Source organism: Pelecanus crispus, chromosome 1 (genome assembly GCF_030463565.1).
Source record: "Pelecanus crispus isolate bPelCri1 chromosome 1, bPelCri1.pri, whole genome shotgun sequence".
Classification (NCBI taxonomy): Eukaryota; Metazoa; Chordata; class Aves; order Pelecaniformes; family Pelecanidae; genus Pelecanus; species Pelecanus crispus.
In genome coordinates this window covers 46779439-47356154 of record NC_134643.1, presented here as the reverse complement: position 1 = coordinate 47356154, position 576716 = coordinate 46779439, and the positions used below count along the sequence as shown (strand labels likewise).

The following is a 576716-nucleotide window of genomic DNA, read 5'->3' as shown; positions in this document are numbered from 1 at the left end:
ATGGCTGAGACACTGGTCCGTGCAGGTGGGGAGTAGGACAGATCCTCTCTGAGTTGTTGGAACTCTTGGCACATTTTTTCAGACAGTTTTTCCACAGCCGAGACACAGGCCCGTAGGGAGGAAGAGAGCTTTTCTTCGTAGTCCCGGAGTTGTCTAGCCACTTCATCCACCATTGGTGCCTCGTCGTCTTTCCAGGCTAGTATTGCCAACGAGTTGGAATATGATGCTGGTGCGCTCCGTACCACCTTCCGCCACATGGATTGTGTGCACCTGACTTCATCTGGGTCTTTGGTTAACTGCTCATCATTCAGGTCACTGTAAATCACCTCCAGCACGCCTAATTCCCTCAGGAACTGGATACCTTTCTCTACGGTGGTCCATTTGCTTGGGCGGTATAAAACATCCTCCTTGAAGGGATACCTTTCCTTCACGCTTGACAGAAGTCGCCTCCAGAGGCTGAGCGGTTTTGCCCCTTTTTCAATTGCTTTGTCAATGCCCCCTTCCCTGGAAAGGGATCCCAGCTGCTTGGCTTCCCTACCCTCTAAATCCAGGCTACTGGCCCCGTTATCCCAGCATCGGAGCAGCCAGGTGATGATGTGCTCGCCTGGATGACGACCGAAATATTTTCGCATATCTTGCAGCTCACTCAGGGATAGGGATCGGGGGTCACCATCTCATTTATGGGTTCTTCCTCCTCTGGTTCTCGTGATGGCCCTGGTTCATCTTCATCCCTTACTAAACGAACTGATTTCCTCGTGTATTTCTTCTTCTGTATAGGGGCAACTGATACCGGCGCAGGTTGGTTCTCTGGTTTAGCCGCAGTGCCTGCCACTGGGGTTGGAGTAGCCACAGTGCCTGTGGTGGGTGTTGGAGTAGCTGCAGTGCTTGTGGCTGTGGTTGGAGTAGCCACAGTGCTCATGGCTGTGGTTGGAGTAGCCACAGTGCCTGTTGTTTTGTCATCAGATCCAGAGACCCTCTCTTTCCCTTGAGGGTACTGAATAGTGTTGAACAGGGCTCTATAAGCATGGGCCAGTCCCCAGCATGTTGCAATGAGTTGTGTCTCTTTGGAGTTGCCAGGGTGAGAACATACTTCTTCCAAATACTTTACTAGTTCTTCAGGATTCTGCACTTGTTCAGGGGTGAAGTTCCAAAACACTGGAGGTCCCCACTGCCCTAGGTACTTGCGCATACGATCCCACACACCCTGCCACTCATAACTATCCAGCCTTGGGGTAGATCTCTGGATGGTATTTTTAAACTGCTTACTGACCTTTATCAAAACGGAAACAACATTCCCAAGAATTATCAATAGAAGTATCTTAACTGCCCAGGGGTGTTCAAGATACAGGAAAGTTGTTGTAATGAAGGAGGAAACATCATAGAAGAAAGCAGCAAAGGTGCCATTCTGTATTTCCTCCACAACAAGCCTCTCAGAGTAAGAAGTCTAATTGCTAACTCTCTCTATGAGGTAGTACCCGAAGTACAGTAGTGACTTCTGTATGAAACCCAAATACCAAAGAATGCTCAAGGTCAGGGTTTTGATAAGGAGCCTCCCAAGCAAAAGATCATGAATCACTGCAGAGCATAGCACACTACACAAACTGACAGCAAGCTTTAACGCGTGCTGCAAAAAAAAGAACATGGTGCAGATCAGAAGAACTAATATCGTGACCGGCAACTGTTAACAGACTCCTTAATACACTCTGATTAATCTGTTGTTATCTCAAGCCCCACGTTGGGCGCCAAAAAGGACTGTCGTGGTTTAGCCCCAGCCAGCAACTAAGCACCATGCAGCCGCTCGCTCACTCCCCCTACCCCGATGGGATGGGGGAGAGAATTGGAGGAGTAAGAGTGAGAAACACTCCTGGGCTGAGATAAGAACAGTTTAATAATTGAAATAAAGTAAAATAGTAATGCTGATAGTAACAGTATAATAATGATAATAATAATAATGATACACGAAGCAAGTGATGCACAATGCAATTGCTCACCACCCGCTGACCGATACCCAGACAGTTCCCGAGCAGCGATCGCTGCTCCCCAGCCAACCCCCCCCCCCAGTTTATATACTGTTATATACTGAGCATGACGTCATATGGTATGGAATAGCCCTTTGGTCAGTTTGGATCAACTATTCTGGCTGTGCCCCCTCCCAGTTTCTTGTGCGCCTGGCAGAGCATGGGAAGCTGAAAAAGTCCTTGACTAGCATAAGCAGTACTCAGCAACAACTAAAAACATCAGCATGTTATCAACATTCTTCTCCTGCTAAATCCAAAACACAGCACTATGCCTGCTGCTAGGAAGAAAATTAACTCTATCCCAGCCGAAACCAGGACACTACCAAATGTGGTGCAGTCAGTAGGATACCTCTACAGCTGCAAAGAGGTGTTCAAAAGCAAATTCATGCTTATATATCACGACCATATATTTCAAATTCAAACAAGCTCAATACTTAAGCTTTCTTTCACATGTTTGGACATGATATAGAGTGAATAAATAGCCAGTGATCAATGGAGAAAACTGTTTCTTCGAGCTATTAAATAAAAATATTGAAATCTATTTACCCTTGCATATTCCAGCTTCATTGTCTAGTTGCTCTTGTTTTATCCGTTCATAAAATATGCTATCCAGCTACCATCCTCTCCATGCTTCCAACAAAAGAAAATAAACCACCAAGAACCATTACAAACTACTAATTTACGTTTTTCAGAGCCTATCTTTTCTTAGATGTTGTAAAAAGTGGCCTCACTGTAAAGTTTTAAAATTGCTTTTGAATCGTTTAGTATGGTCCCCATTAGAAATGTTACACTTCCAGAGGAAACCAAAGGAAACATTTCTTCCTGACCCTAATTATTGAACAAGTTGTGTTCTGAAACTTGATTGATAGCCCTTAAAATTTTATCCTACAAGCACTAGGAGAATGCTTTTCTAATTTGAGATTCCAATTTGATATTGGAATATGCTTTTTAAATTTACTAGGCTGTATACCTAATTCCTATCTTGTGTTATTGAGGTCCACGTGGTAACTCCTTGTGTAAACATTAGCTTTCCTCTACATTTTAAAATTAACTCTTTTAACATTGAGAACCTTCTTACTTTTTTATCATGAATGGAAGTAAATAGATGTAATTGACTGGAGTTTCCCTGTTATTTTTCATTACTTTGTATATCACCCCAAAGTGATTTATAAACAAAATACTAAGGCAATATGCCTACAGCTCTTGAAGCTGAGAACTGAATTCAAAGGAAGCCTGAATGAATACTGAAAAGTGTTTAGTCAGTCTTGATCTCCTCCTTTGAAATCAATGACGGTTTCACCATGCATCCCTTGGGAGCGCACTGAGCATTATTAAAATTCAAAGACCATAGCTGTCCAATGGCACTGCAAGTTACAGGTGAACACTGCCATCAAGTCCTCTACCGTGGGATGTCAAAAATAAATAAAAGCATTTCATTTGCAGGTTAATTTATACATTATTTGCATTAATATTACAGATTATTATTACATGTCCATTATGAAGAAATTACGGCCTTTATTAATGATATTCTAAAGCATTTCAGAATAAATGTCCTGACTTTTTCTCTATGATACTTTTGCAAGAGAAATCAACATGTTCAGATCAGCACAATTGCATACTGCAGTTTTTTTGTCACCCTGCTCAGGAGTACAATAGCTGTAGTGTATCTCCCAGCTCACCTGCTGCTGTTCACCAAAAACATAATCAGAAATCTTTTGTCTTCTTTCATGTCCTATTTGCAGAGGGCCAAGTCCTGCTGCTGTAGTGATGACTGCAGACCCAGCTGCAGGAATAGTCAAAAGGTATTTGACTCAGTACCATGCAGGCTGTGACAGCAATGTGAACAATTCTTATATTGACTTACAAACTGAATAAATGGCATCTAAAAATGAGTGGCTAGTTCAATTTCCCTGCCTTTCATTCTCCAGAAACTCTAATTGGATTGCCAGCACTGTTTATACATAGAATTGATTCTAATGTTAATGTCTAGCCTACAGCTGGGTGCTCGACTGAGACAACCAGACTGTGCTATGGTTAATTATCAGAATGGCATTTTCTCAGCAGCTGTTACTTAGGATTTTCCTGTGACGTTAATTAGCTAATGTTTGTAAGATGCTTAAATTTCTTAGCAAGAAAGTCTTATAGGCATACATATTGCATATTGATACAGATATGTATGTAAAAATTATGTTTATGGATAAGTTTCCCTGACAGCTGTTGAAACCTCTTTTTAAAAGATATTTTGTTTGTTTACACATTTAAAACTATTCCAGATATGAGTCATTCAGGCTGAACTGCTTGCTGTTGCACAATGTTTCTTAAAAAGCTTAACAAATCCATGCTGCAGAGCGAGAGTATGGATTCAAATTTCAGCAAGTGTATCAAAACAAGCCAAGGGATATTCCTTTGCCATTCACTTGATAATCCATCCACTGCAGCCTGGACAGGGTACCAAGGTACAAACCTCTGACAAACTGTAGTCGTCACATACTCCACACCAACTGCATCTACTTTAGCATTTTGACTCAGTGCAGTAATGCAGTTTTGAGGCAAATCATCTATTCTTACTACAGGTTGCTCAAAGTCACGATGTAGCTTTCTTTGGTACTCATGAGCTGGATTCCTACCAGGGAAAAGTCAACCAGAAGCTCCAATACAGGTGCACACCAATTGTGCTCGAACCTCTGATGTGTACATAAGGGTCCAAGCCAAAAACTGGTTCTTTGAACAGCTGCAAACAGCACACATAGAGACACTCAGTGGGTGGAATATCTCCATTCCATTCGAGATCAAACCTTATCTCAGCCTGTGCTGGTTATCTCAGTGTAAGGACTCTCAGAGCACTGCTGCTTGCATCAGATGATCCTCCCACACCAAAATAGGCCCTAATGGTATACCTATATACACATATATGACCATAAAACATCCTAGACTTTGAGAACTAAGTTCTTAGAACTTCTGGCATCTGTCTCTCCTTTATGTCTCTTCTTGTCATAAGTTTTCTGGTTCAACTTATTTATAACTTACCTGCAGGTGGAATAAAGTACTTAGAATGTCAAAATATTTATCTTTGTTTGTTTGATTGGTCATTCAAATTTTTCTACTGAAAATTTTGGTTACTTCAGATGCTCTTTTTTCTAAAATACATCATCTCAGTTTTAATAATTTCCATGCGTGTTATGGGTTTTGAGGATACATGTTGGGCTTGTGAACAGTTACCAAAGAATCAAACCAGTAAAGAACAAAAAAGTTTGAGTAGAAATAGGTGAAAAAGTGAACCCTGAGTTTTTTAAAAGAAGAAGAGACACGATTATAAAATCGATCTAAATATGGTCTCCCTCATTAACACTGAACTGACCATACTTAATGAATTCACTGAGAGTTAAATAACATTTATGACTCACTACATTGTCCAGTGATCAGAAGTACTTGCAAAGCTTCTTTTTTAGACATCTTACTTCCAAAGTTGATATTTCAGTCATATCCAGAAAAAATTGCAAACAGAGTTTTGTGGAGTATGAGCAGGAAAAAAATAGGCCTCCAGGAACACTAAAGAATTTTAACAGCAAAAGCACAAGAGGAAAAATAGAAAAAAAACTGTTAGTTACATTTTTAGATCAATCAAGGCAACACAAACTGATTGATTGCTTATATGAAACAAGCCATAATAATAAAATAACACAAAGCAAATTCAGTAGGTGTGAGCCTCTTAGTAAGCTGCTGTCCGGATGCTAGTTAGATTCCATCTCTAATTTACAATGACAATTTGGGCTGGCAAGTATCTGCAGTATAATTGTTAGATTTTTAAAAGCATTAGTAGATAAGAGCCACCACAGTTTCTTACACTTATGTATTCCAGCAGTAACCTGCAAGAAACTCTTGGCAGAGAGCTGCATTATTTTATTACATTGGTATACATTTCTTAGTAACCTGCATTCATTAGTTTGATAAAGTTAGCAAGAGGTGTCAAATGACATGTTTCCTGACAGTTTGTTTCTTCAGCTTTGCTAAAAGTCAAGCCTAGTACCATTCACCTAGAATGAATATTTGTAGTACACTTATTAAATTTCCTGGTAATTCATATTTTTCCTTAACCTTTAGATTTGAGCACTCCAGATAGGTATGGAATCCTTGACATATAAATTATTATGTAGGGTGCATGCTTTGCAACTATTTTTTTTACACTGTTTATATAAAAACATGTTTTGAGTTGCATGGCAAATTAGATTTACAGAGACTCTTTCAATCACATCAACATAGGTAGATTGTCTATTTAATGCATTGTAATTTTTCAAAAAACACTTTAGGCAGAACCTTTTATGCAAATTTCTACAGAATAAAATTACTTTCAGTAACAAAAATATTTTATTAATTAAACTGTTTTACCATTATAAATTGCATTTCTGTTTACTGATGTGTGCAGCTGAAATATTTAACAATGTCTATTGCATTAGATTCACATGAGTCTCTGAAGATCACTGAATGCTATTGAGTGACACGGCATATTTTTCCAGCACACGTGTTCCTGTTCATACACACTTAATTCTTCAAGCTGTAGTGATGAGTGGAAGTGATGACTAAGTATTCATGTCAGGTTATTTTTGAGTATTCCAAACAGTCATGCAAACCAATCAGCCTGACAAACTTCTGAATAGTGTGGACCCTCTAAACCTAGGCCTGGTCCAAGTAGGTGAGTGTCATGTTTGTTGCTCTTCAGGCTGGATGAGTGCAGCCTGCCTCAGAGCATCAGCCAGCTTTGGGGAAGCTTCGCCAGCAACACCTCCATGTGCTCCAGGTCTGGGGAAAGAGAATTGAGTGCTGTAAATATAATTTCCCCAAACAAGTCATTTCTAGCAGTGATAATTTAATATGCCCTTCCCTTAAAGTGTGGGATTACAGATCAACCTTAGCTGCATGTCATATTTACATATCTGCTATCTCACTTAAGTCTGAGGCTATTTTTCTGTTTCCTATCAAGTTACTCTTCTATACTTATTCACATTACAACACTGTCTGCTTTAATATTTTCCCCTGATGTTAAACTATTGTTTCATTTGCTGGCTGTTGTGGATGCCTTGTTCTCTCTTCTCAGTCAGTGGGCCTGTGAGCCAAATTCAGAAGTGATATGTAAGGTGCTATAAGATAGATCACATAATACTCACTTGAATTCCCTCAGTATTTCATATTCTGCTCTTTGTAATGTGAAAGGCAATGTAACACAATATAACTCTCATACAAAGTAGTTGAAAGGAGTTGGGTAAGCTAAAGCATCTCCTTCCATAAATTATGCTTTCTCCCAGCTGTTTATTGTGTGAGTTAACTTTGATTTAAGTACAGGAGGTCTGAGGGAGAGAGTAAGGTAGTAAGATAATTCTGTTAGTTGTGGGTGCACTGGCAATTTCATAGACAAACCATGCAAAAGCATAGGCTCTGTGTGGGCTAGTTCACCTCAAAGGCAGTTTAGCTATGTTAATTACAGATCTGCCTGGGTCCATGTATTTATGAAGATATTATGCTCCTGAGTCAGCAGAATCAAGCCATCTAAGAACCATTTTTTGTGGGAAACACAAATGAAAGACCCACTGCCTCATGCTGACTCAAAGAAGGGAGATTATATTGAAAAACTGTTGAACTGTCTGGATTGTTTCCATTATTTTCAGTATCTCATCTTCTGAGTAAAGATAACGGAGTTGACTATAAAACATGCTGTCTGCGTTACTCTTCACTTTTACCTTCTGTACCGCTTCTGAATTCAGCTCTACTCCTTCAATTGAACTACATACATATGTTTGAGAAACAAAAGTATTGATGGCAGTCTTACCTATTAGGTAGAATAAAGCATCCTCTGTTTATCTGAAAAAAAAAAAGTTGTTCTTTTCTGAAAGACAAAAAGGGGTTTATTTTCTGCAGTGGTCTAAGTGAACAGTCCAAATTCTCAGGATGTAGAAGAGACTCTCATAAGACAGCAGCTGGTGACAGAGAGTGAGAACAAAATGTGAATCCAGGTGTCAGGAAGCTCTGGACAAAATGTAGAAATAAATAAAAGTAAATATATACGTGAGGGGCAAAAGTTAAAGCTCAGAGAAAGCTGCTAGGTACCTCCTGCTTTAAAAGTAATTGGAGGGAGTGACAGGAAAAAATAGCTGATTTAAAAGTAAAGAACAGGTCTGCAAGTGTGAGTTTCTGCAAGCTCTCACTGCTCTAGTGGCTCAATCCTGTCTGCCTGTGTCCCCCAGGTATTCATTGCCTTTCATGACGCTTCAGTCTGACAACCCACGTTACACTGCAGAGTAGCTTATGGGAGCTGAAGCCTACATTAATAGGCTTTCCATATTCATTTTTCACTGGAGGTGGATGTGTTTGAAGCAGATTCTTTTCACTCAATCCTCATTGTCACAAGAAGATTGCAAATCGTTGCTTTATAAATTCTAACCCTGTTGTGGAACGTTTAACAATAAAAATTTCAGTGTTGCTGATAGGACCATATTAATAAAGAACACATATCAAAGAAAGAAATGGCACTCTAGATCCCACACAAATTGTCTATATCTGAGAACTTTGTACCATACGTATATATAACCATAGAAATGAATATGCAATAGAATATGCAATGCCTTCTCATTTGTCTTGAATATAAAGATATTTGAATGCAAAAGTTACTTTGTGTCTAAATTAATCTCCATCTTCTGTGCTAGTCAGTTTTCATTTTAGCAGTGTCCAAAAGCCATGTCCATGATACAGAGAGCTCCTGCAATACCTGCCTTGTGCAAGCATCCTGTAGACATTGCCTAACTTGGAATTATTGTTGGAGGAGTACTGGTATATGAATTTAACATGCAGTCTCACTGTCAGAAAACATGATTTTTTCTTTTTTTAAACTTGGATCAAATATTAAAAGGAAGGATATTTGCATCCTACTCAACGTCAGTGCAAGCATCAACATTAAGAATAGTTTTAGTGAAGTTTCAGTTTTACCTACATGACAGAAAAATGGTGTATAGAAGTATTTTTTTAATTGTTTTTAAGGGGAAAAAAGGGATCGTCCAAGTACTTTGTGTTGTGGTTCTTTAATAAAAGGCTACACTATTTGCTACCTTTAATCATTCCCAAACAACCTCTTGTCTGAGAGTAGAGACACACAAAGTACTAATCTGGAAGCAACCTCAGACTAACAAGAACTGACATTTTGTGTATACAGCAAATTTAGAATTTTGCAGAGTCAAGATGGCTAGAAATTCAATCTCCTTCACTGAATTGATCATGTTGATGTGAAAAGTCTACTATCCACATAAATATATGCTTGGTTTTAATAGTCCTGTCAATTTCACTTTTTCCTTGCATGTATATAATCTTTATAGTTATTCCATAACAAAAAATTAAAGCCATCTAATATTTTATGGTATATCCATAGGTATTTGAGCTCTTTAATTCTAGAAGTCCCCTTTCTCCTCTGTGGCATTCCCTTAGTGTACCTCAGGTTGGGGAGTGGAAAAGCCCCATTATATGGTCTGGTTTCTATTCAGTCAATTAGTATACACTCAGGAGTTATTCTTCTGTGGCAGACCTACCCATAATTGAATTTATGTCAGATAAGTTGTTGTACTTATACATCCACTGGGACCAGAAATGAAGACATCAGCCATAAGGCACACAAAGATTTCTCTTCCCTATAATCTCAGTAAAACAGCTGCTATTTGTTTTTAGAATATTGTGCAGATGCTTAAACAACCTAGGGACTGATTTACCTGACTCTTCTAAGAATACTCAGTCATTGCTCCAGCTGAAAATATATGAGGTCAGGATACCCCACCGCATGAAGATGATAGCTGACAATGCTTTGCCAACCTATATCATTATCATTCATGTAAGAACAAGCTATGTACTGTTTCAGCAATTACAAATGTCAGGGCCATTTACAACAGGCTTGGGGTATTGTTAATGAACTTAAACACTTTCAAACTTGAAACCTTAATTGGTATATCCCTACCAGTTTTTCATCTCAGGAGAACTGATTTGTTTGCAAAATTACAAGTCATTTTCCAATTCTAAACTGAGGGATACACGGCAGGAAAACGACTTGTATTGTGTAATTTCTTTTTCTGGATGCAAGTTTCATTCTGAATTTATTCAAATAGAAAAAAATGTTATTAATAAATTATATCAGGGCAAGACAGCATCTAATTGCAACATGTTCCATTCATAGGCCCTCCATCTCTAGCTCACCCAGACAATGAAATCAACTGGACAAATTGACACCGATTCATCTACATGGATGCAGAACAACCTAAGATTTCCTTGTGCCAAGAGAATCACCGCTTGCTTTTTTATTTGTTTCTTTGCAGCCTCTTCATACAACTCTTGCAGTGCAAAAGGACAATGAACAAGGTTAGAAGCTGGTCCCTGGTTGTAAGGTTATGTACAACCAAAAGTGAAAAAAACTAAAATACAATCAACTCGGATAAACTGAATTAAATTGCAAGAGAGCTTCCATATCATTACAACAGGTCATTCAGTTACTACCCAAAGAGGTAAGTGATTAACAGAGGCATGTACTGGGTCAAGTTTCTTGCATACAAAACAAAACATTGGAAAATGACAATGTATCTTTAATACTTACCATATTGAACAGTTAAAAACTTTCATATTCTGAAGGAATTATTCAATTATGAGAAAAGACTCTTTAAAATAAATAGAACATTTTAGTTCACCCTATGAGAAACTCCTGTTAAGGACAAATGTTTGAGTCAGAAGATTTCTTGAGCTTTGAAAATAAACCGTATGGCTAAAGGAGATTCTTCAAAATGCGCACTGAAAGTGTTTGATTCCCCTTCTGTTTTCACAGATGTAAATCGCATTTCATTTAAACTGGTAAAGGGAAGTGGAGAATTCAGGCCACACTGTCTAACCACACAGTATTCCAGTTTGAAATTTATTATCCTTTCTTTTTTTTTTTTTTTTTCCTCAACAAAGGTAGCATTTACAATAAGGCACGGCAGTTAGAATCATAAGGAAATACCCTATAGTCAGTGACTGATTGTCCCTTGATTAGATTCTGCTCCAGACTGCATTTGTTCACATCACTCGTTTTTTTCTATTTTCAGGATCCACAATTGCAATCAAATTTCAGACATAAACAAATAATCATGGTCTACTTTAGCTGAAAAGAGATTTCTCTTTACACAGAGGGGAGTCCTACTGTCTTTTTCAAAGCATAGAGAAGGTTTTTTTGCCACACACATAAAGAAGAGAATCCGAACCCTTCATTTTTCTTTCTGTCTGAGTGCCACAAAGTCTGTAGGGGGATGTCAGACCAAGTGCAGAGTGTAATATCCTGCACTTTCAACTCCAGTCCTAGCCCTGTAGATTCTACTTCATACTTGTTTCTAAGGCTGCATTCCCAGGCTCAGGTGTCATCTGCCTTTAACTTTGCTCAAGGATGGTCTCTTGGTATCTGGCTGATCTGAGCCCACTCTTAGAAAGTATAAGCTGCTTTGCCTTATCTAACATTACTACCCAAACCAAACACTCTATAAGCTATCATGAAAATCATCTTCTTAAAGGAATTGCTTTTCAATTTTTAGGACGTTTCAAATTGCTCTACACTAATACTAGTCCAAAATAAAAATAAAGGTGTTGACTGATTGCAAATGCTGCCAATCCTCTTCCTCTGGCTATAGTATAATTTTAATGCCTTTGCTTATGGGTAAAATAAAGTGTGTTTTAGGATGTGAGCATTTTACTTAATTGACACACTTTATTTTCCACATGTTCTGCAATAACCGTCAAAAGCTGAGACTACTCTTTTGCTATGGGATTAATCATCATTAAACACTAAACCATAAGAACATAAAGTAACTTGTCAAACATTAACAAGCTCTATAGATTTAGCAGGCATTACCACAGAATCAGTGTGTAGGCCACCTTTAATGGCCACGTGTCATTATAAATGTAGTCAAATCTCTGTGCCCAATCTATGATTGATTCATTTTACAAATGTATTAAATCCACTAAAGTAGCTTACTCAGGAGATTGCCAGAAATTAGATAGCTGACAAATGAGTTAAGAATTAACTTGTTCGTTGAATGTGCTCAAATAAATATGAAGTTGTCATGCTCATAAAATCCATTAACTTTAGTACGTAGCATAGTTAATCATGGAGCAATTCCAGGATTACTCATTGTGTGGTCCCTGTCCACAGAAAGAAAGATGGAACATCTCTTCTTTCGTCTGCAGGTTTTCAGACCGTGCCCACATTCTGAGGGTGATCAGATATTTCAGTAGCATGTATAACAGTCTACCAGAAAACATGTTAAAAATGAGTTTTAAGGAAATTTTGTTACTTACCTACAGAGTACTGTTACATTTCCCAGGCTGCCAATCATCCTTTCTTGGTCAAACGCACACTATAAGACAGAATTTTAGCTGAGCTGAAAGCTCCATTTACAGCAGATGCTGAAATAAAATATGTCACATTCTTTCCAGGCCAAGAAAAAGGTATGTCAATAGCAACTTATTTGATGAAAATACCTTGGACAATGATTTCCTTAAAGAATAGGGGGTATGTGGTTGGAAAATATAGAATTGTAGATACAGAACAAAATATTTGTAACTTTGATGAATAAATGAATTGGAGGAAGAGTCCTAGAGCCATAGAGGCAGACCACGAACAGCTTGCTCCCAGAGGGAGCAGGGGCAGCCAAGAGAATTAGCCACCGTGTAAGGGTGAATGCTGATAGTGAACACAGAAAGAGGGCTCCACAGTACGCCGAAGCAAGACATGAACTGTAGCTGAAAGACTCTGGAGATTCAAAGGGCATGGATCTAACTGCAATGTAGAAAAATAAAAGTGTATTTTGCCAAGACCAGTTTGTCTCTGGATCTGTTTATCTATGTATAATACTAATAACAAGTAACTGGAATCCTATGACACACCAGCACGTGCTTTGTGTTTAGTATTTAATATTTGCTTCTGGAATGTTAACCCATACAAGCCATAATTTAGAGTGAAGGGGTTCATAAACTCCAGGGGGTATTGACAGTCCCAAGTGCCAGTAGCTGGGTCACGGGTGGTCAGCTCTCAGGCAAGTTGCCTCCAAGGTTACGCCTTCTGTCCCTGATGAAGGGCTGTTGATGCAGGAAAACAGTTTGAGAGCAGGTACAGCAGCCTCAAAAGTGTCCAACCAGGGAGTACTTGGCTATGATTCTCACAGGGTCCTAATATCCCCAGGTGCCTTAACACATTGCATTCAGGGAAGAAAACGAAAGATAAAGGCTTAGCCTTCTCTTACAGTAAGAACACGGGAGAGCCTCAGAGATTAATACAGTGGGTGCCCTTTTAGATGTCATTAAATCAATTCTCCACAAATCAATTCTCATTGAAATTACATTCATCTAGCCTTCTATTCATCCTGCTCTGAGCAATAGTCCTATTTGCTCTTATTTTCAGTGACCCCTGGGATAATAACACTTCCTTTGCTTGCTCCGCACATCTCCTGATAGTAATGAGTTGCCCTGCGCATGTGCACTTTTAAACCCAGGGTTAATAAGGCAATTACTTGTTTATTAGAGAGAATCTCATTTGCTCCTCTCACTTGATGTTGTAATGTGGCATATTTCAAGAGATAAATTTTATTTTCTGGGAGTAGATGGAATTTCAGTATGTTCAAAAGTTCTGAATCACATATATCACATATGTTTCCCAGTTTTGATTCATCAAGGCCACAGGGAAGGGGCCAAGTGTTTTGTTTTGGTTTTTTTTTTTTCCTCAGATCTAAAAGGCTTACTATCTGGTGAATTTCGTACTTTTCAGGTTAGCAAATAGAAAACTGCATTGAGAGACAGAGGGAAGACACAGGTCAGTATTTTATTGGACATGAAGGATAATTTCTGTGTGCTGCTGGTTTATGGGTGTGAGACATAAGCATATACATGATAGGTCATATGCATGTTGAAGACAACAACATTAACAATTGGTATGGACAATTTTTACATTGAAACAGGTCTCCTGCCCTATGAATCTTAAAACAGAAGGAATTTCTGTGCTATTTTATAATTGTGTCAATTGATTTTAAACATACCTTTTTTCTCTATCTGGGTTCCCTTGGATAATGATAATTCTTTCACAGTCTCCTAGCTTAAGTTGTCAACTTTATAAAACAGCCTCAGAAAACAAGTGATCATTAATGCAAACAGTTCTTTTCCTCAGAGGAACCTGAGAAGTCAGAAGAGAGAATCAAACCACTTTCATTGTATGCAAGGTAGTCCCTCTCCATGTAAGTTAGTTTCTAGTAAAACATACAACACACAGTAGTAATACTTACATGTAGTAAAAGGCTTTTGTCGATGTGCAAGCTCAATCCAACTGGACACTGAATCAGCCATACAGAAACAGTTCCCACAATCCCTAATCTTTGTCCTGAAAGGCAGAAAAACATGCAAGGTGTTCCTTACCCCATATACCTGGACCACAGATCAGAGCAATCCTTGCTGAGAAGAGATTTTATTTTTCTTTACTGTCTTGTGTGGAACAATCCAGAATTCAGTCCTTATTCATAACTATAAAGCACTATATGCATACTTATAAATAATGAAATATTATTCATATTTTTATTTACTTAAGCAGTTTACACAGTAGTGAGTATGTTTCTAACAGAGTAAAAATGCTATGTTATTTAAATTCTCTATATATATTTAAATTTACACAGAAAAAAGTCTAGACTCCTTAGCCTTGAATTCTGCAAGTCTGCTTAGTGCTTTAATGGAAACATTAAGCAATCAGCAAGAGAAAATAAAGTATTTGTTCTAAGAAACCATCATGTTCCTCTGATTCATTTAAAGAGCAAAATTAAATCTTTTTTTTTTAAATTACAGGGACATGTTCCTACACATCTATATAATATGTAGCAAAATATAACATTTTCCTGTATTTCAGTGATTAAAGGTGATTTTATTATAAAACTAAAAAATTTATCATTAGTAAATTCATAACCACCACTTCCTCCTACTCTTCCTCTGAAAGACACTGTAGAAGAACTGAAACAGTCTGTCTGCAATGGGAATATTGAAGCTATTACTCAAGAAAAATTCCATCTGAGATCATTTGGAGCTGTCCCTAAAATAAAAATTAAAAAATCACCTTAGCTGAAAAATCCTGAGAAGAAAATGAACAGACTCTTCAGAGTTTTTGGCATGTGCGTTATACCCATTCATACGATAGAAAACGCCATGGAAATTTAAGTCCAAGTCCAAGTCCAAATCTACAAAATAACCCCATTATTTTTGTCCTTGCAGAATGTCTCCTTTTCACTGACTCTTGTAAGGGGGTCAGTTAGGTTTAAAGGTCCATCTTTAAGGTACCATTTTTGTAAATTATCTTGCAGTGTCAAGGCTGACCTTCTGATAAAATGTTTTTCCTAGTGTGTAGCAAATGGCACTTGTATTTCATTGATAATCAAAATATCTATTAGTGACAAAATAAGAGATTATTTCTGTGCAAAAAGGAGGAGGCATATTTTTTACGCTGAAATTTTAGGTGCTTAGTAATTGCAACAGGTTTTTTCTTTATATAGCAGTATCACATTCATATAATTCACAAAATTCAGTAAATGCAATAGCACAGGTCTCTAAACTTATTTAACTAAAGGGTATCGTTTGCAAAATTTTCACAGAAAATACTTTATACTAATTCCAGAACAAAAAAATTCAACACAAAACACTTTATTCATGGTGAGAGCTCAGAGAATATTTTATTCCATGGTGATCGTAAGGGATCATATCCCAGTCTTCATTAGCACAGCCTAAGAGAAATTTGTATACTACCCAAAACATCCACCCAAAATCAATAGAACTCAAGCCTAAATAATCATACCTTTCTTTATTTTATAACATTTGGTCAGAATTAAATTTTCTCTCACAGCACAGCAGAACACAAGCTATATTGATAACTCATGATAAATGCAGTGAACCACTGATTCTTACATTGGTTTTATATAAATAAAATTCTATACTGTTACTATGTCTTTATTGCTGCTTGATGATAAAGACTTCAGCCTGGAAGAGACAGTTTTAATGCATGATTTTCTACAAATATCCATCAATCATTGGAAATCCAAGCATAAAGAACGCTGGAATAAATGAAACACCACCACAAGCCAAGCTCTGACCTTCTTCCTCAGTTTTCACCCAGCCTTCATTTAGGCAGTCTTCTCCTGAAGGCAGTGGAATTAAAAAATCAATAATTACCTACAGCTCAGTGTGTGGCTTAGTCTCCAGTATCTGCAGGACAGACTTGCATTACTTTCTTCCTCACCTTGGAAAATGGTTGGTAGGACTCGCAAGCTTATGCGCCCTGCGTTTTTTTCTGGTTTTCCATATTAAGTAACGTTACACTTCCTCAAGAATGTTACACATTTCAGTCTGAGAGCGATCACATTTTCAGCAAATGCATTGTCCCCATTCATTTGTACTGAAAATGGCAAAGCTGCATAAGTCACCTTCAACTCCATTACAGCCTCGATTCTGTGAAGCAGGAGGGTCAACCTCAGTACTTCCCACTGCTTAGATCACAGGTCTTGATCCTGCAGGTCTTCTGCCAGAATTGGAACAGATGTCTGCTAATAAGGGCAGGTCCAAGAGCTAATCAGATGTGTCACTCACGAAGGATGTGACATAGGATCATTTCTGGTATGCACAGTGGTTGTTTGTATAGACATTCAAGGCATCAACAGGTCAGACTTCTGGAAAAACACAGCCAAATGAAACAGGTGGCAGTTATTGAAAAAATGGTGAATTCTTTTCCAAATCAGCAAAGATGGGTATATGCCTCCAAGAATACTCCAGTTAGCCTATCCAAGTGAAATGCGGGATACTTACATGGAACTGTCTGCTGATTGCTGGCTGCTCACTACAGACTGATCTCTGCAAACATCCTTGACTTGGAGGTGATACCTGAATGCAGACCTTCTTCAGCTCATCTTGTTGGCTGTTCTTAGGTGGATTTCTCTACTGGAACTGTCCCAACCTGCAGAAATAAGTTCAGGTGTACTGCAAGAAGGATTTGAGTCTCAGATTCCAGTATTTTCTGGTCAGAGCTCTGAGCTACAGATTCATTCCCTTTGGCCTAAACGTTATTTAATTACTTCTGCAGCTCTAAAAACAGTGCCAACAGAAAAGGTTGAGAGACTTTCACAAAAATATCTAAGGCTTTGGTGATTTATCAATATAGGATTGTAGGAAATAGATGTAAATAGGGAATAACATGGGTTTGAACAAGAATTACCTACAGACAAAACAAGAAATCTATTTTATAGACTATTCTGATGTGGCTTACTTTTCTGCATATTGTTTGTGACTCTTGTGTTTGTCAAAACACCTAAGTTTCATGCTTTTTCTCCTTTACTCTCATTCTGTCTAGCTCATTTTCTTCATTGAATACATTATTCTTTTGAATTTCTGTCTTGCATACCTAATACCTCCTGTGTGATGTGTGGTGATGGAGAGGACCTCATGTAAGACAGGGGTTCCTACTAGACAACAAAAAAACTTGGAATAATAATAGCAGAACATTCAGGTTCTCCACAGTTAAGCGTCTCTCTGACAATGGTGCATAAGCCATTAATTGCTGCAAGATGTTTATATCCTTGGCTCCTTCTGGCTTCAGTGAGGGGTGCAGGAACTCAGCCATGTGCCCAATGAGGAACTGAATACCTCTTTCTTCAGAAACTGTACTCAATTTCTTCAGTAACTGTACTCAATTTCTTCAGTCACCTTTAAGGCATTTGGGAAGCAACCTACATTTTAAAGGTCAAAGATGGAACAAATCTAACCACTAGTACACAGTAGTTCTGGCACAATGATGGATGAAAATAAGTTTTTTTGTAGCTCCATTGTAGCTTTTTTTGTAAGAAAAGCTACCAGATAACAAAATGTTATGTGAATATTGCTTCCACCACATCTTTCTTATACTAGAAACATCCAATACAAAAATCAGCTAAAAGTCCAAGCTACACTGTACCATTTTTTTTCTTTATTTCCTTCTCTTATTGCTCTCGCTACTCAATAGGTCAGTTACAGATTTCACCTCACTGAACCAGCTGCAAGACTGTTGAAATCTATAAAGCACCACTTGGCTCCATTTCTGTCAAAACTGCTAAGTCACATTTGTCCAAGTTCTCAAAGAGATTATTCATAACAAATGTATTGATCTGTTCATATCATTTTAGCTGAAAGACCACTCCATAAAAGGAACCTCCAATGTCTGCAGATTTATAACCTCACAGTAATGAGATGTTTGAACTGCATGAGAGACAGCCAATGTCTTTTTATGAACCCATTATTTGCAGCTACTGTACTTGGTAGTGGTATCCAGAATGGAATGAAATGGTTTCATTTTATTTGTCTTACTTAAAATTTTCCACTTATCTGTGCAACTGGGAGATTGAAATCATGGATTTCCTTACACATCCCACAAAGCAAAGCCACTAGCATAGCCAGCATCTTCCCTCTTTAGCTGAAAAAGCATATATATCACGTCTGTATATTGCAAAGTCTATTTTCAGCTAAAGTATTTCAGCAAAATCTCATGCCAAGTTCAGTATCTTTATATATTTCTGTACATCTTGCATACCATTTCCTGGAATAGTCAATGTTATTTTTAAAATGTTATGACATGTATTTTGAAATCCATGCATAAGACAAGGTGGTCCAGTCGGAAAGCTTCCATTCACTCTATTACTTTTTCCGCAGAAGTGACCACCTGAACGTGGGCAGCCTCTGAAAAGAGTATCTCTTCATTTGCTGAGAGGGCACAGTTAAAGACCACATATCTCTGCCAAGCCTCTGTAGGAGGATGGGGTAAACAGGAATCCTGCTGTATTAGCAGTTTCATCTCCAACCCACAGCACTGTCAACACCATTTGGGGCAAGGTCTCAAAAGCAGATCAGGTCCCAGTGGTTTATGAGGTTAAGCTATGTGTAAATGCTTATACGATTAACTGATGCTAAATGGTAAGAATCTGTTCTGTGCCAGCAGAAATAGTGCCTGGAGATGGAGGGTGGAGGGGAGAATGTTCTTAGAGGAATGGATCTGGAAACACCCCTCACAACAGCAACCAAGCCCTGCATGCCCTCATCACCATAGGCCTTCTAGAGATGTGTGACCATTTGGGGCTCAGCAGTTGAAAACTTTACCCCTTATAACTGAAGTTTCAGTACATTGCAGCCCTGAATAGCTTCTCCTCTGTTTGATTTTGGGATGCCAGGCTCAATCTGTATTAAATCTAATACGTATTGAATTTGGCCCAGTATATTTTAGATCTAAGCACTTTTAGAAGAGAAATCACAGGCTGCCAATAGAAGACTTCGCATCCAGTTGCAATGAGAGAGCAAATGTTGTTGTTTTAATCCACCTAATCTGGCAACCTAACTGCTGAAACTCTGCTGCAAACTAGAACTATGATTTAAATAAAGAAAAGGCCATTAATCATTTCTCGTATGGGAAACATCCACAACTGTTTCACTGAGAAGGAATGAAGGATGAAGGAGAGAAGGGAAAAAAGAAGAGAGGGAGATGGCATTCAGTGGGGAATTGTTATGGTGCGGTCCTTCCTTCTACTTCTCCTTTCTACGTTTCCCAGCTTGATATCTCCAGAAATGGTTCCTGACAAGCAGGGTGGCAGACAATTTCTTAGATGTCACTAGACTCAGATTCTACTTTGTTTGCTATGAAGGATATTAATTTGAAGAGCTATGGTTTAGCACTGCACACTGCAAGCTAAGCAATATATATTTGGAGGGTTTCTATGGCTCTAGTGGTATTTGCTTGTTGAAACATTCCATTTACCTCAACATATTCCTCTCCTGTCAACATTTAGTGAACAAAACGAGGGAGGAACTACCCTCGAGTTAAAAGAAAGTCTTTAATAGCCCCAGGATAGGTGAAAATTGGTTTTCATGTATTTTGCTTCAATTATTCTACCCAGCATGCATTCTGTGTACATATAATGAAAAAATAGAAAGCCAAGGAAATAGAGAGAGAAGACTCAAGAAAAGAAAAAAAGCTACCAACAGGAACGATCCAAGACAGCAACCATTGAAAAGAGAAATATACTTTCTTACTAATTTCTCTCTCTTGTTTGCCCTTTCTTTTTCTTTTTCATTCTGCTTTAGTTTATTTACCCCTTACTGACTGATCTTCTTTGGCTAACAGGCAAGATGAGATCCATCCCCCTCTCTTGCACATTAGCTTCACTAAAACAATCATCCGCAAAACTGAAAAGCTATACCATATTCAAAAGGGCTATTAAAGGATAAATCACTGCTTCACATGCATAAAGCTATCAGGAATTAGGTTTTCACATCTTGGGCTTAATCTGCTCTTAGGCTTCAGTCTGTGAGATTCCTGAAAGAGCAAGAGCATGAAGATTTTTCCCTCTGACGCCAGGATTTCCATGTAGCACCTCACCATTCTGCAGTTCCTGAGACAGTTTCACCATCAAGACTGCCAGACAGGCTTGAAATTCTGAATGTAGCACATATCTTGCCTGCCAGAAGTCAAGATTATACTTTAATCACAGCTGCTAGGCTTCTTCACTTTCCCCATTCTTCCCTCTTCCATGATATATTTCTTCACTGAGTCACTTTAAACATCTGATTACCATTTGTGAAGATTCTGGTGCTGCAAATGGGTTATTCCACTGCAACCGGTCACCACTGGCATAGTCAGAAGGGAAACAAAGTTATTGCAGTTGTGTGTTGTTTTATGTTAGCTGAAATGACTGCACCTCTTCTCTGGTTTTATGACCTTGTAGGCACAATAGCTAGAAAAATTGACATGCTTACTCTGGAAAGGTGGCAACAGGATTCAAGAAGTGAATACAAAGAGTTGTTTTAATGCAAAATGCACGTGAGTTAGCATAGTTCCAAGGTGGAGTGTTACCAGCAACTCCAGTGATTAGTAGGCAAAATTCCTGACTTATCAACATGTGGGGAGCTCTAATGCTGCAGCGACAGCTTCACAGCTGCCTACATGATAGTCAGTCTGTGACTTATTGGAATGGTCCCATCTCCACAGCCCCATTATCAACCCAATGACTACAGCTTTTTTTCTTGTGAATTTGGACTGAAATGGAAAAGAAGAAAAGTAGACAAGGGTTATTGGCAAGTGTAGTCAGTAGAAATATCACAGGGTTGGGAGTTTTTGTGGGGTTTTTTTTTACTCTTTTGACTTGTAAGCAAGTCTGAGAAAAGTTCCAATATTGCCAACTTGGATGCATTTGCTGAAATGTTTATGAGATTTATGAATTGAGCTTCTGGCCTTTGACATTCATTTTTCAAAACAAAATCAAGTAGTTTTTCACAGAAAGTAAGTGCAAAAGTGAAAAGGACCATCTTGTAAGGACTTCTCCTGTAGAGTTTTTCATTCCTTTTCTTCCCCTTTTTAGCCCAAGCAGTAGCTGTGCTCTGAAATGGGATACCAAGAAGAATATGAAAATGACGGTCAGAAGTGGCTTAAAGAGAAGTGGTTGTTTTCTGCCTTTGTCATAAACGTTTATCAGACCCTATCACCACCTCCTCTGCAGAAGAGGGAACTCATTGTCTTCTCCAGGAAGAAGCAGCCAAGCTAACATGTCACAGCTCCTTCTCAGGCACTGGAGTCCTACCTTCTCATGGAGATGATCCTCACCATTTGTGCTGGATTATAGAGGAATCAGCTGGTCTGAAACCAGCACATAAATAATTTTTCCTTCTTCCCTCAGCCTTTCATGGATGGCTAGCAAATAGCCTGGATCTCCACAGCCTTCTAAAAGTACCCGAATGGTCAGAAAGAAATTATCTAGCTGTGTGGCACCAACAGCAGGTTTTTTTCTTGGGAAGTGTAGGCAGGAGATAAGAGTAAACCTGAGTAAAAGAGGTTTCCCTGTAGATACAGCTGCTTTCCTTAGATACTTGGATATTAATGCAAACTATTTGTTTAGATTTAAGGCTATACAGTCCTGTAACACAGTAAATACATTATTGTCATTGCTACCAACAACCCACAGGCTTTTTACTAGCTGTGCAAGTCCTCAGGGCTAGGGTTTGTCTTAGCTTTAGAATTTAAATGCAACAAATGGGTGGAGAATGCTGTTAACCTGCCTGTACTTTCTTACATGGCAATTGTGTGGGGACCACTTCTGGGAGTGTTTTTTGAGGGCACCAGCCTACAACCATCACAGAAAACCACAACATGTTCTTACTGCACTAGCAAGAATCTCACTTAAAGTACCTTACTTCTAAGCAACTTAGGCTGTTAAAATTTAATGTAACTAATTGGTGGAGAATCTAGGCAATATGGGCTCTAATTTGGGTACAACAAAAAAGACTGAGTGCCAGGTTTCTTAGCTTTTCCCAAAATTCTGTAACATTTTCTGTCTACTACAGTATTCACATAAATCCAGACCCAAACAGAGTCCCAATATACCCTCAGAATATAAAAAAAAACCCCTACTAATTATAAGCTGTCTGTGGGAAGGTCTGGTAGTTTTCAAGACGTGCCCTCTCAGCAGCAAGAGACAGCTGATCTGTAAGGGAAAGAAAGCTGGGAGACAGGAGTGACAGCAAGGCAAGGCACTGCCCTCCCTCTCATTCCCACCCTACCCAAACAAGCAGAGAAGAGCAGGTCTAGTGATGATGCCTGGGGTTGCCCACAGCACAGCTGGCCAGGCAGGTCTGTAGCGAGGATGCAGGTCCCAGGTCAAGCCAGGGAGCCAGTTCAGGAAGGATGGGTCAAGGCCAGGGAGATGCAGGGCACAAGCACAAGCGTAGCTGTGACTTAGCTCAGGCAGGGACGAAGGGTGTAAATCAAGGCTCCCCTCAGATCTTCTCTTTACCTCTATGTTTTCCCAGCAGTAGGATTCAAGGTTACACAGCTGCACCGTAACAAACCTGGTCTTGAGCATCAACAGCCAAACCCTTAGGAAGGGGATACACTTTAGACACTCAGAGGCACTTTGCTTTATCCTCAGTGAGAAAATCCACAAAGATCATCCTTCCAGAAACACGATAATGGCAAACATGACTTTCTTTGTTTTCCCAAGCATTTCTCACTTCTTTCATTCCTGAGACTCTCCATCTACATAGTTATAAAAAAGATCATAATTGAAAATGTGTCATTCACTAGCACAACTCACCTGCCTATACAAATGGATATGGAAGTATTGATTTCAACTGACACCTTTGATAGTAAAAGCTAAATAAAATGCCCTGGAAACTTTGGTCATGCTATCAGTATATTGACCAGTATCACAGAGACTTCATCAGTAACAACTGGTTAGCATCTTATTTGTAAGAAGTAATGTTTCTTACTATACAGCAGAATAACTAATAGCTATGAAGTATTCATTAAAAGGTTGGAAGGTCAGGCTTAGCTTGATTAAACCCCTAAAATACGAATGTTTGTCCCAAGCTCATACAAAGCTCCAGAGTCAGCAAAATTTGGGAGAAAAGTGCACAGTAAAATTCAAATTCTGACTGCTTCCCAGAACTGCAGAAATATGCAAAAACGATAAATTGGACATGCTAGGTAAGAAAGGGAAATTCTACATTTCAGAACCTGAAAATGTCTAGCTTTAGTATTGGTAGAAATGTTTATGTAGGGGAGTGTTTTCGTTTAAACCAGTTTCATCAGACATGATGTGTTTGAGTATGGATTTGCATATATGAAACAAGTAAGATACACTGTGTGAACACAAAAACTGAGGGAAAGCACTGGGGAAGTAATCTCAGTTGTGTATAAATTATTAATTAAATAAGAAAAAATAAAATCACATAATAAAATTGTCTTCAGCAGTAGTTCTCCTGCTAATCTCAAGTTTTTTGAGAATTTTATTGCTTCCTAAATTTCCCAAAGTCTTCCATGCTGAGGAAAGACAGGAACTTTTGAAAACATTCATTCAGCAACTTTGAAATCAAAATTGCATTTGAAGTCCTCAAGTAACATTGCAAAAATTTGATTGATCTTTCCCTTACATCTAAGCTCCTTTTAAATTTACTTAATAAACATTCACTTGATAACGTACTTTAAAATCATTCACTAAAGTCACAAAGTCACAAAATTGCACGTCTCTTCAGCAACATAGGCTGCTGATGTTATGAATGCTGTCTAGGAAACTCAAACTTGACACTTCTCACGTTGCCAAGGAAAGTTCAACATGCCTCTTATCTTCAGCAGTCAAGTATAACTAGCCTACACACCAGATGTACAATCCTAGGCAATGACTGCAATTCACAGTTTCATTCATCAGGCAAATCAGACCTTTCAAACAACAGAAGAAAGTCTCTCTGAACAGGAGGTTGCCCTTTACAGAGCACTGGTCCAAGTCTGTCACATAAGGAAATGAGGACTTCTTATATTTGAAACATCACAGACATCTGGAGTCGCTGAATTTTATTTTTTCTCCCCTCTTTAGGAAAATTTGGCCAAAATGACATTTAGCTCTGTCTCTCAGGAATCTTTCAGGCTGATAAAATTTAACAAAACTTACAGAGTAGTACATGTAAAAAGCAAGGGAAAAAAAAAAAAACCAAAAAGAGAACACAAAAGGAAAAAACAATTTAGAAAGCATTTAGAATACCTCTCAAAGTAGCCTAAAGGAAAATCAAAGAAGCAAGCACAAAATATCTGTCTTCCATATTATTTTTTAAATGATGTCAAGAAAAATTCATAACTCTCTAATTTCAACCCTGAGGAACAAGACACAACTTTAAAAATTATGAAATCGTTCAAGAGATTTAGGTCTTTTTCTATTTTCACCTACTCCAGACAGAGTGAAAAATAATCTGAAGTGAATCAGATTAAAGAGATGTCTCTGGACAGCAGCTGTCTTCTCTGTGTCTTGTTTATCTGATGGCCAGTACAACTGAAGTTCTTATATGCTTCAATAGTGATAATACACTGAAAATGCAGAGAAAATTAAAGTGTCCAATGTCATCTCCTCAGATAAAATTTGCCAATAAATTCAAGCTCATAATTTATAAAAGCAGCAATATTCAATATTTTTGTGCTGGTTTTATAGTACAAGTAATAAGTTTGGGGATTTTGGGACATTTTTATTGTCTCAAGGATTTCCTTCCCAATACTTTTGGATCTGTGTGTTTACTGGTGTTTTACTATTTTCCAGGAAAGCCCTGAATCTTACTTCATGTTATGTGACTCTGGATTTTCCTTTTTTGTCTCTCTGCCTTCTGAAGCCGCCATTATCCACAGTTTTCTTCAGTCTTCCTAGTCTTAATGTAAGGATAGAGCTTACCCTTACAGTTATGAATAACACTATGGTGATGCAAAAACATTGCCCCATCCCAATCATACTTACCAGAGTTCCTGGCAGGATCTCAAAACTCAGCCTCCACTGCAACAATACACAATCTAATCCATGCTGCATTCCCAAACTTGAGTTACCTTTTCTGCCTTTGTTTTAGCAGCTATAACACTGCAGCATCATGCCTCCCCTTTTTATGACTGAGGGGGAAAACGTTCCTCCTGCAAGCCTCAGATACTCAAATCATCAGGCTTTTTCATGCAGCTTTCTACCCTTGAACTTGGCCTCCTGTTTCCATCCAATTGTCCTGAATTTATGGGCTTTGGGCAGCTCAACCAAATCAGTCCCCAGGCTGCTCTGAAACCAGCCAAGCTCCAGGAATCCCATCTACATATTTAAGGTTTAGTACAACAAAGGGGGAAAGGAGGGCAGAGGGGAGCCGAGAGGTTAGCAGGGCTTCCCTTTATGATTCCTCAGGGGAAGAAAAATAACACTCTAATGATTTAAACAGCCTGAAGTGTGTTGTCAAGGCCCATGAGTCAGCACCAAAGAGTTATATGCAATATACCCCATAGCAGCTAAAAAATGCATTTGCCATGAAACAATATTGTGTTATTCACCTAATATGGTCCACAAATCAAGCCCAGGCCCTTCAGTAGGTGACCAATTTAAATAAGGTAAAGCTCTGGAGACTGGTTATTACTATACACTGTACCTTGCAGAACAACTCTACAATAATGATCTACCTGAGAAAAACTCCTTTGCATGTACTCCTTTTCTTTGGTCTTAGAAACCTAATTTCCACAATATCAAGGGGTTTTAGAATGTATTTAATTTTCACTGTAAGCAGAGTAAATGCTTCTAATTTAAGGAGTTTCCATAGTGTTAAACATGCAATGAATTTGAATAAAAAACTTATCTTAGAGATAATTGGCAATCAAAATAACATTAATATTGTATTTATTAGAATTTAAAAGCAGTACAGTATATGCATATTGTATTAAGCCTTCTTAATGTCATCAAGAAAAAGCATTAATCTATTAGTAGAGATAACATCAATGTATCTCCATCCATCTCTAGCACTTCTGTTCTCTCTGATGTAGAAGATGTGTTAAGGAGACAGGAAATTGATTATCACCCCTGTTTCAAGGAGACCTGGCATAAATACATTCCCAAACTTGGAGAGGCAGGGAACCTTGTTAGTGTTGCCCAACAAGGTGCATCCATGCCAGCCCACTGCATATTGGCAAGCTGTGTCTATCCCTCACCACCGCTGTCTGCAGGAGACGGCTGCTGTGTCAATGTGATATTTGCTCCCCGGCCAGCGTGCCTGCCACCACCCAGCACCTACTCTGGTGAAACCCTCCACAGATCAGATGTCTTTCCCTACCAAAGACCTAGGAAGCTCCTCAGTGTTCACTGTAAAGTCCCACTGAATTTGGCTCTGATTTGAACAGGACTATTCTTCATCTTCAAGCAAAGCACCGTGTCAGAAGAGGATGTGAGCCAAGGAAGGGTTTGGCTCTAAGCATTTCAGGCTTTCCGAAATCAAATCTGAGCTAGCAGGAGATGCAAATCGGTAATGCTTTTCATGTAACCAACTATTATTCCTGTCACTTAGCCAAGCAGAGAAGTTGAGGGTCACTACATTTTAATACAGGCTCTCTTAACTTTCAGTGTTATTAAGACCTTGTGAGTCAGTCAAGGTAATGATTCCAAATGGGGGGAGAAAGTAAGGCAGATAATGGAACCTGCAGGCATGGAAGATATTTTATTATTCCTAGGAGACACTATACAGAAATGTCAGACTGGACACCTACCGAAAAGCTCTGGAATGAGTGTCTTTCCATAAAAGTGAGTAAATGCTCAAAATAAATTCATAAAACTAATGTTTATTTTAATAAAAACCAGAGGGGTTGGGTGGGGGAGGATTGTTATCTGATATTTATTCTGGCCGTTATTTTTCTGTAGATTGAACTGAATGAAAAGTAATTATATATTGCTTTTACTTTTTGGATCCTAAAACACCATAAAAATACTATTCACCTAAACTTAGGTGTGATGAAGTGCAGCAACCCTTCTCGTGTAAAGAGGTAACTACCATACTCCAGAAGCTCCTGCTACCATGACCCAATTTTTCCAGCCTATTTCCCTTCCTTCCTTATGAAAGCTCTTCCCTACAACTTCAGTTTTGTTTTGGTTTGGTTTGTCTTTTAAATATTAGACAAAGAAGTTCTAAGAGAAGATATGTAATTTTATTTAGGTGGCCTTGCCTGGAAATAAACTCAGTTTCCAGAAGTAGAAAGCAAACACTATTCTGCCTGCTTTTGTAAGAAAAGAAGTAGTAGCTTAAATACCCATCAGATTCCTTAATTTCAAAGTCAAAAGACTTAATTAATAAGGTATTATTAATATTGTTTTCAGTAAGAAATCAAAGGTCAGAATCACTTTGTTGAGACATTAGTTTCAACTCATTTGAAAGTGTGGGTATATTTGCATATCTAGCAAAAAAAAAAATTAAGGACATAAAACCACACTTGACAGATCAAAAGGTAATTTATTAAAATTCAGAAGAGAAGTCTGTTAGGTGTCTGTTAGGTTTAACAATAGAAATGTGAGGTGATCTGTCATAGTCATGGGCAAAGGCCCCAGGAGAACTCTGGTAATCATTTGGTCTTTGGTCTTTCCTAGTCAGTCTTCCCTCTAACTCTGTTCTGCAGGTCAATATTTAGAAAATATTTTTTTTTTCATTTTCTTTTTTTTTTGTCAGAAGTCTCTTTAATATGCACAGAATAGATACGACAGGGATTTTTGTGGTTATAATCATCAAGTTATTTTCCTTTTTTATTTCAGAGACATCCAATTTCCTGTCTTCTACTGATCTATCCAGGGGCAAAATGAAGTTCCAAGAAATCGCCACTTCATCACATTTCATTACAGGTTGGGTTTGTGTTCCTAAATTTTATAGGAGACAATATTAGTCACACAGGTCCTTGTGACTGATTGCTTAATATATTCATACTTGAGAATTGTACTTGAGCCAGTCCTGAACAACTGCTGGCAGTTCACTGCATCATTATCTAAAGACATGAACTGCGTCTCCAAAGTCCTGTCTTTACATTTCATGTCCAGTTTACTTTTTATTCATATAAAAGCAGGTAATCTGGAAAGTAGGTTACCAGACCGCTTGTAAAGTTTTTTCTGCTTTTTTTCTGAATGCTCTGTGCAAGTTTCTGCTTATTTCTCTTTCAGTTTGATATACCATATTCATGTGCACTATCGTTATTTTAGTAGAAACTATATCTACTTTCCAAACACATGCAATTAGGATTGGTTTTGTTCAGCCTGGTTTAGAACATGGGGATTATTTTGCCTCTTACTGCCAATGCAAATTGTTAAAAATAAGCCACCTGCTTCAAAAAGCATTTCTTTTCTCTAATGATACTTTTTTTTTTTTTAGAAAAGGAGACTGACTTTTAAAATCATTATATATTAATACACATACCTTCACCAATTCATATATAGCCTCCTCCAATTAATATAGACCTGGGTATCAAAAGTAATGGGAAGACTGTAAGTTTTAGCACTGTTTTCTTCTCTCCTCTCTGAACTCTCTGGGTGCTAAATGATAAACTCAAGCTAATCTCTGTCTACTAATGTAAAAAGTTATCACTCACTGCTGTCCACTCCCCCTTCTGCAGGAGGTCACTGTCTCCACAGTAACATAGTTGAAAAAACCCATAATGTCCACATTTCCATGTTTCAGTGGGGGGAAGAAAACATCACTCTGTGGCACCTGTTGGTAGAGGGACAAAAAAGAAAGAAAGGAGGAGATACAACTTTTAATCATCATGGTGTGGCTCCCTGGACAGCTCTGTGGTGGTCCATCAGGAGCATCCAGAGCAGCACCAGGCCACTCACAGAGGTGATGGGCAGAAGGACCACCCCAGGTTTCTCCTCTGCTATTTTGTAGGACATTTGCAGTTCCTCATTTATCCAGACTTGCTGTTCATTCCTTTAACTTCACCACTCATATATGCCATTTCCAACACCCAAATAAACATTTGGTTATGTTATTTCTGCAGGTAGATTTCTAAACATCCTCCTCACACTCCTTCCTTTCTTCAGGCAGTTGAATAAGGTTTCTCTGTTTGTTATTATTATTTTATTTTTCACCTACAGATTCACTTCTGTGTCAAGTGATATTTCATCAAAGGGGACATATATTTCCAAAGCATGGTGAGCATTAAAGTTCAGATAGAAAGAACTTTTGGGGTTTATGTCCTATGAGCAGAAGAGATTAAAAGCAATCTCTGCCTCAGAGCGTGGAGCATTTCCTGAAGGACCCCTATCTTTGTAGTTAGGAACAACCTAGTATGTACCTGATATACACCAAAGCAAAAGGTATAAAATGGGGTTTAGCCTGATTAGTCTGGAAACAAAAACAGAATAAAAAGCTTATTGTAGGCACATGAAAGAGGTATTGACACATTATAAATCTTTGTAGCCCTCTGCGTCCCCACCATTTTGGGCAGGACAGAGCACCTCTTTTCAATTATGAGAAGAATGCAAGCCCCTAAGTCTGCCTGCCTGTCTTTCCATTTGGGACATGGACGTATAACACAACTGACGGAATTCAAAAAAGGAAACTTAAAGTATTAGTTAACATTTTTATGATTTGTTTACTTGGGAAAGCTGCATCCAACCACAAAGAAGTCTACATCAACTAGAAACACCAAAAAAATGTGTATGCGATGAATCTGTTGTTTGTATGAAAAATATGCTTTCTACCACAGGGATGAGATTGTGCCAGAAACTTGTTATGATTTCCCAATGTTTTGTAGCATTTGAGGTAAAAATAAGCACCTTTTAAGAAATTACAATAAATACATCTGTGGTCTGTGTTTGTTTTCTTAAATATGTGAAGTAAGATTAAAAACTATTTTCCTTCATATCAGTCAAAACCAATAAAGTATAAATAAATACAGAAGTTTCTCAGATAATAAGCACCATAAATCTACAGTTTACTTTTCTTTCCAATGTTCTATTTACAAGTAGAAACCTTACTGAAGGAATGGTAGGAACTGTGGTATCTTTTTCATAAAAACACAGACGTTGAAAAAAGCCATAGTGTCCAAGAGGACTTAAGGGTCAAAGTCAAGGGTCACTTACACCCATGAAGTTCCATTGAATTCAGACATTATATAATGTGGGCAAAATTTGCACTTTAAAATTGTTCAAAATGCGTGAGGTAGTCCCTTAAGGAAAAGTGTATCCAGTTGCCTGGCTAGAAGTACTGATACGGACAGCTTTTTCATAAGCAGATCCACTTCAACAATTATGGTGATTAAACCTGCAAAGGTCCCAGCAGGAGTGATGCTAACATCAGTCCAGCTGTTTCACAAAGAAAAAACATGATGTAAAGTCAGCATTCCCCCACCCCATGTTCTTTGTGAGACAGATCCCAAGTATCCCACAAAGAGAGAAGATAATTTGGTGTAATGTTACTGTTATTCTACAGGAAGAAAAAGAGACCATGAAATGCAGATTTATGACTGAAATTTAATCAGGATTTCTGGAGCTGATGCACATTTAAATAGAATTTAATCTGAGAAGCTGCAAAAAAGGAACTACAGTGCAAGGAAAAATCCTATGAAGACCACAGCATAAGGAAAGGAATCATCAGATATCACTCTCTTTCTGTCCCTAGGAGAGATTTTTATAGGGTTAGGGTCTTTGCTTTAAATAAAAAATAAAACAAGGTGCAAAAGCTGACTATGAACCATAACTTTCAGTCAGCTATAGTTTTCATATTCTGTTGCTACACTACCTTCAGAAATTCTGTAGACTGAAGCAAGCAGAAGTTAAACACATATGGGAAGTGTCAGTATCAATACTTTTTTTTAATGCCAGTGGCACCATGAAAAGGTTGGATAATTTTTTAATTATTTTTTTTTTTAATCTAGTTAAAGACTATCAATGACTAATGCAGTAGTTCCTCTTATTTGTTTTCTATAAAGTACATTGCAGCAATAAAAGTATATCTTTATGGCCTCCATCTAGTTATATATTTTTGTACTGACAAGGCCATATTACATCATAGACTTGCTACATGAAAACATCAGGCAGTAATCATGCCTACCTGCTTGTTCTTAAGGCAAAAACTAACATTCATAAGATTAGTAACTCCCATGAAGATTGTTCATGCTTATCAAAAATATTGGTTTATATTGTTGCAGATTCTGAGAAAGTATAATTCCTTAAAATTAGCTGGTGTTTTTTAAGGCTTGCATAACAAAGGGAAGTGCTAAACCATATTTTTACTTAATGAAAACTTAGAATTTTGGAACAATATATGACACAGGTGAATTCCTTTAGTCCACTGAGAGTAAAGGAAGGAATAAAACAGTACCAGTACTGGTAAAAAACCAAAAGGTCTTGTTTCACAGTGCACAATCATGTTACCTTTGGAACTGCAAAACTTTCTAATGAGTCACTTTTACAAAGATCAAAATCAATGCACTTTTGAGGAAACACACCATCTTTGTATAAAATTGGAGGGCATCACAACTTCCATGTAATACTCGACCAAGTTATGTGCAAGAAAATAAGCAAAGAACTCTGTTGGAAAGGTACAAATTAAGGTGCTATTTCAGCCAAAGGCTGGAGAGCTGTACACAGAGGCAACTTCTATTCACCTCTAGACTGAGCTGTAGTTATTTCAGATAAGGACCTGAACATAGGAAGGATCTAGACTTACCTGCTCTCAGATCAGAAAAACTGCAGGGTTTTAAGGCTGCCACTTTCATTTTTTGTCAGTATCAGGCACTCAAAAAGAGACAAATGTCTCAAGTTTTTCTAGGCATTACCTCTGTCTTCAAAGATGTCTCTGAATTTGCAGGTAACTCATATGGACAGTATATTGTTATTAAGCAAAGCATTTCCACTTACATTTTAGTCCGACTCAAAGGATATGAATAGGAGACATCACATACATTGAGAAATACTCTTTATCAATCAACAAACCACAGAAAAAATAAAGGACAGGACATCACAAATCTGCAGAGATATGATTTAAATTAAAGTGGGATTCACTTAATATATTTAATTTTGCATTTTTTATTAAGTTTCAAGGAGGAATATGGAAGAAGCTATTACTCTATAATCCATTTGGTTTAGGACAATACTAAAAGGAGGCACTATTGTACAGGAATAAAAACTGAAAATAAGTTTATTAAAAGAAATCTTATTTTGTGATGGAAAGTTCAACTAACAGCATGAATATATATTTTGTAAATAAACTTTACCATTAATTTTACAGTAAAACACAAATGAAACACTGAGAAATACCCAGAATTCTGTGGATAAAAAAAGGGATTTTCAAAAAGACTGAAATAATGTATTATTTGGAGAACAATTTTCTGTTTAACTACAAGCTCACCACTTTTTTAGAATTCCACTTTTAATAACACCATTGTAGCAAAACAGCCTCCAAATTTCAGGAAGATGAATGAATGGTTCATGTAGTTTTGCAGGGAAATTCTTGAACCTAACTGGGGAAGGCTTTTTGTGTGTGGATGTGTTGAGAATGTATGCAGGAAAAAATGAAGGTGAGATGATGAGGAAGACAGAGCAGTATCTTGTGCATAGTGTATGGGCATGCCTCAGTTATGTGCTGTATAATATTTTGCCTGAGTGCATAAACTAAAGTATGATAGAATATGTCAAGGAGAGCAAATAGGAAACCAACAGCTAAATGAGAATATCGAGTTCCTGTTCCTCAGTGCTCTGACCTACATGTTTCCAGAAAGACTGCAGACCAATTTTGCCAGTCAGAGTAAAAGATAGAATCAAATGAATCACTTGAGTGACCCACTATGAGGAAAAAAAATGGGGGAAGAAGAGTGGCTTATCAGAAAAAGAGACAAGCAGAATTCCTTGGGGTGCTTTTGAGACAGCTGTGCTCATTTTAACTCTGAGCAGGTGACAAGCAGCAGGCAATTGACCTAATAGTTTGAATCCTCTTTCTCTGACTGCTGTATGCAATTGCTGGGTGAATAGGAAATAGGCCTGTTTGTTCCAGACTTAATCACAGGTGCTTGAAAGGTAGGACCTGACAAGCCTTTATTGCAGTTTTGCATTCATGTTGATATGGAGGGAAGAGGTAGGGAGTCTTCTTTTAGTGTCTGGTCCAAGAAGCTAAAACAGATTTCCCTAGCAGATGGATATGTCCGAAGGGCATATATTCAACCAGTGGCAATTGGGGCTGTGGAGAAGGGCAATAAAGGCCTCTCCTGGGTCTCTAACAGGATGGTAGATGCTGGAGGTTTGTGATCTTTGTAGGACTACCTAGGGAATGGAAACGAGTAGGCCTTTGATATGGGGAAGGGTAAGCAACAGTCTATCACTGGGAAGAACATCTACAATGGAAACAGGAGGGAAAGAATCACATTATGCAATTATTGGAGTTTCACTCTGCTCTCAGGAAAACACAGATTTCTCGAGGGATATGTTCCCGAGACATGTTTTACCTTGAAGAATTTTTGTCAAAAGAGGCATCCATCAGAGGACTATTTACTCCATAAAAAAGTTTATTTATTGTGGTGTAACTTTGACAAATTTAAAAGATGTATGATCTTTGTGAACTTCTAGGACTCTTTTATGCATGTGGAGCAGCTATTTTATCTTGTACTACCTGAGTTCATTTTGGTTTTGATGTGAATCATAACTAACTGCACACTCCTAACAGCTCGATGGCACTGTAAGCAGATATTATTTGCTATCAGCCTTTAAAAAAGAAGATGCATTTGCATGATTGCAAAATAGAAAATTATAACAGGCGTAGAATTAAATCAGCAGGAAAGGAAAGTTGAGGTACATCTCTGCACAGGACTGCTAAGAAACACTGTGTTACTGCCCTTGCTGTGAACTAGCGACTGGTGTCATTAGGTGGTCTGTTTAGACGGACTTGGCAGTTAATAGTTTCCCATTGTGTTTGAGTCAAAAAGGGTGAAGATAAACTTCTGCTCTGAATGTTGTTCCATAAAAGTGAATGAAGCTTTTGGCGGTTTGCTGGTGAAAGAGATTTTGCTGTATTAATGTACTAGATTCATTCTTTACAATGCTGCTGATATTTCAGTCCCATTACCAAAAAACCAAAGCTATTAGTAGGAAAAATATACTGGTTTTTTGGTTGTGTGTTGTTTGTTGTTTTTTTTTTTCCCCTTGAGTGAAACCAAGAATTTGGGAGCGGGGGAAGACTGAAAAGGACATTTTACAAGGTATTGACAAAACAAATGCAAAAACCACTGGAAATTTACTTTTGGGGTGACCTTGTATTATTTTAGGGATCTTTAAGCCTGTTCTCTTGTTTTCTAATTTACACATGTAAATCTGAAATACATAAGATGTCATTAAAAATTAAAATACCAAGTATTTCAATTTTTGAATGTTGCTTGAACCCCTCTATACCTCCAAAATTAAATATTTTACTGTTAAAAAAATCTTTAGAAAAATGCCTCTTTTACTGTTTCTGCTGATTTAAAACAAACACAGATGCCGAATCTATGCCTGATTTCAGTCTCCAGTTACAGCATTTTCCACCAAGTGAGCTCAGTGCCATATAAAAATTGTTCCACTCTAAATGCAAGAGTTATTTTGATTGTCTTTCATGCTTCATTCCCCCTCTGAGGCATGCCATGTTCAAGGTTTCACTTCTAGCCTTGGCTTGCACTGTGTAATGATAAGAGGGCACTACAGCAGAAAACTGAATAGGACAGAAATGTATATTACAATGGCAGGTTTGCCACCTTCTGAAGAGGTGTGATGTGTAGTCTTTTCCTGCACGATAGTAAAGTAGTGTTAGGTTTTGTGGCATCTTCACAGCTTTTGTATGTAGAGGTGGCATTAATTCTTAGCAATCATCCTGAATTCATTGTGGCTGTCTCTGTGTACAGATCACACACACATGCAAGAAGATGTCTTAGCTGTTTCTTTTGCCCTGGAGAGGGAATCCAAGACAATCTAGCTACAATCTTTGCCCATACAATTTTTGGTAAATTTACAGTTATTCTGCTCATTTCTCATGAATCTTTTCAAAATGCTGACCATCATAACTGCTGTAACAAATGCCAGCACGAAAGACAAGTTTTTTTAATTGTACTGAGCCAGTTACAGACAGAGCAGGATGTCCAAATCCAGTGTGCTGTATGCGAATCCAAATGAGAGCCATCTGAGATGTACAGCAGGATATATGCTATCCTGTAAGCCCTAGACAACATATGAGGTTAATTGTTTTTCTGTTCAAAAATACCACTTTCCTAAATGCAGTATTATTTGTTTTGAAGAGAAACGAAAAGAAGGAAACAATAGGTTGTGCAGAACAAAACCATTTAGTTAGGAAATAGGCATCAGAAGAGTGGGATATGTGCCATACTGCAAAGCTTGTTTACCAACAGGGTATTCGAAAAATTACAATGAGCATGTCTTTAGTACATATGAGTCTTGAAAGGAACAATAGCATGTAAAACATCCTGGGACAGGGGGAGAGGAGAAATCCTTCCCCCTTCATCTAGGGGTGCATGACTAAGCCAAACCAAATACTCAAAGTGCCAGTTCCTGTACCATGATGCCCTGCCAAGCTTTGACTACGGACTGGCTTACCTCTGTGGCTGGCTGGCTGCCTCAGTGTTTGTAAAATGAGTTATGGCACTAAACACCGGACTGATTTTTCAACTTGTGGTAAAACAATGGGTTATTAACAACTTTATTACTTCCTGTGTATACTATCAGTCTGAATAGTGTTCTCTGTGCCCTCCCTTGCCTTTCTACAAGCAGTGAGAAGGAAGGACTCTGTAGATGAAGAAAACAGGTCTCAAATCTTTCCTTAGGAAAACGCTCATTAATTTTCTTCAGCTATATTTCATAGGCTGTTAGTTTCCATTTTGCACTTAGCTTACAAAAAAACTCTACACTGCTGTTTCTCCATCATTAGCAATATTCTGATTTTTTAAGTTTCTCTGTATTATCCAGATACGGCTGGACTCACAAGTAACAAGAACACAATTAACAGAGTCAAAATCTGAGGGCCATACTTTGGCAACCTACGTGAAATTTGGGAGTAAAGCAGAAGGACAGGCTGCAAGAGGAAAGGACATGCAGAAGCCAGTAGGAAGTCATGCAGATTTAATGCAAATAAAATAGCTCCCAGTTACCCACAGGCATCAAAGCTGGAAGAGATGGATTTTGGTCTGGTGATTAAGACAACTCCTAACCACTCTTCCTGCTGCTATCCACTCCTAAGAAGTTATTTACTGAAGAGCTAGGAAGACAGCCTAGCCTGAGGAGAACTGAAATGCTCTAATTTGAACTGAATTTTACAGGAAATTTAAAGATCGAGAGTTGAAAGAGGAGAGTTTGGAGGCATCTGCAAGAAGTAATTCTGGCTTACTTTTTCATTTGATGTTAGCAGGATATGCAGGACCTATAGAAATGTCTTTAAAAATGACATTATTCTTCATGTATGCATACACATGCATACACACATATTCCTGTTACGTTGTTACCTCACATCTGGTGTCAGAAACCAAATTTAAAGTACCTAAGTATCTTTGGGAGACCAAACATAGCAAAAGGATTATGGTTATATCAATTTGCTAAAAATAGTCAAAGCAATTTGCATAACATGATAAGAGGAAGTTAATTTTTTCATACAAAACACGGGAATGGTTCTATATATAGTTAAATAATATCCTTAATATTTGCAGGCCATGTATAGATTATTTATTTTTGTCATTACTATTATCTAGCTTTTTTAATTAGTTTACACCCACATGCAGACTCATATGAATATGGCTTTTGCTAGTATATTTCAAATTATTTTAAAGAGGCTGCATACGGATGAAGAAGCTTCAGAAAAATCAAATGTCTTATTTAAAGATACCCAGCTTACCAGTGGCAGAGCCAAAACCCCCCAAACCAAAAAACTGCTTCTAATATCATCATCCCAGACGTAGCTCTCCATGTCACTATGGTGTACTGCAACATGAGCTTGAGTTTGCAGGAGGGTAGGAGTGTTCCCTTATTTTGAGAGTTAGTCTCCTGCAGTTCACCTGTCATGGGAGCGAATACATAAGAGCTTTATTTAGCTGGTGACTTACAGGAAGGAAAAACTGTCTCTGTTCTGCACAGGTTCTGTATACCAATGCCAAACAAGAGAGGAAATTTCCCAGTATGTGTTTAGTGTGAAGAAGAGGAGCACAGAAGAGCTGCTTCACTCATATTTGGTACTTCAGATTGTCAGGATTTCAAGGCTTCTACTGACTGGTAACAGCAGAGCAGCATCAGCCCTTTCTACATTTTTACTTTAACTGTCCCCATTCTTCATCTTCCTTGATTAATCAGGCATAACAACAGCACTGTGCTCCCTACAATGTTTCATCCACATAATCTTCTGATACAAGTCCATTCTGATGTCTCTGCTGTTCTTGAAGAACTCTGGATTTTTCTAAACTTCAGTTCAGTATTTCAATTAATGACATGCATGTGCAATAGGTTCAGCACATCCTGGATGCATAAACCTGTTAAGACTCAGCTGTAACACAGACATGGATAATTCCAGGCTTTCTAGATATTACACAGTTTGGTGAAAGCAGTAAAGATTTCAAGAAATCATGGATGAACACAGGAAGTCTTACAACATCATCCACACATGACTTAGAGGTGAATAAAGAGGCCTTGTTGCAGGAATAATAGATGTATACAAGTCCTGTATATTCTACAAAGAGTGGAATCTTCTGCATAATTTGTAAAATTTCAAAAAAAGATTAGACCTTTGACCTTCTTTTCTATTTATTACCAACATATGATAAATATATACCTGGGTAAAGAAAATGGCCAGTTATTTTGGTGTCTCTATGGCTAAATGAGAATCTATTCTGTTCAGATAAACCTTAAAAAAAAAAACCAAACACATAATGAAATTGCTTCCTGTCTGAACACACTAACAGATGAGAACCATATTTGTTGGATCCCAACCGTGGCACTGAAATAGAAGAAAAATGCAACTATTGTGTAACGGCATCAACATCCTTAGATCTCCAGTTAGATATTTTACTGGGTGCTAATCCTGCCAAAGACACCCTTTAAGCATGTGCTCAAATACTTGAGCTTCTGCATGGCTACCAAGTCTACCTGGTTGTCACTACAGCATGTCTTGCCATCTAAAGGTAGGACAGTGATGTCAGGAAAATGACAGGCAGGAAGTCATATTCATCATGCTTCTAATTTCCTTCTCTGAACTGCAAGAAAAAATTTCAAGTAGCCACCATAGACTTTGGGAAACTTGTTCTATTGCTGAGACATTGATCTTCGCATTCAGTTTAGCTGCTGCTTGAAGCTTGGTTTGCTCTGGCAAACTAAAGCAGATTGAAGATAACCAAGTAATTGATATCTCCAGGTAGATTCCACCCTGTACTGTAATAACAAAACAGCATGGGAATAATGCCAAACCAACAGCCAATTGTCAAGGTGGGGTACATACTCTATATTATTATGGTTAAAAATGTTCTACTCAGTTTATCTGGTCAGAGCTGAACTATACTGGATGTCAAAAAAAGCAGACATGAAAACATAGTGCTTTCCCTCAAAAATTCCCAAAGTGTCAGAGCATAGTAATTCTTACATAATATAAACCCAACCATTGAACTACAGCTCCTCAGCTTCCAAGACAGTTTAAATGCCTATGTAGAAGCATTTCAGGAAGAAGTGAAAAAGCAAAGACTGAAAAAAATGCTCTCCAGAGAAGAAATGTCCAATAGGTATCAAATCAAGTCACAGATGGTTCATTATACAGAAATTTTTTTTCTCATCTTAAAAACATTTACACTGAATTTATGGTGATTTCTGCAACCTTACCAAGCTCCCTGAAAGCTTCTAATCAGAAGCTTTTTTTTTTCAGTTCATTACATGCTTAACTTGCATAACTTTTCTGACCCCATTACACATTTTCTTTCAACAACAATTATTCACAAGTTTATAGATTAAAGTGACTTTTCTTTTACCTTTTGCCTGCTTTGAATAATGTATTACTTCATTGTAAGGTTCAAGATATCTCTTCCTCCTTCATTTATCATATGCACTGGTTGAATTAATTTCAAGTTAGGCTGCAGGCTATTTTGGGCAAGGGTTGTTTCCAGCAGGCTATTTGCAGAGCACTCACTGCAAATGGGTCTGTTACAATTGGGTGTTAGCAGAGTAAAATAACAGATGTTATTAACAACAACAGCAGCTTTAGGTTCAAAGATCAGGTGAGGTGATGTCTAAAAACAAATGAGACAATTTCATTCTGCTGGCTGGCAAACAGTGATTGCTTCACAAAATGAATTCAGTGTTTGCAGCTTCTGCTGAGAATACCTGATTGATGGGAGTCCTGGCCAGTGCCACTTGTCAGAGCTGTCAGAACATAACCTTGATGTGTACTTTTCAGCACTGCCTGCTTCTCTCTGTCACTTTCACTGTATGCCGAGCTCTAATTTGTTGATTACAAATTGATGGTCCTTTTGGCATTACTGATTTTCTCCATTTAACATTCTTGATACTGCTTCTCCACCCTGCTCTTTATACAAGCACAAGAGAGGTACAAAGTAAAAGCTAAGAAACCACATAAAGAAACTTCAGATGAATCTGACATACTTGCAGAATGGTAACTTCAATTAAGCTAGGATACATTTCTTTTCTGCATGTTGACTTTAATTTTTTTTGACTAAGCAATTTTCTAAATTAAAATAAATTGCTATAAATTCAACACACAATACAATCAGTAGGGCTATTTAAATTTTTAAAGCCTAGAATGGCAGCATATTATCATTTTAAGCCTAATTTATAGTGAACATCAATGAAGAGCTATCCATGTGAAGATTTTAATAACATCGTGCAATGTGTATGAAATTGCTATCTGTAATAGCAAGAGCATGATGACTCATCGCAAATTAACATATTTATCAGTCAGCAAAACTGGCAATACAAAATTGCTGGAGAAATTCAAATAATATAATGGGCAAGGTGAGATTTAAAATAGATAGGATTATCCAAATGAAATACCACTGGAATTAATATATAAATTTTTTAACGTACTATGATATTGGAAAAGTGAAAATATGTCTTGAAGGTAGAATACTTGATGCAGAGTAGTTCTTAGAAACTGTAGAGATTTGTAAATATTCTGATAATAATATAAACATTTCATATTATTCAGAGAAAAAACTCCTAGGTGACTGTCACAGAAAAGCAGTTTCATAGAAGAAAAATCATAGAAGAGGATGTCATATCACATGTTCATTTTTACGAACTATGCATGTAGTCCAGTCTGTAAAGTAGTGAAACTTCACATCTTCTGGGAAGCTCAGAAAGATAATAACTTGGTAGACACCTGGAGAGTGTTTCAACTGCCTAACTGTAGGGATTTTGTGCCATTTTTGGCCCTAGAATAATTGCATGGGACTAGCTTATATGACATATACCCACAAGAGACACAGATACTTTGAAGAAACAGCTGAATATCAGGCTTGATACCCTAGCACATCTAATACGGCACTAGATAACTAAGTTTGAACATTTGAATCCTGTGTTGACCTCTGCTTAGCTGTTTTACTCGAGCAGCTGATAGACATTGTTGTCACTCATAGCCCTCCATTCTTTCTTCCTTTTCCAGCAACTTGGTCTTCAAACAGGTTGAAAACAATGGTCACTACTACCTTCAAAAAAGGGCAGGAAGAAGGACCTAGGGAACTACAGACCAGCCAGCCTCACCTCGATCCCTGGGAAGGTGATGGAACTTCCAGGATTAGTTAATCATGGAAACCATTTCTAAGCACATGAAGGATAAGAAGGTGATTGGGAGGTGACCCACAAAGCAGAAGTCATGCTTAACCAACCTGATAACCTCCTATGATGAAATGACTGGCTTGGTAGATGAGAGGAGAGCAGTGGACATTGTCTACCATCAGTAAGGGTTTCATGCTCTCTCCCACAAGATCCTCAGAGAGAAGCTGTTGATGTATAGGCTGGATGTGCAGACAACGAGGTGGACTGAAAACTGGCCAGATGACTGGGCCCAGAGGGTGATGATCAGTGGCACAAGGTCTAGCTGGATGCTAGTAGCTAGTGATGTAACCCAGGAGTCAATACTAGGTCCAGTCTTGTGTAACATTGTCATTAATGACCTGGATGATGGGACAGAGGATACCCTCAGCAAGTTTGCTGATGATACAAAACTGGGGGGAGTGACTGATCTCCCAGAGGGTTGTGTTGTCATCCAGAGGAACCTCAGCAGGCTGGAGAAATGGGCTAACAGGAACCTCATGAAGTTCAATAAGGAGAAGTGCAAAGTCCCGCACTTGGGGAGGAACAGCCCTATGCACAAATACATGCTGGGGACCACCCAGCTGGAAAGCATCTTTACAGAAAAGAACCTGGGGGTCATGGTGGCCCCCAAGTTGAGCATGAGCCAGCAATGTGCTCTTCTGGCAAAGGTGGTTAATGGTGTCCTCAGCTGCACTAGGAGGAGTGTCGCCAGCAGGTCAAGGGAGGTGATCCTTCCCCTCTACTCAGCACTGCTGAGACTACATCTGGAGTATACTGTGTCCACTTCTGGGTTCCTCACTGTAAGACAGACATTGGAGAGAGTGTAACAAAGGGGCACAAAGATGGTTAAGGAGCTGGAGCTTCTCTCCTATGAGGAAAGGCTGAGCAAACTTGGAATGTTCAGCCTGAAAAAGACGAGTCTCGGCAGGAAATCTCTTTAGTGTGAACAAATATATAAAAAGAATGTGTAAAGAAGACAGAGCCAGGCTGTTTTCAGTAGTACTCAGCAACAGGACAAGAGGTAATGGGTGCAAACTGAAACAGAGATGTTTCCCTCTGAACATCAGGAAACAGTTTTTTACTGTGAGGGTGGCTGAGCACTGGCACAGGTTGCCCAGAGCAGTTGTGGAGTCTCCCCCCTTGGGAGATATTCAAGAACTGTCTGGGCATGGTCCTGGACAACTGGCTTTAAGTGACTACTTAAGCAGGAGGTTGGACCAGATCGCATCCAGAGGTCCCTTCCAACCTCAACTATTCTGTAATTCTGTGAAGGGGAAATCAAAACACCTCTTGATACTGCAAAACATTCAACCCACATCCCTACACACGTAACAAAAAAATAACACCATTCAAGTCCAGGCTATGAACATCCTAGCATATGAATTCAGGAGTCTTTAACTCCAAAGTCCCTCTCAGCATAGAAGACTGTGTAATTCTCAAATTGCAGATGCACAACTATGAATAACTCCTAAAGTTGTTCTCACACACTTGAAGAAACTTATGCGTTGCTACAGCTATGCACCCACTTATGATTCAAACACACCTACATAGCAGTGCCTGTATCAAGCACACATTTGCATAATCATGCAAAACACTCAACTGCATGCAAAGAATTAGATTCTTAGGACACAGCAGATAGCACCTCTACTTTAACAGGCTTCAAATTGCTTCAGGTTTGTGGCTTCTTTCCAGATTAATAGAGTCCCATGGCTAGCTCCACAAATATTGCTTCAATTACTATGGGAAAAGTTCCAATCTAGTGTAGGGTAATCTCTATCATGCATTTTATGCCAGTGGTTTTGTGGACATTACATTATAGCATTTTATCTTCTGTTTTTCTTTTTGTGATGCAGTTCATTAAACACATTTCTTCTCAGATCCTCTTGTATTCATTCTGATTCACTAAAGCCCACTGAGACTGAGAAAAGCCTCCAGGACATATATGCTCAAAACAAATCTGAAACTCTGAAGAACTTTCATTTTTCTTTACATATCAACATACTCAGCTCAATTTGTTGCAGTAATATTAAAATTAAACAATGAAAAAGCAAGGAACTGTGTAGGAATTATTCCTCCTAGAGTGCTTGAAATACTTTCCTTTTTAAACAAGTAAATGATCTCTATTTTGTTGTTCATACTAAAAAATAAAACATAAACACTTACTGCAATACAATGAACATTGCCCAGCTATCTTACACATTTTCCTACACTTGTTTTAAAAGGCATGAGTAACGTTGCAAACCAGTAAATGGCTACAGAAAGAAACCATGTTTGACATATACCATAAGTCACTTTGTTAATTAAAAAAAAAAGAATAGAATTAGAAAACCTTGTTTTCAACAATGACAGCAGATATCTCATACCAGCCAAGCTCTAAAATGTTAGATATTTGGCAGGTCTCAATATTTGTTAAAGGGAAGCAAGTGAAACTGTAGGTGATACAGATATTGTAAGATTATAATTCAGACAGCCTTGTCATGGTTGAACTATTCCTTCATAAATTCTGATTATTTTCACTTTTTTTTCAAGAAAAGTGGAAAATTCCATAGTCTTGAGTATTTTCTGTCTACTTAGAAAAATCCAAACTTAGAATAAAATAGGTGTTATGAAGCAGCATTTGGGTTATGTTGCAGTCTTACAAGAATCCATGAGAGCAAACTGATTTAGAAAGTGGAGAAAGAGGTGGATAGAAGAAATGCTGTATCTTTGAAATGTCAAGAAAGATGACAATGTCCTGTACTACCATGTATAGTCCATATCTGAGGTCTGATTATAACCCAGTTTGTAGACTACCTTTCCTATTAACAATAGAAGCTTTCTGGAGAGCCAAGCATTTGCAGTTCCTTATTTCATATTTTCAGGCTTCAGATACCATTTAAGTATGGAAATGGGTAAACAGAAAACTGAACCATCACACTTCCTTCATCTCACCTGCACCTTATATTTCAAGGATGCAAAATGGAGCACAGACTTGTCCACAGTCCTACAAACTGTTTTTTTACTGAGTTTTTACTGATTATAGATCACCTACGTGCTATAAATTACATCTGTATCCATAACTGGTGTCTCACTTTCGTTGCAGAACAACTAAGTGGAAAACAGTGAGTCTAAAAAAGGACAACTTTTATATATATATATATATATATATATATAAAGCTGAAAGGAAATTTACAGTATCATGTTACTTTGAACTGAAAAGGTATTGAAGAAAATAGTATAAATTATTTTGACATTTTCTTCAAAAGATTTTGGTTATTGTTGAAACAATCAAGAAAATATGGTATGAAGGTGACCTGAGCCTGTAATTTTTGCAGAAAAATTATAAACATTTCACCCTTCTCCATCAAGAATTTCTAAGAAGCAAAGTCCATGTTGCATAACTGAAATTTGTTACTATGCCTCTTGGACTATCCATAAGGCACTATACTATCCATACGTCAAATAGTAACACACCAGGAAGTTTCTCATTCATTCACTAAGATGTGCTTAGTGATGTTTGAAAGTTCTGCCAAATTACTCAGTCTGCTCCTATAGAGCATTTTTTCCTCTTCTGTGAACCTCCAAGAGACTTGTTTTGAGATTAGAGGGGGTACAACAGTATGCAATTTTATTTTATTGACTTTTTTTTTGTGACCAAGACAGATTATTTTGCAAGTTATCAAGAAAGTATTTTATTACAACATATTATATTGTTAGGTTTCAAGGATAACTTTTGCAGCTTTCATATGCTGATTTCAGATTGGTTGCTTACAAATAGCTTTTTTGCATTTTCATACTGTCTTGTTTATACAAATGTGTTGTGATTTGTAGCTGTCTAGTTAAATATGTGTCAGAAAATATATGGCATGTAAGTAATAGATAAAGAGGACAGTATAACACAAACTGGCAAAATTAGTCAAGAAAAATAACTGACAATTGCTGTTATCTCCTGCCAGTGACACATAATTTTTTTCAACTGAGCTGCAAAGAAAGAATTTAGCAGTAACTTATCTGGGTGATGTTTACCCACAGCATCATGAACATCTGAAAACTGAAATGTAGTAGGCTTTTTACTACACTTTTCATTATTTGTTGTGTAAGTTATATGAAAAGTAGGATAAAAATAGATGCTAATCAACTATGTGTTTCATATAAGTAAAATCCTGAATCTTGCACAGATTTCAAGTAAGGACTTGATCCACAGTATGCTTTTGATTAATGACACCTATTTCTAGAGGCTTCAGTGGGCTTCGGATTAGGCCTGAAAAAGCAAAGTGGGATCTGAGGAACAGAATCAAGCTGTTAAAGTCATACAGCAATATATGATCCACCAAATATTTCCAGGTAAGCCCAGCACTACTGTTTCCTCAGCATCTATATACTTTCTTGTGCAGGATAATGTTTTCAAGGTGGATCCAAATAAACCGTTACATTGCCATACATATGTTGGTAATAATGTGGCCAGGCTCTTCTGTACCTAACTTCATCCCAGAAAAGATTATATATTCTTAGAGAAATGATGTGTCTCATTAGGCTGTGGTAAAATATTCCTGAAGGTATAATAGCATGGATGCTGTACTTGCTAAGCCAACTCTCAGAAGAAGCAGTAGCGATGACAACTTAATTCAAGCCTTCCAACTTCGATATTAGCACAGCTGTGGCGTGCTGCTAGGGACATCTGAAATGTTAAAATTGGTATTCAGTGAAGCGACCCACAAATACAGCCTTTGGAAATATTGGTGACATTACGGCTGCTTTCCTTAGGCAAGCAATGTTCATATGAAACTTCTTTCAGAACCATTAAGATATCTTCAGACCCACCTACCAGCTTTGCCACAGAACAAAAAGATTAGCACAGTGTACCTGCCACAGAGAACCTGACCCAACCTATTTCAAAAAAGTCTATAATTTCCATCTTCACATGACAACAGAGCTGTGCTTTCTGATATTTGTATTTATCAATAACAGGTGAAAAACCCTTAGCAAAAGGCAATGTATATGCTGCACTACCTGAGGAGAAAGCCTAAGGGCACTGGAGCTTTGGATTTGGGCTGTTACAGAAACGTACAGCTGCCAGTGGAGATGAATAATGCCTATTATTTTGAAATTAACCTTTTGCTTGAAACTGAAAAGTCTGAAGAAAATCTATACAAACCTTTACAAATCTTTCTTTTTTGTGTCCAAACGCTTGGACTCTCTCTTTGGGAAGTGGATTCAGTACAAGGGGTCATTACCCTTGCCATAGTTAATCAGCTCATTTGTGCTGCTTCATGATGCAGAGCTGCAGGTTGAATCAATTAGGGTTAAAAGTAATGTTGGGGGGCGGGGGGGGGCGGGCAGGGGGGCAGGGTTCCTCATGTCCACATGGCAGGTGGTTTTGTAGTACTTTTACACTAATTTCTGACCATGTTGTTATGCATCATTCTCTTGAGTCAGGAGTGTTGTCTCATCTATGAAACAGGAAAATGAACACCTGGCCTAATGACACCTTCAATTTTCTTACCACTTAATGAACCTACATTTGAAGGATGGCTTTCCCATCTCTTTCAGTTGGCATAAGTCAGCATTAAGGTCAAACAACTTATCTAATTTCCACTCCTGCCCTCTGTGTGCTAGCACAAACATCCTTTCTGGATGCTTTTTTTATTATTATTTTTCATTCATCAAGATAGTTTTAATTCAGGTTATTTCCCCAAATCTAGTCTGTTATGTAGATTTATAAATGCTTAGACCAGCAGAAGGGAGGGGATAGTGGGAGGAAAGTGGGAAACTCTGGTCAGAGCAGCAGAATAACAGTACTACTACTTCCTTCCTCAGCCTGAAGGCACTGTGACTACACTGAAGTATGCAGCCATTCCTTGGATGCTTTACAAAGGTGGTGAGGAAAGTAAGACTTGGCAGGATATGTAGTTTTGTCCAAAGTTGGATTCTGATACTGACTTTTGCTCACTCATGATATGAAAAGGGAGCACTTTGGCTCTTGACTAGGGTCATGGCTACTTATTACATGGCAGATTTTCGACCATGGAGTTTAATTTCTGCATGAGTTGGAGACTTTGTACATGAATGTAAGTCAAATTAAGGGACTTCAGAGAGTTCAAGGGAGAATTTAGGTGTCCGTGTAGACTTACTTAACACTGTTCCTCTTGGATGAGTGTTTAGATCAAGTCATAATCAATTTTGGTCAGAAAGTGATGGCATGTTCTTACAACCAGATGTGAATCAAAGCACCTAAGTTGAATAGCGTATCCAGTACTATGGAAACTCAGTAGAAATGTTCATAACAAAATAATAATATTTTAAGGAAAATCTTTTACTGGCAGCATGAGATTCAATAATGTTTTCTCACATATTCCCAGTGTTCTGCCTTAGGTTTACAAGGATTCAGAAGGTCTCCTCTACAAATTGTTTTAATATTTCTGTGAAGGTAACATGAGTGTCCAACTGCATATTGAAATAATTTTTAAATTTTTTAAAGTATCAAGTTTAAAATGGAAGTGTAAACAATAAATTTTGTAATTTTTTTCGAAGGCATTTACTGCACCCAGACAGAAGAACTTACCTGCTAGACCTCCTTCTTATCACATAAGCAGCAAGTTAAGAAAAGTCAAAAGCCAGTATGGTTCTGAGCCTATTTTAATAGCAATATCTCAGTGTTATTCATTTCATAGACTGCAAAGTAACTTTGAGGATCAGTCCAAAATTTGAAAATACTTTAATCCAGATACTTGAATTATAGTCTCTTCCTAAGCGTCTACCCACAAGACCCAGTTTTATCAGTATGGTGGGAATGGACATACACTGCAACACCTTTCACAAAAATGGACATGAAACAAAAAATCCTGATGTATTTTCCCATGCTACCATTATCACCATGCACATGAAGGGCAGAGACTTTGAAATCAGGGGAGTTTTGTGATAAAATGAGAGCAGTTACTGTTGTGTCCTTGCTTGAGTACCAGAAGTTTTCAAATCCCATTTCAAATGATGCCTCTAGATGTTTTTATGCTTGAGATATTACAAAACTAAAGGAGATCTTCATATTTAAAACACACTAAGTACCCATTTTGAACATGTGGTTGCACTTAGAAATAATAATGTTCATGATCTTTCATTAGCGGACTCAGACATTATTCAATGGATTCCAGCTCATACTAAAATTGTACAGCTCCTTTGACCTCCACGACACTTAGAAACTGCTAGTTGCTTTTTTAGAGGTTCCAAAAAAAAGGCAATTGTAACGTGTAACCAGTTTGTAAAATACAGTAATTAGGAAACTTTTTAAAATATTTCTTTTTGGTTTTAATAACTATTTTCAATAAGCTAGCACATTCATACTGAATCACCACTAACCTGGAAGCATATTATATGTTGTACACATCTGGCATTGCACAGGCAATCTAACTTGTCATGGTAAGAAAGATGTTTCTCTGTACATGCCACCTGTGTTTGACAGCTGACAGGGACATGATTCAGTTACATGAAAAAAACGTGCAAAATTACATTCAGTTGCTAATAGAGGAGTTAATTTACAAGAATTAACTGGGGGACTTGGAAACATATTCAACTAATTAACTATACAAATTACAAATATATGAGGGAATAGAAAATAGATAAGCTTTTTCAACATTGCAAAAAATGGTAGATTAGTGATTGAGGTATGCCATTCGCAGATTACTTCAGAGTGTAACAGATCCTTGGGTGAAAGATCCAATACATATGTAAGGTATTACATCTGTTTTTCTAGTGGTCACATTTGTGATCCATGTGTAAAAGAAGAGAAGGCTATATTTTATGACTTGAGATGGCAGACGACTTGGATAACCCTGAGGTGATCCACAAGAAATGGAAATCATTAAATGTATAGTAGCCATCATATTTCTGTCTAAAGTGTTTAGGACTGCTGTATAAACCTTTGAAGGTTAAAAGAAAGATCTAAAAGAAAGAAACTTCAGGATAACAGTCTCCAAGACTTATGGCAGGACTGTGTGAGGTTTCTCACTTGTCATCCTTATTTTCATTTCATGGGATATGTTTGGCAGACAGAAAGGAAACAGTTGTTTCAAAGAGAACTTTGAGAAACATAATGAAAAGGCTAAACAATAATCCTTATCTATCAAATCCAACTCAATTTTTAATAAACTCCTCTGTCATTTTCTTCTTTAGAACATCTACAGCTGACTCAAAAATTTCAGCAAATAATGCCAAATGGTTTTGATACATCTTCAGACTTGTGTCATGTTTAAATGTTGGTGTGATACAGGTTAACACTCAAGAATGAAGATACATCAATTATATTCTTGGTTCTACTAATAATTTTCAGACTTATTTATGGCAAACAATTCACCTATATTTGATTGTATGTAAAGAAGTCAAAAGGATACCTTGGTGTCCACAGATTCCCCACTCCAGAACTATTCATAGTGTCAAAAGATGAGGTCCAAGCCAAACCAACCTTTAGCATTATACCAAAAAGCACATCAAAAAACTTCATGCTCACTTCTTATCCTAAGTCACCATGGACCAAGTGAAAATGTGTATATAGGAAACGTAAGCATCCAAAAAATGTTTTAGGATTAATTTAGTAACAAAAGTCTAAGGAGGCATTTCCCAATACTATAGGATCTAAATTTTCAGAACTAAATGTATTTAAGAAACTGAAGTTTTGTGGCTGGGTCTATCAAGACCTGCTCCTGTCTTGGTTGAGTAATGCAACTCCATATCTGTCTCATGACAGTGCCTACCAGAGATTCTTTGATTAGGTGTTCTTGCATGTAAATGCCTTGAAGATTCTAAACTATTTGATGTATTTTGCATATCTCTAAAAAATTTGAACAGTACTGAGCAGAAAATCATTTATTCAAAAATGAGTCGATGGCTGTGACAATAGGCAATTATGAGAAGTTATGGGTCATCACCCCAGGGTTTATTCCTTCATCAGGGAAGTGCTAACTCACTGAAGGCTTTATCCCTTATCCTAGCATATGACAATTCCTCCCTTGAGAATAACTTCATTTCTTTTACAGGCAAAAACATTGCAAGTTACAGGCATCCAGAAGGTTAGTCTTCTTACATTTCTGAATTTATTATATCCAAGGAAATAAATGCATTACATATTTATGATGACCAGAGTCCACTTTAAGAAGCAATTATACTTAAAGATTTTTTTTTTTTTTTTAAGAAAAGGAAAGGTTTAATTCTGATAAAAAGAAAATGAGAAAGTGAGTAGTTGAAAAACAAATATACCACTAAAATGTGATTTCTAATACTACTAAGAATAAAGTTCATCCTTTGACATTGAGGGAGTGGGCTAATTCAGGAATCTGGCTTTGCCTTTGAGTTCTGTCCGTTTATATCTTCTCTGTCACTGTGTTCAAACACAATCATCCTGTCTCTTCTCTACGCTTTTTGAAAAGTTATTCCACTAAAAGCCCAGCTTTATACTGCCTTAAGCTATGATAACTCACAATTTATCCATCTCCTGCTTCCTGTAATACATCACATACCAGATAAGAGCGTGAGACTGCATCTGTACCACACATACCTCATTTAATTCACCACAGAAGCTCACTTTCTTCTCATCATGGAGACCGCATATAACATATTAATAATACAGTAGAAAATTGGACATTTTGCAAGTAATCCTCTTTAGTTTCAGAAGTTCTTGGCATCAAAAATGTCTATTAAGTATTTAGAATGCTTCATGAAATTTTGTTGGGTTTTGTGGTCTTTTTACCTACTACATCAGCCTTTGAAGAAAGTATGTAAACCAACAGACTACACACAAGGCTAGGCAGGGCATGACACTCTTCCCAGGTCTCTTGTATGAGCTAAGATACTGTGCAGCAAGGCATGGAAAATGTAGACTAAGTGCAGACAGAGGAAGAGCGCACATAAATTTCAAGCAGCTTGATTTAATAACCTACTGATGAATTAATTCAGGATCTAGTTATCAAGCACACAGAATAGAGATTCAAGAATATTACAAATCAGCCATCTTAATTTTAAAAAAAAAGTTTGATTATTTATAATTCATAAACACAATTATGGAAGGATAAGTAAAGGTACGAAAATATTACATTGTTGAAGCACAAGTGTACTGGATAAGATCACAGGTCCATACAGACCTGTATCTGTCCTTTCAGAGTAACTATTAAAGGATACCATGAGAAGGAGTTTAGGTCAGGATATATAGACAACAATTACACCCTCTACATACTTTTTCAGGACACCTTCTGTACTTTAGAGATTTCCTGAACTAGTGGTTTATCTACTAAACTTTTTTAATAGCCGTTGAGGAAACTCTTAGATAGATACCATCTGGACTTGTACATTTGCTATAATACATTTTATCGACTTGTTCTAAAATCACTTCCTTTAACAATTTATTCTGAGAAGTGCCAATGTGCCCTTGTACTCCTTCCCTTGTAAAGAAAAACTCTGGTGTCATAAATTCTCTTAATCTCCTCTGCATGAGACTAAGGTTCAGCCCAGAAAATAAGTTTCAAATATTGTTGCAACTTAAAATTTTATGTATGTTCCCCTTTGGTCTATTGTTGAGACCCGCAAGAGCAACTCCAACCGAAACCTAATGGCTGAAGCCACGTCAGCAGAGGTGCTAGAATAATGCTCTCTGTACAAGAATCTTTGTGGGAGCTTTCCAGTCCAAATGTGAAGTAGTATTCTCGCTGTTCTACCTCTGGATAGTTAATGGAATACTTTATTTATGATAGTTTCTGTGTTTGCTTATTGTGCTTTCATTTTTATTACTCAACTGTTTTGATCTATTGGGATATGCTGTCTTTTTTAATTAAACTGTGCTTTAGCTATTTTTGTTCAGAACTCTAGGTCAATTGACAGCGATACCCATCAATACAAATATTTCATTATTTTTCTTTCTAATACTCCCCATTATTGTGGCACATATTATACATTTACTGCCCAAACTGCTTTTCTTTAATATAAGCATGACCTACCAGAAATGGATAAAAAAAGGCTGTTCAGTAAATAAAAAAAAAAGAAAAAGAAAAAAGAAAATTAAAGAAATAATTCATAGACAGAAATTGTAGTATCTACTAGGAACATGAGAGACCAAGAACAAATTCCACTGGCGGCATGAAATCAGGAAGAGATATCCTATGAGTGAGGAAAGATTTGTATTTTCCTTGACCTCTATTCATTGACACAGACAAAGTATGAGGAACTGAAAAGCATTAAGCAAAATGTTCCCATAGATTAAATAAAGTGGCTTTAATGACTTTAATATTTTAATGTAGAAAGTTGTCATTCAGTGCTATTGTTCATAAAAGTAGGAAACATTAATTCTGATAAACAAGAGAACTTTATTTAGTAGTGCACCTTTCATAAAAATTGTATTTGAAGGTACTTCATACTGTTAAATAATACAGTAACATATCTGAATCTGAATATTAAATAATGCAGAAGAAAGAAGAGGAAGAGAGAAATTATGTAGTACCAGCAAATGGATTTTTTTTTTTTTTCTTTATGAGAGATATACAAGCTAAAAAAAACCCCCAAACCATAGGCACACATAGAATGTTCTGTGTGATAGGAGCTGTACTGGAAGCAATTTCATCTGTGGCCAAGCTGTGCTATGGATAACTGTAAGTGTTTAGTGAGTGTTGCATAAAGACAAGACATGATAATATGAAATAAAACACTGCAAATCTTCAGAGAATGACTGGGGAGAAGAAAACATAGTCTAGGGTTTGGGATTTTTGTTTGTTTTGTTGGTTTTATTTATTCTGATACCTGATGATCCATGTCTTCAGATTAGAACAATTTTACATATAACTTTGGCTATTAAGAGAGATTAAAAATTCACATAGGGATCAATAGTTAGGCACTCAAATCCCCAGTTTAGCCACCTACCATCATTTAAACATTCAGGACTGGACAACACTCAAGTTGATATGAAAAAAGGAATTGTATACTTTAGAATTAATTTACCATCACAGAAAAAAAAAACCTTTTACTTAGCTATTGATCAATCTGACTTTATTTCTTGAATCATACAAAAAAAAAAAATCATTTTTTAGTATTTATATTTTACACTCTGTGGGATGCAAACAACATCCATATGACTTTCAGAATTTATATCTGTGTAATTCCTCTGCAATCACTTCAGACATCAGAATCCCCTCTGACTATGATTGCGGCTTGTTCACCATGATAAAACTTAGGCTGGTAATACACATTATTAATCAGAAGCTATCAGGTCTTCTTAACACAAGAGTTTCCAAAAGAATACCAAAATAACTTCTTCTTAGCAGGGATTATGTTGTGAACTATCACTACTTCAACCCTGTTATAACAATTTTCATCACTAGTGTGCTCTATTTTGATAATAACTACAGTTGCTTATGCAAAAAATAATGTACTAAAATTATGCACATTTATGAACCTCTAGAGTATGTTTGGTCCTCCCTTTTACTGAACTGAAGAATATATCAACATTTTCTTTGGATAAATATATTAATTTTCACTTGGTACAAATGAAAGTAATTTTCATTGTAACAGAGAACAGAGAACAGATCTCATATTAGAAATGTAGTTCTGTCACAGGTTGCTTTTTCTTTAACACTATTTGTTTAACACTTTTCAGAAATAATTGAGGTTGTTTTGCTAAGATATTTTAAGAGGGTCTCAAATTTTATCAACTATAAACTTTTTCTTAAACAGCTACCTTAGTCTCCATTTAATCCCTAAGCTTTTTATTCTGTAATCTATAACTGTGCTTTCACTTATCCAGAGGAAGGGAGATGGGAATTTGTATTTACAGAACTATAACAACATTAAAAAGTAAATAAATGAATAAATAAAAACTGTAAAGTTGGGGTTTTTTTTCCTTGGTTTTTTTTTCTTTAGTTAAGTAGTATTAGGCTCTGTAATTTCTACAGAGACTCTGTCCTAACCAGCTGCTCTTTGAGGGGATTGTTTTAAGTAAATTAACCATACATATATGACTACCATATTTTCAATTCCAAGCTTCAAGTGACCCTTGTATCAAGAATATACAAAAATATTTCACTTTCTTGCCCTTTATTCTTTTAAGCAGCTCAACCTATCATAGCAGGGAAGCACATCCTGCCTTGTGATCCTCTCTATATTTACCTTAAGAGCAGCAAACAGAATGGAATGTGGTATCATGGACTTGCTCTGTCAAAAGAATATAGGATCACTTCAGCTACATGAAGAAGTTTTCCACTAGGAAAAGGCTAGGTGTGACAAAGCTTAGAAGTATAAATGTAGAGCTTGTTAAATGTATGAATGGGATTGCCCAGTATGGCTGTTAGTTGGGGCTGTGCCAAGGAGAACCCTCTCCAGTCCAACACTCCCATATTTCAGAAGGAAATCCTCCCTAAGCAAATCTCCTCTTTTCCACAACAGCAGCCCCGAAGGTCTCCTTTTAATTTCTATGGTACTGTTCTAGGTTTGGAGCAACTTGTCTCCTCCCCCAGATCCTTTTTGTGAGCTTAGCAAGAGTACAGACTTGTGTCTTTTGCTGCCCTTCCTAGCTGTCACTGATTTGACTTGTTCCCTCTCCAAACACACAAAATAAGAACATAAGAGTTCTTCTCTGCAGTCCCACAAAATACATATTCCCCCTGGCTTAGATGTCTTTCAACTTGCTAAGATGATCTCAACTTTTTAAAGTTATCTGTGATTGCTATAATTGCAAAACTGAAAATGATCTTTGCATCATAGAGGCAAAAAAGGTAAAGAACAATTGAAAATAATCATTCTGTTACTAGCTAGTCTAGGCAGCTGTGCCACTATTGGAGAATAATTTTTTCTTACCTTACCACAAAGCTGTGTTTGTCCCATATAGTGTCTGAGTTGTGTCTTTCCTCAGCTCATGCATCATCTGCATTTGATAACAAACATCATCTAGTCACATGGATGAAACAATCACAGAGAGGGAAGAAAAAAAAGCCTGAAAGATCAAGGAAAAAGACCCTAAAAGATTAAGGAATTGTTTAAATGTCAGAGAGATGTATATATGTTAACCGTATGTTGACCCATTCTTAAACCCGGTTCAGATAAAATTCCCCAAACATAGAGTATCTAACATAATATGGACCAGATGTAGAAGGACACAGCACTCCCCAGTTCACACATATTTGTTAATACAGCTTCAACGCATAATACCGGCATTGTATATTGAATGGATAATAATGCACAGTAGAACTTGATACAACAGCACCCTGAAGAACATTAAGGTTATTCTTTCTTTCTGTGGGTGTTACAGACCTAATCACACAGTCATACCCAGGACAAAATTGAAGAAATATGTAATGGTTTAATTTGGATACAAGAGGGACACCCCATACTGATAAGGAAAACAGAAAAAAAGGAATTCTTTAGGATTAAAATATTAGAAACTTGCTAATAGATTCTACTTTAAAAGCATTTTCTTCAAAATCCTCTTTCATTTTGGAGCCAAGAATTGCCTTCTGGAAGAACACTGCATTTCCGATTAGTAACAAAGGCAGACCAAATCCCTAACACAGGGACCTCTGTGAAGTTTAAAATTAAATGCAGTGAATAGGTAATTTTCAGTTAATGAATTTCTCATGCATTCTTGAGAGGAATTGTTTAGTGAGAAATTAAACTCTCCATAACTTGGGTTGCTAGTGTTCCTTATGAATATCTCCTATTTCTAAATTGGTAAATCCTCACAAGAGCAGAGGGAGAGAAAGCAGAATTTGATACCCCAGGACTTGCCTTGGTTTTGCAACATCTGCCCCCTGTGTAATATCACTCAGTGGCAGTAATCAAAAGCAATCAAGCTGAAATAATTTAATTTAAGGAAAAAAAGCACCTGCTAATAGAGAGTTCTCTGAACTTTGGATATCAGTTTGCTCAGTTTGAATTTGTGATGAAAGACCAATAAAGGACAGAAAAGCTCAGACCTGATATGATATTTTTGGCAATGATGGCTGGATTCTTCAAGGACAGTAAAGAGTATATTTTATTTATGATGTGATTTATATAATCAAGTTGGTTAACATTACTTCAGGCCAAAGGTTGTTCTTTCTTCCTATTTTGGATCATGGTTTTCTCAGATAACTGCTAAACAGCATTTTTTGATAATAGGAAATAATTTTTTTCATAAAGTAGAAAAATATAATTAAAAAAAAATGCTCTGACATCTGACAAAGTGCTTCCCTTAGATGGATTTTGTACAGATGAGTTCTAAAACGTGATGCGTGGTTTCACCAACCATTGCACATTCTGAGCTTCTGATGTGCAGTAGTTTTGATGCAAATACAGCCACTAATAACTTCTCTGAGAATGGTGAACCTTGTAGTGAAATTGAAATGCGAAGTTATTTTTCCTCAGCATTTTAGATCCACATAGCATGTCTCATGGAAAAATTTTGTCCCAAATGGAATTTCTAATTAAGTAGTAATTTTGAGAAAGAATAAGGACAGTACTATGTTTGAAACTCAGTTTTGTTAGTGTTCCTGTCATTTTAAGCTGAAGGACAGAGGTTTAAGAACTCTAAACACATTGTGCTGTCTAAAATATGCTCACATATCAAGCATGAAAAAAAAATATTAATAAAGAAAATCTTGTATACTGATGACTGGGCCCTGATCCTGCAACAAACTTTACCCACACAACGTACCGTCAACGTTAAAGTGCAGGTGTTCATTCTTGTGGACCTGATTATAGGGTAAGACATTCAATTGTCCAAGCCTCACTTGCAGCCCATAAACCAGAAAATTAAGGTGTTGCTGCATCACAAGATAAGTTATGAGAAACTTAGTTTTTTCTTTGAATTTTGCAAGGTAATTTCTTAAAGGAGGTACAATAAGCTTAAACTGTAACTTTAAACAGTCCCTATCCTTTACCAGCTATTCACCTTCATCTTCTTTTTATCTACCTATATTCCTACGTGTTTCTTCCTGAGAGCTTTCTCTAGCTTATCTCTGTGATTGGGTAGGAAGTTGAGATAAATGCAGTAGGAAACTCAAGACACTTAGATCTTGCATGTGTAAAGGAGAATGGAAAGAAAGAAAGAAAAAAAAAAAAACTGCAGAATTTATTTTTTTGGTATGACAGCTGATGATTTAATTGAAAACTTCCACAGGGATTTCCAGGCTACCTCTTATTTTGAATTCTAAACTGTTTTATAATGAGGTAATACAATGTTTCTAACCCAACTTTAATGGTTTCCACCTACACTATGTACTCTCTTTTACACATGCACATGTAGTTTAGAACTTTTATCTCAGTCTCTGCACAAGGAAATTAGCATAGGTCCCATATTCTCATAAGAAGTAGGTACTTAAACAGCTTGACAATCTAGGCTTACTAGTCTTGTAAAACAGCTGTCTGAAATGATGTATAAATCTCTGTAGTGGAGAGTTTTTTATTTCATTTCTCTGAAACTGCTAGATGATAGTTCACTCATGGACAGTTAAATTTCAGTTTGCTAGCATTGATCCATCATCTATGTATAATTTTTAAAGCATTTTAAATAAAATTTTAATAAAGTGATTAAAAGTGTTTGCAAATTCAAGATACTGGGTACAGCAAATGATCTATATAATTACTTGTGTGTGTATATGTCTGTGTATGTATATGTGTATATGTATATACCCTGTGTGCTCAGACTGACTATAGATAGATCGATAGGTACATAAGTCTGTACACACTTGGTATATACATGATATGTACAGATAGACAGACAGATAGAGAGACAGACACATAGGTAAATGAATGGATGAATGAATTAAATTCTTCCCTAGTAGTTTTTCCCATTACATATGTGCACTGGGAGAAGGTAAAGCATTTCTTTCAAAGAGAGTCATTTAAGAGTGTCTGCCATCCCTGCAGAGAGAAGTCCCTGAGGATTGCGTTCTAACCACATTGGGAACAACCTTTACAATTCTCCATTAATCTTAATTTTGCATATCATATTCACAGGGAAACATTGTGTCACAGTTACTAAGCAAAGAAAATGTCCCTCTGAAGTACCTTACTCTCCCTACAGGCTTTCAGAGAAGGAAGCAGTTTCCGTTTACCAATTTCACTCCTGTCCAAGGCCCCGGAAAGCATTTCCATTTTTTGTTTTGGTTTGGGTTTTGGTTGGTTTTTCCCCCCGCTTTGTTATTCTCAACACTATTCCATTGATTTTATTTCTTTCATTCTCCCTAGGGTTTTATGAAATTTTGCCAACCCCTAATATGGCAAGGAACTGCTTCCCCACCCTGGCTTCTGATTCATCCCAAGAGCCCAGGATATAAACTGGTTCTTTTCTTCTGGACTTTGGGTGCCTTTTCAAATAATTTTCTGATTGTAAACATTGAAAATGAAATTAAATTAACAGAACAGAATAAAGAATGTTTAGAATAACAGAATAAAACAGGTACTGGAAAGAGATGGCTATTTTTGGTATTTTCACTGTTTCCACTTTCCCATAGAACCCCTGTGGCAATACAAGGCTCTCTCTGTGACTCTTTGTTCTGTTCCATCAAGATCAACATTGGTCTTTGTCATATCAAATCCCTATTAATCTGAGTGTTAGCCAACAGCCCAGAAGTGACGGGCATCTGCCTGAATCTAAGAGGGAAAAGCCAAGGCAGGCCTGGAAACAGGCACAGCTGCAATGTCAGACCATGCTCTACCATGTCTCTACCAGACAATGCTAATGGAAGCAGAGTGATTTTCTTCTTCCAAGTACATGGAGAGCGTATCTGGAGGTTCCTACCTCCAAATAAACATAGGCAACCCCTTGTCTTTTCCAACTAAAAATACATGTAAAATGTAATTCAGAAAAGATCTGCTTTGGAATAATGTAACGGACAATTTTGTTCAAACACTGCAAATGTCTGCATGTTAATGTCTTGCCAGTAACAGATTTTTTCCATGGTCACTAATAGAGCCATCTGGTTTAACAGTCTTACTCCATGTCTGTTTAGACACAGTTTCTTTTCTAACCTTCTTGTGAACCTAAGGAAAAGACACAATTGGCTGCTCTTAATTTACATTCTAAACACACCACATGACAACTCAAGGAGGAGAAGCTATTTCAGTCTTGACTTATAACTAATATAAATATCTGCAAAATGTATGCATGTGTCTAATTTTCCAAGTGTTTGGCTTTGATTGATAAATACATACATGTAAAAATGTTGATGTATATGTTAAACATAGATTATATACAACTTTTTAAATTATTTAACAATTAAAATATTCTAATTACAATACAAAAACCTCATGTCAAGGCATACACATTTCTCCATGGGATATTTTTTCTATATTGTACCATGGCAATGAACCCTTAAGGAATTTTGTAAGTAAATGTGGCAAAAACATTGATTGTGAATTTATTTTTCTTATAATTTGTGTATGTTTTCTTTCTCTTTAGAACTTCTGCCCTTGTTAGATGAGGGATTTGAACAATTCTTTTCACAATTATGCCACAGATGCTGAGGTCAAAAGTTTCCGAAGTTTCTGGGTAGAAATAGACAACACAGAACAGCAAATGTATGCAAAAATATACAGAAAGTTTAGTGACCATGTTGAAGAAAAAGGTTGGGAGTGCATACCACTTAGCTGTGAGAGCTCTCGGAACTATGTCCTTCTGCTAAAACAAGTTCAAGAAATCCAATCTTGAAACTATAGTGCCAACTAAGCATGGGATTTTAAAGGAAACTAATGAGGTTTTCACCGCCCCTGTCATAATGTGCTAGGGCAGTGCGTTTTACTTTGTCATAGGATCAAATTGTGGCTTCTCCCTATAAAATTAAGATCAGCACTCTCCCTCCAACCAAATCTGTTTACACATGTAGACTACTGATAAAGACTGTGCCTTTTCTATAAACAGTTAGTAGGAGCAAATGCTTGCTTGTGAAAAAAGACTGGAGGGTACAAATAACTAAATTTGATCTTTAAGGCAGTCTAAATGATTCACATTAGAACATATGAAATATAGAGACATTTTTTCCTCTGGCAATGTCAGTGTCCTGCATCATTTGCCAAGTTATGTAGTCCAAGTTCATTGAGAGTCGTAATTTTGCATCAAGTCTCAGCTCCCAGATTAAAAGATCTGAAAATAAAAACAAGAACAGCAAGAAGAAAGAGAAACTATGCCCTCATCCATTTGCAAACAATGACCATGAAGATTCAAAAAAGAGCAAAAATGTTGTCTTCCTTTTTTTCACCTGAAGATACGTATCTCAGCTATAACAGTGGTCATTAATGGTGGTCAAATTTTTTATCATCCTTCTTTTTTCCTGGGTAATAACAAGAATACTTGGCAATCAGGTAATCTGAACCAGGAAGTCCAGGATCCATAACGATCACTGACTCATCCAAGTTTCATAACACACACAGAATGACCAAGTTCTTCACTCTTCAAAGGAGGCTTGCAATGTTGTTCAACAGAGTGCATAACTGTGCAGTCCAGAAAGCAAATAATTAAGAAATACAGCTATAAGCAGTGTTTTCTCTGAGTAATGTAGTAAGTTAGAAGGTCACTACCATGATCAGTATTCAATATCAGTTTTACATCTGTAAAAACTACTAAACTTGTGGAGTTGTTAAATACTTCCAGAAATACCTCCACCATGAATATTTCTTACATCAGTTTATAGCAACTGTCTTGCTTTTACAAGATTAAAATGCCCTGAAAAGTAAATACGATTTTAAGGTCGCCTCTTAAAGAACATGCAGCATCTGCATTCACTACATTCATCCCTTCAAGTATTAATAGGAGCAGTTAGCACTGACTGTTCCCAACTAAGTCCTTCAGCTCACTGTGAGAATAAAATCCTTCGGCTCTGGGGAAAATAAATTTAAATAATGTGATTTTGTTAAAATTACACATAATGTAATGTGGCCTAATTACACATAATGTTAAATGGCAATTACAGAAGATGCAAAACAAGCCTTAAGTGATATTTATCATTTGAAAAAGTCCTTCCTTTTTTCCCTAAACTCTCTTTCAGCAAATCATGTAAATTAATTATTTCTTTTCTGAATTTTGGAAATGTATTCAAGAAAAAAACAACCCTAAACAGATAAAAAACAGATACATCTGCCAACTGTGTAACCATGACAACTCTAGATCCAGATGTAAAATGGCTTTTTCCCCAGCACATTCTCATTAAAAAGAAAGCTATTAGCTGTTTTTAACTTATAGGTCCAGGGGAAGTGAGATAAAATAGAAAATTAGTACAAATTTATGTTGTTTCAGTAGATGTTCTTCCTGTGTTAGCAAGAGTCTCAGCTGGTATAAAGTGGAATGGCACTAAAACACACGTAATAGGTAGCAGATAATACAGACTTCTTTCAGAGCTGAAGATCCAGCCCAACAGTATTTGCATAGATCAGAAGGAAGTGGAATTATGGAAAAATTTATGTTACTACATAGGTTAGATACTGTGCTAAGGAAGAGCTTCTATGGAAATCTTTCTTAGGAAGAATTTGGGAAGAGACTGCAGCTACATCTAAGTACCGGGTCCTGCACTTGGGTCACAAGAATCCTATGCAACGCTATAAGCTTGGGGAAGAATGGCTGGAAAGCTGCCTGGCCAAAAAGGACCTAGTGGTGTAGGTCAACAGCTGGCTGAACATGAGCCAGCAGTGTGCCCAGGTGGCCAAGAAGGCCAATGCATCCTGGCTTGTATCAAGAATAGTGTGGCCAGCAGGAGCAGGGAGGTGATTGTCCCTTTGTACTCAGCACTGGTGAGGCCACACCTTGAATACTGTGTTCAGTTTTGCGCCTCTCACTACAAGAAAGACATTGAGGTGCTGGAGTGCATCCAAAGAAGGGCAATGAAGCTGGTGAAGGGCCCAGAGCACAAGTCTTATGAGGAGCAGCTGAGGGAACTGGGGTTGTTTAGTCTGGAGAAGAGGAGGCTGAGGGGAGACCTTATCACTCTCTACAACTGCCTGAAAGGAGGTTGTAGCCAGGTGGGTGTCAGTCTCTTCTCCCAAGTAACAAGCGACAGGACAAGAGGAAATGACCTCAAGTTGTGCCAGGGGAGGTTTAGATTAGATATTAGGAAAAATTTCTTCACTGAAAGGGTTATTGAGCATTGGAACAAGCTGCCCAGGGAAGTGGTTGAGTCACCATCCTTGGAGGTATTTAAAAGGTGTGTAGACGTGGTGCTTGGGGACATGGTTTAGTGGCGGATTTGGTAGTGTTAGGTTAATGGTTGGACTCAATAATCTTCAGGGTCTTTTCCAACCTAAATTATTCTGTGATTCTACATTATCCTCTGTCTATGACAAGAGAAATATTATGTCTACTACTTCTGATATCACAATCTTTTCTATTTTGCCCTCTGGACTCTTGAAACAAGCAGAAGTAAAGCAGAATAAGAAAACTGAATGTGGATGCCTAAACTAGACATTGTATAGCATCGTTGCCAAGGTGGATGGTCTCTTAGAAATTAGTTGTCTCCAACTGAGAACAAGAAGCTACTGAGCATGAATTTAGGATAGACAGTTTGGGCCTGTATGGATCTCTGTGTGCATTGAAGGCCCCAGCCTCCATTTAGCCCCAGCAAGTCAACTGAATGGATTCTCTTTGGACTGAATACAGGCTAAGTAAAAAGATCAAATATCTTTTCTTTTTGCAAAGCTGCTTTGGCCCTGAGCGGGAGATACCTTCACTGTGGGAATAAAATTGAAAGCTAAGAAAATAAGAACATAACATTTAACAGTTCTGAAAGAGACTCTCATTTTTATTTAACTGTTCCCTTTGTACAAAGTGTTATCCAAAACTTCAGTGGAAGCTTCTTTGCTTTGAGAATGTCAACAGCTAGTAGATATTTGTGAGTTTGTGTATTGCTTTAGTGTAAAGTTACAAAAAAGTGTTTAAATTCTGAATTGCCTGAGTGGAATTTACCCATAGCTATTTCTAGCAGATACCTATCCTGTGAAGGACAATCAAGGTCTTTCAAAATGTTACTCCAAAATACAATTCCCCTGACCCATCTACTCCATGGGCATTTATACACCTATAGATGCTGCTAAAAAATTCTTGTAGCTTTGAATAGGGGCATATGAGAAAGGCCTTCAGTTCACTGGGGGAATAACATTCTTCAGTTCTGGAGAAACTAAATTTAAAAAATGTCATTTTGGCTCTTTAAGTTCGTGGTAATCAAGTGTCTCATCCTTCCTGACATATCAATGTTAAGGTAGGCACTGATTTTATATTGCCATTTTAAGTAACTTGTCCATGCAGTGTCCCTTCTTAGAAGACTCATTTATTCTGAGCCTCATTTCATACATTGAAGATTCTTGACAAGATTCTGTTGTCAGGTTTCATTTGAAATGGAAAATATATTAAAATATGGAAAAACATTTTTTATATATATATGTATATATATGCATTATGTCATTAAGTGAATTCTGATTTGTTCGTTCTTTCTATTTAACAAACGTGTTCCTGATCAGCATTTGACTACTTTGGCAAACATTTTGCCCAGTGAGAACAGAGTATTGACAGAGCACAGCAAGGATGCTGATTGACTGCTTCAGTGCAGATCTAGGCTGATTTAATTACTGGAAAGGGTTTGTAGCCAGGAACTGTGGGCTTGCTTTTTTATATCATCAAACTCTAATTCTTATTCCCATTATGTTTAGGAAAATAAAAAAAAAAAAAAATTAATGCAACTAGCAATGAATATTTAAAAGGATAAATTTGATTACAGTTTGACTATTTTTAACAGATCTGCAGCAAGCATAAATAAGCATCGTTTCATGGATTTCAAGAGAGTTATGCTTCTTTACACAAAGCCAAGATGCCAGACTTCTATGTTCTTATATATTTTTTTGTGATATATTTGGGATTAAATCTTAACAACTTACTATTTCTTTGCAGAGACACATTCTGGATAGTTCTAGTGCTTTGGCTCAGTGGCATTAATCTGTAATGGATGAGAAAGAAAGAAAGCAGGGGGCAGGGAAAGATGGTTTAATATAAACACCCATCTGCTGACAAGAGCCATTAACAAATCATACCAAATGATGATAATGTTACTCTAATGAGGAATAGTTAAGGCACAGAAACAAACAAAAAACATCTGGCAGGTTTTATGTACTTTGCCAGACAATACCAAAGTCACTTGGATGAAATGGCCAAGGCATGACCTGATTCAAGTGAGCAAAGAGAGTGGGCATTAAATTCTGGATTTTTAGGCCAATGCTCAGGTGCACATATCTACTCCTTCAGAAATTCTTCCTCTGAAAATATTGTCCCTACTTATGTACAGAAGTTACTTTTATTTTAAGAAGACATTTTTTGTTACAAATAGCTGTGTATCATAGTTATGAAAAGGAAGAAGTCTACATAACTAAATCCAGATGAATCTCACAAGTATCAGCCATTGATTTACACTGTTCTACAGTCACAGTGCTCCCATATGAAGCAAGACATTTATGGAATTCCACCTGGGGGAAGGTGAAGAAGTCAGGCATGAATGAAAGAGATGATTCAGAGAATATAAAATTAAACCCACTTCTTTTGTGTATTTTTCTTAGATTTAGAAATATATATGCAAATAATCCTAGCCTAATTACTATTTCTTTTACTTCACAATACTTAAGAAGGCAGCAATCTCAAATTTCATTAAAGTATAAACTAACTCCTGTCTGGGATTTTGTTTTTGGTTTTTTTAATCTCAAAGTTTATTTAACAGTGATTTCTAGAACAGAAACTATGTCACAGAACTGTGTTTCTGTTTTCATTCTGTCATACTCCAAAATCTGACTTAAGGCCACATCTGCATAGTCACCATAGGGAAAAGAATGTCCCTGAATGGCACATCCATTAAAAGACAAATCAAAACACAACAGAGTGAAATATTTGCTACACACATGCTGGAATTAAACAGTGATTGTGAGTTACCTGAGAACCATCATTAAGATGGATATGCATGCCTTTGGTGGCTTTCCCTTGTAGTTTAGAGACTCAAGTGAAAATACTAAGATTAAAATTAGCAATATTGAGTGAATGATGATCAGGACTGAAAAAACAATGAGCACGCTGTGTTATTTACCTATGACAGATGGTATATGGAGAACATCATATAATTTAACTTACCTAAGGTAGGTGAATTTGGTTGACTACAGGACCTGTGGGGTTTCTTCTGTCTCAGCCCTGTAGATGTGGGGCTGTTGCAGTTACTTGTCCCCAGGTCCAGGAAGTAGGGAGGCTGAACACAGTTCCTGAGATACACACACACACAAGCAGAGAAGACAATTAAAAATAGGATTTAATAAGAATATAGAACACATGGTGGTGATGAAGCCCAGGACTCAGACAGACACATGTACTGAATAGCCAGCACCTGCTTACATGTGGCCACGCACTTCTATTACCTTTCCTTCTATTTTCCCACACTTGTCCCACCCCAGTCTTGCTCGATCCCTCCTTTTTCTCCGTCTCTTTCCTCCTTCAAACTGTCTCCTAAACATCCCATAGTAATCTCTTGTTTGTCATTGTCCCTCTGATCCCTGTTGAGTCTTTGTGTAATTTGCTTAGCCTTTATCCAGATAACATAATTTCTGAATCTAGTTTACAAAACTAGCATTTACAGCACTTATTTTTAGTAACTGTTTCAAGCTAACATGCTTGAGATGATACAATAGTACAAAAACGGCTAGTGAAAATTGGACTGCAAGCCTGGTAACCTCCATTTGGCACTTCAGAGCTCCCTACTATGAAAGCAAGTCATGGGATTTTTACTTCACTAAAAGATATACTACCTTTTAGGAAATCATACAAGCCCCTATGAAAAACCCATATTAGGTAAAGAATTATGTTTTGGACTTATATTTTGAAGCATGAGAAATTAGGAAGTATCTCAGTGTTTAGCTATGAAAAGGAAGCCTGGTGGTGTATTTTCATTTGCAGGACTATTTAAATAACTCTTTTTCAAAAAGAAATTATAGAACATATATGAGAAATCAAGGATGTAATTTAAACATAACTGAAAGTTAAGCCTTATGCAAGACCTCTCAGCCATTGCCCAAATTAAATTTTGCTGACAACAAAATTCTCTTTCCATCTATTCTTTCCTTTGACAGCATCTTTCCAGCACCACTCCATCCACAACTCTGGCCTTCTTTTTTTCCTCAACCTAACTCTAGCCTTAAAGGAAGCCTAAGCCTTACCCAAGGATCCCTACCCCCCTTTACTTAGTTTAAAACTTCTCACAGCAAAGTTCCCCTGAATCCCACGTTTTCTTTTGGCAACGTCATTTCAGTCCTACTCCAACTGCATCCTTAGCCTCCTTCTTTCTTTCTACCAACCCTAACCTCAACCTAGCATAGGAGAACAAGCTTTACCATGTAGCTGTAATGAAAATTTAATAATGTGATTTCATTTAGGAATCAGGGAGTCTTTATTGTTAAAAGGTAGCCCTCAAAATTTCTCCAGAACAGAATCACAGTATCAGAGATCTAGTCCAAGCCCTCAGCTAGAGTAGGTTGTTTAGGGCCGTGGTCAGCTGGGTTTTGAATAACTCCACAGATGGAGACTTCACAACCTCTCTGGGCAATCTGTTAGACTGCTCTCACAGGAAAAAAGTTTTTTGCTATGTTCAAATGGAACATCCTGTGTGCCAGTTTGTGCCCATTGCCTCTTGCCTTGTCAGTGGGCACTATTGAGAAGAGCCTGGCTCCGTCTTCTTCAGTCATTCCATCAGGTATTTATAGACATTCATGTGATCCCCCTGAGCCTTCTCTTCTCCACGCAGAACAGTCCCATCTCTCTCAGCATCACCTCATATGAAAGATGTTCCACTCCTGTTCCACAGTACCACTGACATATTTTAATGCATCAAACTATACCAATGCAAGATTAAGGGAAACTGAGGCAGTAACAGAAAAATACCAAACTTTTACAATATTCAGACAGTGAAGTATTTTCCCAACAGCATGAACTGGGCACAGACCTCACTTGGAGAAGTACAAGAGAACAAATGGGAGTGCCTGGGAAATGCTAATACCCAAAGATTCCCTAGTAGAGACCGGCTCTTTCCCTGGAAGCAGTAAAGAACCAGAGAATGGCTTGTGAGAAAAGCAAGGTCCACTTGAACTCTATGTTAAACTGTGTCCATGCAAAGCCAAAACCAGCTCTGACTTCAAATTCAAAGACATTAGAAACACCTTACTGATCTTGGAGAAGGCTTTTCATAATTTTATACATAAATACACAAATACTCAGTGAATCTAATGTTCTAGGGGGTAAAAATTACTTGAAAACCAATTTTCCATAGCTGTTTAGCACTTGGCATACATTGTATAGTTATGGCTGCAGAAAGTGAAAGGTAGCATAAGGATCAAGCCTCAATCTATAATCAAAAGATGCTATTTTACCATGTCTTTAATGTTTACCTTACCCTAGCTGCAAGCATTATTTCAGAAAAAAAATGGAGCTGGTTATGTTTATCTTCCAACAGGCTGATAATGTCTCAGAGCTTTTTCAGTTAGTGTTTCAGACTGAATTATAGCCTGAAGTTTTATGAGATTTTAATTACAGATTATTCATAAAGATTGCATTTAAAGAAGTAAAAATTTTAAAAAACCAACCTCTCTGAGATTATTTAACCCTTATTTACTATTTTTTAATGCCTAGTTTCATTAAGAACTACAGATGGGTTTGGTTTCAATCCCTAACACCAAGCTTTGTGTCTTTGTGTAGGAGACAGAAACCTAGTATTTTAGCTTTGATCTTTCAGTCATATCATCCAACTTTAAAATAAGATTAGTCATAAAACCATGTTGTGTGTTCTAATTTTTCAATTTATCAAAATATCCAGACATTTACTACAGCCATCATTTTCCTTCTTGTCAGAAATGCCCCTGTTAATATCTGCTTTCAGAAAAAGGACCTTGAAAGTGATTATCTCCACGTTGTCCTAAAGGTAAGAAAGCCTATCACAATTTTCAGAGGAATGAGAAAGTGCTGATTTAATCATTGGAGTTGTTCAACAGTGTGCGTTGGCAGCCAAGAGTGCAAACTGCACCCTGGGGTGCACCAAACACAGCATAACCAGCAGGTCAAAAGAGTTGATTATCCTGCTGTATTCAGCATTGGTGCGTCCTCACCTTGAGTACTGTGTGCAGTTCTGGGCCTCACAATTTAAGAAGGAGGTTAAGGTCCTTGCATGTGTCCAGAAGAGGACAACAAAGCTGGTGAAAGGGCTGGAAGGTGTGTCCTATGAGGAGTGGGTAAGGACTTTGGGCTTGTCTAGTTTGGAGACAAGGAGGCTGAGGGCCCACCTCATTGCTCTCTACAGCTTCCTGAGGAGCGGAAGAGGAGAGGGAGGTGCCAATCTCTTCTCCCGGGTATCCAGTGGCAGGACACGTGGGAATGGTTCAAAGCTGCACCAGAGAAGGTTTAGACTGGACATTAGGAAACATTTCTTTACTGAGAGGGCAGTCAAAGACTGGAACAGGTTTTCTAGAGAGGTGGTCGATGCCCCAAGCCTGTCAGTGTTTAAGAGGCATTTAGACAATGCCCTTAATAACATGCTTTAACTTTTGGGCCGCCCTGAATTGGTCAGGCACTAGATGATCATTGTTGGTCCCTTCCAACTAAAAATATTAAATGATATTCTATTCTGTTCTGTTTGATTCTCCAGCAGTGTTGTTCCAAAAACACTGACTTGCAGTTTTGCCTGAGACTCAAGGTCTAAGAAATCAACTGGATAGCTGACTATTCATTGCAATGGCAATGCGTCAGTCCCAGTCTCTTATGCTACTGATGCTGAGTTTTCTTTCTTTTTTTTTTTCCCACTTATCCTGCAATAAAGGTGTAAAATATCAGACCACATTCTTTTTCTTCCTTCAGAAATTCATCCTTACCAGACAAATGGAATAATAAATTTCCGAATGACTCGCTTCAGCAAAGTTAAAAGAAACTCAAAGTCAGATCTGAGAAGAGAAAATTTTGAACAACTCATGACCTAAAAGCTTCCCATCAGATTTACACAAAGTATAAAGCAGGGACAACCAGTAATTTGGTTCTAGAGCAACCCAGCCAGAACACGTGAGTCAACAAATAAATAGAGTCATCTATTTTGCTGTTGTTGTTTTAATATAGGCATATGCTTTCTAATTATAAGGATAAGAAATTAAAGTAACAGTTGTATCCAAGAAGTGGGATGAAGGTCAGGATTGTAACTTGGTTGTTCGGTTATAGTAGTGGAGAAGCACACAGAGATGAATCTGATAATGGGTCAAAGACATATATTAGAATAAGGGTTATGGCCCAAAAAATGAGGAGGAAAAAAATTATAGTTATTGAGAGTATAGTCAGACAACTTGCTTTTTTATTTCTATAAAACATTTCTGGCTAAGGTTTTTGGGGAAACAGAAAAAAAAAAAGGAAAAAGAAATAAAAGTTACTTATTAGCTAATCAGTTTCTTAAAGCAAAACACAGAAGAATCAGACCAGAAACATTTCAGAGCTGGTAAATTTCAGTCCTACTTTTCAGTTGTTGCCTAATTCATTTAATACCTAATTTACTCTTGAAAATGTACTTTTGAAATATCAAACAATGTACTGAATTTCATGTAAATCTGTATAGTTTCCAAAACATCTTACACCTTCTACATATGCATCTGGAATTCCATACGTGTTCCCAGAAAGCATGCAATAAAATATAAGCCAGTGGTAAATCCTCATTTCCTATAAGCTATCAAATTTTTATGGAACTCCCTTCTGGTGTGACAACCCTGAAGAAACATCTTTATTTAGTAAATTTCATAAATATTTCCATTGCAGACATCTTGTTCATAACATATTTGCCTTTACATTTTAGAGGTAACACTTCTGAAATCAGAGTCAATAATTACCTGCATTAATTTTTAGTTTTTCAAACCATAATACAGTTACTCAAAATTGCTCAAGTGTTTTTTCTACAATTGTGCATGAAAACGAACATAGGAATGACTAACAACTTATTTTATGTTTTTTTATAAACTCTCCTGTAGTCCAAAATTTAGGGTAAACCTACAACAAACCAGGAAAACTTATTCTTAAAAAATTGAATATAGTCCCAGAAATCCCACATTTTTTTCTTGTATTTGTCTAGAGAAATAGATTCTTTGGTCTTTTACAATAGATCGCTCTCATGAATATGTAGTACAGTCAGCCTGTCCACTTACTCTATTTCTTCACAAGACTGGAACACTTTTTCACTCATCACTTAATTTTTTTTTTTTTTCTAGTGAGTGGTTAAGTCCCACCAGACCTTCAGAATAAGGATCAGGACTGTAATGAACTTCAGCACTTCCCTTAGCTGTCTGAAGTCCACAGTGTGTAGCCTTCTCATACGTCCTTGGATTTTTTCAAAATTTCTGGTAGTTAGAGTTCTAAATCTTCACATGTTAAGAGTAGGAAACCCAATTCCTTATTAACCTATTGCCCCTTATTAAATGGGACGTGAAACAGTAATGGCAGAGACGTAAGGCATTTCCAGCAGTTAGCAGCCACGTGGAAGATATGAGTTTCTCACTCTGCCATACCTGCCAGGAAATGCCTGACTGATGTCGTTACTGCTGTTAAGAACTATGAAAATATGAAAAAATAAATAACACAACGGAATGTGTTAAACCATTCAAAGTTCCATTTCATGATGCCATAGATATAGTACTCTGCTTACAATCATAAAATCACAGAATCATAGAATGGTTTGATTTGGAAGGGACCTTAAAGATCATCTAGTTCCAAGTAGATGGTCAGGGACACCTTCCATTAGACCAGGTTGCTCAAAGCCCAATCCAACCTATTTTACAATAAAGCTTTGCCTTAGCCTTTTAATGCTGGACCAGAAATTCTTAACCCAGGTCTCTTACAGCCGTTACAAATAGTGATGGTAAGAGTTAAGATATGTTCTGAGAGAGATTACCAAACTGGTCTTTAACTTTTCAGCAAAAGGTAGTCCCTCATAATGTGCAATTCAAACTTTTCAACACATAATAAAATATTTTAATTTCCTTCACAAGGCTCTTACTTGGATCTTTAATTCTCCTTGTCACTCACAAGATGCCAGGAATTGTCCTTTCCAGAAGCACTTATAATTTAAAGAGTTCAGCCTTGCAGAGCTATTATTTATTTAATCTTGCCAGAGCCAGCAGCTGATATATCTTTTATGCAATGACAGTCTTGAGTGTATAACGTGAAGCTGGTGGATTCAACTTTTGAAAAACATCCTAATTTGTTTGGCTTAGAAGACTGATAACAGAATAATCCTTCACCTCTGTTAGTTCTAGTGTTTGGCTGAGAACAAATTCAGAGGGGAAAGAATCTGTGAGTACATATCAGTTTTCTTGGAATATCCAATTCGGAGACTCTTTACTAAGTTGTTTTTCAGTAGCTTGGTGTCCAGCATTTCTTGAAACTCCAACTACTCAAAGAACTCTCATGAAGGAGAACCAAAGTAAATAGTAACCTTTCAAAATCCTGAACATGATCTTTTCAGGTCAGAAAAAGATTAAATATTTTCCATGTGGGACACATTAGCAGCACTTTGCTTTGTGTATAGAAGACACTTAGTTTCTGTCAGTCTTAAATCTTTTATGAACATTCGGATGGATATATGGCAGTATCACAATAGTTGGAGAAATTAAAATAATTTTTATCTCTCAACACTAATATGAGAATTTACATCCATGTTTTTACCAATATTTAGGAAAAGGTAGAATCAATAATAACTCTTTTTATTTGAATTTTTACAGTTTAAATAATCTAACAGCATTTGGGGATTCATTTCATGTCTTTAATGTTTTGTAATTTATATAATTTAAACTTAAGTAACCAAAGAACATTTTATTTGTAATATAAGGAAGAAACACACTATCAATTTTAAAAGGTCTTGGAAGAAAATTCCTATGAAGGTATTTAAAATCTCTGTTAAATACACTTACCACAAAGTTCTGTTTGGCTTCTAGGAAGAAAAGAATAATATTTACTGTAATTCAGAGGATCAAATTCTCCCTTGATTTGGATATATTACTTGAAGAAAGTACAGGGCCAAGAAAAGAGAAGTGTTAGAACTAGCAGACATTATGTATCACGTTTTCAGACCTTGATGCATTCAAATATGTACTTTTTATAGATATCCACAGTTTTTAAATTTCTCTTCCAGCTTTTTCAGTTTATCAGGATTCAAATGCAATATGCAGTTCTCTTTCTGCACATTTTTTAATTAATGAAGAATAGGTGTGCTACTGGAAATCATAACTAAGCCTTTTTTAGTGTAGCCAACCGGTATTGGTGGTTTCCTATATCTGATGAACCTACCTATATTTTCTGCTGTAATTCTGTAATATTACTAGTAGTAGAAATAAACTTAAGCATTGTATTTTCATATCATAATTCAAAAACAGACCAACTATGCATAAGAATCTGGAATATATCTTATGTAAATATATGTCCTTATTAGCAAAGGCATGTAGCTCTTATCAAAAGTCTTTGCTTTTAAGAAAGAGAAGATATACAGATGTTTCTCTTTAGGCAATATTTCACTGCTGCATCAACGCATAGCTAGTTACCCTCAAGTTCACTGAGCCAGTTGTAGAACCATGACTCCAACACAGCATGACTGCACATGATTCCAGCTCATACCTTTTCACTCAGTGTCATGGAGAAGGGATGTGTATCACACCAACTCTGGGATCAGGCTGGTTGTAACTTCTGCAAAGAAGCTGGATCGCTACAGAGCGATCCCAGGATCAAAAGTTGTCCAAATGGCTCAACAGCCACCTTTGAATGCTACAAATTCAAATGGAATGCATAAGCAACAGTCCCACATATTTTAAAAACCAGACCCTAGAACTGAAGTCTATACTTCAAAGCACACTAAAAACTTGTTTGATTATTTCCCAGAGATTTGTGAGATTGGAAAAAATGAGCCCCAACTTAGACATTGAAAAATGGCAAATGTGGTCTTGTGTAGGAATACTGGAATCCCACTGATTTTATATGAATATCAGTTCCCAAAACTAGCATAATTAGCAAGGAGATAATAGTGTAGAAGGTCTAGTGAACTTTTGTCTTCAAGACTCAAGATGATCCTTTATTGCTAAAACCAGAGTTCACATCTGTCCATCCATCCATTCTATCATACTCTGAAGGATCAGCGTATTAGATTACACTAAAATTAACAAGAAGCAGCTCAATAGGAAGAGACCTGTGCATTGAAATATTCCATAATGAGGTTTGTAAACATTTCAGGGATTTTACTTTGTGGGATTGGGGCTGGTCCCATAACTGAAGAAAATTAGCTGCTGAAATAGTACATACTTGCAACATATATTCCAGTGTAATGTCATCAAAAGGAAACCCAGTTCATGTCCTCTAGTTTCCTTGGCAGGCGCGTGAGAACAAGATAGATTTCACACCTAAAGCACAGTCCTCATCTAGTGTATGTCATAAAAGTAGATAAATCCTTAGGTAGCACAGTAGGGTTTAACAATGATAGAGTGGCAAAACGGTAGGGTTTAACAATGATAGAGTGGCAAAAATGAGTCCACGGGAAGTCAATGAAAACTATGAGAATTTACATCCTGAAAAGAAAGCATCATTCTAAGATTTAGGAAGAGAATGACTACTTTTGGTTTGAGTTTGGTTTCCACTACAGGCTAACAGTCTAATCCATACAAAAAAAGCCCTTCATTCTAAAACACTGCTTTCATAACCTGGAATTTTGGGAAGGTCAGAAAAAAAAATTGGATTTAAACCTTATATTTCTAAATATAAGCAGCAATGGCATTTCCTCTGTGGGGAGAGTAACGTCTCCAGAAATTTGCCAGATAGAAATGACTGGAAGCAACAGGAAGACCCAAGTATCTTATTAGTTGAGTTCAGCAGAAGTGTAATGGATAAATCGATTGCTGCAGCCCTTTCTGGTCAGTGTCTTAAGCAAGAAATTAATATGTGTCAGCTATCCATTAATGAAAAACATGCAGTAATAGAGGGAACTCTGCTAGCTACATAACTGGGGCCACATCTAGTACTGATACGAAAAACAACCACCATGCTGAATTTGTTATACAATATGAAATTGTTGCATATGGTTACTTTGCAAATGCTGAAGTAACCTGAAGCGACTCCATGTAAATCAACACCTGCAGTATGACTTCACCCTGAAACCCGATGAAGTATTCCATGATGAGAATATACCTGGGAATTGCATTCCAAGGTGTGCAGGGGGAATAAAATAAAGGTATGAAGGCTCATTTGGACATGGGTTAGCTGAGAGACTTGTAAATCTTTGGAGCTCAATCTCATGGTTCAATAATGAAATCAAGATTATTTTTTTAAGCAAGGTTAGTTTTCATATTGAAATTAAACCACTATAGAAAACCTATGAAAACAGATCTGGCTCTCGCCTTTGTAAATTATGTGAATCTGTATTAATTCCATTCCTGGTACCAAATGTATGACATTCATACATTGAATAGGATTGTAGGATGTTCCTTTAACACTCTGCACACAGTGTAAGCAATTTCATGGGAAAAGAAGGAGGGATGACTGGGTAAAAATCCTGAAAAACCTGTATAAATCAAAGATTTGTGTATGCCGCAATAAGAGCTGCAAGTATCCTACAGTCTGTTAAGGGGAAATGAAATGATGTGGCAGGGTCTGTAAAGCTGCTCAATAGACAGTAGCTCATTGTGATATAATTGACATCACAATTTGGCCCCAGATTCACAAAATGTGCATGCTCAGATGGGAAAGCTATCCACCTCCTAACACTTCTTTTTACCTCTTTTTCCAAGAAAGACTTTTTTCTGTATCAGAAAGTGCACTTTCTTCTTATGATTTTTAAAAATAGCATTTTCTGTTGTGTTCATGTTCTTTCACATTCCATTCAGCACAACCTTTTAAAAACATTGAGGTTACCTGAAGAAAATTCACTGAATATGTATCTCTAGATGAGTTATAAAAACTGTCTATTAATTACTGATCTACACATTAGTGTCATGTCAGCTACTCAAAACTACACAGCTCACTTAAAACCTAGGGAGCTATGATATTTTCCACCAAGTGACAAAGAAGATTGCACATCCATCTCCACTGACAGCTGGCTACAAGCAGATTTTCTTATTAACCTTTGAGTTTTCAGAGTCAGGTGACAAGCAGCAGAGATTTAACTATACAACAACATCAGAATGTGATCTGTCCCTTGCTGCTGTTTTTAAGACACTGTTTGTTAACTAAAAAAAAAAAAAGTAAGAAATGGGAAATCAGACTTTTCAATATGCACTAGTCAAGTTAAAAATAAATCTCTTGTGGCATATTATGTGGCAGCATTGTTTGGCAAATTACAAATAATTTAATTTTCTTGCTATTAATTCAAAGAAAAAAATCTTTTGGTATAAATGTCCATATAATATGAAATTTCAAAGAAATGCAGATGCAAATATACGTTAAATATATTTTAGTTATAGGAAAGCTTAACAATTTTCTACTACTCCTATTTTTATACAAATTCCAAAATTGGTAATGTACTTTTTGTAGAACTCACTTCACAAAAACAAGAATAGCTTTTCTTTAGATCTATGCTATACTTAGCCATCACAGGGACACTGAGCATTGTATTCCAAATCGAGACTTTTATGCTTTCCTTTGCTGGATATTCATTCCAGTTCCTAAAAAATAGCGCTATGGCTTCCAGATTTACAAGCCTGAGAAAGAATGAAAGCTGCAAACCTTTAGAGCAGGAATAAGACTTAGATCAAGTTCAAACACACTAGTCAACTCAACGTAAAGCAGCCATATCAGCTTAACATAAAGTTGATATGGCCCTATCAGCCATATGAACTTTCAGCATAAATTTGATCACAGCTCGCAATGATTCAAAGGTTTAAATCAGATTATTTTCCTCTGGTTTATAATACCTCAGTTGTGCTATGGATGTCTTCTCCATTTCCAAAACCATGATCTGCTCCATCAGCATGGTGAGACTGCTGTCACTGCACATTATTTTGACTGTGATATATCTTACTGACAACATCACCTCCTTTTGATTTACATTGACAGGACTTAAAATACATAAGTGGAATATTCTCCAAGGCATATAATCAATAGCATCTGCTGCAATTCTGGTATTTCCTTTGCCCTGTTTATACCATTACTGTCTCTGCTGAAGCTATATTACTATAAATGTTTCCAGGAACATATGTTGGCATCAGCTCATAGCACTGTTTCTATAGCACTAACAGTTTAAAACCTCAGAGGAATTTCAGTATTACTACTTTATTGTTCTAATACACAAGTTTTTGTGATAAATAAGATGATGAAACATACACACTAAAATCCTCTGTAGTATATTCTTGTTTTGTGCAATACAAGATAATAATGGCAAAGCCTTTTCAAGAATAATTAAAAAGTCTTATTATCTTGGAAAAATAGTAATTAGACATTTTTTTTAATAAGAAAAAATAAATAGTGTTCAAATATTAAAATCAGCTAACTTTTGGAAAAATATTGGCATAGGAATCAATATTCTCAAGAACTAGGAAAATATGACTAACAACAAGTGAAAAAATGATGTTATTTTTAAGGAAATGTGTATATATGCATTAATTCAATCATGTATTATCTGATATAAGTATTCATATGTTATTAAAAGGCACAGTTGAAAATGAAAGGATTATGTTAAAGATTGTAGAGTAGAAAGCAAGCTAAAAAAAAGTTCTGATGAGCTACAGATCTGTAGCTGAACAGTGGAGAGGAAAATCTGTGCATAATTTAAATTATACAGCATGGCTTGATTCAGTTTTAATAGATGTATCAGACTGAGTACTCTAAAATACATTAATTTTGTTAATGTGCTAAGCTTAGGCATATCATGATTTATGAAAATATTTTGATATAAATATCATCTAACTGTTTAACTATGGGATAGACTCATAATTGCTCCAAATGGTTATAAGTTTTAAAAAATTAACATTTAATGTGTTCTGGAGTAACAAGAGAGTAGTCAGCGCAACTACTTTCCTTTACGCAGGTGAAGAAATGCTTTGCCGAATCAAGCTAAAAATTTCTTTTAAGGTCAAATTCTAAGAGAAAATGATTACATTTCAAAAAGAGATCAAATGAGGAGCTTGGTGAAGTTTATCATTGGAAGTGGTATCAGGAGCAGTAAGACATAATGAAGAAATGAGGAGAGTTATTGCAGATCGTTTATTATCTGTGTACAACTCCTTCATGATAATACCTAACATGCCATAATCTCAGCTGTATACTGAAGCGTATATGTATGGGGCCTGTGAAAGTTCAACACATTGAACTTGTTTGCCTGATTAATGTACATAATTTGTATTTCTTCCAAATCACCTATTCTACCAAAAGACTGAAGATTTCTTTAGACTATAAATAAGTCTGTATTAACCTTAATTCAAATTAAATTTCAGAAATTATTTAAGTCACTTAAATGACAATTTAAAATGATCTTTAAAAAAAAAGGAAAGAGAAAAAAAGTCATGTGCTATCGCTGTATAAAAAAGGCAAGGCTATCAGTATTTTCAAAGTGACAGAACATATTACTTGAGTAAGAAAGGAAAATGAGTAAATTTTGGCTTCCATGTCTAAATCTGGTCCCTTTTCTTGTACTCTTTATTGAGATTATGAGATTGTATTTCTTAGCTGTTTTTAAGCTCATTTCCATGTAGGGATGAAGGAATAGGGGGAACTGTCATACAGCAGTAATCATTCTGAAATCTGAAACTTCATATTTTCTAGGCCTGGTCCAACATCTAAATGTGATGGACACTTTTACTGCTGGAAAAAGCAGGCACTCCATGGACAGAGAAACATATCTCAGAATTGAAGATGCATGGTGAATCACCAGCAGGTTAAGTTAAGGACATACCTAATGCCCCACAGATGCCCCAACAGTGTCAGGGAGGGCCTTGCTGAAGCTGCACCACACTGCAGAAAAAAGAGACAAAGTAGATGAAGGATTTATCAGTGGATGTAGAGGAAAAATAAAAGAAAGTTTGACAGAGAGTTAAAGTGTTAGTCTAGGAAATCAGAAACCTGTTCTCCTGCTCTAATTTCTGGCTTTTGTATTTTGTACCAAAGAGAAAAGGAGCAAAAACTTAAAAGATAATACTCCTCTTCTCAGCTGATACCCCTTGCTGCAACTGCAGAGCCAGATATGGCTCATCTTCCCCTGCATGTTCTTCCCAACAAAACATACACTTTACTGGCCCATTTTCAATGGAAAAGACAAAGACTATTATCATCAGAGAATACACGGAAGCCTGGTGGTTAGGATGATCTCCTTGATGGCAGATCAAGGTGAGGGAAATGGACGGAAATATGCAGATGTCATGATTTATGTTCTGATAGAGGTCCCTAAACACCAGGCTTTTACACAGTAACAGCATCACCAACTGCTATCACTCCAAGAGAAAGCAGTGAAGAGCTTGATCCTGAGAACATATGTTCAGCAAGCTCCCTGAATGTGTCCTGGATTGCACCTCCTCAGAAATGTGAACAAAAGAATACACTGGGTCCTTTAGTCTTTTTCAGATCTTAGAACATTATTTGTGCTGTGAAAACTAAAATATTTCTAGGCATATGAGTGATAACTGCAACACAGTCGAAAAGAAGGTGTTGATGTGGAGAAATGCCAAATTATTTAGTTAGGGAGATATATTTTGTCCTTAGGCAATGAGATGTCACAAAAGTCCTTATTGGCTTAAAATACCATTGTAGTGGAGGTATCCAGGACTGCTTCACTGATAGATGGTAAAGAATTGTTTTATACATTCATTTTTGGCAAAGAGATAAGCTAAAATGTTCTTATTTATTAAATCAGTTAAATTATAATCTACCTTTGAGTTACTTAAAAAGAAAGTCTCTTTCATTTATATACAAGTGGTTTCTTTCCTCTGCATGTTTTAATGATGCAAAATTCCAGCTGTTAACAGTTCACATTACCATATTCTAGGTACATATATCAGGTAAACATTCTGTCACAAAACTGGTCTGGGCCCTTTCAAGATTAATTTTGGACTAATGTTTTCTTTAAGTCAAAAATACAGTAATTGTTTGGCTTTATCATGAGCAAGATTAGTTGCTTGCTTCAAATACATCACTGCTTTATAGATACAATAATGGCTAAATGGTAAATTTTAAAATTCAGATATTTATTATAAAATAAAATTTACAATTCATATTTTTATTAACTTGGTTACACCAGTGAATGATGCCACATTGTGGTATCGGTTACTACAGTCAAATGCCTAAAGAGAAGCAGTGATCAAAGTAGCTGATGCTGGGAACACATATTCAGAGTAGATCTGTCCCTATATCACCTTTCTCCATAAGTATGAAAGTATTGGTTAAGAGTTTTTGGTCCTATTCTTCCTTAGAATTAACACTAAGACAGTTCAGAGTTCTGTTCATTCTGTAAATATATTCTTAAATCTTATCTCAGACGAATAACAAATTGTCAAAATATGTGCCTGCCCCAAAAGGTAGAGTGATACAGGAACAAATTTGAAAATGGGTATATATAAACTCTATAAATGAAGATACCAGCAGTTTCTATGTGGCATTTATCAGTATGTCAGACAGCAATAAAGGTGAATGCATCTCCTATTCATAATACAGTTCAGCTTCAGCTTTCCATATCTTCAATTCCTAATTTTGCAAGTGTTTATTTCTAAGGTTTTGGGTATGAGTTACTTCTAAAATATTGACTTCCTCTGTAGAACTTCTCAAAAGATCTCTTTCTTTCATCCCTTAATACTGTCACATCAAATGTAAACTGAAATGTGGTTCAAATGTGGGTGGGTGCTAGAAAAGAATAACAAGAACATTTGGTCTATATGTTCCCTAGAATTCTGGTAACTTTTTGAGGAAAAGTAAAAATACAGCAACATAGTGCAAGAAGGGTAGATAAAGAAGATGACATTTCCACATTACAAGAATCATGATTTCCCTTTGGAGGACACACTCTTTTCCTTTACTCCTAGAATAATATGGGTATTTTTAAGAGGTATCCACACAGATGCTCATGAACTCAGTTTCTGCCACCTACTTTCATTGGCTGTCTGGAAACCAAGCTTCCCAGATTTCAGGCAAATGTTAGCTACCTTCAAAAGCCTCCTCTAGGAAAAGAAATGCAGTCAAGGATGAATGAATTATAAATTCATCACAGGTTCCACTAAATAAAGCCTTACAGTTAAAAAAAAGAAGTCTTCAGTAGAACTCCCCAGCACTAGGCCTACAACTCTCCCACATTGACAGCCACAAAGAGAAGCACAGTAGGTGGAGTATCTACTTACAAATACTTCCAGTATTTTCCTTGCATTTCCTTTCTTCATTGTTGTGAGGTTATGAAAATAGATATTAGTTTTAAAATTGTATTTCAAATAGGGAAATTTAAATTGTCTATAATTTTCCCTAGCTTTCACAGTATCAACTGAGATTTCATTTCATATTGTGCAAACATCAAGTTAAAATTTCTACAGTGGTTTTTCTAGCAGTTATGCGTATTTTTGTATCTTGATTGGCAGGCCTATACTTACAACAATTAAGTAAAGATTACATTTTAAAGTGGTTATTAAACTTGCCATATAACTTGTCTAGTGTTCTGCAGGTTTTTTTACATTGTGAATATTCAGAAAATTATTTCTTGACGGGGAAATATCTTTTGAGAACTACCTGAGCACAATTTCTGCAAAAAGTAGAAACAGAACACAAATGAAATACTTCAGCTAATAACAAAAACAATATCAAGATTGGCAGTCAGTTATATGTTATTTATTATATCTACAATATTCATAATACTTAGTTGGTTCACCATTGCTCTAGGAGACTTAACTTTCAGTCCAGAACAAAGTAAAATGGCCAGCAACATCTTTTGACAATAAAAATGCAAAGTTTCTGTGAAAGAACTGGGACGAGACAGGTTTCACACTGCTTTATTAGCCACTTAAAGATAGTTACAGCAAGCCTTTTAAATGAGGAATTGCAGCATTTCTCCTATATATCAAGTTTCTTAATGAAATCAGCTGTAAGCCTAAAAGGCACATCCAGTGGTCTGAATTCTTCTGTACATTTAGGAACAGATAAGCCCATAGGCAGGTACTCGCTGTCTTATTATAGATGTTTTTAGCACCAGACAGCCATCACAGCATACTGTCCTGGACTGTTTTCTTTGATTTAGGTGCCTCTGCTCTACCTAAGTCTAATTTTAGGCACTGAAGTAGAAGTTTTATGGCCTTATTTTATCTTTATGTATGACATATGTTAGTGCATCTTAATATATGAAAGTGCTGAAATACAGGTCAAAATGAAAACAAAGTGTTTCAGTAGATCTGTATTATATATTTTATACCATTTGTATTGATTTTTGGAATGTCAACTTTTAATCTTAATTCTAGAAAGGAGTGATTTTTAACCTTTCCATCTCTCCCATTTCCCAGAAGGACAAGAAATCCAGTTTTCATTCCCTTCACCCCAAGAATTAATTCAGTCTGAGATATCATTTGCAATGTATATGTTATTTCCTTTGCTTTATGATATTATTTAATTTTATTTTTCCTTCTTCTGTAGGCATTTACAATTCTATCAATGTTGGAATACTTTCTTCTATTTAACCTTTTTTATGTATTGCTCAAGATGTTCTGTCTCTTGGGAATGTTCCTTGTATATCAGATATCAGATATGCACATAAGAAAAAAGAAAATACAATTACAGATGAGAGCAAGATAAGTTTAAGTACTCAGAAAAAGTATTTGGACCACTCAAGGTCTGATTAACATATAAACTGCTACAGTTTGTTGTATAAAACAGATCTCTGGAGCAGTGTTGACTCAGACATAGGTGCATTTTAGTGACAACTCTGATTGTAGAACAGAATTTCTTTTTCCAAATACAGTTTAACTTCACAGGTGTTCTGCCAGTTTATTTTTTTCTTGAATATTTAAATGTCCAAAACTAACTCTTCGAGAAACATAGGGCCTCCAGATTAAGCATTAAAGTACAAGTAAATCTATTTTAAATTGAAAACAAGGAAGTTTAATTGAACTCATTTTAGGCTGCTGAGCCTGGAGAGAGATGTAAAAAATAAAACAGATAGTCAACCCAGGTGTGACAGATGCACTCGACCCCTTAACCAAATTAACGGTGGTTTGGTTCAGGCTCCAAAGAAAGTAAAAGCCTAAGCCATAAATGGGCCAAGAACTCCTCTAGTTTCAATCTGTTCTCTGAAACCCACAAAGGAGCAGAGTGACACAGTGAGCATCACTGCATATGAGCTGGGAACACTGATCATGCAATTAACTTATTTATCAAGGAACAAAGGAAGTTGTGGGTAGAAGGAATCTCATGCATACCTTTCCCATCACACGTAATTTGACTACAAGCCAACCACTTTTTTCATAAATATGACAGCCTAAGTGAGCCTTCTTTGAGCTCTCCCGGCTAAGCAGCCTGGCTGCATGGCAGTGATCTCCCCTTGAGCTGGGACACCTCTCAAGTTTACTCCTCAAGGCAGAGAGACCTTTTACCAGCAGCAAATCTTTGGTAAATGACTGTTATTGTGCATAACATTGTAGAATGGTAACTTTGATTTTGACTTGGTAACTTTGATTTTGTCTTGGTAACTTTGAATCATTGTTCAAATGATTGTGCCGTACAGTAATAGAGTGAACCTTGCCGTCAAACTTTGTTAAGTTACAGTATCATATTAAAACCACTTTTGCTAACACCTTTGACAGTGGTTCTTTAAGTGAACTAAATCACCCATTCGTGACAGCAGATTCTCTTAATCTCACAGAGTATCAATCATGTCCCTTTTAATGAGAAAATTCTATTAGCTATTGCATTTAAAATGATGTGCACAAGCATTGAAAAGAGCTTATTTTAACAACTATTTTATCTTCAAAGTTTTCAGTGGAACAATTGGATTCAATGCAACATGACATATAACACATTTGTTATATATACATTACTGTATCTAATTCAAGCTCAGTATTTGGGTGACTGGATATATATTTGGACATGTATTTGGGCAGTCAAGTTGTGTGTTTCTTTTCATTCATAAAGTGACTGTTTCCCTCCACTACAGCTCTATTAATCAAACAATACTCTTACGGTGAAAAGATTTTTATACACTGGAAACATCATGTTCTGTGAAAGAAACAAGATAAATAGCCAGTCAAGATCATTTATGTCTCAGCTCTCCAGACTTTCTGCAACTGAAATCAATTCCTGAACAGTATCTAAACTGCTACATTTACATTGCAGCCAAAAATATAATCTAAATTAGAGTCCAGTCCTGCTGTGTTTTAAGTTCCTCATTAAATTCTTGGATTTTAAGTCCTTAACAAAGCCAAACATAATTAATATTAGCCACTTAAGGCAATTCGGCTACATTATAATCTGTATTCACAATCTAAATGATGTGAAGCTTTTCATTTTATTCAGGAGACCGCAGGAGCCCTCTGCTCCACATTTCCACACAGCATTCAGAAGGACCCTGATGTCTGGCATCACACAGCAAACCAGGTCTACTAGCAGGTTTTCCCATTGAAAAGTACTGAAAGTAAAGGTGCGGGTATTACAAGAAAATATTCTCTCTGCATCCCCTTCAACAATCACATGCATATACAACTGAGTTGCATGTAGCTGACTTAGCCCATTTAGAAAAAACTTTATGTGGAAACTTTATGTCTCCTTCCTCTCCCCAATACTGTACAGCATTCAAATATCATAAAGCTTTTGGCAAAGGAAACTGGTAGGAAGGGATACTGTAGTCATGATGTTTTGTTTGAGTACATTAACCAGTCACTCTTTGCAATGCCATTTCTCTTTTCCATGCATGCAGAAACAAATTCAATGAACAGACAGCCTGTGAGTTGTGGCTCCTGCTTAAATGGCAAGAAATGTTTTGTGGTTGTTTCACTGAGAATGATCACCAGAATGAAACTGAAAAATCTCATTCAATAAATGTGCTTCAGTGGCTTAGGTTTTTTTTTTACAATGTGCATCTTGTATATATTGCACTTTTTATTTCATATTTTTGTTTATGCTAGCCTTTTGATTGAGAGACATTTTGAATGAGAAACTTATAGTGCCACCTCAAATTAAGGTTTCTAATTATGAATTTAACTAGGCAGTTATTGGGCACTACAATCAGTAAATAATAACTGATTGTTAAAAACAAATTCAGACATGATTAGCTGTGTAATAGATACATATATATTGCATTACTATAAAACCTCAGTTTTATAGGGTTTTACTAACCAACTGTTATTTCAAGTGCTTATAAAAACTAACTACTCTATTAAATCTGGTTCTTTAGCCTAATGTGATGGATTATGTACTATTCAGTTACTATTTGTGACTGCTGCATGTTGACCTGGATATTGAGATCGTTAGCATATGCCTGTGTTTTGCTACTGGCAGAGTTAGACGGGCAGCGTCTTCCCTGCTGTGCATCAGTGAACACACACTGCACTAAATAAAACCTGTAGGAGAAAACGCAGTGCACAGCAGACCCTTTAGTCCTCATCATCCAGTAAAGGCAACCCTTAGTCTTCTGAAAAGGAGAAATCAATGCCTGAAGATGACCCATACCCCCACCTTCAAGGTGACTGAAATGTAAGTTTTGACTATAGGTTCAGGGAACTGTTGAGGTTGGAAGGGACCTCTGGAGGTTGTGCAGTCCAACCACTCTGTTCAAAGCAGAGTCAGCAGATAATGTCTTCTCCTAATACCAGCTACATTAAAGAACTTACTCTACTATGCAGGGCTGGTTCTTTGAACCAGACAACCAAAAGTACCCCCTGCCATTAAAAAGTCTTGCCAACAGAGGCCATTGTGAAGGTGCTTGTCAGATGGATATAGGCACATGTTTTCAGCCCCACTTAAGCTATTACATTCTGATAAAAAACAAAGCACTCTTGTCTCTTCATATCATGTTTGAACTTCATAACCAATACATTTAATTAGGTGAGTACCAACTTTCCATTTTAAACAAAGGGCTCTTGCATACGATTGCATTATTTCAGCTTTGAGAGTTATTCTGCCTCAACTGAACAATAGTGGCTAACTGTATAGCCACAACACAATGTCAAACATGTCAAAAGAACATCAAGGAAAGAGGCTTATGCTAGTGCGTTATAGTTCAAGCTGGAATACACGCACAGTTAGTAACAAACGCTCGGCTGACCCTTAGTAGTGTGTTTCTATGCAGTTTTGGTTTATGTCTGAGCCGTTATAGAGAGACAAAGGAAATCCAGCACCCATTGCCACTGGACGAAGTGTCTAATAGAATCTATGCTAAGAAAGTTACTGACCCTTCAAAATATACCCCATCACCAAAACGTGTCCGGAGTTTCCAGATGCTTTTTCCTCTCAGTAGAAAGTTTTTATTCTTAGCTTATAGATTTTAAATGGTGATGACTTGGGACCATCCATATAAATGCTTATACACAGTTAAAAGTGTGCCTAGGGTGAATGCCTGCATAACTACTTGCTAGACTTGAGCTGTGAGTGTGAGGAAAATGCATGAACAATAACTGAATCTCACACATTTCCATTTTTAGTCTGGAACTCCCCATCTCAGTGTATTCAGAGGGGTTTCAAATTTTATTGCCATGGTAGTAAAAACAATGACCCAATAGCAAGTCCCCATCCAGCCAGTGAAAATTCCAAAACTTAAAAGTCTTATCCAGTAAGATATTTAAACCCATGTGATTCCTTAGCACAGGAGTAGTCCCACTGAAGTCAATTAGAACTACTTCTTTGCTTAAAATAACGCATGGGATAAGTATTCTGCCAAACTGGGACCTAGAAGAAAGTGTCTCATAGAAAAGAAAACAGCTATAATATCTATTTTCTTTTGGGGACTATCAATTTTTTTTTTTCCCCCCTAAGTTTTCACATCTGGGCTCAGACTTCCCTACTTAAATAATTCAGCTGGCATTAAGAACATGTAGACTTTCCTTTTTCAAGGAAGGCTGAATAGGGGCAGAAACAAAAAACTTGCAATGATAATAAAACAGCACAGCTGAAGAAGGCCAACAAGGAAAAGGTTCCCTAAACATTCTGAGGCAACTCTCCAAATACTTTGTGTTCCAGTATCACCTGTATGCAACAGATCATTTCACCACACTTATCGACTAAGAAATTCAGAGCCAGTGAGCTTGGACTGCTCATAATAAATTAAGACCAAATTATTTAGCACAAGTTTCTGGGGAGGCTTTCCCTGATAGTCTAGGACCTTCCCTGACTACACCTTCAGTATACACTGGCATTCAGAGAAGATTAGCTATTTCATGTGATCAGGTGGTATCATTGTTCAAAACTTAGTCCATAATGCTAACCACTTTAGCGGAAATTAACAACTGAACATCTTTCTAGTACTTTCTGTATGGCTTTTTCATCAGCCGAAAGTCAATTCATAAAAACAAGTCAGCATATAAAGATGCATACTCCTTGTAACTTAGTATACACAGGAAATTCAGTTTCACTTTTTTACTAATGTATTACACAGTTAGATTACACTGAGCTTTACTTTGCTTTTTTGCCCTGTTTATAGTCTTCTGACAAACACAATAATGAATTATTGCTGGATGTCTAATTAATATTACACATTTTCAGAGGCAGTTTTATGACTCATTGAGACCATGAAATAATTTCTGTTAGAAGACTCACCCTATATTATTTTGGCATAAAATACTGATTTATATGTCATCTACTGAAATTCAGTGAATTCCATTTGCTTTTAGTTTTAACACAAACAGGGAAATGCATCTTGTTTTCACATCCCGCCCCACTAGCCATACTGTTCTAAGACAATAAATATCCGTGGCACCCTTGTACACAGCCTAACATAATTGTAATATTCAGGAAAAAAATAAATGTGCTTATGACACAGCAGTGTGTTTGTAACAAATGGATTTTGAAGACCCTTGACCCTGGGAAGGTAATTATGTGATTTGATGGAGTCCACAGTAGCTGCAATCTGATTAGAGAACAGATAACATCAGTGTTGACCATGAATCTGTCAATACCTTCCTTTTTACTCAGAGTGTTTATTTTAGTACAGCTAGATTATACTTTTAAAAATATCTATTACAGTAATTTCAATCTGATTGTAATGTATAAACTAAATATTAGGGTCACTAATGTCTTGGTAATGTTTTTTCTTTTTTTGTTTAATTTGCTTGGTTGTTTCAATTTGTTTGAGCCTAGAGTGAAGAGGGAGGGATATTATAAACATCTTATACTCAAATACTTGAAATGAAAAGTGAATCGAGGTGGAGTGTTGAAGTGTTATGGCACACTTCATAGGAGAAAAATATTGACTCCTTTTGAGAACTATGAAAGTCACTCTATGGAATCAGCTAGAATAGCTGATTTAAAAGACCTTGAAATATTTATTAAATAGCATCACTAAAGAACTGCATGCTTGGTGCTGTATTCAAAAACGTGAAGATTAAGGAATTTAAAAGCCTTTTGACCTCCTGTTTGTTACAGATGCACCCAAAGAGTTCAACTAAATTCTATAGCTGATAGTTAATGAAGCACATCATCTAAAGTAAATATTCTACTCTCTAAAAGATCAAGAGACTTTCACCTTGCTGGATAAAACTTCTTTTTCTCCAAAAGGCACTACTTTATGCATACATGTCCTTTTGGATAATGTGTATAATTAAAAATCCTCTAATCCTCTCAAGTATTATAATGTAGGTCAGTTTAGTAAAGAAATCTATATAGAAGTTACATCTTTAATTGGGTGTGAAGATACAAAAAAAAGTCAAAAATTTATATTTAATAACCTCCCTAGTATTGCATATGCAGAAATTTATGTTTGCACATGAAAACTATGCTGCTTGAGCACAGCACAAAATTGAAATGTATAATCCATATGTACACATACAGGTTGTGCACTATTTTCATATTCTTTCCCAAGCAAAGCCTTGACTTTGGAGAAGTATTCATTAAATGATGAATGTAAAATTATCAAGGTGCAATTTGACAGACACTACAAATGCAAATATGGCTCTAACCTAAAAGTTGATGACTTGCAAAGAAAGTACAATATAAGGTAAGTGGTTTTCTTGACAAGTTTCTAGCGTGAACCTAGATACACTGTAAAACATGCTGACTTTCTGTCAACTTCAGGAAAACATATTGTCATTTGTTTCCTGGAAAGTGAGTGTTTGGTTACTGAAGTCATAAGCAATTTGATGGGGCATAGTTATTTTGGATGCACAACTCCTGAAGCACTAAGTTTCTAACAGATGTTGCTAACAAGAGCTTTCATTTAATACCATGATTAAGGAAAGCTGTTCTAGCCTTCTCTCATAAAATTAGCTCTCCAAATTAGTAATCAGCCAATAGCTTTTTTCTATACTTGCAAGAGTCTGAATTGGGGGAGCAGAACAGCACTCATTATTCCACTGAGCTGAACCCAGTATCTTGCACTGCCCTCTCTAGTGGGAAAACCTCTCTCTGCACTGTCTACTATCTCTGTTTCCAAAGCCACATCATATTGATAGCTCACAGCAAACCTTCCATAAATTAAAACACACATATTCTTTACATGCATGACCAGGCATTTTATTTTATGGAATATGATATTGTTTAAATTATTCCAGTCCACTAGGTCATCCAGCTCTTCTTTATGGACTTGCATAAAGAACCGATTATGCCTTTTATCTTTGTTTTATTGTCACTTTTCTATTTTTTGTGGCAGACTTTTGTGAAATTTTTAATCCAGTCAGTCCCGAGAACAAACTTTGCAAAGCTTTCCAAAGTAATGTATGCATGCAGGATGCTACTTTTCCAATGCCTTCTCCCCATTACCTTTTTCATCCTTTTCTATATAATTGTTCTAAAGTCCAGTTTAAATAAAAAGTATTTAAGTGAAATCATTAGTGATAAATATATGACATTTCCTTTGCTTAGAAAATAAATTATCAAAAAATTTACTAGTTTGTCAAGTAAGGTCAACCTTTGGTAAATCATCTTTCTATCCCCTTGCATGTCTTGATTTATTGTTTTTACATTATCTGAGAATAATTTACTTAAAATAAGCTATATTTGCCTAGTCTTCAGAAGGACTCTCCTTTTCACCAAAAAAATTACCAGTGCTAACAAAGATACAAGTACTGCTGTTGAGACGAAATATAAAGACAGCCTGTTAGTCTAAAGTAACCTTTTACATACATGCTTAATTCCAATGTTTCCCAAATATGTCGAACTGCAGACCCTGAGCTCTAAATTTGGATTTATTCACAGAAATCAGTGCAGAATAAATAGAAACTGTAAAAGTTGTATTCACTGCTACCATGCCTATGTCTTCAACTTCATCTCAAGGGAACAAAGTAACAAAATTAATGTAATTTAATTTTTGTTTTTTACTGACCATAAGCTTCCTCATGAGTTGGCTAAAAAAAATGTGTCTTGGTGCCAGTTATGATGGTATGACCATTTGCATGCTGATACGGAGCACTTCTATTTCCAATTGTCCCCTTGGTCAGTATAGGTAAACAGGCATCAGCTGGCAGTGATTTCTCATTGTAATAGAGGTACAACTGGAAAAGCTGCCTATGCAAATACAAATATGTCATATCATTGTCAGATCCATTTATTTCAATTTGAGATAACCTTGACAGACCTAATTAAAAAAATGCAAGGTGGTTTTGGAGCCAAACTCAGTCTGGAAAATAACAGTATGTAGCAACTCAGAACCTAGCCCATTTAAGCAACATGTTCAACATTGTAATGAATTTTTTCATTGGGAAAACCTCACACTGACTTCAAGAGAAAATTTGTCTGAAAAAAACCCAGAGCATTAGTCAGAAGGTTTGTGTATTCTTTCCATTTGTGGTGGGTTGACCCTGGCTGGATGCCAGGTGCCCACCAAAGCCACTCTATCACTCCCCTTCTCAACTGAACAGGGGAGAGAAAATACAATGAAAAGTTCGTGGGTCGAGATAAGGACAGGGAGAGATCACTCAGCAATTACTGTCACAGGTAAAACAGACTCGACTTGGTGAAATCTGTTTAATTTATTGCCAGTCAAATCTGAGTATGGTAATGAGAAATAAAACATAAATCTTAAAACATCTTCCTGCCACACCTTCCTTCTTCCCGGGCTCAACTTCACTCCCCATTTTCTCTACTGCCTCCCCCCGAGCAGCACAGGGGGACAGGGAATGGGGGTTCTGGTCAGTTCATCAGACGGTGTCTCTGCTGCTCCTTCCTCCTCAGGGGAGGACTTCTCACACTCTTCCCCGGCTCCAGCGTGGGGTCCCTCCCACGGGAGGCAGTCCTTCATGAACTTCTCCAACATGAGTCTTTCCCACGGGCTGCAGTTCTTCACAACCTGCTCCAGCGTGGGTCCCCCACGTGGTCATAAGTCCTTCCAGCAAACCTGCTCCAGCGTGGGTTCCTCTGTCTCCACAAGTCCACAGGTCCTGCCAGGAGCCTGCTCTGGCACAGGCTTCCCACGGGGTCACAGCCTCCTTTGGACATCCACCTGTTCCAGCATGGGTCCTCCACAGGTGGATATCTGCTCTACTGTTAACGTCCATGGGCTGCAGGGGCACAGTCTGCTTCACCATGGCCTTCAGCATGGGCTGCAGGGGAATCTCTGCTCTGGTGCCTGGAGCACCTCCTGCCCCTCCTTCTTCACTGACCTGGGTGTCTGCAGAGTCGTTCCTCTCACATATTCCCACTCCTCACTCCAGCTGCAGTTGAGCAGGTTCCCCCCAACACACACTCTTCTTAAATATATTATCAGAGAGGCACTACCACCGTCACCGATGGACTCAGCCTTGGCCAGCAGCGAGTCCATCTTGGAGCCGGCTGGCATTGGCTCTATTGTACGTGGGGGAAGGTTCCAGCAGCTTCTCACAGAAACCACCCCTGTAGCCCTCCCGCTCCCAAAACCTTGCCATGAAAACCCAATACAGCGTAATACAAGAGAACAGGATGAAATAAAAGATGAGGTAACAAGTGTTCCCTGAAAATTTTTAACTCGTATAATGTTAGTCATTTTGGTGAATATGACCGAATGATTAATATGTATAATTTAAATTGTTGAAAAGATATTTCAAAAGAAGAAAATCTGGTAACTGTTATTTAAATGTTACTTAAACTTCCTTCTTTCCTTAATGATTGATTTAACCTGTAAGCTTTTTTACAATAGTGTTCATGAACACATGGAAAACAGATTGGTTTATAGTTTGAAAAGTATGGATAAAGCAGTAGCTAATGAGCTATAGGAAACTGAATTCTTTTCTTTCAGGTCAGGTGGTGAATATATTAAAATTAGGAAATAGAAAGCATTGATTTTTATTTTATCATTTATCTTAGAACTATATTGTGATTTTTATTTATTTAAAGAAAATACAATATGAATATGCTTTAAAGTATTTTTTTAATAACATATACTAACAATTAACACTTTTTAAAGTACCTGGTAAAAAAGAATAAAAGATACCTTATGTCAACATCTCTGGCTTGCTTAGGATAAAAAAAGACCTCTAAAACCTTCCCTCTGGTTGTATCACCTGCTAATTAACCTCAAAAATTCCAGTGGTATGTCTGACAATGAAACATGGGTTAACTCCATGTGACTTTCAGAAGCCTGTTAAAGACTAAACATTTAAAAATAAACCTGTTAAAACCACATCCTTAGTTTAGGGGGTTGAATTTGCCTTTCAGGGAGTTTGTTTTCTTTTATTTTATTGCCTTCAGAGGAGAAGGTCCTTTCCTGGTCCCAACAAGTTGCTCTTTCTCCTGACCTGGAACACTGCTGGTTCTGGTCCCCTAAAGAGATCTCTATCTCTCTCTGTCTCCTTCACCCTCTCCTCCCCCACACACCCCTTTCTCCATAGCTATTCCCTTTCTTAATATGTATTAATTCACTCTTTCTGTGCACCATATTTATGTGCAAGCTGATTACATATTTATATCTAGTTCTGGCTCTAACACCCTACAAAAGCATAGCAAGAAATCTAATAAAATAATAATTAAATGCTATAAAAAAGAGTGGTATTTTATAGCAAGGAAGAAGTAGACAATAAGATATTCACTATCTTCTTGAGATAGCAAAGTCATACTCTTAAGCCAGGCTTAAAGTTAAAAATTGCTTCTTTGTTCAAGTGAATCTTATGTAGCATCCTATCTAAATTCAAAATTTAACAGAACAGCTCAGTCATCAAAACTGAAGTGAAAAGCTACACAGTATATATCTTACTGCTCCTGAAAATGGACACTTTGATTTTTTTTTCAGATGTTTTTCTAATACTGTTTCCCAAGACTCTTTTCCAGTGCAACATTTCCTTTGAAGTCTTACACAGCTTTCAAGTGCCAAACTACATGCTCTTGAGAGATGTCAGTGGCCTGCTTGTAAAAGATAAGGCAGGAGTGGCTGACACAGTCAATGTATTTTGTTTACAGAAATTTTGCCTCAGTGATCAATAACCATATGTAACAAAAAGATGGTTTCATTCTCCCTTTGACATGGTGCTAGCTACATTGCCTAAGGACTTTTTTCACTGTCAAATATGTTTTATTATAATATCTATAGCCAGTTTAGCAGCAACATAATGTTTTATACTCAGAGGTGCCAGCTCTGCTTTCACGTTTGATTTGTATTTATTCCATCAAAATGTTTATATTTTAATATGCTGTAGTGCCTGGCTTTATATCACCATCAGCAAAGTAAACCAGCTGAGTAACAAGCTAAGGCCCACAGAGGACATTTCAGGTAGTGGAGCGTTTTACTGCAGGGTTTCGTTTTCTAGCACTCCATCTTCAGAACAGAACCTCAAACATTGTGGCAAAGGTTATTATTCTCAAAGTGTTTAGTAAATACAGCTGCTTGTGGAAGCTAGACCTAAGACAAGCAATACTTCTGAAAGGTGCACATTCCTTCTCCATTTAGATTAAAAAAAGAAGGTGTGAATGCGGATGGGGGCATGGCATAAAAAAGCCCACACTTACCTGATTGGCAGGCAAATGAGCAATCTATTCACTAATCTGTATGTCAGGAAAATCTATTTTGGATTTAAGACTTCTAAAATATTAGTTTGGGTTAATCTTCCTTTTGTAAAAGCAGTTGCTGCCTGCCTTATACCCAGATTTTCATAACTGAATTTATGGAATCACAACTAGATGTTATTCTCTTACCCTGACTCAACTATTTGCATGCTAACAGCTGAGCTGACATAACTGACCAGTTATGCATGCTTTTGTCCTGCCCTGGTTGTGAGATAGAATGCATTAGCTCAGAGTTGAGGCATGCTAAAAGCAAACAGGTAAACTGTTTCATGTGCTCAATAGCCCTAATTCAGTTACATTCAGCCACCTGTCCATACCCTAAAAATATGTCTGTGCTGTAGACTACCAGGCATGGAGGTGTATTTTTGGTAGTGGTAAGTAAGTTAATGTAGAAAAAGCTAAGTAGGTGGGGGTTTTTATGAAAAGGAGTAATTCCTGAGAAATAATAGGTTGTTATACTGAAATGAGAATACAGATGAAAGCTGAATGTCACGATTTAGAATTAACATGAAGTCCTGGGTTGTTTTTCAATTTTGGTTCGTTAGGACAAAAACCTTAGAACTTGATCTACTGATGTGTTAGCTAAGAAAACTGAGCAAAGAAAAACCTGTCAGATATGGTAATTATGTCTATACAGACATGCCTTTAACCAAATGAGTTCAAATTTTTCTTTCATGTGGGATCAAGTAACAAGCAGCCCATTTACCACTGTCCAGATCCTAGTGTTAAGTCCTTATTTTCTTTTCTGTTTCTTTCCCCATTGCAAATTAATGACACTTTTTTTCTTAAATACAGACTATATAAAATAGATGCACAATTTTAAAATAAGCAGCCACTAAAAAGAGAGCAATTTGCAACACATTTGTTTCTACATTGATTACAGTAGTGTAAAAATATGCCATTTCCAAGCACTGTAACTTGCTGCCCGGACAAAATGGACTTTGGGATGTAGGGACCAGAATTTATAAGCATTTTTACCCACTGCAAAGGCCAGTACTGGGGCAAGAGGGCAGAGAGGAGTGTTATTTATACACACTTTTATTTAGTCCCCTGTGTTAAACCAATACTTTAGGGATAAACTATTATCAAACAGTAGCTCATCAGTTAGAAGAAATAGATTAATCCCCAGTCCAGGAACAATGGAAGAATGAACTGCAGTGAAAACGGCCTTATCCTGTTACTTTTTTTGCTCCCTTTTTCAGTTTGTTTATCCAGGCCCTTCCACTTCTCTGGTGAAGAAGTTCACCAGAAACACACACCATATTTCAGCTTAGTTACTTAAAAACAGCAAACTTCTGGAAAAGGGCCAGGAATTTCAGATCACTTAAAATTTTGAAAAGATTTTAAGATATTAAGGTGTGTGGAGATTTGGAGATGGGCAAAAAACATGGGTGTCGCAATCTCTCAAGTTTTGAGAGCTTTTCCTCTTTCGGATGAGTATAAAACTCTTACTGATATTTTTGCAACATCTGCAGTAGAGGAAGGGTTTCATTTTTGGATATGACTCAGAAGGAACATCAGAAACCTTGAGCTGGAATTTCTTCTGGTTGCCAGGGTTTCACAAAGGTTAGGAAGTGAGATGCATGGGAAGAAGCTGCTTTGTGGTTTTGTTTTTTCCTCATGGAACATAACAGAAGGAAATGCCAGGGCTTGTAAAAGGAAGAAGTTGATAACCAGGTGCTAAAAAAATCAATGAAATAATTAGAAATTGGCTTGGGCAATTATAGTGTTGATAATGCATGTATGTGCATGCATGTATGGTTCTTTCCTAAACTGTTTGGAGTATTTAGTGATTATTAAAAGGCACTCAAAGGCAATACAAGATTTAATACAAAGGAACACAAAACCTGATAAAATTATTTAGCAGCTACACAGTGTGTAGTAGAAAGTTAACTCTTGAAAAAATAATATTGCAGGGTGTTACACATGATCTGTTTTCATTTTTATCCTGTTGACCAGGTAATGTTAATGTTACGCTTGATAATAACAAGGATATGTTTTCCAGGAAATGCAGATCATTTTCTTTTTAATTAATCATTTCAGAAAATAATGCCTGGAAGCCACATCAGCCTCATTTCTGCTTATAATTATTTAGGGCTTAAAAATTTTCTAAAGATCTTTAGGGAGTTAAAATAGTCTCCTCACATTTTCTCAACACCAGTAAAATTCTTGCTTTTGGTTTATGTTAGTGGAAAATCATCTTCATGCACTAAGGATGAACAGGAGAAAATGGGATTTTTTTCCAAAGATGCAAACAGCTAGATATTTCCCCTGGGTCATGCTGTGCATTTGAACTGTATTCCCTAGAAACCTCTGCAGTTTTGCTTTGGTGTTCTTTCTAGGGTACACAGAAAAGTGTGGAAAGGTCTGTGCAAAATATCCTGAATATTGAAACTTTTTGCAAAGGTGTCCTAATCATGACAGTAGCTTTAAACCATTTTGCTACTATTTTTTGAAGGAGAAAATGTCATAGAAGCAGTCTAGCTACTTTAAGATATCTGTTCAAAGTTTCTCATTATGAAACACAGTTACAGAGGTGATATGCAGGTGACTGTGAATCCATCAATCTAATATTTTTCTCCTACTGATATAGTAGTTGTAGTCAACATGATCAATTTTTTACTTAGTTAGGAAAATTGTTTAACTTTTTATTACAAGTGTAGATATAATGTTATATTAAAGTTGTATAGTGAAGTAGGAAAAATCTGCTTTAAAAATTTAGGAGGTGAGAGTTAAGGGCCTATACATATGAAAGAAAATTACTAGCAAATCCTGTCCAACACACCTAGCTGAAAAGACATGACTGCTTGGCTGAAAACAGATCATGAGATGAGAAAACACGCACTGCTTTTACTGGGGGGTGTGTGTATTTCTGAATACTCTGGAAAATGTAAACAGCCTTTCCAATATCCAATAGCCTTAAACTTGACAGAAAATTTCTTACCTTCCTGACTTTTGCTGCTTTACTTACTTCTCACTCTTCATGTCAAATGTATCAAAGAACTAAAAGCAGTTGTTTAGAGGAAGGAATTACGGTTACAGGTATAATTTTACTTTTGATACTTTTTAACATTTATATTTTACAGTTTTGGTATCTGTTTATCAAAGATATTTTGTCTTAGACTAATTTCCTACATTGAGAGTGTTTTTTGTTTTGTTTTCTTTTGCTGCTACAAGTTACCTTGTGTAACTGTTGTGATTTAAAGTATGCAATGGAGGAATAACTCTTACCTTGCTCTGTCTCTTGTTAGCCATAGAAATACTCTCTGCAGGGGTGAAACCAGGTGCCATTTTCTGAATAACAGAATGAGGTGGACTGCGTTCAAGAACATACTTCAGCATTTAGACATCAATTTGGCAGTATATGAAAATGTGGAAGATGGAACATTATCAGTTGCTAACAGGCAATCTATGTATTCATGTGAATATACAGCCAGCGTAATTTAGATAAGCACGATGAAATTAGCAGAGCTGGAATTTGGATAGAACAATGGAGCTATCCCTCTTCCTCTTGAAAATATCATCAACAGACTATTTTTAATCACCACAAGTAATGAATATCTTGATTATATTCTTCCGCCAAAAAATTCAACTCCAACATCATGGGTCATTATGCAGCAACATTAATTTAATTAATATTGACTCACAGTGAAGAATATCATCTGTTAAAATGCCAACAGCACTTCTTTTAGAATCTGGAAATATCCTATTTGATCTAAGTATGTTTTGTACAACTGCTGTTCAAGGACTCTATTCTGTGATGTCCTTTTTTATATGCCTATAGAAAATAAAAGTCTTTTGCTGAAGGACAATTTATGGTTTCTGCCCCAACACTCATATTTAAAGAAAAAAAAAAAAAGGGACTTTACAAACCCACATAAAATAAAAAGTATGTAATATACACCCCTAAATTCAGAGCAGGAACATGATCCTGTTGCTCCCTTAACCAGTAAATTACCCTTTTCATCTACTGTTGATTCACTTCATTCAAAGCAGAATAGTTTCCAAAACAAGTTACTCTTTTCAAAGGAAAAAAAAAAAAAAAAATCACTTTAGACCTGCCTGATCACAGGAACACATCCTGTCAACAACTCTTGCAATAAGATCCAGTGGGATGGATGGTGTCCAAAGAATACTAATCAGGTTTCTGTATAAACAAAGTGCATCCTACACTTCAGTTTCGGGAAGTTCATTGTCCAAACATTTTACTGAAGTACTAAATGCCTTAAAAAAAGTCCTTCTGCACAACAGCAAGAACTCTCAAAGTGCCTGTGGTAAAAGATAAGATTACACTTTAACTTTCATGATGTGTTTTTGCAAGTACCAACTCTGTCGATGCTATCAAGCAATTGCTTAATCTGTGCAACATCAATTTTTCCACAGTCAGGGCCTCTGACTGGGATTCTGCCCTTCTAATATTTTAGTAGGGGAGGTAATATGTGCATGTGGGTGGTTGTGGGGCAGAGGGAGAATCACTTCTGAGGTCTGTGTTTTGGTATTTAAAATGTCAAGGTGGAGTCCAATAAAAATATTGTCAGCAAAGGGCTGCACACTTAACTCTTGCTCATCTAATTTCTCTACAGTGTAGAACACAGGATGCTGAACACATTTAAAGCACAGCCCACTCACTGAATTGCTGAACACCTAATCTCAAACCAGTGCTAGCAAATGCAGTAAATTCCTCTGAGGCAGCACTTCGGTGTACAGATTCAGCAGCAGGAGGTCCAGTGAGTCCAGTCTGACCTCTGAGCCCTGAGAGTCCAAGAGACATGAAGTCTAAGGCATACAAATTACAGATCAAAGTAGAACTGTGAAGTTTCAAGGCTTTCCTTGTTTAAATATTGACCTAGAAAAACAGACGGATGTTGGAGGATGTTTGCTCTGTATTTCATCTGATTACTTTTCAAGCTATAAATTAGAGCCTGCAAGGGGAACAAGTTTTCTGCAAAACAGCTTGAAGCTGCTGTGTTTCAGAAATCAGAGAGAGGAACTGGAAAGGGCAATAGTCCCACTTTCTCTGTCCACACACAAACTAAATGCTGTAGGGATTCCTGGTCAGGGAAGGGCAAACCAGGAGATCTCCAGATCCCAGAACCCTCCTGCAGAAGCTCTTAACCTCCTGAACTTTCTCTGTCTCCTGACACTTAAAATTTCATTCCAGGTTTTGATCTTCTTGCTAATTCTTTCTAGCAGTAGTCTAAAGAAAAGGCTGCTAGGGAAGGAGAGAGGGAACCTGAAGGTCTTTGGGACCATGTCCTGTTGTAAAAACATGGGGATCATCCTCTATCTCCTACCCCCTAATTTTTTTCCCATGAGCCCCCTCTCCCATCCACTGTTCCCGGTTTCTCAGTTCTTACAAATGTTCCAAGACCATGTCTTTTCTCCCCATGGATGACTCCTTACCCCTGAGTGGTTTAGAATGACTCTAGAAAATCTCCCCTGACATTACTGTGTTTCCAAAGCACCACACCACCAGATCCCTGCCATAACAAAGATCACCATGCCCTCAGCCTTCCAAACACCCATACTAACACTAATTCCAGGGCTGAAAATCCCTCACTCTGACATGACTCCCCATTTTTCTCTATCAGCAGTCCACCAAATAATCCTTGTTTCCTTTCCCATTTCTTCTTTAAGTTTCTCGTTCCAGACCTAGGCTTAGTCACAGCCTTATATAAGCCACCTAAAATTAAGCGCAATCCTGAGCCTTCTGTTTCAAAGAACGTGCTCAAGCAGCCAAGTGTAATTTCTTATCTGTTTCCTTCAAATTCAGTCTGTCACACCACTGAATCCCCTAATCAAAGTTGTTGTGAATGCATCTGTCACCCACCAAATCTTCCACTTGGTTCAAAATCCTCTAAAGCTTCCTGAACCATCCCTACAGAGGTTATTGTTCACTAAATCCCTCTTCTCACTCAACTGTTCACCTAGAATTACAGTTGCCAGCCATATTTCTCCCAGGGAATTAAAAAATCCAGATATAAAAATCCAATAGGGTAGGACTCCATAAAAGGGAAGGGACTATAAAGAACACACCTGAAAGAAATGCATAATGGTCCTATTTTGTCTGCTTAGTCACTAGGGAAGAAATTAAGTACCAGGATGCAAGGTGCACAGGCTTAAAGTGTAGGGGTTTCTCTTCTCTTCCAGTAACATGGGAAACAGGCTCCAGGCAATGGCAGCTGTGAGAAGTCGTTCACTTTGCTTCCGACCTGTGAATTTCGTCTCAGGTTGCCTGCCGCAATACCTGCAATTCACAATCTGGGCAGCTTTTTCTTTTGCCCTGTTCAAACTACCAATTGCTTGTGCATGGCCTGTGGACTCCGGCAGGGAGAGAGGCCAGGCCACCCCACAGTCATGAAATGCTGTGCTCCTCGCTCTGCCAGGCACTCTTGGCATGCAGACCAACGCACAAACTCCTGCAGCCTTCTTACCTGTGACCCGGTGCGCACGGAGGCAATGGTGAGGTCTGACCCAGGGTAGACTGTCTGACACACTGGAACAGAGGGAAGCTGGTTGTCTTTCACAAAACCCTGAGTGATTTCAGGCCACAAATACTACTTTCAAATAGCCCTGCACCTTTGTAAGATCTGAGAACATTTTCCAGCTGCTCGCCTCAGGGGGAAACATAAGTACCCATCATTTTTCCACACATGCTCTAATTGCCGTGGCAGGAGACCCCACTGTGGGGCTAGAAGTCTGCCCCAGCCTGCTCCAGCCATATTTGCCAGCAGACCAGCCCATGGACCACAGTCCCAGGTGCGTGGCCCAGAGCACTGCCTCAGTACCAGGAGGTACCAGGACCATTTCCAGCTCAATTTGTCACCATGCGCCAAGTAGTATTGGATAGGTATTCACTGTGGAACTGTGTGGAACAAAACTTTGTTTCAGTGAAGAGAAATGGAGAAGTCAGGAGTCTTGCACTGACAGCAATTTCCTTGCAGGAAAGCCACCACTAACTATGAGAAGATCATTGATCTTTCATGCGCCACTTCTCACTCAGGTACAATTTAAATAGGTCACTGCATGCAACTAATCTGGATTAAAATGTCATTTTTTTACACATCTCAATAGGATTAACTGGACAAAAGCTTAAATTTCTTGAGTTTTTATGAGTAACCACTTCAGAATAGCCATTGTGCTTTAAATCCATACCAGTCAAATCCACAGTAACTTCCGTATGGAAAAGACCCCATGGCCAATGACCCTTTAAATCTACATTGTCTTGCAGCAATAATAGAAATCTGGAAATAAGTCTGTTGAAGAGTTCAGATATGTTGTACATGTCGTGATTTGCTACTGCATATCATTGGGTCAATATTATTTTTAAATGTAAAGTAGATGGTATTGAAAATATTTTTATTCAGCTGCAAGCTTAGTGCTTAGCTCCCACTGATTTAATAAATACTTTTCTGGCAGCGTGTTACTGGCCAAGGGTTATGTAGCCTTCTCATGCAGGCTCATGCAGTACCACATGTGCAGTAATGCCAAGGTGGTAGCACCTTGAATTAGCAGAGACTTCAACAACCTCTTTGGGAAAGAGCTTTGCTTTTTTAAGCTTTATCAGAATTGCAATGCAAATAAACCTTTTATAATGTCATTGACTTTATTGCAGTATAACTGCTGGCAACATTTGCATTTTTCTCTAGACCGTCTCCACAGAATTGACAAGAAGTTGTTTTCCCATCAAAAGCTCCATCAAAACCACATCACAATGCTACTAGAGAATTGTTTTAAAATTACTAAGATAATGTCACAGGAATATTCATTAACGTGACAAGATTTCTTTTAAAGTTGTCATAAAGATTCTTTGTTAGAAATTGAATAATAATACCTGCCAAATATATGTCTTGCTTCAGCAGAACGCCACTACTTAAGGCAATACTCATGTACACACTTCTACAAGATCCTGTAGGCATCAGCTGAGCATTCTTAAATTATTTCATATGTGGTATTTTGAACAGATGAGAATAAGATGTGCTTCTGTGATCTCCTGAATTTGATTTTCAACACTTTAAAATAACCTTAATAAATGAATGTGTTGGCCCAGTTAAAAATTTATTTGGATTAAGGAAGAGTGGGTTTTAAATGCAATAGCTATTCCACTTTGAAATGTATTTCACTTTCAACATAATTAATTTTGCAAATGTGTTCTTACATGGAATTATTCAGGAATAGCTAATTTTTTGTGTTATCAAGCTCTGATGAAGTTTCACAGCTCCCATAAGACTCAGGAAGTATTATCACCTTTGCACAGATGGTGAATTTGAAGAAAAATGCCAAGGGAAAATAAAGTCATTGACATGACTTGAATTAGAGCTCCAGACACTCTTGCACACACACTTCTCTCCCTTATAGGAATATAGTCTTCTGCAAGTGCTGAAACAAACAACAAAATAGTGTGGCTGAAATTAAAAGATCTGTTATCTGAAGAAAATTGTCATATGGTTATACCAAAATAAATCCTACTAAATTTATTTATTGGTGATTTATAACTAAAAAGTTTTTTTTTTATTTTAAATAATTCTTGCTTATTCATAATAAGCAGAAAACTTAACAAAGCACAAAGGTTCTCATTTGGATAGGCAATCCCAGCCATACACATTTCTGAGACAACAAACCAGTAACAGCTGTTAACATATGTAGCTACATATTCTTATTACTTAACAAATTAATAATCATGCCATAATCATGCTGTAGGGTGAATAGCTTCTAACCTGTGCTTGTTCCCTTAAAATAATATTTTGTGTCTCCTTTTTGTTAACCTTATCTACATACAAAGAGTATTCATAATGATTAAAAAGCATATTGCAAATACTTTCCACATACCAGGCTGCAGTAGTTTATTAAATAAATAAAAACACACTTATACAACTAGAGGCTAACTTAAGTCAAAGAATATTAGAATAAACAAAGAGATTTACTTTAAACAAATAACATTATTACAACAAAACACTATTACGTATTAATCTTTCACTAGGATTAACAATATATATTTTCTTTTCATAACTGAACAAATCAATCCAAAATTTAGAAAATTACCAAAAATTTCTTAAAGCCCATTGGTATTAAAATTGTTCTTCTGCTTTTAGTTATAATTAAGTATAGATGCGGGTGTGGTCTTTCTTCAGATGACAATAAATCAGTGTACTTGAGCAAGATCAACAACTCCATCACAGCGGACACTACAGCAGTTTCACTGGCACCATGCAGAACTCCAGCTGCTAAACCTCAAATTCTTTAAAACAGTGAATAACAAACACAATTTGCATAATAAAATCCTTTTGTGTTCACTGAGATTGCTCATATCGTTAAGTGATTTGACGGGTGAATAAGGAGTCGAAAATCTGGCCTTGAGAAAAGAAACCTCATTAAGGCTTATTTCTCCTTTCTGAAAAGAGAATGGATGTGAAAATATAAAGAATCATCTCTGTCAATTGTGGAGCAGCAGTACATACACACAAACAAACATTAACTTCCCTATCTGCACAAACTGCAGGACATTCGCACATACTGTGGGAATGAATCCTTTGCAGCTCATTCTGCAGAGAAGATGGAGATGGTGCTCATTCTCGGCTTGAAATTGTACTATTACATGAATGGTAAATAATATTAAAACTTGTGAATGGAGCCGCTGATTATATAATTGTATCTTGTTTCCCTGGGGAGCTGAGGCTTGAAGGCACTCTTTGGCACCAGCTATTAGTGGTCTAACCTTTCACCTCTGAAGACATGAATTCAAGTCATGCTAAGAGTAGTTTTTGTCCCTGTGGCCAAGGACACAGTTTGGCATGCATATTTATAAAACTCGTTTGGAGCAGGACAAGGTATGCAAGCCTTGCTCTGAGGAAATCCATGGCAGCTCTCCTTCTGGCTTCCACTGGCCAGGCTTTCCTCTAAGGCCGAGAATACAGAAGTGTCACAAGAGAGCTGCCTAAACTGTAGCTTCCTCTTTGCCTCCATTGCATTTTGGCAACATTTCCATTTTTCTTGGCCAGCTCTCCAAAATTCCGGTAAAGAGAGGACAGGGGGAAAAAAAAAAACAAAACACCAAAATTTTGTCTTGCCTCTCGAATATTTCAGGATGCTGTTTTCCCCTTAATTTGCATCTGATTTGGTATATTCTTTCTTGCACCAGCCAGAATAGTCCCTTTGGGACATTCTCCTGGCTCAAGAGCCCAGAACATTTTGGGCTTCTTTCCCTTCTGACCTGGCAAATCCTCTACACCAAAGGGTGAGCAGGAAGTGGCCTACATCTGCCTACATCCAGTAATACCATTGTTATGCCACTCAGAGGCTTCCCTGATTAGCAAGAATATTGGTACAGGAACATAGAAATGGCTATACAAGATACACAGTCCTGCTAACCAGGTCCATATTATATCTCTCACAGTTGCTTTTGCAGAGGACTGCAAAAGCATACATCAGAAATATTGTCAAATAATCTCAGGATCCATTCTCCTCATTAGATCTCAACCTAGTTGTTGGCACTTAGCTATTGTCTTCAAATGGGAGTAAAATCGAACATTTGTGCACTTTGTCACATCCCATCTTATTTACCTGTTCTTGAAGGTAAATAATCCCCACTTTTTAATTTCTCCCACATACACCCAAGACTGTGCATATCTTTTCATGGCCTGTCTAAACTATGTTAAAATTGTGTGTTATGCAAAAGCCCTTGAGCTCAGCCTGCACAGACTGGTATGCTAACACAGCAGAGCCCAGAGTCGTGCTCAGATATTGGGTGCCTTCTAGAAACAGTGCAATTGCACTGGTGACGTACTACGTCTAACCCAGTACGCCCCACTCCTCAGCTTGGACAAAGCACAACCTCTACATGACTGCTGCCACAAGCAGTGATTCATTGCTATTTACGTGTCTCCATAAATGGTTGTTATTTTTCTTTCCAAAATTGTAGCAACTTCTAAAGACTTTACTTGATATACACATGGGATTTGTTTATTTTTACTAAACTTTTCTTTTAATTGAAATCTTCTTTCATAACATATTTTCTGCTTGTGTCACTTGCTGTCCTTTAGAAGTTGAACTTTATTATGGTGTTCAGTTACTGCTGTGACCTGAATGAGCTTTCTGGGGAGTTATTTCAGACTAAGCAAGAATAGGCCCTGTTGCCATTCTCTGCAACTATCTATTCTAAGCAGCAACCACTTAAAGTGTCAAGAAACAGTTTTCACAAACACTGTACATTTGTACATGGTGCAAGTGGGTAGCTGAAGTTCCCTGTTATTAGTCTTGTTGGATTTTTGTGGCCTCTCTGATCACGCTTGCTGTTAAGCACTCAAGCACTCAAATTCTCCCCTTGCCCCAGGTTTTTTGGTTTGTTGGGTTTTGGGTTTTTTTTTTTTTTTGGTTTGTTTTGTTTTTTTTTTTTATCCAGAGGCTGGTAATAAGGTCTTACTAACAAAGACTACTACAGCTTGGGATTTCTAGTCATGTACATAAATCTTTGATAAGATAAGGCAAATAAAATGGAGAAAAAAATATTGAGGAAAGAGATTTACATGACTCAAATAAATTTAGCAGTGTAACTAGATCTGTGCTGTCAGGAACAGTAGCGGAGTGTTAGGAACCAAGCAGGTAGCAGTTGCAGCCAAGCAGACATTCATTTGTCCTCATTCAGGGCTTTCATGCTCTTTGTAGTGGGACATAGCTGGAGAGGACTAGACCAGAACAGAGAGATTTGGCAATATAGGCTTGGCCAGGAACATTTATTCTTACCCTTATTCTTATGATGCTTCATCCCAGAATAGATGCCACAGAAGGAGGGCAAGAACTTAAGCAATTTTTTTTAAAGAAGATGGTAAATTTTTCTAAATAAAGAGAGAGGAAACATTTCTAAAGAGACTACAAGAGAGGTGACAGCCAGCCATCAGCCTGTGCAAATTTAAGGGCTAATTTCAAATTAGCAAATTTTAAAAGCTAATTTTATGTCAGACCATACATGAAAAATCAAACGAATCATGGATGTCAAAAATTTACTTAGGTTTGATCTAAAAAAAAAGATCTAAAAATAATGCAAATCATTACTAACTGATCAGCCTAGAGCACAGGGTGTGGGAAAATGTATAAAGAAGCTGTACTTTTGTGGGAGAAATTCTGTTCCTATTTATACACGGTTGATGCCATTTATCCAGGAAGAATTGTATTTAAGGCTTTTAGAAATAAATAGAATTGTAAGTGGATACGTATGAAACTGCGGGAGTGACTGATCTACAGATGGCAGTGAATTTTCTCTGCTTGAAGAATTTAGCATGCCAAACTGAGGAACCATTCGGGAAAACTGAGAGTCTGTTTGTTATTTGCTTACTTCCACAAGCATTACTTCTATTCAGCTTGTTCTTAAAGAGCTGTCAGTGTTGTTATTTTTTTCTTTTTTCACAGGAAACTACAAGGATTCTTCTTCTGAACTTCTCTTCCTCTTAAAAGCAGATTTGTATTGCCAGGCACACATCATGCTCTGAACTTGGTTTCATTCCCTGAAGGATTTTGTTCTATGGCCTACAAGAAGTACTAATGACTGACTGAAGGGGAATTCTCCACTGCTGGTAGATTCTCCTATCTCTGCACAAAGCTGATACTGTTTCCAGAGTCAATGAAAGGTGCAGTGCTATGTGATCGCAATTCGTCTTCATCACAGTACACAGCCAGTGACAAGATAAAGATATACTCCTGCACACAGAGCAGAGTTTCAGAGGGAAAACTCTACCCTTGTTGAGCATGTGGTTGGTGTGATTTGTAATAAAGAACACAACAGTACTTTCTTTGCATAAATAATTTAAATGCAGCAACTACTGCAGCAGCTACACAGAATATAAATTGCTAATTCCAGAGACTAAATCCCCTGATTTCAATATCAAACCGTTAAGAGGTTATACTTGTCAGACCACAGCCAGTGCTTACATGGCAGAACTCAGAGAAACTAATAGCCCTTCTGTATTCAAATGGTAATTACAAGAAGTAGAAACCCAACCCCACCTTAAATCTTTAGCTATAAATGTTCACTTTTCTCATAAACAAATAAAGCAGCACCGTTTTTAAAAGAGCACTTTTGAGGTGCTTGTACAATTAGATCTAACCATTTTGCATGCGCATTGTGAAACGTCCCTCTGTACTCTGCCAAATCCATTCTTTTGAGCAAACAGGTTACTGCGGTTTACAAGAGTCCACTTCCCCTGGAGAGCTCGCAAGGAGCGCAGATTGTTCGCCCTCACGTGCATCTGACATGGTAAGGAAAGCCAGGACATAAAAAAGAAACCCCCAAACCCACAGCAAAACTATCGGGTATTAGAGGTGTAGTGAAAATAAAATATACACATCTGGAAGTCCAATGTTGTGGATACTTTGCAAAAAAGCTAAGTGTTCTTGAAAACTGCAGATGCCAATGGAAGTACCAGCCCTGTTTCTTTTATTACATATAGCAGCTTTTGATTTATTTTTTTTTTAAGATCAGTTCCTTTTAAAAGCAAGACTTCTGAAAGCACACTGTGTCTGTCTCCTCAGCTGTTTATCTGTCCATCCCCAGGTAAGAACTACCATGTAATTTTCAGCTAAATTCAGAAGAACAGGTTTGATTAGCTCCACTACTCACCATCCTATCCATTCTTTTTTTTTTTTTTTTAATGCCGGTTAGGAAAACTCATAATGTCCCACAAAGACATCCTTCCCATATCAACCCCTTACATACCCCAAAGGGTTCTCTTTGAGAAAGACTTTTCATCTAATGATTTGTCTTACCTATAATGGACACAGCCTATAAGGAAAAAAAAAAAAAAAACCCAAACCAAAAACCAGCTTTAAACAATATTACTTCCACTTGAAAACTACTCCTTTCTAAGACTCTGGAAGGAATGTTTTTGTCATTCAGACACATGAGAACACTGAGAAAGACTTTTCTGGATCTAATTAAATCTATTTTTCACAGAAAATCCAAGTATCTTCATATATATATACTACATCCTCAGTAGGCACAGACTTTACTCCAAAACTTACCATTTCATAGCAACATTTGTAAGAGACTGCTTCATTGAGGAGACTTCCACAGGTGATTATACAAGTATTTGTAAATAAGAAGCCCCTGAAAATCTTACTCCTGAATACTCCTGAAGACAGCTTAACAAGGACCAAATGTTGTTGATGTTCACAGACATCATGGCCTTGATTGCTTTCCTCTTGAAAAAACGCAATAGTTCTATCCACTTAAAATTCACCTAAAAATTGTTTGGGTTTGTGACTTGTTTTGGGGTTTTTCTTGCCCTAAGGGATCTGATTTTTATGATTAGGAAAACCCAAATACTTTTGCATGTCTGTCTTTACTTGACATTTGGCACTGTGAGGTGGGTGGCAGCATTGACATAGATTTGAGGAATCACGAACATGAGCTAGTGACAATGTTCTCAGTTAAGAAACAGCTTCACCACAATGGTCTATGGAAAATATAAATAGCTATAGCAAAATAACATATTACATGGGAAGACACAGTCTTTACAAGTTTAAGCCGTTTAATAGGCTTAGATAGTGTCTCCATTGTACGACTTATTATACAAACTCCACTGTCCCTGATCAGGGAAACATTTTTTGGACCACACAAACTGATAAAATTATTTTCCAGCTGGCAGATTAAGTCATCAAAAATAGAAGTGTCCCTAATACATCTACATGACATTCCAGGGAAAATTTGAAAGAAGCAGCTCTTCTTAATGGTAAGTGGGTATAGACTGTTTACACTGGAATAAGTCATCTTCCTTTATAGAATGACAAACACTCTTTGACCACTTTGGCTTTTGCATCTGAAAACTAGTAATGTGTGCAGCTTCCCTCTACCCCAAGTGTAATAGTCACTTTACAGCTGTACAACATTTTTATACTCTTTTATATCCTTCTGTCTCAAAACCAGCTAAAGAGAAGACAGAACAAGGAAAAAGATCCTCTGCTGAGAAAAAACCCAAACCAAAAGAGAAAAAGCCACTGTATTAAAAAGCAGCTTCTGTTATATCCATTTGCACTGAATGTTTCTTTTATGCATGTCTAGAGCCTACACTGCATGTCTTTTTAACTGTTTTAGTTACTAATCCATGTTTTTTAACTGCATTAAAAACTATTACTCTTGCAAGTTAAAAAAAGTGAAGCTGATATTTATCCCTGTGCTGGGAATTCCATAGTTTCTCCAAAGCTATATTCCCCTTATTCCTATGTTTTTCCTTGTCTCATCTTTCTTTTTATTTCTGTGGTGAGATATATAGGGTAAACAGAATAAAGATTTCTGTGCTGTCATATTCAGGACAATTGCAAATGCTCATTCATGTGTACTAAATGCTTGGAAAATAAGATCTACATTCATATATAGTCATTTACTGGTTTACAGCTAAAATTCAGTCTATCAGTTTTACTGCCTGTTAATAGGAGAAGATAATAGAAACAAAATGGGAAAAATTATATCATCTGTTCTTGACAGATGTTTCAGCATATTTTAACATTCTGAGTTGATATTTCTTTTTCTTTTACTTTAAGTAATGAAAACAGCTGAAAAATTAACACTGAAAATTCTTATACAGTACATTTTTCACTGTCTCCAAACTCCTCAAAAAAAAGCCAAATTCTTAGGTGGAGGAGAGTCTAGAAACTGTCCAAGTGACTGGAGGAGAGAGGTAAATAAAGATGGGATCCTGTTGCAGTAAATGCTGTATCCAGAATTTATTTTCATAGGCAGATGAAGAAGATAAGGAAGTGAAGATGATGGACAAGGAAAAAAAGAAATGCAGAAGCAGAAAATCCAAAATGAGGATGTCATAAGAAACATATTTTGGAAGAAGCAGTCATCAAAGCATGGGTAGTTATGGACTCCATTTGCTGGATTTCAGAAAGAAAAGAAAGAGGCCACAAAAAATCTCAACATCATGGCTAATATAGAGGATAAAATATACAGTAAATTTTTAATATCTAAATTGCTTGGTAAATAGGTCTTTTATGCATAAAAGGTCTTATTATTTTAGTTGCAGTTAGTAAATTCAAGGGGATTGCAGACTTTTTTTGTAAACATCATCACCAGCAACAAATCGCTAGCAGCTTTCCATTCTGCACCAGCTATATAGTTTGAAAGACTTCCCATGCCTCATGGCTTTAGCAATACACAAGCACTGTTTGGAAGCTGCCTACCTTAAATTATTAGAAATTAAATAAATTCCAAAAATTCAGGGTTTTATCCTTCCTGTTGGTACTATGTTTTGTGTGTCTATTTGCTTTAGGGAAGATCCTTTCAACTCTGTTTTTGCAAACTAGGTAATATATTGCTTGGAAGTAGCTTGAAGGCATCTATCATTTTGGGGAACCCACATTTATTAATCCCATAACATGGAAACAGACTGAACAAAAAGTTTCAGATTCTCAAACTATTACAGATATTTGAGGGGATATTTTTTTAGTGGAATAGTTAAGGACTTACAGAGGTGCGCCCACCAATCTCCTTTGCAACGCTCCAGCAATATAAAATTAATCTCCAACACCAGGCTAAGTAACTCAGCACCTACAGTCATGGCTCAGCAGCATAAGCACATATTCTGTTATAGTCTGACATTTCTTGTTTTCACACAACAGTTGACTAAATTGATTTCAGTGGAGTTTTTCCTGATCTGATATGAATATTAAGAAGGAAGGAACAACTCCTTTGACTCACGCTCTTTCTTCTTTATAAAAATTTTAATTTAAAAACACTGTTGTGAACTCATAGTGAATAATTGTGAAGGCATTTTGAATACATCAGCCAGTTGCCGACCTGAAGGATTAGGAAAGAAACTTTGCTACTAGTGGCCAACTATGGGGACACCTGAAATGACCTAATACCTAATTATTAATATTAGCATAGTATAATTTTCTTGGTCTTTTTTTTAAGATTTACTTAAGCTTAGAGCTGAGAAATAATTAAACGTTACTATTATAGTGTGTGAAGACCATTATACCCTAGATGTGTCCTGGCTGGATCCGTACTTTCAGAACTGCTTATCCTAGATTTGTGCACCCAAAAGTACAAATTAAACCTTGATTCCAGGTCTTATTTTCATAGAACTAACCAGAGGATATTCTGACCAGTATCTTATCCAGAATAGAGTGGGATAGACAGACAATACTACTCTGACATAAAAGCTGATTTGTCAAAAAATTTGGAAAAAATTAGGACCAGCAGAAAGATTTTATCCTACATTAGCATTTGAGTTGTGCACGTTTGATCCTGTGTTAGTTGTCCTAAAGCTAGATTTACCATATTGCCGAACCAGGGATTTAGAGGTTGCATCAAACTTAACCTCACTTCCACTCATGAGATGGCCGTTAACAAAGGATGTGCAGGAGGACCACCCAGTTCTCTCTCAGCTTGTATTAAATGGAAACCAGGACATAATTCTTTTTCAGAAGAAAGCCTGGACACCTCAAAGTATATTTTTTTTTAAAAAAGACTATCATGACTTCCTAGAATTGCCCTTAAACATTGCAGTATTAACCAATAGTATAAATAACGGTAACTGCCATAATCCAGCTTCCAGTTTTGTTGAATGACAAGGTAGCTCAAGAGCAACATCACAGTGTCTACTGCCAAATTCCTCTGGAGAAAACTCTTTCCAGGTAGGACATGCTGTTTTTAAAAAGTGATACAGCAGGCATCTTTGTGGGGGGTAAATGAGTTTCTCTGCTTTCAGAAATTCATATCTTGGCTAACTTCAGCCACATTTCAAGTGCTGAAGTTGCTTCAGCAATGGCTTCCTAGAACTTTTCAAATAATTTGACTTTAATTTGAGGCAGAACATCATCATCTTCAATGAACTGAAAAACAGTCATATAGCTCTCAGCACTCAGGGAGTTAGTGTGCTTCAAAGCATGTTTGTAACTTCTTTGGGGCCTTGATAATATCAGTAGTGACAGGACTTTGTGATTCCAAAACCTCTCAGGAAAACTGGAGTCTACTTAATTTGCTCCCTAATACTGCTAGTTCCAGCTGGAGTCTCCAAAAATGAAGTTCATTATTAAGAAGAACTTTAAAGAGCATAACAATCAGGGTAAATGTCACACTCATTAATCACCTTCCTAAATAGATAAAGCAAATAGCATGACTGTATTAACTCTGATTTCCTGAGAAAACATCATAGATTATAAAGATCAACACTACATATGATAGTTGGCTAAAGAAAAAAGAAATATGCATTCACAAGAAGTGCAGTGTGAGGTCCAAGGTGGAGTTACTTGTTCACACCTCTGATAACCCTGGTGAATCAAGTAATAAACAAAAAGGCAGAAAGGCAAATAATATTTTTTTTTTTTCACAAAAATCTGTTTCATAAAAAATGCTGAAAACATGTCTGCTTGGAAAATGATGAAATTAGAGTTGCGTGTGACTCGTAAAATAAGAGATCATCAGGGTTTCAAACAAGTTTGACCCAGTAAACATACACGGAAGAAGTCAAGGAAACATAGGTTGCTCCATGCATTTTAGGGAAGTATAAATAGACAATACTCTCAGTGTTTTCTGGTCTCCAAAATGACTGAAATTGCCCGAGAAGGATGACTTGGCAGCCACCAGGCCCAGCAGCTGCCTAGTGCATAGCAAAGATATGGTTCTAATGTCCATTTAATGGATCCCTTTATATCATTCAGGAACAGGAACCAGTCCTATCCAGCATGGCAACAGAAGCAAAGGAGTGTTAAGAAATGAGCATTAACTTGTACTCTGCAGAAGAGCCACAAAAGTGAAGTTCCAATAACTGATACAAGAAAAGCTGAAAAACAGAGTGTTTCACTGAAGCAGCAAGCTAGTTGCTCAACAGTCTTTGATTTACTCACAAAGGAATTTCCTTCACTTGTCTGTTTTCCAAAACAAAAATACCTCGCTTGAAGTACATGTCACATACCAACAATAGGAATCTGACATCCCTATATGATATATAGAAAGAAGGGGATCATCCCACTACTCTGAGTAATAGAGAAACCTATAGCAGACTTTTACCCTTCCCCACTCCCTGTACAAAGTCTGTGGAGTATTATTTATTTGTCTAACCACCAACATTAAACAGTACAAAAAATTCCCATTTAATTAATGGGAAAGAGTTTGGGTGTTGATGTCTTCGGATCAATTTTTCTGCTTGATGAGAAGAAAGCCCTAAAGCTGCTGGTATTGCTTACTTTCTAACACCTGAAGACACTTAGAAAAAGCTGTTTCTATATGACAAATTGTGGCAGATCAATGCAATCTGTTACATTTCACATCAGTAATGAGAAAAATCTGAATGCTGATGTAACAACTTTCTAAGTGTCAGGTTCAATAGGCCAAACTGACAGTAGCTGCTTATCACATCATTGCTTTGATTGACAGAAATATAGATCTTTGTGCATATGAGCATATACTGCACCTCCTGCACCTGTTCTGGCTTCAGAGCAATAGGAAACAGGTGATGAATGCACAGCAGAATTTGAATTTTCACCAGAGTTTCTAGAAATATTCACACACATATTATCAAGCTTCAAATACTTTCAATGGCACATAAACCCACAAACAAATCTTCTTGATCACTCAGACTCTCTGTAATGTGAACTCTGAATGTGAACAACAGAAATAACCTCTCCTCCCTGCACATAAAATCCATACTTTATTATGTGGAGTATATTAGTTCAATTCAGTTAAGGGACAAGAAAAATATTAGCAGAAAGATGGCAGGGGGCGGGGGTGGTGCTCAAGGTATGAGTGACCAGAACATACTGGTCTCCATAGGTTGTTTTTTCAAGAGTTTGCGCAGAATAATAATTTCTTGCACCCAGCATAGAAGCAATAATGTTAAGGTGAATAAACTTAAGGTATTCCAGATGTGATGTGATGAAGGAGCATTTATTTGGCCCAGGTAAACATCTCCCTGGAAGTCTTGCAGTCTTACAGTAAAGGAAGTTGAAGACTACTGGTGTCACTTCTGGTGACACGATATTGACTATGTTAATGCTAATTCTTGCAATACAAATAAAGCAGGGCATATTACACAAATTAAAGCAGTCAGGGTCCTGAATAGTATTCCTCAGGCCAATGCAATGTGATAAAGTAACCAGCAGACAAGAAATTATCAACACACAATGCTGTAAAAGAGCCTGTATTAGTAAAGAAAAAAATTTTGCCTCAAATTTTCTCCTTGGCCAAGACTATTGAGTCAAAGCAAGGGGGTTTATGGCTGTGTTGTCTACACAGGCTGCTTCATGCTAGGTTGCTTTCCACTGAATCAAAATTTTCCTCTTAACTGGTAAATTCTCACAGACAATTATGTGTTTCAGTGCTTTGACTTTACTCAGAGCTCATTTATCATAGCAGAGAGGATTGACTGAAGAATTCCAATCAAATGCCTGCCTGCTTTCTATGCTGAGTGAAAATCTAAAGTTGCAGTTATTTACTCAGCACTGTTGCGGCAAGCTTGTAAGATCAGCCAGGAAAGATGATCAGTGTGCAGTTGAACATGACCGCTGTCAGCTTAGTGGCATGGAAGAATGTACCCCTTCCTTTCTCCTGGTGTGCGATATGCACACGTGGGATTGTTTTTACTACTCCTGATCTCTTTTGGCTTGCCTAACAGGGTTTGTAGCACCGTCTTCTCTAAATATATTTAATCCTCATTTTTCAAGTTATTTCTTCTAAAAATAAACCAAAAATTATTTTCCTGTTATTATTGCAAACTTCACCACTACAACCCCAGGGCTGTAAAAGAAGGACTTACAGGACTTACAAAGCTGCAGCTGCTGAATCCAGCGTTTTCTGTCCCGTGATTTCCCTGGTTCATTTATCTTCTCATCCTCCTGCTATTGTTAAATCTTCTAAGAGTAACGTGAAATTTTGCTGATTGTTGATATTTTTAATGTCTTGTTCAGTATTTTTTCCACATATTTCAATATATTAAGCTCTAGTTATCTTTCTTTCTCTCTCTTTCTCTCTCCTTGCCTCCCCTCTCTCTCCCCCTTCCCCACCCACCACTCTCTCTTTCTCTGTCTCTCCCAGGTTTTGTTTTTTTTTTTCCCAGGTAGAAGAAAGTATAATAAATACAATATATGAATTATATCTTTAAAATCCCTACAGGGGCCTTCAAAGTACAAACAAATGTTATTTTCTACTCTGCACAAATAAACTTTCCACAGTGGAAATAGATCATTTATTTTCCCAGAGAAGTATTGATTTAAGCTGAAATAAGTTACAACAGTATTGGAAAAAAGAAATACCATCTGGCTGCACTAACAGTTGTAATCCTTGCCCAACTGAAAGTTTACAAAAGTATTTTTAACTCTTTCCCATCCACAGTATTTTGTGACCTGTGAAGCAAAGTAATTTTGAAATAAATAACTGCTGATACTCTCTTTCCTGACGAAGTTCTCCATTCTGCCCTGCTACATCCCTTTTTTTGGACACAGTAAAAATGTTTCATTCTAGTAATACCACCCTGAAAGCTCTGATTCAGGTATTTAGTCCAGCATAGTTCCACTTAGACCTGGACCGCAGCCAGATAAAAAACAGAATTGGATTAGCTTAAGGGCAAGGAAAGAGTTCAGAAATTCCTGATCTGCACTAAACCCCTTTTTTTCCCCCACCTATAAATAGTCAGTAGACTGCCTGGTATGAGATCCAGACTCTGGTCCTCAGTCTTATTTCAGCAACCCTAATTCATTTGTTTGAACTGTCCCACTTTCCATAAATAATTAAATCTTTGGACTACAAAGAATAAGACTAAAGCAAGGACTTTAATCTAGGTCTCCCACATCTTGCCTAACCACTGGACTATTCAGGAATTTTCCTCAACAAGAAACTCCAGACAGATTTTTTTTTTTTCTTCAAACATATAATTCCAGTAAAAATATTAGTCTTGACAAATTATCATTTTTTGAGAGAAAGCATTCGCTCAAAGATTCCTGACCAGCTTCTCTCAGAAAGGTGACTTCCGTCAACATCCATGATTTGCTGGTTTTCAGCCCTAAGTGCTGTCCCAAACCGTATGGTGGGACCAGTGATCACCTGTTGGGGACAGAACCCTCCACTGGTGGCAGCCCCAGTCTGAGAACATCTGCCTTAGTGCCCCATGGGGAAGCCTTGGGGCTGTAAACTAACCTATTGGTTTGGATTCAGTAAGACTCTATTTTACCTAAGAAGTAACTCATAGAATCATAGAATCATTTAGGTTGGAAAAGACCTTTAAGATCATCCAGTCCAACTCTTTTGCATCTGGAAGTTTGCTACCTTTTCCTTTTCAATGTTAGTTTTAAAACAAGCATAGGGTCATTTACTTTTGAAATACTATTCTGAAACAAAAATTTATTCTGAAACAAACCCCAAACCAATTAATTTTTAAATTAACAAAATTAAACTTTGTTATTTGCCATTTTTCCAAGGGAGGTGTGTGTGTTTGATTTTTACTAATATTATTCATCAGATTTAGCATAAATTCTGAAAGTTTTTTCCTTTGACCAACATCTCCCTAGTCATTCACAAATCTAGCAAAGTACCTGCTCATGGGTAAACACAATAGCTGTTGGATTTATATTTTTTGTAAGAAAATATTATGCAAAACTGTTGATGATATTAAAAGAGCCTAACCATTTGAAGAAACAATGTGGATAATTCTTCTTCCTATTGAAAGAAGCAAGCATTCATTTTAAATAGAATCATAGAATCATAGAATCGTCTAGGTTGGAAAAGACCTTTAAGATCATCCAGTCCAACCATTAACCTACACTACCAAGCCCACCTAAACCAATCAAGGGTAGACTAGACTAAACCATATCCCCAAGTGCCACATCTACCCGTTTTTTGAACACTTCCAGGGATGGGGACTCCACCACCTCTCTGGGCAGCCTCTTCCAATGCTTGACCACCCTTTCCGTAAAGAAATTTTTCCTAATTTCCAACCTAAACCTCCCCTGGCGCAGCTTGAGCCCATTTCCTCTTGTCCTATCACTACCTACTTGGGAGAAGAGACCAACACCCCCCTCACTACTACCTCCTTTCAGGTAGTTGTAGAGAGCGATATGGTCTCCCCTCAGCCTCCTCTTCTCCAGGCTAAACAACCCCAGTTCCCTCAGCCGCTCCTCATAAGACTTGTTCTCCAGACCCTTCACCAGCCTTGTTGCCCTTCTCTGAACACGCTCCAGCACCTCAATGTCTTTCTTGTATTGAGGGGCCCAAAACTGGACACAGGATTCGAGGTGCAGCCTCACCAGCGCCGAGTACAGGGGGACAATCACCTCCCTGCTCCTGCTGGCCACACTATTCCTGATACAAGCCAGGATGTTGTTGGCCTTCTTGGCCACCTGGGCACACTGCTGGCTCATCTTCAGCCGGCTATCTACCAACACCCCCAGGTCCTTTTCGGCCAGGCAGCTTTCCAGCCACTCTTCCCCAAGCCTGCAGCGTTGCATGGGGTTGTTGTGACCCAAGTGCAGGACCCGGCACTTGGCCTTGTTGAACCTCATACAGTTGGCCACGGCCCATTGGTCCAGCCTGTCCAGGTCCCTCTGCAGGGCCATCCTACCCTCGAGCAGATCGACACTCCCACCCAATTTGGTGTCGTCTGCAAACTTACTGAGGGCGCACTCAATCCCCTCATCCAGATCATTGATAAAGATATTGAACAAGACTGGCCCTAAAACGGAGCCCTGGGGAACACCGCTCGTGACCAGCTGCCAACTGGACTTAACACCATTTACCACAACTCTCTGGGCTCGGCCACCCAACCAGTTCTTTACCCAGTGAAGAGTATGCCTGTCCAAGCCGTGAGCTGCCAGCTTCCCGAGGAGGATATTATGCAAGACGGTGTCAAAAGCTGTAGCTTTTAATTTTCCTTAAACTTGGACCATCTTCCACTGCACGATTTAGGGTCTGACATCAATAGTCAAGCATTATTCCACTAAAATACCTGCCAGGAACCCTGAAATGGTGCCTTCTATAAGATCTGAGATGAACTACAAGTTTTTTATTTTATTTCATACAACAAACCTTGCGGAACTAGGTGTTTTAGAACAACTCTAGCTTTATGGGCACAATTCTGCACTTGCAACAATTGTAGGTACCAATTACATTTACACATTTTCAACGCTCAGTTAGACATATAAATGCTGACATTTGCCCTAACAATTAGCTTGCTTTTGTGGAGATAAAACTGTAATCACAGAGCAGCACATTGGCTTACGCTTACTTTAGCAATTAACACCACAGCATCTTAAAACCTCCTTATTCCTGGCTAGAACCCCTCTTTCCTCACAGACTTCTGACAAGCACAGGAAGGTAATGGGTCCTCCTTCTTTTAGACTGCAAGAATTAATACTTCCTAGGTGTATGAGTTGTTTCATCACATTGTATGCCTCAAACAATAATTGGATTTATGCAATGCTTTTTTTGGCCTGCAGTTGAGTTACAGATGTGGAAGTGAGTATAAAGGGCCCATTTGGGGCTAATCTGTACTAGCCTTGCTCCTCAAAATGCCTGTTCACGGAATGATTACTCGTTCAGTGAACATCCCTTCAGAAGCTGTAGGAGTCAACAGGATCAGCTTGTTAACTGCCAGTTCTACTTTCCTCCATTCTGGGAAAAACCCGAGCCATCCCATCTGACAGTGCCATTTTCAGCATTCACTAGTGAGTAATATACAACTTTTCTGGTGAAAGCAGAGCCGGAACTACAAGTTTATATGTATATATGTAAGGCAAATATTGTCTTTATTCACATGACACACAGAGTATTAGTTCCTAAGTGTGAACCATGATCATGTTAGGCAAGCAGTAGAATTTAATTGAATGTGATTTAATTTAATTATTTTAAAGTTTTAGACCAATGATTCTCTGGAAAGGGTTGTCTCATTCAATGATTAGCTTAACTGTTTCAGTAACTTTACTTTCATTAAAATGCACATTTACTATCTAAGAAAGCAGAGTACAATACTAAAACCACATCTGACTTTTTTCTGAGCTTTTATTAATTTGTGGTTTAGTTGCATTTATGACAGATAGTTGCATTTTTTTCTAAATCTTTGGTAATTATTCTTCAAAATGAGAAGTTATTGTGAGAAGTACATAGAAACAATTTAAAGGAAAAAATTAAAATTATACCAATATAGTTATAGTGGGGGGAGCAACCACACAGTGTTGTTTACTACACCTTCAAACAGCAGTAGATTAAAAGCACATACAGAAAATAAACCATTATATTTTCTGTGTGAATTGTGTATCTAGTTCAGGGGGGTAACAGGAGGGAGACTGTTGTGGCATTCTATCCCAGTCCTGCAGAGATGACAATGGAGGAAACTTGCATATATTTCAAGAATTAAAGAGGAAAGAAGGATAAGCTGTTACACAGAAATATCACAAAACCTCTCTTCTCCATGTAATTCTAGCAATGTTGCCATTCCAAGGGCCAGACTTTTTTTTTTTTTTTTTGTACCAGACAGGTGGGTTTTTTTCTACTTCAGTACCACCATTACTCCAACTCCAGGCTGCTCCTGACACTTAGTTGCACTTTCTTTGTTGGATTGTTTTCATCACTCCAAACTCTAAATTCTCAACAACATATCAAATATTCAGGAATTATTAAGGAAGGAGTCTATTTTTTTTTTAATTAATTTATGGTGAAACAGTGTTTAGGAGTTTTTCTGTACTATACAGCTCTGTAATCTCTCTTATTTTATCGTTTAAATAAAAAAAACAATAGAAATTAAGAAAGTAAGAATACTGTACCAGGTTATATTGAAGTACCGTCCAGGCCGGTACCCTGCTCTCAACAGTAGACATATATGATTACCTAGAGAGGATTATAAGAGCAAATGAATACAATACTTCCCCATAACACCCACAAACTCCAATCATTTTCAAGTTGGGGACATACTGATCTAGATAGTGTTCCTGTGTACATAGCAACTCTCAATATTTTTTTTCCTTTGAACTTAGCCAGTCCTTCCTTGAGCACCAAGTAAACTTTAAGCATCCACATCATACTTGGTAAGAGTCCTCTTGTTTTGAACCCATTGTCATCAGTTTTATTTGATTCGCTCTTCCACCTTGTGGTAAATAGAATGAAATATTAGTTGAGCCCCTGCATGCCACTAAGGAGTCTATAAATCTGTATTATTTCCCCTCCCCTCCATCAAATATGTCTTTTCCAGACTGATGACTGCTAACTTTGTTGTTCCTCATGCAGAAGCCAATTCATACTCTTGATGGGCTTTGTTGCCTGTTTGTTGTTTTCCAGATCTCAAGCCAGATCAAAATGATCAAGTGGTTCATTTAGAAGCTTTCTGCAAACCTTCAGTGCCATTACTTGCATTTGCTCTCATCAATCACGTATACATATTGTGAAACAATAATTTAGAAAACCCAGAAGCTGTGTCGCTTTGATGACAGTCTAGAAAATAATTCATTTAAATGATGCCACAAGTGTGAGGGATTCAAGACTTAAAGAGACAGGCAACTGGATTGCAAGATTTTTGGTCTGCAAGGATGAACAGTTGATTACTGGTCTATTTTAAGAGCCATGAGAGCACCCCCCACTCCTGGAGGTGTCTCTGCTGGGGCTTAGGGACACCATGGCAATAGCAGAGCCAAAGGCTGCCCTTCCTGGCTGAGCCCTCCTGTTCCATGGTTGGGGGTGAGGAGAGGAGGGTCTTGCCAGCCAGGGTTTGTCCCACCACCCTGCAGGAACCCCCACCGATCCCAGCACTCCAAACCTACAAATAAAATAAATAAACAAGGGGTTAAGTAGGTGGCTGTCCTGAGAGCAAGATGGGGAGAGAAAAGAAGGGCAAAGGGGCCAGCTGGAAGTGATGGGATGGATTTGCCTCAAAAGAAAATTGTTTTCAACCCACGGGGAAAAAAAAAAAATTAAATTAAGTACTAATGGATCATAGAGAGGGCAGATGGAAAAACATAATTATGTACACAAGAATAAGCTGGGCTGAAAATTTAAGTTAGATGGTAATATTTGTTTTTCTCTGTTCTTTTTTCCCTCAGCTTTTGCAGAGTCAACAGCTGCCAATGACTTCATATAGAGTGTGTTATACTTACAAAAGAGATTGTATACAGAAACTGCATGTATCACAGAGATTTACCAATCGATCGTGGGACTGTGGTGACTGGCCAAGAAGAGCAGACCAAGGAAATGGTTTAGCAGACAGAAATCCAACCAATGTTGTTTAAATATTCATCTCATACATGTGCTTCTGTTATTTGCTTATTTAAAGCCTGTGTCACTACTCCTCTGGAAAACATTACATTTGTCTGGGCCTACAGCACTGTTTTGGAAGAAATTCATGCTTGTCCTTCAATCAATTTTAGGGATAGTTCTCAGCAGGGATAGGGGAAGATGGGGTCCATCCTCACCTGAACTGTATAGCCCCCTGATTCTTTCTAAGTATCTATTCCCTTCTGTACTGAGCATGGTGACAGACTGCTGGCATAGAGCCTGGCACTGCTGGGGACATGCACAAGAGCAGTCTGGATGCTGCAACAGCCCGTGCTGGGGGTGGGGAGGGAGTCCCATGACGAAAAAAGCACTAGAGCTGTTGACAGGCTGTATATCTTGAATATACAATAGGAAAATTGACTTTGTTGGCTTTGCCAGGGTCTTTTATCATCCATGTTGCTGACTTAGAACATTGATATTACTGTTAAGAAAAAAAACAGATGAAAGTTTACATGAGGGTCCAGACTCCTGCTCAAAAAAAAATAAAAGTAAACAAAACTTCCTTGGCAACTTCATTTTGGATCTCATGTTGCTTAAGTGCCTGCAGCTGAGCAGTCACTGTTATTGCCCCTGCCCACACGATTCTCTCCCAAGAAAGGAATAAGTTTTAAAGGCTTGGCACCAGCATCGTGTTCTCATCTTCCTTTACCCAAGAACCATGAGAGCCACATAGCTTCTTGCACGAAAGGACACAAGACCAAACTTCAGGCTGTGGCTCAACAATGAGAAAAGGAAAGAGCTTCCCCACAGCACCGTGGAAAGGATGCTCATTCACAAAGCTCCAGGTGTACATTGCTGTCTGCATTCCCTGGCATCACACTTCAGGTATTTGGCAGCTTCTCAGTGGCCACACTGAGTATTTTGGATGACAACGCTGAAGAACTTGACTCTTCCTGTACATTCTTTATGGAGACTGGGAACATGAAAAGGAGTTCTGCAATCTATTGCCTTGATCAGTCAGTTTTTTCTTCTACCCAGTTTGGCCTGTCTTAGATCTAGGTAGAGGTGCAAATATTAAAACATGTAAAACACATAAGATCATATGTAGCCATAAAGAGCAGAGGGGAAAAAAAGATCAAGTTTATCCAGAGCAAAAAATTCACAAGGAAGAACCCACAACAATGAAAAATTGGCCTGGCTTTATAAAGTGATGGAATAATGCTGAGGTGCAAGCCTGTCAGTTACTACATTACATGATTCAGACCTCCAAATTGGTGATATTCAGGAAAATATTAATTTTACTGGAAGTTTAATAAAAAACAAAGTAGTAGCCTAATGAAGAAATGGTAACTCATAAAAATTAAGAGCAAAGACAACATCCTGTAAAACCAAACTGTCCTAAAATATGCAGAAAAGATGTGCAAATAAGAAACAATGCTGGGTTGTTGGATAATCAGAATACCTTTTCATTTCCTAATATGAAAGAGAATCTTTAAAACAAACAGACTAGAATGCAATTAAGGAGCATCAATGTGAATGATGTGGCTCCCTTTTTGTTTCACTGCCCATTAAATCAAGCTTAATACTGTAAGCTGAAACAAGAGAGAATAGTGGCATAAAAAGGACAAACTGGGAATCCATGACTCATCAATGAGAAGTAGATTCCACCACACTGTTGGCAAATATTGCATGCTTTTGTTAAATGAAGATGAATTCCTCGTTTCCTTTTTGTGCTTTTTCTTCACCCTCCTATTCTGTCTGTAGGGCATGGTTTGTTTTTCCTGACAGTTTGAAATTTCTGAGCTACTGCAATGTAGTGCCAACACACACTGTGCACAGTAAGTGAAGAAGAAACAATCTGGCTGTTGTTTCTTGCTTTGCAAATAGTAATTTGCTTCTCATGACTGTATTTTAGATCCTGGTACCAGGGGCCTGATTTTAGAAAGCTAAATGTTTCTGTCCCACTTTTATGTGTCCATTTGCGATGGTTATCTGATGCAAAATTAAAATTGGCATCCAGTTAAGTAACTAACTATGCAAATTCTGGGAATATGTTGCAATACAACTTCAGTAATTACACAAGCAGATTAAAGTTAAAAGCAAATTAGAGTTAAAGCAGTTGTTGTTTCTACTTACTACTGGCCTCGGTTTTCTGAGGAATCAGGCTTCCAATATTGAAAGGTTCATCAGAGCATTAGAAGTTCATTCAACTAAATTTAAATCAAAAATAAATTTAAAAGGATTTTTTTATAAATTGAACTTCATTATTATCTAGCATTAAAACAATAATACAACAAATACTTTATATTTAAACAGACTAAGCAACAAAACTAACAGATTTGCTACTTCCACTTACTCTCGTTAGACATCCAGTGGATATGGTTAAAATGCAGCCAAATTTCCAACAACAAATTTCAGATCTTTTGCCAAATAGCAATGATATCATGTCAAGAAATTCCTAGAACAAATAATGCTATAAATCATATGACATGTGCAATTAACTATACATTTCATTTAGATTTAATAGGCTATTTACTGCATGATCTTCTTATGTCATAAATTATCATAGCCCTATTGAAGTCAGTGGAGCCTGTTAATACCAACTGAATCTCTTCTCCCTACTGTTGGATGATTAATGTTGCTTTTTAATATTCAGTAGAAAAACATGTTGTGATATTGAGAAACATCAAGAAGAGAACAGGCAAATAGACATTGAAACTGCTTTTGGACTTTCCAAGAGATGCTGAAAGCCAACATTTGGGAAGAAAAATAAAAGCACAAATCTCATCATAATTGGTTTACAAGATATTTTGATTACTTTATTTGAAAAACTTTAAATTAACTCCCACGGGAAAAAGGGGAGAGGGGAAAGAATTAGTACTGAAAATGGGTCCTGCTTAAAAGTAGCCATCAATCACATGTGAGGTAAGACAACTAATTTTCTAGTCTAAAGATTATTGAAGATCAGTGATTCTGCAGTAATGACCATTCTTAAACACTGGATTACATAAAATAATCCAGAGTCATCCAGTTTAATTACTTGTACTTTTGTCTCTTCAAGAATGTGACAACTTAGTTTGTAAGGTCTATCTAATGAAGAACCTCGGCTGTCCACATACGTCAGTAGTCGTTGCTCCGTGTTGTTTTACCCACTGAAGTAACATGTTCTTTTTCTTCTATTCTAATAGCCAGCTTCACTGCAGTTATATTCCTGAAAAAGACTGAAGACATAATGACCTTTACAAAATAATTAAATGTGATAATTCTGGATTACCTCTTAATTAAACCACAGCTTTGAAACACCCTTTGTGATTCTATCAACAACTGATTGCAGATAATCTTGAGATAAAACAATTAATCTTCTTTCCTTTTGACTGCTTTCCTTGATCCCCTATCTGAAAGCAGTTATTAACATTAATTGCCTTCATTATCATCTGTCTGTTTGAATGTTTGGACTTGGTTTTATTTATGGGTGTATTCTCATGTTTTCAATGGATTTTGCCACCAAAATTCAGGGCAAGGGGTTGGGTACTCTTTCACTCTGTTTCTGCTGTTCACCATGGGTTTTCACACAAATAGCGGCTCCACATCAGCCACGTGGGGCTTTTCTTGTGTTCAACTCTTAGATACGTGCCTGACAACAGTCATATTTTGATGTCTCCATTTCAAAGGTCTGCTATGTAGATCCAGTAGTCTCAGTATTCAGTGTGACAGTATCCAAATAGCTACTGTTGAGTAGCCAAAAGAGTAGTAGTGGGTTTTGGAAAGGACAGAACATGTTAAGGAAATTGGAGATGAAGTGAAGTTTAACTTCACAGGATTATTTTAATTTCCCTACTTAATTAATGGAAAAACACACAGAATGACTTAAAACACCCAGAGACCAATATCATCTCTATTATGTTCTACATGACCTCATTTTGGGAAACTGAGCATCTGTCGTTGAATTGGCCTTGCTGGACGTAAAGGTTTTTGTACTAGTTTAGAAAAACAAGACCTACTTAAGGCCTTTTCTGAAGAGGCTTACACATTTATTAGTACTTTATTTCTCTTTAATTCCTATTAATCTCTGTGAGGGTTGTTCATAAAGGCCAACGTTATCCTAATAAGGCTAATCTCTCCCTCTATATTCAATTCAAAAAGGCAGAGGGTCATTTAGAAGAGCTACGTCAGGTCTATCTTTCCCAATTAAACTGTAGCAAGAGTCTAGAGAGTTTTATATCATCCTTTGTGAATATCCTTCTCCAAAACTTTCCCATGTAAAAATAAGTGTAATGATTTCAGGCTGTTTCCTGTAAACTACAAAATAATTACAACTGCCATTTGTCTTTTCATACATTTCATGTTATTCAGAAACTTATTAACAACAAAACAGCAGTTGATTATTAACAGATATGTTGCAGAGCCAAATAAACAGTTTTATAATTAGTTGGAATGTACTGACTTACGGCAAACTAAGGTCAAGACTAATAAAGAGGAATAGATAGAAATTACAGCTCTATCAGCAGCCATAGGTAGAAAGTAGTTGTGTTACAACTTTTCATTAAAACATAGTTGTCAAATTGGTGGTAAATTTTCTTGGTGGTAAAAAGAAATTTTGTTTACATTGATACAGAATTTATAACACCTACACATTGAAAGCTCCCATGTTTGAGGGGTCCCTGAACTTCACCATCACTATCTGTATTAAGTCATTTGTTAAGATGAGAGAAATATTTGGCACAGTATCTTAAAAATCTCTGTGAAACATATCTGCATTCAGTTACATTTCTGATGATTATCACCAATAAAAACAGAGAAATCACCATGTTTCAAATTGGATTTCTGCAAATGAAATGACTGAGGAGTTTGTGGACTTCTGAGAATAACTAAAATGCATAACAGTATTGTTAAGTAGATCTATTGTGCATTACAACTGTTATGTCACCACTGAAAATCAACTAACGATTTTAATGGTATACTAAATTCCTGCAAATATTAAATGCATTATCTTGTACCTATGCTTTATGAGCCATGAATGATACCTAAGAAGATTCCCAAGTTTTAAGAAAAATTTTTGGCAAGATGTTTCCAAAACCAAGCCCATTTCTACCATAAAAGGATTTTCACAATCGTCATCATCGTCGTCTTCGTCATCGTCTTCTTCTTCTTCTTCTTCTTCTTCTTCTTCTTCTTCTTCTTCTTCTCCTCCTCCTCTTCCTCCTCCTTTCTCTTATAATCACAGTAAAATTACAAAGGGATCAGAATTTTCCATCTCCATAAATCATCAGCTGATGCCAAGAAAATAGCCTCAGATTTTTATACAAACTTAGTACATAATTTAGGTAACAAAGACAAACTTATGTCTGAAATACACTGGACCTGCCAGTTGGGATATGCAACAGACAAGACTGGCAAACGGAAGCTATCTGTGAAACAAATAGGCAAAGTTATAAAAACGACATGAAATCAAATAACAATTCTCATTTCTTTCACATAATTTTTGTTTTTTCAAGAGACACCATTGGTAATAAGCTTGAAATGCAAGATAAATCATAAAATAGTCACTGTATCACAGGCAAAGAGACGTCCTGTATCTTGGACATAAAAGAAGGGAAGATATTATGCTTATCTTTCAAGAGCTATGTTTCCATGTGTGACAAGAAATAATTTTATTTTGTTGTCAACTATATAGAGTTTCAATGAAATAGTCAATATTACAATTTTCTTCTCCTTGTACAGAACATAAAATACTTTACAGGACTAGAATTTGCTACTGGTTCCACTTTCCCTTACTAAGTCTTCTCAAACCATTGACTGGGATTTCAGACTGGGATTTCTTCTGAATGACTGAGAGGTATTTGAACAATGTTGTCTCTTCTAGTTAGCTGTAAAGTGCTTAGAGACGAGACTGTACCTTGTCTATGTGTGAAGAGCACCAAACTAAGTAACAAACGATGGTGTTTTGCCTTGCCTGTCACTTTGCATAGCAATAAGCTGTCTTTCACTGTCCCTGTCTTGGGCTAGAGGAAGAAAGCCAATATAACCAGGAAACTGCACCAGGAGTGTCTAGAAGGTGACCAATATGAAGACCTGTTTAGATTCAAATTGTTGCTCCATTCAGATTGTCCCAAACTGATGGCTGATGACTCTTTTTTTTTTTTCTTATGGGTCAGTTGATTGGTTTGTAGGAGCACTGTTCAACACCACCAATGTCAATAAAAATACTGTAATTTATTTCAGAAGGACAGGAATTGAACTCTATGAGAGAGAAAACAGGAACCACTCTGCTTAGCTGTTCTTTCCCCAGCTCCCAAATACAATTTCACATTCTTCTCCTTCAAGGATTAAGAATGTGGGTGGATGGTGTAAGTCTAGTGTGTCTGCATATTGTGAGGCTTTAAAAAGAAAAGAGACACAATGAGCCACAGGTAGTTCACAGCTCAAAACAGGTATCTGGAGATGTAACACTCTCAAAGCATTCACTCACTACGGCTCAGAAACTTATATCCAACCCTGCTGCAATCCCATCTCAACATGTACATATGTGTATACACACGTTTAGTGTTCCACTTGAAATATCTCATATTATGGTTGTCCTGTGAAGTTCCTCTTGTCTCAACAGCCACAACAAAGGAAGGAAGCTGCTGAGCAGTACCCAGACTAGTATTTGAAAAGAATGAGAGAGTGAATGCAAAAAATGGCGTTTGCTCTATTTTCTAACTTCAGATGGCAAGTAAAGTAGGCTGTGCCATCTGCTGAACAATTTGCCTGCACGCTGTCTCGTCTGCCACTTGTTTAACATGTAATGTTATATGTCACTCTGACAGGAGTGCAACATTAACAGGCCCTAACAGGGTATGTCTCTCAATGGGATGACAGCCGACGTCGACTCTGCCTCTGAAACACTGCCAGCTTCATTTTTATCCTCCAGACTCATTTCTCAAGATTATTAATGATAGTTTGAGACTGACTTTGCAGCACACTGAGTTTAGCTCCTGACAATTACTCCCCATCCTTTCCAGAAGGGAGGCCTGTGGGTGTTACGACAATATCCTTTTATTCTTTTAGTTCACATCTTTTTTTCTCTCTATTTTTATCACACTCACTCTGTCATCTTCCCTGCCTTTTTTATGTGATTTTTTTTTTTTAAAACTTAACATTGCTTCCTCATAAAGAAACCTCAAGCTTCAATGCTCAGTCTCTTCCTCCCTGACATCCCTACCCTTGGAGCGGGGATACGCAGAGGAACTGCTGTGTCACGGTACAGAATTTTTGGACTCCAGGTGGCTGCTCCAAGTTATGCCTGCTTTTAACCCCGAACACTAAATTAGAGCCTGCAGCCATGTCATACAGTGCTACAATCCCCCCAGATACTTTAAACAGAAAAGTATCTATTATCACTAGCTGTTTACTAGAACAACTGTCATGGTTGCTAGGTTTATCTCACTTTTGTACGCTCCTACCAGAACAGGGTCTTGTATTAAATTTCACATTTTTTTCACCTGTAGAACCAGAAGCTGATAAAACTTTCCAAATAATAATAACTACTGATCACTTTGCAGGTTCTGCAGCATATAAAGCATTTCATGCTTTTTCGCCTTGCGAATCAGTGATTTGTGGTCCTGTTAAAATAGAGTATTTTATATAGTAGTTGGAACAAACCATGGGAGCAACTTCATTAAAAAAACAGTTATAGAGAGGTTATTGAAACAAAAGTAGCCCTAGCACTGGTAAGGCTTATGAGCTCCAGCACGGCAAGGTATTAACATGTCTTTATGGCTTCCAGGCCAGAGCTGGCTTCCATTCAGGCAGCTCAGTGTGCAAGCAGATCAAACGCATGACTGTCTGCACCCGTCTGTGCAGACAAAGCCTCGGCTGCTTTCTCTGACTCATCCTGCTCAGGCTGGTTTTGATGCTCCCCAATGAAAACATACTAAAGCCATTAAAAGTATTTATGCATGCTCTCCTAAGGCCCCAAAATCTAAGTGCTGGTGGTCAGCAGGGCTTCCATCTCTTTTCTGTTGGAAAGGCTTTGCTAAGTAATGAGACCATAAGCTGAATGCTCATTCAAGTACATAGTACACACAAGAAAAAAAATACCAGTGACTGATAAAGACTTAACATTAGCTTTACTAAAGACTGATTCATCTTACTGAATTTCACTTACAAATGGAATTAACTACACTTTTTAACTCACTATATACACAGACCATCACAGCTCAGGTTTGATCTGGAAGCAGTATCCAGAACTGAGCATATCACAAATCATCTGACCCATGATTGGGACACAGTATCCAATAAAAGCAGTGCGGTTTTTTCCAGTTCCCAAACTGCAGGAAAAGTCAATGATCTTTGTTTTATCAAAAAGGCTCATTGCCACATGTTGCTATCATGCCACATCTGAAAAGCAGCATAATATTCCTTTGTTCTTCTGTGTGGAATCACCATCCCTTATGGAAATGTTTACTAATACTAAACATGCATCATCTTCTAAGAACTATAGACTAGCAAAAGCATATCAAAGTTGTCCTTGGCTTTCTACATTCTTTTCAGTAGACAGAGTCAAGTTTCAGGTCAAAGCAGCCAATATTCACAAGTTTTCAGATATCTACGGCTAGCATATAAAATGTTTGCATAAACCCCTTGATAAAAATCATGGTATACAGCTTTGCTCTTCTGGCACAACAGAGTACTTGAAAGTAAGGATAAATCTTGCCCAGCCAATAGATACCATTTTTCCACAGGCTGGTCTGAAACTCTTTAACAGACTTCCTTATGAACTAAGGTCCAGAGCCCTCATTGGCTTCCACCCTAAGTATAAGATGCTTTTTTACATCTTTTTGTGCCAAAGGTGTCCAGTACAAGCACACAAGAGGATATCTTTGTTAATAATATAATATTAAAAAAAACTATTAGAACAATAACTATAAATATAAGTCATTCGCATACATTCGTACTCTCTTCTCTCCTGGGAAGAAAACAAAAATGAACTACAGGTCAGCTTTTCAGCCTGCAGTTTATGAACTACTGGAACATACTCAAATACTATTGTGAACAAAGTCATATAAAAAAAAAAAAAATCACAGATAACAGAGTAGTATTGCCAATGCTTAAAGCTAGACGTAATAAACATAATATTAAATAGCAAGGGTGCATGCTCCCACTGCATCTATACTTTTGCACCTCCCAAGCAGCTGCATAAAATAAGGAGATCCGCGTTTGTTATGATTTTAAATAGTTTGGGATACATTAAGATGAAAGATACAATGTCAAGACACTGTATTACTGGGTGGCCAGTTCCTAGTTCACTGCTTTTGACATTTTGTTCCTTGATGTCAGCTTCAAAATAGAGTTTCATTTATTGGAAGATTTTTATTATAGTACTTTACACTGATCTCATGACCTCCCTTGATCTCCAAGAATCCCATATTACAATAGGAAGTGGGTAACACTGAGCAAGCAAATACCGCACAGCACGTCAATCATAATACTATCAGTCAGTAAACTTCACAGGGACTGTCTCTTTCCAAGAAGAAATAAGACAGAGGGTCTTCTCAGCTGTGGTTTCTAAAAACTTTGTGGATCTTTGGTACAAGAATAGGGTGCTAACCTCACTATCCTTTAAAATTTCTAGCCAGATAACTTAATCTTCCTGACCTACATTCCTCTGGCAGATGCAATTGGGTTTAGTAGTGTTTCTCACTGACTGTTGTAAACTGCCTTTGAGAGTTGCTCTGAAGTGTTAAATACTGCTTTGTTTTGCTTCAAAGGCACTTCTGCCATGGGAAAATTATCACTCTATGACCCTTCTGTATCTTGCAGGAGTGATGGGACATTAAAATATTCTGATAGCCTCAGGAAAAGATATTAAGGTATACACCAGTATTAATAAAATAATGAGTGGTGGTTTAAATCTCTCTTTACATCAGAGCTTCTAATGTGACATTGAAAACTATGGTACACACACTGCATGAAAGGACTGCCAGTATTTCCCAGCTTGTCGTACAAGGAATGGGAGTTTTAGAAATAGCAAATGCACAACAATTTAACTCAGTGGAATTTTCCTTCACTGCTGGAAAACAGGTCCAAAATACCTTATGTCATACACCCCAAAACTATGCACCCAGATCGAAAGTCTCAGAAAAAAAAAATTGCTTGCACAGCTGAGCCTCTTTACATTAGAAAAACAGTCCTGTGGGCTGCAGAACTAATGAGGCCTGGTTTCCTATGCGTTGTGTCTAACGGTCAGATTCCCTGATGTCTAAAAAGGTGCAAGCTCCTGTTTTCCCACATTGAGGATCTCACTCTCCAATATGGATTTGCTTTCAACATTTCTCTCCTGAAAGGACTGGGGGAGGGGGAGAATGAGGGAGAGCACAATAACAGAATCTTTTCCCTGTACCTACCTAGCTGCCTATTTTCAGGCTACTAACAGGACAGCTATATGTATATCGCTCTTGGTAGAATTTGGCCAAAAAATATCACGAGTTGGTAGGAGTGAGATAGACAGAGAGACATCATGTAAGCCTCATCTCACTAAAAGAGAAGGCAAACTTCACCCATATCCTTTTATTTTCAGCAAATCCTTTACAAAACCAGCTAGACTTTACAAAACCACTTAGACTGCTATTCTTCATCTTACTGAACAGAATAGTATGCAATTCAGGTATGTCCAAGAAATCATCCACTTGAATATTTAAATATGTTTGTTTATGCGAAACCATTGATGAGACAAGAAAGCAGTTGCTAAACTGAATGCATGACAGTTGATAAAGCTGTTTTTCTACCCAACTTTAGGTAACCCATTTTGTTTTCTGCAATTTATGGAGGGTTTCTTTTGTTTGTTTTATATGCTTGTACATCAGGTATTTTTTTCCCTCTTTCTTTCCCTCACTTTCTATTTCTGTCAGCATTTGATAGTCTTTGTTTAGGTAAGTCCACTTGTTCTGTGGAAATGCAATTCTTTCAACTTTGTCTATCACTTTAAAAACAAGATAGCAACCATGAAAGATGTAATCAAACTGTTAAATATGTAAGATCAAAGAGAGATTAACCACAAAGATAAAATCTACTCTGTCAAAATCATGATTTAGACTCTGCTGTTAGAGGCTTCTGAAAGTAGTAGTAGGAGTAAATTTTTTTCTCAAATGTTTGAAATCAATTAACTGTAATGAAATGGAACAGCATAATGATTAGTAATCTTGGTACTTTAAAGTAATAGAAAGAACACAAACTTCCCAAAGAAACATATTTACCGAGCAATTTTAAACTGAGAATATTTTCAAAACATAATATCTTAGAAATGGATTGCCTCTCAACCAAGTTAATAAATCAGTCAAAGTCAAGAGCACTTGGAAAAAAAAATCTATCAAGTGAGCAAGAACAGTTTAATAATACACTAAACTGAAAGCATGACAATTTTTCTCAGTAATGTTAAAGACTAAACTAAACATTAAAAAATGAAGTGTCAGTATCTCATACGTGCCAAAAAACACCTAGACAACTTTGGACAACAGGGAGCGGGAAAAATCTAGAATATTTAACTGTTTTGAAAACAAGACCTACTTGTATTAGAAAACACTGAGCTGTTACGTGCTTTGTCATGGGGACGGCAGTGCTCCACCTCAGCTTTATTGCTACTGAAAATGGCCTGCTTAATGTCCTCCAAGCTGGAGACAGAAGCGAGGCTGCTGAGTATCAGTGCTAGAACTATCGAGACACAACCTTGTAAGTAGAAAAAATCCATTCTCAGTTCAGAAATAATGTTCATGTATTACCCTTTATCTGAATTGTTTATGTGGAAAGTCCTAACAACTTTAAAAGAAGAATTAAATCCAATGTTACTCCTCCGAGCTGTGTGTTGCTCTGTTTATTTACAGAGACTTGAAGCCAGGTACCATTAAACCACACAAGAGGAGTAGACCGGCAGGTGAAATCAGATCTGCTCTCACTGTGAAATAAGCACTTTCCCTTAAGGTAAATTTTGACAGACTCGCCTTTGTCATGAAGCTCCAGCTCCAGAATGCATTTACCTAGCACCGAAGATAGTGAGCACTCCAGCTCTGTAGTCTGAATGTCCAGCTCCGGCCAAAACTGTCTTGAGTCCAAACACAAGGAAAACAGGAACCCTCTCTTGCAACCTAAGAGTGTTGCAAGAAGTGACTAGTAAATTTAGTGTCTCTAACCCACTGTAAGAAAGTAATTAAAGCTAGCAATTTCCTTTTTCATCTCTATGCAGGAATTATGAAACAAGGATTAGCAAGTACAGAATCAAACACAGAGCTGGCAGCTATTCAAATAATTTGGCATGTGTTTGTCATCACTGATTCATCTGTAGTGAACAACAGATGCTGTTAACTTTGTATGTTTTTTGTGAAGGTCTTATCTGGAAATAAAACCATAGCCTATTTACTAATACTCATTCTTTAGCATGCTTTGCTTTTCAAGCTTGCTGTAACAAAAAATTATTTATTGCTCTTCATAATTATCTCTTTTTTGTGTGTGTGAAGAATAATTAACATGATAAATAACAAGAAAAACTCTGGGGTCTTAGGGCTTGATTCTTTTTTTACATATGCTTATGCAATTCCATTTTGCTTTGGTGGAATTTCTTTGGAATTACAGCAATGTGCCTGAGATTGTAGTGGGGTCCTATGATTTCTCCAGTTATGAAAGCATAATGTGTGGGTATTTTAATAGCACACAATGGGTGTGGGGGTTATTCTTTCCTGTAATAAACAACTAGCTTTCAAAAACTTATGCAGCCAATCCTTATTGTTACAGCACTGGGCTGAAAAACAGATATGGTAGAGGGGTAATTTTTCTTACGTTTCTTTAATATATTCTTATGTGACATTCTCTGCCCTTGATGTATTCTATTCCTCCTACTAATGATGGATTGCATTAGGCACCACTAGCTCTTCTTTGACCAATTTCAAATGATCTGTGTATTTCGGTTAGTGTCCTGCTACCTTCTTGCCTTTCCCTACCTAACTTCTATAGGCCCTATTTGGTTTCACTGGATTTCACTAAGCTCACCTAAAATGGGGAAGTTTATATTAAAATTTGGTTTTCCCAGTCCTCTGCTTTATGCAAAAATATTTTTAGTGTGATTGTCCTAAATATTATGTTTCTAAAGGACTAGAGGTTACATATTCTGGAGTGAGTACTGCGATCAATTACATTAAGGACCATGAAGGGCCTATCAATAGATCCAATCATTCTGGCTTCGCAGATAGAAAAATTGTCATCATTTGTGTGCTGTAAGCATGAAACACATCATTTGGTACAATTCTAGAAGCAGCTTAGACAAAATGAACTTATCAATTCATTTTGTTAACCCTCTCAAATATAAGTCTAGGTCAGTCTAGGGTCAGGCTATATCACTTCTATTCATGTTAACTTGTACTTCACCAAAAAGTAGATTCTTGCTTTCAGTGTGGATAATATTACACAAGTTACTGTAGACCAGCTGACATACAGTAAACATCCATACATCCATGAAAAAATGTTTAGTCACATCAAATGTGAGGTGACTGGCCTTAAATTAAGCTTCTTTCATTCTTGTTTAATTAAATTAAATTAGCCCATGTTTGCAGTGACTACTGACAGTGACTGAGCTGCTACATATACTGTAATAGCCACAACAGTTTGAAGGCACATTTGGACCTTGCAATTAACTGCAAAGTTTGTGGGCTTTTCTTGGTTTTGTGTTTGTTTGGCATTTTTTAAGGAGAACTTCAAAAAAATCCAGACATTGTTTTCCTTGTAAGGTGGTCCTGAAAGACAAGATCTTCTGTGAGCTTCAAGCACCAAAATGTCAATTCTAACTCTAGCAAGCAAGTTTGTAATCAAAAGTGCTGTCATCATTAGTGGGTTTGAGACTTTGGGTGGGAAGCTTTACATTTCAGGTACACATGCTTAATCTTTTGTACTGCATAAGTACGTTAAGCCCTGATGCTTTAAACTTCATAAAAGCCCAATCCTGCCATTGGGTAGACCTGCACTGAAGGAAGGAAGAGTTATGGGACTGTGAGTCAGATGCACATTAAGCCCCTGAGAAGCTGAGACGTAATCTACACGGAAAACAATGATTAACCCTTCCCACACTTCTTTGAAAAGGTAGACTTCATCAATGTATAAGCAATATTAAAACTGAAGATTAGATAAAATTAAAAGATTGCATTTTATATTTTAAAAAAACCTCTACCTAAGAAGCAACATGACTCACATATTTAAAAAAAAAAACAGGTTTCATGCTTCAGTCATTCCTCAACTGAATCTTTCAGCTCAGCTGACAAATTGTTTCCTTTGCCTTAGCCTGTAAAAGTGGAATCTGCCAGTTGAATGGTTAGTACTGTGGAAAAAAGTGCTTAGCAAACAAACCTGAACCTATTCAAAAGGAGGGAGATGAGGCTGTTGGAAAAATCAGGGAGGGAGATGATGCTTTTAGAAAAATCAAGCGAGCATGCAATAAATAGCAGCTGTGACATGGAAGGCAGAGCCTAATGTAACTGTGAGAATCCAATCACTGAGAAAAAATGAAATCAGGACAGAAAAAGGCATCCATTACTGAAGTTATTTTTCAATTTTCTTTGGTAAATAATTTGAAGTACAATTTTTTTCATTAAAAGTTAACATCATGCAAGCCATGAAAGCATCAGCATTTCAGAGGAAAAAGTTGTTCATCAAGTCTGTAACAGAGAAAACTTATTACTAACATACAAGAGTTATTATAACTGGACTTTACAAAAGAAAAACAATAACCAAGATTAAGTGTACACGTACATTTTACCCTCACCCTCATGAGATAGCATAGGTAGAACTAGATTCTTTGGTTTATACCAACTAGAATCTGCCCTATTTAATATGAACTCAACAGAATCTCACAAAATTTCAAGGTCTGGGATTTACTAGGGGTGCGGGCTGTATTTTATTTTTCTCCATTTTTTGGATTTAAAACACCAGTAAAAAACCTCATGTAACTTTCAGAAATTAGAGCTTTTTATTTCAACTATATTTTGCTAGAGCAAAAATAGATTTCAGGCTGAGATCCGCCCTGCTTTGATTACTTGGCTTTGTCCTATCAATCATGATTATGTTCCTGCTACAATAATTTCAGCTTTTAATCAATTTTCAAACAACTTTGCTCAGTGGACTGTGAAGTGCAGTTGAAGTCCATTATAAGAGAGGTCATACTGAAAACGACCAGAAATAATGCTTTTTGCAGATTGGAAGGAGGGGTCATACATAGGAAAGACAGAGAGATCACCTTCTTATCAGGCTTTAACATTCATTCAGTACAGCACTGAAATAATGATAATTGTGCACTTGACAAACTGAAACATGAATTATTTCTCAGTTGGATACTCTAGTTGCCATAATAACAGAAGCTCTCCAGGTATTTGGAGGGAATACATCTGCCAATAAATTGTATTTTCCTAAACACACAAGAAAAAAAATTCCTTTTGCAAAGCATCCCTCTTATAATTTGACAATGTGACCTTGCACAGTAAAACAACTCACTGTTAGTGACCAGCCCTTGCTCTGCTCCAGCACTGATGTTTTAAAGCAGCTTCTGTATTGATGATCTTAATAATACAGCCTTACATTGCCCAAGTGAGGCAGTAGGCTCTAACAGAAGAATATAGCGTACTGGAGGGGTTTCTTGTGTAAAAGTTCCTGAATACAGTATGCATAAGAATAATTTTTATTGTGTTAGGAGATCAGAAAAATCATCAGAGGAGCCAACTTATGAAAGTAAACAAGTCCTTGTCCCAAACAGTTTTCTACAGTGAAATTTTAGCCACTCAAGTCCATGACAAAACTGTTATCATCTTCCGTTGGGACCGGATTTCTTCCTTACAAGATAAGTAGGTGAAAAGTAGGGGCACATTGTCTGAAAAGCCGCAGAAACTATAAGGCAACAAGATCTGTTTGTTGGGAACAGGCCCTCAAGCAGAAGGACCCTTGAGAAGTTTCCTGTTTGAAATAGTATGTTTGTTTATTTTTTCCGGGTTTGACACATATAGTGCTATATCTTGTTCTGTTTGGATTTTGTTACTAATCAAAACGTCTGTCTTCAAGAGTCTGATTTATTGCTCTGATCCCCCCGGTTTTCAAAGTACCACCAAGACAGAAATGGCTGGTAGGGGAAGTTACTGCTAGAAAAGTATCAACACATTAAAACATTTATTTAAAAGACATAACTATCTGGACCTTTTCCAGCATTTTAGTATTTCAGACACAGGATATACTGTATCTAATATAGAAGGATTGGAGAGAATCGTTGCCATTAAACTATGCAGTGAGTGAGACTGCACTAAAAAAAACCCCTTCAGTTCTACTAATTGGGTATCCAGCTTTGTGAATCAAGTAGGCTCCTAGGGCTTAGCTATACGCACAGAGTTATCATCCGCCTTGTAGCAGGTCTGCTCTACATGCTCATAGTAATCACCAATGTTTAATTTAACAGATGGTTGGAACCTGTACAAGTCCTCTTAAGAGGTATGGGGTATGGTTATATCATTCCCAATGTTGAATTAAAAGTAGAAATCCAACACCAAGTGATGCTGCTTATCCACTATAAGTCAATCTATCATTTCTACAGCTTTCTGAGTCTCTGTGATCTGAAATGTATGACACAATTTTACATTTTAAGTATTAATGCCTTTTCTTGTCATTTAAGAGGCAAAGAGAGAGGTGCATATTAAAGATCTATTAACCTTACAAATAAGTAATTTATGTAAAAGTTAGATCTGCGTACTCTGTTATTCTTACTTATAATTCCCTGAATGAGGCAGAAAAACTAATTACTTATATTTATACAGTCCCATTAGAGTAGAGTACTTTACAGCCAAGTAGAAGAAACAAATCAACTGCTCTTGGGACAGTGCTGTCTGAAATGAATACAGCAGGGCAAGCAGGGACAAGAGCCAAAGGTAGGAGTGAGGTTATGGGAAGACTAGAGTTAGGGAAGTTCAAGAGATGATATCTTCATCCTGCCACTTCCAGAGATTCTATGCAGGAAACAGTCAAGATGGGTTTGACAATTCGGGATTTGCCAAAAAATGTCATGCAGTCCCACTCAACCCAAATTTCTGAGGGCCCAAATACCACTTGGTATTTTTACAATCCGAAATAGAAATGGACAAAGCAATCAGTTGCAGTGCAGCTTCCCACATTGTCTCTCTGTCTTTTTTTTTACAAGTACCCCAGGAATGTCCCCAGGAATCCTGTTTAAAAAACAAAACAAAAAAATCCTGTATACTTTATCAAAAGGCTGCTTTTACCCTTGTTTTTCCATTGAATGCCTTCTTTTCTATAGTTTATGTTGAATTCAGTTTTAAAAGCCCACATTCCTCCATCATGACTTTTTTCTTAGTTCAATCAATTTCTCATCAAAACTTGAACTAAAGTGGCTTCTGTTCTCACACCAAATTTCATAGACTTGCTTTCAGAAATATGTTGTTTGTTTTTGGTTTTTTTTTGTCTTAGGGCTAGGACAGAAATGGACGTTTCCTTCTCCCCACCCACCCCCAGCTTTTTGTTTAGCTGTTTGTGAGTTGTTATGGTTACTTTTTAATTTGGGTGGTGAAAAAACAAATCAGGAAACATGTCTTTGAACCCTCTAGCAAATGAAGACAGTAGGTTCAGGTCAGTGTCTGATCTGCTGGATAGCTTTGCAAGGTAATAATACTTGATACAAAATCAGAGGCCTTTTAAATTTGCACACTTTCTTAAAAAATGCTTTCAGGATGCTTTGGTCCCGTTTTGCTACCATTTTGCATTTTTTTTCCCTTAGGCCTGATGACTGGGATTGCACCTCTGCAAAGCAAAAAATTCACATAATCAAGATGGGTGATCTTTTTCGTATTATATTTTTTAAATAAGCTGGATGAAATCCATGCATGGTTGCCAACTTGCATTTGCTTCTCCCTCCTGTCTCACTGATCGTGCACTGGGCAATGACCAAGGTCTAGCCTGCTTCTCCCAGCTCAGCTTCTCCCTATGGTCAATTAACACTTGTCCAGTTTCTAAAGGTATTTACAGTGGAAATCATGCGTTTGCAGTCCCTGTGTACCATTACCAAGCACACCTTGCATAAAAAAGATCAAATCTTTACACACATGCAACAAGCTATCAGCCAAGGCAACCAGAGAACCCAAGCATGCCAGCCATTAGAAGGTTATCTTCACACTTTGCAGGCCAGAAGGCTGTAACAGTTCAAAAGATGCAGGAAAAAAAAAAAAAAAATTACTCATGTAATTCCTGCCAATACTCCTTTTTGAGACTTGGTGTGTTATACTCCAGGTGTTCCAGGTACAACCTTCATTTAGCTTATGCATTACTTTCAGAAATAGACGCCAGTGGGCTCATCTGATTTCAGGATTAGCAAAGTTATGGTAACGTCCTGACAAGCTGGAGTTGGCATAAGTGCGGTGTGAAGATCCTGCTTCATAATTTTGTGCCTCTTCCAGGGAAACGTGAGATATGTTTCCATAGTTTCACTTGGAGTTACCTGGGCCCAGATGCATGCATCCGTTTTCTGTGGATCACTGTGGGCTTTGTACAGCTAACTACATTTTTATATGGGAATGGAGCTAAAAAGTAACTAAATACAATCACAAGACTTTTCCTTCTTTGTCCTTATTCCTAAACTTCCCTCAGAATAAAAGAAATATAAAAAATATTATCTGATTGATGACATCTTTTATTAGTAATTTTTCAAATAAGTTTGAAAAACTATTTCAAATATACCTTAGTTTATAAACACTAGATTAAAAAATACAACTGAAATTGATTAAAAAACCAAGGTAAGTAAAGTAAGCAAAAAATGACAGAACTTTAACAAATATTGTTACACTTATCAATATAAAAAGCATTTGAGTAAGCTAACCTGTCTGTAAATCTAAATATTAACAATTCTGTTTGCAGAGGATTTTATTCTAAATATTAACAATTCTATTGTAGAGGCTAGGATTTCTTCTCTTTTCAAAATCACCAGCTTCATTGAGTTAAACAAAAAATGTACTTTCATATGGTCACCTCCAATTGACATTTATATATCGCTACTGAGACACCACAAAAATCTTGAACAGTACATATCTGATTTCACATGGCTTGACCTCTTTTTCTTCTTCCCATGCCAAATAGAGAAAAATTTTCATATGAATCAGAATAAAACTTATAGTGAATAACTTATTCAAATCAATTGGGTAAATACGTCCAGTGCTGGCAAGGAAGATTATCAAAACAGCTGTGAAGGTGCCAATGCATGGGCACACATATATACACGTGTATTAAGCATGTCTTTAGCATGATGAAAAGCAAGACCTGTTGACTTGATACCGAGTTATTCTTAGAATGTTGAAGTCAATTGTAAGTCAACCATAATCTCATAAGATAAGCAATAAAAACTTGCAAACAGCACTTGCAAGGAACTTGGAATAGTTTACACCATTTTCTAGCTTTTTATTTAAGTCGTTTCATCTAGGTTTTTAAACTTCTGATTTTTGAAATTCAGCAAGAAAATGTTTGGTGGCTTTTTAATCATAACACTGCAGGCAGAAAAGTTTGACCCATCAGAAGAATTTGCTGCGATACATCTTCATTTGACCCATCTGTGCTTCTTTGATTGAACAATGACAGGCAGCAAAGGTGGAAAAGATCCGGATGGAAAGGCGTTCTCTTATTAGACAAGCTGACACGGTTAGAAAAGGTGGACAAGTTCTTCAGTTACTGAATCTTTCCATCAATCCTTAAAAATTATATTAATGAGAGACTTGGCGTAGACCTAAATGGTCCCTAGTTTATGGTCTTTATGAAAAAGCAAAACAAGTTTTCTTTTTAACATCTTTGGCTATAAGGCACAAAACTGATGGAGAAGCTCAGTTCACACCCAAAGCTGTTCTCTGCCTTTAGCTTCAGGGAAAGCAGTTCCTCTTCTAGTGTCTAAATCATTCATAAAACTAACAAAGAAGAGAAAGGGGAAACAATTATTCTATTCAAGAATATCTGAAATACTCTTTCAACTGATGAGAACAACAATCAGGAGAATTATTCCATTAAAAAATAAAAACAAAAAATTTAAAAAAAAATCCAGAAACACAAACAGATTTACAGTTATATAGCTAAAAGATCAATTGCCACTCACAAACTTCATAGAGAAACTGCATTTCAGAGGGAGGAACAGCAATTAAAATAACAAATCTTTTTATGACAGAGCCACTATGCTCTAACCATTAATTTTAAGGCATGAGTGCCATTCATAGAGCTCTCTTGTTACTAACAGTATGTTTATTTTTTTAAAAAAAGTCCAATTGTTAAAGATTTTCTTTCATTAAGGAGTAGCAAAGGACAAAAAATGCTATGAAATGACAGTGGCTGAGAAGACAGAAAAGATCTAATTCTACAGCAAGAATAAGACACATTTTCTAGCATCCTACATCTTCATGTTGTCATATTCACTGCCACAATAGGAAGAATGCTGGATTCCAGAAACTGTGGGTGTGCAAAAGTGACTCTTTGTTGTACTGATTGGCTTTGCATATTGGATGGAAACCAGAAGAGGGAATTGATTTAAATAAGGAACAATCCACTGTATTATACACTCATGTACTGTAGAGACACTTGTGGCTGCAACAATTATGTCAATAAATCAATCAATTCTATATAAATTTAATTTCTCATTGTAATAAAGAAAAATACTGGGTATGCAGGAACATCTGTTTTCAAGAAAATTAGAGACAAAATAAAATATAAAAGGACAAAAAATGCTTTGCTGTCAGGAAAAAAGTCTTGAGAAGAAACAAGCAAAGCCTCTCAAATAATCTCTACTTTCTGGGATTACCTGGTACAGGAAACCACTGTATTATTGGATTAAAAAATCTGTTCACCTGGGTTAAATCATTCCTGAAATCAAAACTGAACTAAAGTTTAGCCGTCAAAGCCAAATTTCATTTCTGCTTAGCTCAAAAAAGAACCTGTGGCTTAAACTATTCAAACTCTGTAGGAGCACTGCTTCATACAATCAGGTTCAGAGTTTCAGAAAAACAAAAATATCCACGTAAAAATAAAACCAGAATGTCAGCAGCTAAGGGACTGGTGATGCAAGGAAACATAGGCTTATGCACAAGTTCTATCAAATAAAACAAAAAAACCCCACAACTGTTCTCACTGCACATGGCTTCCACACCTGTCTCTTCAAAAGAAAATCTTAAGGCTTTTTAAAACATAAATTTGTGCTCAAATACACACAAACTGACACAGATTTGTAGATATAAACAACAATTTAATCTTCAAACTTTGCACAGAAATGTCTGTAAGCTCAATAATTTCATTAAGTAAATGTAATTATGTTTCGTCACTGAAACTATATTCAAAATAAATGAGTATTAAGCAAGCATGAATGATTTAATGTATTTTATCTTACACCTTTCTAGAAGGTCCGCTCTGATGTTTCTGCTCTTCTGAAATGTAACTTTCAAAGCTGTCTGACTCCAGAAGTGTGGTACCACCAAAGAGCCAGTGCACCATGACAGGATAAATATGATAAAATAAAGAATATACGGGGAAGGGAGAAACATCAATATGAAATTTGAAAACAAACACAACCATAAAGGTTTTCTAATCAAGTGGCATAACTTGAAGCGTGTATTCAGTCTTTCATGGGGAATATATTGTTATGTCCTCAACTCTATTATACCATCTTCCCAGGCCAGCACTTCTGGCTGGTAATGTTTGGTTTTGATTTATTATTATACCAAAAGAACTTTTTTTTTAAGTCTGTATTGCATTTTTTTTTTTTAAATTTACTGATGCATACCCTTTCCTGTAGTTTATCCTGGTATAACTTGATCTTGGGGTTCCTTCTTTGTTGTTGGAATAAAGCCTGTCCCCCTAAAATTCTTACTCATTTCCACAAAAATGTCTGCATCTCCTCCCTGACATCTCCCTCCCCACCACCTGCATAGCATAGGATATATTCTATTCCTTAAAACACATTCTTCCAATGTCACACTACTGAATCTCAGAGAGATCAAACATTCAGTATCCGTGTGAAGCAAGGCAGGGGTTTTTCAAATTGCAGGGTCAGTCCGACTGAGGAACCCTGTATAACATCTGAGTGCAGTCTCTATTTTATTTGAAAGGACCAGAAATAGAAATTTCAAAAAGGTAAATGGTTATATGGGATTCTCTTTAGATTTCCCACAATTTATTCCTAAATCTCCATATTCTCTCACTAAAATCTCTCCTTTGCAACCCTTAGGGATGCAGCAAGACATAGTGATTCAGCTGTCATTGACTGTTCTCACACTACCTGCATTCACCTGTTGGGCAAAGCTGCTATGGAAATGGTTACAACACAGAGCAATGCTAGAGAGTCCCAAGCCAGATCCAAATGAGCTGGTATATATAGTATGCATCATGCATGTGCCATTCCATCAAAACCTACTTAGGCCAGGAATGACCACGTCTGAAGGCGAGGCTTGACATTCGCTAGACAGTTGAATTTGGAAGTCAGTGACCGAAAGCCTCTCTAGTGCTCTACTCATGCCCATCAATGTTTTTCAACTGTAGAGCAAATCTATCAACGCATAGGACCTGAATGCAACAGAACTAGGAAGGTATGAGAATATTAGTGTTACGTCCATCGAGCTAAGAAGGCTCTGCCCATAGAAGATTAAGAGAAAACCAAAAGGTCAAAGAATCATGTCACTTCATAACATCTCCTGCACAGGAAGGCAGCAGATTTGAAACCGATCATGTGACATTGCAGCATGAGAGAAAGGTGATCTCAGAGACTAAAAAGACCATGTATGTAAGCGAAGTCTTCTTTCCAGCTTTTGTAGCAAATTATAAATTTTAGAAGCATTTTTACTGACTTCATGTTTTTATGTCAATATAAAAATAATGTATAAATATATCTTATTCATCAGCTTTTATTCCCATTGAGTTTAGAAACAACAATCAAAATAATAGTTACCATACCCCTTTGGCTACATTTAGTGAGTAGAAACACTAAAAAATGCTTCCAGAGAACCTTTTTGAAAATATCAGCTGAAGTATAATTGCAATAGAGTATAGAAGAAAGCCAGCTGTGATAGGTTGCACTCTACGTATGCTATATAGTTCTCCCATACATAAAACAGTTGCTATAACTCATTAAACTAGAATAATTTAAAAAAAAAAAGTGTTGTTACAGTAACAGATAAAGGAATGCACAGTGTATTAGTTATCAATGCTTTTATTATTGAAAACAAAATTGAAATTCTCTTATCTGGCACATAAACAATTATTTCTACAAAAAGGAAAGCCTACAAATCTGATAATTTATACAAATAACAGTTTTTCAAAAAATAAAATTTTAATTTAGTAAACTTGTCTTGTGCTCTTTTACTTTTTTTTAGCACTGTCTGCAATAATCCACCATAAATCCCTGAGCAGAGAGACATATTTTAAACATGTTTTAAATTTATCCCAAAAGAAGAAAGTTATCAAGCCCAGACCTATATTAAAAAAATGTATTCAGGGACATTCTTGTTAAATTTATGCTAGTCCTTTTTTCTTTGTTTTCTTTTTTTTTAAAGAAACAAAACCAGTTATCAATGCAAGCATGACACTGCATCACAGGAGTGCTCCCCCTTTCCCCCTTTTGTGCAATGAATAAAAATTACTAAACAAGAATGAGTACAAGTTGAAGGAGACAAATAACATAGTGAATGGTTAAGACCAAGAAACCATCAAAGTTTGACGGCTGTTGAGCAAATAAAGCTGCAGGATACCACAGTTTTATACTGAGTACAGTTATAGTTACTATCTAATTTATTTCTATACTTTTTCCAGAAAGTCAGTAAAGCAGGAGAATAAGTTCAAGCTACCATTGTATTCTAACACTGGTTTCAATGATAAAGTAGAAATTCAACTTTTGACCCTTCAATTTTGCTTTTCCAGCCATAACATTATTCGAGAAAAACTTGATACGCTCCACAAAACCAAACAATCTTGCCCCCCTGGCCCTTCTGGTAGGCCAGTTGTAAACTTAGCAACTTATGGTATTGTAGTGAGCAAGAAGAAAGAAAAGGAAACACACACTGCTACAGTTTTTTACTATACTGACTTTGAAACAGCTACTCCCCAATCTATTTCAATACAGATTTAAAATCCAAGTGTAAGGGGAGAATGACCAAGAAGGTAGAGTATAACTCAAGTGTCCCCTTTCCCGTTAGGTACACACACTAACCACAAAAAATGCAAGGAAAACCAAATAAAAGAAATAGCAACACTTACAGACTGTTGTATTAATGGCAGGTAACGTTGCTGTCAAGTAATAAATAAATAAATACAGCAAAGTATTCTTCTCTACAGTTTTGTTGGAATGGTGCTCAACAGTTAAAAAGCAAAAAAAAACCCAAACCAAACCCAAACCCTTTCTCAGTAATAAAGAGTTTTTAACAGAAGAACCTGAAGAAGCTTCAGTTCAAGGTGCTCTACCACTTTAACATTATATCTACCATTATGAAAAGAACACTGAAGCAGATACCAACAGGTCATTAAATGAAATAGTGAATTTTCTTACAAGCAATAATACTTATTCAAAGAAAGAAAGCAGTTAACAAATGGCCTGGAAAAAAATGACTAAAGCTTCAATACACTGCAATTTAAAATAAATTATTTTTACATTTAAAAACTGAAGACTAAAACAGTAACTAGGCCAAATCATTGTGAAACAGAAATAAACTGAACCTCACCAAAGGCATAGATATTTGACAGCTCTGCTGCTAGCACACATGTCTGTATACAAACAGAATGCTAATATTTGGTTAGAATCTGAATAGGTAATATTTTTTTAAAACACCACCACTGTGAAAAGTAACTGGCAACCACCTTTACAGATTTCTCTTAATCTACACTGTTTTAAGCATGATCTAATCCAGTCCCTTCAGTTATTTGCTAGCCTCACCAATGTATAACATTCCCTTTTCTCTGAGTTGCTCATGAAGTCTCCTTTGTAGCATATCCAAGCACTAATATTTTCAAATCTCACTTGGCTGAGTTATTGCAAAAATACTGTATTCAGAGTCCAGTCTTATCTGACAGCAACGTGAAGAGAGTAAACCACATTGTTCTAGAATACCAATGGTTTTTTTCTTAAGATGACAGTCTGACCACTCTCATTTGATACCAGGGCAAACATCAGTCTTGCTGGTATTGCTAAATCATATCTCTGGATTTTTTTTTTTTTCTTACCACTCTACATACACATCTGATGTAGAATATGGGCAGTTCCTTGCTCATTGTCTAGCCCACAGCCATTGGACTGTGTATCTCAAGAAAACTGCATTAAAACTTAACAAGCTGAAATAATATGCATATTCTCAGTAAACAATTATGAATGCTGTCATCAAATCACAAGTGACAGGTTTGAAAAAAAAATGGCCAAATAAGCTGTGAAATTGGTAAGCAAATGGTCCTAAAGTGAGATACAGCAGCATTAAGACAAACTGCAAACACACTGGATTTAGTATACATTTTAATGAGTTACAGTATCAGCAAAATACTTTAACCTACTGTTACCACTTCTACTCCCATATGGCTTAGTGTATACTGTACAATTTTCCCTTAGTATTTCTACAACAGTATACATTTCAAGTAGCCACCCAAAAGCGAGCAATATGGGATTTGCAATGATTTATCAAATATGCCAAAACACCTTCTCCCAAGTGCTATGGTTCTAATGGTTCTAAATATTTTTGTGGGGTAACAAGTCCTTCATGAATATCTCAAAGTCTCCCTTCTTCTATTTACCTAGCAAAAAAACTTACGCCAAAAAAGCAAACAGCTTCCCCCAGCAGCAACTAAGACCTCTGATCCTTGCAGTCAAGTCCAGTGAGTTCTCTGATCGGACAACTGTGTGGAAGTTCTAGTTCGTGGTTTTAATCAATTTAAGAAAAAAAGTTCAGAGTTTTCATCATTATGTTTTGGATGTCTTCAAACCTTGTTTCTCCATGATATTCCACAATTTGCGAAGATTAGACTGAGTGATGACATCATCAGGTTTAAGTTGAAGAGCAAGGAGGTAGTTTTCTTCAGCCTCTTTCAGTTTACCATTCAGATGGAGAATGGCTCCAAGATTCATTAGGGCAGCTGGATACTGGTACAAAAAAAAAGGGAAAGAGAAATATTAGGAATATTTTCAGTTTTTCTCTTCAGACAATCTTCTTTCACTTAAACAAATTATTCCCTTATGTTTGCAGACTGTTCATGGAAGCAATTTAGCAATTTAAGCAAATAGAGATAACAAGAAAAGGTTTCTGAACAGCTGCTGTATACTTTGTGCTTTAAACAGGGCAAGCTCTGTTGTCTACAGACATAGACTTCTCCCTTTAATGAGAAAACACAGAACTCATAAAGCTTTACATGTGGTAATGTCGGCATAGTACAGTTTCCAAGAGAAAATTAAAGTAATCCAAGAGTGGATTAAAGACAGGAATTTAATTTTAATTCAACCCATTGCCAATAAAGAGTTTATAATCGTTGGGAATAGTTAACACATTGGAACTCATCCCTTTTTTCTCTTTGTCTTAATTATAACTAGTAGAAAATACAATCTGTTCTCAGATTCTAAGGATGTTCAGGGGTCCTAGGATATCCATTTAGATTCAGACTGTGGCAATTATTTCTTAATGAATGACTGAATAAAATTAACAATGGTGGAAACACATGCTACTTTATTAACAAAGATGTGAAAACTTCGTAACAAATCCATTAAAAAGGTTCTTACGTTACTAACAATTTTTCCATCTTTAGCTAAGACAAAATGGTTTTTGTCTTTATTTTTTCATCTTTAGATATTATAAAATATTAGGTTGTTCATGATAATTAAACATGCCTGGTTACTGGACTTAACAAATATTACAAGGGCAGAGAAGCGGATCTATGAAGCTGAAGAGAACAGTCTAACCTACCTTTCTGCAAATACCTAAGGTGTTCACATGCTAGTGAGAACACGGTAAAGGCATTTGCCAAACCAGTACCTTGCACTTCAAAGAAAAAGGGGTAAAAATACTATACAAAGTTCACTACGGTTCTCCCCCTCAGGTCACTATCATTTCCAGTGAGCTTCAGGAACACTCACTTTCAAAGTCACATAGTTTTGCCTCAGAGGATAAGTGTTTCAAGACACCACTCACCAGTGTTCTGATGAAAACACAATGCTCAAAATGTGAAGCCACATGGAAACTCAGCTTCAGACTACTGGGTGGGGGTGTTGGGAAGCTTTAGAAGCCCTTCAGTGACAATAACTTCTTGAAAATATGGTAGGTAGAAGGCCAATAAAATAGGCACTACAGTTGGTCTCCCAGACTGATGTGGCAATAGGAAGTTATTAGGATGAGGAAGACTTACCTATGTTCCAAACCTCTCCACTAACTAGCCAGTTAAACTTATTACTCTTATCCTTCTGAAACAAGCTTCAAAAAAAAAAAAAAAAAAAAAACCCACCAACCCAAAACCCAATAGTTCTTGTGTCCAAAACCTAAATTTTGTGGTGGAAATGTTGTTCAGAAAATTCTTTACTTTTATATTCTACAAATACTTCATATTTTTCCAGCTTTTTTTCCTGCTTCTTTTCACCTATTAACATATGCACCACAAAAACTCAAAGAACTGTGACACATCAAATTTTCAGAACAACTGGCTTTCAGAGTTTCAGAATTAAGCAAAATAAAATTAGTTCAGCCCCCTCCTATTGTAAACATCATAATGCTAATGCAGTGGAATCTGAAGATGTTATTTTTAGATTTAATTTGCCTTGCTTTACCCTGACAGATTATTTCCACCACCCCTAAGTCAGTTACTTGGTTCTACTAAAAATCAAAACAAAAAAACCCCACAGCTGGATTTTATAAAATTTTCCCAGTTAAATACTCTGCAAAATTTCCTGTTCAGTCATATTTTGTACAGAGAAGGAAAACTAAGCCCCTGAAATGTAATCTTTGCTGTGGACAACACATATTGGCAGCCGCATTATCATAGCTCCACCTTTGCAGTGCCAGTCTTGCATACTATTCTATAATAGAATAATACACTTCTTAATTACAGATGTTCTGGGTGCTAATTGAAGTGATGCAAATGAAGAACGATCGGAAAACAGCTCCACTGTATACGGATGGCTGTCTAAATATCCACGTTTTATTTATTCATTTATTTTTAGACTTAGGATTCTTTGAGAGAATTTTCTCAAATCATGAGTAGGACGGTCCATTCCCACTAATTGTGCTCCTTATTTGGCTAATTACAGTTTATTAATCAAACAGCTTTTTTCAAGAGCACAGTTACTGACACAAAACTGTCTTCTCACTTGAAAAATAACTAAGTGCCTATGTTTGCATCTAGACAAAGCTTACAATGGATAAGGACTAAAAAACCTTAAACCTAGAAAAACTCGTATTAAGTAAGACACACGTTAAAATGTTCTCAGGGCTAATTCTATAGCATCCACAAACTTATTGTGTGGGAAGTAACACAGTTGTCTCATATGGTTTCCAGAATTCCTCTCCATTTCCTTCACACCCCCTTGAAAATATGGAATGTGTATGGTACTAATCAAGTACTCTAAAGAACGTCATACATATAAGACTATATGCCTAGCTAAGAAAACTCTTCTGCCATCATGTCTTTAATTTGATATGTCATTTCACTACAGCAAGCAACAAAAACATCTCAAAAAAGAACAAACTGCATTCCTTTTAACTGAACTTGAAATTTTCCAACTTCTACACGATTCCTGATTTCCTGGAGACCCAACAAATTTTAGGCCATTAAAGCTCTGAACAAATGTATCCATGGCAAATGAGAACTGATAACTCATTTCAGGTAGTGCTGAATGTTCTTTCCAACTCCTCCATGTTTCAAATGAGGAAGTGCACAGGATTTCAGAAAGACTGCTCCCTAACTTTCTAGGGTATCAGCCACCCCAATATGGATGGTTTATTGTAACAGTCGCAAGAATTTTGGGTGACTGCAAGATTATACATCAGTGCCATCACTCTCTGACAGCTATAAATGATGGTCTGAGGACAAGAGAGCAAGAGACATTTGCTATAGTTTTTCTTCACATATATTGTCTTTTATTAAAGACAGCTGATAAAACTTTTCAGTACGTTAACAAAGGCAGTCGGCAGCTACCAGTGCAATAACATGGGACTTGTAGCACTGTATAACAAATGACACCACCTACTACTTCAGAGACTTGAAAGGAGAAACAGGCCTGCCTTCATTTCCTTTTGGAGACACATGCTTTACATCAAAAAAAGCTGACTGGCATTTCTACCGGGGTTATAAATGCTGTCTTTTATGGTCTATTGGGAATTATTCCCTTTATTAGCATTTTTATCGTGGTGTGCTTGTTTCCTTAGTGGTTTTTGGCGGGGGGGGGGTGAGGGAGGTGCTCATGGGGAGGACGGGAGAGGAATAACAGAGTAGTTAATGAATAACAAAATAGCAAAAGGCATGCATTTAGTTGCCTGAGGTGTTTTTGGTTTACATTGATGACAATTCTTTCAAACTTATCTATACTATGAAAATAAAAGGAGAGCCTTGGGGCATGCAAAAATGTTAACGTAAATTAAAGCCCTCCCTAAAATTAGAGAACTATGGAATCTCCAAATAATTCAAAATAATTCTGAGTAGTATTTTGGGATTATACTAATGTAACCAAGTACAGTATTGGACACAGAAACAGAATCATAGAATCACAGAATCATAGAATCGTTTAGGTTGGAAAAGACCTTTAAGATCATCCAGTCCAACCATTAACCTAACATTACCAAGTTCACACTAAACCAATTAAGGGTAGACTAAACCATGTCCCAAAATGCCACGTCTACCCATTTTTTGAACACTTCCAGGGATGGGGACAGGGAATGGGAATGAATCTTAATGACACAGAAGATGAACTGATTCCTTGTTCATCATCTCTGGCTCCACATATAGCAAATGCCATATCAGAAGAACAGTCCCAAACAGAAGACAAGTTCACTCCTATATATGCCTAAGAAGTTATAGAGAGAGAAACAAATACACAAACACTTAACCTATCTCAAAAACACCTCTTGCATGGCAGACAAGTATGAACAAACAACAGCCCAAACACAAGCAATGAAATCTGAAATTGTTTTCTCCGAAGCTCTGCTTACAGATGATCTTCTCTGCTCAACACCACAGAGGGCAGGGCAGTAGATTCTGAGATGAAAGTGCACTTTGTTGCTGCTGGGGTACTTATGAGAAAAATCATGCTAATTTTTACTCCAGAAGAATCACAAGTGCAAGCTACTTATCACTTAGCCATTTTAAAAGGTCACTGAAAAGATATTGCCAATATTTGTCTTGCTCTTAATGAATTACTGCAGTGTGTGATCTTGTAGATGTTTCAAAACAACCCCAGGACTGTTTAATGAATACTGTAATCAGCATGGCCAACCCATCAGAAACACAAAGGCTAAGTGTTTTGTTTTAAAACAGTGCAATTAAGGACACTTGTTCTTTTAAGGGTTCCTGTTGAGCAAAATCCATCCTTAAAGAAGGACACAAAATGTCATTCACATGCGAATATTTCATCCCAGCACTTCTAGTCAAATATGGGTGAAGAATTCAGATACTTCTCTTCGATAACTGAAGATACATAGGAGGTACAATGACTGAGTAGTGAAGCAGCAGAGTATTAGCTGTAGAATGGCTCACTAAGCGTGAGAGCAAAGCTTGGTGGACTGTTTCATCTTATCAGTGACCATGGGATAATGTGCTGTCATGCCTTTTTTATCCTCTTACAGTGATGGCAAAAGTTTTCACTTGAACTTTTATTACTGGTGTTATTGTTGTAGCACAGCATAGTATTTTCTGAAGCAATCAAAATGTCAACAGCTCCTTTTTTATTGCTGAAGATAACTGTGGACAACAGAATCATTTCAGAGGTGGCACTTGCTTTTGACAGACCTCACAACTTTTGAGTAAAACCATGACCTACAAGTTGCCCCAACAGGTAAGCATACCACTTTAAAGCATGGCGGTGGGCAGAGAAGGTAGAAGGAGAGGCAGGGGAGGGACATGCAGTGAGATGGTTGCTGCCAACTGGTTCTTACTCTCCAAGGCAATATATTGCCAACACTGTAAATTCAGCAGTGACACATGGAAGTAGACCTTTTTATAGAAGCCACCTAGTGTTGCCAGGTAAGCCAAGTGACAGTTATACCTTCCAGATACTCATGCTTCTACCTGGTTCTCTATGGTATAAGGCTTCTTAAGAACTGCAGTTTGCATATGTTATGTCTGGTATTTTTGTCCAAACAGCACATGAATCATAGCTAAGACACTGATCTCCAGTAAGTTGGCTAAGATGACAAGAGTAAATTGTCTAGGAACAGATAACTTGGTGCAAAAAGCATTCTGGAACAACATGACAGGATGTATTGCAAAATATTATGGATCAGAGAGAATAAAAAAGCATAAAATTCAGAGCTGAGAGGGATTTCCTGTGTCATCAGCCCAGACAGCAAAGCATTCAGTTCTTCTGGAAAATAAAAAAAAAAATCAGCATCTTTGCAAACTCTTAAAATGGAAGAATACTCTGCAACTTTTCCTCTACGACAGTTAAGTACATTATTTAAATTGCAATTCTGCTCATGAACATTTTCTGTAAGTATGCTCTTGTGTTGACAACAGCTTTCAGCTTAAATAGTGAAGAGGGGAAACGGAGAGAAAAGCATTCTCCCTGCAAGTACTAGTTTGAATAAACATTGTGAAGAGCACAGTTTCCATGGTTGTATTAGTCAGAAATGGACCTAAATGTCTCTGCTGCAAAGGGAGCCTGTGTCCCAATCTAATTACCTTAAGACTGACTAACATACATAGCTGTATAAATCTAACTAACAACAAGCCTAGGCTCTAGAGGGGAGTGGATTCTTGGATTTAGTCATCATCTCTAAGAGTATTACGTTGATAATGCTGATAGAGAACAACCTTAGTTATTATTTACTAATATGTCATTAAACAGAAAGAGACTTCATTTAGTGCTGTATTCATATTTTGTTCACCAAAGTCACAAATTATTTACCTCCAGGGAAAATGAACACCCTCCAGAAAAAAGAAGTACATCCAAAAAGAAAACACACATAAAATAAAGTAGGTAGGAAAAATAGATAGTTTCCGCTGAATACTGTCTACATACTAGTCTCATGTTAGGATAATATATCAAGTTAGTAAGGCAGAAGAACAGCATGAGTTAATACCTGGTCACCTTAACAACTGATGATACTGCATAAATGTTAGGTCATGTATGGGTTTTTTTTTTAAACTTTTAATTATTTTACATTTGGGCATTCTCATCCAGACATTCAAAGCAGATGACACTTCAAGCTGGTGAAGGGAGAATATACATGGAAACTGTTTGTATGAATCTAATCTTGTATGCTTTCAAACACAGGAGACTATTCTGCCTAAAATTGCAAACTACAGGATATGTACATTTTAAACCAGAAATTAAAAAGTGAAGGAGGCATTTTTTACCTTTTTTTTATATTTATGAGTGGCAGATGTGGGAGTTTTCATCCACAACCATACCGTGAAATTATTCAGTCTGCTTGTAGATTTAGACATCAGCATCATTAAGGAAACCCACAGCTGTGAGTCAGGGAAGAGTTCTAGACTTGGCATGGAAAGGAAGCATCAAGCAGTCTACTTTGTTTCTCAAATTATCACATCAATAGGGGACATTTTAGCATCAATGTTCTCCAGCCAGTGGAGAATTTTTTTACTCAACATCTTTTTCATCTTAACCTTCAGACTGCTCAGAGTTTTAAAAACATACCTATCCAAAACCAAACAAGCATATGTAGATATATGCTACATCTTGCCGCTGAAAAGCTATCTACCATTGGCCTTTATATAAATTCAGAGTATACAGTTTTATATATCAGGAAGATAACAAAAGCATGTGTTACAACTGGTAAAGGCTGCAGATCATAACAACAGCTGAAAAAGTCCCACAAAAATGTACTTACATTTGTAATTTCTGTGTATCTAGATTTTCTCCCCAATGGCCATGCATCAATTGCTTTGATTTATGCTTAAAAAACCTCCTAGTAATCACTCTCAGTTTATACGGAAACCGTGATGGACATTTTTAGATAACATACTTCTATTACCATAATAAAAGCTAAACAGGAACATACGTTATGAGTATTTAATATTATGGTTATATTAAAAAAATAAACATTTTCCAGGCCTCAAAGTGTTTCTAATTAAACTTCCTAGCTTTCCAGCTCAAATGTTGTCATCAGTATGGGATATGATAATCTTATCCAATTTTCCTAGCACTTTAGGATTTCATTAAAAAAATCTTCAAATGACTTAATTTTTGTTTATAGAAATCCAACTGTGCTCTGATGTCTGCAATTTGATAATTTTAATACATAGCTATCATTATAGTATAAAATATTTAACAACTTCTTTACCTTATCTAATACAAGTATGCTGCAGCTATTTAGGAAGTCTGTACTCCCAGCAAGTGAGAAACCTGCTGAACAGAAACGCCATTTGTCATCCCAGTGACAAATAGAAACTGCTCAAAATCTTTCAGTAACAGAATTTTGTCCTATTAAGAAAAATAAGGGGTTTTTTAAATGAAATTGAATCTGTTAGTAAATGTATTTTTGCATGCACTTTCTTTCTAAACCTTGGAAACCAGAAAAACAAATGGCTTGGTGTTACTGCCTAAAGATAAACCCCACATTTAATTAAGAGATGTAAAGTGTTAAAAGAAAATTTAATATACTCCACTTCACCCAGCAGCACACATGCAAGGCTGATTAGAATAGCTGCCCATATTAACACAATCAAAACTGGCTAATCTTCACAGAAAACTCTAATCTACAGATCATTGGAGATGATGATCACAATTATACTAGCATTAAAATGTCCGTTTTTTTCAAATAAAATGTCATTGGAAAATAAAAATGACTGCTGAGAATGAATGCATCTTCAGTCTATTTTTGCCCAGATACTGATCAAATACATCAGTACCCAGAGAAGGTTGTATAATTTTTCAAGATGCTAGTCACAGGCATATGATGCACTGCATTAGAGCTTCCATTTTTGAGTAGAATAGCCAACTGCTGACATTTCAAAAGGAAAAAGTTTTCATTTCTGGACTTGAAAAGTTAGCTAAGTTCTAATTAAGGAAATCTCAAAATCACAAGATTTCCAGTGCTTTGACTCAAGTTGCTCAGATGAATGTTAAGTGTCAAATGAGGCTTTGCACTTTTGGCTGACAAGTGTAGTCAGCGGAATTCAATGCTTGAGAACTAGATTAATACTGATATTGCTGTATGTTTTCCAAAACTATTTAGGTATTTGCAGTTGCAAGGCATAGCTTTCAGGCACATTGTGTAAACCACTATGCAACTTGACATACTTGCTCTGAGCACAAAGAATCTTGCTAATTTATTCAAGGCTTATATCATGCACAATCACTATTAAGACAGCCCACAGAAACAGTGTGATATTAGAGCACTACAGAGACAGCAAAAAAAAGAAAGGACTAGGAGATTATTAGGTGTTGTAGGATGTTTTAGGATGAATTTTAGCCTTCATTCCACTCCTCCATAGCCACACTTTCTTTTGGCTAACTTTCCCTAGGCAGCAGAATCAATCATTATTCCTCTATTGGTAATAATGTCATTGGCAGGTAAGTACAATCGATGTCTATCACATGAAGTGATACGATTTCCATAACAACATGGTTTATCAATAGTGTCCGAAGGTATTTTCAAATTGGTCCAAAAATGCAACTTCAGCATGTGGAAATGTTACCAAGGCAATTTTGCAAATAAAAACTAACTCCATAACATTGTAAATAAATAACAAAACTCTTGAGATGATATATTGTTCAAGGAACTACATTTTCATTAGACAGTAGACACAACTGAAAATGCTTGAAAAAATCTTGTTCATAAATATTTTCTTTTCTGAAATTTCTGCATGGAAAACCTTGAAGTATTTGTATATCAATCTTTTTTTTTCTTCCCCTTTGTCCTTTTTCATCTGGCTCCTATCACTTCCATGCCTGTTGCATAGTGCAAAAAGGTTATGGCCACACTGTATTGACTTTGGTTTTACCCACAGGATTATGAGATCAGCTGAGAAAAGAGGCAGATACTATTGGTCCTTTGCAAAATGCTGAATTACACTGCTCTGTGTAATTCATAAGAATGCATGCCTTACTTTTTGGCAGCCAGTAACCTGCAGATGTTCCCTATGTAGTATTTAGCAATTAAATCTACAGTACATATTAAAATTATTAACTTCCAGGGTAAGCGCAAGGATTTAATTTTGATTCTTGTAGCTTAAAGATTTTAAGGCTGTAGTTTCTAAACTTTGGTCTTTTGATCACTAATAGTAAGACCACTGGGCACTAATTATTCACTAGGCTTTTACAAGGTTGTGACTTGTAAAAAAATAAAACTACTTTCTGCTTGGGCAGCCTTATTTACCACATCTGATGAGTGACACACATGTTTACAATGCTTTGTGAGTAATTAATATCAATAACAGCAAGATGTGTTCAGTGGCAGATCTACACATCCTACTCTGAAAGGTTGCACTTGATACTGCATATGCCAGTAACTGCTATTTATTGAACAGAAGCTTTCTGTATTCTTCAAACTATGTTTTTAAGAAATGGACACAGGAAGCAACACTGTGAATAATATTTTCCTTTTTAAAAAGGTTTAATTAATTATTTCTGAAGGCACAAGAGGACAACTAGTATTTGCAGGACTAGCACCAAGAAATCAAAGTTCGGTTCCTGCTTCCAAAATTCAAGGTCAAAAATTACTCAGTGAAACCAGATGCTTGCTCCAAACTGCCCCAGAAAAAGCCTTCCTCGACTGCAGCAAACTATAATCCAGGGCGACTAGAATCGCTATGCAGTTCTGCAGTCAATAGCTCAGGTTAAGTTGCGTTCTCAATATCTATTTTCCCTACGCATATCACCCATTCTATATGAACACCACACGATCCTACAGAAATTAACTTTGGGTCCTACCTACCAGCAGTCTTTTTGTTAAAGCTCATTTTTTCTCCCAAATCAAAAGGTTTGCCCCCTGTGCAATTTCTATAATCTCTGTTCAGAAAGCATTTTCCTCCTCTATTACAGGTAGAACATACAATTTGTGAACTCATCAGCAAAAAACTCCATCAATGCAGCTATCGGAACAGAATTTTTCAGACAGAATTGATGAAGGATCATATATTGATCTTTCTAAAATGATAAAAAATAAGCCTGATAATTTTAAGTGTATTGAAATCTAGTTAGAATGTGAAGAAATGAAGTAGAACTATTGAGTTACAATAAAACTCCACCAAATAACTCCACCATAAATATATCAATTACCCCACAGAATCTAAGTGACATACAGCAAACCTTCATATGGAATTCAATTTAGGGTTTTATTGTGGATTTTCGTTTTTACTGTTGTTGTTACATTGGAAAAGATTTCTATTTTCTTTCACGCTGTAATTGTTTTCAGTGATTTTGAGGCAGCCAGATGCTGAGGCAACTGGCACTGTTACAAACCATAATGTCAGATTAAAGTTACTTACTGTTACAGGAAAACAATCTTTACTGGAGCACCTGAAGAATTAGTAAAACTGCCTCAGCTTAGCAATAGAGCTGTTCATTATATGGACAACATGTTTCAGAAGGGTAGGTACACCTGCATGTGTATTTGCTCTCCAGTAAAACTAACTGTGGTAAATAGAATCATGTAAATGCAATATGCAGAGCTGACCAATATACAGTGGTTCAGAATGCCTCAACAAAAAGGGACTGTTCTTTGGGGCAGATGAAAAGCTATCCATCCCCTTCTCAATGCATCTTCTCATTCGCAGACATCTGATCTCTAGACTGTAACTTTCCCAGGGAAAAATACATTCAAACTGGTACTGGAGTTGCTCTTAAAGATAAATTCCAAGAAAATAACTTCAGCCAGACACCTGCCAGCCATCCCCTTCCTAGCAGTCTGCAAACATACAGTTCTTCTCAGGCAGATCTCAGACCAAACCCAGCCTTATTGTAGGGCATTTTTCCTCTATACAATCACCTAGATACACCCATAGGTGAGGGAGGGTGGGGGAGAATACCAGTTGCATCAAAACCGATCTTGTGAAACAGAAACATAAGTTCTCCAGAAATTGTGGAGAAAAAAATCTGATAGGATGCCAACCCACAACTAAAAAATCATTCCTAGAATGAGAAATACATCAGAACTATAGATTTGGAAAAAAATTATGAAGTTATTTATTGCAAAAGATCCAGCTGAGAATGTACTGTTGCTGGGTTTATTCAATGAGCATTAAAAACACTTCCTTATCAGTTCTAATTGCATAATAAATTCATTGCATTGTTTCCAGAATCAGCACTAGAATACGCTATTAGGAAAAACCTTGCTGGAGTCTCTTTTAATTGAGTTCAAACAGATGGTTTAATTTCTGAAATGCTAATCTACTGCTGTGAGTCCTATATTTCACGGCACTTTATTTTTGATTGACACTGAGGGCTACATTTACAAGGCAAAGCCAATCTTGCTCTCTCCAGGAACTGATGCAGGCAGCATAGTACCCCCTGCCATATTACTATCAGACTGTCAATCACAATCAAGTACATAGGTCTATCCAGGATACATCATCTTCACTTCCACAATTTCAGCAAAGAGACTGTATCTTTACAAACTACTACCTTCCATCATCTCAAAGCATGATGATTCCTTTTATTCAAATCAATAGTACAAATCTAGGCTGTGGCTTCCTATTAATTAGCTTTGCAAACCTATTTTTTTAATTATTCAGTAAATGAATGTCATAGTTGAGTACAAGCACAACTGTTGCATGGTTATTTCATACTGAAAAGTAGCCATAGAAAAAGAAAAGTTATGTGTCTACTAAGATGTGGATGAAAAGCGCTAGATGAAACAAATCTGCACCCCAAGAGACAGGCCTATTTGATGTCACATCCTTTTTTCTTCAAATAATTTTGATAGTGGACTGAACCTATCTATATACCAGATAAAGACTTCAGATTTGCATAATGAACATAAATATAAGAAATGGAAAAAGAAATGTGAGGACACTAAGATTTCCATTCAAGTTAACTAAGGTGCAGTCCTACAAAATTTCTGAATGAAGGTCTTGACAATAAGATAGCTCAAGTATTATTTGCTATGAGAATTTCTTCTCTTTGGAGAATTTATGACCTATCCATTGAGAATTACAGGCATCTGATGGGATAAGAACAGTGTTCTGTATCTACGTAGGTGCCTGGAGAGAAAACATAACCTATACCTTAATACTTGAGAGTTAATATAGAGAGTTTCTTTCTATCAAATTACATGTTAAGCATAAAGTTACCATTTCAACAGTTCTTGGTAAGAGTAATTGATGATTTAATGAAGATCTAAAGGTTAATTAAATTAGAAAGGAGGAGTTAGTATATAGTTGCTTATTTCCAAAACTTTTCCCCCCTGTTAAAGAAAAGCATGTCTATACATTTTACAGTTCACGGAGATGAATGACTCAGAAAATACATTACGCCAATAATTAGACTGTAGAAAGATTAATATTTATGGGAAATCTGTAAACATTTTCATAGCTAAAATGAAATGAAAAGCACTCCCAATTACCACAACAACAAGTTTCTGGGTATGCAGTTTACTGTTTAAAAACTTTACATTAAGAGGAGTTCATAGCTGTTTGCATAATTTCACTTGAAGAACTCAGGAACTACAGAACCTAATTTACCTCTCACGTGCAGGAGAAACAGAAGCAACTCTAAACAAGTCAATGGTGTTACTGCAATGCAATCTCTATGTAAGCAGAAGAAACACGAATGTATTTTCATTTCAGCCATTTAGAACTTGCACAGACAAAGTACTTATGTATTGATTAGGACATCAGTGTACAACAATTTATTCTATATGGGAAATAAACAGCAACTTAAAGGAGTTTTAATTCAATTCCAAAGCTCACAAATTACATTGAGTGAGCCAATCGATCTTGGATATTTGCATATTTAACTGCTTGCATAATCAGAAGAAAACGGGATAAATTAACTCCCCACAATCCAACTCTCACAAAACTGAAGCTGAGAACTGTAATGACATGATTTCCAGCTTTCCCCATGCATCTTACACGAGGATGGATCACAATATCGAGAACCAGATTTAAGTATTCCATAATCACCCAAAAGCATGTTCAATCTTTGCTTTCACAGAGCTGCTACAATGCATGAGAAAACACACGTAGAGTTTTCTGAGGTAAGGCTATAAAATATTCTCATGTATTTCCCAAAGGAAATTCAATGTTTTCCACAGCTGAGTAAATTGGTTTTCGAATTATACAACTCATCCTGATATTGTGCTTCAGCATTACAGGTAAATAGCCCCATTCCAACAGCTTGTGTTCTTTCTTTGTCCCCTGATGGAGACCATAGGGATGGGAAATGCTATATGGGGTTTTTTGCTTGTTTTGTCTGTTGGTTTTTTTAAGGTGGGAGGCACTGATCTCTGTTGGAGCAGGAATACTCTAAGATTCAGAACAACAGCCTGTACACAAGCCTGTCTTGAAGCTGACAATTGTTCACGACAAAAAACCTAAATGTGTCTAAAATATTTAGGAGGACCATGAACAAGTATAATTGCAAATACAGAAAGATAACTTTTTGGTCAAAAGAATAAACACAGTTTTTGCCAAATAGCTAGACAGAGGTAACATCTCTGCCTTGCACTTAACACCAGACAAGAAGTATAAGGACCTGGAAGGGGTGAAGCAACAACAACAACAAAAGAAAATTGAGCTGGAGGCCCAAATTGGATTTAAAAAGCTTCCCAGCTCAGGACGGGCAGAGAAAATTCATGCATGGATAAACTCTTTCCATGGAGAAGTGTTGCTATTTCTGTGTAAGCACTGAAGAGCCTTTCTACGTGAAATAAAGGGCAGCTTGCATTCAGTGAATATTAAATGCCTTGAATTTCTCCATTCTGCACAACCTTTAGGCTAGGTCAGCCTTCTGCTAGGCAGGCTGAAAAATGTCACAGCTATTCTGATATCAGATCTCAGCGTCACTCTTTTATTGCCTGTCAACAGGGTAAGTCTACCCTATTTACTGTAACCAAGAAAGTGCGCTCTCATATTTCTGAGATCAGAGAGTGCCGTCCTCTTTTCTCTCAGGGTGTTCCACTATCTCTTCTCCTAGTGGAGACGATCCATGCCTAAGCCTCCCACCCCTGTATCTGTCTGAAGTCAAACTATTAAAAGTATGCCATCTGGAAACACAGTTCACATCAGTCATGTCTATCTTCTCACTGGGAAGCCACAGTACCCTTTTTAGTCCCTAGAAGTCCTGCATGCCCTATAACAATTTGTTCAGTCTTTAAGAAGCAACAGAGCAGGAAGAGAGGAAGAACTGGATCCTGGGAAGATTTCTTATTCCTCACACCTTCACCAGGAGAAAAGAAAGGAGGCATTTTCAGGAGGCCAGGAATGCTGCTGGGCTGGAAGGAATCCACAGCCATTCATATCATTGAGGCGGGAAGTTTGGCACACTTGAGAGGAAGCCTTAAACAATGCGAGGCTTAGCAGCAGCTGGGCTGGTAGTGGGAAGCTGTACAGCCCTGACACAGGGCAGGAGAAGCTGGGAGCAGCTTGGAGGGCAGGCAGGCAATCAGCAGAAGCTCCACCTGCCCCACAAGGCCCACTTCCGTATTGTCTGTAAAGGCAGACACAAGTAATTGAAGACAACTAAACAGGCGAATCTGCTGGATGCTAACTACCTAAAAATACAGCTCTGTCATCATTCCATGTCACCAATACATAACTGTACAAGACTGTCATGTGTTCATTACTCAATAAACAAGTGAACAAACAGAAGAACATTTTAAAACAAGGCTTCTCAACTGGAAAGTGTCACGCTTTACTGCCAATAATACATGGTGTAAAAATCACATATATACCGTTTCTCTAGAGGACCATGTCAGCTTTATCTGTACTATGCTATAGAAACCAGGAGTACAATGGCAAGACACTCCAGTTGCGTTTCCATAGCAGACTAGGTAGACCTGCTCAAAAGAGCTGCAGGAACAACAGATTCATCACCAGTGAGGGATCTGCAGTATCCCTGGAGCAGTGTGAGGAAGACATCGGATCCAGTGAATCGTTGAACAGTGCCAGTTTTTGTCAATTGAGGATCAGCTGCAGACAATTTAAGAATCACTGTTAACCCATCCATTACTGCCATCAGCAGCAGAACTAACATAGCAGGAGCTCTTAACAGTTTTGTGAAAATTCTCCCTGGCAATAACAGGACTTGCCCTTAACAAAGCTGGCAAAATGCATTAAAGCCATCTCCCTCACAATTTCTCCTAGCCTGGTAAAGCTACATGAGAGAATTACTGAACGTTCCGGAGAAAGTCAAATAGGGAAATTTGGCATGGAAACACCTAAGGAAAAAATAGATAATAAAGCAGATCTTGGTTACATATGTTTCAAGACAAAATCCAACATCTACTTTATTTTTTAAAGATGTATGTACTATCAGAAGTATATTCATTTTCAGAGGTCTTGCCATGAATGAAACCCATATATTATGAACACTTTCCATGAGGAGGCACTGAAAGCGTGTTATCTATAAGGTGGCTATAAAAATACAGTCAATTTTCTGGAAATCACCAGGATTCTTCTTTCAACTGTCAGACAGCTTGAGGTAGAGCTTATTCCAAGGCCTTTGACATGAAATCTGTATTCCAGCATTGGGGAAAAAACTAAAAGAAGCACTTGTAGAAACTGCTTTTTAATATGATATTGTGTTAACTGATTACATAAACCCTTCAAGTCAAGAAATGGTTTAGTCCCCCACATCATGATTAAACCATCTAGTGGAAATTGTATTTATTTTGCTTATAGGTACATTTCTCCTTTCCCTCTCATTCTATGTGTGTGTCTTTATGTATGTTGTTACAGTAAGACATTTAATCAAGCCCTTTTGAAGTGGTAGAGTGGAAACAGCTGTTTCTGACAATGTGCCGATGACATGGGGCTTAAAGCTGTCATGAGCTCCAGATTGCAAGCAGCACTAATATGTGGTTGGGATGGTAGTGACTTGCAGGTCATGGCACCTCCTTGAGGAATGCTTCTAAGCCAATCAGCTCAAGGTGGTGGCTCAAAGTCTTAAGGCTCTGGTGAGCTCTCTTTCATTTAATACTCTTGAGGTCATACTTCAAAGTGCCCTTTCTTCTCAAGAGCCATTGGCCATATGTGGGGGTTCTAGAGCAGATTTTTAAAGATTGGCTGCTTCAAGTTCAGACTTAAAAATTAGAAACACAGTTCTATTACACAAATGATGTTTTAAAAGTTGAAGAAAAGCTGAAGCTTAAGTCAGTAACTCACATTTTTGTAAAGAATGCCAATTTAAAGAGGGTTTCTGGATGACTGATTTTTCCACAACAAAGTGAGCTTAAAGCTCACATTTTAGAGCGCCTAACAACTTGTTAAAACAATTTCCTAGTTTGTGAACATTACAAAGGCACCTAGAAACCATCTCTGAATACAGACTTTCCTCAGCAATACTCCCACTCAGAATAATTACTGCATAAATGTTTTGCTGTCCAAGAAACTTAAACTTTCATTTCTTCATGCAACTGAATTTGTTAAAATTAGACTAATGTGATTAACATACATTCAAGCCAACATTGCTAGAACAAACACATATGTGCTTCTCACTGAGAAGGCTCTAAAAAGATTTTGTTTTGATCATGGTAAACACGCAATGCAGGAATGCATTTTTTGGAAAGTATTCAAAAAGATCCAGGGGCTAGGGAAGCTAATCTCTGTAGGTTACCTATAGAGTCGAAGGAGGAAAAGAGAGTCCTGTAAGAAATGATTCATAGCAAATAAAAGTAGATTCCTTCTCTGAACTGCTTCCTGGATTCCTCTCTCCCCCTTGGCTCTCCAGGGGAAAGTCAAGTCTGTGAAGTCTATTTGGAAATAAATAGACATAACCTTGAGAATGCTTCCTTCTTCAGTGAAATTTAAGACACATGATTTTTATCTCCACAGCAGCACTATATTCTGCAGAAGATACTGCTCTTCTAAAATTTGACTGGAAATTACTTTCATAGAGGATAAATACACATCTACTGCAAATAAGGCCAATCATGAACATTATAAAGAGAACAGTTAAGTCTAAATCTGGAATAATAATACTAGCCAGATTTGATTTTTCTTGGCACCCAAGCTTCATTTCAGCTGGTACTGCTATTGTACCGACATGTTTTAATTCTTTTACACTCTGCAGAATGAAGGTGTATCCAAAAGCAAAGACAACATGCAAGATGTGGATATACATTAACACACCTGTGCTATATTCAGTTGTTCCTTTACTGGGTATAATTTTTTTGCAAATAGTTTATTCATTGTAATAAAGCTTTTCATGAAGAAAATAAATAGTATTTTCAGTCCTCAGAATTAGTTCAATGATGAATGAATCACCCCCAATACTACAAAAATGAAATCTTTCTATGTTTGCTTTCTTAAGAACAATGGTTTGCATGTTTCAGAGAAGTTACATTTCTCCTGTAACTGAATTCTCTTTTTCTGGGGATGTTTTTAGCCTCCTTAGTCACAACTTTTATAAAAATGGATTAGTTGAATGAGAAAGTGACTCAGACATGAAGGCACACTGGTTGCTCTCTGTTGTGCCCCAATCTTGAGAGACTGAAATAAAAGGTTTGCTTAGGAGAGAAATGCAAGATTGGAGACTGCTGTCTGGAAAAAAAAAAAAAAGCACTGAAATAGCCAACTAAGTAGCTCTGAAAGTCATAAATCAGATGGCCATTTAAACTGGACTTGGGTGAAGAAAAACTCAGCAGAGCAGCTTCTGGATCCAAAGTGCTTATACACTGGGGAGCAGGTGAGGAAGTACTGTGTATGAAGTATTGTTTCATTCCAAAAGCAACAGGAACGGTTGAGAAAACGAAGAAAGGGATGCAAAATGAAAACAAAGCAAGGATGCTGAGGACAAAATTGTGTCATAAAACTTCAATGAGCGTACAAACTCACTAACAAGCAGCAAATTATTTAGTTTGTAGTATTACTAACATCTCTTATTGCTGCTAAGGATGGTATTTTATAGTAGTTCTATTAGAGATATTACACAATATGTAATATTTGTAAAGAAATGGATGCAAGAGAATGGAAATCTGAGTTTTGTTTCAGGCTGCACTAGCTGAAAACCTCTCAGGAGCTAGGCACGGGTCTAATTCTAAAGAATAACTGAAAATTTAGTTGTCTTGGTGCAGTGAATAAGGAAGGAGTTGGTAACAGAAATGGATCTTCAACTTGGGATCTGGATGAGTGATTGGGGAGCCACATGAGAAAAAAAAAATCATGCTGAAAAAAAAGCAGAGCCAGTTTGCTTGGGATCCTGATCCACAATTCACTAATGCCAACAGGTACCATCTCAAGCACCAGAAGGTTCTTGTTAAACAGATGCTTTTAGAGCTTATTGTTCTAGAAACAAGGCTGATCCACTGCACAGAATGAGACCAGTGCTGCCACAGTATTCTCACGGAGAGGGAATTTGGGAACAGATATCTTAGCAACTAAGATTAAACAGGTGCACACAAATATACCTATAGATATGTGTATATATATGGAACTGTATGTATGCATGCATCTGTACATTACGTCACATACATATATTCTAGTATTTTGAATTTTCTACAAAGAAACGTTTCTGGATCATTAGTGATGGATACAAAAAAATAAAATTAAAATCCTTCAGCACTATATTTTGCTTAAGGATATTTCTCTAGCATCTTGACTCACATAATTTTGCTGATCCTTCATATTCATAAGACAGTGAGCGGATACACAGGCTATATGCAAAATAACAAACTGTGGGCATTTTCAAGCTGTGAAGATGGTTCCTACACAGCTCTGGACTGGGCCACTGCAGTCTCTCAGACAGTACCTGGGCACACTCTGAGAAGCCAGTTGGATCAACACTGGAGGCTAGTCCTGGGCACATTTAATTTACCAGTACAGATGTAGCTATGAAGTACACAGGATTTCACTACTTTGCATTCCATATCCCTTTGGGAAGATCGGAAGCTTCTGTCTTGCCATGTCTGCATTATATTGCTTACTTCCTAGAAAACTTCCTCAAGTGGCTTCTTTTCCTCCCACTCTGAAACTATTATGGTAAATCTGAGAGTTAATAATAAGAAAAAAGATATGTATGACTACTTCTGTTTTTATTTTCATTCTTGAGAGACTGCCATTGTACAGTCAGACAGTTGATGCTGGCAGTGAAAATGGATACAACTCTCCCACTCTGCATCATTAAAAGATTTTTTAGAAGTTGTGAACCATATGCATACTATGCTTAGCTAGAAAGTTAAAAGTTTATCATCTTGAACATCAAAGTGAAATTATTTCTTAAAGAAAGCTGAATAGCAGTACCTATTAGATTTTTACTTAAAGTTAGAAGAAAGTTGCTATAATAAACTGTTCTGATGATCTTATCCTGTAAAAAGGATACTTTGGTCTCAACATGTGAAGCTTGTCAGCAATACCTAGAAATACCTAACTTTTATAGTACCACCCCCATGAGGTAGAAGCCCTCAGTTACTTCCAAAGCTCTCTGAGAAACCTCACACATATAATCACATTCATATATGGTTATATACGAGTAAATATATTTCTGAGTTTCTGAGAAACATTTCGATAGTACAATGAACCACAGAGAAGAGAAGGGGAACTGTACTGACTTTGAGGCAACTGAGGGAATACGTTCCAACACTAAGGTGTCCTCTCAGGAAAAAAAAAAAAAAAAAAGTCTTGCATCTTAAAGCATAAGGAATCACGAAGTCTAAATTGTTATCTCACAAAGTATGAATTAAAGAGATATACAGATTTTGGACAGGGTTTTTTTAAGAGATGGTGTGAAAGTGTGTAATTTCACAGAATCATAGAATCGTTTAGGTTGGAAAAGACCTTTAAGATCATCAAGTCCAACCATTAACCTAGCACTGCCAAGTCCACCACTAAACCACATCCCTAAGCACCACGTCTACACATCTTTTAAATACCTACAGGGATGGGGACTCAAACATTTCCCTGGGCAGCGTGTTCCAATGCTTGACTACCCTTTCAGGGAAGAAATTTTTCCTAATATCCAACCTAAACCTCCCCTGACGCAGCTTGAGCCCATTTCCTCTTGTCCTATTGTTAACTACTTGGGAGAAGAGACCAGCACCCACCTCACTGCAACCTCCTTTCAGGTAGTTGTAGAGAGCAAGAAGGTCTCCCCTCAGCCTCCTCTTCTCTAGGCTAAACAACCCCAGTTCCCTCAGCTGCTCCTCATAAGACCTGTGCTCCAGACCCTTCACCAGCTTCATTACCCTTCTTTGGATGCACTCCAGCACCTCAATGTCTTTCTTGTACTGAGTAGTCAAGGTGCAGTCTCACCAGTGCCAAGTACAGGGGGACAATCACCTCCCTGCTCCTGCTGGCCACACTATTCCTGATACAAGCCAGGATGCATTGGCCTTCTTGGCCACCTGGGCACACTACTGGCTCATGTTCAGCCGGCTGTCAACCAGCACACCCAGGTCCTTTTCTGCCGGCAGCTTTCCAGCCACTCTTCCCCAAGCCTGTAGCGCTGCATGGGGTTGTTGTGACCAAAGTGTAGGACCCAGCACTTGGCCTTGTTCAACCTCATACAATTGGCCTTGGCCCATCAAACCAGCTTGTCCAGATCCCTCTGCAGGGCCTTTCTACCCTCAAGCAGACCAACACTCCTGCCCAGCTTGGTGTCATCTGCAAACTTAACTGAGGGTGCACTCAATCCCCTTGTCCAGATCATTGATAAGGATATTAAATGGAACTGGCCCCAATACTGAGCCCTGGGGAACACCATTTGTGACTGGCTACCAACTGAATAAGAATATTTCATATGAATAAGTTATTTTGGGGTTTTTAGATTATATTTTGTTAGCTTGTTTTGAGTTTTAGCTGGTGTTACTTTTGATTCTTAGGTCTGAAAGCTCTTTTGTTTTAAGCCTGTATTTTTTAATTTTTTTTAACTTGGATTTCTCTTTTTTTTTTTTTTTTTTAACTGAAATTGCTAACTTGTATCCTCACATTTGGCACTATAGACTTCTGTGTCAGGAATGTGTTCTAGATTTGATTTATTGCATAGACAAAGCATTAGGTATTTAAAATAAATTCTGCCTCATTTATATTCATGAGTGTTTTTTCCCCAAAATGTGAAGGTAATTGAAAAGAAATACAACATTGACTAAAAAATGGCAAAAAGAAAATATTTTATTTTTTTTAGTTCCTGATGCATTAAAATTGGAAATGAGCTTTTCTTTTAAAAAAGGTTCTGTCACATACTCCTACATATTTCTGCTTCAAGGAATAAGCATTTCTTTGCCAATATACAACAACCTCAGAGGTATTTACTCTGAGGTAAAATCATCTTTAAGTTTATTGAACAACGTTTGCCAGAAGTTCATGACAGAGGAAAAGGCATAAATGTATTATTTAAAATGCCTTAAATAGTGGATCACAGAATAGCCTTTCATTCTCTTTTACTAGTGAAAATAGATGGAATTAGGAGAGCTTTCCAAACTTAACACATTTAAAGGTAGATAAATAAATCTAAATCTAGAAATCTTTTCCAAGTATATTAGCCAAGTAAGGCTTGTTGCTAGAACATTTAACCGAGGTAACTTGAAAGTACAGTGATTGATTTGACAAATGAACAGCTTTATTTGACTATCCAATAATTAACCATTAAAAGAACATATATAATATAAGCTGAGAGATCAAATTCTCCAGCAAGAGTTTCTCTTTGACACAAAGGGTTCAGCACTGTAGCACGTTCATCAACTTAAGTAATGGATGTCATTAAGAAGGTACTTACATTAGGCCTTAATCCTGCTGCCATTTCATAGTACTTCTCAGCTTCTTCATTGAGACTGGCTTGTCTATCAGGACAGACAAAAACAACATAGTTACACCTCATTTTCCTTGGGTTAAAAAAGAAACCATATTTAAAGAAGCATAGCTAAAAATAAAATACTGCCACTACTCCCCACTGTTTAAGGATATTACCCTAACAAATGCACATAATATGACTAAAAGATTTTTTTATAGTTCAGAATATCCATTACCACAAATCCTCTTTGCCTACCTTATTTCTTTTTAGTTCTGAAATGATATTAGTACACACTGGAGAGAAATGTAGAAAGCCAAACACTCATCTGAGGCAAAACCAGAGATGTACCAGTCATCACCAGAGGAAAATCTGGCTCATTTTTTGTAATTAGCCATACTTTAACAGTAAATTATGAAGCTGTAGATTATACAATAATGCAGTTCCTTTCTTTGTGCCTCCCCAAGAACACTATCATTCCAGGAAAAAAAAAAATCAGAGAATACAATGATTTCTCAAAAATAGGTTTACATGATTCAGGGAATTCGTTCGGAAAAGAGAGTTCTGATTTCAACGTCTACTCACATCAGTTTGAGAGGGGACTTAAGCTTAGATCTCATATCGCAGGGGAATAAGATGAATTTCTGAGTACCCGAAGCACTATCAGCTCACCTCTTTTTCTTTTCCTTACTAATACAGATGGCATCTACATTCTCCAAGTAGTTTAATTTTTATTTCTTCTCCTGAGTTTTCAGCTTAATGCCTTCAAATGCAAATGCAATAAGTTGCCAAAGAAATCCAAACACATTTTTGTCTCAACAGGCCTTTTTTATCTCTTCTCTCAAATTCTTCTCTTCTTTTGTGTCCACCTTCTTAATTTCCCTCCAACTATTAGGTTTGGCTACTGGCCCAAAGAATATCAGTTGATCACATACATGGCATGAGAAAGATGGTAAATATGTAAGAACAACCAAGCAGGACTATCAGGCAGGCTACATATCTTCTGCTAAAGTTATTTGCTTTTTTTTCTATAAAGAGTTAGGTGCCTTCATAGAAGAGTTAGGACAGGAGATCTTCAGCATATTTGTGTTTGTTATGTGATTACAGATGCATTTCTGTGATACAAAATGGAAAAATTAGAAAACACTGAGTAGGGTTGGTTGGTTTGTTTTTTTTTTTTTTTTTTTTACTTTTTTCTTCTCCTTCTGAGAACAGTTACTAGTTCAAAGAGTATCAATCAAGCGAGCACTTGTACCTGGAGATTTCACCTTGTCATTATGTGGGCTTTTACATGCTTTGTTAGTCAATGATCAAATTGTGTTCTAATTTTATGTTTCCATCCACCCAAATTTTAAGCATTAGTCACATAATACATGATAGGCAATTAATCCCAATCAACACATTTTGACAGTTATTGGTCTTGGGAGGAGAAAGGGAGGAAGGATAATCCCTTTGAAGTTTCTCACATAATTCACGTGAAAGCTGAAACCACTTCCTGACTAACAATTTGCCAAGTAGAACCTGTTTTATACCTGTTAACTGTTTTAAATTACTTTGCACATGCATCATCAACTCAGTGGTTGCAGTGGTTAGAAACGATTGAATGTCTAAAAATATTCATTTAACGTGCTTCTGAATCACTCCTGCTGGGCATTAGTAGCACTTGAAACAACTGGAAAAAAAAATCTCATACTTCTGAATTTCAGGATTTACTACAAGGCACATAAAATGAAACATGTCACAGAGCTTTTTTTTTTCCTGTTTGCACAGAACTGTCAGGAAACAAAGCATTTCTGAACATGGTGAAATTCTGCACAATAAACAAGGTGTCTTACCCAGGAGGTAGATACAGACAGTACACTTCACTTCCAAAAAGTGTTGTTGGCATGTGAACACGGAACAAATGAAAATCCTGTCCCCTTTTTATCCCAGTGGAAATACATGGCTTGCTTTCCTCCCACATGTACATCTTGAAACATGGATCATTAATTCCTAAGTTGAAATCAGTTTGAATTTATAGTTCTCCATTAAAAACAGTTTATAGAAATGAATGCACACCACACTAATCTGGTCAGGAAAATGCCAGTGCCATTTCTGGGGCATTCAGCAAAATTCCTTTAGTTAAGATATGGCAGAATTCTGGTTCCCATTTTCACTGGAAATCTAAACTAGAAATTAATTGTGTTAAGCCCTGGAATGACTTTGCCTTGAGAAAAGTAAAAGGCACAGAGGTAGGAAATTGCAGTAACCCTATGCCACTGAGCACTAAAGGGCTCTGGATCAATGTCAGACAATGGAAGGGCACTACTAAAGGTAACATAATTCACATTAGAATAAAACATTAGATAAAATGTTGATAATAAAACAGAAAGGAAGGAAAGGAAGCAAAGAGAAGTTTGGAAGACAGAGTCCTTTTCATAGTTACAAGCTATAGTTCAACCTCTATTCTAAGTCTTTCCATGAGAACTGACCTTGAAAACACATCTGATTTCCCCCATTAACACCTAGCATTCAATCTTATTTTGAGAGACAAAAACATCTCCTGTTATTATTCTCTCTTAACCTGAGCCTCTAGTCCTACCAGTTCCCCGTATTTTGTTCCAGCTGACTGCTAGTGACACCTCATAAATGCGCTTGACAACACTTTGCTCTTAGGTTCTCCTGACACCCAGATATATTCAGCTTGCATTCATTTTGAATCTTCATGTTGATCACTGGAAAAAATATTGCTTTAAGAGACAAAAACCAGCAAAGCTGACTGGTTTAGATACATAAATATGTGAATATGAAAGGGTTATTTTTAACCTGTCTATTGCTTGGCATAAGGCTTCAGACCATTGATTACTTTTTTTAAATGAAATCCTGGGTGTCAGTCCAGCTATAAGGAAGTTTTCTTCAAAGGTATCCCTATTTTAAAATATTGAGTGATGATACTTTGCATTCTGAATGGACCTTTTTGTGTAACAACAAAATCATCATCAGATTCCATACATGTAACCCTTCATCCACATTTTTTTGTTTTACAATGGTTACAAAATTTACGTAGACAATATAGTAGTATAGCTTAGCCGTACGTACATATATGTATATTTAAGCACATGGACAGTAATTAAAGAATGAATAAAATCTGTTTAGGCAATAACACAGGGTGAACTTGTGCCTATGAGATTGTGCCAGCACCTACACTCCATTTTCAAACAGTCAGTGTACTTTGAAGAGCCTAAATACTCCCATAGAAATTCACTGAAAAGCAAAGACCATGCCATGGAGTATTGCTCTAATTTAGACTTCTGTTTTCAAATAACCAATAAACATGTTATAACTTCACGCAATATGAGTGTTTCCCACAACAATCCACTGACTTACAGAAGCATGAAAAAAACAATTATTCCTACAAAATGTGCTTTTAAGCAAAGCTCTTCTTCCTATGCTTGTTTTCATTCGGAGACAACGTGAAGCTCTTTTCCTGTTTCTGATTAGTACAGCGGTGTCACCACGTTGCCATTCCTCATTCTCTAAGTAATCATCCCTTAGATCACAGGAAACCTATCTCATGGCCACTCACCTCAGTATACAACTACAAAGTGAAACTTAGCACTCCTAATACATGACTCAGTCACTGAAGCTACAGCCACCATATGGCATTACAAATATACGCTTCACTACATTCCATTAAAATGTTTCTAGCTTTGCTGAAAGGCTTCAAACCGAGGCTATAAGCAAGAGCATAGCAAATACTACAAAAGTAAAACACATGACCAGTTACTGTTTTAAGAAGAACCACCCAAAAAGCTACATGACCCTTGAATGAAGCTGTCTGGAAAACAAATTCGTTGAAAAAACAAATTTTACAGGCATGTTCTACGCAAGTTAAAAGTTACCAGACTGTTGCAAAGAAATTAATTGCATTCATCCCACATCCCACCCGTATTTCAGATGACTTGATTCATCTGGCATTGCATTATCAGGATCCTACAGAAGGCAAAATATTAATAACTATGTTTGTGTAATAAATAGGAATAGGGAGGCCTCTCAATAATGCAAACAGAACTAGCCCCCCCTTTTTTTTTTTCTTGATTTCAGCTTCAGATTTAGTCACAAAGACAGGAAGCAAAGAGTGTTGGAATACCTGACAGAGAGCAGAAGTCTGTCTTGTGACTGCTAAACTGAGAACAGGCAATCTATAAATACAGCTACTGCATTTGGACACAATTAACAATTCTGTTGCAAATTTAAGGAAAAATTAAGCCACAGCATTCCAGTCCATGCCTTGTTGAAAATTTTCAGAACTTGTTAATTGTTATTTAGGTTGCGTTTTAATTTAAACATTTTTCTCAGAGAGTAAAGGCATTTAAAAAAAGGAAAATATTTTAGCACTAGAGTAGAACAATAATTTATACTTGGAAGGAATGTTGTGATTGTTTTCCATCTTTGGATGCAAATAGCTGTAGCCCAAATTTGAAAGAATTTGCCTGCAATTCTAAAGAAATGTCTACATGTTTCTGAATCTCGTGACACTCCTTGGGCTAATGGTGGAAACAGGAGTATGACAGGAGGGAAAGATGATTCCTTTCTAATTCAATGGTACATCACTGGGTAGAATATTCGGTCTGAAAAGAAATACTAGAATTTACACAAAAATCTAAGTTGCTGTTATTATCTCCTAGTCATTTTGGACACCTTGCATCATCCACATTAATATCAATTTCTGTCGTGTAATCCACAACATATCTTTAAAATTTATCCCTTCTCTCTCACAACAGTCAATTCACCGCTATGCCCTGTGAACTTCTATAATATATTTTCTACCTCACAGCTGTGCGGTCCGTTCAAAATTCTTACTCACTTACCAGTCAGTTTTTATAGCTCTCTGGAGTACCTAAAGAGAACTTGGTCACCTAGATGAAACTATTATATTTAATAATTTCAGCCTTTCATTTATGACTGTCTTTAGCATCCACAGTTTCTAGCTGTGTCACTCTATGCCAGTCTGAGTACTCCCTTCTTTCCTTCCTCCTTTCTATCTTGGTATCTCCTTTCCTCTTGGGATCACCTCAGCTCTTCATTATTCTAAATATCCTGAAAATCAGCTTCTACAGAAGTCCCACAGACTCATGATGGATTTGTAGCTGCTCTGTCCTAATGTATGAATACACATTCCCCTTGTCCAACAGCTATTATGTAAGCAATACATTGAATAAATTGCTAAGTAATGCAGTGAACAAAGGCAGACAACAGAATCATAATCTTTTAGCAAAAATCAGTCAGATTGTAACACATATGGTTTTAAGCAAATACTTAGCAGCACTGAATTTAACTTTGCCACCCTGACTCTTGCTAAATCCTCCAGACCACTTTAGACTCCCAGAGCATATTAGGAAGACATTATGATCTTCCACAAAGAACGCTGAGTATTTAAGTGAAAAATTAGACCAGCTGGGTATCCCAAAGGAGCACAGTTGGAGTCTAGCTAAACTAAACCACCAGGCCTTTTTTTTGTTTTAAGGGTTTTGCTTTGGTGGGTTTTCTTTTTTTTTTTTAAAGGTTTTGGTTTTTTGCTTACAGCTAAAATAGAGAATGCAGTTTAGAATCATGGAGCTCAACGCTGGTCAAAACCTCCCAAAAAGTGTCTAACCCCAACCAATCAAGTAGGGTAACCATGGCTGATGTACAGTACAGCAGCATAGCTCTTAGTCTGAGAATGAAAAAAAATGCTCATATCCTGATGTAAAGACATGTGCCTTCAAGACCTGAGATGCTTCACTCAGTGCTCAAAGAGAAAATAAGAGATTTATTAAACTTATTCCCAAAACACTATTGATCTAAGCCACCACATTTTAAAATACCCACAAAAAAATCATACCATTAAACCGTCTTCCACAACACACTCTCTGAAAGCAGGAGTTTGATGCACTCTATATCCTTCTGGATTCAGCTTCCATGCTTAACTTGCTATGCTTCTGTCTGTGAATTTGTTTCAATAACCTAAACGTTTCAAATTATTGAATTCTATCTCAAGAGATATCATTCAGAAAATAATCAGGAGGAAGGGAAGGAAGGATCCTTAAAACAGCTCATACACCTGTGGCAGGTCAAACTATCATTTACCAGTGAACCATTTCTCTTGGTTTTCTTTCTAATCTACAAGCAGTGAGAGTGATTTCTCAGAGGGCGTTTTGGTGCTTATTTCAAACTCCTGGTATAGAACCCTTCATTTTGAAACACAGGTCACTTCGCTGAAGCTGATTCTACCTTCTCTTTAAAACCATTTTCTTTTCCTTTCATTTCGTATTAAATGTTAAAAGTATAAACAGCCAAGTGAAATATCTTCATTAGAGAAATGATCTCTACAACTGTTTTGTGCTAATGAAGGGTATATTTTTATTTCCTTTTTCATGCATTTTCTAAGCGTAGATATAATCTAAAAGAAATCAACTATCCTCATAGCTGTTAAGTGGACAATAGACAATAATTAGATAGTTATCCTAGAAATAAGCATGGAGGATACCTATTACAGTAATGTGAGTTTAATGATAGTGTTCAGGCAGAAGCTTAATGTTACTGAATATTCAGATCCGACAGCTTTAAAAGGAAAAAAAGAAGTCTAAAATTTTATTCTATTCAGATAGGAGAACAGAATTAAATATAAGACTACATTTTAAATCACAGATTCTGATAATATCATTAAGTGCTCCTATGAGTCTCAAAGTCATCATTAGCCTGGGAATATTTAGATTTCTAATTATCATAGTGTTCCCTACTGATATTAACATAAAATGTGATATTTGCAATATTCTCTAGTTACATTCAGATCAGAAATACGGTCTATTATTTGCAGTTGCTATGCATCCTAAATTTTTAAAAATGGGGTGAAAGGAAATCCTACAGAAGGTTCTTCACAAAGGAAACACTTGTTCCTGTTTGCAAGCAAAAAGGATTACCTGCTTGCCAACAACAGAAGTTTTAAAGGTAAGAAATTATGAGACAATGAACAGAAAATCAGAAATAGAAAGTGCTAAATCCTGCAACAGTTTCACTCCAACCTTTTTATCTTATTAGCAATATTGAATTGTTCAGAAGCGTTGCTGGGCTTTAAGAAGCCTGTGTAAGCAAAGGCTTTAAAGGCTATTTTCGTCCAAAAGAAGGGAGGAAAATCAAGTAAGACAGATGTAAAAGCACTAACCTGAGCATATGGGCTGCATTGAAAACAACATCAAATTCTGTGTTATCAAGCTCAGCTGCTTTTTTTGCCATCTCAGCTGCTTCTATCAGGCGGGATTCTTCTAGGAGGAACTGACCTGCAATGGAGTGCATGAACATGAGCCCACAGAAAACACCTGATGGATAATATGTCAGACAATATAGTTAGGAAAAGGAATTAAAAAAAATAAATAAATACATCAGAAGTCTCAGATTCAGTGTTTAGTCATTTGTTGATCTGCTTTCTATTTCAATATCTTTAAAATGTAGTAAATAGAGAAAAAAATGCAATAAATATGACAGGTAATGACTAATTGCAATATTTGCAGAACATATTTATGAATAGTGAAAATGATACAGTAAAACACAGCCATCAAGAAACAATACTCCCAATCCCTAAGAAGCCTGCCATTTAAGAATGTGCCCTTCTGCCTACACTGTGATCTTCACTTCCTCAAAACAAAATGAAATAAAATAAAATAGCATCTACAAATGAAATATACTCCCATTTTAAAAGCATGAAAATAACTTAATGAACTGGTATTTTATTACACATTTCAGTTACATTAAAAGAATCACAACAGGCAGCTTTTTACAAGTTTCCTACATGATCCTTAAATTTCACGTAAAAAAATAGAAGATGGCTAAAATCTAGTGACTGAATTTTTACAAATATCATTATCATAATCATTAAACCAAGTTAAAACTGAAAAGAATGAATAAATTAGCATTAACCTAACTTTAACTATAAAGTACAGTAGTTTCAAAACAAAACATATAACAACTAGTAGAACTCATTAAAAGCAAGTCTTCCTTTGAAGAAGAGGAAAAAAAGCACTTTGGAAGGCACTCAAACCACCTTATTTCTGCTGCTTTTAATAATTTTTTCACACCTAATTTGTAAAATGTGTTATTTTTGGATCAAGGACTTTTCAAAGGGTTTCAGCTGTCTAGACTCTGTGTCTATGTAACTTTATATTTGGAAAAGCTATCTTTAAGTATGGTGATTATACATTCCAGTATCCCATCCTTCCTTTTTTGTCTTACTTTGTAAAGCAAGATCACTCAACCAAAAGTCCACCAAGCCGTCACTGGCCACAAGCCTCTTCAGGAACAAATTATTCCCTCTCATGGTGAGGTATTTTCTTTTTTTCTTGCCTCCTTTCCTCATACCTTCCTTGCTACTTAAGTGCTCGCTATATGCACGTGCAGAAAATCCACTTAACCAGAGCTAGCAAGGTCTGCAGGGGCAGAGTGAATCCAGTGAAGCTTTGGTACAATGAATATATTTGCAGAAGGAATTATCTCAATACAAAAAGTGATGAAAAACAGCTTTCCCAGCTTTTTCCTTTCTCTGTGGATACATTTCAACTTAGCAAGAGATGGAAGATTATTTACTCAGACAGTCACCTATATCTTAGTTATTCACATCTACAAAAAGTCTTGGAAAAACATTCAGGTGCCTTGTGCATTCACAGCGTAAGGTTTGCTTGCTTTAGTTACATCCACACTCTAATATGTGCCATCCTTTCATGCATTATGATGCTCTGTGTTAATTGTTTCCAGAGACAGGTAATTTTCAGAAAGGCTTTCTCACACAGAACTGGAAGTAAATAAATAGAGAGAAAAACATAAAAAGAAAACACATGATAACAGTTTGGATCATAAGAAATTAATTTGTCTTCAGAATTAGACACCATTGCTTGAGCCATTAATAGAAGTCTCTTATGAAGGGAAAGAAAAAAAATGTTGACAAAAGCTACAAGTTTGCCTTCCCCTCCTCCCCGCCCCACTTTTTTCTTTTTGGTACCACATCAGGGTATGCCTTATATATAGCAGGAGAAACTCAGATATGAATCTGAAAGTTCTCAGGCAAGTAAATCTACCAACTACAATAGGCAGTTCATGTCTCTTGATTTGGGCTGAATTCCTATTTTCTTTAAGGAGAGGTCTTTGCAACAAACTTGACCAACTAGGTATTCCAATTCTCTTCCAACAAATGAACTAAAACAGTATCCCTAATCTTTAGGTCCATGCTAAAGCTAAACAGCCTTAAAGTGTTAACATTAAGGTTCTTTTGTTAGTGAAAGCACTGGATTAGCAGAATGAGACACTAGTAATTGAATGTACTATTGATACATCTAGCCAGGGGAAAGAAAGAGAACATAACCTTTTAGATTTCAAGACACAGTGAACATTCAAGATTATTCTCAAAAAAATTATATACTTAATTTAGGAAAAATATTTTGCAGCTTAGAATTTCAATATCATGTCAGCTGGTCATAAAGCTAATTAGTTCCATAAGGAGAAAAAACCTCTCATTATTGTCTTCAATAAAAATTACTCCAGGGTTTTTAGACACAGATCTTTAGAAACGTACTTCTAGTTTTCTGTATGAAATATTTAACACTAAAGCTCAATAGAGATGTTATCTTATGCAAATTTATAACTACCCCAATGTAATAAAATGTAACTGATACATTCTACTTCATGTGACATAATTGACAGACTTTAGATTCATTTCATTAAACAGTAAAATACTTGCACTTCATCCATGTAATTTCTAAAAATATAACATTATTGGAAACCATTTCAAACCAATACTAATGGTTTACTGGTGTTCTTAAGCAACACACTAGGTTAATTCTTAGCTCTTTAAGAGGTCTGTAAGATCAACATATACTGAAGATATTATGAAATTCGTACATGTTTTAGATTTCTACAAGAAGTCTAACTTAGAACAGGGCAACATTATATATATTTACTGAAAAGCCAGTGCACTGCTAGGTGCTTTATTTAAAAGCTTGTTTTTATTAATTGTTTTTCGAGGACTTTGGCTGCATACATTCCATTAGTCTACATGGACACATCAAAAATGTCAGCAACAAATCTAAACTAATGCTTCAAATTGTTAAAATCAGAGTTCGCTCTCCATTTACTACTAGGTCTCTAAAAATCATCTCTATAATAGGATTATTGTTTTATATAACATATTAAAGGATTATCTTTATTACAGGATTACCACAGTTAACTAAAACCAATTGCAAGTACTGCATGACACCAGCCAAATACGAGTAAAACTCACTTCTCCAGAGAAGAAAATTCTAGGACTATGCATTACCATAAACAAGTCTCTCTCCTGTACTAGAGGTGGTAATAACAGTGGCAATAACTCATGCTGAGTGGGTAGGTAGCAGGTGATACATAGCACCCTCCTGAAATCAACTGTAGCATCCTTTACACCCACATCCTTAAACGATAGTGATGGCAAACAAGAGGGGGAACACCCTGTCACTGCCTTACTCATTACCTGAGTAGAGGTGATTTAATCAGAGGCTGCTGATTAAGCATTTCCTTAATTGGATGGGCTATAAATATAATTGACTGCTACCTTCTCAATCTAGTGGAAAAGTCAATACCTGAGTGTACAGGTGTGTGGTGGGTTGTCCCCTGCCAGCATCCGAGCACCCACGCAGCCGCTCGCTCCCCCCGCCCCAGCAGGGTGAGGGGAGAAAACAGGAAGAGCAAAAGCAAGAAAACTTGTGTGTCAAGATAAGACAGTTTAATAGATGAAGTAAAGAAGAAAAAAACCCAACAAAACCAGCAAAGTGAAGGAAATCGCTCACCACTTCTCACGTGTAGACTGATGCCAGGTCAGCCTCCAAACAAAGACCACCTCAGAAGCCAAAAACCCTCTTCTTCCTCTACCCCGGTTTTTACTGCTGAACATGACATTATAGGATATGGCATATCCCTTTGGCTACCTTGGGTCAGCTGTCCAAGCTGTGTCCCCTCCCAATCACCTGCCGATCCTCAGCCTACTCGCTGAGGGGGCAGACTGGGAAAAAGAGAAAGCCTTGACAGTGTTCAAAGCACTGTTCAGCAACAGCCACAACACTGGCAACACTGGTGTGTTATCAAGGCTGCTTTAGACACAAATCCAAAGCACAGCATCATCCAGGCTGCTATGAAGAAAGTTAACTCTGTCCCAGCCAGACCCACTACAAGGTGCAAAGTTTCAGTTGAGAATTGATTTGCCAAGTTCTCCTGAAAGGCAGACTAATTTTATTCACACATCTAAATTTAATTTAAAGCACCTAAGTAGAGATATCCCATTTTGAGCACACTAGCTGCCGTTCCTTTTAATGTGATATATTAAATTCATACAAGAATGAACTGGATTGGCAGTTTACTGCTGCACTTCCTGCATTAAAAAGCAGACTTCTGAACTTTTTCTGTCAAAGACATAAAGATGTGTTTTCCCAAAAGAAGAGCACTAGCAGGGCAGAATATTGGCAAAGTGTTGAAGGTGGATCGGAAGCTCTGATCCACAAGACCCTGGATCCAGGAACCACTTGTGTAGGTCTAAATTTACATGCAGGATTTTCTCCTCTGACAGGTAGCTGGCAAACTGTATGATTTATGAGACACTGCCCAATATCACATATAGAGCTTTCTTATTGCAGGTGTCACGACTCTGACTCTTGCCAGCAACGTAAATTATGGTAACCTGATTGTTTTTTGGAATCAGAACCAGCTTTTGAGAAAACATTTTTCTAGAAGCTCTGAATGCCAGATTTTCCCTCTTCAAGGAAAGCATATTTCTCATTACTCTTCTTCTAGAATGGGAGTGGGAAATCCACAGTCCAGGTTCAGGTGTGATCTTCAACAACATTGTTCTTTGCCTGGAACAATGTTACTTTTTTAACAGATGTTTCCAACTTTCTTGCTAGACAGCACAGAGCTGAGTTTAAATGTGTAGCCAAGAGTTTGTAGAGACCTCTGACAGCAGAGACCTGATTCAATACTTCACTATCCTCTTAGTCATTTTTCCCTAAACTAAGATATCTAAGCATCAGAAAGAGCACAAAAGGTGAAAAATTCTGTACCTACAGTCTTGTTCAAACTTACTCTTTCTTGCAAATTGTCAACAGTGTTTTTGAGTCTATATTTGACAAAAAAAATTCAGAAAATATATGCGATCTACTGAAAAATAAGATAAAAGTATATATGTAATTTAAACAACAAAAAAAAAATGTCCAGTTCTTAGGAGCTGAAAAAAACCAACTTATTTTCATCTTCTGTCAAAATTTTTAACAAATATTAATCCACAGAGATGAAAGCATACAGCACTCTATCCTGTACAATCATCTGTCTAAAATGATCATGAACGTTTGTAAAGCAGTTTCTTAAGACATGCGCCAACATGAGTTTAAAAGCCATACATCTGAATTGGTAGTTCTGCTGTTTTATTGTAATATGAAAGGTATTAATTGGTTGGGATATGCCTGTGTGTAACAATGTTTTATGTTCAGAGCACAAAGGCATTAGTGCCTTCCTCTAGAATGGGCTCAACTATTCCCGACAGGCACTATGAGCTTTTATTTTACTAGATAAAAGTGCAAGTTGCACCAATCTTTCTTTAATTGAAATGTTCTCTCTCTTTTGCTCACTGACAAACATTCAAAGGTACTTTGTACCAGAACAGAGTAGGTTTCTGAAATTGCTCATCTTGCTACTGCTGCTTTTAAAAAGAATCACTTTGAATGTTCTCAGAATGCTGTTGGTCCTGCACTTACTCAAACTGCAATGATTTACACTTGCATCCCGATATCTTTAGTAATCCAAGCAAAACCAAGTAAACTACCTTCTGAATAAGAAGGAAAAACATTCTAATCCCACCATAATAGGGAATAGTTAACATTTATTTCTTTTAATATACGTTTGCCACCAAGTCTTCTGCATCTTATCCTCTTCAAAAGAGTTTTCTCCTTCCATGGCAGCAACTTAAATGACTATATTAACATGAAAAGTGGATATATCAGGACCATAGACTCAACTGCCAAATCTGTTTATAATAACCTTCACTAGAAGTTCTTTCAGCACATTCAACGTCAAGGGTTTGAAGCTGAATATTTGTTGGTGCTTTCAAAGCATTTGAAGTTTCAACAGAAACCAAAATAGGGATCTGGTTCTGGCTGACCCAATGCATTGTGTCTGTCTCTGAAGCACACAGCAAGGCTACAAGATCATAGCTTGAGAACTGAACTACATTCTCACTGGCATGAGCAGAACCACCACTGGAGTCACCATCAACTTCAACTCTGCTGTGGCAATGCAGAGCAAAAGAGCAGATGCAACCAGAGATTTCTGAATTGAAAATTTCAATAGCATTCTGTGGAAGAAATGAGAGGAGAGACCTTGTCTCTGAGTTGATTTCCAAAGCTTTTCAGGTGATGAATCAATGTTGCAAGATGCCAAGTCAACAGACATGACCTAATGTAACTGTTTCCTTTAAGAGTTTCAAAACAGATTCATTGGCTGTGAATGAGCAGTTCCCAGAGGAAGGGAATGTTTGCTTAAAGATCCTGCTCTCCAGGCCTATTTAGACAATTTCTTGCTGAATGTGTAGGATGTGACAGGGGAAGAAAAGAGAACTTACATCGGGATCACCTAGATGGTAGCAGCATTCCAGTTTGTTTTGTTGCTCCTTATATCCCATTCCATCTTTATCTAAAGCTGTTCTCTGGCTTTCTCACTGGAAGGGCTTTTGGGGAGTTCATACCCTCAATTGGTTCCCATGGAGAAGATTATTCCATGTAAATAAAATATACAGATATTTTATTTTCATAGAATAATGCAAATAATTTTATCTATATAATAAAATATATAGGTATTCCACTATATAGATAAAATATATTGCACCACTATGCAAGACAGTGGGTGCTGCAACATCAATATATGCACTGACTTGGAAAACTCTTTTTTATTAGACTTTTTCTTTGTCTGAAAAACTTATCTGTTGCAGTTGTGCTAAATATACCATTGGATGTCATCCAGAGCATGACCAGAGATAAGAGAGAAAAAATTAAATTGCAAGCCTTTGGGACTTGATGACTGAACTTGTGACCACATCTGGATCACTGGAAGCTCTCACTAAAACAAAAGATTAATGACAAAAAGATATAATAAAGAGGACCTCATGTTTTACAAATACTAAGGAAAATTCTGGACCCTATGTCATACCCCAGACACCTGGTCATGTATAAGGTTTGGAAAAGTGAAGTTTGGAAAAGTGAAGTTTGGACGTGAAAGAACTATCCAGTTGCACTTTTGTAGCAGCTCTGTGCTATCCCTTCAAAAATCCTCATAATGAGATGGCACTCATAGGTCAAAACATATCATCATCAACGAAGAAGTCTCTGGGGTTGTTTGTGCCACAGGCTTTTTCAGTTCCTGCAGAAACCCCAAATTTTGGCAACATGAAAGAAGCATGAAGCCACATTTCTAGCCCTGTCTCTGATCTGCAATTTCTATACCACATCTCTTGAGAAGTCTAGTATATTGTGCTGAGGAAGCAGAGTCAACCATGTATTTGGGATGTCAGAATGATTAGATTTAAGGATAAACTCAAGGGAAGAGCCAGAAACACGCAAATTCCACAGCATTTAGGGTCAGTGACCTAGCTTGTTTGGAAATACTCCACTGCATTCCACTTAAGTAATTGGTTCTAAAGGGAGTTTGGAATAAATAGTAATTATAGTGGTTTGTAATAATCTACTTTTAATGTTGTGTGATAGCAACAGCCTACAGAGCAACAAAAAGGACTTGACAATTTATGTACATATGCCTTTGTACACTCATCATTCACAGCTGCCAAGAAAACTGCAAACGACTTCAAATTGGTGTATTCTTCTGAATAGCTCAGTTTCTGGTATATTCTTGTTTGGTTTCAGTTTGGAAATAAGAAATATTGTCTGTGTTAATAGTAACTGAAGATTTTCTTAAATTGAAGTTATTGGAGGGAGTTCTGGGAGCAGAAAGGTCAGAAGTTTAATGAAGTTTTTCTGCAAGTCAGTTACATGGCTTTTCCTGGTTTGGGTCTAGGAATCCTGTCTTCCTGGAATTACATTCATTGATATTGTAGGAGGAGGTATAAACCATAGTCCAAAGTCAGGTTCTTAGCTGTTTTATAGTTTCCCCACAAAATCATTATATATTTACTGTTAGGATTTCCAGAAGATTTAAAATGGCAAAAACCTTTCATTTGCTGAAAGGTTCATGAGTGCATATTGGGAAGGCTGGCAAAGTCACTTAGTGATGGTCATACTGCATCTGGTTGGCTTTGACCCCATCTCATCAAGGAATTTAATTTCTCAATACATAATCACCATGTAGCATCTGGTGTTCCCAATGGAGCAGATCCATGCACTCTGTTTTATTTTATCATTTGGCATGTACTTCATTTAGCTAACCTGTCAGTCAGAAATGGACAATTCATTCACTGGAATTATGGATTGTGAAATCAGTTCACAACTCATTTAATTGACAAAGATCAAAACTGACCTTCCTGTGGACTTGAGTGACATTTCTTCCACAGGCATAAAACTCTCTTGAAGAAATGAGTAAGACTTCGTTACTAGGTCATGGTCGATATTTCTCTTTCTTACCAATACAGATTTGACATTTTATTTTTCATTATTACACTGTTTTCTTCATAAGATCTTTTCCTTAAATATATGGGAGAAAAATAAGGCTTTCCCAGGCTGCTCTTCAGGCAATGAAGAACAAAGACACTAAGCTCCAGCACTGTGAAAAATGTGACTACACAGAAATATTATAAATACATCACATATAAGAAGAAAACTGAATGCACATCTGTAAACATATGTAAATTCTCACACCCACTAACACATGTAAGTGTATGACTTAAAGGCTGAAAAAAATGGCGCTTGAAAATCCACTGCTATCATATTTCAATGAGATTTATTTTGAAGCTTAAACCACAGCAGTTCCAATCCATTTTCAGGCTGGGACTTAGGAGTGGTAAAGCAGTCATCTTTGGAGGCAAGACAGATACAAAGTGCTCACAGACCCAGGTGAAAATTTAGGCATCAAAAAGGGCTAACAGTTCTGTGCTCAAACAATGATTAGAAAGACTTAGGATGAAAGTGAAAAAAATAAAAATAGCTGTTAACAAGTTAAACTTGTGTAAAAAACCACCAGATAATACAAGAAAATCTATAAAAGTAACTCCTAAATTATCACAAATTCAAAAGTGAAAGATAATGTAAAAAAAAAAGAATGTTTGGGAACATGTTAATCTGTTCTTCCTTCAAAGACAGTATAGCTAATACGCTTCAGTTTTACCTAATCTGACAGCATGTTTTTCATTTTGTTTTATATCTGCAACTGGGAATGCACTGAAAAAGGCAGATGATCAATGTGAATTGCCTAATTAAGTGAATGCATAATTAATCTAATGAGAATAATCCATTTTTATAATGAAAAAGGAATCGTTAAACAATTTAGAGTTATTAGAAACAATGTATTATTCAAAGGAAACTGTTTTAAAAGGAGGTCTCAATGGTGATTAATAAAACAGAGTTAATTTGAACATCCTGTTGGGTTCTAGACTTCCCCATTCCAATTAAGCCATTACAAATGTAAGGGAGGAGGGACCTCTGTACACACATTCATCTTGAAACCTCACTTCTTTCTCTCTCTCTTTGTCCCTCATTCCATTTTCATTATGTTGGAGAGAGGCCACTATTATGCACTTTAAGAGGTATGGTAGCAAAACCTATTTTTAGCAAATAATTAAAATGAAACCTGCTTTAGTGGTGGGTTTTGTTGTGGGTTTTTTTTTTGTTGTTGTTTAAACAGCAAATTACAAAGGAAATAAGACAGTTTTGGAGGTAAAATGTTTGTACAACTTAAATTTCACTGTAGCTTTATGGGTTTTTTTGTTTGTTTGCTTGTTTAAGTGAAAGCTAGTACAGAAAGCCTTCAACAACCTCAAACTGCTCAACTACACTGTGTCCTACTAGCCATCTCAATGAAAAAATACTGAAGAATTTATTTTTGTTTCTTTTCAAACAGACAAGCACTTAAGTATTTCTCTGAAATTCATCTCATCTCTCTGCATTGACAAATTTTATACAGAACCTTTCTTCAACTTCTCCTGAGATAGGCTCAGTGCAGACAGAAATGGGAGATCTGTATTTCCTTTGTGGGCAGTCAATACTGTATCCAAAACTAAATAATCTGTGGGCCATAATGTCACTGGTCTGACCTGGCTGAACATTTCTATGTTTGGCACACCTGTTAACAAATTTGACTTACTGATTCTTTAAATGCCAACATGTTCTTAAAATATTTACATGAAAATTCCTTTGGAATTGGTTAGTTCATAGGTATCTCTCCATGGTTTCTTAGATTAATACTTGGATTCATCCCACCTGACTATAAGCATTTAATCGAGGTACCTAGGTTAGAAAGCATCCCCTCTACGGTCAGTGGAGACTATTCCAATTATGTCATCAATCTGTTGATCACAGAAGCCACTGAGGTCCTGCAGGATCCAAAATGGCATACTTGAATTAAATGTTCAGAGTACAGTGGGATGCATGAGAGCCAATATGTTGAGTAGATGTGGGTAGGATATTTTGAAGAAAACTTTCCCAGAGAAAACAAAGATGGAAATTAAAAAATAAATAAGCATTTATGAAGTTCAAGTCAGTATAGTCAAAACTGTTCACTTTAAATATTTTTTAAAAAATGTGTATTAAAAATACGCAATTAAAAGCCTCAAGCTTTATAGGAGCATTCAAATCTAGTATCTGAAATAATCTTCTCCAGTGTTTTAGTTTAAAAACATCTAGGCTGTGCCACAAATAACATTTTCATTGCCAGAGAATTAAAAAAAAAAAAAAAAATTGCACTTCTGCACTCTTTCCTCTGCCATTTTTTCTTCTTCCTGATTCATATGCATTTTCTCTCTTTTACCTGTTAGGTGTTTCTGGTAGTGTACCATGTATCTGAGTAGCTTGTATCAGATCACCCATCAAGATGACATATTTGTAAGACAATGGTTCTGCACAAAGTTCAGATGTTCGATCTGCTGGAGGGTAGGATGGCCCTGCAGAGGGACCTGGACAGGCTGGACCGATGGGCCAAGGCCAACTGTATGAGGTGCAACAAGGCCAAGTGTCGGGTCCTGCACTTCGGTCACAACAACCCCATGCAACACTATAGGCTTGGGGAAGAGTGGCTGGAAAGCTGCCTGGCCGAAAAGGACCTGGGGGTGTTGGTCGACAGCTGGCTGAACATGAGCCAGTAGTGTGCCCAGGTGGCCAAGAAGGCCAACAGCATCCTGGTTTGTATCGGGAATAGTGTGGCCAGCAGGAGCAGGGAGGTGATTGTTCCCCTGTACTTGGCACTGGTGGGGCCGCACCTGGAATACTGTGTCCAGTTTTGGGCCCCTCAGTACAAGAAAGAAATTGAGGTGTTGGAGAGTGTTCAGAGAAGGGCAACAAAGCTGGTGAAGGGTCTGGAGCACAGGCCTTATGAGGAGCGGCTGAGGGAACTGGAGTGGTTTAGCCTGGAGAAGAGGAGGCTGAGGGAGAGACCTTGTCGCTCTCTACAACTACCTGAAAGGAGGTTGTAGCCAGGTGGGTGTTGGTCTCTTCTCCCACGTAGTTAGTGATAGGACGAGAGGAAATGGGCTTAAGCTGCGCCAGGAGAGGTTTGGATTGGATATTAGGAAAAATTTCTTCACGGAAAGGGTGGTCAAGCATTGGAAGAGGCTGCCCAGAGAGGTGGTGGAGTCCCCATCCCTGGAAGTGTTCAAAAAATGGGTAAATGTGGCACTTGGGGACATGGTTTAGTCTAGTCTACCCTTGATTGGTTTAGTGTGGACTTGGTAGTGTAGGTTAATGGTTGGACTGGATGATCTTAAAGGTCTTTTCCAACCTAAACAATTCTATGATTCTGTGATTCTAGATAACTGACATATGGGAAAGGAAAAGGGGAAAAGGAGCAAATGTGGACAGGTGAGCAGCTGCCTGCATTTCAGCCTGAGAGGGGACTGCCACCCTCTCTGGTCACTAGAGCAAAAGCCACTTCCCCTTATGTCCAATGAAGTGTCTGCAGAACATGTCTGCAGTGTGCAGGGATTTATATCTCTTCAGCTTTCCCACTAATTCTCCCTTCAGACATTTCCAAGCATAAAGAGTTTGAGAAACACTGCTTTAAACCTAAATCCACTGAAATCCAAAGACAGCAAATTACGTATACAAAACTAATCATAACACTACCTAGACCAGAGAAATGTGCTGTGGTGTTATTATCCCAAGAAGCAACCATGAAACTGTTTGCCTCTCTCCAAACTTTCATGTGATCAAATAAGCACCAAATCACATCTTCTAAGAATAGCTTTGGCTTAAGGCCTGAATTAAAACACATTATAATACAAATGTAAGCCTCTTAAAAAACATACAGAATATTGAAGATTTTTCCTGATAGCTCCAAAAAATTCTAAAAGGTTAGAAGTCAAAAAGAACATCTGCACATCCTGGGAGCACAAATTATAAGCGTGTGCATGCATGTGTGATTGGAAGAAAATCTTCAGTCCATTTATTCCTGCTACTCCATCAACACACTGTTGTGTCCCAACTGACCACTCTTTTCATTTGGCTGTTCCATGAAGTATGTGTTTTTTTTAGGGCTGATGCCAAATATTTTATTCTCTGTTCCAACATATTCATGCTGAGGAAAAAAGTAATCTCTAAAATTTACATGCAAAATATGGATGTATTTCCCCATAGTTTAACACTTGGCATATAGAATATGGACTGTACCTGTGACAAGGTGCTAAAACAAATTAATGAGATGTACACATAAAGCATAGTGTGTTCATTAGTGATTCCTGTGTAATATTTGGAGTGTCCCTGGTAACATACGCTACGGATTCTTGATCAACACAAGAAATAGGTGGAAGGGAAAAGGGAAAGAAAGGGGAAAAGGAAAGAAAGGGAAAAGGGAAAGAAAGCAAGGATAATTTATTTCAAATTTTACAAAGTCCTTTGCTCAAAGTGACAAGGTTTTGAGATCACCTGGACTACATAGACACATAAGCCAAGCAGAAGTAAACTGTATCTTTCTCATAGCTACTTTGATGTAAACATGGAGTAACATCACTGAATTTGGTGAGGTGATCAGAAGTTTACAATCAAAAGAGAAGGTTTTGTCTGCATTCAGTAGAGCTCTCTGTGTATAATACTCCATGACAGAGACCTAGTGACTGGTATAGAGAACTTTCTTGTGTCTACAGCCCTTCAGCATCACATTTTACTACGCTGGTATTCCAAACACAGACTAAATTTTGCACTTCACTCCTAATCCACAGAGCAGAATCTCACTTATGTTGCAATAATGACCTCTGCACAAGGACACAGAAACCACTTTTTGTACTTGTGACACAATAAAGGAAAAATTTGCTAAAGTTCTTAGGGAATAATCTTAATTAGGAAACTATACACCATTTTAATATTGCAGTCTGGTAATGAAGTAGTCAATACATCAGAGATGAATGATGAGTTGAATAACTTTGCTTTTAGTTTATAGGGTGCTTGAAAATGACACAGAGGGAACATTGCAGGAAAAGACAGGCAAGTTGATGAAGTAATGAGAGAGAAAAAGAAAAAAGTCTAGACATGTAATAAAATATACACCATCATAACTTCAATTGCCAGGACAGATTGTTGAGACCTACCTTTGAATTTGTATGCAAATAGATTTCCTAATAACTAAAGATAGATTTCTTAATAACAAAGGCTGGAAATGGCTTGAGTAGGATTTCCAGAAACAATCTGCGGCAACTTTTCCTTATTATCATGAGATATCAACTATACTTATATCCAATTGAAATAATGAAGCTTATGTGCACAAATACCCCTATCTGATTTACCTGCACAGGCATAAATAGAAGACAAGGTCACTAACCGCAATGATCCATAATGCAAAATAATGCAGCACTGGGCTACATTCATTTAAATACTATGACATGTTCTAAGTAACAATGTATCCCTTGATTCTGAGAGCCTAACAAACAGAATTTTACACTGCATAGGACCAAACAGAAATACCTTGTGTGAGCAATTCAGACAAATGAATCACACAAAGTAAAATCATGGTTATTATGTGAGATTAATTTTCCCTTTTGGCCACTCATTTTCATTTATTTTACATTTACCAGTTAGAATCAGAAGAGGAAATTAAAACAATATACGAAGATATATATATTATGCCTCTGGTTCCCTACCTTCTTCCTTAACTAAGATGAAATTTATTACTTCTTTCTATATTTTCCAATTGGGACCACATAACTTGCATTTTTAGATTTGTCTATTATCATTTTTAAAATACAGTAAGAATTAGTCCAAAAAGTTAAATATTTTTGTTTCCTTGGGACTAATCACATCTGGAAATATTTTTTGCACATCTAGCAACAACAATCCAAAGTTACAAAGATACCTTCAAATTAACTGTGTGCTTTAAGCACACGCATGGCTTAGTATGACAAAGGTATAGCCAACTTGTCAAAACCTTTAATAATACTTATCCATTTCAAGCCATGAAGATGCTGGGAAGGAGGTAGATGTAAGGCCCGTAAGTCTTCAACAAAAAACCAGACACTTCAATATATAGAACTCACGCACACTAAAGTATAACTTGTAGTTGCCCACCCACCGGCAGCCAGCAAAGTTAGGCCAAAACTGTTAATAATAATATTCCAGGCCATGAAACTTCCACATATGGCAGTAGTCACCTTTTTTTCTTTCCCAGAGAGGGAGCAATACTGAAATTCCCCTCACAGGAGGAAAGCTATGCAAAATATGAAAATCTTCACCTCTCCCTCCACAGTGATTAACAAATTGAAATGGAGATGAAGTTATACATGGTAGATTAGTTTCTTTCCCTTTAAAGAAGGTATTTTGGCAGTAGCACTTTTCAAATCCTTAATCACTCAGAGAGATTAACAGCAATCCTGGAATATGTGGGGAAACCCTATCTATCTGAAACGTACCATAATGCATGTAGCAGTTTCCTTTGGTAGGATCCAGCTGAATAGCCTTCACGAAGTACTTTTCTGCCTCATTCTTGCGTCCCTTAAAAAAAAAAAAAAAAAGAGGGAAAAATTATTTTAACAGTGTGTCACCATGGAGCGATCATGTACAGTTGCTATTTCCAAATTCCAGGCACTAGAGAAAAACAACTACTATTATCACTAGACTTAACCTAAGTAAATATGAATGTTTAAGTGTTACAGTAAGTTTTGTGGTCAGCTACTTTATGCTGCAGATCTCCAGACTGAGGAAGAAATGTGTCCAACATCGTCAATGTCCAAGAAGTAAGGAAGTGGTAGAAATGTATAGCAAAAAATATTGTAAATGGCTTTGGGTGAACGTCAAGCTCCACGCCACTTTTCTTCACAGGCATCAGGATGCGCATTACACAAACCCAAGCTAAAATCAGAAGGGAAGCTTGGAGGGAGGTTTAGTCATGCTTTTAAAAAAAAGAGGGTGGGGGAAGGCAAAAAACATGTTTTGGTTCTATGAAATCATAGAATATCTCGAGTTGGAAGGGACCCATAAGGATTATTGAGTCCAACTTCCTGCTCTTTGCAGGACTACCTAAAACTAAATCATATGACTAAGAGCATCATCCAGACACTCCTTGAACTCTGACAGGCTTGGTGCTGTGGCTATTTCCCTGGGGACACTGTTCCAGTGACCAACCACACTCAGTGAAGAACCTTTTCCTAATGTTCAATCTGAACTTCCCCTGATGCAGTTTCATGCCATTTCCTAGTGTCCTAAATAACACTACATACACAGCCAACACTAAAGTCACCACAAACAAAGGTATATAAGTAGAGAATATTTCTCATTTTAATGTGGGAAATAAAAAAATAGAAAATATTTCTGATTTTAATGTGGGAAGTAAGATTTCATCAGAAATAAATTCTGTCAGCCATAAAGCATAACTGAAATAGAAAAGGTAATGGGCAAGCGTATTAACCAGGGGAAGAAAAAAAAAAAACCCAAACAAAAAAAACCAAACAGAAATGATGGTAAAAAGAGCATACATGTTCTAAACCACCAATTTTCTTATCACTGAAATTATCAAGCCACTAAGGTTGCATTATGGCATACAAGTGCCAGAGCAGATCCATTAGCGGTCATCACTCTTTTCATGAAGAAAACAGCGCTATTGGATTAGCCTAGTCTGGTACTCAGACACAAATCACCATCAGCTATTCAATAAGATACCTGTGACCTGTTTATCCCTATCCCCATGAAATTAGTTGCTGCAGTTTGTGTTATAAAATAGAAGGCCTCCAGAATAAAGAACAGTTAAGCTTAACCACAGTGGAAGTGCATTGTGGTCTACACCTCTCAAGGTTGCCTTGAGTGTTATTTCACAGATATAAGCATATAGGTTTTCTCAAGTTTTGTGGTCTGGAAACAGACATTGCATACATCCTGCACTATCCCACAAGTTAACATAGGAATAATAACGAGGTCTGTTCATGATTACAGCTGCTCCAGATTCTCAGTATTTCCCTCAAGGGCGTTAGAAACAATAAAATAAAGAGAGAGAAAGAAGCGGTGCAGCACACCAAGAACTATATCAAGACCAGGTTCCATCAAAACTAACAGAGAGACCATATTTCTAAGAGATCACCGTGGCAGACATACAAGCAGGCTTATCATTTACAATATTCCAGTTTTACAAAACAAATGTCCATTGGAGGAAAGAGTTTAGCCTCATTATTTAGTAAGCTTTCTTTGGTAAACCCATATACCTTAAAACCACATCCACATGGCACAAGGCTCCTGCCAACCAAATGGTGTAACTATATGATAGACTGCATTATCTTATATTGCAGTGACTCTCAACACTGGTTTTTTTTTTTAAACAAAACAAAAACAAAGACCAAAACCAAAACAAAATTACATGTAGCCCAGACTGATTTCTCCTAACCCACTAGTGCAGTAAAGACACATCTACATATTAAATGCAATTTCTTTTTTTTTTTCAATAACATACAACCATAGTTGAGAACAAAAAGCAAAGAAAAAATAATCTCCAATTGAAAGCACAATGTAAATTTGGGTCAGTATAAAATAATTATTCAAATTAAGATAATTGGGGTGATGGTGGAGGAGTGAGGGTGATATACTTGAACACTAAATTTTTGCACATTTAACTCCAAGGTTGGCATTCTTAGTCTGGCAAAAGGTACCACAACATACCAAAGTCCAGCCTTGAGGCTTCAAAACAACAGACACCAAGCATATGTATCACTAATGCTGACAGAATTAACATCTACAGATTTTGCATCTTTGCTTTTTTTAACAGACTAACATCATTAGTTTTAGCGGGTTGCATGCTGTCTCTGTGTCTATTTCCAGAGCGTAAAAGAACAGTTCATTGAATACGGTCACAAAATATGTAGCTTCTGCCTACAGAACTATGACTGTAAGGCCACAAACATTTGTCAAACACGATTATTTTTCATTTACTGGGATCACCAAAAATACATGACTGTTCTACTCTTTTTGGCACTTTCCAAATGGCATATTGCACTCAAGTTCAGGCCAGTCAGGAGACCTAGAGAACATAATGATGACAGGTGCCAGCATACATAGCATCAAAGGAATGACTGTGCTATTAACAGGCTCAAATACCCATTAACAGATAAAGGGGAGAAGAATGTTACATTTTATCACCCAAGACATAAAATGATCTGACTACAAACAATCAGCACAGCTACATTTGTTCATGTTGGCCATCATTTTCCTATATCCACATTCATAAAAAATTAAAAAAAAAAAAAAGAAAGCATTTTCTTGCAGAATGGTATTCTGAGGAACCTTGCATCACACCATCTGAAATGTACTCTTTGGTGCCATGTCTGCCGCTAAGATGTCAATACCTCAACATAGATTTAATACACCTTATTTTTGTGTCAAATTATTTAAAATCCAATCACTTGACAAAATAAGGCTATTTCACAATTAAAATTTAGCATTTTTCAACTTTTTTCAATTATCCAACGCACACCTTAACTACAATAATAGAACGTACACATCATGTAGTTAGACTAAGATGGCAATCCCTGTCATTGTCCTTTCCACACTGTATGTGTTCATTGTTAAATAAAGCACATGGCACAAGGCAATAAATTTCTAACTTTTAAAGAAAATCCAAAGAATTGTTTAAACAGCTGAAAAATACCAATTTGGTGCAGGAAGGCATTTTGTGTGCATGTTCACTGTTATATGTATTGACCCATACAAATGCAGGCATTGAGAACCACTGGAAACCTCCCAATTTCTAGCAACAGGGTGTGCAGTTGTATATGCACAACCACATGCTTGGCAATTTTACAAAGCAAAAAATATAAGTTTACAACTGCATGCTAGCAGACTTATTTGAAGGATAAAAAAGTTATTCATAAGATTTTAATGGAAGGACTTGATGGCTCTAAGGATTAATAATGGGATACAAAATACCTTTCACCTGTTGGCCACCAGTTCACATCCAGTCCAGGTTGGTAGCTAATGAAAAGGTGCTATCTGACAGCTACTGGTTTGCTCAGGAGAAATGAGTGGGTGGCCCTAGCCCAAGCCCTAATGGAGATCCTCTGCACAGACGCACTGGCATATTTATGGCTTTTCAGTGCCGAGACCAATGAGACAGAATCATAAAACAATGAATGGCAATCTCATTGCTGGGGGGAAAAAAACATAATGAAGACACTTCAATAATCAATTTGGAAGACTGCGCTGATATTCTCCTTACTGGACCTGGACCTTACTCTAATGCCTGTAATGAGGACAAACTTTCAACAGTTTTCCACTAATAAAGAAAACCTGTTTTTTTACCCTGTGCATAAATAAAGATGAATAGCCCATGATTATCACCTTCCAGCAACACTAGCAAATTTAAAAGCAAAGAAGTAAATGTAACCGACACGTCTCTTATAACCTAGGATGCCAGTTGTCCTGGTTTTCGGAAATACCCTACTCTCCACAAATCATGCAGACTTCAAATCAGAATGGCTTTTTGCTTGCAGTTTTGGAAGCCAAACAGTTAAGTGTTTAAATACGAATTCAGGAGCTTGACTTTTAAGACCAATTCTCTGTAGAAGTTAACTGCAAAGGGTTTTTTGGTTGGTTGGTTGCTTCTTCCTAAGAGACCAGCACAATGGATCTGACCTCGCTAATATGCTCAGATATACCTCTTTCCTACATAAGACTGTTATAATCACCACAACAAACAAAAGAGAGCTAGCTAAGGGCAGTTGATGCATTAGGAGGAGACCCTGTATTTACCCTTAAAATATTAAAAAACTGAGGACAAAACTACTGTTTTTATATCCACCCCAATTTTTTTCCTGACTCTGCTGGCAAACTGTGCCAAATTCATGTTGAGGCAGCTGTTGTACTTCAGGCTGCTGGAGGCCCAAGGACCCTGAAATGCTAGTAAAATTGGAAAAGATTAATACAGCTGAGCAGCTCTGAATGACCCTCTTGTGGAAACTACGATGACACAGTGGCAACCAGTAAGGTGGTTCAACAAATTAGGTGGTCTCTGCAATTTAAACCAACTTGGTATTTCATAAATATTCATCATTCTTCAAAGTGTGCAAGGGTTTAATCAGTACAGCAGAGACTTCGCTCTTCAATATAGTTTTACCAGCTTTAGGTGGTAATAATGTGATTGCATAAGGAACTCAATTTGTGTCACAAATGCAGTTGACTGTCACTCCCTACATCTGCTCATTTTTTTTTTGCAAACATTCACATTTTTTAGTAAACGAATCGAATTATGAAAAGATTTCTTAATGGAAGATTGATTAAAGTGCGGACACTGAATACAGAAAAAATTATTTTACGTATTTCCTTCTTCACAGAGAAACTAAGCAAGGATAGTAAAAAGGTCTGAACTGAACTTGTGACTTCATTTCATGTTTCTCTAAGTTATCATAGACCTGCATATCTGTTTCATAACCAGTTCCTTTTGCCTTACAAGAGTTGTCACGGGACAGGTAAAACACAGTTTAAATGGTGTATAACTGAGTAAATTAGTGATAAAGTCTTGAAAAGGTTTTAGTTAGCTGAAAAAGAAACAGGTACTAGAGGGTAGCATCTTACAGTGAGGTCACTGACATATGCAAGCTCCCCATGCATCCTCTAAATATTAAAACTTAAATGACTTTAATATCTAGTATTTAGTATTTTTCCCTCATTTTGCTGTTATTTCTACAACTCTTCATTCTTCACGCTGAATTACAATGTGAATATCTTGCAACATAATTTGTATGTGAAATGCTAGTCCCACTGAAATACATGGGACTTGCATTATTTACATCAAAGGTCCAAAATTTATCTCAGTCTCTGTACTTCCTGTGCAGCAAAGAGATAAATCTTGCCTTTTCATCTCATCTTTATAGTAATAAAACAAAAACACTGAACATGGCAGAGAAGCAATGACTTCTAAAGGTTAACATCCGGCCCAGAAAAACACACACACAAGGCAAGATCTGTAGTAAGTGATTTGTAGTGAGAAGCGCCATATCTTTAATCAGAAAAACAAATAGTTGTGGGAGGAGGAGTTTCCAGTCATGCAAAGCCCTTCTTTGCCCAACTAATATTAGTGGGCTTGTAAAAGACGCTGTCTTTTCAAAGTTTTCCTCTCTCATATCCTTAGATGATCACAGTGAGAAACAACACTGCTACTAGTACTGATCCCCTCAAGTTTTGGCTAACAACTTCAAGAACAGGAGAATATTACTCCTCTTTGGTATAATATATTAATCTCAGTGTATGGGAGAAAGAATTGGATTACTTCAGCGGAAATTAGGGTATGAATCTGTGTCTACTAATCCACAATAATTCACCATATACTAATCTTTACCTCATAGTAAATGTGAGGCAACTTTCTCATTATTGTCCAATGTGACGCATTCACATACCTTTGGCCCTGAGTTCATGAGTCATTTCACTGGACCAGGGTCCTCACATGCAGGTTGGTCTATGCATACTCCTTGTGTAATCCAGTAAATTACTTTTAGAAATAAGCCTTGGTAGGAGCAATAAAATGCAATGTCTTCTTTAAGGTGCAAATAGAGGATTAAACTAAAGTGGTTCATTTCCATCTAAATATATCACATTAGTCCTCCTTCAACCACAGGTGGATTTTTGTTGACTAAAAATCCATCTACCAGCCTGACTGAGATTCTACTGAAGTAGGTGTAATTTATCTATGAGCCAAGGTTATTTTAGAGACTAATAACATAAACTGGGTTCTTGAGTCTACATCTACAGGGATAATTAATGGCATGATAACCAGAGAACTGAGATTTAAGCATTGCCCATTGACTTTGGTGGGAATCCACTGTAGCTTAAGCATTTTTGAATGTGACACCATTGCTAATACATAGATTTAGGAAACTAAAGCACAGCTCATAACTTTACTGGTTTGGGGTATGATTCAGAGCCTATTAACATGATATTTTCTTCAAGTAAAGCACTACGTATCCGATTAAGCAATAATATGTTAGAGCTATTTGACATCCATTTTCTTGTTTTATGGTTCTCATATCACAAAAAGCATTCTTGTTTTATTAAAGCATTCAAAATGATACAGGAAATAAATATAGGCATAGGTTTTTTTTTTTTCCTTGAAGTTTTTTTTGGGTTGTTTGTTTGTTTGGTTTTGCCTTTTTTTTTTTTAAATATATACCCATTTTTTAGTCTTTCTTTTTGGGCAACTTTAAGTCTAAGAGGAATTTACCCCATTATGTCACTGTTAAACCCAAGAAAGACTGTTTACAGTCTTAAGTAAACTTTTAAAGAACAGACTTCATTTGACACCTTGTGATTTATTTACTGCCTAGACCCATATTGAAATGTTCACCTCGGCCATTAAGCTTTAGATTATTTTATATCAAGAACATATAATGAAATGTTAAGTAAGTTTCCATGTTAGGCACTTCCTTTTCCATTCACTCGTAAGCCACATTTTGTATTTTCTGATAAAGTAGTGTATTAATATCTACTCATATTTCACTGGCCAGTCAGTAGAATATAAATTCACTATCTCCACATACCATTGTCACCGACTCCTATGAATTTCTTCTAAGCTAAATTTGGCTTATATCATGCATTTTTCTATGATTACTGACAAAATTACTACACACAGAGTAATAACAGGTGACTGGCGGCTATATTCAACCATGTAGCAAAACAAAAAGATCTCTTTCTTTCATGAAAGCAGTTCATCCTGTGTCAGTGATGTTTTCTACAACAAGCTTTAAATTTATGTTGAGTAAAGTGAGAAGTTTAGGGCTCCCTTTTTCCTGTCTACAGGAAGTTAGAAACAAGACACAGAAGATGAGATCCCTAAAGGAGGTTAGTGAGGGGTTATGTGCCTAAAAACCTGCTCCAGAGTAATCTACCAACTAGTTAGGCAGATAATGTTATATTTAAATGAAAATGCCCCGTTTTACAATTAATTCTGTTACATTTGGCATGCAGCCAAACATACGTCCTAAGGGGACTGAAAACTATATCTATAGATGCAATACTTATGGCATGCGGCCAACCTTAGAAGAAATACAAGCTCAAGAGATGTCAGCTATTGAAACTTCTGTAGTTCGGAAATCCTGACATTCAGCCTGGAGGTGTTAATGCTCCAGATACACCAGACAACCAAACCTTAAAAAAGTAGGGCTCGTGGTTCCGAAGTCAATAAACATGACTTTCCACATTGAAGAGGGAAACCCACACCTCGTATCCCCTACAAGCAAATTGCTTGTAAACTGGAAACAAAAATGAAAACAACTTCTCACATTTTGCAAATTTCAGAACTAAATCCAAACTTTGTGCTTCCATCAGTTTTAACCCTCAAGGGATTTCAAATGGCAAGAAAAGTTCTAGTGTCTGTGTCAGACTCCAAAGACAAACTGAATACACGACAGAAAAGTAGCAGTGGCTATTTGCTTGGCTTAACTTGACTTCTTAGGGAGGGCCTTCTCAAGGATTCAATGTCATTTATACTTTATTATGATGGGGGTTTAACTGAAATATTGAATTTTCATTAAAAAATTCTTCCTAGAAGTAGTACTAACAGCCAAAGGATTTAGCCTCCCAAAATGAAATATCTAACAGCTTTGCTCATCTAATTAAATTGACCCACTCAGAAAATATGTTTTCATAGATTAAAGATTTCTGTATGTGTAGGGGTTTATTTATCATTCCCAAAAGAAGTATTACTAAAAATATTTTTTGTTGTTTTAAAGGAATTGATTACTAAAAGAAGGGATAAACTGTTCTAGAAAATCATATCTAAATTTAACATATATCATTTCAATTGCTATGTCTTAAAAACAGTCACAATTCTTTCAACATCATGACTGTTCTACCTCATCCCTGCTTTCTTCCAATTTGTGTAAATCTAGACAGACAGAAAAAGAGTAGCAATCAACCAGTGACATAAAAAATGACAATATGACAGAGCTATCCAACAGAAATGCAAATTTCCTTTCTGTGCTGGAACATAAGCAGCAAGTAATTACAGAAATAGTAAATGTTGAATTAGTCTATTCATTATTGCTTTATATAGCCCTTTTCCCCTGCTGTCCCATTTCTTTCTATTCTTACTACCTTCCATTTATTTCTATGTTGTCATTTATCTGTATTTATTTTGAGATGACTCTCAAGGACTACACAAATTACTGAATACAACAGGGTATTTGATAGTGGCACCCTGAGTAATTTCACAACTAAACAAAGATGGCAGGATACCTCTCTGGCCTTCTATTTGTCAGGAACAGAAGCTACAAAAAACTGCAGGGAAAAATATGGCCACGCACTGAGGAGGGAGTATTTTGAAACTTAAAAAAAAGTATCTAACTTTAGTGTTGATACTTGAATGTCACAATCCTGTTTCTTTTATTTGAATCCAAAACATCGGCGGTCTCTATCATGTCTATGTCTAGTTTCTCCCCACGCCCCTCTGGAGAAAATGTTTTAAAATATTTTAGATTTTAGGGAATCTTCTAGGGTGATTATTACTGAATTTAATATGGTTTGGAGCTGTAACACAGAAATTTTACAAGGCAAAGTAAATTTTTCTTACAGCACTTTGGGTGATTTTCCAAGCCAGTAAAACATAGGAGATTAACAGCACTGTGTGGTGCTGTGTAAAATGCAAGAAAACACTGTGCAATTTTTTCCAAAGAAATACAGCAAAGCCTGTAATTCCTAGATGCAACATGCTAAATGTTACATTATGGGGCTGCCCCTAAGTACTTTAGCAATTATAGGCACTACTGAAAGCTGTGAGGGGTGGTTTGTGGGCTGAAGATCACTAAAAACAGATAAAACAAAACTTCAAAACCGATTTATTTATAACTGAAATAAAGCTTCTCAGACTAGCATGCTACTATAACAACCATCCGCTGCCTGATGGCAGAGAGGTCAGCCATTAGGAGGGAGGGTTTCTTAGTCTTCTCTTTAAGAAGACTAAAGAGAGAGGAGAAAAAAAATTTAAAAGCCTTACTTATAAATTTTTCTTTTTTTTTTTTAGCATGATAGCCAACTCTTTCTCTTCTAGACGGTCTGCTCATAAAATGGAAAATGAATTACAGCACATGCTCAAGGCCTCATCTGGCACTGTCATTTCTGACAGACTCATTTTTATCTTAGAACTGGGAGCCTTGCAATTTTAAAGCCTTTTACAAAAATTATGCTTTTCTTTGTGATATAGAAATAAATTACCTAAGCAAGGGATGAGGCTCAGATGCTGTAGCACCAAACTTCCATGCTACCAGGAGATCAGCTAGGTCAACTTACATGTCACACTGACAAATAAAATTCTCAAGCAATTTATGCAGCTTAACAAGTTAAAGATATGAAAAGCACTTGGAAATACATAATGCTAAAGCACTGCAGTCCTAAACAGCTACATGTTGTTTCTGAAAAATAAATAATAAAAAAAAGAAAAGCACAAACTTAAGCCCCAGATAACTGGCTATTTTCCAATTATTCTACTAGCTGAGCTACTAATCATGCTTTTCAACAGCTAAATTATGCTGTTCCAATATATTTTCAGGAAAATTGTAGCTTAGTGAGCTGTAATTTTTAGATATGAACATATAACATTATCCAATATAGGGGTTATGAAATACTTGTGACATGATATTAGGTAAGACAACTGTAAATTCATTAGCTATTCCTTTGGAGGTCTTAAGTTGGTCTGTTTTTTTCTGCATATACAGCAGCATGCCCAAGTCCACCTGGCACTTCTTGTATCCCAAAAGAGTTAACAAGCCTTGAGACAAATGTTTGCATTAAAATAAAAACAAAATTGTTTTAGTATGTTAAGTAATTTTTTACTCCAAAGGTTTTATTGCATGCAAATTAGAACTATACCACTTATGTATTTCAAGAATTAATGACAAATTAACAGTTAATTTTGGTTTGGTTTTCGGTTGGTTGGTTGGTTTGGTTTATGTCAATGTAAATTACAGTTATTACAAGCTGAACAGCATGTTCTGAGTTTTAAAAATGTATCTTTGAAGTTATTCAGGAAGTAACTTTACTGAGAATAATTTTGTGCAGAAATGCCATGTTTAGTATTTAGAATTATCATTGATGGATAAAAGTTTGTCACCAGCAGGTTTTCAGAGGTAGAGAAAGGAAGCTTGTTTTATTTGGATTTCTATTTCATTTTTTACTTTATTGGGTTACTTTGGGTTTGCATCTTTCCATATTCCCAGATACATACATACAAAAATTTGTGTAGGCGCTGGAGAAGGAAATACTATTTCTAGAGGTTTGCCTAATCACCTGTCAGAGACTGGGCTTATAACACTCTATACTCTCAATTTTCACATACTTCTAAACTCAGAAATTCTCCTCTTCTTGAATAAATACCTTTTTAACTGTTCATTAAAACATTTCTAGAAGTAAACAAACAAACTACTTATTAACACCATCAAAGGTTGTCAGTGAGGTTCATCTCGGAAGAGAATGTTACACAAATAACAAAACCTGTTTTTTGAAGACTTTTTCTGAAATAAATGGAAACTTATGAATGAAATAATTTACAAATTGTATGTGCTTTTATTGAGCATGTTTTATTGAGCATATTTTATTCAGCACTGGTGCAGCCTCACCTTGAATACTGTGTGAAGTTCTGGGCCCCACAATTTAAGAAGGCTGTTAAGGTCCTTGCATGTGTCCAGAGAAGGGCAACAAAATTGGTAAAAGGGCTGAAAGGTGTGTCCTGTGAGAAGCGGCTAAGGACTTTGGGCTTGTCTACTTTGGAAAAAAGGAGGCTGAGGGCCAACCTCATTGCTCTCTACATCTTCCTGAGGAGAGGAACTGGAGAGGGAGGTGCCATTATCTTCTCCCTGGTATCCAGTGGCAGGACACGTGGGAATGGTTCAAAGCTGCACCAGGGGAGGTTTAGACTGGACGTTAGGAGGCATTTCTTTACTGAGAGGGTGGTCAAACACTAGAACAGGCTTTTCTAGAGAGGTGGTCAATGCCCTAAGCCTGTCAGTGTTTAAGAGGCATTTAGACAATGCCTTTAATAACATGATTTAATTTTTGGTCAGCCCTGAATTGGTCAGGCAGTTGGACTAGATGATCACTGAAGGTCCCTTTCAACTGAAATATTCTATTCTATTCTATATACAAACCCAAAAGAATTAGCACAAGTAAAATTACATAGCATACATTATGTTTTTGTTTACTATTGTTTATTTCATCTCTCACAAAATGGAATTTTAAAATTTAAATTGCCCTTTGGAACAGTAGTGACATTAGCTACGTGCAAATGGGAAACTGGTAAAATCAGCCTGAGATGATTACACAAATTAGTATCTGTCACTTACAGCATGGTTATAATAATTTTAAGTTTATTACAGCAGATGAATTGTGATTTACCTTCTTTGCAGTTTTACATGCCACTCATGACCTTGCAAGGGGTAACCCATTCTGGTAGAAGCTAATCCTCCTCTAAAATCTCTTTTCCGTAAGAGAGGATAATAGATGTTAATACTAAATACATGTCTGTACCTCAACTTTGACTCAAAACACTGCATTTTAGTGAACTGGAACTAGCTTCAGCATGAAAACAAAGAAAGGTACACAGAATCATAGAACAATTCATGTTGGAAGTGACCTTCATCCTGTCCAATCCCCTGCTCAAAGTAGAGTTAATATTTTATTTAGACCAGATTGATTGTACAGGTTATTGTTCAAGTTAGAAATAATAATAATAATAAAAAAAAACCAAACAAAAAAGCCCAAACATATTTTTCATTGCTAAGCTAATAAACTCATCTAGTATATGGTGCCTTTATTTTAAGTTTGCTGTGGAACTCAGTATTAAAATAAAAAAGAAAAGTCAGACACAGGTCATTGTGGATTTAGAAAATGTGCAGAGTTCCTAGTTTGTGTTTGACAGAACCAAGGCCAGACAACATGAACAAAACAAACAGCTTACACTCTAGAACACCCATTTATTTCTATGTCCCTGTTCATGAAAATTTGAAAAGCTTTTGCTGAAAGCTGGTAAAGGATAGCCTGCTGTAATGACCAAGAAATTTTGCAAATCTCTAGTCTACACACTGGGCATAGGTCGCCCTTACAGTCCCTTACGGGAAGGCAAAAAAAATAGAAGGTACAAGAAGGCAGTCCATGTATCCAGATTGGCACTAAGGGATTAAATGAATCATGTCATCCTGCTTTTAGTAAGTATTAATACTGGCAACAGACTTGAGGAAGCAGAAAAGCTGGGGTTAAAATTAAGCCACGCCATTGGAATTTAAATCAGGAAGTAAAACATAGCTGAATTTGTGCACTTTACAGGTTTGACTTTGCTGCTATTAGTTTTTGTACTAGAATTGCCTTTGGTTGGAACTTAGGAACTTGTATGAAACCTTCCTCCTCTCCTCCCTCACACCCCAGTTTCACTGACAGAAAAATTTTCTATGTTAGCACCCACTTCCACCCTTCACTTCATCAGCCATCTCACATTTCTCTCCTGGAAAAGAGACACAGAGAAGTGTTATCAATAGTTTTGTCTCAGCATTTATGTTCAGAAACAGGATTGCAAAGAAGTCTGAAGGTTTGGTTCCAATAGATGAGAGGAAAGAAGCCTCTAAAATGCCCCTCCTCTAACATCTGAAAACTTACCGAAGCAGGCTTTTCTCTCTCCTAAATATACAAGCTGTGAGAAAATGACCATTAGACTAGGTAGCAAAGTTTAGCAGAAAAATAAATCACGGTGGTACCTCAAGTTAGGTATGGGCTGAAACAACTATGCCAAAGGGAGCAGCTCTAATGCTACTGAATCCCAAGGAAGTCTATGCAGACTTCCAGGAAGCATGTCAGCTACAGCAATCTCATATTTGCAATGGGAACTAATAGTAGTACAGTTCGGTATACTAGAAACTAGACAACGTTCATTTAATGTGAATCACTGAGCAGATGGTAGGCTGCAAAACTGATTAAGTGACCAACATGGAGACAAAAATCCATATTCTATTGCCAAATCTCTTCATCATCCGTTTTCCTGTTGAATGTCTTTTCAGAGTTTGTAACTGAAAGAATTAAATGAAATAAATGCCAAATTTCAATAGATCAAAGATAAATGAACTTTTTTTCCATGAATGAAATAACCACCTGAAAAATTTTCTGCCATCTGTAATTACTTTGCCATCAACACATTGCCTTGTTATGTTTTTATAAAGTCCTATGTCACTACAAGCCAACAGGACATCAGCACCATCTTTTCAGCTTATGCTGCTGTTAATAGAACAGACATGAATCCTATCTGTACACGTTGCCATGAATATGAGAAGAAGCAACAGTAATAAAAGAAGAAAGTGTCAAGAGATGATAACAAACAAACGTGATGAGAACAGATTATGGCACAGAGCAAGTATAGGTGAGCAAGTGTGTGTTGAGAAAGGATAGGCAGAGTATTTTATTGCCTATCCTGGTGCAGTATTCAGTGTTCAAAGTTATATACAGCTCCTGCCCTTTTTGCTAATGAGACACATTCTTCCACATAGTGCAGATCCTCAAGGCACAATCCACCTCACACATATCTTGCATTTATATCCCTGCAGAAAAGTAAACAGTTCTATTCTACTATAAGGATTCATCTACATTTTTCATCACTTCCTTCCCAAAGTGGGGGTATGCCACTAATGTTTAATCCTGTAACTGAACTTTCATAATGAGTGGAAAAAATTAAAAATTTCTTTTTAGTGGCTCACAATGTTTATACAAAGTTATGGGATTTGGGGATTTCGTTATTTTGAAGAAAACTGTGAGACCTTGTTTCCCAGAACAGCTTCAAGACTTTCCCTGGCAGACCTCATATTTCATATACTCAGCAGTTCAGAAAATGCAAAATTAACCAGAGGAGTACTGGGGTAGGGCAGTGTGTGTGGAAGAGAAAACAAGAAAAAAAAAGAAAAGAAAAAAAAGAGATTTGGATTTTAATTGAGGAAACTCTTTTTTTCTCCCCAGCAATTTGAATAAATTAGAACTTCAGTGTCAAAGATCTGCTAAGAAGAAACCAGTAACACTGACCTTCTGCTATTATTCTTAGGTGCAAGATATGAAGATATATGCTAGAAAAGCAAGGTAAATTAGGAAATTTTGCTGTATAACCTACTTACAGTTCTATCCCAGAGAAAGGTAATCAGCGAGTGCATGTATTTGTCAATATCCAATAAATTTTAACTGTAACTGGAAACTGTAGGAAAAAACTGCCTTTCCAGGGCCTGGAACTGACAGGCAGTGGGGATATAACACTAGCATCTTGACTTCCATTACAAGCTAAAAATTCCCATCCAGGTAGTTTTTAATCAAACTCTGTATTTGACATGACATGATAACACTGAACAATTTTTAATTCTTTCTAATTATGTTGTCACTTGTTGCTTGTACAGAAAACTCTGTTCTAACTTCTCCCCCTTTTCCAAATTCAGATACTTTTGGCAGCAATAGATCTGCTGAAATTGATTATGAGCTATTTTTCTTCACTGGATCTCTACCCTGTGTCCAAGGACATTTTTGCTTGAAGACTGAACAGGGCATAAACAAGGTCAGAGTAAAAGCTTACAGCTAGGTGAAAAGCTGAGAAAGATATTCAGACTGAGGCACAAGGACTGAAAAGCCATACAAAGGTGTATCAGTAGAGCACAGAAAGGAAATATGAAACCACTTGGGGTGAACAATGAAAGCAAATGTGGAAGAGAGACAAGATAGAGGATATAGTCACAAAAATGGGAATGAGAAATGGAAAACAAGTGAAAGGCAGCTTTAAAACAATTATTTTAGTGAATAAAATAGAAATCCATTTGCATCTTCAAAATGTGTGAAAACCAAGGAGGGACTGGTGCTCTGCTATAACTATAATATGGGGCTAGTTTAGCTGGAGATACATGCTCATCTATACTCAAAAGGCAACGTAAATTTTGAAGGAATTAAAAAGTCCAACTCTTCTGATTTTTTTAGAACAAGCTTTTAGTAGTTGAGTAGTTCTGTTCACATGCCTAAAGAGATACTCCTAAAGAAGTGAAAATTCAAAGCATGAGACATGTAATTCACAAAAGTATAGGTGATACCTCTAGCTCTGCCATAGACTGCTACAACAACCCTGGGTCAAACACCAAATATCTTTTTCTATTAATATCGTGACTCGTGATTTAAACTACTTATAATAAAGGCTTTTTCAACCAGAGAGCTCCTTACTATCTGTTACAAAGCTTCTACGCTACTGTAACTGTTTTCTTCGGGTACAGAGTGTGACAGATGCACTCAACTCCTTAACCAAATTAGCGGTGGTTTGGTTCAGGCTCCAAAGGAGGTAAAGGCCTAAGCTGTAAATGGGCCAAGAACTCCTCTAGTTTCAATCTTTTCTCTGAAAACCCACAAAGGAGCCGAGTGACACAGTGAGCATCACTGCATATGAGCTTGGAACAACTATCATGCAATTAACTCATTTATCAAGGAACAAAGGAAGTTGTGGGTAGCAGTGTCATGCATACCTTTCCCATCACATGTAATTTGTAGTCAAATTACAAGCCAACCACTTTTTTCCATAAACGCCACAGTGCAAGTGAACCTTCTTTGAGCTCTCCCAGCTAAGCAGCCTGGCTGCATGGCAGTGATCTCCCCTTGAGCTGGGATGCCTCTCAAGCTTGCTCCTCAAGGCAGAGAGACCTTTTACCAGCAGCAAATCTTTGGTAAGCAACCAATATAATGCATAACCTTGTAGAATGGTTAACTTTGATTTTGACTTGGTAATTTTGATTTGTGCCTTGGTAGGTTTGAATCATTGTTCAAATGATCGTGCCGTACAGTAATAGAGTGAACCTTGCCTTCGAGCTTTGTTAAGTTGCACTTTTACAGCATCAGATTAAAACAACTTTTGCTAATACCTTTGACAGTTGTTCTTTAAGCAATCTAAATCACCCATTTGCAACACAGAGGTGGCAACATTTCAGGAATGGATGCAATGTTTCACAAAAAACCAAAGCTGCCAAAATCCTTAATTAGAAGGCATGACTGAAACAGCGTGACTAATAGGGCAATAAGCAATTTTCAGGACAAAGTCTTCCCATCCTTTTACCTCACCTACTTGAAGAGCTTGGGACCAGCTCCCAGGAGCTGCTGATTAACTCACCGTCAGAGCCAGCAATTTTCCATAGGTGAGATGGGCTGGGATGTGGTCACTCTTGGATCGCAGTGACTCCACGTACCAGCGCTCTGCTTCTGGCAGCCGGCTCATTCTCATATAGGCTTCTCCTGCAGGGTGAAACAAATGTTAGTGAGAATGCCCAAAATTTCTCAAGGTCTCCAGAATTATCATCTCATTTATAATTTGCTGTTTATTAAATGGGCAGAGATCTTGAAGAGGGTGAAGTGCTTTGAATACCTGCAATGAAAAAGCAAAATAGCCTTACAGACACTGGACTGAGAAGACTGAGTTATGGCCTTAGTGCTGAAAGAGCATCATTGAGATGAAAGTCTTGCTGGAATAGAATTTCAAGAGAGAGCTCCATCTGCTAAGTTTCAGTCAAAAGTCTCAAAAGAACAGAAATTTTATCACATCTGCTATAGAAAAGTTACTTCTTTTCCATCCGTCTACATTGCACATCATGGAGTGGTAGGGAGAACACAGAATGTCCTTGCATTTAATCATAATACATCAAGAACCTAGATGTAAATGTGCCCCTGCCTGAGCCAATGACAGACTGAAAATGCCTACAGGAGAGTCAGGATTTCACCATCTTACCAGCTGATTCATTCCAAATAGGTGGCTAAGTATCTTCCCAAAATTATGAAGTCACAGTTTATCCAGTGCCACCACTGGAGGATCAAGAGAGGACTACGTCTGACCCAAGCAGAGGATGGCTAAGGCTGTCTCCAGGTGAGTCACTGCCCTCAGTTCTGCATCACATGGAAATGAATAGCTGTGAGTGCATCACAGAGAGAAAGAAGGACCAGTGTTCTCTGTTCAAGCTTGAGGCCAACTATCACATCCCCAAAACTCAGAGAAAAAGGTATGACCTACACGCTCAAAGAAAGAAAATAGAAGGAACTCTTATCATGGGAGTGATACTTCACCTTGAGTATTCACAGGGGCTATGGAAGATTTCTTGATGAAAGAGAATTGGGGTAAGTCCAGTTAATTTTTTTTTTTTTTTCTCTCTGTCACCAGAAGATAGCATTCCAGGCAAAACATGGCACATAAGTTTGAGTTTCAGGAGTTAGGGTGCAGTGCATGCAAAATGACCAAACCACAGCCGAGATAAAATGAGCATGATGTAGAGTCAGAAGTCACACTGAGCCAAAGCTAAGAGGACTCAATATGATTTTTATGAGCAAATAGAGTTTTTCCAAAAAGGGGTGCAAGCTTGTAAATCTAGCAGACCAGGATTTTTAATTCAAGGATCTACAGAGCATTCTGTACTCATGCACTAGTCTTGCATATCTGATTACATACACAGAAGTAGCTGATGTTTCAGTCCCAGAAGTATTCAAGTCATTCTATTGCTGGTTAGGGCCAAACTAAAAGAACAATTGCCCCAAAAAACCAAGCCAAATTTTTAAAAAAATCCAAACAGGAAAGAAAACCCAAAAGAACACAAACACCCCCCAAAACCCACGATCAAATTCAGGGATATCAATGTCAAATGCATTTTTTTTCACTACACCAGCACTCATATAACATTATACCTTGTTATGCACAAAACAAAGTCATGAAGTGAAGTGTTGAAAGGATGGAAGAAGCCAGAAGTCAAGCTATGTGCTCCCATCAACTCCTCTCCCTAGCTGTATGCTTTATGGCAGAATGTTTAATTATTTGATTGCATACTATTTTTCCCACAGGGCCCTGCTTCATTTAGCATACAGGAAATGAGGAATCCATATTGCCCTTTTCTTTAAGTGGAAAATTCCAGCCCAACCTGTTAGAGCTTGGCAAGGTTTCAAGCAATTAACAAGAAGATCCTTTAAAGAGAAATGTAAGCAGCTATAAGAGATGGAGTTATTATCTGCTGGTAGTATATGCTGAATGCACTGCCAAATTTCAAAGAGATCCAAGGTTCTCATCTATTTGCCATGATGGACTCTGATATAGGGAGAGATTAACATCTTCAGAGTACTGGCAAATTCAATTTTTAATAGATTTTAAGAGCTCAACTACTTTATAAGCTAACCTCCAAAAACTTTAAGGGTATTTCTGAGTGGCGCATCTAGAAATGAAGCTACAATATGTCAATCTAAATGTCAAACTGTAGAAAAAGAAATTTTATTCCCCTGAAGACTTTACAGGGAATTCTCTATAGCTGAACATTTTTCTTCTGAAGAGTCTGTTTTCTGCCCATAAGCCCCATATCATCAAGAATTGCAATATTATAAGCAATTAGAACATGTCATTACTAGAGAAGGAAGTATTGTTAGGGGGTCTGTTATTAATTTCCTCTTCTGAATGATTTATAGTGACACTCCTAACTAAAAAGAAATCAAAGTAAGTTGAAAACTGACAGAGGTTCTGCCACCACTACACTCAAAGACCAGAATAAAATCAAGCAACTGTTAATTGAAGTATTAATTCAATCAAGTGATTTTATGTGTTGGACTGATGTAATTTTTATAAAAATTATTCCAGCTTCAGATAGTTTTCCAACAAAATGACAGAGAAAACATGTATGGATTGTCTTCTGTCATTCAGGATGCATTTGTGTGTCTGAGATTAAAATATTTGTCATTTACAATCATGTATTTTTATAAACTTGCAACACGAATGATTTAGTCTTCAGGAAAATAACAGTGTCCATTGGCAGAAAATATGCAAACCAATGGTACATGTGAGAAGTTTTCTATATTTGCTTCAACAGTCACTTAATCTGTAAAATCTTTTAAAACTCACGTTAAAAATCTGAAAGGTCACACACACACAATTTATTAATGAAAACTGTCCAATTATAAAGTTCAAGAGAGTTGCATTCTACTTTTCTACTAAAGGTAACAACAACAAAGAAATTAATTCATGGCAGAGGAAACCTTAAGACATAAATTGACAGTTATTTCATTTCCCTAATCCATATCAACATGCAGCCATGTGCAACATTGCGGGCACAATGAGTGGTGGCAAAAAATTCAAGAGCTAACTGGAGTAAAAGGATACAAATCAGTCATTCAAAAATTTTTCAATTTTTACAGTTCAGCTAATATTTTCTATTATTTATGCACCCATTTCTTAGCCTATTCCAAAAGGAGGAACATAGATTATTTAATTGTAACTCTCATTTACTAATGTAGTACAAAAAAACACATTAATATGCAACTGAAACATTATTTAAATGAGTGTATACATAGTTCATTAACACCTCTATTAATACTTTATGACAAAGGATTGAGTAATGGGCTACCTTTTAACTAGGCTTACACCACTCTAACTAAAATCCTGGTACTCAAGTGGATTTTCTTTGCCATAGAGATAGATCAGTTGCACAACTACCGTCCTCCAAAGCAATATTTCCCTGTACTTCCCCAGAATCTTTGGGACTGAAAAATAATCTTTCAAAATAAACAAAACCAAAAAAAAAACACCCAACAAACTAAAACAACAACAAAAACACCCCTGCTAAAATGATCCCAGATCAAATTAAGAATAATTAAAACCAATACCAATCATATTAAACATTAAATATTTATATTAAATAATAATACTCATAGAGGATCAGCTTGCTAGCAGCTATTTCCCCTGAAAGGCTAACTTTATACTCGATAATGAAGTGGAATGTGATCTTAATACAAATCCTTCAAGAAAAAAAAAAAAAAAAAAAGACAGAAGTTAAGATCTTCTAATACATATCACATATTGTTAAAAAGCAAAATTAGGTACCATTTACATGAATGTATATTACATGGTTCCAGATTAACCTCCCATCTGCTGATTTCATATTTGTTCTGTTTCAGATGCACACTGTCATACCAAGCAAAGGCCGTCTCCTGCAGGGAGCATGTTAGACGACTTGATGAGCAAGTACAATGGAACTATGGATGTAATAGCACTTTGTCTCTATAGGTGCCATGTACCCATACTTTCAGATTAAGGACATATGACCCTCTTGTGGTCTCCCTCTTAGGACCCCAAAAGATATTGCTGAAAAGGCAACTGAAAAATTATCTCCACAAAGGAGACAATGCAGGGTAAATCTGCCTTGCATCATCCTTGTATATGTTAATTATCTGCCACCCAAGTTGCTGGATAGTAAAAATGTGATATAGAAAATACAGAATTTGGCACTGACGAGAGCAGACATCACAACAGAAAGGAAGATGGAGATGCACTTTGAAAGGAAAATATCCAAGATACACATTCAGTCAGGATTTAAGTTTCATTTTTCCATCATTTCTTTGAATTGGGAACATAAGCAGATTGCCTTAGAAAATGATGGAGAGGTCTGCATCCCTGTGTACCACAATACCACAAAGGGTTTGTCTTTCATAATGCAACCACGCAGCCTCCTTGTTCAAATCAAGGCTGCAGATGCACTTACCATAAATGCACCTCCCTAGATATATAACTTCCTTCTTTTTTCCCTTAGGTACCAGTGCATACAATAACATAATAAATCTAGAAGCATAGTTTGATGTTATACTATACTGAAGTTTGAGATGTACTGCAAAAGATTAACAGTCTTGGTGATAAATATGCAGTGCATGCACATATTCTCTGAAACAGCTGAAGCATGTGAACTTAATGAGCATCACATTCTTTATAAACTAAGCATATTCTGTTTGTTTTTTTCCTTTTACAGAATAATCTGTATTGTATTTTAAGAGGGAGTCAATCCACATTTACTTTGGTTGAGCAGATTCTTATAGGTCTCAATTAGCCAAAGCAAAGCCTCTGATCTGATTTAATTAGATCACTAAGCTACTTTTGAAGGAAAATACATAAAGTGGAAAACAGATATAAATGAAGGGTAAAATAAAATCAGTTGCGGCGTGGAACAGCATGGACTTTGCACATCTGTTTCCTGTTGTTACAAAGACTTCCAGTGAAAGAAGTATATTGACACAAATAGAAGCACTGAGCTCACCTGAGATAGACAATTTCGTTTTCCAACAGATGTGCAACCAGTAGTAAATCATAAGGGTACAAACTAAGAATTCATAACTGAACAAGTGATTGTACTCTCTTCTTGCCTTTTACTTTATTTACACACATTTTAAGGTGGTGGGTTGGTTTTGTTTTTTTTTTTTTTGTAGACCTTATGCCAGTATAGGTTTCATTAAAACACTCCTAATACAAGCATCTTCCATTAGAATCATGCCTAACTGGGATCCCTGTAGTCCAATTTCAATCCATATTTTTGGTCTCCAGATGTTACAATTATACTTATTTTCATAAAAAAACCCCGTATGTTTAAAATACAAATGCATTTGAGGCTTAGACTCTTAGCTTTTTCAGAATACTGTCTAAGAAAACTCATGCATTTCACATGAAATTATAGATCAATAATCCAAACTAAGAAAACCTGAGAACCTGGAAAAAAAACCCTGGTCTCAAACATTGCGTCCACTACCCCCTCAGCAATCCACTGCTGTAACCTTCATACCCAGGTTGAATCCCTCAAACAAAACAAAGTGAAAAAACAGGAGACATTGCAATCAGCCCCGAGATTTATAATCAGCTTTGGACAGCAGATATAAACTACCATAGTCTGCAAAGTCTCAGAGGGAGAAGAGTTAAAGTAGCTGGATGGGAGCAGGGAGGGGGAGAAAAGGAAGCACAGCCTTTTACTCCCATCACTACTGGAGTGGACTCCATTCTTATTTCCCTAGAACATATAATAAAATGTATATATGAAAGAAAAAAATCTTTTTTTTCAACCAAGCTAGTTTTAAAGGGAAAAAAGTTTATAATGTACTTTTAGTAAGAAATTACCAGTAAAGCTTCATGAGATGCATAGGAAGCACACTGATGACTGGAGCTTAGACAAGTACAGGTACCATGCTCTGCATAAGTTATGATGTGGGATATGTATTTCACAGCTTAATCATCTTTGGCTCTTAAAAAGTAAGTCTTGCACAGCATGAACTGTAAAACTATACCAGCAAAAGTGTTTCTTGGAGTTCTAAACAATATTTAAAAGTAATTCAATAAAAAAACATTTAATGGGAGCAAGAGGCAAATGGGATAGGAGCCTTAACAATATTAACAGGTTTGTACAAACAGCCACATCCACCCAAAAGCATAATCAAATAAAGCGACAGTTATGTTATAATCATCAACACAGAAAGTCTCTCTGCATGCTAAGCCTTTGTACTTATGATGCAAACCTCTGCACCAGATGTAAAATCTGGCTCCCCTTTCCTGTTCTGTACCTGGCTGCCACTTGCATATGATTTGTTTTCTGTCCATGTGCAATGTAGCAGATTAGCAAGGAGAAATCTAAACTCTAATCTGTGCATCATTAACTGCATCCACTCCTGCAATGTTAGCTTCTTTTGTAACTTGCCTTTCTTATAAAAGATGTTTGTAAGACCTTGCATTAAATGCATTTGAAAATAGACATTCGATGTTAGTTGGCAAGGGCAGATGAAGCGTGAGCAAGACATTTGTCTTTATGACAGTATCTTGCCAATCTAAACCTGGACAATGCCACCCCAACATCTTTCTTGTTACTGTTCAGTTTTAAAATAAAGCCTCCATGGTCCACCTCACACCACTTAACTGGCAGGAGTATGAATTACTGTAGCAGGTGGGCCAGTGTGGTTTTAAAAGCAATGTAATACAATCAACTGTACAATATCAGATTTCAAGGAACGCAAAAGACATCTCGAGCAGAGGCTGATCCTTAAGCAATCCTAATATTGGCATTAAAGTGTTCAAGATCCCACAGGGACCATTTTATCTTTTGACCCCAGGTTTTAATTGAAACTTTAAACAAAATATATTACCTATTTAATGCAGCTGAGCTGGACTCTGGCCTTTGTAGTGCACGTTGCCATGCCAAGCAAATTAATCTGTGTAACCTTAGCATGTACTTTCTAATTTACATCAAAGAAATATGACATAGAGAAAATAAATACCAAGCCAACACTATACAGCTTGTTGAATAATTATTTTGATTCTACTTTTAGCATTTTAATTTTTAGCTGGTTTGGGTTCTTTTAAGAAAAAAAAAAAAAAAAAAAGAAAAGGTTTTACTTCTTGGTACAAAGCCAGAGAAACATATGGTTTCCTTAGCTGAGTTGTTGCACACCTGGCAAAATAAATCACAGCAACAGGAGACCAAAATCTACCCTGCAACTTTTCATATGCACAAACTTAGAACATCTGATGCTGGTCTTCTGGTCCTGCCTTTTGTACCATGAATAAAATGCAAAGTCAAATGGATGGCTTGCTTCTTGAGGCCTAATATATCTTTTTCCTTTAAGAGGCAAGTTACTCACAGTTTTAAAGGACTAGAGTGAGCCGGGCAGGCTGGCACACCAGAGGAATGCGTCACCGGGCCTGTCAGAGCAAAAGGCCAATAGAAGCAAGGGCAGGAAAAGAAGTGTAACACAAACAGGGAAAGCAGGTGGTGTAAAGGCTTAACACTGCTGGAGTGTTAATGCTACTGCACTCCAAGCGCTGGAGTTCAAACTCTAATTCAGTTTAAACAGTTCGACTCCTGTTTGTTCTCTCTTGTCATGTGCATCATACAGGGGAAAAAAGTCTCCAGAAAATCTGCAATGAAATGATAATTATTAAAAATTAGAGGAAGCACTGTTTTCTTACATCACATGCCAATATCTAACACTGAACCAAGCAGAGTGATTGCCAGAGATTCAGAATACATCAATCACAATGACAGCTGTAGCAGATAATCCTCAAATTGTATTCTTGGATTTCATGATAAACTGCGAAGACTTTTTCCACATGTGGAGAGACTGGGAAGGACCCTTCCTTCCCAAGCAGATGGAGAGCACTCCCCAGTTTCTCCCCCTTCCTCCCCAGCAACGAGCACACAGTGAGTGGGCACAGCTCAGAGTCAGGTTCATTCAGTTCCAAGCACACGAGACAGAACTGGCCTATTTCAGTTCCTCTGGTCTCCCTTTTAAAGGCAAGAAGTAGTCAGACAAGTTTATGTAATGCTGTTTATCAATGGAAGTGTTATAGTGAACATGTTTATAATTTTATCTTGAACATCAAAACAGAAATAAACAATCCGGTCCGCCTTCTGGTGCCCAATGACACGGTATGAGCTGCAGAGCGGATGCAATCCTGATAATGGATGCAGTTGCCTTGTTCTCCTGTCACACCCAATGCAAAGAGATGACTGAATAGGTATTCAGGATTTATCTCACCCAACTTGAGCTAGCAAGTCTAAGCTAGTCATCTCAGCTCCGTTTACAGAAGTATGCTTGCAGGGGATTATTTGTATAATCTAAAATAGATGTCTAAATCAGATGGGATTAATTACTCCTCAGAGGTATCTTTTTCTTTCCACTCTGTAAAGTGAGCATAGGTACCGAGCTCTGTCTTGTCATCTAACCTTTACACTATTACAGGTAGGAGAGACTAACCTAAGTCAACGTGTCTAACTGCTGTCATGTATGTTCATGCACAGATGCATCCAGGACAGCTTTAAACAAACCAGTCTGAGTCCTGCTGTTAATAATGCTGCACTGTATTCAATTTGAGTCGCTATCCTTCTCTGTGTGTAGCCTCTTGGATTGCTTTTGCAGCATAACCAACAAGCCAACCTCAGCAACTAGCATGAAGCAAATTCTGATTTCCCTGTAACAGGTGCCATCACAACAGCAACCAAAATATATGCTACGTTCAGGGTAATTTGCACTTTACAGAGCTCCATAATCATTATAGAATCATAGAATGCTTTGGGTTGGAAGGGACCTTTAGAGGTCATCCAGCCCAACCCCCCTGCAGTGAGCAGGGACAGCTTTAACTCCATCAGGTTGCTCAGAGCCCCGTCCAACCTGACCTTGAATGTTTCTAGGGATGGGGCCTCCACTGCCTCTCTGGGAAACCTGTTCCACTGCTTCACCACCCTCATTGTAAAAAAATTCTTCCTTATGTCTAGTCTAAATCTGTTCTTCTTTAGTTTAAATCCATTATTCCTTGTCCTGTCACAACAGGCCTCACTAGAAAGATTGTCCCCATCCTTCCTGTAGGCCCCCTTTAAGTACTGGAAGGCCACAATAAGGTCTCCTCGCAGCCTTCTCTTCTCCAGGCTGAACAACCCCAACTCTCTCAGCCTGGCCTCATAGGAGAGGCGCTTCAGCCCTTGGATCATTTTGGTGGCCCTCCTCTGGACCCGCTCCAGCAGGTCCATGTCCTTCTTGTGCTGAGGGCCCCAGAGCTGGACGCAGCACTCCAGGTGAGGTCTCACCAGAGCAGAGCAGAGGGGCAGAATCACCTCCCTCGACCTGCTGGCCACGCTGCTTTTGATGCAGCTCAGGATTTGGTTGGCTTTCTGGGCTGCAAGCGCACATTGCCAGCTCATGTCCAGCTTTTCATCTACCAGTATCCCCAAGTCCTTCTGCGCAGGGCTGCTCTCAATCCCTTCATCCCCCAGCCTGTATGGATATCGGGGGTTGCTCCGTCCCAGGTGCAGGACCTTGCACTTGGCCTTGTTGAACCTCATGAGGTTCACACAGGCCCACCTCTCCAGCCTGTCCAGATCCCTTTGGATGACATCTCGTCCTTCTGGTGTGTCAACCGCACCACTCAGCTTGGTGTCATCTGCAAACTTGCTGAGGGTGCACTCAATCCCACTGTCTGTGTCATTGATGAAGATGTTAAATAGCACTGGTCCCAGTACGGACCCCTGAGGGACTCCACTTGTCACTGGTCTCCATGTGGACATCGATCCATTGACCATGACCCTCTGGATGTGACCATCCAGCCAATTCCTTATCCACCAAACAGTCCCTGTTGCTCTTTGCAATAGGCTGAAAGGGGCTAAGATAAGCTCAGCTGACCCTAACTTGCTACACCACTAGGATATCTGTGAGGTGCCAGTGGCTGCCTAAAGGAAACAGAAGCCAGACCATGGGCTCAGCAGTGGAGGGAGGAAGTGTAGCAGCAGCCAAGCCCAGGCAAAGGACTGAGCTCGTCTTTGTGTTCACTATTGCTTTGTGAGTTAATAAATGCAAATCCCAGGAACAGAGTGAACTTGGACATCATGGACTGTGCTTATAAAGGAAGCTGAGAAAGGCCTCCGGAACCTAAAAAAGTAACCAATGGGCAAAAAAATAAAAAACTAAAGAGTCTTATAGGTCATAGTGGTTCTAAAGGAAGGGTCTATTCATGGGAAAAGACAAAGGGTGGCACAGGCCTGTTTTGTAATGGAACAACCATCATGCTAGAAACAACATTGATTTACTTTTTCCAATTTCTGTACTTCTCAGGAGCACTTTTATCAGAATGACGAAATGTATCTCCACACTAAAGAGGGCAGTCAAACTTCAGAAGGTTTGCTGGAGCACTGTAGCACTTCAGCAGTCACTATAGGACACCGGTAGTAAGCAGAGGCTTAATTCACAGAGGTGACTCTTGATAACCCCACCAATTTTATCAGCAAATGCTGATAGAGAAAACTGATAAAACAATAGTTCAGCTATGACTTTGAACAAAAGCACATGCAATAATCAACTTGTATGATTTACGGATTTTAGCCATTGGCATTAATGTGATAAAGTTCAGCATTCAGGGAGAAGTATCTCTCCAATGAACTATATGAACTGTTAAGGAAGTGTTTATACTGTTATTGACATTAGATACCTTGTCACTGTGGACAAGAGAAGTATTAATTTAGCATTTACAGAGATTTGCAAACACATAGCATCAGTTGCAACTACAATTTTAGAATTTTGTTTTCCTATGCCCAAGTACTTGTAAGGAGCTAATAAAAGATGCCTTTCCTAAATAAGTAGAGAAGTGTGAGTGGTGCTTCCTTTCAACAACTGTGTCAAACCAATTGGTATCAATCAATATGTTCCCTTGCATTTTAGGCATTGGGACGGGGGAAAAAAAAGCCACAAACCCTGACATGCTTCCTGTTGATCCTAATTGTTTCTACATATATTTTTTATTGCTCTACTTTCAACTACTTTAAAGGTATCTTACATCCTTTTCTGTCCCAGGTAGGAGCTCACAGATTCTACTGGGCCAGACACTGAGACTGCTTAGCAGAAACACATGCCCTTTCAGAGAGAATTCCACTTAAAAGCATCTCTGGAACAAAGAACCTGCCCTCTTGTTTACAGATCTGAATACTATAAATAATAATTCATATTATCTTCCTTCTTTTATCTGTTTAATGTATCCTGTATAAAGATGTGATGAAGAATATGAGGAACTGAAGTTCAAGTTTTTTTAAAAAAAACACCTCAGCTAAATTAATGTTTTCTTGCAGTACTCAAGAGACTCTGCTAAAATTTTGAAGGACAGATAGGCTGGTCCTGGAAGAAGAGTCCTCTCATTGCAGATGTCTAACTAACAATATGTCAGCTGGGAGGCAAGTTTTTCGCACAACCTGAAAAAAAAAAAAATTCCAACTGTCTCTGTGGGCCTGTTCGGACATCTCGTTGGTTTACAAGGAAATTTAACATCCAACACCCACACTAGGTTTTATGTTATAATCAATCTCACTCCATTTTCTGTGAAGTAAATACAATTTCTTCTCAGTTTCACAGATGACTAAATGGGAGATTACAAAAAAGATATATGAATTGCACATGAGGTCTCCAAGATACTGGATGAGAGATTCTAGGGGCAGAGAAAAACACTAATCCATGCATTCTAAATGTAAAAGCGCTGCATGGACACTCTTAAAGATATCCAGTATCTAACAGTCTCATCATTTGTTGTGCCTTATCCAGCATTGCAGTTGCTGGCATTTAAGCTCTGAACCTCATTTGGCTCCTATCTACTGAAGACAATTATTTTTGTCTTTATTAGCTAATTCATTTAAGCACCAGTTGCCTGGCTAAGCAATTTTGTTTCACCCTGCCTGACTCCACAAGTATCTTTCTGAAGCACTAACAACACACTTACCCATCATGTTGTATAAGCTCTGTGGTGCAAACTGTCTTGGCATTTTCTGTATTGCTTCTTTGTAAACCATAAGGGCATCCTGAAGAGAGACACACAAATGGGACAAATCATTAGTAAAACACCAATTTCAAAAGCAGTCTTTCACATATGAAGTCCAGCCAAACTGTCTTCCTTCCCCAAATGAAAGGTGCAGATAGAATGAAAACATATCAGCATCATAAATGTCACAGAAAGTTCACACTTCTCATTTACAAAAGTTTTACCAAATTCAGTGAAGCTTATTGACAAGAGATCAAATTAATTTCAATATTGCAATTTCCAATTAGTTCCAATTTCCCAGGTGGAAATAAAAGGAACATTTTTTTAAACCCCTCAATGACTCATGAGTTTATAAACATATATAAAATTCTACAGGCTGTCAGAAAATATGGAATCATATCAAACTGCAGACAAAGGACTTTCTGATGACTAAGCTACAGTAAGTGACCTAAAAATAAATCATTTTCTACTGGCAAGTAATAACAAAACATAATCCTCACAACTAAAGTCTGCTCCACAGAAAGAATGAGATCGACTATAGCGTCAAGAATGCCAAAATTGGATTCCCTTCGTAAATGTGCTGTGCCTGGAATTACTTGATCACACATTTATGATTCATTCAGCACTTAGGACGCTTACTGGTCAGTCTGTTAGCTCTGCATCATTTTCTCCATCATCCCGTCAAATAGTTGCAGCTTGTGAAGGCTGAAATATGCTTGAAAAAAATCTAAGTGTATGATCAAATCAAGCTCGGGTCAGACTGCAATGACCATCAGGCAAAAATCTGATGGTTTATATTCTTAAAATCCCTTGCACCTCCCAGGGATTGCACTCCAACTCCACACTCTATCAGCCATGCAGACAACATGCTGCTTTTCTCTTATCTTTATGGATGTATTAGCTGTCTGTGTCTGTGTTTTAACCAATTAGTAACTGCCACCTGACAGAGCTGGATTCAGCAGACAGTGACAGAGAATCCATAGAGCCTGTGCATGCCTAATCTTAAACAGCTGAGATAACTGTCCTGCTCAGGAAGGGTTGCTTACATGGATCAAAACCATGTGTAACTCCTTGTCTGAAGTATGCCTGACAATGCAAAGAGAGAATGACTTTTTTTCAAATACTGCTAAAGGTCAAAACTCAAGTGAATGTCCAGTTTTAGTAATTTCATCAGGGAGAATGGAGAGGAATCACAACAGTCACATTTGCACATGTAAATGAGATGGGATGGGTTTTCAGTGTACGGTTACATTAAAAATATCTAATCCGCTTCAGCACTTAGGTCAAATTATCTGAAAATAGCACATAATAGGATGTTTTTAATCACTGAAGTTTTGAATTGTTCCAACTAGGTCTTATTTTTGGAGACTCAAAAGCAACCATAATTACTTTTTTTCAACTAAACATGGGCTTACTTTATTTTGAATTAAAAAGCCAGTACATTCTAGGTCGGCTGGTCTGTAATCAGGCTATATCCTTTGCATACCAGCCATGGGGACAAAGCCAAAAAGACTGAATTAGCACATATCAGATCCAACCATTGATAATGTTGACTGTGACATCAGAACATCACAATGCTAATTAACATTGTCACACCCGTGGCTGTAGAGAATAAATATTCTCTGTAGAGAACACTAATCTTGATTTGGTGAAATTCAACCAATTTGTGCCTGTGATGTATTTTGAAGGTCTGGATGGAAACAATAGGTATTATTTATGTATGAAGGTTTTATCACAATATTGTGGACAAATCTGGAGTCTTACCTCATAGTGTCCTTGTTCATGAAAAAGTTTTCCTAAGTTATAAAGACAGCTAGTAACAGAGCTTTTATGAGCATGAGGATCTTTCAAATTTTCATCAGGGATCTCTGAACACTTCAGGAAAGTCCTCCTGGCTTCCTCTGTCTTCCCTTGGTTCATCAGAATGATTCCAGTATTTAAATAGGCAGCTGTGAAGAGGGATAAATTATCTTTCAATGGATTTCCATTATGTTTTATCTAATCTTTGTTTTACTTCAAAGTAATATCTGAAAGAGATCCCATGCTTATCTAATCTGGCTTTTGTATAATATAGATCAACCACTGGTGTAAAGAGGAACATATAAGAGGTAAAAGTTCAGAGACAAGGAAAGGAGAAAGTGGCTATAAAGACTGAGGAAGGAGGGAAGGGAACACTGGTTAGGCAGGGTGTTCCATTTTGTTCCTCTTATTAGGACTGTATCAAGCATATAGTGTCATTGGTTGAAACGTTACAAAAATATATACATATGTTTATATATATACACACACATGTATGTGTATATGTACGTATAAGGAAGATTTAATACTTAAGCTACAAAAAAGTCAGCAATTTTAAAAAGCACCCACTTAATTTTGGAACTGATCACTGGCAATACCCTATGGATTATTTCCCATTTCCCCCAGGCAAGAAAGGAAAAATGAAAGGAATTCCAAAATATGTGTATTATTCACTCACACCACATACCATAAAAATCAGGGACTGGCTGTAAGAAACAGAAAACAGGAGCCTGAAAATTTGGGCAGTAGCATCTATGGCTCACCACCCCAGATCAGAAGCATTTTAGGTTCTAGCAGCGCTGCCCAGTGTTAACTCATTATCTGCTTCTCCCTGCACCACATTAAATGTAGTTATTGACTAATAAACACTTGCTTTCAACTGAAAAGTGCACAACTTCACCTTTTGCTTGAAAAACTTCTGAAAAAAAAGAAAGTGTTATTAAAGAATAGGAAGATTTCCTTTAAAAACAATAGTCAATATTATGCAAGCTTGTATAGCTGACATACTTACAGGCTAGTGTGGGTCTGCTACCAATTGCCAGTTTATAGTAATGCAATGCCTCTGAAAACCTGCTGTTTTCCTGAAGTAGTAATCCTCTGCATAAGGGGGGCGGGGGGAAGAAAAAGAAAAAGAAAACAGAGATGGAGGTTACTGCAAAGAGTAACTTCAAAATAAATATTGAAAACAAAACTAAGGGAACAAAGAAAAATATGCTGATTGGTATTTCAGAGATATAACAACTCTGCGTGTTACTAACAGTTCAGTGGGAAAATTATTTTGTGTGAAAGCAGGATTAATTGATAGACATCAGGTGCATCCGTATGGTTTTAATAAAGCAGATGTTAAATGCAGTAGTTTGGGATTTCTTGGAAACCAGGAGATTTATTTACTCAGTTGAGAAAATGGTAGACTGTGAAACTTTTTAAAGTGGATGGAGTATGGTGGAGCTATTTGTAACTAAGTCATTCATATTTGGCCTGTTATCTTTTCTTAACTTGAAAGAAGCAGATCTTTTTCAAATGCACAGTAAAGTTAACCACCTAACACTTCACATGTTTTACCTTAACCAGTCCCCTTGTTGAGCAATTTCACTACATTATTCACTGTACAGTTAAGCACCTACATCAGTTCAATCTTTTCCTGTCTTCTTTCTGCTCCAAACAAATTTAATAATTGAAGAGGTATCAAAAATGATACCGAATACTTCCAGTTCTCAGTTAGTTTCATAATCCATGGACTTTAATTAAAGCTTTTAAGACAAGCATCCTTGTGAATTACTACTTACACCAGCCACCCACATACTTCTAGAGAAATAAGTGGTCTGGACATCACTGACATGAAAGCACAATCGTATGCTTAAATGAAGGCTCAAAGCATTACAGCGTTCCCAAAGTTTTAGAAGACTGAAAAAAGCATATCCAAATATATTAAAATCACAAGGATTTAAAAATCCTTAAAAATTAGTCATTTCAGCATGCAGACTCGGACCTTATTATCCAGGGCTAGATGTCCCTCTTCATGTACCTCAAAGTATCCAGGAAAAAATAAATGTAGCTATTTCTTTTAGGTGGGAGGGTTATCATATCTATTTGTAGTTTCCTTAACCTACAGCAATTTTCTCTTCTTCCTCTATCTGCCGATAGCTTTTCGAACTGCAAAGAGCGTGGACTTTTTCCATCTCCAGTCTCTAATCAGAGAAGACTTTTTACCCCTCCAAAATGTCAGGAAAACTTTTTGAATTAAACCAGTAGACTTCAGGGGAAGAAAAGAGCAGGGCAGTTAGCTAAGGAAGTAACCACCGTCTGTGTTGTTTGCTTCCTACCATTGGGTTAGGATTTAACAGAATGGAGGAATATAGCCTCTTTCTTTCTATGCTATCTATCAGTACCACATGGCCTCACTTTTGAAACCATCTCTCAACTAACTTTGGATTAGGTAGTAAATCACTTTTAATATTAACAGAACTTATATCTAGTTGGTACTTGCAGTAATATGAACAATGAGGGAATAACATTCAGGATACTTTTTGGCATGGCACCAAGGTTTTTAACTACCATCAAGTGTCTTGCAGGTAGCAAGAGGTATAACCATCAGGATAGTAATAACATTTTCTAAATTTTCTAGAACCTGAATTTTCTTACCTCTAAATGTCTTTATAGACTGCAATTACTCCAAGGAAAATTACTATTATTATTATTATTATTATCATATTTTGATCCAGTTTTCTAGTGATAGCAGTAGAATTAACATCAAAATAAATAAGTTGCATGATCTGATATTACAGCTGCTTCTTACTTTTTAAAAAAACAAAAACATTCCTACACACAATTTTGGGACAAATTTGTCAAAGAAATTCCATTCTTCTTTTAGTTCTGGAATAAATAATTTCACATATTAAGAGAAGTAATACAGTAATTGGTCAACCTGAACCAAATAAATTACTTTGGTAAGTGTACAACATTTGTGCTTTTTTGGATTACAAGAACTTCTATTTATAATTATTACCAAATTCATCTTCTGTGTTCACTACATGCTTTAGTACTGGAACTTTTGATTAATTACTTGATACTTTAAGGTGTTTTTTTTTTCCTACTCCTCTTCCAGAGAATTTTTTCTTCTTTTAAAAGTTGTTCCATTAATAGACATTCTCTCTCTCACACACACACACATTTTTATATATATCTATATAAACAAGCCGCTCAGATGCAAGATTGAGTGCTGAATTCCAGCAAATAATTAGTGTTTTATTTCTATTTGTTATGAGGTTTGATAGAAGAAAAAGAAGGAAAAAAAAGGATATAATCTAAAAACCTTGACAAGACATGAAACTGCCTCTTCTTCATGTGAAATTGGTCCTGATTGATCGTCGGTTTTCCCTGTGGCTTCTGACAGTACAAAAATGACTAGATTTATGAGTCTCTAGTTCTAGTTTCAGATTAAACCAAGTCAGGAAAAGGCTTAAAGGAAAATTAAAAAATAATATTTTTAGTTGAATAAAATGAACACTTAGGGGGGGTATGCTTCTGAGAGATAACTGGCTTGGATGTTTACTTGTGAAGGGATAAATAGTTATTTAAATAGATAAAAAATTAAGATGATGAACATTGCATTAAACTGGTAAAGCATTCCAGAACTTACAGTGAATATTAGAAGAGTTTAAAGAACAGATATATTTCACTCCCAAGATGAAAAAATTAGATCCTCTCTAGCTTTAAGCTCGAACAAAATGCAGGCATATAAATACGCTCACTACCCTCTATCTAATTACTCACAAAATGCAACTAAAACTAAACCCAAACACTTCAAATTTAGTTAGTGCCAAAATTAATACTGCCTGTGAAGTGTCCTACTTCTCCTTTTAGAGCATGTGTTATAATCCCAGTCTCTTAACTACATTATTGCTCACTATTAGTTCCACAGATGTACTGTCTCATTCACCACACAGAAGGAACTGAAACGAACAGTAGTTCAATATTTGCTTCTGTCTCCAGTTTCTACAAGTAAAACACCACCACCTCTTATAAATATTTATCTTTTGAGTAAAATACAAAATAAGCCCCAGGATCAAATGACAAACTATTGTTTATTTCAAAATTAGTTCGCAAAAATCTGCACATCCTCAGGTCTTATATTCTCCTTTCCATTGCTGCATTTCACAGCATCTAAGCCATTATCCAAGACAAAAATCTTTCCCATTTTCAGCTAGGCATCTGAGAGGCAGACCTAAGGTTCCAAGGAACAGCGCAGTTCAGCCTTGCTACCGCATTGCTAAATCAGGGGACCTAGTCAGCGGAGACAGCAGCCCAAGGGAAGGGCCCTGGGAGCGAAGCGGGGATCTCGCTCTCGAGGCTCTCTGCCAGCCACTCCAGCGATGCTGAGTTCAGGCAGCAAGTCCCGGCGTTGCCTCTGAAAGCGACTGGCCTTGAACATTGTTCACCATTGTCAAGACAAACACGAAGCAAAGAGATAGGCTCAAGTGAGGAGTATCTGAAGGGAGTGGATCCTTCACTACATGGTTGCAAAGAGGTCATTAGAGAAAATACTACCAAAAGGGTCTGTTCAGCACTCAAAGTTTTTTCCAAAGTTGAGAGGTTGAACGCAATTACCTTTGCAGTCTGTTAAGTTGTATTAACAACTCTTAAAAACAAGCTTCAACTGGAAAATTTCATTATATATTCTTTCCTTCTCCTTCAAAAATAAGTGCAGTATGTGCTATTTTGCCACAGAAACGCTTCCTTTTTCATTGGAGTTGACTTTGGAGTCTCTTTCACTTCAGAACAGAGGCCAAAGCCACAACAGGAAAGTTTGATATGCCTCCTATGTCTTATTTTCACGTGCTTTAGCATTTACTATCTTCCAGCTAGAGAATTTTCATCAAAGATACTCAAATTACTTTTAAATCACTAAAAATAAAACTGAAGTGTCTTCGTAAAGAGACATTAAGGGCAAAATTTGAAATAAAACTTTTCTATGCCAATTCAACTAGAGAATTGCAAAACGTGCTTCAAACAAACCGACTATGGTTGTACAGAAAGAAGTTGTGGTGTCATCAGCTGGGAACTAATAGCTGTGTAATTTCCATAGTCAGCTAAGCTTGCAAGAAATGAGCTGACTAGCTAGAGAATAGAGGAGCATGGACAGAGCAGATGAAGTGAAACCCATGGGCAGTAACAATGAAAGTCCGTGACCTCCCTGAAATGTGTTTGTTCAGTCCCATTTTAATAGTCCCAACTCCTTCCTTCCTTCCTCAGACAACCCATTTTCCTCCAGCGGATTGCTAGGGTTGAAGTCAGAAACTGGCAATGGCAGATGGAGTCTGTGCTTCCTCATCTACTGGCTCTCAAAATTTTTAGATAAAAATTAGTTCCTTTCCACTCACCTAGAAAGGAGTGATAACGGATTAATGGTGAGTCTGTAAAAAATGGCAAACTCTTCCTAAAAAAAGTTTGGTTCACACATATTTCCATCTTTTTTTTGGGAAGGGGAAGACTAAATGTTTAGCAAAAACTTTCCAATTTGGCTAGTAAATTTATCTAGTTGCACAGTCAAACAATGTAAAGTTTGTTTCACATGCTTATTACTATGCTTTATTACGTTGAAGACATCTTTAAAAAGTTCAGGGTGCATTTGTAAAGCTCAACAAATACATAGTTCTACTCCATTTCCTTTTAAAGACAACAGTTGATTTTCATCTCATGTTGCTACTTCGTCTATAGTAAACGCAGAAAAAAGAAAATGTTTGCTCTGAATGACCATTTTCTAGATGCAGAGGAAGAAAGTCCCTCAGCTGGAGTTCACACCTTGCAGGCACTGCTGAATGTCCAGTAGCTCACCCCTCCCAGGTGGCTGGGTCAGATGGCTACACAAGGAAGTTCCTCCTATAGCCAGGAGTGGATCTGTTCTTGACATGCCTTTCCACTTCTTTGTTTACACTTTGAAATGATAACTGCTCTTTGGAGATTGCTGACAGAGGGGAGAAGGAGTGGACAGAAAGAATACAAAAGCAGCGATACAGTGCAAAGCACTGAACTTAAGCCAGTGGTGGAGCAGAGCAATTGGCATGTGTTGAGTATGTACCTATCTTTTGTGGTTGTAGAGACACAAAGCCTTCCTCCTTCCTTATACAAGGATGAACAAAGGAAAGCACATCCTTGAAATAAGGATGCTTGATATGGAAGAGTAAGCTCAAGTGATAAACTTGGATGAAGAGCTTAAAGTCTTCTGGCACTTTTTAATAAACTTTCTACAGTTGCTAAGAATACCAAGCTAAATAAATGAAAAGGCATAAAACCCAAAATGCCCCCCAAAAAACCAAAACATGGGACCAGTTGCTTCAAGTTTGTAATTCCAAAACTCTTTTTTCCTCTCCAGTCCACCTCCCAGTTGTAAGACAGATAAATTAAAATGTTAATTGAAACACACAACTTCCATTCAAAGAAAGTTTACTGATGTAACTGGGAAAATTTGAAGTCTGTCAGATGGAGGGAGTTTGGGGGGAAGTCAGTGGCTCCTTTAGCCTAATAAGACAAGTACTGTGGAAGAATAAAGTTTCCCTCTAGAAACACATAAGGATGAAATTACTTGGAAAAGAAAAAGCTACTTAAACCATAGGACACAAACTAAACGATTATAAATTGTCCATGAATTAATTTAGGATTAATTAGGAGACAAATTCTAACTATCACAGCAACAAGATTCTGGAACAACCTTACAACAGGATTTTTTTTTGCCTGCCTAGCTTCTAGCTAATTTTACAGTGGAGTGTCAATCATTTATGAAATGGAGGACATGTGCTGACTGCTTGCAAGAGTAGCAGACTTCACCCAGTGACTTAGGAAGTGTCTCAGAATGCCGTTTGTCTAACAGGAAGAAAAATGAAGAAAAAAAATGAGAAGCAAGTTCTGGCTATCTAGAAATGATGCACATCACTTCTATAGATAGAATTGCTCGTTTAAATACATGCAGGAAAACACTTCCCCCAAATGAGTTCTTTGCGACCATCCTGAATTTTTTAAGCTGCCAACTTTTACCTATCTTGCTTGACCAACAACTTGAAAAATCTTCCTGTCTTCCTTCTCTGCCTTGGCTTTGGCCTAAAGTCACTGAATACCAATGGGACAAAACTGTTTTCAGGGACTGGAAAGCAGTCACAAAATATAAACAGGCAGTAGACAGCCTACCATTCTTCTCAAGTTACATATTAATTTTTTCCAGCTGTAGTCCTATTGAAGCCAGCTGGTCTACTTACAAAGCAAACTCCTCAGTGACTAAAGCTGGCATAAGCTGACCAAGTACAATACACAGGAACCATAACTGCCATCAATGTAAACATGTATGTTGGTGCAATATTTATAAAATTTTCAAGCCAGGTACTATACTGAAATAGTTTAATCAATTTTGTTTACTGGTTGATGGCAGCTAATACAGGGCCTGTTAGCTATTATTTTGCCATGACTGCACTTCATCCATGCCTCAAGCTACATTCATCCCATTGATTTGGGGTGGGATTATCTACAAAGAACTACTTTTACCTAGATGCTATACTGTCAAACAAAGAAAGAAATGGAAGAAAAGCTTCTTTTAATCCCTGCACAGATGTGTCTCCAGCCACACAGCAACAGAGGATGTGCTTTGCCTAAGGCAACTCTTTCATTGTCATTTGCAAAACTAGTGGGTAAAAAGACAGGTATGTATGTTACAGCTGCCCCGTACATTAAACCATTAAGTATGGTCTTTAATTAAGGCTTTTTTGGTTTGGTTTTTTATGTAATTAAGCCATTTAGCTACTCAACCAAATGAGTGTTAACCTTTTGTGACAGTTTACAACTAGCTTTCATTAACAAGAAAGCCAATCATCAAGGAACAGTACAAACAGGGAACATGTTTAATGTTCTCCAATAACATTATGTTAGCAAATATGTAAATGCAACATAAATCCTACTTTTCTAATCAATAAGAACCCACACATAACCAGTAGGCGTTAAGACAGAATGACCATTCCCTTTGCAGAACTCACTAAGCATAGTCATCCATAACTCCATTAGTAAAAAAAAAAAATGAAACCAAAACAATTGCCCACAAAACAACCCCTAAACTTTCAGGTAGTGCCGTCAAAACTCTGTCATGCTCTCCCACTTCTAGGGAAGAATGCAAGCAAATTGGTTGGCAAATATAGTCCCGTTCTCTGTTACTAGGGCAGTTTGGTTGGGATTACTACCATTTCAGCACTGCATCAACTCTCACAACCCCTGCTTCCTTGACTTCCCTGTGGAGAGCTGCCATAAGGACAAGGAGTAGCATTGCTCCTGTCCTCCTCCCTCCTCTGGCCACTGGGCAGTGGTGTGCTGTGCCAGCAGTCCTCAAACACGACATCGGTTCCCCCTCACATGCCCCCAGCAGGCAATGTAGGTTGAGAGCTGGAAAGAACCTCCTACAAGAGGGGCCTTTTACGAAACTGAATGGCAAAGTCTCCCAGGGTCTGACAATTATCTTCCTGATTTTATAAAATGGACAAAGTTTATGTAAGGACTATGAACCGCCACAATTTCAAACATTGAGGCATGTAATTGAATAGCTAGGTCACTGAACGTGTTTCAGCTCCAATATTACTAACAAAAATATCTACTTCATACGGGCCCTCCAAAGCGCCCCAGAGCAGAGTTCTGCACTTGCAGGACACCACCGGTCACCGAAGTGACCTTTGGGTGCTACCTCAAGCGACGGTCTCACAATACAGCAAGATTTTATCAAGACAACTTTGGGTACAGTAAGCCACACATTTCAGCCACTGTCTTTGACGGAGGAAGAACTAGCTGGCAAAGCAGAGATTAATTCCTTACAGGTTTGTAACAAGTTTGCATTCGCAGCTGAGAAAAAAATAATCAAGTACTTAAGCAGACAGCAGACAACACATCCTCTTTGCTTTTTAACTTGACATCCTGCATTATAAAAACTTGTGGGCTATCAAGGAAGAGGAACCATAACCTCGACTCGTTTCCTACCACGTGAAGTGGTGCAGCAACTTTGTGTGGGGCAGGTTCAAACGCAGTTCAACATGGGTTAGTAGGTTAGCCTGGTTTTAGTGCTTTTCGTCTCTGACAGCTCAGCAAAGGAGATTTTTATGCCAGCACCCTTAAAAGGCAGAAGCAGAGGGAACACAATTTCAGATGTTATATGGGCTAACAACAACAGACAAGGAGGAACTTTGCTCATACTGATTTTTACCCTAGGATGCAGGGTTAAACTTTGCATATAAGCCACTTCCGCAAACCCAGACTTTTCAGAATTAATATTTCAGCTACTATTGAATACTTTACCTAACAGAAATCTAAAAAATCCACATTTATTGACATAATACCCTAAGTTTGCCAAAGTAAGGTTTATGGAAATTCATATTTTGAACTTACTCAAAGAAATTAAATTATTTGAATAACAAACTTGTACACATAGCTCTATATCACTAAAGGCAAATTGAGGTATTTTGGGAGAGAAGCAAGGGGACAGGTGTTTGGTAGAAATTTATCCTGTATAGGGCATTGTATACTCAAAAAATAAAACACTTAAAGTAATTAGTACCATTTTAAAGGAATATTCAATATTTATGTGAGATTGCAAGCATCCTTAAAATCAGCTGAGAAACTCAAGGTAATGCAGATTACTAATATGGATGACAAAATACTTCAAGCACAGCTAGGCCTAAATACAAGTGAAATAATGTATGCAAAACTGTCTTTTGACTGATAAGCAATTTTACTTTAGGCATTGATTAGAAGCAATTTGAAACAATACAAAAAAACCCCGTGAGCTTTAGGTAACAATCATAAGGCAACAAAGACTGAAAAGCCAAAACAAACTAAAAATAGTTCGTAATCTACTGAACATTGCCTAGTTGGGAAGAACAAACTACTGTTTTTCTACAGCTCTGTCCTTGGTACTTCATAGTATTAAAATACACGGATTTCTCCGTTTATTTAAAAAAAAGGCATGGAAAGTGATCTCGGTTTATGCTGATTTAGTACCCTATGAAATCTAGCTGAAATCAGCAGTGTTACATAGCTTTGAGGAGTTGGCTTTGAGATTTATTTGTAAAAATTACCTGCAGTGCAGTCTCAAGATGTCAGAGAAGTTATTTATAGGAGGCCACTTTGTATGTATTTTTGAAGTACAAAACTACCTTATGAAAGTCATATTGTAATACATCCTCCAACTACAGTATAAAACAACTGAAATCTTTTCTGCACTGAAAGTGCTATGAAAATCTCAAATGTTTTCAGAGTTGCCAGGAATTTACCCTGAGGTTTTCCTGAAAGTTTCAGAAAATAATCTTCCAAACAGGAATTCAAGTCCTTAGCCTGAGCTCAGGTTTCCTAAATTCCAGACCACAGATCTTATCTTCAAGACAGGCTCAGTCACAAGCTATCCTGAGGTATAAGATATTCATAAGTTTCACTTATTTGGACCTGAGAAAATGTCAACAGAACAAACCCATTTCAACCCATATCTAAAATAGTGATGAACCACTAACCTAATATTAATGTTAGCAAGAGTTTTTTTTTTAATAAATAAAAATAATAATAATTAAAAAAATTCTGCTGATCCCTAGAAGTTTGGGAATTTATTTAAGGTTACATAATTGACACGCTTGAACTCTATGGGAAATTACATGTTCAGAATCCGTCAAGACTTCAAATGGAGATTGTGTAATTATGTAATCTAAATTAATGCAGTTTAAATTGTCCTCAATGGCAAAAGCAGCTGTAACTAAGAGCCATAAGGTATAACAGTCAGAAAATAAAACTATACCACTGAAATCAGCCATTCACCTAATGTGTTAATTTCTCTATATTTTAATGCATTAATAGCCAACTGCTAAGCCAATCTCACATTTTAGTTTCTTGAAAAAGAAGGAAAGAAAGATCATCAAATGCTACTGTTTATGTAGTTTCTCTCTTTTATTGTTATCCATTAAAAATTGTGAGTTAATCCTTAATAATTTGTTCTTCGATGAGATAGCACTTTGATTTGTTACCGCTCTGTGTGAACACTGGGCTGCATGTGCCAATTAATTTCTATCAAGTACTGTGGCATAACTGCTAAGAAAAAATAAAGAGCATGTGAGATCACAATATACTTAGGATATATCATGCCCAAAATGCAGTAATTAGAAATGACTGTAAGGGTGCTTTTTTTCCTAAAGTTGCACTAAATGACTGTTTCAGTTTCAAAGGCACATACTGAAAGCCAGAAAGAACAAATCTAACTGGCATCTTGTAAGCACACACAAGATGCATTTTTCCATTACAGTATTTTTTGTAAAAGGCTCCCATAGAACTGCATGCCAAGGATGGGCTGAACTTGCAAGGGAGCTCTTCAGAGTTTATGCTTAAAATAATTGATTTGTTTGTGGTCTTGTAATATCAAAGCCCACTCCATTCATCACCTAGTTTTCATGCTGGTTATGGAAGTATGCAACACAGGGAAAGAATAAGACTGCAAAAATAAAAAGAAGAGTTAAAATAATGATGCAAGATTTTTCAATTTCTATTGAATAACTAATGGTTTTGTGAAGCTTTTTAAAAAAAAAAAGATTCTATTGCATTCAAGATAGTAGTAGAAAGGTTAAGAATTAGAGGTCCTTTTTTGCATATGCATACATATACACATACTGTATAGCAAACACTTCCCTCAGAACACACTTCCTTTACTTTCCCAGGCATATGCAAGGTAACTTCATGCCCTATATATTCCAACCAGCATTTCAGTTAAATTCCTTTTACACAAATTCAGTAGAATTCCAAGAAATTTTCTATTCAACAGAAATGAAGGTTTGTGGCATTTATTTTGTATGGGAGATTATCAGCTTGTTCTAAGAACAGCAAAACTACTGAAATCTGATTTCTTTTATATCCCTGTCCTTATCGCCCAACCCCCTTTCCTCTTCTTACCCTGGTATTAACTTCAGTTTCCTTCTATGACACAGTGAGTGAGTAAGAGACAAAAGTACTGTATAGGCATAGAAAAAATTTTAATAGCTATAATTTTCATCCCCAAAATGAATGGTGTATGACAAATTTAGGAGTATCAATCTTGTCGCTTTTTTTCCTACAATCATCTGCACAGTTCAGAAGTCATTTTTTAAATATGAGCAGAAGGATTTTCTTAAAAATATGCTTTTCACACTCTACATTGCCTAACAGAGACAAAAAAATTAGGTGCATGTGTTCGTGTGTAATTGTATGATTATTAAAAATACACATATTTTGTGATATGAATTTGATTTTGGAACAGAAATTCTACCATTAAATTATTCTGAGTTTCCAGTACGTTTACCTGTAAGGCAAATTAATGAAATGGGCACCTTATTCCTTGTTAAACAAGGAAAAAAGAAGAAAAACTCTTATTACGGTAAACTTAATTTTCAGATATTATAAATGACCGTTTTAAACTAGACTTCCAGGCAGAACAATAATTGTTTATTTATTTGAGAGGCTTACTATTTGCATTTAGTTTTTGCACAGGTCGTTTCTCTCTCATACTTTTCTACCGCACACAGGCCTTAATTTTCACACTACTACCTAATGAGCGGCAGTCGCCTGAATTTTGCTTCCCACACACATCACCCAACAACAGCATATGGCTCCTGAGGGCGACGAGCCTGTCCTGCGGCAGAGCCCTGCTCTGGGGCCGCGGGCTGGCTGGGTAATGGCAGGCGGGGAAGGAAGGGCGAGCGCCGGCACGGCACGGCACGGCGAGCAGGGCTGTGCGGGGTGGACACCCGGCCAGGACACCCGGAGAATCAGCCCCATCCCTGCTGGGGCAGGCAGCGTGATCACGCTTCAGCTTAGCATGATGCTAGCTTCCACGTTCATGATTTGGTACGTTAATGAGTTGGGAAATCTTTTTCCCCACTGTGTAATTATATTTTGATGCGTATGGTATTTATTCTCTTACCCACCTACAACAGGATTCTAGCAATTAAACTTTCTTGAACCTACGCTGCTCTGAAGTCAGTCACAGGAGAAAAGTAATTTGCTATTTTAACATTTCAGACCTCTGGAGCTAACTGAGGGGTATTGGCTCATGCTAGGAAGTGCTTACACCCACTCCCCCCACCAAGTGTTATTCAGACTTAAAAAAGAAGCCTAAATAACACCTCTATATTTTAGCAGAGTCAGAAACAGATGGAGTGCTACTGCTGCCAGCTCATCTATCTGTACTTTGTTCAGTGTGGGGGTTTTTTGCTTCTTTTAAAGCAAACAGATTTGTAAGCTTGCCTTCTCCATCCCCAAAACATGAATATACGATACTGCTGACCAAGAAAAGGTCCTGTCCACCCCGCAGTTTAAGAAGCACAATTAATGAAATGACTATTACAAAGCAACAGCTATCATCATCTCCATTTCCAGCAAGTAAATCAATAGCTCCATTCACAACAGGTTTCACAGACAATCGAACTCCAGGAAAGCCGCGCATACTTACAAATTATAAAGCATATCAGCCATGTTGCTGCGGTAGTACAAGGCATTTCTATAGGCGCTTTCAGCTTCAGAAATCTTGCTCTGGCTCTTGAGAACATTTCCAAGGTTACCCCATGCTGTCAAGAGGAGAAAACAGTATTCAGAAAGAGCTACAATCCAATTACACATGACAGAGTATCTGAGTATCAGGAAGTTCCTCAGGGAGGCAAACCCCACAAAGAAACTGTTTTTATGGAAGGGAAGGGGAGGTTGGTTGGTTTTTTTCCTCCCGTTCTCTGGATCTCTACATCTGACTGAGAGACTCACATTTCGTAGTGGTGATTTGCATACATCCTGCATACATATAGCTTTTGGGTGGGAAAAGGATCTTTAAAAACAAAATACGTCTCTATGCTTTAGAAACTACTATAGCAAAGGGAAAGGACCGTTTTATTTTATATCGCCTCTAAATAAAAATCCCCAGAGTGAAATGTGGAACTGGGGAATCTTCATAGTTTTAGCTTTTTTTTAAGCATATCTACTCCAAACTGTAAGAAATTTTCCCAGAGTAGACACAGCTCTCACTGAAGTATGAAAAGTGACAAATGACACAGGAATTGAAAGAATGGTTAGGTAAGTAACCAGGATTAAAAGTATGCCATATGGATATAAACATACTGCACAGATCACTAAAATGCATTTTTTTCTACTTGGAAAACATGTGGTTCCTTTCCATACAATTTATTATGCTATACAACGTGCTCTTATATCCCATCTATAAAGGACTTGAGGTAAAAAATATTTAAGGCTCCACATATGTTCCCTTTGCAGTTTTGTTGAGTGGCACAAAAACTGTACTTATAAAAGAAACTGGAACTAACATTTTATAGAAAACACAGGCCATGTTATTCACAATTTAGGAAGCTAATTTAACTGGCATTGTAATTATAGTCTATGTGTATACATGAAAAAACCACATTATGCTTATAAATACATCAAAGTTGTTTCATAAAACAGTTCTACTTTCACAAGGGTTTGTTTTTTTTTTTTTTTTATGAGCAAGAATAATGGAAAGATGATGCATGTCCTTTCCACCAAATACACAATATATGGCAAACTATTCTTCCCTCCAGAGGCACTAATCATAAACATTAGCTCAAGTAGCAGTTAAACTCTGCTTCTTCAGTTACTCAAGCCCTTTTTTTTACAGGACTTTGTATCAATCCTGAGTAATGCAAACTTTCAATGTAGTTTTAACGTAACACTGCTAAATAGGTTGATAATTATTTCAGCTACATGTTTTTTTCTTTAGAAAGTGCATTGTTTTCAAGCTGCTGTGGTTTGCTGCAGAAGCATCCTGCCAGAGGGATGGAAACAGCAGCAAACACAGCATTTTCCTCTCAGCAGAGTAAACTAATCATTGCTGGGAAAAAAATGATGAAATCCTTTTAGAATTCACAAAAATAATGTCATCCAACTGTGCACAACATATTTTGTAAAGACAAAGAAAAAAAAAATACAGCATTTCCATGAGAAAAGAAGCTATCACTTCTGAGTCACTTCATTTTAGCCTAGTATTTTATAAGATGAGAAATAATACAAAAGTTATTTATCACTAAATTGACAAAAGTCACAAAAATGTTCCATCATTCTCTCATTTAATGAAATAAAGCTGCTAAAGATATTCTCAGATTCACCCAATTTTTACACTCTTTGCTAGCATATAAGCAGAATTCTGAATTTATTTCCCCATTACTGCTACTATTCTTTTTAACACATAGAAAACATTTCAGAAGCAGCAATTAAGGTGACTAGCCAGCTTGTAAGCATTAACACTTGTAAGAAAAACACAGACTTTTTTTTTTTTAAACTCATTTGTGAAAACACACTCTGATGTTGCTTCTGCACTACATGACTGTCCAATTTCCCACAGTTCTATGTTCCATATAATCTTTAGCTACTTTTGTTTTCACTCTGATCTTCCACAACAGAGCATTACATAAAATGACCATTTGGACTACTGATAACAATTTCCTGCTACATAGTTACTTGCTCCCAACCACTTTGAAGCTCAGCAAATAGAAGGATATATAGAAGAATGATTCGGTTCATCTTTTCATCTGTTAGACTGGAAAAAACCCTATTAACACTGTTAAATGTAATAGTTTCTCCTCTAGACTTCATTTCATGCTGTACGCTCTATTATTTATCTGAGTCAACATAATTTTTAAGGCAATACTTTATTTTACATTCTGCAAAATAATCTGTGTTGTTTTAAATAGCAATCGATATTTAATCTGCATTATTTCATTCGAAATGTATTCCATTTAGACTTTTGTCTAAACTTGTAAAACTGTGAATGATTAATTTAACTTAATGTGATATACTAGAGGAAGGAAGTAGCAGAAAATAGCAAACGTAAAACACAATAATCTCACAATTTATCATTAAAAGAAACATGAAAACCAAGGTTTTTTTACTTCCCCAAACTATAAAAGCTTGGTATAAATCTTCACATCTATTTAAATACAGAATTAGTTAGACAAATGACTTAGTTCTGGCTAGAGATGAAGCTACACGGAACACTTTGTAGAATAAATGCATATTTGTAGCAATCATACTCATAGCCCCAGAAGTTACAAACAGCTGTTACCTGCAGCAACCACATCCTCTTGGTTGTTGGTGTATGAGGGAGAGAAAAAGAGGATGGTCTGCATGGAAAGAGGCTACATCAACTACCCAAGGAACTGCACTCCTTCTTTGTCTTAAGTAGTGCAACTAACCTTAGGAAAAACAAAGAATTTCAACTATTAACTACATCTCTGGCATCCAGTTTCTCAATCCATAACTGAAGACAAATTTCTCCTGCAAAACGGTAACAACATTGGTTCAACTGTGTGCACATTCAGAAATAGAAGCAAAATTATACCTGGTCATGAAGCCACATCCCTATTAAAAACATACTCTCCAACTCCAACTAAATTTCAGCACTCAACTATTTTCGATCTGTACATGGTGAGAAATTAAAAATTAATATTCTCAAAAGAAAAAGAAACTAGGTCAGTAATTCTGGAATTTAGAATATATTTTTTTTCCACTTACTTTTTATATATATTTTTCATATAAAATCTGTAATATCCGAAATTGCAAAAGGGCACATTTAACATTCAGAAAATCTAAAGTGTATATATACCACAATTTAATCTTGAATTACAAAATCAATTTTTCACCTATTGGAGACCCTATTCAGCACAAGAGAAAAAGCAAGCTGTGAATGAAACAGCTTTGTAATATTTACTTTTTGCCTGCTGCTTAATTCCCTGTGCACCAACAATGAGACCAAAATAGTCCCAGGTCTTTTAGAAATAATATTCCATCATGGCATGGGAACAAAGGTAACATTCACATATCTCACACACCTACAAAACAGTCAATCCATTCAAACTTTACTTCATTGCCTACTTTTTCATAGATCATACTCAATTTAAATAGGCATATTAAAAATTAAACCCATTTCATCATCTTGTATCCTAAGCCAATTATAAACTGAAAAAATATCCTAATGCTTGAGAATTCCTACACAGGTTACATTTCTTTGCAGGAAAACAGAACATTTTAAAGGGGTTTTGTTGCTGTTGCTGTTTTTAAATAAATAGCAGGAAAAACTATGTAGCACTAAGTAGGAAAATAAACAATTGTTCAAGTGTTATCATTTTGGTCATATCAAACTAGATTGCTATTAAACTTTAAAGATTACATTTATGCCACCTTGCAGTGAGAGTAGGTCAAGTTCTCAGGCACTTAACTGCTTTCAAAATGAAAATGAATATGACAAATTTCAGCTTCAAATTTAACATGATTAATTTCTCAACTATTTCATAGAAACTGAGGATTAAGATTTAACAAGCCTGAAAAATACCAGGTTGGCATATTAAACCTTCTCTACGCACCTTCCTTCTGCAAGAGAGCAAGACAAACAACAGGGAAGCAGGAACAACATTGTCCAATCTAATCTGCCTGGATTTAAGAAGCACATCCTACTAAAGAGAACAGCTGAACTTTCAGCTTGCAATTGAATTATGAAAACAAATGAGACAAGGAAATGAATGTGTGCAAGTATCTTCATTTAAATATATCTTTCCCCTTCTATTGAATCCTTGGATCATGCTATGCTATTGAGTAAAATGGAAATAAAGCAACAAAGTAAAGTTTCAGAGAAAAGCACGCAGGTGGTGTAAAAGCATGTATGTTGATTACTTGATCCAATAATTTGGTTTTTTAAAAAAAAACAACGAACCAACCAACCAAAAAAACCCCCAAACCCACAAATCATTAACAAAGATAACCCAAAGTATTAAAGAAGGATTCTCCTTCTTACCCATCACCCCTCTATAATCCACGAAAAATGAGATAATAATAAAATCTGTTTGGAAACTCACAACCTATTAACACATCTGTTGTCAAAACACTTCTGCTGAAACACGAAGAGGAAAAAAATCAAACTAAAATCCCCTATTAAATCACTGAAATAGAAGCTGGCAAACTTTTTAAAAAAAATATAGCAAAGAAAAGGAAATTGATGTCTTTCCCAGTACTTTATGCCAGGGGGCAAACACTGCCTTTTGTAAACCTTACTAGGAGCAAACATACTTGAAAACTGATGAAATAAAATGTGGGACTCAAAGTTAAAAAAATTGATACATGACACTCACAATTCACATCAACAAATTACTGAAGTTTTGCAATACTGTTCTCACCTTAAACTCTCAGACTTATTCACAAGATAAAAGTTAAAACACAGATTGACGAATGCATCAAAAAATGTGAGCTAGATTATTACTTGAGTGAAACAAACTACTTGAACAAAGACTGAAGTATTTAGGGAACAGCCAAGTCATTTGTAATCAGCTTGTCAGCAGTTCCAAACTAGCAACTTTAGTTCACAGAAAAATGCACACCAAGCCAAGAAAACTTCTACAGAGCTTTACAGATATTTGTGCATTATTTACTATTCTTTAGCTTGTGAAATTAGTAACAGCAGTTCCAGGTTGCATCCCCTCTCTTTACAATCCTTCTGCATTTCTCCTAACTCATCTATGAAAAAGAAGTGAATGCATAACAATGATCACCTCTATTTTCACAAACAGAGTTAAGGGATGAAAAGATGCTGGTCTGGGACAAAAAACCAAACCCAAACTTTTAATTTTTTTTTTTTTTTAATTGCAATGACATCTGGTTTTTAGGAGTTCTGCAAGAGGTCTGTTGTTCTCTATTAGCACAATAGCATTTATGCTCCTATGTAACAGCCATGAAAAAGACGCTCCTGGGCAGCATTTATGACAAAGGACACTAACGTAAGAATCTCGATACAGTGGGAGTTCCGAAACTGAATCCTTGATTGTAAAAACACACGAGCACAGCAGAAATGCTGCATCTGATATTTGAACAAGCAACCGATTTCAGAGCCGTAATAATTTCTTTAGCAATGTAAATATTTCCTTGATCCCATTACAGAGGGGTGCAGGGTAAGTAATTTTTTTTTTAAAAAAAGAAAAAAATCTGTCCTATTTCAAAGTAAAAAAAAAAGTTTATAAATTCCTTTCATGTTCAACTTCACTAGAGAAACAGCATTTGCCTTTTTTGTTAATTTTAGGTAGTACTGATCTCTGTCTCCCCTTTTGGAAAGAAAGCCTAACTCCCACATACAGCAAAGGACAAGAGAGGGGAACAAGTATGACCGAGAACTTAACAACCAACCCACTTAACTTATGTAAAACCCCTTAAAAAGCAAAGATGTGCAAATTTGAAAAATATTCCACAATCCAAACTACATGAAAAGGTGATAAGAGAAAGTATTTTTGAGTCTAACTCCTTAAGGCATTAAATAAGATAGGCTTTTACCTGACAGGTTTTGAAGAATAGTTTTTATTTCCTCCCCCTCCAAATAAAAGGGGAGGATATCATTGTACCCCTACCAGAAATGGAGTGGAAAGAGAACTGTGGTGATTATCAACACAGTTATCAATACTTTAGAGGCGCTTTTACTTTTACTTCGTAAAAGTAATGTTGATTGGTATCAAAACATGCCACATGAGGTTGATGAACTGTGCAGCTCCTCCGTATTCCCCTACTATTTTACACCTAAACCATCAGTAATCTGAACTTCATGAAAAAGTTATTTCCACTCCTCTGTTTAATTTGCAGACATTAGATTTCCAAGCTCAAAGATGATTAAGCATGTGGGCCCAACAGATGCTGTAAAGCTCCAAAGAAGCATCCTTCTCAAAACCTGTTGAAATTCCTAGCCATTATCATTGGTGAGACATTTATCTGGATGATAACCAGAGTGTGAGAATTCTAATTTTACTCTTCTTAAACACTTTCTTCTGTTTCCAGTACTGTCCAAAAGGACTCTCCATTTGCTTCTCTTCCCTTCCAAGGCTCACAAGTCAATTAAAAGTAAGATATGTACATTTTATATAAATCAATTCTTCGGTACAGCACACTAATAATCTCGTCTTGCTCACAGCGTCAATACTTGAAATTTGCATTACTGTTTGTGTAATGTTTTATGTTTTCTTTCATTACAAACTTGTTGAGTAAGAAAATCAGAGGGAAACAGGTTAGAACAGTACGACAAAATTTAAAACAATACAAGGAAGAAACAGTACTAATTACACATCCCACTTTGAAACGTTGTGAAGTCTTCCAAGAATTTACATCATAGTATGACTTATTTTGATTTTTTTTTCCCTGAAATTAGTGACTTAAGTAGTTACCAGTGTAATGGAATCAAATCTGAAAGAACTAAAACAACTTTATGGAAAACTAGGAGTTTTTACTATTTTCCAGGTGATGCTTCTGATAAAATGACAAAAATAGCATGGGGAAGATGCCTTTGGCCTTGACCACACTGCGTGTATTAAAGGGTGTCAGTTTATATTGGGCTGTCACCATAAAAGGTTTGATGAACACTAAAATAACTTCTAATAGTTTGTAGCATAAAATAAAACCAAAAAGAAATAACCTCTTCTCTTTTGCTATTAACTTTTATGTGGACTTAATTCCTGGAGCATGACAATCCAGGTTTCCAGTTTAGGACACTTTTTTTTTTTTTTTTTCTTTTTACCATCTGTTCTTAACACTTTTTCATTTTGCACTACAAATTACTACTTTACAGCTATCCGTATGAAAGTCATGAATTACAAGCATTCACATGGGCACCTCACCCTGTGGCAATATCACCACAATGTAGGCAGTCAAGTACAGCAGCATGCTGTGAATCTCTCAGCTCTATGGTAAAGGAGACAAAACAGAATATTGAATGTTCTTGGAACTTTCACTAAGCATGTTTTTCTATTCATTCTTAGCACCTACACTAAATATTTCTAGATCAGATATTTTATGAACCAAATTATTTGGTTTACCACCTATCTGAAGTTCCACATTAACAGCTGAAAGCCACATATTGCCCTGCATAGAGCACTGGACCACTGCCAAGGTTACAGACTATTAAAAAATTACAGAATGTTGTGAAACAATGCTGATAGCAGAGGATGCCTCAGTAAAAATAAACTTAATGTAGTATGTGGCTCGCATGGAAAAAAAAATTCTTTTTCTTATGTTCTTCAAGTTTATACCTTTAAAACAGATACATTGTTGTCATCAGATGCAGCTCCTTCCTGCTGAATTTACAGGTGCTAAACTGGGAATTAAAAGAGGTATATTCTGTTCCCAGCTCTGTCACTGGTCTGTTGTTCAGAAGGCTTCACCTCCCAATGCCTTTCCAGTTGTATTCTTGACATTTGGTACTCATCCCTTAATTGCAAGTTTTTTCTGCCAAGGATTGTATCTCACTATGGGTTTGCATAGTGCCTACTATAACAATGCAACTAGACACTAATGGAACAGAAATGCATGGCAACCTCTGGAGGAATGAAGTAAAGGAAGAAGAGGAAGTGTTCTTCCAGTACAGAAGAGAGATGTAAGGAACATTTCCCCACATAATTACTATTCTCACAAATGAGGGCCAAGAAAACTGTTACTTACAGTTTTAAACACTGTGGAAACATTGATATTTGTGTACGCATTTTATATTTTGATCTATGTTCTTAACTTCTGTTAAAGGGTCATCCTTCTTAAAATACATTTGGGAGCAGACAAAGCTTGCATTTAGTTAAATTAAAAAAAAAAAAAAGCTGTAAAACCTGACATTCCTTTGACTCTTTTGAGGACTTCTGAGAGTGGTTTACTTCATGAGAAATAAGTTGAAATATTAAGACCAATGTTTGTAAATGGAAAATTCATCCTACTGAAGAAAAAAAAAAAGGCTGAGATTCATAAGAGAGCTCAACAAGTTATATCTAAATGTTCCAAATTACCTTTGTTAGGTAATGCATGAAGAAAGAGCACAGCACTAGTTATATCATTCACATTTGAAAGGTTATAACCATAGCTATAAAGAGCAACACCTTTTCCTCCTTGTCGAAAGGTTAAACTCAGTAGCAGCTTATGGCTTTTTCCTTTCAAGCATACTACTTGATAAAGCAGAATGCTGCTCCAGTCTTTAGCATTCATATTTCATCAGGCAATCACTTTGTTCTAGAGGGGGAAAAAGTTTCACAATTGGAAGCATGATGGGTTTCCCCAATAAAAATTCTGAAAGCTCAGTTGCACGCTCAAAAAAAGGCAATGACAAGAGCTGAACATTTAAAATAGTTTTTCTACAATGCAGACCCACTATCTCTCACATAGAGCTATTCAGAAGATCAATTAGATCACGTTTGTTAAGGGGTTTGAGAACAGGAAGTTTCATGTAAATGCTAAAGGTTACTACTTTGAAAGTAGAACAGGATTTGCATAAATTCTGCATTATGGTTTGTACAAGGTATTTATATTTTTCCTATTATTCAAAAGAAATAATGGGGTTTTTTCAAAATATGTTATAAATTCATTCATACAATTTGCAATAATTTTCCTCTAAAAACTTCACTTGTTAATACACACATTTTGATCAAGTTACCTCATTTTGCTAACTCAAGAGCAAAAGTGCCCTGTTTCTTGTTTCCTAAAGGGATAAATGGTTTCTATATATCCATAATTTATGAGTTTAATCTACTTTACACATGGATTTTTTTTATGTCAGTGGGTATGTCGTAATGTTGAGACAGACTGTATTAGAGATTTACCACCTCCTAACTTTTATATATTATTCTTCTTTTTGTTGAGTGTTATTTATATCGTTTGTTCAACACTTCGTTTGTTGATCAATTCCAGGGCTTTTGGAATGACAGCAGGTGAAAGAAAAACATAATTGAAAACTATGCAGAGCTCTGAAAGCTATCCAACACTATGTCAGCATGGGTACTGAACCAACTGACTTCTGGCAGGCAGTGCTTCAGTTTTGTTTCTTAGTTTTGAAACCCTGATGCAAATGGGTATGAATTCATGACTATGCTCAGCATCACCGCCTGATACACCCGCTCCACTTGTTATGTTACAGAAAATTAACTTTTCTTCCTCAAAGAATAGCACAGTGGCTCTGTCAGCTCAATGACCCTGAGAGATGAAACTGAGCAGCTGGTAAAGTGTTCCTAGGCTTCACCATTTACTCTGTTTAGTCTAGAGTATGGACTCCTCATTCTGTCTAGGACATACCTGCAGAGTTTGGTAATCCAATTAGCTTTAAGGAACCTCATCTCAAGTGTGTGAGGGCTCTACAATCTGGCTGAATAGTAAATACCACATTAACAGAGTCTTTAGCGAGCACCCAGAATAAAGCAAGCCATCAAAGAAAAATTATATGTATACTCACATGCTCTCACTTCCTCTAGACATCCTGATTCACTACATGTGAGTACTGTATGAAGAAATTCTCACCAGTACCTTCGTTTGAGGTGTCACAGGATCAAACAACACTTCCTTACTGGTTTTAGTTATGTATCAACAATGTAAAATATTTTCAGGGTAACAGTACAGAAACTCTTATCAGCATAGCCCTTGCACTCAGTTCTAGTCAACAGACAAGTTCAGGAACAAACGTGCTTCCCAACCACTCATATCTCAGACGCTCACGTCTCCCAGGAGCTGCCTCAGTGCAGCCAGTGTGCTACATGGACAGTCCTTCCACTTCTGCCAAAAAAGACAGACTATAGTCTAGACAAAGCTGTCATAGAATCATAGAATCATAGAATGCTTCGGGTTGAAAGGGACCTTTGGAGATCACCTAGCCCAACCCCCCTGCAGTGAGCAGGGACAGCTTTAACTCCATCAGGTTGCTCAGAGCCCCATCCAACCTCACCTTGAATGTTGCCAGGGATGGGGCCTCCACTACCTCTCTGGGAAACCTGTTCCACTGCTTCACCACCCTCATTGTAAAAAATTTCTTCCTTATGTCTAGTCTAAATCTGTTCTTCTTTAGTTTAAATCCATTATTCCTTGTCCTGTCACAACAGGCCTCACTAGAAAGATTGTCCCCATCCTTCCTGTAGGCCTCCTTTAAGTACTGGAAGGCCACAATAAGGTCTCCTCGCAGCCTCCTCTTCTCCAGGCTGAACAACCCCAACTCTCTCAGCCTGGCCTCATAGGAGAGGTCAGCCCTTGGATCATTTTGGTGGCCCTCCTCTGGACCCGCTCCAGCAGGTCCATGTCCTTCTTGTGCTGAGGGCCCCAGAGCTGGACGCAGTACTCCAGGTGAGGTCTCACCAGAGCAGAGCAGAGGGGCAGAATCACCTCCCTCGACCTGCTGGCCACGCTGCTTTTGATGCAGCCCAGGATTCGGTTGGCTTTCTGGGCTGCAAGCGCACATTGCCAGCTCATGTCCAGCTTTTCATCTACCAGTACCCCCAAGTCCTTCTCCACAGGGCTGCTCTCAATGCCTTCATCCCCAGCTTGTATTGATATCGGGGGTTGCCCCATCCCAGGTGCAGGACCTTGCACTTGGCCTTGTTGAACCTCATGAGGTTCACATAGGCCCACCTCTCCAGCTTGTCCAGGTCCCTTTGGATGACATCTCATCCTTCTGGCATGTCAACTGCACCGCTCAGCTTGGTGCCGTCTGCAAACTTGCTGAGGGTGCGCTTGATCCCACTGCCTGTGTCATTGATGAAGGCGTTAAACAGCACTGGTCCCAGTATGGACCCCTGAGGGACTCCACTTGTCACTGTTCTCCATGTGGACATCGAGCTGTTGACCACTACCCTCTGGATGTGACCATCCAGGCGATTCCTTATCCACCAAAGAAGTCCACCCATCAAATCCATACCTCTCCAATTTAGGGAGAAGGATGTTGCAGGGGACTGTTGAACGCTTTACAGAAGTCCAGATAGATGACATCCATTGCTTTTCCCTTGTTCACTGATGCAGTCACTCCTTCATAGAAAGCCACTAGGTCCTGTAAATCAGATTCAGCCCATAAAGCCACTGCTCATATTGCAGAACCTCTAAAAAGATTCAAACCAGAAATCACAACCTCACTGCAACTTCGTTGGTATTCTTTATAAATGAACAAACAAACACAAGACCAACACGCACATTGTTCTGGATATGTCCCCCCATTTCCAAATCTTTGTACAACTCAGTTTTGTTTAATGTTGCAACTCCGACGAAGATACTCTGATTAACCTAAAACTACTGCAAGATCACGGACTTGTTGACAATACAATAGTTTTCTACCTTCCAAGCTGTACTGGCAGACCCCAAGGCATCAGGAAATAGCTTTTGATCTGACAGAAAGGTAATAGTGAAAGACTGATAAACATAGATTACGTTTTTATTTCAAAGAAAATCCCATTGTCAAAGGCGGTAACTGCTGGAGGTTACTTCAGGGCAGTGTTTCAATGACACAGCAGCTCTAGTGGAATTACCATTTTAAAGGAATTCCTCCACCTGCCACCTTCCAGTCCATTCAGTTCTGCCACCCCGTCCCTCATGCTAAAATGATTTTGGGGAAGGCTATGGTATGAATCAGGTGAATAAACTGATCCAGGTTAGGGAAAAAAAAAAAAAGAGAAAAGGCAGATCACAGTACTTAGAAACATAGAAAAGGTTGGAAAAGATCTTTAAGATCATCCAGTCCAACCATTAACCTAACACTACCAAGTCTACCACTAAACCAGTTAGGGGTAGAGTAATAATTTCATGTTTTCTGGCTTGGTGGCTGGATTATTTTTTAAAGAAAGTAAAAACTAGGAATCATTAAGGTTGGAAAGGACCTCTAAGATCATCAGTCCAACCATAAACACACCACCACCATGCCCACTAAACCCAAAGCGCCACACCTATATGTTTTTTGAACATTTCCAGGGATGGTGACTCCACCACCTCTCTGGGAAGCCTGTTCCAATGCTTGACCACCCTTTCCGTAAAGAAATTTTTCCTAATATCCAACCTAAACCTCCCCTGGCGCAACTTGAGGCCATTTCCTCTCGTCCTATCTCTAACTACTTGGGAGAAGAGCCCAACACCCACCTCACTACAACCTCCTTTCAGGTAGTTGTAGAGAGCGACAAGGTCTCTCCCTCAGCCTCCTCTTCTCCAGGCTAAACCACTCCAGTTCCCTCAGCCGCTCCTCATAAGGCCTGTGCTCCAGACCCTTCACCAGCCTTGTTGCCCTTCTCTGAACACTCTCCAACACCTCAATTTCTTTCTTGTACTGAGGGGCCCAAAACTGGACACAGTATTCCAGGTGCGGCCCCACCAGTGCCAAGTACAGGGGAACAATCACCTCCCTGCTCCTGCTGGCCACACTATTCCCGATACAAACCAGGATGCTGTTGGCCTTCTTGGCCACCTGGGCACACTACTGGCTCATCTTCAGCCGGCTGTCGACCAACACCCCCAGGTCCTTTTCGGCCAGGCAGCTCTCCAGCCACTCTTCCCCAAGCCTGTAGCGTTGCATGGGGTTGTTGTGTCCCAAGTGCAGGACCTGGCACTTGGCCTTGTTGAACCTCATACAGCTGGCCTTGGCCCGTCGATCTAGCCTGTCCAGATCCCTCTACAGGGTCTTCCTACCCTCCAGCAGATCAACACTCCCACCCAGTTTGGTGTCATCTGCAAACTTATTGAGGGCACTCAATCCCCTCATCCAGATCACTGATAAAGATATTAAACAAGGCTGGCCCCAAAACTGAGCCCTGGGGAACACCATTTGTGACCAGTGGCCAACTGGATTTAACTCCATTTACCACAACTCTCTGGGCTCGGCCACCCAGCCAGTTTTTTACCCAGTGAAGAGTACACCCATCCAAACCATGAGCTGCCAGCTTCCTTAGGAGAATCCTGTGGGAGATGGTGTCAAAAGCTTTACTGAAGTCCAGGTAGATGACGTCCACAGCCTTTCCTTCATCCACTAGGTGGGTCACGAGGTCATGGAAGGAGATCAGGTTGGTCAAGCAGGACCTACCCTTCGTGAACCCATGGTGGCTGGGCCCGATCCCTTGGTTGACCTGCACGTGCCTGTTGAGTGCACTCAAGATGACCCGCTCCATAATCTTTCCTGGCACTGAGGTCAGGCTGACAGGCCTGTAGTTCCCCGGATCCTCCTTCCGGCCCTTCTTGTAGATGAGCGTCACACTGGCAAGCCTCCAGTCATCAGGGACCTCCCCTGTTAACCAGGACTACTGACAGATGATGGAGAGTGGCTTGGCAAGCTCCTCCACCAGCTCCCTCAGTACTCTCAGGTGGATCCTATCCAGCCCCATAGACTTGTGAGCATCCAGGTGGCGTAGCAGCTCATTAACTGCTTCCTTCTGGATTATGGGGGCTCCATTCTGCTCCCCGTCCCTGTCTTCCAGCTCAGGGGGCTGAATACCCTGGGCATAACTGGTCTGGCTTGTAAAGACAGAGGCAAAGGAGGCATTAAGTACTTTTAACATCTAATCTAGTCACTGTTCTAATTCACAGAAGAGCCCGATCACACTTTGGCACAGCTTCTTCAGCTATGTGTGCACTGCAAATGTGTGAACACCATAAGCCATTACTGCCATAAAGTTCCCGTATCATGAAACTTCACAATGGGCAGGAACCAAGCAGTGAACCAGTGAACCTAGAACTCTCATAAGGAATTGTATTTTGTAGAGGTGATGACTCAAATCGTTCAAGAAAGTGAGAGGAAGCCAGAGCAGCAGAAAAATACAAGTGGAAGAAGAGAACTCCGGGTACCCCAGACACCTCAGGATTAACCCTGAGGAACTCTTCAGAGCACCAGACTGACTCAGGCAAGGTGACCATGTACTAAATCTGCCAAATTACGTAACTTTTTAAACAGCAGGCATGGTTCTAAAAAAACTTATCTATCATATATTTCAAAATCATCACTTATGTCCCGAGTGGTGAACTGTAAGCCAGCCTCCTACAGAAATGGAAGGGTGCAATTAACTGACTGAAATGACAGGACTGGGCCTGAAAGCTAAAAGGAGATGGATCCTGTTGACTCGTTTCCAGGAAAGGGGAACAGAGAGGACAGTGTCCTGAAAATGTGCCAGAGGAGCCACAGGGGCAGGGGGCGGAAATTAGCGCTAGGGTTTGTCAAAATAAGAGAAATGTTGGAGTGCTCAAACGATATATGTCAGACTTGGAAAAGGCAAATTAGTGCATATGCAGGAAGCAGGCTTTTCATGACACTAAGTTGTATGGTCTTGTTTGTTTTGTTTTAAATCACTTATTAAGGCAAGACAGAGCCTGTGAAGCTTTGCCAGCCAGTACATATCCACACTGGTACGGAAATACAGGTGGCAGGGAAGAAGGTGGGTCATAAAATTACTTTCTCCATCTTTTGCCAGCAGTGAAACTGAATACACTACAATTGTTAACTAGCATCTTTAATAGTTCATATTCCAAATATCTTCTGTGTTCTAAGAACTGAAAAAAAAGTTCAGTGTGCTAGAGCATCCAAGCAAAGAGAAGGAAAGGACACTAAGCACTCAGTCCCTCTATTTTGTGATCTTCTCTGTATTCTAGAACAAAACTATGTGCAAGCCTTTTGCACACACTGTAATTGCATCAGCCATCATTTAATTTTTCCATGTGTGAGGGCTGGCAATGATGACAGTCCAAACTTGAGTGTTAATAAAACTCCCTGTTACAAAGGAAGGGTATTGGAAAGCTTAATGAAATATTTTGCATTTATGTATCTACACGGGGATTTTATACTACCAGAAGAGGTATAAAGAGGCATGTGTGTAAATTACTGTCCTGTCCACATTAAAGGTTAGTTTCTCTACCACATTTATGTAATGGGACCTCAGGGTGTACTGGTATGAAATCCATTATGGATAGGAAAATGAAGACATGCAACCCATGGTGAAAATCAGTATGTAAAGAAAAATTTTTCACAGTTGACATATTTTGAAAAAACATAAAATTATGAAACAATTGGATGACTATCTAATGCATTTAAACAAACACGCTTAGCTTGAGAACCAATCCAGATAATCTTGTTTTCCTTTAATTAATAGTAACTCTTTCCATCCAAAAAAATCAGGCTAGTTCCATAGAACACATGAATATGGACCGAAGGCCTGACTTTTAACCAAACTGGAGAATAAAATCTATCATTTTCTGGCAAAGAAAATCCCAAACTTAATCCATTTCACTTGATAAGCTACAAAAAAACCATCATGCAAAAGCTAATCCCTCCTTGACCAGGGGTGGGGTTTTTTGCACTCTAGTTTTCAGCACAGATGAGTTTGTTGAATGATTTTGCAGAGCACCTCAGGGAAGGCAGGGGAATAAATAACAGTCTGATGAGTCCATGTCTCAAAATAGGGTAATAGAGTCCATGTCTCAAAATTGTTTATTTCTTTAAATTCTTAGTATATGCAAAGGGGAAAAAAAAAGTCTAGCTAGTAGTTAATAACAGATTCCCTTCCTATCCCCCCTGCTATTTAGGATTCATAGATTAGAGATGCTGTTTGACTGCATTCAAGGGGAAAAAAAAAATTAGTATCCTTGTTTCTAGTCCGCTAATATATAAAGGAAGAATATCGGTCTTTCTGGTATCCTGCTGAAGGAGAAGCAGATATCCCACAGTGACGTGGGTTTCAAAGGAAATTACAGCACTACTGAAGAACTGAGAGAAAGAACATTGCCACTGGAGAATAAATTCAGACTTTGAACTGAAGTGTAAAACACTTTCCTTCAGCTCTCCAACATATTTAGCATAACCAGACTGTTTTGCTGAGGCTGGGCTGCCTGTGGGATGCTCAAATGCTCTAGATAACGATGGCTGTTTCCCAAATGACTTGCTAATGGCCGTTCCTTCTACACTTTCTAACCATCCAGGGCAGCAGTACCACCCATTTAGAGAGCCCTATACTATTTTCAGAGAGTAGTCTTTTTATTTAACTTTCAAACAATACTATGCAGTTCACTTCCTAGTTGAGCTTTCTCTTTTACAGCTGTTATAAGTGGCAGACAGAAAAAGTATTTCCTATTTATTTCAAGAACTCTGAAGCATCCTGTACAACAGTTATCGTCCAAATTCTGCCATTTTTGTTATGAACAAAGACACCAAATTTACCATGGTATATCCTATATAATTTATATATGGTGACAACAGACTTATATAGCCATATAAATATATCTATTACTAACTATATTTTTAATATATAATTACAACCTTTAAATTTTTTACTTATATAAGATCATTTCATTATCAGGAGGATTTCCCCATACAGCAGCTGTTATAAGGATTATGTCTGAAGGTTAGAAAGATTTTACAACACTGACAGAAGGTATACTACCTTTACAGTAATTTCTTCTTAAAGAAAAAATAGCCAAACTTAAGTTTCTGACCAAAGTTGAAAATAATAATAGAAGTCAAGGAAAATATCCATGCAATATTAAAGATTAAGTACTGGAAAGTTTTGGTGAAGGCATGGGGAAGATTGACAATTAGTTGGTGCTATGCTTCTCCAACAATTACTTCTAAAAAAGCTGACTAACAAGCATGCCAAGAATCACCATAATGATTATGTATCCTGATACTCATTTAGCAGCTAGCTTAGTAGGGGTATTATACTGTCATAAATGTGGAGAGGTTTTAATACAATAAAGAATCATCAAAATCTTAAAAAAAATCCAATGTCTAATGAAAATAGGTAGTATGAGTTCCATTTCAGAGGGAAAAATTGAGATCAAAGTGGCTTGTTCAAAGGCTAAAGAAAAGCTCATTAGCAAACCTAAAAGAAACTCGTGAATACCTAATTCCAGATGCTCATATCACTCATATTTCTTAACAGTGATTCTATGCAAAACTTTTATGCATAATTATTAGCAGGTTTTATATTTTTAAAATCTGCTGGTTTATGGCAATCTGTGCAGTGAAATTACTTTCTCTCTTAAGCCTTGTTTTTCAAAAACAGCATTTTCCATTCACTGCAACATTATTTAAATCAGACCTTTACCACTTTTAGAGTGTTTTTATTATTATTGAACTGAAATGAAACAAAGGACCAAGAAATAATTACTGTGCAGAGTGATATTTTGGGCTATTGGCCCAAAGATGAGTTGGAGTTTTACTGCCAAGTTGCATATAAAAAAAGGAATATATACACCAAAACATTGAAATGCAATCCCAAATGCTCAAAGTATTTTTAAATGCCCAATGTGGTCTTTGCTAAAAAACACACTACTCTGTTTAGGAGACATGAAAATGTGTGGTGAACAACTAGCTGTGTGCCAGAGCAATAGCTATCGAAAACAAAACTCTGAAGGTATTACAAGGGAACTCAGCTTCTTGTCAGCAAAACGTAAGCTCTTAATAACAAGCACATTCGAAGAATGCCATACCTTAAAATATTTCTTCTCCTTTTGTCTCCAGTCATCACTAGTGATACAAAAATATTAATAATCACGGAAAATACTGGTTTCTTGCATCCTTCTTGTTTGAGGGAAATATGGTTTCTTTACCTAGTTTACAACAAGGTATTCTAACTACTTTTCCTCACAGCACTATTAGTTAGTATTTTCATTGTCTGCTGAAGAATGGACCTCTTACTGACAGCTACTGTCAGCAAGAAATCATTTTCTAAGAGTAGGTAAGGATAACAGCAGAAAGCTGTCAAATCAGATGGAAACAGCTTCTAGTATTTACTTCTACCCAAGTGCACAGAACTAGAGCATACAATCGCTACAATGACAGGCATGGATTTTTTCTTTTTTCTTTTTTTTTTTTTTTTAATCAGAGGAGCAACTCTTGGATGAGAACAAATTTGGGTGCCTTTTTAACGATAACAAATTTATGTAAATGGAACAAAACTAACTCACATGATTTCTTTTTTCCCCTACACTAATGCTTAAAACTGTTCGTATAGCAAAAACATTTGCTTTCTGCATTAGTAATGGTAAAATAAAGAGAAAATTAACGCTACAAACTATTCAACATGGATAACAAAATGAAATTTGGTGTTTTAAAAAATACTAAAAACAAAGAGTATAATTTTTTGCAGTTCAGATCAAAAGGGAAGTATTATGCTACATAGATGAGACTAAATTAGCTAAATTCTAAATTCACCTTTAAGCATTCCTTCAATTTTGTCTAGCAGATGGTATTAGCAAACTAAACAGTAAACTAATTAAAACTATAAATGAAACAAAAACACAACTGCTACTTTTTTATGACTGCTCAGATACGCATACAGCTACTCCATATATTGTTGTTCAACTAAGATGCTTCACAAGCTGAACTTCATATTCTTATTTTGACATTCACATACTCATACAGAAGCAGTCCTTAACAATCCTGTGCTAACTGGTGATAAGGGGGAGGGAAAGAAAACAACAAAAAAAAAAAAAAAAAAAAGAAAAAAGAAAAAGAAAAAAGGTAAATATCCATGAAGTTCCAGGGAGTAAAACTGATCAAGGCTGAATGCTATGCCAAAGATGCCAAAAAAGTAAAGGAAGTTCTTTACATCTTCTACAGGCACAAATATAGCAGAATGAGGCAGGAAGATATCACAACCCTGTTGCAAAGGAAAAAAAAAAAAGAGAAAAGTAGGACAGGGAAAAGGAACATTGTGGTCCAGATGAGTATTTCAGTATTAGGATATCTTCTGAAAACATTAAGCAAAATTGAATGACTCACAATCATAAGAACTGGGAGTAGGAGGAAGAGCGGATCTTATGGAACAATTTCTATATTCTTCTCTGTCAACACCATGTCTCGGTCTTTTTGCTGCCCACTGAGAACAACAGGTAATTGATGTAAGAAGCAAGATGCTAAGAACAGGATTTTTAACTCAAAGTAGGACTATAAGAGGTAATATTAATTTTAAACCACAGATGACCTGAATGATTTTGCCAGAAAGAATTTTCCTTTTCTTGTTTTTTAGTCTTTGTGTCAATCACCTATCAGGAACATCTAGGCAATTTGACTCCTACAGTAGAATTTATTTGAACCAGGAAACTCAACCCTCTCACCTCAACTTTGTCCTCATGTAACAGATATTAAGGATTCTTTTTTCCTGCAGAACTGAATTCGGAAAGGAATGAATCACATATTCAAGTCCCACGGACCTGCCCAAGATGTGAGCGTATGATGTTTCATTAACACTAATATGTGATGGAACAAGGAGAAACATCTGAGCAACATGCAGAACTAGTTCTGAAGCCAAAAGCTCTAATGCCAACTTAAACCAGTGCCATGTGCAAGACAGGGCTTATCAGACCGTGTACAGCACCACAACAATGTGGTAATACTGCTTTTGGAAGCAGCCTAGTATTTGTTTCTTGCTGTATGTTCCATTGGAAAAAGTGTAGTCACATATATGAATTTAGCAAGACTTGAATGCATGGTTAAAGTTAAGCACCCACTTAGCGTAACAGGTGAACTAGTTGTAGGAAGGATCTTCAAAGCTTACTGACAAGTGTCACAGCAAACACCAGGAGACTAAAATTTCATCAGTAAATACAACCAAGCAACTAACACCCCTGCAGCAGTCTAACAGTCTAAGCCTCTCTCTGTGATCTTCTACTTCTTTAATCAATGTCTATAACAGTACAGCAAATACATCTGAACATCAAAGATCATGATGATGTGGACTGCAAGGTATAAAATGGCCTGGAGGGAAAAGATTATGCTTTTTGAAGCCAACTTTTGGAACTACAGAGAAAACTAGAGATAACAAGGCATAATGAGAACAATTATTTTGTGTGTCATTATACTTTTACATTAAACACGAGGTAATCATCACCACAGAATGACTCTCAGTCTAACTGAGAAAGACATGACAGCTACCACCCATTTTTAACTTTTTTGTTTGTTTTTACATTTTGGGAGGCTTCCTTCGCTATAAAAGAACACTGAAATAATGTGAGCTGTTTTATATCAGCTGGGCTGCTCATTAAGTTGAAGGCAGCACAGAGAAACACTTGCGCCTTTCCCTCCCTAGTGTCAAAACATGTACACAGCCACTTCAGGATCCATAAACTGCATTAATCAATCTTGCCTATTTTTCCTCCTCAAGTGCTGACATACAGTAACAAGGCAAGCCTCAGATCGCTTTAAAGATATCTGAAATACTAGTCATAACCAAAAGAGCAGATGAACAAGCCCAGTAACAGATGCAGCGAAGGCATCCCAAGTCCTCAGTACGACTCCACCAGCTAAGGGCCGGCAGCTGCCTGCCGCGCAGCGAGGCAGCCAGGAAAGCCAGCACATGCATGGTGGCTCGAAGGCAGCATCACCACCTTCTACTCACTGGACTCTCCCATGGTGTATTATGGGATTTTTTGAGAGATGAGCCATGCACAGTGCTTTTGAGTATTTTTTCCACATTGTCAGTGATTGACAAAAACAGCCTGGAGAAATGTAAATTGCAGAAAGGCTGTGGCTGCCTGTGGGGTTAGGGGCTTTCTCACCTGAGGCAGAACACTACTTCTCTGCCTGCACTGCCTGCAAGGTGCCCATGAGGGGGCCAGAAGAAAGTGCTGGCAAGGCACTGATAGCCCATTTCTTCAGCAAGGATTGAAGATGGAGCAGCCGCTGAACAACGTTGCCTGAAAGATCCATAGCAGCAGAGGAGATTATATTCTTATGCATACTACAATGCAGAGGACCTGATTATAAGCCATCACCATGTGAGATAACTCCATTTCCAAAGCAGTTCAGTCACATTAGTACAAAAATGCACCTGCGCTAATAGCTTGCCTCTCAAATGATCTTATTAGTACAGCATATCAGCTCAATGTTGTCGCACAGTATCCAGCCGTAGAGTGGCTTTCACCCTGCTAGGCCAGAATACAGATGGATCTGGAATAAAACAGATCAGGTCCTTCCTTTAGCAAAACCTACTTCTTTATTGGTTCCCACACGGGGAGTTTTTGAAGGGATCCCTCTTTGCTTTTTAGCCTAGGAGAGAAGAAGCTCTTGTTCAGAAGCTCTTTGCAGGAGAAGAGAAGAAAGGCAGAACCATCAGGGAAAATTTTACCGCCACTCAAAAATGATCAGAAGTAAGAAAATACTCATGAGGAGAAACTGCTGCGAGTCGAGGAAAACAGAAATGAGGAGTGGCAGCCTCTTCTTAACTGCCTAAGAGGAAGGAAAACACTTCTCCACTCTAGCATTTGACTGAGCAGTCCATTGTCTCACTGTCTGAATAGCCTATTTATCACTAGCATTCATAAAACTAAAAAAAAAGAGGCAAACAAAAATAAATTGTTTTTCCTACGTCAACCTCATTTAATTACTGAAGAGTAGTTTGAATTGTTGATCTCCTAATGCTTTGGTGGGACTGGCAGCCAGTCTAGTCCAGTCAGGCTTGCTTGATTCTATGAGAAATAGAAAATAAAATTAGCATAGTCAAAGCCAGGGATAATCTAGGAAGTATTCACAATAATGAATAGAGTTGGGTGACAGGTCACTTTAGCTGGGAGTTTCTGATACCCAGCCTTGTTACAATGTGTGTGGGCTAGTAAATATTCAGCAGAAGTTTAACAGGATATTTTAAGGAGATTTACAGTCAGCTCAGTCATGTCTATATCACCACACTGACATGCTGTCTTTGCTTTTGCATATCTTACAAGAAACTTAATGTCAGCTTATATGGCAAGAAACCAGACAATCATATTTACATAAGTCTGTGCATACCAAAATGTGTATGATGAAAATAGCTTGCCTTGTCTCCTGGGAGCATAATACCCAGTAGTCTGATTTCCAGACAACACTACCAGCCAATCGTACCATTGAATAAAAACTAGATTTTTTTTTTTTTTTAATCACCAAAAACTGTCTCAAAGCAAGCAGACAAATATTAATACAGTCTGGGATATCTGGGGATCTCCACCAAGGACAAAAATGGAACATACGTTAACTATTCGATCAAGTGCACACACACTCTTTTCTTTCCAAGGATTGCCAACGTTTTAATGCAGGCTTTACTTCGTCACTAAACTGGTAAGGCTCACAGCATCATATAATCACTCTGGTGTGCTGTCTCATTGTTCAGTTACTTCTCTTAATTTCTTGCCCTCCTGCACTAGTTTTGAAAAAAAGTAAAAGAAATGGGATGTGCTTGTTCACAGTTAACAAAGTCACTTACTGCAGCAACAAGTTTAACAATTTTACCTAGGGTGACAAAGCATATGAAGAAGAGTTACAAGATCAGACTGACAATTGACAAGCTACTACAGTGCTGCATTGCAAGACATCTTATCTGCCAAATCTACTTTTTCACTCCCTACCAGCTCACAGTAACACCTGCATTTGCCTCTTAATATCACAGCTTTTAGACTATAGCATGATACAACTGTCTAACCAAGAAGCATACCTCTATCAGCAGATGACTTTGCATCATATAATGGGCTTCTGAGCAGAGAACTCAAAAAACTCAAGTGCAATATGTTCAAGCACTGACAATTTTTTCTTTCACAGAAAGGCAAAGCAATCAAGTCATCCCTTCTCACTTCTGATGAACTGTGAGTAATGAAGGTTTAGTCAATGCCTACGCTGCACTCACAGGTGGTATATTGACCATTTTCACATAAACTTGCTTGTGTGCCAAGAACAGTACCGCCAGGCAACATGGACTTCAGGATCCCAGGTGATCTGCCGTATATGCTGAAACCACAGAGCCACAGCTAAACATTGTTACTGATCCCTAAACTAGCCATTTTACTGTCTGTTTGGATGTTGTTTACACTAGCTGTAGTCACATTTCATTACAGCGTAATGAAACCTTTGAGAGAAGTAGCTGGGCAATGTTACGAATAGCTGGCATTGATACATTAACAGGAAGGCATAAGTATTTGACAATAACTCTTTACAGTACTTATATGCAGGAGGAACTACAGTAATTTCCTAGGCTGAATAATATGACCCCATTTCCTCATTTTTATTATGTAATATTGACGTTATTTGCATCAGATGAAATAAAAAAATAGCACCTCCCTGATGCTGTCTTTTACTATTTCTTGTATTTTGTAGTCATCGAGAACAGAACGTTTTGGTGACCATTTGAAAAATCTTCATTAGGGTGATAGATACCAGCCTCCAAATGGAAAATTACCAGAGTAGGGTCTGCAATACTAATAATCCATGTTTAATTGTAAAATGCAGAATGAAGATCAATGAAAAAGAAAGTATCCTCTTACCTTAGGATCTCATTTTCTCCACGTGTAATGCCAAACCTGTAACACCTAATCAAAACACATTCCTGCTTTTCCTCATTTTTTACTAATGTAAATACTACTGCAACTTACAAGGACATTTCCTGAAGTATCTTCTTTAGATATAGTTCATAAAATCAGATAATTCAAAGGCAAAGACAGATAGGAATAAATAAAACATTCACCATAAAGAGCAAAAATTACCTTTAGCAGGGTTTACTTTTATTCCTGATCTATACAGCATCTCCTCATTCTGCCAGTCCCCATTCCTGACAACAGTCTTGAGTCCATAGAAAACAATTAATGCAGCAGTGGAACAAAAAACCAAGTTCTTCAGAAAGCGCTTTTGGGCTTTGACATAAAGGGCCCTGACACCTACTGTAACCAGCAGGCAGAAGCCCATACTAGGAACATACAGCACACGCTCTGCTATTACAAAGCCAACATAGAAAAATAGGTTTGTGGCAGGAACAAAGGGCACTATTAATAAAGACAGAGACAGAATGACAATGTTCTCAGTTGAAGGAAGCTGCAGTTTCTGCATTTCATGCTTTTTTATACCATTCTCTTCTTTTGATGCAAAGCTTGACTTCACCTCCAGCGTCCTGTATTCCATCTCTGAGTGGCAGCTATGCCCATTAGCATTCTGCTTGCCATTCATTACAGTCTTCCCGTTGCACTCTCTCTCATTGCTGGAGCCCTTCAAGCTAAAGTAGGCAAGGAGGAGGAGTCCAGCATAGAAGGCCACAGTGTGTAGATTCCTCCAGTCACTGACTGCTTTCAGAAGAGGCACGGCATCCATAGACCAGTCAAAGCTGAGAGTATCTGGGCACAGCAACAGCCAAAGGTTCTTGGTTGGCAGGTAAAAGAAGGTCAGCGTACGCGTGAGAAAACTATCTGAGTCAGCTGCTGGATTATCAGAATTGGAAAAACTTGGGGGCTTGTTGCCCATCCAGTATAAGCGGACACCCAGCAGTGCAGTCCCCCAGGAGGTCAATAAAGCAATACTGAAGAAGAGGGTCAAATTCTTTCTCTGGGGGAGAAAAAAAAAAAATTATCAGCATAAATCAACACCAGGTGTTTAATTCAGTAAATTATAAACAAAAGTAACCAAGAAATATCTGATACAACTGGGTTTTTGGTAATGGAAACAAGCACTTGGTCTCTGACATTCAGATCACAAAATGTTGGGGTATGTTGTTGACCACGGACTATAAGAACAGGCTCTTTCATTTAAGCTGTATCAAGCTTGTATCAGAGTCATGCCTTTAGAGATCATAGGCCTGTCTGTCCTTGCTTAAGATTTACTTGTGTAATCCCTTGAAAACTCTTTATTTTAGAGGAAATTATGGAACCTTACAATGGTTCCTACATAACCTTCCAAATCTTTCTTTGCTCCTGGCTGTGGCCAAAACACCAGTTTGCCTTACCTAGATTTAAAGTTTAAAGAATGTTCCAGTTCCATTTTCCCTAATGAAAGTTTCTCCTGAGGTATTTTACCCAAGAACCAAATAAACTTTCCAAGAATGCAAGAGTGGAAAACAGCTCTTCAAGGAGTTAGTCAGAAGGACTCCCTGGGAAACAGTGCTCAGGGACAGGGGAACAGAACAGAACTGGCAGATCTTTAAGGACATTTTCCATAGAGTGCAAGAGCTCTCAGTCCCCAAGTGTAAGAAATCAGGCAAGGAAGGGAAGAGACCAGCATGGCTGAGTTGAGACCTGCAGGTCAAACTAAAGAGTAAGAGGGAACTGCACAGGCAGTGGAAGCAGGGACAGGTGTCCTGGAAAGGGTACAGGGATGTAAAGAATAACAAGAAGGGCTTCTACAGGTATGCCAACCAGAAAAGGAAGGTTAAAGAAAGCGTACCCCACCTGATGAACAACAATGGCAACCTAGTATCAACAGATGAGGAGAAAGCAGAGGTACTCAACAACTTTTTTGCCTCGGTCTTCACCGGCAGCCTCTCTCCTCACCCCTTCTGGATGGACCACAAGATGGGGACCAGGAGGTAAAGCCCCTCCCACTGTAAGGGAAGATCAGGTTCGAGACCACCTAAAGAACCTCAATGTACACAAGTCTATGGGAACTGATGAGATGCATCCCAGAGTCCTGAGGGAATTGGCTGATGTAGTTGCCAAGCCACTCTCCATGATATTTGAAAAGTCATGGCAGTCAGGTGAAGTCCCTGCTGACTGGAAGAAGGGGAATGTTGTGCCCATTTTTAAAAAGGGAAGAAAGGAGGACCCTGAGAACTACCGACCTGTCAGCCTCACCTCTGTGCCTGGGAAGATCATGGAACAGATCCTCCTAGAAGCTATGCTCAAGCACATGGAGGACAGGGAGGTGATTTGAGACAGCCAGCACGGATTCACCAAGGACAAGTCCTGCCTGACCAACCTAGTGGCTTTCTATGAAGGAGTGACTGCATCAGTGGACAAGGGAAAAGCAATGGAAGTCATCTACTTGGATTTCTGTAAAGCCTTCGACACAGTCCCACACAACATCCTTCTCTCTAAATTGGAGAGATAGGGATTTGATGGGTGGACTGTTCAGTGGATAAGGAAGCGGCTGGATGGTCACATCCAGAAGGTCGTGGTCAATGGATCGATGTCCACATGGAGAACAGTGACAAGTGGAGTCCCTCAGGGGTCCGTACTGGGACCAGTGCTATTTAACATCTTCATCAATGACATAGACAGTGGGATCAAGCGCACCCTCAGCAAGTTTGCAGACGGCACCAAGCTGAGTGGTGCGGTTGACACACCAGAAGGACGAGATGTCATCCAAAGGGACCTGGACAAGCTGGAGAGGTGGGCCTGTGTGAACCTCATGAGGTTCAACAAGGCCAAGTGCAAGGTCCTGCACCTGGGACGGGGCAACCCCTGATATCAATACAGGCTGGGGGATGAAGGGATTGAGAGCAGCCCTGCGCAGAAGGACTTGGGGGTACTGGTGGGTGAAAAGCTGGACATGAGCTGGCAATGTGCGCTTGCAGCCCAGAAAGCCAACCGAATCCTGGGCTGCATCAAAAGCAGCGTGGCCAGCAGGTCAAGGGAGGTGACTCTGCCCCTCTGCTCTGCTCTGGTGAGACCTCACCTGGAGCGCTGCATCCAGCTCTGGAGTCCTCAGCACAAGAAGGGCATGGAGCTGTTGGAGTGGGTCCAGAGGAGGGCCACCAAAATGATCCGAGGGCTGGAGCACCTCTCCTACGAGGCCAGGCTGAGAGAGTTGGGGTTGTTCAGCCTGGAGAAGAGAAGACTGCAAGGAGACCTTATTGCAGCCTTTCAGTACGTAAAGGGGGCCTATAGGAAGAACGGGGGCAATCTTTCTAGCAAGACCTGTTGTGACAGAACAAGGAATAATGGATTTAAACTAAAGAAGAATAGATTAAGACTAGACATAAGAAAGAAATTTTTTACAATGAGGGTGGTGAAGCACTGGAACAGGTTGCCCAGAGAGGCAGTGGAGGCCCCATCCCTGGCAACATTCAAGGTGAGGTTGGACGGGGCTCTGAGCAACCTGATGGAGTTAAAGCTGTCCCTGCTCACTGCAGGGGGGTTAGGCTGGATGACCTCTAGAGGTCCCTTTCAACCCAAAGCATTCTGTGATTCTATGATCTTTTGGAGCCTTCAGATCTGCCTACTACTGAAAGCCCCATTTCATTTTGCATCTCACAGCCAAATAATATGTTGGTTTTGTTCTTCAAGCACACCACATTAAATAAGGGGTCTAAAACCTTCCACATCTTCATACCCATCTAAATAATACTATGTGAAGCATGCAGCTGCCTCTACCTACCCACACCATCATGCTAGCAATTCAAAGAACCTCCGGTTCTTTATGGAATAACTCAATATTTGCTAGCTGGACCTGCTTGTTGGGTTCCCCCTCACCGCATCCAAAAGCACTTACTTATTCAAATGCTTGCAGAAACATACCACTTCTGCCTAAATAAGAATCAGGAAGCAAGATTTTCTCACCTACGTCTAGGACTGATGACCTTAAATTCTGCTCTCAATTACATGGGTGCCCTAAATGAAAGCTGTTTTGGGTTACTCTCTCCTTGCAGAAGAAACTGTAAAAGCTAAAATGTGTATTTTAATATTGCAATTTTTCAGATGCCTTTTGTAAGAAAAGAAAAACTGTTTGCCAGATAGCTCCAGATATAGCGTAAGCACTTTGATAATCTTTCCCCCATTATTACAAAGAATTATTTCTCAATCATTTTTCATTTCATTAGGTCTGTTTTTTCCATCTCACACTACACATTCCTGGGATGGTTATTCAATGTTTCCTTATTCAGAAGCAAGACCTCACACTGGAATGTTTTATCTTATTTCTTTCAAACAGCTCATTTTTCTCCTTTGTGGGGGGACTCTCCCCTTGATATCATGAAATACAGATGATTGTGCTGCTCCAGTTTAGGTCAATTATTAATAGTTTTCTACCATCAGATTACTGATGTTCCAGTAACAAGACGTGGCCTAGTCATCATAATTTATCTGCTTGTCTCATGAAGAATTTTATTCCTTTTCACATCTCTATAGAGTTTCTCCTTGTGAAGTTTAAAATATTTAATGGCAGTTAGATTACTTCATTGAATTTTGAGGTAATATGGAAGAATTCAATGAAGGCATTAGTAGAGAACAAACAAATTTATAATGAGAATATTTACGTGCTTGTATCAGAACCACCTAAAAAATGCTGTCACTTTTTATACATGAAGCAAAGCCTGAGTCCACATAATTATTTTACCACATTAATTCCAGTTTGATTTATTAGCTTTGTACATTTCTATAGCCTGGAAAATCAACAATTTTTTGGTAATAAATCAATCAAAACCCACATCTACACTTTGTGGTGAATATATTCCCTGGAATGCCTACTGTAACAACCTACTTGTATTTGTAAGCTGGATAATACTTCACAACTCATCTCAGATACTGTTTCTTGCCTGCCAGCCAGGACTGTTTAAATGCTTTTAAAGCTGTGTAAACTAGTTGTCACCAAAACTCCCAACTAAGTTTATATTTGGAATAAAAAGATTATTCAGATTTCGTGGATTTGCATGTATACCCTCACAGTAAAACCTTATGTCCTGATTCAACTTGTCCTTTCATTGCCATCATATTTTGCTACATGAAAATTTTTCTGCCCACCCCTCTGGCTCAATTATTTTCAAACTTATTTCCATCAAACATGCATATAAACAACTCTCAAATGTTAAACGTGACCTTTTTTGCTCTTTTTACTCACTCTTCTATAGTTTTTTAAGAGGAGGTTGCTTAGACAGAAGGAGGCTGGGAAGTGGAAGATGGGGTTTTTGGTCCATTTACTTGTTTGTTTTAATTAGAAATTCAGAGCAGGTCTTTGCCAGAAGGCTATATACTAATTGAAAGATTAAGACATCCCAAATACTAAGCAAGTGAAACTTGATTAACATATGAGAAGTGAGCTTTCATAGATTGCTTAGACTGCTTTATTATTTTGTTAATAGAATCATAGAATCATAGAATGCTTTGGGTTGGAAGGGACCTTGAGAGATCATCGAGCCCAACCCCCCTGCAGTAAGCAGGGATTGAACCTGTGAACTTGGCATTATTAGCACCATGTTCTAACCAACTGAGCTAACCCGGCTGGTCAATACTTAACAACTGGAAGAAAATCTCTCTTTCCTGAAGATTGTACTTTTCAATTAAATGCTGAGAAAGTTCATGTTACAAAGTTCTTTGACAAAACCATGCTAGAGCAGATATGCCATTCCTTGCGGATAATAGAGAAACCTGCTAAAAACTTCCAGTTCTTCTTTGTACATAGTGAAACAGTAACAATGAAAAGCTTGCCTCTTGCTCTAGCCCTAGAATGCAAAAATCTGTACCTCAGAGCTAATGCATCCTCACTGCTGGAGTAACTATTTGCGGTCTCCCTTTTAAGCTTCAATATAAGATTTCTAAGGTCCGGATCCTCACACTTCTTGGTTCTACAAAGAACACAACATATCTACATACAGTATTGCATTTCATACTTTAACAATACTTTTTAAAATATTTTTTTCAACATTTTATACCAGTGTCAAATGAAATATCTAAAGATTCACTTGTGAGTTCAGAGGTATCCTGGCAGGTGACTTTCTTAACCAGCATATCAACTTCTCATACTGTAAAATAATATTTAACTAGAGAAGGAGTTCTGGTGTATTCTTTAGCTTCATTAACTGGCTACAGGAGCAGAGTGCAACTATGCTCTCATTGCCTCAGGCACAAATGGTTTGCATCCTTCACAAGAAACTTTTTCAGACATGGGTATTCTCAAAAGCCAGTAGCTTTACATCTTTTTAACATTAACTACACATTAACTACCAATAACCTGTGTAACACTGACGTGCCATCGTAAATTTTCAGATTTCAAAGGAGATTCTCTGGATTTAGTCTAAAACCAAAATTAAAATCCTCCCTAACACTTAAATTTCTGTCATAAAAACTTGAAGTAGGATGCGCTTTTTTTTTTTTTTCTGTCACACATAGATAGTACTGGCTCAGAAAGGGAATGACAGCCTCATTCCCCTTTTTACCTCTTTCAACACTCATTACTTTTGCACAGCTTTTACCCCTCTGTACTAATATAGTCAGAAATAATTAGAATGGTTTAGCTCACATTCTGGCTAATGTATAGCCAGTCTTTGTATAGTGAACCAAAAGGAAAAAAAAAAAAAAAGCAGCAAACCCTGGTTACAACAACTTATTAAAATTAAATAATATAATCAGTTCCCCAGCAGACCTTTGCCTGCAAATAAAGTGCTTTCAAAATGAACTCTGCTCAGACAAGCACTTTCACTAGCAACTCTTCCTCTGAGCCTCCTGACAGCCTGTGCTCCTCTGACTGTGTACATTTGGTGTAGCCCAGCAGCAGGAAGAGATCCTCTGTAATGCTTGGCAGAAAGGATTTGGATTACTATACTCATGAGTCCTAATCCAGCCCATCTGCCATATGTTTTGACACCCCCATAAATCCTCTAACCTTTCATAAGTAGTCATTTTCATCTGGGGAAAAAATGAGCACTGATTTAGATCAGATTTAACATCTCTCCTGCCTGCTAACAGTCAAGTACCACCACTGCAATTTTAGTGTTTGTGACTGCAGAAACCTTTTTCATCTCCCTACCAAAATCCATCTGCATGACCCACCCACATTGCACATTTCCCTTGCATTAAATCCTAATTCCTCACTCCATTATACTGCTCTTAAATAAGGCACTGCAGCAGATTTCTTGATTGGGCAGCCCCTGCCAAAGCTCAGTCATCGCCTAAGCGGTATCCAAAGCATTTTCAAAAGACACTATTCTTTTAACCTCACCTTGTCCATTTCACCAAGCAGCATTAAATACGGCACATGGTCAAGACAGTCCAGATATCAAAATCACCGGGGCTAACCACACACAAAATGTTATTTTTAGAACTCAGGAAATGCAGAACAGAAAATAGATAGGTCACCAGGCATTACTCACAGGAGTTTCTTTTCCAACTTAGAGCTCCTTGAAAGTATGTTGGCTTGAGAACTGGGGCTTCCTAAAGTAGCAAAACGCTGCCAAATCACTAGACTGACAGTATCTTTTTTCCACGATAGGTATACGCTCCTGAAACACAGCTCAGCCGAGTTTGAGCTGAATTAGAGTTCAAAACGTATCCACACCTGGGATGAAGCTATTTGCTACAACCCCTGCTGGGTCATAGTACTGAGCTGGAAGTGGCTTTTACCGCTCCCACTCCATCTGCCCGGTTTGTTCCTGCTCACAGGACCCACTAAATGAGGTTCACTCCTTCGCATTGGTGATGCAACAACAGCCTGAAGGTCTGTTCTTCCTCCAAGTTGGAACTCTGTCTATGGCTTAATCCAATATTGTGACCAACTGTACATATTACATGACATTTACTTCTAGTATTATGAACCCACACAATTCTTCCTCAACAAGGAAGTCAGTGCATTCATAAAACAGCTGAAGATTATGTGTACATATTTTTATTGCAATTAGCAAGTAGCACAAGCAGAACAGTCCTTATTGCTGTTGACTTGCCTTACTAAAATTTAAACTGAGTTATAAATACTGGCATTTAAAACTGTCCAAAGTCTTCCTCTGAAATCTTTAATATGAATCTTTAAATTAAAAAAAACCAAAACCCCAACAAACCTCTAACCTCTCAGCTGAAAAAATAGTTATAAGGACTACAGGGGAAATGATAAATTGCATTAAAAGCAGAAACTGTATGATGACTGGAGGTAGTAGAAAAGCAGAAGGGACTACATTAGCTTGATAAATCTGTGAGTATGATCAGTGCAACAGAGAAGGCACTCCCTGAGGATAAGTCTACACAGCCAAATGCAGCGTGACAATGGTGACGCTATGGGTATCTACCCACGGTTAATCCATCTATCTGCAGCAGCAAGAACTTAACATAGGAGATTAGAAGCCCACCGGGACCAAAAGACATTCCTGAACTGCCAGACTGTTCAGGAATGCTGTCCAGCACTACTGTTACCAGTGCACATGTTGATAGGTGGTCCAACAGTGATACCTGCACTTCATTTAAAAAGCATCATCTCATGTGGGTGCTGCGCTTGAGTCACAAGAACCCCATGCAACGCTATAATCCTGGGGAAGAGTAGCTGGAAAACTGCTGGTGGAAAAGACCTGGGGGTGTTGGTAGACAGCCGGCTGAACATGAGCCAGCAGTGTGCCCAGGTGGCCAAGAAGGCCAATGCATCCTGGCTTATATCAGAATTAGTGTGGCCAGCAGGACTGAGGAAGTGATTGTCGCCCTGTACTCGGCATTGGTGAGACTGCACCTTGAGTACTGTGTTCAGTTTTGGGCCCCTTAATACAAGAAAGACATTGAGGTGCTGGAGCGTGTCCAGAGAAGGGCAACAAGGCTGGTGAAGGGTCTGGAGCACAGGCCTTATGAGGAGCGGCTGAGGGAACAACTGGGGTTGTTTAGCCTGGAGAAGAGGAGGCTGAGGGGAGACCTTATCGCTCTCTACAACTACCTGAAAGGAGGTTGTAGCCAGGGGGGTGTCAGTCTCTTCTCCCAGGTAACAAGCGACAGGACAAGAGGAAACGGCCTCAAGTTGTGCCAGGGGAGGTTTAGGTTGGATATTAGGAAAAATTTCTTCACTGAAAGGGTTATCAAGCATTGGAACAGGCTGCCCAGAGAAGTGGTTGAGTCAACATCCCTGGAGGTATTTAAAAGACGTTTAGACGTGGTGCTTGGGGACGTGGTTTAATGGTGGATTTGGCAGTGTTAGGTTTACTGTTGGACTCTATGATTTTAAGGGTCTTTTCCAAACTAAATGATTCTATGATTTGAGATGTTTTGCAGTGAAGGGAGGGTGCTGTACTTTCTGCACTAGCCAAAATGCTGAGAGCTCACTGAACATACAAGTATGTTGGAAGGCAAAACTGGAATTCAAAAAGATCTTGAAAAAACAGAGAAATGTTCAGAAAAATAATCCTGTATAAAAAGCAAGGGCAACTCCGACTGCTTAAAGCTATGCAAGTATGAGATGTGGAACAAGTAGTTGGCTCTTCTTCAGAGAAGCACTGGGAATTATGACAGATCACAAGCAACTCTTTTAAACCAGTGCTAAAAAGGTAAGCACTGTACTTAGACTACAGATGAAAGCACACCCTTCAAGACATGTGAAGTAATCCTTCTGCTCTTCTCAATACTAGTAAATCCTAAAAGTGTCTAGTTCCAGCACAGAACTTTCAGAAACAAATGGGGGAACTGGAGAGAGGTCAAAGGGGAATGAGACTGATTACTGATCTAGAAAAACATGTCCCATGAAGCAAAAATGAAGAACATAAGAGGTTTAGACATGACAGCTGCCTTCTAGTACATAAATGACTGCTGCAAACAGGAAAGGAATAATCTGTTATCTATATCCATGTCCAAAGGACAAGAATAATAAGCTTCAGTACAAAAAACAAGATTCAGGTCAGCTATGAAGAGACACTTTCCACTGCGTGATACAGTGATGCACTGGAAAAAATTTGTCATTGAGGTTGGATCTATGGCTTTTGGCTGCCTTTAAAAATACATTAAATGTGTAACTTGTGGGAAAGACAGAAGTATTGTCAGTCCTGTTTTAGGGACAGAATGATGCACTGTACAGCCTCTTGAGGTAGCTTCTGGGCATAACCTTCTCTGATTACCCTCACAGCATCATCAGCATTTCTACGGAAAAGAAGCGTATTTTTCTCTCTTTGTGGCCTTTTATAGTATAACCCATCCATGCTCTGGTCATTTCTACATTAAGTACTAGAGCTTCCTGCAATTCTACTTTAACATTTGTTTCACTTCCCTCCAACTCAGGCAAAATGTTAGTTAATATGACCCTCGTGTTTTGTTCCCCAAGTCACATTTGCATTTTCTGAACATTTCTAAAATCCACCTCTTACAAACTAATACATTTTTCCCCAATTGTGCAAATGTGCAAATCCATGCCATTTTCTCTAATAAAAAAAAATCCCTCAATCTTATATAATAATGGTTTTCACTCTTCATGTATCCATCAATTTAAAGGTGATCTCTGCCCATCTCTGCCCTTAAGACATTCTCTCATCCTAGAGCATAATTCTTAACTACTGTGTATAAATACTTCTGCAAATTAAAAAAAAAAAAAAATTGTAAAGAAAATATTAATAAAAAACAGTCTGTGAGAGTCAATGAATTATTTCCAGCCTGGCCACCATAATGTAAAAACTACATTTTTTCTTGCTACATTTCCTCTTCTGTCCTCCTCATCTTCTCCATAAGCATTCTTCTACCCCCAGATATATGCATACATGATGTTGCAAAAATAAAAAAAAAAACAAACCCCACATAGACAGACAGATATTTTGTGCTGAGAACTGTAGCACAACATCAAAAAATGTAAATATTGGTTTCTATTTGCTATAATAATAATTCAAGCTTTCTGGTTGGTAGGATAGTGCCATTGATGTCAGTAATTTACACCAGTTAATGGCCACATTTTCCAGTTCACCAAGTAAGAATGCTAACAGCGATACCGACTCAAAAAGTTGGCTCTATAATGTTATAACTTCTTGATAACATACAAAATATAAAAAAGTGGTTGAGGAAAAGAGAGTAAAAGTAAATAATCTAAGTAAGACTCTGCAAAAAGCTAACAGCATACATAATGAGACAAAAAACATCCTTGAAATTTTTAAAAACTCTTATTATCAACATGGTAAAAAACCCAACTAGCACACGCAAACTGCACAACATGACAGAGCATTTCATGTAAGTTCAAAGGGAACCAAAGGAAAACTCCAGCTGTGTAAAAGAGCACCAGTTTGCCTCTGCCATGTGGACTACAAGGAAGCAGGACAGTCTCAGAGATGAGTAGCACAGCTGAGGTGGGCAGCACAGCTCAGCACTAGGCTTGAGGAACTTGATGAGTAGGCCTGCAGAGCCCCAAAGGAGAAAAGAAGCTTTGCCCGGGTCCTACTGGGAAGGCAAAAGCTGTACCTGCTGTATAGTCGGGCTGTCCTCTTGAGTAATGAACACACCTGAAAAAGAGTACCCAAGGCTGAGGCCCACCATGTCATTTGTATGACCTACACCACATTAAGTATGGTATATTCTAGCCACCATGCCAGGAAACGTGAAATTAATTATTACTCTACCCTTAACTGTTTTAGTGGTGGACTTGGTAGTGTTAGGTTAGTGGTTGGACCTCATGATCTTAAAGGTCTTTTCTAACCTAAATGATTCTATGATTCTATTCTAAGTAAATCCGACCTGACAATGCTTTTGAACTACTTACTTGGACAAAATGTTGACAACTTATTAAAGCCCTGCTCACCTGAATGGATAGATATGCATTTTTTTCTTCTAAAGGAAGTTTATTCTGATCTTCTGTACAATGTACAGGCATGCTTAACAAAAAAGGAAGTAAAGTAGGCTCTTAGAGCTCATACTGCAATCCTACCTACAAATCTACCACAAAAAATTATTATGGCACATCTCACGTTTCCTATGCTAATAGGATAGCAATAAAGGAAAATTAAATCCTAAGAGTTCATTTAATATGCAGTGGGAGAAAAACACACACCATAAGAATGTATATAGACACATAATTTTTAACTGACTAATGCAAATAGAAATGGATTTTATGAGCAAAAATGTCATTCAATCCCAGATTAAGCCTCTGGCAATGACTAAGCAACTTTATCCAGTAGAAGGAAATCATCAATAACCAATTTCTGTACATGGGATAAATAGCAAGTTGGTTCTAGTTTTCACAGAACAACCTATCTAGGTGTAATAGAAATCCATCAGCTGGAAGCCCATCGAGCTACAAAAGTAAGTTCCTACACTGGATAACAAGCAGCATCTTTTTTTTGTTTTCCTCTTTGCCAACTGAAAAATTGAGGTGTTTTGTTTGTTTTATTTGTACCTTTAAAATATAGCAAAAGAACAAGCAGCAAAGTTATCTTGAAACTACATTCATAACAAAGAAAATCTATTAAAAAATTGAACACTAAACTGTAATTCTTCTAGTAAACACCTCCAACATTTTCAGAGAAACACAGATAATAGTGAAAGTCCACATGAAATACAGAACCTGCTTATCAACTCAGAATATGCTTTATATTAGCATGAAGATTCATTTAAGATCATACAAGTAGTCACTTATTTCCTTTGAAAAAAAGAATACTTAAATCTGGTTTTGGTGCAGATATTTTATTTTCAGATTCTACTGGTTCAGCAAGATAGGGAAAAAAATTGTTACGTGACTCAGAAACTGTTTGTGTGACAAGCTGAATATAGGCTATGTTGTGACCAAAAAAATTATTTTAAAAAACATCCCACCCCCCTTCTACACTCACCCACCCACCCACAAAATACATTTATTTATGAGGTGGTACAAGAGGATTGCCAAAAGACACTCACAAATAGCGCAACTGTTATGCTTGAAGTCAGTACCTTTAGAAGTAGTAATAAATTTCACAGTATCAGCCACCTACTAGTCATTTATTTCAGATGCAGTGCTTATTATAAATAACAGCCTAAAGGATGTCTCCTATGGTCTGGATGCAATCTCTGTATAATTTCTATTTATACTATGCTACAATAGCATCACTTTTCAAACAATGGGAACCACAAAGAACTGGAGAAGCTAAAGGCAATGCAGCAATGACTATCAGTCTCAGAAAGTATTCCTTACAACTACCTGAAAGGAGGTTGTAACCAGGTGGGTGTTGGTCTCTTCTCCCAAGTAACAAGTGATAGGACAAAAGGAAATGGCCTCAAATTGTGCCAGGGGAGGTTTAGATTGGATACTAGGAAAAACTTCTTCACCGAAAGGGTTATCAAGCACTGGAACAGGCTGCCCAGGGAAGTGGTTGAGTGAACATCCCGGGAGGTATTTAAAAGACATGTAGATGTGACACTTAGGGACATGGTTTAGTGGGACTTGGCAGTGTTAGGTTTACGGCTGGACTTGATGATCTTAAGGGTCTGTTCCAAACTAAATGATTCTATGATTCTAAAGCCTTCAGGAAAATGACTTGCAGTGAGAAGTACATACCTTCGAGATTCAAAGACATTGCCAACAGCAGATGAAAGGTAATTCAAAAAGCATGCTAACAAATAGTAGGTCACCACCACTGATGAAAAGCTTGGTTTCCAAGTATATTGACAGGAACTCCCTCTCATACTCCTAGTCAAAACAAATAGTCTGAAGCACATCTACATGCCTCCTTTGTCATCTAACCTAGTCTTGCCTCCCATGTAGCTAACCAGGTGGCTATGAAGCACTGGCAATAAAATTCTGGAGATATATGCTTGGACATTTAAAGAATAACACATTGGAGGGAAAAAAAAAAAACCCACCTTAGAAAAGAAATTAAATGAACAACCTTTGTAAGACCTGACCAGTAAGCACTGCAATCTCAGAGTAGCAAGACTGGGAAAATTAACATTTTAATAACAATTTCATTTGTTCCTCTTTTTCATTAGATCAGGTTAGTCTCTTATAGAATTGGTTATGCTCAAAGACTAATTTGAAGAAGAGAGAGCTTGCTGTGTCCTATGTTAATTACTGGGGAAGTTTTTTGTATTCATTCCCTATTGAATACACTAAATAGAAATGGGAATGAATACCTATTAGAAAATGAACAGAGAGAATAAATTAAACTTTTTGCAGCAAATAGCACTGGCTAGCGACATAAGTAATGACTACCCAATGACAGTGAAGAGTGTTGCAAAGATATCACAGGAATAGAAATGCACAAATATAAGAATATTTAGCCAATAATAAAAACTGAAAACACTTGAATAGGGAATTTCCTCAAAAGTACCTTCTTTCCCTATACACGAAATATCAAGAAAATATTTTTTTAAAAAAAATATTAGTGTTAATTTTTTCTACCCTTAGTCTAGATACCTTTTTAGGGATATTTAAAAGGATATTTAAGCATAGCCCTTTTAAAAACACAAACTGTATTACCAGTGTCTGATCCAGAGACAGAGAGTTAAAGGTAAAGCAATTACTGACCTCAGTAATGCAAAAGCAAATTCTTAATAATCCAAATAAAGACAGCTGAAAAAAGGTGAAGCAGAATATGGATGACAAAATTTACTTCATGTCATGGGATTGTAATTGACATGGTGACTCATTACTCTCCATTAAGCTAATGTGAAGAAATGAGGCAGTTAGCAATCTCCTGTGAACCAATACCAAGACCAAACTATTAGGGGGTGAAGTACTTAAAAGAGGTCAATTACTGATACTCTAAGAAGTATGCTGAAGCCCCTTAATCGATTACATTAAACTTACTTGAAAGCATGCACAGTTATCTTGTTTAGCTTAAAATAAGATCTTTAATATTACCCACTAGGCAATGATCTGTAGTCAAATCAGTCTAGCTGTAAAACAATCCAGCTTCTCTGAAGGAAATGAAAAAAATACATATTCTTATAGAAGAAAGTAGGAAATGTATTTTTTGTTAAAAACATTCAGTACTATTATCAAAACATTTGTTTTAAATAAGTTTCTCTCCTTTTTGGATGAAACAAAGGAGGAAGAAGTAGAAATGGTGCAAACGGAAATCATTTTGCCTGCACGTACTCATCCATATTTACATATGCACGCACACACACACAGAGCCTTCCTTAGTAATTCTTGGTTTGTAGGTCCAATGCATTGCAAAGGTGTTTTGGGCATCGAGGAAATAAAGGTAACAGTCCTTCCTGAGCATGGCTCTGGTGCAAATAGCCAGCCATTATGAACCAGTCTCATTAATGAGCAAAGTTTGGACGCGTAGCATTTTGGAGCCATAAAGGGATGATTTATAGTGAGACTTCACTCAGTGGGAAGGCCGAAGTACAGCAGTTCTCTCTCCAAGTTATCACAATAGAAAGCTATTTAATGAGTGTGGGTTTCTTCAAGAATTCAAAAAAGGCAGGATCTGGAAGAAGAAGTGTTACATTATGCAGACACCCACATCACTGAACACTTCTGCTAGAGTAAAACCATCAAAATAAAAATCCTCAAAGTTGTTCCTATTTTGAGCTTTTTGCTTGTTTTTAATAAGTGCTTTCAAATGTAAAACACAGATTTGTAGAGATTAGCAAATCGACATAATTCAGTATAAAAAAGTTAGCAAGATTTAGTGAACTAAAAGACATTACCTAAGGTCAGGCACTCCACAGTGCAAACAAGAAAAAAACTGTGCCCTGAAGCAACACACTGGCTGGCAAAGCAGCAACAAAGGAGCAGAGAAGTTGAAGAATTTAGATTGGATATTAGGAAAAATTTCTTCACTGAAGGGGTTATCAAGCATTGGAACAGGCTGCCCAGGGAAGTGGGCGAGTCCCCATCCCTGGAGGTATTTAAAAGACATGTAGATGTCGTGCTTAGGGATGTGGTTTGGTGGTGGAGTTGGCAGTGTTAGGTTAATGGTTGGGCTCTACGATCTTAAAGGTCTTTTCCAGCCTAAATGATTCTATGATTCTATGACACAGACATAAAAGAGAACAGTAATGGGTTAAAAGAAGAAGAAATTCAAGTTCTTATCCTTTCCTTTCCCAAAGAGAAAGGTATGATTGGAAAATAATGGGGGTGCAGTGGAAGGGTGCACAAAAATCTTCAGTAGTACAGCTATTCAAAATAAATCACAAAGTAAAGAGACTGAAATAAATTTAAACATGAGAACAAAACCAGAAAGACAACTTTAAGAGCCTCTTCTCTGAGCCCTCTTCCTTCTGTTTTCTCCCTTCTCCTTTTCTTTGAACTTGCAAAAATGTGCTATCACAGTGGTTGCCAGTAACTCCAATTCAGTTAGGTCTCAGTCCTTCAAAATAGACCCAAACTCTGCCTATCCTGGGTGGGTAGAACACAATTAACTGCAGCACTTGATGAGATTCTCCTAATGCCAGCTCCCCTCTACCTACTAAGCTATAAACCTGTGCAGTCACTAAAAAAAAAATAAAATCTGTTCCACAGGAGACTATAGGAGATCTAGGGGGAAAAGAGAAAAAGACTTGAAGAGGACTTCTACAACTTGTAGTGAAGTCCGAAGACTCCTAGCCAACAGTGTGTATGTATTTTTATTTATTTATTTTTTATATACCTCCCTCTGTGCGTGGGGCAGACACTGTGGCACATACATCCTTTGGCATGTTAAGGGTTTACATTCTGTTGGTTTTTTTTCCAGTTGCTTAATGAGGACATGACTAATTTCCATGTAATGAATTCCAAACTCCCTTTTCCACTTAGTATTCTGGCTCTGGAAGATTCAGCGTGGCAGGCTACCTGGGATTTTTTAGCATGATGCATCCTGAGATGTCACAGAAAGGGACTGACCATGCACAATTGATTTTCAAGACAGCAACTAGGCTGCAAAAAAGTCAGAAGTTGTTAATCATTTACGCACTTCTCAACTTTGCCAATCAATGCAGCAAATACATTTCCTGACCTTGCTTAGAGAAAAAAATGAGGATAACCTTTAAAGACAAGGAGTACTCACGCATTATGGATTTATCTGGCTAGCAATATTCATTTTAGTGATGAAAAATTTGACTGAAAAGGCTAACATTTTTAAATTACATACCTCCAAGTTTCATTAAAATTCCTTCTTATCTGCACAAGAAGATAAAAATCATTAACCAAAATACATGCAGGGACAGAAATGACAACTGCTAAATTTTTCAGGAGTCCCTCTGAAGGGACCTTGACATTTTTCCAGTTATTAAAAATTACATCTTCCACAATTCACATATCTAAATAGGAACTAAACTGTAAAGACTACCCTGTAGTGGTATTTGTACTCTGACACAAACTGTTTCAATATTGCTGGGTTGTTTGTCTGAGATGATTTCTGAAATTAATGTTTCTAATATTAAAATGATGAAAATCATGAAAATGATAAAAACATCACAATGCGGAAAACTCCAGTGACTCCCTTTTTAATCACCTACCAGCTTGGAAGCATCAACATCTTAAACGTTTGAAAGTGAAGTGCCTTAAGCATAGACTCCACAGAAACCAACAGTCTGGGCAAGTCTTTAAAAAAAAAGCCAAATTTAGTTTCTTAGAAAGCTTACTTCAGTCTCAGATTGACAAATGGAAGAATTAGGCAGTTGGACCTTTTTTTAGAAAACAATGTATTTTCTTTCCTTTCGCTCAGTGACTTTTGAAAATTGTGGAGATGCCCTCCTTTTCAAAAGAAAACTAGAATTCCCACATTTCAATCTGTATTTGTTATCTGTATTTGCTATGGCAGACCCCAGACTACACAGATATTTTCTTCCTAAGACTGTCATTTTCTTTTCTCAAAGTTGATTGATTCTGCATGCAATGCAAAGATTAGGTTCCCAGTTGACAACAACAAGCATGAGTAAGCATGACTTGACTCCTTTGTTTTGGAGGAGACCTGAGCTCTAGTATGTCATTGAAAAAGTAATTAATTTAGTATCTATTTGAGCACATACTCATTGCTCAGAGCTCATAGTGCATACAGCAGCCCTAGTGTCCTAGAGCACAAGCATCGAAGCACTCTCAAATTCTGACAGTACAGAAGTAAAGGTGGGTGGTATATGCAGACTTGGATAGGCTTTACAAGAGCTCTGCACATAAACTTGTCAGTGTATGCCTAAAAGCAGCTGCTTAAGGACTTGAGGATGGTGTCTAGGGACCCTGTTCAACTGCAGGTGACAGATGAACAGGACCTGAAGACCCACCTTTTGGACTTGGGCAAATGTGATAATTTAGAACCAACTGTGCCCCTATGTCCTTCTTTGCACCTTGGCCCAAGTGCTTGTGTGAAAAGTTTACATTCTTTCCACAGTATAAATGAAGGGGGATTTAAAACAACAGTTAAATTATGAAGAACACCCTACAGCCTGCAACAGACCTCCCTCGGACAAGAACATTTACAGCTGGGGCTGACCTCACTCCTGTCAAACTCACAGTCAGCCTTTGAATCTTATCACAGAAATAGCTGGAAGGCTAGAAAACCCACTTAGTTTTAATTTTTGTTATTTGCTTTCTGAAATCCCAGATTAAAAACGTTTACATTCTTAAGCACTGGCCAAAACCATGAGGACTATGTATATTGGTTTGGGTTTTTTTTTCTGTGAAAGCTGAGATTCTCACTGGGACAGATGTTACAAGTGTATAATTCGTTGCTCACAGTTTACAGTATGTGTGTGTTTTGCTAAAGGACTGTGGCTTGTCAGACGAGCGCTGGGCTGACTGCTTGTCTTACCAGGCAGCTACGCACTGGTTCAAGCAGGATGGAGGGATGGATGGTGGGAAGGAGGAGAGAGCTCTCTGAGAGCACCAAACTGGGAAACACTGCTGCAGTGCAGAGGATAACAGGGAAAAGCTGTGGGAAGCAATGAGCCATGAGGATGAGAACACGAGACTTGAGAAAAGTAGGGAACTAGGTCTCAGAGACAACAGGCAGACATTTCTGGAGACCAAAGATCCATCTAAACAGGGGAAAAATAAAAGGCCTTGCCCTTGTAAGGACAAAAGTAGGCAAGGACAAAACCTGCTTTCAAACATGACTGAGTATACATCACCCAGCAAATCTGTTCTCTCTATCTTTTATAAGATTCTGTTTTATTTTAATATTTGTATTCCAGAAAAACCCTATAAAAGTTTAAAAGATTCTCGGTGTATTCTATTTAAGGAAAAGGTCCAGACAGGACATACCTCAGAGCTCTGTCTGAGACAGCCTCACCGGCCTAAGACATAAGGCTTAAAATGCAAGAAAACTGACAAACCAATTGGAACTGCACAAGGTGCCTTCTTGAAAGTTCTGTCAGATAAATTATTCTTTGCATATGGATGTTTTCCTTTGCTCTAAAAAATGTCACTGATCCTCACAGAAAGAAACCTATTGAATACAAGCGCAACTTCTCTTTGCATTAACTTTGTTTTTCCAAATGGAAAAGAACAACCAACACACAGCATTTTGCTACTAACAGCAAAAATTTAGCATTTCTCTAAGGCCGGGTGCAAAACCAACCCAGGAGGAAATCTGGCTCCACACTGGGTAGAGAAGAGATTTAAAAAAGAGAGCCCAGAAAGCTGGGCTGTCTTTGTGGGGGATCTAAACTAGGGTACAATCCTGGAAGGGCTTCCTCCAGCCCAGAGCTGCAACATGAGTGTGTAGGATGTTAAGTACACTTGCTCATGACCTGCTACTTCCCCACCAGATTCAATTATTGCTTTTTAATCATTCCCTTTGAGGACAGGAACCTAATATTCAATTTGGCTGTGTAGAATCCAACATCACAAAAAAAAAAAAAAGTACAACTAGGAAGATCTTTAAGTAGATGTCTGTTTGTTTACAAGTGGCTCAGCATATCAGAGGATTAGTTCCAAAAATGCAAGAGTTACAACAGTGGCAGCTCGATGAGGAGGTAAGTGCTGAGAGAGCAGAAATGTGCATTAAGGTTCTTTAAGTCACTGTGGGTGAGTATAGAATAATGCAGGATGTCTAAAGTTTTTGCAGGAACAAAGTTCTTTCCTGGAAAGGAACACAGGTAAGGAAAAAGTGCTCGAGCTTTGCTTTTTGAGTGCTACAATTTGTTCATTTTTTACCCTGAAACTATCCAAAAGCAGTATTTTATGCCAGTTCACCTGTCTTTTGAGTATTTCTTAACCATTTACAAAGCCAGAGAGCAGTGGACCCCCAGTGGGGCAGTATCTAACCTTTTCCAGCAATTCTAGCTGCATCATCAGAACATTTGCTAACTTCTTGGAGAGTAATTTTTCTCTTTTACCCCACAATCACAATTCATGCAGAATTTGTATTTTAAAATGTCATTAATGCTAAGCATGCTGTCCTTCTATAGCTGTAGCCTGGAAAAGGTTATTTTACAGATCAGTGAGAAAGAAAAGGGTATACTTTGTATGTTAAAATACAGACTTTCAAATTCTTTAAAGAAATAAAAATCCAAAAATGTAATATGGCTTGCAAAAATTCCAGCATTGTTTATCTCATATTTTCTTCTGTGCCAACATAATCAGTCAATATGAAAAGGCTTGTGAAGTCGGGAGCATGCTTCAAAGAAAAATGCATACAGATATATATGTATGGTTAGAAAAGGAAAAGCAGCAGCTAAAAGATATTTTATTCTTGAAAATTCATTTAACAAAGACTGTGCTCCAAACAAGTCACTTTAATACAGCAGCACAAGCGTGTTTCAGTGCCATCTAGCTAACACTCAAGGTAACTTGCATCACTATACAGAGATTTTTTTTTTTTCCTGCAAATACCCTTTCTTCAATAAAAAACAACAAATGGAGAAGTGGCACATTGTTTTTGCTTCAGATCCATCAGTGTGTTGAAGCATAAAAAACTTGGATTGCTCATGAAATACTTGAGCTTTGATGTATTTATGTGAGGAATGTTAAAAATGTAACCCCAAAACCCTTTATGCTGTGACTGAGTTCTTGATCTGGACAGATCCACATGACTGAGTACTTTAAATACATTTATACTTGAAAGAACAGTATTAGCTGTCATTATGTAACTATTCTGTTCAATTCTTTTGTGCCATACATTAATGGAAGGGTTGAGACAAAAAAAGGAAGAGCAAAGAAGGAAGACCATTTCATCTTGTTTTAATAAATGGAAAGAGTATTGATTTCTAAAGAAAAAAAATTTGTAAGAGCAAGTGAAGAACATATTTTGAAGAGTGGAACACTATGCTTTAAATCCTCTGAAACTTCATTTTACCTCCTCCATAGAATGGGTTTCCAGATAATAAAAGACATTTGCAGTCTTGACCATGTCATTGTGATTGTGTTACCACCAACTAAAAATGTGCAAGCTCTTTCTGAACTTTAATCAAAATTCTCCAGATTAAAATAATTTGACAGTCTAACCCTTCTCCCTCCAGCCCAAAATAGATGGGAGGAAAAACGGGGGGTTTTGACTCAGCAATGTGATTTTATATCCTCTAAAACCCATAACTGAATCATAACTGGCCCAGCTTTAAATCTTTCTGGCTTGAAAGTGTACCATTCAAACCTCTTCAGAACTATCTGAATAGCCAGCATATACCTGCTAAGTCCATGTCACCAAAAATCTCAGAAAAGAATAAATATATAACTAAAACCGTGCTTTTTTTCTACACAGTTTTCCTCTACACAGTAACTTCATCTTGTATTGCAGGTTGTGAGTGCATGCAAAATGAATACCCTTAGCAAAAAAAACAACAATCCCAAAACTCAACTAGTCAAGTGAAAAAAACCAACCCACGAAGTTGCAAAAGCACACAAAGTAGAAGGTTGTGGAACATTGTACCGAGGCCAAATGTAGCTACTAGATAATTCTGCAATAAAGTTACTCTTTACTTCTCCTGTTAGATAATCTTTCACTATTTAATCCCCTTGTCCCTGCGTTCTTTTTTTTTTTTTTTTGCTAACATTTAACTAATTCCCCTCCACATACCTAGTAAAACTTTTTACCAATAATTTAATAGTCAGGTTTCTCAAAGGGCATTGCGAAACATTTCAGGACGGGTATTCTGAAGAATAAGAAATGTCGCTGAACAAAACATGGGTGGGATTAAGACATGTTATAGGAACTTGCTCCTGAGACCCACTGTGTTTGCTCCAGTTGCGCAGAAGCAGCAGCTAAAAGCTTGCTCCAGCAAACTCCGCTTTCCCTCCCTGCCCTCCCTCATCAGCCCCAGCTCTTCCTCCCCTGCCCACCTCAACTCTCAGTGGGATACAGAACCCTCTTCTCTCCTCACCCTTCCCACCAGCTGTCCCACCTGAGAACTCCCTCTTTAGCAGCTGCAGATTGGTAGGGAGTAAGGGAAGAGCAGGGCAGGCCAGTAGTAAGACAAGGCAGAAGGAGCTTTGCAAGGCACCTGCATGACAGCGGAACAACACTGCCTGAAGTGAAGCTGAAGAAAAATGAGCGGGTAAGTGGACTAAAGATGAGGTGTTTAGAGCAGTGACATTTTTGCTAGACTATCCTTGTTCAGACTGCAGAAAAATTTCAGATACTGGAGGCAGAAAGAGCACTCTCATACAATGAATTGGCAGGGACTCGACTGGATGCGCTGCTACAATAACTATTTAAGCACTCTCCCATCCTGCTAGACATACAGAATCATAGAATAGTTTGGGTTGGAAGGGACCTTTAAAAGTCATCTAGTCCAACACTCCCTCCCACCCCCAATGAGCAGGGACATCTTCAATGAGATACAGACAATCTCCACAAGAGACTTTATAATAAATATTTATAATATTTTATATAATTACATATATAAAATAAATATAATAAATAACTTTTTCATAGATTTGAGGGGTTTCTGTGGTTTTGTTTTTCTTTTGCCTTTTTTTTTTTTCTACCATTACAATGGTAAATTTATTCGGCTGAATAAATCAACTGTTCTTCAGACCATCATGATAGTTTCCAACTGACAATAACCACCAGCTTACACAACCTGATCTCCTTTAGTGAATTAATTACCTTCATTGTTTCATTAACATTAACTGCTTAGAGATAAGCCTGAAAGTTTCCAGCAGAGTCTAAAGAGGGTTAAAACAGCTTTGAGAAATTCAGGCTTAGCTTTTGGGGTAGATAAACAAATGAAGAATGAAGACCTCTACTTGGAGATATTTTTGGTTGGCTAATCGTCTTTATGTTATCCAAAGTAAAAAACTTCCCCTAAGTCTTCACTGGTTTGTGTGTCTGAACTGTAAACAGACTGATAAATAAAATGTATTAGTGAATATGTCTAACTGCTGTTTTCCACATCCATAATCACATGCCTTTTCAAGAGTCTTGCCCATAAAAAAAAAAAGCAGTTTTTAGCAGATGTGAGCAACCAAAAAATCAGAGCAGTGCCAATCATTCACCCAAACACATAACTGATCTCAAATTCCCCCCACATTCCTCCACTGTATCTAGAAGAAATCAGACAGTGAAGAACAGGAAGAGCAAACTGGGTACAGTTAATGTCTCTTTGATACGCAAACACTGAAAGTTACTGAATGTCTACAAGACTTGTACTTTGTAAGGCAGCATCTCTCCTCTACATGACCAGTCAGCTGTTCTTACAGGCCAAGATCTCTGGGACAGCAATGGATCCACCTTTATACCGAGACAGAAATGTGCACATTGTGCTTGGTCATGGAGCAATGCTCATAGACAATACATATAGTGCTTTACCCTGGAAACAAATTTCAATTAGGAATACGAGCCTGGAAAGTGTAACATACACATCTCTGGGAATGTAAAGCCTATTTTAGGAATTAGCCCCATTTTTCTTACCTTCTCTTGTCCATCTCGGATGCTACTTTGTACAGCCATGTGGGCAACTAGAAATAGCTTGTACAAAAAGTTGCTACCTTCCAAAAATTTGTTGTAACAGTCTGCTACCAGGGAAGTACTTTCATGAATAACTTAAAGCAATGGTATACGTTTGTTTCTACATCATGAAACAAGCACTTTGTGCATGCTAAACAAGGTCCTGTGTGAAAGCCTAAAAAAGGTTAACAAATAATTCTCAGAAATTATTTAGGAAGTGATCTCCTGACCCCACCCAATTTTTCCACAATGACTGCAAATCATCGGTGTGTGTTAATTATGCTGACAACGCTGACACTCTTACAGACACCTTCTCTGCTATGCTAAAGCTATGAGATTAGACAACTTCTCCAATGGATTAGAGTAATTGTATTAATTCTTAGATAAATATGTCTAGTGGGAATTTTGCCTGGTTTGGCCATCATAGCCCAGCTGAGGCACTTACATCAAGTTGTCAATCATCTCCTGACAGGCTTTCAGCACTCATGACCCTGCTCGGAAATGCTGGGTGGTGCTTTATCAGGTGTAGTACTTGAACAGAGAGCAGGAGGAGGGAAGCAGCAGGGGAGGCACTGGGTAAACCTGTGGAATCTGACCTATTGCTTTGGGCACCTCCTCAGATTTTGGCCTTGTCCCAGGTGGCCAACAGTCACGCTATTTTATAGAAATCTTTTGTTAAGTAAGTGTGAATGGTTCAGTGCAAGTTCCTAATGGATTGCACATCTGGCATAATGGGCAAACATGACCCACATGAGGCTGCAAATCTGCAGGCCAGCAAGGAAGTCTGTACAGGTGGGAAACGACCACCTCATTAAAAGAACACCTCCACTGCACCAAACTAACACAGCTACAGCAAACAGGGAACTGTTGATGAGTAACTGCAAGATCTGCTAACAGAAACATGAACATAGAGCAGGTTTTTGTACTGCTACAGTATCCAGTGCAGCAGATAAAGCACAAATGAAGAAACTTACCACTTAATGGCATATATATCTCCGCCATAAACTGAGATCTATATGCAAATCACAACATTTTTCTAAAGAGTAAGGTATTTCCAATCTTTACACTGCTATCTTCACAGACTTTATAAATCACACAACTTGGCAGAAGTGATTAGAGTCTCATAAACTTAACATACATAAAAGAAGGGGAAGATCCACCACTTGATTTAACTGGCATTCCTCCTAAAGCCATGAAGGCTTAATGTAGTCTGATAAAGAGGTAGATGAGAAAAGTTACTAAACATCTCTACTGATGGAGTCCAATTCAGGATGTAAAATTACAAATTGAAAATCTGTAATTTTACCACTAGACACAATGATCATATTCTGAAATTCTTCTAACACCAGGCCTTTTCTTGACACAAATTAATCTTCAAAGTTTTAAGACTGGATATTCCATATATCTTTTTTCTGATTGTCTTATTTGGAAAGTTTCTCAGTAGAAGAATTGCACAGACAAAAGAGATTGTCTTCCAAAATTGCTGGTCTCTTAGAAACTTTATAAAAGGACTCCATTCATACTTGAAACCTGAAACCACAAGGAAGAAGAATTTAGACCATAAATACCATTTACAGACAATCCCATTCCTTTCTATTTCTCACCCTGAAATCTTCTGAGCTGTGTAACTGTACTACTTCCAAAAATACTTCAATAAAGTTATAGCAAACCAGCCCACAGAAATGAAGCACTTTAGAGGATAGCTGCACATGGAAATCATGGAAATGGTCTACTATTATTATTCCTAATCCACAGAAAAAGAATCTAGACAGGGAGAATAATGAACTTGTCTATGGTAATACTGGCTCAGTGGTAGAGCCTGCCAGTCCACAAGATACCTAAAACTCCTACTCATCATGCCACACCAGGAATTTAATACATGTTGGTAAACACAGCACATTGGAACTATTTTAGCAGAGAATACTAACTGATAGGAGAAAAAAAAACCCACACACAAAAAAATCAGATTCTGGGGACAAAATATAGACTTTGAGGCGCTGTTCTGTGAGCTAAACATTTTATTCCTTGTTCTGATACAGTTCTGAGATAACCAGTTACAAGAATAGTAATCACATTATGTTGTCCTTTCCTAGTCACATTTCCTAGCTGAGACAAAACTTTCTGTAACTATTGAGGGAAGAAAACAAAATATTTTTATTATTTTTAAATACTGAAGCATTTAAATTATTGCAGACAATTTTTGAGAATCATTTTCTGCAACTAGAACCACTGGTTTTATTTTTAAAGCAAAAAAAGAAACAAATAGTCTTTGAAAGCTCTGAAGTAGTTTTAGAAAACCTATAAGGAATTGAGAACTTTGATCAAGTAGCCAAAGAGAATATCATATCTTAAATATTATGAAGGAGGAAAGAAAAAGAGGGAGAAAAATTTGCCAATTATCTTCTGGTAACATTTTTAAGTAGACTGGCAAATACAAAAGATTAAGTGACTCAGTGTCAAACAAAAGACGAAGTATCACTCCTTGATAGTGATTAATAAATACTAGAAAACCTAGAGAACATTTTGAATAGCTACTGTAAATATGTAAAACTTTGTTCACAAACTGGAGAATGTTTCAGCTAATTGATAAGCATTTCTCTTCATACTGTATTAAAATGAATTTTTTTGTACATGCATACTATCCAGACTCTCCTAAAAATTGTACACAGAGTATTGATTTAGAGTTCCCACTGCAAAAGCAAGGGAAAGCAAAATGTCAAGAGAAAATAACATGACACAGGTCACAGTGGACACGGATCTATGGAGAGGCCTAGTTTGGTAGCAATCCTTTTCCAGTGTTCCCTTAAAAACAAAATAAGATTGAAAACACATATTCTGACAAATCCTATTATATTATTTGTTTCTGCGTATTCTGAGTGAGGAAGGGGTTTCATGTCAGCTGATACTGGGCTACATAAAAAGAGCTCCCATGTAAGTGATGAGGATGGAAAGAAAATCTTGTTTTGAATTCAAATGTTCCTACAGAATACCTTCCTACTTCTGCCTGATAGCACCTGGGGAGTAGGAATACACAGCAATATTACATAGAAGTTAAAAGCTTGTGTATTTCTGGAGGAGTGAGAAAGAAAGGACAAAAAAAAAAAAAAAGATTTTAAGCCATCTATGCACAATTAGCTTGCAAGCATTAGCACTAATGAAGCCTGCTTTCCAGTGAATGCAGACCCCATGACCAGACTATTCATGCCTGATATGGTGCAGTTTTTCAGAATTCAGAACATGTTGCTGCTGCTTAGATTTTTGGTGTCTAACAAGGTGCCTCTGAGTCATTTTTCTCTCAGGGCAACTTGATGTTTCTTCTCTATTCTGAGTCCAATTTTAATGAAGCTCCTAAGAGCTCCACCTCTGAGAACATTGTTCCTCTGTCAAATTCCCTTCTCCTCAACTGATGGACACTGAAGTAAATGAGTAGAAAGATGGATAGAAATACCAAGCATGGTAACATAAGCTGTGTGTCCTTTAAAATAAACCTACACTAAAACACCACTACTAGTTTCTGATACAACACTGTCCAAAGATTGTTAACTTGCTAAAAAAATCTGTGAGCTAAAACTTGCTGATTTTATATCTATAATTTAACAAAATCAAACCTGGTTTTGGTCACTTTCCAAAGAATCATACTTTATGCTCTGTGCTAAATTTTGACCCAGACAATTTTTATAGCTGGGCTATAAATTCTAGAAATAAGTCTGGAAGTAGCATCTGCTTGTTGAAGCCACTTTAGAAGGATACTGGCAGGAAAGTATTAACAATGTTATTTTGTTGAAGGACTGGGGAGAAGCGAACACTGAGATGACTAAAAATGCTGAGGTTCAAGTATTGCCAGGAAGAGTTCCGAAATTAAATTCCCTCACGAGTACAAAACAGAACTTGAAGAATTGGAAAAGGAATATACACAGAAGAAAAAACAGTTGCACTGGTCACCTGTAACTGGCAGACATATGTTTTAATATATTTCTATTTCTCTGATTCATAACAAACGATCTAATTCCAGCACTTGGCATCAGGTCTTTGTTTCTGATTTGAGTGAAGCAGGCTGGAAAATGTGTTGTCCCCTTGCCCCTCTGCACAAGGGACAATGCTGCTGAACCAGCCTGTTCTGTTGGTTCCTGTAACCCCTTATGCCGTGGTTGTGACAGATACCCTGGTACCCCCTACAGCGCTGGGCTGACAAGATTGTACTTCCCTGGTTCATGCCTGGAATGTGCTCCTAGCAGTCGTCTGTGCAGTTATGGATTAAACACTAAGACTGTCAGCTTAAGACTTACCTTTTCCCACTGGCTTTTTGCTCAGCCATCTCAGTGACGTGGATCTCAACAAGCTTTACTCTTGCTTAATAATTGAGAAGCACCCTGGGGTCTGAAGACTCCATTATAAATATACTGACTGATCAACTTTCATTAGTGAGGTTACCTTCAGACTGACAACTTTGGTTTTAAAGTGGCATTATGCATAAAGTAGTTCATAAAACCGTAGGCAGGGGACTTCAGTTTTCTGTAAAAATGTACCATAACATTCACTAATTTGGAGGAATTCTATTTTCCATTTTAGGTTTGATGGGTGGAGGAAGTGAGGAGCCCCTGGTGCTTCACGCACATATTTTTATGACAATTTACTTGACAGGGGAGAGACATGACAGCATAACATTCTGAGAGGTTGGTATTTTCCAGAGATACACGATAAAATGTTAAAATATGCTAAAAGCTCTTCAGTTTATCTCATGAACTCAAAATATCTGCTGTCACTCAGACGTCTAGGCTTTCTAATCAGTTGCTGTTTAACATTTATCTAAACAATAGTTGACAATAAAAGGTAAGATTGGTCAAATGAATTTTAAAATCCTTCTGCATAATAAAAATTTCTACTAGCCCTAGAGAGAGACATGGACACCACAATCTCACTGGCAAAGTATCTCTTCAACATGGTTGATAAAGAGGCATGGACAACTAGCAGGCCTTTCAGGTTCAGTGATTTTTTGCTACTTCATTTTCTTGCTGGAATATTAAAGATTATACATTTAGATAAGACTTTGAAATTGTCACCTTTAGGTTATCATTGATCACACTAAAACAACAATAAACAGTTGCGTTCTTGGGACACTACAAAGCTCACATGGGAGTAATTGGGTTTGGTTTTAGTAAAATAAAGCCTTCTAAGGCAAATTTACTGTCCTGGTACGTATAATTGAATTGTGTCTAGATTTGGTGTGTATGACATTGTACGTCTAAAGCAAAGGGCTATTTCACAGAAACTAGTTGAAGAAAAGTCGTGTTCAGGTCTTGGCCCGATCTGTTGTGTGGTTATGGCAGAGTCTGGACTGACCTGTCTTGCCAATGAGCTTATACAGCCAACTTGTATTTTCTCCCCTCTCTTCTTAAAATTTACATTTTTACAGTATGTGTTTCTTCTGACAAAGCATAAAGGTAAAGACAAGATCTAAAGATATCAGATAATTCACTATGAATTAATAACATTCCACTTCTGTAACTTATCTACCTTTTTCCTCCTGATTATAAATTTTTCTGGCTCTGTTCATACCATATAATAGGCTTCCATTTTTAACTTGAAGGACTATTCCCACAACCTAGTATAAGAGAGGCTCATTCTTTGCTAGAGGACCTGATAAAAGTCCCTTCAAGCATTATTTTTTGTTATTCAATTATTTATAAATTAACAGCCAACTCTAAGTCATCATTATGCTGAACTTGCATATTTTCTTTTCTGACTTCCCTTAAAAAAAAAAAATTCAAAGCATCTAGCCCCTGACTTGCTGCTGCTCTTGTCTGGTTTCTAACTTTTTTTACCCATAATTATCTCATGCGGAGAAAATTCTGAAAAAGTTGTGGCTTTCAAATATTAAACCATTATATATAGCAAGGAATAACTTTATTCTTGCATTATGGCAGAATATCATAGCCCACAGAATCTATTCTAATGATGGTTTCTCTCCTACCACAGCACACAGACATTCAGGTTGAATTCACTGATCCTCATCATCTTTAGGAAGATATGGTAGGACACTTTTTCACAATTAGCATCTTCAGATTATTCCTCTTCTAGCATCTGGTTTGTATTTTGTAACACCACCACCCAAAATTTCTTTACACAGTTGGCCTTTTTTCAAACAAATCCACTGCATTAACTAGTATTTTTTCAAACAAATTTTCATATCCACCTTTATAATCCATTTTCAGTAGTAGTTCCCAAATGGTTACATATATTCTCATAAATTACAGGACTCTAAACCCTCTCCAATTCAATCCCAATGGCACTCTTGTGAAATAATAGTTAATAGCATAAGTTAGCAGTACTTTGAAATGGTAAGTGAAGATAGGAAGGGCAAAGCTGTATCCTAACTTTAGTTATGGTAATTATTTCTTTTACCTGAGTGAAGATCTGTGATCATTAGTTTTAGATTACCATTTCTTACAAGCAAATTCACTCTAATCTCTTAAAGCCACTTTGAAATTTCACATCATTAAGTTTAGGTCCTCCTTTCCAGTTCCAAACGCATAGTTGAACACAACAGAGCGACTATTAAAGAAACACTTGGCAACATAAAAATCGCAGCAGATGGACAAGGTGCAAAGAGCCATAGGGGTTGAGTTTAGTAGGCTAAAACAAAAAAAAAAAAAGCATGCTTTTATTACAACAGAGGATCTGAAAAGGACAACATACATAAAATAGATATTTCTTAGTCATCTGGAAATGTTTAAAGTGACCTCAAAAGATTACCTCTGTTAGCTTGAGAGGTGTCATTTGTGTTATCTCCTTTCACTTGTGGTATACTTGAGTCCTTTAATTTAAAAATCCTCTACAAATTTCCTTAGTACATTTTAAGGGACTCATAAAATATTTACAAAAACATAGAATAGTACATGTACATAGAATATAAGCCTCTAACATCCCAGTTGTTTGATAAAGTCATTTATCCCTCTGGTTTGTCTCTCAGCTACCCAGGTTTTCATCCACATGGTAACAGTCTTGACAAAACCAATATGAATTCTTTTTAAAGCAAAATTGAGATGAATAAAAAATATCCTAGAAGTACAGGATTTGAAATTCAGACAAAAAAATTTTGAAACTACTGGAAAGATTTTGTGTATTTTTTAATTGAATCTTTTACATTTAAAAATTCAGAATTTCTAGGTAAGATGAATAACCATCCCTTCAGAAGTTTATTACTAGCACAGTGTATGATCTACCTACGAAATGAATGCATATCAAAACACAAATGCACACACATTCCTCTCTGTACACTGTGACTCCTACTGAGTGGGAAACTAAAACATTAAAGCCTGAGCTCTAATTTAAACTACGAGCTCAAGATTCAACAACATTATGAATTCATATTTTTCTTATTACATTCCATTCTCTTCATCATCTTGTTTTACTTTACAATCTTTCTAAACAAAAAAATAAGATTAAATTCATGTATGTTCTTCCTTGTTTCCCAGCTGCTCAAACTGGGTTGCTATTCTCAGAAAATTATTTTAGTGACAAAGTCTGCATCCTTGTTTCATGTAGAGGGGTTTTTTGTTGTTGTTTTGGATTTTTTTTTTTTTTCAGCCCCTCCTCATTGTCTCTAATGAAGTTCTTCCCTTTCTCTGTTGCTAACAGTCTCTCTCACTTCACCATCTTTGGCAACCATTAAATCACCCTGGTTTTCACTGTCCTTGGGTTTCTTCTGAAAGACTTATCTGTCCATGTATTCTTTTAGTTCCCTTTTAAAGAAGTAATGTTGTTTGTTATTAAAAGTGTTTGTTAACTTCATGACAAAACGCTAGTTGGGCACAAAATCATGTCGCATGATCCTGATATTTCTAATCACTTAGCCACAACTTTCTTTCATATTTAAGCAGCCTCATGACAATCTTGTATTCTTTTCTGAAACATATCAAATCTGGATGTCCCTGACAGGCAGTTCAAATAGGCTAAAGCAGATTAACTGTGATTCAGCAATAGGAATTTTGACTTTGCATCAAGCATTTCAATGTGATCTTCATCCAAATAATTTTTTGTGCATGCTTTGAAAAATATCACAGCTTTTTAGAGATGGGGATAAAACTTTAAAAAAAAAATCAAAACTCCGAGATTAAGGCATATGGATAACAATCCCACACTTGGATATCAGAGAATTCTTCTAGTAGAACAATAATCCTTTAAAGTCCATTGCTGCTGTTAACTTCAAATGGAAAATCCTTAGTGTCCAGTGGGGTCCCAAACAGTATGCTTAATGTGGAAACTGATTAACCAGACTTGAGTGGCAGCCATAGCTGCATTAACATTTCCTATCTGAAGTAGCTGTGGGTGAACATTTAGGATTTATTTACCTGTATTACCCACTGCTGAAATTTTTTACCATCCAAAGGACACAATGGTTTCCAACAAATGAAAGATTTTCTCTCTGCCTGACAGGGAAAAGCTACCCCAAACACAGTCATCTTTCCCTTTTCTGCTATTTCACCAATAATTTGAAAAATATCAAGAGAACTTTGTTGCAGATGGACTTTGAAAACCATGCATTATGTTGTCAGAAAACAAAGAGCCTTCTTACCAATGCTTTGACAGTTTAGATCTTGTTTAACCAGTCCCCCCTCCCCCGCTTTTTGGGGGAATATCTCTAGATACTCCCTCTTCAGGCCCAGCCATTTGTGGCCTACACACCAAGAAAACATGGCCAAATAGCAACCAAAGAAAAATCTGTGAAGTAAATCTTAACTAAGAACTTGCAGGACCTTGCAAACACATTTGTTCGTTCAAAAAAAAGTTTAGCATTAGTCACATCAGAACTACTTTTCAAACTATTTTCACAGCCAGGAAGAATGTCACTGCTTCCCACATACAAGTAGAGTTGCACCTATGATGGCTTAAGCATATCATAAGGACAGCTTCTATTAGATCAAATATCTTAAGGAAAAAAAAAAAGAAACCAGGAACAACAACATTTGAACGTGAAGTCCTGCTTCAGGGTTCAGTAAGATCTTCACAGGACACCGCATCCAGTAAAAGACTGTATGTTAAAAAGATGTGGGCTTCATTCTTAAGGACAGCACATAGAACAAGGATATAACATTCAAGTACAGAAGTGCTGAAGTGGTGATAACGTTAACTGGACATTTACATTTAATTAAGCTTTCACAAGGAGTCTATATTTCTGCAAACAGCCTATGTAATTCACAATTGGCTGTACCTGACAGTTAATAGCAGAATGTATCAAATTACCAAAAAAACTATATATAGAAAACATGACGTACTTGAATTTTCACAGCCACCAATGTTACCAACAGGAAAAAAATAATAGAAAATGATTTACTTATTTGCTTTAGTGCACAGAAAATTGAGTTTCCTGGAAGGATTCAACTTAAGTTATGTTATGATACAAGATTCAAATACACATTATTTTAAAAAGCAGTTCTAGGATTTTTAGTGAGAAAATTTCTGAGCTGTTCTGCTGTACTGCTTCACATTAACAGGCCTGGAAGAAGTCTGTTGATGCTGAGCATCATGGCTTTGGGACACACAAAAAAGTTAAGTCTTCAGTGAGCTTTTGGACATATGTGGTTTTTTTCTGTTTTTTTGTTGTTGTTTTGAGGTTTTTTTTTTTCCTAAGCCTTTTTTTAAAACAAATCTGAATATTTCAAATGGTTTGTGTATCACAGTAATGTAACTTTTAATCAAAATACTGTAACCAAGCCCAGAGGATGAAATAGCAAAGCAGACCATCTGACAGACAAACTTAAAAAGCTACCCCTGAGGGTTTGAAGCTGTCCGCTACACTACAAGTAAAACAAATAACTGTATTAAAACACGAATTTATTACCCCAGTGAGGCAGTATGTTGGTTGCTAACCATCAAGTGCCACAGAATGCAAGGTCACATATCAAGACTTTCTAAAATTTCACTTTTCATTAGTCTGCCAAAACTTATACAAAAACACTGCCTACATTAAGGACAGAGGACAGGCGCTGCATCGTCTGGCTGATAAGAACAGCTCTGCTGATTAATATAGGAATGGTTAGCCTGTATAGATTCCCAGATTTTGGCTTCCAAATCATACACTCAGATTTTCAATCAATTCTTCATTTTTTGTCATCATAACTCATTTCTTTCTTACACTTTAGGCAGCTAGTCCAAAGAGTTGGACTTAAACAGGCACAGAAATTCTTTCATTCGAATATACACGGGGGGAGGAAAAAAAAAAGCTTTCATTAGGATTGGTATAGACCTGAAGCTAAAAACACTGAGCATTAAGGACTGTGTCAAAGGGCGCTGTCTTCATTAACAAACCTACTAAATTACTGCTGCTTCAGAATAAGGTCATCATTTCAGACTGAATTTATTTCTAGTAGGAAAACAGGTTGTAACAGAGATCTATGCCATGTAGCTATTACATGAATATATCACTTCCTTACTGGATTTAGATTTGCAGTCACAAATATAAACACAGCAGATATTAGTGAAGAAGCTATACTGACACCTGTATCTTTATTACTTCATCTGATGATGGCAGGGGTTATTATCAGATTATCAGAGCACAGAGGAGCCATCTGGGTACTGCGGAGCCTTGGAGACCAACCTGAGAGCACAAGGACACGTCAACCTTTTTGCTACTGTGCAATCACAGATTGCTGACAACACACCATATCATGAGCAGGGCAGTGCCAAGGTAGAAACTGTTATTTGCAACTATCTAGAGCTAATATAGTACCATGCATATCATGGTCTACGATAGAGTGAAAACAATTTTCTAGACTGAAAATTGATGGATTTAAGAGGTGTGTCTGTTAAAGTTGCATTTAGAAACTACACATCTTCAAAATACATCAACTCAGACCTACCAAACCAATAATTAAAATATTAACATAGATGAATTGCGGTTGTTTTTTGGGGGTTTGGTTTGTTGTTTTTTGGTTTTTTTTTTTTTCAATTTAGGTTACATGTAATACCTAAAATGTAACTGCAGGTAAAAAGTGGGACTGTTTAGAGATCAAGTAATCTGCCACAAGTGCAGCCAGCTCAGAGTTTTGTCTTACAGTACCCTAACACCAAATAAAAAGCACAATTTTCACCATGAAAGGAATTTTTCTTCCCCGTTTTCAAGCTCCAGGATTACAGATGAAATCCTGACAAGATTTACTCTATAGATTTGCAAAATAGAAAGCAAATAAAAATTTTCCAAAGTTTATGTTTACCTTGCGATTATTCACACCTCCTTCTGATTTTAGAAGGCCTGAGATGATGACAGTGCTAAGTTATTTTGACTACAGGGTGTCCTGATAAAAAGAGGACTCATAAATACTCAGGTCAAATCATGAGCAGTGTATATGTATCTGCCTGGCCAGCTTCAAACTTTGTGCACTAACACCAATCTAGTATCAGGCAGCCAAGGAACACATCTACTTAACCTTCCCTTTAGACCCATTTTTGCAGTCTGTACCAAGGTCTCTTAAGTAGCTTGGATACTTTCACATTATACTATTAGCACTAACTACATAAGTACGGTACAGATCTAACTTGAGATAAGACTTTCTTACCACTAAGATCTTTTACAGAAGTAGATTGAAATAATCAATTGATTTCCTCTTGCAACGAAAGATGTCACTACGAGAACAAAGATGCATGGACAGAAGGTGGGGTTGGTTTTACTGGTTTTAAGGGGTTTTTTTGATTTTGGTTTTGTTTAGGATTTTTTTTGGTTTGGGTTTTTTTTGTGGTTTTTCTTTTTTTCCCCCACGTGAGAGACATGTATGTGTGTGAAAAAGTAAGAGATCAGAGAAGGTGCAAAGGAAGCAAGGTAAAAATATACATGATGCAGGTAACTTCCCCCTGAATGAGACACAAAAGGGAGCTCTGCAATGCTAGCTGAAAGGCACTAAGAACTGGGATGCATACACATAGTTTGATACTTTTTGTTCTGGAAAAACTTATACTTGGGACTTTCTTTGTAAATAAACAAGATTGCATAGTCATGGAACCAGGTATTTTTTAATCCATATTCTCAACCAGAATTATCCACAAGAAGTCAAGTTCTTGTTTAACAGCTCAGGTCAGAAGAGGTAAAAATATATAACGGTTTAAACAAAAAGCAAAAGCAACAAAAAAAAAAAAGTCACTCTACAAAATTGCTAATGCTGACTTTCCACAGATTTCAAATTACAAGAAGCAAAAAATGCCATATATAAAGTAGTCCAAAGAAGCAAGAAATAAAGTTAAAAAAATTGGCATTGCTTCTATTTTAAAACTCATGAGAGCTATTTTGTGGCGGTGTTTTGCCTCTTCTAATAATGTCTTTTAAGGAGAAAAGTCTCCAAGTAAGAGATAGAACTACAATAAACATATATTTAAAAAATAAACTGTAATCTCACAATCCCTACTAAATAAACACTGCTGTTGATGCAAGCTTCATTGTACTCTACAGCAGTACAAGCTGCCCAGGATACTATTAAAACATGCAAAAAATTTATCCATAACCCCCGAAGTCCTGTTTTCTGGGAGAAAAAGAATTTACAGAGACTCGATACAATTCTACCCTCTCTTTTCCCCTGATCCCTCATTGCCTTTATTAACTCAATATGCTCCTACACTCACTTTAAAGACTTCGTTGCTATGGGAATTTATTTCCATATTTTATTGTCAAGGAGAAAAACAAGATTTTGGTGATTAAATGTCACAGAAGCTCTGACTTTTGCACAACCCAATGAAGTCTACAGCCTTAGAAGTAAGCTGTGTACGTGTCTGAAAGTCTTATGATTCTGATCATAAAAAGGTACATATGTTCTACCTGGCATTTAACAGCCAGGTACACTAATTCTCTCTCCCTTCCCCCAAAAGCTTCTGGATAATTTTGACATAATTTCCTCATGTGCATTTTCAATTAGTTTCCTAGAAACTTAGGAACCAGAACTATTTTGTTTTCCCCCTCCTCCCAATGTGGACTATCCGCAGCATCAAGGGATTCTTCTCTTTTCTAAGAGACATTCAAGGTTAGCGAGGCTAGAAATTTACCTCCGAACAACTGACCCATAAAGTCAGCTACAGGATTGCAAGCCTGGCTTCCTTCCCTCCCCATGCCTAATCTACATTGCAGCTGGAAAAAGAAATACAGGCATATGTACAAAATATCATTCAATTCCTCCAGTAAATATGCCAGAAAATGTTTGCTGCCTTCTATCACAACTGGCTGTTTCCACTGCAAGTCTCATACACTTGTATTTTCCCCCTTTTTAATATTGTAACTGTCTACACAGGTTAATGTTTAGAATCAGTCAGCTTGGAAAAAGTGTGCACGTAATCATTAAATCATTATGACTTAAATAAAAATGAGCATAAGCCAGGAAATTAAAAATTAAACCTAATACCAAGAGAAAAGTCTCCCTTATGGCTCAGGGTTTGCATATGTTCCTGCTCCTTCAAAACATGTTCTCCCAGGTCTGGAATCTTAGAGCTCATGCTTGTGTACCAGGAATGGCTTTCTCTTGGGTAGGACTCTAAGAAGGCAACTGTCTTTGAGAATACAGAATAGAGTCAAATAGACTCAGGCAATGCTTTCCAAGCACTACAGTTCTGAAACTTAGGTGACTTCAGTTAAGATGCTCAAAAAATCAGGAGCCTGATCTTCACATACTCTCAGCAGTGTTATCTTTCCCGAAGGTGCTGCAACACACTGCTGGGAGTCAGAACTCGGAGCATCCAGAAGCTGCACCTGCTCCCTAATCTATTTGATTCTGACTGGGGACATACTTACAGGTTTTTCTCTTCTCACACTATTAGCACGTGCTCTAACTGCTGGGAGCAGACAGTCTAGTTTGCTATTTAGCTGTGATCGACCAAGTGCAATGGGTCCATTCAGTAAAGCTCACCAGGAGCTACAAGCATTCAGCTCTGCATCAAATCAGGACATTTAGGTGCCTAAACATGACATTAGGAGGCTAATGTAAAGTACACATGATTGAAGATTTGTATGCAAGGCGCAGGTATAAACTTTCTGTCTGGCATTTAAGGAACACAAGGGATACATACTTGAATACGATCATGAATGCATGCATTTTAACCAAGACACCAAACTGAGTTTAAACAGAAAAGAATAACTCAAGAAGCAAATATACACAAAAGAAATTACACTAGGAGATGTTTAACTCATTAACACACCACTTAGCTTTAGCATTGTATGTTGGTTTTCCCATTTTGTGCCCAGGAGCCAGACAAGTGAATCATGGGAGAAGCAGAGCTAGAGGGAAAAGGGACATGGTTTTCTAGCCTGTGAACAAATGGAAAATTGAAGGTGGGCCAAAGCTGCATATATTTCTTATCCCGCAAAGTTCACAGGTACCCAAGTTCCCTTATCTCAGCATAAAATACTTAATATATTAACCATCCCTACCAAAAAGTATGAAATTTAACTGCTCTTTGATACTGATATTTTAAACAGGAAAATTGCCAGCTGTTAGAAAAACACAGTTTTAGAAAACTTCTTCAATTAGGGAGCTAAAACAATCACTAAGATGAAGAACCACCAACACCTGCAAATATTCCCAGTGTTCTGAAACACAGTTGTTACACACTATGGTAAGTTCAGTGCTTTCACTTCATTCCTTAAATATTTTGAAAACATTTAAAGCTAGGAGAGTAATATTGTCAGCTCAATATTATTTGCACAGGTTTTGTAAACTGGCAAGTAGCAAGCCCACCAATACCCTGTAATTAAACAACACCATGAAAAATTCACACTCTTTTTGATGTTAGTAATTCGCATGTAACCTCAGAATGAAAAATAAGTGCTAATACCAACTGTGCAAAGCCCCTGGAAGCTTTTTCACCCTGTGAAAGAAGAGATCCCTTTTAAGCCAGGGGGAAGAAGGAAAGAACACAGCATACTTTGCATGCTACCATGCAGTATAAATCTTATGCAAGACTGAAGACAGTGACAACCTTTCTCTAGCAAACTAACCTCTCTGTTAAACTGAAGGTTCTTCATGTCTTCACAGTCTCTGTAAATATGAAAAGTTTTCTCTTTTTTTTTATTTACTTACTCGTTTATTAAAGAAGCCTTTGCCTTTTCCATCTTCCCAGAGAGGAATTCTCAAACATAGTCTCAAAAATATTATTGTAGACTTCAAGTGGGTAGACAAAAGTAATGCAGATTTTAGTAGCAATTCCAATAAAGACATTACAGGTTTAATATTAAAATATAATCCATTTTAAGCCAGTGACTTTGGCAAGATATCTTACAATTCCTCACTTTTAAAAAATACAACATTTGCTAAATTTGCCTTAGGATGCTGTATTTCTGTCATATGTGATCTGTTTCACTAGTTTAAATCACCCTATGAAAATATTTTCAGGAAACAACAGCTATTTATACATATTGATGTCCAATTCAATACCACTCCACTGACATCACAGGGACCAGCAGGAGATCGGTCTCTCCGAGAAGAAAGATAGTGGAGGCCAATCTTGCTTTTCTTATTTCAGGATCAAAAGGAAAAGCAGCAAGGAGCTGTGGGAACTACAGGAAACAGCAGTATTACCTACTTGAAACTGTCAAGAAAGAAGTAAATTGCAAAAAGCTTCTTTTGCCTAGGAAATATCTGCTGGGGGGAGGGGGAGCGATAGTCAAGACCATACAGGCCTCACGCTGCTGCCATCCAGCAGAGTGCAAAGAAAAGCACCAGGCTGGCTCATCCGCAAATATTAGCAATGTATGTGCAGGCACATTTGTCTCCGCATTTCCACAGTTCTGTACAGGCTTAAAGCTGCCAGAAAAATTAACTCCCAGCTGACCACCGCAGAACGAGAGATCCCAGCTAGGGAACAAACTGGGCCCCAGCTGGCAACGGAGCTCCCAATCTTTTCCTCAGCTCTTGAAATGCAAAAGGTTATTGCGGCACACAAATGCAACGTTTAACAGCTTAGCGCACTTGAATATGCAGCTCTTGTTAGACAAAATGAACCTGCAAGAGGTCAGGTCATGTTTTGAAGCTGCAAGTTATTTACTATTAACTGGGACAAAAGTAGTCTCAAGGAAAAGTAGGTTTACTAAATATCTGACTCCAAGGATCATGTCTGTCCTGCAAGGGAACGGCTGCTGCCTTAACAGTCTCAATACTGCATTTCAAAGACACGGGACCAAGGCTGGACCATACCCACATGAGTGTTTGAGAGAAATAACTTAAAAAATAATAGCATACTGATGAGAGCTGCCAAAATATCCAGGCCTGTGGGTAAGTTCAAGCATAATAAAATTTGTTAGATTGCAGAAAATAAGCAGAAAATAAAACATCAAGCTAGATTTTAAATACTGATAAAACACTGCTGCAAAATGCCATAATTTGTAGAAGGAGAAAAGGTGAAAAGCCAGCACGACCAACTATTGCATTGCTAAAGCTTTAGAGCTCCTCAGAAGGATAAAACTGCAAATTTAAATCAAAAGCAGCATTTTATTTTGAAATTGCTTTCCACAGCACAATAATTCTAAAAGTAGTGAATTCAGAGAGTAAAGAATGCAGAAAGTAGCTTATTTCAAGTTTAGAGTGTTCTCAAAAATCAGTAGCTTTATCTAATACCCAGCAAGTCCTATTTTGAGCAGGAATCATACATATCACTCACAACTAAGGCTGTTCCAAGACCATAAAAGAAAGTAATGTTTTATAAAACTTGGTTTGGTGGTTGACCATGTCATCCATGGAGGCCCCAGGTTTACATCATTACCTTAAATAAAATATAGACCTCCAATAAAATTGCTTTTTACAAAACCAATACTGTTATAATAGCACAGAAGGTTAGATAATGCATCCTGCAATCCAATTTGTGGTTCACATTAAGCTATAGATACCAATAACTAATTCCACATGTGAGACAGACCTCCTGGGGCGGGGATTTTAATCAAATATGTGATGGGAAAAGAGAGGTTTCCTTATTTTAGTACAACAAACCCCCTGTACTAACAATATGTTGATCTGGTAAAATGTTACCATGCTGTAGCAGTGGAACATTAGTGGAACATACATCTGGTTTAGTTATTTCTGTAAGGCAGTTTGTACACATAAACCACAGAGCAATAAATATTTTATCATTACCATTATATTAAAAATGAGCTTTAAATGCAGTTGCCCCATCTTTTTGACTGCTAATGTTGTCCAGCTCCATTTCCACTCAAAAAAAAAAAAAAAGGGGGGGGCAGCACAGCAGGGTTTATATTAGCTTTGTACTACTAATTGGACAGAAGACTCTGTACTGCAATGTTGATTAATGGGTCTGCTCCCACACTGGAGATTGGATACAAAAGAATTAGGCCTCTGAATTTGCATATTTTCTATAATTATGAACTTGATCACAGCTCTCTCCCGTATTCAGGTTTCCCCCTCCCAACCCTTACACTTTTCGTGGTTTAACATGTGCAAGCCCAGCTGCTGACAGGTACAATCATCTGATACCTATGATACATGACAACTCAATCAATCTGCATACCTGCTACGCAACTTACACTGGAAATTACTCAAGGTCTAAAATGCTGAAAAATCAAACAAAAGCCTAACTTTCTTCCATAAGAAACGCTTTGCCCCAGTAGAGCGCCACATTTTTTTTTAATTGCTCTCATTTCAGACAACTCATTTACGACCGCAATAAATACACTTCCATCAATATCTGCTGACTTAAAGACAGCAAATACATTCTTGTCAGTGTGCGCTTCGAAAGCGAGTCAGACAGAATAAAATAGAGCTAACCAAATGAAATGAGGTCCAGACTGACAACTTTTGCCAGCCAGAGAGAGAGCATCACAGGCAGACGGGAATACAAGACTTGGCAAAAGGAAAAAAATCAGCAGCCAAGTTCTGCTGAATAACCAACACACAGATGACAGGGAAAAGAGCTGGATAGTTTAATAAGTAGCTACGATATACATTTTTAAAGTGCATTAAGAATAGCTTTTAAATAAGGGGTAATATTCATCTGCTCTGCTGGTGGTCCTGCTCTGCAGCTGCCTTGTTCAGAAGCCCTGCCAGTCTACTCAAATCGCACTGGGATGCTGTCATGTACTTGACGTGACAAATCAGGACTCACATGATAATAGGTGTGAGCCCAGTAAGCAGCTACTGGTCTTGTGTAGCAGCCACCATTTTGTATTTATTGGACACTTGGCCCAAAAATAAGAACAAAATGGAAAAAAACAGGCTTGTCACCCCAGTGCCATCTCCTACCATCTGCTGGAGCATTTTTAAAGCTGCTTTTACCAGCTCATCCTTCACTGACCATCCTGAAGAAGGTCAGTGGTTTTACTGTTCTTTAAACATAATTAATCATGTCTCATTTTCCCCAGTGGTACATTCTGAAAAGGCTTATAGCAGCCAAAAGCCATAGTCTGGCAGTGAGCCAGCCCAGGTCTTTAACCGCCCACTCCCCCACACCCCTTGCTCTCCGCTCCCTGTTTCTGCCCCCGCACCTCAGCTTTCCTCTCAGTATTTGCCAGTATGCAGGGCATACTGTCTGTAGGGCAATGGTGAGGACTGGATATACCTGAAATGATTCAGGTTTAAAATAACTCCTAGAGATATATCTGGGATATTGGGGGGGGGTGGGCGGTTTAAGGGTTATTTTTTACCTGCATTTCCTCTCAGTTCCAATTCACAGCACAGCCTAGGAAACAGTTGTGTTAGCTCAGCTGGACAGGGTTTAGCTTAAGGTTAGGTAGATTGAAAGGGGTAGCTCCTTTCTACCATTCCAGTACAAAGCTACAGTGGTTTGCTCTTTATTCTGCATTCATTTTCATATTGTTACTGCTTACTTATTTAGTACAGATTTAAGCTAACCATCTCTAAAATTATTTTCCTTTCTTCCTTGGCTCCATTCTACACTTATCCCCTCCAATACACTACAAAAGACTATCACTTTTTCCTGGACTGCCCTTTTTGACACCTTTTTTTCTCCCGTCCTTTCTCCTCCAGTTGCCCTCCCCCAGTGTTTACATTGGGAAAACACAAAGCACAAATTCCAGAACAGGTAAATGGACACAATTCTTTCTAATTGTCCAGGCATTCAACTAAAGAGTCCTCTGACAAGATGGGGTTTTATTTGGTGGGAGGTTTTTTGTTTCAGTTTAAACCATAGTCCAGTTTTTTAAATGCTCAAGCCAGCTGGATAACACAGGATGGCTCATCTGTAGATGGCTACTTTGGTCTCATGCAATTTACAATGCAGCAATGTCTTTTCAAGCAAGAAAAAGTGTAGGCAACAACATTAAAGAAAAAAAAAAAACCTAATCCAAAAGTTGATTTTGTTTGCTTAAGGAGATTTTACAGTTTGTTCTGTAGAATTCTGAAAGAATTTGTCAGTCCTTACTGGGGCCACATTTTATTTAAGGGCAAAGCAGCAGCAAGAAAAATGATGCCAAATGATCCCAAAAAGATGCAGAGTTGAAAGCTTTCTTCATTTTTGTTTGAGTCTGTGCTTTAATTCTGCATAATGCAAAAATTAATCTGTTGGCTACATGCTTTGGGGTTTTATTTTGATTATTTTCAATACAACACTTAAAAAAAACAAACCAAAACAAAAAAAACCTGCTGGTCTTTATCATTGTATGTATAAACACACAGAACCAAACTAAAACCAAAGGTAAACTAAAAGGTAAGAAAACTTAGCTCCATTCTCACTAATTATTTCAGAAGAGTCAGGATATCACTTTAAAATGCCAATCTTACAGCATAATCATCTTGAAATTATTTGAAAATAAATCTAAAACATAATTTCAAATCAATACGACAGCATTTAACTTGCCTTCATCATCAGGACTTGTCAATCATTGGTCAGACATGCTACAATCAAAACCCAAGTTTCTTAACTACAAGTGCATTGGCCATTCTCAAATTATCCATTGATAACAACTAAATAGCATCCTCTGAAAACAACTTCCAGTCTTTGGATGGAGCAGGCCAGAGATAGTCTCCCTAACCGCAACATTCTCTAAACAGTATTTTATGTGAAAGGGGAAAACTCGAAGGCCGAAGGAAATATAAACAGTGAGAAAGTGCTTTGGATAATACTGACAGAAAAGAAGGCAATGCACTAAAAGAATTGTTTTCAGTATCTTTTTAGGTAAATCATAATGCTTCCATTGCCCTCAAGTGTTTCTATCATACAGTGTGAAGCTCTCCAGAAGACTGAAGCATTTGCTTTAATTTGCTTTTAAGGTGCTACCTTTGTTCCTCTGAGACACGTATCTATATGTATTTATTTTTAATTTACAGTGATTATCCTTACAAAAGGCTTGTATTTCACTCCTTTACTTCCCATGGAGTGCTTGGGAACAGGAAACTGCAATGCTAAAGGTAGAGTCCATGCAAAGTTGGAGCACAAAAGAGTATACAGACAAGAACTCAGAGAAACCCTTCTCCTCACAGGCTAGGTTAATGAAGACATTCCTAGCATCCCAAGCCCTGCAGGATGATACATTCTTACAAAAATTTATGTTCTTTATGAATGATTTTTGTAAAACAAAGTACAAAAGAAGGCTCACCAAAGATACTTTATAACTGAAGCTCCCAGATGAGCTCCTCATCACTGTAAACAACTGAACAGAGGCTCCTCCACCAGAAATGTCTGCAAAGGTTTTGGTTTTGACCAGTGACTGTCATAAAAACTCCCTAGCTCCATGACTACATCTTGGTCATTGCAGGCTGCAATGAGGAGAGGCTGTGAGGAACACTAATTTAGATTTTGTGTGAAGTCATGCACATGGTGCTCGGAATTTCCTATGTGCTATATAAATGTATTTACCATTGTTTTATTCTATAGGATAGGCTAACACTTGAGTTATGAATGAAACTCCTTGAAGTACTTTACAAAATATCCTCCTGTATCTTGCAGAATAAAACTCTGTTAGATGCACTTTTTTAAAAAAACTGAATTTACTGTTTGTTTCCGCTCAGCGTTAGGTGCATAATGTAACATACAGTATTTGGCCACAGGCATTCAACAGGTCTTACATACTCAGTATGAGTTTAAAAAAAAAAAAAAAAGAAAAAGAAAAAGAAAATAAGAAATTACACTTTTCTTTTCAGTTTTGTCAGAAAAGGGCATGATAACTAAATCAAAATGTCACAGCAGTTTATGAAGGAACTATCACAGACTACTTGGTTTTTTGATTTGACTACTTTCCTTGCATACTACAACTATGTATTCTATACTCTGCAAGTAGAAATCATCACTTCTTTATAAAAATCTACAATTTATTTTCAATTCATTTGAGTGAGAAATCAAAATTTTAAAATCATGCTGTTTGAGATAGTTTGCAAAGCCTTATTTTGTTTTGTTGCTTTTCTTGGTTATGTCTTACTGAAAAATGTGACAACGTACATCCCTATGAAATACTTTCCTTTTGTTAAGTCAGTATTTTTCTGAAAGAAAGCCATTTCACTGAAAATAAAATTGCATATACTCATCTTACTCATTTGTACAGCAACGTACTTAAATGAGTCTTGATTTCAGCTGGGGTTTCTGCGTACCACTAAAACACATGCGGTTTTGGGAGAGGGAAGTTAGGGGATTTTGGTGGGACTGTTTGTTTGCTTATTTTACTTGTTTGTTCTTGGGCAAGAAGTTAAAAAATGAGAAGTATTTATTTTGTTAAGGCAGTAATACATTTGAGTAGTAGCTTGTACTAGGGGGGAAAAAAAAAATACACACCAAAGGCATGCACCCAGGTCCTATGCACCTTTGCTAAACTAGAATAAGAGCTATCTTTGCCTCAGGGAGCCTGTAGATGATATCAGCTGCCATACCTGCATGCCCCACCAAACTAAGCTGAGTTTGCCAGATACAAGAGGATAAGAGCATGAATGAATTTTTTGCAAAAGGCAGCCAGATACCCAGTGCTCGACGGTAAACAGAATGAGGAGGGAGCTACTGGAAGCAAGGAAAGTAATGGAAAAAAAATACACTTCCAGCACCAAGTAATAGCAATGGGTAATAACACACTGTTTAAACAAAATGTAAAAACCCCATACTAAACTGCTTTAAATGTTCTTTCAGCATTAGACATCTGTGCTTATTTTTGGGAGTTGACTAAACTACTAAGAATTATTGTGTACTTGAAAACTCATTTAGCACCTGTTTAACAGTGATTCGTGCCTTACAAATAGCTTATGGGAAAGAAAAGGAGACTCACCTTATATAAAGCAGGAATGATCTGATGCATTTTCAGTCGATGAAATACAAAGATATCGTATACCGCTGAAATGGCCAGAACAGTCACTCCTTGCTCCTTCCACAGCATGCTGCATCCTGCACACAGCCCTGCTCCCAAGATCCAGCCCCAAGTACTTGGTGAGGAACCTCTGGTAGAGCAATGCTTCACGTAACACATCAGGGAAAGCAGAAAGAAGAGGCAGGCTCCGATGTCTGCCCTCCCTACGATCCCCGCTACAGCTTCCGTATGGATCGGATGAGATGCAAACAGCAGGCCTGCTATCAAGGTCCAGTACCCATCCCCAAACAGGATCCTGGAGAAGTTTGTGAAAAGACCTGTGACTGCAGCATGTAACAGGACGTTTACAAGGTGGTAGCCCCACGGGTCCATCCCTCCGACAGCATGATTAATGCGGAAGGAGAGCGTGCAGAGAGGTCTGTATGACTTGTGGCTCCCGCTGTGAGTGAGCAGTGTCCCCCAAAAGTCATTGTAGAAGATATGGGTCCACGGCGTCTCAGGCAGAAGGTCTTGGTTTGTCTTGATAGCTCGACTACAAAAGACAAATAAAAACTTCATTTCAGCAGAAGGAAAAGGGTACAAATGAAAGGCTGTGAAAATGCAGTCATACTGCTACCACAAGAAAGAACGGCAGTGCTTTGGTGCTGCGTTAATTCAAGTTTTGAATTTTTACAGGAGGTGTTAGAAAACTACATATCTATTGACTTTTCGATAAAGCAAAATTTCCATATAAATTGGCTTTTAAAACATTAGAAACAGATGTTTCGCTGCTTCCATTAAATTAAAACACCCTTCAGTGACATTCTTCTGAGTCTAACCCAGGAGTAATCGGTTAAGATTTGATGAGTTATAATTAAAATGTAAAAGAAATATGAAAAACTGACAAACATTATTGTTGAAACAACAGATCCTCCAGTAATTTAGAACTAAAACCCCAACTGGCCTTTTATATTGAAATTTTAATTCAGATGTTGGAATGGATCTCACTGACATGGATGAACAATAAATACAGAAGTCAGCAGGAGCATGCAAATCTCTGGTGCTGTACGGGGCACTCCCACAACTGTCTCGTACATATTTTGACTGACAACTTTTTCTGCTAACACCTTGCTGGAGGCAGACAGCATAATATTATACAGATTAAAAGACACCTTCTCTTTAAATTTCTTTTATTTACAAGTAAGGAAAAAAACATTTTTAGGTTGTATAATCTTATGAATTCAAGTCTGTGTCAGCTTGATTGGCGGGGTGGGGGGAGTGAAAAATGCTGCAGCATTCAGCATTTATGTTTCCAACCACCCTGGCAAAGACTGGTGCCAGCCATTAGCAGTCTCCATGTCTAATTCAGTATTGTAAAAATCTGTCCCCTATAACATTTGTACAAATGAAATAATTTGCATTTAAAATTTATGCTGTGGGAGAAGGTGTGAGACCTGCTTAGCGCAAAAAGATGACTAGAATTTAATTAGTTACTTGCCTTCATAACCAAAGTTGTATTTAAGCAATTCTTTAAAGATGCATTGCTGTTACTACTGAACTTAACTCATTTAGCAGTTATTTTACCAGGGTAATTAAGAATCCAGCCAGCTCAAGACTCTTCTATTAAAAATATTAAACAAGAGAAATGATTTATATCTAATTCTTTACTCATTCCATCTTTCTGCCTTTCCAATAAATAACGTTCCATAATTAACAATTTTTCAATTCAGATGAGGAAGAAAGAAAATTGGTGCGAAACTCAGGCTCGTGCTTGAAACACACCACTCTAATTCACCCTCCAAGACTCCCCTCACATTCTCACCCCCAATGAAACAAGTCCCTTGGAACCTGTATCCAAATCCCATTTTGTTATGGTATTAGTTTCAGGAATGTTGTCTTGTTCTGTAAAGAAAAATGCTCAAATGCTGATATACTATGCCACAGAATCTCCATGCAAATAGTCTAAATACCACGCAGCTCAGCATTTCCATTGTCCGGAGCACATTGCTGTAATGCTTTCAGACATGCTTCCTCTCTGCATGTCCTTTTGTCTCTGCACATACGGAGGTTACAGGGAGGTCAGCTTAAATCCTTTAAAGATCTGATGATGCTTTCTAGAATATTTGAAAATTTTCATTTTGACTTCTGCTTATGCAGTGGATAGTGTTGCTTGTATTTGTTTTCCCAACCCCACACACATTTTTCTCATTTTAGTCCAGTCACAAAAGAACACTGGAAGAAAACAAGATCTTTGTTTTCACATTATTTATCTTGTCCTTCAGTGTAGTCCTTTCCTGAAATCTAAGTCCTCTGTTTGTGATTTCAGTTTGTAGTATCACTCTCAGACTCACCATAAGAAAACTAGGAATTCAGCAAGGATAAAGCAGGTGTTAGGCTAGAGAGACTCCCTTTCTAAGAAAAACATAATATGTTAGACTACAGACTCCAAAACAGTGAGCATAGCTAAGAATGGCTATCAGTTGTCAGGATTTCGAGCTGAAACCTTGAATTGCAAAAGTGTTTTTTCTTGAGGAAATACTAAAGAACTAAGTGGCAGGAATATTGCCAGTGCAACCGCCCTCCCCTGAGGCAGAGCACTCTGCTACAAAGAGCCTAGCTGGTCCACAGGTCGTTCCCAGGAAATGGTATGTTTTATTATATCTTTTGCAAATGTGGCCATTTCCAATACTTGAAGCCATGCAGCCACTTTAAAAAAAAAAAAAAAAAAAACCAAAACCACAAACACACAACCAACCACGGAACTGCAGCTCTCGGTACACATGTATAAAATGACTCCACACTACACTGCTACACTTGTTAAGAAAAGAGACCAGCCCTCTCCCTTTAAATGAACAGCTGTCATACCCATCATTTTCATGTAGCACATACTCATACTGGACTATTCCCCACCAAAAGTAAACTGCTTTTCTCCAAATTGTAAAGAAACCTATTGTACATTCTGAAGGCATTAATTCAGTCAAATTTTATTTACAGGCTTAGCAACAAACTTGGGGCAACCCCGATCCTTTCCTGTTCAGTCCTGTTCACATTAAAAATTAAAAAAACCCCACCCACCCACAACACAAAACCAAACAAACCCCCGCAAAAAAAAACCCAAAAGAAATCCCACAACAAAAAAATCAAAAGGAAGCCTTGAAGATACAGCATTGATCACCCTGTATTTGGGTATGGATTTCAGCAGGCAATTCTGAAATAAACTTAGTTTCTCATGCATGTAAAAGCAACAGTTTCTAGTACCTGCCAGTCAGCGTGAAAAATACAGAAGCTGACAGTTCCAGCTTACTCAGTGGTTCAGGCCAAATGTTGTATTCTCTATGAGTCAAAACTTGAAATAAAGTTAAAAGTTCTTTCCATATGGTTATTTTTTTGCTAAATGTTTCAAAGTAAAAGAAAAAAGTCTAGCTAATGCTTTGGGATATTAGAAAAGTCTAATACAAGAGCAAAGCTAGATGTCCTACAGCAAAGAAGCCAAGTCTCGCATAGGTCGCTTGTTAACATTCAACAACTACTCTGTTTCACATTATAAAATGTAATAAAAAACACACTTGGTCAACATTACACTTGACTGCACAGGAGGATGCAGGAATACGAGCATCTGAGATACCGGAGCCAGGCAGCTCGGTGTCATTTTGCCCTCAAAAGTGAAACAGGTCCCAGTAACAGTCAGGACAACGCCCTGGACACCATTGCTGTGGGTCGGATGGAAACAGCCGGTGCGCTGAGCCCAGCCCGCGTCCAGCCAGCCGGGCTGTGCCCACCTGCATCCCCAGCCTGGCTGTGTAACCACACGCACAAGAAAAACATGAAATTAAATGTTCATCTTGGTGAAGGGGAGAGAAATACAAGCTTCGTAGCTAATAAAAGAAAAGAATACAAATAAATGGTACTAAATTGCTCATGTCAGGACCCTGAGGGCCCTAATAAGCTTCAACAGCCCTGACCCCTTCTTCATGGGCTCCCTCACCCACCCACAGCCCAGGACGCCATGTCAGCCGCCGTGGGGCCTTCAGCCCCCACCCCAGTGATGCTGCAGCGGGGCCGGTCTCCAGCTCCCCACAGCCCTGCCCGGCCCGGCCATGGGCACCACCGAGCCGGGCCCACCCATGGGCCCACGTCCCAGCTTTGGCCTCGGCCCCATGATGGTGCCCGATGCCCAGGGCTGGGGCTGCCCCCCAGTCCCCCCCCCCCCCCCCCCCCCCCGGCTGCCCTGCTCCTGGCTGTGGCAAGGCCTTGTTTTTCTTTAATTACTAAATTAACAAGCTGTTAACTCTGCGGCAGTATTGATGCTTAGTCACCAATTTCAATGGCAATTTTGAAAGCAGTCCCTCTTCACGGCCTGGCAGGTAGCGCTGACGTGTTCTTTGTAAAGCCTCCCATGCTGGCAGCAACCCGGGCTCTCCACAGATAGAAAATAATATTAATTGCTGGCTCCGGGAAAGACTCTGGGATAAAGAAAACTACAAAATGCCTTATTAGCCTTGTCTTCTCCTTCACTCACAGTTTACCTTCAGGTTACGTCCCGCAGATTAGCCCAATCTTGCTAATGGGCATAACAAGAGAAACTCTCCAACTGCACTCATCACTCTTAAACAGAGCTGTAAACTCTGCTCTTGCTAAAAGGCAGCGGGTCACCGGGGAAAGTCATTTTTCAAAGCTCCAACACAATTGGCATTTTTACTTTCAAGCAGCCTTAGATAAGGTTTGCAGACTCAGTCAGGGAACTTGCTTTCTTCAATTTTAATGCCTGCCCATTTCACGCATCCCAGGAGAGCGGGATATCTTATTCAGTGTACAACAAATGGATGGGTTTGAGAGGGGAGAAAAAAGGAATCAATTCTTCAAAAATGGAAGTCTGAAGGAAGACAGAAGCTGTAAAGGCAAAATGATAATTTCTAATCCACTTGAAAGAATCCTTCTGCCTCCTGCCATAAACCAGTTATTTGCCTAGGTCAGTACACACCTTGAGCGCAATTCAGTAAGATTTTTTTTTTTTTTATCAAACTCAAAAACGCCAGAGATCCAACAGTTCACACATGCACATATACATGCATACACACACAAAAAAATCCCAGATGTTTTTAAAATCAACAGCTATATATGTCCTAAACTTCTGCGCTAGTGCTAAACTGATCCAGGTGTTAACACCAGGGTAAAAAAACAGATGCGACATTCTAAAGTGATTTAACGCGTTAAGCCATATGTCCAGCTTCAATATTGCTAATGGTCCCCATATGCTGAAAATGAACATCAGCATTTGAAGTAGAGAACATATTTTAAAGAAAAAGGAGAACTCCCAAATGTGCACACAGGAAGCCATTGACCAGCCCTCTCTCACATAAAACAGATAGGCAGTGATGGACTGGCAAGTCTCTGCTTGGAGGTTCTTTGTTGTTTTTCCTCAAGATCATTTTAGAGTATTTTTCATTTACTCCTTTTTTATAAATAGCAATGGGAAAGCACCCTAGAGTATTTTTACAGTGGATCTTAACTAGTCATCCTAAGGATGCTTTCAAGATTATATGTTACTTGTATAGACAACAAGCCTGAAAACACAGCCAGAGCCTACTTCTTGGAGTACAAACAGCTTCACATCCCCAGAACATACAAGCAGCTGAGTCTACCCCTCCAAACTGCTTACAGGCTATCTGTTAGGCAGGTGCGTGATCAGAAAGCACGCAAGTAGAGCTTGTCACACTATTCTCCTACTTGCACACAGACTACAACATGCACGTAGTCTGTATTGATAGGACACTATCTAGTACATAGAGATGTCTTGAGAAAGTAATAAGCATAAGTACATGAAAACTCATTCATTTAAATGTTTAATTATAGACTCAAGGGAACTGTTTGCCATTCTGCTAGGTTTCTAGTGCCAGTTATGCCTTACATGTTCTGTATTAAAGTTCATTCCTTCTCAATAGTTGTGAGAGTGGAATTTTTCTATAAATCCAGTAGACAATGAAGTTTTATCCATGCCACTTCTCAAAAAAAGATCTCTATATTGTGTATCAGCTAGGGACGACTGCAGGAGACCCAATTCTGTGCATCCTCTGGGTTTCAAGTTGCAGCTTTCAGTTTCTCTTAAGAACAAATTTTCTTAAGTGAATCTCTAAGGAACAGCTAATAACTCAGCTGTTTTCGGATGGGAAATAGTGGGTAACAACTAGCTAAGTGATATGTAGGATCCTGAGTTGTTGGCTAGGCTCTGAGAATAGGACTATACATACCAAACAGATTGAAGGAAGACACCTAGGTTCAAATTATATTTTAAATTAATTAAAGGAAAACCTAGTATCACAAAAGGGAAATAAAGTTCTAGTAAACTAGTGCCTAGTTAATTTCTGCCAATAGTATGGTCCTTTTCTAACCATATAAGAAATACCTGAATGCATCAAATTCAGAGCTGAAACACTGAACACTATTTTCAATATGACATTCCTATATCACGTAACTGCTAGTGAAAGCTATTAACTGAATACGCAGTTAGTATAGGGCCTCAGGAGAATATATTAACAAATGATAATATTATTTATAGATTTCAGACTTTTACTGTCCTATAGCAGTAATTTCATAGTCAACTTCAGTTTAGCATCAGAACAAACAGGAGCTACAAGTAACAGGACTGTAAGTAGTGGTTTACTCATGAAACGTTCTTGGGTGGGACTTCCCTGAATTAGATATAAACAGAACGGAAAGATGGATGAGGCAACTATAACTACACCCTCCTGATTGCAACTCCTGCCAAAAATGAAGACACAGAGAAATCAACAAAAAAACCCCTCCACAAAACAAACACCACAGTCACAGGGAAAGGTTATGGTCTTGTACCACAGCACAAAGACATACAGACTTCCTAAGATTTTCTAAGCTGCACAATGTCTTTTAAAGAATTGATCTGTTAAAATAAGCAACACAAACACACAGAATGCAATGGGAAAAAAAAGACATCAAGCAAGGTAACTTGTTCCATGAACAACTCCATCAGCTGTGGTTTGACTTCGTCCACCACTAGGCTACGATTCAGCAGCCCATCACCTGCAGATTTCTAGACTTTATACCTTTGCGACTGAAGATGCGTGGTGTTATCCAGAAGAAGGAAGCAGTGGCAGTAGTTACATATAGCACTGAATGCTGCTGGGCACTGCCTTAACTACACTGGAGTATGCTGCATGTATCGATTTTCTTATTGACTGAAGAGCTGTGGCAACTTTAAGTAACTAAATGTTCAAAACATTTTGGTTACAAGAAGGTTGAGATGGCCTGAAAAATCTTTTCCACCCAGAATATAAATATTTCAAAAGCTACCTATAAAGGCTTTGAACTGTATCATTCTACATAGTACAAGCCTCTTCATTTCTAAGTGTGTCCTCATATGCTGAAAGAATCTGGCCTTAATATTAACCTTAAGTGCACCTCACTACCTCTCAGCTTAAGCTTTAGCCTGACATAACAAACACTAAAAGATGGACTATGTGAAATTTGAAACCCTAATTAATACCAACTGCCCGGCATAGTACTACTTGCTTATTCATGCACAGGTAAAAAATACACACTGGAGGGAAGTGAGCAAAGTAATTAATATTTTCTGATGCTGAACAATGGGATACCATCAGTTTCCTCTCAGGAGGGAGCAGATAAAAAGAGAGGGAGAAGGGCTCCTGTCTCTCTCTGCTCCCTGAGTTTCTTCACCACAGCATGTACAGTAGATCTGTGAAAAAACATTTATTGAAGAAATACTTAAATTCCTAAACCAGAAAATGCTTTCTGCTGTTCTCACAGCTGTTTCATCAGCTAGCTTTTCTCCTGACTACACCATACAACACAAAATTGCTAATTCTGTTCCTCTAAGACTGCAAGATACTTTGTATTTACCTGATAACCTATTCTTTCAAATACACATTCAAAGTTATTCTTTAAAATATTGTTCAGTGCCAAACTACTGCCTGGCAGTAACTCAGGATTTTTTTTTTTTTTAATATATATATACACACATATATATGTAATACCAGCTTCTGAAGCATGGTCAGAATTCATAGTTGGAACCTTTGCTGCCCTTTTCAAATCTATTTTAGATGATAAAAGTGGGCCCAGCAGGCCTTATTAGATTTACTGTTCTGCAGTAGAATATGGCACTATACTGCTTGTCTTCCCCACTTTCCTTTGAAAAAATAAAACATAAATAATTTTTGCCATTTCACCATGCAGCAACTCACAACAGTACAAGGACAAAAATTTTAAGGCTTGAGAATACAGCAGTTAGAGTAGACGTGTTGAGTTTCTTAACCAGATTAATAGTATGGATATTAAACTACTTTTGTTGACAAGCCACCTTGTGAATATACATAAAGCCTTTCCAAGACACACACATTTTAAGCTGTTATCTGAAAATGGAGGCACACATACTGTATCACTACAGAATAGAGTTTCAGTCATACATGAGTCCCATGACTATCCACTTGTCTATTCTTTTGAGTACGTGGCAGACTATACTGAGAAAAAAAGCTCAGTAATTTCATTTTTAAAAAAATACCTTTTTTTTCCTCCATTCAATCTATTTTTTGATACAGCATTTTCAGAAAGTTCAAGGAGATTGTACATAATTATGCCTAAACCCACACCTCTTGTGCATCCTAAATTTAAAGCCTGAAAGAATTTTTAGGCAGCACTCTGACTTTTATTTTTAGTGAAGCATTGAAGAGAATACCCAGGAACACATACAAATATAGAAATAATGAGTAGAGGATAAACTGCTGAACCACGGCGTAACACACAGACGCTCTCCTTTTTATGTTTTTTTTTTGAGGGGGGAGCATAAAGAAAAGCATCAAGTTATTTTGTGTAAGGTCCTTTCTTCAAGCCTTTTATTTAAGCATGAAAAAAACCTTCATTAATCAAGGGCTGATCTGAACTTAAAGTTTCACTGTTTGAACTGAAAGATGTTATTCAAAATCTATTTAGTGAAAACAATCTGGTGTATGCATATCCAGAAGCCAGTTTAACCTTTATACTGGTTTTAGAACTCATATTGAAGAAATGTCCTTATTGGGGTGGGGGGTGCAATCCCAGACCCAGCTATCATTGGTCACGTTCATGCTTTTCACTGTAAGAACCAAGTGATTCAGAGAGCAGTCGGACCCATCCTGGCTTTCTTTACACAGAACTGCCAAGCACAGACCCCGCCACACTACAAACTATCAGCTGTGGAATTTGTGCCCACCCAAAATTCTCCTGTCTCCAAAAAGTCCCCTCTTCTTCCCTTCAGCCCCACCATAAGATGCATAAATGCATAAAGCCAGCGTTCTGACACACACCAATTGTACACCCCTCGTCTCTTTTCCTACCCAAAGGATGTCATGCTAGCAGATTTGTGGTGTGGGTGGGGTGGGTTTTTTTTTAATAGTATTGTACAGAATAAGCATTTTCCATTTAGGTTAAGCACATTTTGTTATCTCACAAATATTTATGCAGAGGTCTTAAAAGACTATTTTGTATAGCAAGAAACTAGAAGTTTGGGGTATCTTTTTCTTGTAGTATTTTTAGTATAACTGCCCTCAAAGGTTGCCCAATTACATAAATGAAAGATTGCCCGCAAACATATTAACTTAACACATTACAAAAGGTACCATTTTTAGACAATAACTTCCAAATAAAGGGGTAAGTGAAAACACCATGCTTAATTTTTTTCTTTCCTGAAATCAGTCTGGTCTATGGAACCAAACAGATGCCACTGGTCTTCGAAATCATCACTATCTTCCTAGTCTAGCTTACCAACTTCTCTGATATGCAGTCACAGGTGATTGTGGTCATAGCCCTACTTACATCCAGATACTAAATAATATTAGGAGGGCAAGGGAATCCTCCATGAGGATTAAAAAAAAAAATCTAATTTTTTCTGAGTCAAGCTCCAAAGTCTAGCTACACAGTCATGAACCAAAGATGATGTACTGCCATTTCAGTGAAACAGTCTGAGGAAGAGAAAGCCCAGGAAACACACAAAAAGCAAGCTTAACTTGATGGAAAAGCAACAAGAAATGTTAACATACACTTGAGACAAAACTCAAGGCTTACATTTCTCTGTGATGATAGTTTACTCACCAGTGAATCAACCAAAATACTTGAAGTATCTTTTCAGAGGATTCCAAATTAAAAAATAGTGCAGCACTTCTTCTCAGATTCCCATTAAGCAAAATCCCTACAGAATACATAGAGGGACTAAAATCTGGCTAGAAAGCATTTGTGATGGTTGGAGTTAGCCTTTATCCTCAGGCATTGCCACAAACATGTCAGACAAAATCCTGGAAGCATTGTTGTTTTTTTTTTTAAGCAGGAAAAAAATGGAACTTGCTACAGACTTACGTCAAAATCAATTTTTATGAAAACTAAATTCTATCAAAAACAATCCAGATAATTAAAAACAATATTTTGTCCCACAAAGATGTGTAATGACTACTAGTGAATAGAGCATTCAGCATAGTCCTGGATGATTAACTATGCTCTTTCCAGCTCTCCAACTTGTTTACAAAAGCACTGAGGGATGCCCTTCATAAACATACTTTAATAGAGCAGACTGTCACCCACCCGTTTGGAAGCTGTTGATCCAACTGAAAAAGGTCGAAATGAGTTTTACCGATTTGTTTCATCTTTGTGCCTCAATAGCTTATCCAGATACAGGGACCTAGAGTAAACCAACTTTTGTGGCATGCCATAGAAATTGTGAAACACTAGAAATTGAAACAATAGCAGTGTTTAAAAAGTTTTATTTTCTCTTAGTTCCTTGGTTAAGAGCACCCAGGTAGTAGGCAACAGTTTGGGAGTGACATTGAAAGGACTAGCCACAGTTATTTTGTGAAAGAAAATATGGGCTTTGTAGTTGCCGTTCTATGCAAGTGCGCACCAAGCATACTCTTGAGGATTTTACTGGATGCTGTGAAAGATTGAGCTAAAAAGCCAGGAAATGACAAATTAGTTGAATTATGTTATCAGAACACACAGGAACAAACTCTGATTTCTGCTACATTAGCGTTAATCCACATTAGTACTGGAATAACCTCCAATTTATGTCACTGAAACCAGCAGGGTTTTATAATCAACTGCAATTGGCATAAGCTTTTATAGCCTTTCAGTAGACTTTTTAGACTTCCAAACATAAAACAACCAGAAACCATTCCTTTCTATGTTTTAGAGCAGCTGTTGGGAGGCAGGGAGTAAGTAAAAAGGGTCTCAGATAGCAATTCAGGTAAACTGAAGTCACTACCAGAATCACGTACCTGATCAACCTTCCTGACAATGCCATTACAGCTATGTCAAGTCAAGCTGAACTACAAAAAGCAGCTAGCGTTGAACTGAAACGGTGCCAGATTTTCAATTCTCTCCAATTCTATGTTAGCCAACCGCTTGAGCTTTTCTGCACTAGTGATTTGTGTGCCATTTTATTTTATTTATTTTTTTTAAGCAGGCTTAACTTAAGAAGTATCCTTCTAGAAAATGAAGGTCTGGAGATCTGCTGGAAGATCAAACCAATGTTTAACTGCTAGGCTTAACTTCCCTACTAGAACTTTTAAGTCCAAACATCTTTGACAGTAGGCACAATGGAGGACTGCATTTTTCCTGGTAGCTTGAGGAACCCGAGTGCTGCAAAAAGTTATGGTATTTCATAACTCTGGCCTTTAGACAACAACAGCTATAAGTTCTGCCTAAAGAGACCTATAGAGGAAAACTGATCAAACACAAAGCTTTACAAAAATTACTGAAAGTTTTAAAAAAGTGAACAGTTTGCTTCTTTTAGTAGTCTACATCAAACAGAAATGGTTTGTGGGGAAACAATTCATGTGTAGTATTTTATGAAGACAGAAATTGTAAGTCATCTCTCAAAATTCGAGCACTGCTAATGGACAGTGATAATTTTGCCTTCTCTATTCAAAGGAGGAGGACTGGTTGAGATCACAGTAAGAAGAAACTTCAAATATGGGGAAAAAAAACCCCATGGGTAGATTAAGAGAAACACATGCAACTCAGTGTAATGAAGGTGACCCAAAGGAACTGGAGAACAGACTGCCTGGAAAGGTCAGTCAGAACTTTCAGACTTCAAAGAGAGAAAAACAGTGAGTACTGTGTTGTTGCACTTGTTGATAAGGCAAATATATTCTTGTATTCTCTTCAAATATCTCAGCTTCTCACATAAGGACGGACGAAATACAGAATTTCACCTTGGAGAGAAGAAGCTTCAACTTCACATGCCTGAGCTTGAACAGTCTGTTTTCTACTAGGGATCTACATGTGGTTTATATATATATTATTTAAGAAAGAGTATTGTAATGCCTTTTTTTTTTTAAAAGAGCAACAGTCCATTTGAATCTTTACATAAACTACAGCACATACCTATTACCTACAAAGCTCAGGAAGGTTACTTCTTCAGAGTTCAGGCTCCCTCTTTGCTGTCTCCCATGGCATTACAAGCCACTGAAAGTTTAATGAAAAAAATTATAGTTTGCCAGACCATATAAAACAGCAGGATGTATTTATTTCTGCATAATAAAACAAAGGAAGAAGCAGTTTCTGCTCTAAGAGACTTGCTTCTTTTTCTTGGGCTCTGCATTGATCTTGCTACAAAGTAATCGGGAATTCAAGATTTATTTCTTGCCACAGGAAATTAGTTGTTTGGAATAACACAATGCTGCGTATGCATCATAAATTTCCCAGGTTCCTAACATGTTGTGGTACGCAGAAAGGCACCGAGAAATGAATCATGACATATAGCTAATAAATAATACAGCTATCCAACTCACACATCCCATCCACTACAACAATGTAGCACTGAAGACATATGAAGATTTCAGTGTGGACTGCCATGTTCTTTTCATGAAATCTGAAGAAATACTGAGATAAGATATTGCTATCCAACTATTTTAGAAAAATTTACCCAGATGTTTTCTGTAATCAGCCATACTTAGCTCATTCAACTTCATCACCCCTCTCGTTCCTTCTCAATTCTAGCCTTGTAGGATGAAAGCATGTAGAAACCAGTGTGGAAGAGAGGTAGCTCCTGGCTCATAAGAGGCATTGGGAGCCCACAGGAAACCCAAAAACTCACCATCATATTTTCAAACTCGCTGCTAGTTTGAAGTCCCACCTCTGGAAACTGAACTGAGTCTAACTGGGAACTGCAGCAGTGCTGACTATGAGGACCACTTCACATGAAGGCATTCAACTTGATCCCAAACTTAGAGCAAATGCTTAGCCATCAACTACTGAGAAAGATAAAATAGTATTTCTAGAGACACAAGCTGCTGTTATTTTAATATTACAGGCCAATGTTACAGGCCAACAAAACAGATGAAAGTTTTAAATCAAAGGTCACTTTTGTGGGCTGACATTCTGGAATTTTATGTCTAAACCAAATCAGGTGACTTATTTCCAATAGCTATGAAAATAATAAAATTGGTTTCAATGACCTCAGAGATATATATGCTTATTTGTGGTTGTGGCCCCAGGCAACCCTGAAATCAGCCATTCCATTAAGTCAGAAGCATGGCATACAGCCAAGCTCCTGTAAGAGTTAAAGGTCTTGCACATACTTTCTTTGTGTGTTTATTTGAATAGAATGGTGACTTTGGGTTTTGGGCCACCCATCACTTATAGACCTCCCATAATATTTAAAGGAACTGTTCAGATGAATCTTAGCATGCACCAGTCAGCTTTGGGATACTAGCTCTTTAAACAAGATGTAAAAGCATCAAAAATTGAAGCAATGGGGAAAAAACATCAAAAGAGAGTTTATCTGGAGATATTTTAATGTGTATTTTCCTCTACAGATGAGTCATGCAATGTTTTGGGTGCAGTTTAATTACAATAATAAGATAAAGAACCTAAATGTTGTTACAAAGCCAAAAGAAATACACACTAAAACACAAACTGTCCAATATAATAAAATAAGAAATAATGCTGACAATTATCAGAAAACAAAGAAAGTACTTCAGGTCACCATACTGTAAAATAATTTTTTTTTTTAAAAAAAAAAGAACCTCTTTTTCCCTTTCTTCTCCAGGGTCACAAAAAGAAGTTCTAACAGCTAACTTATATAATCATGAATACCACAATGATGTGGGAACATGAGAAACAAATTCTGATTTGAACATTCAAAAATAACTGGCACATGCCAGTAGTCTTAAGGACACCCTGCTTCTAAATAAACAAACAACCAGTTTCTCAATCTGGGCTCCAGAGCTGCAAAAGAAATCATGAATTACATTTTCATTCAGAAACTTCAGAATTTTTTTTTTTTTTTTAAATTGAGGGAGGTTTCCATAATACAAGAAAACATCAGTGTATCCTGTTTCTACCTGTACAGCTGAGCTCTCTTGAGTAAGACAAATTCACAAGGAAAGAATGCTATGCCTAATGACGAGCAGGGGAAAATAGAAGTCAAACGTGCTAGTATACGTAACTCAAAAGCTATACTTACTGCTCTATTTTCTTGCCAGTGGTACTGCTTTTTACCATAAAAGGTCTCTCTTAAAGACAGCAAGTGTTAAATTGATAAAGAGAACAAAGATTTTGGAACTCACTAATAGTAGTCATCCTGATCCATCCTGAAATTCATGGCCCCTTCTCTACGTTTTACACTGTAAACATCAAAAAGAAGTAGCAAGCATAATGTTCTAGAATAGGAACCAAATCTGGATGTTTTTTTCTTTGACCAGGTACCACAATAAAGGTTGGCAGGTACCAATTCCAGCAGTACTAGTTCCAGCCTCGCCAACTACCACTTTGAACAGTCATAAATTATACAAGTGTGTATATATGTACACTGCAATTTAGGAACTGCTGCTTTAGAAAGTTGATTCAGTGCCAATGTCTAAAGCTTTAAATTTGGCTCCTGCAATAGAAAAGGGTACAAAAGCATGACTGCTCACTAAATGCCAAGGAAGGAATCCAGTGCACCTCTCAGCAATAACAAAAATCAATTAATAAAACAGAATTATTATTTATTTGTAGAATAATTATTTTTTAAGTGTTCATTTCTTTATGGCCTTAAAGAGAGGAAAGCATTGCCAAGAACAGCAGAAACTCTGAGTTCTGCCGTTCCACCTTTCCTGGCACCCAAAAGATTGCTAAAGTAGATAATGGTTGCTCTAAACTGAATTATCGCACAGCTCCTGTCACCAAATGGACTAACTCAGAAAGGAAAGTTCTTCATTAAACACAGGGTAAAGGCAATGCACCCAACCAGTTAGAACCCATGATTTGAAAGACTGCATCTGAATTAATGCTGAAAAGTAGAAGTGGATAGAAATATACAAAAATGTTTAGGTTGCATACATGAACAAACATTTTAATGGCCATCTCAGCTTAACTGTTTAAAAAAGAAGAAAAAAAAAAAAATCAAACCTGCAGTAGGGTATCCACTACAGAAGGTAGAGGTGGTAGGTACTGCAGCTTGTAGCATACCTGCCAGTTCATCAGGTTCTCTTCTTGAAACTAGCAGAAAAAGTAGTTTGCAGATACCTCACTATGGTACAACACCCCACTGTGCTGGCGACACAAGGCTTCCTTCCCACCAGGCTTGTTTTGTCTTTGTGGAATTAACTTAAAGCCAGGAACAACAATCCACCCTTCCTCTTGGTATTTATTACATGGCTTCTTACTGTCTGAAGGATGCTGATGTCTCTTAGATACATTTCTGTAATTTTTCAGAACTTATTTTAGATGCTGTGTAATGACTTTTAAACTGAAGTTTCATGGTGATGTTTTTCAAGCTCAACTGATTAAAGCTTGTTTAATGGATCTTGAAGAAAATATATTATTCACCTTAATGAGAATTTATGCAAATCACTGCCACTAGCTTCTGCAGAAAACCTTTTCAATTAATTATAATTAGGCTTTTTAGTTTTAGGCTTCCGTTTTTTGGTTTTGGTTTTTTGGGTTTTTTTAACTAGGAAATTATAAGCATGATTTTTTTTTTTTTTCCAGTTGTGGGAGATGAAGAACTTCATTGGTGTCATATATAAACTCCTATACAAATGGACTTGTAAGTGCAGAGCCTTTTTCATCCCTGCCATTCAGATCAGGTCTAAGTATATATTCCCAGATATCTGTGATTGGAAAGACGACAAAGGAAGTTGGTCATTGGTGTTGATATACACATAAATTACTCCTCAGCTTTAGGAAAGTGATTTTATAGGAAAAATAGAGTTTTCAAATATTGGCACATCCCCCCAACACTTCTGAAATTCTCACAAATCCAGAAAGATCTCTCTCTAAATATACTAACGTACAAGTATTCTTCCTACATATTTTGCGGGCATTTCAGTGGCTTGCCTACTTAGCATTAATATAAAAAACCTTGCTTAAGTGGATAAACTGTTCTTTGAATATAGCCAGAAATATTCCAGTAGAGAAGTTGCAACAACTCAGAAAGAACAATGCACTTACCAGTAATAATATTTGAACTATTTTTACAGATATGGATTTACAGTGAAGAAGATGGTGCAAAGCTCTATATTGCAGAGATAAAGAAGTCAGAGGTTACTGTGATCACTTAGATCATATATTAAGAAGCTCCTCATATAAAAGTGAAATGCTTATTGTATTGCAACTGATTGCCTAAAAGCAGATGTTTTTAGCTCTTCCGAACAAAGAGCTACCTAGCAGCACTTCGGTATGCATTTTATCAGCTGAGGCCAGGGACGGAAAGCAGGAGGCGATTTTTGTTACAGTCTTTCTAATGGAGAATCTTAACTTTGGAGAACAGCACAAATGCAATGAATCTTGCATGTTCCCATCAGGCTGGACCGGGGCAGAACCCAGCCACTGCTTAGTTCCCACCCTCTTCCTTGAACAGTGAAAACCCATCCCTGATCCCAGAACTAATCCTGAATCACTCAAATCTCATCTATTCCCTTCATCAAACTCATGATTAATTTGGGAGGAGGAGGAAAGACAAGATCGGAAGGGACCATGAGGTTGTTACCTAGAATTAGAATTCAGAGAAGCCCATTTCTGTCTGCCCCTATTTCTCCCACAAAGCCACTGGATTCCAGTCCTAGAATACCCGTGTTACAACAGCCATCTCTCTTTAAAAGCAGTCTAACACACCTTTTGTTGTTCTTGCCTTTCTGTTAGGATTTCCCATGCTGGAGCCTAATAGGGGCAGAAATTAGGTAAAAACAAATGACTGCCTTGAGCAACCCATGTTATTCTACAAACGTACAGCTACCCATTGATGACTACTCCCTTTATGTCCCTTTTCAGGTCCTCAGGCATGGCCTGTTTTCTGCTATGAAATGGAAGTTCTAATCCACATTGATGGCTGCAATCATAGCTCCTATTAATAAAACAGAGGAATTCATAATTGGACATAGATATATTCCCTCATCTGTCACCGTTGTTTAATCACGTGTCATTTAACCTGAAATGAAAGTGCACTTCCTCTTGGAAAAGCAAACGTGAAAATGACTGTTTGGTTCTAGGTTTATAGTCTTCTAATCCAGATCAAATATGCTCACAAAAGAAGTTACCACTCTCCAACTGTTAGCTCCACAAAATCAACCAGGAATCTGCAAATCAAGCTGTTCCCCTCTGAAGCTTATATTGTGATGACTTAGGAGAAAAAGTTTGGTGGGCTAATTCCAACTGCAATGCCATTTTATATAATGCAGTGCTAAACATTAAACATCTCCACACAACATGCGTAGGAGTACATCTACTGTGCCCAAAACAGTAACACTCAAAATTAATGTACAGGATAACCGTCTTGAGCCAAACATAAAAACAAGAGTAAGGCTTTGGAGCAGCAAGCAGATTCATTAGAAATTAAAAGGCAAAGCAGAATATTAAATAGCCACATAAACAAGGTGAAACCGTGCTATGCTTTTAATTTGCAGGCAGAATTTGGCAGCTGGAACTTCATTAGCAATTCTCTAAGTGATGTATGAACCAGTTCAGCCTCCCATAACTGTACCTGTTCTGCTGGGCTAGCAGTAGTAAAACTGACTTAATAGCTAGAATCATAAAGACAGAGATCACCGCTTTTCAACACCCTCAATAAAGTGACATGGTTTATTTTTTAAGCAGCCACTTAGCCCTTTTGGAAGCGTGGTTACAGTCAGATGACAGAAATCATCTTTTGAACTTCAATATTGACTGCCAAGGGGATATTACAATACAAACTTACATCTCCTTGTTTTGCCATGAATGCTGTCTAATCTGTCAACTTCTTTCTAAGAGTAAAAGAGATCTTATCTTAAAGAAAAGTAACTTAAATACATCCATTGGTGATTATTTTTTTAATCCAAACAACTAAAATATTCACCAATACCCTAGTTCTGATTTCTAGGGAAAGATACAATAATTTAATAGCCACTAGAAATTAGTGTTTAGGAGAAAGTCCAACTGATTAGGTTTCTGAGAGATCTTTAGCTCATGGGATAAAGTAGTAAGTATAAATAAAAGATCAGGCATTCCAAGACATATATTCCTGTAAAGAATTTGTTTTATATGAACGATGCTTTATTGGCTGATTTTCTTTTTTTAAGAGTCATCTAGCCAAACAAAGATAATCTAAAGGAAGATAATTACAGCAGCAGGAGGAATCTAACATTCAGTAACATTTTTCCATTATTGATGTTTTCATGCACAACATTCAATACTATAATGGCACAAACTGGCTTTCAGCACTGTAATTTTGAGAATTACAGTTTCAGAGCCTCAAGTATTTTGCTTCTGTAAGATTTCAGATTTGTTCTGCTCTAAGTAGCCAAGCCTTTTAACATTTCTCCAGTTCTACATCAGATTAGAAGACATTTCCCCCTCCTCCAGCTTTTTTTTTTTTTTCTCTTGGCTTCCGTGTTCTCCCATGTCCATCTAAGATTTTAGGATTACTAAAGGATATTGGGGGGGGGGGGGGGGAGGAGGAAGGCGGGGGGGGAGGGAGGGTGCGGAATCACACAGTAATTAATACAATTACTTCCCTCTGCTAAAGAAATGGAATTTCAGTACAAATCCATTAGGTTGCCCAAATACATGACGGTCCTTGTCAGAAACATCAAATCCATCCAATAAATGTTTTGGATTTTTTTTTTTTAAATTACTTACTTTTAAAGGAAAGTTTCCACCTCCCTTTTTCAGCTTTGATTACCCCACTGAGTGAAATTAGCTGGTCTAAAAGAAAAGCCACACACATGCATGCAGCCACAGACCTACATATTTCTTTCCCTGAGCACGATTTCCCAATTTAGCCATTCTGCATAAGCCCTTAGGTTCTGACGTCTCTCATGAAGCTAAAGCTTGCTCTGAAAATGGGCAAAATTAAGTACAGTGGGGGAAGGTGCCTTTATGCCGTTTTCCTCACTTGCAAAAGCATTCAGAAATAACTGTGTATAAACTTCCTTTTAGTCAATAAAGTGATGCTACACTTCATAGCTTTCCTGTGCACCTTTCGAAACAGAGGAGGAAGCGGCTGTGAGAGTCACAGACAAGCTTGGAAGGAAAAGAAATCACGTGTCGGAAAACCTTTCCCTGATAAATTACACAGTGACTTCCTCAGCCCAAGAGGTCGGAAATAAAAGTAAACAAAAAATACCAGTATGTAACTGCCTTTGATATTCACTGCTATTATCACCTTGCTCTGCAGAGAGTTACCAGGTACGGTAACATTTTTCATATTCATAGGAAAAAGTCTTCATTTTAGAAAGAGTATAGTTTACAAAGAGCAAGGGCCTGACTAGTTGAAACTAGATGTTGCACAGAGTTTTTACTTTCCACTACTAAAACAGACAAGTTTTTTCCCCACATTTTCCTTAACAGCAAAAAAAGCAAAGACATTTTAGTGTAATTAAAAGGAATAGCAATTTTTTTTTAATTTTCTGCATTTTTTCTTTGTACTCTACCTTGTGCTTCTGGTGGGTTTATGGACAACTGAAGGTAGAGTAAAGGTTGGTTGGTTTTTAACAGATGCTATAATAATCTAGAAATTAATCAATCTACAGGAAAACAATGTTTTTTCCTTGTTGATAGCTGGAGTGAGTGATAGAGGCACTGCCCTCTCTCACCGAGTGTTGATTTACGATGTAGCGTTGACTCTTAGGAACTTAACCACTCTATTAAGCAAGTGATCAAAATTGCAAATAATCTGCCCTTTTGGATGATGTCACCTTTTAATAGTCTGGCTAAGAATTTCTTCATGCCAAGTTCTGAAATCTTGTTCCTAAATGCAGATCAGAAAACTTTTAAATCTGACTGTGAGCTGTTGTGAATATACACCCCTCTATTTTTCTCTGATTACATCAACAGGTCTGTCAAATACGTTGTTGTTTTATGTTTTTTTAATGTATGTATGAACTTCACACCTTCCAATGTACCTCTCTAGGCACCACAAACCCATTAAATATATGTGTGCAAAAAACAGTCAGCATAATTTAGGGGGGGAAGCAAAGAAACACGGAATTGTTTCTTTCATACTACTGTCCCATTATGCCCAGGAGGGCCAGGAGTCTTAAGAGAAAGCACAGTCATCTACTATTCTGCATGAACAAAAGTTAGAGCTAGCAAATTAGGTTAAACTAAATTAAGCTGGTTTTTAATTTTGAACGTCCTTGTTCAGTCATTTTGTTATACCCTTGTGGGGACATTCTTAGTACTGCTGATGGGTATTTAGCCACCAAGTTTCTCACCTACAGTACTGTACAGGGGTGTAATTTGAAAATTACATAGTATAAAATACTATGTAAATACTAAAGGCATTCAGTTAATGTTAATAAGAGTAGTTTAGCTAAATCCCCATTCACCCTACTGAATGTATGCATTTTATATTTTTCGAGTTCACAGACTGTCTATAAAAAGCCTGACAAACACTTAATAGGCAATGAATAGCACACTAAAAGCATGGACAGCCTCAGCTTGTTGTTTCTGTAATCGATTTTGAATGAAGTCAACTCAGCACAGGAACAGGAAGCCCACATGAAATCACAGTTCCCAAATGAAAGAGCAAGGAGTCTGAGTGCCTTTTCTGCTGCTGTGACCCAAAAAGCCATAGAGGGCAATGAGATCGCTTTAAGTACTGTGAACTTTGAATCATATTGTAAAGGTCAACAATTAGCTGAGTAACAACAACAACAGAAAAAAAGCTAGCACCTTCATTACCCAAAAAATTCATTGCAATAGAAAAAACAGTTCCTGTAAAAGCTCCTCAATATCTCCTCCTTCCTCCCTCCCCACCCCCAGTCTCTGTACAAAATGATGTTGTTTTGTTTTCACACTGTGCTGTAAAAATTTCTAGGTTCTAGGCCACCTGGAATAAGCACACATGGTGTTGCATCTACCCTGCTATATACAACCTACATAACCATTACCAATGTGAAAAATAGATTCCTCTATCTGTAATGAAATCAAAGCCAGAATTAAGTTTATCAACCTTTCGTTATACAGTACGGTTAGAGAACACCACCACTTTTGGATAGCACTGCCATTTCTTTAACAGAAGAAACGGTTCTGGCCATTAAAGGGCCAATGCTGGGTATTAACATACACTGTCCTGTCTTCTTGTCAACAGCCCTCCACCTGGCCATGCTTCCGAATAGAGACAGGTTAAAAACCAACGCTCCACTCTGCACTATTTACACAAGTTTTTTTTTTTTTTTTTTTAATCCTCTAGCAGGATAGTTTATCCCATTCCAATATTAAATAGTCTCCACTAAAATTTACATGGTCTACTAAAACCAGGTGAACTTATTTAAGAATAGATATCTGAACATATCTTCACTGGAGCAACAAGAGGAAAATTCATACTAATACCTGTGTAACCAAAAAGGCCTGAAAATATTTCTTTTGTTCTATGTATGTATACAGAAGATAGAGGTATTATTGATCTTTGCCATCATATTTCCTGCAGAGAGATCAGTAAATGTACTGGTATTCTGCACAGAAACACCTAAATTTAAACCTCTCTCAGCTGTGTAATAAGCTTCATTGAACAAGCTGGTCTGAAGCTACACTAAACAGTTCACATTTTCAAATCAGCATTAAAAAAAGAAAAATCATACCTCATATATGCATTCATAAGATGAGTAGGAAATCAGCACAATTCTCTTTGCTACCACTTCCAGACTACACAAATAGGCCCTTTTACACTCTGCAGAAGTTGATACCTTTCAGAGTTCAAATGTCTGGTACTGCTACAGCAATGTCAAAGTTTGATGCAACATCCACAAGAAAAGGGTTCCTGGCATTCACATTTCACTTAAATCTCTAGTTCCAGATGCTTGGCTTCAACAGTAACATTAAAAGAGTCATGACTTCATTTCAGAACATCATTTCTGTTCTTAAGACTTTAGTAGCAACTTTCACCACTAGTGAGTTTTATATTCATAAGAGGCAATAGCGGTCAGTCAGATGTTGGTTTAGGGGCCCATACTTAAAAAGACATCTGAATACACACTGGAGTCCTGCCATCACTACTCAGACAAGCCATGCACACCGCTACCTGTTCCCAATAGCAACGCTATTTATGCGCCTGATTTCTACAGTCCAAATAACTCCGCTACTTCTGATGGGTCCCATTTTATTGGCACCTCCAAGTCTCCAGGGTCTTCTCACATTTATTTCCAAATCATAGTCTGTCAAAAGGAACACTGTTAACTATAGCCAGGACAGAGGGCCAAAAATGGCAGATATCGGCACTAAATATAGCCAGATTCATTTTCAGAGTAAAATTTCCCTTAAAAAAGGATGCATAAAGTAGATTGCTAATCTAAGCAGTTTGAGAATATGGAGTGATTACCATATTCTAATGGCAATTAGACTATTCCTAGGATACTATAGCTAGAATACTCCCCACAACATTACATTACTCAATTGCTTTCCATTGTCATTCCACACACATACAACTAAAAAAAAAAAATGTAAAATACTTGAAAAAATTAAGATATTTGAACACAAAAAGCTAGCTGTTCACTGATAAGGCTTTTCTTTTATGTTATTAAACTAAAAATAAGTTCATTTTACACTGTCATTTAAAAAAAAAATCATATTTCAAAATCTCTATGCAAATATTTTATTTTAATTGAAGTTGATTGAATAATGCTACTATTCTGACAGCAGCAATAGTTTAGTGCATCTGCCCCAGGCTTTTTACAAGGCCTGCCCCAAAGAGAAAAGTCAAAAAGCTTCAGACCCTGTTACTGAAGCAGTTTATCTATCCTCAATCAATGCTTACTTCACCCTCATTCTCCTTTTAAAAATATCAACAACAGGCATGGAATAAAGCAGCATGCAACCGGAGGGGATAAGTAAAACCCCTATGAGTTACAGACATAAAGAACAACGTGGGCAATGCTTTACCACACAACAGTACAGTATTCCTTCCTTCTTCTGAGTTTTCAGACTTTCAGGATTCTTGAAAGAATGAAATCCCAAGACCAAAAATATAATAATTATAATAACAACAACAACAACATATGAAAAAAGTTACCATGAGTCTTTCAAATATCTAATCACAATTATGTGCCTAGGGGCAGACTTGCTCACTTTGTGTCAGATTTTATTAATTAAGGTTCTGTGATGAACGGTACAACTATTTAATTTGTTGCCAGTCCGCTGCTTAAATAATGTGTGCTGTACATTTTGTTGGAGAGATGGGTAATAAGGTTGTCTCTTAACATCAGCCGATTGCTGCAGCCCCAGGTCACATTGAACCATCTGGAAAAGCCGGAAATTATGCCTCCATGTCCCAAAGACCAACAGAAGCCTCACAAGTTGGAGAAGCTTTCGGAGCTGGCTTTGTCAAACATATTATCTCTGTGGTCTAATGAAACACAGCTCAGAGGATCGGTACCCATCAGTACTGTTTGCCACACTCACCTCAAAGGGGATGCACCTCTAGCCTTGGTGGTGTCACCTAACTCAGATTACCAGAATTTTAATGCCTACTGAAATCACTGAAATAGACAGAGAAATTCTCCAGGGACCTAACTTTAAAAAACTTCTTGACCCATAACTCCTTGTCTGCAGAAGAGCAATAAAAAAATTATTTACCTTGCTGTAAGGATGAATATTACAAAAACTGTGAGGAGCTCAAATACTATAGTGGTGTGGATGCACATACACTGTTAATGGAGAACTCAGTTTTAAGCACGAGAAGTAAAATAAAGGCAGAACAAGAACTAACTTGCTTGACAAATGAAAATAATTATAAATAGTCCTACCTCCTCCCTTTTTCCTTTATATATTTTCTTTGGAAGACATTAGTTTGATGGAATGGAGAGGGATTACATCACTAGTGGGAAGTGTACGAGTAATATCACTAAGACATTATACGTTTTTCTCCAGTCGAAAAGAAAAATAGCAGCTCAGTGTTTAGGCCTCCACTTGAGCTCTGCGCCGAAGGCACTCATCACCATAGAGGATCCCATTTGGGAATTTCCTTTCTTCTGTTGTGGGTGGAGGGGAATAAAATTCTACTTATTACCTAAGCAAACATAATAGTGATGGAAAGAAAATATTAGGTGTTAATATTTTCATTGAACAACCTTTCAGGGCAGAAAAACTGAAAAGATATGTACAAGAGCTTTTAAGATTTAAGTGGAAGTGCATATCTGGATCTTGCTTCAGTGGTGGAAATGGGATTTTGACAATGAATTAGCTTCAGAAAGATCTGGATTTATCTGAATAGTCTAGCAGTATGAAAAATGAAAGATCAGCAATGAATCAGTTAGCATTGCAAACAACCACGTTTCATGCCAAATTCTCCTTTCAAAGACTCCTTGTGTCCTCATAGCACATGAAGTAGGTTATAGGCTTTAGAAATACCATATATAATGCAAGAGTTGCTGCTCTGTGCTTACGATTATGACCAATATAATAACAAAATATCAGTGAGTATGTTACCCATGAATTTCTTTAAACTCTGGTTTACTTGATAGAAGTTTGGAAATGGTTGCTACCGAGCAAATATGCCCAGTGTAGGTACACAAAGCAAATATGTAGGTACACAAGCCCTGCAAGTACAAAAGAATTCTTTATTCACACACACACCCCTTATTAGTAAATATTGGACTGTACATTACTTAGAATAGCAAAATGTCACCTTTATTGTTAGAAAAACAAATCTCGTTTGCCCCTTTCCATGCCAACTACCTGAAATGTTCATCACTTACTTGAAATAACTCTGCAATTATCAAGCCACTAACATTTTTATGGCAGCCCAAATGAAAGGGCACATGAAAATCTTTTTAAGCATGAAAGACGACGCCTGCATTTTTAAAGACTGTCTGTAAAAAGCAGCAGGTGGAGGAATTCAAAGGCTTTCCAGTCATCAAAATTAAATGTACGGAAAGCAATACAGAGTGCATGCAGATAACAACCTATCCTAATGATCTGCATTTGTAAGCAGAAGCTATCAGTACTGGCTCCCTTAATTTCTCACAATTTTTTGAGCTAATCAGTTTGAATTATGCCTGTAACTCTTCTGAAAATTCCTGCTTTGTTTTCTTAAACTTCTGCTGAAGTTTATTCCCTGCCTCTCTATTCAGACTATGAAACAAGTTGCAGCTCGGTACTTTCTGAATAAGCTAAGACATCTCTGTTCAATTCCTTCCTAGATTAGCTCTAAAGGACTTTTACCCAAATGATTTTATACAAAAGCAAATGTCTCCAGTTCTTAGAAGCCTAACATAAAAGTCTAACACATCATCCCATGGAAGCAGCATCCAGGGAAAAAGGCATCTATTCACATGAGAAACATGCACTTATGCATGGGTTCACAACACAACCCATGCAGAGTTGTGAGGCTGTTCTGCCAAAGGCAAATTAGACCCTATGAAAGCGAATGCCTATTTTATAAAGCTGGTACTGAGAATCTGTTTCTTATAACATGTTTTCCAAAGCGTAACAGAGCTCCTCTGTCCCTCCCACATTTCTGGACTATACACCAGCAGATCAGTGAAAGGTCACAGATCTGTGAATCAGCTGTGTTTCATACGAGGCGGAAGCAAGGCTGCGTAGCCAGCATATGAAACATTTGGACCACAGCAGGAGAGCATACAGCAAGGGCCAAAAGAGTAAGCTTATGCTGAGCACATAAGACATAACAGGTCTGTAAAAGTAATGACTTCCAGCCTTCAAGAAATAATCTGTGGCATTCCAAATCAATATAGCGGCAGCTCTTTTCCTGCCCTGACCTATACGATGTCATCCTCTAAAAAATGACCCACAAGACTATATGCTTTTTTTTGTTATGAGAATGCAGAATTACGTTTTGGCCAGAAAGATGGGATGATTTAGGTGTGAATGAGCATATTCTATTGAGAACTTTCAGCAGAAACAAAAGTATGAAGCAAATTTTACAGTGACAGCAAGTGAACAACAGCAGACAAAGGCTTTGCAGAAAGCGTGCCCATCCTGGAAGCTTTTGACAGCGGAAAAAAATGAAGCTCTGTGCCACCCCCCAACATACACCCCCTTCCCCAACTCCAGATAAGTCATCACTTACTTGGAGCCACATGTGCCCAATTATCTTCCTTCAACAAGGACTGCCCAGACAATTGGAAAGACCTGCATGGCCACCTTCCCTTGCTACTATTAAGCCACAAAAGGTGAGGGAAGGAGAAGAGCAGGGACCATGAACCAAGTCTTAAATAAAGGAAGAAAGTGAGATAAATCAATTTGTTTGTAACGGTGATGAAGGAAGAACAAGAGCAAAAATCACTTTCAGTTCTTAAGCAGCATGAATGTGCCTGTCCGTAAGGACATGGTGACCCAGGTTGATGATTCACGTGTTGCAGCTCAGCATCCGCAGGCCCACAGGGATTCTCAATCCTACTGTTAGGCACCCACCAGAATGGGGAGAAAAACCTCTCACCACCCTCCTCTAGCTTACCTTTTGGGTCTTCTGAAGGAGCATTTGAGAGCATCGACGCTTACATCTAATATTCACATCTTCCATGCGCATATACCTAACTGAACAACCCCCTCAAGCACCAGCTCTCCTACAAGGTGAGCCCCCTTTCTGACTGCACTCACAGGATGAAGACGGTAGTCTGTCATTTCCAAATGCTGAGGAACAGCATTACCTTCCCCAAAAAAAGGGAAGGAATTTGGTTTGCACTAATCTATCCCTTTGTCTATTTGGACAAATCTCTTCAGCACAAGGTCTTTCTCTCCTGTGTGATCACACTAGATGTTACACAATGAAGCCTGCTCTCAGCTGGAACCTTTCACAACTCTAGAGCAAGTACAAATGACAGAATACCCACCACCTCTCCATTTTCTCCTTAATTAGTGAGAAGGTTGGATGTTTTCAGCTGGAACATGGTATCTCACCTGGGAGGAGGCAAGGGAGGAGGCAAGGGAGGACAACAATGAACAGCTTCAAGCTTTTACACAAGAGCTAGTTTATTAAAGAACAGCTCTGCCCATCTCACTGCTGAAGTAGCAGATCAAGATGAAAAGCAGCAGCGTTCGTTATCAATCGAAGCAGTCTGCTATGAATTGCTTACTTTGTTACCTACAACACTCTAAATAAATGGTATTACCTAAGTACTTCCCAAAGGAACAGTCTCTATGAAGAATTAAGCAAATGAAGCTGAAAGACAAGGTCTTCAGCTTCCCAGCAGCCTTCTGACATTGAAATTTATTGTCAGGTTATTCATAGAACTAGACACCCCCCTCTTCAAAGCTATTTTTCACCCCCACACTCTTCAGGGAGGAATCCATCATAATATTTAGTATACAATCATTTTTCTTCTGCTTTTAAAGTAGTTTTCTAAATAAAAGCAAGCTTTGAGTGATCCACACACTTGCATCCCCATATATACCCATGTAATTAGTGCAACAATGCACTTAAATACTAAAACACAAGGATATAGTCAAGTACACCAGCACATGATCTTGTTGCAGCTAATTTTCTTTTCATCCACATTATTTTTTCTTATTTCAAAAAGTTTAAATAACATCAGTCAAGAAAATAAAGTATGTAACACATGCATCATGCTTTAAAATACTCATGGCCTGCCCCAAAATAATCCAAATGTCTAAATATTAAACCAGTAAGGTGTTTGCATATGGCAACATTTAGTCTATGCCTACACACGAATCCTGTGATAGCAGAGCTCTTGCCCATGATCTCTGAAGTACCAATGTGTCAGTTGTCATTGCAATTTTTTTTGAAACAAAGTTTACATTAAATTAGAATAGACTGAAGACAGAATTTTGATGGTTTTGAATTTAAAGTGACAGTGGCAATGCCCTGAAATGTTTTAGACAAAGATAAACCCAGCTTTGCTTTTCTACACACCAGCTACAGAACTTATTACATCAATGCTTGCTGCTAAACAAAGCTTTTCTTTTTATAAATTGCAACTCAGCTAAAACAAGCAAAGAGCCTGCTTAGTTCGCACATTTGAGAGAATCAGGAGCAAGTGGGAAATGGGGGAGGTTTAGACTGGAAATTAGGAAAAATTTCTTTACGGAAAGGGTGGTCAAGCATTGGAAGAGGCTGCCCAGAGAGGTGGTGGAGTCACCATCCCTGGAAGGGTTCAAAAAACAGGTAGATGTGGCACTTCGGGATATGGCTTAGTCTAGTCTGCCCTTGATTGGTTTAGGTGGGCTTGGTAGTGTAGGTTAATGGTTGGACTGGATGATCTTAAAGGTCTTTTCCAACCTAGACGATTCTATGATTCTATGGGGCAATGAACCCAAAATTAAAAATTGCAACTATGTTAACTGTTGAAAGAAGTGAAAAGCAGAGAGGGTAAATTGGAAGCCAAATGGGTGATACCATACAAGAGAAATACTACATAAAAGAAACACTGTAATAACACCAAATTAAAAAATAAACTATTTTACAGTTTCTAATATGCTGAATTAATTATGGTATATAGGAAGAAGGAGGCTCTTTTATTCAGTAGGAATAAAATCCTGTAAATTACCTTCAGGGTGCAATTTCAGTCTTATTTCAAGTAACCAAATGTATATGTTTTACAAAAAAGGTAACTGAAAAAACACTTAACCTATGTAGATATAATTTCACATTCTTTGCTAGTAGGCATCAGAATAAAGGGACACCAGTGCTACTACACATTCACTGGGAAACATCTAGCTGCATCATTCATTACCACACACCATCAATTTGAATTATGATTTTCTGCTTACCCTCTTTTATTGAAGGGTAAGACGTAGCATACTGAAAAGTGAAAAATAACTGGATGTTGAGGACCATGAGGTTGAATCTACATGGAGATATAAAGCATTTTGATGAGCATTACAGGGATGAAAAGAAGTACAGCCCTTACAAGTGAAGTATTGCCTCTCTCCACTGTTAGAATTCTTTAGGAGAGTTAAGAAAACAGCGGATAAGGAAGAAGCACTGAACGTAGGTTACATGTCCTACATCAGAGGCTGTTTAAAAAAAAAAAAAACACTAAAACCAAAAAACAAAAAACCAAAACACAGTCTTGGTAACCGCAGAGTGAGTAGTAAAGTCCTGTCATGGCCTGAAAGCTGGCCAACAGGTAGGAAGCAAAGGAGTATTAATAAATGGCCAACTCTCAGCATAGAAAGAAGTTAACAGCGGTGTGCCCTGGGGAGCTGTGCTGAGACTTACACTGTTCCATGTATTTATTAATGACCTAGAGGAGATGGAAAAAATGCTGATGGCAGGAAATTATGTAGGTTAGCCAAGATGAAACGGCACTGTGAGAAGTTCCCAAGCAGCCTAGAAAAAACTAAGTTGGAGGTAAATCTTCCCGCATATTTAAATAAAGCACATGTACCTTCATGAAGGACAAACTGCCTGTACATTCCTAGGCTTCCAGCTTATCTCTCAAAAACCCGTTCACTACCATGTCTGGTGCAAGTCAAATGGCGAGTTTCCTCATTTTAATTTATGTTGGTGAAAATTCTGATATAAATATTCAACAAGGAGAATCACATCATCTCATACTTTCAAATGCAGCTAAATGCAATAGAAGAAAGGTTAAAATAGAAAAATACATGTATAATAGTGCTACTAAGTAAATCAAAGGTTTGCTTTCATTCTAACTGATTCAACTTTGGTGATGTCTTCTAAAAAGACAGTGAATTTCCACTGCCTTTGCACTGGTTTTGACAAAAAGCTCAAGAGCTTAATGCTGACATGTAAGGATGGAATTGAAAGGATGGAATTGAAAGAAAACGGTATTTTCACTTAAAACATGGCAGCTAGAACAAACACATAAACCTTTAAACACATAAACCTTACGGGAGGCTCAGAATAAATTAACACCTATCGCAAGGTCTCTAGAAAGATCTGGAAAGCACCTCTGCTGTTCCTCATACTAATAAATTATTGAAAAATTGGAGTAGGGAAAGAAGGGAGCAACAGTGAAAATGAAATTACAGAGTTTGCTGGTTTTAATCCAATAGTAAAAATGAATGCCAACTTTGAAGAGCTGAAGAAAACCCTCATGATATTTTGCAATCAGGCAATGAATTACATGACAAAATTCAATATTAGGAAATCCTAATATATTCTATAGATGTGCATATAGTCAAGCAGAACATATCCTGAGTATACCTATGTAGAAAGTAATGGTCTTTGACCTAACTATTGCCCATGAAGAAAGAAAAAAATCTCAGGAGTTATAAGATATTCTTAAAATTGAGTTTTAATGTTCATTTTTTACAATGTTCAAGTAGAATATAAGGATATTTTTAAAAAAAATCATTATCTCATGCTTATATCCTTATGGATGCACCCATTTTTTTATTTATTTATGTATTCATTTATTTTGAAGCCCCATGCTCAGTTTCGTTTTCCCTTTCTTAAAAAGAGAACTAGAAATCATACAGATAGAAAAAAGATTCCATACAAGGAGCAACTAAACAGACTGAGATCCTTCAAACTGGAAAAAAAGACCACAAAAAAGCCACAGAACAGAGATGTGTAAACATTTGATGGTATGTAGGAAGTAAAATACAAAGTGAGGTTTTTGCTTTACTGTTTGTACCACATGCTCTAATAGATATTCAGTGCAGATCTAAAATGGAGATTTTTGGTATTAAGGTTCTAGGGAAGTATCACTGCGTTTTCCTCTGCTCTCATACACACCTCTACTCACCTGCTATTCACTCCTGTGAACAAAATAGTAAGCTAGATGGATAAGCAATTTGATCTAGTATGACCATTCGTACATTCTTATTAGGGAGAATAAAGGTTATGATCAAAGAACGCTGGGAAAATTATTAAAGAAATGACAGCTTGGGGGTTAGAATTTGTATGAGCTAGCATTAAAAAATGATAAACTGCCACATACAATAGCCCTTCTGGTTTTTTAAGTGCTATAATATGAAAATCAGTGTCAACGTGGAAAACGTTTAAAAGTCAAATGTTGCTGATAATTATCATCACAGAACTTACTCTCCTTAATTTAAAAGGCTTATTCATAATTTTAAACACAGCCATACAAAAGACATCACAAACAACAACTTGAAGACACAGGCATTGTAGCAAAAGATGCACATCTAGTAATTTAGCATTAAAGAAAAGGTTCTGTTACACCTCGAGTTTGACTCTTCTTTGTCTTGCATCACGCATTTATACCAATAGCAGAAGTGTCGGTAGAAAAGCCAACAGAGAAATTCTAAAATACTGCCAAATTAGAATGTAGTGGTTTATACCTACTCTGCAATAGCCTGAATAGCTGCAGAGTAATTGAGCATTAAGACCTGATTTACTGTGAGAAAAAGGGGATGGAAAATGTCCAATTATTTAATGACCTTTTCCAACCCCACTCCACTGGAGAAATACATAAATAAATAAAACATTCAGAATGCAGCAGGAATAATGAAACAATGCTCTTACACAAAACTAGTGGGGGAAGAGAGCTCTCTAATTTAGAAGAAAAGAAAAAGAGTTTTTATAGCAGAAGCAAGAAAGTGGAGTAGGTGGAATTAACTCTGGGAGGATATTGACTTAAATAGTTTAGTAAGACTATAAAACATTAGCAACATAGATAAGAACAACACAGTTGCAGTAAAATAAGATAAAATTACAAAGGCTATCAGTAGTCAAGTTCCAGGGTTTTTTCAAAAACAACCTCTAGGTAGTCTAACTTTATATTTAGCTCAAAAAATAGAGATTTTCACACCAGTCTGAATACTTTTGCTCAATTTTAAAGGAAAAATATTTGAGTACATTTCCTGCATAAGGAGAATATAAAATTTTTAAATGAACTATTAAGCTAGCCCTTACATCAAATGGCATCAGCATACTAGTTTTGAAATCAACGTTAAAAAGCATTTTATGTTGTATAAAAATGTTCAGGTAATAGAAAACAAAACCCAGTTCAGAGAGTCACAGGTTCTAAGCAGAGAGGAGTCTAGCTCTGCTTTTTTCTTTACTAGAGTAAAAATGAAGCTGTTTGGAAGCAAAGTAACATTCAGGAAGATATCTGTAAACCAGAGAGTGATGAAGGGGTGAAAAGCTCCATGCTGCTTTAGGAAGAGGAAAGCAGCACTGTGATTAAAAACACCTGAAGAGACCTTGTGTGTCATGACATTTTTCTATATTACAGTTTTTTCCTCTTGTTCACTTAATAATAAGATATCTTATAACTATGGTCACAGACAAGGTACATGCCAAATACATCAGCCAAAGCACTCTTTTTAAAAAACAATCGGACAAAGTTTCCTGTTTAAGAGCAATTTGGGGCTGTGATAGGATCACAGAAAGCTCAGCAGTAATCACTCACAGCAAAGATACTGGAAACAAAACGCACACACACATGAAATCCACGTTCCTACATTACAAACCACAGATACACACGCTAAAAAGCTTTTACTCCTATAATTTTTCTTCTGTGTAGTAATTTTTCAATCTGATGAACAAACAAGATGACTCAAGACCAGGAGATGTTTGTTTTCCATCCCGTTGGCAATCTACTTATTATAGTACTTCTCTAAATATTCACATGTACCAACAAACTTTTAACACAATAATAATCACCCTTAGTCTGCTGCATTTAGGTTGCTATTTGCAATTTTTAAAAATATTCAGCAAGAAAATAAGTTTTCCATCTTAGCTGACTGGATCTTTTAGCATTGTCTAATCAGTTCCAAATAATAAGGACCACAGCTCCCAATTAGAAAGGAACTGTGCACAGTCCTCTTTGCTCACAGACTTCACTCAAAAAAGCACTGAGGTCTCACAAACAAAAATTTCTGGAAGTAAGACTTGTAACATGTTTCAAGTTTTCACAGACTGTATTTCCTTGACTGAGTAAACTTTACACACCTGTAAATATGCATATAAAACTCAGTTTCAGCTAGGTTTTGTGTAAGTACTTTGGAATTATTTATTTGATGAATACATAATACAATCCTCAAGATAACTGAAACTAATGTTTGTGCCTTTCCTAACTGAAAAGTAGCTTGGATTTTAAAAATGGTTCTCAATTTATAATGGACTAATTAGCAAACGTTATCACATCATTCCTAATACTGACCATGAACAATAGAACAAAACAAAATCCAAAAACCCCACAGAAAAAATACCATAGCATCTGCAGTTTCTGAACAATGCCATCATCGAGCTTCCTCAAATTATTATGAAGTTGTGACACAATGAAAAAGCCAGAAAACTATAAACAGGAGTTTTAGTTCATATGCTTTCCAAGCCATCCTAGCTATCTCAGGACGTACTTGTAAAGACTAGACTTATCTTACTGAGATGGACTTGGGCAAGTCTGTTTTCTATCAAAGTATTTGACAACACATTTACAGGATAGTCTAGTGGGTTGGTGCAACGTAACAATGTTATACTAATTATTCAGAAACCAAAAATTCTATTGGCAAGATTCATAGTTTTAACAAAGTCCTCCACAACAACGAAAGAATAGAAACAGATCATTCAAGGGTAAATTATACATTGTTCTTGGCTCTATTCATCCACCTGCTGCAAAATATTCAAGTTATTCCGTGAAGCCCTGACACCAAATGCCTAATAGGTCCTCTGTACTACTTTTAGGAGGAATGCAAAGGCAGCCCAGCACACAAAAAGTCTTGCACTATTTGAATCTCCAATATAATGGCCTTTTATCTAGCGCTCTCAGTGTTTTGAATCAACAGCTATGTTTAAAAGAATTAAAACAGAATTTGACCACAGACAGGCAGGACACCAGTGTACTCCTTTATGAACGTGTTATCCAGCTAGTCGGAGAGCACGCCAACACTACTGTGTTTGAGCACTTGGTATCTTAACCTCAGCGCTTAATAACTACATAATGCATCTCGTATGGTAAATGCTCAGAGTGCGGGCAGTTAGGGCAACTGGGAAAATGCATTGCATCACTCTGTTTGGGACCACCAATGCGGTCTTTGGACAAGATCCTGCTTTCAGGAGGACACAGCTGAAAACAGCTCTCTAATTAGCATCAGACAGGCACAAGCTTGAGCAGAAAGACAAGGGCCAACAGACTGAAGAGCAGGTCAAGCTACCAAAACTCTATGGGACAATACACAAGCTACAGGGCAGCAGAGCTTCTCATCTGTGTAGACAATAAGCTATGGTAAAATCTCTAAACCCTCCTCCTCCCTCTCACTCCCTCCCTCTTCCGAAAGGGGAGAACAAAATTAAATGGCTCTGTTGTCAGTGTGACACGATCACTAATTAGCAGTTACAATTTTCTGAATAAACACAAATAAACAGAGGCCAAGTCCACATCACTTGCAGCCAAAAATGTTTATGTTGTATATAAGGGCCCAATTAGCCAAGCATTAAGAAAGCACAAACATTCCCTCACAAAATTTCACACTTCCCATCATACAGAGGATAGAATATATACAGAATTATTTCTGGAAGAGAACCAGTTGTACCTATTCAGCCACTCTGATTTACTTTATCACAAGGATTGATGCTTTAAAAGAAAAAAAAAAAAAGGCAGTAATTAAAGATCAGAAGGTTTGTTTCTCAAAACCAAAATTACTATTGATTGTTGCTCCAGAGTAAACACTCCACATTCCTGAAGGGATTCTTCAGCAACATAACACAATCCAAGCTTTAGGTGTCTACCTTTGAGAAATAAGCACTCATCTGATCATTTTCGACATCGGCTTTAAGTGAGTCATGCCCAGAGTGCCTGTTTTCCTGCACTGGGCCAGCACACTAGCTTAGATGTTAACATATATATTGGACCTCTGTTGTTGGTGGATTTCTTTTTCCTTTTCAAATTTCATCTAAGAGTGGGGTAAACACACCACTGCCTGTTTTTGCTAAGCTGTTACAATCAGGGCATTGTATAAACTTCACATCTTCCTTAAACTTTGGTGTTCGTCCTTTTTCAAAAAGGTCAAATTTCCCAATGGAAAAAAGAGGAAAAAAAGGGTTGCTCTCATCAGAGAGCCAAATTTACCTGCAGCTGCTTCGCTCAGGAATGAGCTGTCAGCAGCCAGCAAGACCATCGCTTCTCATGGCTTCCCTGGCATCAAGTCAAAGTACTCTAAGCCCAATGGGCCAAACCTCAATATAATGCATAGCACAGGCAGGAAATGGCAATGGGAAATGAGTGTATGCTGGGGAGATTTGGAGGGCAAAAACCAGGTTTACATATAGGGAAGAAGGGAGCTGAGGCAGTTGGAGACCAAGGGGAGAGCTGGACCAGTGAAGGGCAGAGTAACGCAGGGCAGAAAAAAAAAAAAGTGCATGGGAAACCAAATGACATCCAACAGGGCTTATGAGTCCTGTCATACTCAGTGTTTTATACTGATTATTATCATCCCTGTGTTAACTGGAGAAAGAAAACACTTCCCAGGACTCAAATCTTCCTAATTGCTTAAGGAACTTTGCTGAAATGCAATGACTAAATGGCAAGCCATCACGTAACTATTTTATTTAAGGAGATATACGTTGCATTGCTAATCCTGTAGGCCACATATTTATAAACAAAGGGGGAAATATTATTTTAGGTTAAAAGGAATTAAAAGGATGCTTTTTAAAAATATTTCCACATTTTTGGAGGTTTCAGGAATTACTGCTCAGTATGTTTTTCAAAATACCCAAGTGACTAAGTGAGGAGACTCCTGAAAATATAATGAGAGCACTAGTAAGAGTAAACAGGAGGTCTCTGTTCCAAAGACAGTAGAAGGATACACATGAATGGAGCCAGAGCTGAGCGACCAAGAGGAAGAGGCCAAAATGCTGAGATAATTCTAAAACTCTGAATTCACAAGGGGAGGTGGGAAATGGACTGAAACTTTGGGACAATGAAAGAAAGACTTGTTTTTAAGAGTCAAATCTGAAGTCATCATTCAAGCAATATGCACATCAAACAGAAATTGCATACAAAGTCAATACAAGACCTGACTAAATATTGTAGGCTTTAGACTACTTCAAAACCTAAAAATTTAGGGCAACAGATGTTCCAGAATACCATAGGTCAGGAACAGCAGTTCAGCATGTTAAAATAAATCAGTGCTTTCATATTTGAGTGTTGTTTACAGATAGATGAATTGGAAAGGGAATAACCTTGCCAAATAGAATGATACAATGGGGCCTCTTCTAAAATAACACCTGTACATTAACTGTTTATTAACTGGCATATTTCATATATTACTTATTTTAACTTAACTACAATGAATGCTCCAGAGATTGTACCATTTAAATGCAGATCTATATTCCTATTGGTTCAAGTTAAGAATTTAAGAAATGCCTCATACTATGTCTAAGGGTGATTCCTAATATAGTGTATTGAATCTTTCAGGAAATTTTCTCCCAAGAAGGAGAAAAACCCCAACTTACTCTCACAGTACTATATATGACTAATACATGCCATATGTATAGTATGGTAAACAAGCATTCAGTCCTCATTTCAGTCACAGATAAGAATTAAGAAAAAAATATAAATGCCACTAACAGTTCAGATTTTGGAGAACATTCTTTTGTCTTGAAAAACAAAGTTGTTGCTGTTTTAAATGCAATTTATTTGTAACAGCTTCTCCTTAAGGAACAGTTTTGAATGTAATGGGGCAAAAAGATGTGGTTTTCTCCTTGCTTATGTGCAACATCATACTATTGTGCTGTAAAGGATGGAGGAGAGTTTAAACTTCAGAGAAAGCTCATCTAAGCCCCTTTCTCAAGGTCTACCATTAGTCAAAAGACTAATTATTTTGAAGCTTCAGGAGAGATTTATTTTCACGAATCTTTAGACCAGAAAGTTAAGCAAAGTTGAGGTGGGAGAGAAGACAGAGAATGGAGGTGACAATTAATTGTAACATTACCTATGATAAGCAAGTAACAAATTTTGTGAAATATTCCAATCAAAGAAATTAAGAAACAAACCTTATAACAGCAGAATATCCACTCTGTGGTTTTAGCAATTCATCAGCATCTTTCAAAACAGCAGTTTGGGATATGATTGAAAAGGAAGACCATAGATTTTGAAATCAACTTCAGGAATAAACCTATCAATATAAAGGAAAACAGTTTTTCTTCATTTTCTTTATAATAGCTTTTCCTATTTTCTATTACTTGACAAAAGAAATTACCATCTTTATAATTAAAGTGTAATTTAGAAACCTACAAACTTGCTGTATTTTTGTTGGTGAATTCAGTCACTTACACCACAACTCCATACCAAAACATTACAGTACATTCAAATTCTGATCTGCAATTCCATCTTTAGAAGTTTGAATTTCTCCAAATGCATAAAACAAATGCATTATTTTATGCTGAGCTGAATTTCATTATACAGCACCCACATTTAACATATCTAATAACTCTAAACTTCAGTATTTTAGGAAAAAAAAAAGCATTTGTTGAAGAAACATTTTTGAGAGAACATACTCAAGACCTTAATGCAATTCATTTCTTTGAGAGAGATTCATTTAGGACAGCCCTTTATTCTAACTAAGGGTTTCCTCACCTAATCACACAAAACAAAATGCAATCTTTCTGCATTCTAAGTTATATACAAAAGCTTATTTGCAAAATTACCGCACAATTTGCAAGGGCACAACTTGGACAAGAGTTCAGAATTTTGCTAAACCAGCTTTGAATACTTTGGTTTTCATACACAAAAGTCACAGGTAGCACCATACCCTAACTTCTCTAATAATAGCTTGATCCCATAAGGCCATTCGTCACTGACTTCAGTGCAGAAAAGCTCTGAGGCACTAAGGAATAAGTGGCCAAAATTATTCCACACCTGTAGAGTTGCAGGATTCCTGTCTTTTTAAGGAGTTGCAAAATATGGATTTATTCATCTCCTTTTCCTTCCCCCTTCCCAAACGAGACAGTTTAATCGTGACCTGGCACATCACAACCAGCTGGAATTTGATGCTATTCCCAGCACTGATCAATCAGGACCTCGAAGTTAGATGGATGCATTAAGACCCAGAAGATTTTAAAGTACAGGCTTCAGTTCGTACAGAGCTGGCAATGGTTTCATTCCCCCCTATTGTTCAGCGATCCACAGAGAGTTCTTACAGATGCTGAAAGTTATACTGCAGTGAAACCAAACCTTTAAAAGAGCAAAAACAGAATGTGATTGAATGAAGCTGCAAACCAGAGTGAAGACAGCCTTTAGCAAGATTGTCTAAAAAGGAAAAACAGGCTTAGTATTTTGCAGTGACATAAAAAACCCTCCACAAGTTTGAGACCTTTTCTTCCAAAAGACTTCACGAATCTGGATAGAAGCCTGCTTTGCACAAGCAAGTTGAATATCAGAATACCGATCGCAGCAATTCTTCACCCCTCACCTGCCAGTTTGCTGACTGCCAGTCTCATAAGTTCTTCTGAAAGGTAGCTCTGATACAACAATTCAAACGACCATTTACTGCAAGGGTAGCCTGTCTTTCAGAGAAGTTGTCACACACTGTAATAGGTATCCACACTGGCCTCTACAACACTATTTCATTAGCATGTTGACACATTCAGGGAAGGGGGAAATGGGTTCCTAGGTGTGATTTAGAAACTTAATCAGAATATTTGCTTGACTGTGCTTTTTAAGTTATCCTTACAGTGTCCTCATCAGGGCACGCACATTGCATGTTAGGTGCTTACAGATTTAACTCTGGGGGTCACTAGTGGAGTTTTGTAGCTGAATTTACAAGCACTATGCAATAATTACTCAATTCTTTTCTCCCTCATGCCAAGCAGAGTATGAATTTGGTTCCTGTAGTGCTATTGTGACTAAGGGCCTGGGACAGATCAAGGCACAGTAAAGGCAGGTGCTGTGTAAGCATGACAAAGCTAAGCTTTGCCAATATGCCTCACTCCTGATCTACAATTACCCATCGGTTCCAGTGCTGAGCCTCTGCGGAAGACAGGTTGCCAATGCTGTCACAATGTGTGATGTTTCTCTGATGCGGACAAATGTCCCTGAGGGAACAGGATGAATCCCATGAACTCTATCTCACTTGCAAGTCATGCCAGAATGCACATACAAGAATAAATAAATAATAATAATTTAAAAGGCAGCTGTTCAACGTTAAAAACTATAATAACAAGAACATTTCTTTTCCTTCCCCTCTGCACTGCTCCAGAAAACAGAGAGAAGCCAAACTGGAGGGACCAGAATGGACTTCCTTCTTCTCACACTTTTTTTTAAACTACCTAAACAGCTTCTAGACAGTAAGTATACGAGAATATAAAACACACACTGTCAAAAGTCAAAAAAAATCTACACTTCAAAGAGAACACAAGTCATTAATATGAAACAATACTAATAAAGCCCCTATACTTCAGAGAAAAGATTACAATTCACTCCCAGAGTCACATATGGTTATGGATATTAAAAATTTCTCAGATAATCACTAGGGGAACAAGCAAGCACTCCAACAGCTGTCAGTATTCCATATCTGTCCCCCCAAGAAGAGATTAGTGTTCCACAGAAAATGTTGTACCCTGCTATTTTCACCCACACTTGGGGAAAATACACTTTACCCCCCTCCTTTTCAATCCTGATCCCACAAGGCTTTCTACTTTAAACTACTGAGCAGTTCCAACATAAGTACTGCCTTAAGTGCTTCAGTTGCTCAACAACTTCAGTTGGGTTTAACGAGAAAATAAATACATGAGGCAAAACTCTTGTTGAGACTCTTGAGAAAAAGAAAATTTGTTTCACTTCGAGGAGGAATCACCAAAATACAATAAGTTTTCCTCGAGTCTTAGATGCCAAAGTATACCAGGGAGACCGTTGCTTAGCATCCTCATGACCAGATAAAAGGTTTCCCTTTCTTCCTGCTCTAATTCTTGGGTCTCCCCAGGTACCTCAGTTGAGCTCTCTGTTTAACACAATAAAGAACAGAAACGACGATGTCGTTCTTCAGCACCACAAATCTTCAAGGTGGTTATCATAACGACGTCTGCTCTGGCCTGGATGAGAACAGCTTCCAGAAGCAAAAGACTTCGGGAGTGACACTCATCCTTGCTCAAACTCCAGCCTTTCCTCAAATGGGCAGGACACATCTGGTGCTGGCTACTGCAATGGCAGATCAGTCAGAAATGTTAACACTACCAGTGTACGTTTTAATGGGTATATTACAAAAAGAAGTTTTTTTGGCTTTCTGGGAGATCCATGCCTCAACTGGAAATAGGGATCCAGAGCTGAAATACTGAAGACCGTGTAGGGCCATTCTGGCAGGCACTTCTCCTACATCTGACAAGCTCTTTTCTTTCCAGCCTCTCTTAGGAGGCTCACATGCACCACCAGCATCTGAAGTTCACTCACATGGGTAGTTTCAGGAGGAACTCTCTCCCATTTTACTCAAACTCTACCATCTTAATGCAGTGAGACAACCAATCATTTTCAACTTTCCCTTCTCTAAGTGAAGGCATAGCATCAGTAAGCTTGGGCAAACATTACTCTCTCCTTGCTCTCATAATCAAGTGGCACACAATACCAACAGCAGTGCTGTATATAGCTTCAGTTGTAAGTTGCTTTTTATACTTAGAATCATAATTTCTGTAGATCAATCCAACAGAGTAGAAAAATCAGTAAGCATTCGGACATTAAAATAAGTCCCTACAAAGTGTTTTAGTATGTTAGCATTAATTTTCCTTAGCTCACATTCCGCAGAATGCCACTTATGACAGAAAAAAAATGAGAACATTAGTTGCTCATGACATCACTGAGCAATTAAGATGTAGTAACTATCAAAACAGAATAATAAATGTCTTCAGTAGTACATCATGAGACAGACACATAATAAGACTACAGATGTTTTATTTCTGCAATATGGATTTCCTGATAAACTTTAGAGTTTGGTTCATACTTTCCAAGCAACTTCTTGCATTATACATCACCCGACCTAGGGAGAGCAAGCAAGCAAAAGACAAGGAATATGTCCAGTGATACTGTGAAAGCTGGCAATATTGTAGGTAACTTAACACAGCTATGAGACTATTGACCACACAGAACTAATACACATGTGAAGTCCTGCCAAAACACTGTCAAATTTGCAAGTGCTGAAGTGCCAGAGGTGGAGCAAGAACAAGCTATCAGTTGATTAAAAGTTAAAGCCACTGCTGTATAAGCTACACTGGAGAGAATGCAGAGGCTCAACTTTTGATAACAGTTTGAAAAGCATTTCCACTGCTAACAAAAAAAAAAAAAAAAATCAACAATTACAATTTGGAAACACTTAATACCCCTGCGTAATTGGAAGATGGCATGTCATCCGGGGGAAAAAAAAAAAGAAGTATTTAATTTGTATTAACATGTTTCTCTTAGTTAAGTTAAATTTCCCCTAGAGGTCTACACAGGAAAAATAGCACACAACATTCAGTTAATGAAGAGCACTCAAAATTATGAGAGGCAAACAAGCTGGAGGTGAATCATGTTTTGAGTGCTTCTCTTGAAAACGTTTCCTCTCATCTTAGGTAAGTAGTTAGTCCTCACCTTTCTTCCATTCAGCAGGTATGAGGAACAAGAATGCATCTACAGCAATAGCAGTGCTGCAGAAGAAAGCAACAATATTAACTCTGAAGCTGCAGAGCTGCCTGGATCTGTTCTTGATGTCTATCGCAGTAACAGCACTGACACAAGGTGCCAGGATTCATTCTCTGGGGTAATTGGTTTGAATCAGGCTCTGGTTAAAGTTGAAACAAATCTGTTGGCCACTGCTCAGGCACTATAAAACAACATGTTCCACACCACAAAACCACCAAACATTTCTGCAAAAGCCAGCAGCATACAAGACCCACCAGTACGAATCCCGTGGATGACAAATGTTAAGCCACTGGCACTCTGTTGGACACCAAGGTTACCTATTATTTTGGGAGGGGAAGGAGGAGTAAAAGCATATAAATAAGGCAAGATATGAGGGATACTGATGATCATGATGTGTAACATTACCTTGAATGGTTTCTACTTTGCATTATGAATTATCATTACTCTTCAAGTACCCCTAGTAAATGAGACAGCTCTGCTGCTGGCACATGCACACAATCCCCACACGCAAGAGTTCACAGCATATCACACTGCAAATGCCTTGCAACACACTGAAGCCTCTCCAATAGCTTGTTAAATATTATGCAGTTCTGCCCATTTCATCCAAATAGCTACCGAGGACAAAGTATGTCCAAATTTGCTGTATGTTTCTGTAGCTGCTCGTGCAATAAATACACACATCAAATCCATCACAAGTTGGGAAAAAACCCCACCAAGATGACTTCTAAATGAAAAATGGGCAATTTTGTATATTTTGTTGGGAAAACAATTTTACATGGTTCAAGAAGCTGAAACACTCACTGCTTCCTAGAAGAACTCAAGTTATGCTACTGCTGGACTTTAAACAGGAATTTTATTAGTTGCTCAATTAACACATTATTGTAAAATCCCTTTTTATTTTCTAAGTAATTTATATATACTACAAAACAATTTACATGCCAATAGCTGCAGAAAGCAACTGCTAGGTAGCGCTGTGTCTTTATCTCAGCACTAAGTTGTCTTGCTTTATTATGTCTGATTATACATTCACTCCAATATGACAAGATTATTGCCTGGGACCACAGAATATCGTACTGGAGGAGTTATTTCCAGAGGTTCAGTAATGTTTTTCCTTTCCACAGTACAAATACTATTAGTCCCACTCAGCCACTTAATGGGAGAAAATGTACAGTTCATTTCTTCCAGAGTTCCAGGACTAAGAGTTACGATGGACAATTTGAATGGTGAGGGATTTTCCTCAGAGAGGCAACACAACTCTACTCTACCTCCCCTGTACCTGCAAGGAAACGCTCTTCTCTACTTCTTTAAACGACAAGTGATTTTGCTTGCGGTTAGTACAGCTTTCTCAACACATTCCTTTCTTAAAGAAACTGGCTTACAAAAGAACATCCATAAATAAGTTAATTAAATTCTATTTAACAAACTTGACCTTGTGACTGCTCACACCCCACCCCCGCTTTTCCTGAACTTGCATTTTGCATCTTGTGGCCCAAAGACAGACTGAACACCGTCTAGTGTTTCACTCGCATTTTTCTTCTGGACAACATAGCATCCAGTTTTGAAATCACAGTATTTGCTTAAATTCATGAGACCTGATTTTGATTAAAGAAAATCAGCCTCACTGTACATGAGGTCTCTAGGGAGGAAGTAAATAGCTTCAATTCTTTGTCCTTGTAAATTCAATTCAGACTAGGTGTGTGTGATCAGAAGGAAGCCTGAAAGACAGACTGCAACCCCAAGAAGGAAAATTAATTGGCAAGTTTCTTATGCATCCAGCTAGAGCAAGTCCATAGCAAAGCTGGAAGATGAGAAATGTTTGCATGACCAGATTACAGAACATACCCAGAATTCCCAAGCTATCCTGAAAAAACAGATTGTATCAAGGTGAGGTATAAGGAGTTTTGGGGTTTGTTTGCGTTTTGGTTTTTGGGGTTTGTGGGGGGTTTTTTCCACTTTTTTGCAAGTAGGCAAGTAATACTATTTTCTTTCACAAAAGTCCTAAATGTATTTGCAGCTGCTTATATTTCATTACATTATCCTCAAAGACAACAAAAACCTCTATACCAGTATGTTCAGTGTTAGGTCTTTTGATTTAACTGACAGCTCTTCTTCTGCATATGGGAAGAAATTTTGATTCATATTGTTTATGCAAAGCAGTTCCTCTGGAAAGCTGAATTTAGACTGGGGGCATGAAGATGCTAATTGCTTTTATGTTCATTCCTTCTTATTAATTTAGTAACAGCAAGGAGTGTAACATTTGCATTCAAAGTTTCAGATACTCTGTACATAGATCAAAAGACATCCCTGTAACATGCAATACGCTTTGAAACTTAAATATCAGCATAAATTTTATTTATTTCCCTAAACAAGACTGCCCCAAATTGTGGGGAATTCTGCATCATCAACATGAGGCTTCAAAATCTTTATTTCCTCTACCATCAAAATCACTACCATAAACCTCCCCTATTCCAGACATTACCAGTGTTTCTAACGCTCATCTCCTCTTCAAGGTCTGACATTTCTTTTTTACCTTGCAAGCTCTAAGGAGGTTGATCTGAGGAGTTTACAGACTAATGGAGGGGGAAAATGTGAGCTGGTGAATACAGCCAGGTCACAGTTCCCAATGGCACCTGCTCTTCTGTTTGCTTTGAGGTTTTTTTAACCAACAAAGGAAAAATGTTACAACTCAGTCTAGAAATATCGACAAGACACTGAAACTTCTTCTCTCTCTGCTTTATTCAAACTCAAACCACAAGTACATGAGTATACAAGAGTCTTTTAGGTGGCCTGGCTCAGCCTGGCCTGGAGAGCATCCACCCCTTGGAAAGGCTGTTCAGCACTCACCCTTCTCTGCAAAGAGCATGTAATGAACACTTAAATCCTTTGGACTTGCACCCAAGCTCTGCTGAGATCCTCCCAGACAATATGGTATCACTGTTCATTTCATCCTATTATCATAACATAATTGTTCGAGATTTAAAATGAATAGCGGTTGGGATGCACTCCAGGTCATTACTGGAACTAGCTTAAACCTGGAATGAGCTACCTCTGCTGCAGTAATCTTCCTCTGGAACTATTTGCTCCCTCTGTCTGTAAGATTTTAAAGTCAACCCTGAACCCTGCAAGATTTTTTCCCTGAAGCAAATTCAAAGTTTAACCCATTTTTTCCTGATATTTAATGTAATTCATTAAGTTAATAAGCATTTAACCTGTTTCTTGGACTTGCACAAGAGTTCAATCTGTTGTAATAAAGTATAATACAATACAGATTAGTATTTAATCACATGACAAGCAGCAAAGAAATGAGAACTCTTCCCTCTGTCTGAATGAGATTACAAAAAAGCAAATTTTAAATTTTTGAAGAAACCATACCGTCCTCAGAGGGAAAACATTCTGCAGTCTTTACAGACTGCACACTCACTACATTATCTGTTCCCACCATACCTTTTTTCCATTACAATTCATTATATATTCTTCTTTTCAAACCTACTGTACACAAGCACCTCATTATAGCATGCAAATTCTTTGGTTGTCAACTTCATTAGTGTGGGTGAGCTGTATTAAGTAATGCTGCTTTCCCCACTTGCTAAAGGAAGAGTATTAAAATAAGCCATAGAAAGAGAAAAAAACCAAACAGGAATTAGAAACTAGACAACTTGAGTCTCCTTTTGCAACACATAAATTTAGCATCACCTCTCTTGGCCATCTAGCTTCTAGTAAGGCAGGTTTGTATACCTGGACACAGCAATAAAATTAAAATTGCTCCAAATACGACATAGGTTTTAGTTGCCAAAAAGTCTTTGTAAATGTACACATAGGGGACAGTGAATGTATGTGCACCCATGCATGTGTACATGCATTTTAATTATTCTGCCTTAATTTGCACACATGTAGATTGCAAAAGAGGAACATAAAGGCTTGTAAGGTTTGTAAAGGTTGTGCTTAAACCACTCACATAAGACACCTGCACATGCATGCTCCAGCAGTGTCTGCAGGAAGGATGAATTATTTCCCAGCCTCTGACTCCAGGATCCTAAAATCCTGTTGAGAGCCTATTTACAAAATGCACACCAGAAGCTGACCAAACTAATCTTAAGACTCAAAAGTTCAGCATCTGCTCATTGGATATTTGAGTAATAAATGCTGATACTGTTTTGACAGAACTATTTGTCCCATCCTAAATACAAAGCTAAAAACTGCCACATGATTTAATATGGACAGCTGATGGGTACAAGACCTGCAAATTCAGCATCAACTTGCAACTTTAAATGCATTTTTAACTTAAAGATCATATTTTCCTTGAATATAATTCATTTAACAGCTTTTTCTTACATTCTCAGATATGGCCATTCTTAAGGGTGGGTTGTTTTTTTTTTTTTTTGGGGGGGGGGGGTGGGATGTGGGGGTGGGGGACTACAAGCATGCTTGTGGATCTTTACGACAGAAAGGAACAGTTTAATCTGTGGACTCTTGGCATCAGCAGGCCAACAGCTGTAGAAAACTAATTTCATTTGAAACCCTATAGGCAAATATTCTTGCAGTCTCCAAAAGCTACATCAATTCACGCAAACTGTGAGCAGGCTGTTGCAGACAAAGGAAACCTGCTTATACTCACAAAAGCTCAACACATGCGATTCAAGTCATGTGTCAAAGTGAAGCAATCCAATTAATATTCCATTCAATATTTTCAGGAAGAATTAGTATACACAAATTTTCAAGTAATTACTTAGCAAAGCTGTTTGTGCAAATCATGCAAAACCAAGAGGAACTCTGCAGAAAGCTCAGACCTCTGCTTAGTTCAAAACATTATTAGAATATATTACATGATAGCAAACCACAAGCTTTTCAGAAGTCAAGCACTGTATTATTGGCATTAAAAGACCGAAATACTACAGGTATATCACTGCAGGAACTTGCTATAAATAGTCATAGCAAAGTCTACTAGCTCGATCTGGAGGAAGAGCAGCCTTCAGTCCATCAGAAGACAAATCATGGTTATCTACATTTTAGGAGAAGATTAAACAGATTCTGCAGCCACTAGAAATAGGAGATAAGGCATTTGATTTTTTAATCATTGACATCAGCTGTTAGTCTGTATAATTGAGCATATAAAAAACTAAAAGTTACTGAATGAGGAAAACAGCAATTCATATGCAGTTTCTACTAAACAAGCCAGTTACTCTGAAAAATAAAAATGTCCCAATGGGTAACCAAATCACCATCCCCTTACCGGAAAAAAAAAAAAAAAAAAGACATTTTATGGACAATGGCAATTCTTTTAAAATACTGTATGTCAACCCTGGCATAAAAATCCTTTAGTACTCTGAGGTAAATAAAAACATATATTCCCTAATTTCATGAGAAAAAGTATATACTAGGCAAATTCTATGTTTGGGTCTGCAATTAAAAAAAATCTTGAACTAAGACAGCAAGTCAAGTAGCAAGGGAAATTAGAGCATCTGTAAGATTGGTACTGATTGTCAAGGTAGCAATGACAGCCTTGAATAATACACTGATGCTTTGTGTACTTATCCCCTGATAAACTAGAAGAGGTTTTAACTGAAAAGTATCTAAATACAATACCTTTCTTACCCGATTAAATAAAAAATGATGTTTTACCAACAAAATGCAGATGATTGGTAAGATCTGCATTCATAACAGTAGCTTTTTAGTAAGGCAGATTTTCAAAACTGCTGAAGACTTGCCAAGCTTCAAGACACTGAACCTCAGTGCTTATATTCTGCAACGTTTTAGTCTTCAAGCACCTTCAAAAAAAAAAAAAAGGTTTCTTCCTAGCCCACTTATTCTGATTAAATATCTGGCAGTACAAAAGATTAATTCATGAAACACACAGCTGGAAATGGTCATTTTTATGGTCTGTTGTGCTATTATCTCATAGAACCCCGCATTCAACCAGAGCCTGCACAGCTCTTCAACAGCTACCCAACTCCGGCAATCCCCCAGCTTTCATCGTCTCTTTCAGTTGAGATGATGCAGAAACACATTCCTTCCCAACTTCTAGAAATCACATTAAAAACCAGCAACCACTTCCAGAAAAGTTACAAATTTATTACTCAGGAGACAACAGCTATCAGCACCTGGTTACATATACTAGGTACGATGTTCTTGAGTGTGCTTTCAGTTCTTTGAAATTTTAAAATTAAGCTGTGATTTTAGCATCCATTACATGTAATTTGAGGAGTCCAAGTATTTTACTGTTTTAATGAACTTTAAGTTCATCTTTCCAACCTTTTATTCTCTTTACCATCCATTTTAAGAACTGTTTTCATATGGCTTGTTATAAAACCTTGAGCCCAAGGAGTAGTACTGACCAGCATTCACACAGGCTACTGTTTTCCATTGTCAGCTTTTGGTCAAGTGCTTATTTTATTGCTCATCTACAGAATACCAAGAACTAGTAGCCTTAGCTTGCTATGGATATCAGATGGCAACATTAAATAGTTCTAATACTTGTTTTCTGCAGTCATTCCACTCAGGTGGTTTTTCCTGGAATTAGCTGACAGTCATTTACAAATCTTGATGTATACCAGTGACCATATTGAAACAGCCTGATTATCACGATGGCATCACAATTTACATAGAAGTAGCAGTGAGAAGTAAAAAAACAAGAATAGATATTTCCACACAAGTACAAAGATTATTCAATCTTGGCCCTGGATAATCAATAAAGTATACTGTGAGCATTTGATAAAAGAACAAAAAAAGGAGTTAAATATTCTAGTTTTGTACAGCGACAGAAAAGGGCTGATAGAGTACAAGCACTCTATTTTTGTTCCATCTATATTTAAGTTTATCAAATTATGTATGCTACTAGGCCTCCACATTCGGATGCTAAAGAGTAAAAAAAAAAAAAAGCAAAAAAAAAAAGCTGCTTCTAATCACTCTTTCTTCTGTCCATGCTGAGAGAAAATCTGCAAAATTCATATGCCAGGAAGAGCTTAGGCCAGGAACAGTAAGGTGCAACATTCATATAATTCAGCAATAGCAGTTTCATTCACCATGAGGCAGACAATAGCCTGGTGCTATGAAGACAAACTTTTCACTTCTCTGTCACCTGTCAATGCTCCATTTTTACCATTTGCTTTGTCTGACAGCTGACCTTGAGGTACAATTCTGTCTGTAGAATCTTTTTTTTAAAAGTCTCAAATACAGAGATACTCTGATGCTTATCCAAGCACGCTTTTTTTCCAGATTCGTATGCACAATGGAGCATGTACCATGTACTTAATAAAATTGATGTAGTAAAGAAATTGGTGCTAATTTAAGAATACAATCTTATCACTAAGCCTTACTGCACATATGAACTACAGATCACATCCAAAAATATTTAAATGAGTAAAACCCCACCTATTTTTACCTCTTCCACACAGACTAAGCTACTCTGCCAATCGCCAGGACAACTAAGGAACTTATTAACAGAGGTTCAGAGCACTCCTTCTGAAAGCTATCTCTTGCTATATGGAGCTTTTTTTGCCTCTCTTAAGCTGTACAGGAAAGAAAAGTGCAGCTTATCTGTCCCAGACTGATTAACAGGTTTAATAATGGGAACAGAGGAGGATTTTCAGGTATACACAGCACTATGAGCCCCAGGAAGCCAGCACACAAGAGAGGGAAGAATTAGAGAAGTGGCAAATAAGAATTCCAAGGCAATGAAAACCACTACCCAAGACATTAAAGGAAGGTGACAACCTTCCATGCTCCACTATTCCTCTTATTAGCAGGCCAGGAAGATTAATTAATTTAGATTAATGATGAGGGGGAGATTTCACCTTCTTCGGAAGCATCAGCAATCTATCACAACTATAGAGAGGATGCCTTAATGTTTCTACTTACATTAAATTTTCAGGTTGATGTGCCCTGCTCAAACACTTAATATCCGATCAAATCACCACAGCTGAGTCATGATAAAACTCTTCCTCAAGTCAGATTGGCAGAAAGCCATTAAGATTTATAGGTATATATTTTTCCACATCCTTATTTAACATAGTATGTATGCTTACTAAGCAAAACCCCCTGATGAAACACACCATTGCAGAGAAATTTCCCCCCACCTCCGTCTCATTTTTTAAGGCTAACGGTTCCTTCTCAACTCCCAAAACCCCCAAGAGATGTACTGAACAGCTAAGAGCATATGGTTTGTGGTTGCATACTGGTATGCAAAGCAGATGAATCCCACCAGACCAGCCACGTACCACACACTGTTGTAGTAAACATGATTCCAGCCCAACGTTTCCAGAAAGAAATAACAGCCATGAATGGTGGAGGTCACTTCACTGCAATTGCAAACTGAATAGCTCAGGTTAAGACTCAGCTGCTCTGGACTCTGCAGGCTTTACTCAGCTCTGTTTCTCTCTCTTTTGGAGAACTCGTCATCCATTTTGTATTGAATCAGAGTGTTTCCAGGCCACATTAGAACTTCATGGCATAAATCAGCTATGGACTAAAGTTACTGTCAACTAAAAAAGTAAAATCCATAACTAAAGCATTCTGAAGGTACTCGGCGAGTTGCTGTAGCCAGTAGCCATGCATTGATCCATCCAACCAAGTCACAAAGTGAGAAGGAAACCTGACAGCAGCTACTTACTCACTGCCATGTGGAGAAAAAAGAAAAAGAGTATTAAAACACAGGATGAATTTAAACACATTTTCTTAATTAAGAATTAAAAATGGGAACTCATTTTAGAACTTCATTTTTTAGAGTGCTACTCAGAAACCTTATGCTATTTTTAATATATTTTCCAATGTTCCTGGTGTCCAAAGACTGAGATATAAATTATGTGGTAGACTGTTTAGGACAGCGAAATGGTCAAAATGCCTTCAGTAACACTGCTGATATTGAAAATTATGCTTAATACTTGAACGGCATCTTACCCAGCCCTGTCAGCAAACTGCACAGTAAGTGGTAACAACCTATTCCATCACTATGACTTATAACAGCCCTTCTGTCCTGTTTGTTATCACTTTGCAAATCTCTGAAATGAAGTAAATTACAGAAGAGTTTAAGAGTTTTGCTACAATGCATTTTTTAGAATTAAATGTCTCCTACGCTTGTTTTCATCTCAGTCACTAAAGAATGTTTCTGTACCCAGACTACGGTATCATGTTTAAGAGCAATGTAGCATGATTCCCAGGCTTTATCCTGTCATCCTCCAAGAGCTACCCTTCAGAGGGCCACAGCTTCCAAGGCAAATACTTCTACACCACACTTTAAAGGAAAGCTCCTAAATTAGCTCTGAGCAGGCATCCTCCACAATAAGAAAAATCAACGACACCAGGTGAAGATCAGTGAAGGGGCAACTCTAATTAGATCAATGAAACATCACACCAGAAGATAACCAGGAATTTCTGCCTAGTCTTGCAGCGACCACATACTTAAACACACCCACAGAATACTGTAAGTATTCATAGCCTATGTCCCACTCCTTCAGTTTTATGAGGGTAATAGGGGTAGACATTCGCAAACCCAAAGACCCTGACCACTCTCTAAAACTGCTTGATTGGTTCAGTCTCATCCACCCGAAGTGTCTCCATACCCTCCTGATAAGCAACACAACATCTATTTTTCACATTTCTTGTTGTCACAGAACTCATGTGAGGGTTACAAGAGTACATGACAAAGAAACTTGAAACCAGTAAGTCCCAGGAACCAAATCCAGCAAACACCAGAAGTGCTTCAGGCAGAGCTGTTCTACAGCGAATCACTAACGAACAGAAAAGCTCTCTGGCAGCTAAGCTCCCTCTAAACATACCAGCTGGAGTCATCTGCTGCAAAGAGCTGTATTTGCTTTTTCTTTTTTTCATCTGTTTAAACAAACAGTAGAAGCTCAGAAAGGAAATGATCAAATTGTGATTCCGTGCTAATTTGGAGGAAAGGCTTTCAGTGCTACAGGGAGAACTTAGACCAAAACAAAGAAGTAGAGGAATAAAAAGCTTTTTCACTCTAAAAAAAAATGTTCATAAAAAAAGATTTTGTACCAAAAGTTTTGTCCTGTTCATATCACCTGAAGTGTCACAGAAGTACAAACTTAATGAACTAGGAAGTGCCAAAGATATTTTTCAGGACATTAGACAAAACTTGTCCAAGTGATCACACAAATACCCAAGAAACCCATTCTTAAGTCTTTGCTTTTTCTTTTCTATTTACAGAAACCTTTTCAGAGATTGGTTGCTATTAGCTGTCTTGAATTCCTTCCTTAGCATATGTATCTTAATGAAATATTTTTCATTCCATTCTGTACTAAATCAAAATATTAAAGTCAGATTCATTGAGAAGCTGTAAGTTCCCTGACCAGCCGAAACAGATTTAGAACTTGCTCTAAACAACTAGTGCTGACTTGCAACCACTGCAACCATGAGCACCATTTCAACCAGTATCAGTGGAAAGATGCTTTAAATACAGACAGTCTTAACTATATTTTGATCTGTTCTTCCCAGTGATATAGCTTGAAGATTAAGAATACCATTTATGTTTCCAACCAAGAAGCCGAATGCCTTAAGTGATTAGAAGTTCTTCGTAATATGATTAGCTTCTACATAAACTTACTAAATAGTTGACACTGGACTCTACAGACTCTTCAGAATACAGTTTGACATTGAATTTTATGAAAGGCCAAATTTTAAGGAATTAGCACAACATCTTTACAACTCAAAGTTTCCTGAAGTACACAAAAAACGTCGCTAAAAATTCTGATCTCACACCTCAGGTAACCGGATTGCAGTTTGGCTACTGAGAGCTTCCAGTTCAGAAATTAACTGCAAAGAATCAGAAGCATTTTCATCCACAATGAACAGAGATGAAAAGGTATTGCTCTGAGGTAACAGGAGTCCTAATGCCAAGAAGAATTCTGAAATATTTTATTTCTTTTAAATCCTTTGTTACTGTCGGCACTTTTACACATTAGCTGTCACATACAACCAATACTTCAGTGCGTGCATGAGTTTTGTTATTTAGGTTTAAACCAAGAATAGATTTTCAAGATAAGAAATGCCAAAGCTAAAGATTTGTACTTGCTAAAATGCCAGAGCAAAAATAGCAGTGCGTCCTCATTTCTCCCACAAGGAGCTTTGCGAAACCACTTTTAAACTAAATTCTTTAACTGTTATCCTGTCTACTTTACCTCTGGAAATATTTATTACAAAAGTTCTAGGCTGCATGACTGAATTTTTCTGTGTCAGTTTTTTTCCCTCATCTACATCCTGAAGGATACCTCTCTCCTCCAAAAGCTATTCTGGTCTCTTCCTATCCTGAGGGCCCAGCTAGAAGAAACTCACTTCCTTCCCACACTGGTTATTTTTCTTCCTAATAGATGCAAAGACTGATCTCTGATAAGACATTTAGTCACTGGGAGGGGGGCGGATGGGAGCAGAATCCCTTTAGTACGCTTTGAGAGATTAAAGGAAAATGCTGATTCAGGCCAGGCCAGATGTCAAACAACTTTATGCACAGGATGTTTAACATTCATAACGTCATCTCATTGCTACTTGTTACAGTCACTGCATATTCTCTTATAAGAGAATGAAAATCCCCATTACATTCACCTATGATCATGGAAAATACTCAGAAATCATCAATTCCATTGGCCAATATTAAGTACTTTATTAGCTTGGTACCTCTGTATTTTATCAAGCCTACCTTTTAAGTGAGGCAACTGAACATCTCCATGAACATCATTCACAACATGGTATAGCTGAAAAATGCACTTTTGCACAGGTTTCTTAAAAGCCATCAATTAAATGTGAACATCATCATAGATTTATTGCACCCAATAGTATTGACCAACGTATGACTGATACAAAATGCCAGTGGAGAAGCATTTCACTGCAGGGCTGTTTGTCCCACTGGACAAAGCCTCGGGATGCTTGTTCAATGCAGGTGTTGCTTTTTGCTCTGCCAGGGGTAGGAGGAAAGAGCTGCAGAGGACAGAAGATGCAGCCTGACATCAAAGCCAGCTGTTGTCCGTATTGTACCTACACACAATAACTCCAACCAACTACAAGCACCTTGGAAATTCTACACAAAAAGTGACTGGCCTTTGTCCCCCTGTACATATTATTTTTAAATAATTCATTACATCCCAAATGCTTCTGCACAACCCCTACACACCCCTGTTCTGCAAGGTTACAGCAGAAAATGTAATCATTTTTAAGCTTTCAAGAGAGGAAGTAATTTTATTTAAAGATGAAGAGCACCATGTATGGTTAAAGAAGGCTCACTGACTATGTCTTTGAACTTACTTTGCCAGTAAAAACATTATTCCCATTTTACAGATGATGCTGGAATGAAGCCAGATTTGCCATCCATTCATATTACACTATATAATGAAGTCTATTTAACCTCAGGGCTAAACAACAGCAACACATATTGAAAAGTAATATTATCACTATTTCAGTTTCAGATTGAAGACAAAAATACTGTTCACCACCTTTCCTTGAGGAGAATTTTGAACACCACAGTATCAAAACCAAGTGAACTAAACAGCAGCATCTCAATAATCTAAAATTAGCTACAAGTCATATCAACACTCAGTAACTTCTTACTATTTCCAATGTCAGCATGTATGAAAGGAAGTTTCACTTAAGAAGATCTGCTGTTGCACTGTCAACATTATTTTAAATGCGTTCAAGGTTTCCCTAAGCTTTTTAAGATAAACCAGCATGGCAGTCTGCGTCAGTTTTATCCTTCATTGCAAGAGGAAGTCACAGTATCCTTGGCTACAACCTTCACTCCTGTAGACTATGCAAAAGATTTCCTACAACAGATCTTATCTAACCTTCTTTGATGTAGCCAGAAGAAATATGTCATTAGATGATGCACAGCATTTCTTGTTTCTACTAATCCAAGGTTACTCAGCCTGCAGCTTAAGGGATCAAAGAGATGAAAAGGTTACAAAGGAAAAAAATGTTAAGTTTCTATACCTGCTATCTATAGCCTTTTCTAATGATTATATACTACTGCATCAAGACTATTGCCCAGACTTCCAGATCAAAATGAAAAATATAGTTTTTACTTCCTCTCCCCTTGTACATACAGCAAACAGCCATAAAGAGCAAGGTAATTGTGGTATGTGTGTATGTTAATATGCAAATTCAAAATAATGATAATGAAAGCTATTGACAGTCCTTATATATTATCATCAGCTTAGGACAAAAAACTCAGCAGTACTTATTAGGCAGTAAAACAGGAGACCAGCAAAGACGATCAATACAAATCATCTCAAAACCACTACTCCGCATCTGGTGCCATCATTTTAGCCATTATGGGATAAAAATGCTTTTCAAATAAGCTAACATTTCCAGCAGATTGCATCTTTCTCAGTTGACCTTCAGCTACAACATTATCGCCCACCCCCATCACCACTGCATACAGAGACTAACAGTGGAGCTAGAGACAAATCTCAGCACCAAAGCCATGCCTGCCACCAACGCTGACCCCTAAAGCCAGAATTAAGGCCCATGAATTTCATACCCCACAGACACCTGCAAAGGCCAATACCTTGTTTCTGTCTAACCCATTTCTTGCTACAGAATAGCATCTGCTTGATTTCACTTGTAAAAGACGCACATTGAAGCATTTGAAATATGTAATTGTAGTTGTGATGATTCCCATTTTGTTGTGAAGCTACATACCGGAAAAATACCGCTATTACTAATGCATTAAATTGGTTATATGCCTTATAACCTAAAACTGCATTGCTTATAAGCTTGTGGTCTGATCTGTCCCTGGATATGCAGTTTATTTTTCTCCACAAGAAAAAAAAAATAGTACCATGAATATGTCTCAAAAGCAGATAAACCAAAACAGAACTCCATTCCTAATAATATTAAGAGGAAATAGAAAATACAGATTGTCTGAGACCAAAAAAAACCACTACGTAAGATCTTGCTAAAGCGGAGCTGAGTGAAATGGCTGGCTTGTCTTCTCCTTAAGATGTTTCACTCACAGTTAAGCTTTGCCTTTTAACAGTAAAGAGCATTTATGGCCAACAGCATTGAACGAATCATTGAGCAGGACCAGAGGGCAAAACGTGCTGCTGAAACAGTCCACAATATACGTGCATAGCTGGAAGGAGTGTGACCACACACATCAATATATACCCAAACCCTTCTTCCTATACACTCTTCTCAACAGACTGTGAACTCTCAGGACACTTACAGTATGATTATTCAGAGGTTTGGTGTTGGGCTTTCTGTTTAGGGTTTGCAGGGGGTGGGGATTGGTGGGGTTTGTTTATTTGTTTGGGGGTTTGTTTTGTTGGGTTTTTTTATTTGTTTTAGTTTTGTTCCCCTAATAAAGTGCAGTACCAAAAGAATAATATTCATTAGTCCTGCCAGGGAGTCACCGTGAAAAGGTAAGATTTGGGACAGATTAAAAAAATCCCAATTACAAACAGTTAATTTGAGCTGATGATCAGTTTTCAAAGGTGATGTACTGCTGAACAAATGTTGCCCAAGGACATTTCCCAGTTTTGTTTCCCTACACTTAGTTCGCAGTCAACTGAAAAACAAAATGTGCAGAGACACAACTTCGCTCAGCCAACTTTGCTCATGGCACCCATTTAAAACTTACCTTCCATCTCAGCAAACAAAAGCAAAGAGCTACTCAGAGGGAAAATATAATAATAATAAAAAACAAAATCCAGCAATACAGCCCAAGTTAAATAGTTTAAAGGCCTGACTACACTAGCTGCTAGAAATTTTCAGAACAAAATTCCTGTCTTTTTAAGCTTCTTTTCCTCTAAAGAGTCCTCTTCACCCTTTTTATTCTTTATACATATTCTTTATACTTTTATTCTACATACATAATGCACCTGGTCTGCCTGGCAAAGAGAGAAGACCAAGACAGATGAATTTTTATGCATACAAAAATGCATTAACAGTCTCAAGAACAACATTCTCTGTATGGTGATGCAAGAGTGCAAATTTTATAGTAAGCTCTTAAAAAATTCACATAATATGTTTGTCTATCTAAGCACGAGTAGTTCATTAAAGAGATAAACTAGCTTTGACAGCTATAGCATGTTCTGTGAATACAGCAAGGCTATATATATATATTTTTTATCTTGGTTCATGCAAATAGCTCCATTCAGTTACTAATTTATTCAAAACTGATGAACCCACAGGGAGTTGCAGAAACAGGAGAGCTTATTTTCCAGTCCATCAGTAAAATGAAAGTGTGATATCTTCTAGTTCCATGAACAAATCTGGAGGGACATAGGTAAGCAAAATCAATTAGACCTAGTCCCTTTGCTACAAATACCTCCTTTGGTAAGTAGACTTCAGGGGGAAAAGTTCTTATAAACATAATTTTTCTTAGTTATTCAGAATATGCAAGACAACTGGAGCTCAAAAAAAAAAATTCCATCATTCATATGGATATTCATCAAATTGGCAGGTACTTTAGGTTGGAAGAGACCTTTGGAGGTCATCTTGTCCAAGCTCCTGCACCAAGCAGGGCTAATTTCAAAGAAAGATCAGTTTGCTCCATACCTTGATCAGTCTAGTTATTAAAGGCTCCACAGAGAAACCTGGGAAACCTCTTCCAGTGCTTAACCACTCACACTGTGAATACATTTTTACCTCTTACCTAATCAGAATTTCCCTGCTACAACATGTGACTATTGTCTTCTGTTTTCACTACACACCTTCAAGAAGATCCATCCCCTCTAAACGCCCTCCTCTAGACAGCTGAAGCAAGCAAATCCCCCTTAGTCCTCACATCTTCCAGTTGAAGAAATCCAGCTTCCTGAGCCTCCCCCTGTACTTACACCCTTGACCCCAAGCTATTTCAACATTCCTCTGCTGTGCTTGCTCTTCTTCACAAATCCTTCTCTTGCATTGGGAAGCCCCAAACTGGACACAGTTCCCCAGATGCAAGCTCCCAGGTGCCAGGTAGAGGGAAGCCATCACTTCCCTTGACCTTCTGGCTGCACTTTTTGCTAATACAAAACAGTATGCAGTTGGCCTTCATTGTCTCAAGAACACAATATGATAATATCCAAGATACTGCAACATAATAATATTTAACCAAAAGTAGCCTGATAAAAGCTAGGCTGAAAAAAAATTCAGGAAAAAATCTTGCAATTAGAAGTGTCATTCACTGTTTTCTAACAAAGTAAAATTAAGACTGTACACAAGTAAACATTGGAAGAAGAACTACCATGTTTAATAAAAAGTTAAATATCATACTAAATAGTTACATACTTAGTCACTATCCAATATATCATAATAGTTATAGGTCAAAAAGAATGAAACATTTTTTACTGTTAGTATTTCCTGATTTTTTTAAGTAATGATTTGGGCAATATAAATTAACACCTTAGAATCATTCTGTTATGATGAATTCATTGTCTCTTTTAAAAAAAATGAAAGCGTTGCTAATCCAGGTTGCCTTTTTATACTATTTTGCTTCAGTTCATACTAGCTGCACTAGATATATCTACATCCTCAAAACCGATAGAGAGCAAAGCTTTCAAAGAGACTGACTGAGCAGCGGCACCCATGGAACCAGTGTCCTGTCAGCCAAACAGGCTTGCCTCTGAGGCATCCAGCAACAGAACTGTGGTCTCCATTTATGAGTCTGAGGATCAGCAATGAAACCCTTCTGATGAACATCACAAAAAAGCTGAATCTACTCTTACAAACACTCAGATCACAGCAAAGCTAAATGTCATGAGACACAGAATATTTCTGGCAAGGCATTTCCTTATGGACTCTTAGAGAAGACTAAGCCATCCGCTTAGTCAAAAATCAATCCCAATGAGATTAAATGAAACAGGAAAGTACTGCATGAGATCACAAGAATAGCACTTAGGTGTTGTGGAGCAGTATTTTGCCAATGGCTGAGCTCAGGATGATGGCATTCACTATAAAAATTATGAATTTATCACCATCAATGAGCAGTTGAGATTATAATTTAGAGTACTGTCCCAGGAGAGAAAGAAGATGAAAAGGAGACATGGAAAAAACCTTTAAAGATGCTTTTTAGCAAGTGTCAGAAAGCATTTCTGCCAGTTTTACAGAAAATGAGTATCTGGCAAGATAATAAAGCAGTCTGTTTACTGATCTGCAACTCACATGAGTATGTACCAGTGGACTAACTTGGGGTTTGATAGAGACAATGCAACGCATCAGTGATTTTCTGGAATCTCAGCACATCACAATAAACATGTTTATCCACAATAAAACTTATTTTCTAAGCATTATCAGTAAAATCTAAGCATTGTAAGTGTTGTAAAATCTGAGTGTTGTGCTGCAGCAACATTTATTCAATAACTCAGACAAAAAAGATTTACCATGTCTTTCTGACAACAAACGTTTCTAGCCATTTTTTGGTAGTGCTCATTCTACAAAAAAATAACATTTCTATCCCTTAGATGTAAATGATTTTGGACACTTGGGAGGGTAAGACACTGGACTACGTGACCATTGTCAATGCTATCTTCCACATTTTGAAAGATCTGTATTCTTTTATTCAATATTTCTCAAATCTTTTTTCATGAAATATGAAGTATCAAGCGCTGATTCTGCTCCATGGCTGCTTCTGGCTGAAAGCCCTGCTAAAATAGATATTCTAGTTCTTGCCTAAAATTACAAGTGATTTTAACAGACTACTTGCTTCAGAATAGAGAAATGAGAGGCAATATCAGCCGAGTGTCTTTGACAACCTGCATTGTCAAGAACTGAAAACATATCTTGTAATAAAAAGCTCTACACAGAATTATATGGTAAAACAGTATAGGAAGCTCCCTCCTTTGTATATGTCATGTCTTCAACATTAGTTCTTCTACTTTATTTTCCCTATTCTATTGCATAGTATTTGATGTGCCCTTATTCCTGTGTGATTTCAAGTGAAGGCTAGTCAGCAACCATGGAGAAATGTAGTTTACTCATAAAAACAAGCAAAAAAACAACCCACTGCAGTGCCTGCTTATACAGCAATGCTGAATCTCATCACTAAGAGAGTCCCTTCGTCTTCTAAAGACACATACTGATCTTAAAACCCAGTTAAAAAAAAAAAAGAAAATAAGCTAGAAATCAGTTCAGCTGGTAACACCTGCCTTTGATTTCCTCCACCAATTTGTGTAGTTCAACACGCATCCACTTTCCTAATCCTTCAAAGGCTCCTCTTATTCCCAAGAAACACCCACTAGACTGGAGGTCTCCCAACCAGCCTCACCCCCCAGGGGCCCACACACCCTGACACAGCCAGGGCACATCCTGCAGGTCCACAGAGCCCATGTACCCTGAGTGCACGGGGCACGAGAGGATGCCCCAGGCACACACTCACTGCTCTGCCCTCCAGCAGCAAAAGCTGACAGGGACCCAGGCAGGTCATGTACTATATCCTCTACAGCCGACCTAGAAGCAGCCTTCAGAGCAGCGCTGACAAAGGCTGCTAAGCTTCCCACTCTACAGCTATATGTTAACAAAATTTAAAAAAAAAAAAAAAAAGGAAGTAAATGCAAATAAAATACTGCATTTTTCCTCCTGAGGATTCAATAGGATTATTGCATTTTGCATCACCACAGAAGTTTGGAAATAGTCTGAAGTCAGAAACTCCCAGGACACCAAGACACTGCACAGATGCAGAGGCCACAAAACTACACACAAGCGCTGCTTTGAGAGTCTGACACTCTTCTGTGGAAACCAGACTTACGGCTGGATTTATGTTTTGGCCATAAATAAACTGTAAATATCATTAGGACTTTTAAGAACTTGATGCAGTATGTGATTGGTTTGTTACCTGATGCACTAATTCTCCCCTATAGAGTCAGATTGTGAAATCTTGTCCTCTAATTGTATTGTTTGGCTTCAAGTATTATTGTTAATTAATTACTTGTGCTATAGATACTGCAACTCTAACATCACTTAAATAGAAACTTGCTGTACTTATAAGGCAATCTAACTCCCCTGCTCCCCCTCTCCCCTGAGAAAGCTGATGAAGTGAACACTGAGGAGCACTTCAAGAAAAGTAGAAGAAAGACAATTTGGCTCTTCAACTTTTCCCATGGCACAAGCTGGTCCTTCTCTCTGGAACAAAATCTGGAACAAAATTTGACCTTCCTCTGGAGGAGAGAATGGCAGGGAGACCCCTCATAAGCACAACCCACCTCCTAAACTCACTTCAAGCCCTGTCAAGACACCTCCCTAACCACCAATGTCCCTTAGGGTAGATGCAGAGCTCATCTAAAACCCCGAAGCTAGATTTTAACAGAAAAATGTTCAAGAAACCAAATCATCTCTTTTACGCTCTATAGGAAGAACGATGAAAAGTGAGGTGGGTGGGAATGATCATAACTGCAGAAATTATGCATTAGGTGAGGTACTGAATATATCTGTCTTCAGCTTTCTAGGAGCCACAGATGCACAGACTGCAAGTCTTGATTAAAAATAAAAACTGAAAAAAATAGCAAAGTACTCAAGCAGCAGTGTTATATAAACCTAGATTATATTTTTGTCCAGTAATTTAATGTCTTACAAAACGGATAATTGAGTGAAAGTTAATAGTACCTAATATACTTCAGATTACAGGACGTCCTAACATTCCTTTCCAGCCTTACACTGTGAATTTATGTGATAATATATTTTTATTCTGATTTTACTCAGATAGTCCTTCTTAGCTTTGGAAGTGTTTCAGTTTAATATTTTCTAGCAGAACACGCAGGCAACAGCATACTTGCCTCCTCTTTTCTTTATACGCTAGATACCCATAACATATTTTTTTGACATACAACCTTTTGCAGCTGGTACTCCAAGAACAGTTCTCTTGCATCTGTATATTACCTTCTTCCAGAAAAGGGCATCTGGGGACTTGCAGAATGACAGAAGATCTTCCCCCTGTGGGCTGGATTTTGGCATTAAAAAGCAAATGCTCAGCCAAAAGTTTCCTTCACTAACACAAGTGCAAATTCAACCCTGCCACCCCTCAAAATAAACTCCATTTACAGCAGTAGAACTCAACGTCAGAATCGGACCCTCTATCACCAGCTAACTAGCAACCCCATGTGTAAACATCCTCATCATCCCTACGTGCTCAAATGCAGAAAGGTGGCCTTTTCCATCTCAAATACACAAATTTCTGGCCGCTCCCACACACTCCCATTTTTATACAGCTCTGAACTGATGCCACCATGAAAGCACAACCAGCCTTATACTCTCCTTTGACTTACGTTGCTACAGAAGCATCTGCCTCTGTCTCTCTATGTAGGTTAGGACGAGACTTTTAGTTTACCTTTAAGGAAATAATAGCACAGCTATTTCTGAAGACTGCGTATAGCTACTAGTTCAAAGCCATGTATCAAACTGTAGAGTTTCTCAGCATAGTTATCTTAATTGAGTGTGGGTTCAAACCAATTTCAAAACAGTGTTTCAGAAAGACTTTAATTATTAATATTACTCTCATATTAGTGTCATTTTTGTATGAAAGAATGTATTTTAAGTGTTAGTTGTCATGCCTACCGGGACTATCGTGTTACCTGCACAGGATTCCCTGTACAGATAAATCAATGAAATGTCACTTTAACTTATTCAGAGTTGAAGAGGAAGAAGTAGCAGGGGAACCGACACAGGCAAACACACAAGATTATGTGAAATACAGGGTGGAAGTGGAATCACCTTGCACACACCTCTGAACAGAGAAGAATGCTTTCTCAGTAAAAGGTCTTTGTTAGCGTAAGGAAGGTCAAAGCTAAGGTTAGGCATTTTATTTCAAAACATTTACCCCACCTGTTTCTTGTTCCCATTCTGTGCAAGAGACTTCAAGGTATCAGAAGACAAAGAATGACAAGTATACCACTGCTATCAACAACTTGAAAAGCCTATTATTTCAAAGGAGCTCAAGTTGGATGAAAGGATAGGACGGAGGCCCTACTACACCTCAAGTTCAACTGCAGAGCCATATTGAAAATGAAAAACAGATTTCCCCCCCACCCCCACCCCCAATTTTACTCTAGGTCAGCCGAAGCTGGATTCCTCTTTCACACTTTTATCAATGTAAATTGAGGGCTAAATACTATGTTTCACTCCTTCAGTTCATGCAAAAACGAACCCTTTCAGAGAACCACCAGTGGCTGCAGAGCATGCAGTGGCTGAGACACGCAAAGGAGGACGCGGCGCCGCAGGGGCTGCCGGCACTCCCTTCCCACATGGCCTCCAACCCCCTCTTTTCCAAATCCGAAACGTGATCTCTTACCTTTCAGCAAAGTGCTGTTACTACCAGCTTCGAAGGCTTTCCAGGGGTCAGCAGGGGACAGAGTCTTTCCTGTTGAAACTATTGCCAAAACATACTAAACATGCAGAGTCAAAGGAGAGGTAGAAAAGGAGGGGAGAGGGCTGGGAGGGCTGTCAAGCCGAGTGCCTGAGGAGCAGGGTGCTCGCCCACAGGACAGGAATCTTGGCTCTGGGCTGATGTTCAGTGAATATATAAATAATTTTGCTAATCGTTTTAGGTAGTTTTATTTCCAAGTAGTACTGCAGGACTAAAAATCTGCAGCCCAGAGCTGCGACTCCCATTATTGTTAAAATCATGTTACATTACAACTGCACAAACATTACTAAAGCTAACGCAATCGCATAGCTGAATTTCTGAAATTAAACACATCTTTCACATGAAGAATTCCCATTAAAAGAGCTCAAAAGGGTTAAATAAGAAACATGTAAGATGTCAGAGCCAAAGACACAGTAAACAGTGCACATTTATAGCTTACTACCAGCCTTCCCCATAGCCCCAGAGAGTCACATCTGCACACAAAAGAAACAACATAAATGTCAACAGACCACTTCAGCAAAGAAATAAGCAGCAACGCCGGATCCTAAATTCTTGTTACCTGAGTTACAAAGTACCATTATTTCTGCTGGATTTCACTGCGGATCAGATGCCGTGGGATGCTGAAGCCTATCTGACAGGCTCCAGCTTTCTCTGGTGTCTCCCAGGGCCAGTTATTTTCACATCCTCCACACTGCTTTGCCTAAAGCCTGGAGGCATTATCCCCTGTAAACAGTCATGCTGCTACCAGGCTTAGTAACTATTCCAAAGACAACAATGTACTTCTGTCCTTCAAAATGCACTCTGGTTCCCTATCAGGTGTAAATCCCTGCGGGATAAGGCTTAGAGCCCTGTTTCTGCCCGTTAGTATAAGAGTGCAGAAAAAAAAAGCCCATCAAAGCCTTCTTTTATATTTTTGTTCTTCTGCATGTTCATTTTTTAAACGCATATCAAATTCTTTGATACTGTTCTGTGAACATTACAAAGAAAAAACCTGCTACTTCTACTTTCTGTATTTATGAGAAAAACAATCCTCTTCTCAACACAATGTTTTACACCACTTAACCACTTCAGAGGACTTTACAAGAAATACTACGTTTGTGGAGAGTGACTTCCATCCCAGCACCGCTTATTTCAAAGACACAGTAGAAAGTTAGGTGATAGGTGAGCATGGAGTTCTCTCAGTCACGAAGTCAGGGGCACGATTTTCAAGAACTACCGATCTGCTAAAAACTGCCTTTGAAAAGCACAAAATAAAAATAAACATGTCTATTTTGAAAGAGTACCAAACTATTAAAATGTTTTCTAACACACATGTTCAAACTTCAGAGCCATAAATGATGACCCGAATAACAATTACAAATTTGTTTTCAAAGACGTATCATTCACTAAGTACTTAAATTAGCTTTTCTTCTTTTTTGTATGATAATAGCAAGGTAAAAATGAGATGAACTGTGTCAGACCATGAAAAGCAGGAGAAGGTTGGGCTTTTCTTATCTGAACAAGCTGCAAGACCACCACCAAAGGTTTCTAAATGAGTAGGGCAGGAGCAGACCAGGCATAAAGTCATTATATAAAATAACGTATATTTCTTTTACGTAGTCTTGTGTCACATAATTGACCCTCATAACCTTTATATGGGCACTACTTACTGAATGAAGTAATGTCACCACTTCAAAGCCCCCAGGATGTATCCAGAAGTAGCCTTTGACCCTCACCCTAGCAAAACCAACCAGAACTGCACGTTCACATCACGCATAGCAAATTCTATAATCCCTCCATCCACTTTCTGGGCACAGGCAGCTGATGACATTTAGCAAAATCTTTCTGAACTTCTTAGTAAATGTTGCCCTCCCTTGTCAGAAACTCAAGTCTTTATTTAAACATAAGCAGGACACTGCTGTGGCCACATCTGCATCTCCCACCCACCCCAGAAGGAGGAACCAAGCTAGTTACAATTACCTATAGACAGAAGCTGATAGTCAAACTGCTGATAGCTGGGAACAAGGAGTGATCAGGGTGGAATCACAGAATTTTAGGAGATATCAGCCCCAGCTGATAGTTGCATATTAGAGTAACTGCATCAGAACCTATAAATCCGCTCCTTCTACTGGAGAAATACTGCTCATGCAAGCTCTGTGGTCTCTGTTTCCCTCCTGCTGTAGTCACAGGTTCAGACAGGAAAAACATCATCCCTAGGAGGAAAACACCTTTTACTAGTGTCCGTCCCCTCTTCCTTCACCAACTCTAAAAACAATATAGCAACAAAAAAGTCATAGTTCCTGCTCAGTTATCATCTCCGGTATAGATGTGCTCCCCATAACCTTAAATGCCAGAGGGCTCTGGGAACAAAGGGCTCCTTCCGGCAGTCCTCCTCTCATCCTGCCCTCCTTAACCCACAGAAAGTAAACATCGCTGGAGGTGGCCACAAGCCATTGCCTCCTACACATCAGAACAATACCAGATACCTTCCAAGTCTCACCCTTCAGTGATCACCACCCTCCCACTTCTAGGATTGCCATAAGGCTGTGCTACCTAATACTTCTGATGTTTTTAAACAGTGACTACGGCACTAAGCCTTTTTTCAGGGCTCGGAAGGACCTACTGTTTCACAAGATGCCCCCCACCTTCCATGCAAGAGGTCAAGGACCACTGGAGAAGACTCAGGTTACACTGTACTAGATGATGTCAAGCACACAGTGCAAATACCATTTTAAAGACAGTTTCCTGACAAATATGGTGTGCCAACCACTAAAAACAAATACGTGCAAGAGAATGTCTGGTATAGCAAAGGAAAAAGATTCCCTCTCATCTTTATTTGATCAGATTTGAATGGAGGCCAAATGGGACTCCTGACAAAATCTGGAGCCAGCTCTTCAAAGTAGTGGATGCCAGTGAGGGGGAAAAAACCAGAATGATTGGCACACAGCTCCCCAGCTCGAGTTGCATCTGCATCTCCATCCATCCCCATCTGTTACCACCTGCAGCTGAGAAGACTGCTGCTTTAGGAGGACCTTAGCTACACCAGGATAACCTTTGTTACTAAGGAATCTGAGCTGCATAACCAGGAGGGAAGAACATGCTATCATTTTTTTCCTTCAATTGTTATGAAAAGCTAAAAATCTACTAGCTCAAATGCTTTCAGCTGGGCATTTCTCCTGACTCTGTAAGTGAATCAACACTTCCTAATTCAACCTCAGTTGTAGGCAGACCTTCATTATGTTGTCATTGCAAGCTCCAAAGGAAAGCACTTTAACTCAAAACAGCCTGAAAGAGCTGGAAGCACCACTAAATTAAAAAGTATGTGGGAAATCATAATGGAAAAAAGAAAAGCAGTTTACAGAATTTTTTTAGATAAATTTTTAGCAAACTTTTAAAGCTAGGCATGTTCATGTTCCTTGGTTTTTATTTACTACCTGTGTTAAGAAGCAAAGTAGAATTCCCAGTTGTATACATAAAAAACAATAACAAAATTATCCCAAGTATTTTTTAATTCACTGTTTTAAGTACAAATTTTGAATAGAAGTCCTTTAAAACAAAAAAAGCTTTTTATTTTCTTAGCTAAATGTTGTAGAAAGGAAAAACCTTTTTTTTAACTTAGTCCTTCCAGGACAATTACTGCAACAAATAGCTGACAACTCTAAGGAAAAAAGAAAAAAAAAAAAAGGTAGGTAGGGTCAAATATATTATGCATATTTTCTCACAAATTGTGTCATTTACTACTCCTCTCAAATTTTATTGCAACAAAATCCAAAAAAATCAGCACTCATACTTACATCTTTATCAAGAAAGAAAACACTACACCCTCTTATTCAAGGTCAGGAAACATTTTATTAGCCCCAGACTTTTATTCCCAGCAGGAGAGAAGAAAAATGCAGTATGCGTTAATCAGATTGTAAGCACCTTCATATTATCAAAATATCAGTGCAGTCACAGACACCTCTTAGCCAAGCCTGCAATAATTCAAATACAGAACCTGATTACAGAGGGAGTATTAGAGACTTGATCAGTCCTCATTTCACTCATTTAACTGAAACAGGAAAAAATGATGGTACAAGAGGAAACGGTTTAAGTCTTTACACAACCCACAACCTCGTATCATGCTAATGCTCAGATCTTAACATCAGAGGCAGAAGGAGAACGCAGGAAGAATACCACTCCTCTTGATTAATTTTAATTGCATTTCACAGTTAAAGATCTACATTCTTTTTGCTTCACTATAATTCACTTTCTATTACCATCAAAACCAGATTCAGTGGGTAATAAGATTTTTTTTTTTCCCCCCAGTAATTTTCAGACAGACATTGCCCCAGGTAGGATAAAGTATGGGGATATATATTTATACGTAGCCAGAGGCTCAGCATTTCATGAAAAAGGTTACTGGCTAAATAAATTCTCTTCCATAAGGTGCACTGCTTGCCAGAAACCCACAGAATACACGGACCACGGATGAGAACAGAAGTTAAGGAGAGTAAAGTCAACATAACCATCTCTTCCTAAAGCCTGGGAAAACAGAGGGACTTTGCAGCCTGCTTCAGAGCTAATCCTAGTTTGGACTATTTCACATCAGTCAAAGGAAAAAAGAAACTAAGTAAATTCCAAAGTGAAGAAAACCTCGGAATCAAACAGCCCGGTCCCCTTCCAGGCACATTGATGTTTGGGCGTTTCTCCTGAAGATGTGTTCAATGTAATGGCTAGTGGAAGATACCTGCTTCTGAGAACCAATTTGCAGATTCTCTTGCAGACTTCGCAGACAAATATAAGCTATTTTTGGCACTCACACACCGTGGTAGGGACTACCTAGCAACGGTAAGGAATATCATTAGCAAAAAAATCACTCTATCTTTGTAGTTAACTTTATTCTTTCAAGAGATTTAAGGAGTGGCTCAGTACAGTAACACAGAAATCAAGACCAGAATCTAGATCTTGATTAAACTTGACGACCAAAACATGAAGCGAAGCTGAAAAGTCACCAATCAAAAATAAAGGTCACAGCTCCCTAATCCAAAGCAAAGGAGATAAAAATACATTACCACAGCTACTTCTCTTCATTGTTCTCAGCATGTCTTGGAAAACCAGTAAACCATCCATCCATCCCTTTAACATGCTTTCTCTTATTTCCAAACTCTACCAGACAAGTGTCTTAATTGGTTGTGTTCCAAGTATAGACAAGACAAGCTAATCAGATCTTTTCTTACCCAGTACAAAATTAGAAGAAAAAAAAAAGGGGGGGGGATGGATATCAATATAGAGGCAGCACTGTACTCAACTATTTTTATGCACTGGCCATTAACAGAGAAAACTCCACATTATTCTCATATAATAATTCCAAATTAGGACAATAAATAAGATGTTATAAACAAACAGGATTTGAAGCTTGAAGATTCAGCACAGGACCTATGCGAACTGAAGAGGTAGCTATATAATCCTCCAGGGGAAGTATGCTGTTATCCTTTGCAGATTAGCCACTAAGGGGTGCAGCATACTTCACTTCTGCTTTACATTCTGCTTATCCATATGATTTATACATACGATAGCTATTCATTCTTTTAATGCCTTTGATAAAAGCCTAACCTAAGAATGTTAAACCCTACATGAACCATGATGCAGTTATTCATTATGTACTTTAATGCAGCATGTACCAGAGCAGTCAGATAAATGAGTCTACAGTCATTTTTGTACATTTTTAAGCACAGCCTTATCTCCTCATTTGCTGCGTTCCTTGATAGGAACTTCTAACTGTGACTAACATGTAGAGTACACAGTATCTTAAGTACCATATCCATGAGAGGCGAGATCTTACATTCATCAGTTGACAGTCAACAGGAACAGTTGTTACTTTACAAAATGGGACAAAATTTCTAACAATTTTGAGAAGAAAGTGTTTCTTTTCCATCTTGGGGAGAGGGGGAAATAAAAAGAAACTGTTTGGACCTCTGAAGTCTTAAATGGAAACATTCCTAAATTTCTTGCCAAGAATTTGCCTCCCCCTACAATTTGTATATATATACTATACACTTTTCTTCAGTTATTTCCTGATAACATGTTATTTCTCCTCACCAAGAACATTATTGTACTTAGTAAGCACAATTTCCAAAGGATGACTGAGACACTACACCATACCAACTAATTCCCAGCAAGGCACTTTCCAATACTTCCACAATGAACAGTGGCAATGTGATACACTGGCAAGGATTTGGCTTGCCTACCAATGCAAAATGTTGGTAAGGGTTAACTTTTTAATCACTTGCAAAGACTTATCCCTAAACAGAGTTTAGCAATTCCAAGATTCATTTAAGCACATAAACCTTTGATGTACCTTCCTTAACTAAAACTTACCACTTCATTTGCAAGCTACCTTTGAAGCAATTGTGAAACTATCCATTTTCAAAGCTGATCCCTGTGCTTGCAGCTCAGAACAATCCATGGAAGCCTAGCTTGATGGACAGTGTGATATGAATCACTTTGCTCAAGAACTGTGCAAGGCTTCCTGTATCAAGGAGGTTAACACGGTTTTTTTTTCTGATCAAATCTACATAATTATTAAGCTGTGTTCATGCAGCTCTGCAAGATATTTTAAAGGTAATTAACATTCTAGTATATCAGGTCTTCATTCAGAAAAGGTTGTATTTTCCTTGAGTTCAGAACAAAAACGGATTAGTTCCTCCTGTTAAAATTGGAGGCACTACCCACTGGCATAGTACAGATGCGATTTCATATCAATCTTACATTACTGGTGGTGACAATACTGTCAAAATAGCAGAAGCCTATAAAAACATAATATGCAGCAGATCTATGCATAGCATTTCACAAAGCATGAATACGTCAATTAACAGTCTTGCAAAACAAAACAAAATTGGAAGAAAATGTTACTATCATGTATCAAGGACACCGAGTCCTAAGTGATACAGATGAAACTATCTTCAGGTAACTAAACTGGGAACATGGTCCCTCCAGAAATGTTCTCTGTCTTTCATATTTAAGCACTCTTCTATACCGACAGTAAGATTAGAAGTATACCTGGAGGTCACCTGGAAGTATGAATTAGTATTTACAGATAGGATTTTCAATTAAGCAATATTCTTACTGAAGAAGGAATGATTCCTTAACACTAGAAACCGCTTTCACTGTGAAAGAGGTTCTGATGTCAGGTAAAATAAAGGCTTTACCTTTAAAGTGCTAAGAGTACTCAAGAGAACACAGAAAATTGGGGATTTATGTGCAACAAGAAACATAGGTGGAAATCATTTTTAACTTGTTTATCCATGAATCCAACTCAGTTACATGCTCTAAAAAAATTCTTTCACTATCAAATATTAAACAAAAATTTTAGAGAATATTTAAAACCAGCCTCTCACTGTGAGGCAAGAAATGCATTTGATTTACACATGTTAATGTAATTATGCAAATGCTGAAACTTTCATCATGTCCTACAAATAGTTTCCTTCTTTGGGGAGTTTTATCTACTCAGCTTATTTTAAAATGTGCTTTTCATCTCTCAGTTGAGTCTATTCTGGCCCACCTCACCTGCAGGAGGCAGCAAGTAGGAATCAAGCTGCTACCTTCCCTGCTACCCAAGCACACCTCTTCTGACAGGAGAGAGCACAGATTGCCGCTGTAATCAAGGATGCCTTCAGTCACCAAAAGCAAAGGCAAGGCAGGAGGAGAAGCCAGAAAACTGGGCTGGCCTCCTGATCTCTAGTTCAGTTTCCTGATGCGGTGATGAAGATGCAGAGAGCAGAGTCACCAACACTTCTGACAACCTGGGCATCCACCCAACACACGTGTAACAGATGCAAAAGACAAGCTGAAGCCCACCCGTGAAGTTTGAGACAGGCTATGTTTGTAAGAGCATTCTTCAGGCTGTCACTCACTATTAGTGCTCAACGATAAATCAAGGATACAAGTCACAATTACATTCTCTGCTAATTAATTAAGCAGCCACATGCAGCTTCCTCCCCTTCCCACCAACTGTGAGACTTAAAAAGTTCAAGAGAAAGATTCTTATCTCAAAAAGGGCACCTTTGTCTTAGTCTGTAACAACATGAGCATCATTAAGGTCAAGTGCACTCCTCATGATATACACTGCAACCTTTTTTTTTCTTCACTACAGATCAAGAACACTTAAAGGACTTTGCCTATGCCCATCTCTTCTGCAGAGGTCTCATCACAAAACCCATTTCCTTGTTACATCTTTGCTCTCCAGGAGAGGACAACAGTGCTTTTACCTAAGAGATATAAGGCCACCACCTTTCCAAGAAATCTTTTTTTTCCAGGGGGGTGGTGGGTGGGGGCGGGAGGGGTGGGGAATCAAAGATCATATGGCCATACGGTATTCTACAGCAATTTAGGAATTCCATTATAGGAAACCATTTTGTAGCACTCTCGGAGAATGCTGGAGCAGCTGTACATCCACCTCAGCTGCTAAAACCATTCTGTTTCCATTCCACTGTCAACAAGGATTTATGGTAACACTTCTTATCTGAATGAATAATCAAATTGCTTTAGGAGTCTCAGTTTTATGTTATCATACACAATTATATGAGAGTAATGGCAAAATAGACATTATCTAATTGGTAGAGGGATTCCCAAATCCTTTGAAGAGAGATTGTCCATAAACCATAAAATTAAGTAAGCCATGCAATCGCACAGCTACACACAACAGCAAGAAAGTGGAAACAAAAAGATCACATTTATAGAAGATATTCGTTAAATTACTAACCAACATTAGATATAGAGGTATGGGTTTAGAAAAATTACTGGAGGCAATAGTATCACAATACAGAAATGCATGCACAGCATGGCAATGCATTTGAAAAGATTGTTCTGCTGCTGGCGGGGCTCAGTTGTTCATGCAGGGATCAAACCAAAGGCTTTTGAAATTCAGGAAACTGATGTACTGCAGGTGAAGTGTTAGCACCGTTTAAAACAAAACGGTTTAGATAGTGCTCAACTGTATGTTTCCAAAGCATTTTTAATGTTTCCCTTATCTTCCAGTTTAGCCAACACATCTTTTAAATAGCAGTGATAAGATCTTGAAAAATTATTAAATTATCTCTGAATTGTTCAAAAAAAGGTCACTAGGAGTGTTTTAGTTAACATTACAAGCACACTGACAAAACTACTTCCAGTTTGGTACCAAGTATTTAATCAAGTGATTACAAAAGCAAGTGTGGACTAAGAACTGCATTAAACTTCTGAAGTCAATTTTACATATGCACAAGCACAAAGGCATACTGGAATTGCATCAGCACAAAACAGACTGTCTAGTCCAGTAACACCATCTTTGAAAGTGGTCTTTGCATATTTAATAGTTTTTTCCTCAGGCAATCTATGTTGCAGAATGAAAAAAAAAAAAAAAAAGCCCACACCCAAAAGGCAGTAAGTGCAAGTCAAGCTGTACTTCAGCTTCTTTGAAGACGGGTGTTCACTTAAGATTTTATTCCTCTTTCAAATAGTAATTCAGTGATAATTCTTTCTTTCCCATGTAGCATTACTGAGGCTTGTAGCTGTTGTGATAACATATGCTTGAGAAACAGCTGTGTCTTATGCAAAGAGACTTCAATAACAACTCACTTCACAATGTCTGATTGTTCTGATGCAATTTGATTTCTGCCGCCGTGGTGGAAGAGATATGCCAGGCTTCTTTTACCATACAGAGAAAGACAAGCCCAACAAGATACAAGCATACAATTAAAAACTCTCAAGATGGGAACCTTGTCAATTAAAAACAAACTGTTAAGGGCAATAAGCAGCTGCTAACCACTTCCATAAACTGGAAACAGAAATTACATTGGCCCACAGACCTCCCTGCACACTTTCCCCCTTAATTCCCCCCCACCAAAAAAGACTTTACTGCTATTTTAGATTTAAGGTATTTTTTTCTGTCAGTCTTGAACTCTGTCATTTACAAACCCATAACTTTCCCAACAACATTAACTGTGAGGCACAAATTCCTTTTTCATTATAGCTCAAGACTCAGCTTCCTACTCCTCTACTTGAAATAAAATCGCGGCAACTTCAGAGTTTACTAGGTACTACTTACTCTCAAATTTCCCTTTTTTTTAATCTGGCAAGCATTTCAAATTTGGCATGCAAGTTACATTGGCTCAGTTTAATTCCTAGATTAAATCATGAACCTGAGAGGTATAGAGCATTTTCAATCCAGGCTTCAATACAAGTGATTTATGCACCTTGCAAGATTTTAGTCCTTAAACCATGCTGATTTAAAAAAAATGCAAAGTCAGATCCTTATGTCGAAAGACCGGCATCCCTCCCCCCTCCTACCCACCGATCCTTACATATCTTCTCTGGGGCACCCCCAGGTTGCCTCAGAATACCCCCAGAGAGGCAGAAGAAGGGCCTGAAGAGGCCAGAAACAGCCATGAAAAAAGGTTTGGAAGAAGCATACCCATTATCTCCAGCTGATTATATAGTGGTATCACTGTGTAATTGTTGCAAAAGGTTTTCTGGGTCCGCTACAATCGTGCAAATTCAGTTCAAAATGATTCACAAAGTTACTAAATGAGCACTGACAGTCTTGCTTGCTAGATTTCATCCAAGCATCTTTCTCCCAATCTTACAAGTATGATAATTGCCGAAGCCTCTGGTATTTCCCCATGAAAAACAAATTAGGCTTTAACGAAATATGCAATCTCATTCGAACATACTGAGGCAGATTCATCTCTGCTTAATATTCCACAACTAATACCCAGCAGCTCCTGGAAGCCAGGGGAGCCCGGGCAGATGATGCTTCCCCAGCAGTGCACATTCTTCTGCCTCCTGCTTCATGTCAGGGGCAGCAGGCGTACAAGCAAATGCACATGTTCAATCATGACAAAGCTATCTGTCCAACACAAGCGATGGTCTGTCAGTAACCAATGTGATTGCATTTATTGATACGTCTGCAGAGCTGAAAGTCTCGTTGCTAGTATGTTTTTAATCGCTGTAATTTAATTTTGCATTTTTGATCCCCAAGCCCATCAACAAATACAACTGTTAATTAGGCTACAGTACCGTCATTTCAGAGAAATTAAATGAGACTGTGAAACTACAATAGGTGTAAAACAGTCATCTGCAGTAATCCTATGTACTATATACTTGCCTTGAAACACCACATTTCAGCTGATTCCTGATGAAAGCTTATCCCATTTCACTTCTTCCAAGTCCTCCAGACTTTGAAGGCAGAAATTAAGTACACTTTTTAAAAGGCATAGATCACAAGAGGAGGGACTTTCATATTCTAGCCTTCAGCTACCAAACTGGACTGAATATCTGAGCAATTCCAGAGCTGCATTAGATGAGACAAGCCAATTTCCAAAGAGTGAGTGCTAGCATTAGAATTCATTATGATTTTTTTTCAAGATAGGGTAGTGATACCACTTCACATGCATGCCCTCTCCTCCCTCTTTTTTTTGTGTTAGGCAAGGCAAATGCATAAAATTAATGTATTCATCTCCTTCCTAGTAGCTAAATTAAGAGTATAAGGAAGGACTCTTTATTTGTCTTCTATTAAGGCAGCACACTCCTAAACAACATTTGGGTGCATTTTTCTAAAACAAAGAAGTCACAGTGCTTTTAAAAGGTTGATGTAAAACTCCACATTTTTTACTTATCTTTTGAACCATGCCATGGTTCTTGCAGTAGCAGAAGCAGTGACACAAAAAACAAAAACCCAGAAAACAGTCTCCGAAGTGAGACCACAGTGGGAAAGCATGTATTCCTAACGGAGAATACTGCTCTATCACATTTCCAAACAGCTTTGTAAAACGAAGCCAGACAGAATTAGCTATTATCCAAACACTACTTACTCACACTGCACTGTATATTTCTCATTCAAAGTGCTGCTCAAAGGGGCAGAGAGGTCCCTGGTCTGACAATAGCCTGCTACCAGGTGGAAACAATTAAGGAAGGAAGCTCTCCTCCACAGTGCAAATTATTTACTAGCAATCCCCAACGAAGCTCATGCCATGACCTAATTTAACCACATCACTTGCATTATGTCTCTCTCTTCCTGCATGCCTAGGACAAGAGAACTCTGTGAGTTCTCCATGTTTCTACAGAATATTTTGATTTCTCTAATTTGTCATAATTGTAGCTGTTTTTAAAAATCAGTCTGCTTTCTTCCTGCATCTGAAAGCTGAAATAAGGAACATCTTTCTTTGCTGTGAGTCAGCCTAATTCTGTTTACTAGCTATATATTAACTTACATCAGCTGAAACTCTAGCTCAGAGCTAATAGCACTGGGGTTTTTTTGTTGGGTTGGAGTTTTTTTAAACCTGAAAAATGGGGGAAGGGAAGGAGGATAAAAGATGTGCCACTGATTTTGTAATTAATTTTTTTCTAATAATCCTGGTTTAAAAAGACTGGTATTAGTACATACAGTAGATCAGCAATAATGCTAGTCTCTCTACCTTATCATCTTTCTGCATGATAGTCTTCTAGTGAAGTATTACAGGCAAAGGAAGATTTTTTTAAAAAATAAAAGCTCACTTGATACATTCTGCGTATTTTAGCCACGATATTTGGTCATCTTTGATACTTTGGTCATCTAAACAAAGAAGTAAGTATCAGTATCCACTCCTTACCACAAACTGATTCTTTCCAAAGGTTATTAATAAGAACTATGCTCAAGTTAAAGGAGAGAATCCTATCATACATGTAGGAGAAGTAAATGTTTTAGACATTTGATTTAAAATACTTAACCATTATGAATGGAAACAGAGACAGGGAGAAGTCTCTCATAAGGAAATTCACTGACCCTGCAGGAGCTACCCACCTTTGTTCCCTCTGAGCAACCTTGTCACCCTCCATAACTACCTTTGACTAGACCTAAATATTTTAAGATGACAAACTTAGACAAAATAAATCTTGCTCATACTACTAGTATGTCATGCAGGCTTAAGTTTTTAAATCAGAAATGGACTACACAGCACGACAGCACAGTGCAGTTGCTGATAGCTTCAAAAGTAGCGTTGTGGTGCAGCTTGGCATTGTTCATAATGAAAAAAAGGTTCCCTCTTGCCTCACACAGCCACAGGTAACTTGCTGTGTTGAGACAGTTTAATACATTTGAATGTTTTTGATGAATCTCAAGGGCTCCTGGTATTTGATACCACTGAGGACCAGCTGCCCAAACATGCACCAGCAAAGCAGGAGAAAACTAGAGTTCAGGCTGCCTCCACTTGGTTTTCCTCTTTATTCAATAAAACAGCCATCACCAAGTTTGCCAACTTCAAAAGTAAGGAAAAATATCACTTCCTCTCTCTTTCTCAGAAACAGCTGGGGGAAGAGGATGAAGATGCAGCATCATGGTCTCACTGGAGATTGCTCACTCCTGAGTCTCACACTGACGTTCTGGATTAGAAGAGGGAGGAAAAGTGACCAATATGTGAGTTAACATCATTTTACCATGAGCACAGATACCCGTTTGCTTCCTCTTCCTCCCCAGTGCATGTAGTAAAACTCTAAGTCCAATGCCCTTAAACAAGCATCAGCAACTGCAACAGAGAGCAACCGTAGTCTCTGTATCTTTTTTCCTAAGTACATGGACCAAAAGAAAAAAAGACAGGGATGAAAATAACACCTCTCACTATGAAGAGATAAAGTAGGAGCAAGACAGTTATGAATGCGGCACGGGTTGATTTCTCTAATTTTTCATAATTGTAGCTGGTTTTAAAAATCCTCCTCCCAGCGAAGACCTACAACACCGAAGGAGCAGTAAAAAGTAGCAGCAGGAAATGCAGCAGGGAGAACCCCAACACACTTAATCCTCAGCAAAGGCAGCCCAGCTTATAGAGCCTGTGGAGCTCTTTAGATCACCAGAGGGGGAGAGAGCACCTAATTACTTGCTACAATTACCAAAATCCATAAAATAGGAGGTCCTTTCCTCTGTCCCCTTGAGAAAGGGGGTGGGGGGTTAATTTATATTTTAGTCCCGTCAAAAACTTTAATAAGTGTCCTTGAAGTTTACATCATCCTCAACGGTTTAACAAGGTTAGCCTTGTTCTGGGAATATGAATTGTTAGCAAAACTGTCAGCCCTATAACATAATCATTGCTTTATTTCCTTGGCAACAAAGGAAACTTTTAATGGAAAGAGATTTAAAGTACCAAGTGGACATTCCTCTCCAGACTGTAACCTTTTCCAATAGACTCTAGTTACAATACATCTGCTGAATATCTCTTCTAGAAGGGATTTGAAAGACCAAACAGATCATACACAATTTTAGACCTTACACCACCACTCAGTTAAAAGTATAACATTACTCTTCTGAAACCAGTAGTTCACCTCCTGGTTCTTCTACACACCTTTTTAGGAGAGAAACACAGCAGAGTTAGAGTGGGTCCTTAAACAGAATTTGAAATAAAGCTCAAACTAAGGAAATGCAAATGTGACTTCTGCTTATACACATCTGTACTGAGGGAACACCCACCCTGCAGCACAGGCACACAATAGGTTTTCTCCATCTGTGCATTCAACTGGGACTGGTTTAAAGCTGACAGTGTGCTTAGCCTGTTGTATTGGTAAGCAAAACAAACAAACAAACAAACAAATAAACAGAGGCACTCTGCAAAAGGCTGATCTTGGAAATATATAGTCAACTATTAACAAAAATACTTTAAAAACTAAGCAGATCTCTTCAGGTGTTACATTTTCAGTAATATTGCTCAGCAATCCAAAATTAAAACCACTACAAAGAAGAAATATCTGAGTAAATATCAAAACCAGAAAATACCTGGAGAAGAGTTTACAAAAAAAAAAAAAAAATATATATATATATCACCCTTGAAGCACCTGCCAGTAGATTTGCCTCCATTACAACCAGTAGTGCCCAGCCACATCAGTGCAAAGATTCAGGCAAAGACGCCTGGACCAACAGCACTTCTGTATTATGTGTCATTTGTTCCAGGGTCATTTTCAAACTGTCAGAGAAAAGAGGGAATTACCAGTTAGTTTTTCCACAGTAAAGGAGAAAAATCTGAGGAAGGTAGAAAACCATAATGCAACACAATTGAAAAATCCAGATAAACTCAACAGCCACATCAGGAAAATAAACAAAAAAAAACCCCAAAAAAACCCCACAACCAAACACCAACAACTATGGAATATCAGACTGGAACCACAAAGTAAAGCTTTTGAGAAACTGCTCTTTACTGAGGTTAAAAAGACCTTCTTCCCCACTGTACATTATCTCCTCAAACAGAAGAAATATATAGGAATATAAAAGTTTAACATTTGGGCAAAAGACTTTTTTTTTTTTTTTTTTTTTTTATAAGGAATACCACAAACTGGAACTCCTGAATGTTGCCCTGGGTTAGGGGCTGTAAATCTGGAAGACCTGCAGAGAGCCACTGGCACAGAAGAGTAAAGCTTGACTAGGCTGAGTAAAGAATCGTCAAACGAGAATTTGATTTTAGTCCCCATCCAGCACTCCCACAGTCACTCTGCAGCACACTGGAAGTTACACACATAATGTCATTTTTCAAAGCACAAACTATAGCCAATAGGTGAGAAAAGCCCTTTTCAAAAACAGGAAAAAATTAAATTCAAACACTACATTTGTATTTCCTTCTTTCCTACCACTTTTTGGAGATCGAAAAGGAAAGGGATAAAAGACAGGCTCCCCTTTCCAATATATAAATCCACATTTCTGACTGCTTTAAAAGAAGGGAAAAGAATAGACACATTAAATGTTTTTTTATTAGGAAGCCATGAGGCACACAAAGGAGCAAACAATCACGAAGGGCTCTGTTTCACTCTGCTTTTTAAACACCGATACAATGGTATTCATAACACTTTGTGCAAAAAGCCCTTACGTACCAATTCTTACAGGGTGCACCATCAGCTCAGGCACCTCTAAGCAGGTTCCCACACCCATGCCTGAGTTTTGGATTAGCTCTCGGGCTGCCAGAAGGGAGCGGGGCTGCCCGAGGTCCCCAGCCGCACCACGAATGGGGACCCTCCAGCTCCTGCCTTCACCCACAGCTTGTCAGATCAGCACCTCCAGCCTCAGGACGAAGAGAAATGCTTCAAGACTAAGTGACTTGAGAGCTTAAAGTGTTTTCAGAAAGGAATTTCTGACACTTTGCAGAAGGGTTGAAGCCAAGTTTACACCACCCGCGTAGTACCAAAGCCACAATCACATTTTGATAACGGCAAAAACCAAGGGAGGAATATACATTTTTAATCTCATGATGTCACAAGTCTGTGTGGAAATACATTTGTAAGTCTTTTACACACACCCTTCAGCAGTTATGCTGGGATTAATATTGCATGTTAGCAAGTTAGAGAGCTGTAGGGTGGGGGGTTATTGCGAAGTTCAGCTCCTCAAAGAAGAGTGTTTGTAGGTTGAAATAATAAGGGATAACTTTTGTATCATCCCTCTATATTTCTAGGCATTAAAAACCATTATTATTAAACAGAATGACATGGAAGCTCTAGAAAAGGCAAAACAGCAATACCTATACACTTTAAAAGGTCTCGCATACCAGGTTCAAATACTAAAACTATTGAGTCTACCTAGCAGAGTTGAACATGATGTCAAAACGAAGAGAGAAAGTAGACTGCTAACAAAAATTAATCCAGATTAATTTAGAATTAGAACATTAGTTTTTTACCTGTAGGAAAACAAATGTTTTTAACAGGTAACCAGGTATGTTTATAAGGCGGAGGCAGTTCATCCAAGCAGTATATGTTCAAACTGTCTATCAGTATTTAGGGAATTATTTAATGAAATGACCCCTACTCTTCTCATTGCCAGCCTCCTCAAACTGCAGATTATACATTAAGCCATTTCCAAAGCAGTACATTGGGGGTGCTTTGTAGGAAAAGAACTGAATCAACTGAAGAGCACCCTTCCTAAGCATAGACAGTTCACAAATCCATGCTGAGGCTAAAAATAATAAGAGGAAAACTTTTAAGAGACATGTTTACTTCAGGGACAGCAAGACATCATCCAAAACAAGGGATTTTTGTTCCACGGAGCCTGGCAAACAGCCCCAGACAACACAGGACCGACTTGGCAGGTCTGTATTTTTGATCTCGTTGCTGACTTAGCCCCCAGCTCCCCCACAGACATCCACCAACCACACTTTTTGCAGTAGATCACAACAACAGAGACAGCAGGTCCCAATCAAATTTGAGCATAACCTGATCTACAAACACAGGCTTTCTCCTTCCAGCTCTCCCCAGCAGGAATGCAATCACAGGGAACTGCTGACAGCACATCATTATCCACGCCCCACCCGCGGGGGCACCGGGGACAGGGTACACGCAGCTGGCATCACTGGGACCAGCGATGGGGAGGAGGAGCAGTATCGCTCATCCTTGGAAAACAAATCCCTAGCGTTCACTTAGTTGAAATAGGGCAATGGCACATAGGTTTCATTGGGGATGATGTTGCTCTTATCTCTATCAGCTCAGCAGGGGTCAGGGCCAGGTTTCTAGGGCCCCTGCAGCTCTGCTGAAGCCAGAGGAATCAAAGGGAAACTCCGACAGCTGCTGCAGGATTATCTGAGCAAAGCAGGCAGGGGAGAAAAGCCAGGGGCTTCGTCAAGGCCTTCGTCCCCATCCTGCAGCAACCGCTCTTGGGAAACCAGCGTATGTCTCCTCGGGACTGCCGTGACAATCCTCCAGATCTAAAGGTGGCCCTGACAAGGTGAAGACTCACACACTTGCCCTGCTGGCAAAGGTGTCCTGGAGGGTGTACTGCAGCTCATGAGCAAAATTCCTGAGTCGCATGCATTTTACATAAGCACCATCGTTTCCTATTATTTTTCTATTTTACTCTCTCTCAGTGCTCATTCAAGAACTTCATGTAATACAGAATACACACCATTACTGGTATTCACCAACGTAAAATCCTGACACTCATCCTTACCAAATACTTACATAGGTGAGAGGCAGCAGGTTACGTGAATTACAAGATACAACAAAGATCAGATTCAGAGAACGGAGTAACAACACGTAAAGAATCCAACCAGTCAGTGCAGACACCTTTCTGCAAGACACTGTACAAGCTCCAGGCAGGTTTGTCCTCAGCCCACAGGAGGTGCCATCTAAGGGGGAGGTGGGAAAGAACAAGCAGATACAGACAAAGTAAACAACAAAAAAACAGGAGACAGAATAAATTTAATATCGACATGCAAGACGATTAGTTGAGCTTGCATCATTTTCACAGTTCATGGTCTATGATGATATGAAACTGCTTTTGTTCCCAATGTTTTTTTCTGGTAGGGTTTAGGTTTTGTTTGATACTGAAAACAAAAGTGTTCCTAATACTAGACGATTAGGACTGGAAGAAAAAAAAAAAAAAGAAAAAAGGAAAAAAAACACCACACAGAAGAAAGTACTGTTAAAGCAATTAAAAGGGAAAAGACTTTTTAAAATACCACTTCAAGTATATGCATAAAATTATCTACCTAGCTAAGGCTATAGGCAGGTCTTTGTTAAAGGTGCAAATTTTATTCAGTAAATCAACGGATGAGCGCAACTTCAAATATATCACTCTGAAGACTCACACCACCACCTCAGGCAAATCCACAAATTAGCTTGTGGCACTGCTGATCACTCCAAGCTTAATGTTAAGAAATATTTACTTTGTTTTCAAACACTGCATTTTGGTTCAGTGATTTGAGAAATATAACTACCTTCAGAAAGTACTGAATCCCCTTTTCTCCTAGAGACAAGTACATTGAAGAAGCAAAATACCATTTTCCAACAGCTTTCTGAAGCACAAAGGGAAAATTACGAGTGTGAGATTCGGATACATTACAAAAAAAAAAAAAAAAGAAAGCAATCCTTTATTAACTGCAATTAATTTTGATTGCAATAGTCATTCCTTTAATTATGGTTGATGAAAAACGTTACATGTAATTTGTTTTCCCCGCACCAGCATTCCAGATACAGATTTCCATTACATCATCAATACCCACAGCATGAAGTAATCAGAAATAAAACATGAGCAAAATCTCTAAGACTTTCATGTTCTTAAAAAATAAGACAGCCATACCAATGTTTAGGTTTATATAAGCAATTACTAAGTAAAATATAAAATGGGCATGGGTAGATATGAAGTATGTTGGGTTTGGGTGGGGTTTTTTGTTCCAGAATAACAACCTGACCAACAAGCACTTCAGGACCGGGACAGTTTATACTTGTATGGTCTCTCAGGTAGTGATGACACAAATCTAGAAAGATCTGACTGCTTCAACACTCATGTTATGATAATAAATTAGAAAGGATATAGTTTATATTTTTGAACCACCTGTATTGCAGATAAGCCATTTATTAAGTCTGGTACTGGTCTTCATCTCAGCTTTCTGGCTACGTCTGCCCTGAAGACAGCCACAACTCTAGCATATGCCAGAACTATCTAAATCCAAACAACTCGGATTAACACTGAGGCAAAATTACAACGCTGTTTCAGCTCAGACTCTGCAAATACTTTTACACCTCAGAGGAACTCAAGAGTATGCATTGCCCTTATGTCAGCCCTTACCCTGGATGATTTCCTGCTTTTAGTCCTCTATTAGGTTGGACAGAGATTGCAGTTGTCCCCTGTATTTGCAGGGTCTCCAAAACTCCAGTTAAATCCATTGAAAACAGAGTATTATTGGCATGTGGACTTAAGATAGTTACCTATACACCAAAGCAAATGATGAAATCATGCTATGAAAAGCATTAGCATTCCTGAATGCTCACAATATGTTTTTATTTTCATGTATAATAGTTCTCATTATTGCCATCTAAATATTGCCGTTATATGCCTACCACTTGAATTATGGTTCATAATACCACCTTGACCAATAGCTGTGGTGAGAGCAGCACTGCCAAGGTGCAAGGCAACTTTCTCCATAGTTGTTACTGGCTCACCTGTGCGAGCAGGCTGCTCCCACACCACCTGCAGACCAGTTCTGCCACTACGCACAAAGCCCAGATCCCACCACGCACAGAATAGGACATATTATAAGAAATGCCATATCAGCTAAAGGTGAACACAGGCCATGGCCATTAGCACTTCTAAAGCATTCCTCCCATCTAAGGAAATTGTATATCTAAAAAAAAAAAAAAAATGCTAACATGAAAATCTCAGAGCATTTTCTTCCTGTTTTAGGATCAGAGAGATACATGAACCAGCAAGTGGGGGCAAGGGGAACTACTGCTATTCTGTTTTTCATGATAAATTGATAGCAGTCTAATTACATAGTGCCTTTCTACCAAGCTCATGCCAGCATCAGAAGTCAGGCAGTATGTAGGGAAATGTAGGAAATCTTTTAAAGCTTCATTTAACATTCTTGAGAGCATCCACCAAATATTTCAGTAAAACTCCACATTGAGCTGGTCTCAGAATACATTAGTTGTGGCTATGTTTCCAGTTTCAGACCACAAGTCTTGGAGGCCTAGCAGTATAATCTGTCTTTACAAATAATTTCTTCTTTAATGTAAAAATTAAATTTTCCTTTGTCCTTTAAGGTAGACATGATAAGAAAGAAGATGAAGTCCAAAAAGAAAGGCCTATTTACCTGGTATTCAAAATGTGTGTTTGTCTTCTATAACAATAACCTAAGCAAACACAGGGAGAAGAATACTTGTTTAATTCATAACATTTAATCTAATAACGGGATAATAAATGAATGCCACATGCTGTGCAATGCTATGTTTGAAATTCACAGTCAATTCTCATGTTGAGAGGGATTTGAAAACTTCTTCGGAGTAGAATATTCAAAGCACAAGGCACTGTGCCACTTTCCAAGAGTTTCTATAGCTTTATATCATCAACTGTTTCTTCATATACGTAGCCCCAAAAATAGCATTGTCTCTGCTCAGAGTTCAGCTTGGCCTTCCATCCAAACCTCCATTGCCAAGACTAGGTTAAAATCTAGTGCTTCATTAGCCACACAGCAGCCTTGGCAAGGACCAGCTGAAAGCAGCAGTGCTTCACATCATCGCTGTCTGTCCCAAACTAGGACTTAGTGTAAGGAATAGCCAAACAAGGCAGCCACAAAACCATAGCTTCTGCAGCCATCTAGTTTTTGCACAGCAACAGCTAAGCCTGTCTTCAGCCACACTGTTTGATCCATTTTCCTCTCCCAAACAATCTATCTCTTTTTTTAGTCCACATTGTGTCTTTCTCCTTGAATGGGCCTAACTCTATTAACGAAGTCATTGCTCATTTTTCCTACTTTGGTTCCAGCGTCTGTTTTCTGTATATGTCTTATTAGCTTTCCATTGTAGGAAACATGAGAGGAGAAAACCACCCAGGGAGACGGAGAGAGAACAGGTTAGAAGAGCAAGCTGAAAACTCATGAAAGGCAGGAGTAAAATCCACAGAGACCTCTCTGGACAGGCTTCCCAACCCTCTGACCAGATTATCAGCACCGATTGCTCATCCCCACTTCCACAGCTAGTGGTTACCCCTTTCAGACCTGTTGGCCATGCTGATGGCATGATCGATCTCAGGTTTGTTTCAGTGAGGCAAGCATCTTTGGCTTAGGCAGTTTGACCCAGCCTGGCTCACTACAACAGAAAGAGTTGAGACTGCCAAAATCTAGGGCTAATGCCTCTTTCAGCAAATGCAGTAGCAGCATTTGCACACTGAGCAATTTTTCTTCCAGTTTGTGTACTGGGTTTGGATCCTCTGCATCCCACACACCTAACAGCCACCAAGGTCTGTATCTCATTTCACCCTTCTCTGTTATGTCTTCTGTTTTGCCCTCCCCTTTCTCCAGACCTTCCCTCACTGTCACTGTAACGTTTAGATGGCTCTCACACCTGCAAACACAACAGAGTCCAACACACAGGACCACCACACATACACTGCCTCTTTTCCATGTGTTGCTTTTCTCATACCTTTCAGTCTGAAGCTCCTTGGGGCAGAAAATCCCTTCTCAAGTGCTCCTGAAAGCAATTATATTATCCCAATGGGTAGGGAGTGGTACCTTAGGACAAAGTGAATGGAACTAAATCAGCATCTTATCAGACTGGAACAAAAACACCTCAAACCTTAAGAACTACAAACACTGAGAAATGAGAAAGTATTTGCCCCAGACACCGGTGCACACAACAGCTGAAGAGCTCTGTACCAGTGCTGAACCTCCTATTGCCTTACCGCTTTACTTTTTTTCCCTACTTGCCCACTACACCAAGTCTTCCCTGTCTATTCCTCAACAACTGGCTTGCACAATCAGCAGGATAGTTGAGCTCGTATCTTCTCATCCATTCTCCAAATACATAGGCAATACCAGTCTCCAACTTGGAGAAGAGACAGGGTTCTGCACCTACCTGTAAGGAGAGAGAACAAAGACAAGGAAAAGGTTGCAGGCAGAATCTAACCTCATGGGGCAGGGGGCATGTTCCTCCCATTTAAAGCAGAGAAAGAGAAAAAACAGCTGCAGCAGCATACCAAAATGAAGTCACTTAAAAGAACGAATAGTAGCTATTATTTTCTTGATACCTCCATGTTTCTCGCTTTACGTAAGTTCATCATACAGCAGAGCAGGTTGAGTTTAAATGAGAATTAAGCTGCAGCTTATTAGTATGCTCCAGGTAAAACGGGTGAGCACACAAAAAAGGGCACCTGATAACATTATTTGCACATGCACTATTGTGTAACTGTTTCCATAGGCACAAAGGGCTGTCAGGCTGCCATAAGACTTCATGCTAATTGCTTGGTGTTGTGTGTGTTATGAAATGTAAATTAGGACTCCCTCAAAAACCTGGAAAATTGCACTTATCTAAATCTCACAGGATTAAGGGGGCAGTCGTTCAAATAATATTTCTCACCAAGAAACGTGAAACTAGGCTCTGCAAAGATGTTCTGCACAAAGAGACAGAAATCTGTCAGTGTATGTGGCAGTTGTTTTGTTGCACAATCAGTTCCAAATCAAATTTGCAAACAAGTGAAACATCTGGAAGGGAGAGCCTCAGATGGTGAGAACCGTCACAGTTATGATAATACCCACAGTGTTTCTTTCCAAGCGTGATATGAAATTAAGTAGTTAATATACATAATGATTAAAACAGTTGACATCATTATCAAATAATGCATGATTCCTATGAGTGAACAGGAGACTGGGGGGGTAGGGGGCTGGCCTGTAACTTCTATTTTACCTGCTTCCCCTTCCAAAAGAAAGTGTCTGCCGCTACTAAGTTCTTCTGAATAATGAAACATAATAATCATACTAATTCCTTGCATGCATTTGTGCCAAAAAATATAAAATAAAAATATATTACAAGAACAAGCACAGCCCATAAATTTTTTCACTGCTTCGTTATTTAGGACCAACCAAGCGTTTTATGAATTGTAGTTTTGTATGATGTTTTATATACTCTGTGTTTGTTTATGCCCAAAAGGTTCACCTTTTGGTCTATGCCCAAAAGGTTCACGCCACCTACTGTGGTTCTCCATCATGCAACAGCAAGACAGGTCAGACTTCAAACTGCATTGCAAGGGTCTTATTCTTGTATCCTTGCAGGCCCTCTATCCTGCAAACACTTAGCCATGTGTTTAACTTTATGTGTACAAGTAGCCTCACTGAACTCATTCATGAAAGTCTAGCCTTATTTACATTGCCACAGGTTTTACCATTGACTCCAGTTGGACCCAGATTTTATCTAACGAAACTATTTACATCTGAAAACCTGAACACATGTCCAAGCATTTGTAAAACTGAAGTCTTAGTGCAAAGCCGAGGCATACACTGCCGTTTTATCTCTTAGTGGCATACAGGACCTACAAAATTATTTGCTTTTATCTTGATCTTAACGAAGTTAGAACACAATAAACAGATCATCACTAAAGCAGATTATTAGGTCATATTTTTCCTCCTTCTTGGATATTACTAAGCAGGCTATTCATCCTCTCCAATCTGCTCATGTTTTCCATTCCAATAAGCACGAAATAGTTAATGCATAATCATCTCAGCACAAACACTGACTTTGCTTAGCTGAGAGTTCACTTGTTCATTTGTACTTCAAAAAAAGAATAAATTTCAGGCAGGTACAAGAGATACACAGAAAAACAGATTAGTTCACTGCAGTTTTCTTTCTTTAATTACAACAGTAGCAATATTCAACCAATCTAAATTGAAATCAATTAAATCAAGATTTAGTCAGTTCCTGAAGCAATTGCTGAAACATAATCTCTGCACTTGCTTCCTCATTTAGTTTTATTTAGCATGGGTAGTGTAAGGTGACCCAAGTACCTAACTTCTAACCTTCAGTAGAAAAAAAAGAAAAAAAGGAAACCCAAAAACTGCAAAGTCAACAGAGACCCTTTGCTGCAGAAATTAAAAGCGTAGAAGTTCCTGCTGTACAAGAGTTCCTGCTGAAATTCAGGACAATGACTAAAGAAAGAAAGACTCTCTGAATACAAAAAAACAACTTGCGTTTTCTGATTACCATACTGCTTACTATATTTATGAGCTTAGAAATTCCTGAGGGCATAATTTGATACTAATTCAATCACTCTGTTGGAAGATTCACTGATTGCAGCATCCATTCCTTCACTCCTTCCATGACCTGCATTGCTGGTGCAGACATAAGATAGCGTTGCAAGCATAGATAAGATGAAAAATTATGTCTGTTATTATATTGCTATTAAACATGCATATTAAATGCAACCATCCTGTTAGGAACAGCGTTCTTTTGCATTTTACAATACAAAATACAGCATGATAAGCAGTCTTCCTTGAGCAGCTTATTCTACAGGTGTGCTCACTTACTCTTGGTGAAGGACTAACTGGTACGATTTCAGGGTCATCTAGGAATTATCACAATATCTGCTCTTCCTTAACAGGACTGTGCTCTGCTACCTCACACATTTTATATAGGATTTCAGTCCGTGGAAAATGAGGATGGAAAACAAATACTCTCCACTCACTAGTATCTTTTCAGCCCCGTATAGCAGCATATAAAGTATAACATTGTGCACTTTCATGCTCTACACACAGATGTTTCCCCACAATTTCTTATCTTGAAAGAGGTATACAAAATAAAGTGCTCTCAGTGCCCTTGGTCAAGCAAAAACCTTCAGCCATCACTCCCACTGCACTACACAATGAACAGATGTCCCTACACCCTTGCCCACGCTAAGATCCAGTGCAATTTATACTTTTAAGCAGAACTGTTTAAATTACACTAGACCAGAAGGAAATAAAATTTCAATAAACTGATTTTAATCCCACCCGTTACTGAAATTCTCATCCATGTAATTTAAACTTTTACTTAAATGTTTACAGAAAGAATGAACATAGGCATTAATAAAATACTCTTTATTCTGGAATCCTGTAATCTTTTCCGTACTTCCATTTACCTGTGTCTTAGTTCTTTATTTTCATGCTTTAGAGTCATTTTACTAATTCAGAAAACAGTACCATAACGTTAGGATTCAGTAGCAAGAAACTGAGTTTTAAACCTTTTCGCTGTAGAATAAGCTCATATACTTTTTCACATCATTAACAATTAGCATAGTGTGAACATAAACTGAAACTCCTTGCTTATAAGCAGCTACAATACAGGGAACCTCAACAAAATCTACAAATTTCAGTCTGCAAGATGTTCAGAACAAGCCAAGCACAGAGCCAAGTTGGTAGATTTAAATATCACACACAGCATGTGATTTCTGGAAACCGTGCATAACAGGGTGGTACCTTGCTTCAAGCTACTGCATCAGAGCCTTTCAAGATATGTATATCATACTCGTCACCATGGTACCTGCAGACCCATACTACCCAGTTTTCCTGCTTAGACAAGACTCCTTCTCCAACACTGTCCCCAAGGAGCACCGAGATCTAGAGCTGCGTAAAGAGCAGCAAACCTTCTCTTTTCCTGCAAAACTAGCTGAATTCCATAGGCACCAAGTCAACAGCTCAGAATTACATTAGGTTGAGCACATATCTTAGTGTCAGGAGAACAAAATGCTACAGGTATTCCTATACAGTCAGGATTTTTTATCATTTTTCAAAAGATTAAAATACCAACTATTAATACTTATTAGTATTACAAGGTAGCAGATTAGGTATGCAGCACACAACCAGGTGAACACCGATATTCCTTGAGGTCTTTCTTCTTTGGGGGATACTTTTCTCACCTCACCAGACACTCTTCCAGCCCCTAAGCAAAGTGGCCTTTAAATATTTTTGAAAAGGATTGCACATATTGATTGAAACTGCAACATTTAGAAAAAAAAAAAAAAAAGAAAGAGCTAACTGTCTCCTAGAGAAGAATTTCCTGCAAAACGTCTCACAGGTTTAATGTACCTCAGCAAATCAGTTTACTTATAAACATCAACTTTTCTATTAATATCCTTACATTATTTTCTTTGTCAAGTGCTAGAAGCAGGCTCTAAATTCCAGAGGACCAACTAGCTTCCTGCTCCCTGGACATTCAATCCTTCCTTTTGCTTTTAACCCTGTATCAGCCAAGTACCTAAGTCCATCATAAATCCAGGGTTCTGCTTTGAATGCATACAACCTACTCATTCAATATTAATCAAAACAGAGTTAGTGAAACACTTTCATGACAAAAACAAGTACAATGCTATAGCAGATCACACTCGAGAAACCATGGCCAACCTGCTCTGGCTAAACAGCACCTAGACATCTAGCAATTCTATGGAAAGAGGGAAGTATATAAAGCAACTTGCATTAAACTTCCCTTCTTTAAGCCCAAACCATCATTTAAAAATAGCCAGACGCCCTTATTGAGGCTCAAGTCATGCTGAACCAACCAATGCAACAGACCTACTAACGATGCGGTTTTGGCTGCCAAGAGCTTGCAATCACATTACGAGCAGAAACGGGGAGAGAGGAAACAGAAGCAGTACCAGACGCAATGACTTGCACAGTAGCTCAGGGCACATCCAGACACACAGCCCCAGGTCCCTTTGGGCGGAGAAGGCTTTCATCTCAGGCTCCGCCTGCCAGCGATACCCTGCAAGCCACATCACCGCAACCGTAACGCTCCATAACGCTAGCTGAAGCTGCACAGCTCTGGTGCAGAGCTGCTTTCAGCAATCCTTCCAAAGCCCAGGAAGAGCATTAACATGTCTGGCAGCAAACGCCAGTGTAGATGGTACTCTAGAGTGATCCAGCTTGGGTTTCGCTTTTTTAGCATGAGGCCAACAGCGTGAGGAACCATTTTCTTTGTGGCCTTTCTCCATACTTAAGTTTTTCATCTTCTAAAAAAAAGTGCATCTTGAGAACTCTCCAGAAGCATGATGTTTATTAAAGAGAAGTACTACCATTTTTAACACACCAAGTGATTTACATACAAGACATGAGTAATGTACTGTGAAATGGAATAGAACATACAGCTATGTCTCTTCACACAAACAGAAAATTTATTCAACTATACTGGTGTTACAAAGAAGCTATAAAGAACTGTTTGTGCTACAAAATGAAAGCTGCTACACATAGAAATGCTATTTTATTTGATTAAATTTTTTCATCATTCTCTTAGTACTTTTTCTTTCAGCAAGCTTTATTTATACAGCCACGCAGCATTTAAATTATTTTTTTGGCACTGGAACCTTAATTCAGATCAAAGTCCTTTTAAAAAGCCTAAGTTTTCTTCTGCTTTAATTATAAAAGTGTAAAAGATCAGAAGCTTAATTACAAATAATTAATTAAAAAAAAAGAAACCTTTCTTCTGCAACTAACATTAATTTCACAAGACCAATCCTCCTTTTCCTCCTGAAAATAAAAAAATAACATTTAACAGTTATCTTGAGTACAACTGAAATTGTTTGAAGAATGAAGCATACACACTGAAGCTTCATGGAATTTATTACAAGGAAATTCTTGTTATAATTCAGGATTTTGCAACAAGGAATACACACCTAGATGCATACCATACCTAGAAGTATCTTCCCAGGAACCGTTCAGTGTTTCTTTTTGGGATGGGAGCTGGCAGGAGGTATGGAAGCTCAAAGAAAGGATGGCAGAACCACAGCAACCTTGCTGGAGACCCACAAACCAAACTTCCAAACAAAGCTTCACAAATTATTTCAGACAGTTGCCCAAGATGATTCACCAATGAAATTCTGGCACCCACAAGGACATCCAGGCCAATACAAAGAGGCTTAATCCAAGGCAAATATTTTTCTTAGTTTAGTGGTATCCAGAGGGCTGGTATATAACACACAAAATATGGCTTCTTAAGATACTGCCTCACTTTTGAGCCTATGCCTCACTTATGAGCCTAATTTCTTCTTTATCTTGCTATTAAAATAATTAAAACAATCAAGACTGTTGCCACACTAAGCAGTCAAATCAAATAAATACAGTATCAAGTACAAGAGAAGGCATGTCAGCACCTTCATCTTCACATAACTGTTGGAAATGAGAGGATATGACAAGGCACAGCGTTCCTTCAAATATATTTTTATTTCAAAAGAAAAAAATCTATTTTTAAAAGTGCATGAAGCATGAAAAAAGTGTATAACAGAAGGCTCGTAACCTACAGAACAACAGCTACAAGTGGATTTGTACACCCACAGAGTCACACTCAAGGCAGCATGGGCTCCTTCCACTTCGGTAAGAAAAATCCCCAGTGTTATTTGGGGTTAGGAAAGCTACTCTAATGGCCAGAGATGACTGCAAACATCTCATCTGAGTTTTCAAACCTGACCGCCATCTCAAAGTGGCCCGGTACTAGTCCACTCAAAGGACCCAGCCAAATATAACTGATCCCAACCCAGGAACGTTGTCAGGTTGTAAAATAAAACCAAGAACATTCCTATGTTACCGTAGTGCTACAATATCACATAAAGGCTAAAAGCACCAACAGGAGCAGCCTGCAGAAGAGAAATGACACAGTACTGAACAGCCAATAAAGGCACAGGCACCCTGTGATTTAAAAAGCAGATTTTTAAGTGTATCACTTAATATGCTGCTTTGCACATTGGTCAGCAAGATCCTCCTGTGCACTCTCAGGCCCACCATCAAAAACACACTCTGAAAATAGAATCATAATATCATTTAGATTGGAAAAGACCTTTCATTGGGTTGGATAATTGAGTCCAACCGCAAACCTAGCACTAATGATGCAACCAAATGATGCAACCAAACCACATGCACACAAGACTCAAGACACCAAAGTCCCAGAAGTGGCTGATTTTCAGAATGAGCTCCCACTTCAAGGTGTCCTGTTAGAGACCTGGAACAAATTAGTCATTTGCAAGGGAAAAAAAAAAAAAAAAAAGTTATTCTGGATTAGGAGTTCTAGTTCTCCCCATGCTGCCTCCAAGATGTTGACCTACTACTCTATAATCCACTGAACTGCACCTTTCATTTCAAAGTGACTACTAAAAGCCTGTCAAATGTATAGACATGAATATGTAAAGAACTTCAATTGGACAACTCATGTCCTCACTTACAGCAGCTTGAACTCTGAGTATGCTAAAACACACCTCAGGGAAACACCCTGGGCTGGAAAGCAGGCACAGAAATCACTACGAGACTCGTGGGTCTAAAACAGAGACCGGACACACACTGAATATTTAGAGTTTAAATGATGATGGGGCAGACCATCTCTGCCTACCTTCCAGAGGCCACTTCAGCACAGCAATTTCTGCCCCCACACACACCCCCACACCCCCCCCGTGGTGCTTGGCTCCTCATGAAGTCTTTCATCTCCTACTGGAATCTAGATGAAGCAATATCAAGGGGCTCCTGGATAAAACCAAACAGTTTGGTGCTGGCTGGGTGGATTTTGGAGCTTGGTTTTAACTGTGATACTCCACAGTAAGGGGCTTGTCTGACCACTATGTATAGACAGGTTTATTTTCATGGCACCAGTGCTAATTCTTAAAGATCTTTATAATGGACAACATCCACTACCCTGGGTTTTTTCTGCCACTAAGTAATTCCGTCACCTTAAGCCACTGCAAACATTAACTTAAGGAGACTATTTTCAGTGGAAGAGTATTTCTTAGTGCTTTACTCAGACACTGGAACTCGTACATGGTGAGTTTTTTTTAATACCAAAGTAAATAACCATTACCAGCTTCAATAGTTACTGAGCAAAACCTAATAGCTATTTTAAAGAGCATCAGCTGAAAAATATTCCCACATAGAAGTTGGAAGCTAGATGCTGTAAAGGCAGTCCTGATGCACCACCATGTTGGGAGCCTACAAAGCTATCAGCCAGGCACTGCCTCCTAAAGAAAAGTATCTGATTCACAGAGAGACATCCAACTCCCAGCTACATTCCCTTGCATCAGAGGGAGAGAAAATTCTCAGAAAAGCAATTAAAAACTAAAGTTGGACTTACTCAGAGCAGGTAGCCAAGCAATTGGAAATGCTATGTACAGAAATGAAATGCTATCCCTAAGTTGAGACTGCAGACAGACACTTGCAGTATACCTATCTTTTATTTAGGTATTTGAGGGTTCAAAGACTGGTTTCCCACCAGAAGGGTGCCCTAAGCATAGAGCCACAGAATCATTTAGGTTGGAAAAGATCTTTAGGATCATCAAGTCCAACCATTAACCTAGCACTGACAAGTCCATCACTAAACCACGTCCTGTAGGACAAGGACTCAACCACTTCCCTGGGCAGCGTGTTCCAATGCTTGACTACCCTTTCAGGGAAGAACCTTTTCCTAATATCCAATCTAAACCTCCCCTGGCACAACTTGAGCCCATTTCCTCTCATCCTATCGCTTGTTACTTGGCAGAAGAGACCACCACCCACCTGGCTACAACCCCCTTTCAGGTAGTTGTAGAGAGCGACAAGGTCTCCCCTCAGCCTCCTCTTCTTCAGACTGAACAACCCCAGTTCCCTCAGCTGCTCCTCATAAGACCTGTGCTCCAGATCCTTCACCAGCTTCATTACCCTTCTTTGGACACACTCCAGCACCTCAATATCTTTTTTGTACTGAGGGGCCCAAAACTGGACACAGTATTCAAGGTGCGGCCTCACCAGTGCCAAGTACAGGGGGATGATCACTTCCCTGCTCCTGCTGGCCACGCTATACAAGCCAGGATGCATTGGCCTTCTTGGCCACCTGGGCACACTGCTGGCTCATGTTCAGCCGGCTGTCAACCAGCACCCCCAGGTCCTTTTCTACCAGGCAGCTTTCCAGCCACTCTTCCCCAAGCCTGTAGCATTGCATGGGGTTGTTGTGACCCAAGTGCAGGACCCAGCACTTAGCCTCATTGAACCTCATACAGCTGGCCTTGGCCCATCAAACCAGCTTGTCCAGATCCCTCTGTAGAGCCTTCCTACCCTCAAGCAGATCAATGCTCCTGCCCAAGGAGTGCAGGTCGTTCTGCAGTGATGATGCGGAAGTGGCACACTGGAGCCTGGTTCCTGGGCCCCGCACCAGTTATTAATTATTACATGTAAAAAGCCATGGAGGTGGGAAGGGAAGACAAGGCAGAGATCTAGGAACCATTTAGGCTGCTGCTGAGTGGGTTTGTTTCCATGACAATTTTGGTCACTGAATCATGACCATGTTTCAAGAGTTCAAGTCCTTTTTTAGGATTTAAGTACACAAATTACCAAGCTGCATGAAAATAGCATCCAGGCACTGGCAGAGACTTTACAGCGATAGTTCTGCTACCAATTACTGTGTTGTTCCTCTGAACTAATACAGGACTAGCTGACTAAAACACATAGGAGTTAAAAAAATCATACAATCCTCTCATTAGCAAAATAGCCTAGAGTAATGTTAAGTTCAGAAAAACCCATCCTGGAAACAGGATGCTAACTAAATTCAGAAAAACCTGTCCTTGCTTGAACCACAGGTCAGAGGTCATAGCAGGCTTTTTTTGGTCTACTGACAGGTCATTGAATAATAGGGGATGCCACAGACCAGTCCAGTCATCTAGCAGTAATGGTCTGTACCATCATGTGGAAAATCCTCGTTCAATTACCTATCAGTCTCTAGCTTCCTGGGCCAGCTGGGACCAGGAGCACTGCTGAGGCAAACATACTTAACTCCTAGAGGGAAAGAAGTGCTCTGAGGCAGTCAACAGTGACCCCTGCAAATAAATTAAGGAGCCTTTGTGGCAGACTAACGGGAAGCCTATCCAGATCTCTGCTGGAAGACAGATGCCAAAAAAGACTTGGTCTCAAATTTTAGGCATCCAACAAAAATCTGCTATTCTATTTACTATAGTGTGGGTATATACACCTACATGTGTTTTTAGAGGTTACCCTGATTTTTAACAGTTTTTGAACCATGAATATGAGCAATTTGAATACACGACTGGGAAAAAAATATCAAAAGAATTAAGATATAAAAGACAAACCAGCTTGTGCTGAAAGCACAGTATTTCCAATAAAACAAACAGCAATTAAAAAGATGAAGAGATGACGGAAAGGAGGGATATGAAGACAGTAAATGAGCATTATTTACCTCCAAATGAAACCTCCCACTATTCTTGAAAAATCTCCTCATGAAGGCAATAAGACAAAGAAGGCTAACAGAGTAATTCACAGTGTCCTAGGGAACGCAAGGATTAGCATTCAAGGAAGCCACTTTTACTTTTTCTCCCTCTCAAAGCTTAACAAGGCCAGGAATGGCTGGGGTGGCAGAGCATCGGAGCACATCGACTAGCCATTCCCGGTTACAAAGGCTGGGGAGCCAAGTTTCATCAGCTTCGAACAGTCCAATTTACTGGTTTTCTCTTTCCTTAAAGTGAAATAGAGATTGACAGATTACTTGATCCTTAGCCACCATCCCAGTCATCCAGCATGCTTCTTTGTTTCACAATAAGCTGTCATATACGAGTAACAGCAACCCTGTGCTAGGCTGATGCATCATCCAAAGGCAGAGCCTGAGCGTACACCGCTGCCTTTGGAGATGCCTGTTAGGAGCCATTCACAGGTCCGCAAGATATTTCAACTGTCCTGAAGTAGCAAACTGAGCAATAGAGTCGACGTGTTAAGTAATATTTAGGGTGTGATTCCAAAAACCAATTTCTTCTGGCTCTTCGAGTTTCATTCAGCAATGGGCTGGCCTTCAGGGAAAAATGGTTTAGTACAGATGGTTTAGTACAGAGTTCTGCGGAGGGTGAAACTGGGAAATAAATTACAGGATTTACACCCTCTCCCTCTTACTGGGGAGGGACTGCCCATGCAAGCAGTAACAGAACTATCTCAAGTCTAGAGGACTATCCTGAGACCGCAGGAATACGACCTACGAACCCTATTTAGAATAAGTGAAATGAAATCCTATCATCATCCTGACTTAAACAACCTGCCCACAGAACAAGCTCCCACTTTAAAGGGAGATAAGGAGCATTTATAAGATCAGTCACCCCAAGCAGTAAAGCACAGGGAGTTCAAAGGCTGCCAAGTCTCAAAGACCAACAATAGGCTTCCGCAATCAAGAGAAATTCCAAACTTAATTTAAAAACCTGAGGGCCGAAGTGTCAGAGAACAAAGAACTTTCAGCATAAGGTATGGGTCTCCAGATAAAAATGCTTCCATCTTCCAAACAACCATTTCGGACAAAAATTAGGGATGAAAAAAACATTGAAGGAAATGGACAGTTTAAAAAGATTGTTTTTTCAAAAAAGACAGTTAAACCAAAAGCTGTGTCAAGCCTATAAAATATTTAGAAATAAAAATGAAAAATCTAACCGTAAACATTGGCCCAGAGAACAGTAAGAATAAGCATCTCTGTCTTCTGATTTAGTCTGCTTCTCCAGCTGTATGTTTGGAGCAACTTTCACCACAGGTTGCCAGCAGGCTTGCATCTACAGCTTCAGCATCAAATATTTCAGCTAAAGAAAGAAATTCCATAAACAAACAGCAAAGTCTGCTTCAGTCAACTTCACAGAGGAAAAAAAAAATCCAAGCAGCCAACAACAACGGAAGGGCAAACTTCCAGATGAGGGAGGCAAAGGAGCTCTAATTCAGCACTCTTGCAGCTATCAGATGGTTAACAAATTGAGATGAGAGACTTCTGAGCAACTTTCACTCTGGCAAACTTAAAGGATTCAGAAGTGCAGCTGGAATACATATGGCAGATACTGGAGAAAGTGGATCATTTGAATTTGTAACTCCATTGTGTGCTGGAAGAGCTTCCTGCAGATGAGGCGCATCCCGTCAGTGACTCAGGGAGACTCTCCGTCTGCTAACAGTCATGAATTTATTCTCTGAACCAGCTACCAGAAGTGACTCAGTTTATGTTAGCGTTATATATGCAACAAGAACCTTAAAATAAAGCCTGTGGGGACATAATTTCTTTTCTGCTTCCAAAAATCTCTACTACAGCATCTCCACTGCAGAAAAAAAACACTATTTTGATGAAACTAAGAATTCACATTTTGATCAAAGTGTTTCATTCAACACAAATGTTTACGTAGAACCACTTTTTAAATCAAAAGCCAAATATATTTTTAGATTACGTTCAGCATTTTAAATGGAACGGCTATCATATTAATAGAATATTATCATGCCAGGTTCATCCTATTTAGATACTATCAGTTACTGGTTCACTTGCACCAGGTACTACAGTACCTGAAAACTACTTGCGCATCTTCTCTGGATTATGTTGTTCTTTATCAACAGGAGGGACAAAAGGAAAACACTACAGAGAAAGTGTACAAGTCCCTGTCTCCGCACTTCTCCCCACCACCAGCCTCACTGCTGGAATTCAGAAGATTGCAGCCACCTGCAAACTGGAGCTACTGAAAGCTACTGGAGAGGTGCACTTGGAGCTGAAAAATTGAGAGTAGATGACAAAAAGGGGCCATAAAAAAAATCACAGATGTAAATTAATAATGAAATATACACACACAACAAGGAGACAGATGGCAAGCAATTTTCCCCAGTGTACTTATACTTGTTCTTCTAGTGCACTTATTTGGGTCACTTGCTAGATTAAATCTCATGTGGCAGACCCAACAGAGGTACTGTTGAATGCGTACAGGCTCGGCCTATTTTTCAATGATGCAAGTCTGACACTACAGGGTGAAGGCATTTATCAGGATTTCTTCAACGCAGTTTGCAATATTGCCCTGCGACTCTCAAACAAGGCTGTTGGATATTTTCTACCATCGGCAAGGCTGCCCCATTCAGGCCTGCTAAATAAAATGCAGCACAAGCTAGAGAAAGTTGGTCAGTGCTACCAAATCTCACGGAAAAGTCCCACACAGAGACAGAGAAATCCGTACGTATTTTCCAGAGTGCCAATTTTGTCAGTGTGCCACAGAGAAAATACATTACTCAAGGCTAAAGCTTTCTACTAATACTCTCCTTAAAATATGCCTTTCTTCTGACATTTGGGAGTAGGAAGGAACACCTCAATGGATGAGTTGCTTTCAACATGTTCGCTGTAGCAACGCATGACCTCAGATACGCAGAGCACTAAATCTTCCACACCCCAGCTATAAACTGACAGTGACCTGTCTTATTTAGCACAGGTCATGTGAAGGACTGCAACTTCAATGCAAGGCACCCACAGGGCAAATTGCCTACTTTTGTGCGGAGGGCTTAAATGGCAGAGAAAAATAATTACGTGGGTGTGTAAGCCTAATTGCAGCAATGGGCTTCCCTCCTGTAATACTGGTAGATATTAGCATGAAACAAGAACTGCATGTGCAGAGATTAGCCCCCCTTAATCTGGCAAGAAGCTGGATTTGACACAGTACAAGAAGTAAGATCTTCAATACAGCCGTAGGAATGGAAATTGCATTTCTCCCTATCCCTTGTTATCAGTTCCAAGATGATATTGCTCAGCAATAAATAAACCTTTATTAACAAGCAATGTGAGTTCACTGTGGCATTAGATCACCAACATCTAAATATTTCCCCCCCTCTTCCCACATTCATCTCTTCTTTCGGGTTACTGCATGCCACATCCAGCTTCAAATAAAACAAATAAGCAAAAAGATGGAAAAAATATATTTATTTGTTCCTAGATGAACAAGGAGTTTTGAGTTGGGGAGAGAATTCCCCTGTAATAATCTACACATGTAACTAGGAAATATCACAGCTGTCTATGAGAATTACAGGAGCAGGGAACAGCGTGGCAAAAGCTTGTGTTTTCTAGGTCCACAGGAAAAAAAAAAAAAAAAAAAAAAGAAAAAAAGCAGTGTTTCTTCTTTACACTGGCTCTCGGGTATAGAGGCTGTCACTTCCATTCAAAGTAATCAATAAGTCAATTGATCAAAAAGATCACATTTGCACTGATTATGTGCGTGCCACATATCTGTCTAGCCTGAAAGAAACAAGTTAGGCAGAATAATGATGAAAAGTAAGAATGTATACATTCCTCAGGCTTTAAATTCATTCAATTTCAGTTTAATTGGGTGAAGGGTGGGAAATAAAATATTGAATCCTTTGATATAGAGTCATAAAGCCCAGACTACAAGCAAGTTTGTTATATCACTGTCCATACAGTCTTTGGTTTGGTGCCGTGCAGCCGCTAAAATATTAAGTTTTACCATTGGGAAATTGATTTTGCTATAAGAAGTTTTTACGATGCTACTTAATCTTACCCAACCTACATAAAAAAAATACAGAAAGCAATTACAGACACCCTTTATATAGTAAGCTTGATCACTATATTAAAAAAAGAACAGTCTGATGTAATTTCAATATAATGGCAAAGGAAGCAGAAAAAAAGCTATGGCAATATGCTGCCCTCCTTAAACAAAACATTGCAGGTTCCCAGCTTAAATGCACAATCTTGATTCACTTAAAGTTAGTAGCATGATCCATCTCCCACATGGAGGGCTGTGTCCTGCAGCTCCAGCATCGACCTCCTTTTCTACTGTTACGTTTCAAGCCAGCTCCTGCGGGGCAGCGAGATTCTGTGATTACAGTTGAAAGAATACTTTGGGTCTGAGAGCCTGCCTCTTTGAATAGATAACCCTTTCTACTTCAACAATTACTAGCATGCAACAGCCATTTCTGCCTTGCTGTGCTGCAGTTGAAAAACATTCTAATTAGATGACCCTGCGTACAGAAATGCCATTAACTGGCTTTCAGAGCACTCTAGTGAATGCCTAAATCTTTGCTACAATGATGAGAAGTACTTTATTTAGTTAGGAGGTAAACAAATAAACAAAGCAGTATTTTAGAACACCTTTTAAACAGTCTGAGATTAGTACTAGCAAAGACAGCGTGTGATTATCTCTTCCACCCTTTCCGAGATGACACTCAAATATCACTATTTTCTAACTGCATTAAAGCACACTCAGGCAAGATCAAGAGTAACCTTGACCTCTGCATCAGTAATACTAGGTAGTACTTCAAATTGCTTTCTATGCCTAGCCAATTTGAACTGGCCTGCAGGACAGCTTATAAGCATGTCCTTAAACAACCCAGTTTTGCCTAAATATCACAACATATGCTCCTCTGGGTTACATAAATACTCCACAACTCCTGCAGTTCTTAACTATAACAAGCGGGTTTAAAATAGCGTCAGTGTGTCAAAATAGTCACTACTTTCTGTTGATCCAACTCAGAGCTTGCATTTCAGGATAACAGCAGATTTTTTTTTTCTTTTACTGTTTGTGAATGAAGTTTTGGAGTGTTAAAATAGGTTTAAGAAAAATCACTGGAGATAATTGGAAGGCTCACAGAAACCTAAAAATACTTAATTGCTTCGCAAGGCTCCAAGTGCATGTAGACGACCTGAAGGACTGAAGCCTGAATCACCACATTCTGCGGCGGACGCTGTTCCCAGCCAGAGACCTGGACCAGGACTAACACTTGGCATTTACTTCAAGTATAATAGGTTTAATAGTAGCAACCCTACTTGCTAGTAGGTGGGGGGGGGGGGTGTCTGTCTGGAAGCAGTGACAGATCTTGAAACACGGCAGGTGCACCGTGCTATGGCATAAGGGAGGAAATTCCCAAGTTTAGTAACTAATTGACTCCAGGACAGAGAGGTTATTTCCCAAGGCAAACGCCTAATCAAAGACATAACTGACCCTTTCACATCCCGTCAGCGTGCCGGGAAGTTCAGCCCATCCAGCAACATTTTTCCGCTCAGGCGCATCCTTTATCCCACCTCCCCGTGTTTCCTCGCCTTCCTCCTCTCACCCAAAAACCTCCGAGGCGCTAACCCTGCTTGACAGCTGCTGCCGTGAACCTGAGCCAGCAAGCCGGGACGCACCTTTCAGGGACGGAGACACAGAGACACACGGAGGCACTCCCGCCCGCGCCCCTCCGCGCCCCGCAAGCGGCGGGACAGCCGGCTGCGGCCACCGGCGGGGACTCCGGAGGCACCGGCGCGGCGCAGGGAGGGCGCGGCGGCCCCGCGGGCAGCTGCCCGCCCGCACCCAGGGGAGACGGTGGCTCGCCACGGAGGAGAGAGGCTGATGAAAAGCTGTCGAAGTCGATGCGTGCTCGCTTTTGGCACGGTTTAATTCCAACGGAGCATGAAACACCCCAGGACGGTTAATGAGTTTAGCCAGGCGTGCTGCTCTCCCTAATACATTTTAATTACGCATCTGGTTTAATTGCGATCAGGATTAAGTCACCGGAAAAGGCACAAAATGGGACTCCCCCCGATGCTAACAGCGCCTTTCAGCAGGCTGCTGAAGGCAGGCACGTTGGGGAGAGGAGCAGGTAGGGAGCCCAGCCCAGCCCAGCCCAGCCCTCCCCGCCGGCGGGGCTCCGCTCCCCGCCGCCGCCCGGAGGAGCCCGGCAGCGCACGGCAACTTCCCGCGCGGGGCTGGGTCCCGGCGGAGCGGGGGAGCGGGAGGCGGCCGGGCACCCCGCCGGCGCCGCGCATGTGGGATCAGCCCCAGGACGGGCGAAGTTAAAGCCGCGGGTCCCTTCCCACGGGGAAGGGCTGGAGGGGACCGAGCCCGCGCGGGAGCTGTCAAAAGCCCCGGGAGCGGCGGGCGCCGCCGCGGCCACCCGGAGCCGAGGAGCCGCCGGGACCTCCCGGCGCCGCCCCCGGTACCCCCGAGGGGGACGGCCGCCGCCCCGCTCCCAGCAGGTGGGCAGCCCCCGCCCGCCCGGCCCCGCCGCCCCCCGCCCTACCTGTCATCGTAGCAGAAGTCGGCGCCCAGGGTGTTGAGGTACAGGGCGAGCCCCAGGGCGCTGCTCAACAACTCCGCGATCATCTCTCCGCCTGCCGCCGCCGCCGCCGCCGCGTTCGCACCGGGGCAGCCCCCCCTGCCCGGCCTCCCGTGCCAGCCCCGCCGCGGCTGCCCCCCGCGCCCCCCGGCACCGCGGGGCGCCGCTCCGCGCTCCGCCGGCGGCCGCAGCCTGACGGCGTCCCCCCCGCGCCTCCGCCGGCCCCTACCCCATGGCAGCGGGGGCGAGCGGCGGAGAGAGCGCGGCGGAGCGGAGCGCGGCGGCTGCCGACCGGCTGCCGACCTCCTGCCTCGGCGCTGCCGCGGCTCCGGCCCCGGCCCGCGCCCCCCTCGCTGCCGAGCCGGGCGCCGCCGCCGAGGCTCTGGGAGCGCCCGCGTGGGGCGCCCCGGGCTCCCACCGCGCCTGCGTGCGGGCCCGCCCCGCGCCCGCCCCTCCGCGCCCGCCACGCCCCGCCCCGCGCCCCCGCCCCGCCCCGCGCCCCGGGCGGCGCTGCGCCCGCGCCCGCACCGGCACCCACACCGCACCGGCACCCACACCCGCACCGGCACCCACACCGCACCGGCACCCACACCCACACCCGCACCCGCACCCGCACCCGCACCCGCCGCTTCGTGCGCAGGGCAGGGCTGTCCCCGCTGCTGCCGCCAGCCTGGACCACACTCTTCTTCAAGGCGGTTTTTTCTTTCCCCTTTTCCCTTTTTTCCTTTCTCCGTTTTCCTTTTCCCCTTTCTCTTTTCTTTCTGACCTCTTTCTTTCCATCTCCTGTCTTTTTTCTTCCTTTTCAGTTTCTTTTTCTTTGTCTTCAGTTTCTTCTTTCTTTTTACTTTCTTCTTTTTACTTTCTTCATTCTTTTTACTTTCTTCATTCTTTTTACTTTCTTCATTCTTTTTACTTTCTTCTCTCTTTTTACTTTATTCATTCTTTTTACTTTATTCATTCTTTTTACTTTCTTTTTCTCTCCTTTCCCCTTCCCCTTTTCTCCATTCCCCTTTTCTTCCCTTTCCCATCTTTCTTTTCCTTCTTTTTCTCTTCCCTGTTCCCCTTTCCCCCCCTTTTCTTCTTTTTACCCCCCCCAGCATAGGTCAGACAGAACCTCATTAGCAGGAAAGAGAGGGCTCGGCCTTTTGGGGATGGGTACCAGAGCAGGAGGCTCCACGCTCCCACTTGCCCCGAGCCTGGTATTTCCCCCACTGTCAGCATGGACATCCATGGGGAGCTCTTAGCTCAGCTTCCAGTTAAAGAAAACCAAAGTGAGCCACTGCAACTTGGCAGAGGGGGGGTGGGAAATGAACACCCCAAAGCAAGGAGTGCTGCAAGCTGAGGCTACCTCAGGGCAGCCCCACAACGGGGTGCTGCCTGCGAGGGCTGAGGGGGGCACAGCCTGAGCTGCACGGTGTGAGCGGGACAAATAAATGGCCCAGGCAGGAAACCCAGCTGTGGGAAACAGTGCACTGAATCCATCTTCAATAATTCATGGGATATAGAGGCATGAAGTTATGGAAAGGGTTTGCGTCCATCAAGCTGCTTGTTTCCTTTTTTAAGAGTTTTAAAAACGTTGCCTCCTTTTTCTGCTAGCCAGCCCTTTCTGTAACTGTTTCCTCATGATTTCCATCAAGTGGCACATCATGCTGTCCCAGAAGAATGGGAGTCTGTACATCAAGCTGTGTCTAATAAATTGGGGAGCTTTTAACAAGTTTTCTTTCTCCCCCATGTGATTATTTAATGCCATTCTTTGCAACCTCAAAATATATTAAGTGCATTAAGACCTCTTTCAAGCAATGCTTAAAGTGCTCCTGTGAAGTCTGCCCCAAGTGTCACAAACATCTCAGCTGCTTTTACTTAGATTCAGGGGGTGTGTTATCACCATCAGTGGCAGTAATTGCAGATATGGGGGGAGGGTACATTTTGTTCAGAATATTAAAGCTTTGAGGGGCCTTATTGAACCCATTAGCAGATCACATTGATCTGGCATTAAACTTTTCAGCCTGAAGCACAGAGCACAGTAACCCAGATTTTAAAGAGTTGGTACGCTTTGTCAGAACAACTGTGATCCTTAATTTCCAACACCGATTCTCAATGTGTTTCTGGATCTAATGCCAAGATCCCGATCATCATGACTTAGTCCTTCCTGCTGCAGCGGGATTGCTGAGCTTACACACTAGGTTTGCACAGCTCCTTCTCTGGAACTTCCTAATAAACTCTGCATAAAAAGCAGTATAATTGCTGCTGAGTCACGGTGGCAGAAGTCTCTTGTTCTCCATCAAGAGCACATGGATTTTTTTCTTCAAAGAGGCAGAACTACTGGCTGGAGTAGATGAGGGCTGGCAGGAAAGCTTTAGAAACAAAACAAATCCTCCGGGGAAAAAGTTTAACACAGCCTGATGCCAACTAATAAAACTGAACATCAAGAAAGGGTGGGATGAAACGTGCAGACTGTGCAGAGAGTGCCTGCTCCGCTGGACGTTCCCAGGGCTCCAGGGTGGCTGGAGGTAGCATTAGGGCTCCACCAGCCTAAAACCAAGTGGATTTAGCTGCACTCACAAGAGTCTACAAAGTCTGCATCTTGTAGAAACATTTCTTCCTATAAAGGAAGGGTGTGTCCTCCCAACAGCAAGAGCTTTCTCTGATGGAGAAAAGCTGCTTTGTAGAAAGAAACAGATGGCAACATGTGCATGCACCACCCCGCCTGTCAGCTCTGGGACCCCACATGCCAGGCCAAGCTGGGGGCAGCAGGTGGAAAGAGCCAGTGCAGAAAGCTGGAGACAAGTTCAACATATAAATTATTGGTCTTGTTAAGCAAATACCACCACGGAAGAAAACAAGAAGGTAGAAATCAAAGCGTGACAGGGGAATTCCTTCTGTTCCTCAGTTAGTTAAAAGTAATAAATGCACTGGAGTTATGAACGACATTATGTTTTACTATATCATCCGGAGATGTCAGATAACATTCTGACTCACCGCAGATTTACAGTGTGACGTACAGTAATCACAAAGTATCAAAAGAGGCAATTTAGAAGTTCAGATGTGTCACTAAGCAGCCATTTCCAAAATAACCTTCACTTCCAGAACGTCATTGTCACAGACTCCGGTATCAGGGAAAAGGGAAGAGGTGGACGGTTGTAACAACACACAATAATAACAGTAATTGTAAAGATAACTAGTGTTATGCGGTCTAACATCTCATCTATTGTGTAGCTTAGTGGAGAAATTCACGTGCTTTATTGCAAATATGGCAATCAAAAGTGATCTGCTTTAATAGCAGCCTGGAAATTTCTTCATTAAAGACATTATAGACTCTGAGTCACTGTGCTACAATATACTTCACCTAAACTGTGCCTGAAAGATTAAGTTGTGGCACAGCATGTAGAAATACTTGTCTGTCACAGTGACAGATTTGGTTAACCGGTCACTGACTATGAGACCTTAAATGTCAGGATAATGCATGTTGTGCAGATCCCTCAACAGATTAGATTAGACACCTCAATTTCTATACACTGGGTTCATTTGCTGGAGCTTGTAGAAAATATTTGTGCCAACTTCCTCAAAGCATCTGAGAAGAGAAAGGCTAACCCCCAGAAAGCTGATGGGATTTTTTATTAGAATGAGGTAACTGGATATTAAATGTTACTATAGGAATAATCAAGTGGGATTTATTAATTTTTTACCAGTTCTTACACTTAGATACCATCAAAATAAATGTCATAACATATTGTGCATAATTTTGAACACCCTAAATGACATCCAAAGATGTGCCTTAATGAGCCTCAGAAATGTAAACTTTGGTGCATTTCAAAACACCCACACAGTTGCTGTTGTTAGCAGTCAAGCATAAGCTGGTGTTACCTAAGGAAGGAAATCAAGTTAGTTGAATACGTACATGAACAAGTGACCCTACTTTATTGAAAGTGGGGAAAGTGGGGTAGAGAAGAATGTTTTAGCCAAGCGCCTTTTTCAGAATTACTTCTGATTCGTAGAGGTAAAGTTGTTTGATTTTGTCAACTAGGATCGAAGCTGTTGTTTTCCTATCACGCTGACAAGATCGTATTCATTCTCAGAGACCAGCATTTCTGCTTTCTTTAAGAAATTGCTTTTTTTTCTTTTGCTAGTGCTATGATAATAATAACATCAGCAACGACAACCAAAGTAAAAATAAGTTGCAACTGCAAAACAGCAGAATCTCATGGAAATCTGCATGAAATAGGACAGTAAAAACTAAACACATGCAGAAAAACCAAGCACATGCAGGACTTGCATCAGTACTTGGAAAAGATTTTAACTGAACACATTTCCTAAGGAAGTACATTTCCAGGAGGCACTAGTTCCTACTTTAGATCAGTCAGTGGAGCTAGAGTATTGCTGCAGAGCTGGGGAGAGAGACACAGAGAGAGAGAGAGAAAACCAATGCACTTTTAGCTTGACCTAATCTAATTATTCAGACTTTGTCTAGGAAGAAAAAAGATAGTTATAGGAAAGTTTCTTGTATGCACAAAACACGCAAGAGAAGTTGTGTAATTCGCAGGTGAGCGTATCTCAAGGAAGATGATTGCTCTAAACGGCTGCGATTAAAAATGATAACAGGCTTTATGGAAAATTTTAAGACTAAAACCTAAATCCTTGAAGGGACTTGGATATCTCATTCTTCAGAACATTCTTCTATGCCTTTGATGTAGGTGCCAATTTGGTTTTGCATTCAGCTGACTTCAGACAACCTAAAGTTTCCAAGTACCTAATTCTACAGAGTTAAAGTTCCATATGCATCTAGATTGTTACTTGATGTTTTCAGAACCACCCCAAAAAAAGACACTGTTGTGTTGCTTAAAGCTTTAGCATATCCTGAAGCTATATCATAGCTACCAAAACAAGACTTTTCTTGCTTCTCAATGCCTGTGAGACCTGGGACAGGAGCGTGCAAAACAACACACAGATGATTCTCTCTCAACTGGAGCCTGAACCGAGGTCACAAGAGACACAAGGTATCTTTGCCTAATCAGGAGAATGGATTTGAGCTGTAATGTTGTAACTCTGAAGTTAGTGATGCCAACATTGGGCAGTCTATGACTGGACACTTTCCCATCCAAACTATTCGCTTTTAATACAATACTCATTTATTCATTGTATGCAAGAGTAATTGCTTCTACACTGGCAATTAGGGCATTCATGTAGCATTCCTGCAGTCTGGAATGAGATGACTACTCCAAATCAGGAAGAAAAGGGCAGATTGTGAATCCTGACAGCTCTGGTAAAGAGCTTTAAATTATAAAGCATTTGTAATGAGGGCTAAGGGAGCTCCCTCCTAGCTGATTATTTTTATGAAAACAAATTTATATAGTCACATACCTCCAAAATATGTTCACTGATACAAATCAAAAGGAAAAGGGGGTCGTTCCCTTCAGATAAATTTTTGAATGATATCTAACATATATTTCCACCATTTTTGCGAAGTTTTTGGTTTAACATCCTGTTATAGTCAAGAAGAAAATGGTCAGTTTAGGTTCTGCTCCCCTGTGATTAAAAAACCCCAGATATTTACAGGAAAAATGGGGATCTTTTCTTTACCCAGTACTCCAGGTGTCCCCAGACTAGACTTGCTGTCCTCCACCGATTCCATCTTCAGATGCCTGAGCCTTCCCATCTACTTCCTACCTACTAAACTGACTATTTATGTTGTCTTTATGCATGTGCACAGGAAACAATGATGTACCTCAGAGTTCAGAAGGATGCTCCAGTTTTCCATACTGTACCAATTGTCAGTTAATTTGCTGCAGGATATGGTTGACTCATTTACTGATTTCTGGAGGTATGCTCATTACTGCTTGAAGTAAAAGAGCAATGGCACAGCAAAAGGTAGTTTTTTAGTCTCTTCTGAAGTTTCAAGGATGATTTTCTTAATGTTACTCCATTCTAGACTAATCCTAGTCTGCTTTACATATTTATCTCCCTTGTGCTTTGAGATAGCTCAAAGTGAGATCAAAAAGAGTTTTTAATCCTTCTTGTTCAGAGTAAGTTGACAGTGTAAACTGACTAATTGCATATATGTCAGCTTGTCACCTCCCAGAACATGAGCCTCTTTATTGCTTGTTTTTTCATACTTTATAAAAATAGCAATATACCAGGGTTTTTTTGTAGTTCCTTTTATCAAAACAACTCAAAGAAATACACATCCTTACAAGATGGCCCTGGAAGTAAATTAGAATTAACCTTATTTTACTGAGGTGAAAATTGAGGCAACTGGCATTTGTGTCGGTTTATCCAGATCATGTGCGAACTCTGTAGCAGAAGAGGAATCTGTCTAAGATCGCAGACATGATTCCCAGTCATTCATTTGCTTTCATCATGAGATCATCCTTCCGTTCACAGTAATTGATATTTCCTTAAACAAAACACAATGGAATTATCCCAGGGATTAATTTGGCCTAAGACATTAATTCTGAGAAAAGTCCTACTTGACAGATGGATGCCTGCAATATAACCAAGAAGTCTGTGGTGCACAGCCTGGATTTTGTGCAGGTGGAGGATAGGGAGTATGAATGGTATATCATATCCTGCCTCTCATCATTTCTTGGCAGATGTATTGCCCAGTAGATGGAAAAGCTTCATCAACAGCTGAAAATCTGCTTCTTGTCATCTTCCTTCCCATAGAAAGAAGTGAGTCGTGCTGTCCATCAGTCCTCTACTTTTCAGGGTACTGACATTTCCCCTGTGATGCAGATGTTGAAAGACAGTTTAATTTTAGCCTAGATCTGTCTACTTCTACTTCATTTGTCCTTCAAACGTACAACCTGGGATATAGACTGTGAAAATTGGACAAAAAATGATACGTCTCTATGGCAGCAACATCAGACCTTCATCCCACGGCAAAGCGAAACCAGCCAAAGATGCAAGTGTAATTTCCACCTCAATCCCTGCAGATTTTCTATGGAATAACCTAATTTACTTCTTTACTTCAGTACAATCTTGGCTTCCTGCTGTACAAGCATGAAGTAAAGCCAGGAAAACCATGATTACTCTTATTTTAGAGAGAATGTGTCAACATTACCAAAACATGTCTAACACCAGCACAAGCGCAATTCTCAAGAGTTAAATAAACAAGGGGAAATTATTATAAGGAGTAAACCTTTGAATCCCTCTAAACAGACTCAGTTTGATTTTTCATAATAATGTTGGAACCAAATGATGTTTTGTACTGTAATGTAGACAAGTCCAGAGAGGATAGTCAAGGAGTTCTAGGTTCCTAATGAACAATAAAGCAGAAACAGCAACTAAATTAGCAGGAACTAAATTGTTTCTTCTCCTCTGCTTGCTCAGTTTGAGAAATATCTTCTCTGTATGCACGAAACCCTGAATGGAAATCTCAGATGGCCTCTGTCTCCATACTTTAAAATATAATTAACACATGCCAGCAATAAAGTCACATTAAATTTAATTTTCAGTGGATTACAGATCCTACTGCATTTTTTTAGTGGATTAAAGATGTTGCTACTCTGATTTAGAGCTAAGGCAATTGCTTCTTTTATTTGCAAATATGGAAAAATACAAAACATGAACTGTTTGAGGGATTTTTGCACACAAGGTTTGTAGCAGAGGTAAAATCAGTTCAGTGGAACATTTGCAGCTTTTAACTAACTGAAGTGACTCAGGATATGCACGTGACCCAGATTTCTGCCCTGCTGTGTCACACAAACAGATAGATACAGAACTGTACATTTACTGTGATCAGTGAGTCAACTGGTTGACTATAGGCTATTACCTATAGATGCTGGATTCCAGTTACATTGGTGTGTGCCATAGGATGCAATGAAATGAAGGTTATAATCTCCAGTGTACACACCAAAAATAAAAATTCTTTGGAGACCCTACTCAAGCACTTTTTTCTCCCGTGTACATTGGCACAGGGGAGAGAATTTCCTGTGTTTTGCCAAGTAGCAGCATTCTCATTAATCTTCCCTTATTTTTTTCTAGTAATGCTTGCTTACTTTGTTTGCTTGGGAAGATACACCTAGCTCTAGCTCCCATAAACTTTACCATCACCAAATTGGCCTGTTTATACCAAGGTCTTTGTGCATTGGTAATAGCAAACTTGGACTTTGACCAGTCTCTAGCAACTTTTAAGGGAATTTAGGATCATGAAATTGTTCTTCATTACAATTTATAGATAAAGTTGTTAAAAAAAATGTTGTGCTTTCCATTTCTACTAGGAATTTTTGGAAAACAAAGGTATCCTAATGAATACATGTCATGGAAAATACTGACTTTCTGTGTTAGAGCTTTCATTTGGCTTCCTGAATCTGCTAACAACTGAAAGATGCAACCTGCTCTGTCAACAAAAGGATTTTCCCATATGGTAGCTACCATGTGGTTAAAACCATATTTTCTAGTGTAGGTACATTGTCAGAGATTTTGGATCATATTTGCAGCTGGTATAACTTGTCATAACTTCAGCAGAACTGTCACAGTTTCTATCATCTAGTGTCTGTTCCTTAATACTTAATACAGAGGGAGGCATGAAAAGAGATAAACAGGTCTAGGGAATGTTGACATTTTAAATTCCTTCCTACCCTATTTTGCACTAGAAAGACCATTGCATTTGGCTATGTAAATAGATCCCAGATTTTAAAATAGCCAGGTTCTTTTCTGCCTCAAGGAGAAAGAAAGATATAAACCAGAATTATTGGCTTTCTGTAATATTTTATATTCAATTTTCTCTTGTTACGTTCATGCCATGTAATTGTGTGCACATGTGTACATGCATGGTCCTTGTTGTACAGGGTTACAACCAGATTCTTGTCCGAGTGCCAGAGCTCTACCAGGGGTTCAGGGAGTTGCTGCGCACTCTCCTTTATTCCGCATACAACAATGAATGCTCCTTCCTATATCTGCCAAACGCATGGTTTGATCCCATTGATATCCATTTGGCATCAGGCTGTTATTCACTAACCCTTCACCACAGCTATTAATCACATGCACATGCAAAGTGCTGTTTGCAAGGGGTGGGTTGCCATGTCTGCTTTGTTATCTTGTGTTATTAAAGGCTCTAATACCCCTGTTCTGGCCTAGTATTTCTCACCAGTCCATCACTGAAATACATATCCCCGAGTGATTCTTGGCTCTCCACCCCATTCCCAGCACCCACAACATATAGACCCATCCAAAGCGTAGGGTATATTCCAACTGTTTCCAGGAAACTCTTTCCCATTACCTGGGAGTTATCCCTCTTTGCCTGGACTCGCCCTCAGCACTGCACCGTCATATGTTGTGGCATATTCTAGCTTGGGGCTTTTGAGGAAACGACCCATTTTAGAAAGCCATTCTGAACATTTAACTGACTGCAAATTCTTCATTCTTCATCCCGTTTGGTCTCAGCAACTTGCCTAATTTGGGCTGATTTGGATAGTTTCCATTAGCAGCAGCAGATGGTAGTTGGCTGAAAAGTTCCTGTGACACAATCCTCTATGTGTACAAATAACCCACAAACAAACCCGCAAAGTACTTTTTTTCCCCTGGTCACAGCTGAAATCAGATAAGAGAAAGTTTCTTTATTTGCAATTGCAACCCTCCTTAAATAAAAAACTATCTTTAACTTTGAGAGAGACCTGACAAGAGTTAGTCATTAATATTGCCGGATAAGCCCTGCCCCAGGGCTACAGAGCAGCACTAGCCAGGCAAAAGAGCTACCAAATAAGACTCAAAAAAATATTGACAGCAACCCAGAGCTTTACCAGCAAAAAGGAACTGAGTCATTAGCCTGATTTTATGAACACGGGTCAAATCTTTAGTTCCCTTAAGTCAGCATTGTACAAAGACACAGCAATTAGGCTGGCTGAATATCTCACATAGGATGTCTGTAAATTTATCTCTTTCCACCTTTGCTATACACTGTATGGGGAAACTGCTGTAATGGTATTTACACACAAAAAAGGAACTGCCTCATTTTTGCGTACATTTGAACTAGGCTTCAGAGAAATTTTCTGATAGTTTCTATAACATGCAGTCTAAAAGCAAACCTTCAGTGGCAACATATGGAATAATAAATTATTTTTCAGTAGAAAAAATAAACTCTTGTCAAAAGGACAGTTTTATCTGATTCATATTCTCCAATGATCACTTTTATTGCAGCTTTTTAAGCCAAATTATTTAGTTGGAGTTTATAAGTTTTCTGATTTTCAAAGTTTGGCAATGGGTAGACAAAGACACACACAGTGCAGAGGAAGTGATGGAAAAAAGAGGGAGGACAGGGCTGGAGCGGGCTTCCTGAGACATTGAGCTCAGCGTCCTCTGGCTGCAGACACCTGTGGTTGGGGCCAGTACCCATTATACCCAGTACCCAGTTTCCCAGTTATATTCCCCTTGGGGTACTTCTTCTGGTGTTCCTATCACAGAACCCAGTGCTTCTGGACATTTTTGAGAGCGTTTAGGGAGCTCAGAATTACAGAAACAGATGTCAAATATCCCTAATTTGCTGTGTAGCTATTAGAAATCATGTTTTCTTAATCCCGTTGTCAAAATGGAGCCAGGAAGATCTTTGCCACAACTAATGCCTAACTTTTTCCCCAGCCTACTTTCTTTATGAGGTGAAGTGTTTGAGAAGGCCTACAAAGCTGAACAGCAAGCTCAGCTGTTCATCCCAAAACAGATATGCACTCACCACCACCAGAAAAAGTAGCTAGTTGCTGCTGTACTTTTAGAAGATCTTAAATGCCCAGAGCGCTGCACTGCAGCAATAACCTTTTTCTCCTTTACATGACGAATAAATATGTGTGGCTGCATAACTTCAGAAAGGAGGAAAACTTACCTAGGTTTGTTTGAAAGAGTTTGAGGAACTTAAAAATAGCACGGAAAAATAATAATATTTAAAAAGTTAGTATTGCTGTCAAAACTAACCTTTATTCTAAATGAGGAGAAGTGACTACACAGAGGTGAGGGCATGGCTGCCTACCCTTTGCATTAATCACTTCTGCTGGAAAGGTACAGAGGGGAGCATACAGTGATTAATCCAAAAGGAGTGGGGTGATGGCATTCTAGGAAGGGCACAAAAGTCCCAGGTCCTGAAGTCCCTGGTATACAATGCAGGATGATATCACTTCAGTAGAGCGTTACGGTTCAATGCCACATTGTCAAATCTTATTCTGTAAGTATATAATACAACAGATCAAGAAAGCAGCATGTTATTCTTTCTACATCACAGGAATTGAAAGGTAATCATTTCCTCTGTCTGTCTGTCTGTCTTTCTGATTGCAGCATTCTCTCTCCTCAAATCCTAAATAAAGCCACAATAAAGTCGATGGTTTAGAGAGACTTCCAAAATGCCCTTGAAGAATTCATGATGAATTGATGAAGGAGTTTACTTTCAGGCAGTATTTTGAGTTAGAGACATTCATAACAAAAAGGTACTGTGTTTGTTACCAGGTGCAGAGGATAACTGTCTCTTTTCACTTAGAGACACCCCATCTAATTTCAATCTGCTTTCAAGTTTCTTTGAGATGATTTTACCAGTGCAGAGACTTAGGAGGCTTTAGAAAGTGTGTGTTCCTGCAGTTTAGGTTTGGGTTTGGGTCCAGTGGAATTTGCAGTCGTATTTCTTCCCTTTTGCTGTTTATCCTGTTCTTAATCTGCATTGATTTTTGCCCTATAAAGCAGAAAAAAAATCAATTTTCCATTATGTTTTTTAATCAGTCATAGTAAGAGTTAAACAGTCCTGGGTATTGCAGGTAAAATGGCTGATGATCAGTTGGGGAGTTATCTCATTTATTACTCTTGTTGACAGGGGGTTATATTCTTCCCTTAGCATCATGGCTAAGGCAAGCGGAGCAGTGGTGTCTCACATCCAGGTACAGTGCTTGCCAGAGCAAAGTCCACACAGAGGCCGTGACAGGTGATGTTAGAGACAGTTCTGCCATCCTGGGGGTACCTGGGGTAGCTCACCCTGATGACTGCAACATCTAGAAAGAAAGAAACAGCTAGAAAGAGGTAGTGGTCTGCTGTCAGCAGACTTTAGGGTCGGGAAGTGATTCTCCAGTCTAAGCATTTGTTAGTCACTGGCTGGGAGACCTTGATCTCTTCCCGTCTTACAGAGGCAAGACAAGAAGTGCTGAGGCTGGAGCTGCCCCTGCAGTGACTCACCCAGGGTCTGATCCAGCTTTCCTTAGAATCAATGGGAGCCTTTCAACTGGTTTTACAGCAGGAGCTTGTTCAACAGTCACCATCGCGTGCTGGGAATTATTTGTCTGGTGGAAAGCGCAATGAAAAAATTGTTCCCATATTCATCATCCTTGATTGACAAGAAATGAAAGGACCCTGGTAGAATAATGTGGTTTCAACCTGCAAAAAAGACCCTTCAGGAGTCTGAAGACTAGGATAAGCAGATCTTTCCCTTCCCTGATTATTAAAGTACAGGGTCGGGAGACTGCTCTATGTAATAACTCTCTGCGGTCACAGCTTCAGTTTCACTACTATGACTCACCCTTGATTGCTCTTAGGTAAGTGCCAGATGCCTTCTTATTGCTCTCAAGCTTCAGTTCAGCAAAACATACAAGCACACGCCTAAACACTTTTCTGAATAACAATGGTCTTCGCACGTAGTTAAAATTCAGCACACACTGAAATGCATTGCTGAATCAGGGCCTTAATGCTTAGTATGGGTGATTAAAGGATCATAATCTAATAGCTTTTGCTGACAATGTGACATATTTTTCACCGTACCTCTGTAAAATTGGGATTTTACAAAATGAAATTAAGGAGTGCCTTTAAACTAGCTAAAAATTATAACACAGAAAAATAAAAAACAAAATGCAGGTTCATGTCTCTGCTGGAAGCAAGGGAATTTAATTGCCCCATTAATCACACTTTTACACTTCATCACATTTAAGCATAAAATATTGATCAGTGGTGCTCTCCATTGCTCAAACTTCACAGTGTTAGTCGGGGGACTTCTTCTACCTTCTCCAGACTCTGTGACCTCTCTACTGTGTCCTATCCCTAAAGAAGAGTCCAGTACTGAGCACTCTGTGTTGACTGGCATCTACAGGCTCTCAGTGCCATTTTCACAACTGCCACATTACTTTCAGATAACTGAATGGTGATGTAGGGATGGGAGGGAAGTTTCTTAGAAACAACATGACAAAACTATTAGGAAAATGCTGCCCCTTGGTGGTCACTTCTTCCTCATCACTACTGGCTGGCAGAGGACTGGGTACTAGTGCCTGTCTCCATTTCCACCCTGATTTTTCAGCCAAATCCAGACAGCTTCCACCACTTTTCAATGTCACTCTCCTCTCCTACTCGCATACAGATTTTGCTTTTGCCGCCATGGCACTCTGGGTACATTGCAGAGGCATGCGTGAAACACAAAGAGAGGTAAATTCTTCCAAGCAGTTTGGGTATAACACCCGTTCCTTTTTGGTTTGGCAAAATACCAAATGCTCCTGCTGCACATGGTTTCAGGAAAGACTAAGTTGCTAGCGGCAATCAAAAAAGGCAATGCTTTTCTGTAGGGACGTTCTGACAGATCCCACACTGCAGCCTTCCAGCCACTCAACCCACTCAGAGATGATGACTAGAAGTTATAGCATTAGATTAACCACCTGTACTGCATATACCGGGAACGGTGGGATTACCTAAGACTTGTACAACAAGGTTACATATTTCATGTTTTCCTCAATTTTGCAATACGTCAATTTTTACCAAAAAAGCATGCAACACTCATAAGTGCTATAAGTGTATCTTGCGCTGGTCCATATAGTGATTCCTTCCATTCAGCCCCGTGCAGCTGTTAGACCGCTCCAGTCTGTGGACATGTGTCCTGGTTTCAGCTGGGATAGAGTTAATTTTCTTTCTAGTAGCTGGTATAGTGCTGGTATAGCCAGCAGAGCCGCGCTGCTCCCGGGGACCCACCCACCCGACTCCGAAGGGCAAGTCCTCGGCTGCCCCTGAGACCAATGGGTGGGAAATGAAGCCTGCTTCTGCGCCTCCGCCACCGGGGCAGCAGGTGATCCACATCACGCAGGACCTGGACGTGGAGCTGGAGGCGCTTTTCAACATGGTCACGAACCTCAAGCCCAGCTCCTGGAGGAAGATCATGCCCAAGGCCTTCTTCAAGGAGCCCGACTCCCTGCTCGCACTCACAGCCGTCGAGCAGGGACTCGGGTGGGCCCCCTCCATGGCCCACCACTGCACAGCACGTCCGCTCCCACTCCTCGCCCATCTTGCTTGTGGGTGCAGCAGCACCTGCACCTTCACCAGCACTCCTGCGACCTGACGGCTGAGCTGCCACTGCCACCAGGCTGGGAGACAGCACTCATGCACACAGGACAGCGGTGCTTTCCTCAGTCACGTAGACAAAATTACAACATGGCGAGATCCTCAGAAAACTATAAACCAACTGCTGAATCACATGAGCCACCAGCCTGCAGCTGCTTCCACACCAGTACCACAGAGGTCTATGGCAATGTCTCAGCCAAATCTCGTCATGAATCACCAGCACCAAATAACACCCAGCACAGCCATGTCGCAGCAGTCATCCTCCCCAGACTCCTCAGCCAGGGCTGTTGAACCTGCCCAGTGCACTGACCACACAGCAACAGCAGCAGCAGAAGTTAAGGCTCCAGAGAATCCAGATGGCGAGGGAGAAAATTAGGATGCATCAGGAGGTTTACTGTGTCCCTTACTGTGACAGGAAGCTGCTCTGTGCAGATAGCTTCCCATGGACTCAGAAAACATGGCCCCAGTTCAGACAGCCATGACACAAGACATGAGGCCTGCTACAAATAATGGATCCAATCCTTTCTTGAACAGTGGGCCATACCATTCCAGGGAACAGAGTACAGACAGTGGCTTGGGATTAGGATGCTACAGTATACCAACAACACCTGAAGACTTCCTCAGCAACATAGATGAGACGGATACAGGAGAAACTATAGCACAAACAACAATGAACATAAATCCACAACAAACACGTTTCCCTGATCTCCTCAACTGTCTTCCAGGAGCAAATGTTGATCTTGGGACTCTAGAGTCAGTCACTTGATCCCTATTCTCAATGATGTCGAGTCAGTACTCAACAAAAATGAGCCCTTTCTTACCTGGCTGTAATCATTCAATGCTGATTGGGCCTACAATGCAATTGAACATTCTTTCTCCTCTTGAGAAAGAGGTAGAATATCTGAAAATCTTCAAGAGTTACAACTTAGTGCCTTAAAAACTTTTGTTACATCATCTTTATGGTCAGTTTAATCTCTGCCTGGATTTGGCTGACACTAATTCAAATAAGAAATACATATATATATATATGTAAATATGTATATGCATATATATTTCTTCTCTTTAGAAAAAAAAAAAAAAACACGCTACTTTACACATCTGTATACTTCTTTACCTTTTCAGACCAGGCAGACATGTTTCACTTTAAGGACAGAAAGTGGGTGGTGTTTGTGCATGTCCCTGACTGATCTCCTAGATATCGATTAACATCACAAACCCTTCATGCATCACAAAAGCTAACTACTAGGTCACTCGGTTCAAAAAACGTGCACAGCATCAGACCACGAGAGCAGTTTTATTACTATGTTTGTGACAATAATATCAGAAGCTTTTTTTATCAACTTACTTAAGCTTTAAAAACCTTTTTTTTCATTCTTAGTAACTAACTGTGCTGTATGGAGTACAGATTAAATCGGATCCATATCAGCCATAATAATTCATACTATATATTTGTAAAGGCACAAACAGTACTATTGCAGTTTCTTTTTTCAATATATTACTGTGTAGTTTTCGGAAGATAAATACTTCCAACCTGAAAGTACCAGAATCATTTAGCATCATTTCTACACTACAATATTGCTGCAAAATAAACCAGACTGGTACTCATTGCTGCCTTTTAAAAACAAAGCAATGTATTATAAACAAGTATTTCTTTAAAAGATCTTAGACTTTTATGTTTATTGTATTAAGCACTACAATTTTGTAACTTAACACATGAACGATTTTTATATATTTAAAACCCGTGGCAAATATCTTAAATGCAAAAGCATGCTTTTAAAATGTCTGAAAAATGTGGCACAACTTTTTAATGTTGTAAGTAGTGGGAAAAAAGCCTTGCTCATACTGTTTTCAGTAATGTTTTTAACTGACAATGTCAAAATACATGTTGTATACATGAAAAAGATGCTAACTTTATCAGGGCAATCCTAAAGCAGGATCATAACTTGTCTAGTAAAGTTGCTTCGTTCTTAAGTCTTTCACTTATTGTAACCGGTGTACAGGACACAGAGTGTGTTCTATGTGTTTCTATCTATTGTATATCCTACAAATACTTCTTTATCAGAGGTTTGGGACTGAGAAGGCATCAAGGGACCTGCACAGGAGATCCAGTTTTTAGGAATAAAATGGCAAGCTCAACGTTGTCAGATCCCAATGGATGTGATCAACAAAATAACAGCTATGTCTCCACCAACTATCAAGTGTCCCAGAAGAAGAACGATTTCAAATGGGGTCCTGAGCAACAACAAGCCTTTGAACAAATTAAACAGGAGATAGTTCATACTGTAACCCTTGGGCCAGTCCAGGCAGGACAAGATGTAAGAAATGTGCTCTACACCACAGCCAGGGAGAATGGCCCTCTCTGGAGCCTCTGGCAGAAAGCACCAGAGAAGATTCGAGGTCAACCCGTTGGGTTTTGGAGTCAGGGATACAGAAGATCCAAGGCCTGCTATACTCCAACTGAGAAAGAGATATTGGTAGCATATGAAGGGGTTCAAGCTGCTTTGGAAGTTGTTGGTACTGAAGCACAGCTCCTCCTGGCACCCTGACTGCCAGTGCTGGACTGGATGTTCAAAGGGAGGGTCCCCTCTACACATCATGCAACTGATGCTACGTGGAGTAAGTGGGTTGCACTAATCACGCAACAAGTTCGAATGTTCAAACAGGAAACCCCAGTCACCCAGGAACCTTGGAAGTGATCATGGACTGGCCAGAAGACAAAGATTTTGGAATATTGCCTGAGGAGGAGGTGACATGTGCTGAAAAGGCCCCGCTGTATAATAAACTACCAGAAAATGGAAGCAATATGCCCTATTCACTGATGGGTCTTGTCGTCTTGTGGGAAAGCACCAGAGGTGGAAGGCTGCTGTATGGAGTCCTATATGACAAGTCACAGAAACTGCTGAAGGAGAAGGGGAATTGAGTCAGTTTGCAGAGGTGGAAGCCATCCACCTGGCTTTGGATATTGCTGAACGAGAAAAATGGCCAGTCCTTTATCTCTATACTGACTCATGGATGGTGACAAATGCCCTGTGGGGGTGGTTACAACAATGGAAGCAGAGCAACTGGCAGCACAGAGGCAAACCAATCTGGGCTGCTGTATTGTGGCAAGATATTGCTGCCAGGGTAGAGAACCTGGCTGTAAAAGTATATATATTGTGTACATATTGTATACATACATATGTATATTGTGTACATATTGTGTACATACATGTACATATGCTCACCTACCCGAGTCAGGCCGCTGAAGAACATCAACACAACCAGTGGGTGGATCAGGCTGCTAAGATTGAAGTGGCTCAGGTGGATCTGGACTGCCAATGTAAGGGTGAATTATTTATAGCTCGGTGGGCCCATGACGCCTCAGGCCATCAAGGAGGAGATGCAACATATAAATGGGCTCATGATTGAGGGGTGGACTTGACCATGGACACTATTGCACAGGTTATCCATGAATATGAAACATGCACTGCAATCAAGCAAGCCAAGCAGTTAAAGCCTCTCTGGTATGGAGGACGATGGCTGAAATATAAATATGGGGAGGCCTGGCAGATTGATTGTATCACACTCTCACAAACCTGCCAAGGCAAGCACCATGTGCTTGCCATGGTGGAAGCAACCACTGGATGGCTGGAAACATATCCAGTGCCCCATGCCACCTCCTGGAACACTATCCTGAGCCTTGAAAAACAAGTGCTATGGCAACATGGCACCCCAGAAAGAATTGAGGCAGGCAACGGGAGTCATTTCCAAAACAATCTTATAGACACCTGGGCCAAAGAGCATGGCACTGAGTGGGTATATCACATCCGCTATCATGCACCAGCCTCCAGGAAAATCGAAGGATACAATGGGCTGTTAAAGACTACCCTGTGAGCAATGGGTGGTGGGACATTCAAACATTGGGATACACATTTAGCAAAAGCCACCTGGTTAGTCAGCACTAGGGGATCTGCCAATCGAGTTGGCCCTGCCCAGCCAAAACTTTTACATACTGTAGAAGGGAATAAAGTCCCTGTAGTGCACATAAAAAATATGCTGGGGAAGATGATCTGGGTTATTCTTGCTCCGGGCAAAGGCAAACCCATTCGTGGGATTGCTTTTGCTCAAGGACCTGGGTGCGCTTGGTGGGTAATGCGGGAGGATGGGGTAGTCTGATGTGTACTTCAAGGGGATTTAATTTTGGGTGAAAATAACCAATGAATTAAATTGTATGATGTTAAATGCTATGTAATACTGTATGTCATCACTACTAAGGTTGCTATATGCCGTATCAATGATATTACAGTAAGAATCACCCAGATTAATGAATTTTATTGAAACTGAGCAAAGTGCAGCGATGATAGAACCAGACAAGTGCAGCAGTGATGGAACCAGAACTGTCTTCAGCATGCAACAGTCCGACACTGCATACCATCTCTCCTGCCCTGAAGGACTGTTATGACAGATGGAGCCCAAAGTCATGGACTAAATGAATTCAACGGACATTTTAGAGGGATGGCCCATAGACGAAGGGAATGATAACTCTGTATATATATCAAAGGACAGGAAAGGTTATGGTGATCAACTGGGATGTACTGGAAAGTGTGGGACCTGGGCATGAAGTAGATGGTATAGAATAAGGAGTGGATACTGTCCTGGTTTCAGCTGGGGTAGAGTTTATTTTCTTTCTAGTAGCTGGTATAGTGCTGTATTTTGGATTTAGGATGAGAATAATGCTGATAACACACTGACGTTTTCATTACTGCTGAGCAGTGCTTACACAGAGTCAAGGCCTTTTCCTGCTTCTCACACCCCCCCACCAGCAAGTAGGCTGGGGGTGCACAAGAAGTTGTAAGGAGACACTGCTGGGACAGCTGACCCAAGCTGACCAAAGGGATATTCCATACCATATGATGTCATGCTCAGCATACAAAGTAGGGGAAAAGCTGCCTGGGGGTCCACTGCTTGGGATCTGCCTGGGCATCGGCTAGTGGGTGGTGAGCAATTGCATTGTGCATCACTTGTTTTGTATATTCTTTTATCATTACTATCATTTTCCCATTCTTTTCTGTCCTATTAAACTGTCTCTATCCCAACCCACAAGCTTTACTTTTCTTCCGATTCTCTCCCCCATCCCACTGCGGGGCAGGAGTGAACAAATGGCTGTGTGGTGTTTAGCTGCCTGCTGGGTTAAACTATGACAACATCTGAGGAAGTGTTGCTCTTTCCTCATGCGTTGGGTCATCAGGCTCACCTGAAGTCATGTGCAGTTGGACCACTCTGGCTCATGGCCTCAGATTTTCCTCTTCATCAGTGGGTGAAGGTGCTCCAGGGGTGAGCATCTACAGACTCCAATTGCTTTCTGTCATAATCCCAAGGACTCCTGTTTTCCTTAACTGACAGAGAGCCCTTAGCCAGCTGCTCTCCTTCATAAGGTCATTTGCAGGACAAGCTGTTTTCAGCCCCCGATTGATCTTACAGACCATTTTGTGTGATGGGAGCTGGAGAATGGATATTTGTGTCTAGCTCTGACTTTCCCTCCTGCCACTCTGCTTTTCCCCCTCGCATACACTCCCCCAGGGATGCTGCTTTCACTGCTGGCATCTTTCCTGATCCATCCTTGAGCACACAGAGCCAGGGTCGCCCACACAATTCCTGGTGCTATGTGAGGAAGTGTCTGGGTCCCTCCTGGACATCGCTTGGCCGTCACAGCGAGTTTCCACTTTCAGGCACTTCTTCTCTGCCAGCTTCTGCTGAGGCAAGCAAACATTGTGGTTTCCTATATTTGGCCATTGGTCGAGACCACATGAACTCTTGCTATTGTTTTGTTGCCTGTTTTAAGACCTCTGTTAGGGTGAACTTTTACCACACCCAGATTTTGTTGACACTCTTTCAAGTCTTCTCATATGATCCTAAACGGTAACAAATCATCCCCCCAGGCTCTGTTTGTGATTCTTACCTCATGCTTCCTGCTCTTGTATTGCTCTCCCTTCATCAGGAAGCTAAAATGACCAGCCATGACACTATCTTTATTTCTATTACTTGAGTCCAGCTTTGTGACCCATCAGCTCAGCACCTGCTACTGGGTAGACTGAGGGTGCCACAGGCACAGACTAGCCTAGGATAGCAATCCAAACTGTCAGAACTTCATTTTTCAGGCCAAAATTAATCTCACAGTTCCACAGGCAGTTTTCCTAAGCAGAGCCATGTGACTTGTGGTTGCTTTCCAGCATAGTTCAGAGAATACCCATAATCTCAGACAGTCCAGCGAAACTCGATCATTCTTAATTGACACATCCTGTCTGACTTGCAGGCTAAATGGCTTCTTCAGCTACATTAGACGGAGGGACCTTATTGTCTTGAAACCACTCTAAGAACTGGTAGACAGGGGTACTCCAGCTTCCAGTCTTCCCTGGTGGGATGGGTAAATCATGCAGGCTTCTTGCTCCTGGCCTCTCTCCAGTAGATTTTCACCTACTGTGACACCTTGCCTCTCACTGCACGCTGGTCCTGTCCTACCCAGTTTGGGATGTACTTGAACAGGACTGCAAGAGCTGTTCTCAGATCATCACACCAGCACTGTAAAATGGTTAGGGGAGGTGGGGGAGAAGATGATGGTGATATAGGCAGAGAAAAATTACATAATCCAGTGCCAATGTAAACTGTCACAGGTCAGTGCTTCCACTGGGTTATGCCTGGGCATCCCTTGCTGCTCAGCACAGTACAGCATTGTTCCCTTGTATCTCCTTCCAGGACTTTTAGCTGATTCATCCAAATATCACTATCTTCCAGACTGAGCTCATCATGTAAAGGTTATAGTCACTTTAATATTAATTTAGTCACACACACTCACAAAAAAGCCTCTGACATCTCTCCTGGATTGAATTGCCTGAACACTCTTCATTCCCTTGTAAACAGTAATGCAGCAAAACCCGTGTATTTTTTTAAATGCATTTAACTTGAGCTCAGATTAAGGTGATTTTTTGGCAGCCAAAAAAAGTAAACACCAGCTCCCAGGTCTGCTCTTCCATAGGGAGGTCTGATAGACAGCAGCCCTTTTGAGTTTTAGCCACTGAGTTGTTCAGCTATCAGTTAGAGGCAAGTTTAACACAGATCTATTTCTGTCCATGTTCAGATTTCAACTGGGTAAGTGCAAGTATGGGCACAACAGCTAATTGAAAGTGGCTCTTGCGAGATGTGGACATTGTGAGAGCTGTGCTCTCCTGTTTTTGGGAAGGGCCATTAATTCTTTTCTGATGTGTATGGCATGTGCATATCTGCCTTACACCTAAAACACCACAGACCTAATATCTGTGCATTTAATATCTGAGGACTGACAAAAACCAACCTGGACCAACTGTCTAGGCTTGCTCTTCACATGATGATTACCAAGGCAAGAACCAAGAAAAAAGGAGTTGACATTGAAGTATGGTTGTAGGGGCTTTATGGACCTCTGGAGCATGGCAGAAGTATGTGTCCAGTTCTGCATTTTCTGGGGTTAGTCCGTATCTAGCAAAACCTTACTGATAAGTGTCCAGCCTGGCAACTCACCTTCTCTATTAAAAAACAAGTAGCTGGGGTATCTCTTCTTGTACACCCATATCTACTGGCAGTAATGAAAGACACCATGTTTTCCAAGGGTTGGTGTGCATTGTATTATTTTTTTTTTCATATATTGTCTGCTATATATTATACTTAATAAATATTAGATACAATAATTTGTACTTACATATCAGTTTTCATCTAACATCTTCAAGTTTTTTATAATTCTAAATCCATTTTACTGCATTGGTTCAAAGGAAGTTATTAGTAATACACTATTTTATAGACTGACAAGTGGAGAAACAGGTAAGTTAAATGACTTGTGCAAAAATTCTCAGAATTCCTCAGTTTTAACTCTAATATTGATTTAACTTAACAGAACAAACCACATGCTATGCAGTATTAAAATCTTTTAAACTTAGTTGCACTGTGAGAGGGGAAGACAACACTTTCTAAAAGTGTAGATCTTGTCTATTTCACACTGCTTGTTTCATTTAGGAAGATCAAATGCCCACATTTCCAAAGGTAACAAAATGCACATCAAAGCCCTATCATCGGTGTTTATCAGAAAACCTATAGCTTTATAATTTACACAAAAATAAAACACACAGTTTATTAAGCTATAACATCTGTAGTACCACTTATATTCTTAGATGATATACTTTGTAACAATTGTTTTCTCATGGGATGTTTAGATGGACAGAGGCCTATTCTAAAAAGGTCGAATGTAATTCTTGTAATATCGTTCTGAAAGTGGTGAGGAAATGTAAGAATATGGTGATTTACCAAATTCAAACATAAATTCCAGATGCTTGTCATATGAACAGTCTTTTATGTCGAGCACGCACACATGACATTTTCCCTGATTCAAACAGAGATTCCACACTCTAGCTTGCATTTTTGGTTTTAAAATCAAAGAAACAATTTGATGTGACCACAAATCTTTTGTACAATGAATAAAATTAATAATTATTACCAGACCTGTTAAATGAGCAAATGTGTTAATAATAAATCTGCCGTGCACAAATGTATGTCATTTTCTCAGATACTGTACGAGTTATTTATGGTAAAACGAAAGCCAATTCCTGCTAAAAGATTTGACAAGTTAACTGATTAAGTGCACACAAAAGGAAAACATGGAAGAAGCTCTCTACTGTATATTTCCCAATAGAAAATTTACCTTTCCTTTGGACTTGTCTGTTGGTTATACTTTCCCACCAATTTGGTTCTGCCATAGGAAACCTCATCTCCATCCATTGTGTTAGGAATGGCTATTCTTACACTACAGAATCCCATTTTTATGATAATGTAGTCAAATCTCAAGTTGGCATTAATGGAAGTTTTGTCTAAGTAGGACCTCAGTGAGGCCAGAACTTTGGATATGGCCCAGTTTCTTTTAGTAATTAATGAAGTACTATAGCTACAGTACTTATTTACAAAAAAGTCAGCAGGCGTCAGCAGGCAGCTGTGTGGAAAAGAGGATGGGGGAGAATCAGTACTGCCAGTACTCATTTTCCATCTCTCTGGCCCTGATTCAGCAAAGCACTCAACCACATGTTTAATTTTAGGCGCATGAGTAATCCCATCTCTGCAGAGCAAAGCGTGTGTTTCGTTCTCATTGACTTTAATGGGGGTAGTCATAGACCTTTCAAATCTTGCGTGCCGTGCGTGACACTTTCACAACTGCTTCCACCTCACTCACCCCTGCAGCATGGCCTTTGGTCTGAATCTTTGCAAAAGGCCAGAGCCTCTCTTGCTCTGTGACCCCATGAGCCTTATGACCTTGTTCCACCTAATCGTGTTCTGGTAGCTGTTCTGGCATGTGGGAAAATGGACTGGGAGTAACCAGGAACCATGTTATTGATTCAGAGCATTCCCAGATCAACACCAACCTCATGTTATTATCTTGCTTATGGAGTCATACCCAAGTACTCTGCTAGTCAGGCTCTATCATCCTAATCAGGTGAGAAGATTTCTAGTAAGGGGATATTCATTGATCCATTAACTATCCCAAGGCTGGATAAGTATGTATTGCTGATGGACAGGACAACCCCTACTCAGCAAGGATGCTTACAGCAAAATAGGTGAATGACTAAGGCCCAGATCCACAGTTCTTTAAGTCCTATTTAAGAGTCTAATTCTGCAGTGACAGAAGTCAGTGGATGTTTCCAATAAAAATGGGATCGAGGTAGTATGCCCTCATTCAGCTAAACATTTAAGCAGATGCTTACTTTAAGAACAAGATTAAGTCTCTTTGAACTCACTGGGAATGAAACACATGCTTAAGTACTTCAGTGAGTCAGGGACCTATTCCAGCTTTGGATCCACAGCACTGGAAGGTATCTACAGAGGCAGTCTGGCCATTACCAGTTGCTGCCTACATCTCTGGGTGCAGCTATGCTCTGCTTATTTTGATAAATATAATATTCTTCCCACTTCAGTAGTTATTTTTTTCTTTAATATGGAGGGCACTATAAGTATGTAATTGTTGCTGGACTAATCATGTTTTGAATTGATTGCATGCATGGAACCTGAAGCTGGTTTATTCTGCTGCAGTCTTTCTTTAGATTTTTGCTCTGGCCCATTGATTGAATCATGACAAATGATTTCTTGAGCATGCTGACTGCATTCAGCTCTGGTGACATTTCCAAAAGCCTGCTTGTGATGGCTGATTTAATTTTCAAAACTTGCAGGGGTTATTTATGGGAAAACAAAAGCCCTTTAACAAATACCTAACAATGCATTTGGCTAGTTAGTTCATTTACTGTGCAAAAGGAGAAAACACTCAGCAGCAATTCCTGTACATGTTCTCTTATGAAATACTACATTTGGTTTGAGTCATCTGCTTATCAATCTTTCATGCCAAATTGGCTTTAAAGGTAACGACTAAAATCTTTACCACAGCTATTATGCAGTGCCAGTCAGGAAAGAGCCAGCATGGGATGCATAATTTGGCAGTCTGTTGCCATAGAAGGAAGCACTTCTCTCCCATCAGAATCAAAAGTAGACTTTTTGACTAGAGCCTGGGGGGCCCTTGAAATGTCCAGTATCAACAGTCACAAAAGCCACTCTCTGTTGGATCAAGCCCAGTGTGCATTATTCTAATGTCAGAGGTATAGGAGTGCAAAACTGTACATAGTACATTGAAAAACTTTTCCTTCACTTGTGCACAGTTGGAGAATAGCTTGACATTGAAATCAGATCCCTTGATCAACATAAAAAATCCTTGACATTTTGTTTGGAAAGTTATTGTGTATGGGCATACACAAGAGGCAATTGCTTAAAGTAAATACAAGTGACTTAAAGTCAATAAGTAGTATTTTCAAGGCTGACAAGGACTCAAGTTTTATAAAAGTAAAGCTGTCTACTAGGCATAGAAAAGGCACTAAAAATTAGGGATGGATGAGATCATTCTGTTTCATTTTAAGCACTGCATTTTTGGTTTGAAAGTTCCAGCCTTCACAGAATTTCTCTTTCAGCCTATTAAAGTTTGTGGGTATAAAAGGAGCAGAGACTGGGAGAGATTAAGAAAATTACCAAAAAAAGTACATTGTGTACTGTATGTGCAGCCATATATTCGTTCATGCCAGCCTAACCAGGGCATATGGCCTCCTCCTAACAAAACAGAAGTATATTTTATGTAAAGAAAGGGAGTTTTTCACAGAAACTTTCTTCTTCCCTCAAAAAATGTTTCAGCTATGAGAGAAAAGATTTATAAATGTAAACAAATTCCGCAAGCCTAATAATCCGTCTGTGAGATTAGTTACACTGAGGACAAACAAAACTATTCAAAATGCTTAAACATAAAAAAACCTAGCAACTGGTGGACCAATTTTTGATAAAGACAGGCAGCCTGTGAATAAAAGTTCACAACAGCAAAACCACAAGCTGAAGCTCTATTTTCAGAGCTCGTATAAATTTGAGACTTTATGCACAAATTGCAAAGATATTTGTGTGCCCCATAGTCTGTGGTATTAAAGGAAATTAGGCACCTGAATGCTTCTAAATTATCATGCAAGATTCAAAGTGTTAGTGATATTTAAATAGCATTTAAACTATATTATATGGACACTTCCAAGTAAGAATTTCAGGTTCCTCTGTTATTCATTTAGGTGCTTTTTAAAATAGTGTCTGATTAGTCATTTTTTCCAAGGTGTGTATTCTCACATAGATTTTATTCACATTAACTGACTCATACCTTCAATAAATACAGATTTGATCCATTCTAAAGACGCGAGAATGTCACATTTGTCCTTAACAGGTTCAGGGCCAGCTTTGGGTATAAACCAAAAAGGCAGCTCCCTACTGCATCAGAACCCCTATTGTACCTTTGCTAGAGGGCATGCATTGGCTGTTCCAGAGGCAGATGCAGCTCAAACCACGACATCATGGAGAATCAGTTTCTGCTTTTGTCTGCTCACCCTGGTTCTCTGTGGCGGCAGCAGGAACAGGAAACCTTGCTGTCTAGGTATTTTGTTTCAGTGTTTTATTTGGGGTCTGTAAAGGCTGATGGTCTGAGGGTGAAAGTGCATTATTGAAATGAATGGAGAAGGAAGAAAGATCCCTGAAGGAAGGCCAGCTGGAGAACAGGGAGGGATCCACAATTCTCCCCAAAGTGTCCTAGGATATCCCAAATTACCCTAACCGCTCTCCTCCCATTGGCATGTCTATGCCAATACACATCATGCATATACTGAGCTCATTTTCAACTCACAGGCTTTGTTCCGAGAAAGCTGGCAGGACAGGGAATATCTTATTTTAAATTGTCTTGTGGTGGAGGATGATATAGTGTGAATACCAGAGAACAGGGCTTTCCAAAAGTGCACTGAGTCAAGAGACACAGACATGTTGTCGAATGCAAAGGTTTTTTTACTGTCTTTCAAAAAAAGCTGTTGGCAATATGCAGGCCCTGAAAGCTGGACCAAAAATAACAATAATACATAGACCCTCTGGCCACAGAATACTCTGTGAAATATAGAGAATATAAATACTAGCATTCCTGCTTGGGCTAGGCAAAATGCTGAAAGATATACAGGGAACATAAAGACAACCCCTTTTGTCTTTAAAGTAATATGACAAATAAAAAGTGTGCTTAAAGCACTAGGATTTGTTTGGAAACAAAACAAAACTACATAAGTGACTTTAGTCCACTGCGTCCTCCAGGGCAGGAAAGAAGATTCAGGAATGAGGGCTGCATACCCTCTAAAATTTAACTTTGAAAATCTAGGGCTTCAGCTTGAGATTTTTAAGCAATGGTTACTTCCACACATACCCCACCAGTGTGGTGTGGGCCCCCTCAGCTGGGACATGCTTGCAGCAGTGCAATATGTACGGCTGCTCACTTACCATCTGTAGGTGCAGGATGGCGAGAATCTAGGGAGACGGGAAGCAAGCTGAGGAGTACCCCATCAGCATGTGGAGGAGGTATTGCAGGCACTGTAGGAAGGACAGAAAAATGTGGTTGTAACGATGCAAAGATTTTCACAGTTTTAGTTGATCGTTAACCTCTGGTGACAGGAAAACCTGATCATCCCCAGTGAAATACACAGTACACCAACCTGGCACCTCCATCACAAAGAGGGCCTATGTGCCATGGTGAAAGTTCTCAGAGCTCTACCTCACTGGAGAACCTGGTATTTTCTGTCCTTGTTCATGGTCCTCTGTCTGAGGCACAGAGATATGTCCAGAGCAGGCCAAAGAGGGGATTGCATATGGAGCAGATTCTGAGCAGAAAATAAATAACACAAGTCCACATACGTAGACTCTTTGGACCCCCTAGTCTTTATAGAATATAGTCTGCTTATCCACTTCCCTTGAAGTCCTTCCTCTGGACAAGACCTGTGAATTGATATCCCTATTCTGAACACAATTCATCCAGGAAGCAGCATCTGAAAGAAACATTTGATTTCTGTGCTGACCTCTGCCCATGTTGACTAGACAAGAAAAAAAGAGTGATCAATTCTGATAAGAGGGGGCATGGACTTGGATCACAGTGAAAGATCTGTAGACTTTAGTAGCTCGTCTGATGAAGGTGATGGTGGGGATTGATGGAAGGGGGAGAAGAAAGAAATATCAGGCTTTGTGCCTACAGAGGAGACAGCCAGGCTGTCTCATAGGCATCCTACTGCCTGCTTATGGCCTCCATCGCACTTCTGTCTCTCCAGAGTGTGCAGCCAAGTGGGGCTTTGCCAGACTGCTTAATTGTTGTAGTGACAGAATGATTATGGGACCTGGTTTTCCAGACCAGGCTTGGTGTACCCTCCTCGTTCACAGTAAAGCTGGTCTGGCATTTTATGCCCTCACTTCAGGTCCCATGGTGTGAGAGCTGGGTGTGTTTTAATGAGTCTCAGCCTCATTACAAACTTTCAGAAATGTGCAGGAACTGCTAAAGTTCCTGCTACATGAAACATTTTCCTGTGTCCCTGCCCAGGAGTGGGCGAACATCTGGATAGCAAGAGACAGTCTGTTCAATCAGGGTGTTGGGCTCTTGGCCCTGTAATGGAGGGTGGGGAAAAAGGCCCCTTCCGGCTTTGGCATAGAGCAATGATGGGAACTGACATTTCAGGGCATTTGTATACTCAGTAAGAACTCTCCCTGTCTGTTTTAAGCAGCTCCATGTCAGGACTTTGTCCTTTGCTGGACTGTCAGCTTCTTACAGAAGATCCTAGCCTCTGTGCACCATTCTCCTATGGAAACAACCTTCCTATGGACTAAGAGACATAGAAGAAGACAGTTAGGATAGGCCTGTGAGGGAACTAAGCAGGTGGACAGGTATGAGAGTCTGTTCTGGAGTCTGGGGATGGACATCTGCAGGTGCAAGCCCTGTTAGAGCTGAGGGCAGAACACAGGACTGCTATCAGTGCTGAGGGTTGCATTATGGACTAAAAGTGTGCAAGCAGCTGCCTCAACACATCGCTTCTGCCTTGCCACTGCAGCCACTTAAACTTGGCACTAGCAAGGGCAGTGAAAGACTAACTAGAGCTTTGGTGACATGAGCCCTGTGGCACTTTGGACAGAGATTGTTCTAAAAATGTACTTTAAAAAAAATCTACAATAAATTAAAAACCTTACCAGGTATTCCTATACTGACAATCCTGACTGGTAAGAGAAGTGTGTCAGTGGTTCTTCCAGTGGGATTCTCACAGAGCTGGGAAAGGGGATGAATTTGGTAGCCCTGACAGAGAATGGCTGTAGGTGATGATAGAGGAAGAATCTGCTGTTTACTGCAGCTGGAGAAAGACAATGATCTAATGGATCAGGGACCTTCCAGGTTCAGCTGCACGTGATTACTAGGCAGATATTTTGCCTCCAATAAATACAAATGATTGCTCAGAAGGTGAATCCACCTCAGGAGCTCACAGAAAGAGGGGAGGAGAGTCTGTGACTGTGCAAAAATTAGGCTAAGGCCTAATCACTGCAAGACACCTCAGGCTGTACCCTTGCCCAAAGAGGTCCTCAATGAAGACCCCACAGTAGAAATCACTGTAAAACTAATGGTGGGTATCAGGGGTAGGGACAATGAATTAATCAGAAGTATTTTATTGCCAGATTAAGCCTTTATACTTTGTTAACCAAGACAGTTGTCAATCAAATAAGAATGTTATTATGTTTCATGATATGATGCATAAGGTGTTATTGGCGTGACTTCAGAAGTCTGCAAGTAAGAAATGCAGCCTAAAGCTAGTCATGCGCAAACTAAGGCATACATTCAAAATGCTAATTAGAGAGCTTTGGGAATTGGGGACAAGGAAGAAAAGAAAAATGGAAAAGAAATAGGGTAGTTCTCTGCAATCTCGTGGTGTGCCCTAGAGTCTAGTTATAAGAAATAAAAAAACGCAAAGTATTAAGAGAGAGATGTATCAAGGCAAAGGTGTATCCACCAGATACAGAAACAACAAAGAGCTGCAAGTCATCTGGAAGAGAGCTATACAAAGTTATCTACCGTCCTAGAGTGAAACTGGCTGAAACAGCTCCCCACTAACCCGCACAGGGTCTACAACAGTTGCAGGTGGTCACATAGTGGTTTTTTGTCCAAGCTGGTTTTGAGCCAGTTTTGATGGCAGCATCAACACCCCTTAGCAGTAAGCCTGAAGGCATGGTCCACAAATCCCTGTTAGGCTTTCAGTACACAGGTGGTTTCCTGATGATCATGCCCCTAATTGGCCAAATTCAATAGATGCACAAAGCCAGTGCTTAATAGCAGTGCAGGTGGACCTGCCCTCCCCTTCCCCCCAGCCAAAGATGCTTAAGTCACTGAAAAGGGAAGGAGGGCAGATGTCTCCCAAGAGCAAAAAGACTTTAAACTGCAGCAGAAGCAGGGCTATGGCTACTAATATGACTAGAAAACATACACGTAATGGGTCTTGATACACTTAAATCCATTCTCATGTTCTGAGGTTTCCGTACAGATATGATTCTGGGCCTATGTCCTTCCTGAATAGCCTGGACAGGCACCCAGTGAATAATAAGAAGGCTTCCTCACAGAGATGTAACTGTGGCTTTGCAATATATGGATAATGGGGAATTTTGCAATGCCTCTGTGAAGCACTGACTTTCTGATGCTCTCTGAGGTTACAGAGCTCTCCAATACCTCTCATTGTAATTCTTTTCTCAATAGAATAGTATTATTCTGTACTGCATGAATTGCCTGAGGCTATGCAGACTGAAAATACAAGACTGCCCTTTGTGCAAGGAGAAACAGAAATGAAAGAAGAAATTTTTAAGACAGTTGTTTCACTGTGGATTCTCTTATAACAGTTTCTTGACAAACCATAACTGACCAAGAATGCTGGAGACCTGAGATGTATATATCTACACTGGCATTACAGATGAGACTGCAACATGATGTTGAGATAGGCAAGCTAACTTTAAATTAAATAGCTCACATACTGGAGTAGCATTGAGAGCAAAGCGTCACCAGCTTCCAAACAAATCCTTAGTCAAGAACCACCAGACTCAGAGGAGGTTAGAATAAAATTAGCATAATGGACCAGTTTAGCATCTCACTTGCTTTCCTTTATTATTTCTTCATATTTACAACCTTATGTATATAAAACAACACGGTCACTTTTACACTTCTTTGTTCAAAACCTCCGTAATAAATAAGAATACTAATTTACATTCATTAGAGATGCAACCTACAGTCAGTGGAGCTACTTCAGTGTAGCTCAAGGACTGATTTTCAGGGGGACTAATGGGGCTATACCCCCTGCCTCTGAAGCCTCATTTCCTGCTGCTTTGCCATGGCACTCTCACTGGGCCCTTAAAGCTGCTTTCTGTAGTCCTAGAGAGATACCATGCCAGGCCTGTGCTGAGGGAAATCTGGTGCTCTGTGGCTGGCATAACCCAGCCGTGGCTGGTATTGCAGTGCCGAGTCACAGTATCAAGTCGTGCCATCCATGTCAGATCAGCCTGCATTGTCCAGAGCAGTGTCAGCCCTTGTCACTTTGTGGCTACTCCCACAACTAAGACTATTAAGTGAGAACACTGAACAGGCTTGAACACTGAGAACAAAGCACCTTTGCTTCATTATGTATAAATACTGTCATGTGTAATAATCAGATAATGGGTATAACAATAACATGAATTTCATTTGAGAAACTAATTTTTCAGCCCAGCTGTGCACTTTATACTAGCTCACTTGATTTACTAAATTTTGCTAGGATTATTATTAATTTGTCATTTCTTAAGATGACTGCAATGACACAGGAGTGGATATCTAGGACAGGCCCAGGTCAGAGGAAACTTATTCTCTAGAGACTATGAGAAAGTGACTGCAGAGTCACTCTTAGCAACTAACGCAGCCCGTGGCTTCCACAGACTGTAGTGTAATTTCAGTGGGGAAGATGTGAATTCATGACTCAGACTACTCTCAACATGTTCAGAAAAGGATGATTCATGCAGCTTATCTAAATTCAGCTCCTTTCCTTCCAGGATTACTATTCCATGTGGAAAGGGACACACAGTCATAAATTAAGTTTCACATACTTTTTCCTTTGCTTCCGTTCTTCAATATACCTGTGCTGTGTTCTGCTCCTCAGCTGGAAAAGGCTTGCCTCAGGAAATGTCTGAGTACAGCCAAATAGAAAACAAAATGGGGGTGGAAATCAGGTCTATGTCAAGGAACTTTTCAACTATCTTTCCTTAAGCTCATCAGCCTGACAATCAAAAACTTAGAATAAAGACCAAGTAACATAATCAAAGAAACTTTATAAGGTTTATTAATACAGCAACTCAGTCAGATCCGCTGACGTGAAACAGCTGGAGGTGCTGAAGCCCTTAATAAATGGACCCTCCTGATGAGATTTACAAGAGCTCTTGATCTGTCATCATGCTGGTTGCATCTGTCATTTGCACCTGGCATGAATATCTTAGTTAACTATCACATATCACTTTCATGTGGTCCAGCAGGACAGCTGGAATTACTTCACCTTTTTGTCAAGGCCTTTAATAGTAAAACATGTTTTATAAGATTCACTTGTGCCATTGCTGATATTGTTTAGTGCTGGATTCTCCTAAAACGAACAGTAGGTCCGCAGTGGTCCCATCCATTGGTGATACTCAGTTCACAAGCAACATTGTGGAACTGATCTGGGTTTCTTGCCTCCCTCTTACAGGCTGTCACATTCAGAGTTGGTTCTAGGAAAGGGAGTCCTCTGGGGACCTATTTCAGCCATTTTCTGAAGCTTGTATTTCAATTTAAGCATTTTATATGCATCTCTCTGTGGGCCACCGGCATTTCACAGGAGGCTATTCTTTTACAGGTGTTAGGCTAGATGAGCATATGACCTGAGATTTCCATTACATGTTATCTCTTTATTCTGATGTTACTGTCACTACAAATGCATGATTGCTAAGATGCTTCTATCACATATCAGTACCCTGAAGCAACAAAACTGCTTTGTTTCAAAACCATAGCTCAGCCTGTGTCAGCTTGGTCCCCTTCCTCAGCGACAGCTCTGTCTCCTGAACCCTATCAACATCTGTGTGAATGTCAGGAGACCGATGAAGCGCCTCTTGCTCATATATGATCCAAAGGAGAACAGTATAGACAGAAGCAGTTGCATAACTTAAGACCAGTAGTTATCACTATTGGGGCAACTTTCTGCAAATGGAGCAACACACAATTGTCAACTTGGCCCAAGATTTGGACCCCTCTGTTCAAGGCTTTTACACACTGGTTGAGAGGTTCTCCACAAACAGTTGGACTGTCCAGCTTGTTATATGAAACAATAGTGTGAACTGCCCCCTTCATTTTAAGCAGATTTAAAGTGGAAGAGCTTTAATTTCCATATGTAAAAATAGCTGTATTCCCTTCTAAATCATAATTTCTCACTGAGGTTATTTGCTACAATGTATGATACAACTGATTTGTATCTAATACTTGATGCAGATAATCAATAAAGCAACTTTTACAGATTTTTAGCAAGTGTCCCAGTCTATGATTTTGGGGGAGTTACCCATTACCATAATTCTCTCTCCAGATTTGTGAAGTGCTTACAGTTTAACACAACAAAATTACTAGACATGTCACTTGCAATTGAGTAATCAATACAATTATCTATAAAGCACAAATGGTGGATCTAAATCACTTGCACATTTCTTCACTTTCCTTCAAAAATTAGATTCCAGACATAATAATAACATCCTTGCAAAAATGCTATTGAAACTCTTTATCTAAAATATTCTCAGACAAATAATTTTTATGTAATGTGTTACATACTAGGTCAGAGTCTAATGGCAAAAGATTAAAGGCTCTTCCAGGTGAATAATGCCCTTATCATGTTCCCTGTTCCCATATTCATATGCCCGTAATAATATTCCTTTAAATTTAGGTTTCCTCAATGTAAATTCCTGATTCAGTCCTCTATGTAGTATTATACACCAGTCTGTGACAATGAAGTGCTGAATTTTTCCCCTCATACTGAGGTTTTTCTATTGCTTCCCAGTTTGAATGATTTCAGTGTCTCCTGTCTTCCTGCACACTAGTTAGTGAAATCAGAAAAGGGATTTTGGGGGTATTCTTGCTTCTGTGATGCCTTGTTCTAGCTTTCCTTGTTCTTTACTTGTCTTTTTCTCCCCTCACTGTCTCCCATGGACACACACTCAGGTATTCATTTTTATTCACACAGTGAATCCTTTATTTTGCCAGAGGAAACATAAAGAAGAGTTTGTGTCAATGAGAATAAAATCTTCGGTGAAAGTGAAGCACAGGGAAAGCACAACGGGAGGAAGGGGAAACTGAAGAAAGGGGCAGCCTGAAGCAAAGGGTGAGCTGTGAAGGGAGGCAGCACTCCACAGAGGTGATGGTGCACATGGGCCGAGGCAGAGAAGGAAGAGTGATGACAGTGGGTGCGAAAATCTCCTGCTAAAGCTCTTGGCTGTGGAAGGGCCTGACTAACCCCTTCCATCTTCCCACTCACATGGGCTGATCCTGTCTCTCTCTTCCAGCTGGCCTTTTGCTCTGGCCGGAAGTTTTACTGAGGTGAATAGTCTGCAGCTTAAGCCTTTTCATGAGTAATTTAAATATAATTTTCAAGAGGTCTCCCCCTTATCTCTCTCCAAAGAACATCTGTGAAAGAGTGAACAAACTCTTTGATGTACATTTCATTAGGACACCTACTCACCTCACAGTCAACATCAAAGGAAAACGTCCATAAAATACAAATGTCAGTGTAATGAGGCCCAACAAAAGTGCATCGAATAAGAGAGCTTGGGCCACAGGTGAACTAAAGGAGGAAAAAGGAAGAGAGGGAGATGTAATAAAGCACTCAAGCATCCATAGAAAATATATGCAGCTCAAGAACTTGCATGCAATACGCCTTCAAAAAAGGAATATTGTGCAGCTTTACTGCATGCTTCCAAAGCGTTTGGAAATGATACATGATGAAATAGAAAGGAGAAAGAGGCATCCATGCTCAAAATGGTTATAAAGCTGACAATGTTAGATCGCTACAGCATTGAGAACAGGAGGAAAAGAAGTCAAAGAAAGAAGAAATTTTTCAAAGACAACATACTGACTACTCTTAAACTACCCATGCCCAGTTTGCAGAAGTGGAGAAAATGAATGAGCCAGGACCATTTTCATGTCCAGGACTCAAGCAGGATTTTGTGGCATCCTGTAAGTTTATCTTGTGACTAACAAAAATTGTAGGAAAAGAGGAAATACGTGACCCCAGAAAAGTTAATGAAGAAACCTTAACAATGAAAATTTAAAAGAATTAGCATGACAACATGCTTCATTTGAATAAAATAACAGATATTCACATACTGGAAACCCTAATACTCTGATTATTAAACAGAGAGCCAGCTGTGAGGCTATTCTTTCCACAGTCACCTGTCTTTTTGGCGTGTCACACTGAACTTCTCCAGAATGTATATGTAGCAATTTTTATATCCTTTTATTGAAAAGATGAAAAATTGATAACAGGATCACTTCTAAAATGTAGCTATATGATAACAGTTTGTGGGGGTCAAGCAAATGAAACCGAAGCATAGTTACTGACAAACCGAAAATATTTTGAATAAGGCTGTATTAGAAAAATATGCAAAAACTGTTGTTACATGAGCAAATTAATCCTTAAATAGTATCAACTGCATAAATCAGAAAGAGTGTATCAGTCTTCTTTCCTTTGACCGTGCTTGTATGTCACACTTCTTTTCTTCTAGCTCTTCATCACTCAAAGTACTGTAGGTATCTCAACTGGCAGCAGTTTTCCATACTATAAACCTCAATAGTATGTAAGTTCTCTATGTAGCTAGTGCAAATAATAGTCACAATAAGAAAGAGGAATAATAATTATTACAAATTAATTAATCTTTTAAACTTGGATAGAACTTTGCATTTGAGAGACAAAAGATAAACAGAGAAATAATGACTTTCTGTTTTACTGAGCTGAGTAGGAGTGGTCGCTTATTAAAGCAACATGTTCAACAGCTCTTGCTGAACTAGTAAGCCTGGCAAACTTTAAGAAAAGCATATTTTCCCAAACCCTCACAAATCTAGTTAACTTGTTAAAAATGCTTTCTATAAAACACATATAGGTCCTTATCAGAATGATTTCAAAGTGAATGCATTCTCTAGAGCCTTCCTCAATATCTAAGTAGAAAAATACTTATAGTGTAAGAGATTCTGACTTAAGCCCCTTTATGCATGATTTCAGCTAGAGGATAAGAGCTCTTCTGTATGCAGTTTTCCTGCCATAGAAACTCAATGATGAAATGTGATGGCAGGGAGGGTGGTTCTGTTGTGTCAGAAAAGATTAAAATGTGAAAAGCCTAACTATCCTGAAGTCTTTTGAAATCTGGGTTTCTCTTAGATTTCTTTTTACTATTGCCAGGAGATACTTCCTCACTGAGTAGCTGGCTTTGAAATGGAATTCAAATGATACTTTGGCTTTTTAGGGCTCACACTAAATGCAGTGTACCTTCTCTTAGAGTGATACTGATGGGAAATCAGTATAAAAATCTGACTTCTGGAAAGTATTTCATTCCAGCATTAGAACATTGCTGGCAGGTTTGTTCACTGTCTACAAGGAAAACATTTTTTACCAAATGCTGGCCCTATGGATAGGCAGGCTTCCTGATGGTGGAGTGACCCTTTTTCAGCCACACCATATAGGCTGCTAAAAGGGAAAAGGCAACTTCCATGCCCAGTGAAGAGGTTTGTTCTTTTTAATGACCTGTCTCCAAACTGCTGTGAAGGGACTTGGGTTCATAGTAATTCAGGCCAAAAGGGAAACTCTGGAACTATCCAGTCAAGTCTCCTTTGAATCTTACATTTCACGTGCTTATCCCTGGGTCAAACCAAGTAACTGCAGCTTAACACAAGCCTTACTTCCAGACACCAGTTTCCCCTGTGTTTACTACTTCCGTTTTCCTGTGGCTTGCTTCAGACCAAAAGAACCACAGAGTAAGAGTAGATTTCCATATGAGTCTTGCCTCCCTTTCCTAACTAGAAGAAAATGTCATAAAGTGACAGTCATGTTGAAAACCACAGATGAAGAGATGATAATTTTTTAAGTGTGGTTTGAGGAAGTATCTCTCTTCTAATTCTACTCACAGACTTGCCTAGCACTAAACCTACCTATGTGAACAGAATTAAAGCAGACTAAGTCCAGGGACTTCATGGAGTTATAGAATCATAGAATCATAGAATTGTTTAGGTTGGAAAAGGCCTTTAAGATCAACCAGTCCAACCATTAACCTACACTACCAAGTCCACACTAAACCAATCAAGGGTAGACTAGACTAAACCATGTCCCCAAGTGCCACATCTACCCATTTTTTGAACACTTCCAGGCATGGTGACTCCACCACCTCTCTGGGCAGCCTGTTCCAATGCTTGACTACTCTTTCCATGAAGAAATTTTTCCTAATATCCAATCTAAACCTCCCCTGACGCAGCTTAAGCCCATTTCCTCCTGTCCTATTGCTAACTACGTGGGAGAAGAGACCAACACCCACCTGGCTACAACCTCCTTTCAGGTAGTTGTAGAGAGCGATATGGTCTCCCCTCAGCCTCCTCTTCTCCAGGCTAAACAACCCCAGTTCCCTCAGCCGCTCCTCATAAGGCCTGTGCTCCAGACCCTTCACCAGCCTTGTTGCCCTTCTCTGAACACGCTCCAGCACCTCAATGTCTTTCTTGTAGTGAGGGGCCCAAAACTGGACACAGTATTCCAGGTGTGGCCTCACCAGCGCCGAGTACAGGGGAACAATCACCTCCCTGCTCCTGCTGGCCACACTATTCCTGATACAAACCAGGATGCATTGGCCTTCTTGGCCACCTGGGCACACTGCTGGCTCATCTTCAGCCGGCTGTCTACCAACACCCCCAGGTCCTTTTCAGCCACACAGCTTTCCAGCCACTCTTCCCCAAGCCTGTAGCGCTGCATGGGGTTGTTGTGACCCAAGTGCAGGACCCGGCACTTGGCCTTGTTGAACCTCATACAGTTGGCCTCGGCCCATCGGTCCAGCCTGTCCAGGTCCCTCTGCAGGGCCATCCTACCCTCGAGCAGATCGACACTCCCACCCAGTTTGGTGTCATCTGCAAATTTACTGAGGGTGCACTCAATCCCCTCATCCAGATCACTGATAAAGATATTAAACAAGGCTGGCCCCAAAACGGAGCCCTGGGGAACACCGCTTGTGACTGGCTGCCAACTGGACTTAACTCCATTTACCACAACTCTCAGGGCTCAGCTACCCAACCAGTTTTTTACCCAGCGAAGACTACGCCCATCCAAGCCGTGAGCTGCCAGCTTCCCAAGGAGAATATTATGGGAGACTGTGTCAAAGGCTTTGCTAAAGTCCATGTAAATGACATCCACAGCCTTTCCATCATCTACCAGGCGGGTCACCAGGTCATAAAAGATCAGGTTGGTCTTCCATTATACAAGGGATTTGTTTCTATTTCATTTTGCAGAAGTGTTTTATAGTACCAATCGAAAAAAGAGTAAGTGTGAAAGAGAGGGGCACTGTAGTACACACAAACCTAGCACAAACATAGCAAACACAAATTATTATCTTCGTGAGTCTATTCATCTATATAGGACTAGTGAGATGACCTAAGTATGTCCCATAGAAATGGACATGGAAGAAACCTCCAGCAAAATCAAAATCAGTTGATGACAAAGGTGCAATTAAAAGACACAATCAATAAATAGTTGAATAAATAGCCACTGTTTTTAAAAAAGTGAACACATAGATAAATAAGCCCCTTTCCTGTCTAACACACATATTTAGTGTTGTCAAGAATACAGATTTTTTTTCCAAGGTCTAATGGACTGTTAAAGTTACAAGACTAGGTTCACACTGTTATTCTGCTTGCCTTGAGTAGCTAGATCATATAGAGGCTTCTCTGTGATATTTTCACTAGGAAAACAAATTCATGATGGATCCAGATATTTCTTTATAAGCAGTAGCCAGTAGCAAGAAACATGCTCTCACCCAGGTTTGCTCAAAAGTTTTTTTTTTTCTCTCCTCTTCCAGTTTTTCCTCAGAGCTCTGCACTTGAGCCTATTTCATCTTCATATTTGATCTCTGACTAATTATTTGGTATATCTTATGCTTCTTTCTTCCCTTTTTCTCTCTCTCATCACAAAGACACAGGCAGAAAAACACATGACAAACAGGTACACAGAGTTGTAATCTGTCCTGTCTCTCTCCTTTCTTTCCCTCCCCTTACCACACTTCTTAAATTCAGGCTGTCCTGGACCTGCCCAAAATAGTTTTCCATTGTTTCTTCTTTTGTTAGAGGAAAAAAGAGGCAGCTGTTGTTCCTCTCATTTACTCAGAAGAGGACATAGTTTTCCTTTCTAAAGGTCTCAGCATAGCAATGTGCTGCCCAGCATCCCTCAGCACTGAACGCGTTGCTTCACTTCTGCAAGTTAGCTGTAACTTCAGGAATCTTAACTGCACTGTGGTTTCTGATGCTAATTTATTAAAATTATTAAGAAATTGGGTTATTAAAATAAGGCCTGTTATGTCTTTAAAACAAATACATGTAATCTTACAGAAAAAGCTGGTTTAAAATAAAGATAACGTGGTAATATCAAGATGAAGGTATTTCAGTTAAAAAGAACCAGAAACCACCATGTCCTTATCTTATGTAAATGCTACATTGTGAAAATCCTCTCAGGCTTAGTCTGACTTAGCCTGTGTAACATTTCAGCTGTTATATTTCAACTGAAATAACAAGCAAAATGTAATCTTAACAGATCTTAACAAATTACCACAATCCTTCCACACTCAAGGACAAAAAAATTCCTCATCAATGTTATGTTCTCTGTATGCAAGGGGTTCTTTTGGGGTTTGGGACTTCAGTCTTCTTTTCTCTTTCCTTCCCTTTCTGATGGAACAAGAAGAGTATTTGCTAAAAAAATAGCCCACTCTCTGTTTCTAGGAGCCTAAGAATGCTGTCTCCTTGTGGATTACAGCTGGCAGCTGTAAGGTGTAAAGTTTTACAATTTACAGTGCTGGGATTTCTTCTTCTTTTTAATCTCTGCTACTCCAAAACCTTTCGTTTTGTTGGCGAGCTGTGAAACTTTAGATTGCTAGTTAAATAGAATTTTCTGCCTGCAAATATTATAACGTATATATGGGCTAGAGAGAATGTATAGTAAATTAATGCAGAATGCATTAACATTGTCTAGTTTGGGGAGAAAGGGTGAAACTATAGGAAATTTGAAGCAGCTACAAGAACTGTCATAAGGATGAAGGATCATTTAAGATGTGAATTGACCTTCTTTATTTATAGAAAAGTCCTGTTACAGTCAGTATAGAATTAGCATACACTTTGAGCAGAATGGGCATATTTCTCCATTAAATTCTTTAGAGTGATTTTAGATATCTTTAGAAATTAGTTCTGTAATCTTTTAAAATACTAATTTTATCAGAGAGAGTAATTTAATTTCCGTGGCATTCCACTGCATTTGTCCCATTAGATTCATTATCATTATTTTTTTTAAATTAAGTTTTGCAACAGCTGGACCACATCATCCCCTTCCACACTAGTCCTCAGAAGAGAGTTCTAGAAGAAGACGACTTGATGAGGACCTCTTTGTAGAGATGCATGCTCTCCCACTGGAGGGCCCAGGTTTTCCTCAGTCCAAAAAGGGCACTGCACTATTAATTTGTTCAAATTCTTAAGCAGCTGACTTTGTCTATTCCTGCTTGCTTTGGCCTCAGGCAAGACTTCTGGCTTATTGGCAGCATTGCTGTATTGTACCTGCACTGTGTGGGATTTCCTCTGGCTCTGCCTGACCCTAATAAAAGCCCAAAGAGGCAGAGCAGAAATAATAATACCAGAACCCTAAAGCAATTGTGGCTAGAATGGATGCTTGCCATTTCCCTAAGCCCCATCCAATTCACTTCTCCTTTAGCCTTTCCTATCTTTCTTTAATCCCCATCTAGGAACCACGTCTCGTCCTGTCAACCCTGTCAGCAAATGAGTGTGTAGGACAACATATCACTTAAAGAAGAAAACCTCTGTGTGGAGATCCCACGTGCATATAGTAGGTATCCAATCAGAGTTTTTCAGTGGAAAACCAGACGTGTTTCCCCCCCACTCCACCTTCTTTTTTGGGAGAGAGATCCCACTAGCTAATTTCTAGAAATCTAAACTGATTGTTAACAGACTTTGCGCTGATCCCAGCTTTACCTCCATTTAAAGGAATGTTTCAGCGGTGTGCAACCTGGGGTTACTGCAATGGCCAAACAAAAAACACTGGAGACAGGAGTTCAGAGACCCTGGAATGAAACCATTACCAGCCATTAGATTTTGCATCCTTCTGCTCTCAGCCACCAAATAGATATGAAGCAGTCGCTGTCTTGGTTAAAACACTTGACTCACAAACTGCTTTTAAAATAAATTTCATCAATTAGCCGTGGCTACAAATCTCAAAGTTAATCTCTGTGTCTCTGCAGCTACTCCCTCAAGGCTCCTCACTGACACGTGCTTGGTCACTCCCTCTTCTTCAGCCTGGTTGCCGTGCTTCTGCACCAGTGTCAAAACCCAACATAACCTAAAGGCTGAATTTCAGTTGTACTTGCAATTTCCTCATCTTTATGAGATGAAGCCACACCTTGACTTCAGTTTAAAGCTTGATCTTCTTTCATCTTATGCTTGTTTAAAAAACAAATGGAGAAACCTCTTCAATCAAAAGAGTTAGAAGAGATTACATACAAAATGCTTCACTCCAGTATTTTCAGAAAATGTAACACTAGGACAATTTAGTGTTAACAACATTTTCATGGCTACTGCATTTAAATTACTGAGTTCACCCCTTTAAACAAAACATAATGAAAACAATATATGGGGGAAAACTTCTTTCTACGCTCAAACTTGCTCAAAGTTACTCAAAACTGTTGAGTACGTGTTTCAGTCTATTTACATGGTAACACAAAAAAATGTTCTAATGTTGAATAATGACTCTAAAAGGAGAATAAGAAAGGTTTAATACAAATTCATCATCCATGCAAAGAATAAGGTTGAAATTGTGATTCTGTTAAGTCTATATAGTTTCTATTGACTTTAGAAGAGCTCAAGGTGCCATCTTATTAGTTTTATAAATAAAGCTACATGCTTTTGCCATTGTTATAGATGTGACAGCATCAAAGCACAATTTACAATGGAAGGTATGAAGGCATGAATTTTCCCTCTAATCTGTAGATATATTAAAGTCCTGTGATTACTGTTGTCCTTAGCCTGAGAACGTTTCTTCTACAGACTATCCATGGAAATATCCAAACACAGCTGAGTACATCATGGTATCAGCAGGAAGTTGTACACTGTTCAGAAGGCAAGATACAATAGAAGTCATACGTTTTAAACTTTGTGAACGCATGTGCTAGTAAAAGTAGTTTACCCTCTTCTTCACCAGCTGGACATCTGTACTTAGCATCATGCTAGTTCATATATTATTTGTAATTGTGCTTGGCATGGAGCTTGAGCTTCAGAGCTAAAATGAACACATTTGGGTTTCACTTTATTATTAATGAGTTTTAAAGGGCATGGATCAGTCATTTTACAATTTCTTTCAGAAGCACCGGACAAATTACAAGGAATAGTATAGGATGATTAGTTAAGCAGGGTAGTTTTCAAAAAAGTTTCAAATTCATGGCAAGCATCTTGAAATGACTATTAATTACAATCACTTTAATATTTGTATTCTTTTTCTTTAAGTCAGTTATTGCAGCAGCACTTATAATGTTCCTCCCACCATATGCGGCCATTTGCTGTCTAGAACTCTTCGAGTTTTAGATCAATTTGAGCCAATGTTACAGGAACTGATTCCCAGCCCAGTTCCTGGCTGAAGTGTTGAGGCTGGTGGAGCTTGGTGCATGGTGACCTCTGCTGCTTGTGCAGTGCTATAGACGTGGAAGGCTCAACAAAAGCAGAGCACTGCAACAACTAGATGTGTTTCATTGTAGAAACATAGAATACTTTTTCTGCAATACTAGCTTGGACTACTTTGGGAAAGTCTCAGATAACCAGCTGCACAATAAGCCACTTGAGTCTAGAAAAAACAGCATATATCAAAGGGTGTGTGTCTCTCTCACAGATTTATAATGGTGCTATATAATTTCAGCTGAAATGCTGTTTATTGTAACTCCAGATGTTTGGCTGTTTCTACTGTTTACCAGAATGAACACTGTGCACATTAATTGCAATATACTATCTGTAATTTCATTTTGTGCAAAAAATTTACATTTATTGTTAATTTCTAAATTATAAATGCCAACATTTAGCATGCAGTAAGATATAGAAGCATGCTAGAAAGTATTTTCTCTGTGCAAAATGCTATCAACACCTTAAGAGCAACCCACAGATCCTCCATACAACCCTCACTCTCACTTCCCAATATTACCATGGAAAGAGAACTGTATCAGTACACAATTCGGACACCAAGGACTAATACAAAGTCTGACCTAAAGTAAGGTGATGCTTGCCAGGTCCATGACTTGCACTCATGTATGTTCTTTCAGACTTTTTTTTTTTAAACCCGAAATGACAGCTCTATTAGAAGATACTAGTACCCTAGTCAATATAAACAGTGCTACATTTTCACCCTCTTCCTGGAACACAAGACTTTTCCCAGGCTGCTTTTCTTTTTTCTTGTCCAGTCAGTGCAGCTATTTATGTCCTTTCCCAGAAGGTATGACACCACCCAATGTTGAGCCAGATTCAGTAGCTGTGACTGTGACATCTATCTTTGATAGAATCAAGATTAAAAACATCTTCTCACATGTTGTATCTCTTCCAGGCACATTTTATGTCATGCAAGGCCTGGACAATGTCATTTGGTGTTTGGCAGAGCGCCAGCAATAAAAAGAATTGGATAAAATTTGGTTAAAATCAAAATATTGTGAAGAATTAATGTTGCTTTTAAATTTTCAGCTTTGACATTTGCCATCTTTGTTCTTCTACCTGTTCCTTTCCCCTTTTTAAGTGACAAAACAGAAAATTAAGACAGCAAGGGAAAGGAGGGGAAAAAGACAAGAACATTTCTAAATCCTGAAACTCCCAGCATGGCTAAGAGCTGGAGGTGCATGAATGTTGTCCTTCATAGAATCATAGAAACAGAATGCTTTGGGTTGGAAGGGACCTTTAGAAATCATCTAGCCCAACCCCCCTGCAGTGAGCAGGGACAGCTTTAACTCCATCAGGTTGCTCAGAGCCCCGTCCAACCTCACCTTGAATGTTGCCAGGGATGGGGCCTCCACTGCCTCTCTGGGCAACCTGTTCCAGTGCTTCACCACCCTCACTGTAAAAAATTTATTCCCTGTATCGAGTCCAAATCTATTCTTCTTTAGTTTAAATCCATTATTCCTTGTTCTATCACAACAGGCCTTGCTAAAAAGATTGCCCCCGTTCTTCCTGTAGGCTCCCTTTAAGTACTGGAAGGCTGCAATAAGGTCTCCCTGCAGCCTTCTCTTCTCCAGGCTGAACAACCCCAACTCTCTCAGCCTGGCCTCGTAGGAGAGGTGCTCCAGCCCTTGGATCATTTTGGTGGCCCTCCTCTGGACCCACTCCAACAGCTCCATGTCCTTCTTGTGCTGAGGGCCCCAGAGCTGGACGCAGTGCTCCAGGTGAGGTCTCACCAGAGCAGAGTAGAGGGGCAGAATCCCCTCCCTCGACCTGCTGGCCACGCTGCTTTTGATGCAGCCCAGGATTCGGTTGGCTTTCTGGGCTGCAAGCGCACATTGCCGGCTCATGTCCAGCTTTTCATCTACCAGTACCCTCAAGTCCTTCTCTGCAGGGCTGCTCTCAATGCCTTCATCCCCAGCCTGTATTGATATTGGGTGTTGCCCTGTCCCAGGTGCAGGACCTTGCACTTGGCCTTGTTGAACTTCATGAGGTTCCCACAGGCCCACCTCTCCAGCTTGTCCAGGTCCCTTTGGGTGACATCTCGTCCTTCTGGCGTGTCAGCTGCACCGCTCAGCTTGGTGTCATCTGCAAACTTGCTGAGGGTGCATTCAATCCCACTGTCTATGTCATTGATGAAGATGTTAAATAGCACTGGTCCCTGTATGGACCCCTGAGGGACTCCACTTGTCACTGTTCTCCATGTGGACATCGAGCTGTTGACCACTACCCTCTGGATGTGACCATCCAGCCAATTCCTTATCCACCAAACAGTCCACCCATCAAATCCGTATTTCCCCAATTTAGAGAGAAAGATGTTGTGGGGGACTGTGTTGAAGGCTTTACAGAAGTCCAAGTAGATGACATCCATTGCTTTTCCCTTGTCCACTGATGCAGTCACTCCTTCATAGAAAGCCACTAGGTTGGTCAAGCAGGAGTTGTCCTTGGTGAATCCATGCTGGCTGTCTCGAATCACCTCCCTGTCTTCCATGTGCTTGAGTATCACTTCTAGGAGGATCCGTTCCGTGATGTGTTCATCTGTGCTTTAACTCCAGCCCTGCTTCATCCAGAATAAAATAATGCTCAAGGATTACAACAAGGACACAAGGACACCTCAAGATTCTTGTAAGACCCCAAAGGAGATTTCAATTGTGCAGCACCACTAAAGAGCTAATAAAGGGTGTCTGGGACAATGTTGCATCCTACAGATGATTCCAGGCTGCACCATGGTTCATGTACTGGAGGGCTATAAGCTCTTCAGAAGGGATAGGCAGGGTAGGAAAGGCGGTGGGGTGGCTCTGTATGTTAGGGAATGTTTCGACTGCATAGAGCTTGACAGTGGTGATGACAAGGTGGAATGCTTATGGGTAAGGATGAGGGGGAAGGCTGGAAAGGCGGATGTCCTGTTGGGAGTCTGCTATAGACCACCCAACCAGGAGGTAGAGGTAGATGAGGCATTCTATAAGCGGCTGGCAGAAGTGTCGCAATCGCTAGCCCTTGTTCTCATGGGGGACTTCAACTTGCCAGACGTCTGCTGGAAATACCACACAGCAGAGAGGCAGCAGTCTTGGAAGTTCCTTGAGCATGTGGGGGATAACTTTCTAATGCAGCTGGTAAGCGAGCCTACCAGGGGAGGTGCCCCGCTTGACCTGCTGTTTACCAACAGAGAAGGGCTTGTGGGAGATGTCGAGGTCGGAGGCCGTCTCGGGCTTAGCGACCACGACATGATAAAGTTCTCAATTTTGGGTGATGCTAAGCGGAGGGGCAGCAAAACTATTACCATGGACTTCCGGAGGGCAGACTTTGCCCTCTTCAGGACCCTGGTTGGGAAAGTCCCTTGGGAGGCGGTCCTGAAGGGCAAAGGGGTCCAGGAAGGCTGGGCCCTCTTCAAGAAGGAAGTCTTAAGGGCGCAGGAGCGGGCTGTCCCCGTGTGTCGTAAGACCAACCGGAGGGGAAATCGACCGGCCTGGCTGAATAGGGAGCTTTTGCGGGGACTCAGGGAAAAAAGGAGAGTCTACCGCCTTTGGCAGAAGGGGCGGGCAGCTCAGGAGGAGTACAGGGATCTTGTTAGGTCCTGCAGGGAGGAAATTAGAAAGGCAAAAGTCCAGCTAGAACTCAATCTGGCCAGTGCTGTAAAAGACAATAAAAAATGCTTTTATAAGTACATCAGCAATAAAAGGAGAGCCAAGGAGAATCTCCATTCTTTGCTGGATGTGGGGGGGAACATTGTCACCGAGGACAAGGACAAGGCTGAAGTACTTAACGCCTTCTTTGCCTCTGTGTTCAACAGCCAGACCGGTCATCCCCAGGGTACTCAGGCCCTTGAGCAAGAGGATAGGGATAGGGACAGGGACCAGAATGGAGCCCTCATAGTCCAGGAGGAAGCAGTTAATGACCTGCTATGCCACCTGGACGCTCACAAGTCTATGGGGCCAGATGGGATCCACCCAAGAGTACTGAGGGAGCTGGCAGAGGAGCTTGCCAAGCCACTTTCCATCATCTATCAACAGTCCTGGTTAACAGGGGAGGTCCCTGATGACTGGAGGCTTGCCAATGTGACGCCCATCTACAAGAAGGGCCGGAAGGAGGACCCGGGGAACTACAGGCCTGTCAGCCTGACCTCGGTGCCGGGGAAGATTATGGAGAGGTTCATCTTGAGCGAACTCCACAGGCAAGTACAGGTCAACCAGGGGATCAGGCCCAGCCAGCATGGGTTCACAAAAGGCAGGTCCTGCTTGACCAACCTGATCTCCTTCTATGACCTGGTGACCCGCCTGGTAGATGATGGAAAGGCTGTGGATGTCATCTACCTCGACTTTAGCAAAGCTTTTGACACCGTCTCGCATAATATCCTCCTCGGGAAGCTGGCAGCTCACGGCTTAGACAGGCATACTCTTCGCTGGGTAAAGAACTGGTTGGGTGGCCGAGCCCAGAGAGTAGTGATAAATGGTGTTAAGTCCAGTTGGCGGCCGGTCACGAGCGGTGTTCCCCAGGGCTCTGTTTTAGGGCCAGTCTTGTTCAATATCTTTATCAATGATCTGGATGAGGGGATCGAGTGCACCCTCAGTAAGTTTGCAGACGACACCAAATTGGGTGGGAGTGTCGATCTGCTCGAGGGTAGGATGGCCCTGCAGAGGGACCTGGACAGGCTGGATCGATGGGCCGTGGCCAACTGTATGAGGTTCAACAAGGCCAAGTGCCGGGTCCTGCACTTCGGTCACAACAACCCCATGCAGCGCTACAGGCTTGGGGAAGAGTGGCTGGAAAGCTGCCTGGCCGAAAAGGACCTGGGGGTGTTAGTAGATAGCCGGCTGAACATGAGCCAGCAGTGTGCCCAGGTGGCCAAGAAGGCCAACAGTATCCTGGCTTGTATCAGGAATGCTGTGGCCAGCAGGAGCAGGGAGGTGATTGTCCCCCTGTACTCGGCGCTGGTGAGGCTGCACCTGGAATACTGTGTCCAGTTTTGGGCCCCTCACTACAAGAAAGACATTGAGGTGCTGGAGCGTGTCCAGAGAAGGGCAACAAAGCTGGTGAAGGGTTTGGAGAACAAGTCTTATGAGGAGCGGCTGAGGGAACTGGGGTTGTTTAGCCTGGAAAAGAGGAGGCTGAGGGGAGACCTTATCGCTCTCTACAACTACCTGAAAGGAGGTTGTAGTGAGGTGGGTGTTGGTCTCTTCTCCCAAGTAGCTAGCGATAGGACAAGAGGAAATGGGCTTAAGCTGCGCCAGGGGAGGTTTAGACTGGAAATTAGGAAAAATTTCTTTACGGAAAGGGTGGTCAGGCATTGGAACAGGCTGCCCAGAGAGGTGGTGGAGTCACCATCCCTGGAGGCGTTTAAAAAACGGGTAGATGTGGCACTTCGGGATATGGTTTAGTCTGGTCTACCCTTGATTAGTCTAGAGTGGGCTTGGTAGTGTAGGTTAATGGTTGGACTGGATGATCTTAAAGGTCTTTTCCAACCTAGATGATTCTATGATTCTATGATTCTATGTGAAAGACTGGCCCAGGAGCCCTGGTGCTGTGTGTGCTATGGCATAGCCTGCTCAAACTGTGTGCGCTATGGCGTAACTGAGTGACCCAGTGTTGAGGATGGATAAAGACAAAATTTCAAGGTATGTACTGTACCTAGAGTTTGCTTGTGGGTTTTTTTGTTTGGTTGGTTGTTTTTTTGTTGTGGTTTTTTTTTTTTTTTAAATAAAATATTCACAGTACGGGAGAAATAAGGAAATATTTCCTTTAGGAAACCTCTAAGGAGGCTTTAGTGGAAGAAAGGAGTGCTTTTGCAGGACTTCTCTCAGCCCACAGATTGGGTATGCACAAGGTATATCACATTGTGAGAGGTATAGGGGAAAAAAGCTATGTTGCACTGGTACAGAGGTATAACTGGGAAGAAACTGTTCACATCAAGATACCCTCTGAGCAACAACTGTAAATGAAAACTGACCAAGAAAACTTGTTTTGTTCAAACCTATTACAAACATACAGTATCACAACTAGAGGATAGGTAGTTTAACTAGGATACTAAGCCAAATAGTGGATGGTTGTTATTGCTTCTGTCTTTCAGAATACAAGTCAAAGTTCGTTAGGGCTTTCCATGAAACATTGTACAAGTCAGTGCAAAAGCACCGCTCTAAGACACTGCAGTTACTTTTGGTTAATAGTCTACACTTAAATCAGGAAAAATCCCAATTTTGGGAACATACAGTTATAATACAAGTGCTGACAGTTAAAGTCAACAAAGAGGGTTTCTTAAAGAGAATTCTAAGTCACTTTTAAAATAAAATAACTTTTAAAATAATAACTAAAAAAAAGATAGAAAGACTGTTGCTGCTAAGCTTCCCATTCAGACTTTCTCATGTTTGCTAGTGTTTAGGCAATGAATATTCATGAACATAAACATGATTTGTAACATCTGTATACCACTGGTAGAGTGTTAGCAAGACATTTACACTCCTTTGTTTGGGATATATACATGTATACAAAAAGAGAAACTTTCCATTGTGATCTTCTCCAGAGATGATTTCACAGTCCAAAGTCTGGCCTTAAAAATTACAATGTATATCAAATGATTCTGCAGGAACAGAAATGGAAGCAGAGTGTCTCTCAGCCCACAGCCAAACCCTTCTACCTTGCCAGAAAACAGAAATAAAAGTTTAGTCTGTGAATCCCTTTAGCAGCCTTCACTCCTCTTAAAAAAAAAAAAAAAAAAAAAAAAAAAAAAGTAGACTGCATCTGGGTTTGTCAGTACATACAAAAAAAAAAAAATCTTCTGAGTTAAAATTCCCCTTCTATATGGCATTTCTTTATTCTAGTTACCCCGGCTGAGTTAGACGAGGTGGCAGGGCTTGTCACATGAGAAAGTCACACTGATTTACTCAACCATCCTTCCTGTAACAATCAATTGTTACCCATGTGAAGTTTATTATTTCAGCTTCCCACTTCTTGTTTTGGTTCATCTTAAATTAACTCAAAATTGTGAACTTAATTCACCATTTTAAATTAACACCTACCCTTTTGTGACAGGTCCCACAGGTTTAAATTTGTACTTTCAGTTAACCTAAGAGCTTATCTAAATGGAAAGTTCCTCGAGGTAGAAATCTAATCTAAACCAATTAGTTAACAATAGCTAGGAAGGGTGATATAACACTTCATGGCATAAGGTGTGTTCTGTGATGTTCTTCTGATAAAGACTAAGAAAACAACCACCTGTGACCTCATGACAGTATCTTTCTGGGCATCTGGATCTCAGCTAAACCTCTTAGAAAGTGTTGTCAGTTAGATAACATCCTCTGCAAAAGTAGGTGTGCATACACATACCTGAACATCTAATTTGCTGATGAGTTATCTAAAGCTACCTGTCCAGAACAGCATCTTGCTCAGTGGCTTCAACACCCTTTCTTACTTTCTGGTCACTTTGTAATGATGTTCCTCTATGTTTTTTGCATGTAAGAGCATAAATAATTTAAATAAATCTTTTCCTCCAACTTACCTTTTTTTTTTTTTTTTTTTTCCCCTGGGCCAAAATAGAGAGCAAAGAATTGCATATTCATGCAACACCCAAGTTCCACAAATGGAAGTTAAACTGGTCCTGAGTGAGCTGCATGTCTCAGGCTCTTACCCTATATAGAATTCTTTACATGTAGGTCACCCAGCAGTTCAAAAGAAGCTCTGATGTGTCTATTGACTTTTAGCAGTTCAATTGCTAATGTGAAGTGAGTTGGTAATTAAAGGTCAGTCACTCAGCTGGCAATCTTTCCTGACTCAGAAGTGAGAGAGAACTCACAAATTCAGGATTCATGGAAACTGAAATGTACGGAGTTATAAAATACTGATGGCAGAAGGCACAGGATTACAAAATAGTTAAACGCTTTTTATCACTTGCCTGCATAGAATGAAATATAGTCTGTGAGGTACCAAAAGGCTTCCATGAGCAATTTGAAGTTTTACTGCAAATGTACGTCCATGAGATAAAAAGCAGTGTTCCTCTGGTTGTTCTGTTTGATTTTTTTAAACCTAACTGTGCCTTGTGTTATTGTGGTCTGCTATGTGATTCTGTAGTCAGCTCATCCAATAGTCTATCCAATTTCTTTGCAAGGAGGATTCTTTATTGAGCATTAACCTTTAATTGGTAGCTGAAGCATTCCTCTTCTGGGGTGAGGGCTGTTGCCAATGTGCTGAAAAACACCATTAAAAATTTTGTCTGTCATATTCCTAAATCTTAATCTGAGCAATTGTCACATTCAGACTTCTCAGTCAGCATGAAAACAGTCCATCTCAGACTCTGTATAGATAAGATAGGTAGGCTTGAGTAGAACATTACATCTTTTTCTGGTCCTGAAGTGTTGCTACATACAAAATACAGATTCTTTGCTAGATGTAACTACATGCTATGAACAGTCAAATGGCTCCAGTTATCCTACTGTGTCCATATTTCAGATTGACTCAAACCTCCTCTTCTGGAAAGCCTGTAAAAGAAAGATTGATGGCAAATAGGAAGCTTTAGAAAACACAGACATCTGGAAGTAAAGATATCATAGTGGTGTAAACCACAGTGGAATAAAACATTTGTTTAATTCAACCTTTAGACTCAAAAGCCAGTCAATAGGGAAAGAGAGCCAACAATTTAATGGCACACATTTGTTTATGTAAGGTCTGCTGTGCAGAAAAGCCATCCAATTTAGTTTGCAAACTCTCCAAAACAGCAGGTGCTGGGTGTGCTGAGCTGTCAGAACACCCAGTTCCCGGGGGTAAAGACACGTCATCACTCACATAATCCTTGAACATCTTCTGTCTGGCTGATGATCTTTGTCACCTGCCTAAGCCCTTTCTTGCTCAGCCTCTCGCAGCAATGCAGGGCCAGAGAGGGCCAGGGAGGAAACCAGCAGCACCGATTTCACAGGGGTGGCCCACCTCTACTCCCCACTCCTGCCCAACACAAATCCTACAGCATATCTCATCTGGATGTGCAGCTGCTGCACTAAGGCAATAGCTGGCATAGGTTGCTGCAAAAATTCAAGTGTGGATATGCAGTAGTGTTAATATAAAAAGTTAGTAGTTTTGGATACTGTGAGCTATTTTGCTGGTGATGTTTACATTGTGCTGATTTTAATTTCCCACTCAGCAGGTTGAAATATTTTCTTCCAGACTGTCTTTCTCCTTAATCATATAAGTCTGTTTCTAATTGAAGCTGATATTAAAATAAAGTGATTTTTTTCCCTTAATGTCATTTCCTGCAGTGCATTAGTATTCTCAAACATCTTTGCTTGTACAGTAGCATTCTCAATAGGTAACAGAACAGCTATAAGTACAATATTTCTTAACATCCTGGTTTGCATCCAGCATTGCACCATGAGAAAAATCTCTAAACTCATTTGCACTGTGTGATCCTTTAGTGACAAACAGAGGTTCAGGTCAGTATTTTGTAGACTTTCTGAAAATGAAAAGACTTTATCTAGTAGATGACTTGGTAATAGAAAGAATGTTAGAACATCAGTAAATTGCAGTGATGTATGGAACCTTGTCAGCTACTGAATTTAACTTGTATTAAAGTTAAATCCAATTTAACTATGTGTATAAGCAAGGTTTGAGAGACCAAGTGTGAATTACCAAATATGGGTCACAATTCTGTAATGCAGTGAGTAACCTCCATTTTCATTCAAGTCAATGTAAGTCAAGAGTATTTAGTTCTTTGCAGAACTGAATGATAAGATGAAGGATTATTCTATAAGGAAAGAAAATTAACTGTTGCATAATAAACATATAGGAGTTTCAGGGGTTTAAAACTCATGAGTGTTTTCAAGAAGACTCAAGACCACCTTGCACCTTCACTATAAACCCTTGGATTAGGACATATCCTTATTAAAAAAAAAACTTTAGTTACTGTCAGACAAATAGAAACACCCCTTTCCTAAATCCAAATCAACACTGAGGAACAGCAACTCTTTTAGCCATTGCTACTGAGTACTATAAGATTATGGATCAAAAGATTATGGCTATTCTGGTATCCTTATACAAAGAAATAGAGAAGCAACTGTGGAGCATGATGTAAAAAATGAACAAAAAAATCTCTTTGCAAGGCAACTTTACATATGTGAAAGAACCACAGCAGAGTCTATTTCTTTTTGAGATGAAGACTGGAAGAACTAGAATCATCCAAGGTTTCTTCTTGCAAAAGATGTCTGTCACACAAACAGGCATTTGTATGAAATTCTACAGCAGTCAGGGAGCGTCAGCTCCAGTCTCATAAAGCCAATTGCAAGCTAATGATTAATTAAGCTAAACTGTAATGTGTATATTCAGGTTGGGAGGGAGAGAGGGTACAAATATGCAAAAGAGGAAGGATGCAGCAAAATTGCATGGGGGGAATACTGAATGGGCAGCAATTTTCTAGCCTGAAGTTTGCAACAGAAATTAGCAAATTTCCAGTGTAAGCATAAAAGTGTAACATAAACATAAAATCCCATTTCCTTTGTTCAAAATCCTCCCAGCTGATTTTAAACTTTTCCTCTTATTAATTTCATTAAAAGGAAAAAATAGACTGCCAATAGCAATTAAACAGTTTAGCATCCTAAACAATTTCTACTTTATCTGTGAGAATGAGATTTTTTTTTTTTGTCTGAGAGTATTTCACTCCAAAATATAACCAAAGACACAAGTGGCAAGAAATAACAAGTTTCAAAATGTATTAAGATGGACTGTAAAAGATTTGTTGTTTTACATTGAGCAATGACAGGTTTCTCAAAAGCACTGAGAAATTCCCAGCAAATGAAAGACAAGTATCAGGCACACTGAAACAAATGTATCATAACTTATACGTCTCAGGCAATACATGTTTCAAACCATGGATGGAGCCAATTTAGTAGAATTTCTGAAAGACTCTAACAACTTCTTCCTGAGACTTTATGTATACTACATGTTTCTAGGGTAGCACATGGTTAAATTATAAAATGTCTCGGTGTTACCCATCTCTTTGAGAAACAGTGCTAGAAGGAATGTGATGCATTTCCATTTTAAAGGCTTGAGAATCTCTTTGTTTTTCCACTTTGCTGAAAGGACGGTCCTCACCCCACAGCAAACAGAAGAGACTGTGAGACCCACCCTACAAGGAGTGAGTTGCTGCCTCTTCTGGTGTCAAGCAGTCAAAAATCTTCTCTTGGAAGGAAGGCAAAAGTGTAATGGATAAATCAGATAATTTCATGATATAAGCAGGATGTCAGTAGAAATGTTATTGCCAATCTTCTCTGCTGAGTAAAAAGTCCAGTTTTACCTCTTTACATAAAGACATAGAAGTAGATTCTCCCTCCCACAAACACGTTTCTCACAGAAGTCCAGCTGAGACTGCTGTAAACTAGAAAAAGTAGCGAATACATTTAGAAATTATTTTTAAACTTTCTCTTGCTTCATTCCCCTTCCCTTCTGTAACATTTCCATCTGCATGAAAGTGTTCCACCATCTCTTGAGAGCTATTCCTGGGCTTTATCTTTCCAGAAGTGCTTATATCACATGCTAATTGGCTTAATTAACTGCAAGTCATAGCTCCAACAAAAGCATTTCCTATCTAGTCAATGTGACCATTAAAAAGTGATTTGCATTACATTTGGAATAGCAGACACTTAGCTTCTGAAAGGGGCTAATGAAGCATGTGTTCTGTGCACACAAATCAGGTGCTAGAGGTGCAGAAAGCAATACACAATTCCTTTGCAGAAGCAATTTAAAAGGTTTTAAATAGTGGTTTTCCAATAAACACTGACTTAATTTTTTGTAATGATAAAATAATTAAGAGAAATGGAGAACATATTCCTCAAGCGATTTGACAATTATAAGAAAAAAACACAGTCTTCATTTGTAGTAATTCACAGAATTGATTCAGCACATACTAGGTCAGAAAGATATTCTGTGAGTTATATTTTGACAACAGAATTTGTAAGGGTAAGTGCAGCCTTCAATTGTTGCTAATGACCTGCAGAGACAAACCTGCACAAACACAGGCCTCTGTTCTTACATGCAGTAACAATGCAGCACCACAGGCACCAAAAAAGGGCACCGTTTCAAGTCAAATTTAGATCATATAGAAGTGCCAATATACAAAAATATAATCCTGTAAATCTCCACACAGCTGCTAACAGACCTTGGACTTGCTTAAGCTCTGTAGGCACTCTTGTTTTCAACACAGACTTTCCATCAATATCTGTAGCTCTTATTCTTGGCATGTGAGTATGTATTTCATGTTGGCAGGGCTGAGCAGCCCTGCCTATGCCTGGTGATAGATCTAATTTAGGATTAGAGGGATGGGATTGGGAGCTGGCCTGCTAGGCATTCTCAGAGCACATCTGAAATGCCTGCACTCCACACAGCACACAAGTGAAGCAGGAAACCCCTTCAGAATATGGCCAGAAGTGTTTGACTCTCTCCCCCTCCTCTCCTTTTGCTGTTGTCCGGCTGTTGTCACAGCCCTGCAGATGTGAGGAAGGCTCGACTGAATTCCTGCCACCCCCTGCAGAATTCAAGCATTCTGGCCGCTCACTCACATTATAAATGGAGACTGCTGTGTCTTCTTCATCTTAGCTTTTACCTGACTTTGGCGTTAGCCCTGCTTTGGGGGCAGACCTCCAGAGGTCCCTTCCAGCCTAAATTGTATCATCTGCTATTTGCATTTTAAAAACCAGCAGTAGCCCTTGCTAATTTTCTGCAAGAAAATAGGTACACCTATTTTGTGAGGTGTATCCAGAATGAATAAGGTATAAGTATGAATAAAGAAAAGAAAGAATAAGGAAAGTAAATCCCATGCATGGAGATTTCACACTGGTGAGCTGTAGATGGTTCACTGTGCATATGGGTGTACATTTCAGGCATCCCTTAACTTTCTCTGGTACTGCTTAGGCACCCAGACCTCCTAAATTCACTCATGAGCCAAAATTTCAGTCCCTAAAATTCAGATGTGACACCAACAGGATTGCCTCTTGGGAAAGGGAACTCCAACTCCAGCTGTTCTGGTATCAGCTAATGCAGCTCAGTTTCTCACAGAGATCCATTATTCAGCAAGTCCTTTTTTGATTTTGCAGAGAAGTCTGGCAGAGAGCTCTTTCACTCCTGCCCCATTTCAAGCTGAGCAGCAAGCCATGAACCAAGTCCCCATGCCCAGAGGTTATGGTTCTGGTTATAAAAGAGTTAACTGAGGTTTTAATTCCTCACGTCTTTTCTTCCCCAGTTGAATGTAAACTGAAAATAAACAACTGAAAATCATGTTAAGGCAGCAGAAAATTTCAAATTATTGTCCAGCCTATCTGTAAGCTATCAGCAGAATGCAACTAGACTTGAGAACATAGAATGCTTTGGGTTGGAAGGGACCTTGAGAGATCATCGAGCCCAACCCCCCTGCAGTGAGCAGGGATTGAACCTGTGAACTTGGCGTTATTAGCACCATGCTCCAACCAACTGAGCTAACCCAACATGTCTGTATTAATAGGCAGCAGTAAGAGGCCATAGGCTGAAGCTAGACTCCTAATGAAGCGGCCCTGGAGCGGTGTTGGACTGTGCCAACCATCATGGTTTCCCTACTGTTCAGGGTGCCAGGGTGAAGTGGGGCGCCCGGGCTCCCCGGGGCAGCAGGGCAGGGCCTGGCACCAGGCCCCATCCCACTGTCCCAGCCAGGAGCAGGGCAGCTGGGGGGCACAGGGGCAGTCCCAGCCCTGGGCATCGGGCACCTCCCTGGGGACAGGGCTGAGGCCGGGACGTGGGCACCCAGGTGCGCCCAGCTTGGCAGGGCCCGTGGCCGGGCAGGGCAGGGCTGTGGAGAGCTGGAGACCGGCCTGGGTGCGGAGCTGCTGGGGCAGGGGCTGGTGGCTCCAGGGGTCCGATGTGGGGTCCTGGACAGTGGGCAGGGTGGGGGCAGCCCTGGGGAGGGGGTCACGACCCCGAGGACCCTGGTGCCCTCAGGGCCCTGAGACAGTACCATGGACCATTCCAAATAGGAAAGGATGGACAAGGCTGTTTCTTTCAGGGCAGAAGAGAAGTTAGCCTTGTGGCTACAGGCTTTGCAAACCTTCTCCCCAGACCTGAGCTCTCCCTTTTCACTAGAATGAACAACAAACAGACACAGTTTGAGATATCACGTGGACACGTCCCGTGACAACAGCTGTTGCCTGTTGTAAGTTTATCCTCTCATACATATGAATGAATGATCTTCTCTTAATCATCTTTGGGCAATCCAAAGGCTTTTGCCCTTAGTCGCACACCACCTTAGGCCGGGGTCTTTAACAATTTTTCTAACTCCTGGTTCAGATGTGCCTCTTACATAGCCCCCTCGAACACCACACTTTCAATCTGTACCGCTGTAGAGACCAGATTTCCATTTGGCCACTGGGTAGCGTGGCATAGCTGCACCCTCAGGTTGTGCCTTTGAGTGGCTGGGCAGGCGCAGCCTCTTCCTCTGATCCCCGCACACCTCTTGGAGTTACAGGAGACTGACGGTGCCCTGCACGGCCTTGCAAGGGGCTGCCTGCACGCTTTACCGTCGTCGTTCCTTGCTTCCGTTCCTTATGCTCAATTGAATTGGGAGGTTTTTGGTTCAATTTGAACTGGGAGGTTTTAGATCTATATCTTTGGTACTGTCTGGAACAATACAAAGCTTCTGGTCTTGCTCACATGTTTATTTCTGCCAGCCAAGATGTCTTGCGTGGATCCCTAACAGTAAGCAGAACTTTGCTGGAGGTGTGAACTGTCAGTTCTGTCAGGCCTGGCACATACTCCTTTGAGAAATATGTTATCTCCTGGAAAGCACCCTTAAACTCTTCCTCAATATTTTGTTTCTCTCAACAATGCATCTTCTCGAGAAGTTCATTTAAAATAAGGAAAAGCTTCTTTTTTTCAGAAATTGTGAAGTTTTCAAGTTATTTTTACCCACACGCTTAGCTTTATTCCTTTCTTAATAGGGGAAAGATCACTCCTATAAACCCTGAATCTAACCATTTACCTTCTACTAACTGTGGCTTTTCTTTCAGTGATAATATCATGGTTTCTGGCAGCACACAGGCTTGTGCACCTGTGTCCAACTTAAAATGAATAAATGTTTCATTTACTTTTGGACTGGTGGTTAATTCATCTTCTATTGCAATGATGTCCAAAAATTCCTGTTTCTTCGTTCTCTTTTCAGACGCTCCTGGCACCAGTAAACTCTCAGAAAGTGATGTAATTACTTACAGTTTCTGCAGTTTCTTCTGAAGGCCAGACATTGCGTTGTTTATTGCAATGCATGGAACTGTTTCATGTATGGTGATTTTCATCTCTACATGCTTTTCTTCATTTACTTCAATTATTGCAGTAATTAATCTTCTTTTGCATCTTTTGTGTCAAAATTTTCTTCACTTCTCCAAAGTAAAAGTATAAGTAAATTTTTAAAGAGTTGAAACTGGATCTCCTATTAATTACTGTCTTCTAATTCAAATTTCAAACATGATTTGCTATACAGAAACTTAGCTTCCAAGATTTGAGGTGTTTCAGCCCTCTGTAAATCAGAAAGTTTTGTATCTTCTTTTTTCATTCTGTGATTAAGAACACCTCTCTCCCATTTCATGTAACATGGAGCAAAGCATTCCTCCATTTCTGTGAGAGTTTCAGAGCCTGCCTTCTCTTGTTCCTGTGTTTGTGAAGACAGCCAAATGCTGCTCAAAGTACTCCACATCTCTCTAGGATTTCAGGTATTTTTAAATCGTTCTATTTATTATTCAAGCATATTTTTTTTTAGTTTGCTTCCCTCCTGGCATCCTGCATCGATTAGGAATCATAAAAACCAAACTGCTTGACAATGCCTGGTTTAGGCTGTAATATCCTGGTCATTAGCACTTGATCAATGCATTTCCAGATCACCCAGTAATATGTTTTTGATCCAGATCAGGTGTGGTCATGCAAACACTGTTTCATAAAATTAAGAGCATGCAACATTGTGTTAATGCTGTCTTTACACTGCGGGATGTTTGACCTTGCACTAAAGGCTCTAAACCTGACTTTAACGTGTAGTCAGACCATGACCTCAGCGCCTGAGTTGTAAGCTAACAGCACAGCGTAATCTGAGCCTCAGCTGGACACAATGCATTCCCTGTGGCATTTGCAAGGGTATCGGAAGTGTGCATCTTCCCACTAGTTTAGGTGAGTTACACAAAGGAAGCATGGTCAAAGATGAAGATGTGTAACAGTGTATTTTTGTCCATACACAATGATACAGGACTTCTTGGTACTAAATACAAATGGTTTTTAAGTTTTTGAATTTTCTACTATGTTTCTCATTAGTCTGTCAATTTTTTCTCTTATTTCAGAGTCCAGAACTGCATCATCACAATAAGCTTTGGGTCTGAATGCCAATTTAAATATACATTTAATGAGTGTCAGTAAATATTTAATTTGACTTTCAAACCCAAATAATTAAAATGCTCTTCAAATATTACTGATTTACTCTTTCTTGTGAGGTATGCCTTTAAGTTATTTGTAGTTTTAATCTATGAAGTCTCTGTTGTAGATGGAGAGAAGGTTGCAGGTTAACCAAAGAACATCTTACTTCAGAAACCCTGTCACAAAAAGGTGAACGTAGTTGTTCTCAAAGTGAGCAAGCTGGCATGTAGGAGGAGAGCATCTATTTCCACTTTGTCTCTTCTGCCGAACACAGTTTATTATATTTGTTTTCATTCTCTCATTTACAAAATAGGTGTGGAAATGTATTTCAATATGCTTAGGGTCAGAAACTGGGAAGAAACACCTATGAACATATACTTCATGTCACTATGAATTCCAGTACTAAGCTTATTTCAAAACTTGCAAAAGTCCTCCGTGGTTGACTAAAGGATTGGGAAGATTTGAAACCTGACATTTTGAAAATTGCTGTTTCCAGGTTCAACAAGGAGAATAAAACTTTTGGAAGATGATTGTCGTAGTTTAGCCCCAGCCAGCAACTAAGCACCACGCAGCCGCTCACTCACTCCCCCTGCCCCGATGGGATGGGGGAGAGAATCGGAGGAGTAAGAGTGAGAAACACTCCTGGGTTGAGATAAGAACAGTTTAATAATTGAAATAAAGTAAAATAGTAATGATAATAATAACAATATAATAATAATAATAACAATAACAATAATAATAATAATAACAATAACAATAATAATAATATACAAAGCAAGTGATGCACAATGCAATTGCTCACCACCTGCTGACCGATACCCAGACAGTTCCCAACCAGTGATCCCTGCTCCCCGGCCAACACCCCCCCCCCCCCACCCCCCCCAGTTTCTATACTTAGCATGACGTCACATGGTATGGAATAGCCCTTTGGTCAGTTTGGATCAACTCTTCTGGCTGTGCCCCCTCCCACTTTCTTGTGCCCCTGGCAGAGCATGGGAAGCTGAAAAGTCCTTGACTAGCATGAGCAGTACTTAGCAACAACTAAACCATCAGTGTGTTATCAGCATTCTTCTCCTACTAAATCCAAAACACAGCAGTACACCAGCTACTAGGAAGAAAATTAACTCTATCCCAGCCGAAACCAGGACAATGATACACTGGGATAGAAACATAAAAATATGGGTCTGGAAAGGCTCTCAAGGGATCATTTAGCCCATTTTTTTCTAGGGGGTGATGGTCACCTGTTAGTGAGATTGGATATCAAGCTTCCCCAGACTTGTGTTGGCATTGTGCCAACTTATCATCTTTTGTGCCATCATTTTTGCATAAAAGCATCCTAATGCAGTGAAGCCTGAGCGCCCTTGGATGCGTAGGCAATGGGTTCAGTGGGGGATGAGGATGAAGGAGTGGCAGTCAGTCTCATGAGTGGAGGTAAAATGGCAAGCAGGATGCAGAGACAATGCTGAACTGGAATAGGCTGAAGTGAGCACTCATCCCATATTAATGATCATCTTCCCACCAGCTTTGTGGTCATTCCTGTATTCGTTGGAAGGTTGTGTGCTGTGAGTTACTGTGGACAGGGCTGGAATCTTACAAAATACGGGATGGGCCATGTGTAACCCTGTGCCTTTGGAGCCACATTTTATACAGAGACATGGGAGGCCTGGGGCATAGGATAGGAAAAGCTGATTATCTGTATATGATCAATGACCTACTGCACACATTACTATAAAAATAATTCTTTCCATCCCCTGTTAGATGGTCCTGTAACATCTCCCTTCCTCACTCTCAGAGGAGAGCTCTACAGATTTTCTCTGAACCTTCCTGGGTTTGGGGAATAGAATTTGTGGATTTTGAACAGGAAACTTTCAGTTGTGAACTAAATCCATGTGCAAATGCAAAAATTTATATTCTGTGGGGAGCTAAATGGATTTCCGAGGTCTGCAAGCTTAGAAGACTGGAAAATTGCCAGAAACCTGGCAAGGTGATGTTGTCACCATTCTGCAATTACTGTGGTATAACATAACCTAGTTTTCTTGAGGGGAAAGCAATCCATATCAAGCTTGTACAATAAGACTCTGTCAAGCACTTCCATTTTCGGGAAACGACAGTGTAGACAGTGCTTTGAACTGCAGCAAGCCACGAGGTTAACAGAGGGCTCCATGGAACCCGAGACGATAGCTGAACAAATTCCAGTGGCCCAAGAGCAACCTCTAGTTCAACACTTTGAATTCATAGTTTTCTTTTCCAGTAAGACTTTTAAAGCCCAGGTAGGACTTTAAAAATATATAATAATACCACACATGGTTACATGTACATAGGCAGAAATGTGAAGTCTGAAAGAGGGGAAACCTAGCAGACAGAATCTAAGCTTCTTTTCTTGGCAGATGTAAGGATTTTACTTTTCTTTTAAGATAACTGTAACATTCCTTAGTTAATGTGGGGTGGTGACTTTAAAAGTTGATGCCTTGAAGGCTTGATACTCTGACATTCAAAATTTGTTTTATATGGTGAAAAGGATATTGTGCCAATGGGTTGATTTTCTACTTTTTTCTACTTATTACTACAATAAAAGGAGCATTTGTATTGGAAAAAAAATCCTTAATTGAACTTCCTGGGAAAAATGTATGAGAACTATACTAGATTGTTGATACTTGTTTGTAATAGAAGGTGTACTGGTGTCCTTGCTACATGCCATATAAAAGGTATTAAGATCAGGAAAATTCCTTATATTTTCCACTGAGTAAAAGAGGGGTTTTTTATAGGTCACACAGAGAAGAACTCTGTCCTCACCAATTCACATTTTCCTTTTGCGTAGGCTGTACAGGAAATCCTGGACTGGTAGGAATACAGGTAGGAATGCTGATTATTTGGCTGGTGATCAATTTTCATATTAACAAAGGAAATTCTAAAAATATTTCAAGAAAACTCTAACAAGTTCTTGAAGAAGAGCATGCACACAGAACTACATGAAATGAGTATCTTTCATAAGGTTCAGAAAATCTCCTTTCAGTAGTTACCTAACTTTGGGAAGAACCTGAACTGAGGAATTCAACCACTTATATCTGTTTCCCCAAAAAATTACAAAAGTCTTTGTAACTGGTCAAAACTTTGAAACTAACGTGTATCCGTCATGCATCCTTGGTAGAAGTGGTTATAAAATATTACCACAAACATTCTTGTCTACAACTTGCTAACACACAAGACTTCATACATCAGGAAAGTCAAGGTGACTTTCCTAGTGCGTGGGATTTGTTTAGCACAGCAGAAGATAGAGCCATAGACGTTGTGAACTTCATCCCTTTCTTTCTTTGCCAGTATTTTCTGCATTAAGGTGCAGCACTATGAAATCACATTTGGCAGTTTTCCTCAAAATGCCAGTACTTGGAGTCAAGTGGTTACAAGAGAATCTCTTCTACTTTTTTAACAAGTATTACCCTACTTAAACAGTGACTGAGCTGACGCATGCAGTTCAGAAAGCAGAAGATACATTAAAATAAATAAATAAATAGCTTTTTTGTTCTCACCATTAAAAATACTGACTTCTGAATGCCTGATAGTCAGAAAAAGAGGATAGGATGAAGCAGTTTCTACTCAGGTATGAGCAGGAACAGCTCCTCTGTAGGTGTTTCACATTGTTAGTGCAGAAGGGCAACCTGAAAGGACTCTCTCATGCCCAATAAATACCAAAAAATGTTCTCAGAGTCTAGCCCTGGATTTGTCACAGGGGTTATTAGGATAAAGAGCAGACAGAAAATACATTCTAAGAAAGCCCAACAAGGATTTTCAACAGTGCTCCTTCCCTGAGTGTTCTGGTATTAAAATAGGCTTGCATAAGGGGATGGCAAATGGGAAGAAAAAGGCTCCTGGGGTTACTATGCAATGACTTTTAGATTCATATTAATGATCGATATAATGGATTGAAATTGAGATGATATTCCTTGCATGGCAGTATTACCTCATCTCATACTCAACAGAGAGCTGTGGGAGTATTTACTAAACCAATACAAAAAGACAAGGTGACTTTCTTTTCCAGAAATGAAAAAATGAAATTGAAAATGAAAATAGAGAAACATGGGAAAACTTAGTGGAAACGTTACTATGACTTTGCCTAAATTGCAACTTTCATCAAATCCTGACATATTTGTGAAAACTGTGAAATACACGTCTCAACACAGTAGGAGCAGTGATAGAAATTCATCATTCTGTGCTGTTCAAAGCACCATGCTGCAAGGTATGTACATGTCAGTATGTACCATGACAGTACAAGCACAATAATTTTTGTAAATCAAATAGTTATATTCAAGCAGATTTGAGTCAAACACATTGCCTCACATCTTTAACGCCCACTGAGTTGGCTTAGAGTTTTCCCATTAGAGATAATTATTTATAAAACTTTGTGTGTGTTGAGCATACAATGTGTAAAAATAGATACACTAACTGGAAACAATTCTCCCTTCCATTCTGTTCAATTATTTTGGTTTACATTTGCTATGTTCCAAATGGTCAACATCTTTTTTTCATTAATTGATTAAATTGGTCTTGCTTTTGTTTTCTGTTCTAGCTAAACAAAGTCTAAAAAGTTTCCATTGTTGCTGTTGCTGTGTTTCCAAAACATCCTGTGGTATGTCCGATTCACTATATATTTGGCTATTTTTGTGCGCTTGCTTTGAATTTTCAGTCTGCATTTCGTGCAATGTTCTTTCTGGCAACAAATGTCTGACTTTCATTCCTAGCCTCTCTGTCATTGGTTCACGGCATACTAATTTGATCATGATATGAATATAAATATTAAATGTGTATATTACACATACCAAATTTATTTTGTAGAGAAGTCTGGGGTAAATATGTTTCAGAAATGTTTACTTTAACTATCGATTTGATTTTTAAAATGTATTTCTTTGGCTTTGTTTGAGCCTGTTTTGTGTACATGTTCCATAAATACTTTCGTAAATGATCTTCATTAAATGAGTAGTTACAACTGCTAATTTTGATCAGATGCTCTAATAGCTGCCAGAAATATAGTTCATAATTCATATTCCATCATTAATCCCCCCCTTCAATTTACCATTCTTGCTGTTCTAGCTCATGATCCTCTAAGATATTCCCCACTTATTTTTACTACAATTAAGTGCCTCATGACCTAAACAGGACTGGAGTAGTGAGGCTAAGCAGATGAGACAATGTCTGCAGAAACGGATCTTGCTGTGCTGCAGAAATTATCCAGTCAGAAAACAAAGCAGTGGAAAATGTAAATAATCATTCCATAACATTTGTGAACCATCTGCAGGCCAACAGTTATTCCCTGAAGAAATTAATGTATATTTCAAGACAACAAATATTAGAGATAAATATGATCTGCCAGTACAATTCACGTCAGGGAAAATCCAGCAGCAAGCAATGAGACGGAACCAGGTAGGCATCTTGCAGGCTCTTCAAATAAGGTTTAAATTAGCTATAAGTAGTTCATGTATTTTGTACCTAGGAACAGAATTCACATAAACCAAGTAAAAAGTTAAATTAACCAATTAATCTGTCACAATGTTTTTCTGTTGTTCTGTGTAGCATATACACACTCAATGAAAAATATTCTTTTTATGAAGAAAGATGACATTCAGTCCAGAAAATGTAGTAGCTTTGTAGTATCCTTCTGATAGTGTTTACTGAAGCATGCTTGTTTTGTTATGAGAAGTAATTTATTACCTGTGTGCATTTTAGGGCATCTTCTTAGGAACAAGTTGCAGAGGTAAAAAACCCTGGGATTTTAAGACCACAGCCAAATACAGAATTTTCAGAAACTGAGTGTAAATACTTCTAAGATCACTTTCAACAGAAGATGCACTGATTAGACACAAAAAGAATGAAAAGAACTTTAAAATATTAATAGGGCTGTAGCTAACTTTCATAACGAATATTAGGGATTTCAGGGTTTCATTGATAAGTTTGTGTCTAACATAAAACTGCCTGTCTAGAATAATTTTCCTCGGTTTTGGGGAGAGCAGACCACTGGAATTCATGTTGCTCAGTACATCACTGTTTTGTTTTCATAGGCCATACAAACTGAAGGAAGTGACTGTGTATATTGGCATTGGAACTTTCTAAGTCTAAAACTGTTTGTAATAGGCACAGACATTCTCAGCATCTACAAAACAAGTTTCAGATTTCTATATGAAAGCTTATTTAGATTACTTGAAAATATATGTTGCAAACTTTTACTTCCAACTGGAAAATGGTACTTCTCTCCAACACTCTATTATCACAGAACTGAAGAAAAGAAACCAAAAAGAACAGGTGAAAAGTCCATGGAAGTTAAATATTAAAGATAAAAATGACATTTCTAATACAAAAGGATAGTTTCCCTAAGGAGATGTTTCAAGAGTGAAGGTCAGTTTTTGAAAAGCACTTTAAAGAACATTTCTTTTTGAAGAGAACTGTCAGAATGCAAATGTAGTGATAATACAGATGTAGTGATAATGCAGATAATGTACGTCCAAGGTGCTTTTCTGCCAACAAAGGGGGATGTTTATGATTTATCACACGTAATAATACTTGCCTGTCTGAACAGAAATTGGATTTATTTATTTATTTATTGGTTCTTTTTAATAATGTCCTCTAGGCAACCTGGGAACAATAATATGCATTGCAATGTTCAGTGGCAAGCCTGTGAATTCACTGTTCAAGGGAAGCACGCTGGTTTATAAAAAACCGCTCAGAACAACGTGGAATAGTATGCCTCACCATATTGCAAAGCACAGTGTCAGTTCTAGAAGACAAAGCAAGTCCTGCAACAATATTCTTGGGAAAGAAAAAGACAATCAGAGAAAATGAAAATCTTCCATACTTTGCAGTGAAAACATACCAGATTTTAGACATTATTTTAATTTGGCACCTAGAAGAGGGCCATGCATGTACTTTAGTTTAGATAATACATGATACATGTGCCTTTTCAGAAAAGGTAATTGTATTTTGCATACTGAGCTCTGGCTGTCACTGCTGATACACAGTCCAGTGTTCCATGAGAAGAGTAAGTAGAAGAAATACGAAGGAAGCAAGAAGAGAATAATTAATGAGAAACAATCTCCAAAATGAAAACTGGAGTAAGGGTTCTTAGGGCCATATTTTCCAATGAATATACCAAAGCATGTGTATTCAGTCTGAATCCCACCCACTTGTTCCAAGAGAATTGTTTTCTGATGTAACACTTTGTTTCAGTTTTAGTGATGGAAAAGAGATCTGATACTCAGACCTGGAAAGTGTTCTAATTGAAGGTATTTCAGTAAGACAGGGAGCCTTTAGATCACTGGACTTTTTGATTATGACGTATCTGTGTTTCTGTCTACAGTGTTTAACTACTCTCTCACCAGCTGGACCCAATCACTTGCATGTATATAGAGAAAGCATACAAAAAAAAAAATATATTGGCAGGTGAGTATATGAGGTGCTCAACTTTCAGGACCTTAATGACTGCATGCCAAAAATTTTCTGGAGCTGAGATACACAAAAACCAAACCATCCTCAACATGAGCTGAGGACAGGCATAGCTTGGAGAAGTTCACAGTGGAAGATGAGAACAGTTCCCTAAATGACTGACCAGTCCACTGCATTCATAAGGCTACTCACTGCAATGACTGGACACGTCCTGCTTTCGGCTGGGACAGAGTTAATTTTCTTCCTAGTAGCAGGCATAGTGCTGCATTTTGGATTTAGTAGGAGAACAATGTTGATAACACACTGATGTTTTAGTTGTTGCTGAGTACTGCTTATGCTAGTCAAGGACTTTTCAGCTTCCCATGCTCTGCCAGGTGCACAAGAAACTGGGAGGGGGCACAGCCAGAATAGTTGATCCAAACTGACCAAAGGGCTATTCCATACCATATGACGTCATGCTCAGTATAGAAACTGGGGAGGGGGGTGTTGGCCGGGGAGCAGCGATCGCTGCTCGGGAACTGTCTGGGTATCGGTCGGCGGGTGGTGAGCAATTGCATTGTGCATCACTTGCTTTGTATATTATTATTACTATTATCATTATTGTATTGTTATTATTATCATTACTATTTTACTTTATTTCAATTATTAAACTGTTCTTATCTCAACCCAGGAGTGTTTCTCACTCTTACTCCTCCGATTCTCTCCCCCATCCCACCGGGGCAGGGGGAGTGAGCAAGCGGCTGCATGGTGCTGAGTTGCTGGCTGGGGCTAAACCACGACAACACATCAGGTATGAACCACGCTGACTTCCACAACTGGAATTACCCAGCATTTGGTGGCAGCATGTCCCAGACACTAATTACATGAAACAGCTCTATGCTTGACCTGCTCATCAGCTGCACGCATTGTGTGAGCTGTTCATTGCTACACTTAGAGAGTAAGAGAAAGCTCTTAGCCCAATGTGCTTTGAAGAGACAACACAGGCAATGGGTGGGAGAACAGAAGGAATAAAGCTCTTCCTTCTTTATTCCTCTAGACCATGCTCCTGTCTCAAAACCTCAGACTTCATGCTCACAGGATACACCTGCTCCTCCCCTAGGCTATGCAAGGGTACAGCCACATCAGGGCGGCACTTCACCAGAGTCAACTGGCAATGTTGCAAAGCATAGAATTAATTTGGGGTAATACCATACTAACAGTATGGTAATAATTATTTGGACCCAAGGTAATAATATTGCAGTTTTATGTGGTGTAAAGCAGATCTAGCTTTCCTTTTCTAAGCTGGAGAATCAGAACCTAAGGCTGATATCAAACCTTAACGGACTAAAAGCAGTGAATTAAGTTTACATTAACTTCTGATGACAAACTGATAAAGAAACTAAGTGCTTACTCAGAACCGTAATCTTCTCTTGCATGTATTCAGATTTGGTTTGGCAGCTGTTTTAATGGAGAAACACTACATTATTTACCATACCACAACACTCCATTTTCATTCAATAAAATTGTAGAACACTAATGCGTAAAAACATGAACATTCCTAGATTGGCTCTTCCAGAAACTTAGGTACAGTTTGCCAAGGAAAAATAAATGAGCAACATATGAAACTGCAATATTTCAGTAATATACTAGAAGTGAATGAATAATTGTGATACATTTTACAGTTAATTAATTTATGTTGTCTTAAAGCTAAATGCTAAATCATAACAAACAAGAAAATTTTTAAAAAAATATTCCCACTGACAACCTGAAATACTATTTTCATTCTTCACTGAGCTCCTACCCCCAGTTACATAATTTTCAAGTCCTACTGGAAAATACGTTCAATAAAATCACATTTAAAAAATGTTTTCCATAAAGATCCATTCTGAAAATATATCTTAAATGGAACTGTAAAAATCCATCAAAATTTATGTCTCTCAGTCTACATTTATAGGTTCTGCATTGAATTCATGGGCTGTGCAGAAAGAGTTATTAATTAGCATTACTTTCTTTAACACATAGTTCATGAATAAGGGATGAGCTGCCTGCAAAGTGCTGATAGAGGTGGCTAATTGGGGAAACTTACCATTTATATAAATTCAATTCTTTTTACAACATTCTGTAAAATTTCTGCACAGAGGAAGGGAAGGAAGGGAAATACAGGTTTACAGTGAAATCTTGCTATGAAGATATTCTGTTAAAGTACTGTAACAAATGTTGCTTTTTGATGAATTAAGGCTCAATCTTACTTTCCTTATTCATAAAAACAGTTATAATAGAGTTCATGGGAATTTTACCACTGGCTTCAGTGAAAGAACAGGCTGTGACACTTGAATTATTCTTAGGAACAATAAGTGTCATTTAACTCTTTATTACTGTAATCAGTGCTGTCATTGTTAAAGGACCAGTGAGTGGAGAAAAGAAAATCCTGGGAGTTTTAATGCATTAAAACCATATTATCTGAAATAAAAAATAAAAAAAAAAGCCATTTGAACCTTCTCTTACTATATGTCAGGAAGATTTTAACAATGAGCCAGAGTTCACAATAATTTGTATACTGTTCAACTTCAATATGTATAGATAAAGGAAGCGTACACAATCTCTTTGCCTTCACAAATGTACATTTCAAACTGCCTTTGTACAAAAGATATTAGATCATCCACACTGTTTGTCTTCAGCAGATGCTTTTGCACCCAAGCCTGCTCCCATGGAAATAAACAAAAATTTGCCAGTGACTCAAATGAAGATGACCCAGGTCTTCATGTAAGTTTATGTAACAGATTGTTTTATATTAATACCTGTTAATGGTTTATCTATGGACTTTTTGTATAATGCTGAATGCTTGGAATTGCCCTTCTTTTCTATATAGACAAATTACAATTATTCAAGGGATGTGGACATCTTCAGAAAAGTGATGATTTCAATTTCAATGCTATTTCAATGTCTGATTTAGGAAATGATCTTTTCTCCACAACTCATGATTTCAATAACTGGTGTTTAGACAGATGACATTAAACTTGATTCATGTGACTAACGAGTGTAAATGGAATGGTTATCCAAAAACTTCACCTCTTAGATACACTTGTTACATTTTCTCTCACTTCTGCAATACTGTTTGAGGATGAGCACAGGAACAGTTTTTCTTTGTTCTCAAACTTTGCTTCTCAAAGTTTTTTCTTTGAATACTTTCCTTTTCTAAAGAAGCTGTTTACTAAATTCTGTTTACTAAAAAAAAAAAATTCAACATCACTCAGAAGTGTGACTTCGAAAAGAACTGTGACTTTTAAAAAAAGCAAATGAGCAATTCTCTAAAGCTCTTGATGGCCAGACATTTTTTACTTAAATCAAGAATCTGTCTAGGGTTAATCTTAATGGTATGCATTTTCACTACATGACTCTGTACCATTATTCATATTCTCAGATTAAAACTAAAATTTCTGAGAAAGTAAGGGTTTACACGTTTTTACGTGCTTTTATTTAACAATTTTAATCATGAACAGCATAGCAACAATTTTGCTGAAATCACATATCCCTTGCTAGCTAATAACAGTTTGCCAATAAATAAACACTGAAGAGCTTAAAATTAATAAAACTTCATTTATATACTGTCCATTGAGTATTTTGTAGGTTGTGTCCTTTGAATTGATACCCATGCCTTAGAGTATAAAAAGGTTAACAAATGGCACATTTATCCAAGTAATGTACAGCTCATTCTACACTTTTTAACATCTGTGTGTCCTCTTGATGACTTCAACCTTTCTAAGACTAACAAGAGAATTTAGGATTTATAGTTGAGAAACAGCATGGCTGCTTCTGCTGTCAGTCTTTATTCATTACTCTAATAATAGGAGGTGTAATAAACAACACAGATTTACAACTGTACATTTTAATTATTGTTTCTGAAGGTTTACGTAATCAGGAGAGGTGCTCACTGCTCCTTCTTATTTGGAATTTTCTCTTTTAGTGCCAGACACTACCAAGTTATTCAGTAAGCAGACAGCTTTGCTCTTTTCATCAGTGATTCATGAAAAGAGTTGACAGTTTGTGTGTTAAGGCAATCCGAGCTTCAGTCTAACAATCTGATTTGTTGGCTCAGTAGATTTACTGCATCTTGATTTTCTTGATAAATTCCATGTGAAACCCAATACCAGCTGCCCTGACAACATCTTTATCTACATGAGTAAGTTCATATTGGTCCAGATGCAAAGAGAAAGAGACTTACATAAAACTGAGAATTTTGTAATGAAAAGTTAAAAGTTTGCACAGGTTTCACATGCAGAATTTTTTAATCCACAGATAAACTATAGTTAAATTCAGAAGTGATATTTTGCTTTTGGACAGTCTTTCTTAATTTAAACAAAGATATTAAATAATTGTATCTTGTTAGCATGTGTTACATACAAAGAGAAATTGAAAGTCCTTGCTTACTATACATAGCCCCTGTGCCTGTAATTGCAAAAGACTGAAAAGAGATAATTTAATGATAAACTATTAAAAAAAAAAAAAGAAACCATAGACCAAAACTATGGATTACACAACAGGTACAAAATAAATATATAGAAAATAGCTTGACTTCCTGGGGTGAACAGTATATCAGATTGTTGCCCTAAAAAAATTTTTCACTTCTGCAGCTCATTCCTAGTTTCCTTCTAAACTTGTAAGGCAAGCTTAAAATCTGAATCTCCTGTTTACTTGCTGAAAGTTCATACTTTCCTGTATTTCCATTGAATAAGATAATTATATTTCTTCCTACAGTTTATAAAGAACAGTTATGTACTCTACAGTAACTGCAAATCTTTGAGATATTTTGTCCATATAATCTTGCCTATGTGTTTTGTATTTGTGAGTTTAACAAATTCTGGCCAACAGTGTACCTCATGATTGAACCTGTACATGTACTGTGCTTTTCTACCCAAGAACACACTTATGCAGTACAATTTCAATTTCTTCTAAATTTCATTGGTAATCTACAAACCATTTTCTGATTTCCTTCTAATCCACAGTCTGAGGAAATGATGGTATATAGTAGGATTCCACTTAGATAAAACAACTTAAAATTACTGTAAAATAAATAAAAAAAAAAATCTAAAAGTAGCTCCCACTCATAGCAATTAGTTGAAGTAATTTACTGTTTTCATGAGTAAAAAACTGTATTATGAGAAAGGTGCATCTGTGGAACATAAACCACAGGACAAAATTTTGTAGACCCATTAATGATAGTCAGTATTGACTGAAGTAACTAACAGACTGAACTGACTGAAGAAGTCTGTTAAATGGATTTCAGTAATGATATCTGGAGAAATCTTTGGATGTTGGACATACTCATTCTAAGAGTTCTGTTGCCTCTTTAACACAAAGCAGAGAATAGAAATAGAGTGTCCTGCTCTTGCAGACTTCATGAACAGCATGACTGGGATGGTGAGATAAGTGTTATTCCTCTCTGGTTTGATACAGACATTGCAGACAGCCTTGAGGAGGACACAGGTGTATACTGGGAAAACTGGTGTACAACAGCACGTTCTAACAGCTTGAGGCAAACCTTCATTACGTTGGTGGGTTTCCTTGGACATGTGAGTTTAATGATAATGTACACTGGAATTTCTGTGAAGAAAATGTCTCAGAGCTCTTGTATAGAAAAACACTCCTGAAGAGAAGATATTTTACATAGTATTTTTTAATAACCTATGCTTCTCAGGCTGTCTGGTTCTTATTAATCTATCTGATCATCAGGAATTAATTTCAAGGCTTTAAGGACGAAAGCAACAAGAAGCATAACTGCAGTGCAACTTCACTGAGGCTTCCTAAATCTCAGAAGGATTTTACTTCTTTTCTTAGAGTACTCTGATATATAACATTGACAAAGATAATAACCAGGGATAAGCAAATTCAAAGAAACCAACTTATTCAGCAGTTGTTTGGAGATAAGGAATACAGAGCTACCAAACTGAGTTGGTTATTTCAGATGAACATGGTGAAGGAACTGCAGCTGGATCCCAGAGAATTAGGCCACGCTCCCACCTGGCAGGAAAGATAGGGATCTTGGAAACTGCAAAATTGCAATGGATCTCAGAAACTAAGGAAGCTAAAGTCACAGTACTAAGGGTTAGGTGGCCAACTTAAATGTCTGGGCAACTATACTTGGGTTCTGAATTGATTACGGACACTGAAAATTCTTCATGGCTCATAGCCTAGCACAGATTCCTCTCCTTTCAGAGCACTAGGATATAAATTGGCAAGAAGGAGGAAACATATCAGTAAGAATGATAAAATGGATGGGATAAAGAGATTTAAAGATGCTAACGAAGATTGGGTATTCAGCTACTTCCCAGAGAAAAGAAAGTCTGAAGCACCATGCGAAGATGGCTATTTCACACATAAGCAAGGAAGACTTTCTTGGTGCTTATCCTATTTTACTATTTGCCATTAGTATCAGTGATCTCTGGCAATATGATGACACACTTAGGATGCTTTTTAGGAAAAAAGTAAATCTGAACCAATAAGTACTGATAGGAAAGAATACTCCAATCATCAAAAAGATGTTTAGCTGCCACCAACCCAAATACATTTAGCATGCTTCCCCTGTGCGGATTTTAAGCCATCATAGGACATACGGATTTTGAGTCTCAAGATTTTAACTCCACCATGACATAGCAAAAGCATTTTAACTCTAGGCAGATAGTTGTTGTTTTAACAGTAAAACCGAATAATGTCAATGAAGAAGATAATTTGTAATAAAAAATACTTAGTATTTAATCAGAAAAAAGCTTGAAACTAAAATCCCAGAAACTAAAACAGCGCAAAATTTGTTTGTGGTGTGACGTTCTAAGGCAAAAATCAGAACTGCAGACTTAATTGTCACAAAACCAGGCTTGTAGATCTTAGGGCTACAACATACTACTGGATATTAAAGTTGCACACATACCACGCATGCACTCTTGTTCCTCCATCAAAGAACAGGTTTCAGCCCTAAGAAAAATAAAAAACCCGCTCCAAATCTGCTACAGATTGCATAGGTGTGCCACAAACAGAATCAGGCAATCTGAGGGAAAGCAGGCATATTCACTATTCCTTAGGGGGCATATCAAGATACATAGCTCTCTGTCACACTGAAAGACAATGGAGATTCTTTTCTATCAAGAGACTTCATCATATTCAGGATACGGTGTACATTATGGAAGAACTTCTGGCAATAACCATGAAGAAAAATCGTTTTATTCATCTTGATTACTGTCAGGGATTTTTCCATTATGTAAACAATAGCTCATAGGTATTCAGGCATCCAAAGCTTCGAAACAGCTTTGAGAGCAGACAGCAACTGACTTTGCTGAATGCAAAGTCGTCATATAAACCTCTTGATAGTTATTATTCTAAGAAGAACATTGCCTCGATCTTTGCCTGCATAGACTACAAAGTGCATGAAAAGTACTGACAGAGCCTGAGAAGTTGCTGGAGGGGCATGCAAATTTATTCAGACCTTTTTGAATCAGTGAAAAAGCACTTGGGCTAATCCTAGAGATGTGCTTGTTATTCTAAACTGTTGCAAATGTCCTCTTCAGACAGTAATAAGAATTTAACTTTGAATTTAGATAGCATCACACACATTAAAATATCACACAAAATTAGCAATAGTCTGTATTCCCTACACAATTTCAACTGTGTTCAAATTAAACCACGTGGGGCTTGCTGAAATGAATATTTTTGGGCCATAACAGGGTACTTCTAAGCACTCTCTTTCAGTGAGAAACTGTTTGTTCTTTGTTTGGACATCACATATGCCCAGGTTTTAGTATATGATCTGAAAAAGCAGAAGAACCAATTCATAACATAAAAAAGGCAATTTCATCCCCAAGTAAATTTTTCCAACAGCAGGTAAGATTGGGATAACAACACTCTAACACTTCACTAACAATTAGTCATCATGTCTTAGCAGAACATAATATAATAAAACCTATTTTTCTAACATTTTTGTTCATCTTTTTTCTTTTTAACATCATGTACTTTAGATTGCCTCTTTATATCAGATATTATTGGGTTTTTTTCCTTCCAGATGCTTAGAGGTTAGGAAAGGATTTTATTTCTTTCGATTCCTCTCCTGGGAAAAGAATCTGCTAGCTTGTTAGTTTCCTCAGTACTCCCTATATAACAGAAAGTGGCATATATGGAAGGCCTCATTTTCTTTTCTTAGCTCTACTCCAAAGATGCTGTGAGCACCTGCAACTTCTGTTAATTTCCTTGGGTACTGCAGGTGTTCAGCAGCTCTGAGGATTGAACGTACTGGGATCAAACAAATGTGAGAAGCTCATACTGGATCCAGGGAACTAATAAGGACTGTGAGTCCTAAAATAGACAGCAGTGAACTTACACCACCAAAAAAAAAGTATTTCTTCCCAGTGAACACATCAAGAAAGATATGACTTGTTAGAAATATACCTTACTTCTCTTTTCTTGAATGGCCACGTTCACAAGCTCTCATTATATTTTGCAGACTGAAACAGAGTAAGATTTGTTCCTACTCACATCTGAATCTCAGTCTGATTCCCATGACTATTACTATCCCTATACAATTAATATAAAAATATTTTCTGTTATTCTCAACTTCTGCCCACCAAAGTTGCATTCTCCCTTTTTTTTCTTTAATGCTGTACTTTATTACTTATTTGTTGTCCTTTTTTCTGTGCAGTGGTAGTTAATTATGTTTTATATATGCTGGAAAATTCTAATAAAAGCGCTAGGACTTAGAATAGAAACTTTTCTCTTTTTTTAATTGATGGAAAATCTGCAAGTTTAATTAGGCAACCCATTGAGATAAATGCATCAACAAATAAATTTCCCACTCATGAATGCAGTACGGCCAACGAGAAACCGCCTAGCAAGTTTCAATTCACTTGGGTACCAAAGTATTTATACCCAACACATTTGGGCCAGATAATAGCTTTCTGATAAAACCCAAGGATTACAGAGTGAACTCCAGCAGGGCAGCTGATTCTTAAGCACTGGGAAATCTCCCACTGGATTAGAGCACACACATTTTTTTCTTTTAGAGTGGCAGGCAAACAAGTGCATGCCAGGAACATGCCTGAAGGAAGGAGGAGTTGATACAAAACTGCTCTTTGCAGGTAGTTACTATCTTGCCTCTCCTAGGTTTCTCTGTAAATAAGCTGGTTCTGGTGACCTGGAGAACAGGGAAGTACAAAGATCCTATTTAGTCTACGAACCTCTTGTTCACAGCGCAGGTTATTTTTCTGTTTATACTGTGAACCATCTGAATCCAGAAAAGAAGGTGGCGAGGCTAGTCTGAGACTGCTGATGCCAGCCACTGCTAAAAATTGAGAAGGTATGATCTTGTGATTAGAAATATCAAGAGAATGGGTATTGATACATAGTATAATGCCTTAAAAAGAAGAAACGTAAAAATTATTTTTAAATAATAATCACATAATACAGGTCATAACTTTTATAATAAAGCCAGATGGTCAACACTGCTTAATAACTGACATAAGGAAGCAATGGTATTTATAAAGGAGATATTTATTTCTCATGATTCAAACAGGCATTGCACTTTTTACTTTTGCAGCTGAAAAGCAAACAGTCAGTGTACTTGAGGAATCAATTAAAAATAACAGAATAAAAGTGAGGAAACAGCAGTATCAGTTCAGAGCTTTCAACCTATCAGCAATTTGCTTCCACTTAAAAACATGGCTGTTTCTTCAGAGCAATAACTGCATAGCATCTGGGGGATTTCACGGGATCAAATAACTTCACAAGTCCAGACCAGGCAATGTTGTCCTGTAAAATGATATGTGATTGAAGTACATAAAAATGTGTTTGACTTAAAAGCTAAGATATGGTAATAGGTCTACATTTTGAAATACAAAATTGAAAAAAAAAAATTAAAATTATCCTTAATGCAAAGCAGATAAAACACTTACCTAACAGGAAAATCACAGACAGTTTGTTGAGAAAAAAGGATACCCAAACCAGGATGTGTTTTAAAGACATTAAATTATTTCTGGCACTATCAAATGACAGCTTACCACCCCCTTCACCAATAAAGCTTTTTTTTCAGTTGAACTAGAGCAAAGAAATTAAGGATCAAGTCCTACTCATTTTATGCAGCACATTCTACTACTGAAGCTAATTAACTGACTTCAAATGAATAAGGCCAGCTGGATCTGGTCTTCATGTTGCATATGGCTTTTATCATTTCTATTTTTTCTTCCTAAACACATTTTGTGAATCAACCAGTACAAGATTAAATCAATGCATATATTACATTTAGAAAAGGTAAATTAGTGCTAAATGCAGCAAGTCTGATCTCCTGTTGTGGAAATCGTATAGATCTCTGTGATTTATAACTGGCTGGCATTTGGGAAAATACATCATTATTTAAATATTTCAAATTGCCTCTCTGTAAAAATACCAGTTAGAACAAAAGCATACATTTACTACAACTCAGTTGTTCCAAGTACACTGTGGCAGAGAATAAAGTGAATTTTTACTTATGATAAAATGGAGCTGTTAAAATGAAAAGTTTATGGTGGAAAAACAGAGCTATTCACATGAATAGGTTTAAACTTTATTTTAAAATTTTATTTTGACCGTGGCCCAGAGCAGAAGCTGGAAGACGCTACCATTTCCTCCTAGCAAATTATTATTTGTCCAAAAAATGTTTACTGGTGCAGAGAAAGTATGACTGCTGCTTCTGAGTTAATCAGGCCAGGCTCAAAGTTAGTGTTAGAAGAAACACTGTAATATAAATCATTATGGAGTAAATGTAGTAGCATTTGCTTATTATATCCCAGGTCTATACTTGTAAAATATATGCAGGTTGTATGTTAGTCAAATGTACCTCAGTTGACCCATACAGTTGGAAAAAGTGCACCCTCTCTCATCATTGATCTTAATTAAGAAACAATAAAAGGAAATCATAAACATTTTGGACCCAATTCAAAATTTCTTGAATTATATGTTCTAAAACATATTCATTGGACGCTCTAGCATGTACAGCACAATGTTTGTTTAGCATTTCCAATATTCTTTTTAATTATTAAATATCTCAATATGTTGCATAAAATGAGATTTGTTGCATATTTAATTAATTTATTTTTTACTGTCTATTGACTAGTAATTACCATACAATTAAAAGAACATAAACTTTACTGTTGCTGCTTTGCTGAAAATAAAAACATCTGCTGGGCATATGTTTATACTAAATGGAATGAATGCTTACACTTTTGCAAATATGATAAGAATAATAATTCTGCAACAGAGACTTTTCATCTGTGCGGTAATAAATTGGCTGAAATAGTCTCATTTCACTGATGTAGCCTTTAGGTATCATAAAATACAATGCAAAAATACCTGCTCCTTGAGGTAACAAAGACGATCCAGAAGTATCAAAACTTCTATGCAGGGAGCCAGAACAACCTTCAACTGAAAGAAAGATTAGATACTATAATGATTTTGGGAAGGAAAGCCAGTACACTTCCGAACGGTTACACTTCCGAATGTACACTTACAAATGTCACCTTGCCAATTTTCCCAGTGGGATGGACAGCTTCAAAACAGATTAATTAAAGATCAGAAATACATGGAATGCCATAAAGCCAGGAAACTATGTTATTTAGTTGGGTTTGAGACATTGCCCAACAAGAAAATGATATTATGTGAAGCAGAACAATTTTAAAGAGGGAAATAATGAATTTTAATAAAAAGAATTTTTATGAAATAACTGCATGGAGACCAGTCTAGGTTTAAAAGGAGACTGACATTTCATTTTCCAGGGTAATAGTCCCTCTTGAAAAAGAATCTTCCATGTGTTCGCTTTATTATTTTACTGACACCTAATATAGTTTTGGAATAGGATATGCTCCAAAGTTTGGAAGGGGCAGCTGCTTTGTTTTTGAGATTGCATACCACAGCATAAGACAGTCCACCTCCACATAAAACTTAACAGGGCTTTGTTCTAGACTAGCACATATATACAAAGTAATAGTATTAATCCTATAACTTTTACCATATTAAATGCTTCAAGCTCATTCATCCTGTGCTTGTATTTTTCATAGTAATCCATTATACAGCTGTCTGGGAGCTGCAAGGGATTAAAAAAAAAAAAAAAAGATATCAGAGTTATTCTAGTTACTTTTTCAAGAGAACTTTAAAATGAAATATTTTTCCTATTTGAAAGTCACACTACAAAATGAAATGTTTTGTTTTAGAAATTAGCACTTTCCTAAGGTTTATAATAATTTTCTAATAGTAGTTTCTCAGTTCTCATTTACCGGAACTGTTCTTCAGACAGCATTTTGCAATGACATGAAATACGGAGATACATTCATTATTCAGAAAGCTCTAGCCATTCTTAAATGAGTATTACACAGCAAAGTGGAGATAACATTCTCATTTCCTTTCCCATATATCTTGTCCCCTACTCATCCCCATCCCCAAGAGATTTATTTAAATAGCTGAGGAGTGGATTCTGGTGCGAGAGTAACATGCTTCAGTCAGGACTCCTGGATGGTATTTCACATTACAAAACCTACTATCAGAGCCTGGAAATAATACTTTGTTTCTCTGTGTCACAAGTTGCCCATCTTTAAAGTAAAACTTTCTCTATTTACTTTGAACTGCTACACATTCCCCTCTTCTTTTCCCAATGACCTGATGCAACATTGCCAGCACTGCCACTATGACTGTAAATGCTGTGATTTGGGGCTGAATTCGATACAAAGGCAGCTCAAGAAGCTGACAAAGCCAAACCCCTTCCTTTTTCAACCCTTAGTGGCCACTGCGCCACCTCAGGTTGCTAGAGCGATGACCATAACTGCTCTTCACAAAGCACCTTCTTTACAGGGCAGCCAGACCATAACATTTTCCAGGTTTTAAAGGTCATGATGTTTCTACTCTTCTGCTGTCCACAGTCCTGGATGCTAAAGAAGACAGTTCAGCTGCCCACTTAAGCAACCTGTCAGAGGAGTGGGAAGTAGGTTTGCAACGTTACTGGTGATGGAGGCTGCTGGGAAGAATGGAGCTGAAAGAGCCTCATATACTTCTTCAGTACTGGGAGTTTGCAGTATGGCTACTCTGTTGTGGCTGCGGAAAGAGCTAGTCCACAACTTAGCAGAAAAGTAACAATACTGACAAAAGACTAAGAAAGCTGAAGTGTTTAATACATTTTTGCACACTTTTATTAGAAGAGCTATTTGAGAGCATGTGGCTAATCCAGTTGCAAAGAAGTAAAATCTCAGCCTGAAATGGGGAAACAAACTAGAGAACATTTCCACAAATTACAAGTTTTCAAATCAGGTATGTATTATGAACTTCATCTGAGGACAGCCAAGAAGGGAATGAAGTGACCTTAGAACTATTACTCATTGTCACTGAGAAGTTCTCAAAGATGGTATGTCAGACAGCTAGTAGATGTATGTCTTATTATAGAGCAGTCAGTTCAAATTCAATGCACTGAAAAAACCTGAACAAGTAAAGAATTTAAAAACACTGAAAGATAAACAGGTAAGTAATAGTCAAGATGAATTTGTCACGAACAAATCACAAGTCAGTCTACTTTGCTTGTAAGGAGGGTGAAAGGATTCATGACAGCAAAAAACCAACTGGTTGTCATATATTTTGATTTCAGCAAGATTTTTGACACCATTTCACAAAACAATTTCACAAGGAAATTTAAGAAACGAGGTTTAGATTAAAGTATTATAAAGTGAGTGAAAACTGTTTGAATGACAGTAACCAGAAAGTAGTTATTAATGAGTCTCTGAACAACTGAAAAGACCTGCTGGCTGGAGGTCCATTACAAAATGCAATGTTTTCATTAAGAACTCAGATGACAGAACAGAAACCGCATTAACTAAGTCTGCAAATGTGCAACAGGAAGGCATTGCAAGAACTTAAAATAATTTTCAGAAATTGAAGCATTGCTTAGAAAAGAAGCTTGAAATGCTGTACAGAAAAGCAGAAGGGACTACACTCAGGCAGAAATAATCAGCTGTTCAGGATGGGGAACAGTCTGGAAGATATAGCAGTTCACAAGCTGAGCAAGAGTCACAGTTGCGCTACTGCAAAAAAAAGCAATCACCATTCTGTGACATGTATGGGAGAGCAGCCTGCAAAGTGCAGGAAGTAATCCTTCAACTCTGCTTGGCAGTGGCAACGCTCTAGCTGGAATACTGCTTCCATTTTTGGGCATCAGATTTCAAAGAAAGAAATGAACTGTCTGGAAAAGCCCTGAGAGAGGAAAGAGATCAGAGATCTAGAAAACATGACCTATGAAGAAAGACTGAGAGAACTGGAACTGATCAGGCTAAATTAGAGAAAATTGAGAGTGGGCATAATAACAGTTTTTACAAGGCTACCACAAAGAAGCAGGGAACAGTTTGTTCACTCTGTCTACAGTGGGTAAGATAAGAACTAATGGGCTTGCATTGCAGCAAAAAAAAAAAAAATCAGCCAAAACCCTGAAGATACTTTCTCTCTTTGAGGTTAATTAAGGATTGGGGAGGTTTTCAGTCTCCTTCACAGGAAGCTTTAAAAAGATTAGGCAAATATATTTCAGGAATGACACAAAATTCTAACTCTGCCTTAAAACAAGAGGATGGGTTAGAAGAACTTTTGTAGTCTTTCAGTCTTATTTTTTTAATTTAGAAAGTACTTTTTCCCAACTACAGAGGCAAGGTTGAGTAGCCAATCTGGCAGTACTAATGTGGACTAACAGGACTTTTTTGGTCTTGTTATTTTATTTTCAGTAAAGCTGTGCAAATATCTGAGGGTTTGTTTTTCTCTTCCCCTCTAAACAGCCAAACCAACTAAAATATATCAGTCATGAGATAAACAAAATAGTTTATTTAACCTCTGCCCTACAAGCTTTTCATTTCAACTGAGAATTAAAAGGGTTTTAGTATAATGGATTTTTGAAATTACGGGCTATTTCGAATTAAAATACAAAGATCTGCATTTGTAAAAATGTGATCATGAAACCTTTCTGCTTTTGCTTCCTTTTGTTCTCCATTTTTCAACATGAAGCATTCAAACGAAAAGAAAACAAGCTGTGAAATGTTTGGAAAACAAAAATCTGGGTCAAAAATGTCTCTTGGATGTTGCCATACTCAAGTACTGAGCCCACTCCCTCCTTGCTTACTACACATTCCGACTGAATGCATCCTGCTGTCATGGATTGATTAGGTACTATTCCAAACTGTACCTCAATTAAAAGTTTGGTGGGTGAACCACCTCAATGCAACAGTCCAGCTGGAAAAGAGAGAAAGCGTCCACCATAAAGCATTGATAGAAAAGGGGATGAAAAGGGTACCTGGTAGCTAGCTATGTGGTCAATTTATTGGAAGATGACCAAAACCCAGATAACACTGGCTTTGCTGGAAACTGCAACAGCTTGCCACCTAGCTTCAGTCCTTAAGAGGTACCCAACACAATCTTCAGCTATCCTTCCAAGATGAAGTAGGAGTTAAAGATCGCTTGCACTTTCAGGAACAGAATGGTACTTACACGTGCAAAGCAAGCTCCAGTTGGCCACCAGAGTTGTGCGTGCAACTGTTCTCTATGCAGGGTTGACACAGATTTGTGTATCCAAAAAAAATTTCTTTAAATCCATGCATTGAAGTTTTTTCTTACATTATGACGTTGATACTATGAATTTATGGCCTGAGTGAAAACGCATGAAAAAACTCAAACGCATATATCATGCAGTATTCTTAACAATGATTCTGGACTCAAAGATCTAGCTTATGCTACTGATATTCAAGTAAGCTTCAATACATACAGAGAGGTTTTGGCCAGTATTTCTTTGCTGATTCAGGTACAGTGTCTCCTGGTCTTTCCCATGTTGTGAACAAAAGCACCTGGTCACTTTGCATTGTGATGGTAGTGCATGCTTTCTTTCAAACTAATTTCTTTGTGGATTGGTGTGGTGGCTAAAATAGCTGAAACAACCAAGATGAACTAGAGGGCAGCAAGGTCTCCGTAACTGGCCTAGTTATAACTGTACCATATGCTGAGGGTGGCACTAAAACTCTACCATAGGGCAGACTCATCTGCTGTGAACACCAGGAGACTGCCAACGGAGCCCTGAGAGCACGTGAGACACCACACGCCGCAGCACACCCGAGTTGGGCTGCAATCCCACAAACACGCTGACTCAGCACAGGCTGAAAAGAAAACATTCAGGCACAAGGTGGATGACAATTACTGATACCATACTTAAAATTTCTCCAGAGAGTATTTTTTTCCAGAGTTGCGTCTTTCCCTAGACTAAAGAGTATTTTGACTGAATGAAAGTCTCTTTTACTGTCCAGTGCTGCACATACCCTACAGAAGAGAGCCAGAGCCTAAGGATGCTGTTCCACAGTCTGTTTAAACAGATGTAATTCCTCTTTGCTGCCTCAAAGGGACCGCTTTGCCTGGCACTGACTGCACTTTTCCATGTTTCCTGTCTCTTCTTGTACCAGCATTATTGTGAACACTAGCAAGAGTACCAGAAAGCAGCAAGGCAACCCTTTTAGCAGAGCAGTGTCTTAGATCAGTTCAAAGTACTTGGGAGACCGTACCATACAGCAACTTTTTACAATTTTCCCATGTCTAAGGTAGTTAAAAATAATGTAATGTAATGTAGTGTAAAATAATGTAAAAGTTAATGTAATTAGTGAGAAACTTGTTTATTTCAAACTTCATTTAAAATGCATTTCAAATGAATGCAATCTATATTATTTAGAATTATATCTAATTGAAGTACAAGTCACACCGTTTAAGATTCCTTGTCAGACTAAAACATTAGGCTACCATAATTGGGTTAGTATTTTGTCTGTTTGAAAAACAATTACACTTGAAAACAGCATTATGCACATATAATTTATAGACTGTAATACAAGTGTTACCTGAGCCTTCATTCAATATTTCCCTAACAAAAAACTGAACCAGGAAATCTGTGAGCTGAAATTCCTTCTGTCCAAGAAAATAGTTGAGAAAGGCAACTCTTCAACAATTGCAAAATGCATTAAGTGTGCAAATTCATTTAGTACCTTCATTTTTTGACTGTTCAGACTCAGTTAATTGCCGTGTTAGAATTCATGGGAAAACAGAGAGTATTGTTTTGGCTTTGGCTCCATGTTTGCCCAATGGCTACACAAAATAAAAAGCATCAAAATTAGAAATAATCCTAGCAAAGACTGCACCAGTTTGAGGTATTCACTGTCATTTAAAGATATCAACAATGAATTTGCTGCGGGGTAGGTTAAAAGTCCCTCTCCCAATTTCTGCAAAAATTCTCCTTTTCAGTTCCCAGTATAGTTGTATATATTCAGGTTAGTTCATGTCTTAATGTATTATGCAGTTTCACTACTGACAGTTCCCCAGTCTTAAGTATGTGGTTTTATAACGCTTTTTAAAACAACAGTAAAATTAAGCCACACAATTATATTCTTCCTCTTACTTCCCTTCATTTGCCAGCTGCATTTTATGATATTCACCAGTCGCTGCTGAGGAGATATTACAAGTCACGGGACACTCCATGGTAAGCTAAAAGAAGCACATCATCTCCATTTACCCAATGTCCTCTTCTCTGTCTTACCGAGATAAGTTGTTGTAAATAACTGTCCTGTATGAAACACTGACCAAAATGATGGCTGCATTTTTTCCTCATTCAGCACATGGATCATTGGTTCACATTATATCAATATTCAAATTTTCGGGTAAGCATGGAAACAGGATGAGTTACATGATCAGCAGAAGCTCAGGAAGATCCAGTGCAGATCCCACAGGATAGGTGGCACAATCTTACTGCACCACTGGTTACAAGATGTATCTTTATCTCTTTCAGTACCACCCCTGGCTGACTTCCTATAACACGGTAGTTTGGGAGGATTAAAGTGATGAGGGCTGTAACATATTAAGTCAACATGGGCATTTTATTAACTTCATAACAGAACACAGTGCAATGATGTTTTTAAAAGACATGGACAAATGCCAAAGAAGGGGGGGAAGGTGCTCTTAAATGTTTTGTCATAGCAAAAGAGCCAGTCACACTCTTTTCACAGTAGCAACAGTGTCGTCTACCTTAATAATATTTCAGTTCCAAGAAAGTAGCTTCTTTCAATGCAATTTAGCTGACAGAAATGGGGAAAAAAAAAAAAAAAAAAAGACCATCACAAAACCCACCAAGTTCTCAGAAAACAGTTTGGTGGCATTTAGCATTCTTCCAAGAAATCTATTTGAAACCAAAATTGGTTTATCCCATTGGTATCTCAAATAGCACACCACACTAAAACTTTAATTATGAATTTGCCACTAGTAATTCTGTAGTTAAGGCTCAATTTTCAGAAACTGAGAAACATTACAGATGAGAAATGAATAACATATTCAGCCATTTAAGTTTAGGAAGTGTAAGAACTATATTTGGTTACAGAGTTCTGTCCTGGTTTTGGCTGGAATAGAGTTAGTTTTCTTCCTAGTAGCAGGCATAGTGCTGTGTTTTGGATTTAGTAGGAGAAGAATGCTGATAACACACTGATGTTTTAGTTGTTGCTAAGTACTGCTTATGCTAGTCAAGGACTTTTCAGCTTCCCATGCTCTGCCAGGTGCACAAGAAACTGGGAGGGGGCACAGCCAGAATAGTTGATCCAAACTGACCAAAGGGCTATTCCATACCATATGACGTCATGCTCAGTGTATAAACTGGGAGGGGTTGGCCGGGGAGCAGCGATCGCTGCTCGGGAACTGTCTGGGTATCGGTCGGCGGGTGGTGAGCAATTGCATTGTGCATCACTTGCTTCGTGTATCATTATTATTATCATCATTATTATACTGTTACTATTAGCATTACTATTTTACTTTATTTCAATTATTAAACTGTTCTTATCTCAACCCAGGAGTGTTTCTCACTCTTACTCCTCTGATTCCCTCCCCCATCCCATCGGGGTAGGGGGAGTGAGTGAGCGGCTGCGTGGTGCTCAGCTGCTGGCTGGGGCTAAACCACAACAAGTTCATACTGGTGCTGAATTTAAACTTAGAAATTCTTCACTCAGCTAGTCCTTTGGGATAGGTTTAGAGAATGCCATGCTCCTTTGGTCAAAATCTTGTAAAGACAGTAAATCAGAAATTCATATGAAAAACTACTTTTGCCTGCAAAAATTTGAACGTCACCTGTATTAAAAGTGGAAGAAGTAAATATCAGTCTATTACTTTAGGATGTTCTCAAATGGTCATGGAAACCTTATTAAGCATTTTCTAGGAAGGATGTAACTGCCCAAACATATAGTTTTAAAAAAGTGCAGCTTTCTAAATACTGTAATGCAACTTATCCTAACAAGCTCCATAAGGACAGAAGCTTTTTATCTTGTCCCAGGCTCACCTGTTCATTTAATCCCAACATTGCTTGTCAATGATGTGTACAGAGCACAGTGCCTCTTAATTATATGGTTTAAAATTATGAAAAACCATGCATAACATTCTGTTCAGCGTATTTTGTCATAGTTGTGTTCAAGTTCAATGGATCAGAAGATCATTAGAACATCTGAAGCACAGCTGGTGTAGGGCCAAACTAGGAAATATATGCGATAAATCCCAAACGGTATTGTACGAGAAGCGCAGGTGTGGAAATGGGAAGGAATATCCTCAAAGCCTATTCACCATTACATGAGTAGAACATGATTAAGGACTCAGACCAGGACAGCTCATGACACAGGCTGGACTGAGAGCCAGCATGGGGGGGACAGGGCTTCCACCTGCATGTTCCTCAGAGGGACTACAGAGTTTGTAAAGGCTTGGCAGATGGCTTCTGGCTTGGTCTGGAAAGGGGCAATATATGATCTTAGGGACAGATCCCAGGAAACTCAAGAGGTGTTTCCAAACATTTTCCCAGCCACTCACTGTGAAGCTATCTGCAAGGTACATTTGCCACCGCATTTTCACAAAGCATTTACGTGATCAGGACACCTAATTCTCGTAGCAGGAGTCTCTGAAAGTCCCATCTTCAAGTTCTTGGCTTTGCAGTGCTTTAACTAAAGTGTTTCTATCTAATACTACAGGAATCTGAACACAGCAAATTGGAACTATTTTTGTGTTAATTTTAAAAAGAGCACTATTATCATATAAATAAATGCAAGCAAGCACAGCATAATTTATGTCTGCTGAAAATTTATTCAGGACTGAGCCCATTATATTAAATATAGATTTAGCTAACATGAGTAACTGCCTTATCTTAAAATAAGAGAAGACATCTCCTTAATCCATGTTCACTCTCCCATCTGAGCAATTATAAAAAGGATACATATATTAAACCTGCAGCTCTAAATCACTGAAACCTTCAATACAACCATACTTATGCTCCAAGTGTAAACCCAGTTATTTCTGAAATTAACATATCTTTATTTTATTTTTTAAAAAATTAACAGACTTAGGTTTTTTATTACTGTATTAAAAACTTCAGACCTTTGACTTTATTTTTTACTTGATAGTTATAGCACTGAGAGATCGTTCAGGTCAGCTACTTAGTTTTTGGGCTTTACATGTATGCTAATGTTATTGTTAGGTGTTTGCTTCATCAAAATGAAAGCAAAAAGTCACATATGTATGCTCTTGTGTTTTCTTAAAAATTATCACTGTTTTAAAAAAGTCATTACTGCTATATGAAACATATATCAACTATTCATACTAACTTTACAAAAAGTGTCCAAAGACATAAGAAAAAAAAATTGTCTGACAAAAAATGACCAATTAGTGAAAGAAAATTATTTTCACATACGTTCTGATTTCTGTATTATCTACCAGTTTTACCACTCAAAATTAAATACTCTGGAGTTCGCAAAAACACAAAGTCAATGTAACAAAGAGAAGTCACTTATGTATTCCAGTAAAACTGAACTAGAAAGCCCAATGTATTTCAGATATATTTGAACTTATTTAATTGTATTAAAAATGCAGGCATTGTTGCTATAGGAAAAAGATTACTGTATAAATGAATGATGTGTGACAATTTCAGAGATTCTTATAAAAATAAGACAAAATTATATAAAATTAATTATTAACTATTAATTAGAAATAAACCTAAAAGTAATTATTAATTATAAATAAACCTAAAAGTCTTGGTTACTGTAGAGAAATCACAGAATCATAGAATCATTTGGTTGGAAAAGACCTTTAAGATCATCCGGTCCAACCACAGAAAGCACTAGAAAGCATTAGAAAGCACTGACACATTTATTTAATTAAATATACTTCTAAATACATAACTTTGCAGAATATACAGGAAGATATGCCTTATATCTAAATTTAGGTACATAGCTACATCAAGGCTTTGCAATATTTTGAGTCTGACATTGCTAGACATAATATATCAGATATCAAAGTTGTTTAAATTACTTAAGATGATAAACGAGCTTTTTACAGGACATGAGTTTCTCTTACTGTGTTATTAATGTAAATGCTACTGTGATGGTTCCAACGCCTCACAGAAGGGTCTAGTGCCCTTTACTGACCCACTGGCTGAGACCTGACAGCTGTAAATCTTTTTGGGATGCTCTACCTGAAGCACAGGATCAGAAAAAGACAAATGGGCAGCAGCTGTTTTTAAGAAGTCTGGTCAGGGTTAGAGCAGACGGGGATGGTAGAAACTGAGCATTAACCATCTGCTTATTGTTGCAGATCTCATCTCAGGTTGTTAGATGGGGCACCCACCAAATAAATGACTTTTTCCAGGGGAAGAGCCCCTGCAACTTCAGGTTATGTGCAGACACTAGACTGTTCAAAACTGAGAAACACCAGTCACAGGAGACTTGGAAGCTCGGTTAAACAAAACCAAGTAAATCTGCAACGACGTGCTCACTGACAGGCACATAAACCTCTCTCTGTGTGTGAAAGCTTAGGGTGACCCTACCTCTGAAATTGCTATTGTATCTCCCCAGCATATGTCTACATCTGAAAGGGTTAAGTGATTTGTGAAGAATTTTGACTAAGACAAAGTAACTACCTTATATGCTATTAGCCCATAGCAGTAACTATAGTGTGAATATAGCAGGAGATGAAATCAAAGTGACTAATAGCTTTTCTTTGCAGATGTGTCAGGAGTGTTTCCAGGCCTGTATATCTTCCTGCAATCGGACGTGGCATTAAATAGCATTCTCTCCTTATTCCCAGACTGCACTTTACATGAATCCTGGCCAGCTTCTCTTTGTTAAACAGCTCCACCCGCTGAGGCTCTCGCTTACCAGCAGAAATGGATCCTAGCTGGGTCATAGATCACAAAGTCTGCCAGACACACATCCAGGCCTTAGCCTTGTAAGCACTTTCTCCCTTTAATCACCTTAAAGCCAGGCCCTGTGAAAGATCTTGGCTAACCTATGCCAATAAGTACAGGATACCAGGCAATTTAAGCCAGTTTTGGGTTTTTTTCTTCAAAGACTCTAGAAATGCATAAATACATATACAAGGAGTTTTTGCTGTGGCAATGCCATTTGTAGCACTTATTGTCTTAAGCAGCAACCAAATATTAATAATTAATAAACCAAGTATTAATAAAGAGGCTTTGTTTTAAATCCATCTGCAAGGCAGCTACAAACAGAGCGGAAACATGTTCTGCTGAAGAGGAAGGAGCAACTGCTCTTGCTGTTTGAAAGAAGCAAGGCTAACAAGTGTAAGAGTGGCCAGCTCCTCCAAGAGAAAGAACAGGGATGAACGTTTCATTCTCTCGAGTGAGAGTCCCACATTCATGTTAAATTAGGTAAAACAGTGAATAAAAGGGAATAGAAATCATCTGACAGAAAGAATTTCTCCCATATCTATACGACACTGAACTTTCTGCCCATACAACACGGAGCGTATAGGAACAGGGAGCTATGACAAAGAAAACAACCAGGAATAAAATACTGCCTTGGTGTGTATCTTGACCAATTACTGAAGCCCTGTGCAGGTATCCATGGCCCACAAAGCAATTCCATTAGTTCTGAAGCTAGAAGCAATATAACCATACCTGTGAAGCATCAAGCTCACACTGAAAGACCTCTCTCTGCCCTCACAAAATGAGAATATTTTGTCAGACATTCAGTAGTCATGGTGTATGTCTCAGTTTTACTACTGAGGTGGAGAGGTGTGTGAAAGGAATGATCCTGTACCAAAAGGTAGAAAAAAATAGTTCATTTGCATCTCAGTGTGTAATCTGGACTTGACAGGCTCTTCCACATTGAAAAGAAACACAACAGAGGAAATTATTTTCACTAAGGTAATAGGAAATTTCAGTCCCTGAACAGTAACTTGTAACAATGAATGGCCCTAGGTGATCAATAAATGCTACTTTTTTTTTGTAGAAAAAATATTTTACTATTTTGTCTCACTCTAACTCACTTCTGATTGACTATCTTGTCATAAAGGGTCTGGTTCTTACTTCAAATAAGCAAAGATCTTCACATCTATTTCACAAATGAAAGAGGCAGAGAGGCTTGTTCGCATGAAGAATTGGCAGGATTAAAGAATTTATCTTTACTGAAAAACAATAGCAAAAATTAACTTACTGTTTGGATATTTATACCTGATAAGAGTCTTCAGCAGTTCTACATTTAGCAAAAGGCACATACTTACATAAATGAGTATCAAGGCAAGTTAGGTGTCTTAAGCCCTTGTTCTCTTTATCCTGCCTCCACATTTGTCCAGACTGGAAAATGACCGAATTCCACCAGGGCTACCCCTTGATCAGGAAGAGAGGCATGGGTGTGTTTGAAGGAAGCAGCCGTGGTGCTCATCATGCACCGGGAGTTTGGAAGGATGTTTGTGTCCCACAGCCCCGATTCAGCCACAGTGATCAAAAACACCCATGACTTTATCACACATGCCAAGGTACCAAACCCTGGCAGTGACTCTTAAAAACTTAGTGCCACTACCCCTCTACTTAACAGTCCATTTATGATCATGCAGAGATTAAACTCTCTTCAATTTTCTGATAAGCATAGTGAAAGACCTGAGACTCGCAGTGTTCTGACATACGTTTTTTAAAAAATATTTTTGCACATGTAAAGCAGAGACTCGTAATTGTAATAATTACGAGTATATATATATAATGTAATAAAATAAAATTGTAAAGCAAACAATTTTTTCTCACAGTTCTCTGTACTACATACACAACACTGCTACGTTTCAGCTCTTTTTTTAATAGCACCTAAATAAATTTATGCATGAAGACGATGATTGCCTCCTTTTTTTGTGAACGACAGGCGCGTTTTGGATTATTCTGGAAGTATCCTTTACACATGCTTCCTCTTGCCTTGTGTTCTTCCCAAGGCAATAGTTTTTGGCCACTGCTGGAGACAGAGTAGACAGTTGGGCTATGCAGTACAGCTGCTTTTTTGTTCATTTTTAAAAACAGAGCTAGAAAACAAATTCTGCATAAATTTCTCTTTGATTTTTGTTGTCTTTGAAAGCAAATGTTTAGGCTTCATCACATTTTTAGCTATGTAAGTATTTTTTTTTGAAGAGAGGAATTTAGCACATTCTCCAATATTGTGTAAATGTAGTGCTGACTCCACCATGAAAACTGCAGTGTCAGAACCACTGTTGAGGGAGCAGTAACAACTTTCCTCTCAGTAGTATCAAAATAGCACGGTTTTGTGCTGCTGCAAATGTCAACATAGCTGGGAAATAAAAAATAATATTGTTTAGATCAGCATAAAATTCGGTCTTCAGTATGCAGCCAGCTGTACATAAGAATGAGGAGAAATATAAGCAAAAATGAGCATTTACTTGACTCAGGTCTTTAGCAACCACACAAACACATGCAGCTTGAAGTAGTGTTGACAGATATCTTTCTCTCAGGGCAACGTGCGTTTGTCCAGACCCTTTCTGACAAAAGGCGGTGTGTCTGTAGTCAGACATATTGACACAAAGTTTCTATGCTTACTGGTTTTAAAGAAAAGAATGTACAACTCTGCACCAGCAGACCTTAATCAATGATTTACTAAACTGATTATCGCACAAACAACCCACTATTGCTTTTGGGTGATTGTACACATACTGAGGAAGACACCATTTTAGTCGTTACTTTCAGCTGGGGTAAATGCATGATGTTAGTGCCTATTTATCCAGAAAAGCAAACAGGTACCTCAATTTGCAAACAGAATTAAATATAATCCTTTTAAAACACAGTGAACTTCAGGCATAATCCTTTTTCTTAATGTTGTAAGGATGATTCCAATGTCGTTTGCATTTACTTGTTTATTTGGGTTTGCATTTTCCTCCCAGTTCATGGTTTGATGAGCCTGGCAAATTTTAAGCGATTTGACATTTTGACTACAGATTTTAAGCATTGCTTTACTAAAGACTACAACAACATTTACCTTAAATACTTTACATACTTGCCACTCCTACTTTTTTCTTTGAGTTGTACAAAATTTTTTTAGCAATCGGTCTAACACTCTCTAGTGTCTCCATTGCACAACTTGTTCTCACAGAGTGGTTGTGATCTTTACAGAGTCATATTCTATGCCTAATGCTATGTTGCCATCTGTTGACCAGTTTAGCAGTTGTAGTACTAAGACAAGACACTCAAGAACACACCAAAAAATCTCCAAAAGATTTTATAAGTTTAAATCTCAATTTTGTATTTACTTCTTTTTCTCTCTCCAAGAAAGTTATTTTAAAATCTTAATATTTATCCTCAACATTTATGAATTTAAAGAAAAAGAAGTATTAGGCCTTTCCATACACAGAAGCTGCAGCTGAGAAGATCTTCAAAGGCTACTTAAGGAGACTGTCTAAAGGCTAAAATAAATTGGAAATACTTTGGGAAATAAATTGTAAGAGAAACACTGCATGGATGGAATTGCCTATCTTGCTACAATATTACATTTTTCAGTTTCAAAAGGTGTCCAAAGGGATCAAGAAAATATTGCTGCAGAAAAAATGAAAATAAAAAGGAGTCAAAGTGTTTACTATGTGATTCATTATTCACTTTTTTTGGAACATTTTCAGTTTAAACTTAAGTACAGACAAAAAAGCAACATGTTTGCATAGGATAGTATTGCAACTGGGTTTAAAAGGGTGCAAGAGTTACTTTTATCAGGATGCATAGTCTCAGCACAAGCAAGCAGTTCTTCATGCCTGCTTCACTTGGCATCTGAGAAGTATATTTAACTCTAAATGCCAGCATGTATAAAATAGAGTATGTATTACTTTTTTTTTGCCTCAAAAGAGATTTGTAGGATTAACTTCATAAATACCGGAAAGGCTTTAAAAAGTTCTGATCATGAGCACCATGTACAAAAAAGGATTCGTTTTATAGAAAGTCTTTAGAATAAAGTAATTTTAAAACAAAATATTTTCAAGAATTTATACATGGAAGTCTATTTCCAAAAACATGAAAACCTCCAACTTTGATATGGTTTTTGTAAATACATAAAAATAAGCATGGATTGGCTCTGTTAATAAGAATGAGAATACTCTATACAGCAATATACAAACTAAATCAACTCAATGGCTCAAACATTGCATTATGGTGCTGACTTCAAGAACTTACATGGATATAAGGATTTCATGCAGTCTCTATTTAGTGACTCACCTTTGAATCATCCAGTTCCAGCTTTTTCAGAGACTTTCTGACATAATCTATGAAGGAGGATGATTTGGAGAAAGTTTTTCCAACATGTCGATCACTGCAAATACAGCACTGAGATGCAGGCTTTTGTACATCCAACAACAGAAATTTTCACATTTTTAATTCATTTAAATTAGATTTTTAATTCAGAAGAAATAAATCAGCTACTACTGCCAAGTTAGTAACAATTTTCCTTTCTCCCCTTTTACTTAGAACAAGCTAGCTAATACTTGAATAAATTTCTAGATACAGCAACTGTACAACTGTACTACGATTATAGTACAGTTATTATTTTACCTAAAAATTGGAGAGTTGAAGGGTTCTTTTTAATTTCTCCCTAATATTTTTATTTCCCTACATGAATGACAAAACTCTTATTTCCGCTGACATATTTCCTTCTATCATTTCCTTTCTATTACTTCTATAATACTTCTATAATTTACTATAATGCTGCTGTAATTTATTTACCATCAACCACTGGACTGAGCAAATGCCAAGTTAGAGTAAGATTTCACTTCTGCTTGTTACCTTGTGTTCTCATCCTCGCAATTTTTATTTCATTAAGTGATGCCAGAATTTTCTCTTGTTTACAACTCAATGGCTTATTTTTGAAGCCCGCCAAAAATGTGGGTTGTTTCAAAAAACATGTTAAAATAATGCATGAAAACTTAAAAAACATATAGGATGACTGATTCCCAACATGCCACTTACATTTGTTCTCGTCTCTGTGTTTAAAGAGTCTTGGAGAAGCAACATGCAAAGTTTTTGTTAGTCTGAATTTGCTTCCTTGACTGGGTCTTAACGTAATTCCTCTTCCAGCTGTGCAGTGTAGGAGTTACATTTTCAGCTACAGTAGCTGTTTGTGAGTATTCAATTACTTAAGAGGAAATACACTTTCCCCCTCGTGAAATACTAAATAGAAATAACTTTGTTTAAAACTTTTTCCCCTCTTTATTCTTAGTAAAACACCTTTCTCCTTATTTAAGGATCAGGATTAACATCTACTGAGGTGAACAGAAAGACTTTGCTCAGTGGCAGTTCTAATGCTGCCTAGCTGGCAAGGATCCCCACTCACTGGGAATCAACAGTCACATTTATTTTTAAAGGAAGAATTAATTTCTACAGTCCTATTTAATATTCACATGCACTTAAACATTCGTGCTGATGCACTCTGAAAATCAGTTAATGAGGATGCTGTCATGTCGTTCTTTGCAAGATGGTATCTGCTGTCTTGCATCCGCCCTCTTAAGCACAAGCTACATGGGGACCGATATTGTCTGGGTCTGGCTGGGATGGAGCTAACTCCACAGCAGCCCTCGTAGCGCTGTGCTTTGCGCTTGTGACTAAAACAGCGCTGGTAACACACCAATGTTTCAGCTACTGCCAAACAGTGATTGCACAACGTCAAGGCTTTCTCTTTTTCTCCCTCTGCTCCCCAGGGGGTAGGCTGCACAAGAAGTGTGGGGGGACATGGTGGATGTCCCCAAACAAGCTGACCCAAACGGACCATGGGGATATTCCATACCATGTAACATCACGCTCAGCAATGAAACTGGGGGCAGAGGGGGCGGGAGTCTTTCCAAGGTAGTCACTGCTTTTATTTCACAAGTCTGATCTTAATTACTTCCTCCAAATTATGCTTCCTTTAACAAATGAAACATATTATCATCTATCTCACACACAATTTAGTAGCCATGGTTTTATGTGTTATATTTTACGTAATCCTAAAATAAAAGAAGCATTTCTTCTTTCAGGAGTTTCCTTCTGAAGAGTAAGCTGTCTGGCTCTATGTTTAGCAAAAGACTTGGGGGTATCTGCATCAGGACTTATTTTAGATCAGGAGTATACTTCTGAAGTGAATTTTCTGCTTCTGCCCACCTCCCGTGCTGTGGTTCACAGTGTGGAATAGGATCAGAGCTCAAAAAATGGATTATTTTCAAATTAAATTAAACTGGAGGGTGTGCTTCTGGATGTGCTCCAAGTGCTAACACACACATCCCACAGAATTAGATAAAATCTAATCCAACTACAACTCCAGAAGAGAGTATAGTGTGGATGTCAGGTCCTCAGCACCAGCTCTCCAAATCCATTCCTACAAGGGCGCGGTACTTGCTAACATAGATAGCAGTAAGTAGCTCTTTACAGCCACGCTGGCCATTGGGCTTTCAGCAGTTTTTCTCAGGACAAATGGAAATGTCTTTTTGATTTCTGCAGTATTAAAGCTGCAAGAACCTCTGCGTAACAGGGTAGCCCAGAACTGGGTTGACTTCTTAGTGAATTTGCTGTCAGTTCTCTGGTGAAGACGTGTTTTACCCATGTGTCCAGTACCAAAAAGGACCTATTTCAGCTACGGGTAAAGGAAGGGCAATACATTTGTGATGTGGATTTAGGATGAACAAACGTACCCTGCATTTTAATACCAATATGTATATACAGTCTGATAAGACTGATTCTTACACCCTTCTTTCTCAGAAATACTTCCTCTACAGAATACAGGTGGAAAAGAATCAGATCTTTGGTTCATATTCTGTGAATTCAGAGCTTCCTACCTTTTGGTGACACCGTAAATTTCTTCTATAATAACCTGAAGAACAGCTCGATAAAACAATGATTCTGTAGGCAGCTGCAAAAAATTTTACAACAGCAAGGATTTGAAACTGGCATTTGAATTAAGATCAGGGTAGCAAAACCAGTATTGGCTTCCTTAACTACTTATTGGCTTGTATTCTTTACATTCAGTCATAACAGGTTTAAGAGGACAATTTACTAATGTTCTTGCATCCAGCTAAAATTACGTTTTTGGGTCAGATTCTAACATAACCATGAATGCAAGAAAAAAAAAGAAACCCAAACTCTGAAGTAAAAGTTCAAAGGTTGGCAGAGGGAAAAAGAACAGAGGAAAAATGTACTGATCATGATCCAAATCCTACTATACAAAATAAATATAACAATTTACCTAAACTGTTTTAAAGACAAAAGGAATAATCTCCCTAGCTGAATCATCATACACTGTAGTCTGAAACATGCAGAAAGTACTATGCTCATAAAAACAGAATACACTGAAAACTTCATATCTTTGTGTATGAAAGATCTGTTTGCATAAAAACAGTTAATGCTTGCCAGTCAAAAATTCAAGGCAAAATCTATTTACAGTAGAAGACTACTGGGGTCAGTGGGCTTACATATAGAAAGAAGAGGTCTCTCAGCCTTGCCTTTTAAATATTTGCACAGTTGGTGTCCACCACCCCGGAAAGGATAACTTGCAGAACAATAATTCAAAGTATTCACAGTGAAAAAAATATACAGGGATTAAAAATGAGAATGATGATGTTTCTAACAGGTTTAAGCTTTTGTCATAACAATTTCTATTTTTACATTAGTTGATAAAACACTGAGATAGAGTGATCCAAACCAGGGATATCAGAAGGGCATTTCTACTGAATTTATGTATTAGCTGAAAGATAGCGACAGAAGTTAAGATGGGTAGTTTAATGTCTTAAATTTTAAGCCGTGCTTTTTTCCCAGACTCTTAATTGTCAAAAGAAAACAGATTCACTAACAATCACAGGAATAAAAACGTGATTTTATGATGACATATGCTATCTATCAGGATTTGGTATAGTGTATGCTAGTATTTTAGATTGAAGAAAGGCAGAAGTTCAATAAAAGTTCATGGATTAAGAGCATTCAAGGGGGAAAATCATATTTTATCTTAGAATGGCTAAAATAAACAATATTACTTACCATTTGGCCAACTGCAACTCGCTCCAAAGCCTTTAAGAGTGAAGGAATTAAATTGCTGGTATGTTTATTCTTTATCAGAACATTTTATAAACACATTGTATAAAAGTCAGAGGAGATGACATCTTAAAAGATTAATGGTGTGACATAACACAAGCTTGCACACTTTAAAGTGTTAATACCTTTAGGGGCTCATAATCAGCTCACTCCTGTTATTTTGGTTTATTTATAGGAGAAGCAATGACAACCAACTGTATGGAAATAGATGCATGCAAAATTTCTTTGTTTTTCTTAGTATTGTAAAAGAATTTCAGAGGATTACATTCTATGAAAGTGCTAAACAGAAATGCATTTTTCTTGAGTCTGTTCCTACCGAAGTACAAATAATTCACTTTGCATATTCAACTATTTTAAAATAAATATTAGTTCATTGTACAATGTCTTTAAATACTTTTAGTCCCTAGTATTCAAATAAATTGAACTTCCATATGTAAAGTTAAATAAAATAAAAACTTCAGAGGGACTGCAGTTCAAAATGCTGTGCATTATCTTTCACTAGGTTCTTCATACCCTGATGCAGGTGTGAGAATACTTGATTTTTATGATCCACAGTGACAAAGAACAACAAATAATTAGAAGTGTGAAATATTTTTTCCACAGTTGAAAAGATATTGTGCCTATAAAAATTTCAACCGAGTATTAAAGATCATAGTAGAAATTAAGAAAAAAATTCAGTAAATTACCTGACACCACAATAAATTAGCAAACCAGAAATGCCTCACCACTTATGGGTCATCATCACCTTTAGTCCCCAAACTCCACTACAGCAAATAAGACTGCTTGCCTCTGAATCACCCATTTCTCCGTCTCCTAGTTCTAGAACTGATGTTGTCATTCAGACTGTTCTTCAAACACGGTCCAAGTAGTTGCAGTTCCTCCATTCATGCTTTGGCTGACTATCAGCTTTGACTTCTGGTGTATAAGCTATAGCTTATACATTATGCTCATACCAGCATATATGTGCTGCTGCTTAGAAGATGGATGTGGGTTCTAACATGTATTGAAAGGGTCTGAAACGGAAACTCTTGTCTAGAACCTTTGGCCCATGGCACTTCAGCCAATTTGAAGGACATGTAATAATGAACATCAGCAATAATGCTGAGTGTCATTGCTCAACAGACTCAGTTTCTCCTAGCCAGCCATTATCCCTAGGAAGATGGGTGCCTAGCTGCACTGCGCTGTCTCCCTTGTACCTCCTAGAAGGCAAGGAAAATCCTAGTCATGAGAAATGCATAGAGAGAATTACAAACATAGTAACAGTAGAAGTATCTAGTGACACAGAACTCTTTGCCTTTCATGAATGGTTAAACAAAAAAAGTTTTTAACTGCCAAATTTCTGTGATTTCTGTGAAATCTAAAATAGATATATATGGCATGATCAGTACTGTCTCTTGGGGGTCATTTGCTTACAAAATTTATCTTCCTACCATTGTTGAAAAACAGCCCAAACTTTTCCTTTCCAAAAGAAATGAAATGGGAAAGGAAATAGCTAATGTGTCAGATGAGGAAGAATTGGTATTGTATGACACTGACAAGAAAAAGAGAAAAGGCAAATCCCTTTTAGAAAGCACTTTTCGTGATAAGTTTTACAGCAACATCTCTAAAAGGAACAATTTTTTTCTTATACCTTGCCAAGCATAACACATTTAAGCCTTATGAATTCTAAACAACTGTCCTCCTATACCTTCTCCTGATAGCATTTAATTACCATCTTAGTTCAAGTTTACATAACCTTGATACGTTAGCCTATACTGAGTCTTTAGTGCATGCTGTTCTCCATAATGGAGGTACAGAGCTAGCAGCAGAGGCTAGCCAGAACCTGATGTGATTCATCTTGATACCAGAAATTAAAAATTAACAGAGGAAAGGAATAGTGGTCTTCTAACTGAAACAGTGGTTGAAATTTTCAGTATGTATCTGTTTTTTCAAATTAGACAACAGTTCATCATCCTGTCCTGATGAGGTTAGGTCTTTAAAAACACTTCATCTCTTGGTGCAATGTTAAAAAGATGTTTCCAATCTCTGAAGCCACATGGATTTTAGAGCTCTTCTAGTTTTTGGAATAGGCAGGTTTGTTTAGGTTTTAAACAGTCAGAACATTCAATATTATGAATCATGAAGGCGTTGGGAGAGTTACTGATTGCAATCCTTCTACAATTACCTTGTTCCCTTCTAAGTCCTTGGCCAGGAACTATTACCCTGAGGGGTTACCTTGTTTAGGTTTCAACAAAGGTTTGGCCTTTCTGTCCACTCTTAAAATACATTTCTGTCAATACTCATCTTTTCATGCCTTCAGCAAGTATAAAATATAAAAAGCTGGAAGGTCAATACTATTTTTTTTAGATATAATTCATCATGCTTACAACATTAATGATGTTATTCTGTAGAGTCTTGGATTAAAGTCATGGCTCTAGGATTAGAAGCCAAAAACAATGAATCCTAAAACATCTGGATAAAGCTCTCAGTAGGAAAAAGAAAAGAAGTGGAATCATACCAAGCATGCTGACATTCTAGCATTGCGACCACAGCACCAGCCCTTGTCCTTCAAGTACTGACACATGGGAAATCCCCACGCTTCCTCTGGGCAATCTGCAAAATGGAGAAAAAAAAAAATAGGCACAGCTTTCATGGGCTATTTTTCTCTTACTTACAGAATACATAATGTATTGAGCAAGCTGAACAGTAGTTGATGGTAGCAGAAACGCTTAACTGTTCTAGTCCAGTACCAAAACCCATGGTAGTGTTATAAAAAACATATTTTCTGCATAACAGATGTTTTTGTTTTATGCTGAATTTCTGATAATTTCACGTTTTCAAAAACAATTTTAATCGAATGTCTTTTATGAAAGTCCACTGAAAAAATATTCCTAGGGACAAGAGAAGAGTTTGCAAATACTCACGGCACTCCTTGCCATGCCATGAGTCACAAGATGTAAGCTGGGCAATCGTTCAGTGTCACAGGATTTCAGTATTGCTTCTCATTGGGTTCTTCTATCATAAATATCTTTTAAACATCACACAGAACAATGTGTATGTGTTTATTTCAGTTCTGAAGGCCTGCGCTTTGCTGCGAGGCAGAATGTTTGTTTTCCAGAAAAGAGCAGCTGCAGAGGCTCTTGCTGTTTCTTCATAACACCAAGAAGCATTTGCATCACAATCTGTGCTCAGTTTGTTTCAGTATCATTAATATTTTGAATAACAACACAGTTCTTCATGTTTAACACTCATGCAAATGTGGGAAAACTAAAGTACGGGCATTACTTTATAGATGTTCATAATACCCACTTTTAAATGTAGATGAAATCTACAATGTTTTGAATTTTCATTAGCACATTTGTCAGCTGATTTTTTAGAATGCTGAATAAGAATTACTACTTTCTTTAAAAAAAACCCACAAATTGGCTAGGATCCTGGCTTTTTAGCATAGAAAGATGACTCAGGCATATTTAAAGATAAATCAATGTAACAGGGTTAAAAAAAGGACAGCAGAAATACGACTCCTCAAATTTACCAAAAGTCTGGGATACAAACACAGAAGTAGAATTCATTTTGTTAAAGTTAAGCAAAGAAAAAAGGGAAATAGGAAACCATAAAGGATACGACCCTCCTTCCCACAGCAAAAGCCCTCGGTTTTCTAGCAGTAGTCCCCGGTCTTTGCCGATCTTTAGAGAGTAGCAGCAAACAGGTAATCTCACACTTTGCTCTCTTTTTAGCCGTGAGAAATGCTACAGAAATTTTAGGAAATGCCTACTGGTTTGAGGACCACGATTTACAAAAAGGAGGTTAGTTCTGGATAATTAACATAAGGAGAAAGAAAGTTCCTTGAGAAATAAAGATGAAATTTGACAAAGCAGATTGCAACTGGCTTCAGCACTAGGAATGTACTCAGAATTTCTAAGTGCCTCATGACAAGACATAAAACATTAATTAACTTCAAGTCTAATTATTGAGTACATGGAATAAAACTGAGTATTTCTGCTACAGGGATGGTAATAAGAGCTTATTAAATGCATTTTTTGCAAAGGAAACAATGACTGCCATGGTTCCTATTGTATGACTCACACTAATAAGTCTTTCTAATACATATGTTAAAATACTTCAAAATAAAAATTTGCAAACCAAGTTAGCAGGATGAAATCATTGATCTTTTCAAGTTACCCGTTCTAATTTACAACCTGTCCTCCAGGCAAACTAATCATCCATGCAAGTTAAAGTTGCTACCCACTGAGCTACAATCTCAATATTAGTGCACCGTACTCATGCATAATTCTGAAGAATTTATGACACCTTTGACAAAGGTAATCAGGCAAAGCATCATTTTCGTTTAAATTCTTGAAACTGTGCAGTAGGAGAAAAAGAGAGGGAAACTGATGCTCTAACTTAGAATTTTTTGTGTATATCCAAAGTTGACCACATATCTACAATATTGCCTTGAGTTCTATTTATTTTTCCATATCCCATTCACTCTCAAGCACACTGCTGATTAAAAACAAATAAATTTGTAGGATGAATATATTGCTATAAAGTTCATATATTTATCAGTTACATTTTAAAACCGTGGAAAATCTGCTACTGCCTGCAACTATTTTCAGATATACTTAATATGATATAGCTCACTATCATATTGTGCTTTTATCTGACAACACAGCAGCTGTTTCTATGTGAACATAGAAAACATGATAGAGTTAAAGCAGCATCATGAACAACATGAAAAGTTGTATCCTAATTCACCTTTGTGGAACAGGATGGTTCACTGGAAGCCTGCACAGATAAAATACTGATCAAGGTAGCTTGAAGATACTTGCTGTTAGTTTTCACTGCCCCCATAAATGGGATACATCTCATTGAAGTGAGGAAACCTACTCATCAAAATCACCCAGTTACACATAGCAGGGTAAGATAAAGCACAGATTACACAGAAACATATAATGATGAATAAAACAGAAAAGAGCAATTCCAGCCATTAGCCACAGAACAAATTCCTATTATTTCCCTCTGACTGAGTTTAGTAACATTCATACTTCCATGGAAGAGTTGTTTAAACAAACTAAACCTGTCCTTACCATTCTTTTTTCACAGTAAAGAACATTTTTCTGGTAGCCATTACATCTCCTCTCCTAGAAAAAGATTTTAATAGGAACTTTCCAAATTTTCACCACTTTTTCCATTACAATTTTTTTCATCTCTTTTGAAAAACAAGGGAACTTTATGGATCTCAAAACATAGGTGGGAGAATCCTTTTATATATTTGCATACTTTAAGCAATTCCTCAATAGATTTACTAACTCTTCTCTTGACCACAGAGATGTCTCATGACTGACTGACTAACTTCAGCAGCTAATTTCTCACTCCTCTAACAGACAGAAATGCTATATGGAGAAGCTGTCTTGACTTTGCTTTATTATGTACTTGAAATCCTGTGGAGGAGATTAACACTTTGGGAAACAAGTGCAAATACATCCTGATGCCAGCCACAACTGAAAAATATTCATAGAATTTTTCACTCCATGCTGTCTAGCAAAGCAGAATACAAAGCCTCAGGTCTATATCGGGAAAACATTTTAAATTTGAGTAAATGTAAAGTCTCATACTTTTATCATCAACTGAACAAGACTAAATTTTCTATAAAGTATGTCAGATTACCTTTCGACTTCTTCTGGGAACCCAATACAACTATTGCTTTTTAATGTGTTGTCAGAATGAAGTTCTTATTTCTTAACTTAGTTCTGGAAGTCGTATGTTATTTCTTGTCCTCTAATTATTTAGACATTTTTGTAAGAACTTCAGTAAATTGCTCTTAAGTTTTGTAGAGGAATTAGACCTCCATTTTGTGTAATTTTTGTAATACTGCAACAGTAGCAACATATGCCATTTGGAGTACCTGTACTATTTTGAACTTTGTAAAGGATTTTCTCCCTTTCTATTTAACTTCCAGATGAAAAAAAAGGCAATACATACGGACATCTGGTACACTGAAAATATTACACTGAGTAGTAAAAAAGTATAAATCACAACTACATACTTATAATTAGATTGGTTATAACTTCCCTCATCATGATTTAATTCTCTTTGGATACAGAGAAAAGTTTCAGGTGAGCCTTATTGTTGTTACCATCCTATCCACAAATCCATTAAGACTCTTACTGGCTTCAGCAGTGTTTCAAAGGAATTTTTTAAAAGAGTTGCTTAACTAACAAAACTGTTAAGTGTAGCTAGGAAACAGGATTTCGAAAATACAGAACACTGAATATTTTTTATTTATGCTTCCTTTTTTGGTAGTTACAGAAAAAATATCCAGCAGTAGAAGTAAGATGAAAGGATTAATGTAGTTAATGTAGAAGTACTCCAAAGAGAACTTCGATTTCCTTTTTATATTTTCTTATCTTTAATTACATTAAAACAGTCACATCTCCTACTCATTTGCTATTATTTTGATACTAGCATCTATTTCAGCTGATTCCTTCCTGATGTCTTAGTGTCTCATCTTTGTCCATCCTCACAGTCTGCACCCCCAATTTCTAAATTACGCTACAGTTATGAATTGTAAGTCCCTACTTTGCCTTTCTACTTCAGTGTATGATTTAGGTTTTTAAGATGTTTAATTCCCACTGATTCATGGAGCTGTTTTTTGAAGGTTTTCTTGATTTTTTTTTTCCATTTTCTCAATTTCAAAGCATGAGAAACCTGGAGTTCAGATATTTATTAATTAACTTCAGTTGCATTTTTGTACTTCACATCCACTGCACTTGAGTATCTATGATCTCTTTCTGTGATCATGAAAGACAAAAAAAAGAAAGATGAAAATAAAAGAAACAGAAGACTATGGGAAGGCTCCATTTTGAACCACTCCTGGGCAGCTAGAGAATACTCAAGGCAATAATAAAAGGAGCACCAATTGTACAGAAAAAGCATAATAAATGACTGAAGATCAGTCACAGCTGTCAGCGCGAGGTAATTGTACAAGGACTGCCAAGGACATTGAAAAATCTCCGTATTAATCATATACTTGTTGGCCAACAATGCTTTGGGATTCTCAACAAAGACAAGTGGATAAGGGTAACATAACATGGCACCTAAAACCTGTACATGGCTGAATCCCCAAGGCTGGCACTAAGATCTGCTCTTCAGCTATTTAATTCAAAGAGCAATACTTGAGAGGTAACAACCATAGGGATCGTGTCCTTGCTTGGGTAGTTCCTGAAATATTGATGGTCAAGAGGAAAAAAAAGCTGTAATAAATAGGACTAAATTATTCCCTTTCCCCTCATTCCTAATTATCCTCTGTCCCACCATTCCTATTTCAGTATTTGAAGTTGTTAGAAAATCAGTGCGTCCTTAACAGTGTATGGTAAATGGTGAAATAGCATCTTTACCCTTATGAAAAGCTGTGATCTAAAAAGCCTTGGGATGATCTCCTTCTGTCTAACTAGAGCCTTCCTTCTTCCAAAGAATATAGCCAGCATTCCTAGAAGTGTAAAACTAAAGACAAAGCAACAAAAGCAGGGCACACTTGAGAACTGTAAATGGCCTTATAAATCCATGTCCCTTCTTCTCTTTAATTTTTTTTTCTCCTTTTTTTTCAATTAATCAGATTCTTTAAAAATATTCTTATTAAAATGTCCGTTGTAGACAAAGGAATTTTTGTATCTATTACTCAAAACTAAAAGGAAGCCTAGAAGGGCAACAACAAGTGAGAGATGAATAAATGGTTGCTGACAGTTTTGTATCAGTACTGGTATTTCAGTAGGGGCCACAGTAAGGTAGGGAGGGACCCCCATTCTTCTAGACTCTTGGAAGGCCTTGAATGACTTACAATTTAGACAAATCAGAGGACCAGAGTAAGGATGGAGCTGACAAGCTCAGGCTCAAAAGGAGCTCATAGAAGAAGAAGCCTCATCTCCCAGGAGAAAAGAGAGTTCATTCTAGTACTACCAACAAACCCAGGGACTGCCATAAAAATTGAGGTCAGTAGCTGTGACAGGAAATTAAAATAAATTCTTTGCTAACGTTGTATTAAAACCTATTACCTAATTCTAGGAAGTTAGCAATAGTCATATTAAGAATCAGCAACAGAAACATGAAACTCCAACTCAAACACTCAGTGAATAAGAAATAAATATGGCTTATATATAGTGTATGAACTACTATGCCATTTCCACTTATATGATGAGTCAAAAGACAGTAGTAATTTTCCAAATGCACAAACCAAAATATTTACAAGTAAAAAGAACATTAGATTCTGGTACTCAAAATTGTAAATATAATATTAAAAATTTTACATTTTTGCAAAGTGCTAATTACAACCGTATTAACTGGAAAGGAAAATGACCCCTAATTTTTAAGTTAAATCACCTGGAAAAAATCTCATCTTTACTGGTAAACATGGTAAATGTATAAACTCTCTTTAGTGCAAAAATAAAATGGAATTATAGGATACAAAATCCATAAACTGCTCTGAAAAGGTATAAGCTAAAGGAAGAGTATTTTTATATAAGTTCTTTATACAGTGATCAAATATTTTTCTCAATTTTCTTATGTATCAAAATTTATTTTCTTAGACTGGACAATGGGATATTCTGCAGTTGCTTTTAATAAACTCCAAACAAAAGGGAGATGAATTTCAACACTGGCAAAGGCTGTTTTATACACCAGACTTGTCTACCTCTTTCACTTAGAGAAAACTCCCACTGAAGCCAATTACTGCCTTTTCATACTACTGGACATCTCATAGCACTCACTTAGCAAGGCATGACACAAATTTTAAAAAGTAAAAGAATTTATATCCTAAATCAGACAAATCCCATTTGCAAAGTAGGAGAAAGAGGTATAACATATGCATAGACACAATATGTAGCTATCCTTATATATCTTTTAATGTAACCAGTAACATTACTAGAACTATATTTTATACCTCCTACTTCTAACTCTCCTCATCCCAGTCGTCATTAGCAGGCATATTTATGTCTTGTCTTAATGGAAATAGGTCTTCTGTAACAAACATGAGATATGCCTATGTAAGAACTGCAGGAGTGGATACACCATTATTGCAATACATCAGAAGTCTTCTGCACGACAAAGCCTGTAATTTCCAAGTTGGAATTAACACTCAAAGGTCACACTGTACATTAGATTTTTCTCACCAAGGCCCTGAAATTGCAATAGTCAGTGCAGAATACTATGCTTAAAAGGAACCCTGCTGAAGTCATTCAAATACTACAAATTGTTTAGCCTTACTTACATGTTGTAGACTGAAGGATCAGAACATGTACAATTGTATATTTATGTTGACATTATGCTACAAAGATGTGTAAAAAGGCAATATCCTTATAAAAATCAATCATAGTCACTAAAACTGTGGAAGATATATGAAATGACTTCACAGAAACTATATTTCAAGACAGAAAAAAGTTTTCTGAAGCTCTGTATTTGAAAATGGCATTTGCTTTCAAAAGGAAGCTTTCTCTTTTTCTTATTTCAGTTTGAAAGATTTTTTGTATTTGTTCTCCCTTGTCAAATATGGCAATGTGTTTATTTGCCTAGTTTGGTGTAAAATGCACAATGTAAGAGATTCTATGTTGAAACAATCCATTTTTTTCTGTTTCAAAAAAGGTAAATAGACAACTATTTGATACTTTAGTTTTTCAAAAGACTATTATTACATTCCTGCAGACGCTACTGAAATAAGTGGTATATTAAACATGTGTAGTTTGTCATTTTAATGATATTTTGTTTCCAGAGAATTCATGTTAGAGTCCTTAATGACTGCTGGAGAAACAGGCATTAGTTCACATACCATAAGCTCTTTGCTCTTGACAAACAAAGGCTGTCACTATGTACAGACTCTATTCTTACAGGAGTCCGGGAAGGAATTACCCTGTTCAGACCAGTAGAAAATACACAGCGACATTGTGACTCGACAATGCTATAAATACTACCACCCAAACAGGAAAGTAACCTTGCTTACCATGGATTTATATCTTTAGTATTACTTCTGCTCGCAGTATAATTAGTCTATTTGCACTTGATCTCAACAACAGTCATTATGAAAAAAATGAAGGTTTTTTTTTTCTTCTCAGCTATGTAATTTTTATTATGTTCTAAATATTCTGACTCCATTTCAGAGCATGAAATTGTTAGGGAATTATTCTGAATCTCCTTGAGAGAGCACAAGCTATTTAACTGTGTTCTGCACGGTGACAGAAGAAAAAAAGGTTATTAACAGATTACTTTCTTAGGTGAGTAGTGTAATTGTCACAGGCAAACAAAACATTTTTCTTTCAATGGTTATAAAAATAAAAAATAATTCTGTATGTTCTTTTGATAATAATTTGTATAGACCGCAATTTTTCTTTAACTTTAGTCTCAAATCTCTCTGGCCTTTTGCAGATAGCTGAATGTCTACAGAATTTCTTATAAATAGATAGTAGTTATAGGACAACAATTGTGATAAAGCTATACAGGATTGCTCAAGGAAACAAAGCATGGAAGAAAAGCTAAATGCAGTTCTTAAGCCACAGTCCTGCTTCACAGAAAGAACTCATCAGAAGACATATCTAAAACTGAAGGATCCCTAGAAGTTATAGAAAAACAGAAGTTGTAAACATCAAAAAATTGCCAAGGCCATATGGCATCCATCCAAAAACTAAAACCAGGATGAAATTGCCAAACTGCAGTGTGCAACTTCTTGATTTGGCTCTTCTCTTTGGTTCTAGAGATCAGAAAAGCAGGTAATGTAACATTAATGCTTATGAAGAGCTCAAGTGAAGGTTGAGGGAGCTTCCAAACAGGAAGCCTCACATTTATATGGAGAGAAAGTATTTTAAAGAATATAGTCACAGGATATATGTGCAAATATAACATATTTGGGAAGAGTCAACGTGACTTTCTTAAAGGGAAGTCCTATCGCACAAACGTATTGGAATTTTTTTTGAAGGCTTCACATAACACTTTGACAAGAAAGATAGAGTGGATTTCCAAATGGCATTCAACAAGACCATTAGTGAAACTATCATAACACAGAACAAGATACAAAGTATTCCTATGAGTAAGTAATTGACAGAAACAAAGGATGGGAATAAAATACAATTTTTCACAGAGGACAGAGCTCACCAGCAGAGGCCTAAGGAGACTTGTGCTGGAACAGGTTGTTGATCAAATTCATAAATGATCTGGAAAAGTTAATGAAGAGTAGGAAAAAGTTTGCGGATGATCTTAAGCATAATAAAAAATAGAGCCATTTCTAATAAAAATTAGAGATGAAATGGCATATAAAATTCAATGTAGATGAAAGTGATTAAAATTGGGAAAAATATTAACTTTAAACATACAATGAATGGCTTTGAACTGAGAGCTAACAGTTCGATGAAAAGATCAGCCCAGTACTAAGAAGAGGAAAAAAAAATTATTAGAAATTATTAAGGAAAAAACACAGAAAACACTATTATGCTACTATATAAATCCATGCTGCACCTGAATCTTGAATACTGTGTTTGGATTTGTTTTTCTCACCTCTGATAACAAGTAATACCACCCAAAAAGGTGCAGAGAAGAGAAACAGGATTGTCTCAAATAAGGAACATTTTAATAACAGGAGCAAGTAATACGAAAAATTAAAGCGATAATGGGGGAATGAAAAATCTGTAAAATCAGAATGGGATGGAGAAAATAAATAGGGACAGATGTGTACTGACTTTTACACCCAAATTTAAGGGGTATAAAAGAGAAACATGCAGTCAGCGGCCCTAAAACAATCAAAAGGAAATGCTTCTTTGTACAACAAGCAGTTGATTTCTTACTGTAGCATGCTATAGATGCTAAAAGTTTACATATGTTCAAAAGTAATCCAAAGGATTCAAGGAATAAACATCCATCAACGCCTAGTTAATGCAAATATATCACTTTGTTCCAAGAAGCTCATGACCCAAAACATGCTGGAAGTATGAGAGGGTATTTGGAGGAAGCATTGCTATGTACTCACTATGATTTTACACTCTTCTATACATGCCTGCTGTTGGCCTCTATAGAAGGCCAGATATTGGAATAGAGGAACCTTTGATGTTAATAAGTTGCATGATTTCCATGTCTCTGTTATGGAGGCTGAAGCCAGGCTGTTTATTTTGTATCTTCATTCTATTTTGTTATCAAAATATTATTTTATATAAAAATGAATTAGTCTTCTTTCATATATTGATCCCACATCTGTCAAAAAAGGCTTCAGAATGTGATATAAGCAATGTAGACATTCAACCTATACTCTTAGGCCTACCAATGTAGCAGACAGAGTGTGAAAGCAAGCTAATTCATGAACATACGAAATTGTGCTTTGACAGCAAAGCAAAGAATTACAGATATTCATTATTTGTAGAATTGGAGACAGAAAGAAGTTTGCAAAATTCTCAGGTATTTCAAGTATTTAAGAATCTTGAAAAACTCAGCTAAAGATGTTTCTAATATAACATCATGAATATGATGAAAGTTTGGTGCTTATTTTAAAGTTGGAATTATCCCAGTGGATATATGCCAACTTAAACTAATCAAAGATCTGTTCCATAGTGTGTTTCAATCATGAAGATAACATGGAAATTACGTCACTCAACTTCTTCATGCTTTTAATAAACTCTATTAATATTAACGAGATTACAACAAATCTGTATTCAGAAGTGTTAAGCTTGGATCATAACCAAGGGACAATTATTTATCTTTAGTGATTCTGAAATCCTTGAGGATTCATATTACAAAGTGATACCAAAATCTTGCATGCATTTTCCAGTTCTAGGACAAAGACAGGGTAATTATGGAGTAAAGATTATTTAAGATGAGTAAGTAATTCCAAACAATGATATAAAATTCTCGATAGCATCTTCTGAGATTGTAAGTAAATGGAATTAAATGTCATTTTTCCTTCCCCTGAGCTTTTTCAGTGGAAAGTAATCTTTATTACCCTCATCAACATCCTTCACACACAGCCTATTTCATCTCTGTATACACTGCCAAACTCAGTCAAGGCAATACTGAAACACAAATAACTCAACCTGGTTTAGGTCTTCCATGGCATCTATCTTCCATGACATAGTAGTATCTCAGTCTACTTCTAGGATTCCAAAGAAAGTAGAGGAACTACTTAAATTGCCTTCTTCCTTCATGGGAAAGACTAAATGTTCCTTTGCCAAAGACTTCAAAGTTCCTTGGGTTTGTATTTTTCCTAAAAAACGCATCACTAAATGGCATTTTGCTGGGGGGAGCAGGGGCAAAGAAAAATGTTCTTCCATTTCAGGAAACAGAATCAGTTGTCATCGAAGTAATTTTCAAAACCCAAACCTAGGCTATGCTTTAGTTACTGTGCATTATAGAAACCTTGGCTTTCTCAATTATAAACTCTTACCGTGTACACACACAAAATTATATAGTTTCAGGTTTTAATATATTTTTGCTACATTTATTCATGAAAAATACTTTAATAACTTAAATAGGTAATGCTGTCATTTAATGTCTGTAAAACTTACCTAGTTAATATTTTTTCAAGTTTTGTATTTTTTTCAGGATCAGTTTTGATAGAAAACATCTGGGTTTTAGTGACTAGTTAGCCCTGTCACAAATTCATGGAAATGTGCCCTGTACAGCAATATCTAAAGATGCCTTGGAACGGAAATCAAGCTTTTTGATCTTTGCTTGGAAGTGTTTTCCTGTGTTGCCATGGTATCAGTGATAGCTATTTAAAGACATTGGCTGTGGAATATCTTTGAAAATATACCTAGGCAACACATTAATCATCTGTACTCTAATACTTCTAAAACAGTGACTAGTCCTTCCATATTTCAGTGGAACAGAGTGATATGAAGCCATTATGTTGTGTAAGGAATCCTTTAGATAATTCGGTTTTGAAGTTTTTGTCCGCTGAATCCACCTTATTCAAGGCCTTTTCAGTTTTCACAAATCTGATAAAATTCTGTATGTGAATTTTGACTACCCTTTGCATCCCTGTCGGTTCCCTTAATTATGTTCACTAGCTTTTAAAAGTTAGAGCATAACAAGTGTAGTCCAAGTTTATATTTATGTAACTTGAGAGTCCAAGGCTCTTACTCTTCTGAAAAAAGGTTTGCTGACTTCTTCCAGAGTGCCTTATCGACAAGTTACTCTTCACAGTTTCCAGGATGGCTCTAGAACTCCTCTGCCCAGCATATATCTTCTTCTTCCTAGAGCAGTGACTTGACACTGGAAATCATTACAAAAGCTGGAGTTCACACTTTGCAGTACTCAAGCTACCCTCAAAAAGGGTTTCTATCAGATATCTATCATTGAAACTACCTATACAACTACACCTATGTCTTATTTCAAATTACGAACTCCTTATTTATAAGTAGCTCCTTAGCAATAGCCACGCTCATGTGTTTTGTCCTCAAAACAGAGGATATCATATTGAAGAATTTCACTGGTTTCTAGACTGGTACTGATGTGTTTGGTATGAAGGATGGAAAGAAGAGAATTAGAATACAGAAACATATAAACTCCTTTTTAAGGAAAGTCAAGTATTTTTTAAAATATCTTAAATTTGCAAATACTGTCTATTAAAGGATAATCATAGTCCAGGTGGTACATTGCCCCAGAAATGTATTTGCTGAATGTAAGATAAAACAGCTCCCCAAAATCCTAAGAATAGCTCCTGAACAGAGGCACAGAATTTGTTTTAACCTAAAAATCATTAGCAAACTGATTTTTTTCCAGAAAAACTGCCACAATGGCTATGTAAATAGGTTTATGTACAAAGTCTCTAATAAATAGTAAAATCCTTACTACTCTTCTGTAATTGACTATCTGATGCAGTAACAGTGAAGAAAAACCCCAAAGGAATCAATTATACTAATGGCTAAGTGCATTTTATCCATAGAAGAATCTCTGTATAAACAGCCATTTCTCCTTAGAGAAAGCCAAAGTAAAACTACTTAGAATTTTCCAAGAGCTGTCATAATATTCCTTATTAACTGAAATTTAGTATTTGGTACTGCCTGTAACAGCAGTGAAATTTAAAGACAGGTGTTAAAAGTCACTGGCTTCAATTTTTTAAAATTAATTGAAACTCGATAATACACAGCACCTCTTCACTGTTGTAGTTACTAATAAATCAAAACAAAGGTTTTCATGATCTTAAGACTTCAAAATTATTTCCAGCATAATTGGAAATGTGGTGCCCTTACAAACATTTCCAGATTAGCTTATTTATAGACACATAGAAGGACACTGTATACTGATTGCAATATTCAAGACTGACTACTGGCACCTACTTTCATCAGAAATGCTCCCAAAGTATTCACAGAGTGTCCGATAGCAAACTGAATCAGGCAATCTTGCAATACATTTACTATTTTTTGAAAATATGAGAAATGTAAGGCATTATTCCTTGTAGTCAGCTCCTCAGAGACAAAAAAAACAAACCTGTGATAACCAAGGTGATTCAATAGCCTGACAAAAATAGCATAGTAACATTTGTTGATATTTTGTCAATTCACCACCTCAGACTTATAAACACTATGTTAGGCATCAAAACAGGTAAAATTTCTTCCCATGAATATCAGTTAATTCTAGTTAATATGAAGTGAAAAAGCAATTTTTCACTGGCCTCAAACAAAACTGATCTTGATATTAAATAAAACTTAACTGCCAAACAACATACAGCCTAGCCATCTCAAGTTATGGCAACTGCCAGTACACAGCAGCTTTTTTGTGGGCTGGCACATCTGCTTCAACTAGGCTTATGAGAACAACCAACTGCAGCTCAGTTGGTTAGAACATGGTGCTAATAATGCCAAGTTCACAGGTTCAGTCCCTGCTTACTGCAGGGGGGTTGGGCTCGATGATCTCTCAAGGTCCCTTCCAACCCAAAGCATTCTATGATTCTATATGATTCTATGATTTACATTAAAGAAAAAGAAGCAGCAAAGATGGAAAATGTGCTGCTTTTGGGGAAGGAGCTTAGAGGTGGACTTGCCTCAGTGTTGTTCTTAAGAAGATAAAAAAGCTTTTAAACTGGGAAAAAAATAATATAAATATAAAATAGAGCAATGACATTATTAAAACAGAGAAGCCTCAAAGCTACTAAGTCAAGATAAAATTAGTGTGAAATGCTATATAACAGAACTTCCCACTTATCCACGCAGGCAAGCCCTTGCTTACTGGGATGATTTAAATCAAGTAACCAATTCCCCATATTGCAGCAAATTCTGCCCAATTCTCTCTGCTTCTTAGGAAGATCTTCTGTCCATCACTGCAGAGATCTAGCTCTAAGCCTGGTTCCTAATACTCAAACTAGTCTCTCCACATAAGGCTTCTACAGGTCTCCACAATCTCTGGTTGATGCCTAGATTAGCCAGTAGCTTTCCTGAGCTTAGTGTCAGAGCCTGGGCAAGTGAAGGACTACCTACAGTAGAGATGACATTGGCTTAGCGACCACACAAGCAAACTGGAAATACACAAGTGCATGTGACCAGATGGGATGCATTTCAGGAAGCTGAGGCAACTGGCTGGTGTCACACAAAGGCCACACTCTATCATCTCCGAAAGGTCGTGCCCATCAAGGGAAGTTCCTGACGGTAGGAAAAAGGCAAACATCACACCCATCTTCAGTCTAACCTCAGTTCTCAATAAGGTTATGGAGCAAATTTTCCTGGAAACCATGCCCAGGCCCATGAAGAAGAAGGAGATTGAAAATAGCTGGCAGGAACTGACAAACAAATGCAGTGACTGGCTCCACGAGCTAGGGGAGACCATAGTCATAGTTCACCTTGACTTTAGCGAGGCTTTCAGCAAGGTTTCCTTAGTATCTTTATCGACAAATTTGAAAGATATGACTCACACAGATGGACTCTAAGGTGGGTAGAAAATCTATAGGACTCTGCAGTGAAGCCTGCAGGTTAAGGGATGTGATTATTCCCCTTTTTTAGCACTTGTGAGAGTATCTAGAGTGCTGCTTTGAGCTCTCCAGCCCACCACACTCACTTAATGGAACGAATTCAGTGGTGGCAAGAGAACTACAGGGCTGCAGAGAAGGTCGAGGAGGGTTCTAACTGCTGTCTTTGACTACCTAAAGGAAAGGGAACAGAAAAGATTAACCTGGACTCTTCTTGGAGGTGCACAATGAAAAGACAATAGATAATGCACAACAGCTGCAAATTCTGAATAGATACGAGGGAAAAAACTTCATGGTGAGGGCAAACATTGGAATGGGCTGCTGAATCATGGCCCTTGGAGATACTTAAAACATGACTGGACAAGGCCCTGAACAACCTGATCTAAGTTGGCCCCACCTTACACCATGATCTGGACCAGATGACCTCCAGAAGCCACTTTCAAGTTAAACTATTTCATCACAATTTTATGATTTGGTCTATTTTGGAAGCAGTACCAAAATTCACTTCCTTCAGACAGCTGCATGAGCAATTAGTTTACTTCTTGCACAAGTGAATTGTTGGATCCATACCATCTGATTAGCTACAGAGTCCTCTAGCATCCTCTAGATTGCTTTGTCAGTTCAAAATCCATTCACAGGAAGTGTAGACACAAGCTACAGTTCTAATTCTTTTCCATTTTCCCTTTGAAGAAATTTTAGCTCTTCGACATTGTCAGTCCTTGTGCTCTGACCCCCCCACTGCACATTTACAAACAAGCCATATAGTAGATGACTTTTCCAGGGGAATACAACAGCAATATAGATTTTAGAATATGTACCCTCATAGTAAAATTAAAAAAAAAAAAAAAATCAATTTTTTTTACTTATGTGTTCTTTCCCCAAAAAAGAATACTGTAATTTCCTTTTATTCTGCCTAGGAGTTCTTCTTTAAGAACAATTTTTATCCTTCAAGCCGAGAAAAATCAAACAGCTAGGAATTCCAACATGCAATTTGGCTTAATTTCCATACTTCTATGAAACTGCAGTATCTTTTACCACCGTGCATGTACATCTGTTTGTTTGAACTTAGAATAGGTTATCACACCTGATCCTTTGGTGCTGTCTGGGTAACAATAATTTAGTAAAGCCTTATGCACGGATCTGGAAAAAGTAATCCTACAGCTAGAACAGGAAGTTGTCTCCTCTTTGCAATCATAAGAAACAAAGAAATGCTTCAGACACACAAACTTAATGACAAGTGCCTGAAAAGTTCATAGTTTTTTAAAACTCTGATGTAAAAGAAATTATATGTTTTTTACTAATCGCATTTCTGTAAGTTAGAAATTCTGATTGTATTTTCTTTTTCTTTGTTTTTGGGGTGATCTGAAGTATTGTGAAATAACTGAAACTAATACATTACAAAATCTCTTAAAATTGTTGCAGAGCAAGATAAAAACAACATGAAAAGATCATTAAAGCAAGCAAGAGCTAGCATGTGTCGTGGTCAGTCTGGAGCTGTGCCTGAGCTGCCTGAGCAGCCAACTGTTAAAGAGCAGCAGCTGGATTCCACCTGCCTTTCTATCCATGAAGTTCTCTGAAAGAGCTGAAATAAACTTTGCCAATCCACCCCGCTCTCAATTTGGTTGATATGATGATCAGATTCTAGGATTTTGGCAGACGGTCATTTAGACAGCTCAGCTACATACCACTTGTCTCAAGAAAGCCAGCTTCTTAATGTTTTTCATTATGCAGAATTTACCTTTCAAGTAAAGATACCAACTTTCTATCAAAATGAAAAAACCCACATTTGAAGGAAAATTTGCCTATAGTGTGAATCCCCAAGTCATTTTCAGGTTGTCTCCCCAAGAAAAACTGTTACATATGTACTGTTCCATAATGTTCTAAACTGGCAATGCCCGAGAGCACAGCACTCGGATGAGTGTTTTTTTGACTAATAACTTACATTACAAGGACTTAATTCTGCTCATAGTCGTGTATGTACAACTCAACATAAATGGATGTTGCATGCAGACAGCCAAGGGCAAAATCTGGTACAAAATATTTCAAAAGGATGAAAACATATTCGACTAAAAAAGCCTCCACATTTTACAAGCGAAGTAATGGAATAAAACCAGCTGTATTCATAACCACATAAAAACATTCTGCATTAATGTCCCTAATTTCAGTAAGAATATTAGGAATATTGGCATAACAGAAAAGCTACAGGCATCCAGGAGTGAATGACCCACATAATGTAATTAAAACCAGTACTAAATAAGCCACTGGAAAGGAACACACACAAGGACGTTTTTAATTAAAAGGTATAATACTCTCAACATGCAAACTGGCAGCCACAAGTTAAGCTCAGAAGAATTACCTTCTTGGTTTTCAAACTGTTCTGACAACAGATGGTAGCAGCAGCCTACACTGCAAACTGCTTTGATTTCAGGCTTGGCAGTAAAAATTCGTAGTGTATTTGCAGCAAGATCGCCACATGTATGTAGACCCACCATCATACAGTCCTAAGAAGAAAAAGAAAAAAAACAGCAATAAAGCATCTCCCTCTTCAACTGAAAGAGCATGAATAACAACAACAAACTCCAAAACCCAAACATGCTGCAAATGGTTATCGAGCTGTAAGGTTTAAATATACAACTCCATGAGGACTCCTGCTGTTCTGTTCTATAATTTTTCAATGCATAATAAAAGCTCTTCAGTGCTAAGAAAACACAGTTCATGGCCTTCGTGGAGAGACAGACTGCTCATTGCTTTGTTCAGGTAAGAAACTACGCATCTCTCCACTCTACTTTCACCGGTAATAAGGAAGCAGAAGTTCAAGGCTATGAACAGCAGCTGGTTTACCTGCATGGAAAGGAACATCTACGTGATGACTGGACACATGGCCATTTTCTCTTGTCTTTCCTAGTGTTATTCCTACCACTGCTACTTCCTTTTCTTACTTACTGCTGTAAATCTGGCTGGATCTATCTGTGGCATTTCTGCTACTTTAAGTCACTGAAATCAAAACCACTTCCTAAATATAGATGTAATGCAAAGAGGAGGCTTTGTTATTTCCAAAACTGTAGTACTGCCGCAGTTTTGCAGTGTGCCTACTACTATTCAAAAACAAATGGGCATTTTCTTCCACAGCACAAAGAACTTCAGCTTCAGATGCTCTGTTCTTCTGCCCATTCTATTTCCTGCTTTCCTTTTTCCTCAATTTCCCTTTTCCCTCTATTTCTCCATCCAAATTATCCCTCTTCTCACCATTCATAACAAGATATTTCCCTTCCAGCATTATTAGCTGGAATCCGTGTGGTAAACATGGTCTTGCTTTGAATTTCAGCCTTATTTATTAACAAGGTTATCAACAAGAAATTAGGCCAGAGACATTCAACTGGGATACCTTTCTACAATCATTCTGACTTTATATGCACATCTATTTCTGCTGCTCTATATCTGATCTTCTCACCCACCTGTACTATATAGTATATGTATGTTCAAAACAGTAAAACCTCCCCTTTCCTGTTTTTTTGATTCCTCCTGTCCCCCTTCTCACCTTCCACTTTGTGCTGCTTCTCTGTGCTTGCCCTCTCCTTGTCTTAGGATCCAAAATTTTTAGGTGGCAAAAGTTCAGTTTCAGTCCAGCTCAGTTTTTAAAGACTTTTTTCTTATCAGTCAGCTTCAGCTCACCATTCCACAATTTTTTTTTCCACATGCAATTACAGAAATAGTGGAACAAGACTAAAGTTTGGAAGCTAAGGGAAGATGTACACTTGCAAGAGCAGCATTTAAACCCCAGGACAGGAAACGTTAGAGAGATTTTTTTCCGAAGAAAGCTAGTGGAAGATGGCTACCACATGCAAGAAAGAGGAAACACATTACAATGCTCAAAACTTCTGAACAATACAAGGCCAGTCTGTCTGGGTCAGGTACACTTTGGGACCATCAGTGACTTCAGTGAGGTTGCCTGGGTGTAACTGAAAGTACTTTCTGGACTGTTGGCTTAAATGTAGCAAAATTTGGTATCCCAATATTAGTCCTGGGCTATATACAAACATGCATTCCTCTACCCATATTTCATCAGTAGATTAATTTCAGAATTGACAGTATAAATCAGTAAATACTACTTTTACCCATTCTCCCTTTGTACTCAGCTTAGGAAAATTTGAGAAAAAAAACCCCCAGTTATGGTTACAATAAATAATTGTAAACATTTGTAAACCTATTTCTAAAAAATATTTTATTTCTAAAAATCCTCAAAATACTTTAGAAACATGTAAATGTTTGCACATTTTAAAGTTTTTTAATTACACACGTTCATCGCACATAATGTGCAGTTTGGTTATTACTATTTTTTAATACAGTGAAGCTTTTACCTCTTCTGACAGTAATTTTTTTTTAATAAAGAAAGGCAGTGATACAGGATTTCTTCTACCTTTTACATCATACAAATTACGTGCTAAGAGGATACAAAATCTAACTGTGCAAATGTAAAGGCATATGCTTCATCAACAAACCCTGCTGCTCAGGGTGTCTTTTGCAGACAGACATGAGTTTGCTCCACATATTCTCAGATACTCATTTGGGATTTATTAGCTCAAGTTATAGGGCCATCAGCACAAACCTATGGTCTTGAATCAGAGATGAGTCACACCCCTGAATATGATAGTTCAGTTGCTACTGAACACAGACAAGGTTTTACTTTTCCATAAAAGACTGAATGTGTCTACCCAATCAATGTATGTTAGCTCAGGTATAGGAACTAAGCAGCCATACAGCTTCTAGACTTGCATCACTGTCTCTGGGCAGCTGAGCTTGGGCTTGTTTGTGTAGACACAATCCCCGCCAGCTGGTAAATTACTAAATGAACTTAAAGTAACTCTGAAAAGTCAAAATATAAAAACATTATTTGCAAACAGGGTTATTTACAAACTCTTTATGTGGAGTACTACACACAATAAATTCTCCTATGTCTTCAAAGTGTAATTGAAATTACAAAAATACAAAACTTAAAAAATAAGAAATTTCAGAAAAATTGAAATTCCAGTGCTTAATATATCCATCTACCTGGTAAATATAACTCTTTTCATAATAATTAGATGTTATCTATAACCACAATTGTAAAATACCTGAATGTGCTAATATGTATGCTGTTAACTTTGGCAGCTGATTATTATCTACCCTATACATTCTAAAGGCTGCTTTACATATTCAAAACAATCCCAACATATATATTAAAATAAACAATCTGTACCTGCTAGACATACTTCTGCTAACTGGCTGAAAAACATTATTGGGCCAGAATATTCATTTACACCACTGACAGCACTCATACAAAAATGGCAAAATAAAGACAATGGACAATCTACTTCAAATATTAGTAAAATAACCTCCAGATCTGTTATGATGTCACTGAGTTCGGTTTCTGCAGTGATGCAAGATGTCAATGGAAAATACAGGTTTGATTCACTCGACTTGCTCGCTTTAGCCTTGAGAGATGCCATTTTTCTTTGCGCCTTTTCCTCTTCACAGAGTTCCCCACAGTTACACTGAGATGAAGAAAAAGCTTCTACAGCATCAGCAGGCAGAACATTCAGAATATTAAGAACCTCTTCAGAAAGTTTGCTCTCATGAGACTGTGTCTGAGCCACCAAATCAACTTCAGTGTGTTTGCTGGTTTCAGATGTAGCCATTTCTGTGAAACCAGAAGCAGGAACTGAATCTTGGATAGTCACTTGGTCCCGACTTTGAAGACCACTGCCATTATTTAAGGGCTTTTCATTGATTGCTTTACATTTAATTTCACTTTCCACTGGCCTGTCATTTGCCTTTTCCAACCGCTGGCTTTTGAGGTTTGCTCTTCCTCGACTCTGATATGCTCTCCAGTGTTTCTTCAATTTTCTGTTCCTTTCATGAGCACCATCAGTGTTGGTGTTTGAGGAGTCAATTCCATAAACTTTTAAGTTATATTGCATGGACAAAAATGAACTCAGGTAGCCTTTTCCAGAACCTATATCAATCACCTAGATAATGGGGAAAAAAGAATATAAAATTTGCTGTATTAGTGAGCAACAAGACACATTTCAATCAAATGCAAAATAATTCCCTAAAAATTTAAGCATAGATTTAATAGGTACCTTATCAGTATCATCCCTCCTAATACACTTAGTTCTTTTGCTTTGTTGATCCACCTTCTGACTTTAAAACACAGAATTAAGTCTTAACTGATTTGCTCCAGAAAACAGACACTGCAATGCTTATGCAATGCACATGTCCTGACTCTTCTGGGAAAGACTTTCAGTATATTTGACACAGAACTTCCTTCTGCTAAAGAAAATAACCATAAACCACCACTACCACCACCTGCCCTTGCTAAACTGCGTCAGGATGTAGAGTTAGCAAAGAAAGCATCCACAGTATTTAGCCTTAGGCACCTAGCTCCCATACTGAGGAGTCTACTACCACCAGGTGTACAAAAACAAGCATCTTCAGATTCGGTGCCTAACTTCGCCACTTCAGATTTGACCTAAAGACAGGTGACACTGACACCCCCTTTTATGTCAGAATATTTATTTATACCGCTTTCCCATTCTGTGAAAATGATCCATACAGCTTTGATTAACAGGAGGATACTTTTGTAATAAAACAAAGGGGCTCATATGTCACATGTGCTTTCCGCTGCCTGTTCTGGAGGAAGGAGTGAATAGAAGGGATACCAAGCTGCCAGTTTAGTTTGTCTCATAGCTGATAGCATGTTCTAGTTCAGTGACTGATGTAACACAGGAATGAAAACACTATACAGAGTAGCAGCAGAAACAAGGGTAACCTAAAACCTTTAAGTACATAATCACAGTTTTCTATCATGTGTGTTTTAATTTAATTTAATTAAATATATAATAAATATCTAACAAAATATTCTATAAGAATAAGCAGAGTGACATTTCCCTAAGGAAAGAAAATGATAATGTTCAGTTCTTTTCAGGTAGGTACCAAAAATTGTATTGACTCCTTTGCAGATGTTCCTGAAAGTGTTTGATTCAAGAGCATCTATGTCCTGTTCTTGGTCTGTCACACATTCATAAGAAAGCTTACACTGATATTTGTAAGTCCAAATAGCAGCATACACTACATGGATCCATCTTAAACTCAACTGCATAGTTTTTTACCAGGTAAGAATACTCAATACAGCAATACTCTTACTGAAATGAAAGATTTATTTCTTATTCTAAGGAAGATTTGTACTATTTGTACAGCCATGAAATTAGAAAGAAAAATTTCAACCAATGTCACTAAAGATATTACATAAAACAGTGGAGAATACACACTATTAGGTAAAAATTGTTTACCCAGGCTGCACATGGCTTTCTCTTGTCATGTAATATATTGCTGCGTATTTGCCATCTAGGTATGCCACAATCCTCAAATTTCTTGAATTAAATAAGTATAGGAGTGGATTTAGTGAAATAGAATTGATATAATCTAAGCATACTTTTTGAAAATGTCATTTATTTGTCACATTTATCACCAATATTCTCCTAGATTATTTAAAGGTGAAGGAAAGAAAAGCGTTCAAGGAATAATTTTACCCACTATTTTATGTATCAGATATTACTACTATGCAGAATATGCACACCTCCACTTCTACAAAGTTTTTAATTCTTTCTGTGAAAGGCAGCATTTGGACACAAGACTCACATAGTGAATTATTCCTAACTCCTACGTGTGACCTCTAGTGGCTGTAAATACAAACTGCTGTTTGGGTAAGGGTTTTTTAGTTGTTCCCAAGTAAAAAGAAAACAGTAATACATTGTTAAATTAGCACTGGGAGAATAGTTTTAAAACAAAAGGAAAATCTGACTAAAAATAACCAGATAATGATCTTGCACTAAACAAATAGATGGCATTAAATTAATCCCTGTTTTACCTTCCCTTGATTACATAAGGAAAGGTAATCAGCAACCCATAGTATACCTGCCAAGCATGAACTATTAAAATTAAATTTCCATGATATAATGAACTGCAAAGGTCTTGTCCATAGTGAGTTGGGTACTATGTTTAAATACAGTTTCTGGCACAGTGCAATCAAGAACGTAGTTTCCAGAAGCATTCCAACATTTCCCAGCACCAAATCACAAATTTAATGGATGCCGAATGCAGAATTATATCATACTTACATTACACATTGCAACTGTTGCTGCACATCCTGCAATTTCCAAGGAAAACTTTCACAAATACATTAAAGAAAACAAATGTGCATTTAAATAGAGAAGAATCATCTCTGGCTTCTTTTCAGAGTTTAATCAAAAACTTCTTTATAAAATAAAGTTCCACTTGTACAACAGGAACAATGCTTAAAAGGGGCAGTATGCAACTGAAAAAAACCCTTCAGCTAGTTTACTTTAATGTTTTAATTCAAATCATTAACCTAAAAGTGATTACAGGAGTAATAAAATTTTTGCTTTTATTCTCATTTTACTAGTTATTATACTACATTATAAAATACCACAAGAGAGTAATATCCTCTACCACCCATTATACATCATGGGTATGGAGGTGAAATGGAGGGCATTTTTCAAGCCGTCATTGATCTGTAATATCTGAAAGAAACACCCTGAGGACATGTGCTGTTGTAAAACATGTGTTGTGTTTTCATAGCTCTAGATTTTTTAATTAAATGTTGCATATATTTTGTTTTGCAAGAAGGATAGAAAAAAATCAATAAGGAAAAAACTCTCCTAAAACTTTACAATTCCTGTATTTTTTTAAGTTGAAAGGTAACCAAAACAAAAGGAGTCGCTTTTTTAATATCTGAGAAGGCTTTCTTTTTTTTTTTTTAAATGTAACTGGAAAGCTCTTTTCATATATTAGGGATTTGTAACTTTGCGCAAATAAATTTTGTTACAGTGTATGACTACAATGGAAAAAAGTTAATACAGAGCAGTCAGCATTTCATATTCAGTGATATACTGCAATAATATTTTTCATTAAATGTTACATTTTTTTCAAAAAACAAACAGAAAATAATCCTTTGTCTAAAGATACTCCAAGCCATCTGATAAAAGTGCATAATCCCTGCATGAAATTGCAGCACATTGACAGATACTTAATAACGATTGGTTTGAGATTTTATTAGTAACCAGCTACACCGGGACTTAGGTCATTAAGGTGGCTCTACTTTTTTACTCTCCGAATATGGGTTCTCCTTTCCTTTCATTCCCGAATCTCACAGGAACTATTTAAAATCTAAATGAAAATGCTATATGAAACACCACCTTCCAGCAAACGCAGGATTATTATGCATTATAAGCAAACCACACTCTCCTACAGCTTTTTCAGTACGTGAAAGTCTTCAACACTTGAACAACTAACACTTGCCGGAAGCAAAAGGTAAGGAAGAAAAAACATGCTAATGATAGAAGAAATTACTTTCACAAATCTGCTGCTACTGTATTTCTGTTCTTTACAGAGCACATCCACTTTAGGGCTGTTGAGGGCACCCACACATGTCACCGTGGCTGGCTCTTGAAAGAGCTGCTGGAGAGACTGCTTTCCATCGCTGTAAGCGATCACAGATGCTCACAGATTGATTGTGTCTCATCCAGTAATATTTGGCCTTAATTGCAGCTCTCTATTTACTTGGTAATCCCAGCTGTAAGGAGAAGACTGACTAAAACTTCGCCTTCGTCCGTTGTTCCTCACAAAACAGATGGTCAGGATTCAGAGTTTTGATTTCTGTTTCCAAGGATGCCACAGGTCTGACCCAAACCTGTCAAAGAGTACTGCATCATTTACATTATCTAAATTAAACTCAGTCTGAGCCAAATAACTTCCTAATCAAAGTTTAGCTTCAGCAACTCACAGCTGAATCCAAGTTTTGGGGCCTGCCCTTCGGTCTATGGCGGTAGCGGCAGCAACTCGGGACGCTGCAGTTCCGTCTCTACCACTAAACTGAACAGAGCATGGCCATGTACTCTACCCCCCAGCACACGACTGGCCACACCATTAATTTTTAGCAACCCCCCTGGGGCAGGTACGAAGCACGCCAACTAGCACTCTCCCATGACAAAGGCCAGGCACAATATGGGGGACAAGATATACCATAGATCATAGTACACAGACTTGGCCTGCCCAAATGCAGCTGTCTCTTCCCCCTTACCCACATCCGATACATTAATTTTAAACTGTACTCAGACATATTTACTTAGGGGGAAAAAAAAAACTCAGAGGGAATATGTTCAGCGTAAGATCTGGGCAGATACCTTATTAATCTTTGGTTTTAAACAAATATAGTTTGTTCTCCACAAAGCTTTGTGGAATGAATATTAGGCTGGAGGAAATTAGTCTCCATTAACACTTACAGCCTCTTGCACAGAAAGCGAGTGCAGCTCAGATGTGGAAAGGAATCAAATGCAGTGTCCAGAGCCACTAGCCAACTACAGTTTAAAGTGAGGATGAAGCTACATTAGCCAGTTACTAGCATTATAGAGATTAAAATGATTTAAAACAACTCAGTTAACCCAGACACTTAAAAATTTAGCCTTACTGCAACAGAGGAATCTAACAGAAAGTTTAACACTGAAAAAGCTTACAGAAAAATTACATGTACGTAAACCGAGGAAATCATAGAATCATAGAATCATTTAGGTTGGAAAAGACCTTTAAGATCATCCAGTCCAACTATTAACCTAACATTACCAAGTCCACACTAAACCAATCAAGGGTAGACTAGACTAAACCATGTCCCCAAGTGCCACATCTACCCGTTGTTTGAACACTTCCAGGGATGGTGACTCCACCACCTCTCTGGGCAGCCTCTTCCAATGCTTGACTACCATTTCCATGAAGAAATTTTTCCTAATATCCAACCTAAACCTCCCCTGGCACAGCTTAAGCCCATTTCCTCTCGTCCTATCGCTAACTACATGGGAGAAGAGACCAACACCCACCTCACTACAACCTCCTTTCAGGTAGTTGTAGAGAGCGATAAGGTCTCCCCTCAGCCTCCTCTTCTCCAGGCTAAACAATCCCAGTTCCCTCAGCCGCTCCTCATAAGGCCTGTGCTCCAGACCCTTCACCAGCTTCGCTGCCTTCTCTGAACACGCTCCAGCACCTCAATGTCTGTCTTGTAGTGAGGGGCCCAAAACTGGACACAGTATTCCAGGTGCAGCCTCACCAGCGCCGAGTACAGGGGGACAATCACCTCCCTGCTCCTGCTGGCCACAGCATTCCTGATACAGGCCAGGATGCTGTTGGCCTTCTTGGCCACCTGGGCACACTGCTGGCTCATGTTCAGCCGGCTGTCCACCAACACCCCCAGGTCCTTTTCAGCCAGGCAGCTTTCCAGCCACTCCTCCCCAAGCCTGTAGCGCTGCATGGGGTTGTTGTGACTCAAGTACAGGACCCAGGTGGTATGGTATGGTATCAGTGTATTTTTGTCTAATAGAATGTGAAATATGGTACTCAAAAAAGTCAAGTATTGTTGTGATGCTTATGTTTTGTGAACAGATCATAAGAAAACATCTACAAGGTTTTAATGCAACAGCGATCTAGTGCACTGTGCAATCATAATTACATGTAAAAAAAAAAAGGGCAAGTTACAATCAAATTTGAGAAAGGAATCCTGTAATTCTTTACCATCCAAGGATGAACTTGCCATCTGATGTATGAAACAGCCAATTCATAGAGTGATAATGCTGTTGGGTGTCCAGTTCTGATACATGTTCTACCAAATGTACTTCATGCACACTCTGCTACATAAATCTCTGCTTAATCTGGTCTCTCTTCAAACTAAAAAGATCGTAACTAATTCCTAATTGATAGATCTCAACCCATGTTAAATAAAGTTAAACAGCATTAAACAATAGGAAACAATTTAAATCTCTTGTGCCAGAATAACATGAGCTTTCAAAATTCCTCAGATTTTCTGCTTTGGTCTCTATGTGGCACTCTTTTGTGCATGAGAGAAGGAGAAGAACAAAGTTTTGCTCTCCTACTGATGCTTGTGGTAAATTGCCAACAATATAATACTGATAAACAAGGCAGTACCCACGCATAGCAAAAAGCAGTACAATTTTTAGGTGCTCAACATATAGAGGATTACAATTTCTTAAAATTTTTCATGAGTCATAAAATGATTATGACTCACTGAGAGGCAGCTCCTTTGGAACGATACATTTGTAAACAAAATCATCCTTCAACTTGGCCGTAAAGGCTCTTCTTTAGCCTAAATTATTTGCAGGAAAAATAAGAACAGCAGTGACAGAATATCAAAATGATGTATTCAAACACAATAAGGAGAATAATTTGGAAGGTACATGGTGACATACAGTAAGAAATGCTTTCTTACCTGCTTTATACCACAATAATTTGCTATGTTGTCTACCAGCTCTGACATCACCTGCACTTCATGTGATTTCTTATTATTCATAAACTCATCAGTTTTGATACCTGTATCAGCTTAAGAAAATAAACACATATTAACACAACCCATAATAATAATTTGTGATCAATCAGAGAAAATACTAGCCTAAAAATATGCTATTTTTATATTTTAAGGATAGTAATTTTTAATTAAAAACTCACTCAATTATTACAAGACCAAATTTCTGAATTACAGCTGGATTAGTAAAATTCAACACGCTGTAAAACTTAGTACTGTTAGTGTATTTTTTTTAAGATGTAGCATATCTAATACTTGACCAGATATTAGACAATAGCTACTACTATAAAACTGTACTATTTCTTTCTGTTCATTAAAAATATTTATTTTTGTGTCATTTATCACATTTACATATATGAAATATAATAGCAGGGACAACTAATAATCACACAGTATGGCTCGTTAATTCTGCAGATTTGCTCACAGTATCAAGTGGGAGATATCTCAAATGAAAGTTATGAGTGATGCTGGGGGCATTCAAAGGAAGATGCACTTTTATCTTCTTTATTTACCCTATGGAAGGGTTATAGAACTGTTACATCTTTATGGTAGAAAATCACTCATTTCAGTGTTGCTGGAGTATGTGTTAATGAGATGGAGTCAATCTCTACCACAGGTTTACTGCTTGTGGAGAATACCAAGCACTCACTTGCTAATCTTTACATCACCCAATCAAAGGAGGAGCTCAGAAGTCACTCCCTTGGGAAAAACCCACACATTTCTCTTAGGCAACCAACACTACAGTACGCTTGGCTCTAGTTAAATTGATGGAAAGTTTTGTAAGTCTGAGTGATGGTAGAAGAAAATGGACCGTTACTGATGAGCATGCTCCTAGGAAACAAGACCTTTCTATATGACTAGGCAGATTAATATACTTTCCCATTCTCTGCTTTGTGCACAGTATGTGTTCATCTGTCCAGAAACTGATCATTAGGCAAAAACTATGTTCATTCCTTGATCAGATCATGCTGGGAACAGAGCCAAGAGTCTTACTTCTTTAAAAGAGAGTGGGGAATTGAACTGAGCTCATGAGAAACCTAGTATTTTCTCTATTTTTCCCAAACCCCACAGGATCTCTCTATTTCTTAAACATCTGGTTTTTTATAATAAACTGTTATGACAATACTTAAAATCTAACATAGACTCTATGAACTGACAACAGAAAAACCAGACTGAAACACTTTTAAACAAAACAAATAGCAGAAACAAGTGTTTGTCATTTCACTAAAGATTCTTATCATCTTTAAAATTGTGAAGATCTACATGGTGTCCTAAAAAACTCTTAATTTGTAAGCATTTCAAATGAAACATTCTTTTTTTTTTTTTTTTTTTTTAAAAAAAAAAAAAGGTCTCTTTTTTGTTTATATCTGAACATTTTTGTGTCTGGATAGGCTCATCAGAAGCAGCAGCACAATGTGAAGAGGAAGAAACAGACATTTAACTTCTTGACAGAAATAAAAGTTGTTTGATTGTTCTCCAAAGCAGCACTGTCACTTTGATCTATGACCACATATTGCACCTTTTACGCTTTGCTACAGTATGAACTCAAAAGACTGAATTGGGTAATGCTGTACCATTTCAGAGAGTACTTAAGCCAAATTAAGTATTTCAAACACAGAAGAGATCCAGAAATCCAGAAACAAGACCCAACTTACAAAAGCTGAGGTTCTAGGTAGAAAAATCATAGTTTGCTTATACCTACATATAAAAAGTATTTATCACCTTAGCTACTAAAGTTTCTTACCTATTTTTAGACTTCTTTTCCTACTTTTTGCAGAATGAACAGTCTGCTTACATTTCAGCTCACGGAAAATGACACTGCTTGCAGAAAATGCTGTCAGATTTTTCTATGTTATTTCAAAAAACAATCAGACATATTACAATCCAATAGAAAAACTGTAAAAACTGTATTTGGGGACTGTTTTATATTGTCTGCAATATAAACTGCAAATTTGAAAAAAAACATGTATACCAGTTTTAAACAAACTGTAAATTCATTCTGCTATCACAAAATTACTTTCTTGAAACAAATAATTATACATGTAGATTTCCTTATTATGTGTACAACTGATGCAAGCAGAACAAATACTAATTTCAAAAACTATAAGAAATTCAGAGATCCATCTCCTTTTGTGATGAAAAAATAAAGTGGGGTTTGAATACTTCACAGAAGTACCCTGGATATAACAGAGTAACAGAAAGGTTAATGATACTGGTTTTAGCTGGTACTGAAATGTTGCTTATTTCCATTGTGAACCCCTAGCACAGGTATCGGTTTTCCGTTCGAAAAACTGCTTCAACTCTACAACGCCATTTACAGCTACATCTTTAGTTGTGAAACTGAACAAATTGAGGAGAGACTGTCTTTTATACAGGGCTAATGCAGATCTTCCTAAGATTTCCTATGGCAGGGTGCAGGGGGTTTATACCCCAGCTACCTGTGGAAATTCAGATGCACCAGATAAAAAAAAGAAATTCACAGTCCACACCAGACAACACCACCTATACGGAAGTTACACTACTATGATTTAATTCCATAAACCAGAGTGAGGGACTGGGATAACCATATACTAAAAAAAGCATTGAGGCAGAGTGATATTCCAGTATATGGAATTTAAAGAGAGATTTGTTAACAGTCACTGCATGACTACTACCTTGGCCATAAACACATTGCAAAGGTAGAGAGTACTCTTAATCCAATACTCTAGCAACCTTCGCTTCTTGTATCAGATATGAACCCTGTAACGAGAAATTCTCCCTGCTGGCTTTCTCCCTTTGGGCCAGGCTCTTCTGGACCCCCTGTGCTCAGTACAAGCAACCTGATGGTGCAGTGACCTTCATCAGGAAGCAATGGAGAAAGCCCTTTGGACGCAGAACTCCACTCTGAGTAGCTGTGTCCACAATACGCTTAAAATGTTTGTGCTTATCAGTTATTCCAAGGAAGGACAGCAATATGTCTACATTAAGATCGTGAAGAAGTTAGAGAACTATGCAAGTATGCCACATGTGGGAATAGGCTCATAAGCATGTTTGTCTTAGAACAAGAAAATTTACTAAAAACATCTGAAACATAAACGGAATTATCCTGATGCATACTTCCAGAACATGAACAAGCCCATCGTAAAGTTGCCAATTTTTTCAGACCCACATTTCTCTTGACTTGAAAGCTTTAGTGTGTCAGGAAATGAATATATTTTCTGAAATACAGAATTAAGTCCAAAATATCTAAAATAGCTTAAAGTTAAAAGATCACAACTCTCATTTAGCAACTTGCACGTTATGAATCCATAACCTGGTATTTTGCTTCTGCCAAATGATTACCAGGAACTTCAATTAAGTTAATTTAACTGATACTTACTGCCAATTCAACACAAAGGTTTTGAATTATAATACCACTGTATACATTTAGAACACGTTTTATTTTTTCTACCAAGTACAATTTCGAATTACTGCATCACAAACCCAGGCCTCAGTTACCCAACCAAGCAGCACTCCTGCAAGTCACAGCATAAAATATTCAGCAATTGTCTTATTCCTGATGTTCCATTCCACATGACAAAAAGATGAAAGAATCCTTGCATTTTTGTCTAAGAAAGCTAATCCAGGTATGAACTCAAATATGAGTATAACAACGCAGAACTACAGAATTACAGAAAATAAGCTGGGAATGAGAGCATAATAAAAATGAGAAGAGCTAAAAAGCAAGCAAAATAAAAGCAGCATACAGCTGTCAAACAAGAAAAAAGGGCTTCAGATGAACTAATAGCAGAAGGAAAGAAGCCAGAAAGTAAACTTACAGTAAGACCAATGCACAACAAACCATTAAGACTATCTTAGCTATGGCATTTTAGTAATTCTGAAGAAATGGAAAACTGGGGAGTCACCCATGGAAAATGGCAAAATTGGAAAGAGAAGATAGCTGTAGAAAATGGGAGAGATGCCCAACATATATAATGGTGTTATCACGTAGGATAAGAAACGTCAGTTTTAATGTACTATAGAGATAAAGCACACTAGAAAGCAGAGTCTGTCTCTGAAAAACTAATGAGAAATCTGAAAGACAGTGACAGATCTATAATGACTGAGGACTTGATGAAGAGTACACTTTCAGTGAAAATGACAGCAGTCAAAGTAAGTATAAATGGCAGTTTATCATCTGATACAAAAATATAATCAGGGGCAAGACTTCCAATGTCCAACTTGATGCCAACTTGAGAGTGTTTAAACCCAATTTCTTCAACTACAGAAAATGAAATTACTCTAGTTTTATGGCATATGTCTGGTATCGGTCCAAAACATACAGAATGAATAATGTTTTTTTTTTTTTTTGAGACATCAAACACTTATTGGGACATATTCAGCTAAATGCCAAAGCACATATTTAATATTAAACAAAAGATGTAACAAAAAAACCCCACTTGACAGATTTTAGGGTGAGACTTTTTAAAAAAACCTGAAGAATAGCAACCATGATTCCTGCCACTCAGGGAGAAGAAAACAAAGAGAATTAACAAGACATCTCAAATAATGATGTGCCTGCTTGCCTATCTCATCCCTTTTAAAACTGAATCTCAGAAAGGGTCTATAGGTACTGAATGCTGTGGTCCCTCAGCTCAAAATTTAGCAAGAGAATCCATTCTAAACAAAGGCAATGAAGAAACTATCTAGGAAAAAATGAAAATTGAAGTGAGAAGCATGTAGGTAAAAAAAAAAAAAAAAACCAACACCTTCCAAAACCAAAACTCTGCAGGTCCTGTAGTGAAAAATAAAAATGTAAATACAAATATAAATATACCTGTTGCTCCTTGATTGTCTCCTCTCAGTGCTTCAAGTACATCTTCTAATGGGGTACACACTCCAAGGTTAGACAAAGAATAATACTTAGCAGCCAGGGCAAATAAATGTACATTGACAAGCTTCTTAGAGTTTTCACAAAATATATTGGAAAACGTGTCATCATCTGTATGGAAAAGAAAAAGAAAAGATTTCTGTTAAGAGGGCTAACATCTCTGTAATACTGCTGACACAGAACTACAAGCAATAAATACGTAGTATCAGACAGAAGTAACCATTTATTTTGCTTGCATAAGTGGGAAAACTCATAATTTTTCTTCAGCTGTATTCCCCCTTCAGAACTGAGGTCAAATTTTGCTTTTAGCTTAACTAGTGTAAATGTGGAAAAATCTATTATTTTAGCAGAGCTACTTTAGTATAATCGACAAGAGAATTCTGCCAACATTATCACTTCTGTTCATTTACAAACTTGGTCATTATGCATTTCCTAGTCACCCCCTTCTGACAATATATACTACTAGATTTTTTAAGAAATACAGCTGTTCAATATACGAAATATTTTGATTTACAGTCACTATATTCACATACTTTCCAAGCTGCTTTGTAACTGCTGAATCTGCTGGGAGAATTAAATTAATTTTTATTACCAATCAGGTGTGAGCCAAAGTTAGATTCCAATGCATATTTTGTTTGACTCAGGATGAAATGCTTCAGTTTGGTATGACTTAGTTCTTAGTTTCAAAAATGTACATTTATTTTTAAGCAAAACATATTGGTATGTATAATTTATTAATTCTGAGATTGTTTTGTATTGTCTATTTCCTCTCTAGCTAAAACTATTGTGAATTCTACATAGTTTTGCTAATAATTTTTAAATATTTGTGATTCTTTTAAAATATACAAAAGCTAGCAAGTCCAGCAAACAAACTGTTACAAAGATTTAGAAAATGTCTCCTGGTTTGCCTTTTATCTCATGGGTAGATGTTGAGCAAGTACATACTGAGCATGGCAGCTTTCCTGAATCTGCCCTACCCACCTGCATGACAACAGATACAGCTGCTTTTATACCCCTCACCTCTAATGCTCTTAATTTTCTTGCATGACCACAATTAAAGGTCATGCATATATTACAATTTATTGAAAACAGTCCCAACGGTGTCAACACATTAATTTTCATGGTATTATACTACAAAGGCATAAGTCCGGCAAACAAACTTTGGACCTAAGAAAGAATAAATATTGCCTAAGCTATGATCAGAATTCATATTATTTCAGTGTCTGCATGGCACTCCTTCTCTACTTCTCTTTACTACAAAATCAAAACAGAAAGCCACCTTTCTCTATAAACAACTTTCTTATTTGAACTTCTGAACATCCAGTAACTTTTAGTTAGTGAACCTTCACAAAGGATAAGGGTGTAACAAGCATTCTATGATTCTATGATCCTAGAGAACAGAAAGAAAGAGAAACATTAAATCAGAATAAAGACTGCAAAGTTTTTAGGGAGAAGGGGTAATTTTGCTTTCCAATGTCTCTGTAAGACATGTTACAGAAAGACAAGAAATTAGATGTGTGCATCTTGAAATGACTGAAGAAAAATAGATTTCCTGTCTGACAATACCTTCAAATCAAGCAAATAATGGAAGAGACTAATGCAATGGGATAAGATAATCAAACACTTTTGGACAATGTACAGAGTTGCTTTGTTTTTTTTCCCCCCAAAAAAGTTTCAACAACCATAAAAGGCAGTGAAGAACTACACACAAAAAGTATTTTTGCTTTCTGCTAGGTATATTTTATGGAAGGATTTCTTACAAGAAACTGTCACAGCTTGAGTTATTGCTGAAGAAGAAAATAACAGTTTATTTTTAAGGGAGGTTCACTGATTTAACTTATTTTAGATTTTCTGGGAATGAACAGCTTTCCAGAAAATTTATAGACATTCACAAAATTAATGTAGTCTGAATCAATGCATAGAAATCTTTAGGTCTGATGCAGTGGGAAGAAATCACTAATCTGTCCAGAAAGAGAACAAGGTTTAAGAGACTCAACAAGCAATTATATGCCAACAATTACTGAGAAAGCAATAGACATGAAACATTAAGTCAAAAGGTGCAGCGGGATATTTTGACCACCCAGCCATTCAGCAGCTTTGCCAGGTGAAGAAGAAATCTAATTTTCTTGATGAGAAGTGGGTGTTCCACTTTGCTACATGAATATTATGATGTCTTTGAATTAGTATATTATTTAGTATAACATACCGGAGAAAAGTCTGGCCCATTCTAATATACATTTATGTTGTCCTTGATCTCCAAATTTTATTTGCTCAGTGACCAGTATGGTTTGGATTTTTTTTTTCCTTTTTAGAAAACTGGAACACATAACACTGAAACATATAATCTTTTTAGCAAGTGGCACACATTTTTAAATATAATGGCCAATCTTGTATGACAAAACAAAACAAAAATCAGTCAAGCAGAAACCCTTCCCCCCAAATCCACTTCTTTTCTTCATGACATAACACTATATGAAATAAAGGAGATTTGAAAATACATTGGAATGTCATCCTGTTACAAAATATTTCTTTAATGTATGCGAGATGCATAAGAAACATCTGAATAAAATTTGATTTTTGTAATTTTCATTTTCATACATGCGTATTACATATCTATTAAATGTATTTTGGTTTATAAGCAGTATTTTTTCAAGATGTCTGGCTAGATATTGGGTGGTTTTAATTGACCTTTATATTTTAAATACACTGAACTGTATCATTGTAGTGGAAAAAATATGTTTTCTGTCATTACAGTGACATCAGATACTTGGGGGTGCAAGAAGAAATACTGCCATTCTTCTTCCATATAACAGGATAGCAATAAAATTCACGAAAACATGTTACTGTCATGTAACAAGTCTATTAGAAGATGTGTTTGTTGACTCCAAGTGTACTAATATATGCATTCCTTCAGTAATATTAAGCAGGTTAGAATTGTTCTTAATGTAAACTTTCCAGTGGTATTAGTAGAAATAAACAGAAAAAATATAAACCAACCCGAAATATCCTATAGGTGTCATAAATATTACATTTATGTATTTGCTTTAGTTCAAAAGGCAGAAAAGAATGCAAACGTTACTGACAAATTAGGTACCTATATGTTGTTTATAAACATGATCTATTTCGATACTTGAGACATGTTTGTTTTGCTACAATAGGCAGGATCTTCAAGTACATTAGTTTCCTTCATCGGAAATAAACTCTCTGTGCCAATGTTAACACCAGCCTTCCAATGCATGGTACTGAAATAGATATTGGAAAAGGTTTGTTTCAAAGCATCAGACTCGCCTACCATCTCAACCCAGAATGGCATCCCACTCCAATGAAAGTTTCAACAAGGTCTAGGCCAGCATTTATATCTCTTCATCCAGAAAAGTCATTCTGAGCAGAAAACAGTTAATTAAAAAAACGGGCACAAATACGCACATAACGATGACGTGCCTGCACAAACTACCATGAGTTAAATATTTTGTTGAGGTAATTACATCAATACTGTATCTGGAATGAAAGCTAGGGCTTTCCCATCAATTTCTACTGCAAGGTCTGTATAATTTTTCTTCAAACTGGATCAACATCAACTATTTGGACACTGTAATGGCCATACCCTTAACATGTACGAAATTACCAAATGCATGAATGCCATTGACTAGACACTCTGCTTCCACGCACCAGCCATCATCCAAAACACAGCAAAACCAGTATCTCTCATTTGCTCTATAAGGAATACATATTATATACCTCATTGGCAACTTCCACCCAACAATCACAGTGGAAATAAATACGTGAATTACATATACAAACTTGCTACAGTACAAAAAGCAAACTATCATCAACCATGCATATACCCATCTTACAGCACACTACCCTGACACTGATATGGAAAATCATTAAACCTATGCCCTTGAAGAAATTTATCCCTATTTCTTCTAACTTTCAAATAGCTCACCAAGATAAGAGCATCAGCAAATATTCTGCAGATTAGAGTTCACAATATTTAGCAACCCAATCTTCCTTTCACCTTACTTCCTGCTGATCCCACTATATCGCACAAATACAACTTATCGTGAAACTTCATTAACTTTCCTAGGTTAAGGACTGATTATGGAAACTTGGAGTTTTCTGCTTCTTTGCCAGAACTTGTGAAAAGCTTATAAACCCACCACTTGCCCGCTTTGACTTTTTCAGCACCTGACATAAAATATATTAAATTTCCTTACAAATCTCACTTAACTGAAATTCAATGCAGTAATACCTATATTCTATAACTTCCCTGAATTCAGTTATCTGATAGAAGAACATGAACAGAACTAGTAGGATCTCATACAAGATCAGTAGTATAGCATCTGTAATAACGCTCCTACCAAATTTAAATTGTTGTCCCAGCGTACCAACTAAAAGAAATAAAACCAACTGTATTAAGGTATCAAAAGCACAACTTCAAGCTATGGAATGGCAGTTGTAGGACTATGTATTATTTATGAATATTAAAAATGTTAGGTTTCTAAAAACTTTTCTACTCTGGTCGCTTACAATGTGAAATCTACTGTCTTTTAACCAGTCAGTCCATACATTTGCAAATAAATCTTCAGAGGAAAGAAACATATGCCAAAAAAATTGGAATTATAGTACAAACAGTAATTAACAGTAAAATATGAAAATACTTAGACACAGATTTTTCTGTGCCTGTGTCCAATTTACAGCAATGACGTGATAAACAAGATGCAATATGGCAAATGTCAGCTTTTTGATGTATAGAAATATAAAACAGTTTTCTATCTAAAAATGGATCTGAAATTTTTCTGTAGGGTACAACGAAAACAAGGGTTCCATCCTTTATAATGAAATACCATCTGATGAGTATCTGAAAATACTCTTTGAAACTGATTTACAGAACATAGAACTGTTTAGGTTGGAAAAGACCTTTAAGATCTTCAAGTCCAACCGTTAACCCAGCACTGCCAAGTCCATCACTAAACCAGGTAATGTTCTGCAACATAATTTTCTTCTTGCATATAATACTGTACAATAGATTTGTAATTTCTTGCTTGCTAGCTTCTAAAACTACAATTCAGCATATGTATTTGTCAAAATCCCTATAGTAACATAAAATATTGTGCAGAATAACAGTTTTGTGCCAATCTGCAATAATGTTACTTTTTAGTTTGCAGAGCTACGTGAGTATGAACTGACAACTTCACATTTTCAGATCAATTCTGTCAAATGTAGCTTATGTTTCCCTATAATTTAATTTGGGATCCCCGTTAGAACAGGTTCTAGAAGACTTTTCATAATAGTTTGAGGACTGTGAATGTGTAAGTGTAAAACTTCTCAAACTCTTAGGAAGCAAAGGTTTTACCGTGTGAAATCAAAATGTCATTTTACACATATTTTGAGTTAGGTATTTGGGGTACATGACCACAATGTCATTTGAGCATGCAAAATAAATCTATTCTCATACCCACACTCTGAAAAAAGGTAGTTCTATGAATGACAGCATGCCATGAGAGCCTTTTAGTACTCACTTCAAGGTAAATATAAATAACTAACATTTAAATACCTGATAATTTTGAAGAACAAACACACATACAGTCAATATTTTAGAGGAATATAAGGAAGAGTTGTTTCTGTTTATGTTGGGTTTCAAGATCTCTGATGGTTGGTTTCTGATCTCTCATGTTATTAAGTTGTACGAATGCACTCAAATAAGCTATAATATAAATTTTCTCAATCCTAATTTTAATACAGGCTAACAGTGCATTCATTTTCAAATATAGGTACCTGTTTGCAGGTATCTTCACTGAGAAACTCATATACTACTATGATGTATTTTCATCATATGACTGGATGGACAGATACCATGCAGTCAAACGAGTCAGGCATGAACCACCAAATGAGGAAGCACATGCCCATTCCACTACAGTGCCTGCAATTTTGTCACAAACTGGAGAAACTTCTAGAGTGTCTCAAAACCTTCCAAATGTTAAATAGCATATTATAATTTTGAGGCTAGGAAAAAAGAATAATTCTCTCTTTCTTTTTTAATGAGCTGAAATAATGCCTCAAGAAACCGAGGAAGAAATGTTACATTTTAGCCACAGCATGAAGGCTTCATACCCTTCTAAAACACGTGCTTCATTATAGCCATAAATTCTTTTGTTCCAATAATTTCTGTATCAGATTCTGTAACACCATTTTGAATATAGATCATGAAATGATTTCCCAATTTTAAAATCTACAAAACAATACTCTGCCTTCCTGATTCTCTTTCTACTCTACAGGCCACCACTTCAGCGTCAGAATCATTTCATGGGCTTTCCCATGGAAACAGGTAAGATCAGGGTAATTTTCCTTTAGTGTTTTCTTTTTGATGCCTTCATCTAATAGTTAGTTTTGTTCCAGCCTCTACTTATATTTAATTTTATGTCCCGTTGCTCTGAATCAGTTCTGACTCTGACATTACCTGTCAAAAATGTTAGAAGTTTTTCCTCGCTACTTCCCAACACTTTTGCTTGCTGACTGGACTACTGTCCAGTTTCCATCTGGCTCTCAAAGTTAATTCATAACCCAGTGTCTTTTTCATGCATAAATAAATTCTGTGGGTTTTTTTTTTTCCCAGATACCTCAACCCTTTAAAAATGAGTCTTACAGTTAATATTTTGAAAGTCTTTAGATCCAAGACACAAACATTACAAGTGATGTAGCAATTCACAGTTCTTCAATCTCTTTCCAAATCATTATCTTAGCTTGTCTTCTATGCCAAAAAGTACACAGCTCCACATGCTACTTTCTGTGGACCCTTCCATTACACTCAAGCGTGCTTTCCTGTCTCACGTGTCATTTCATGTAGCATTTCAGAGCTAACACTACGCGAGAGCTATCTACGTTCCGTAAGCCTTGGCATGATGCAGGTTTTTCTCGGCTAAGATCTTTGTCAAAGATTTTACCCTAGGTTTGAAACTGATCTCTTTGCTGGTGCTCAGTCTCCCCAGATAACATACCTTTCAGATGCTTTATCTTCATTTCTGTGCTCTGCCTGAAAGCGTATTACTGGTATGCTTCCCTTCTACTTGGACTGCAGTAAGCTCAGTAACACAGTTTCATAGCTGGCCTCCTCTTGAGTTACTCGAAAATTACTAAAAATATGAAGTGCTTCTTAAATAAGTCTTGTCAGAAATAAAACTGCTTTCTGTCTTCCTTTGCCAGACACTCATTATTACAGATATATAGGGAAGTGGTGTTTAAGCCTTTTCCAGCTGTCCTCCACATTTCCAGTTTCAACATTTGGAGGACTTTCAACTCTTACATCTTTCCACTCATGTGGAGGGGTCTTTTTTTGGTTCATTTTACTTCTCTTCTTCAGAAATTAGTCAGGGCAAAAGAGGCTGACAGTTAGAAGCTTCACTTCATTTCTACGCGAACAGGATGAAATTTATAAAATGCGACCGTCGTCACGAGTGTCACTACCGAGAGCCTCCTAAAGTGCAATTCCTCCCACCACAGCTACACTTCACCCGAACCGTGACGGTTCCAAATGCACCCCGTTACCCTGGCAAAGATGGGCGCTGCTGGCGCACACACAGGCGTGACAAAGCAGGAGCGGCTTCAGCTGAAGGCACAGTAGTGGAACCGCCACATAGCAACGGCCGCGGGAAGGCAGCGGGTGAAGACGTAGAGGGGGAAAAAAAAAAAGCAGCTGAGCAGAGTGGTGTGAAATTCTCCTGTTTTATTAAAGCTAGGAAGATAATTTTAAACACAGGACAATGAGGAGGTCTTAGGAGCGGAGGAGGTCTTAAGAGCGAGAAAAGAAACCGGTGCCACCTGCGGAGCATGAGGCGGCTGGAAGGGAGGAGCCGCTGAGGCCCACAGGTGGCCCCAGCAGCCCACGCACAACGGGAGGCCGCCACGGCAGCCCGTGCTGCCGCAACGCCTTCGTGGGCCGCTACGCCTCCCTCAGCAACGCCGCCGTGAAGGCCACCGGCTCCGTGCCCCGAGGGCTCCGTGCCCCGAGGCCCCCGTGCCCCGAGGGCTCCGTGCCCCGAGGCCCCCGTCCCCCCCACGCAGGGCCCCGGCCCCGGCCCCGCCCCGACTCACCCCACAGCGCCGGCGCGGCGCCGGAGGCCTCCCCCAGGGGGCGCCGCAGCGCCAGCGGCCCGGCAGCGCCCAGCGCCTCCAGCACGGCGGCGGGGCGCGGCGCCACCAGCCGGTCCCACAGCCCGCGCGTGTAGAACTCCACCGTGTGGGCGCGGCACAGCGGCAGCGCGCGCGCCAGGAACCGCGCCACGCGCCGCAGCGTCCCCGCCGCCGCCGCCGGAGACGGCTGGGGCGGCAGCGACATGGCGCCGCGCGAGGCTGCGGCCTGCGCTCGGCTCCTCGGGGCGGCTGCCCGGGCCGCGCCGCCGTCAGCTACGGAGGCGGGTGAATCGAGCGCCGAGCGGTGGCGGCGGCGCAGCTCGGTGACGTATCTCGCTGCGCGACGCCGGGAGAGCGATGGCGGCGGCGCGGCGCGGCGGACCGGGACCGGCGGCGGAAAATGCGGGCGCTGGGGCCCGTGGTCCCCGCCGAAAGCGGCTGTGGAGGCCCGTCTTGCTGCGCGACGTCATGGGCAGCCTCCAGGAGGGTGAGTCGAGGGCCGGGGGGCCTGAGGTGGCGTCCGGGCGGGAGAGACGGCACTGAGGGAGGCCCGGCCCGGCCCGGCCCGGCCCTGCCGGGCCCGGCCCCGCTGGTCACGGCCCTTGGCCTCCCGCCGGGCCGCGGAGCTGGCTCGGCCTGGGCCGAGGCCGGACCTGCCTGCCTTACCTCTTACTGGACAGGTGTAGAGAGAACGTAGTAGCAATAAAAATACTATTTGTGTGAAAAAATATAATGGAATATTAATATAGTATAATACAGTGATTTAGTGACTTTTTTTCCTGTGGCATTGCAGCTGCAGACTACTTAAGCAGTGAGTATTACTCTGTCATTGTCTTCTTGAGACTATCTTTAGGAATCTGTTTTGTTGCTTATGAAGCTGTGAAAAGTAGGAGAGAAGTGAAATGTTAATACCTCTTTTCACTGGATTCGAAAAGCATCGACAAAGGTTTATGATGTTGAGTGTGCATTAAGTAGTATGTTTGCAATGGCACATTCTCTCAAGGGTTTAGGTGACAATTTTCAGTAAATCTGTACAAGCTGCAATGTGACAGTAGGGAATAGATTTATAACTGTGTTTTTCTTGAATTTTTGACTGGTCCTTATTAAAATGAGCACAAGTAGTGGGTTTTTTTCTGTTTTGGAAAGAAAATGGTTTGAAATGGTCCTGGCAACAATTGAATGGTTTGGTATTACTTCAGTGCAGGTATATTTAACCCTTTTTCTTATGCTTTCAGGACGAGGATTTGCATTTCGGAGAAAACAAAAGGTCGAAAGACAATACAGGAAACTGTTGAAAAAGGGAAGAAAGGTCCATTCACAACAGGATGATCAGTTTACAGATACTTATCCAGAGCACTTGAAACATCTTTACCTAGCCGAGGAAGAAAGGCTTGAGGAAGAAAGGCGTAAGAAACGGCGCAGGGCTCCAGATGATTCAGTTTTATCAGAAGAAAAACTTAATAAAGCAGTAGAGTAAGTTTTTGAAATATATTTCCAAAAACAAGTAATTGTTTTCATCATTAAAGAAATATTTTAGATCTTATACTTCACATGGACTTCAGTATGGTGATTTGCTTTACTAAAAAAATGCCATTAAGTCTTAAAAGTTTTTCCTAATTGTTAGGAAATTTAAACATACAGCTTTGTTGTGTTTGCATCAGAATCAGAAAGCAAAATTGATGTTTAGGGCTTGATTCCACAGAAATAGTATGACAGTTACCGTTGTACTTTAAGGGTAGGGTTCAGCCCAAGAGCAGCATTTGGCCAATTTGTTACCATGCCTACAAAGAGAAGAGCCTGCATTTTAGGTAGTGTGCTTTTGAGTCTACAGAGTTTTCCTTTGAATTGATTCTCGGTATTTTTAAATTAGTGTCACTTTTCAGGAACGTTTTTTGCATTATCTTTCTGTTCCCATTTTGATAAGTTGTTTTCTTCATATTGCATTGTTGTTCCACTAGAATGAGCGACATTATGTGTAGTTATCCTTTTGGGGTGGGGCTAGTTTTGGGGGGGGGGGAGGGGGGGCTTTTAACTATGAACTTTAAAAAAAAAAAATGAAATGGAGGATTTAGTAAAACCTTAAAGCAGTAAAGTGTTCTTGATCAAAATAATAATTTTAAATAATAGAGATGTCATAATAGTTTGCCAGTGGTGTTTGGGTTTTCTGTTTTTTTGTTTTGTTTTAAATTTACTTACAATAACTGGGAAAAGTCAAATGGAGTTTTTAATTTGTGGTCTAACAAATGTCAGACAACTTAAACCATTTTTCCCTGTGTGACAGTAATTCCCCCTGAAATCTCGGTTAGGTATGTCAGTAAAATGAAAAGCAGTAGTCACTCAGGTCTAACACTGTCATGGAAGTGTTTTTAAACAACATTAAAGTACGGTGATTGAAATAATGCCTTTTTGTCCCCAGGACAAGGAGTGCCATAAGTCTTTGAATTCCAAGGTGTATCTACATCTAAACTTTCCTGGGAAGAGAGCTTGGGAGAGGTGGGGGAAAGGTAGTCAGATCTAAGCTCAGCAGTGGGAGAAAGGTAGAGTTTTGTTTGGAATATTCATCTAGATGTCTGAAATACAACTGTTTTTCTTTAAACCAGAGGGTTTTTTAATTTTGCTTAAACTATGGTCATTGTGACTGTAAACCAGAATTAATAATTCTGGAAAAATGTGACTGCCAATCTGTGAGGTGGGGTGAGGTATAGAGTCTATTAGATAGACTTCAGTGTTCTGTGGGGATGTAAAATAAGACTTTGGTTAAGTAATTCTATTTTGGCATATATTGCAATTTAAGTGGTTTTGTATTTCTGAGAAGATGAGGAGTCATTGCACAGTATTGCCACAAGATGGAGATGAGAATAAAGCAAAGATTTTTTTTTTTTTTTTTTTCCCTCCTGAAGAGTGTGGTATTTCTAAATGAAAGTATGAGTAAATACCTTCCCTTTCCTTTTTGTCTGTAATGTCCTAGATGGTGATGGCTAGTTCTCAATTTTTTGTAGTGTGAGTAATAGAGTAATCAAAAACTTATTTTTGTGAACAGCTGTTAACTGTCTAGCAAAGCTTATGTTTTTCAAGTGTGAAGAGTCACTGTTTATGTAATGGCTTTATTGTAAATCAGAAAAAAATTTAGAGCTAAATAACCAGAAAAATCCACTCAGAGTAGTGTGACAGTAAAAGCCAGACAGGTGGCACTGGTTTTCTTTACTGTTTTCTTTGAAAGATACCTGGGCAGTTTTTTTATATTGAAACTGGGAAGGAAAATTCAGTTTCTAATTTCAGAACATTGAGGACCATCTGCGTCAAGAGGAAACTTTTAGAAAAGCATGGTTACTACTGTGTTTTTTCACCTTGACATATCAGCCTGACTTCTCTGGATGGCAATCTGCTAACAGCTGGCTGTCCTCATATCTCTGCAGTTGCATCCATGTGTCGGAACTAGAAAGAGCTAATACAGCTCTAAGCTAGTGCATTCAGTTTTTCTAGCTCTCAAGAGCTAGTACAATGGGAAAAAAAACTCTTTTAGGCACTCTTTAAATTTCATGAAACACCATCCATGTGAAGATCCAGCAGGTAAGGTGTATGTGTTACTAAAAGTTCTGTGCAGTCCAGTCTTCAGTACACTCGGCATTGGAGGAGTTTAGTTTGCTGTATTTTCATGCTAGATGCTCATTACGTGACATGTAGTGGTGCTGGGTATCATGTAAGAGTAGTGCAATAGGTATCCATTCAGTGTAGAAGGATGAGCCTTGCTTGTTACTTATGTAATCTGTAAATCTGTATTTCTAATTAATTCCCCCAAATATGCAAAAAACAGTGGAAGAGTGGAAGACTGTGCTCTGATTATGCAGTGGGTATGGGATATATAGTTATGTCTGCTCGGTGATAGTCCGTATCTGAAGTACATGTACTTTTTCTCATAGGTCAGTTATGACTGAAAGCAAGTTTAAGAAGAAAACGTCCAATCAGAAAGCAAAAGAAGAGTATGAGAAAATAAAGGCTGAGCGTGCTAGAAAGAAAGAGGTAAATCTTAAACAGAGATCTTGCTTGATTGTAGACAAAGACTAGATTAATACCATTTCTACTTGCTAGTCTTCTATCTGGACCCAAATAGGACCATAGGAGAAGGAACACAGGTATTGGTATTCTTTCAGTCTTTTTCAACCTGACAGTAATATTCAGGCATGCAGGTGTTCAAAGTTACCATTGTTTTTGTTCTTACTATTTTTGTTTTGCAGTTGCCGTTAGCGGGATTTTATTATGTCAGTTGGTACATCAAGAAAAACTTAGAGCTTGATCTGCGTATCCCAGTAGATTATACTAGACCTCTTAAATATTCTAGAAGGGGAAGTAATAATAATACCATCATCTTGTGATGAAAAATGAAATATCTATCCTATTTCTTATGGTGTTATCATAACGCAGTCTTCATTTTACCTTTTTATGTGCTTTGACCAACAGTGAAACAATTAAATCTAATCGTGTCCGTGCCCAAAATCTTCAGTAATTTTTTCCCTCCTACTAATTTAATGGGACTTAGTCTTATGGGGTGTCTCTTAATATTGTCATGGTTGAATAACTCAGTTGAGTTATTCATTTGAGACATCCTTATTTAATTAGTTTTGTTCTCTACCAGTACATTGTTCATTGCACTGTAAAATGGCACACACTGTAACACTGTAGAAGTTGTGTAACTTGCTGCTTACAAAATAAATTTCAGTAATTGCTGTACAAATATTACATAAATATATAGCTGGATAAAGCATATTATTTCTTCAGTTTAGCTGTATTGAAAACTAGAATAGTTTTATGCAAGCTGATCTGTGATTCTGGGTGAGTTATGTGGTTGTTCAGCTGAGAGCTTCTTTTTTGAATATTAGATACAGATCATGCTAGAAGAAATGCTTAAAAGATCATGCTAAAAGACCAGCTTATTTCGAGGAAATAGGAACAAATGAAAACCCAGCGAGACCACAAGGCAATTTCTTTGAGCAGCACATGAGAGTTGCCTGAGGGGAGGTGTTAGCATTTTTGGCCTTATTCAAGATAGTTAGGCAAAACAAACAGTAGCTAAGTGCCAAAATAACAGTAATCATTTATGTGGAATACTGGTATGATGATCGCATACTTTTCCCTCACATATGTTAGCAAACTGGATTTGCTCTTTCTTATTTTGGGAAAAGAAATAAGCTTAAAGGCACAGTTTTGGCCTCCACAGTATATAAAAAAGTTGGGATTTAGTAGAGATCAGAGAAAGTACAAACATAACAACTACTTAAGTAAGATGAATGTTCTTGCTTTGAGTAAGCATTTGGTTGGTAGCTTAAATAAATGTTGTTTACAACAGTATGCCGAACAGCAGTAAAATTATTAGGAAGTGAATTACAGGTAAGTTAGTCAATGCTACTCTTTTTTTTTTCTTTTTTTTTTAAAAAAGAATGAATTGTATTAATCATTGTTACAGTGAAATATTCAAAGCGTTCTGAATGGAGAGATGTTATATTTGCTGGTTTGTTTGGTTTCCCCCACCCCCAGAAGCCTCTTAGATTTCTATTTAGAAATACTTTCTTGGGTCATTTCTGGTTAATTGTATATTCTACATCACAGAGTATTCATACTGATTTTTGTACATCACAGAAGCTGGCTGTGTCTTGGAAAACAATAACATAATTGATAAATTAAAATCTGTTTGAGTATTCTGCAGAAACATCTGCCTTTATGGTCAGCATGGCATGGCATTTCAAAGAATAAGCTTTACGAGAAGAAATCATCCAAATGAACTGAAGCAGTCCTTCAGTCTGATTGGTGATGTCTTGCATGTTTTGGTAGGACGTGATATAAGTGAAGCAAGCTAGTTAGCTTGCTTGTTGTGGATGTTTGACCAAATTACTTAATAAAATTACAACACTAGAGAAGGGGCTGTAAGCTGTTTGATAAAAAATGAACATAATATCATGATGATTATCCATACAGTCTTAAGTGCCTCCATTAGTGTTTTACTTGCATGTGTGCTGTCCCCTCAACACGGAAAGTTTGTGCAGTTGAAAATTTGGTTAGGCTTTATTTTTCCTATCTTTTAGTGAAGACAGCAGTCTGTGTTGCTTCGAAGAGGACAGGTCACTAATAGTTTGGTCCTGATTAAGTTGCCCTAGGTAATGCTGCTTGCAATGCTATCCTAGTGTCACAAACTCACCCAGCTTCCAGCTCCACATATGTCCCATACCCTATCTGCCAGTCCCATGCAGATGTGGCCAGTATCCTAGCACATCTGGATTGGCAAGACATTTACATGGGGGCCACTGGATGAAACTCTTTCTTGCACTCAAAAGGAGAAAGTGGGAAATTTTTGCCACTTTGTCATTCAAGGAAGAAAGTCAAGGAGCTTACTTCACAGAAAGAAAGTAGTATGCATTTTAGTGACAAATCTTACTGTAGGATATTCTACTGAAGAAAACTTGGCTCTTCTCTTGAAGCTTTAGGCAATATCATATGTTTTGATTGCAGTATGTGCTGAAGGAGAGTCCTGATTAAACTTTTAAGAGTAATGGTGTTTCTAGTGTCAGTACAATACCTAATTGCCAGTATCTTTCCAAAAAGAAATTTTATTGCTTATTGATAGCTTCATAGTTACAGAAGGTATGTAATTATTTCTTAATCTTATCTGTTTAATTTCAGGAAGCAGAAAAAAGAAAACAGCAAAGAGAAGCAGCTCAACGGTTGTACAAGCAAAAGAAAATGGAAGCTTATAAAATATTGAGTAAGAAGACGAAAAGAGGACAGCCAAATCTAAACTTACAAATGGAGTTTCTTCTTCAGAAAATACAGCAAAATACATAAATCTCTGCATACGTCTTAATTACAGGTCTTGAGTTACCTGTGGACAATTTATTAATTTTAATAAATAATGTCTTTTTGCTTCTATGTGATTTTTGTCATTGGCTTGATTTATCTCATCAGTCCCTTAGTGGAGGATATTCATCCTGAAAATACGTATTCTATGCTGAGTGAGAGAGATCTTGTACCTTGAAAATAAATGATCTGTATTTCTGAACTTAAATTCTATTAGCTAGGTAATATCCTGCATCCCAAATCATTAGAACCTAGTACCATCTGAACATAAACCTACATAGTGTAGAACATTTGTTTTCTAGCTCTAACACTTCCTGCAATTGTGACTACTAAAATTATGCTTACTTGAGTAAAATGATACATGTGACATAATCCATGAACTGCCAAGGCTAGGAGTGTGGTTTGTGTGCTAGTGGATAGGGTTTGGCACGTGAAAACAACATAAACTGTACTTGGGTGGCTATTATTTATCTTTCTCCACAAAGAATAAAACTTGCCAAAGGTCCAAAAATGGTTTGAGTGTAAAGATCGTGTAGACTTAACATACACTTTGTGCTTGGTGATTTATACTTTGGTGATTTATTTTGTTCATAAACTAAGTATGGCTTTCTAGCTGTGATGGATCAGGTAGATGGGCTGAGGTTTTGGTATGCTGAGTATATCAAGTTTCTAATCTTTGTTCTTTGGAACATTTTGGAGAAAGAATTCTTTTATATTTTGATTTCGAGATGCAATTAGTGATCTTTGGCCTAATAAAATGAAAGCATTCTTAGTAAGACTAAATTTGCCATAAAGCAAGTTACCTATTTTCCGTAAGTTCACACAGGAGAGTACTATTATACTTTTGCCTTTATCTCAGTCTACTTTGGCAGCCAAGAAATAATACTGAGGTGTTTTTCTGCGTACAATAAAGACTATTTAGACATCAAAGTAAGTAATGTTTTTGGAATAAAATTCTCAGGGCATGCTGTGTAGGAGTTGCAATACATTTACAGTATTACAGTATTAAATGATCTCATTTACAAGTTGATGTAAACTGCAAAAAAATCCATATTTAAAATACATGGGAAAAATAAGTAGTTTTGAATTGTATGCCAAACTTAAATGAGGAATAGGTCAGGAATTTGAGTTGTCTAAAATGTTTCTTGTGTCAGTATCCTGAGGTATTTTCAACTTTTTCAATGCTTTTTGCAAGGCTTTGAATCGTTGTGCCGTGATGTCATTTAGCAAAAACTGAACATAAGTCATAAGGTAGTGCACCAACAGAAAATGTGTGAGCTTTTCTTGAAATGGGCATGTCCAGTCTAGGAGAGAAAGGGAGCATAAATTTGACATTCTGTTTTATACTTTTCCTTCTATTTTTTTTTTCTGAAAATTGCTGTCATTGCCAATTTTTAATGGCTCCATGCTGAAACATTAAAGAGCAGAAATCTGCAAAGTGCCCAGAAAGTGGGAAGGCAAGTTTTGGCATACACAGTCTGTTTTGATTCTTACTCTAGGCTGTCAGCTTTTATGTAAAAAAATGCAAACTGCAACTACTTGCAATTATTAAGGGTTTTATTGGTAGTGCAACAGACTTAAAACGTTAGCTTCATGTAACTTGTGAATAACATGGAACATTTTCCATGTGAATTCACGCTTGAAGTTCTTCCATTTTTTGTTTGCATGTGTCTGCTACTCTATGATCTTTTAGCATTCTTTGGCTAAGGAAATGTTAAACACAAGTATTCTGAATTGTCATCTTAAAAGGACCTCAGTTTGCCATCAGTTCACTTATATACCTGCTGGGCAGATGTTTGCCATGATGTCAGCTGTCTGGAAAGATTTTGGAAAACTGTAAGTCTTAGACCAGTAATTCCATTGGTCAGTGGCCATCCTGGATTACTGGTATCGCTATGGATACTGGTATACAGTCTACACAGCAGCACACTTTTAGATATGGTGTTTATCCGTAAAGCATTTGGATGAAGTTTGAATGATGCATTTGAAATCCAGATTTTCTTCTCTTCTGTTAAAGTGAGCAAAAACTTTACTGTCAAAATACTCCATATGCTTGATTCTTCCTGGAAAATAGGCTAGGTAATATGAGCTAGTAAGTTAATTTAGCCTTTTTGGTTTTTTCATTCCTCCTTAGCAACAAGAAGTCTCAGCGGCTGATTAGTGGAAAAGAACAGAATTCTGCTCTAAAAAGAAATAATTTTTATACTTGCATTATTCTCTGGTTTTGTTTAAGAATTAGAATTTTGAGAGACATTCAGGATCCATAGTATCTGTTCCACAGTATTGGTCACCAAAATTTAATCTTACCTCATTCTAACTTTAATTGTTGCCCTTCTTTTTAGTCTTTTTATTCCATGTTCTTGGGGATAGTTAATATGAAACAGACCAGGTTTATCTGGTTTTCCTGAAGAGGCACCTGAAAATGCCTCCCTCTTCCCCCAGTGCTTCAGATAACCTGATCAGGCAGAGCACTTAATCAAAAACCAGTGTGGTATCTGACCTTAGCCCCGGCATTGCTGGCCTCAGGGAGGAGAGGGAGTTTCTGGCATTTCTCCCCATCGCTTTCTTTCTTCCGTAGCTTTATTTGATTTGGAGATAAAAAGGGGCTACAACTAAGCCCAGCTTCTCACAGGCTCTCGTACAAGAGACCTTTTTTCCCACCAGAATTCTTGATATAACAGTTCTAAAAGGAAGAAGTTAAAATTGCGTATTTCCTCACACTGTCCTTTGCTGATTACCATGAAGTAGCAGCCCAGGACGGTAGTCACGAGAAGCCGGTGCAGCCCAGTGTCAGCCGCTTGCTGAGCCCGCGCTCCTGCACTGTCAAGCCTCTTAAATTAATTCAGGACCGCTGGAAGGCAGCGATACAGCACTGATGACGCTGGGCGGCTCAAGGTCATACCGGCAGAGAAGGGAATTGAACCTTTGCTTTCATTTACAGAGTAGTACTGTAACAACCGACCTAGTCTCTTTCTATGGAGAAAAGTGTGGAGAATGGAGGGGAGGAATGTTTTGAGGAAAGAAAGATAGATCTCATTACTTTCTTTGACCTGGTGATCACTAGGAAAATAGTCCAACAGCAATTATATGAGTTTATGGAGGCTGCCTGTAAAAGCTGCTGCTTTCAACTGTGTCTTTCAATTTGAAACATATGAGAAGTTAGTCCAATGGGATATTAAACTTGTACTGGTTTTTATTAAACTTTGCAGTGAATATGTAGTATAGATGTTGAAATGTGAAAAAGAGGAGCATAAGTTCTGTTGCCATTCTTTTTTTTCTTTTTCCCTAGTCAGACACTCAACTTCTCCCTTCTCCAACAGTTTGTTTTCTATTCTCTGAAAGCCTGCAGATCTCAAGTAGTTACGTCTTTCCAGTACATCTTCTATCCCTTCCACTTCATCTTACTCAAGGCTGCACAGTTTGAAATTTTAAGTTGGATAATCAGTGAATGCAGGCAACTTCAGACATCTCTTTTTTTTTTTTTTTCCTTTCATTATAGACCAGTGAAGCAGTGAATCAGAAGTAAGCGAGGGAAGAAAGCATCAGGTACAATACATTCATTTTCTCTTTTTGGTTCTGAGGAACAGAATGTGAAGCTTCCCTTGCTCCTTTTGCAGGTAACTTCTTGGGAAATCATAATAGTCACTTAAATGGATCATCTCATTAAGCTGGCTTTGACATTACAGGGACTTTCTCACCCCATACCCATCTTGAAAGAATTTTTTTTTCTTGCCAGTAATAGGAAAATCAAACCAAAAACTTTCACCTGCTAAGATACTAAGGCTTTGGAGATGTGGGACAATGTAGACTTTGGATTTTTTTTATCTTTATAGTCTGTTAAATTATGCCTGCACTAAGAATTAGGTAAAGAACATGAAGTTAAAAACCTGATTGTAATCTTAGTGTTTATTTTTGCTTTCACAAAGTAATGTTTTAAATGATTAATCAAAGACTTTAGAAGCCATTCTAAATGGATTAATGGACAGAAGTGTTGTGAGCATAAGAAAAATAGAAGGGCGTTTCATTTAATAAAATCAGTGAAGACAGGACAGAGCTCTGAAATACCAATTTTCCATAGAATTTTTATTAACTCATGCATGCCTTCTGGAAATTGTTGAGTGGGTAGTTAATAGTGAACTGACAGCCATGCAGCTAGCTTGCTGACTTTCCTCTAAAGAGAACCTTTGTGGGATTTGGAAAAGAAAAAAAAAGGTCTAAAGTAGTTCAATCTGAACCCTTAGTAAAACAATTGTTGGTCCATTCATAAAGCTGGTGTGTAAACGGCCTACAACGTGCTGATTGCTCCACCTTTTGTGTATAGATTTGTCATGAACTTTGTTGTCTTCTATGTAGTTTTTAATTAGTAGCAATTTGGATCATTCTTTTCAAGTCTGGATTTATTTATATATTTTCCCAAAAGAGAGATTATCCCCACATTTGTATCTATTTTTTTAATATCTTGATATCAACCCAGTTGAGGAAACACATATATCTGTTGAGAAACTATATTTGAGGATCCCACTTTGCAAATTAAAAAAGAAAATAAACGTTATGAAAATAAACTAAGCTAGCTTAATGTTTTACTAACCTATTTAGTCCACGCTTGCTCACTAGATAACGTGATAAGAAGTGGCACGTAGATTTAAACTATCTATATGCAAAAATGCTGAATTTTGTTTTGTCTTCTACCTGCCATGAGACAATTTGTGTTACAAAACCCCAAGTGCTAAAAGCAGAAAGACTGTTTCCCTAAGGAGGATCTCTGGTTTCTGCTCACGATAGGTGCTCAGGTGCTGGAATCCAGGATCTGCAGATTAAATGGTTACGGCTCTGCTGCACCGATCTGCTTATGGGGCGTCAGAGTGGGCTAAACTCCCCACTGATGTGCTCCTCGCTGCATAAATGCTGTTCTTTGGAACTGAACGAGAAACAAATACCTCTTTTTTTGACCCTTGATAGTTGCCAGGTCATGAGAGCTGATACTGTCTTCTAAGACTGTCCTTCTAATCTAAGAAACAATTTATTTTGAAAGAAAAAAGAGGAAGAGTGTTATTTGTTACATATATACACAGCATTGAACATAGATATCTAGCTACAAGGACAGTGCCAAGAGGAGAAATGGTAAGTTCATCCAGATAATGTTATTTTATCAAGTCATTTAGTTTGTTTTCCTCTGCATTACTAGAAACCTGTAGTCAAAAGTAACAGCAGGCTACAGCTAACTGGTTCTTTTACATACTTTTTAGCATTGCTTTTATCAATTACGTTTGCATAGCTCGGGGGATTAAGGAGAGTTCTACAGATTAGTAGTTGGAGTCTGATCTTTTCATTAAGGTCCTGTGCTTATATTTATTGTGACCATAGTGACTAAACCCTTTTCTTCCTGAGAGTTATGCAGTAGCTCGAAATTTTTAGTGGTAAATGTGCCCCATGTCACGAAATTATACAGCTCGTGTTTTTAATTGGGGAGTCCACAGAAGTGCACAGAAAGGGAATAATCTATTTAATCCAAAGTGACTTCAGACAATGATGAAGATGATAGAAACTACAAAATGGGTATGAATAAGAGTAGTGGTTCTGTAGCTACCAGCAGGGTTTCACTTTGAAGTAGCTGTCACTAATAATTTGGGAGGTAGTGAACAAATAAAAGAATTATGGAAATAAATGCAGGTATGTGCATTCAGGAACTGTGGATGCTAATCTTTTGTAATACCCATAAACAGTACAAGTGATGAGACCTACAGCATACAGGGGTGACTGTAATGTAGTCGTCTTGTGCATTGAAGATTTAACTCCATGGCAGGTCTCAAAAAGAAGAGTATGGTGCAGTATGGGCTTGGGTTGCCCTATGACATTGATGCACTTTTTTCATTGTTCCTGTGTTGGTTACTTGGAAGAAAAACATGTAAGGGAGCTACAAGAGCGTTTTGCTGTCATTAACATTTTCACCAAGGAATTGAAGTTACAATTTCGTCAGGTGTCTCTAGCTCACTTTACCTTCAAAAGTAAAGTGCCATATCAAAACATTATATTGGATGGTTTAATTAAAAAGTTTTTTTAATGAAGAAACATATCCAGTATTTCTGAGATCTCATTTACTATGCTTCAGTTTTATTGTTCAAGTAGATGAGTGTCATAGGCTTGAAATATTTAATATTCAGCCTTTAATATTAATCTCTGTAAGCCTACTTGGGGGAAAAACTAACGCTTCTGAAAAGGTATAGGGACTACCAATAGCAATACAGGTTTATGTTTTAGATCTATTTAGCTAAAGAAAGAACCAAAAAGTTCTGTCTGGAAACATCAGACAATTGATGATATGGCTAAATATATTCATCTGCTGACTTTACTGTGAAAATAATCATTGTGAAGCGCCAGAACTGATCAAGAAAACATTCCTAAAAGTTAAACCACTAATATTTATGCATGTTTAGAATTAGGGATTTGTAATCCCATTATAGGCCTAGATCACTGTCCTACACTCAGATAGGCATAGAGAGAACCACAGAATCGTTTAGGTTGGAAAAGACCTTTAAGATCATCCAGTCCAACCATTAACCTAACACTACCAAGTCCACCACTAAACCAGTTTAGGGTAGAGTAATAATTTCATGTTTCCTGTCTTGGTGGCTGGATTATTTTTTAATGAAAGTAAAAACTAGGAATCATTAAGGTTGGAAAGGATCTTTAAGATCATCAGTCCAACCATCAACCCAACACCACCATGCCCACTAAACCATGTCCCAGAGTGCCACATCTACCCATTTTTTGAACACTTCCAGGGATGGTGACTCCGCCACCTCTCTGGGCACCCTGTTCCAATGCTTGACTACCCTTTCCGTGAAGAAATTTTTCCTAATATCCAATCTAAACCTCCCCTGACGCAGCTTGAGGCCAATTCCTCTTGTCCTAACTACTCCTCTTGTCCTAACTACTTAGGAGAAGAGACCAACACCCACCTCACTACAACCTCCTTTCAGGTAGTTGTTGTTTATTATTTTTGTGTATTTTAGAGATCACAGTTTTACATCTGATGACCCTGCCATGCTGTGAATGGTATTCCGAGACACAAAAAGTAGTAAGTAAAAACAACAATCAGGGAATTCCTGAAATATTTTTTGACGAACTGAAGCTGGTTTTATTTGTCCTGGTTTAAGAATATCAATGTAACATTATAACTCTAATGTTCTTAAAGTTTTCTGTAGTCAGTGAAGATACCATCAAGGGGCAAATAATCTCATCTGAACATAAATCACAGGTATCAGTCCTAGAGATACATACCTATCCATAGGGAGTTTATGGTGACTAGTTTTAACATCTAGACTTCTAGAGGTAGGTGAGATGAATCTTGTCTCTTGAAGAAGCCTTTCAAGAGTCATTTGGCAACAACACTTAATTAGAAATCCATGGTTCGCAGTGCAGTTCTGTTAAAATTTAGACACAGAGTGAAAAATGCTTTCTGAGCAATAGAACAGTAAAACAGTCCTGAATGTATCACACACAGCTGACCAGGACAGGGCAGCAGGGTACCGTGTCCCTCAGCTCCCTTTGAGCAGGGACCTGTTAATGTTGTTACGGTAGTTTCCCTTAGGTTTTGTTTGTTTTTGTTGGGTATTTTTTTTTTTTTTAGTGAAATAGTAATGATTTGCTACAAGGCAGGGGTTTTTTTTTCCCCTCCATTTTTCTCTTTCTCTTTTTTCTCTTTCTCTTTTTTCTCTTTCTCTTTTTTCTCTTTCTCTTTTTTCTCTTTCTCTTTTTTCTCTTTCTCTTTTTTCTCTTTCTCTTTTTTCTCTTTCTCTTTTTCTCTCTTTCCCTCCTCTCCTCCTCTCCTTCTTTTTGTTCCTTATGTCATATAATAAAGTACTATGATTTAAATTAACTGCCAATAGCAGATAGAAAGTACTTGTCCTACAATTGCTGACATGTCGTCCTAATTTAAAAGCCAAAGGCACGCTGGCATGAAACTAGAAATAATTCTTCTATGTAACATTTAAAAAACTAAAACCATACTGTTAAATGTAGTATGTTTTAGGTCAACAGTCAACACAAATCAGTTATACATATGGCTTAGATTGCTTTAAGGAGACCCAGGTGGTGAAACGTGTACTGTAGCAAGATGATGCTAGATTATGGTAAGGTTTTCATGCTTTATCATTCAGTTGTTAATATCTATGTTCAATTTCTTTTATTGTCCAGTTAAGTTAGATCAAATATAAGGTAAAATAAATAATTACACTTTTTTTCAGAATAGAATCCTGAGTTGAATACTTAACAATGAATTTTTTAATTTGTTCTTAGTTTCAAGGACCAGTTGTATTTTTGTATGTAGAAGTATCCACCAGATTAGTCAGGCTGGTGCTGTTAAGTGTTCTTTCCCCAAAAGCTGCATACACCAATTTCTAACTAAAACAGTCTTCAGGCTGATATAATTTATGTTTCCTACCTACACCAGTTTTGGGTTTGCTCCCTGATGACAGGACTGCTGTATTTTTGTTGAGGATATTCCAGAGAGGAATGGAAGGAGCTGCCCTCCACAGATGGCTGTCTCATTGGCAGGAAATTCATCTGGTCTCAGCATTTAGGATTTACTGTGCACGTACAAGCTCTGCATTCAGTGCACACACAGTATGTCTGATCTGGCCCAGACATCAGATTTATGGCAGAAAGCTTTACAGCTGATCTGTACAGATAGTGAGCATTTGAAGCTTCTAGAAATTTTACTGCATGTTTACATACATGGCACAAAACTGGCTTGCTCAGCATCCCTGACAGTTGGCAGCACAGTATTCAAGTCTGCATCCATGCTACTGGGTATTTGAAAGTTGTCTGAAAATGTTAGGTCATCAAATTTCATCAGACAACATTACTGGATACAAAAAGTCCACTAACACCAAATATTTCATAACCCTATCTGTTAAGAAATTAAAGCCAAGCTTATTTTTCATAAGTGCAGTTGCTTTTGCTTCAGTGTCCTTTTTCAGTTTGCATCTTATTTTCTGATGATAGCTAAAAAAAACCAACGTTCTGCACTTAGGATCGTGGAACATATATCTGCTGGAGGTAGGACGTCTCCTCTCAGATATAAAGCTGTAATATATGATATTTTATATTCCACTATAATCATTAATGTGTTTTTTTGTCATCTCAGAGAAATATGCTATAATATAATTTCTGCTTTTGAATACAGCACATACATTTCATTCTCCAAAGACAATGCAGTGAAAGCTTTTTTATGCTGTTTTAATTTCTCCATGGTCCATCTGTAGAAATTATAGGTATAAAAAGCATGTATTCATGCTGTGTCACAATTTCTACTGATATTTATGATTTTTTCTGCTACTTATTTCATTTTGGTTTTTTTTTTCCCTATTTTTTCCTTATAGATAGTATAAATAAAACTGGTACCTTCGGTGGAAAATGGTTTTTGTGTTTAATGAGGTAGACGGAGTTCCTTTTAAAATAATCTGGTATGCGTTAAAATACATTTAGTGGTTGATAAACCAATACACATTAAAATATCAATTTATTCAAAGTATTATTTTCTTATATTTGTCGTATAGGTGTCAACATGTTGAATTGCACTGCAGATCTGAAAACACAAAACAGTATTTCATATGCACTGTGCTCAAGATTAAAGCAAAGGAAAGGGGATATAAATTACACATCCATACCCACACATAGGTGTCTGTAAACACTGGTCTGATTTTCAGGCAATTCCTTAAGATGGTCATTTTTTATTTTAAAACAATGTCTTGTGTCCAGGTGGTAGTGATTGCTGTTGTCAGTGTTATTGTAAAGCCAATTATATAGATCATTTTGCGGTAATTTCACTTTCTGAACCTGCAAGTATATGAGCTGTTGCTCCTTGATCCTTTTTTACAGTATTCTGCTCTGAAGGCAATCAGTTCTTTAACGCACAGAGATAATGTGTGGAGGTACACTGATAAATTACCTTTGCACTAAGAGCAATAAATCATGCCAAAAATGGCAACCACTTTGTATTTAATCAATATTTTCACTGGGAGTGTGCAAAGAGGACAAAACACAGTTACAACATAGAGTGGAACACTTTCCACTTCTGCATCATACTTAGTAATAGAGCAAGTTGTCACATTTGCAGCTGCATAAGAGGGGGCAGGACAGCTCTTCCAACCCACGTCCTCACTTCCCATCTCTGCTCAGAACAAGCACGCTTAGGAATGGGCTTCATCTTAAATCAGTGGGGCTAAAGCACGTGCTTCAAGTTAATCATACAAAGTAAGAGAAACTAAAAAGGAAAGTAAAAGGCTAGCCTGTCCATCCTCTGACCTCTTATGTTGTTTGGTTTGGGTTTTTTTCCTGAAGTTGGAACCCAAGTCTTACCGTTTGAATTTATTTCTGGCAGAGTACTTTTCATTACATCACACCTGACTGTACCATAAAAGCAAATAAGCAGTTACATGATGGTAGGCAGGCATGCTGGGAGCTCATTAAGGGCAATACCACACTGGAAGCTTTCTCGAACACCAGACTTCTGAGTGTGTTGTCAGAAGATGTCAGAATCAAGCGTCTTTCTGTGGCAATCCTGAGCTAGCACAGGCAGTAAATAGCATGCAGGAGGAATTTTTCATGAATGTTTTAAATTCCAAGTACGTTCTGAATATTGCTTATAACTTCAACCTTCACAACTGATGAAATCCTAAGGGTTTTTTGAATAGAAGGAGGACCTACATTTAATACTCTGTATATGATGAAACGAAGATTGTTTGCCAACTTCCTTGGTTCTGAAAGGTAGACGTATTTTGCAAAAATATTATATAGGCACAACTTTCACAGTAACACCCTTAGTTTTTTAATAATTTTAACTTTCTGAAGATTCTTGGGCTGTATTGTAAACTCTTTTACAATAGGTCATCACCTTCCTTGGATTTGGATTCACAAACCAAAAACATGGGTATGGTGAAGTCTGAATATCTACTATTTAAGGAAAAAACTTGTAACTGAAAAGCAAAAAAAAGGAAAAAAAAGTATTCAGAAGTGAGCTTAACCTGAAACTATAATGTGCAGGTAAAGACTGTCATAGGTTTTTATTTCCTCAGAATGTCATTTGGCAAGTGTGAAGTTAAGCTACCTTGAACCTTAGGCAGCTGTAAAAAACTCATGATACCACAAAACAAAACAACTAAAAAACCCCAAAAGCAGGAACAGCCAGAAGCTTCTCTGTCAGTCTGTTTGCATTAGATGTCTCTCAAAAAGGTGTAGTCTTCTAAAAATTATGAACTTGATACAGAAACGATTCTTTGACCTGTGCTATAAAAAATGTCAGAGTAGATGATTAGTGTATGACTTGTTTGCAGTTTGAATTATTATCTAATATGTTTGGGGTATTATTCCTAGTCCACCAAAATCTAATTTGTACTGAAGTCTGCAGACTTTTGCATCTGTTAACAGTTGCAGATTAATTGCAGGCTGAAAAGCTTTTCATTATCCTTTAATTTCATTGTCTTTTAGTTTCAGTTCTATGGTGGTATTACTAAATCATAAACAGTTCTTTGCAGATAGTAGCAGGGCTATTGTATGTGAAAAAAAGAGATTTATTCTGGAGTGGTTTTGGTATTAGATGTAAGGAAGATGCCGTTGTTAAAGTGATGGGGCATCAGAGAATTGTATTTTCTGCTTCTCTAACCAGAGTGGAGGACAAGATCTTGTTGTTCTTCCTGGCTTGGGACAAAAGTGTTTCCCTAAACTGTGTTTTCTTCTTTGATGTGTTGAGTGCACTTCCTCATAAGCCTATTTTTTTTTACTGGAAGTGACACATCCCAGTAAAGTTGGGGGCCCAACAGAAGGGAAAGGGATGGAAGGTGCAGACAGATGGGAGAACTGATAACAACTATGTGTGTTTCTTAATGTAAACAAAGTCAGAACACAGGTTGAGACGAACCACTGTCTTACAAAAACAGTGCGTATATGTAATGAAATAACTCACATAATTTAACAGATAAGTTCACATTTACAAAACTTCTTTTATCATAAGCATTTTAGGGTATATATCCAGGATATTTCTTTCAGTTTAAAACAGGGATGCCATTACAAGTAGCTAAAGAATCTCAACTGGAAAAAAAATGTAGAAAATACTTTTCCTTAGTTTGAGTGTGGAAAATATGTACTACAAAGCAAAGGGTTATTTATTACAAAAAGCCAGTGTTGTAATCTTTTTTGTATTTATTTTAAAATGTGAAACTAATTTCAGGTTTTTAGGTTTAAAAAAAAACCCCACACTGAATTTTAAGTTTTCCCTGGTGCCAACTGGCTTTGGATGTTTCCCAATGACTGTTTCTATAGCAACAGCAAACATATTATGAAAATAATTTTAAAGCATTTTTAAATACCTCACATTTGTGGTTATGTAGCTTCAGAAGGTATTATCAAATACCTGTCTACATTTCAGCTGAGCCACTCCACAGAAAAATGGAGAGAAATAATTTGCAGCACCCATGGTTCCACGGGTGCTGCATGTGTGCAAGCACTTTTCAGGGGTTCTTTTTGTTCTTGGTTAAGAAAAGCCCACTGGGTGGAGGCATGGAGCTGAATTTAATCAGGAGACAACAATTCATAGATTAAAAAATGTAAAAAAAAGGAAGGGACATTAAGATCAAAAACTGGTAGACTTGTTTAACGAAGTCTGTAAGATTTGACTGTTAATTGAAGTTGGCTGCACCTTCCTTAAAACCCACTGATTGTAAATTGAAATTATTTCAGGCATTAGAGGATCCATGGAAAACTTCTGTGAACTGCTCAGATCTGTCCCTTATTTTTAATTTTATGCTGTCCGGTTACAATTTTGGCCATATCCCACTCTAGCTTTGCTGGTTGCATGTACAATACTGTAACAGTTACATATGTAATTACACTTCTTAATCTACATAGAAGGAAACCCTGAAGTCTTGCAGTATAGAGTCTACTTGAACAATTTTTTGGCTCTTCTGAGAGCTAATTGCCAGTCTATCAACATTTTTCCTCTTAATAGGGGCACCAAAGCTGAGCCAGGCTAACTGTTCCACAAGCCATTGTAGGTTGCACAACACCTTGTTTTCCACTACGTTATACACTTACCCCATGCTAAATGAGACACTTGGCCACAACCCCTCATTTCTCATCTAAAGTTGCTGCCCAGCTAATACTATTGACAAACAACCCTTCTTGCAACAGAAACTGAAAGCAGTAGCAGACGATAGCCACAACGCCACAGCATCCCTGGGCTCAGCTTTCTCCCGTGGGTACTGCTAGCCGTGGCTGCACATTCTGGTGGCTCCAGTGCGGTGGCAGCTCAAATGCTTTTAACCAGGTGAGTCTCTGCTCCTGGGGACCAACCTGGAATGACACAGAGGGTGTGCTTGCATCCCCCTGCAGTGGTTCAGCTGGAGGAGTTTTCAACAGGGCTGGTGCCCTCGCAGACAGAACTGGGGTGGAGGGCCAGGAGCAGACTATTGACATCCATTTCATACATATATAGGGATCTCTAATGGAGCGCTGTGAGGTGCTAGGATTTGCTAATCTCTGCATAATCTGCTTTCCTGAGTCTTGAACACAGTTTCAGCTCAGGACCTCTATCTGTCAGCTATAATGAGGGTGGTGAGGCACTGGAACAGGTTGCCCAGAGAGGTAGTGGAGGCCCCATCCCTGGCAACGTTCCAGGTCAGGTTGGACGGGGCTCTGAGCAACCTGATGGAGTTAAAGCTGTCCCTGCTCACTGCAGGGGGGTTGGGCTGGATGGCCTCTAAAGGTCCCTTCCAACCCAAAGCATTCTATGATTCTATAATGATAGTGACATCTGCCATTGACTGTTTCTCTCTTGATATATCTCAAAGCAACTTAGTATGAGGTCTTCTCTGTGGAACAGTGTGGGAAAAAAAAACAAAGTCAAATGAGACCTTGTCCAAGGCTTGACAAATATCCTCGTAGTCAGCTCTAGTTAATGGAGGCACAAGTACCACAAGGCCAGACTTCGTCATTTTGTCTCTAGGTGCCTATTCTGTGCTGCTTCTTCCTGGAAAATGCTTAGAGAAAGTCTCCAGAGGAATTCCAATTAGTAAGTGGAGTCTTGGCAAATATTGACCCATCTGTGAGACAAGTCAGTTCCCCAAGTTTAACCCAAGTGGCTGCTGTGCCACTGCAGTATTGTTATGGCTCTTCTTTGGGTTGGTTCACTCATACATCTTCAGCCAGCCACAAAGGCAATCTGCAGTCAGGATATATGCAGCTTTAAAGTACAAAGCAAAAATGTATTGGTTAACATATAGGAGATAGCTAGGAGTTAATGAGTCTAAGCATCAGTGTGCCCACCACCTCTGGTATGAAAAATCTTTGCTGAGAGGCTGGCGTCAGTCAGGGTTGGACACCACCACACATCCTCTGTGCTTCAAGTTGCTGTCTGCCACCAGCCTCATCAATCTTGATAACACCGGCAATTTGACCCAATGCTTCACAGCTCATTCCCAACTGAACAGACCAGCCTGACTAGCATCCCTGCTTTTTTCCCATTAGGACTTTAAACCTTTCCATGCTGGTATTTCCTCTCTTGTATCTTTGAGCTACTAAGGATGCTGTCTCAACAATCCTACCCCGGGTGAGACTTTTGTCTTTTCTGTCCCTTTACAGACCCTCTCACAGCACTTTCATGGCAGTCTGAGCCCAGGTTATTCTGCTGTGTCACACGAGAGCTGAGTCTTGGATGGCTGGTCCACTGGGGAGACTGCGGGCAGCCTTCGGATGGGGTTACAGAGGGAGGGTTTCAGCCTGTGCACTGACCCAGGGAAAGATGGGCAGGACTTCACTCCTCTGGAGGATTAATTGTGTTACTGGTTCTATTCAGCTGCTGCTTTTCAGAGCCCAGTGTAAATTATAAAAAGACTGGGAATTTCTTGTTGCTTGAAGTCACTCTGGATCGTGGACACAGCATTTTCATCCAGGTCAGGGTGCTCTGCCTTCGAGTTCAGGAGTGGATCACATGGTGAGGTATCGGGTTCTTCCAGCCCAGGTCCAGGACTCCCATCTGTCCTTGCCCCTAACATTCCTATCTGCCCACTTCTCCAGCCTGCCTAGGTCTGAACCGCAGCCCTGCCTTTGAGTGTGTCAATTGGCATCCCCAGTTTGGTGTCCAGGTCACTAAAAAAGAAGTTAGACATAGAATCATAGAATCGTTTAGGTTGGAAAAGACCTTTAAGATCATCCAGTCCAACCATTAACCTACACTACCAAGTCCACTCTAAGCCAATCAAGGGTAGACTAGACTAAACCATGTCCCGAAGTGCCACATCTACCCGTTGTTTGAACACTTCCAGGGATGGGGACTCCACCACCTCTCTGGGCAGCCTCTTCCAATGCTTGACTACTCTTTCCATGAAGAAATTTTTCCTAATTTCCAACCTAAACCTCCCCTGGCACAGCTTAAGCCCATTTCCTCTTGTTCTATCGCTAACTACTTGGGAGAAGAGCCCAACACCCACCTCACTACAACCTCCTTTCAGGTAGTTGTAGAGAGCCATAAGGTCTCCCCTCAGCCTCCTCTTTTCCAGGCTAAACAACCCCAGTTGTTCCCTCAGCCGCTCCTCATAAGGCCTGTGCTCCAGACCCTTCACCAGCTTTGTTGCCCTTCTCTGGACACGCTCCAGCACCTCAATGTCTTTCTTGTAGTGAGGGGCCCAAAACTGGACACAGTATTCCAGGTGTGGCCTCACCAGTGCTGAGTACAGGGGAACAATCACCTCCCTGCTCCTGCTGGCCACACTATTCCTGCCACAAGCCAGGATGCTGTTGGCCTTCTTGGCCACCTGGGCACACTGCTGGATCATGTTCAGCCGGCTGTCCACCAACACCCCCAGGTGCTTTTCGGCCAGGCAGCTTTCCAGCCACTCTTCCCCCAGCCATGACAGGTCCCAGGACAGACCATTGTGCTAGTCTGCTTGTCACCAGCTCCATGCCATGACCCTCTGAGCGCCGTCATACAGCAGCTTTTTACCCACTGAGTAACCTGTTTAGTAATCATTTTTTTGAATGGGAAATATGCAATATGTATCTCAGTTTTTTTCCCCAGGTAGTGAGTAGAAATATTTATTGAAAATTTGGGCCCTTTATGATTTTTTTAATCCATTTGTTCCTGAAATAGCACTGATAGGATTCCTTTTGTCCTAAAGAGACCTTAAATGAGTCTTATTTTCCTTACTGCTAGCTATAGAGCTTCCTTTTTATCCTTTACTTTCCTCTATTGATTTTCTACAATTTCTTATTGATATTCATTTCACTATCCTTCTTTTTTTCTGCTCTCTTGAACATAAAAAGGATTTTTTTTATTAATCGGTACAACTCTGTGACATATATATGTAATAAAAATGAAAATGTTTAAATACTAATTTATGTGCATAAATTCAGCTCATTTAGTATTACTGAAAATAATGAGCGTCATAAAAGAGGCAGTGATACTCCATATAAAAATAGTAATAGGTGTTATACTTGCAACATCTAACAATCCTGAAGTACAAGAATATTTTCAAGAGTATTTTGTACTGTTTTCTAAAATCCACTATGTTACCCTGGAGGGCTCTAAATGTATAGTATCTAGGGGGAAAAAAAGGCCTTTCCACTGAAGATTTTAAAACCAATGTTATCTGCTGTACCAAGATTATTCTAAAAATCTTATATAATTATTTTGGAAATAATTTCATTCAACTCAGTAATATTAGGTCTTATCCTTCGTCCTGACAGATGATGAGTTACATCACAGAATTATAAATTTTTGTAGCTTAGTTCCAGTGATCATGACTTGATTATATTTATTATGTGCAAAATACATGCTGAGGAAGCAGTAAGCTTATAATACTTCAAAAGATACAGTACTACCCTGGCATATAGTTCTATTCAAGGATCTCTCAATTCTAGTAAAATAATATGAGGTCATTACGATATAAGGTTGTAAAATAGATAGATAGCTTGTTTATCATTTCTGATACATTTATCTTGTAGATTTATGATGAACTAAGCCAATCCAGAAATTTGAAAGAAAAAGCGCCTTTGTGCATTTATGCAGATTTTTTCCTGACTGTTCTCCTGAGACAGAATGTATAGTATGCATAAATTGTGGCAACTTACAAGTTTGATTTTTTCTCATGAGTTTTATCAGTAAATGGATGTTTTCCAAGTGAACTCATCGCCAAGAGCTTGTTTACATAATTTGATTGGCAAACACCTCGGTACAATTACTTACATACCATGGAAAAATTCCTGGGGAAAAGCATAATTGAAGGGATTATTTAGTTTGCTGGCACTCTAGCAGTGTTCTAACAACAACGGTGTATATACAACAGGGATTATTTTATATAATGGTGAGTGTTTTTTAAATATCAGGTTTCGTTCCCGATGGCTTTTGAAAACACAATCTTGGTAGACCACTGACTTTGAATTCTAGGGACTATGATTTCTTTAACACCCTTTCAGGACACTTATATCTATTTGTTGTTGGAATCCGTAGGCTAGAGCCACACCTGAGGAAGTAAAGTAGCAATTCATGCAGAGCTGCAGTGAGGCACGGTGAAGAGGACCCACCCAAACTGGCAGTGTAGTGTCTGTCATGTGAAGCTTGAAGGGTCATCTCAGTTTGAACAGGGGAGAGGGTAAGGTAGTTGCCATCTCAGCTTTCTGTAAACTCCTCCCTGAAAGATAGTACCCACCTGCTAACATTAAGTGGTGAACGTAATAGGTAGGAATGATGCTGGCTTGGCACTGCTCTCTCCTGCGTAGTGTAGATACTGCTTTTGTCTTTGAGCAGCATCCCGCAGAACCAGTCCATTAGCGGGCAGTAGGAAAGAGTGGGGCAAATAATAAGTGACGCTCCCGTTTTCTGTTAGATCAGTTATTCCTCACTGTTTGCCAAATGCTTTATGGAAACACAATTCAGCCTGCATGTTATGCACATCTTCTTCCATTCAGGGTGCAATTGAATCTGATATTATATATTTATATTCTGATTGTTCTATCAAAACATTTTAAATAGCAGAATGATTGGTAAGTAGTAGGTTGCAATGTTGTTGGTTTTTTTTTCCTGGTGTACCTTTGTAAAATGAATATGAGTATTTTAGGATTATCTGGAGCATTGCGTGTTCTACAGTCTTCAACATCTCTGCAGTTTTGACCTGCAGAGAGAGTGAGAGAGACTAAAAAGACACTGCATGTGTGCATTTGTGCACGCACACGCACACATGTGTATGTGTTTAAAATGTGAAGAAGTTACATACTCAGCATTGTTACAGACTTTCCACTGGCTGATTTTTACCATGTATCCATAAAGTAATAAATCTGTTTTAAGAATGATCAGTTCCAGGGAAGTAATTGCGTTCTTTACACAAAGGGATAAAATAAAGTTTTAAAACAGATATTAAAAAACTGTGATAGAGTTGAAGCCATACTGCTGAAGTACTTGATCTCCTTCTTTGCCCATCTATTTTGAAGGCTGTTGTTATTTTTGTTGCAGTACTCGATACTAGTAATGTTCAGATACTTTTCCTTTTCCTCTAATACTGTACTGGTTATATTGTTTCACTACATGAAAATTGGATGTAAGATTGCTTCAGGTGGTCTTGTCATGCCCTGTAATTGTTCTGTTGGAAATCAGGAAAACTTATGTTCAAGACTGAAGATACTGCTTTTCCACTCTGACCGTCATATGAAAAACTAGTTTGAACATTTTCTTAGCCTGTCTCAGAGGAAAAGTAACTGTCAAACAAAGGCTAGCCCCAGGGGAACAGAAAAAGAAACCAATAATCTTATGTGATGTTTCTGGTAGCTGGCCAATTTTCTTGAGTGAAGAGAGTATTCTTTCCAAGTCAATATCTTGATTATGCTTCTTGATTTGGGGCTTTACTGGCCTCCAAGGTAAAAAAGAAGGAACACCAACTTTTTTCTACTTTTCCTATTAATAGCCCTTTCCCACAGAGCTTCACAACAATATTTTCCCCAGAGAGCCTTAAAACAATACCTTTTTTCTAGACTGAACAGCTTTCTTCTTGGTTCCTCTTCAAGTCAGCAAAGCCTGCCTTCTTGGCCTATGCCTTTTTTCAACATGGAATAAAGAGAAATCTTGAAGTAATGAAGCAGACTCATTTGAAATCGATCCCTATTACAATTTTAGCTTTGCAATTTACTGGTGTGCAGCCTGACCCTTGCAAAAAAAAAAAAAAAAAAAAGACTGAAAAAACAGTGCTGTGAAGTAATCTCCCTGGCTTCAGTCTCCACTGCTGGATCCATCAGCGCTCCTTTTTGTAGACACGTGGATCAAGAGAGGAGTCTGTAGTGGCTGTAGTCTCAATGTAAGATCAGGCCATTACTCATAATGGGTAGATTTCAAACACTGTAAAAGTCATACTATGTAGCAATGCCCTGTGGAGTTAGCATCTTGTTTATCACATTATAAGTTAACATAGTATAACCATTATGACATCTCCCAGAAAATAAAGTAACAAAAAATAATTCCATTGTTCTTAAACTCATTAGAACTATTTTAATGAAAAAATGTCAGATTTTTTCAGTTTGTTTTGCTAGAAGAAAATTAAATTTCTGTCATAAAGATATAGTAGTAATAGTAGTAAAATTATCCAGATACTTTAATATTTAAAAAATAGCTATATGCTTAGGTGTGATGATGATTAGTCACAATTGAAGCAGCTTGTAATAACTTCATTGTATCTAATTAATTCCTGGGGTAAAGTTTTGATCTGTTGAAGGCAATTGGATTTTCAACTTGCATTTCCAGCATGCCAAATTTTCTCCCCTCTGTTTCTTTTGTTAACCTCTTTTGCCCCCATTCCAGTCTTTCATTTCTTGAAATGATAGAGTTCAAAGATCTGATCACAAGACCTGATAGATCTTGTGGACCACAGCCCTTAATTTCATGTGTCAGTAATTTTCAAGCTGTAAAAGCAAGCATGCTAGATCTCCAGATGAACATATTTTATTTCTTTTTGCTAGTGTCTGAGGATGGTAACACCAACACAGTGCCTCAAGTCCTTGCTGTCTCTGTGATAGAGAACACACAGGTTTTTATGACCTCAAAGAAAAATGCAATCAATTCATGTTGAACCACTGATTTCTCACTACTCCCCCCCGCTTTTCAAATAGCTACAGCTAAAGATTTCTTCCTCTGCTTGGAAATACCATGTATCGGTGCACAGGGAGTAGTACAGCCTGTAACAAGCATAAGTCACCTTCCCTCTGGTGTCGAGGAACAAATGCCTCATCTCAGATGTGCACCCAGGGCCACGTCTTTGAAAGGCAAATCTGTTTGGTGGTGTGACAACGGTACAGGAAAGCATTTTGTAGAACTTCCTGCTTTCATGCAGCACACAGAGGGCATTTCAGGGCATTTCGGAAAGAAGGTTCCAACAACTCCTAGTTTTGATGCTCTCAGTTCACTTTAGAGGCAGATGAATGAAACTTTCTTGTTTCCTTTACAGATACTATAAAGTACAATCTTAGCAGAATTCATATGGTTCCAGATTTCCTTTGCACATCCCAAAAAATATTTTCTTGAGAAAAGGCCAAAATGTCATTTCAAAGCACTATATAGTCTGAATAAATATGTGTCTCTGCATTCAACCACTAGGCCAATAAGACATTTACAAAAGTCACTTCTAAAAACAAACTGTAAACTTCTACAGAGGAAGCTCAATACTTATGTAGTTACTAATTTTACTATTTCATGGGTTTAAATTCACTGGTGGTTTTCATGCTAGTGTAAAATGAAGTATAAGTTCAGTCAAAAATAATAATATGTCTAGGTTATTTATATCCTCTAATGTCATAATTTTTTATTTATTACAATCCGACTATAGCTGTTGCATTACGGAAGGCGTGTGGGGTGTTCTTGTGTCCAGTTGTGGACTACATGAATTTTTCCAGTGATGGTGTAGAATACTTTAGAAATAAAAAAACCCAGACACACAGATTGCTGAATAACAATATATGGCCCTGTTTTTTTTAAGTCATGTATTGTTAGTTCCCTAGAAGTAGTTCATGGAACCTCAGGAATGGATGGATTACAAGCTGAAAAGCAATCTTTACTATTGAGGAATCCTCCTCATAACTGGTGTCTGGATCAGAACCAGCTGAGGGTTAGAAACCAGCAGTTACAAATCACATTCAGGAAGGAGGGAAAATAAAGACTCAGGGCATTATGTCAGACTTTTAGCTACAACTTTTGACTAGAAGTCTTTCCAGATCAATCCCTTTAAAATCAGCCTTTTCTTAATGTAGTGGTTTCATGACCAACATTTTGCCCTGGTACAGTAGGCAGGATTTTCTGAGGAGATGCCATTCAGGTCACCTAGAGTAGGGAGAGTCGCTTCCAGGTAGGAGGATTTATTTATGGGCATTCACATGATGGTGATAAGGAACAGAGTCTAAAGAAGAAGAGCTGGATATGCTCTAGGAGTCCTTCATCGCATCAGAAAATAGTCTGGGAAGTCTGGGATTGCTTGCAGGGAAACATCATGTATGGGTTTTTTGCTGAAGAAGGGGAAGAGTGCGTTCCCTTATTCATCTCTCTGCACTGCTTAAGACCCTCCTGCCATTTGCACGGGCCATTTCTCTTTACTAATTTTTTTTTTTGGTGGCGGTGGTGGTGGTTGAAAGACCTTGCTGTGACACTATGTGATACTTGACACTTCCTCTCTTTAAGTGAAGCTTCTGATTTCTTTTTCCTGGCACCTAGCTAAAACTTCCAGGATCCAAGAACCTTATGCAGTATCAGGAAACACAAGCTGTGGATTAATTCAGATTTAACAGACCTGAATTTCTGTGCAACAAATCTGGTTTTATCCTAAACTAGGAAATGCAGGCAACATTGCAAGCAATACATTTACTGCTCAATAATGGTGTCAGGCTTTCAGCTTTTCTAAAGGTGTCATAATAAGGCTATCTTCATGCCATAAAAAGGATTGTTCAGTAATGATATATGAAGACTGTAAAGAATATAAAAATTTCCTACAAGATCTGATTCCATCAGGATCACTGCTAGTGTGACCTTTTATAACCCATGGAAGAATTTGTTTGGAACCAAATCCTGAAACTGGATATTCATATATTATTGTATTGCATTTTAAATGGTGATAATAGCAAGAAATGCTTCTTCTTAAAGGATTTTCTGCTTACATTTCATGATTCAAATGTTCACATAGGTTTATATTTTCTCTTGCCTTGCCTGCATGTGGAACATTTAGAGAACCAGTGAAAAATATGGAAGGCATGCCATATTCTTCACTGCCTTTGCAAAAAGGATATTTTTCCAGTGATAGAACCAGGTCATTGACAAAGAAACCTTGTTTTACTGTCTGTATTTTTATAAAAAAACTGATTTGGGCCTTCATTAGACAATTGCTTTCCTTTATGTGGATTCCTCAAATGTGACACATAAGAATAAACAACCCTTAAAAACAATTCTTAGGAGAACTTGGGACCTGGCTTAGTAATAAAGAGTTGCATTTTTAAAAAGCTGTATTTCTTAACATAATGACAGTTTGCACATGACTGAGATCAACAGTACTTCCAGTCACTGTCTGGGGAACTGCAGAGTTCTTCTGTATGCTGTGTTTTAGGAAAAAAACAAAACAAAACAAAACAAAAAACAATTTCTTCCTGACCTTACAAGTATTTCTTTCTTAGTGAGAGTTCAAATTATGTCAGATTTTGTCATAGAAAACCAACAGAAGAAATATTAGTAACATAAGTCAGTGAGTTGGGAGTGGAGAAAGAACCAATACAAGGCTCAGTAAGTGTTCTTCACAAAATATACCCTGTTGCCAAAGAGGGGCTTCACTTTAATTATTTTAGCTTCAGATTTCTTCCATTGAATTATGAATTTCTTACAGGAGACTTAAAAAAATAGTGTCTCACTTCTCCAGAGAAAACAGCAAACTGTCTCAAATAATGAGCTGCTGGATTTGTGGAATTGCCTCCTTTGTTGTCATAGAAACTAAAGTTATGAAAAATTGAATGAAAGAAGCTGATGATGCCTCCCATAGTTTTCCTATAACTCTCAGAGTTGTTCCTTAACACAGGTAATTATTCATAAATACTTTGGAGCAAAAGATGGAACAATATGGAGTTTTGTTGAGGAGTAACTGAATATTTATGTGCATAGCTGGAGCATACTAATGCTTGTTAATCATTATCCTACAGAAGAATATTACAAATCATAATCCCAGTGAAGTTAGTCAAAATTTACCAATGAAAGCAGTAGGAACAGGATTTGATCCAAGATATGAGGAATTATTGTTCCACAAATCCCTGGGAGTTTCCACCATTGGGAACTGATCTCTTTCTAAAGGTTAACTGACAGTTATTCTAGGCCCAAAACATTCTTCAACTGTTGTTTCCACAAGGTTAGTGTACAAAACTCTTCCAAAAAAAGCAATACACTGTCTCCTACAACATGAATCACCTGAACAAAATCAAGAATGTATTTTGTTTTAAAGAGCCATTTTGTGGGATCAGCCCAGCAAAATCCTCTCAGTCAATTGGTCTAGCCAGTTTATAGCTATGGTCTTAATTATACCTATAACTGGCTTCTGAAAAAATCCTGTACTTTTGGGTACTCCCACAGTCCATTAACATGGCCATTTTACACTGGTAATCACCTAGATCAACTTCTTTTAATAAAGAAGGTGTTGTGTGTCATCAGGGAAGCAACCAAATCACAGGTACTTTGCACCTGAAATACACAGATGTTTGTTGGGCACCAACCCAAATCCTAACTCTGGTTTATCTTTTCTTGTTGATTTTACAAGTAATTATTCTTTTTTTGTTGGGCATAGGAAACTTTGTAAGCAAATATTGGACATCCCATTTCTGTCTCCTTCAATGAAAACCAGCTCCCAACCCTCACAGACTGCTCACCAAGACTACCAGCAAAATCTAGTTTATACAATTGCTATTTTAATAATCTTAAAGGATCTGGGATTTTTCCATGGATTCTTTACAATTATTCTAAAAACTTCTACTTAAATGGATATCTACAGCTCAAAAAATGATAGAAATGAAGAAAGAGAAGGAATAGAAGTCCAGGCATAAGCACTGGCTTTCTGAATTTGGTAGTGACAGTTCTTTCAACCATCTCTTTCAACAAATTTAATGCTATGTGTTTTCACTACCTTACAAACAGATACAGTTAGCAGTACTTAAAAATCAGTCATGATGAACCTCACCTTTTACAACATACCAGCATGTGATATCCCTTTCTATATAGAAAATTAATGGTTAGGGCCCTGTATATATCGCTAACATCCTGGGTTAATTCCCTTCTTCCACTGAAAGTAATTAAAATCTAAACTAAGATACATTCCATGCAAGTCATTTAACTCCTTGTTTAGAGGCTGGGTGAAAATACCCTCCAGCAGAAAATACCCACAGAAGCTGTGCATTCTGCAGCAATTT

General features: G+C 38.2%; 3 protein-coding genes and 1 pseudogene across 3 annotated transcripts; 2 read left to right on the top strand and 2 right to left on the bottom strand.

The window, feature by feature from the left end:
* Window positions 1-146350: 146350 nt before the first annotated feature.
* TMTC2 (transmembrane O-mannosyltransferase targeting cadherins 2) lies at window positions 146351-406316 on the bottom strand. The gene is made up of 12 exons (XM_075725112.1): window positions 406234-406316; window positions 304037-304607; window positions 258209-259037; window positions 234423-234537; window positions 221955-222040; window positions 220910-221094; window positions 219107-219185; window positions 207203-207324; window positions 190497-190578; window positions 175611-175725; window positions 168416-168479; window positions 146351-146530 (listed from the first exon to the last, which is right to left on the bottom strand). Exons 1-12 carry the CDS (start codon window positions 406314-406316, stop codon window positions 146351-146353), a joined length of 2511 nt encoding a protein of 836 aa, XP_075581227.1.
* A 13916-nt stretch (window positions 406317-420232) lies between these two features.
* Window positions 420233-421374, top strand: LOC104030045 (WW domain-containing transcription regulator protein 1 pseudogene; annotated as a pseudogene).
* Window positions 421375-482407: 61033 nt separating this feature from the next.
* Window positions 482408-545715, bottom strand: METTL25 (methyltransferase like 25; the record flags this gene model as incomplete). Its single annotated transcript, XM_075728115.1, has 12 exons — window positions 482408-482506; window positions 484082-484153; window positions 484737-484811; window positions 499278-499371; window positions 501863-501936; window positions 503058-503087; window positions 505609-505703; window positions 522371-522515; window positions 525387-526019; window positions 532343-532443; window positions 537231-537395; window positions 545376-545715. Coding segments are annotated over 12 exons (1923 nt in total), but the record flags the coding sequence as incomplete, so codon positions are not given.
* A 56-nt stretch (window positions 545716-545771) lies between these two features.
* Window positions 545772-552315, top strand: CCDC59 (coiled-coil domain containing 59). The gene is made up of 4 exons (XM_075714494.1): window positions 545772-545901; window positions 546650-546887; window positions 549335-549434; window positions 552087-552315. The coding sequence occupies exons 1-4, from the start codon at window positions 545772-545774 to the stop codon at window positions 552246-552248; spliced, it is 630 nt and encodes a 209-aa protein (XP_075570609.1). The 3' UTR covers window positions 552249-552315.
* Window positions 552316-576716: the final 24401 nt, after the last annotated feature.

What these genes read in the sequence shown, in the direction of transcription:
- TMTC2 (XM_075725112.1), bottom strand. Translation starts at nt 406,316, where the DNA reads ATGATCGCGGAGTTGTTGAGCAGCGCCCTGGGGCTCGCCCTGTACCTC. An exon ending in TAGCAGACCCACACTAGCCT is followed by an intron (nt 221,095 to 221,954) that starts GTAAGTATGTCA and finishes CCCTCTTCACAG; the next exon opens with CTGCCTATTTAAATACTGGA. An exon ending in GAGCTTATACAACATGATGG is followed by an intron (nt 207,325 to 219,106) that starts GTAAGTGTGTTG and finishes TTCACCCTGCAG; the next exon opens with GAGAAGCCTATATGAGAATG.
- CCDC59 (XM_075714494.1), top strand. Translation starts at nt 545,772, where the DNA reads ATGGCGGCGGCGCGGCGCGGCGGACCGGGACCGGCGGCGGAAAATGCG. An exon ending in CATGGGCAGCCTCCAGGAGG is followed by an intron (nt 545,902 to 546,649) that starts GTGAGTCGAGGG and finishes TTATGCTTTCAG; the next exon opens with GACGAGGATTTGCATTTCGG. An exon ending in AGCGTGCTAGAAAGAAAGAG is followed by an intron (nt 549,435 to 552,086) that starts GTAAATCTTAAA and finishes GTTTAATTTCAG; the next exon opens with GAAGCAGAAAAAAGAAAACA.